The sequence below is a fragment of the Lissotriton helveticus genome, chromosome 3_2 (assembly GCF_964261635.1).
Source record: "Lissotriton helveticus chromosome 3_2, aLisHel1.1, whole genome shotgun sequence".
In the NCBI taxonomy this organism is placed as follows: Eukaryota; Metazoa; Chordata; class Amphibia; order Caudata; family Salamandridae; genus Lissotriton; species Lissotriton helveticus.
Genome location: NC_136062.1, coordinates 230,971,668 through 231,548,383, shown reverse-complemented (window position 1 = coordinate 231,548,383; position 576,716 = coordinate 230,971,668). Strand labels below are relative to the sequence as shown.

At 45.1% G+C, this 576,716-nt stretch overlaps 1 protein-coding gene across 1 annotated transcript; it reads right to left on the bottom strand.

The window, feature by feature from the left end:
• Positions 1-206,798: 206,798 nt before the first annotated feature.
• On the bottom strand, positions 206,799-482,062 carry CSPG4 (chondroitin sulfate proteoglycan 4). The gene is made up of 10 exons (XM_078684541.1): positions 482,008-482,062; positions 350,254-350,417; positions 344,037-347,630; positions 342,048-342,518; positions 339,195-339,371; positions 267,639-267,840; positions 265,563-265,694; positions 242,210-242,379; positions 233,304-233,481; positions 206,799-209,568 (listed from the first exon to the last, which is right to left on the bottom strand). Exons 1-10 carry the CDS (start codon positions 482,060-482,062, stop codon positions 207,608-207,610), a joined length of 7,104 nt encoding a protein of 2,367 aa, XP_078540667.1. The 3' UTR covers positions 206,799-207,607.
• Between the last annotated feature and the right edge of the window lie 94,654 nt (positions 482,063-576,716).

Here is a 576,716-nt window from a genome sequence, read left to right as displayed (position 1 = left end):
TGTTAGGAAGAACAGGTCAATATTGTGAAGGGTGATGGTATCAGAGATTTCGAATTTGTGTTATATTGCAGATCTGCAGTTGTGGAGCAGGCAGCGCAGTTCTGTCGAGACTGTTTTGGTGACGGGGGCACTTGGGCTAAGAAGGGTGATAGGGATATTATACCTATATGGGGGTGCACGGGAGGGTTTAGGTGGATGCTTGGTTCTGACAGAGGAGATGGTTGGAATAGAGTAGGTAATTGGGTTACTCGGAGATGCTGGTTGAAGAAGGGTGGCGTTCAAGGGCTTGTGTGAGTGAGCGATGTTTGCAGACGACAAGTTATGCTTGGCTATAATGGTGTGAGGGGGCGAGGTGCATCTCGTGGGAAGGTGAGAGTTTTCCAGAGGAGTTGATGAGAATGGGAAAGTTGAAATCTTAGAGCTTAAAAGTGAAATGGAAGCTACAAGCTGGGAGATTGAGGTGATAAGAGAGCATAGCTTATTTTCAAGAGAGAGTAGGGCAGAGCACGGAAGGTTGGGTGTCTTGATGGCAAAAGGAGGGGGTGGTATAGGTGGTGGGAGGCAGGGAGAGGTGGGAGGACAGGAGGAGAGTTGAGGTATAGGGTTCATAGGTGGGGAAAGGTGGAGGTTGAGAGCGGGGGTTGGTGTATCAGAGGAGAAGGGGGAGTTGTCTTTGTTGGCGTTGCACAAAGGAAAGGAATTTAGGACATGTTTGGGGGGGATGGGTGCGGAACAAGACGGTGGGGAAGAAGGGAAGAAGGAGAGGGGAGGACTGTGAGGTGTCATAGGAGTGTAGGAGGTTTGGGAGGAAAAGAGGGGAGGTGGTTGGAGAGGTCCTGTTGGCTAGGAGAGGTGGCTGTGAGGGAGCCGGTATCTGGTAGAGTGGGGGGGGGGTTGGGAGAAGGGGAAGTTGATGACAGGAAATGGTTCTGCTGTGCCTGATGGGGGGAGATGGAAAGGGTTACCAGGGGGGTAAAGGGGGCAGCATAGCATTGCTAGCGGAGTGGGGGGAAGGAGAGAGATGTAATGGGATTGTGAAGAAATCGGGGAAAGAAGTGAGGGGAGGAGGGGGTAGAGAAGAGGCGGAGAGGGAGGAATGAGGGGAGCATAAGGAAAGTTAGCTGGGGGAGGAGGTTGGCGGAGGGGTGGACTAAAAAAGGGAGTAGCAGAAAGGAATAGGGGGGACGAGATGAGATTTGGGTACTGGGACGGTGCAGATTGGACGAGGAGCGTATTGCCTAGTGGTACGGCTGACGTGACGAAGGGGGGGCATACTGTGAAGTGGGAGGAAAGGGAGAGGTGGGCACAAGGGAGGGGGAGGGAAGAGGGCTGACCTGAGCCTCTCGAGGGTGCAGCCTATTGGAGTGTAGGGGGGTCAGGGGAGGAGAAAGGGAGTAAAGGGTGGAGTTAGATGGAGAGTCAGGAGAAAACCTGGTCGCAAGGGAGGGGAGTAGGGAGGGGAAGAGGTGGTCAAAGAGAGAGAGAGAGGTGTCTTTGCCTTGGATCAAGACAGTACCATTGTTATAGATTGAGATGGTGAGGGAGCCGTTGAAATACGCAGAGGGGGAAATCTTTAGTTGTTTCCCATGAGGGATAGAGGAGGAGGAGGTGACGTTAAGGGAATTAAATAAACTGGAGGACCAAGAAGGGGTGTCGTGAGTGAAGAAAATGAAATCATTTTTGTGCCTCCCAGAACGACAATTGTAAAATAGGTCAACAAAAAGGGAATCAGGGAAACGTTCAATAGTCTTATGCTTCAATCGTTTAGCTGAAGCTTTAGTTTGGCCAGGAGGATAGATGATTTTATAGCAGTTAATTCCAGCCTTAACTCGAGAGGTGGCCATGTTGGGGACGTGAGAAAGAGTGCGAGGGGGGTATGAGACGGGTGTACCTAGGAGAGCGGTGGTGATGAGAAGTATAGGGACTAACAGGGGGCACATATTCCAGGCGTCGGGAGTGGAAAACTGAACTAATGTGTAGTCCGGGAAGAGAGGTGGGTATTTGTTGGGCCCTTCATCTAGGTGTATATGAAACCAACTGGCACAAGATAATATTTACAAGGGACATGATTACATATGATAGAACCAACTGGGTCACTGTCAAAACCATCACAATGCACAATTAGTCAAAGTAAAGCAGATCACAGATGAACGCCCAGTGACTATTGGTGATCACTGTACTTAGCATCAGCCTGAAACATAAGCACATTCGGCACCAACCGCATTGTACGCCCATAATCTCAGCAGACCACTATTGGACCCTAATCAGAAACCATAATGTCAAGGTTGCTGCCAATGCAGCGAGAGTTCTGACTCAATCAGAAATGTCCCCATAGAAAAAGGTGTCATAAACAGTGCAGCTGGCGCTACTTGCAGCACAGCTGTAAAGGGCCAAAACGGTGCAGCTGGCACTGCTTGCCGCGCAGCTGTAAAAGGCCTAAACGGTGCAGCTGGCACTACTTGCTGTGCAGCTGTAAAAAGGCCTAAACGGTGCAGCTGGCACTACTTGCTGCGCAGCTGTAAAAAGGCCTAAACGGTGCAGCTGTAAAAGGCCTAAACGGTGCAGCTGGCACTACTTGCTGCGCAGCTGTAAAAAGGCCTAATTGGTGCAGCTGGCACTACTTCCTGCGCAGCTGTAAAAAGGCCTAAACGGTGCAGCTGGCACTACTTGCAGCGCAGCTGTAGAAGGCCTAAGCGGTGCAGCTGGCACTACTTGCTGCGCAGCTGTAAAAGGCCTAAATGGTGTATCAGCAGAGGACTTGCTGCGCTGAAGAAAGTGAGAGCCTTCCCGCCCTCCTGTGGCGCTCAGCAATTAACGGGCTCAATCACCGCTTAGTAGGGCAGAAGGTGATGCTGGAGCAGCAAAAATGGGCTCAGGACATGGGGAGCATGAGAAACGCTGATGTAAAACTTGTTTTCATCCGCCATTTTGGGGTCAGGCGCGGTGAACTGGGTGATGGGTTAGGAATCCTTTATCTTGTACTTATTTGGGAGGGTTTAAACAGAGCAGCAGCCATGGCTTGGCATGGGGGCTCATAATCAGACCAGAGAACCCCTTGAGCAGAACAACATTGCAGGGAGGCAGGCTCCGATTATATCAGGTTCCAGACACTGCGCCATTGTAGAGCCAGGCAGTACCGGCGCGAATCATGCTGGCTCACCTCCCACTGCGTTATCATGTTAAAGGCACCCTCTGAGATCCGCCATGAGCGAGGAAATGGAGCGCTCACCTCCGGAGTAGAAGAACTCACGCTGGAAGGGACCCGTGATCAGCGGAGCTCCGCCGATGCGGGATCGGAGATTGCACACTTAAGATGGCGGCTGGGCATCGGGTCTCCCGGCTGCCAGACAAAAAGATTTTTGGCCCGTTAAATTTATCCCAATGTCACCGCCGCGGGCCCGAGCAAAAGCGCACTCTCTTTCAGATGGACACCCTGGGAGGTGTATCCTAAGGGAGGAGGGCCGGGGCATTAGGTGATTTACTTTTGACCATGGGGCTGTGTGACATCTGGGGCCATTATCATCATCCCGATCTTAGACAGTACACTCATCTATTCACGGTGCATGGCAACCTCACACATCTAGACTATATGCTTATACACACGCATGCCATGGGCCAGTTCAAGGAGGCAAAAACATGTGGCCTGAGGGATATCCGATAACTTCCTGGTGCCAGCCACGATAGATTGTTCCCCGAGGGACTGTGTCATGCCACTGTGGATTGACTCATTGTACCTCCAAGATCCAAAATTTAAAGACAGTGTCAGGAAATGTGCCGACCACTTCTTTGCTGAAAATATGGGATCAGTGAACTTAGGGTTGATGTTATGGGAGGCACTTTAAACAGAACTAAGGGTCCGTGCCCAGGCTCAGATTGGGTCCTCCAAAAAAGAACAGAAATGTATGACCCTTGAGAGAAATTTTAGACTTAGAGACCGAGGTGGAAAGAAAGGAGGGAACACCTGGGGAGGGGGCACACCACCTCGTTCTTCGCCAGAGAGAATTGAGGGAGCTACAGGAAGAGGCAAGGGAACTGGCCAGGGCTTCCAAATATAGGATATGTGAGATAGGAGACAAGGACAGTAAATTATTAGCATGGTTGGACAGGCATGAGATGTCAGGGAGGTGGGTTCCGAAGATTCAGGACGGCACCTGGGAAAGACATGTTCAGGACAAGAGATGGCGGAGGCGTTCGCGTCACATTATGAAAAGCTAAACACATCTACCCTGGGACACACAGAGTCAGAGTGTTTTGATATACTGTGGAACATCGCCCTACCGGGCTGCCTGAAGTGGATAGGAAAGATTGGAGGGCAAACTGACGGCGGAAGAGATTAATGCGGCCGCTCAAGCCCTGTCATCAGGAAAGGCCACAGGTGAAGGACTGGACTTTTAAGAACCAGCGGTGCCAGGGAACAACACCTGAAACCTTCGTAGGATACCTGTTGGCGCCCAACGTTGGGCGACATCAGCGGTACCGGTCCAAAACCTGACGATTGCGAGGAACTTCGTGTGAAATCTCCAAGGAAAAGGTGCACCCCGCTTCATCGATCCTGTTGTCGAAATAAGTGGTCCAAAGATTTTTCCCGCGAAGATTACCGCCTCCTGACGGCTGCAACGGATCAATGCTCTGACTGTCGACCTGTTTTGGTGCCTGGCGTAGTCCTTTGTATGGCGAGACGATAGACGGGCCTTCCTGGTGACGCCATCGAGCTCTCAGTTAAGTATTTGTGGGTCGCTCCCAGTCCTTAGTTGTTGGTGCTTAGTTGTTTGCATGGCTCCATTGCATTTGTGGTGCTTAGTTGTTGGTCCTTAGTTGTTATTTGACAGTTGCAATTGCCAAAAACCGAGGGTTTTGTCTTTCACGAAGATTTAGTACTTTGGTAACCCTTGAAGTTTGATACTTGGTTAGTGTGCATGATGCCTAGCCGTAGTGGTTTCATTGGTTTCTTCAAATGTTGCAACAAGGATTCCCGGTTGGAGGACTCGTGTCCGATACCTCCAGTTGGAACTCCGATATATGAGCTCTATAGTCGACATGGTGTGGGCCCTATTATATATAATGACTGTTGGGTCCGTTATACGAGAAAGGATGGTGTCCTTAGTTGGCCACCACACGGAAGTTTTGAAATGGAGATTTTAGATAACCTAGAAGCTAAATTATTTAAGAAGAAAGCTAGGCCAGCTATGTTTGATTCCCTTCGGTTATGGCGTAAAGAGGCCAAGCAGAAAGAAATCAAACAGCTTAAGAAGAATCGAAGAGAGGGTATCATTCCGATAATGCAAGTCGTTAGACAACAATATCAGGGCACGAACACCGCTTGGATAACACCGAAAAAAATAAGCCAGCTATGAACTACCAGAGTAGTTCCTTTCCAAATGGCGAGTACAGACATCTAGACAGGAAACAGGAAATGATGATTAAACAAGGAAGCCATGGGCAAAACTACACGTGTAGTTTTCAAAACTACCCGAGTAGTTTTTCGCGTTTGAGACAATGCGCGCAAACTAATTAGTAACAACGAGCGCCACCTGCGACAATCAACCGGGCGCTTTATAAACACGGGTTTTCAGCTATCCCTCTACATCCACAAACAGAGAGAGGCGAGGTAGCAGGGAGGCCGGAGTACTTGCGAAAGGTAAGAGAAACCGCCATTGGGACACGAGTAGAAAGCCCACTGTATCTTAACCTTTTTTCACGGGACTAGAGTTAACCCGGCCAGCCGCTTTGTGATAAAGTACCCAGAATGAGCCATATGCTCGGATAGCTCACTGTACCCTATTGCTTTTGACGGCATTAGGGTAGTCTGAGTCAGCCGCCTTGTGAAAAATTACTTTGAAAGAGCTGCACGCTGAGACATAACGACTAAGGGCAGCTTTTTTATGTATATTAAGATTTGATGTTTCATACTAGAAACGTGAGCAATATAAAGACCCACAGAGCAAATAGAAACAAGTGCGATAAAGCCAGAAATATCGACCATATATAACTGGGTGTAGTTGACTGAATATAGCATAAGAATAGCATAAAAATGTAACTATGTAATTTTCTCCCTAGCCTGGTGATGAAATACACCTAGTTTGGAGACAATAGAGAACGTCGCACTAATTTCACTAAGCGATGATCCAACACAAAAGGGACCAAAACATCCCGGCAACTAGGAGATACATCTAAGCCTATACCTTTTGGTAAGTATCGAGCTACCAGCACCTTATCCTTAGTTAACTCCAAAATAATAAGACACACTAAATGTATATCCACCATTTTTATCTAGACCCTACATTAATCAACTCATCAACGGTGGCTACCTCCACTCTCCATCTCTGTTCTCAAAACATGAGGTAACTTGAATACTATTTCAGGTAATAAAATAATGAAGTGCATGGATTAAGTAGAAATATTACATGCTCTTTATACTGTTTTTGTGCTATTCAGGACTTAAAAGAACTATTCACGAAATTGCCAATTGATAAAGGTAACATCGCAAAGAATAAGCTGAACAATAACGGCTGGTGTAGATAAGTTAATAACACACCAAGAGCCCTCTGTTTAAGGTAAAACAATGCCTTTACTTACCCAACAACGCTTAAGCAACAATTTAAAAACTGCTTAATAATAATGATTGATATGTTCCCCAATTATTTAGAACCTTCTTATCACTTGAAAGAATGTGCCATCATATGATGTGACGTTACGAACGAACGAAGAATCATATAGAGAGGAGCTATACTCCCCCTCTTAAGGGATTTTTGTAATTAGTCAACTGGCTTCCCTCCCCTTATCTTTGCATTTGATCATGAACCCCCATAGAATTCAGAGCTAATAGGAATGCTCCATATAGCATAGATATATCATTTTGAGAACTATCCTCAAATCCCTAACATAGTTCCTTTGCTACCCTGCATATGCAAATGAAGGATACGCCCATATGTTTCGACCCTATTTGTAAGTCCATACCACATGCTTAATAAAAGAGGTGAAAAATGGTGCCCGTGTATGTAAATAATTATGAAGGAACATTGGCCATTAGTTAAGCTTTTGACAATGTGGATTTTTTAATTCTTTGTATTGTTAGATTAAAAAGAAAAAAAAGAAATATAGCTATGTTTAATACAATGTCTCTTCTTTTAGAACCCTGTCCTGATGAAGGTCACATCCTAAATACCGAAACGCTGCGTCGACAACTTGTGTTCATGTTTTTAATATTTTATATTTCTGTGTACCTATGTACATTTCTAAGTACATTTTTAATTGTATTTAATTGGCACCACATAGTAAAAAAAATTTGTATATGTAATTTGTGAATTAAAAATTGTACAATTTTCTACATCTTGTGTTACGAATTGTTTTATGTACTTTTCCCTCTAATACTGTAAATTATTTTTCATGTGGTTATGGCACCTATAGGCTGATTGCCTTTCCCCCCCCCTTTTGTATCCTTTGAAAGGAAGAAACTTCTTTCTTGCCAAAACCTTGGCTTGCTAGGGACCACTCCTTTTTCTTTATCGTTTATTTCTCCTCGTCCCTGATTGGATTCGATAGGAGACCTCCCTTCTACTTATTTACTTAACACGGTTTGTAAACCGGGGAGGTGTTTCTCAACATACCTCAGAGCAATTTTGCTCATAGGCCATTATGGAAGGCCTTAAAACGCATATTTACAGTGAGGATCAATTCAACAAGATCATCAATGGCACTATAAAAAACGTAATGACAGTTAATGTTAATAATAGCGATGAGGAAGAATGGCGCAATCTGTGGAATAACAAAAAGAGGATAATAAGAACAGAATTGCATTCTGACTTTTTAATAGACTATTGTAGGAATGGGACAATCCCCAAAGGTCTCCAGGTAACCAACGAACCAGGGATCTTTATCAATAATCAAAAATTCATTAAGAACTGGACATTAGTAGCAAACAGGTGCAGCCGCGACTGGATGCTTTTAATAATAGAAACAGCAACTGACATCCTGATCATAGAAAGAGAGGAATTAAAAGACCTAGAGAAGAAATTAGAAGAGAGTACTGCACTGGATGAGGCCAGAAAAAAACTTGAGGATATCCAAAATGATGTCAACGGATACAGGGACTATCTTATAAATAAAAAGAGCAACAAGTTGAGGAAAGATATAGAAAAATACAACCCAGAACATGTTTACCCTTACCTCCAGAAAGATTACTATGAGCGACCCCGGGAATATCCCCAGTATCGTAAACCAGGGCAACAAAACCAAAGACAGAACTTCCAACGGAAGAAAGTGAGGTTCTTTGACACCTCGTATACAAGTTCCGACTCAGAAACAGAAGTAACCGAAAACGGGCATAATTCAATCCCGAAAGATAAAGATATGACAGGAGCCCCACATAGAGATTCTCTCTCTTTTTTAGAGCAGCGACAACATTTTGCTCAAACTCGAGGGAGGGCGAGAGGGAGGAGCAACTATACCCCTCGACCTCAATACAACCACAGATACCAGACAAGGAGCCAAAAAACCTGGGACATATAGAAAAGGCACCCGTAATTAATCTCTCAGATGTCCACTTGACAGAGACAGAAACAAATCTTTTGGAGAAAGGCTTAGGTTTCGCCATTGCATCCCCCGTAGATAGATTCAATCTGGAAAGAGATCTTCAGGCTTTTTTCAGGAAAGTAAGGCTATTAACTTTTTTTGATGGTAAGGATAATATACCTTCTTCGAATAAGTCCGGTCTAAAGCCGAAATCCTCATGGACCCCTAACATAGGCCAAATGAATAAGGATATTGAGGCATTTGAGACAGTAGTAGAGAAGAGTATCTCTGACTTGTTGGATCAAAAGAATTGGACCAACTTCAATTTGAAAAAAGAAGAGAAACAGGCCCTCCAAAAACTACAAAATTGCCAAAAACTAACTATAAAACCCGCAGACAAAGGCGGGAGTATAGTGATTATGTCAACACAGCAGTACAATGATAAAATGCACTTGCTACTAAAAAATCAGGATCACTATAAAAAAGTCAAAAGAGAGGATTGGCTAAAACTAAAAGAAACAGTCAAAAGAACACTAGATCTAGCGTTAGAAGACAAGGTGATATGCAACGAAGAATACAAATTCCTTGTGAATGAAAATCCAGTGGTACCTGCTCTATACGGATTACCAAAAGTACATAAAGATCTCCATAATCCACCAATGAGGCCTATAGTCTCTAGTATTGGTTCCCTTACAGAACCTTTAAGCAAGTAAGCTGATATCTTCCTTCAACCCCATGTCATCAACCAAAAAGCTTATGTCAAAGACACAGGTGACATTATCCAGAAATTAGAGGGCATCCCTTTCAATCGCGATACTCAAATCTTAGTAACCCTCGATATAGAGGCTTTGTATACGAACATACCACAAGATAGCACGATTGAAATGGTAGAAACTCTCCTGACCTGTCAGAATAGAGATCTTAACGCACAAGAAATTTTTATATTAGATTGTGTCACTTTAGTATTGAAAAATAACATTTTCATGTTTGAAAACGATTTTTTTAAACAAACTAAAGGGACGAGCATGGGAGCTACCTGTGCTCCGAGCCTAGTGTGTTTATACATCGCGAGGTTCGAAGATATCCATATTTTTAACCCCATTGCTCCTTTTTATGAGAATATATCGAATTGGTCTCGATATATAGACGACGTTTTTTTTATTTGGACAGGCACAGTTGAAACGTTGGATGAATTCATTACATGGCTGAATCTAGGGGACAGCAATTTAAAATTTACTTCAAACTATGATACACAACAACTTGAATTCCTAGATATCTTGATCAAAAATGATGAGAACAAACTACAGGTGGAGCTGTTCACTAAAAAAACAGATCGCAACACTATGTTGCATTACGAAAGTTTCCATCCGCCATGCCAGAAGGATAATATTCCTTTTGGTCAATTTCTTAGACTTAGACGTAATTGTACAAAAATGCGGGATTTTGAAAAACATGCGAATATTCTTACAGAGAAATTCATCACCCGAGGTTATCCGAAACGAATGATTAAACACTCCTACAAAAGAGCGAAATATTACAATAGAGACAATCTTTTCCAAGATAAACAGAATAAAACACAAGAAACTAAACCACTTATTTTTGTGACCAATTATAGTTCTGTGAGCAACAAAATAAAGAACATAATAAATAGGAACTGGCACTTGATAACTAATAAAAAGAAAGAAAAAGTACCCAAGCCTATGTTTGCATTCAGACGTAACAAAACGATAAGAAACAGTTTAGTACACACGTATAGAGAAGTAAAAAGCGATTCACAATCTAGTATCAACAACGCCCCCCTTCCAACAGGTACTTTTCCGTGTGGTAATTGCTCAAATTGTAAATCAATAATAAAGGGAGACTGTGTAGAATTAAACAAAAATTCCCACAAAATCCAGTCCATGATGAACTGCAGGTCCAAAAATTTAATATACCTAATCAAATGCCCATGTAATTTGCCATACATAGGCGAAACATCCAGAGAGATTCGACTTAGACTAAATGAACATAAGTCAGCAATAAGGACAAACAAGAAAGGGGCACCCCTGACCGAACATTGGCAGGAGGCCAACCACTCACTTGATGACTTATCCTGGTGTGTGTTGGAACAGACACATATGAATGCCAGAGGTGGCAATATGGAAACTAAACGGAGAAAAAGAGAACAATTTTTTATGTCAAAATTCAACACAGTGAAACAAGGATTAAATAACAAAGAGGACTGGGAACGTATTTTAGTATAATTGATCATTACAAACACTAACCTTCTGGTTTCCTTTGACTATCTCATATTACTAGTGTCCAAAAAAAAGAATAATGAGTTTAAATAATAATGATCTATATAGCCTTATGAATATTGGCCCTTACTACATTATCATATAGTCACCGTGTGAGTGGTCTTATGGTCCGAGGTATACTCTAGGGACCACCATACGGTGAGATTATGCTTCATTCACGAATAGAAAAACCGTGATTCTCTGGGCGAAACAGCCTAACTGAAAGGCCCGAGTGTGAATATGACTTCAGCAAATACTATGAAGCGCCTCCTCGGGACTGTTAGTTTAAAATAAATTTTACCCGTTAAAGCCTCAGTATTTTGGGACAAAAGTATTCCTAAATGCTATTAGATAAACGTCATTAAATTTTGTTTTATTTATAAAAAATAGATCGTTAGGTTTGCAGATTTTCATAAATAAATATATATAACCGCTCCCGCTTAATATTAATCAACCGAATGAGCGGCATTATAATTGAGACGTTAGACAACAATATCAGGGCACGAACACCGCTTGGATAACACCGAAAAAAATAAGCCAGCTATGAACTACCAGAGTAGTTCCTTTCCAAATGGCGAGTACAGACATCTAGACAGGAAACAGGAAATCTAGACCCTACATTAATCAACTCATCAACGGTGGCTACCTCCACTCTCCATCTCTGTTCTCAAAACATGAGGTAACTTGAATACTATTTTAGGTAATAAAATAATGAAGTGCATGGATTAAGTAGAAATATTACATGCTCTTTATACTGTTTTTGTGCTATTCAGGACTTAAAAGAACTATTCACGAAATTGCCAATTGATAAAGGTAACATCGCAAAGAATAAGCTGAACAATAACGGCTGGTGTAGATAAGTTAATAACACACCAAGAGCCCTCTGTTTAAGGTAAAACAATGCCTTTACTTACCCAACAACGCTTAAGCAACAATTTAAAAACTGCTTAATAATAATGATTGATATGTTCCCCAATTATTTAGAACCTTCTTATCACTTGAAAGAATGTGCCATCATATGATGTGACGTTACGAACGAACGAAGAATCATATAGAGAGGAGCTATACTCCCCCTCTTAAGGGATTTTTGTAATTAGTCAACTGGCTTCCCTCCCCTTATCTTTGCATTTGATCATGAACCCCCATAGAATTCAGAGCTAATAGGAATGCTCCATATAGCATAGATATATCATTTTGAGAACTATCCTCAAATCCCTAACATAGTTCCTTTGCTACCCTGCATATGCAAATGAAGGATACGCCCATATGTTTCGACCCTATTTGTAAGTCCATACCACATGCTTAATAAAAGAGGTGAAAAATGGTGCCCGTGTATGTAAATAATTATGAAGGAACATTGGCCATTAGTTAAGCTTTTGACAATGTGGATTTTTTAATTCTTTGTATTGTTAGATTAAAAAGAAAAAAAAGAAATATAGCTATGTTTAATACAATGTCTCTTCTTTTAGAACCCTGTCCTGATGAAGGTCACATCCTAAATACCGAAACGCTGCGTCGACAACTTGTGTTCATGTTTTTAATATTTTATATTTCTGTGTACCTATGTACATTTTTAATTGTATTTAATTGGCACCACATAGTAAAAGATTTTTGTATATGTAATTTGTGAATTAAAAATTGTACAATTTTCTACATCTTGTGTTACGAATTGTTTTATGTACTTTTCCCTCTAATACTGTGAATTATTTTTCATGTGGTTATGGCACCTATAGGCTGATTGCCTTCCCCCCCCCCCTTTTGTATCCTCTGAAAGGAAGAAACTTCTTTCTTGCCAAAACCTTGGCATCCTGGAAGACAGCCATATTATTATAGGAGTCCATTCAGGACAGGAAAAGTTCGGAGGTTGATAAATATATTGAAAAATCCTCGAGTAGGAGTCTCCGCCCTGCTGCCTCCTTGGTCTGTTAAACCAGCCCCTCTAGTCCTTTCCAGGTGCTCTCTCTCCTCGCAAAGTGATCTGTCATTTCCCTCTGGATGCATTATGTTAATATCATGCCACTGAAGATAAACGTGGCCCGATATTGCATGTCATTATGAATTGGCTCTAACACTTTGTGCTCTGGTTAGGATTAAATAACTTTTTGATTGATTGATACTTTTAACTGCGGCAAATCACTCCAGGCTGATCTGGAAACACTTGCAATAGTTCCTGAATGCCAGGGGGCTCCTCCAGTCTCCATCATGTCTCTGTCCCACAAGGGTTTCCAGATCGAGTGTGGTGCCTAGGGAGATTTGCAAGGTGAGGAATCTGGGATTAGACAGAATATTCACCAGAAAGAGCGTTACGCAAGGGTAGTAACTTATTCATTTATGACTGCTTCATAAGAAGAAATAGCATGGCATACACTATCCATGCAGATCCCATGAGAGCAATACGCTTTTTATTACCATTGCTGGGCGGGGTGGGGGGATCATGACCCACTACCCCCCTCTTGTGAGTCATTAGTCCACCCCACACTCTGCACATATACAATATTAAATTCCTGACACTGGGCCAAGTGATGATGTGTATTCCTTGCTATTACTCAAAGGAAAGAGCTACAGATAAGCAAACATTGAGGCGTGTGCTCTGTATTAGAAGGTTGCAGATAACACTTTATGAAAAGATCATGCTTTATTAATTTATTTCAAGATTTTAGTGAGCACAGACCTGTTCTGGTTGTATACATCTAACTGCTCTACAAGACTTATAAGCCTTGTTCAAAAAGGGGGTCCTGGACTGGCCAACTGAGGAAAACCTCTGGAACTGTGCAGTCGCATAGCAAGGTGCTTTAGACCCTAATGCGAGCAAGGAAAATGCCTGCCAACGCCCAGCTGGGAGTGCAAGAGGGACCGTCAAACCCCGGGGTCCCGGTGCCACTACCCTTGCTGCATTTCTGGTAGATGTGCATCTGCAATGCTACTTTGAATCATCAGATTAATGTAGCATGCGTATTACTCTTGGGAAATATTTCTACATTTATTAACAGCTGTCTAGGGACTTACAGGCATATGCATCAAAGCCTTTTGCGATCGCAAAAGGTGCGATTCGCAAAAATCATCCGTTTGCAATCGCAAAATTAGCTTTTGCGATGCATCAAGGGTCAAGGCCGTCGCAATTTGAGAATACGCAATTAATTGCAAGTTCTCAAATTGCGATTTCATTTAAGGAATCGCATTTTGCGATTCCTTAAATGCAATGCAAGAACCACTTTGAAGTAGCGATTTCGCTACTAGGGGGCGCAAATTACCATGAATTTGAACTTCACGGTAATTTGTAAAAACTTTGAAAAATACACTAAAGTGCATTTTTCAAAGTTCCATTTTACGTACACATATGTACTTGGGCATGTGTGTGCAAGATGTACTCATATGCAGATTTTAGGGGTGCAACAGGGTATCCTTTTGACACCCTGACACCCTTGAAATTGCATTCTCAATTTGAGATTCTCTAATTGAGAATCGCAAATTGAGAATGTCTTCCCATTCATTCCTATGGGCCTCTAGACCCATAGGAATGAATGGGGAGGTATTCCTTAATTGCGACTCTCAATTTACGACTCGCAATTAAGGAATGTTTAGTAATCGCTATTTTTTAAGCAATTTCTACATGCATAGGCTTTTGCGATTCCTTAAAAATCTCAATTAAGAAATCACAAAAGCCAACATTGATGCATGTGCCTGTTAGGGCCATATTAAAACTCGGCGGATGGAATACTCTGTCGCAAACATGACTGATTTACTGTCTGTCGTATTATGATCTCTATAGGATATAATGAGATCGTGACACAGGGGATGGGATCTCCGTCACGTTTGGGACAGAGTATTCCTCTCATCCAAGATCTAAATCAGGCCCTTAGTGAAATGGCTGACTTTGCATTAATTGCTATGCTATGGTGGGCTTTACAGCAATCTCAAGTTCTCAGACGTAAGGCAAGAGTTGTGAATAAACCTTTTTTATTTTTGCATATTGAAAAAGAACAAAATCGAAAGAACCAAAGAATAAAACTAATGGCCATATTTGGCCTATGGTGAATTTCCAACCTTCCTGCCAGTGTTGTATCTCTGTCACCCTAGCAGAGCGCCGCCTGCCATATTTAGAGATCCGACTGCTTACCGGAATCTCTCTGCAATGACAGCTCCCTTCACAGGATTGCAGTTTGGTGAAGGGCGACATGCTTAAAGAGCCCACTCTGCAAAAAAACTTTTAGTTTAGAGAAAACAAACTCCCAAAGTATGAGTTTGTTTTTATTGAACCAAAAGTAAATAACCTGGAACGCAGAGACCTTTTTCCCCGTAAGTGAGAGGACTTTAAACATTTTTAGGTTTCGCCTTTATAGCGCTTGCTCTGTGCTTGTGAAATCTCTTGTATTCAATATATTTTAAAAGGGGGCTCTTTCCCATCACGAAATTACTGTGTTCATTCGCTTTTGTTTGAAACTTTTTTTCTTGTTTACTTACCCTGGCTTCATGCATTTACGATACTTCTACTAAAGCTGGTCACACTGTTTAAGTCCCATTCACAGACAAGATACAATCTCTTCCCACGCAAAAGGCAGACAGCTTCTAACAATATGCTGAAAAACTTTCTTTTTATTACTTAGTTGTGTAAAGCAGATGCTTCAGCCTTAGAAGGTTTGTGGCATTTTCTATTTGTGCCTCAGTACCTTTCTTTGCATTTTGTAGGTATTATCGAATTGATTTTTTACAACTTAATCTATTTGGTCATTATGTTTAAATTTTAAATGTTGTAATAAATATTGCATGTTCAAAACAAAGTTAATGGGGGTCGCTGCCTGACCACTGATCAAGATGGCTGTGACTTAGAGGAGCTCCCAGCCGAGCCCAAAACATCCGGCTGTATTCGGGTCCCTGTGGGACATCTATCCTGCCTTAGGAGTTGTGCGGAGGTGTGAGGGAGGCCTTTCACTTTTGCCTCTCCCTAGGTCCCATTCCAGTTCTGTGGACCCACAGGGCGGCCTGAGGCCTTGATCAAAGGCTGTTGAAGCCGCAACGAAATCCGTCAGACTGGAGCTACAGAGCTCGACCACCTGGCAGGATACTATCAGACCGGGGGATCGAGAGGCACAGTGTGCGGAGCTGACCACAGTGGCACATCCGTGGTCCAGCTGGTGGCGAGCCAGGTGGAGAACAGGCAGAGGGCTGGGCTGCCGAGGGGGCCCCAGTGTCTGTAAGTGAGACCTGCTCCGAGAGTCGTGACTGGGTAGAAGAAATCCGGTAACCCATCGCAGGGCTCCCTGCCCTGCCCAAGGAACAGAGCGTGGGGCTGGTGGTGAAGCGAGGAACAGAGACGGGACCACAGTGGAGATTGCTGTGTGAGTGAGTACTCAGCTGGGCCGGCTCCAACATAGAGGACGGCACAACACCAGCAACCGAAGGTCCCTTATCCAGCGGAAAGGTAGTGTAGGCCCGAGAGGGGTGTGCGGTGTTTGGGCTGGGCGAAAGCCAGGCTCGGCTGCTGTGCCGCAGGGGACACGTCTTGGGAGATAAGGGATTGTCCCTGCTGGTTTGGACTGGCCCATCTTGGCACTGTTGCCCACTCTGTATCTGGTGGCTGGACTGACTTGAAGGGGGAGAAACAACTCCCGGCCCTGCTAGCTAATCCCTTGCTCTGGCATAGTATGATATGGGCCCAGGATGACTTGGACATCAACGCTGTGAAGCCCACTGACAGGCCGAGTAAATTGTGACAGACCCTCACGGTTGGTGCACATTTGTGGGAAAGACAGGAGATGACTGGACCCAGAGGAGGCAACTCTGAGGATGTGAGAGGGGGGCATACATAGCGCCCAACTGAAGGAGATCCTGCAGGGGTGTCCCAGTGGGGTGCATGTGCGCTAATCCACCCTGTGCTGACACGTTTTGTGACGCTTGGCTGATAACCCATCAGCGCTGAGTTGGCGGGTCGCGGGCCCTGTCCCATGGATTGGTTTTTGTATAATTTGGCAGCAATCGGGGAGACAATGGTAAAGCCAAAGAGCGCTGCTCCCCTCAAACCAACAAGATGGACAATTACATCATCCCAAAGGCCACCAAAACTGTGGAGGAAGGAGGGGCTGAGGAGCCCTTGCTGGCAGCTATAATGGTGGCAATCAAGGATGTAAAGGGCCCACTAGCACCGAAAATAGACTCAGTGTCAGTTGAGGTCACGATGATTTGAGGGAACCTCTCCAAATTGAGTGACAAAGTCTCAACTGCCGAAACACACATTGCTCAGCTCCTGTCCACAACAAAGCGCCTAAAGGCACAGGTACTCACACTGACACAGCAAGCTACGCACATGGCCGCGAGGCTGGAAGACCAGGAGGGAAGGATGAGGAGAAACAATATAAATGTGGTGGGGGTCCTAGAGGGGGAGATGGCCCCAGTGGCGACTTATTTCTGGAGGACTTCAACGTAAACAAACTGCAGCCCAAAAGACTGTTGAAGTTCTTTTCCATCCAGAAAGCTCCTAGTGTTCCAATACCTCCCCCAAACCTGGGGCCCCTCCTCGAACAATAATTGCAAGAATATTTAACTACAGCGACAGAGACTCAGTTCTTCAAGCGCCCAGAGCGAAAGGGGAAATACACTTTGAGAATACCTTGGTCAGAATCTTTTCGGACTTTACCTTCCAAGTGCAGCGGCAAAGGGGAAGCTTTAAATCTGTGAAAAAAGAACTAAGAAGCAGGGACATTAAATACATGATTCTCTTTCCCGTAAGGCATCGGGTCTTAGTGGAGGGGAAGACTTGGCACTTCGCGTCTCTGGAGGAAGCCTGGGAGTGTCTGGAGGGTTGGCGCACAGTAGGGCAGGGCAGAGACAGAGATCTGGGCTGCAAACTAGGAGCAAGCTAAGGTGGCAAGGAAGGTGGAGCCTCGCAAAGTCAACAGCCTGTGGGGTTACGGGCGGAAGGTCAGCAGACAGACGTGGGAACTCAAGGGACCTAAATAAGTGGGGCCGCCAAAGAGGTAAGAGTTAATGGGACTGGTGATTAATCTCGAGGAGGGCCATATTCGGGGCACCTAGACCAGGACACTGTGAGAGAACAATCTGGAACTGCCAGCCATGTGGCGGCCCTATGGGACACTCCAGGACTACAATTTGTAGGGGGGCTTTGGTGGGGGGGCAGTTTGAAACTGGGCTAGTTTATTGCTTTTCTTGAAAAGTTTAAAAATGTTTGCTAATGGGTGCTTTGCAGGCTGAGTAGTTGGGGACTTTGCATTGCAGGGTAGCAGGGATGGGGGAAGTGGGAGAGCATTAAATAGAATCCAAACTTTTGTACCAATGCCTAGCAGCCTGAGACAATCAATGATGATATGGGCATGGATTGTGAATAGCCTAAATCGTAAGGTGAAACACACAGTAGCTTTGCAATTCATTAGGAAATATGGCTCAGGGATTTTCCTACTGCAAGAAACTCATCTAAGAGGAAATCAGTGTCAGGCATTAAATAGATACAGCTGTACTTTGCTGGAGCACATGGGATACCACAGGTTCCAGGGAGGTAGGAGAGCTATGCAGGAAAACTTTTCCCTTCATACCGGGGAGACTGTGGACGGACCCCCTGGGTAGATATGTGGCACTGCATGGCCAATTGGAGGGCCAGACTATCAATCTATGCTCGGTGTATGCCCCGCTAAGACTCCAGCCCATCATGTAGGTTGCGTTGATATCTCTTCTACTCGAGCTCACACAAGAGAGCCTTATCTTGGGGGGGTGATATGAATGATGTGCTTTCATTTCATTTATTTATTTATGCATTTTTATATAGCGCGGACTTTACCCGAAGGTGTCAGAGCGCTTCACAATAGGAACAGAACTGATACATGAGAACATTACAAGTGAGCAAAATACAAAAGCAAACGTTACATTAAGTGAAGCAAAAATGACAATCGTGAGCCAACAAAATACACGAGGTAGCAAACGGTGCATTACAAAAGTGACAATCGTGAGCCAACAAAATACAAGAGGTAGCAAACGGTGCATTGCAGGAGGAAAAAGTGACGTGTGCAGGTTACAAAAGCGTGCAAAATAAACATAGAGGTATAATACTGCATATATGGAGGACACTCAAGCACAAGAACAAACGTTACGTAGGCACTGGTGGCACTTGTGCAGGTATCGAACAAACAAATGTAAGAGGTAGAAAACAGTGTGTTACAAGAGAAAGTGATGGGTGCATGTTACACACGAGTCCCAAACACAGGTAGAAGGATAATACTACAATAAATGGCAGACTCTCAAACCACAAGAACACACTGGGAAGACACTTCCATAGTCATGTAAAGTAGATTTTTCAATAATTGAAGGGCTTCCTTCAGATAATAGAGAGGGCATGGATTACATTTGGAAATGTCTTTGAAGAAGGAGAACTTTGAGGTCAGTTTTGAAGGCCTGGGAGGAGGTGGTGGTCCGGAGCTGAGGCGGAAGTGAATTTCCAGATTCTCACTGCGCTGCCTGAAAAGGATTGGGCCATCGATCTTTCCTTCTTGAATGTGGGAGGTTCAAGCAGTAGATTTTCCGCATTTCGTGATGGCCTAGAGCCTCCAGAGAGTTTCAGTTTATTTGCCAGGTAGCGCGGAGAGGAGGAGTGCAAGGCTTTGTGGCTGATGCAGGCAGTCTTGTAGATAGCTCTAGCCTCGATGGGAAGCCAGCGGAGGGAGGATAACATGGGAGTGATGTGGTCGCTTCTTTTGGCCCCATAAATGAAACGAGCTGCTGAATGTAGAACAGACTTAAGGGGAATAGGTGGGATTTGGGGAGGCCAGTCAGAAGAGAATTGCAGTAGTCCAGTCTGGAGATGACCAGCGATTGGACCAGGGTTTTAAGGTGATACTCCGGGAAGAAGCGACGAATCCCCCAAAGAAGGCGCAGTTGGTATCGGGCAGACTTTGCAATTGAATTAATGTAGGAGAGTAGATTGAGTTTTGTGTCGAGTATGACACCAAGGGATTTTGCGCTGTCGACAATGATGGGTTTATTGTTCAGCAGATTCATCTGGTCCATCCATGATTGCACCGGGGGAGGAGAAAGTGAGGAGGAGAGGAGGAGGAATTCAGTTTTGGAGGGGTTCAGAATCAGTTGATGTGTTGACATCCAGTTATGAATGGAGTCGAGGGTAGAGCTTAGGACAGAGAGATCGTGAGTGGAGGCAACCTTGAGGTAGATTTGAGTGTCGTCAGATTTACTTAGGAGATTTCCCAGAGGTTCCAAATAGAGATTGAACAATGTGGGTGCAAGAATAGAGCCTTGGGGAACACCTTGACCCACCGCCAAAGGAGATGAAAGACTGTCCGCTATTTTGATCATTTGGGATCTATCAGAAAGGAAAGAAGCAAACCATTTAAGCACAGTGCCCTCCATGCCCATTCTCTGTTGAAGGGTGTTGAGGAGGGTGTTGTGATTGACAGTGTCAAAGGCTGCCGAAAGGTCAAGGAGAATTAGAAGACAAGACCCCCCCGAGTCTAGTATTCGCAGCGCGTCATCGATCACTTGCAGCAGGGCAGTTTCAGTGCTGCAGTTTTGGATGAAGCCGGACTGAAAATTGTCAAGAAGATCATTGTCCTTGATATGACGAGAGAGTTGTTTCGCAACACATCTTTCTGTGATCTTCGCAAGAAAGGGTAGGTTAGTGATGGGGCGGAGGTTGTTGAGGTCATTCGCATCCGCAGTGGGTTTTTTAAGCAGAGGGGTGACCTGCCCAGTTTTGAAGGGAACAGGAAGGGAGCCTTGACAGCGGGAGAGGTTGACCAGAGTGGTCCAATAGGGAAGAGAAAGGGTATAGAAGACAATGGCATTGGCACTAGGGATGGGGTCGAGCGAGTGGTTGGAGGGCTTTGTTTCGAGGATGCACTTGAGGAGGACATCTTCAGAGATGGGGTCGAAGTTCTGCCAGATGGCTAGTGATTTGCGCTCCTCTGGAGGGGTAGGATGAGCGACCTGAACCACAAGTGATTTCACTTTTTCGTCAAAGAATACAGCGAAATCAGCAGCTTTCTTTGTAGAATCCTCCAATTTGGAGGTTGGGGAGAGTAGTTAGAATTCTTGATGAGATCAAATAGTTTTTTGGGTCTATTTTTGGCTGAGTCAAGGAGGGTTCTGAAGTGTGATGCTTTCCCAAGGAAGGTGTGCTTGTGGTACTTGGATCTTGCTGAACGAAGCGTGGCCAAGTTATCGGTGGAGGGTGCTTGCCTCCATTGTTTCTCCAGGAGTCCTAGGTGCTTCCTTTCTTCATATAGGGATTTGCTGAACCAGGGTGCTGAGGGAATGGGCCTTTTCTTTTTGCTTTGGAGAGGAGCGACGCTATTGATTTCGACTGCAAGGACTGAGAGGCATTGTGAGGTGAGATCATCAACATCTAGGTTCGGGTCTAGCCTTGGAAGTGACAGCAAAGCTGATTCACAGAGGGAAACAGTGTCAATATTTTTAGCGTCACGGAACCAGGAGGTAGCCCTCTTAGGTTGGCCAAGAGTAATAGAGTGTGCTAGGAAAAGAGAGAATGGAATGAGGAGGTGCTCAGACCAGTCTACGTGAATAGGGGTAGCGATAGAAAGCATGCCTGCTTAAGAAATAACAAGGTCCAGGATTGAGCCCTTAGAGTGTGTTGATTCTGTGCAGTGTTGGGTAAGATCGTTTGTAGAGAGGAAGGAGGCCAGCAAGTTAGCGGACGAGTCTTGCAGGGAGCCCCAGTGGAGATTGAAGTCACCCACGAAGGTCTGATTGTCACTTTGTGCGTATTGGTCGCTGATGAAGTCAGTGAGTTCCTCCATAAATGAAGGGCCGCTGCCAGGTGGGCGGTATATGACATGGAATCTAAGGGGTGAGCGGTGGTGTAGTTGAAGCTCAAGAGATGGACATTCAAAAGTGCGGAATGCGCTGATGGGAAAAGCCTTGAGTTGAAGGGAGTTTCTAAAGATGACTGCAACACCTCCCCCAACTTTGATAGGTGTGTCATTCCTGAAAATAGAGTAGCCAGTGGGTAGAAGGAGATCAAACATAGATTGAGAGGTATCGTTGAACCAGGTCTCTGTTAGGAAGAACAGGTCAATATTGTGAAGGGTGATGGTATCAGAGATTTCGAATTTGTGTTATATTGCAGATCTGCAGTTGTGGAGCAGGCAGCGCAGTTCTGTCGAGACTGTTTTGGTGACGGGGGCACTTGGGCTAAGAAGGGTGATAGGGATATTATACCTATATGGGGGTGCACGGGAGGGTTTAGGTGGATGCTTGGTTCTGACAGAGGAGATGGTTGGAATAGAGTAGGTAATTGGGTTACTCGGAGATGCTGGTTGAAGAAGGGTGGCGTTCAAGGGCTTGTGTGAGTGAGCGATGTTTGCAGACGACAAGTTATGCTTGGCTATAATGGTGTGAGGGGGCGAGGTGCATCTCGTGGGAAGGTGAGAGTTTTCCAGAGGAGTTGATGAGAATGGGAAAGTTGAAATCTTAGAGCTTAAAAGTGAAATGGAAGCTACAAGCTGGGAGATTGAGGTGATAAGAGAGCATAGCTTATTTTCAAGAGAGAGTAGGGCAGAGCACGGAAGGTTGGGTGTCTTGATGGCAAAAGGAGGGGGTGGTATAGGTGGTGGGAGGCAGGGAGAGGTGGGAGGACAGGAGGAGAGTTGAGGTATAGGGTTCATAGGTGGGGAAAGGTGGAGGTTGAGAGCGGGGGTTGGTGTATCAGAGGAGAAGGGGGAGTTGTCTTTGTTGGCGTTGCACAAAGGAAAGGAATTTAGGACATGTTTGGGGGGGATGGGTGCGGAACAAGACGGTGGGGAAGAAGGGAAGAAGGAGAGGGGAGGACTGTGAGGTGTCATAGGAGTGTAGGAGGTTTGGGAGGAAAAGAGGGGAGGTGGTTGGAGAGGTCCTGTTGGCTAGGAGAGGTGGCTGTGAGGGAGCCGGTATCTGGTAGAGTGGGGGGGGGGTTGGGAGAAGGGGAAGTTGATGACAGGAAATGGTTCTGCTGTGCCTGATGGGGGGAGATGGAAAGGGTTACCAGGGGGGTAAAGGGGGCAGCATAGCATTGCTAGCGGAGTGGGGGGAAGGAGAGAGATGTAATGGGATTGTGAAGAAATCGGGGAAAGAAGTGAGGGGAGGAGGGGGTAGAGAAGAGGCGGAGAGGGAGGAATGAGGGGAGCATAAGGAAAGTTAGCTGGGGGAGGAGGTTGGCGGAGGGGTGGACTAAAAAAGGGAGTAGCAGAAAGGAATAGGGGGGACGAGATGAGATTTGGGTACTGGGACGGTGCAGATTGGACGAGGAGCGTATTGCCTAGTGGTACGGCTGACGTGACGAAGGGGGGGCATACTGTGAAGTGGGAGGAAAGGGAGAGGTGGGCACAAGGGAGGGGGAGGGAAGAGGGCTGACCTGAGCCTCTCGAGGGTGCAGCCTATTGGAGTGTAGGGGGGTCAGGGGAGGAGAAAGGGAGTAAAGGGTGGAGTTAGATGGAGAGTCAGGAGAAAACCTGGTCGCAAGGGAGGGGAGTAGGGAGGGGAAGAGGTGGTCAAAGAGAGAGAGAGAGGTGTCTTTGCCTTGGATCAAGACAGTACCATTGTTATAGATTGAGATGGTGAGGGAGCCGTTGAAATACGCAGAGGGGGAAATCTTTAGTTGTTTCCCATGAGGGATAGAGGAGGAGGAGGTGACGTTAAGGGAATTAAATAAACTGGAGGACCAAGAAGGGGTGTCGTGAGTGAAGAAAATGAAATCATTTTTGTGCCTCCCAGAACGACAATTGTAAAATAGGTCAACAAAAAGGGAATCAGGGAAACGTTCAATAGTCTTATGCTTCAATCGTTTAGCTGAAGCTTTAGTTTGGCCAGGAGGATAGATGATTTTATAGCAGTTAATTCCAGCCTTAACTCGAGAGGTGGCCATGTTGGGGACGTGAGAAAGAGTGCGAGGGGGGTATGAGACGGGTGTACCTAGGAGAGCGGTGGTGATGAGAAGTATAGGGACTAACAGGGGGCACATATTCCAGGCGTCGGGAGTGGAAAACTGAACTAATGTGTAGTCCGGGAAGAGAGGTGGGTATTTGTTGGGCCCTTCATCTAGGTGTATATGAAACCAACTGGCACAAGATAATATTTACAAGGGACATGATTACATATGATAGAACCAACTGGGTCACTGTCAAAACCATCACAATGCACAATTAGTCAAAGTAAAGCAGATCACAGATGAACGCCCAGTGACTATTGGTGATCACTGTACTTAGCATCAGCCTGAAACATAAGCACATTCGGCACCAACCGCATTGTACGCCCATAATCTCAGCAGACCACTATTGGACCCTAATCAGAAACCATAATGTCAAGGTTGCTGCCAATGCAGCGAGAGTTCTGACTCAATCAGAAATGTCCCCATAGAAAAAGGTGTCATAAACAGTGCAGCTGGCGCTACTTGCAGCACAGCTGTAAAGGGCCAAAACGGTGCAGCTGGCACTGCTTGCCGCGCAGCTGTAAAAGGCCTAAACGGTGCAGCTGGCACTACTTGCTGTGCAGCTGTAAAAAGGCCTAAACGGTGCAGCTGGCACTACTTGCTGCGCAGCTGTAAAAAGGCCTAAACGGTGCAGCTGTAAAAGGCCTAAACGGTGCAGCTGGCACTACTTGCTGCGCAGCTGTAAAAAGGCCTAATTGGTGCAGCTGGCACTACTTCCTGCGCAGCTGTAAAAAGGCCTAAACGGTGCAGCTGGCACTACTTGCAGCGCAGCTGTAGAAGGCCTAAGCGGTGCAGCTGGCACTACTTGCTGCGCAGCTGTAAAAGGCCTAAATGGTGTATCAGCAGAGGACTTGCTGCGCTGAAGAAAGTGAGAGCCTTCCCGCCCTCCTGTGGCGCTCAGCAATTAACGGGCTCAATCACCGCTTAGTAGGGCAGAAGGTGATGCTGGAGCAGCAAAAATGGGCTCAGGACATGGGGAGCATGAGAAACGCTGATGTAAAACTTGTTTTCATCCGCCATTTTGGGGTCAGGCGCGGTGAACTGGGTGATGGGTTAGGAATCCTTTATCTTGTACTTATTTGGGAGGGTTTAAACAGAGCAGCAGCCATGGCTTGGCATGGGGGCTCATAATCAGACCAGAGAACCCCTTGAGCAGAACAACATTGCAGGGAGGCAGGCTCCGATTATATCAGGTTCCAGACACTGCGCCATTGTAGAGCCAGGCAGTACCGGCGCGAATCATGCTGGCTCACCTCCCACTGCGTTATCATGTTAAAGGCACCCTCTGAGATCCGCCATGAGCGAGGAAATGGAGCGCTCACCTCCGGAGTAGAAGAACTCACGCTGGAAGGGACCCGTGATCAGCGGAGCTCCGCCGATGCGGGATCGGAGATTGCACACTTAAGATGGCGGCTGGGCATCGGGTCTCCCGGCTGCCAGACAAAAAGATTTTTGGCCCGTTAAATTTATCCCAATGTCACCGCCGCGGGCCCGAGCAAAAGCGCACTCTCTTTCAGATGGACACCCTGGGAGGTGTATCCTAAGGGAGGAGGGCCGGGGCATTAGGTGATTTACTTTTGACCATGGGGCTGTGTGACATCTGGGGCCATTATCATCATCCCGATCTTAGACAGTACACTCATCTATTCACGGTGCATGGCAACCTCACACATCTAGACTATATGCTTATACACACGCATGCCATGGGCCAGTTCAAGGAGGCAAAAACATGTGGCCTGAGGGATATCCGATAACTTCCTGGTGCCAGCCACGATAGATTGTTCCCCGAGGGACTGTGTCATGCCACTGTGGATTGACTCATTGTACCTCCAAGATCCAAAATTTAAAGACAGTGTCAGGAAATGTGCCGACCACTTCTTTGCTGAAAATATGGGATCAGTGAACTTAGGGTTGATGTTATGGGAGGCACTTTAAACAGAACTAAGGGTCCGTGCCCAGGCTCAGATTGGGTCCTCCAAAAAAGAACAGAAATGTATGACCCTTGAGAGAAATTTTAGACTTAGAGACCGAGGTGGAAAGAAAGGAGGGAACACCTGGGGAGGGGGCACACCACCTCGTTCTTCGCCAGAGAGAATTGAGGGAGCTACAGGAAGAGGCAAGGGAACTGGCCAGGGCTTCCAAATATAGGATATGTGAGATAGGAGACAAGGACAGTAAATTATTAGCATGGTTGGACAGGCATGAGATGTCAGGGAGGTGGGTTCCGAAGATTCAGGACGGCACCTGGGAAAGACATGTTCAGGACAAGAGATGGCGGAGGCGTTCGCGTCACATTATGAAAAGCTAAACACATCTACCCTGGGACACACAGAGTCAGAGTGTTTTGATATACTGTGGAACATCGCCCTACCGGGCTTCCTGAAGTGGATAGGAAAGATTGGAGGGCAAACTGACGGCGGAAGAGATTAATGCGGCCGCTCAAGCCCTGTCATCAGGAAAGGCCACAGGTGAAGGACTGGACTTTTAAGAACCAGCGGTGCCAGGGAACAACACCTGAAACCTTCGTAGGATACCTGTTGGCGCCCAACGTTGGGCGACATCAGCGGTACCGGTCCAAAACCTGACGATTGCGAGGAACTTCGTGTGAAATCTCCAAGGAAAAGGTGCACCCCGCTTCATCGATCCTGTTGTCGAAATAAGTGGTCCAAAGATTTTTCCCGCGAAGATTACCGCCTCCTGACGGCTGCAACGGATCAATGCTCTGACTGTCGACCTGTTTTGGTGCCTGGCGTAGTCCTTTGTATGGCGAGACGATAGACGGGCCTTCCTGGTGACGCCATCGAGCTCTCAGTTAAGTATTTGTGGGTCGCTCCCAGTCCTTAGTTGTTGGTGCTTAGTTGTTTGCATGGCTCCATTGCATTTGTGGTGCTTAGTTGTTGGTCCTTAGTTGTTATTTGACAGTTGCAATTGCCAAAAACCGAGGGTTTTGTCTTTCACGAAGATTTAGTACTTTGGTAACCCTTGAAGTTTGATACTTGGTTAGTGTGCATGATGCCTAGCCGTAGTGGTTTCATTGGTTTCTTCAAATGTTGCAACAAGGATTCCCGGTTGGAGGACTCGTGTCCGATACCTCCAGTTGGAACTCCGATATATGAGCTCTATAGTCGACATGGTGTGGGCCCTATTATATATAATGACTGTTGGGTCCGTTATACGAGAAAGGATGGTGTCCTTAGTTGGCCACCACACGGAAGTTTTGAAATGGAGATTTTAGATAATCTAGAAGCTAAATTATTTAAGAAGAAAGCTAGGCCAGCTATGTTTGATTCCCTTCGGTTATGGCGTAAAGAGGCCAAGCAGAAAGAAATCAAACAGCTTAAGAAGAATCGAAGAGAGGGTATCATTCCGATAATGCAAGTCGTGCAGCAATGTCAGCGGGATAAAGTAGAAAAAGAGATAGAAATTTCCACCAGACTGCATCATATGAAGGTGGATAAATGTTATCCGGTTTTATCGTCTAGTTCTGATAAAAAGAACGAAGACGCGAAAGAAGCGAAAGATGATCCTTTGCTAGCATATTTATTGAAATCACCACCTCCTTATGCACAGGATACTACGGCTCCTATAGTTCCTCCTGTTGTCCCTCCCGTTATTCAAGCGGCTGCTGCTCAACCCGTTGTTGGTCCTGTGTTTGTCTCTCCAACTACTCCTATTCCAACTGCTCCTTTGCCTGTACCTCCTCAGCCTCTAGTTTCTGCTACTCCAACTACCTTGACTACCCCCGCTGCTCCTACTTTCACTTCTAATGTTGTTGCTCCTGTTCTTCTTTCTTCTTCTCCTTCTGTTCGTAACCGTATCCCTAATACTGTTGCTACCCTCTATTCACCACTTCTTGGGCAGTTATTTCCATCCGATGTTTCTGAAACTCCCCAGAGACGAAGTCAAATCCCTGGTGGAAGGGAGAGTGCAACGTTAGCGAATATGGCGCGTAGGTGGATAAGACACCCTGCTAACTACCCTCCACGCATGGTTTTCGACACGTTTTCTCAGTTTAATGAGCCTACGCAGAGATTCGTGTTCGAAGAAATGTGTAACTTTTTGAGAGAACAATGGTATAGTGATGATTTAGATGATGTACCGCCCGATATGATTGAACTTCAGAGTCAATTTTCGAACGGTACGAACGTAGGTGGAGAGGTACGACGTGCCTTAGAGCGATTGTTAGCCTATAGATCCACAGTGCCTCCTCGAGTGTCGTTTGATGACGACTCCGACAATTGGAAAGCGACTCCTGGTCAGTATCCTATGAGAGAGGTTCCGCCAGTATGGATGCCAGGTAATCCTGGTGGAAATCCTGCGGTTCTGCCACATTTCCAAAGAGTTTGGATACACCTCCCATGGAAGCGATCAGAAGTCTTACAGGTGAAGCAGTCCTTGCCTGATCCACGCAAGAATCCGGCGGGTTATTATAAGGAGTTGTCTCAACTGGTAGACGCTACTATTATGAATCTTGCGGACATCGACATGCTGTTTGGCAATGTCGTACCACAACCGATTTGGGCGAAAATTCGCCAAGAAAACCATGCGAATGAGTTAGGCGGTGATTGGGCTGCAATAATAGCGGCCGATGGCCGACAAGTGGGTGGGGCTAAGCCTGAGCAGTTAATTACGGATCTGCCCCAAAGAATCATTACGTTCATGAAAACGATTATGCCAGCGATGAGGGTGAACTGGGATAAATTAGCAGCTTGTAAGCAAAAGAAGGACGAGAGTGTCCCCGATTTCTTTACCAGATTCGAAGAGGCATTTGTCGATCATAGTGGTCAGGATATGGGCACCGAGGGAGGCCAACGGTTATTTGTTGATAAATTTGTATTGAATTTGTTGCCTGAGCTATGCAACAAATTGAAAAATTCAGAAAGTGCTTGGGCGGTTTCAACTACTGCTCAAATATTAGCGACAGCTCAATACTATGAGAATAGGGAAAAGGAAGAAAGTGATCGTTCAGACAAGAAAACGAAGGAGCTTAAAACGAAGGTTTTGTTACAGCAAGCGTATCCTCCACGTTCAAATCAAAATGATTCGCAACAGCAATATCGACCATAATTACAATCTTCCAGGATGCAGTCACGATCTGACTTCTCCGACTTTAGATCTACGCTTGGGTATAATCAGTGTGCATATTGTAGAAGAGAGGGCCATATAAAATATGATTGTCCAGCTTTGCGTGACCAGCTTAACGGTGTGTCGGCACGAGGGGGTCGTGGTGGTCCTCAACAAGCATCCCGAGGTAGAGGCCGCGGTGCCCCTCAAAATCAAAATCATGAGCGCCCTCATACCCCATCAGACGCGAATAATTATTTTGACCAACGAAATGTGAGGTCCGATAAATCAGCACAGTATCATGTGGACGATTATTACGTCGAACATGAGATTGATGCAGGTAACCACTACTAGGACAGCCACCGACAGAGAGAGGGAGTAGTATCAGTTCCGGTTGATCAGAGTGGGCCTTACGTCGCAGTTGCTACATCTGGCGTAGTTGAGCCTTTTCTGTTAGACACTGGTGCGACGAAAAGTTCCATCATGCATTCGAAACTCCCTGGCGCACCTTTGTCCGGCTTAACAAATGTTTCCATTGGATTCTCTGGCGCCCCTGTTAGCAATCCTGTCTCTAGCCCTTTGTCCCTTACGATTGGTCCTCATGAGCTAGAGGCCCCATTGATTTTATCTACTGGTTGTGGTGAGAATCTTTTGGGCTTGGATTTGTTAAAACGGTTATATGCGACTTTGTACTGCTCTCCTGCGGGAGTGGAGCTTACATTAGGTCAGAGAGCGATCTCTCCTATGTACTTATCAATTGATAAGTTCCCACCGGAATTGAGTTCCCTTCCTGCGTCGTTATGGGCTACGGGTCCCAATGATGTAGGCTTATTGAACATCCCACCTTATGTGGTTCAGTTGAAATCGAATGTGCGTTTCCCACGTATACCACAGTATCGTATCTCTTTTGATGGTGAGCGAGCACTATTAGCGATCATTTATGACCTGATCGAAAAGGATGTCATTGAAGAAACTCGAGGCAATGTGTGTAATAGTCCAGTGTTACCGATTTTGAAACGCACAGATCCAACTAAACCTCCTGTGTACCGCTTTGTAATTGATTTACGAGAAGTAAATAAAATCGTGATTCCCCAGTTTCCTGTGGTGCCTGACATCACGGCTTTGTTGACCCTGATTCCGGCTTCTGCCTCCTGGTTCACGGTAATCGATCTAAAGAATGCTTTCTTTAGTATTCCGATCGCTGAGGAAAGCAGAGACCTATTCGGATTTTCACTGGGTGGTCGCAGTTTTAGATTTAAACGCGCACCACAGGGCTACTGTGAGAGTGCATCGATCTATAGCCAAGCACTTAAAAGTCAGCTTGATGCATTTGTGTTGCCGACAGGCGCAGCCTTAGTTCAATACGTTGACGACCTATTAGTGGCAGCTGATACAGAGGCTATTTGCAAAACCGCTACAGTATCATTGTTGCAGCACCTATGTGACTTACATCACAAGGTGTCACCTTCTAAGCTACAATATTGTTGTCAAGAAGTAACCTACTTAGGTCACTTACTGTCAAAGGATGGGAGAAGGTTGACCCCAGAGAGAATTGCAGCGATTGCTCGAATGACTGTGCCAAAGACTCAGAGAGATGTACGTGCCTTTCTAGGTATTACGTCATACTGCAGACAATGGATTCCAAATTTTTCATTGTCGGCGAAACCATTGATAGCCCTTACGTGCAGGGATGTTTCATCTCCTTTGCCATGGACTGAAGAGTGTCAGAAAAGTTTTTCTGAATTGCGTGATGCGTTGTGTTCGGCTCCTGTGTTGGGTACTCCTGATTACAATAAGCCGTTCACACTTTATGTTCACGAGAGGGACGGTTGTGCGTTGAGTGTTCTGACACAACAATTTGGCGACAAACAGCGTCCATGCGCATATTTTTCTTCGACCTTAGACCCAGTAGCTAGAGCCTTGCCGAGTTGTTTGAGAGCAACAGCGGCAGCTGCGGCGTCCATTCGACAGTCCGCAGGTCTGGTCATGGATAATATGCTCACGGTGATGGTCCCGCATGCAGTCGACACTCTCTTGAACCGAACGAAAACTCAACATTTGACGAGCGCAAGGTTGTCTGGATATGAGTTGACGTTATTGGCAAGTCACATACGGATAAAACGGTGTAATGTGTTGAATCCAGCAACGTTGTTGCCGATCGACATGGAATTAAGTGATGTAACACCACATGATTGCTATTTGAGAACTGAAGAGGAGACGAAGGGTCGTATTGACCTGAAAAACACTCCATTGGTAGATCCCGATGGTACTTTGTATGTGGATGGTTCATGTTTTAAGTTACCAAATGGTGATGTGACGACTGCGTATGCTGTAGTAACATTGAGTACGGTTGTGGAATCTGCGAGATTGAGTCAGAATTCGGCCCAAGCGGCTGAGTTGATCGCCTTGACGAGAGCGTGTGTGTTGTCCAGAGGGAAGCGGGTGAATGTGTTTACAGACAGCCAGTATGCTTTTGGTGTGGCGCATAGTTTTGGTCGATTGTGGAAAGAGGATTTTTGACGTCGCATGGTACGAAGATTCAGCACGGACAGCTTGTGAATGACCTTTTGGACGCACTTACATTGCCTAAAGAGGTGGCAATAATCAAATGTAGTGCGCATCGGAAGGTGACGGATGATGTTGGTCGCGGTAATGCGTTTGCGGATGAGATTGCGAAGGAGACGGCTAGAGATCTGACAAATCGAATGTACGTTGCGAGTTCAGTAAGATGGCCAGCGGAGACTAGTATGTGTGAGGACACAGTTGAGAGTGTGAAGAAGATACAGAATGAAGCTACTGAGATGGAAAAGACTCAGTGGAAAGAAAGTACGGGAAAGTTAGACGAGAATGGATGTTGGGTTGATTTGTCGGAAAAGCAGAGATGGATGTTACCAGATGCATACGTGCTTGCTGTTGTTACTATGGCTCATGGTACATCACACATTAATACGAAAGGCATATGTAAGTTGCTGTCGCCCGTATGGAAGAATGATGGAATTACTAAATGTGCGGAGAGAGTGGTTAAAAATTGCATGGTATGTTTGATGTATAATCCTGGCAAGGGCACCCCCACTCCACGTGGTCATTTTGCTCCTCCCACATGTCCCTTTGAAATTATTCAGTTAGACTTTATCCACATGGAGAGATGCAATAATTTGAAGTTCGTCTTGGTTGTAGTTTGTGCGTTCTCCAGATGGATTGAGGCTTACCCCCTAAAGGATAATACTGCCCTGTCCACAGCAAAGGTTCTACTCAAAGAATATTTCCCCAGGTATGGAATGCCACGGATTGTATGGTCAGATAACGGAAGTGAGTTTGTGGGAAGTGTAATGAAGAGTGTATGTCGTGGTCTTGGCATAAATCAGAAGTTTCATAGTGCTAATCATCCTCAGTCTGCGGGTTTAGTGGAAAGATATAATGGCACCCTGAAACTGAAACTTGCCAAAATCCAGGCAACGACTGGTCTATCATGGCCCGACGCTTTGCCTTTAGCTCTCTTATCGACCAGGGCGACTGTGCACTCTCGAGTAGGGCTCAGCCCATATGAGATTGTGTTCGGCCGTCCTGCGAACATTTGGGGAGTTCCGAGGCCTAAAGAATTTGACAGACTTGAATATCCAATGTTAATTGACTATCTCTATGATCTGACTGCTAAATTGAGTTTGATTCATCAACAGGTCTTTGAGGCTCTACCGGCACAAACAGAGGGTCCTGGTCATCGGCTCCAACCAGGTGATTGGGTTCTTACCCGCAACTTTGGACGAAAACGAAATCTTGAGCCAAGGTTCGTGGGACCTTACCAGGTGTTGCTGGCAACGAGGACTGCGGTTCGGCTGGAAGGGAGAAAACATTGGGTGCATGCCACCCACACCAAGAAAGTTCCGCTCCCATTGCCAGCAGATAGTTGGATCAGAAAAGGATTCGGCTCGTCTGAAACTTACGTCCCTCTAAGTTACGTGCCGTTTAGTGACGCGCAGCTTGTAGGAGATAACACAGTAAGACCCGACACCCCTGTTGAACCATCCGAAGTTAACCCTCTTTCAGCAGCATTGGAGAATTCAAGTTCTGAACAATTGCGTGGACAATCGAACACTCTTTTGCCGTCTGATCCACTGTTTGAAGAGCAGACTCGCCCCGGAAGAAGTCGATACTTTCTTCGACCGCGCTAACAGACTAATAAATTCTGTTTTTTATTTTTTTGAATCTACATCACCTCTATTGTTGCCATAAAAATTGTGGACATTACATATATATATATATATATATATTGTGTACCTTTTTCCTTACAGCTAGGAGGCGTATATTGAATTCAATGAACTCTTGATTCAAAACCTTTTCATCTGGGTTAACCGTAGGGCCGTGCGGGTACTTCCTCCTGTTTAGCAGGTATCTGACACTAGGTCGATTACTTTTGTCGATTTCTGGGAACTCCTGGGGATTGATAATCGCTACTCAGAACGAAGTGCGTCAAGAACGTCACGGACGGTTTTTAGAAGATGGAGTCTTCTAAGCTGTTGGAAATTGAGAAAATGGTGGCGCAAAGATCCAAATTGCACAAGACATTTCGAAAAAAAATGTTTTTTATTACAGGTTTTTATGTTGTTCCTAACTGTTTCTATGCTGCTGGTGGGTGGAGTATATTTTGGTTTTCAATCATTGCTGCCTTCTACTTTACCTACTCCTCCTTCTCATGATTTAAATTCTGTTTCCACTATGTCTCCACATTCCTTTCATCTTCTGCCCCAACATGAACAGGTCAGACGTGCGGAATTTATGAACAATTATTTTGTTCAACTTCTACATCAGCATCAGTTGGTGATGAACACTACCAATTGTTGGGTATGTGGGTTAATGCCACATACCATGGATAAGGGTATTCCGTATTTTGTTCTTCCTTATAGCCCCCAGGGGTCAGCTCGAGCATTCCAGACCATGTTCCGTAGTGCACTAGATTCCTACCCCCATCGAGAGCCTCGCTCTGCAGACCTTGGTCCTGGCCCGTACCACAAGTCTTTGGCGATAGCAATTGCAGATTTAAATAGAGATATTTTTGACGCAACACTTATCCCAGAGGAAGAGGTGCGAGCTTATAAGGATCTGAGTGAGGTCGAGTATAGTACATCAGTGAATGATAGGCAGTTTAAAAGCTCATCTCCAATCTGGATCGTACCTCATCTCGGTCATTTCTGTCTGCAAGGTCTTGGTCGCAATCCGAGAGCTCAGCTTGGGAAGAGTGCTTGTGTTGATACTTACGTTTTACCAATGCTCTCTTCCCCTGTCTTTCTGACTGCCAAGGGTACCTATTTTGTAGGTTATGATCGCGCATATACGTGGTTACCTCATGACTTCTCGGGTACCTGCTATATCGCGAATCTTTTGCCTCCGACTTTCACTGTTGCCTCAGATTATCACAAAACTAGAGTTGTGAGAGGTGTCATTAGTAAAGAAGATACTGCCGGTCAAGAAGCAGGAGATTTCTTTAAGGGTTTCCTACCGTTTTGGGGCCCTATGGTCAATAGCAGGAATCTGAGACAGTTAACTTGTGTAGTGGAAGCAACTGCTAACATAACTGCAAGCGCCCTTGGTAATCTGACAGCAGAGCTTCAAGCGGATAGGCTTATGACGCTACAGAACCGTATGGTTCTAGACGTAGTACTAGCAGACAGAGGTGGTGTGTGTAAGGTCATCCATTCGAGCTGCTGCATTTTCATACCTGATAACGCTCCAACGGTTTATCAAGCCATCTCGAAGTTGCATAAAATCCATACACGTGGACGAGGGAGATTGGACGCTTCTAGGATGGTTTTGGGGTCTGATGTCAACTTGGGGTTGGAAAATTCTGATGATTATAGGGGTTGTTGTGACGTTTCTGTTCACGTGTTGTCTTTGTGTGCAGTGTGGTCCTGCCTTATGTGGCCTTTGTGCTACAACGTGTATAAGAAGGCCATCTATTACCGGCGAGACATTGATGAATAAGATGATGTTCCAGCAACACTTGAATGATCTGATGAATATCGAAATTGATTATGATTCCGACTAGTGCTTGCCTACATGAGGGCAAAAGGAGCGTCTGTGGACCAATGAGAACCGTTACGATGCTAGCGAGTGTGGTATCTATGAACCGTAAATGACGAGATTAATAGGTGTACGCATTTTCGCTACGCTACTTAGAAGGGTTCGTCTTATTTACAGGTTTCTTCATTTGAACCCTCGGGTTCCATTTTAGATACGGCATCCATTTTGTTTCTTGCCCTCACGTAGTCAGCGAACAGGCAAATGTCCGCCTCATGACCCTGTGATTCCCAAGACTGGGGGATGACACGGCAGAGACAGATGGCTCCGCAGCTGGGTAATCTTCCCACGTTGGCCTATTGTTTCAGCCTTGCATGCGCTCGGCTCGAATCCTTTGATCCTGGGATTGCGCTTCCGATATTACCTCCACACTCCTTCTTCTTCTGTTGTCTGACTTCCTTGCACCTGTTCCTGTCTCTTACTCTCGTCCTTTTACAACTAGAGTGGAATGTGCATAGCAGCAGGATAATGTGCTTTTACAGTTGGGAACCGACAAATGTTACTGTGATTATGTTCCGGGTTTCCGACACCATGAATGAAGCCCTTTTAAGTTTATTGTGGGAACTGTGTTGTAACCTTTTGTTCGTTACGTTATTGAATGCTGAAAATGTGTATAAAAGGAGCGATCCACATTTGCAATTTGAAGCAGACTCTTGGAACCTACACTCTGTTGTACTTCCCATGACTTTTGCATCCCTGCAGTAATAAACGCTGATCTTTGACGCCGAAGGAAGTGTCCCGTGTCTCTGTCACTTGTGCGCCGAACAGGTATCCTACGAAGGTTTCAGGTGTTGTTCCCTGGCACCGCTGGTTCTGAAAAGTCCAGTCCTTCACAGGGCCAAACGGTCTCCCACTAGAGCTGTTCAAATGTATGCTTGATATGACAGTGCTGCACCTCCTTACAATGTTCCAAGAAGCTAACCAGACAGGTGTTCTGCCACGGGACCAGCGGATCAAGATTCAAGAGAGATGCCTAGCCGTAGAGATCGCTACCTTTATCATTGATGAGACTAACTGCCTTATTTAAAATGATGACATTCCCAGGCTTAATATATATTTTGCAGAGTGCCCTGTACCAACTTCTGACATAGTTCTTCCGATCGAAAGATGCAGAGTTGCAATCCCTGTTATGGAGTGGAGGAGCTGTGTGCATAGCTCTGCACAAATTACAAAGGGGCGTCTATGAGGGTGGACTTGCAGCCCCAGATGTAAAGTTGTACTACTGGGCTTATAAAGTTGACAGCTCATGTATGGGGGCCAGGGGATACCCCCTTCTACTCTACGGCAGGAGAAGGATTTGGGAACTACTAGTACATACGCAAACAGGGATTAAAATTTGGCGGGAAGCGTTGAAATACTTGGGCTGGAAAGGCAGGCTGACTGCAGTGGCTCCCTTGTGGGCTGTGACCAACTTGGGGAGGTTAGCAGGTTGAAGGGTTTCAGTAAATGGGAACCTCTTGGTCTGGAAAAACTCAAAGACATCAGGAGAAACCAGGCTTCTGTGACATTTGCGGCCCCCCATCAAGAGTATGAAATGGGTTCTGGGGAATGGTTGCGATACCTGCAACTGGGCCACGCATTGAGGGGTCACATCTGTGAGGGCCAGGACTTGGTGGAGGCATCCCCCCGGAGGTTAGACTCCTGACAGACCCCCTGGAGCGAGGGTAATTTCCTTGATGTACAAAAAAGTGGTGAATAACACTCCTGATTCCTTAGGACCACGAATATTAGTATGGGAAGGTGACATGAGCACACTAGATGACGCAGACTGGGTAGAGGCCCTGCAGGGCCCTAGAGAAGTTGCTATAAGCTCCCGTTCCTATCTGATTCAGTTGAAGGTCTTGCATAGAACATATTGTTCACGAGGATTGTTGTATTGCCTGGGCATAACAGACTCAATTCTGTGCCATAGGGGGTGTGGACAGGGTACATTCTATCGCCTCCTCTGGGAGTGCCCGGAAACACAGAAATATTGGAGTGGAATCAAGAGAGTCAAGGCACAGGTGACCGGTTTGGAGGTTCCCCTGATGCTGCAGTGGTTCCTGTTAGTGAGTGCCAGGTAGGAAGATTGGCCAAGGCATACCAAAATTTGGTTAGTAGTGGCAAAGCGCAACATGTCCTGGTGCTAGGGGGCCCGGGCACTGCCAAGAGTGGTGGACTAGCAGACTGATCTGGACTGGTGTTGGCTAGCGGAACAGACGATATATCAATGTAGAGGGTGCACAAAGAAATGGGAGACATTTGGGGACAGTGGCAGACATTCTGAGGGATGTAAAGGGGCTCTGGATGGGTGGGGACGGTCGCCCATCACTATTGCGGTATTCTCTCGGTGTGCATAATGTCAAATGTAAACTGTTTGGTTGGATATTACTTGTATCATTCGTATCACTGATGTACTGCTTCTTGAGCTGTTTTAAATAAAAAGACATTAAAAAAAGTTAATATACAAGAACTATGCTATATTTTTGTACAAATGATGACAAGTGCAGTTACCTTGTAGACATCAGGGTCATGATTTTAATGGTGCATCATGTGCAGTAGCACTGGGCCAAAATTTTCTCAGAACTCTTCTTACCACATAATATAGGCATTCACAATTGCAGTTACCTTGCGGTTAAAACTGACTTGATGTGAATGGTGCAGCAGGTGCAGTGGCACCATGGCCAAAAGCTCTAGGTACCCCACTAAACCCAGAATATTGCTAAAATTATAAACAAAACAGAAAATCACAAGTGCAGTTACTTGCAGAAAACAGGGTAATGAGTGCAGTGGATCTAGGACCAAAAGCCGTAGGTACCCCACTAAGCATGTAAAATTGGTATATTTTATTACTAAACAGACAGTCACAAGTGCAGTTACCTTGTGGACAACAGGGTCATGATTTGAATGGTGCAGCAGGGGGAGTGGCACCAGGCCCAAAAGTTGCCAGAACTCCTCTAAACACCAACTATTGCTATATTTTACTGCTGTAGAGGCAGTCACAATTGCAGTTACCTTGCAGTTAAAAGGGGCTTGATTTAAATGGTTAAGCAGGTGCAGTAACCCTCGGCCAAACGTTGTCGTAACTCCACTAAACACTAAATATTGCTATATATTTTACTATTGAACAGGCAGTCACAAGTGCAGTTATCTTGCAGGCAACGGGACACTTTTGGCATTCACAGAAGGCATTTAGTAGTCTTAAGTTAGGATTTTGTCCTAAAATAGGATTTTGTCCTGAATTAGGATTTTGTCTTAAATTAGGAAATCCTAATTTAAAACAACATCCTAATTTAGGACAAAATCCTAATTTAAGACAAAATCCTAATTTAGGACAAAATCCTAATTTAAGACAAAATCCTAATTTAAGACAAAATCCTAATTTAAGACTACTAAAAGCCTTCTGTGAATACCAAAAGTAGTAAGTTTAGGATTTTGCCTTAAATTAGTTCTGTGAATCGGGCCCATAATCTTGCTATTACATCAATTCAATCTATAATTTCCCTCTTTCATTTCATTTTTCAAAATGTTGCTATTACTTACCGGCACTATACCACAAGTAACATCACAATATATTGCCTTTTTGCACATAAACAAGTCATAACACTTTAACAGACTTTTTGTAACATATTGTTTAACTACTCAACAAGCTACAACTTACAATAACAAGCATTTACAATGCAACGGTTTCGCCTTTGTAAAAGTTTGAGCTATTGGCATTGTAAATGACAAATAGTGTATTTATGTGTTGGTTTTGAAAGCAGATAAATAAATGTCATTGTCATTTACAATGCCAATAGCTTAATCTCTCACAAATGCGAGACCTATTGCATTTGCACACACACACAAAGCACAAACACACACACACAGAGCCACACACAGACAGAGCTACACACAGACAGAGCCACACACACAGACAGAGCAACACACACAGACAGAGCAACACACACAGACAGACATTTTATGTGCCCAGACACCAACTGGTGGATAATATATTGTAAACAGAAGCTTTGTCGTTTCTCACAGTTTTTTCATGACACACATTGGCTTTAACCCACAACGCCTATGCTTGTCTTTGTTGTGGCCTTTATTTACAGATGACTGTCTGTGCTTTTTTTGATGCAATTATCTTTTTTCTGTATAACCTCATAATAACACACTTCAGGTCCTTCTGTAACACTTGTCTTTAGAAACTATAAGGCTAGTTCAATAGGTGAAGGATGCCGGAGATATTGGAAGAAACACCAACCAATGAATACTTCTAGATGAAAAATGTGAATAGGCTAAACCGCAAAGCCCTGTAAAACACTGCACGTGTGTCCATATACAATTCCGGAAGCATGCTGCCTGCTGCCGCCGTGTGAACAAACTGTGATTGCGGGATTACGTGTATCCGCGCAGATCTTGCTGATAACAGCAAAATACTGCTGCTTCTGATAAACTGCAACCTCCGGAGATGAAGGGCTGATACAGGGACGGCCGAGCTTGGGGCGCACTCTACCGAATGGAATAACTGTTAACTTGAGAAACAACTAAGACGAATGAAAAGCAGCGATCGGTTTTCTGCTGATAGTGCTGGGATAAATGTCTCCCTGCAGGTGGTGCCGCGTATTATCTCCGCCTTCAAACGCACACTCTCGTCTAAAGAGCTCTTGTGGGAGCAGACACGTGCACAGCTAGTGGTGGCAATTGTAAAGTTTAAGTGCTATGCATTTGACAGCTACATCAGCGCTTTGGGCGTCGGATGGCTTAGATCAGTGAAAAATGAAAGTCGACAGGGGACCCCTGAGTTTTTTATTTCATGTCTTCTAAAGGGACTAAAAAGTATTAAATATGCAATGTCTCGCCTTTGATTACGTTAAAGGCATTTGCTTTGCTATACAATACCATTAACAAAGCAAATCGCTTTAACTTAATCAAAGGCGAGACCTATTGCATTTTCAATGCTTGTTTAAGCCAGAAATTGCTTTATTTTGGCTGTCCCACACTAAATTCCCTCTGCTTCAATAGAAATTAATGGGGGAGGGGAGGAACATTCTCCCAATTATTTGTAATACCCCTCACTTTCCTATTCTAAAATGTCGGCATGTATGTAAATGAACACCGGAAATGTTTTGCAAATTCTCTCTCATCTACTTGATCTTGGCTCTTTTGGAATAGCAAAACGTATACAAATAGCCGGATTTTATTTATCTGAAAACGGTACCAACTCTAATGGCAGACTGGAGACTCTTCCGTTGGTAAAGCTTTGTAATCAAAATGAAGGTCGGCAAGAGAACTTACCGGCCGTATTCCCTGCGCCACAGCCTTGGAAACACCACTTCGGCCCATTACTAGGGCAGATATACCGCTCTGACCTCTGCTCAGCGTTGACATTTTGTGCAGATCTTGCAACACCGCAGCCATATTTGCCTTGGAAATAAACTAGAAGACGTATTTGGAGCATTGAACTCAGCTGAGCGCTGTAAGAGCAGCCATCTTAGATAGGTCATTGCACGTTCACAAAACTCTAGGATACTGGAAACCATTCCCGTAGTATTAGTCCCTTTTTTACGTCTATTGACAAGAGTTTGCCATTGGTTGAGATGCTGATTTGTGTCATGCTAGAGGTTTGTGAGGTTACGGCGGTGAAGCAATAGCCTTCACTGAAAATGCCTCGGGACCGGCGCTAAGCACGTGCGTAGTGGTCTGTGTGGCGGAAGTAAAAAGCGTTGCCTGGCAGCAACCGCAGTTTCTTGCTCACAGTTAGACATCTGACAGGCGCGTGCGCAGTGTGGATTTTGCTCTAAAGTGTGGCGGAAGCGCTGTGCTATATCTTACACTACCCATTGCCCTGTTTGTCAGTAGCGCTCAAGATGTCTCTACTTTTTCATGTGCTCTTCTTGCTTGCCGCCCAACACTTTGGGCTCGGTACACCTCCGACTGGGATTCCCTGGACGCGCGCCCGTTGCCTGACTGGTACGATGAGGCCAAGTTCGGGATATTTCTGCACTGGGGAGTCTTCTCGGTACCTTCCTACGGCTCCGAATGATTTTGGTGGCACTGGGAAGGCGAGCACAATGCTGATTACGTAAACTTCATGAAAAACAAGTCAGGTCCTGGGCCGGCAGCCAATCACAGCGCGGCCCGGGGAATGATGTCACGGGGGTGTCCCGGGCCGGCAGTAGGCAGCCAACCACAGCGCGGCCCGGGACACACGGCAACAAGGGGGGTTGGACTTAAAAAAAGACCGAGAAACGCCCCCGAATCGCGTTCCGACAGGGAAAGAATGACTGACAGCCAATCTCTTCCATTGGCTAGCCTCCATTTATGGAGCTAGCCAATGGAAGACAGAGGCGGGACGAAGCCCCATACTGTAGGACATAAGATTTCGCCCTGGGCGGGGCACTGCTTCGCAGTGCTACGGCCAGGGCGAAACCTAAAAAATAGCTTATTATTAATCACCTAGGCGAAGCCTAATGCATTTACCAATACTTGTTCCATCCTGTGTATGCTATCTCATGGACAATGAGTGATGGTAGTCCAGCCCCCAGTACACACTTAGAAAGAGGATAGTGTGACTCAGTGGTCCACTGGTCAACGACTCGCTGGAACAATGGTTATCACCCAATGGAGCCAGTAGAGGCTAGCTGACAGAAATCCAGTGATTTTCCCTGACTCTGAATAAAGCGGGAAAACATTGCATTTGGCAGGTTGGGAGGACCACTGATTTATGTCATTTTACCGGCTCAGCCAAACCCTAAATAATGCCCTAAGACCGGAAAAGCTTCTCATGTATATGTGGTACCCATAGCCGGGACAGGCTTCATAGTCAACAGCACTTTATCTGCTGATAGTTTCATGATCATACGTAGAAATTGCAAAACTAAAATGGTGCTGATTAAGAAGACAAAAATGGGTGAAGACTGCATAGTTGAGCATGGCTTATACAGATACGTTTAACAATTTGCAGCAGGGAAGTCTCATGATGTACAATCTGATGTAAAGTGAAACTATATTCTTTTTTTCTTTTTGGAGTAAAACAGATGTCCTATATTTTTACGGGTATGTCTTCCAAGCTCAGATTTCTTTGGTTCTACTGTGGTGCAGATTCTCACATCGAGGATATGTACCAGCCACCGAGTGTGTAGGTAAATCATTTAGACTACATCTTTTCAAAACACCAAATTGCTTCAAAGCTCGCTAGGTTAATCATGTAAGTGCTACTCATTTAGCTTCTTTATTCAGGAAAATACCATTTAAAAGGTAATAGGACCGTAGTTGCTGGAGTGTTTCACTCAAATTACCATTAAAACATTTAAATAATAGTTTGAATAAGTACTTTTAATCAGTATTTGAGTCATGGCTCCTAACATTTCTCTTTCTCTAGTTTCCAGCGTCAGTCTATCTGCTTTGGGGTCATAACTCAAAATCAATTATAGGTAGACACTTAGGTTATTATTATTTGTGCTTTATTTCCCTTGTTTGTTATTTGTGCTATCGTTTGAAAGATATTGGGAGTCATTTACTCCCTGATGGATGGTCTGCTGGTTTGCCAAGGAACTTAGGGGCACATGCATCAAGCTAGGCAAATGGGATTCCTTAATAGCGATTATTAAGGAATCGCAATTGCCTATGCATGTAGGTTTTGCAAAAATATTAGCAATTCCTACATATTCCTTAATAGCGAATCGCAAAATGCGATTTGCAACTAAGGAATGGCTCCCCATTAATTCCAGTGGGCATAGGAATGAATGGGATTGCATTCGCAATTTTCGAGTACCAAATAGGTACTCACAAATTAGTGCATGCAATTTGCAAGGGTGATAGGGGGCCAAAAGTCCACCCTAATGCACCCCAATACAGGTAAGTGTGCACTTGTGGCGCGCATACATGCCCTAAGGGCAAGTTTGTGCGTCACATGGCACTTAGAAAAATGCAAAAAAGTGCATTTTTCTAAGGATTTGCAAATTACGACCAACTTGGAGTTGATGGTAATTTGCGAATCCTTAACCCCTTCGATGCTCATGACGGAATGGTTCCGTCATGAGCATCGGTGCCCCTGTGCTGATGACGGAATGAGCCAGGGGCACGAAATCCCTCTGCTGCAGACGGCAGAGGGATTTCCTTTTCTCCCCTATGACCTTGGGAGCTGGGGAAGAGCTTCCCCAGCTCCCGAGGCCCCCTCCCTGGTTTCTGTTCAATGACGATCAGCGCGCACGTCGCGCTGTCGTCATTGAACACAGACCGAAACTGAAATGAGCCTTTAGGCTCATTTCAGTTTCACTTTCTACATGCTCAGGGGGCTATCTCTGCCCCCTGAGCACGTAGAAAGACGGGAGAGGTATCATTGGAAAGGGGAGAAACCCCAGCAGGGATCCGCCCACTAGACACCACGGAGGGGACAGCGGCTCCTTGGGCAAGGGCCTTCACTCCCCCCACAAATAAATTTATAGTATTCAGTCTTTCTGCCCCCCCTGGGGGCAGATGGGGCATTAGCCCCCCAATCTGCCCCCCAAGGGGGGGGGGCAGAAAGCCCACTATACACCAGGGATTTTTTTGTGGGCACTTTTTTTAGAGTGGGGCTGCCCGAAATGGGCGCGCCAATGCCCCCACCCCCCCGGCACCATTACAGCCTTTCTGCCCCCCCTGGGGGGCAAATGGGACAGTAGCCCCCAATTTGCCCCCCGGGGGGGGCAGAAAGCCCACTATGCACCAGGGATTTTTTTGTGTGCACTTTTTTTACAGTGGGGGCTGCCCGAAACTGGCATGCCAATGCAACCACCCCCCCCAACCATTACAGACTTTCTGCCCCCCCTGGGTGACAGATGGGGGCAGTAGTCCCCAATCTGCCTCTACCCCGGGGGGGGGCAGAAAGCCCACTTTACACCAGGGATTTTTTTGTGTGGACTTTTTTTTAGGGTGGGGGCTGCCTGAAAAGGGCACGCCAATGCCCCCACCCCCCGCCACCATTACAGCCTTTCTGCCCCCCCCGGGGGCAGATGGAGGCCGTAGCCCCCAATCTGCACCCTCTGAGGGGCAAAAAGCCCACTAGACGCCAGGTATATTTTAGGGCAAATCTGAATTAGGGTGGGGGCTGCCCAAAATGGGCATGCCAATGCCCCCACCCCTCCCCCACAAAAATTTCAGCCTTTTTGCCCCCCGAGGGGGCAGATGGGGGCATTAGCCCCCAATCTGCCCACAGGGGGGAGCAAAAAGGCCAGTAGAGGTCAGGGATTTTTTGGGCAAATGTTAATTAGGGTGAGGGCATTATCATGCCTGTTTTGGGCAGCCCACACCCTAATAAAAATTTGCCCAAAAAACTCCCTGGCATCTAGTGGACTTTCTGCCCCCCCCGCCCCCACCGGGGGGGCAGTTGGGGGCATTAGCTCCCAATCTGCCCCGCCAGGGGTGGCAAAAAGCCACCCCTGAAATAGTGTGTGGCTGCCCAAAACGGGCATACCCATGCCCCCACCCCCTCCCCGCAGCAATTACAGCCTTCCTGACCCCCCCGGGGGGCAGATGGGGCAGTAGCCCCCAATCTACCCCCCAGTTGGGCAAAAAGCCCACTAGACACCAGGGATTTTTTGGGGCAAATTTTTTGTAAGTTGGGGGCTTTGGCATGCCCGTTTTGGGCAGACTCCACCCTAATTAAAATTTGCCCAAAAAACTCCCTGGCGTCTAGTGGACTTTCTGACCCCCCTGGGGGGCAGATGGGGGCATTACCCCCCAATCTGCCCCACCGGGGGGGGGCAAAAAGCCCACTAGACGCCAGGGATTTTTGGGGGGGCAAATTTGAATTTGGATGGGCTGCCCAAAACGGGCATGCCCATGCCCCCACCCCCTCCCCCACAAAAATAACAGCCTTCCTGCCCCCCCTGGGGGCTGATGGGGCAGTAGCCTCCAATCTCCCCCCCCGGGGGCAAAAAGCCCACTAGACACCAGGGATTTTTTTAGGCACATTTTTATTAGGGTGGGGGCATTGGCATGCCCGTTTTGGGCAGACCCCACCCTAATCAAAATTGGCCCAAAAAACTCCCTGGTGTCTAGTGGACTTTCTGACACCCCTGGGGGCAGATGGGGGCATTACCCCCCAATCTGCCCTGCCGGGGGGCAAAAAGCCCACTAGACGCCAGGGATTGTTTTGGGGGGCAAATTTGAAATAGGGTGGGGCTGCTCAAAACTGGCATGCCCATGCCCCACCCCCTCCCCCGCTAAAATTACAGCCTTCCTGCCCCTCCTGGGGACAGATGGGACAGTAGCCCCAATCTGCCCACCCTGGGGAGGCAAAAAACCCACCAGACACACAGGATTTTTGGGCACATTTTTCTTAGGTTGGGGGCTACCAAAAATGGGTATGCCAATGCCCCCACCCCCCACTCGCAACAATGACAACCTTTCTGCCCCCCCTGGAAGGAGGAAGGGGACAGTAGCCCCTAATCTGCCCCCCGGGGGGGGGGCAAAAAGCCCACTTGACGCCAACGATTACGCTGGCTTTTTTATGTGTGGGGGTGGGGGCTGCCCAGAATGGGCATACCAATGCCCCCACCCCCCAAAAAATATAGCCACAATGTTTCGCCCCCCTTGGGGACCTATCGGGGCAACCCCACCCACGAAATCTTCTCCCAGGGCGGTAGAAAGCCGACTAGGCACAGATTTGTTTTTAGTAATATGCCTACCTGTGGATTTTGGGCCCTAGCGCAGCCGCCACATAGGGAAACCTAGCAAACCTGTACATTTTTGAAAACTAGACAGACAGGAAAATCCAGAATGGGGTGACTTGACTGGCTCTCAACAGGTTCTGTTACCCAGAATCCCTTGCAAACCTAAAAATGTTTCCAAAAAAACAAATGTTCCTCATATTTCTGTGTTGGAAAGTTCTGGAATCTGCGTGGATCCACAAAATTCCACCCACTCCATGGTTCCCAAAGCCTTCTGAGAAAAATGGTACCTCACTTGTGTGGGTGGGCCTAGTGCCCGTGACAGGCAAGGGCCAAAAACCTATTGAGGCGACATCAAAATTACCTTACACAAAACAACCAGATTTTGCAAGGGGGGTCCCATGAGTTTTTGGCCCCAGGCTTGGCGGCTATCCAGGGAAACCTACCAAACCCACACATTTCTGAAAAGTAGACACCCGGGGGAGTCCAGCGAAGTATGACTTACGTTGGTCCCCTAACGTTTTCCTACCCAGAATTCCATGCAAACTCAAATTTAGCTGAAAAAAATCACTTTTTCTCAAATTTCTGTGTGGGAAAGTTACGGAATCTACGTGGATCCACAAATTTCTTCCCCCCCAGCATTTCCCCAGGTCTTCTGATAAAAATGATACCTCACTCGCGTGGGTAGGTCAAGTACCCACGACATGCAATGGCCCAAAACCTATTGAGACAACATCAAAATGACCTATCACAAAACAACCTGGTTTTGCAAGGGGGGTCACCTGGGTTTTTGTCCCCGGGCTCGGCAGCCATCTTGGGAAACTACTAAACCCAAACATTTCTGGAAACAAGACACCCATGAGAGTCCAGCGAGGTATCGCATGCGTGGGTCCCCCAACGTTTTCCTACCCAGAATACCCTGCAAACCTCAAATTTAGCTGAAAAAATCACTTTTTTCTCAAATTTCCGTGTGGGAAAGTTCTGGAATCTACATGGATCCACAAATTTCATCCCACCCAGCGTTCCCCCAGGTCTCCCGATAAAAATGATACCTCACTCGCGTGGGTGTGTCAAGGACCCGCAACAGGCAAGGGCCCAAAACCTAATGAGGCAACATCAAAATTACCTATCACAAACCAACCTGGTTTTGCAAGGGGGTTCCCATGAGTTTTTGGCCCGGGGCTCGGCGGCCATGTAGGGAAAACTACCTAACCCATACATTTCTGGAAACTAGAGACCCGGGGGAGTCCAGCGAAGTATGGTTTGCGTGGGTCCCTCATCATTCTCCTACCCAGAATCCACTGCAAACCTCAAATTTTGCAAAACAATTAGCTTTTTTCTCACATTTCTGTGTGGTAAAGTTGTGGAATCTGTGTGGATCCTCAAATTTCCTCGCACCCAGCGTTCCCCCAGGTCTCCAGATAAAAATGGTACCTCACTTGCGTGGGTATGCATAGTGGCTACAACTGGAAAAGGCCCACATCGTACGATGGAGCCGTAAAAATTACCTATAGCAAAACTACCTTATTTTTGGGGGGGGAGGGGCACCTGAGTTTTTTGCCCCGGGCTTGACGGCCATATTGGGAAACTACCAAACTCAAACAGTTCTGAAAACTAGACACCCGGGGGAGTCCAGCGAGGTATGGCATGCGTGGGTCCCCCAACGTTTTCCTACCCAGAATTCCCTGCAAACCTTAAAATTAGGTAAAAAAAACACTTTTCCATACATTTTTGGGTAGGATCTCCGTGCCGACACAAATGTCCTACCACCCAGCGTTCCCCTTGTTCTCCCGAGTAAAATGATACCTCACTTTTGTGGGTGTCCAAAGCAGAACAGGCTAAAGATTTATTTTTAAAAAATTGTAGCGTTTGTTATTTACAAGAAACACAGATAATTCTACTGTTTTGGGGTCATCCTAGTCACAGGCCTTTGGCCCACCCACACAAGTGAGGTATCATTTTACTCTGAAGACTTTGTGGAACGTGGGGAGGTTGGAAATTTGTTGATCCACGCAGATTCCAGAACTTTCCACCACAGAAATGCTGGGAAAATGCATTTTTTTGGTACATTTTTTAGCTTTGCAAGGGATTCTGGGTAAAAGAACCTGGTGGAAGGCAGTCAAGTCACCCCATCCTAAATTTCCCTGGGTGTCTAGTTTTAAAAAATTTATAGGTTTGCTAGGTTTCCCTTGGTGCCGGCAGAGCTAGGGTTAAAAAACGTCAGGTAGGCACTTTGCGAAAAAAGGCCCAATTTTCACTGCGAAATCGAGGTGCGACCACGTTGCACTTTGCGCCGTTTCCTGACGCAGGCACTAGGCAGACCCACGCAAGTGAGGTGACATTTTTCTCAAAAGACTTTGGGGAACGTGGGGTGGGTGGAAATTTTTTGATCCACGCAGATTCCAGAACTGTCCACCACAGAAATGTGAGGAAAATGTGTTTTTTGGTAATTGTTTTAGGTTTGCAAGGGATTCTGGGTAACAGAACTTGGTGGGAGCCAGTCGAGTCACCCCATCCTGAATTCCCCTCGGTGTCTAGTTTTAAAAAATGAATAGGTTTTCTAGGTTTCCCTAGGTACCGGCAGAGATAGGGTTAAAAAACGACAGGTAGACACTTTGCCAAAAAAGGCCAATTTTTCACTGCGAAATTGAGGTGCGACCACGTGGCATTTTGCGCCGTTTCCTGATGCAGGCACTAGGCAGACCCACACAAGTGAGGTACCATTTTTCTCAGAAGACTTTGGGGAACGCGGGGTCGGTGGAAATCTGTGTATCCACCCAGATTTCAGAACTTTCCACCACAGAAATGTGAGGAACATGCATTTTTCCCCCCACTTTTTTAGCTTTGCAAGGGATTCTGGGTAACAGAACCTGGTGGGAGGTAGTCGAGTCACCACATCCTGAATTCCCCTGGGTGTCTAGTTTTCAGAAATGTACAGGTTTGCTAGGTTTCCCTAGGTGCCGGCAGAGCTAGGGTTCAAAACCGACAGGTAGGCACTTTGCCAAAAAAGGCCCATTTTTCACTGCGAAATTGAGGTGCGACCACGTTGCGTTTTACACCGTTTCCGGATGCAGGCACTAGGCAGACCCACGCACGTGAGGTACCATTTTTCTCAGAAGACTTTGGGGAATGTGGGGTCGGTGGAAATTTGTTGTTCCACACAGATTCCAGAACTTTCCACCACAGAAATGTGAGGAAAATGCGTTTTATTTGTCAATTTTATATCTTTGCAAGGGATTCTGGGTAACAGAACCTGGTGGGAGGTAGTCGAGTCACCTAATCCTGAATTCCCCTGGGTGTCTTGTTTTAAAAAATGTATAGGTTTGCTAGGTTTCCCTAGGTGCCAGCAGAGCTAGGGTTAAAAAACGACAGGTAGGCACTTTGCCAAAAAAGGCCCATTTTTCACTGCGAAATTAAGGTGCAACCACGTTGTGTTTTGCGCCGTTTCCTGGTGCAGGCACTAGGCAGACCCACGCAAGCGAGGTACCATTTTTCTCAGAAGACTTTGGGGAACGCGGGGTGGGTGGAAATTTGTTGATCCACGCAGATTCCAGAACTTTCCACCACAGAAATGTGAGGAAAAAGCGTTTTTTTGTCAATGTTTTAGGTTTGCAAGGGATTCTGGGTAACAGAACCTGGTGGGAGGCAGTCGAGTCACCCCATCCTGAATTCCCCTGGGTGTCTAGTTTTAAAAAATGTATAGGTTTGCTAGGTTTCCCTAGGTGCCGGCAGAGCTAGGGTTCAAAAACTACAGCTAGTCACTTTGCCAAAAAAGGGTCAATTTTTAACTGCGAAATTGAGGTATGACCACGTTGCATTTTGCCCCGTTTCCTGTCGCAGGCACAAGGCCGACCTACACAAGTCAGGTACCGTTTTTATCGGGAGACTTAGGGTAATGCAGATCAACTGTTATTACCTATTGAGTTTTCATGCATTTCTCCCTTCAAAATGAAAGACATTGTGTAAAAAAAATCATTTTGAAAAATGACCAATAATTCTCATGCTAGTATGAGTATTCCCCATTTTGAAAATGTGGAAATATATACTGTTTCTAAACTCTATAGTTTGTACCTAATTTAGAAATACATAGGGGTCTTTCATACCGATTTTTCCATGTTTACATTTTTCCAGAATAATTGCTCTATACCCGGTACATAATAAAATACCATCGCAAGTTGCTGCTCAGTTTTTGGTTCTGGGTTCGTCGGGTTCTTGCCGAAACTACAAGTCCTGTATTTCCCCACAACCAGGAAGGTCTAACAGATGTAACGGTATTTTGCTTTCAAAGAGCTGTCAAAATTACAAGAAGTTACAGGTGAAAACGTTGAGACAAAATGCTGTTTTCTTCAACTAATTTTCAAATTTTCCAATATTTAATTGTTAGTTTCTATAAAGAAACCTTCATGGATTTAGACAAATGACCCCTTTAGGAATTTAGAATTTTGTCTAATATTTTAAAATGTATAGCTTTCCAGGATCCATTTTTGCTTTCAAACTCATTTCTAACATGAACTGGAAGGAGGTTGAAAGCACTAAAAAAAGCAAAAATAGGCTATGTCCCAGAAAAATGCCAAAACTGTGTGAAAAATGTTGGTTCTCTGACAAAATACTGTCATTCCCTAAAAGCTGGGAAAATGCTGATTTCAGCCCCACAAACCCTTTTTTGATAACATTTGCAGGGAAAAACCCAGAGGCTTTCGTTTGAAACCCGTTTTTCCAATTTTTTTCTGAAAAAAACAAAACTTTGACTGTATTTTGCTTAATTTCTGGGACCCCTCCAAGGGAATCCTCAAACCCTGGGCACCTTTAGAATCCACATGATGTTTGAAGAAAAGGACGCAGATTTGGCGTGGATACCTTATGTGGTCAAAAAGTTACAGGGGCCAAAGCGCGCACCACCCCAAATCGCCAAAAAAAGGCTTAGCGCAGGAGGGGAAAAGGCCTAGCAGCGAAGGGGTTAAAGCAGGGTTGCAATTTTTTCATGCTTCCTGGATTGCATTCGCAAAATAGGTAATCGCATAAATTGTGATTCCCTATTTTGCAATTTGCTAGGCTTGATGCATCCCAAATAGCTTAATACCAGTCGCAAATGGGCCGATTCTACGAATCGGCCGTTTGCGACCAGTATTTCGTTTGATGTATGTGCCCCATAATCCCCACCTCCACCTGTGGTAGACCATTTGCAACATTTGTGTTCCCTATGGCAGTGACAGGGAATGACTGAAGACAGTACTTCTACTGACTTGTTGGGAGCACCTGCATCAGAAATGGAAAGTTTGGTGGGTTGTCCATTTCTGGCTCAGCATTAGTTTTGTTTAATAGAAATTGGTTTAGAGTGTGAGCGGGAAGTCGGCATGCAGGGAGAGCTTACCTGCTGGGCCTGTGCTGTGAGCCTGACAGGCCGGAGAGTGCGGTGACGGCTCTGAGCCATGTGCTTCAGCGCTCATAATGTCAGGTGGGCTTCTGGTGCACAGGGCCTGCCATTGGACTTCTCTAGTCCGCTCAGGAAGTCTCTGCCTGAGAAGAGGGGAGTGGGTGTTGCAAGGAGGGAATCAGCGTGTGAAGCCAGTGCTAGGCTCTGGCAGAGGAGAGCACTTGAGTGTGCGGGGCGGGCCCAGCTTGTGGGTGTGAAACGGCACTGCCTGCACCTGATGGGCAGGCCATGGAGGAAGGCTATGGGCCTGGGAACAGGCTTGGGGACCCTGGCGAGCAGGAACTGTTTAATGCTAGGAGGGTAGGAATACTTTTATTGGTCAGGTGAGGGAGATAATGGTAGGTCCTGGAAACAGGCAAGGGAGGGTGGGTGAGCAGGGAGTGTGCTCTTGGGGGCCATTTTGCTAAGAAGACTGCGCTGTGGACAATTCAGCAGTTGTGAGCATTGTTAATTGACAATCAGCCAGAGATCCAAAAGTTTGGCAGTTACTGTGAATTTGTGCGATGGAATGCCTGTGAGCGAATGTGACTTACAAGGCCTGACGCAGGGTTCCACATTGAAATTGCCAATGTTCTTTCTCTTTTTCAGTGGAGGAGGTTCCGTGGGCTTGTACCTTGGGTCGACGAGAGAAAGACGGTGATGCTGCTTCATTTGTGGTCCATGGGTGAGATCGGGTGATGCAGCTTATCCTCCGTTCCTTGGCAGAGCTCACCTGGGAGGCATTTATGCAGTCTGGGGCAGTGCGGTGCAGTGGAATTGAGGGAGTAGTGTCCAGAAGAACTGAGGAGGTACATTTCATTATGTGTTTGATTGAGAAGAGTTTGTCAACTATCACCAGAGCAGGTAAGTTAGCAGGAGTAGCTTTCTATGGGAAGGTGCTTTAGGTTTAAGAGCCATCAGCAGTTGAAAAGGGTAGGCATATTTTATAGGGATGGGCACGGGAGCTGGGCAATCGGGAAAGTGTGTGGTGCCTGGTAACACCTGCCATTTTGAAGAAGATGATAGCCATGCTACAGCGCATTTGCAGGGATGATTTGGAGATGCAAGGGTTTTTGGTGATCATGGTGTGGTCCTCAGGACTTTTCGGTTCCCGAAGGTAGTCAATTCAGTGGCTAAGATGCAGGTCCAATGGGAGGATATAGGATTGGTTACCGGGGCGATTCAAGTGTGGCTTCCCAGGTACAAGACCGACCAGACAGGCTGGGGCACGTGTATTAAGTTGAGTGCTTCTCCGGATGCGCGGGTCTACTCATGTGCATGGTGGATGATTTTGCGGAGGCAAGGTACAGGTGCCGGCAAAGTTTTTAGGCATTTAGGCAATTTTATGTTGTCACAGGTGTTGGAGGTGATGAGAAAGACTTTGAGTGCGGTTTTATCCCAAGCTCAGGAATTTGGTAGGCATACATTCTGAATTAGTATAGCTATGGAAGCAGAGGGCAGGGGGTGGATGGCGGTGGAAATCAGGCATTTGGAGGGACGGAGGTCAGATTGTTACCAGTGCTATTTGAGATTGGGATGGGTTTTTCAGGATTTACATTAATACTGCTGTTTTACATCTTAGGTTGAATTGCGGGCCCGGGGAGAGGACATATAGAGGTGCGAATATGTTGCCATTCCTTCATCAAATTTGAGGCTTGGCATGTGGAAACCAGTAGCGGTGGAAAACTGTTTGGATTTCTCAGCAGTTCAGCTGAGGTGGTTTGGCAAGGGGGGCATGCGCTGGTAGGAGTTATTGCCCAAATTAATTTGTTAAGGAAGAGATGCCCCAGACCCTGTATTTGGGAAAGAATGGCTCAGTGCGCATGAAAGGACTAGCACTCATGAAGAGAATCAAGGCTGACTTGCAGGAGATCAAAAGTTTATGGGGTGGTACCACCATAGTGTGTGTTCTTGATGTGAAGGAGCATGGAGAGGGCGATAAAACCAGGTGCCATTGACAGGGCAAGACTAAAAGGGAACTGGGAGCTCATAGAGTTTTGGAAAGCTGAAGGAATGTTTTTTCTGGATCATACAGACATACAATATGAAACCATAGAGTTTTTTCATGTTGATGGGGCACATCTCACCAGTTTTTGGGGTTGAGTTAACTTATACCTAATGCAAGTGAGAAATGTGTTGTCAGGAATGTAGAATATTTCCAACATGTAGAGGGGATGGGGTATAGAAAAACTCAGGAGTTTTTTCTGCTGGTGGTTGGTTACACAAGTCGAAAGTTACTGCAAGAAATGATTAGATTAGAGATATGTTTTAAAGTACAACTGGAAGGAGCGCAGTTAGATTGGGGCAAAAAATAGGGGTTGCTCACTATTGCCTTACTCCTCATATTATACAAGGTGGGAGGGAGGATTAATCCCAGATAAAGAAAGTTGTATTTGCCTGTGTATTGCATGACAATACCATTACATCCGTTGATATATATTTAGTGACATCATTGTATACAATGAATGTTTGTGCAGAACTGGAAATCTCAATATATTTTGTTTAAAAGAAAAGAAAGAAATGTTGATACCTAGTCAAGGGTACTGGGGTGAGGTGGGGGGAGTTTCAGAATGCAATAAGAAGGCAACAGTGGTGTATGCACAATAGTTAGATTTGGGGAGTTTGAGTGAAGAGAGTTGTGATCGGGCTTTTGGTTATGTAAGTGCTACTTGGAGAGGGAGGAGGAGGATGGATAGTTATTAAGATTTATAGTGAGGCCTGGCATGAATGGTTAGTATGTAAGGCGAAGCGCCACGGTTTATGGATTGAAGGCTTGTGCACCAGTTTCATTAAAGCGGCCTTTTCAACTCTATCATGTTGTCCGTCGTTTTTGGATGCACCATCCCGCCTCAGATTTATAAGAAACTTGGCCAAGAACAAAGGAAAATGAAATTTCTAATGGAAAATTGAAATTGATTGATCAAAATGCATTGTCTCCTGTCTTCTATCTTGGGATTTATGAACTGCCTAACAGTTTGGAAACAATATATTTCATGAGATTTTTTCTAAAAAATGTACAATCCAATCCGCCCCTTTTTAGTAAAAAGGCAGCTCGCCTTTAGTGGCCTTGTCCAAATTGTGAAATCATAGGCACATATTTAATTTCGCAGAGCCTCTTTTTTCTTTATTATCACATACAGATACACCCACACCCACTCACTTACTCATACAGATACTAACACATACTCACTCACCGATACAGTCACTGACACGAGCAAACTCACCCATACAGCCACTCTCACATTCACTCACTCACTCATATAACCCATCACTCACCTATACTGCCTTTCACATACTTAGTTACTCTCTTATATACCACTGACACATCTACTTACTCACCCACAGAGCCATACACACACTCACCCATACAGCTCCTGACACATACACTCACTAACCCATACAGGCACTGACTCGCCCACTCACTCATCTATACAGGCAATCACACACCCTCTCACCCACCCACACACGCATGCATCCATAGAGGTACTCTGACAACCAACCACTCACCAATACAGCCACTCACTTACCTACTGACACACCCATACAGCCACTTAGACACAAGCTGACTGACTGATACAGACTTTTACACAACCAGCGTCTCACCCATACATTCACTGAGACACCTAATCACTCACTTATAAAGTCAGTCACACACCCACTAAATCATCCATACAGGCACTAATACACCCACTGATTCACCAATACACCTTGGTATATATGTTTAACACATAAACCTTTTAAAAACACTCACAGTCACTGGATGATGTCAGCAGTGACGTCATTTGAGATGTCATCAGGGATGTCACTGATCATGTCATGAGTGATGTAATGTGTGAGGTCATAAGCAATGCATTGCGGGGGGCTCATGCTGTGAATGTATCTAGGACCCTATTTAAATATTCCCGATTCATGCCCTTATGTGGTTATAACAAAACATATCCTTATAAAGGCATAAGAATCATATCCATATTTAGTCATAGCCAATGCAGTCCAAATACGGCAAGGCTACTACCATAGACTCCTAGGAAGTACAACACGTTCTTTAAACAAACCAAGCCTCAAGCAGCCCGGGAATTCCCCCTGCTTTTGTTTTGATTTAAACAAGAACTCCTGGAGTCCAGAAAGAACTGTAAGTTCTTAGTGACGTCTTATGTCCAACCTTACGTCAAACTCGGCACCTTCCAGGTATAAATATACCAGCGTTTGCCTTAAGCAAACACACGGTGGTTTGGAGCAGAGCGGCTATCTACTTGCCCGACGCCCAGCTGATGCGAGTGCCGAAGGAAGCCGACCCTCCCATTTGACGCACTGAGAGAGACGCTGTCTTTTCTCCTGCTGAGAAATTCCAGCTCCGGTGTTTCCAGTCACCCTTGCGGGTTGCTGGGAGATCGAGTCCTGAGAGAGAGATACAAGACCTCCTTCATTCTTTAACCACGGTACGGAGCTGATTAGATCCTTAGAGAATTCTTGATTCAGATTCTTGGCAAAAACTAACTTAACTTAAACTGCAGCTCACTTACTCCTTCCCAAGTACTAGGCTTAGGTTAGGTACACCGGGGTAGGCGTATCTTAGAAGCACCAGTTGAGTACGTTTAGTCAATGATTTTATGTATGTATATATTTTATCCGTTTTAAGTATCATATGGCTCAGAAACCATATAAATGCTTTTACAGTATTATTTCATAATACTCCTTTTACTGTACGCACTTTACTTTACAATAAGTATTGCAATTGTGGCAATTCATTTCTCTTGCATGAGAAAGAAGACTGCTCAATAAATAACAACTTTTATTGAAAACGCCTGTCTCTCTATTTCTCTGCACTCCTGGTGAAATTAAGCATGCACGATTGACTGAATGAAATAGCTGTCTATTGTTTTCACACGACTCTGGAGATATACTCCTTGTTCTGGAGGTCGCAAAGTTGTCATGTTTATGCGGTTGTCAGAAACTAATCCCTTCTTGTCTAAATCAGGAAAGTTAACTCTTTCCTGTTCATTCGAGAAAGTTTCTAGTGACCTCTGAGCTAGCTGGCATTCATAATTAAGTCTAACATATTCAGTAGAGACCTAGATGACCTCAGTCCTACGACTAAACTACTGTTTATGTTATACCAATGCGCAGAGCCTATTGGGAATATAGGAACTACACTACATGGCGACCAACGTTTGGTAAGGCGATAATCTAACGCTAGATACTAGAGTAACTCAGTCGTGCATTTCACACAGACCCCTTTTTCCCGTAAAAACTCCAATAGACGCCTGGAGTGGGTAAAAGGTTAAAATCCGCCAGAACTTAGTAGGATGAGAATCCTATGTATTAGTTTTTGGGTTAGTCAACGTTGAAGGATACAGTGTTCCAAAATATTGTGCACCTAATCTTTGTTTCCTTGAAACTTTCTCTGCAACACAAAACTTCTGTCAGTAAAATGGGAGAAAGTGACGATGAAAGGGAGAAAGCTAGAATAGCAGCTCAACTCCTAGTGGATGACACAAGTCTCTGAGAAGAAGACCCGAATGCTATAATCATTCCGGTAAATGTAAGAAGAACAATAACTCTTAAACTTATAGAAAATGGACTATCATCAAGAGGTGGTACAGTCATATTTGTGGTAGAGGCCCATGAATATCGGCAGACAGAGGTATTCTATTCATGGATACATTTCCAGCAGCACACGCTGTGACACAAGATTTCCACTATTACAAAATAGAGGAACCTCCGGATGAATACGCCCCGTTCGAGGACGTTGAAATTCCACTAACATACTAAGAGCACCTGCTCTGGTTTAATGGCGCCCTAAAACATCAAAATCACATTACCAGGCTCGGTCCACTAGGTAGACCAGGAGCCACATGGCCGGTTCTAGCCAGCTACACACCACATCCCAACATTGAAAAAATGTCAGACCGGGAACTTTTAGCTCAGCTAAAACAACTAATTAAAATACATAGACAATTGGTCCAATATGTCATGCAGACTTCAACAGTCCAACCAGCAATAAGAATTCCACAGCACACTCCTCACCAGGGGAACACAAATAAAATTACACCACAGAATATACAATCAGCCACTGGCAAAATACCCGCAAAACAGGAACAAATTCCATTCTGGTTAGCTAAAAAAATCACTCAAATAGAGGCAGTATTTCGTGATACTAGACCTCATGAGAAACACAGAATTCTGACTATCTGCCTTCCAATGGGGATCGCACCACATGTGGAGGACTGTGACACTTGGGGCACAGTCTTTGCTTCGATTTACACAAAAACACATGGTGTTCCGTTTATGGCGGTTATACCAGACGTACTCTAAGACAGGTTCAAAATGAATACGGTCCAGAACCTGCTTTAACTCTAGGTATGAAATTACTGAAAGACTTTAAGCAGGTCTCGGCTATATTATTAGCCAACATAAAAGGAGAAGCAGCATCTGTGGCGATCTGCCAGAAATTGAAAGAAACAGATATAGCAGAACAACCTTTTGAACTTGCCAGAATCATAGAAAAATCCTATGAAGAACTAGGTAGAGATAGTTTGGGTGGGAAACCACTAAAACCACAACTAACTGAAAATCCTGAAAAAACATTTATTAAAAATAATCTCAATACTCCAAAAAAGAGTTGGGAGGGTAATAAACAAACAACTCCCAGAGAAAAACGGTTTCAGTCCAGAGGAAGGTCTCCTCAACGGAGGGATAGATCTCCAGAACGAGGAGGCAAGTCTCCCCACAGGGAGCCCTCTGAGAAAAGATACAACCTTAGAGATAGGGATAAATTGAGAAAACCTGCCAGATATCAAGATATTGATACACGTCCCTCTCGATCTTTTCAGAATTCCTCACAGAAATCGGAAAGAAGAGGACGGTCAGAACACAAGGAAGAGCACGTGAAGTCCAAAGCCAAGGAACCTGCTCATCAAAGTAAAAAATTACAATTTACAAAAAAGAAGGTAGCTAGTATTAAAATAAAACATGCCGAGGATTCTGAGGACACAACTGAAAAACGGAGAGTGGGCCCAGACAATGCTAGACAGCGCAGCAGAAGTGACCATAGCTCACAAGATCCTGATGAATCTTCTGGAGACAGTGGACACGAATGAATACATTCAGGTGGAAACTGCAGACACATGAGTTAGCAAACCCCATAAATTATATGAAATAACATTGCGTATAGAGGGGTACAAAACTAGGAAAATAAGAGGTCTCTTTTGGGATAACTTATCGAAAGGCTATGATATATAATGCTAGCTGAGGAAGACTGGCCACCAGAGCTTGTCAGGGAGTGCCCACATGGCGAAGAAATGATTATGCCTGCCTTCTCAAATCACATTCCAATCCATAAAAAATACACATTTGCAAGAAAATGGGCAGTGGCCCAAGCCCCTGCATTATGTAAAAATCATGTAGGATGGGATGAGGATTGTCCTCACCATAAAATTCAGTTAAAAAATCAACCTACTGCACAAAGGCAGTATCCTGTTAAGCAAGAAGCTAAAAAACAAGTCAGGGAGATCTTAGATCAACTTGAATATCAGGGGGTAATTGAAACATGCACCTCACAAATGAACAATCCCTAGTTTCCTGTCTCCAAGCCAGACGATTCATATTGTCTACTTTTGGACTACAGACACCTAAACTCCTGCTGCAAAACATTTGCAGTACAAAATTCACATAGTGCAGCACTAATGAATGACATTGTGCGCAAAAAATATAAAACGACATTAGATATCTCAAATGGTTTCTTCTGTCAAAATATAGCACCGGAAAGCAGGTATTTGATCGCTTTCTCCTGTATGGGGGCTCAAAAACAATTTTGCCGTCTGCCACAGGGATACAAGAATAGCCCAGGATTATTCTCAGCGAGGGTAACAGAGTTACTACAAATGTACGATGATGAGGCATTATCATATGTCGATGACATCTATCTTACAGACGACGACCTGGAGACACACTTGAAAAGAGTGAACACCATAATACTTGGGTTCGCAGCTGAAGGGTACAAATTCAACTTTAAAAAGTAACGAATTGCCCACCTAACTGTCCTGTTTTTAGGATATGAATTATCAAGTAAAGGCAAAAGCCTAGCAGACAACTTCTTAGAGAAGTGTGCAGTACTCCAAGCACCAAAAACGCTGAAGAATTTACAATCAATACTAGGTTTCCTGAATTTCGGAAGAACATACATTCTAAATTATGCAGAGAGGGTTAAACCTCTCTATGAATTAATAAAACCTGATTTCAAACCAATCAATTGGACTCAGAAACACACAGAAATTTTAAGATCATTACAAACAGACATGTTAACCAAAACAAAACTGCAAACACGCGTAAACAAACGCAACCTTGTAATCCGAGTCATCCCAGGAAGATGCGGATTCACGTACCTGACCTCTAATGAGGTAGAAACTGTACCAATAGCTTATAAATCACACTTGTACACACAAGCTGAAATGAAATTCAATTCTACTGAAAAAATTCCGACTGCGGTTCAAACTGCTGTAGCAAAAGAAAGAGCCCTAGTCCAAGGGAGAAACATATCTGTTTTAACAGCAGAATCAGCCCTTGAGACAGTAACAAGACCACGCATTCCGAATGCTGTGGCATAAGATCCAAAATGGATACAATGGGAAAATTCTCTTGCTGCAGAAGACGTGAAACACGCATTTGATCCGAAAATTAAAAAACTAGAAAATCTGGAATACGAATATGAATATCCTCTGCCAATTGAAATTCTGCCTCTAGAACAGTACACCTGTGTAATCTACACAGACAGATTTGCACAACACTACGTTGTGGATAAAAAATCTTACAATACAGTGTGCGCGATTGTTAAAGGTTGCTGGCGCTTAGGTAAATTCAGACCGATAATCACCAAAACGGAATCACTCAGAAACTGTACAGCTCTGCGAGCTGAAATAAGATCTTTAAAGATGGCGCTTGAAAATGCCGATCGCGAATTCCCCACACTAATAGTGTGCGATTCGCATTATTGCGTCCGGTCTTACAATAATGACATGCAGACATGGATCAAAAACGGTTACAAAGATGAGACTGGTGCCACAATAAAGCATAAAAAGCTCTTGGAACAAGTAGTTCTCTTACAGAAAGAACTACGAAAGACTCACGTGATACATACACTGAGTCCTCAACGTGATGGCGTTCACGTTGCAGGGAATTCATTGGCTAACAGAGCCACAGCGGCAGCTGTTCAATCGGCTTCTGTAGCTACAAAAAAGCGTACTAAAAACATATAGACGGTGAAACGCTACTAGCAGTAAAAGTCTCAATGAAAGGCAACTATGCGGCGTTACCTCTAAATTATCCACTCGGAAATAAATACATAATTGATGCGAACTCCGTTCTTTTTGCTCAAATCCCTGGAATGGGGGATAGAGTAATTCCAAACATGAACCGGAGAGCTTACTTGATTCAAGAAGCACATATGGGAATGGGTCTTGAAATCTCTCATAGAATTACAATCACAATACTGGTGGCCGGGGCTGAGCGTGCAAATTTATAACTTTGCAATGGATTGTCAGAACTGCAATAGAAATCGCAGTTGTGAACCGGACCAGACAATTGCCAGGACACCGTTAATAGAAAGCATTAGGCTGTCTATATGCAGAAATCCAGACGGAGAAATGCGATCCCATAATTATTAAGACGAGATTCATTTAGATGTAGACCCCAGCGCTCGGCTCACGCCAGAACTGTTATAAAAGATTTGCGAGTCTTTATCGGCACATACGCAATTGGCATGCTACATTCTGACCAAGGTCCTGCGTTTAGCTCTCGGGCATACAAGGAGGCCATGGCCAGCATGGGCATTGCATTGCGGTACTCTAGTCCATTCCATCCCGAGGGAAATGCGGTAGTGGAGAGAAAAAAAGTGACATAAAGCAATCTATAACGGCGAGGGTATTAGGTTCGGGTGATGGGTGGGTCAAACATCTAACAAGTGTCCAACGTAGTCTTAACAATCTGCCAAGAAATTCTCTAAGAGGAATCACTCCATACGAACTATTGTTCGGTACTAGAATGATAATCCAGGACTTAGATTGTCAGACTTCAGTGGTGAAAGAAAAATCCTTTGATATCAAAGATCATTTGGCTGTTTTACAGGACTTAAATGAAACAAGAAGAAGTCTAAGTAAAGTTAAAGCCAACAGCCACTGAAGAAAAACCACCTGTCCCAGCAAGACCTGTCTGGATTCCAAAGATGGGGGATCTACTCAGAGAAAAGATCGCGGTTAAGAAGGAATTTGGGCCTTCTTACAGAAAAACAGTACCTGTCTTAGCTGTCAGCGGAACAAGATCAGTAGTACTACCGCCCCTTGCTGGTAAAAAAGAGAACAGAGTTGTATCACTCGACCTGGTAAAACCACAATCATGTGGCCAATAATAAGTAGTAGGCCCGGTAGACTCCCAAGAAGTAGCAGAAGACCAAACCTTGCTACAATCCAAGAGGTTCAAACTGAGAGACTAATCGCTTTTGATAAACCTACAGTAAATAAAAAAGGACTATGCAACAAAGCAATGGAACTTGTGCCTCTTGAAACCCAAATTGCAACAGTTCGTCAAGAAACACCTGTCTACAATGATGTAGCCTTTGACTATAGTAATGTGACAAAAGAAGATCCAAAGACTAAAGGAAATCCGGAAGCAATTCCAACAATTGACAGAACTGCATCTGGCTACTTCATCAATTTCGATGACTTTTCTGATGATCCAAGTGAACATGAAGAAATGCCAGCAACAAAAACTTTCAAAGAAAAAATGACTGAACTCTTTCATCAACTCAAAGAAACATATCTGATTTCACAATGGATTGAATTATGGATTGTGTTAGGTGTACTTTTCCTCCTACTTTGGCTCATCTTGGTTTTAAGCTTGGGTAGATTTATTGATGGAAAATATAGTACAATGGACACAGCAAGTCAGAACATCAACTTGCTCCTAAAGCCACACAGATCATCTCACATCGAGGTAAAGAGAACTGTCATCAGTGAACATCACAGCCATTCCAATACCTGGTGGTGTAGCATGGGACAAAACGGATTACGAAATCTATGGCCCGATTGAGCTCTTGAAATATCCACACCAGTTCAAGGTTTCCTTAAGTTACTTTGTAACACCAAGTACTTTCTCTGATGATTGGGACTTTGAAAATATTAATAATATGATGTCAGATTTAGAAATGTCAGCTAAATTCACAGAACACGATTATTTGCAGGGTTCATCAAACTATGAAGAAATGTACTGTTATAATCATTATGGTCATCCCTATTTGCATAAATCTGCTAATACTAGAAATGTTTTTACTAATAACCAATGGGAACATTGTCCAACACCGCCAAAAGGCAGTTCAAAAACATTTTATGAGAAATTCCCATACTTCTCTATGTTTAACACAACTGATCCAGAAAAGTTTTATTTCAAAATGTTAAATAAGACAGGAATGAAAAACATGTTGACAAATACTAAATTGATTTATTCTGAAAAATTTTATGAAAAAAATGTCTGCATTTGGTTTTGAATTTTGGAAAAACAACATTGAAACAAAAACCATCTGGGGTACAAAGGACTGGCAGGTACAAGGTTTAGAATCACTATTCAGAGCCTGCATGATCCCAGAACAGATAATATTCCTGAATGACACCATTCAACAAACAACCTGTCTCGGCCTAGCCAAGATAAAAGACTTACACAAACCGTCTATTCCAAAGCCCATACCTGATAGTAATAGCACTACAGATGTGGAGATAGACGTATCATACATTTTACACCAAAACAGAACAAATCCTGATTGGAAAAAATGGTTGATCTGGCCCACAGACACAAATAACTGTCAAGATAGATTCCTGAACAAAATACAGGGGTTCAAACAGACCAGGCCAGACCCAAGATATTCCCAGAGACAACATCCAGGGATAGTTACAACATACAGTGTAGGGAAACTATGCCTCGAATGGCTACAGAAATCCACACTGGCTGAAATTAAGCAACACTTGACTTTACTTAACCCCTTCCACGCTCATGACGAGCTGGGCTCGTCATGCAGTAGCCTCCTGCTACGCTCATGACGAGCCCAGCTCGTCATGAATAATGGGGTTCATGGGTTTCCAGCACAGGGGAAAAATCCCCATAGCATTCAAGAGGTTAAAGAAGGTGCTGACTTGTGAGATTTCATACTGGGACCTCGCAAACAGCGTCAAAAACGTTTCATATACGCCGGTATATATGCTGCTTACAACGAAGCTTGGAAAGTGACGCAAATTGAAACTGCAGAAAAAATACGAGAAATTGATCGTATTAATTTGAAAAAATCACTGTCTGTAGTGGACAATGGGTTAACGACTCTGTCCTCCAGAATTTATTCACTAGACAGCATTGTATCCTCTGCTATTGATATAATAGAGCAGGACTTGCTAATGTTACAACATGGCCAGTCCCAATTGCGTTCTATTGTACAGCTAGGCTGGACATTACAAAATCTGCGTTCAGGCTACGTGCCACTGCGTCTAATCAACACAATGTCATTATTTTCTATCTTTAACCTTACTGATAAACAAATCAGTTTGGCACAAAAAGGAGCAGACTATACGATTCTGACCATTGAAAAACTTGAGAGATTACCATTGACAATGTCAGAGAGACCTGTTATTTGAATGGATAATACATGGTACAATTACATTTCCGATAACAACTTTTCAGTTTCAGTATTGCCAAAAGTATATACCAGCAGGCCTGTATGAAAGGTTAGGTAAAGGATACATCAAGTCGACCTGGAATCTACCTTATACACATAAATGTTATAGTGAAGGGAAATAAGAGGTATTTCTTAGTGGTTACAACTGTAAACAAGCATTGGAAATGCAATAGGGCTCGCATTAGGAAAGTTTGAGCTATTGGTCTTATAAATGATTTTTTTTTTATTTATGTGTTATTTAAAAAAAAAGCTAAATTAATAGCTTTGTCATTTACAATGCCAATAGTTATAACTTTCGCAAATGTGACACCTATAGCATTTGTAATGCAACATGTTTTGTATTTACGTGACTTAGATGTATTGATATTACAAATAACAATGGCTTTTAATTTTTTTAAATAATTAATACTTAAATAATTTCTTTAATTTGTAATGGCAATAGCTTAAACTTTTGAAAATAACTTCTGTGAAGATTATGTTCCGTTGTTTTTTATTGTGACGAAAATCCAAGAACAGAAGTGAAATATTAACATCTTTTTGTGATTTGTAATAAAGCGTGAAAGCTTGACAACAGCTTGAAATATTGAAAGAACATCTTTGAACCAGTGATGCTGTGGCTGCGCTGAGTGATGCTGTGGTTGCGCTGAGTGATGCTGTGGTGGTGCGGAGTGATGCTGTGGTTGCGCTGAGTGATGCTGTGGTTGCGCTGAGTGGTGTGTGCATCGGTGGAGCTTAGTGGGTGCATTGGTGGAGCTGTATGGTGGGTGCATTGGTGGAGCTTAGTTGGAGGATTGGTGGAGCTGTGTGGTGGGTGCATCGGTGGAGCTGTGTGGTGGGTGCCTCAGCGGAGCTGTGTGGTGGGTGCATCAGTGGAGCTGTGTGGTGGGTGCTTCGGTGGAGCTGTGTGGTGGGTGCATCTGTGGAGCTGTGTGGTGGGTGCATCTGTGGAGCTGTGTGGTGGGTGCCTCGGTGGAGCTGTGTGGTGGGTGCATCGGTGGAGCTGTGTGGTGGGTGCCTTGGTGGAGCTGTATGGTGGGTGCATCGGTGGAGCTGTGTGGTGGGTGCATCGGTGGAGCTGTGTAGGTGGAGCTGTGTGGTGGGTGCATCAGTGGAGCTGTGTGGTGGGTGCATTGGTGGAGCTGTGTGGTGGGTGCATCGGTGGAGCTGTGTGGTGGGTGCCTCGGTGGAGCTGTGTGGTGGGTGCATCGGTGGAGCTTTGTGGTGGGTGCCTCGGTGGAGCTGTGTGGTGGGTGCCTCGGTGGAGCTGTGTGGTGGGTGCATCGGTGGAGCTGTGTGGTGGGTGCATCGGTGGAGCTGTGTAGGTGGAGCTGTGTGGTGGGTGCATTGGTGGAGCTGTGTGGTGGGTGCATTGGTGGAGCTGTGTGGTGGGTGCATCGGTGGACTGTGTGGTGGGTGCCTCGGTGGAGCTCTGTGGTGGGTGCCTCGGTGAAGCTGTGTGGTGGGTGAATCGGTGGAGCTTAGTGGGTGCATTGGTGGAGCTGTGTGGTGGGTGCATTGGTGGAGCTTAGTTGGAGCATCGGTGGAGCTGTGTGGTGGGTGCATCGGTGGAGCTGTGTCGGTGGAGCTGTGTGGTGGGTGCATCAGTGGAGCTGGGTGGTGGGTGCATCGGTGGAGCTGTGTAGGTGGAGCGGTGTGGTGGGTGCATCAGTGGAGCTGTGTGGTGGGTGTATCGGTGGAGCTGTGTAGGTGGAGCTGTGTGGTGGGTGCATCGGTGGAGCTGGGTGGTGGGTGCATCAGTGGAGCTGTGTGGTGGGTGCATCGGTGGAGCTCTGTGGTGGGGGCATAGGTGGAGCTCTGTTGTGGGTGCATCGGTGGAGCTCTGTGGTGGGTGCATCGGTGGAGCTCTGTGGTGGGTGCATCAGTGGAGCTGTGTGGTGGGTGCATCGGTGTAGCTGTGTCGGTGGAGCTGTGTGGTGGGTGCATCGGTGGAGCTGTGTCGGTGGAGCTGTGTGGTGGCTGCATCGGTGGAGCTGTGTGGTGGGTGCATCGGTGGAGCTGTGTGGTGGGTGCCTCGGTGGAGCTGTGTGGTGGGTGCCTCGGTGGAGCTGTGTGGTGGGTGCATCGGTGGAGCTGTGTGGTGGGTGCATCGGTGGAGCTGTGTGGTGGGTGCATTGGTGGAGCTGTGTGGTGGGTGCATTGGTGGAGCTGTGTGGTGGGTGCATCGGTGGAGCTGTGTGGTGGTTGCCTCGGTGGAGGTCTGTGGTGGGTGCATCGGTGAAGCTGTGTGGTGGGTGCATCGGTGGAGCTTAGTGGGTGCATTGGTGGAGCTGTGTGCTCGGTGCATTGGTGGAGCTGTGTGGTCGTTGCATTGGTGGAGCTTAGTTGGAGCATCTGTGGAGCTGTGTGGTGGGTGCATCAGTGGAGCTGTGTGGTGGGTGCATCAGTGGAGCTGTGTCTTGGGTGCATCAGTGGAGCTGTGTCGGTGGAGCTGTGTGGTGGGTGCATCGGTGGAGCTGGGTGGTGGGTGCATCGGTGGAGCTGTGTAGGTGGAGCTGTGTGGTGGGTGCATTGGTGGAGCTGGGTGGTGGGTGCATCAGTGGAGCTGTGTGGTGGGTGCATCGGTGGAGCTGTGTGGTGGGTGCATCGGTGGAGCTTAGTGGGTGCATTGGTGGAGCTGTGTGGTGGGTGCATCGGTAGAGCTGTGTGGTGGGTGCATCAGTGGAGCTGTGTGGTGGGTGCTTCGGTGGAGCTGTGTGGTGGGTGCATCTGTGGAGCTGTGTGGTGGGTGCATCTGTGGAGCTGTGTGGTGGGTGCATCTGTGGAGCTGTGTGGTGGGTGCCTCGGTGGAGCTGTGTGGTGGGTGCATCGGTGGAGCTGTGTGGTGGGTGCCTTGGTGGAGCTGTATGGTGGGTGCATCGGTGGAGCTGTGTGGTAGGTGCATCGGTGGAGCTGTGTAGGTGGAGCTGTGTGGTGGGTGCATCAGTGGAGCTGTGTGGTGGGTGCATTGGTGGAGCTGTGTGGTGGGTGCATCGGTGGAGCTGTGTGGTGGGTGCCTCGGTGGAGCTGTGTGGTGGGTGCATCGGTGGAGCTTTGTGGTGGGTGCCTCGGTGGAGCTGTGTGGTGGGTGCCTCGGTGGAGCTGTGTGGTGGGTGCATCGGTGGAGCTGTGTGGTGGGTGCATCGGTGGAGCTGTGTAGGTGGAGCTGTGTGGTGGGTGCATTGGTGGAGCTGTGTGGTGGGTGCATTGGTGGAGCTGTGTGGTGGGTGCATCGGTGGACTGTGTGGTGGGTGCCTCGGTGGAGCTCTGTGGTGGGTGCCTCGGTGAAGCTGTGTGGTGGGTGAATCGGTGGAGCTTAGTGGGTGCATTGGTGGAGCTGTGTGGTGGGTGCATTGGTGGAGCTTAGTTGGAGCATCGGTGGAGCTGTGTGGTGGGTGCATCGGTGGAGCTGTGTCGGTGGAGCTGTGTGGTGGGTGCATCAGTGGAGCTGGGTGGTGGGTGCATCGGTGGAGCTGTGTAGGTGGAGCGGTGTGGTGGGTGCATCAGTGGAGCTGTGTGGTGGGTGTATCGGTGGAGCTGTGTAGGTGGAGCTGTGTGGTGGGTGCATCGGTGGAGCTGGGTGGTGGGTGCATCAGTGGAGCTGTGTGGTGGGTGCATCGGTGGAGCTCTGTGGTGGGGGCATAGGTGGAGCTCTGTTGTGGGTGCATCGGTGGAGCTCTGTGGTGGGTGCATCTGTGGAGCTCTGTGGTGGGTGCATCAGTGGAGCTGTGTGGTGGGTGCATCGGTGTAGCTGTGTCGGTGGAGCTGTGTGGTGGGTGCATCGGTGTAGCTGTGTCGGTGGAGCTGTGTGGTGGCTGCATCGGTGGAGCTGTGTGGTGGGTGCATCGGTGGAGCTGTGTGGTGGGTGCCTCGGTGGAGCTGTGTGGTGGGTGCCTCGGTGGAGCTGTGTGGTGGGTGCATCGGTGGAGCTGTGTGGTGGGTGCATCGGTGGAGCTGTGTGGTGGGTGCATCGGTGGAGCTGTGTGGTGGGTGCATTGGTGGAGCTGTGTGGTGGGTGCATTGGTGGAGCTGTGTGGTGGGTGCATCGGTGGAGCTGTGTGGTGGGTGCCTCGGTGGAGGTCTGTGGTGGGTGCATCGGTGAAGCTGTGTGGTGGGTGCATCGGTGGAGCTTAGTGGGTGCATTGGTGGAGCTGTGTGCTCGGTGCATTGGTGGAGCTGTGTGGTCGGTGCATTGGTGGAGCTTAGTTGGAGCATCTGTGGGGCTGTGTGGTGGGTGCATCAGTGGAGCTGTGTGGTGGGTGCATCAGTGGAGCTGTGTCTTGGGTGCATCGGTGGAGCTGTGTCGGTGGAGCTGTGTGGTGGGTGCATCGGTGGAGCTGGGTGGTGGGTGCATCGGTGGAGCTGTGTAGGTGGAGCTGTGTGGTGGGTGCATTGGTGGAGCTGGGTGGTGGGTGCATCAGTGGAGCTGTGTGGTGGGTGCATCGGTGGAGCTGTGTGGTGGGTGCATCGGTGGAGCTTAGTGGGTGCATTGGTGGAGCTGTGTGGTGGGTGCATCGGTAGAGCTGTGTGGTGGGTGCATCGGTTGAGCTGTGTGGTGGGTGCCTCGGCGGAGCTGTGTGGTGGGTGCATCGGTGGAGCTGTGTGGTGGGTGCATCGGTAGAGCTGTGTGGTGGGTGCCTCGGCGGAGCTGTGTGGTGGGTGGATCGGTGGAGCTGTGTGGTGGGTGCATCGGTAGAGCTGTGTGGTGGGTGCCTCGGCGGAGCTGTGTGGTGGGTGGATCGGTAAAGCTGCGTGGTGGGTGCATCGGTAGAGCTGTGTGATGGGTGCTTCGGTGGAGCTGTGTGGTGGGTGCATCTGTGGAGCTGTGTGGTGGGTGCCTCTGTGGAGCTGTGTGGTGGGTGCATCTGTTGAGCTGTGTGGTGGGTGCCTTGGTGGAGCTGTGTGGTGGGTGCATAGGTGGAGCTGTGTGGTGGGTGCATCGGTGGAGCTGTGTGGTAGGTGCCTCGGTGGAGCTGTGTGGTGGGTGCCTCGGTGGAGCTGTGTGGTCGGTGCATCGGTGGAGCTGTGTGGTGGGGGCATCTGTGGAGCTCTATGGTGGGTGCATCGGTGGAGCTCTTTGGTGGGTGCATCGGTGGAGCTCTGTGGTGGGGGCATAGGTGGAGCTCTGTGTTGGGTGCATCGGAGGAGCTCTGTGGTGGGTGCATCGGTGGAGCTCTGTGGTGGGTGCATCAGTGGAGCTGTGTGGTGGGTGCATCGGTGGAGCTGTGTCGGTGGAGCTGTGTGGTGGTTGCATCAGTGGAGCTGGGTGGTGGGTGCATCGGTGGAGCTGTGTCGGTGGAGCTGTGGTGGGTGCATCGGTGGAGCTGTGTCGGTGGAGCTGTGTGGTGGCTGCATCGGTGGAGCTGTGTGGTGGGTGCATCGGTGGAGCTGTGTGGTGGGTGCATCGGTGGAGCTGTGTGGTGGGTGCCTCGGTGGAGCTGTGTGGTGGGTGCCTCAGTGGAGCTGTGTGGTGGGTGCATCGGTGGAGCTGTGTGGTGGGTGCATCGGTGGAGCTGTGTGGTGGGTGCATCGGTGGAGTTGTGTGGTGGGTGCATTGGTGGAGCTGTGTGGTGGAGGCATCGGTGACGCTGTGTAGTCGGTGCCTCGGTGGAGCTCTGTGGTGGGTGCATCGGTGAAGCTGTGTGGTGGGTGCATCGTGGAGCTCAGTGGGTGCATTGGTGGAGCTGTGTGGTGGGTGCATTGGTGGAGCTTAGTTGGAGCATCGGTGGAGCTGTGTGGTGGGTGCATCGGTGGAGCTTTGTGGTGGGTGCCTCGGCGGAGCTGTGTGGTGGGTGCATCGGCGGAGCTGTGTGGTGGGTGCATCGGTGGAGCTGTATGGTGGGTTGGCAGGAGCATTGGCAGAGGTCGAGCCCTAAAAAGGGGAAAAAAATGGCCACTGAGATTTTGAAAGGTCAGTCACAAGAGTAAATGCACCAGATTCTGTTACATAAGAAATCTTGCATTAGCAAAATGTGGCTGCACATTAAAAAAAAATTAAATCACAAACCCTGGAGTTTAGGATAACATCTGGTTCAATATTTTAAAAACGGAGAAGGACCGCAATTGTGAACGGACACACCAGAGAGCACAAGTTTAAGCGGGAAAAAAACCCAAGATTACAAAGCATTGTGATCACCGGTAGCGGCCACAGTGGAAATAAGTGAAAATTAAAAACGGCAGCTAAACAAGCAAGTTGGTATGAACCGTATTATCACTACAATAGCACAAAGTTGCAAGAAAAGCAATCTACTTTCCAAGGTCGAGTCCTGTGAAAAGCATCTGCTGGGTGCCAGAACCGCCCCAATCTATAGACATACATTGCACACGTGTTAATAATACCAAGTCTAAACTACAAATAGGGGTAAATTAACATAGCATTCTCTAATTCAGAATGCAGTACGAAGTCTCTAAACAATAACAAAGAAACCCCGGATGTCGGATAAAGACCACCACCATGTTTTTTAAAAGTATTTCTTTAAAGAAGGATACCGGCAGGGAGCTTCCCAGTATAGTCCAACAGTTCAAAAGCAATCTACAATGGCAGAATAATACGAGAAGATCTGTACATGAAAAAACAAAAGAAAAGTAGGGTCTCATGTACCATGATAGCATCTAATGTAAAGAGCTGACAATGATACCACTAAAAGCGAGACACACGGGGAGCAGCAGCCTTTGATGTGCCGGCCGGCGTGGGCAGTGAATAATTAGGGGAGGAGAAATGCCAGTGCGCACGCTGGGGAAAGCTTGTGGGAGGGAGGCTGGTGGCTTTGATGCTGTGCACGCGCTTTTTCACGGGCACAGCATCAAATCGCCTGTTTAGTTAAGCTCTGGATAAGCCCCAATATGTCTCGACATCTGCAATGCTTGCGCATTGGCAGAGGTCGAGCCCTAAAAATCACTAGGCGGTACACTTCTGTGTCAAGGTATTAACTTGCATGGAGCCTGCGAAGGTTCATCAAACAACCTTTCATGTCACCTGCACGGCACTCCTGCAACACAGATAGAGCCTTTTTTCAGACAGCTTTCCAACGGCAGCTATGTTATAATAAGTGACCGCAGCTGTTGTGGCATGGTGCCAGGAAAAGCCTATCTCGTGACCGTTACTTCCATGGTCACTTGTTGTATGCAAGTATTGTATCCAAACAGCAATCCAGACATGGAGGCGGCAATATGGCCTTCTTTGAATATCTCTTCTATTCGAATTGATACTTTAAGCAGAATGAAGTCTATTCTTTTACAGACAACTGTGCCTTTAACCTCGTCCAAAGAGACGTATGATCTGCAAGTTGCAAGGACAGCGGCAGAGATACATTCCCTATTATCGACAAATTGCCCCGTGAATTTCGTAGAAATGTTAAGCCAAATCTTAAACATGTCAGATACCAGTGGCATCGCACATGTATTTAAGACAATTTTTTCGGGACTGTTAGCACCCTTTGAAACAGTTCTGGGCATCTTCCCGAATTTTGTGCATTCAGTATTCGGCGGCCTGCCTCTTCTTTTGGGACTCGTAGCAAGAATTTTATTTTTGTTCCTTCTGCTCCGATATGGCAAGCCAAGCCACAGACAAAACTCAGGCTACAATGGAAGAAATGATCCAAGCTAGACGATACCGATAACGGATCAGTACTGTCCTCGGCTTTGCCCGGCTAAGAGATCTGAGTACTACCTGGTTTCTTTCATTCAGACCAATCTGGCAAGATTGCATCTTACCTGTGCTTCGATGTCTGCTATGCGGAGAAGAATGCGTGTTGGACGTCTGTCTTACACTACCATCAGCAGTACCCATGGATATCGATACTTTGCTTGGTTCGGTAACGGCTCATGCAACGTGTTGTCCCCAGCGGCTACCTATTCTGATGACGGCATTCGTTGAGACTTCACCATTACGATTAGGGACACAGGTACAACCTTCTGTGAGCATTGCTGATGTAGAAATCGATGATGGCAATGATTCTCACATATGCACTATTTCAGCTTTTTCGAACTTGGTCGAACTTTCACCTACTGTTGTAGACCAATTTTTCGCAAGCCTGTCTGATTTGATGTTCTCTCCTAACAACGAGAATAACTTTTAAAACAACGAGCACACAGCGTTCCCTGAACTCTGAATTCGGCCTTCAGTTTTTGATAAACAAGACTACTGAATACAATTGGAACTATTTTTCCCATGAAAGCAAAATTATTTTTTCAATTTCCTAAATATTTACCTTTTTTCTGGCACATGGTACTCTGCTTAAAGTAGAACTATTCGTTGAGAACAGAACTTCTATTTTTAGAGACTCTAGAGACAATATTTTGACTTAGCCTCTAGCACATGTACAGTATTGTATAAATATGTGATGAAATGGTCTCGACCTTCTCTTCTGTATTAAGAGCCATTTCATGAATGTAATTTTCGCAATTCATTCAGCCAATATTCATATATGCATTATCTGAATGTTACCTTCTGCTTGAAAAACATACAGTATAAATACTAATTTTCGTGTATATACCATACACCATTTCAAATGCAATTTATGTATTTTGGTGTGGGTTGGAAAACACATGCATCGTTATATGTTTAGTATTGCTTAGTATTTAGTAATGATGGACATTATACGTGGAGTGGGTGTTGTGAATGTATCTAGGACCCTATTTAAATATTCTCGATTCATGCCCTTATGTGGTTATAACAAAACATATCCTTATAAAGGCATAAGAATCATATCCATATTTAGTCATAGCCAATGCAGTCCAAATACGGCAAGGCTACTCCCATAGACTCCTAGAAAGTACAACGCGTTCTTTAAACACACCAAGCCTCCAGCAGCCCGGGAATTCCCCCTGCTTTTGTTTTGATTTGAACAAGAACTCCTGGAGTCCAGAAAGAACTGTACGTTCTTAGTGACGTCTTATGTCCACCCTTACGTCAAACTCGGCACCTTCCAGGTATAAATATACCAACGTTTGCCTTAAGCAAACACACGGTGGTTTGGAGCAGAGCGGCTATCTACTTGCCCGACGCCCAGCTGATGCGAGTGCCGAAGGAAGCCGACCCTCCCATTTGAAGCACTGAGAGAGACGCTGTATTTTCTCCTGCCGAGAAATTCCAGCTCCGGTGTTTCCAGTAACACTTGCGGGTTGCTGGGAGATCGAGTCCTGAGAGAGAGATACAAGACCTCCTTCATTCTATAACCAAGGTACGGAGCTGATTAGATCCTTAGAGAATTCTTGATTCAGATTCTTGGCAAAAACTAACTTAACTTAAACTGCAGCTCACTTACTCCTTCCCAAGTACTAGGCTTAGGTTAGGTACACCGGGGTAGGCGTATCTTAGAAGCACCAGTTGAGTACGTTTAGTCAATGATTTTATGTATGTATATATTTTATCCGTTTTAAGTATCATATGGCTCAGAAACCATATAAATGCTTTTACAGTATTATTTCATAATACTCCTTTTACTGTACGCACTTTACTTTACAATAAGTATTGCAATTGTGGCAATTCATTTCTCTTGCATGAGAAAGAAGACTGCTCAATAAATAACAACTTTAATTGAAAACGCACGTCTCTCTATTTCTCTGCACTCCTGGTGAAATTATGCATGCACAATTGACTGAGTGAAATAGCTGTCTATTGTTTTCACACGACTCTGGAGATATACTCCTTGTTCTGGAGGGAGAAAAGTTGTCATGTTTATGCGGTTGTCAGAAACTAATCCCTTCTTGTCTAAATCAGGAAAGTTAACTCTTTCCCGTTCATTCGAGAAAGTTTCTAGTGACCTCTGGGCTATCTGGCATTCATAATTAAGTCTAACATATTCAGTAGAGACCTAGATGACCTCAGTCCTATGTCTAAACTACCGTTGATGTTATTCCAATGCGCAGAGCCAATTGGGAATATAGGAACTACACTACACTCAGGTTATAGTTAGCTCAGCTAACTATACCTGCTGAATTTTACTAGGTTTGTACGAGTGAAATCTGAGCCTAAGTGAATTTTTTAATTTTTGTAAAATACTAATTCCTACCTATGACACCTCTGAAAGCCTTTGTTTTTTTCTGTGAATGTCTAGGGTTTTTTAAATGCTAATTCATAACTATAACGTCCCAGTAACCTTTGGGTTTTTTTCAGTGAATTTCTATGGTTTTTAGGTCTCGCCTGGCGGCAGCAGCGTGTATGCATTGCCCTCGCCATGCGAGGGCCTTTTGGAATCAATAAGGACGGACAGACAGAAGATGTGCACGCATGGCATGGGATTACACGTGACCTCATATAGGTGCTGCCGCAGATTTACTGCCGAAGCGTGCATGCGGTCATCAGCCACAGCCACGTCAGTATACTCTTCGAATTACTTGGAGTCATGACGTGACACAAAACTCATACTTTGCTGCAGTTGAACAGCGGATTGGTTTTATGTATACTTCTACTGCTGTTTTAGTGCATTATTTCATAGTAACCTTTAACAGTTGTGCATTGCTGGGAACTTTCAAGTTAGGGGACGGATTAGACTTTCAATCTCGGTTTTTACCCACCAGCACAAAGCAGCCGAGGGCTTGTAGTATCATTTTTCCGAATACAAACATGTCTCTTCCACATGCACAGCGATGTCAGCTAAGCAACAACAATCATTGAAAATGCAATAGGTCTTGCCTTTGATTAAGTTAAAGCGATACAAAAGGGGATGATGGACGGAGCGTTTGAGCAAATCAAACACTCACCCCCCAGTCAACTGATCTGGGTTTAATCCAGCACCATTCTTTAGCTCACTCAGCCACCCCAGTTCAGACATGGCCATATGCAAATCAGTCTGACACTGTGCCTCATGGGAACAGTCCAGCCCGAACTGCCAAGCCATGTCTTCCCTGGACCGGAAACAAGCATCCTGGGACTGGTTTTGGATTCATAATCCTCATCAGCCAGGCTATCTTGAATCCAGTGGCCAAGTGAGCAAGGGACTCACGTCTGAGAATACCCTGCCACACTTAGGGCGAACAAAGCGATACAAAAGGGGATGATGGACGGAGCGTTTGAGCAAATCAAACACTCACCCCCAGTCAACTGATCTGGGTTTAATCCATCACCATTCTTTAGCTCACTCAGCCACCCCAGTTCAGACATGGCCATATGCAAACCAGTCTGACACTGTGCCTCATGGGAACAGTCCAGCCCGAACTGCCAAGCCATGCCTTCCCTGGACCGGAAAAAAGCTTCCGAGGACCGGTTTCTGGCATTATAGTCTTCTTCAGCCCGGATTGCTTGAATCCAGTGGCAAAGTGAGCAAGGGACTCACGTCTGAGACTGGGTGTGAGTGTTTGATTGATTCAGATGCTCCGTCCATCACCACCCCCTATTGTACCGCTTTTGGCCGCCATAAGTGTGGCAGGGTATGCTCAGACGTGAGTCCCTTGCTCACTTTGCCACTGGATTCAAGCAAGCCGGGCTGAAGACGGCTGGAATGCCAGAAACCGGTCCTCGGAAGCTTGTTTCCGGTCCAGGGAAGGCATGGCTTGGCAGTTCGGGCTGGACTGTTCCCATGAGGCACAGGGTCAGACTGATTTGCATATAGCCATGTCTGAACTGGGGTGGCAGAGTTGGCTAAAGAACGGTGATGGATTAAACCCAGATCTTTTGACTGGGTGTGAGTGTTTGATTGATTCAGATGCTCCGTCCATCACCACCCCCTTTTGTACCGCTTTTGGCCGCCATAAGTGTGGCAGGGTATGCTCAGACGTGAGTCCCTTGCTCACTTTGCCACTGGATTCAAGCAAGCCGGGCTGAAGACGGCTGGAATGCCAGAAACCGGTCCTCGGAAGCTTGTTTCCGGTCCAGGGAAGGCATGGCTTGGCAGTTCGGGCTGGACTGTTCCCATGAGGCACAGGGTCAGACTGATTTGCATATAGCCATGTCTGAACTGGGGTGGCAGAGTGAGCTAAAGAACGGTGATGGATTAAACCCAGATCTTTTGACTGGGTGTGAGTGTTTGATTGATTCAGATGCTCCGTCCATCACCACCCCCTTTTGCACCGCTTTTGGCCGCCATAAGTGTGGCAGGGTATGCTCAGACGTGAGTCCCTTGCTCACTTTGCCACTGGATTCAAGCAAGCCGGGCTGAAGACAGCTGGAATGCCAGAAACCGGTCCTCCGAAGCTTTGTTTCCGGTCCAGGAAAGACATAGCTTGGCAGTTCGGGCTGGACTGTTCCCATGAGGCACAGGGTCAGACTGATTTGCATATAGCCATGTCTGAACTGGGGTGGCAGAGTGGGCTAAAGAACGGTGATGAATTAAACCTAGATCTTTTGACTGGGTGTGAGTGTTTAATTGATTCAGATGCTCCGTCCATCACCACCCCCTTTTGTACCACTTTTGGCCGCCATAAGTGTGGCAGGGTATGCTCAGACATGAGTCCCTTGCTCACTTTGCCACTGGATTCAAGCAAGCCGGGCTGAAGACGGCTGCAATGCCAGAAACCGGTCCTCGGAAGCTTGTTTCCGGTCCAGGGAAGGCATGGCTTGGCAGTTCGGGCTGGACTGTTCCCATGAGGCACAGGGTCAGACTCATTTGCATATAGCCATGTCTGAACTGGGGTGGCAGAGTGGGCTAAAGAACGGTGATGGATTAAACCCAGATCTTTTGACTGGGTGTGAGTGTTTGATTGATTCTGATGCTCCGTCCATCACCACCCCCTTTTTTACCGCTTTTGGCCGCCATAAGTGTGGCAGGGTATGCTCAGACATGAGTCCCTTGCTCACTTTGCCACTGGATTCAAGCAAGCCGGGCTGAAGACGGCTGGAATGCCAGAAACCGGTCCTCGGAAGCTTGTTTCCGGTCCAGGGAAGGTATGGCTTGGCAGTTCGGGCTGGACTTTTCCCATGAGGCACAGGGTCAGACTGATTTGCATATAGCCATGTCTGAACTGGGGTGGCAGAGTGGGCTAACGAACGGTGATGGATTAAACCCAGATCTTTTGACTGGGTGTGAGTGTTTGATTGATTCAGATGCTCCGTCCATCACCACCCCCTTTTGTACCGCTTTTGGCCGCCATAAGTGTGGCAGGGTATGCTCAGACGTGAGTCCCTTGCTCACTTTGCCACTGGATTCAAGCAAGCCGGGCTGAAGACGGCTGGAATGCCAGAAACCGGTCCTCGGAAGCTTGTTTCCGGTCCAGGGAAGGCATGGCTTGGCAGTTCGGGCTGGACTGTTCCCATGAGGCACAGGGTCAGACTGATTTGCATATAGCCATGTCTGAACTGGGGTGGCAGAGTGGGCTAAAGAACGGTGATGGATTAAACCCAGATCTTTTGACTGGGTGTGAGTGTTTGATTGATTCAGATGCTCCGTCCATCACCACCCCCTTTTGTACCGCTTTTGGCCGCCATAAGTGTGGCAGGGTATGCTCAGACGTGAGTCCCTTGCTCACTTTGCCACTGGATTCAAGCAAGCCGGGCTGAAGACGGCTGGAATGCCAGAAACCGGTCCTAGGAAGCTTGTTTCCGGTCCAGGGAAGGCATGGCTTGGCAGTTCAGGCTGGACTGTTCCCATGAGGCACAGGGTCAGACTGATTTGCATATAGCCATGTCTGAACTGGGGTGGCAGAGTGGGCTAAAGAACGGTGATGGATTAAACCCAGATCTTTTGACTGGGTGTGAGTGTTTGATTGATTCAGATGTTCCGTCCATCACCACCCCCTTTTGTACTGCTTTTGGCCGCCATAAGTGTGGCAGGGTATGCTCAGACGTGAGTTCCTTGCTCACTTTGCCACTGGATTCAAGCAAGCCGGGCTGAAGACGGCTGGAATGCCAGAAACCGGTCCTCTGAAGCTTTGCTTCCGGTCCAGGGAAGGCATGGCTTGGCAGTTCGGGCTGGACTTTTCCCATGAGGCACAGGGTCAGACTGATTTGCATATAGCCATGTCTGAACTGGGGTGGCAGAGTGGGCTAAAGAACGGTGATGGATTAAACCCAGATCTTTTGACTGGGTGTGAGTGTTTGATTGATTCAGATGCTCCGTCCATCACCACCCCTTTTTGTACCGCTTTTTGCCGCCATAAGTGTGGCAGGGTATGCTCAGACGTGAGTCCTTTGCTCACTTTGCCACTGGATTCAAGCAAGCCGGGCTGAAGACGGCTGGAATGCCAGAAACCGGTCCTCGGAAACTTGTTTCCGGTCCAGGGAAGACATGGCTTGGCAGTTCGGGCTGGACTGTTCCCATGAGGCACCGGGTCAGACTGATTTGCATATAGCCATGTCTGAACTGGGGTGGCAGAGTGGGCTAAAGAACGGTGATGGATTAAACCCAGATCTTTTGACTGGGTGTGAGTTTTTGATTGATTCAGATGCCCGTCCATCACCACCCCCTTTTGTACCGCTTTTAGCCGCCATAAGTGTGGCAGGGTATGCTCAGACGTGAGTCCCTTGCTCACTTTGCCACTGGATTCAAGCAAGCCGGGCTGAAGACGGCTGGAATGCCAGAAACCGGTCCTCGGAAGCTTGTTTCCGGTCCAGGGAAGGCATGGCTTGGCAGTTCGGGCTGGACTGTTCCCATGAGGCACAGGGTCAGACTGATTTGCATATAGCCATGTCTGAACTGGGGTGGCAGAGTGGGCTAAAGAACGGTGATGAATTAAACCCAAATCTTTTGACTGGGTGTGAGTGTTTGATTGATTCAGATGCTCCGTCCATCACCACCCCCTTTTGTACCGCTTTTTGCCGCCAAAAGTGTGGCAGGGTATGCTCAGACCTGAGTCCCTTGCTCTCTTTGCCACTGGATTCAAGCAAGCCGGGCTGAAGACGGCTGGAATGCGAGAAACCGGTCCTCGGAAGCTTGTTTCCGGTCCAGGGAAGGCATGGCTTGGCAGTTCGGGCTGGACTGTTCCCATGAGGCACAGGGTCAGACTGATTTGCATATAGCCATGTCTGAACTGGGGTGGCAGAGTGGGCTAAAGAACGGTGATGGATTAAACCCAGATCTTTTGACTGGGTGTGAGTGTTTGATTGATTCAGATGCTCCGTCCATCACCACCCCCTTTTGTACTTCTTAATGATGGTGGCATTAGTGTTCTTATGCTAACAGAGAAGGCATCACAAAGCGAGGTTCCCACTCCTACCTTTTCCAATAGGGTGAACTCCAACTGTAGGATTATTCAGAAAGATTATCCATCACAGGCACTAGACTGAAAGAAAAACACAGTTAGTGGGTTATCAAAGACTGAACTCCAGAGCACTGTGACAAAAAACTCTTATTACAACAACTATCAGCAGTAATGTCTAAGCAATCCAGGGAGCTAGTAACTGTCTAATTTTTTTTTATTTTTTTTTAAACATTTTTATTGTGCTTTCGATAAACTCGGCAATACACATAGATCTTATTCATATTAGAATAGTGATTTTAGTACATTCCATTCACAGGTATTTAGCTTCTGACATGGCATCTTTACTGCTCCCCACGATTAACCCCCCTTCCTATAATTTCAATCTATGTCTCCTCCATTTCCTCATCTGAACTATCTTCCTCTGCTTCCTCCAATGGGTCCCAAATGTCCCCTCTGAAGGCATTTCAGGGAGTCCATATTTTATTCCATTTACGAGGACATTTCCTCGCGGAGTATACTGCATGCTCCATGATCATTGTCAGGTCCATGTTTCTGTACCAGACTGACAATGTTGGTGTTTCTGCAGCACCCCATTTTTGCACAATGTCTCTTTTTGCAATTAAGAGTCCTAGCGTGACCCATATCTGTCCATATCGCGTGAGAATGTTGGTCTAATTTATTTTTAAAAACTTACAAAATCTTTGAGTCAGGACTCAGGAGGGGAAGGTTTGGTTACTTCATGTTGCCTAGATATTGGAAGCAACACAGGGAGTGCCTGATTCACAAAGTAAAGTTATACTTTTGGTGTTAGTTTACTACTCTTACAGTGTACGTTTACAACCAGTAACTATTCCATCTGTAACTTTACAGGTAGTAACTTTGTGAGTAGTAAGTAATCCCTATTACTTTATAGGAGTTACTACTACTTGCTAGTTACTACTTGTACTACTACTACTCGTAATTGTAAAGTTCTAGTAGTTTAGTTAAACTGCAAGAGTGATCTAACACCAGAATTGTAATTGTAACTTTGCTTATGTGAATCAGGCCAGATTGTGCACACTAGTACTACCTATTGTGGGATAGACTTTGTTCTGACTCTGCACTATGGTGATGTTATCTCTTTCATGCCTGGGTGGGTAAATGGGGCTGGCGATAGGAATGGGACTTTTATAGGTGTGACAAAGACAAACACAACATTCATCAGGATGATGAGCAGCACCTCATCATTAAATCTGTTGTGGGAGGAAATTAAGGTACTACATAGTCCAGTTAATAAAAACATTACAAACAGTCCTTCAGCCCCAGAGTCCCAAGTTATCTAATAATTCTAGCACAGACGTTTGAAAAATCCAAATTAGGGAGGATGCACACAGTTCTAAAAATTGTGATTGCTAAGAAAAGAAAAATGAAACAGTATATAAATACCAAAATGAACGGTGCATATCTGCATTCTTCTCCCGGAATGTCCATCTTGGGTGCAGGACTGAACCAGTCTAGTAATTAAGCAGGAGTGTTAGTGTTCTTTCTTGCAGAAGAAGAGAAGGCCTGTGGATTACAAAAAGATAAATCCTGTCAATATTGTAAAGTCAAGGAGGAGTTAAGCTTCATGGTTGATAAGGACCAAGGGAGCTTAGCATGAGCAGAGGCTGGTGCGGTCATGTGTGGTTAACTGAGAAGTGAGAACAATTTTACAAGGAAATCCCAGACAATTAGCTGTATGTGGCTGACAAATCTCACAACTGTCATATTAGCTAAGTGTGTCCATTATGTGACATGTCTACAGTTATAGTCCCCCAGACCAAAGCCACTTTATTAGAGGAGTTGAGATTTGAGACAGCACACTACTCAGCATTTACCGAATCAATGCACCTCTAGCCAGTCCACAGGGCAGAGTATGCTCCTATAACGTGTTTCCCATTTAAGTGGACAGACATTGTTCATAACTTCCTTCTTCTGGCTGTTGGAGCGATATAGACGTGTACTGCTGTTGATGAACTTTTTTGTTAGCTAAAGTGGCTAGTCTGTTCTCTGAACAACCAGAAAAAATAGAAGTACAGCAAGGAGTGACCCATGTAAGTAATTTTAGGGAAGTGTGAAAGGGGAAATCATTCAGGCAGAATGCCCATTGGGCCACAATATTGCAAATCAAGTTTACAAATTAGTTGAACAATACCCTCACTGCCACCACACAAATCATCATCACTCACTCAATACATCACTCATTTATGTACAATACCTTTCCAATGAAGCATGGTGGAGCACATTTGTTTATTGTATCTCCTCTTTTTCCATGAAAGCAACAAACAATGGCAGTCTTATAAATGAATGATCTTTACTGGCAGCCCAGATAGGAAATAAAGAAAAGAAGGATAGGGATGGGAGGCCTTGTCTTTATGTCATTTAAGCAAATGGGGAGGCTTCTTCTGTGCACACTGGTCCAACTGCACTCCAGTCCATAAATGTGAATACATGTAGGGCTGCATAAGTCAAACATCAAATATATAAATGTTCTCCTATATTTATTTTTTTGCAAAGCAGTTTGATGATAAAAGTTTTATTGGCCCACTCAGTTAGATAAGTATAGTTCATCATCAAACTCCGGGGGCTCACCGAAAAAAGGTTTTCAGCTAACACACTGGAGTCTAACCAATCGCCCTCCTCCTCCTCCTCCTATGCTGTTTCAGGGACAGTGTAATTTTGTGGCATGAAGAGTTGGTTAATTTTAATCATGGGCAATCTCTCCACATGTTGAGGCAAGTGACCGGTACTTCTGAATGTGACAACTGTGCCAGCTGCACTGAACATACACTCAGAAAACACACTGACTACCTGACAAGACAAATACTTTATTGGCAGCTTACTGAGCTCTGGCCATTGGCACATCTTCCCATACCAATAGACCAATGGGTTTTGTTCAAGGTAGACCTCTTCTGAATCATCCTCTGAATGGTCATTGGTGCTGCAACTTGCTCAACCTCTGTTGCCTTCATCTCTGCAGATAACTTAAGTGCTTCCACTTGAACCCAAGCCATTGCAGAGGTTGGGTATGATTCTACTTTTGCAGGTGCTGCTGGTGTTGGCTACTGTGAGACAGCGGCACTGCCCTCTCTGGAGGTTGAAGGCTGCACACTAGAACTTCTGCCCGGGCCTCTTCCATCCATTCTTTTTCCAGGTCTCTTACTTAGCCAACAATCCAAGTATTGTATTGTGAAGCATTTCCTTCTGAAAACGGAATGAAAGACGCCAATATTTTTTTGTACGGTGGATCAAGCATTGTGGCACATATGTACTCTTTGGAGGACAAATTCTCTCTTTGGAACTTGTATTAACAGCCAAGCAAAGGGTTAAGCTCTGAACCAACTCATATGCTTCTTTGTTAACTCCGGCGAACCTTTGTGACACCTTTTTTAACCATTTTCTATAGCAGATGCAACAAAAGGATTGCTTGGCTTCACTTAATGTCCTCGCTGACTTCCTGTGTAAAAACCTCAAATAAGTAGTATTTTGTCAGGCATTTGACTTGGCCCCAATTGTCCATCTCCATAGTCAAACTTTTCCCAGTTACATACCCAGCTCTTTGAAGGACATTGTCGGTGATTGTTCTGTGCTGCTCAAATAGAAGTTGCAACATGTAGTAGGTGGAGTTCCAATGTGTTGGCACCTCATCTATGAGGACTTTAGCCAGTACTCTACTAGCACACTGAATGATCCTCAAATGCTTCCGGGCTTTCAAAGAATGACTGAAATGAACGCTGATTCTTCTGCAGGTGACCAGTAAATTGCTGACTATGTCTTCTTCTTTTTAGAAAGACCTGCACTTGTGTTTATGCAATGCACCAAACACAGGACCCTGAAATAGCCACTATCTGCCATGGCATTGACTATATTACTGCCATTGACCGTGGCAACAAATCAAACACCGTTCTGTTAAAGTCTTCCAAGATGTTTGTAGCTGTATGAGATTTCTCCATGGCCAACATCACTCGCAGTGCATGCTTCTGAATGCCCTTAAAACTTTCTTCAGTACTGAGACCTGCAGATGGCTGTTGCCTAACCTCCATAAAAGAGATCCAGTGTGCAGTGATACACATGTAATCAGTTACTTCACAACTGCTCCACATCTGTCATCAGGTGTACACAGCACTCTGCTGCATAGCTTGGCCAACCAATTGCAGCACATCATGATGGAGTGCTGTAACAGCAACTCTGGTAAAATAGATCTGGCTCTGAATCTTCTATTTGAGGCAGATGCCCGCACCAACATTTTAGCCAGCTTCTCATTGTGCAAACTTGCCAATGGGTTGTTGCCTTCGTAGCGCCCCTCCAGCCAAATCATGTCTGTAATGGTAGCTTGAATTTTTTTCTTTTGTGGTGCCATTGGCATAGGAGACTTTCTGAGAGAATCAGGAGGTGGTAGACTCAATGTGCATCCTGGGCGGCTCACTGTATGCGATGGTGTCTGAATCTGAGTCTTGTGCTATTTGGAGGTTGCTGATATGGGTGATGCTGGCAGACTGCGAGGGCCAAGGTAGCTTTGTCCAAAGCTGTCATCCTCTTCCTCATCACCTCCTTCTATCACTGTGATCAGAGCTGCTTCCCCTCTCTTATCTCCACCAGCAGCAGCTACCTTTTTACGGGTTTCCTCCCACCAGAATTTGGTTTCATATTTTTATATGAGATGTTTGCCCTCCAGTACGATAGTGTGAACCTGGCTTACCTCAATGAACACTTGCATGACAAATAGAGCATATTGCAATGTTATCCCCCTGCTTGCCAATCATAAATAAGTCGTAAATTGGGGAGGACAACTTTTTTTAGTGGGCCACTGCCAATGCCTGAAGAACTGGAGGTAGGTGGGTGTTTCATTTTCCCCTCTGCAAGGTGTACTTCAACTGAGGTAATGGGGGATGCAGTTCTCAGTGGGGACCTTACTGATATGAAAGCTGGTGGTGGAACCAGTATCACATCCCTCTGAGCAGGTTGAATAGGAGAACCACCCTCCATACTGACAATCACAGACGTGTCCTCATCACTGTCACTATCCATAAATATAAGGCTTTGAGGAACTTTCCTTTTCCCTTGTCTCTTGTAGCCGGTCTCCGGCTTGGCTTGGGTCCAATCCATGTCCCGATCATCAGAAGGGGAGCTTGGAGAAGATGAAGGAGTAACCTTTCTTTTTCTTGCTGGAGATCATGAAGACAATGATTCAAGAGCTACATCTTGCTCATCAGGAAGCTCAAACTCCCGGTTCAGAAAGAACTATTGCAGGCATTGGCTCCTGTTGTCCACTTTGCTCAGTTTCCTACAATGATTGGGTACTTTGCGGCTGAGACAAAACCAATTCAGACTCACTGCTCGTTGCCATGGCTTCAGTGGCTTAGGTTGGGGTGGTGCCGTTGTTGATGCATGGGTGCTGCTATCGGTTTGCTGCTCGGAGGACGGTGCGGCAGGCACAACACATTTCCTGAAAAAGGTGGAGGGTGGCATGCCAGTGGTGGCAATCTGCTTATTCTCTTCCTCACTGGCCACTTTCTTGGCAGGAACATCTTTCTTTGGGGGTACCTCCAACCTCTGTCAGTTGGCACTAAGCTGCACAAGCAGAAGCAGAGGAGGACTCAGGTGGTGTGGCGTAGTGTTACTTTGTGCCAGCCTTCTATTTGGCAGAACTGTGGGCAATGTCTCTGGCGCTCCTAAAAGCAAACAAACAAGAAAAGCATTCAGTGAAATGTGGCATTTTGAAGTTTAAATTATTCATACAGACAATATAATAAAGTGAGTTATCCCAAATAATTGACAATACTGTATCAATTCCAAACCATAACATAATATTTCAATAACAACATACAAATTTAAAAGTATACTTTATATGTCTGTATGGACTAGGAGACACCTGTGACAGGGGGAAATGGAATGATCCTTAAACAAATAATGCTGGTGCTTGCCTATGGCTTAAGAGACCTATAGCAGGCAGGGGGTGTGGGGAGAAATGTGATAATCCATACAAATGAATGATGGTGTGCGCTTATGGCCTAAGAGACTTATACAGACAGGGGGTGCAGGGAAACATTTAATAATGTAAAAAAGTAATTGCTGGTGTCTCACTAGGGACTATTAAAAATCCTTTAGGAGGTGCAGGGGAAAATGAAAAAATGCATTTAATATTATATAAACACTGTACATACATGCTATAATCATCCTCAATCACATTAAAGTGATTACACGGAATAAATTAAAAATAAATACAAAAAACAAAAAGGTATAACTCCTCTTCCATCAATGTGCCTAGAAAATAGCTTTAAAAACTGGGAGACAAGCATTTAATGCACTGGCTGGCTAAACAAAATGGCTGTCAGGCGCATGTTCAAACAACAACAAGCAAGAAGGCATGTACAACAAAGGACACATGCAGGCCTATGGTAAAGCACACTGGCTGGCCACACAAAATGGCCACCGGCCACATGATCAAATAACAACAAGAAAGAAGGCATGGGCAATAAAGTTCACATGCAGGTCTAAGGCAAAAACACACCGGTTGGCTACACAATATGGCCACCAGCCCCATGTTCAAACATCAACAAGCTAGAAGGCACAGACAACAAAGAACACATGCAGGTCTATGGCAAAAGCACACTGGCTGGATACACAAAACGGTCTCCGTTCACATGTTCAAATAAAGCAATGAGACATGGACAAGAGAGATAAACTCATGCAGGCCAATGGGCACTGACTACCCTAAATGCCCACTGAACACATGACATGGAGAACAAAGATGAAATTGTGGACTATGGTAAACACACACACACACACACACACACACACACACATACCCACACAGTGGCCAGAAAATAATGGCCACTTGGCCAGCAAGCAAATTAGGCATGCTAAACAAACAAGAAAACCCTACCATTAATTCAGCAATACCAAAAATGAAAATTAAGTCAGCTGTAAAAAATTTCCAGCAACACACATTCTCCCAAAGTATCAAGATATTACCCCCAAAATACTTCTTTTGTGCAAAAACAAAACATAAAATACAAAAGATATTTTTCATTTGCAAGCCATCTCTAAATCATAGTTCAAAGTTCAAAAAGTTTTATTTGCATAATTAATTAAAATTGTTACAAAATTCTCCTAATGAAATAACAGTGCAAAATTTATTAAAATACTAAAATTATTGTCTCTCAGTCTCTTTTTTCTTGAGGACAGATGTGTGAAGGTCTAAAAATTAGGGTGTCCCTAATAGTCCGCCAACTGGGTGAACCTCCTGTGCAGTTAGTTCTAAGCGTTTTCTTGCTTCTGCCATGAATTTAACTCCGCGGCAAGCCAGAATTATGGAGGAGCCTCCGAGCCAGCTTGTGACTGCCTGTCTACAAGAACGAATGTTTAATGCGTTAAGAATGGGTTTCAACAGAAGTCGTCTCTGCATTGTCAGGGCCGGACATATACAGAAAAGGTGGACGAGAGTTTCGTTTTTGTACCCACAGAGGCGACATTCTTTCGTCTGGTGGGACTCTTTCCAGGACGGTAACAGGTCCTTTGAGACGTGCATCCCCATCCGATAGGCTGTAAAAGTCTTTTTGAGATGGCCACTGAAGTGGGCTACTAGATATGCTAGTGGTTTTGGAGTTGTAAACGAGTTCATAACAGTCCAGCCATGCCGACGTTTTGCCAATGACTCTTTATCCTCCGAAAAGGATTTCCTTTTTGCTGCTGAGTTGGCTAATTTGTTTAGGCTTGCTTTGTCTGTCCCAGATTTCCAGACTGATTCCATCTCCAACTTTTCCACACAGAGTTTAAGATACTTTCCCCAGGTATTCGGGGTGTCGGTTCCCCCCCGTTTTTTAATTTCCTCCCAGCTTAGCCAGTCCAGTGTATCTGGGTCTGCAGAGCGAAGTTTATTACAGAGTTTCACGAAGCCGCTCATGCTCCGGAACCTCTGGTTTTGCAGACCAAATTCCAGCCTGACTTGTGAGGCAGAGGCGGATTTTGGCAGGTTGAAGACCGCTTTGTAAATTCTAACCTGTAGCTCGTTTAGGAGATCCGCCTCCTTGCCACACCATGTAGCTAGGCCGTAAGATAGAGTGGGCATAATCTGCGCTGCCATTACTTTTAATAGATGGTTGTGGTTAGGGCAATCCATTTTTTCTTTTAACGATCGGTGCGCAAAAATTAAAGATTGTGCTTTTGCTTTTAATGCGGTTTTGTGATCCTTGTAGTTTGCGCCTTTCGATATTGTTATTCCCAGGTACTTGTAGTACTCTTGTTCTTTCACTGTTGTCCCTTGGGCCATCCATTTGTACTTCAACTTTTGCGGATCTACTAAACGGACCACTTTAGTTTTTTCTTTGTTTAATTCCAGGCTTTCCCTTTCTAAGTACGATGTTAATTTGTTGATGGCTCTTTGTAGTCCAATTGGTGTTTTACTCAACAGTACGATATCGTCGGCGTATTGTAGATAGTATGTTGGATTTTTTGCCAGAGATGGCGGGTGACTGTCTGCTGATTCGATCGCGCTTGTGAGGTCAGAGAGAAAAAGATTAAAGAGGGTGGGGGCTAATACGCAGCCTTGTTTTAGACCTTGGTGCGTTTGGATGTTCCTGGTTGTGTTGCCTCCGTTTCCCAGTTTCACTCTTGCCCAGGTGTGGTGATGTAGGGCTTTGATAGCTGTTAAGAGTTGATGTGGCAACCCCCAGCTCTCTAATTTTCTCCACAAACGCTCTCTATTCACCCGATCGAAAGCAGACTTAATGTCTATAAAACAGGCATATAAGCGGATGCCCTTTGCGACCGCTATGTCTGTTAAGATGGACAGGCAAGTAAGGTTCGTTATTGTTCCCATTCCTTGCCTAAATCCAGTTTGGAATTTTGGCATGATCTTCGTTTCTGATATCCAGGCTTGTAATTCCCTTAAGATGCAGGAGGCGTAGAGTTTGGCCTCTACATCGATTAAGGATTTCAGTCTGAAATTTGTGGGGTTGCGGTGATCGCCATGCTTAAATATGGGATGGATAATGCTGCCTTTCCAGGAGGCGGGTAACTGTGCTTGTTTGTATATTCGGTTGAACATGGGCGTTAGGATCTCTGACCACAAGTCCGGGTCATGTTTAAAAATCGCGTTTGACAGCCCATTTGGTCCTTCTGCACCCTCTGACTTTAATCTTAAAATTATCTTCGTAAGTTCATTTTTGGTTGTTAGGTCGTCTGGCTTTGTTGGCCCCTTCTGGAGTTTTTCCCACTCGGATTCCCCATGTTCCTTGTAGTTCCCGCCTTTTAATTCTTCTGTGTTGTCCTTGACTTCCCCTGAGCCGTTGACGTGGCCTGACACTGTGCTGCTGTATAGAGTTTGCACGTGTCTGGTCCAGGTTTCTGCATCAACCCCGGCTTCTTGTTCAAGTTTTGACCCTTGGGTAAGCTCATTTATGATGCCCCAGAAGTCCCGGCTGTTAGGGTGTTTGCCTGCAGTTAGAAGTTTGTTCCAGATAGTTTCTTTATATAGATGCTTTGCCGCCCTCAGTGCCTTCCTGTAGATGCACCTGGCTTCTCTCAAGTTGGATTTGTTTGCCACTGACCCCGATGTTTTTTGTCTTGCGACGGCGCTGGCCTCCTTTGCGACCTTTCTTTTTTTTGCTCTTAGGTCCATGTTGAACCAAGGCTCCTTCTTGTTGTTGAGATTTCTATGAATCCCTGGCCTTGCTGGAAACTTTTGCTGCAGGACCTGAATCATTTGCTCCCAGTTGGAAACTCGGTATTTCTCCTTTTGTGTTCTTAGGTTGTCCATATGGGCTTTAACTGCGTTCGTGATTTTTTCCAACCCCTCTCCACGCCATTTTAGTTTCCTCAAGTTAAAGTTTGATGCGTGATGCGACAGGGAGGTCGTTGTAGGTGCCGTGCTTGGTGCAAAGTTCAGGCTTATTATTTGGGGAAAATGGTCACTTTCTACTCGATGTTCTATAGCAAATGATTCGATACTGGGGATTAACTCATCACTTACTATGGAGTAGTCGATTAATGAATGTATCCTGCCGCTCAAATAAGTGACGGCTGCTGGCCTATCCCCCTTTGTGTTCCCATTCAAGATTGACAGTCCATATTCTTTTAGGATGGATGCTAACTTTTTTCCACCGCCGTTTGCGTTAGTCTTCACCTTCGCCTTGTTTTGGTCAATAAGGGCGTTGTTAAAATCCCCGGAGATGACCAGTGATTATTGCGAGTAGGTCTTTTGCATGACCTTAATAAGTGACAGCAAGGTCACATGTTTTTCTTTTTGTGACTTTCTGTCGGGGTGGATATAAACATTGAATATCAATATCTTCCACGGCTCAATCCCCGGTAAGGGTGCTTCAGTAATTCTGGTCACTTGGACCCACTTCAGGCCCACGTCTATCTCCTCAGATGCCCAGTTGTATTTATGGGTTACATATGTTGATAATCCACCGCGAGGATGGCCATACTTGGATAGGCTTTCTGCATAAATTTGGTGTTCTTTAAACCCTGGAATCGAGCTCGGTTGTAATTTCCATGACTCCTGGATCAAAATGATGTCCTGTCGGCGGAAGAAGGCTTGGGTTTCTTGATCCTGGGCCATTTCTCGAAAACCGAGCACATTCCACGAGCAAATTGAAACTATAGATTTCTTTCTTAAGTTAGGCAGAATCATCTTGTTTCGCGGTGTGGAGAGGAAGTTTGGGTCTGGGTTAGGTAGCTTTGTTACTCAGGATGTTGGGTATCCAGGACCAATCCGTTCTGTCCGCGTGATGGAGGCCGATTGATTGTGGTTTGTGATTTGCGCTAAACGGCTCTGGCGTGGAGTCCCGGGCTCCGCGTAGACAGGAGGTAAGTTGCCCTCTGCTATCTTGTCCCTTGGTTTGTTCACGTATGTTAAATTGTAGGGGATAGGGGTACTTCAGACGCTTGTGTCGCATTATGGCTATTGGTATCAAACAAGGGAAATAAAAGTGGACGATTTTTAAGGGGGTCCAATGTACTCGTCCTAGGCAACAGCAAACAAAGAGAATTGTACAGAGTTCCCCAGTGGGAGCTAGTGGTTTAGCTCAGTTAGTCTTTTCTCTCAGTAGTTATGAAGGGATAAGTGCATGGTGTAGACCCTTTTCAGAATATAAGGATACCTCACACAGGTTACCGACAGGACAACAACTGTTGTCCCAGCCGATGGCCGTCCAGCGTCATCATCGGTATCCTGCTCCTACGGCAGGCTGGCGGTGCAATGCCCGTCGGGCAGCAAGGGGAGCTGCACTTTAGTGGAGATCTTTTATTCCGAGCCAACGGGTGTGTGTGTGTGAGGGGCCTATAAAGTGCAATAGTGAGCATGGGGGTGTGTGTTTCTAAAAAAAGTCAGTCGAGTCCATTGGGCATTATTTTAATGGTCAGGCTCGCTGCTTTATTAAAAATAAGGGGTATTAAGGAGTGATGGGCAATGGGACCAATCCTTATTCAACCCTTGATGTGAATGCGGTCGACATGTTTCTTGCCATAAGGGCAATTCGTCAGGACCTTAGTGCTCATATGATTGCTGGAATTCTCTTAACTAAGAGTACCCCGGTATACGACCTGTGTAGTGTCGTCCAGAAATGGTTCCATGTGGAGGACCTCCTGGGAACCGTTGTAATTTCTCCTGAAGGCCTCACGAGCTGTCCAGGTGGGGCCAGCAGCGAGTGAGGAGTTCCTCAAAGGTCGCTGATGGCAGGCATCTCAGCACCTACCCCTCCCACGGTGAACCGAAGTCAGGACAGCCAGCATTATGGCTATTCCCCATGATTCAAACTGGGATCTTGCAAGGTATATTCTTTCTACCAGGTCCTTTGATGCCCAAGTTGTAACTGTTTCTTCAATAGCTGCATTATTCACGTTTTGTTGGAATTCGACGGAATAAAGGTCCTGGGTAGTGATTTCTTTTAGAGCTGATATTTCCTTAAACAATTTCAGCAGATTACCTTGGTTAAGGATATCCTGGGTCCCCCTTGTTGGATATTCGGGGATAAAGGTTAGTTTTGAGTCAAACGGCTCAAGATGTTTGCCATTCTCCTTTTGTATTAAACCTGCTTTGCAAAACGACAGGTTATGAGCTTGAGTATTGTCGCAAACTTGGAGGATCGTTTCTTGTTCTTTCTGTACTACCTTGGTTGAGGTTACTGTTTTCTGAGTTTGGGCTATATTCGTTGTCTTCATTTGGACCGTGCTTTGCTCCCTTCGTAGTAGTGAACATTTGCGATCCTTTTCCAGGACAGTAATTCGCATGGGGGTTGGCACGGATTTAATTTCAGGTGCTGCTGCTGGTCTGTTAGGTTCGTGTGCATTCCTTTCTGGTGTTGTAATTAGTTGTTGCTCAACAATGATTTTTGTGCCAGGGTTAAAGCACTCTTTATGAGTGCATTTTGAGCCCGAACTGTTTTTTGCCACGACTGATGTCAGTTTGTGTTGCTCACAGTCTCTGTATTCGGACACTTGTGTTGGGTTCGTGTTTGCTCTTCCCAGCTCTTGTGCTTTTAATTTCTGGTTCAATATTGTGTCCATTTGACTATTGTCACCTATAGGTGGAAATGGACTCGAGTTGGCTCCAGTCCTGAGACCTTCACCTCTTGATGTGTTTAATGGATTTAGTTTGATGGCCGGGTCTGCAAGGATGTCCTCACCCACTGGTGACCCATTCAGAAGTTTAGATTTGTCTTCAGAATGGATGTCGGTTTTAAATATGGGAAAGATTTTGCCGGGATCTGCGTTTAGTTGCTTCTTGTACTTGAGCCTGGCCTTCCTTGCCCTTTTCCTTTGTCTCTTTGTTGGTTTGTCCTCAATCAAGGATTGTTGGGTTAGTTGTGTTTCTTCGATGTCTGAGGCTGTTTTACCTAGACCACATTCCTTTGGTGATTGTTCTTGATCCATTCTTTGTTTGCTCTTTATAGGGCCATTAATCGGCTTTCTTTTGAGAATGGATGGTTTCTCCGGGGTGGGCTTGGTTTCTAACACCTGACTGTGACCGCGTGATTGTTTTACCTCCCCTAGGATATCCATCAAAATGGCCGGGAGGCTTGCTAGCTTTTCAATGATACTTCCACATCCACAGTTTAGTTGTTGATTACTCGAGCTGAGATTCGGCTCTAATTTCCCCTGAGTTGTTAAGAGCGATGATAGGGAGTCCAGTTTTGCATTTATGCCCGAGATGTGCCCGGCCACTAATGTTATCAGGTCGATCTGGACTTCCATTTTATTAGATTGGTAGTTCAGCACCCTTATTGCTTGCTCTAGGGTGCTTAACAGGGATTGGGTCCATGTTGTGGACGGCTCGTCTTTTGGGATTTTGCTCAAATCCTTGAGCTCTAGGACCGACGTACTCCCCGATGAAATTGTTATTGGCCCGGGCTGAGTGGAATGTAGTTGATTTGCCTGCATAATGATGCTATCGTTTGTGCTTGCTTTTTGTTGGTCCATTTTTTGCTCCGGGCTGCGAGGGGTTGAGACCAGCATACCCGGACTCAGATGTCGATCATCAAAACCGTAATCTGCTCGTGGTGCTCTCCCTTGTGAGTCAATATACTTAGTGATTCTCTCAGTAAGTTCTTCAAGTTGAGAATCGTTTGGTAGGAAGAGGGGCTTTAACCATGAGTCCTCTTCTTGCCCGGATAAGGTGGATGGGTTTTTGTAACCTTTATTTCCTTCCTGAAACCCCTTGTTTGCCACTGCGTGGTCCCTTACTTCGACTGGCTCCTCGATTGTCACGCTTTTATTCTGGCTCAACCCGGTATCCTTTACGGGGCAACTTTCTGTGATGTTATTTACAGCTCTTACTCCCTTGGTTTCATTTGTGGCTACAGGTGTGTTGGGATGGTGTACCTGGGCGGTTACTAACGCCAGTTTGCCTTGGGGAGGGGCCCCCGAACACGATGGAAGGGATAGACACTCTAATTTGGTGGTTGACATGTTCTGAAGGCTTCTCGCCAATGAAGAAGGAACGTTCGATGGCGCAATGGGGCTTGGTAGCTTACTAGCCTCCACCGTTGGTGCATAAATCGCCGCCATTGGGTCTTTTAGGTAAAAGAATTTTAGGAGTCCGGATTTCTGTCTGGGGACTGATGTTAGCTCGGGGGTAGGTGCCGATACCAACCTCTCCCTAGGATTTAATTCCGGCCCTGTTTCTGGTGGTGTTTTAGCTTCAACGGTTGGCTTTCTCAATTTTTTTTTTTTTTTTTTACTTTCCGTGAGTTGGCGCATTTTCCCCGATCTCATTTCCCCGATCGGGGCCTCACGATCTTTTTGACCCTGTCTGGGTGTCTGGTCGTAAAGGCTTATAACTGTCTTCGGCGGGGACGAGTGTTGGCTGGTGCAAGAGCTTATCGGGGTCGACGTCAACAAGGATGTAAACAATATGTGGATAGGCGGACGACCCAACTAGCTTACGGGAGGAGGGAGAGGGGGTGCAACCAGTCATACCGATGCAGCAACCACGGCTTCGGGGGATTCCCTTACTCCAAGACCTCCCCCCCTCCACTCACGCTGAGCCTCTTACCGCTCCGGGTTGCCGCCGTCCGTCCGCTACTTTCTCTATAATAATACTCAGCTCTGTGATACTCAGCTCTCACGTGGTCCTGCGCGTCCCTGGCTCTGCCTCTGCCTAATTCCGTAGTTCCATGGCTCGGTTGTAGGGACCGTGTGCCAATGTGCCTGTGTGCCTGTGTGCAGGGTGCCCGCTGCACCTGCCGTTTTTTGAGTATTTATCCGGGGAGTCTTGTTTTATCTTATAGCTCCTGCCTCATTAGGCCGTGGCGGATTCCGTGCTGGCTGGGATGGGCGCCACCGGGCTTACGCTACTGTTCTCCTCCGCTCACCGCTCACCGCTGCAGCTCCTCTCCTCTATTGCGGTGGCGTGTGGCATGTGGGGGTGGCGTTGTCGCAGACCCCCCGCTAGGCAGCTGCTGCAGCACAGCAACAAAGCAGCTCAGCAGGGTTATGCCACCTCTCTGTGCAACCTTTTTCCCTCATAAAAGCCAGAAAATTGAATGGAAGATATAGGCTCCTACTGCCACTCCTTGCCACCCACCACAATCACAATCAAATAAAAAATAAAGAAAAAGTTACATATGTATATTGGTGAATGCCCTGTATCAAACCACATTATCACCCAAATATTTTTTTAACTTACTTGTTGTGATGTCACAAAAACAAACTCCTTAAAATCCAATGGTATATGCAGCAGGAATTGCAGAAAGAAGAGAGTGATCCTTTCACCTTGAAATGCAAATATAAAGTGACCAGAAGATGTACAGAGCACTGGGAGGAGCCTTCTGGACAGTAAGAGGAAGTTGGAGTCTCTGTGGAACATCCTTCCTGTTGAAAAAAATCCATCATTTTTTGCTCACCACCTCATGGGAACTATCCAACCTGAACTGCCAAGTCCTCCCTGGACCCGAATCAAGCATCCTGGGACCTGTTTCAGGACATCACCCCTCATCATCCAGGCTAGCGTGAATCCAGTGACGCAATGAGCATGGGAACCACATCTGGGCATACCCTTCCCACTTAGGGTGACAATCGAAAAACAATTGATGGACGGAATGCTGAACAATCCAAACATTCAACCCCAGTCACAAGGATCCTGATTTAATCCATCATCTTTTGATCACGCCACCCCAGTTTGGAACCACCCATATGTAAACCAGTCTTGACCCTTCCTCATGGGAATAGTCCAGCCTGAGCGGCCAAACCAAGGAAACAAGCATCCTGGGACGGGTTTCAGGGCATCGCCCCTCATCAGCCAGATTAGCTTGAATCCAGTGGCTCAGTGAGCTTGCGTCTCAGCATATCAGACGGAATACTGAACAATGCAATCATTCACCTCCAGTCACAAGGATCTAGGTTTAATCTATCTTTCTTTTGCTCACCGTGCCACCCCAGTTTGGTCCCAGTAAGATGATGGATTTGTTGATGTGTGCTAGCACGGTCCGAGAGGAAGGAAGGGCAAAGAGGTGGATAAAGGGGTGTTTTCAAACATCACCTGCTGTATGCTAATGAAGGACTAAAGTCACTTTAAACTGGCAAATCATACAAAAAACGAACAGTCAGGAGCAAGATGTGAAGGGCGCAGCTCTTGGCATAAGCTTAATGCACACAGCTCCGTGCCCCCCTTGAAATTTGGCGCCCTGGGCCTAGCCCCAGCTCGTCCATGCCCTGACTAGGCCTAGATTGTCACTGTCTCCCTGCCTTTGAACAGATTTGTAGTTTTTATGTTTCCTTTATAAGCGTGAAACAACAAGACCCAGAATGCATTGTTAGCGCTGTTGCCTTAGAAGACAGGACCGCTGAAAAGTGTGCACGTGTCTTTGGAACGCTTGTCAGCTATGCGCGCAATGTTGTCAGTTATCTGTGTGCGCGTGCTTCCTTTGTTGTTTGCTGTCTCGGACACATATCCAAGGTCTGATGTAATGTTTCTGCAGCCAATCCCGGGCGTGCAGCCTTTCTAGCCCTAGACTGCTAAATAAACAGACCCTGCCTGCAGCACACAAAAGCGCCACACAGTTACAAAGAAATCAGCTGCTGTGGGGGAGCAGAGAATGACCACTTGAGGGCGGGGAGCAGTGCCAGAGAGCACCACATTTGCTGTTAGATTTGAAAAAGTGCTGTTAGGTCGCCACACACAACAAGTGACATACCTTCGGCTAGTACTGGCATCTATAGCTACACATGGTTCGAATTCCAAGACTTGTTATTTTATGTTAAATAAATTGTGCAGAGCGCTCTAGTTTCTTGGCGCTAAGAAAGCGAGGACAGCAAAAGTTAAGCTGTAATACCTTTTCTTCCTGAAATAGTTAGGAAGATGCCCATAATGTAAATAAACACGACGAAGATACTTGCGATTCTTCTATATCTTGAACTTTTTTATCATTATACTTATTACCTGCACTTAATGGTATTTGAAATGTTATACTTTTAGATATGTCAGTCAAAATACTTGTATTCGGCTAGTTAGCCATAAAAAGACAGACACATAGTAGTAAAACCCAAGTCAAAAATATACAAGAAACTGAAGAGAAAGTGCTTAGGATACTTAAAGTGCTGGATCCAATGCCAAAAAGTAATTAGCATATATACAGAGAAAAATGTTTCAAGTATAATGCATAAAATTCATAAAAACAATTTAACATAATATTCCACTGCATCAAAAAGGCACTTAGTTTAAGAACTTGATAAGAAAAAAAAGGCTTGATATAAAGACTATGGAAATGGCAAAGCCATAACATTCAGGGGGATATTTACAAGGGCATTGCGCCACCAGAGCGTCACTTTTTGCGATGCTCTGGTGGCGCTGTGCCCTGCTCTATATTTACAAGGCGGCGCAAAGCATTGTAATATGATCCTCCAAATGGGAATGCAATGGGTGTTACCGTGGGCATTCCCATGCAATACCCGTTGCTTTTTTACACTGCCCCAGATTTACAACGATCTGTAAATCTGAGGCAGCGCCAACAATGTATGCTTCCCAGGGGTGGCATAAGAGTGGCGCAACAAGGAGAAACACTTTTATTTTGCCTCGCTTTTTGCTCTTTCTATGTGTGCCGCATTGTGAAGCACACACGGAAAGAGCAAAACGCCATTGATGATTGTTTTTTGTGCAGGAAGATATTCCTTCCTGCACAACAACCATCATCCCAGAAACACAGGCACCCTTGCACCATAGTTCAAGGGTGCCCGCATGGACGCTAGTCTGATTTTCTTGTGCCGGCGCAGAGGTGAGTACAGGAATGCACTGGATTGTTGTAAATGTGGCCCATTCCTGTACTTTAAAAATTATGCAGCTAGGCGAAGCAAAATGGCTTGCGGCATGGTGCGGCGCCATTTTCTTATAAATATGCCCCTCAGTTCTTTCCTGATCCTCAGAGCTTGCTAAACAGACCTAAGCATTGCATGGCATATGAATAAAGGGGCAGATTTACAAGCAGGTGCCACAGCGTGGCACCGCAAGCCCTCTGGCTGCGCCACGCTGCAGCACTTTTAGAGCACAGGAATGCAACATATTTACAATAATATGTCGCATTCCTGTGCTCTCCCCAGCGCTGGTGCATAAACAGCTGCCATGCACCGGTGTTGGCACCCCTGCACCATGGTGCAAGGATGCCTGCATCATGCGGAGATTGTTTTTGTGCAGGAAGGGGTACTTTCCTGCCCAAAAAAAATCACTGTAGGCATTTTCCTCTTTCAATGCGTGCTGTGGAATGCAGCACACACTGAAAGAGGAACAAAATGAGGAGAAATAAAAACATTTCAACTTGTTGTGCCTCGCCTCTCCACCCCTAGGGTGGCGTAGCATACAGACGCATTTCCAGGTTTACAAAACCTTGTAAATCTGGAAATGTGTCTGGTTCCATGGGTGTTGGGTGGGAACACCCACAGCAACAATCATAGAACGCCTCTTTCACGCAAAGTGCTGCGTGTTAAGGGGCAGTATTTACAAGGACAGAAAAGCCATGTAGAGTGGCTTTTCCTGCCCTTGTAAATATGAGGCAGAGGAATGCGCTGCCAGTGCATCACAAAAATGTATCGTGTCTAGAGATTCATCAGTCCAACAAGTACCGACTTGCACCCACCTGGGTGATCCACTAAAGAACTACAAGTACCAGAGTCCCGAGGGGCGATCCGGAGGAGGGGCTAGCGGTGTGCGCTCCATTGATGACTAAACACAATACGGCTCCCTTGAGCTTTGGGCCGACGGGCTCTTGGACGACGCACCTGCGTGCCGGTTCTGGCATCGAGGCCTTTGACTGTTGTGTGGCGGCCTTCTCTTCCACCCCTAACGATCTTTCTCTACTGATGAGGGAAGTTATCCCGAAACCCGAGACATGTCTCGGGCGATATCCTAAAACCCGGGACATGTATCGGGTCTAGAGATTCATCAGTCCAACAAGTACCGACTTGCACCCACCTGGGTGATCCACTAAAGAACTACAAGTACCAGAGTCCCGAGGGGCGATCCGGAGGAGGGGCTAGCGGTGTGCGCTCCATTGATGACTAAACACAATACGGCTCCCTTGAGCTTTGGGCCGACGGGCTCTTGGACGACGCACCTGCGTGCCGGTTCTGGCATCGAGGCCTTTGACTGTTGTGTGGCAGCCTTCTCTTCCACCCCTAACGATCTTTCTCTACTGATGAGGGAAGTTATCCCGAAACCCGAGACATGTCTCGGGCGATATCCTAAAACCCGGGACATTTATCGGGTCTAGAGATTCATCAGTCCAACAAGTACCGACTTGCACCCACCTGGGTGATCCACTAAAGAACTACAAGTACCAGAGTCCCGAGGGGCGATCCGGAGGAGGGGCTAGCGGTGTGCGCTCCATTGATGACTGAACAACAAGGAGAAACACTTTTATTTTGCCTCGCTTTTTGCTCTTTCTATGTGTGCCGCATTGTGAAGCACACACGGAAAGAGCAAAACGCCATTGATGATTGTTTTTTGTGCAGGAAGATATTCCTTCCTGCACAACAACCGTCATCCCAGAAACACAGGCACCCTTGCACCATAGTTCAAGGGTGCCCGCATGGACGCTAGTCTGATTTTCTTGTGCCGGCGCAGAGGTGAGTACAGGAATGCACTGGATTGTTGTAAATGTGGCGCATTCCTGTACTTTAAAAATGATGTAGCTAGGCGAAGCAAAATGGCTTGCGGCATGGTGCGGCGCCATTTTCTTATAAATATGCCCCTCAGTTCTTTCCTGATCCTCAGAGCTTGCTAAACAGACCTAAGCATTGCATGGCATATGAATAAAGGGGCAGATTTACAAGCAGGTGCCACAGCGTGGCACCGCAAGCCCTTTGGCTGCGCCACGCTGCAGCACTTTTAGAGCACAGGAATGCAACATATTTACAATAATATGTCGCATTCCTGTGCTCTCCCCAGCGCTGGTGCACAAACAGCTGCCATGCACCGGTGTTGGCACCCCTGCACCATGGTGCAAGGATGCCTGCATCATGCGGAGATTGTTTTTGTGCAGGAAGGGGTACTTTCCTGCCCAAAAACAATCACTATAGTCATTTTCCTCTTTCAATGCGTGCTGTGGAATGCAGCACACACTGAAAGAGGAACAAAATGAGGAGAAATAAAAACATTTCAACTTGTTGTGCCTCGCCTCTCCACCCCTAGGGTGGCGTAGCATACGGACGCATTTCCAGGTTTACAAAACCTCGTAAATCTGGAAATGTGTCTGGTTCCATGGGTGTTGGGTGGGAACACCCACAGCAACAATCACAGAACGCCCCTTTCACGCAAAGTGCTGCGTGTTAAGGGGCAGTATTTACAGGGACAGAAAAGCCATGTAGAGTGGCTTTTCCTGCCCTTGTAAATATGGGGCAGAGGAATGCGCTGCCAGTGCATCACAAAAAGTGACGTACTGGCAGCGCAAGGGGCTTGTAAATCCTTCTTCTGTCTATATATGCAAGAATAATATCGATCACATGTAGTTGATTGTTTTGATTGTTGTGGTTGTTGGTATACCGCACAATGTGGCGGCTACATGTACTATCTATTCTTGAAAATCTATAAAAATAAGTGAAAAAATAAAAAAAAGGGGCCTGTAAATCTGCCCCAAAGAATCCAGCCGTTGTAGAAAGCAAAGACTAAACCTGTCACATCTTAGATTATTTAAACGTTTTATGGGTTGTAGAATTTGAACTTTAGGTCATGTATAAAATCCACAAAAAACATAAAATTAATGAGGGATTGCGGACTAGAATTATCACAGGGAGTGCAAGACAAGGTGGCACAATCTAAAACGTGTAAGGTAAAATCCATGTTCGGCATTCAAATCCATTGTAAATAAGTTCTATCCCTTCGGAGGTCATGATCTCTGTATAACGGTGGACTGTGTCCATCGCCTGGATTTGGATGGTTCTTATAGATGTTCTGTGATTATAAAACAGAGATTTAACCACATATGTCAATCCCTGGGCCCAACCCATGGTGGTTGCAGTCATTGGACACTGTTGTCCATCCTACTATGACTGTGCAAACTGGGCTAGTCTGCACTTGACTGTCAGAGAAGGTGAGGCGTCACAGCCTTCTCAGGGAGGTAGCATGGTGGCAAGAACTGGGATACAATAAAGTATTGTCCATCCCAGTGCTAGTTTTCTGAGTAAAAGAAAGTACTATAATCACACAGCGTTACTCAATACTATACAGTTACTATACAGTTAGGGAAATATAATACAGGGTTAAAACTGTGCTCAAGTCTAGGCACTATAACTTTCTATGCTGCCCCCTGCTTATGGAGTTCCCCAGTTTTTGTGATTCCTCTTGTCTAACTGGGAACACATCGCTGTCTAGGGACATGTGTAGTCACTCTACCACCTAAGACATATGAGGAACAACAGTTCAGTTCGTTTTACCTTCAGTGCGATATTAGCATGGAAAAAGTCTTAGGGGCATATTTACAATGTCTGGCGCAACTCTGCAAATGAGCAGGGATGCGCCAGAATAGATGTGTCACGCAATTCCCCCCTTGCGCCACCACGGATACGTCGCATTTACAATGCGGCGCACTATGGTGCAAGAAGGGGCAGATGCGTGACGCATCTTGTGGCGTAAGGGCGGCACATTGCTGGGGTCGCGTCACAAGTACGACGCAACTCCAGTAATGCACATGGGCCGCCATACGGCGTCATAAAACGGACTCAGTGAAATCTTGTAGATTTAACTGTGTAAGTTTTACGGGGCTTTCCTGCGAGGGAATGCCCACCCTGCGACAGAATGCGCCCACATGAAACCTGACGCAGGTTTCATGTGGCGCAGTGCTTTACAATGTGACGCATCTGCCTAGATGCGTCACTTTGTAAATAAGTCGCAACGTGGCGCATGATTTAAGCTGCCGCTGCGTCTCAAAAGTGACGCAACGGCGGCGCAAATGTGTCGCAAGGGGCTTGTAAATCTGTCCCTGCGTTTCTGCAGTAAGCTTCTGCCTGCATGTCACTCGCTCGTTTGCACATGCTTTGCAGCCCAACAGTTATCCTGGGGGACACAAAGACTTCGGTGATTCTGTGCAATGGCTTTTCAATTACTTTCTCCGCAAGCTTTCCACCTTCTGCAATTGCGGCCTCCCGCAGCGGCAGACTGGAGGAATACTGTTTTGCAGGTGCGGCCTACGGGTCAACCTCGATTTCCAATATGGTCTTGGCAGTTGCCAATGAGGATGCACACCTCAGATGTACAGCAGCACTCGGCCTCCGACAACAGTGGTACCAGTCTTTCATCTGCAGTGGATTGCTGATCTTACTCAGTGTTGCTTTTTTTGTTGTTTTTGTCAAATTTATTTTTATTGGCATTTCTGTATAATGAACACAATACCGAATAATCTGGGCTACAAGCCTACAAAACATTCCAAAAAGAAAACAAGTAAATCTAATTTGGTTACAGTTGCTGATCGTTGTGACATGGCTGGCTAGTGCTGCTCATCAGTCGCCCTCGCTGCTAAAGCATTTGCCAGACAAACAAATAAGAAGAATACGAATGTCTGCAAACCGCAACTTGCAACCCCATCCCTTCCCCCGTGGTGGAGAAGCTAACCCTTCCCTCCCCGTGCTTATATCATCCTCTGACCCAGAGGATACTTTTAGGACTGAGCAAAGACTCAATATGCGCTCTCTTTTACATGTCATCTAGAAGAGTCCTTGGGTCGACTCTAAAATTGGAACAGGTGGAGCCCTCTCAGTGTAGGGGGGCAGACGGCTAGCGGGAGCCCCTTTGTAAGATATCTCACCATGGGACCACACTTATATTCAAAGTTCCTGTAGTCGCCTCTAAAGATGCCTGCCATACGTTCCATTGTGAGTATTTTCCATAAATGGGAGTGCCACTGCGGCAGGATGGGGGCCTCTCTTTTCTTCCAGTTTGCCGCTATCGACTTTTTAGCTGCACCCAAACAAGACCACATAATAGCCTTATCCGCCATAGTTTGATATTCTAGGGTGGAAACCCTATGGCCCACTGGGACCTTCTCTATGGAGGTTGGGATCGGGTAACCAAGTATCTCCTTCATTTGGGCTAGAATTTCTTCCCAGAATGGTTTAATTGTAGGGCAGTCCCACTAGATATGGCGTAAGTCCCCGAGGATACCACACCCCCTCGGGCAGAGATCGGAAGTAAGGGGGAAGATCTTTTTGAGTTTAGCAGGTACTAAGTAGCAGTCGAATAGGATCTTATAATGTGCTCCCCTCAAGTCAAGTGAATGGTTGAATTTAGGGATGTCAGTCCATAGGTGTTTCCAGTCCTTTTCAGAAATACCAATTCCCAGAGTCTCATCCCAAGCATCTTTATATCGGGGTTGTGGCGCGGTTGAAGTAAAGTACACGAGTCATCACCCAAGTAACTTACGTGATAATCTCCCTTTTGGACAGTTCTTACGTCTCAGACGTAACTGTACCAAAAGGGAAGATTATTTTAGAGAAGCTAAAATCTTGCAAACTAAACTGTCAATGAGAGGATATCCTTACAGAATGGTGAAACGGTGTATGAAAAGAGCTTGGTACTACGACAGACAGACTCTATTGACACCAAAACAAAAAGAGGATACCTACCCTGATTCAATCACTTGTGTTACCACCTTTGGTTCTGAGTCAAATGTAATAAAAAAGATCATAACTAAGAACTGGCATCTCATCTCAAAACTTGAACCGCAACTGTCAATACCCCGGTTTGCCTTTAAAAGGTCACGCAACATTAGGGATCATCTTGTGAAGGCATACAAAGAACCAGTAGCTAGTACAATTCAAAACCTATGGAGAATGGCACCAGTAGTAGGACATTTCCCCTGTGGTTCATGTGTAGCTTGTCACACAACTGTAGCGACTAAATCCTGTTGCATTAATGGAAAACATTGGGTAATGCAACAACATACCAATTGCTTAACACGTAATGTGATTTACTGTGTAGAATGCCCATGTGCCCTATTTTATATAGGAAAAACGACCCAAGAAGTTAAAAAAAGAATTATGCAACACCAGTCCAGAATAAGATGCAAAGTTGAAATGGCGCCTATGGTTGAACATTATATCAAAGAACAACATTTACCTAGTGAAATGAAATGGTTTGTGTTGGAAATGGTGAAACAGTCAAAAAGGAGGCATTATATGGACCGTCTGCTTACACAAAAGGAAAACAGGTGGATTTGGTCTGCGAACACAGTGAAGAAAGGGCTGAATTCCTTTGTGGAATGGCAAGTGTTAGCTACCTTGCGTTGAGATATGCACAGATCTACATTAATATCTGGTAGTTATGCTGGCTGAGGTATAGACTAATGATTATGGTTTGTCATTTGATAGTTGGCCTAAGCACTAGTGATAGTCTTTCTGTCCTTTCAAATATGGCCACCACCTTCTAAAGTATTCATCCTGGAGTCGAAGTTATTTCAGTATAAATACCTTTTACCATTCTATAACACTTCTAGATATCGAGTTTATTGTGTAGCTATTAGGTACCATTATGAGGTTGTTTGTTGGATTTTACTCTATTCCATATGCTTACACTCGTAAAATTTCGAGTCGGCAAAATACAATGTATTTTTAACTCCACCATCTTTATTTTTGACTCCAACATTGTTATAAGCAGTTATATAGCAGCACACTACTTGAACTGGTAGAGATACGATACCATTGTCACCGCTCTAAGATGGCCACGGCTTTTTTGATAGGTTTACATACGGTTTCTACAGGTCACGTGATCGGACCTCTGTGGGTGTGTCTTTTAATACGAGGAAGACGCAGAACAGGACTCGATGTCCTATTGACGAAAGAGGGCGTACGAGGTGTATCCTTTGGTGTGCACAAGTAAGTGGATGGACCGATAGACTTATCGATTGTAAACGTGGAGGAGTACATTATAAGAGTTTCATTCTAATGTGCGTTGTAATTCCGTGTTTCAGGCATCGCGAGGGCAACTGTGTGGCTTTCGGTACTGCTGAGTTTGTAAGTACCCGTATGTTTTTCCACAGTTGCGTTTTAAGTTATTTGCACTGGAGCGTTATATTTATCTTCATCTCATTTTGTTTAGAACTATAATTGAGGCAGAAGGTAAGACCCTTGAATTTTGCAAAGCCGAATACTATAATATTGATTTAATGATTTACGGTGGTGAAAACCCTTGGCATCGGTTTGTTTTTACAGAATTGGTGACATTACAACGTCACAGTACGTATTGAAAGGAATACTTATATCTGGTAGATTGTTTTACCCAGTGGGTGCATGACATTATGGGACATGACCACTGGAGATATGTATTTGTGTTTATATGATATTTGGATATAGGAGAGAGTTTTTGGGTTCATTGACACTATTGGTGTGGTGATGGTTTATATATGTGTACATAAATTTTAGCACTGGTTATGATAGTGGTTAACATGTGAGCAGACGGTTCATATTATGCTGTGAGGAGATTGTAGATACAACATTGATTTTATCTAGTCAAGTCAAGTCAAGTCAAAGAATTTATATAGCGCACTACATACCCATAGGGTCTCAAGGCGCTTAGGGAGGGGAGGAGGGTTACTTGTCAAATATCCACGTTTTAAGTTGCTTTCTGAATGCTAGGTGGTTCTGGGTGAGGCGAAGGTAGTTGGGGAGTGAGTTCCACGTTTTAGCAGCCAGGTATGAGAAGGATCTGCCTCCCATGGTTGACTTGTTGATGCGAGGTACAGTGGCGAGGGCTTGGCTGGAAGAACGTAGTTGGCGGGGGGGGGTGTAGAAAGACAGTCGTGAGTTGAGGCATTCTGGTCCGATGTCGTAGAGTGATTTGTGTGCGTGGGTCAGTAGTCGGAAAGTGATCCTCTTATTGACAGGTAGCCAGTGGAGGTCTTTCAGGTGACCAGAGATGTGTTCGTTACGCGGGATGTCTAATATGATTCTGGCTGAGGCGTTTTGGATTCGTTGGAGTTTCTTCTGGAGTTTAGCGGTAGTACCTGCGTAGAGGGTGTTTCCGTAGTCCAGTCGGCTCGTGACCAGAGCATGGGTGACTGTTTTTCTGGTTTCGGTGGGGATCCAGCGAAATGTTTTTTTGAGCATGCGAAGAATGTTGAAGCAGGATGAGGATACGGCGCTGACTTGTCTGTTCATTGAAAGTGAAGAATCCAGGATAACGCCTAGGTTTCGTGCGTGGTCTGTCGGGATGGGTGCTTTTCCAAGAGCTTCCGGCCACCAAGAGTCGTCCCATGCAGAGGGGGATGAACCTAAGATGAGGACTTCTGTTTTATCTGAGTTCAGTTTCAGACGGCTGTGTTTCATCCATTCGGCAACTTCTTTCATTCCTTCGTGTAGGTTAGTTTTGGCGGTGCTGGGGTCATTGGTGAGAGATAGGATAAGTTGAGTGTCATCCGCGTAAGAAATTATGTTGAGGTTGTGTTGGCGTGCGATGCCCGCGAGGGGGCTCATGTATACGTTGAAGAGGGTGGGACTGAGTGAGGATCCTTGTGGTACGCCACAAATGACTTCAGTGGCCTCGGACTTGAATGGTGAAAGGCGGACTCTCTGGGTTCTTCCGGTGAGGAACGAGGTGATCCATTCAAGTGCTTTTCCTTGTATTCCGATGTTTCTGAGGCGTTGTAAGAGGGTGCTGTGGCAGACTGTGTCGAAGGCTGCAGAGAGGTCGAGGAGGATGAGGGCGACTGTGTCTCCCTTGTCCAGTAGAGTTCGAATGTCGTCTGTTGCTGCGATGAGGGCGGTCTCGGTGCTGTGTTTTGCTCGGAATCCAGACTGTGAGGAGTCGAGGGATTTGTTGGCTTCGAGGAATGCGGCGAGCTGGTTGTTGACAGCTTTCTCGATGACTTTGGCCGGGAAAGGAAGGAGTGATATTGGGCGGTAATTTTTGAGTTCGGTGGGGTCTGCTGTGGGTTTTTTCAGAAGGGCGGTGAGTTCAGCGTGTTTCCAGCTTTCCGGGAAGGTGGCGGAGTTGAAGGAGCAGTTGATGACGTCGCGGAGGTGCGGTGCTATGACGGAGTCTGCTTTGTTGAAGATGTGGTGAGGACATGGGTCTGTGGGGGATCCTGAGTGGATGGAGTTCATCAGGCGGATGGTGTCCTCAGTGGAGATTGGGTTCCATTCGTTAAGGATGTTCAAGGAGGGAGAATGTTCATCATATGGTTGGGTGGGATGGTCTCCGGGTTGGTTGTCGAAGCTGTTGTGGATGTCTGCAATTTTGTTGTGGAAGAATGAGGCTAGGGAGTCGCAGAGGGCATGGGAGGGGGTGATGTCGTTGGAGTTGGCCGAGGGATTGGTAAATTCCTTGACGATGTTGAATAGTTCCTTGCTGTTGTGGGCGTTGTTGTCTAGTCGATCCTTGAATGCTGATTTCTTGGCCTTTCGGATTAGTTGGTGGTGTGATCGGGTGGCGTTTTTGAAGGCGTCCTTGGTGCTGGTGGTTGGGTCTTTTTTCCAGGTCTTTTCAAGGGAGCGGCAGAGTTTCTTGGATTTCTTAAGATCATCGTTGAACCATGAGGCTTTCTTGTTGCCAGGTTTGCTTTGACGTTTTTTCAGTGGTGCTAAGGTGTCGGCGGTGTTGGATAACCATAGGGTGAAGTTGGCGGCGGCTTGGTCTGGGTTAGAAGAGTGGGCTGGGGTGTTTAGGAGGAGCGATGAGGAGATCTGGTCGATGGTGATTTTGTTCCAGTTTCTTTGTAGAGTTGGTTGGGGGTGGATGATGGGTTTAGGCTTGTTGTAGGTGAAGTGAACGCAGCTGTGGTCAGTCCAGAGGAGATCCGTTGTATGGCTGAAGGAGACATGATTGCTGGAGGAGAAGATGGGGTCGAGTGTGTGACCTGCGATGTGGGTGGGGGAAGTGACCAGTTGTTTAAGTCCGAGGTTTGCGAGGTTGTCCAGGAGGGTGGCGGTGTTGCGGTCGTTGTTCTTTTCATCTACATTATTTTAGATTCATGGCGCAACGCTTGTCCTGATGATGGTCTCGGGGAATGATTATGTGAGACCGAAAAGTCGACGCTATTGACGCTTCTTTGTATATATTGTTTGTTCTTTTGTTGAATGCTAACACTGTACAAAGTTGTAAATTAATGTATATATGGCTGATTTGTAAATATTACCCATATAACGTTTAAAAAGTGTCAAAGACGTACTGCACATGCAGAATGAAATGCAGTACAACTTTTTGTTGCCTTACATGAATGGATATGCGGAGTAATACCTATACAATACAAAAAAAGTATATGGTTTGAAAAATCAATATAAAAAGTAAATATTTTGTTTAATACCAATGTCTCCTGAGTATTGTGATTTCATGCTCACTTTTGTGACTAATTATAAATTATAAATAGTGTCAAATTATTCCTTTAGGAACACTTGTTGATTTGTTACGGTTGTAGTGAAAAGCAGTAATTTTTAGAGAAAGGACATTATTCCCTGAGGAGAGCTGATTTTCCATACTAGTTTTTCTATCGGGGTCAAGTCTCTAGTTGCCGCTTCCCTAACTCCTGGGTGTAATACCCAATGCTTTAATTGTAAGTAGTGGAAGTGCTCAGAGGGCGGAACCCCATAGTCCAGTTGGCAGTTCTCAAATGAGAGGATGTCATAGTTGTGAAAGAGATAAGAGATCACCTTACAGCCCCCCTCCCTCCATGCGTCAAACGGCCCCTCTTTAAGTGCTGGGGGAAAGTCGGGGTGAAAGTGTATCACAGTATAGGGCGAGGGAAAAGAAGTTCAACATCTGTTCCTATTTACCTCGTAGATCCCATGTCCGCAGCGTGGTCCTGGTCGGGGTACTTAAGTAAGCATTGAGCGGTCTATCCTTTTTTGGTTTCTATAACACATCCCAAATTGACCTCCCCACAATGGCCCGGTCCATGTGGAGTCAGTGTTTGTCCGACTCCCGCATTGACCATTCTGTTATGACCCTCAACTGCGCTGCCTTTTAGTAAAACTCGATGTCTGGAAGAGCCACCTCTCCCCCCTCCCTTGGCCTACGTAACACGTGGAAAGGTAACCGCGCCCTACTGTCCTGCCAGATGTAGCGGTGTATCAGAGTCCTAATTCCCTTTAGATATGCCTTGTCTATTTTTATGGGAAGTGTCTAAAATAGGTAGAGCAGTTTGGGGAGAAGGCACATTTTGACAGCTTGAATCCTACCTAGATAGTGAGAAACGGTATCCTTTGGGCAGTATTGTATCTTATAGACTATTGCAGTTCTATTACTATATCATTCAACCCACAATCTTCTCATACCATTCCACACAATACATGCACAAAAAGTTTTGGCCATATATCACCCACAGATAATTTCGATGCCTATGGTATTCGAAAGATGTGAATTAATTTATTGTTAAAAATATTTCATTAAAAACACAATGTTAAAAAACAATTGACATAATACATACACATACAGTTATAAATGGCAGTAAAGATAAAATAATCAAATTTGTTTACAATTCAATGACATAAAAAAGAGAGTACAAAACCTAGACACACACACTATGTCATTAGCTCTGTACACATCCGTGGTAAACCAGATTCATGGGCATGGAGCCTGGTACTGCTCCCTATATTCCCCACCAGCCAACACCTTGCACCTGTGCCTTGTTGCCATATAGAAAAGAAAACAACAAATATGAACATTGCCGGCGCCATCTTGCTTAGCGAATGCCTCTGCGAGCGCATAAGCGGCAACCATTTTAGGCATCACGGCTATTTCATGCTCTGCTGGTCACCTGTGAGTCACCCGACCTCGCTATCATCCCCCGCACCCCGGAGTCACTTCCCGCACCAAACCCACTTGTCCTTTCATCCTCTGCGCACAGGCAGGCCCCTTTGATAACCTCCTTCCCTGCACCAGGCCACTCAATCCGGTCCAAGGCACTAACCGACCCCTGTGGACATAGTTTATTACCCACATACGACAGAACTTGCTTCACCAACAAATTGGCCGGAATTTAATCAGTGACACCACCCCTTAGATCTGACCGATCCCACATGTTTTAGATCCTATCGGAATGTCCAGCTGCGAGATAGCGATCATCTGTTAGATCTGGGTGGAGGGAAGATCGCTGCTGGGTCTGTGTGGGAACTAGCTTGAGGCGGGGATTCCAAGGATGTTTGACTATGCAATGAACTGATGCCAGGAATGTTTGACCATATAATAAACTGACAAAAAAACATATAAAAGGCCATGCCACAGAGATGCAGTTAGAGCACCTCCTGACGATAGCCCCGGTGTCTGATGTGATGTGTTCTCCTCCGGAGATATAAACCTGTTCTTCGCCATCCAGTTCCCAGCGCCTGCCTCGTTATTTTGATCGCTAATCTTAAGGTGAATTAGAGGTGGTTTGCACCAAGCGGCATCGAAAGTCTTGGGAGTCTCGCTGCTTTTCAATAATTGGCGCACCAACGTCGGGGCCCATCAGCGACACGTGGGTCCGGTGAGAGAGGTCCTAACGACGGAGTGAACATCTAAACGATCGGGAAGTGCACCTGCCTGAAAGAGACCCTCGTCTGGCGGCTGACAACTGAACTTCACCGGTTCCGAACGGACCTCTCTCGAGTGACCTGAGGTCCTGACTGGGACCTTACAAGAACGCCGCTTTTTTGGAGTGAGAGGACAAATGGGCGCTGGAAGGGGACGACAAAGAAATTGTCCGTAACGGTCCGGGAAGGTCGTGATATACGACAAAATTGATTGTCTGATTGTATTGAAATTGTTTGTTTGAATACTAGTATTCCGTTCTTTGAAGTTATTGGTAGTAATTGAGACATTTCCTGCTTGCAAACAACGTAGAATAGAAATATTCCCTCTTTGCAGGCAGCGAAGGGCAGGTAGTGCGGACCTTTGTCCACGACCTATTTAGATATTTATATTGACCGCTTGTACGTCTTGCCTGTCTTCTCAAAATTGTTTGATTGTTTTGGACCAGACCGTTTGTTAGAGGTCAGTTATCCAGCACCGCGGGAAGGCACCCCTAACAAGGACATGTATGTTAAATATGGAGTAGCCATCTTTGCTTATAGCAACTATGGCACAAATATACTAGAAAGGACCAGGTAAATCAGTGGCCACTGACGGGATCTTTTGATCTCGCTAAAATAGAAATCTTAGAAATAGCGCTCCACAAAAAGAAAACTACGCCAGCCATGCTTGACAACTTTAGTCTGTGGCAGAAAGAAGCAACCCAACGAAAGAGAAAAAACTAAGCTAGACTAGATAAAGAGATGCGAAAAGCAGCTCACCAAGCTTGTAAAAAGTTAGAAGAAGATATAAAAGAAAGAGAGACTGATAGAAAAGAACAAGAGTCAAAGATTTCAGGTCAATTTCCTGTTAGAACGCCTTCGACTCTTTACCCTGAGTTACCAACTAAAGAGAAAGTAGATGATGATTTGTAATTAGACCCTCCAATCATCTACATGCCACCTCCTTATGCCCCCACCCATCCTGTAATACAACGTCCGGAATCCCAAAGCATAGTTGAAGACAGCACCATTGCCTTGACTCCCATAGCCTCAGCACCAACAGAGTCTCTTGTGCCTAATGCCTCGTCAAAAGGCGGGTCAGTAGAAGCTGAATCAAAAGAGAAAGGGTTGCAGAGGATCCCACGATTAAGTAAAGACGAACTAGCAGGTATCGATAAAATAGTTAAAACGCTCATAGATAGGAAAGAGACCGAAGAGTATATAACCGACAAATGCAACTTGAAAACCATAAGCGACACTTCATTGTACGCCTCTGTTATCACACAGTCACTGCTTACGGGGAAAAGTACAGAGATGTAGGGCCCGATCGACTAATGGCTCTTTATAGAAATGTAGATACGGGAGATGAAAATAACTGTGATATAGCGGAACTCTTCTCGTACACACTAGAGGTATTCCACCATCTCATAGAACAAGGACGGGTAGTTAAGGATAAGACATCTACAATAAAAGGCCCCGATAGAAAAACCGGATACCATGATGCCAATTAAATAAGCTGCCCCTTATTGGGTCCCCCCTAGAGGACAAGGGAACAATGATGCCATAAACCACCAGGATGCGAAAGGAAGGGTGGTCTACAATTGGGTGTATCAGCCATGGGACAGACAAGACATCCTGACGTTCCGTAAATCTCTTCCAGATTTGCGAAAGAATCCCACCGCCTTTTACACAGAACTAGGTACTGCTCTGGGGTCCACAATAATGACACTCGCCGATATCGACTTATTCTTTGGGCTATGTCTGCCAGCGGATGTGTGGAAACAAATTAGGAAAGTAGCCCACACAGAGCTACTCGGCCATACCTGGGAACAACTCGGTGTTTTAGATAAACAGCGAAACCCCGGACAAAAACCAGTAAAGGCCATATTAGATCTCCCCGACAAGATAGTACAGAAAGTAAAAATACTGATACCGGAGAAAAAGATAGACTGGTCCATAGTAACAGAGTGCCGCCAGAAACCACAAGAGGATGTCTCCGAGTATTTCTCGAGATTCGAAGCAGTGTTCTCCCATTACAGTGGGCAGGACATGTCCACTGCGACTGGACACCACTTATTCGTGCAAAATTACGTCAAAGGACTGCTGCCGGAGGTATCACAGAAATTACAGACTAGCGAAAGTAGTTGGGCAGCCTCTAAACCAGCGGCCATCCTCCAGATGGCCCAGTACTATGAACACCAAAAAAATGAAATTGATAGAGCTACAGAAAAGAAGAAGAAAGATTTGAAAGAAAGGGTAATGATAGCGCAGCTCCAAGGAGTGAATAGGGGAAGAGAACAATATAAAGGAGGATACCAACAGAATGTCCCTAGAGTACAGCCTCCTAGAAATGACTCATTGAAACCATATGTACGACGCCAGGACTTAGAACAGGATCAATGCGCATTTTGCAAAGAATACGGACACTGGAAATCCCAATGCCCAGCCATATTAGGAGCTAGTAGGGGCAAAGGGATAAGGGAAATAACGAATGAACAGAGAGGAAGAGGACATGGGAGAGGGTACGCAAGTGAAGCTAGCGAAGGAAGGCCAGGAAGAGTGAACGCATTTGACCGCCCTAGACAGAACCAGTGTCAACAGACAGATTACGACAACATGTATGACTTTGCATAGGACAGGCAGGGGCAAGGGAGGGATCTAGTCGAGCTCTATGTTGATCAGCAAGGCCCTTATGTTACCGCAAAGGTCCTGGGCACGGAGTCACCATTTTTGGTAGACACAGGAGCAACTCGTAGTGCGCTATCCAAACGACTGATTCAAAGGGCACCCTTGTCTGGCTCACATATAACCTCAATAGGTACGCCCTCCACCAACCCTTTGTCCAGACCGATCCCCTTCAAACTTGAAAACAATGTTATCGACACGACGTTCCTTCTCTCCTCCAACACTCCAGACGCCATTATGGGTCTCGATCTACTGAAGCATTTCCGTGCGACTATCAGATGTTCGCCAGACGGAGTACGAGTCATCTTATATGACAATCACCAACATCCGAGAGATAATCCATCCCAACACATGTATCCCATTTCTGAGACAGACACATCCCTACTAGACACTTTACCCTCGCATCTGTGGGCTAGGGCTGATTCTGACGAAGGACGAATGATGATTGCCCAAGTACACGTGACAATACGACAAGACGCAACCTTACCGAAAATACCCCAGTATAAGATATCGCCAGAGGGCAAGAAAGCCTTGACCGAAATCATACAGTCACTAGTAGAGGCAGGAGTGGTAGAAGAGGTAGTGAGCAATGTTTGTAATAGTCCTATTGTACCGATCATAAAGAGACAGGGAGAGGGAGATGGAAAAGCCTACCGCTTCATCATCGACCTGCGGGAGATAAACAAAATAGTAGTACCACAGTACCCAGTAGTTTCTGACATCACCACCATCCTGACCCTAATTCCGTCAACTGCTACCACTTTCACCGTTATCGATCTCAAAAATGCCTTCTTCTCCATACCCATTCACCAAGACAGTCGCTATCTTTTCGGATTCAATCTAAGATCCCGCTCGTATAGATTTTGTCGAGCACCCCAGGGGTACACCGAGAGCCCGAGCATCTATAGCCAGGCACTCAAAAGACAGTTAGATGCCGTTCAATTACCAGACGGGGTGGTGTTGATACAGTATGTAGACAATATCCTCCTAGCAGCAGACACCACTCCACTATCCATCACAGCCACCATCCAACTCCTACGCTTCCTTGCAGAAAATGGCCACAAAGTTTCTCGAAAGAAATTGCAGTTCTGCAAACCACAGGTAACATATTTAGGTCACCTCTTATCGAAAGAAGGGAGGAAACTCACACCGACAGGATCCAGGCAATTCTAGACACTCCCGTTCCCAAGAATCAGAAGCAAGTCCGCTCTCTGATAGGCCTCACCTCCTTCTGCCGACAGTGGTTACCGAACTTTAGCCTCATTGTCAAACCCCTTCTCTCCCTCCTAGCCAAAGACACCTCTCACCTTTCCCCTGGACTCCCGAATGCCAGTCAACATTCTAAGAATTGCGAGATGCCCTTGTTCAGCACCTGCTCTAGGAACCCTGGACTACTCTAAACCATTCTTCCTCTACACACATGAAAGGGAGGGATGTGCATTGTCCGTCTTAGCGCAATCAATTGGTCACAAACATCGCCCTTGTGCATATTTCTCTGCCACCCTCGACCCAGTAGCTAGAGCATTGCCAGCGTGCTTGCGCGCTGTGGCAGCTGCAGCAGTATCCATACGCCAGAGTGAAGGAATAGTGCTCTCCGATCCAATTACTGTGATAGTGCCCCATGCAGTCGACACGCTACTAAACCAGACCAAAACCCAACACTTGACTAGCGCACGACTGACAGGTTACGAGTTGACCTTGCTAGCACCACACATCACTCTGAAGCGATGCACCACTCTCAATCCAGCCACATTGTTACCTCTACCCGAAACTGACCCTGGTGTGACTCCACTGCACGACTGCGTGACCCTCACTGACGAACAAACAAAGAGTAGAGTGGATCTCAGAGACACTGCCTTTTCAGAACCAGATGGGGAACTATGGGTAGACGGCTCGTGCATCAAACTTCCCGATGGCACCTCCTCAGCTGCATATGCCGTCACCACAGCCCGAACCATCCTAGAAACAGCCCGCATTGCCCAACGATCCGCCCAAGCAGCTGAGCTCATTGCCCTCACGCGAGCATGTATTTTAGCAGCTGGTGCGACAGTAAACATATACACCGACAGCCAGTACGCCTTCGGGGTGGTTCACCATTTTGGGCTCCTGTGGAGAGAAAGAGGGTTCCTGACTTCACATGGCACACCCATCCTACATGGAGATCTAGTCTCCACATTGACAGAAGCAGTCCTCCTCCCCAAGCAGTTAGCAGTTAGCAGTGATTAAATGCCAGGCACATAAGAAAGTGACCGACCTCATCGGACAGGGAAACGCATTAGCCGACATTACTGCCCGAACCACAGCCCAGGACAGAACCACGACACGAATGTACGTGACCAGGTCACAAGCAGAACAATGGACTGACGCTAGAATGACTGTAAGGGACATACAAACGACAGGCACTCCGGACGAAATGACTGAATGGGCTCGGATGGGACTGAGAGACGAGGAAGGCTGCTGGAGGACAAAAGACGGAAAGAAATGGCTGCTACCTAATGCCTATCTGATCCCCATACCGACCATGGCACATTTACCAGCACACATAGGATCTGCCCCCATGACCGAACTGATCACCAGAGTATGGCATAACAGCAAGATAGCAGAATCAGCAAAACGTCTAGTATAGCAATGCATAGTATGCCTGCAACACAACCCAGGGAAAGGGACCGTAGTACCACGGGGAGGGTTTGGAGTCCCTGATCACCCCTTCGAAGTTCTCCAGGTGGGGCCCTTGGATATTGAGCAGGGTGAGGGGACAGTGGTTTCCCTTTGTGAGCACCGTTGGGACTGAAGACATCTCTCTCATGGAGGTTGAGACAGCAATAACCAAACTTCTACCCAACAAGACCCCAGGCTTGGATAAGCTTCCTGGAGACCTATTTCGAGCACAACCTAAAATTTGGGCCCCATACTTGGTTGTCTTATTCAATGCAATACTCAAAGGGAGTGTCCCGCCAGACACCTGGCTAGGAGCAGAGATTGTCCCAATTCACAAAAAAGGCTGTCCACTAACTCCGTCCAATTATAGGCTCATCAGCCTGATAGACACTACTCAAAAGCTGATGGGCAGGATTATTTTAGACAGAATCCAAGGGTAGATAGAGGAAAATGGGATCCTGACTATATTCCAAGCCGGGTTCAGGACGGGCATTTCCACAATAGACCAAATTTTTAGGCTGGAGGTACTATTCTGGACAACGGTGTGTGTGGAGGGTGGCAGCCTCTACCTCATATTCGTGGACCTGCGGGCCGCATTTGATTTAGTCCCGAGAGAAAAATTATTGGGTGTATTGCTAGGTATGGGTCTTCCTGATGACCTGTTGGACATCTTGATTAGACTTCATACGAACAGTTATGCTCAAGTTAGGTGTGGACGGCATGGCGAATTGTCGGATCGCCTCCCTGTGAAAAAAGGGATACGCCAGGGGTGTGTCCTGGCCCCAACTTTATTCTGCCTTTATTTAAATGGGCTAGTTGACCATCTGCTGAGAGTAAAAGACAATGATGCCCCTGGGCTGGCAACCGGGCGAGTGCCTGCTTTGATGTTTGCAGACGACACTCTGTTGTTATCTAAAACATTAACGGGCATTCAGCGTATCTTGGATGGCTTTGCAGCTTTTTGTTTATTGCGCGGGCTAGAGACCAACTTGGATAAGACCAAGTTCATGATTTTTAATACTCCGAGGAAAACTCGCCCAAACCCTCTGTTAAATGGTATACGCCTGGAAAGAGTAAAGCCTTTCGATTACTTGGGCATTACCCTAATGGAAAATCTTGACTGGGGACCTCAGGCAGCAAAGGTGGCCCTCAGATTGTCCCAGGTAGCGGGGGGAATCAGCAAAGTTCACAAATCTTCGATCTTCAAGCCTGCTGCACCGGTCGTAGAAATTTATAAACTTCAGGCCAGAGCGGCTTCTATGTACGGTACAGAACTTTGGGGCCACAAACGATTAAATAATCTTGTGAGGGTAGAACATGGTTTTATGAGGAACCTATTGGGTTTACCAGCTAGCACACCACTAACTCCGTTGCGTATGGACTTGGGGTTAGAACCCATGGAGGAGGCAGCAGCTGCACGGCCATTGATGTATTGGAAGAGGCTCTGGTCCGTGCCTGAACTAATACCCTATAAAGAGGAGTTCACTGAGGTGTGGGCCGTTTTAAAAACTAGGAATATTCCATGGCTTGCACATATTAGGGCACTTTGTGGACAAATTGGTTTACCAGAGCTGTGGGAGAACCCTGCAGATAGCTGCCCAAGGATAACGAAAGCCGACCTATTACGTTATGTCAGAAATTACAACCTAAAATCTCTCCAGAGGTGCACTACTCTGGGAAGATGGACGGTGGAGTTCCTTCAAGTGAAAGTTGAACCGAGTATGGAGAATTTCTTGGATTTAATTCACCCTTCTCTTGCAAGGAAACTGTATATACAGCTTAGGATTGGCAGCCTCCCACTTAGGGTATTTACTGGTAAATGGGTTAATATTGAGAACATTGCTTGCCCAGCTTGCAATTATAAACAAGAAGATATTTTCCATGAACTGTTTTTTTGCCCTGCCTACCAGACAATAAGAAAATGCTGGCTGATTCCACTATGTAGGAACTTAGGTTTTACCCAGTGTGCCCATGCCTGCGGGGTTCTTCGATATGACACACACACCCCCCATTGTCTTTGCTGTATCACGATTCTTGTTGGGTATGTGGCACAGGCGGCGCTGACAGGTAAGCGCCGCAATACCAAGCTGCTGCTGCTGATGATTTAATACCAAATACCATACTGCTGACCAGCTCGAGTATAGCGCACTTTTAAACGCGCCGTTTTTGCTAAATGTAAAATAATTACAATTTTAATTAAAATAGGTCTGCACTCTTGTGGGATTGTATCAGGACATACCTGCATTTAAATTGGAAGTTCACCGCGTTTGAGCGGGTCTTTAGCTGTTGCCTTGGGGGTGGGAGCCATCTTGGGGGAGGAAGCGCCGGGGCGGGACGCCATTTTTGTTTACAGGCTAGTAGCTGCCTGCCTGACGACCTCGCTCGCTCGAGGCCATTTAACCCAGCCCATATGCGAGCGTGCAGCGCGCGCGCGCCGCGGGCGCGCCGTGGGCACGCCGGAGGCTCGCCAGAGGCGAGCCCATCTGCGCCCATCCGTGACCAACCGGGACCAGGGGCCACGACCCCTGGTCTGCATATTATCTATACTGGCGCAGCGCTGAAGGCTCTTAACTCAGGTAAGGGTGTCATCAGTCAGGGCTGTGCTGATAGACTTAGGCAGGAAAGACTGCTGATAGCCCCCAGTATCTACCGAGGTCGGAAAACAGTTGTGAAGGCGCAAGGCCTGCGTTACGGTCTCCTCAATACACGTTCTTTTCAACGCCATCATTTAGAAGTATTCACTCTCCTAGATGAAGGAGATCTGGATCTACTCGGAATAACAGAAACATGGCTTGAAGACTCCTCAATGCCGGACCTAGTAGCCTCCTTGCCAGCTGATTTTTCGGCACTCTTCTACAACCGAGTGGAAGCTAGGAGAGGGGGAGGCGTAGCCCTTTTGTATAGCTCGCGCCTATCGGGTGAAAGGTTTTTGACCGAAAACCTGGCTGGCGCGGAAGTAATGGGGGTTAAGCTGAAGTTGGGGACAGACTGCCTGGTCATTCTATTGGTATATCGCCCCCGTGGGCCTCGCCGGATTTTCCCGATTTATTCACGAGACTGGTCTATGACATCCGCTCAAGATATGACAAAGTAGTCATAATGGGTGATTTTAACTATCACTGGGAAAAGGTACCGAAAGAAGGTCAAGCAGCACAGATTGAGGAGGCGTTAGCCTCGTTAGATCTGGCCCAACAAGTAAACGGTCCGACACATGTGAAGGGACACACGTTGGACTTGATATGGACGACAGTCCCAGTGCAGGGAGCGGCAACAGTCCAGCCATGTGTATGGTCAGACCACCATTTGGTGAGGGTTGGCCTTTTAGTGGACAAACAAACTTCAGCGACTGGTGGAGGGTGGAAAGAAGTCAGAAAATGGAAAAATATTGATGGGGACAAAATGGTCAATCTTCTTCGTACCAACCTCCCCCCTAATAACCAGATAGATAATCCAGAGCTCCTGTGTAAGGAACTTATGGATAAAGTCTCAAAGGCTGTGGATCGAGTGGCACCTATCCGCAGGATGAACATAGTGGATAGAGGACGAAGGGCTAGGTGGTATAATGAGTCACTCAGAGATAAGAAACGCGGGCTTCGCAAATTGGAGAGAGCCTGGCGCAAGGTCTATAATCCGGACTCTAGGCGCAGATATATGCAGGCACTCACTTGTTATAAACAAGCAATCATAGCTAGGAAGTCCGAGTTCTTTGAGGAAAGGATTATAACCGCAACGAACCCCCAGAAAGAAGTTTTCCAAGTTCTTACAGAACTGAGGAAAAATAAGGAACAGACTCCTGACTTTACCCTGGAAGACTGCCAAAAATTTCAGGACTTTTTTACCAACAAAATCACTGATCTTGTCACTGAAATTAGGGCGACTCCTAAGATAGACTGTCCACTGCAGGCTGTGCCAGCTAAACCGGCAGTGACACTTCCACTATCTACCCTACCCTTGATTACTAAGGAGAGGTTGTCTATTCTTATGGGGCGGGTTAAGTCGGGTTCTAGTCTGGATCCGTGTCCACCTGAAGTGCTTAAATTAGCACTTCCTGGTATAGAGGAGGATGTGCTGAATCTCCTAAATCTTTCGCTACAGGTAGGACAAGTGCCTGCCTCCTTTAAGGAGGCTCGGCTTATCCCCTTGCTAAAGAAGGCGGGGGCGGACGTGAAATGTCTGAAAAATTTCAGACCAATTTCTCAGCTTCCGTTCTTCGCGAAGGTTTTGGAGCAACATGTTCTCACCACTCTATCGGAACACCTGGAGTCCAATTTATGGTTAGAGCCGAATCAGGCTGGCTTTCGTGCGAATCACAGCACGGAGCTGGTTATGCTGTCAATTGTAGATGAGTTAAGGAACAGAGCAGACAAGAAAACTCCCGGTGCCCTGGTGCTGTTGGACCTCTCCGCTGCATTTGATACCGTCTGTCATGAACAACTACTGTCGCGGATGAGGGAGTCCGGCATTCAGGGCACAGCACTTGCCTGGTTCGCATCCTTTTTTGAAGGGAGGAAGCAGAGAGTGCAATTAGGTGACCTGCTTTCCACCGCAACATCGATCACCTGCGGAGTACCGCAAGGGTCTGCTCTGTCACCTCTCATGTTCAACATATATCTACAGCCCCTGATCCTGATGCTCAATCAACTGGACTGCCAGGTGTATAACTACGCCGATGACACCCAACTCATCATCCAATTGGATGATAGTCAGGATGCCCCTGCAAGATTACATAACATCTTGAGAAGCACAGCTAATTGGATGTCCGAGAACTCCCTAAAAATCAACCCGGATAAGACCGAGGTGCTGCCAATCACCTTAGCTGGCAACCCATGGAGTGATCAATTTTGGCCCAGGGAGCTGGGTACCCCCCCGGAACCGGCGACAGTGGTAAAAAGCTTGGGCATCCGTGTGGACGATAAACTGTCCATGGAAAAACAAGTCACAGCTGTGATAGGCACTTGCGTCGGCCTTCTCCGACAATTGAGGAAGGTTTCATCTGTGTTATCCTTTTCCTCTTTGAGGAGTGCGGTCTCCGCTATGATTTTAGCCAGGCTGGACTATGGCAACTCGTTGTATATAGGACTACCACAAAGATTCTTAAAAAGAATGCAGATTGTTATGAACGATGCTGCGAGACTCATTTTTAAAAAACCAAGGCATACACACGCCTCCCCCCTTTTGCGTGAACTACATTGGCTGCCAGTCAAGCAGAGGCTAATGTTCAAGGGGCTATGCATTGTTCATAAGGCTCTGTATGGAAGGGCACCCCATTATGTGAAGGCACGCTTGCTTCCTTATAGACCAGCTAGGGAGCTTAGATCTGCTGAAGCAGCCCTCCTTGTCCAGCCGCGTTGTAGGTTGGTCACGGTGGGAGGTCGTGCTTTCTCACACACCCTACCAGCTCTATGGAATAAACTGCCTCTGGATCTGCGAAAGGACATTAAGTTAATGTCTTTTAGAAAGAAACTAAAAACAGTGCTGTTTCAGCAAGCATGGGGCTGTTCCTAAATGATAAATCTGCTGTAGCCTTCGAATTGCCTGTGGACCCTGTCAAAGCGCTTAGAGACCTCTGGGTTATAGTGCGCTATACAAATCAAATAAATAAATAAGTAAATAAATATAAGCTTGTACTTACTTAATTTACTGTTCCATTTGATAACTATTTGGTTTAATCTAATTTTATCTGCTAGTTTTACTGTACATGTAATTTATTGTTTTAACTCCCAGTGATATGTTCTGATTTTATGTACACTTTTATGGTCTATTGACCGAAATAAAGTTATCAAGAAGACATCCAGATAGAGAGGTGCCATGGTCTAAAATACGTACTAGTGATCGTGTGCGCCTTTAGCAAATGGGTGGAGGCCTACCCCACCCGTGACAACACCTCCTTAGCTACTGCGAAGGTATTACTGAAAGAGTTCTTCCCCCGATATGGCCTTTGTAGGATTTTATGGAGCGACAATGGCCCCCACTTCGTAGCAGAAGTTATACAGCACATACTAAAAGGGTTGGGGGTAAAGCAAAAGTTCCATTCCGTTTTCCACCGCAGTCAGCGGGCCTGGTAGAGAGACACAACGCCACGCTTAAACTGAAGCTAGCAAAAATAGTCGCCACGACTGGGTTGAAATGGCCCGACGCCCTCCCACTGGCATTGCTGTCAATGCTGCGCTCCACCCCAACCAAACACCGACTGACCCCTTACAAAGTAGTCTTCGGCAGGCCTATGAACATTTGGGCGGCACCAAAGCCAACCTCCATTAATGATGTCACGGACATACTAATGTCCGACTATTTGTACAAATTAACGAACAAATTAACGCTTATCCACCAACAGGTGCAGCATGCCATACCAGACGTGTCCAGGGGCCCAGGACATGATATCAAGCCTGGAGACTTCGTGCTGACAAAGAATTTCCAAAGGACGAAGAGTCTGGAACCCAGGTGGACGGGCCCCTGGCAAGTCTTGATAACTACCCGAACTGCTCTTCGAGTGGAAGGAAAGCGAAATTGGCTGCACGCACATCACTGTAAGAAGATCTCCCCAACGCTGAGAACCTGCGAGGAAGTAGACTTCCAAGAAGAGCTCCTGACGATGGATCGACCAGCCCTGAGTTGCTACCCACAAACAGAGACACTTGAATTGGCAGAGTTTCCCACTAACTGAGTCAAAAGTCTTAGATCGGTAGCTAACACTACAAAGGCTACGAGGAGAAATGCTAGACGAAAGTATGTGGTCCTGCCAGTCGTTGAGCCTCTTGAAGGTGATGGAAGAACCCGGACGACCGAAGAACCACCGCAACGACTCCAAACTTGCCAAATTGCACAGTACAAAGACAATAACACTTGTAGCAGCATCTCTTGCCAGTCTCTTACGAAAAGAAGACACTTCAAAGGGGACAACCTCCACAACACAAACTTCAAAGATTAAGGCACTAAATCATACCTGTATCTGGAAATTGATTATAAAAAGCAGAGCTTGAGCAGTCCAAAATTGTCAAACTGGAGTTGTACATCAGCATGGAGAAGCTCAGCCCAACTTTAGCCTGCTATGACCAGGACTGGGAAATAAGGTCTGCTAGTATCCCTGCTGGGCGAGGGCACTTAACCCAGGGGAATGAAGACCCCCCCTCTCCCTGGAACCTGGAGCACCAGAATTGACCTGTCTGCCAAGACCAGAGGACCATGTAAGGTGGAGGAGAATCTCTGGAGGTGCAAGATCAAGTGAGGATCCTGTCGAGTGGATCTTTGAAGCACAGTGTGAGATTTAGGTTTGTGTTAAGGACCGCTGCACCAATCATGCCATCTTCCCGAGTGCTGCTGTTTGCAACCCCAGTATGACAGGTGGGGGCTGCGATGAAGATTGAGGGCCGCTACATCGATTGAACAGCCAGGCTTCTGCTCACTGCTGGTCAGCTGGCACGCGTCCAGGCATTCCAAACCCTAGCAAGAGCATGTAATACTGATTGCTGGGCCAATGAGCATGGGAGAACTTCCTCTGAGTAACATCTCTAAGGGGCTGAGCCACATTGATTTTTAGGAACCCATTGTGGAACTCCTACCAGTGCCTAACCTGAATGTTGTTTCACATGAATGGAGAATAACCACAGTCCTTAGGCAGGAAATTGAGACTCAGAGACTTACCCCGACAATGCTAGCATGCCGGCCTTACAAAGACTGTGTGTATTATTTGTTGTGAGGCATATTTCACTTTGTGTTCATATATAAATATTACCTTTCTCATAAAATAAAGTATCTGACTAGACATACAGTTAATGGTGCTGCTGAGCACGTCTGTGAGTTGTGAGTCTATGGACACCTTGCACCTTCCCCCTTTTCACTCCCTCCCCCCTAGAGAAGCATTGGGTTGCTTGACCCTTGCTACCAATGAGTTACTTGCTGAAATAGCAGACTTTGACTCAGTTACTCAGCGTCTATAGTAGATCATCCCTCGTTACATTAGGATTAAAAGGCCTCAATCCTCATGGTTAGGCCCAGTAGTTCTTGCTTACCCTGTGGCCCTCTAAAAAGGATTCTCACATTCTCTTTCAAATGGCATTTTCAGACTGCTCTCCAAATATAGCTTGTGCAAAGTGATGGCTCTCACAGCAGGTATAAATGGAGCCGGCTCCAAGCTAGAGTATCCAACATATGGGTACAGTGCACCTGACTGTCATCAGCCTTCCAGAAGCAGAAATCAGAGACAAACAAAAAGGCAGGTACTGCCTGGAAGTCCCACACTGTAAACAACAGAAACTACAGTTCCACCCTTTCATCCACCAAATAGCAGTGCTCGGAAGAACAAATCAGAAGTCATTTACTAGCAAAGCCAGCACTGAATTCCTAGACAGACCTCGTTTCCATCCTTTTTACTTCAACGTCTGTGTCTCCACCCTCTAGCTGCAATAATGCAGCTAATGTAATTCCACTATCTAGGGGAGGCTGTCCTTAACCTGCATCTTATGGCATGCCAACCCAGTGACATCCAAAATGGAGCCCACCAGCCCCAGTACTCAGACTTACTCAACACAGAGAGTCCTATAACCATACATGCACTACAGACCTTCACACTGATGCAGGAAAAAGGTCCGGTTACACAGTAGAGTCAAACATATGTTATTCCACCATCTCTTAAGGTGATACACCAAGGCACCAGATTGGTCATTTGCTTCGTATTGTCGTAGACAGGCCTAGTTCCCAATGTACACACTAGGTTAAGGGGATGCCAAAGATAAAAGTCAGAATTCCAGTTTCACTTGTAGTCAGGCACTTGTCAGGCACTTGTAGTCAGGACAGGGCTATTTTGTCATTTACCATGTAGGGAACATTCCCATCCCAACAATATGTATAAAGGGCGTGTACTATGTACTATGCAAAGATTCTAAATAAATAAAAATAATTGAACAGCTAGAAAATAGCCATGCCTTTAACTGTTTCCAGAAGGTAAACAATTTAGGTATTGGCAGCTAAAGAAGAGTAAGGGCAGTCTGGGAAATGTAATCCAGCACCGAAAAAATGTTCTGCTGTCATGACTCAGCTTGACAGCAAGTAGATATTGATTTGCAGATGCAGAACCTGCTATGGGTTGTACTACTCTAAGAATTTCCACAAGAATTATAGGGTCCTCTCATAAAGGGTTCTGCGGAAGAATGCAAACGTCTTTAAAAGAAAGCCCACCATGGATGGCAAGTCAGTGCAGCTTCAGAGGTTTCTATAGGGATTCAGCCTGAGGCACTCTGCAAACCTGAAGCCAAAGTATTAAGTGTCTGAGTACAATGATTGCCATAAGCATGATCTAAATTTAGCAGATGCTTATGGCAGGCGTCCCTCCTGTGCTCCTCTGTAATGCAGGGCATGATCTTACGTGCCTGCTGTTGATGTAAAAAGCAGGATGAAGAGCGCTCAGTATGAATTTGAAGGTGAGATTGTTAACCAATACTTGTGGTCAGAAGAAAGAACCTGGTAGGGTGGTACTACATCCTGCCACAAGAACCTTTCTTTAGTCAAATGTGTGGTGGAGCCAGTGGCTGCCCATCCCCTCCCCGACCTCTGTTGAGACCTGTTTGATAGACAGTGCAGAAGTCCCTTCCATCTCATAACTCCATCTCATTTGAGTCATCTCTGTGTATGATGAACAGGGGACCATGGGGGCTGATGAATCTTTCTGATGAGTCCACATAGGTATCAAAAGGGAGTGAAAGAGCAGAGCCCTTGAGTACACAACATAAAAGATCGTGGAATCTTGAAGGCTACAGAAAATCTCTTGTGTAGTGTTGCTATACCCATGACAGGTGGACAGTGCTTAATGTGAGCCAGTCGTTTCCAAAACTTGGCACCTGCACTTAATTACCAACACCAGCGCTTATGACAGCATCCACAGGGTGGTGCAGTTTGTGTCATTTAAAGGTAAGCAGAACAACAGGTGTTTATTAGTTTAAACTACATTGAAACCAACTAATACTTTCTCCCAAGCCATTCTTAGAGCTGTGGGGGCCCCCAACAGTCATACTTGTAGGAATGTGACGGTTAGTAGTTGTGTTGGTACTCTAACTGGCAGTGTTACAACTGCCAATTGGTGGCGCAGGATGCAGTGACCACCGGATGGGGGCCTGGCACTTAGTTTTTTTTTTACAAATTTAGCACTGTAGGTGGGCATCCTAACTATTGACATTATGGGGTGAAATTTACATTAAATCTGAAAAATTATTAATAAAGAACACATTTTTAAACACATTAAACTAATGTTGTCTATTTTATAAGACTTTAAATATCTTAGGTACTCTTCCCAGGAACGGGTTTGGAAACACAGTGCACAGTTGTGCATTTGAGGGTATTTTTGGTAATAACATTGTTCAGGACCCAAAAGATTTCAAATACCACTCTAGGATAGCCACTGAATTTCTTTACTAAACTATAGGCTACTAGGAAGACCTCTAAACCTTCCCGCCTCATCTTGAGGAAAACAATTCAGGATGGGAGTGGTGGTAGAAAAGGCATAAAGGGAATCGATCCGACTTCTATCATCCACTGTAGAAGAAGCTGAGAAGGAGGAACACAACTGGTTCACCATCCTGCTCTCCCTGAACGCTAAAAGATTCAGGATGAAACATTCAAATCCATGCCACATCATCCTAAAAGGGACCCTGACAGTGAGAAATTCTTGGAAACGTGTGTATCACGGCTGAGCAGGTGTGCTCCTATGTTATCCTCGTTTGTAGGCTGCAGGCACAGATTCTAGGTTGGCTAAATTCGGAGCCTGGCCTACTGGCTCTCCCCAAAAGTCTGCAAACACATACCCACTGCTCGCTCTAGATGCTCTACTGTGCATTGCAAACACAAAATGCTTGTCCAGATATCTGCGTGGTAAACCCCCACAAGGTCTTGGATATTGTCTGAGTCAACATGTCCTGCTCGTTTCCAACCAACCCCATTGCACGAAGGGTCCAGCCAAAACACCCCAATGCCTCTTACAAAGATATCGAGGTATCGTCTCAAGCTGGACGGCGTTTCCAGACTCACAGTCCTAAGTCAGTGCTTAATTTGTCAAAAAGCATAATTGCCAGGACTCTCGTTGGGAGGTCACTGCAGCTTGCACCAGACAACACCCATGCCTTGCTGCCAATGATAGTAACAACACAATGGCTAGCCATCACACTGCTACAAGTATGACAATTCAGACTATTTCAGGCCCCTAAACCTATAAGAATGGCTGTCACAAGCACCACTGTTGACAATTAAACACAGGAAACCACCGGCTCAAATTAAGCACTGCCTAAGTTGCAATAGATGTCTGACCATTGGCTGATGCGCGGGTGTGCCAAGGGCGCCAGAAACACCATTGGTCTGTGTGTTCATGAATCTTTTTTTTTTTTTTTTTTTTTTTTTTTTTTTTATTAGAAATTTTTTTTATTGGTATACAAAAGAAGGTCGTACAAAAATATATATATACATACGGATATAGGTACACAGTTGGCGGTCATGTATGTCTGTTGTTCTCCCTCCACTGGAGAAGAAAGGAAAGAAGAGAAAAAAAGAAAGAGGGGGGGGGGGGGGGGTTGTCCTTTATCGGGTCGTCCTCAGGAGCTCATCGAGCGGGTCCCACATGTGCAGCTTGGCTGTGTGTTCTTTCGAGAAGGTGCCTGTAATGTTGTCTGCTCCCCTCAGGAAGGTAATCCAGTTGATCCATGTTTTAAAGCTTGCTTTGGCTGTGTTTTTCCAGTTCGTTAGGATCATTTTGAGGGCCGCTGTGAGAAGTAGGTCTAGGAGTTCTCTTTCTTCTTTACTGTTTAGGTTCGCTGTTAGGTGCTCAGTTGCCAGGCTGACGAAGCTGATCTTCAGATTAGTTTTGAGCATGTCATTCAGGAAAGTGTTGATTTGAGCCCAGAACTTCCTGACCTTCACGCAGGTGAAAATAAGGTGTTCGAGGGTCCCTTCTTCTTTCTGACAGTTCCAGCATTTGTCTGAGTCTGCTATGCCGACCTTGTGGAGTTTGGATGGCGTCCAGTATGCGTTGTGGAGCAGCCAGTATTTTGTTTGCGCTAGTTGTGGGGTGATTTTGTTTGTTGTCGCTGAACTCCACATTATTGCTCGCTCCTTTTCATTTAGTTGCCTGCCCAGGCGCGTCTCCCATGTGTTGGTTGCTTTTTTGTTCTGCGCCATCTTGGATGGGCTGAGTAGTTTATAGATTTTTGCCGTTTGATGTCCTGCTAGGTCGATGAGTTGCAGATACTTGATGATCCCCGGCTCTTCTCCGCATAGGTTGGCCTTTGTTATTGCAGTCTTGATTTTAAGGAAGTTATAGAACTCTGGGTTCGGGAGATCATGCAGCTGTTGTATGTTCTGGAAGGTCAGCGGTTTTCCCTTTGTTTCTAATTGACTGGGCATGCTGATGCCTTCTCTGATCCACGTGTCATTATGCAGTGTCGCCCCTTGGTAGGTCACTTTCGTGTTAAACCAGATGGACTCCCAAGCAGTGCCCTTCAGTTTCTGCGCCATGTGCCTGTCCACTTTCAGCAGGGCCTCTCTCGTGTGTTTTAGTATGGCGCTCGATTTCAGTGGGTGCCGGTTCGCTGTTAGGAGTGCTATTGGCCTGAGTCCTCCTAGGATGTCTTGTTCGACCTCCAGCCATACTGGCCTGTACGTTTGCGTGGCATCTACCCAGGCGATACCCTGTCTCGCCAGACAAGCCGTCTGGTATGTCTTGAAGTTCGCGATGTTAAGGCCTCCGAGGTCTCTAGACAGTCTCAGTTTTTGTAGGCTTATCCTTGGCTTCTTGTTTTTCCACAGGAAGATGTTTATGAGCTGGTCCAATTTTTTGTGAAATGTATCTGTCATTGGAAGTGGTAGCATTGATAGCGTGTAGTTTATTACCGGTGTTATCATCATTTTGATCGTTTCAATGCGTCCCCACCAGCTGATGAACTTTGGCGACCATAACTCCAGTCTCTCCTTTATCTTCTTCAGTGTGAGGTCCTCGTTGTGTTGCAGGGTTGACGTGAGGTCTTTCCCAAAGTGGAGTCCTAGGTATTTCAGAGGTTTCGTTTGCCATGCTAGGCCGGAATCGCCTAGGACCTCTCTTGTGGTATGGACATTCATTGGCTTACATTCAGATTTCTCCTTATTGAGTTTGTAGCCTGAGGCTTCTGCATATTCACCTATTGTGGCCATCAGAGCTTTTATCGACGTGGAGGGGTTGGCTGTTGTAATTAGGATGTCATCGGCGTATGCTGCTAGTTTGACTGTTTTCCTCATGAGCTTTACGCCTGTTATCTCGGTGTTGTCCCTGATTCTGGCTAGCAGGGGCTCTAGCGCGAGCAGGAATAGTCCGGGTGAGAGGGGGCATCCTTGTCTGGTTCCTCTGCCCAGCGTGAGCGTTTCGGATGCGCTCCCGTTCACGACTATCTTCGCCTTAGGTTTGTTGTAGAGGGCCATGACCATCGCCGTGTACTTCCTGCCTATGCCAAAAGCTCCCAAACAGTTACCCAGGAAAGGCCACGAGACTCTGTCAAACGCCTTCTCCGCATCCAGCGCTATCATGACTGCCTGCTCGTTGCTGTTTGCTGTGTGGTTGATCAGGTGGCACAGTAGCCTTGTGTTGTCCTGCGACAGTCTGTTCTTTATGTATCCCACTTGTGAGGGATGGATGATGTTCGGCAGGATCTTGTTTAGTCTGTTTGCTAAGACTTTTGCGTAGACCTTGCAGTCAACGTTTATCAGCGATATTGGTCTGTAGTTCTGGGGGTACTGTGGGTCTTTCCCCTCCTTCGGAATTATGGTGATGTTGGCCTCGCACATGGACTCCGTCATCCTCCCTTTTTTGATGCATGTGGAGTATGTTTGTGCCATTAGTGTCTTGATGTGTTCCTTGAATGTTTTATAGAATGTTGCTGAGTAACCGTCTGGTCCTGGCGCCTTGTTTCGTTTCAGTTGGCTTATGGCAATTCCAATCTCTTCCTCCGAGATGTCAGCTTCGAGCGACTCCCTTTCCGCCGCGTCCAGCTTTGGCAGGTTGGTTCTACTGAGTAGGTCACGTCCTGCATCTTTGTTCAAGTTGTGATCCTCAGTGTACAGCTCTTGGTAGAATTGCCTGAAGACCTCTAGTATTCCTTTGTTCGTTGTTTGGGATTTGTTCGTGCGGTCCGTGATCGCTGCTATCGTGTGTTGCCTTTGTTTTGCCTTTAAGTAGGACGCCAGCTGCTTCCCGGCCTTGTTTGCTGCACATAGGTTGATTGACTTGAACTTCGTCAACCAGGAGCCCGCTCTCTCGCTTAAAATCTTGTTTAGCTCGTATTTCTTTTTTGTGAGCAGAGTGAGTGTGTTTTTGTCCGTTATGTTGGCACAGTGACCTCTCTCCAGTGCTGTTATTTCCTCCTCGAGCTCATGGAGCTTTTTGTTCCGCCCTCTGTTCATCCTGGCCTTGATGTTTATCAGATTCCCCCTTATTGTTGCCTTGAGGGCATCCCATACAGTGTCCTTCCCTACCTCGCCATTGTCGTTGTGTTCGAGGTACTCTTTTATTGTGGCCTCAATTTCCTTGACGTTCTCTCTGTTCTGGAGAATGTCATCATTCAGTCTCCACCTCCTCGTTGGGTTCTCATTGTGTTTCCCACTTAGGGTGAGTGTTATGTGAGCATGGTCTGAGACGGTGATTGTGGCTATTTCCGTGTCTTCTATGAGGTGCGTGTGTGTGTTGGACATTAGTATGTAGTCGATCCTGCTGTAGGAGTTATGTGGGTGTGAGTAGAAGGTGTATTCTCGCGCTGTCGGGTGTTGGAGCCGCCACGGGTCTGCCAGTTGGTGTTTGGTGCATAAGTCTTTCAGGGTGTTGTTGTTGTTGTTGGAGTTGTGACTTGGCCTGTTTGGGTGTCTGTCTGTTGCCTGGTCCATCGTCTTGTTCATGTCCCCGGCTGTGATCAGGAGGTCCTCTTGGGGGAGATCTGATAGCTTGCTGTCTACTCTCGTCCAGAATTGCTTGTCTTCCGAGTTCGGACCATAGATATTGACCATGTGGATTGTGTCGCCTCCTCTCTGGACGCTTGCTATGAGCAAGCGGCCATCTTCATCAGTGTCCACTGCTAGTGTTGCCATGTTGGCCTTCTTGCTCAGGATTGTTATTACTCCTCTTTTTTTCCCTTTTGCCGGTGAGCAGAGTACCTCCCCTATCCATCTGGCTTTAAGTAGTTTCGCCTCCTCTTCGGAGAGCTTTGTTTCTTGGAGCATGTACACATCTCCCTTCAGTTTGGACAGGTAGTCCAGGATTTTCCTACGTTTTGACTGGGTGGTTCAGTCCTTTAACATTCATGGACACTACTTTCAAATCAGTGGACAGGCCTGCTCTAGTTGTGTTTGTCACGGTGGTTTCGCTTCATCGCTTGTGCTTTGCGTTCTGCGGCCCCCCCCGGGGTGCTGGATGGGAGAAAAAGAATAGGAAAAGTATAGGGTGCCTGTGGAGAAAGGCAAGATTCTAGGTCCTTTGTTCATGATGCCGCCGGCGGCTCTGCCATGTACTAACGTTCCCGCCGACTTCGCTCCCTCCCCTGGCCCGACCCCCTCCCTCCCTCCCCCCTCCCCCCCGTCAGTAGTAAACCAGGTGTGCGACAGCAAGGGTCCTCACACTCCCCCCCCCCCCAAGTACTTCCTGAGTCTTTTAGTCCTTAGCGTGTTAGCCAAAAGCGAGAACCAAAACGAAAAGAACGAAAAACCCCCCCGCCCCACATGGTCAGTTTCAGAAGAAAAGGATATGATCAGCGGTTGCTCGCCCGTTCCTCCCGTGGCCACCGTGGTCTTGCTGAGGTAGATATGGTTGTTTTGCTGTTTTGGTGGCTCACGGCATGTTCTGTATCCGGTGGTTGTGGTCGGCACTCGTTCTGTGGCCCTCTGAGGTAGTATGTTGTTGTCGTATGAGGTAGGTTCCCCTTTTTGAGGTAGGTTGTTGTTGGTGTCAGAGTCTCCTTGCGTGGTTGCGCATGCTTGATTTACCAGGCTATTGTTCGTATCAGTCAAGAGTCACGGAGGGTGCTATTGCTCCTGCGCCTGGTTGTCTGTGCTATGCGTGTTCCTTCAGGAGCGCTCCTTCTTATTCACCTCCTTCGTGTGTTTCGTCAGAGGATGCCCTTCTCTTTGCCCCTGGGCTCGGCAGCTCCATCTCCTCTGGTTCCGGGTCTCGTAGGTATCGGTACAGGTCGTTGGGGTCATCGAAGACTCTACTTCCGTGTCTGTCTGTCACTCTCATCCTGGACGGGCCTGCAAATGTGAAAGCAATGTTCTTTTTCCGCAAATGTTCCCTTTGGGCTAGGAAGCCTTTCCTCACCTCGACTGTTAGTTTGGAGAAGTCCTGGGTGATGGTTACTTTGCTCCCGTTTATCATAATCGGGCGGCCTTTCCTCGCTACCGCAAAAATCGCCTCTGTCTGGTTTTCTCTTAGGGGTTTGCATATGATGGGCCTAGGGGCGTTGCTGTTCATCTGCTTCCTGGCTGGTATGCGGTAGGCCTTGGTGATTTCCAGCGGTTTGTCGAAGTTGAGTCCCGTTATTTTTGGTAGTAAGGCCTCCAGCATCAAGGCACACGCCCCCGGTGTGTCTTCTTCCTCCTCGGGAACTCCCAGGAGTCTTATGTTCCCCTTGCGGCTCCTGTCTTCCTGCTCCGCCATGGCCTTTTGCAGCGCCGTTGTTCTCTTTATGACAAGGCCCATGTCCTTGTGCGTTATGCTTGCGTTGTCCTCCAGCGTGCTTACTCTCTTCTCTACTTCGTCTATTCTGCCATTGGCTCTGCTTTGCTCCGCTCTGATTGCTATTAGTTCCATTTGGATGCTGTCTACTGTCTTTTTCGTGGCTTTTGCTAGTTCGTTACCTTCGGTTATTTTCTTTAGGAGCATGTCCAGCGTGATTGTGCCTTCCCCTTGGCTGTTTCGCTCCTTCCCCGGGGACGGTGGGATTTCATTCTTGCTCTTCTTCGGGTCATTTGTGCCTTGTTTCCCATCTCTGCCCGCCATGGCCTCGGTCCCTCTTTTTACCTGGTTGATGTTGGGCTTCCCTTCTGTTGGTGGTCGTCCTATTGCGGCCCTGTTTCCTCCCTTACCCTCTTTGAGCCTCAGGGTGTTTATCTGCGGTGTGGTGTTGTCTCTAAACCTGGGTGGCCACTTGACCACTCTGGTTTTTGTTCTATATTCCGCCAGCCTTCTACACCGTGTTCTCTGGTCCTTTTGCCTTTGTTCTGGCGGTCGTATGATGTGGCTTGTGTGGTCACGTCGTTGTCAGAGTTGCGCTTGGGTGATTGGCCTCCTTTGAAAGACCGCCTCAGTTCAGTTCCGAGTAGCGCTCATCTGTTTACGCTGTTTTGTTGAGTTTGTCATGCACTGTTCGAATGCTTTGGCCGGGGTGCCGCCTTTGTGCTCCCCCCCCCCTCACCGGGATGGCTGCCTTGTTGTTTGCTTCACTACTGCCTTAGCTCCGCTGTGGGAAGTGACCGGGGTACCAAGGCTGCTGGCGCGCTTGTTCGCGCTGATCTGCTGTGCCGACCCGCCGCGCCGGGACTGTTTGCTCGTTTGGTGGGGCGACGCTACCGCCAGATGGCCGCTCTGTGGTCTGAGTCGTGGGGTGAGGGGTCTCGTTTGCTGCGCTGGATTTGCTGTTTGCTGTAGAGCACTGGGATGAGCCTCTCTACTTTGGCAAGGTGGCCGCCCTGTGCCTTCTTTCCCCCTCACCCTCACCAAGATGTCCTCCTGGCGCTGCTTGGGCTTAATTCTGAGCTACGGCTAGTAGGAAGTGACCAGGCTGCTGAGGCTACCAGCGCGCTTGTTCGCGCTGATCTGCTGTGCCGTTCCGCTATGCCTGGGGCTTTGTTTACTTGCTTGGTCGAGTGACGCTTCGGCAAGATGGCCGCCCTGTGCCTCTTCTCCTCACAAAGATGGCCGCCTTGTTATTGGCGCTGCTTGGGCTGTACTTTGCGTGATTGGCCTTTCCCAGCCTTAATTCTGTTTGCGCTGTTCCGTATTGCTCGTTGCTTCCTTGACTTGCTCGCGCTGCTCGTTGGGCTGTCGTTGAGGGTGTGCCGCTGCGCTTGGCAAGGTGGCCGCCTCGTGCCTCCTTTCTTTCTCCTCACCAAGGATGGCCGCCTGGCGCTGCTTGGGCCTGATTTCGAGCTGCGGCTTGTAGGAGGTGACAAGGCTGCTGAGGCTACCGGCGCGCTTGTTGGCGCTGATATTCTGTGCCGTTCCGCTGTTTCGGGGGTTTGTTTACCTGCTTGGTGGAGCGGCGCTTCAGCAAGATGGCCGCCCTGTGCCTCTCCCCCTCACAAAGATGGCCGCCTTGTTATTGGCACCTCTGTTGACCCGCCGCTGCTTGGCCTTGGTCTCGGGTTGTGGGAGATGCGACCGGGGCGCTCGCTGGTCTATTTGCTTGTTTGCTTGCGCTGTGCGCTGTTTGCCTTGGACCGCCCTTGGGAGATTTGGCTCGCAATTAGAGAGAGGGGCGGCCAGTGCGTTCTCTATGGCAGTGTCTTCGCGTGTCTTCCTGCGCTGGTCTCTTTTTGCACGCTTGCTGTTCTTCACCTTGTGTTTTGCGCTGTTCAAACGGGCTGAAGACATACACTGCGGGGCATACCCCTGTAGGGGTACTTTGGCAAGATGGCCGCCCTGTGCTTCTTCTCTCCTCACCAAAATGGCCGCCTAGTTGTTGGCTTCCCCCGCTGGACAGACGCTGCTGGGCCGTACTTGAATGACTGTTCTCCTGTTTAAGAGATTCCAGCCTCAGTTCTGGGTTGCGGGCTGTGGGCAGTGAGGGGGCGACTAGCGTGCTTGTTGCGTTGCTGCGCTCGCTGTTCTGCTCGCGCTGTCTCGCTATGCCGGGGCTTGTTTGCTTGCCTGGCTGTCTCTCCCGGCTGTTGTTTCTGCTGCACTGATCGCTCACCTTGACTGCCTCTCTCCTCTGCTGGGGCGGTCGGTTCCGGGCTGTGTGTTGTGTGTCGCGTCTCCGGCCCGGCTTGTTTATCTTCCCCTGGTCTGCTTGGTCACGCCGCCATCTTGGGGTCGCTCCTCTTTCCCCCTGGCAGCTCGTCTTCCCCTCCGTCGTCGCCTCGTTCCCGCACTTTTCGTTCCGCCGAGCCTCGCATAAGGTGCCTGATTAGTTCTTACACACCTTTCTAGCTTTTGGACCCGTTTCTCTTTGCGTTGGACTGTGATGCGCGCCGCTCGTTGGACTTGGGGGTCGGGAGCTCCGGACTTAGGTCTCTAGCCTCCTTGCCATCCAAGCCACGCCCCTGTTCATGAATCTTTAATCTGAGCTGCTCAGGCTCCCTGAAGCAGTCATCGCCCTGCGTGTGGCACTTTACCAATACACAGTATGGAAACTACAGTTTGTTCATACAATGTATGGTTGAACTTTCCTTTAAATAAATAAAGCTCTTTTACTGATGCCATAATTGCATTCCTGATTTGTGCTGCGGAGAGGAAAAATGAATGCTTGGTCAGCGCCTCTTATTCCAGCCTCTTGAATTGCAGTCTTAGCCACTTCCTTCTGGCGTAAAGACAACAAGGACAGGAATCACGAAATTCCTTTTTGCAACCTCTTTATTTGAATCGTGTTTTAGGCACTTAATTTACAGACATCCGACTTCAAATTAAAAAACCCGCATTGATAGATTCAAATTCTATGGTAAGGTCTGAATTGACCCAATGCTAAATAAAACTGATTTAGTTAAATGCACATTAAATAAATGTCCTATAAGAGAGGTTTAGCAAGCAGCAGAGCTAAACATGTTCACAGTTCTTTACGATGCGACACATCTTGTTTCCACCATAGGATTCATAAATGGGTAAAACATATCAAAAACTACAAATGTTCAAGGCTGAATCTACAGTGGCACAACATATCAGTGATTAGAAGAGGAATGGTGCCCATCTAAATATAATTAGTCCCATCCTTCGTGCCACGTTTTTGCACCGATGCAAAAATACATTTCTTCTTCGGAATGCAACATATTTGCTTTTGCTCATGTTCATATTGTAGGAAGGTGTTTGCACCAAAAATGGTGCTGAAATGAATGGAAGAAACATATTGTGAAACTTCACACGTTAACATCGCCCTCACACCCTGTAATTAATAACACTTTTCTTCTCTAAAGTTTAGCGTCCCTGGAAACTTTCCGATACCTTCAGGGGCGCGGTACTGCATTGTAGTTGCATTTATAACGCGCTTCATACCTCTGTGAATCTGAAGAGCAAATAAGAGAAAAACAAGCATTTGCAATGCAATAGGTCTCACATTTGCGATAGTTAGAGCAAGTGGCGTTGTAAATGACAATGTCTTGTACCTATGTGTTTTGGTTTGGAGTGTAGTGGATGTTTGTGGTTTGGCACGGAATTATGTGGGTTGTATTTGAATTATTAATTGTGGTATGATGTGTAAATTTGTAGTGTGTCTTGGAGTTATATGGTGTGTTGTGGAATTTTGTTACGTATTTGAACTATGTGGTTTTCTGTGGAATTATGTGGTGTCTTGTAAATATGTGGATTTCAATTGTGTGGCGTTGAGCGAAATTATGCTTATTGGAAGTATGTGTTTTGGTGTGGAGTGCATTTATGTGAATTGGTGGTATGTGGCATTGAGTGCAATTATGTGGGGTGTATTTATGTTGTACTGAGTAGAGTGTAATTATGTGTAGTGTAATTATATGGAGCTGAGTGGCATTATGTGAAGTGCAACTATGTTGTGTGGTGCAGAGCTGTGTGGCATTGACTTGTGTTGTGTGGTATTGTGTGGCAGGGTATGGAGTGGTACTATGTGGCATGGTGTTGAGTAGTATTTTATGGTGTGGAATTATGTGGCATGTTGCAAAGTTGATTTGTTTGTAGAGTGGATTTATGCGCAGTGTAGATTGGAGTGTAATTATGTGTAGTGAAATTATATGGAGCTGAAGTATGCTGGGTGGAGTGTAATTATATGGTTTGGGGTGGAATTATGTGTAGTTTGTGTTATTGGCTTGTAGTTGTGTGCCATGAAGTGGGATGTTGTGATGAGGAAGTGTGTGTAGTTTAATTGTGTGGCATGGTATTATAAGATGTTAAAATGTGTTGTGTGCAGTGAATTTATGCGGAATAGATTTGATGGTAACGATGTCTGTGTAAATGTGCTGTTTACCAACACACTTGAGCCTGCAGAAACACTTGCACAAGTCACAGGAAAACACCAGTCAAAAACACACCCGAGCCTGCACACACACTTTCACCAGACAAAACACACTGGAGACTGCACACACACTCGCACCAACCACAGGAAAACCAGACAAAAAAAGGCATATAATTATTTGTGACGTGAATCAACAGCAAATCCTCAGTAAAATCTCACAAGTGAACAAGGGTGGCACAAAGCATAGAAAGGTAAATCAGACATAATATATGAGACGTGCATCAATCTGCCTTCTACTGGAAAGAACAATAACAGATTAAGTAGACAACATTGGCTTGCCTTGGAAACCTATTAGCCAAAACACCTTTCAGGAGGGTAAGGGACAGAAGAGATTAGAGTAATTGTGATTACACGACTGAGCTCTAAACGAATCACTTGTTATGTATCACCAATTCTTATGTGCTTCATGGCATGAGAGAGTTGAGGATAGTGGCGGCAGTGCAGTTGGTAAAGGAGGTAAAGAAAGAACAATGCGCATGCCGGACCCGGAGGCTTACCGACTCGTGGCCCATGGCTCCAACAGAAGACATCTGAATTGGTTAAAGTGGTACCAGGGGTTGTCAAAAGGAAGAGCCCTGGGCTCTAAAATCATAGTTAAAATAGAACAACAATGCGCTTGTACATTGAAATCTTACTGAAAAAATACAACCCCAGGTACTTTGTGTGTCCATAAAAATCTTGAAACAACTCAGTTAAAGATGCAATGATATGGGATATTTGAGCTGCAGAAAGACGTCTTATTGGACATTGAAATAAGTCTGCTACAAGGGAGCACCAGCAGGTAAACAGACTCTGGACTAAGAAGATAAGAATGAAGTCCTAATAGAGAGCATAAAAACATCCACTAGAGATGTAATGGAACACCATTATACCATAAACAACCCAAAGCTTAGCTTAACAATGTAGATGCATGATACCACTGGTTACAGTGGGTTCAGTTTTCCTGTCATGACTCAGGCCAGCTCAGAATCCCAATGAACAGCCACCAGCCTTAATTTGTAGTTATTAGAACAACCAGGACTCCTAGAGTTCTGCTCTTACTTGAAAGTTTAGTAGTTCCATTGAAAAAGGTCTCATAGCCAGTGCCACTCATAATATTGATATTCATATACTCTGGACCACGTTAACTCAGGTAACTAACTAGCATTACCCAGCTCAAAAGATGTTTGCGCTTGAAAAGTGAACTTTTTCTCTCATAGCACAAAAATGCATTGCATACCTTTTTTTTTACAGTAGCATATAGTTGGGACTTTGCCCAAAGGGCATTACAGCACTTTCCATGAGAACAATGTGACATTACACATTGCATGACACAGCGAGGCCGACGGATGCGGCTCGCTGTTAACCACAGATTTTACGTACGGAGACAACTCTTCACCTTCACACTTGTGTAGGATCCTACCTCAAGACGCAAATGCCAGGCATTTGCGTCTTAGATTACCCCGTTTGGAGACATCTGGAAATATTTGATGATATTTGAATCGCCTCTATGGGCTAAATTGAAGGCCGCTCTAGGTGTACCTTACCCATCGTTCTCCAACTGCCTGGCATTTGCGTCTTGGGATAGGATCCTACACAAGTACAACGCAGACTTGCTAGTAGTGGATGCCCCAGACCCCTGTTGAAGCGCCAGTCACGGAAGCCTGTAGTAATTTGGTCCCTCGAGGACAACCCTCCTCCCTTGGAATCTAATGTGTCCTACTTCCATATTGATGAATTTGTCCCACTGTGTTCTGTACATCCCAGCCCTGATGAAGGTGTAGCCCCGGCTGGAGCCACACACCAAAACGCGCGTCGGCATTTTCTCATTTGGGGATATCTTGACTGATCTCTTTTCCATCTCCCCGATGACTTGTGTTTATTCATAACATCTAGATCAGCCTGTGGCTGTCATGTACTTTGGATATGTTGTTTGTATGTGGTATGGAATGTATGTAATCTTGGTATGCATGTCGGTATGAAAGTTATGGATGAGATTGGTATGTGGGACTGTTATGATATATAATGTTCTGATTTTTAAGAAAAAGGATTATCCTGTCTGATATTTATGTATACAAGAAAGTGTGTATCATGTAATAAAATCTTTATACTTTTGTATTTAACTGTTTCATGTCTGTTCCATGTTTTTTTTTTCAAATATCAAATGACCTCTTAGTTAGGCCGTGATTGAACGTCTTTGGCTGGTATCTCTGTGATTTTGTTCTTTGTATTTTCCCCGCTCACCTGCCTGTAACATATTGTGGGTCCCCCTTCTATTTAGCAAAGTCAAGAGAAGAACATAGCAATGACAACAATATGTATGTGTGTGTGATAACAAAAAGGTATAGTTATTATTTTTAGAAAATGTAATAATAAACTATTTAAAAAAACAAATAAACTTTTAGACCTTTAAAAAATATAAAACATATTTAAATGAATACATAACATTCACACAGGTTTACTACAAATGAAAAAAAAATGTTAGTGAGGGTGGGTAATTGTATTTTTAATTTATTGTTGAAACATTAATTATTATTTAATGATATAATAAACATTTCATGTATTCATTCTTTCACACTCTAGTGTTTCACTTTATTAGTTCCAGGCAGTTCCACAATAATGTTAGTTGTTTGAAATTATTTTACATATATATTTTGCAATTAAAATATACTGAAATATTTTTAATAGATCTCCACCAACAGGTGAAATGTGTGTAATAGTAGCTTAATACACATAAAATCCGTTTCAGGAGGCTCTACCCCTCACTTGAGGGGATGGGGACTTGTAAGTCTACACCTAGGTGTAAATCTATACTTGGAAATAGTGACTAGTTAAAGAGTGGAGACTACAACTACTATAACACATAGATATCTTGGGGCTGAAAACATGCTGTCCTTGTAACCTGGAGGCATCTGGTACCACCAACCCCAGCAGTCCTAGTCTCATAGCTCCTCCCTCTGATGGGGTAATCATTGCATTCGCCCATTCAGAATTATAGAGTGGCACTACATCAATTGTCACTACAAAATGTATGTTTTCAATGGCCAAGACAAGACAATTTCATTTGTGCTCCAGGCTTTCTTTTAACACATATATTTTTCAGATCTGTCTGGTCATTACACGTGCTAATCTTCATCAGATGGTTCCACGACACTGAAAAAATGGCAAAAAGCCCTTATTTGTGTCAATCCATAGCAGCATTAAATAAGCAGTCAGTGGGCACTCTCATTTCGAGAGAGGATTGTGAGAGAGGTCAATGACTGAATGGGTTCGGAGATCCTCTTCCCACGTCAAACCCTCTGCCACTTGTTCCTTTTTCCTCTGAATTTCAGTTATCCACGTTCACTTGTCCAGCCTCCTTCTCCGGCCCGTTCCTCCTTCCTTGCCCAAAGAGCCCTGGTTTTGTTCAGCAGCAGTGGTCAGAATGTAAAGAATGTGGCATCTGACCCTCCACATGTGAAGGCAGGCTCTGAGTCGGAAGGAAGCTAAAGAGGCTGGAATGTGACTATTTTAATTACGTCTGTAGTTCTCACTGCTTTTAGATCAGAGTATTCCATTTTCAAATTAACTTTACTGGCATGACAAGTTCAACCACTGTTTCCAAATTTGATACACGCATATAGTGAACGCATTAACCGGGCTGTGATTAACATCAGAAGGTAGTGGAGAGTAGAAATAAAAAAAAACACAATCTAAACAAAATCCACAATTACTACAAATTGTGTTCTGTTGTTCACTTGTATTATTCACATTTCGATTAAAGTAATTTCAAAGTATATAAAATATACTTTGGCATCTTAAGCTTCTATGTCAATTATATTATATCCTTTTAAATCATTTTTCTTTATTGACACTTATCATGTGACGTTTTCAAATTAAATGAAACTGTTGAACATGAATAATGTCATATAGGGTATATTGCTCTAGATTGTGAATTATTTCCTTCATGATGTAAATAATACAAGTGAACAACAGAACCAAATTTGTAGTATTTGTGGTTTTTGTTTAGATTGCGTGTGTTTTTTTTGTATTTATACTGTCCACTACCTTCAAATGTTAAATCTAACGTTTTAACTGGAAGATCTTTTAGGGTTTCAACTCCCCCGTTCCTATCCCATGAACAACCCATTGAGCAGGGGGTCCCTCAGGGCTCGGCGCTCAGCCCCACTCTGTTCAATCTCTACGTTCAGCCACTGGCTGCGGTCACCAAGAAATGGGAGCTGTCTATATCTCATACGCTGACGACACGCAGCTAGTGGTTGCCCTGACTGATGATTCCACTCTGAGCGCCTCCAGGTTTAAGAATGGCCTCATGGCCGTGGCAAACTGGATGACTGCCAATTGCTTGCAGCTTAATGCGAGTAAGACAGAAGTTCTGATTGTGGGGAAAAACGCCAACTTCTGGGGTGAACAATGGTGGCCAAATACACTAGGGAAAACCCCGGACCCCAAAACAGAGGTAAAGAATCTCGGGGTATAGATAGACTCCTCTCTCAGTCTCTGCACCCACACTAAAAAAACAGCAGCTACGTGTTTCGGGCTCGAACGAAATCTCAGGCCCATTCTGAAATTTTTTGACCCTCCCACCCGCCAGCTAATAGTGCAATCGACTATCCTCTCCCGCCTGGACTATGCCAGCTCCTTGTTGCTGGGAGCCAACCAGGCAGAGATTAGGAGAATGCAGCGCATACAAAATGTGGCAGCAAGAATTCTGGTAGGTCTCCCTCGCTTCCATCCTGTTGCCGAGACTATTAGCAAACTTCATTGGCTTCCTGTGGCAAAGCGGATCCAATTTAAAGCTCTCGTTCTCTCGTTCAAGATCCTGAAGCTCACTTCTCCTCCGACGCTTTGCTGACCCCGTATGTTCCCCTGCGATCACTGCGCTCTGAGGGCCATCACTTGGTAGCAGTCCATCAGGTGAAGCGCTCCCGTTTGGGCGGCCGCTCTTTTCGCTATCTTGCTGCTAAACTATGGAACGCTTTGCCGTCCCAGACCCGTGGTTTAGAGGATTTGCTGACGTTCAGGAAGGCGATTAAGACCCACCTTTTTCCTTTACAGTAAGCTCCAAACGATTGGTTGTTTAGTTCTGCTGCGCTCTCAGTGGGGACAGCTACCCTCCTTGTTAGTGACAGCGCCGGGACGCCCCTTGGCTGGGGCAGCTGAGCGCTATACAAAACCATTTAACATAACATAACATATCTCAGATGGATAACTGATTCTGAGGTGAGTGAAGCCAGGCGTTTTTCTTTGGATTAGCCACCGTATTAAGTAAGTTGACCGAGATATTGTCAGTCAATTAATCGGAATTTATAAAGTGCGGCTAATCACCTGATAGGGTATCCAGGCGCTTGCAGGCCCTGGAGGTTTATTCCAACAGCCAGGCCTTGAGGGCCATTGGGAATTCCGGGAGTGAGGTGATGGTCCGGAGGTGCGAGGGGAGGCTGTTCCAGGTCTTTGCTGCGATGCAGGAGAAAGAGCATCCTCCACTTCTACTTCGGTAGATGCGGGGAGTATGGACAAGTGAAAAGTAGGCAGAGCGTAGTCTTCTTGATGGTTGGTGGAAGTTCAGGCCGTGGTTAATGTAGGCGGGTCCTTCGATGTGTAGAGTCTTGTGTGTGTGAGCCAGCAGATTGTATTGGCATATCTTCTATACGAGGAGCCTGTGGAGTTTCCTAAGATGCGGTATGATGTGGGTTCATCGGAGAAGGATGAGGATGAGTGTGGTTGCGGCATCCTGTATGGTCTGAAGTCTCTGTAGAAGGTGTGAGGCAATTCCTACATAGAGGGTGTTGCCGTCGTCCAGTCGGCTGATGATGAGGGCTTGTGTCGTGGTACGTCTTGTCAGAGTTGTCTCCCACTAGGAACCACGCTGCAGGAGCGAAGATATTCCCAACTCCCTTCCCCGCACAAACCACACCAGGCCAGATATAGAACAACAACCTACTGCAGTCTGCACCAGGGAAGAAGGAAGGGTAAAAAGAAAAACAAGGGGGAAGGAATGGCTTCAGAGGACCCAAGACTGCTCCAGCTTCTCTCTGTCTCAATATCGACAATGAATTGACTCCCACATTGCACAGGAGAGAGAAGAAACAAAACAAAGATCAAGAAACAACATTCACATAGATGTCTCCTTTCTCTATGCACATGCCACCTTTACCTAAAACAAACAACCCCTTCTCCTTCTTACCCGGTGAGGGATTCAGTAGTCCTTGTACCGAGACTCCTTAAACTGTAGTAAGAGAAGCGGTGTCCAACATAGCCTTCCCATGGAAAGGTGTCCAGTAATCTTTCTTATGTTTAAGGAGGGGAGAAAAAAAAGTCATCCGACATAAAAAAAAACCTTACTCCTCTAGATGGAGTACGTATTAACGCCTCCAATTCCCAAAAACCCGATACTGTGGCCACAAAAAAGAAAGAGAATACTCGACAAACCCCAACCGTCCGACTGTTCGTGAATGTGTCCAAAAATCCCACAACGATGCGGATAGGATACTCAACACGCGGAAGTAACGACTCAGACGGGGATCTTCAGCCTGCACGCAGCCGCGCACAGACCTTCACAAGTTCCAAGGTAGGTTCGCGTTATCCCCTTACACTGGTTACCAATGACTTCTTCCCACAATATCCAATGCGCAAGAAAGCGAAGCCTCGCCTAGCACTCTCCGAAAAACGGCCCAATTTCAATTCTCTTGCAGCTCGGCAGGACATCCAAAACGCTGGTAACACGAAGGGGAGGGACCCAAAAGACAACGTGACCGTTATAGAAACCAAGCAACGAATGTCCAGCTAGGCTCCATTAAATAACGTCATGAGGAGGAAGGGAGAAGGAGAAAAGGGGCGTGTCACCACATGCACACAGAGAGAGGACTAGCAGACAGAAGGAAAAAAAGACCCAAAGAGGGAGGCTATCCTCTCTAATTCCCAACACGTCTCATGTGTAGGAGTAGCCACTTGATGTTACGTAGCATGCACAAAGTGAGGAAGCAGGTGGAGGAGATGGGGTTGATCTGTGATTTCATAGTGAGCTTGTTATCAATGATGATCCAGAGGTTTCTGGCGTGGTTGGAGGGAGTGGGTGAGGGTACTAGGTCTGATGGCCCCCAGGAATCGTTCAATGTGTTTCTGCTATTTTCAAAAATCATTCCTTCCATCTTGCCTGGTTTCAGCTGCAGGCAGTTGTTCTTCATCCACTCTGCGACATTTGTCACGCATCTGTGAAAGTTGGTTCTGGTGATGGTGGGGTCATTGGTGAGTGAGAGGATGAGTTGGGTGTTGTCTGCAGGAAATTATGTTGAGGCCGTGGAATCTAACGATGTTGGCCAGTGGGTCATATATTCGTTGAAGAGCTTGGGACTGAGAGATGAGCCCTGGGGACACACTGCAGGTGATATCTTAGGGTTCAGAGGTTAAAGGTGGGAGGTGGATCCTCTGGGTTCTTCCGGTGACGAAGGAGGTGACCTATAAGAGTGTGTCCCCTTGGATACCGATGTGGTGAAGTCTTTTTGGCGTGTTCTCACGTTTTCCAGGTTTGGTAAATCTGGGAATGGGTAAAAAAACATGGGATTTGCTTGGGAACACCCACTGCAATGCCCATGGAATGCCTCCCTTGCACAGAGTAATGCAACAAAACGATTTGTGCTGCGTTGCTTTACTCCATATTTTTGAAGCCATTCAAAGCCACGCAAAAATATGAGTAGGAGGTTTGCATTTTGCATATACAACAGTGCGTGGTGCAAGCATGCAGCAAAGTCCTCATAAATAATTCCTAGATGTTTTTGTTGTTAAAGGATCAGGGTTCTAATAGGTTCTTCACTGCACAATTTATGTCAAGTAAAACCTGGCAAAATTGTTGCAAGGGAAAAACTGCAGCATTCTTAGGGCCTGATTACCAGTCTGGCGGTTTTGCAACCGTCAGACTTGCGTTGGCACAGGAGTGGCGGTCCACCGTTTTGCAGATTGCAACTGTGAAAATCGCATTGGCGGTGGACCTCCAGCTGCGCCAGGGATCAGCAATTTCCTGGTGGTGGCGCAGGAGCACCACCATGCATTATGCTGAGAAGGGACTGCTCAGTCCGCTCATCATATTTTGAGTTCCTGGACCGCCAGGCTTTTCATAGCTGAACCCTGCCATTAAAAGGCTGCCGGCGCAGGAGCAAAGAATCCCCACAGAGCTGTCATGTCCCCTCCACCATTGTGATCCATTCAAGGGGGCACAATATGTGCCCCCCTGTCTGTATTCCCCCCAATTCCAGCATGGCATGGTCACAGTCCATGCCGTGCTGGAACTTTTTGGTCGTTCCCATTGTAGTGCCCGTTTTTAAGGCACTACCATGGGAAAGGCCAAGGACCTCCGACCTTATTACGAGTTGTACTTTTACAAGTCATAATTCAGCTGGCTGTCCATGCGCGGGTTTGGCGCAGCAGAGGTAGCATTAAGCCCACGCAGCTGCGCCAAACTCATAATCAGGCCCTAAGATCGGCATCTCGAATTGGAGAAAATGTGTGGTGTTACCGGATTATCTGCCTTGCCAGGATGCATAACTTGAAATAGTGCGCTAATACTGCACCCCACTGTGCTGTTTTTTTCCGGGTTCAGTATTACTACACCAAATACTGCACTACTCGCAATGAACTCCTTTGTGTGAGGCTGAGGCACGCACTACATAACTTAGAGCGCATTTTATTACTGCAGCAATGAAGAAAGCTTAGAATGTATTTTGTTTGCTTTTAGCTTCATTTTGGAAATGCATTTTTTTCACGTTAGGCATGGAGGAACTGCGGGACCTATTTTTGCAGTAGATAATTATTTTTTTCTGATACAGCACAGAATTCGTCAAAAAAACATATTGGCAAAGCCAGTAGGTTAAAAGGGCAGGATCTATTGGCCTTTGTTGCTGTTATATGTGATTCAGGCTAAATTCAAATAAATCCTATGGTTGGTACTTAGAGAATGATTTTGTATTCTCTTTCTTTCTGTTGTCACTCCATACTAAGACAGAAGACTGTGGGTGTAAGTTGATGGGGCATCTGACTTTAGGGGTTTCTGGGAGCTGTTAATATGTAAAACATTTCCTCAGCTGGCAGGTATGATAATTTTCGAACAATGGGGCATATTACCAAGGGTGGCGATAGGCAATTATCGCCGGTTTAGCGGCCGTTTGCAGCCGTCAAGCGGCAATAATTCTATCGCTCTATTAGCAAGCTGTAGCTAACTGATGTTAGCGACAGCTTTTAGGCGATAGCGAGCGGTTTGGGGCCCGCTTTGTATGTCAGCAATATTTATCGCTAATGATATGCAAGTGGGTGTACCCAACCTGTTAGCGACTGAAAGCAGTCGCTAACGTCGCTATCGCCTATTAGCAAGGCAGGCGTAGCGATGGAAATATTCCCGCTATCGCCAAAAACCAATGCCTGCTCAGACCAGTTCTTAGCCATGTCATCCAATGGGAGGTGGATAACATGTCTAAGAGCATTTCGTTGCTAATGCGTGAATATCGCTGTATTCTCAGCGATATTCACGCATTTTGCCACTATCGCCGGAAAATGTATCGCTTTGGAGATAAACGTTGCTAATAGCAAGTTTTCTCAGCGATAAATTCCGGCGATGCTCAGCGATAAAAAAATCGTCGCTAAGCCTATTTAGCGATAAATATCGCTACTTGTTGGTAATATGCCCCAATGTGTCCCATATCATTTATTACATAGCCCACTACACTGCTGCCCGGCCATGTGCCAACTGAATCTGCTCAGCCAGTCGCCTTTTGTTTCACCACTGAGAATGTAGCCTCCAATGATTTACACCTATATAATCAATCATTGCTGCCTCTGTTATTGACACTGTCATGGCGTTTTCTGTATTTAGATTAAACTGGTTTTAGAGGGTTACTGTGTGACCAAATCAGTGGGGACCCCCACAAAACTCAAGTGGGAGGGGGGGTGGGGAACGGGGATTACAGAAATAATTATAATTAAACAAAAAGGTACCTGTTCTGACACTGCCGGCCACCTCGGTGCTCCTCCTTTCTCCTGATGGTGTCCCAGCAGTCCCTGGGACAACAGCACAGACACCCCACCTAGTCCCAGCACTGCTCTCAATCGCACAAGAGCAGCGCTAGGATTGGCTTGGTTTGCCACTCAAACAGTGCCTGGGAGTCTGTGCTGTTTCTCCAACTCGGCTGTACAACACAGCTGGGTTGGAGAAACCTAAGTGTGCATGATGGTTTGGCCGGCCTAAGACAGCTGGCCAATCAGTCATGCATACTTACAATGTGCACTACTCCTCCCCTGCTGTCATAATGGTCCCACCCCACCCAGACCTGGCTGACTCTAGAGGGAAACGGGAAAAATAAAATGATAATAAAACCAATCCCTCAGGAGGCCCTCAGCAGAGGCGGCGACGATCCTCCGCCATATCGTAGGAGCCGCGGCTGGACCAACTGTGTACTTATTGCTTTGCCTCTGTATAAACCTTCGTTCCTGTCCTAATGAGGCATCCATGTTGCCAAGCAGTCTTATTGTTCTCTCTACTCTGAAACCAGCAGTTTCAGCTCCGAGAGCAGACAGAGGTTCTGAATTAAAGGGGAAGCATAATGAGTACAAAACAAGATGACTGACTCCATTTTAGGACCTCATTACCAGTAGCGCAGATACTGGGGATACGAGTAACTCTGGGAGTGAAGTTACCGGAGAAGAGCTGAGGTTCGCACTAGAAATTAATGATTAGCTTGAAAATCACTGGGTCCAAATCCCAAGCTGATTCCTCATTTTGCCCCAAATGTTCGCATTTAATTTTCAGCTGTTTTCAGCTGCTGTAATGTAAACGTGAAAGTTTTCAGTCTCCCCGCAGCTTTAATACTGATTATTGATTTGTATTCTGCATCCACTATGTCATTACTGCAGTTTTATTGGTCATATGATTTGTATGTCTTATTATTTGCTACACCTCAAAACTAAATAAAATAGTAGACAGAGCAGGTAATTAGTAAGGCTTCTTTATCAATCAATTAATCAATCAATCATTCATTTGGTTTTTTTTTTATATATATTTTATTAGTTATAACACAAGAGTAGAAATGTACATTTCGGGTGTCGTTGGTAGAACATATTACAGTGGCGAACGGACAGAAGAAATGAAGAAATACAATACAATTGTAGGCATCCGGACAATATCAGCACCAGCCAGAGCTGGGTCAAAATAATACAATACAAATAATCATAAGCAAACATTATCAGAATCCGGCCACCATGGATACAGGATATAAAAATGGACACTCGACACCCGAATATGCATAACAACAGGCTCAGGGGAATACGCCACATCTCTTGTGAAGAAGGGAAAAGGGAAAAAGATAGGTCATAGAACAAAATAAAGGAAAAAAAAAAAAACTCAACCCCCCACCCTACACCCCTGCAGATGGCTACGAACTAACCCCACTAGCAGCGTGCCTGTCGCCCCCTAAACTACACCCCAAGGAAGGGAAAAGATGGAGGAGGAATGTCTTACGATATGATGCGGGCTCCCGGGCTCCCCTCTCCCCCGCCGCGAGCAGATGTTCCCTACCATGGTACTAAGGGAGGTAAAGCAGATTTATAAGCAAACTGATAGGGAAATCACCAAAAGAGAAAAGACCATCCCGCCCAGCCCCAGACACCACAGAGGCAACAAATCCCATTGTCGAACACAGTCAGTACACCAAACCCAAAAAGAGCAGAATCCCATCTGGCCCTCACTCCCACCGATGCCACCCAGCAGTGTCAAAAGAAGTCCCCGCACATAATCAGAACAGTCAAGTTCAGCCCTGGCCTCTACGTGCCATCACACAAACCTTTTTCGAAAGGACCAGCATAATAGCAAAATAGTCAAAACGTTGTAGAAAAGGGAGGGGATCAAAATAGCACGAAAGGGTCAGAAGAGTCAAGTCTCGAAGTCTATCAGAAACACGAAAGTCAATCCAAAGAATATCGATGGAGGTCTCCAGAAACGAAGAAAGAAATAAGTCCTGTGCGGGCGATGACCTTGCCGAGCCTGCTGGCTGGTCAGGGGCTCCAGTCGCGGACTGCTGTAGTTGCGCAGACACAATTGGCATCAGATCATAATGATGCTCGGGGTTCTCCTCTCGGATAAAATCAAGCTGCGCGGGGGTCACCATAAGTTGCGGGTCTGACTCTGGGCTAGGGTCCGGTCTCGAACAAATAGTCCCAATGCGTACAGTCAAGTTGTGGAGAGCATCCTCCATTTGCCAGTGAAGAGTCCCGATGGCGGCCATTACAGTCCCCAGTGTCGGTCCACACTTCGTCCAATCCATCTCCGCTTAATCGATGACAAAGCAGGTTATCAACCCCGGAGGCCGGCTACTCCGGGGAAACCAACTGGAGTGGGGTGGGCGAAGGCGACTGGCGACTTTCAGGCTTTGCGCTCTTTACACCGCTGCCGAGAGCGGGCCCCTCCCCCCCCGCGGACCCCGAGGGCCGCAGCAGGGTCCCAGGAATCGGACCCCCACTCACCGCGGCATCCACGTCTCGTCACCGTCTGGTTAATATACGCAGGGACTCGAGACCACCACCAGGATCGAGAATTCGTTTCACTTCGATGAGACCGGACCCTGCCAGGTACACGCGGCCGATGTTGTTCAACTGAAACCCGGCTGGGTCAGTACTCGAGGCCCCGGCTTATAGTCTGGAGGAGGCCCGAAAATGACAGACGGTGTAACTTCGTCAAAAAAGGTGATAAAGACTTCGGGATTGCGCCCCTGGACTCAGAGACGATTCAGACACACAGGAGTCTGGCGGGAGGTCAGGATTAAGTTCAGGATAGATCCGCCAGCGACGGAGGTCGACGGAGCCGGGAGCTTATGCGGCCATCTTGGTTGCAAGCGTGGCTCCTCCTCAATCATTCATTTGTAAAGCGCGCTACATACCCGTGAGGGTCTCAAGGCGCTGGGGGGGTGGGAGCGGGGAGGGGGGCTGCTACTGATCGAAAAGCCAGGTCTTGAGAAGTCTTCTGAAGGCCAGCAGGTCCTCGGTCTGTCGTAGGCTGGTAGGGAGAGTGTTCCAGGTCTTGGCGGCGAGGTAGGAGAAGGATCTGCCACCGGCGGTGGTTTTCCGGATGTGTGGGACTGTGGTGAGGGTGAGGTTGGTAGAGCGGAGGCTGCGGTTGGGGGAGTAGAAGCTGAGTCGGTCGTTGAGGTATGCTGGTCCGGCGTTGTGTAGGCCCTTGTGTACGTGGATGAGGAGCTTGAAGGTGATCCTGTTGTTGACGGGGAGCCAATGCAGACCTCTCAGGTGTGGTGTGATGTGGCTGCATCGGGGGACGTCAAGGATCAGTCATGCCGAGGCGTTCTGGATGCGTTGAAGCCATCTCAGGAGCTTGGTTGTTGTTCCTGCGTAGAGGGCGTTCCCGTAGCCCAGTCTGCTGGTGACGAGGGCCTGGGTGACTGTTTTTATCGTGTCGGAGGGGATCCATTTGAAGATCCTGTGGAGCATTCGGAGGGTGTTGAAGCAGGAAGCGGAGACGGCGTTGACCTGCTTGGTCATGGAGAGGGCGGAGTCGAGGATGACCCCCAGGTTGCGTGCATTGTCGGTGGGTTCTGGGGCTGTTCCTAGCGATGTTGTATAAATTAAAGAGGGGCCCCTTTGACACCCAAAGGGATTAGGGCATTTCAATAGTAGAAGAAAGAAAATCCCGTGGGGAAACCTATTCTGTGCGTTGAAATAACAGAATAATTCTCTGGTTGGCAACTTGTTCTGAATCTCATTCACTCACTTCTCTCACTCTTCCTCCTATGGTAAGTTTTTGTGCCATATATAATGGAAGGACAAATTACATAACATATAACTCAAAGGCAACTGTGCAAATTGAACATGATATCACATTTATTTTATTAAAAAAGTGATTTAAATTCCTCAGTTTAAAAGAACTGCATCTTCAGTTCAACACATTAAAAACAAAACATAATAAAACCAGTTACATTTCATGACAAAAACTACTAATAAAAAAACTCAATATAGCAGCAAAAGAGAGTTTCAACAACAGACCACGCTAATGAGTCTTGAAATTTAACACATCTATTTAAACAAAGGGGTATAACTCGCATTGCCAGGTGGCTAGTACATTTTCCTCCTTTCTCCAACAATGCTGAGTAGATAGATTGAGTATATAGTTGGGGCGTCGACGCGTTTCGATGGTTATTCCATCTTTATCAAGACCAAATAATGACTCTCTTTATCAATTGTTTCATTCATACACCTCGAGAAGAAAGGGATAATGGCCTTTCTCTTCCTATGGCTCCTGTGTTTTCTTTGAAGTGTGGGCCATATGATGTATATACAAACGTGGTTAGATCTGATTCGAAATTTATGGGCTTCAATTCCTATTTGGCACCTTTACAGTTTCGTCTGTGCCACTCCCAATATTAGAGTTACTTCCTTGAGAGGCGATATTCTCCCTTTATAATGGCAATATTGTAATACCGTAGCTGTGCGGATGTATGCCGCTGTTTCAATCAGTTTCGGGATTTTGAATTTTGGATGGTCTTTCCGTCCGTCAATGCGGTCGGGAAAAAAACACGGGTGCCGTACGTCTGCTTCGTGTCGCTGCTGGAATTAAGGGCGTCACCAAATGGATGAAGGACAGCAGGTTGACGCTGAATTCTGACAAGACGGAGGTCCTCATCCTCGTCACCACCCCCTCAGCCTGGGACGACTCCGGGTGGCCTAGCGATGTTGGCCACCAGGAGTCGTCCCAGGCTGAGGGAATGGGGCCGAGGATGAGGACCTCCGTCTTGTCAGAATTCACCGTCAACCTGCTGTCCTTCATCCATTTGGTGACGCCCATCATTCCTCTGTGGAGGTTGGCTTTGGCGGTGTGGGGGTCTTCGGTGAGGGACATGATCAGCTGGGTGTCGTCGGCGTAGGAGATGATGTTGGGGCTATGTTGTCGTGCGACGTGGGTGAGTGGTGCCATGTAGATATTGAACAGCGTCGGTCTGAGGGATGATCCCTGTGTAACGCCGCAGATGATCTCGGTGGTCTTGGAGCGGAAGGCTGGGAGGCGGACGCTCTGGGTTCTGCCAGAGAGGAAGGATGTTGTCCAGGCCAGGGCCTTCTCTTGGATTCCGGCATCATGGAGGCGTGCTGTTAGGGTGCGGTGGCAGATCGTGTCGAAGGCTGCTGATAGGTCCAGAAGGATGAGGGCGGCTGTTTCTCCTTTGTCCATAAGGATCCTGAGTAGTCGGTGGCGGCTATGAGGGCGGTCTAGGTGCTGTGGTTGCTGCGGAAGCTGTACTGGGATGGGTCCAGGATGTTGTTGTCTTCGAGGTAGCGGGTCGGCTGTCTGTTGACGATCTTCTCCGTGACCTTTGCCGGGAAAGGGAGCAGGGAGATGGGCCGGAAGTTCTTGAGGTTGGTGGGTCCGCCTTGGGTTTCTTCAGTAGGGCGTTGATCTCGGAGTGCTTCCAGCTCTCTGGGAAGGTTGCTGTCTCGAAGGAGATGTTGATTGTTTTTCGGAGATGGGGTGCGATGGATGTGCTGGCTTTGTTCAAAACGTGGTGAGGGCATGGGTCAGATGGGGATCGGAGTGGATGAAGTTCATGGACTTGATGGTGTCTTCGTTGCTGACGTTGGACCAAGCGGTTAGGCGACTGGTGCGGGTGGCGGTCACAGGGGGGGTGGTCTCGGCAGTGGATGTGGGGGTGACGGTGTCGAAGCTGTCGTGGATGTCGGTGATCTTGCGGTGAAAGAAGGTGGCCAGTGAGTTGCACAGGTCTTGTAATGGTGGAATGTCGTTGGTGTTGGAGCTGGGGTTGGAGAGTTCTTTCACGATGTTGAAGAGCTCTTTGCTGTTGTGTGCATTGCTATCCAGGCGGTCCTCTTGGCGGTCCTCTTGGCGGTCCTGATGAGTTGGTGGTGTCTGCGGATATCGTTCTTGTGGGCTGTGTCACTGTCTGGTGTTCTGTCGCGCAGCCAGCTCTTCTTCAGCTTCCGACAGGTGCACTTGGAGGTCCGGAGGTCTTCGGTGAACCAGGCGGCTTTCTTGTTGGTGTGATTGGTGGCGGAGGTCTTGAGTGGGGCGAGGGTGTCAGCGCAGTCGTTGATCCACTGTTTGAGGTTGATGGCGGCGGTGTCGGGGTCGGTGGGGTCGGTGGGTGGTCCCAGGGCGAGGGTGGTGGTCAGTTGATCCTCGGTGACCTTGCCCCAGCAGTGGCGTGGCATCTGTTGGGTGCGGTGGTGTGTGGTGTGTTTCCTGGAGGTGAAGTGGACGCATCTGTGGTCTGTCAAGTGGGGTTCGGTGGTGTGGTTGAAGGAGACGTGGGGACTTGCGGGGAAGATGGGTCCAGTGTGTGTCCAGCGGCGTGGGTGGGTGTCGTTATGAGTTTTTTGAGTCCGAGGTTGGCGAGGTTGTCGATCAGTACGGTGGAGTTGGCGTCGTTGTTGTTCTCAAGGTGAAAGTTCAGGTCCCTGAGGAGGATGTAGTTCGTGGAGGTGAGGGCGTACGTGCTGATGAGGTCGGCGATAGAGTCGCTGTACTGTGGTCGGGGTCCGGGTGGTCTGTAGACGAGTGTTCCTCTGAGGGTGGTTTTGGGGTCGGTGTGGATCTGGAAGTGCATGTGCTCAGCGGTGGTGAGGGTGTCATCGGTGTTGGTCGAGACTCTGAGGGTGTCCTTGTGGATGATGGCGATTCCCCCTTCTACTCCGTTGGTGCGGTCTCTGCGGGAGATCTTGTAACCTTCTTGGATGGCTATGGCGATATCTGGTGCCAAAGTGGTGTTCAGCCAGGTCTCAGTCAGGAAGGCGACGTCGGGGTGGTTGAGTCTAGGAGGTCCCAGAGTTCGATGGAGAGCTTGCGAGAAGAGCGGGTGTTGAGGAGGATGCATCGGAGGTGGTTGAGTTCTCTTGCTGATGGTTTGGCGGACAGGATGCTGGTGAAGCTGCAGTTCCGGCAGGTGAAGGGCCCTTGGGTGCGCTTCGGGGTGGCCCGGTAGCAGGAGTGAACCATTGGAGATTATCTTCCGTAAGAGGCTTCAAACCTCCTGGCTGTTTCAAGTTTGGCAGATAGGTTCGGCTGCCGGTTCTTGTTGTTCTGCCTATGCTCTTCTAAGTATAGGCCCTCAGCTTCAGAAAAGGTTATTGTCCTAGTGCGAGGACACACTGTGTGGTGTAACCAGTGTGCTTTATAAGACTATTACTATTTTCCCTCTAGGTCTCCTATAAAATTATGTCATGGTTTATTATAACAGTAATAACGTATTGGTCACTTATTTGCTGGCCCCTAATGAGGCATGTATACATTCTTATAGCTTAAAAACGTCATGTTGTCAACAATTCTAAATGGCATAGAGAATAGATACAATGGAAGGTGCATCTTTTGTGAGGGGTGACATGCAAATGCCAGGAGGTTTTAATCACAATTAAGGTTCCCAGTTTTCCATTTGTACTGATTTTTACAGATAAATACAGACAGAAAACAATGTGTTTCCTCTCTGTATTTATTTTTAAAAGCGGAAAAAAACTGAAAATGGTGCTTCTTGTGAGATACTCTCCATGCTGTCTTTCATAAATTCTATACAACAGCTGAGCAGGCAGACAGCATGGAGGGTTAAACCCAGGATAAGATGTCCTTAAATACAGGTATATGTTAACATATATTTGTAGTATGATGCTAATATGTACCTGTGAGTGTAGTCTTTTGTTATACGTGGCTGCTTAGTTTGCTGAAACGTGACAGGCATCCATGTTTGAGTGCACATTGAAGAGTTATATTACGCAGAAATATACCATTTTACAGCTATATTCATTCTTGAAATACAAAATAAATATGGATAAAGACCAATAAGATGGCAAAAAAATAAATATGGATAAATACATAAGGAAATGTTACATGAAACCGCGAGCCCTAATCATAATGTTTATGGTGAGATTTATACCATTACTTGTGTATTACAAGGTAACGCAGATGAATCGCATACCACAATCAATGCATGGATTATCGCCATGAATCCTCTTGTATGATCAGCGAAGCATTTCTTTCCTGTCTGACACGCCAGGGACATTTTCTTCAGTCCATCTGCTCTATTTGCATTTGTTCGCTGATTTTGATCACTGCTCATTTTGCTCACGCTCTGCTGGTGCTGAGTGTGTTTTGATTGCAAGGTTTTTTTGGTGTTCTTGTTTCCTTTGTGGGTAGTTTTGTTGATTTTGCCCTGCTTGTATTCTCATAGTAGGGGTGTATGTCATGGCATTGTTAGTACCAAATATAATCTGACAGAAATGCTGTGTCCTAAACATCATAAAAAAATATCTCTTATTAACTGCGACAATATTTAACTTTCTGCCATGCAATATTATAGTAACAACATTCTGGTACCATAGTGAACGGATGCATGTATGTGGCATTTGTATAGCACAAAAGGCAGCAGAGCTCTGCCAACAATTCCGCCTTGCTCCTGCAGCATGGTGGAATAGCCCTCAATACATTTGAACACTAAACTCCGGCGGGGAGGGTGGGCAGCGGTTGGGAAGGGGGAGTTATGTACTGTACAGAAGAATTTATTGATCATGACACCATGGTCTGCCACCAATTTTAGTGACCAGGGTCAGACGGGGACAAAAAGTACGCCCGGGCACCAAAATAAAAGTGGCCCAAATAGTGAACCAGATAGCTAAAAAGTGGCCCATATTTGCAAATCAGGTCTGTTTTGAAGTTTTAAATACATGCCGTATAGGTGTATAGCAAGGTATTGGAGACTGCATGCATTGGTGTTTCCTTCAGACAATATTTGAAGTAAAATTAGGGAAATCTTTATTAAAAACTGTCCCACCTGGCAATATAACAGGCCCACAAACTGTTAAAAAATGGCCCACCCACTGACCTACCAAACCTGCCCTTCAGTCATTGCCAGATTGCCCTATGTGGCGATTTCTTGAGAGAGGGAGGTTGGGTGGGGGGAAGCTAGAGTGTTGGATACTTATGAAGAGAGTGGCGGTGGTCGCAGAATGTTTAGGTCTGCCACTGACAGCTGTAAAGACAGAGAGACCTGCAATTGTTTGTCAATGTGTTGCAGCATATAAGTGACAAGTTTGAGGTGCTGAATGGCTTGATTAATTTGCTATTGTCGGTTGGGAAGTCTGGGCTACGACTGGCGATAAAGGTGTTGGGTTACTTGAATTGTGCATGTATGGTGTTGGCCCTGAGGCATATTTTTTGCAGAAGCATTACCCATGTGATACAAGGGATGTCAGAGCACGTCACAGGATTCATTTGACCAGACATGTGAAGGATAACTTGTTGATTTAGAAGTGTTTTTCTGGTGGGTTATAAGCAGGGTCGGACTGGGAACCAAAACCGGCCCTCCATAGTGCTCGCCAAGCTCTTTGCCGGGCCGGTATTCGGACGATTTGGTACAGGGCCGATTTTGCAGCTATGCTGCAAAAACGGCCCTGTAAGGAAAAACGGCCCCCAGGGGCCCCAAATCGGCACCCCACCTGTGCGGCGCACCGGGGGATTGCCCGGTGCCCGCTACGGCCCTGGTTATAAGAGACTGACAATGTGGCTGCGAAATGGACCAATGATGTGGAAGATGGAGATTTCTTCAGATGTCTCAGGAGCTAGGGGTTTGGGGTGTTCTAGGAGGCGCATTGATGTGCGGAGAGCTGGCTCCAATCTTAGAAGGTCAATGGCCACAGTATTGCCTTTTTTAGATTGCTTTCTGGTGCTATTGGCATTGTGTCTGTGGGGTTATGAATTGACGAACAGGAGGGTGATGTTTGTGTCTGACAGTGCAGCAGTGGTACAGGTGGTTAAAAAAATGACTGCTTCTGATGCTTGGGTGTTGAAGATTCTGAGAGAATCAATCTTGCTGTGCTTGGAGAAGAATATTTTGGTTCGAGCTAAGCACATTGCGTGTCTGAATATTGGAGTGGCTGACACACTTTCTCATTTACAGTGGGAGAGGTTCCATGGTTTGGTCAGAGTGTTGCAAAGGAAGGTCTTTGGGCTCTAGAAGACTTGTGGGTCATCAGGCTGTGAAGTATATATACTAGTGGAATATTCTCAGGCAGATGCCACAAGGAAGATTTACCAGCACTTCATAGCATCTGGAGCCACATGGCATGACTGCAAAGGTGTGGGTTACGGTTGAGACGGGAGGACATGCTGGGATTCATTGTGGGTCAAATAGAGAAGGATTTATCTGCAATTACTATTGGGGCAAGCTGGAATTGATTGATTCTATGGTAAGATACGATTGGGGTATGACCCATGATGAGAAGAAACTGGGTTAGAGGGTATTAGATGGCTAGTCCTGACTGCATGGCAAGGTAACCCGGGTAAGGCATCTGAATTAGATCAGGGTCATGTGCTTTCACCTGGGAAACACAGGTCCTCAGAGCACTATCCAGCTTAATGTTTGTTAGACCTGTCAGCCCTTTGGGTGGTCCCTCCTATTAATTATTTATTTTGTCCCCTTTCTGCCTCCTAACCCTTGTCATTTTTTTTATGTCCACTGGAAATGTTTGGTGTTGTTTAGGAGGGGTTAGGTGCTGCTCTGTCCCTTTGAGTTGTTTTTTTTTTAGTTAGGCCTCATTTCCCTCATCACAATGTCGGTTACAGAATCACAAAATGTTGGCTTGTAACTGCCATAAACTTTACCTCAGGAGTTGAGGCCATAGGATTGCATGGGGGTGATTCTAGAACCTTCTGGCTGGTTCTGGTAGCCAGAGCCTAGGCTATATAAGGCCAGAACCAGGGCGGCCATTTTAGTGGAGTTTGGAGTGACCAGAAGGCTGGTTAGGAACTGACACGGACTGAGGCTATAGTGTGGGGAGGTAGACGCATTGGTTGGGGATTGACTGTCCCTTGAGCCGGCTGTTCTAACCTACTGACGTGTCCCCCTGCCTGTGGACCAAACCCTGGAGTGACTTTGGTCGTGGATGTCCGACGACCTGAGAAGAACTTCTGGTCAGATGACCCTGCATTGCCCTTCTTAAGTTGTGGGCGATTGTTAGGTAGTCAAGTGGAAGGGGCGTCTAGTAACTGTCGCAAAACCTGATGCACCCTTGACCTGAGGAGAGAAGTTCTACATTGTGGAGCGGAGTAAAGTATTTAACAGAACCTGAGGCAGAACTCACCCGGAGTATGCTGAGGTGACCGGCGGACCGCCGTTGATTCATCCTGGAGTGAGGGCCTGTGACGTGAGTACCCTACTGCGAGAGCGAGGCGAGGGCTGGAGAGAGCGAATCGACTGAGGTGTTTGGCGAGTTGTCGACATCGTTGCCTGGGGTGAGCCTCGGAGATGGGAGCTCTCCGCGTTTAAGGCAGAGGCTGAGGCGTCTTCTTCCTGACAAGTACGTGGTTACGTCGGAGAAGGGGAGGAGAGCCGCCGGAGGAGGTCGAGCCTGAGCGGAGACTCCGCTGAGGAATGCCATCGTGGGAGGAGAAGCGGAAGCACTGGCAAGCGTGTCTGGTGACCAGCTGTCGGAGGTGCCGAGAACAAGAAAGGAGACTGTCTTCTGTCTGAGACCTGAGTGGACACGCGTACGAACTGCCTGAGTCCCTGTTAGAACAAAGTAAGCTGGGCACTGAGTTGGTGGGCGGGGAGGATCATCAACCAGCCTGCAATGGTGTAAGTTTCTTGGGCCTAGATAGAGTAACGCACCGGCGGACATTACACCAAACCAGCTGAACTTACTTCAATCGGCGTGCCTCTCTGGCTGAACTGGCTGATCTAGGGTGTTCCTCTTCTGGGTGGAGACTGTCCTGGGACGGGGTGGAGAATCTACCAAGCACCTCATAGAACCCAATAGAGGGGAAACGGAACAGTGAAGTTTGATCAGAGATAAAACCTCTCAAAAGGGAGAGGGGGGACTGTGTTTACTCTGTTCTGCCTAGGCCAGTGGAATTACTGTGGGAAACCAACCAATTAAGGGTACTATAGAGGAAGCTAACGAACTAAATGTACCGAATAACTAAACCTGCTTGTTTCTATCTAGTGATTTGGATGTATGGAGTAAATGTACCAGAGTAGAACTTGTGGAGAGGTGTAACGAGTAGCCGCAACCTCTAACTATTATTATCTATGTGACCCTGTGACCCTGAGGGTAAGGCACTATTTAATTTCAATCCAGAAGGAACTGATCCTGTTGGTACACTGTTTACACTGTGTTAAATGTACAAAGAGGGGGCAGAAGTTCCCATTGTAACTCTTTTTGCAGGAGAAGTCAAAAAGCAACAATTAATGTACTTAAGGTTGTGTGGAATCTACTAATTGTATAAACAATGTACTGTGTTGAATTTGAAAACTGCTAAAAGTGAAAGATAAATTACAGAGCTTTTATAAAAGGAACCTGTATTTTTCTAAACTGGTGTGGTGTCATTTATTTTAGTGGTTGGAACACTGAGGTACTGTGAGTGAGATGCAAACACAACACAAGATGCCTAGGAGTTAGCCTTATCTGCTCTGTGCCAAGCTACCCCCATGTGGACTGGTGACCCCAGGTCCAACATAATTGGTGATCAGTGGTGGGATTAGAGTTTGTGTTTGCATCCACTTAGTAGTAACGCAGTGCGTACCACAGACCTACACCTGGAGTTTTCTCCAAGTGGACTCCTTAATTACATTTTTGCTTTTCCAAATTTACTCCTGGTGGTGGGTGGAGGTGGCTCTCACTTTACCCCCTTTCTTAACTTCTTCCAAGTGGCTGTCCCTGACCCTAAGTGGCAAAATGGAATTTGAATTGGAAGAGTTGGAGACCTACACTATGGCCCAACTCAGGGAATTTTGCCAAAGTAAGGGGGTGTTTTTCAAGCGTGGTGCTAAAAAGGGGGAACACCAAACCAGCTTGAGAGCGTGGGTGCCAGCTCACCCAGATGGGATGGAGGAGGAGGAAGAGGGGGATCGGGACACTGTCATCGGAGTGGATGGACTGTACCAACCTGAAGTGGGGAACCTACTAACGGGTCCTAGGACACTTTCAAGGGAGGGCAGCAGTGTCTCTGTAAGAAGTTTGACCGAAGCCGAATTAGCTGACCGAAGAGAGAAAAGGCAGTTGAAGTGGGAGCTAGCTAGGTTGGAAAAGGAGAGGGAGGAAAAGAGGATGGCTCATGAGTTGAGTCTCAGAGAGTTAGACCTCAAGGCCCTGCAAATAGGGACTCCCAGTACTCCTGTTGGTGGCAGCGAATCCAAAGACCTAACCAGGGAACCCAGACCCTATCTACCCAAGGACGTAGTCGCCAGCTACAGCGCAGGGGATGACATTGCAAAGTGGCTGGCTGCCTATGAGGTCTCCCTAAGAGCCATGGGATACTGGAAAAACACTGGGGGGGTGGTTTGTATAAATACATGCCTCCTGCAGGAAGGGATACCCTCTTGGCCCTAGAGCAGGGAGAGCAGACCCACTACCCCACCATGAAAGTGGCGCTGATAAAAAAGTTTGGGCTGACTCCGGAGAAATATCGACAAAAGTTTAGGAGCAGCCACAAATTAGGCACACAGAATTGGGTGGATTTCCTAGACTATGCAAAGAAGGCCTTGGAGGGTTGGGTACAAGGCAGCGAGGTGGGGGACTACGAGGGGTTATATGACCTCATCCTCAAGGAGCACCTACTCGAGAAATGTTTTCCCGAGCTGCGACAACACCTGGTGGACAGCAAGCTGACCAGCCCCCGGAAGCTTGCTGAGGAGGTGGACATCTGGGCTAGTACCCGGGTGTCCTCAAAGGGGACTGGAGGGGATTCCCAAAGGTCTGGACAGGGCGCCCGCCAGAAGAAAGAAGGGGGAGATAAACAGAGGGAGTTTTCAAGAGGCCCCCAAAACAGATTCCAGGGAAAGGGAGCAGGATTCAATCCCAAGGCTAACCCGCCCAGAAACCCTCATCCTGGCCAAAGTCAGCAGCCAAGGGTTGTCCACTGCTTTGAGTGTGGTGGCGTTGGGCACTATAAGGGAGATGTTAAGTGCCCAAAGAGACCACCCCCTCCCACTGGAGGAAAAGCCCCGGGAGTAGCTAGTGTAGTGCTCGGGGAGGAGTTGCCCTTAGATAAAGGGGGGGAGTGGACGGGTGTCACCTTAGTGTCCCTGGGAGATAGGGGAGATGGTTCCTAAGATCCAGGTGCCACCAAATACTACTAAGTATGGGCAGTGGATCACCATCAATGGCCAAAGAGGGGAAGCTCTGAGAGACACAGGAGCCAGTATGACTATGGTAAGGAGTCATCTGGTGTCTCCAGAGCAGGTGATTCCAAATGTGCCGCGATGGCTGACGGCAGAATGGGTCACTATCCAGTGGCCGAGGTTCCATTTGAGTGGGAAGGGGTTGCAGGTCTAATTCGAGTTGCCGTAAGCCCTGCCGTGCCAGTTGATTGTCTGTTGGGGAATGATATGGAGCACAATGCTTGGAAGGAGGTGGAATACCGGACTCATACCGAGATGCTGGGTACACCTGACTGGGCCTGTGCCAGCACAAGGTCCGCGACTACCCGGAGGGGGAGTTCACTTACGCTGGAGCCTGGAACAAAGGCACAGCCAGCTGCCAAAAAGGGAAAGGACCGAGGACAGGAGGAGCCTGCCTCAACATCCCAACCTTGTGAGATGGATAGGCCACCTGCAGTGGTGGACCTGAAGTCCACAGAGGGGGATGTTACCTCACTGGAGAATCTACCCATCCCTGCTGAATGGCATGTGGAGGGAGGTCCTACCATGGAGGAGTTTTGTAAGGGCCAGAAGGAGTGCCCTAATCTTGAGGGACTGAGGCGACAGGCCGAAGCCCAGGCAGCAGGAAGCGTTACTAAGAATTACCATATTTACTGGGAGGATGGACTCCTCTACAGTGAACCCAAGGCACCCGTGCATGGTTCATCACGGGCCTTGGTTGTCCCACAACGTTACCGAGCCTTTCTTTTAGAACTGGCTCATGAGATACCCTTGGCAGGACACTTGGGTCAGGACAAGACCTTTGCCCGGCTTGTCCCCCACTTTTATTGGCCTCAGATGAAGGTGGCATCCGACACTTACTGCCGGACATGTGTGTCTTGCCAAGCCAGTGGGAAAACAGGGGTGAAGCTGAAAGCTCCCCTGGAACCACTACCCGTCGTTAGCACCCCCTTTAAAAGGGTGGGCATCGACATCGTGGGGCCATTGGATCCACCAACCTCAGCTGGTCACAGGTTTATCCTGGTGCTGGTGGATCACGCCACACGGTATCCAGAGGCAATCCCTCTGAGGACCATTACTGCACCTGCAGTGGCGAGGGCCCTGATGGGGATCTTTACCCAAGTGGGTTTCCCCAAGGAAGTTGTGTCCGACAGGGGACCAACTTCATGTCAGCGTACATGCGGGCTATGTGGAAGGAGTATGGGGCTACCTACCGGTTCACCACTCCTTACCACCCACAGACCAATGGTCTGGTGGAAAGGTTCAACAAAACCTTGAAAGGCATGATCAGAAGTCTACCTGATAGCCTGCGGAGGAAATGGGACGTTCTCCTACCCTGTCTGTTGTTCTCCTACAGGGAAGTGCCACAGAAGGGAGTGGGCTTCAGCCCCTTCGAACTTCTGTATGGGCACCCTGTGCGTGGACCTCTCAGCCTGGTGAAAGACGGATGGGAAAAGACTCCCAGGAAGCTTCTCCAGGATGTGGTGAGCTACATGCTGGCCTTCCGGAGCCAAATGGCTAAGTTGTGGAAGCAAGCTTCAGACAACTTGGAAGCCAGCCAACAGTGATGAAGGAGTGGTATGACCACAATGCTCACCCTGTGGAGTTGGAGTCTGGCCAGAAAGTGTGGGTGATGGAACCTGGAGAGCTTAGTGCCCTCCAGGATCGCTTGACAGGCCCCTTTGAGGTGATGGAGAAGAAGGGTAAGGCCACTTATTTAGTGGATCTGAAGACCCCCCGGCAGCCCCTGCGGGTGCTCCATGCTAATCGCCTCAAACCCCACCATGAGAGGCCCGAGGTCATCTTGATGATGGTGACTGATGGAGCAGAGGAAGAGGAAAGTGAACCTCTCCCTGATCTATTTTCGTCTCAGGAAAAGGATGGGTCGGTGGAGGGAGTGATTCTCTCCCCATCCCTAACTCCTGAACAGCGGGAGGACTGCCGCCATGTCCTGGAGCAGTACTCCTCGCTGTTCTCCCTTATCCCGGGAAGGACCCACCTGTGTACCCATGATGTGGACACAGGAGAGAGCCCACCAGTGAAGTCTAAGACCTACCGACTGTCAGATAAGGTGAAGGCCAGCATCCACAGTGAAGTCACTAAAATGCTGGCGCTAGGAGTAATTGAACCTTTGAGTAGCCCCTAGTCCAGTCCGGTGGTTCTGGTACCAAAAGCTGCCCCACCGGGCACCACTCCAGAACTAAGGTTCTGTGTGGATTACCGGGGACTGAATTCAGTGACCAAAACTGATGCTCCCTAGGGCGGATGAACTTATTGACCGGCTGGGAGCTGCTCAATAATTGAGTACCTTTGACCTCACTTCAGGGTACTGGCAGATCTCCCTTACAGATGGAGCAAAGGAAAGGTCAGCCTTCTCCACGCCTGAGGGCCACTACCAGTTCTGTGTAATGCCCTTTGGGCTCAAGAACGCCCCTGCCACCTTTCAGCGGCTGGTGAACCAGGTCCTCTCTGGGATGGAGGCCTTCTCCGCTGCTTATCTGGATGACATTGCCGTCTTCAGCAGCAGTTGGGCGGACCATTTGTGTCACCTACAAGCTGTTCTCCAGGCCCTGAAACAGGCTGGCTTGACAATCAGGGCCAGTAAATGTCAGATCGGGCAGGCGTCGGTTGTGTACCTAGTCCACTTGGTGGGCAGGGGAACAGTGCAGCCCCTCCAGGTGAAAATTGAGGCTATCATGGCCTGGGAGCCCCCCAAAACCCAAACCGAGGTTCGAGCTTTCCTGGGCCTCACAGGATACTACCGTCGCTTTGTGAAGGGGTATGGCACAATTGTGGCACCTCTAACTGAACTCACTTCCAAGAAACAACCCCGACGGGTAGTCTGGACGGAGGCTTGTCAGCAAGCCTTTGACAACTTGAAACAAGCAATGTGTGCAGCTCCAGTCTTAAGGGCCCCGGATTTTTCCAAGGAATTCATTGTACAAACAGACGCATCAGAACATGGCATTGGGGGCAGTGTTATCGCAACTCAATGAAGAGGGTCTGGATCAACCTGTTGTCTTCTTGTCCAGGAGACTGCTTCCCCGGGAACAGAGGTGGAGTGCGATTGAGCGGGAAGCTTTTGCGGTGGTATGGGCTCTGAAGAAGCTGCGGCCATACCTGTTTGGCTCGCACTTCCTGGTTCAGACTGACCACAGGGCCCTTTGTTGGTTGATGCAAATGAAGGGAGAGAATCCCAAACTGTTGAGATGGTCTATCTCCCTCCAGGGAATGGACTTCCGGGTGGAACATCGGCCTGGAGTGGACCACGCCAATGCAGACGGTCTCTCTAGGTATTTCCGCCTTAGTGATGAGAACTCCCAAGGAGTTGGGTATCTCTCCCCACTTTCAGCTGGGGGGGACGCGTGTTAGACCTGTCAGCCCTTTGGGTGGTCCCTCCTATTAATTATTTATTTTGTCCCCTTTCTGCCTCCTAACCCTTGTCATTTTTTTTTTATGTCCACTGGGGGTTAGGTGCTGCTCTGTCCCTTGAGTTTTTTTTTTTAGTTAGGCCTCATTTCCCTCATTACAATGTCGGTTACAGAATCACAAAATGGTGGCTTGTAACTGCCATAAACTTTACCTCAGGAGTTGAGGCCATAGGATTGCATGGGGGTGATTCTAGAACCTTCTGGCTGGTTCTAGTAGCCAGAGCCTAGGCTATATAAGGCCAGAACCAGGGCGGCCATTTTAGTGGAGTTTGGAGTGACCAGAAGGCTGGTTAGGAACTGACACAGAGTGAGGCTATAGTGTGGGGAGGTAGACACATTGGTTGGGGATTGACTGTCCCTTGGGCCGGCTGTTCTAACCTACTGACGTGTCCCCCTGCCTGTGGACCAAACCCTGGAGTGATTTGGTCGTGGATGTCCGACGACCTGAAAAGAACTTCTGGTCAGATAACCCTGCATTGCCCTTCTTAAGTTGTGGGCGATTGTTAGGTAGTCAAGTGGAAGGGGCGTCTAGTAACTGTCGCAAAACCTGACGCACCCTTGACCTGAGGAGAGAAGTTCTACATTGTGGAGCGGAGTAAAGTATTTCACAGAACCTAAGGCGGAACTCACCCGGAGTGTGCTGAGGTGACCGGCGGACCGCTGTTCATTCATCCTGGAGTGAGGGCCTGTGACGTGAGTACCCCGCTCCGAGAGCGAGGCGAGGGCTGGAGAGAGCGAGTCGACTGAGGTGTTTGGCGAGTTGTCGACATCGTTGCCTGGGGTGAGCCTCGGAGACGGGAGCTCTCCGCGTTGAAGGCAGAGGCTGAGGCGTCTTCTTCCTGACAAGTACGTGGTTGCGTCGGAGAAGGGGAGGAGAGCCGCCGGAGGAGGTCGGGCCTGGGCGGAGACTCCGCTGAGGAAAGCCGTCGTGGGAGGAGAAGCGGAAGCACTGGCAAGCGTTTCTGGTGACCAGCTGTCGGAGGTGCCGAGAACAAGAAAGGAGACTGTCTTCTGTCTGAGACCCGAGTGGACACGCGTACGAACTGCCTGAGTCCCTGTTAGAACAAAGTAAGCTGGGCACTGAGTTGGTGGGCGGGGAGGATCGTCAACCAGCCTGCAATGGTGTCAGTTTCTTGGGCCTAGATAGAGTAACGCACCGGCGGACATTACACCAAACCGGCTGAACTTACTTCAATCGGCATGCCTCTCTGGCTGAACTGACTGATCTAGGGTGTTCCTCTTCTGGGTGGAGACTGTCCTGGGACGGGGTGGAGAATCTACCAAGCACCTCATAGAACCCAATAGAGGGGAAACAGAACAGTGAAGTTTGATCAGAGATAAAACCTCTCAAAAGGGAGAGGGGGGGCCTGTGTTTACTCTGTTCTGCCTAGGCTCGTGGAATTACTGTGGGAAACCAACCAATTAAGGGTACTATAGAGGAAGCTAACAAACTAAATGTACCGAATAACTAAACCTGCTTGTTTCTATCTAGTGATTTGGATGTATGGAGTAAATGTACCAGAGTAGAACTTGAGGAGAGGTGTAATGAGTAGCCGCAACCTCTAACTATTATTATCTCTGTGGCCCTGAGGGTAAGGCACTATTTAATTTCAATCCAGAAGGAACTGATCCTGTTGGTACACTGTTTAAATGTACAAAGAGGGGCCAGAAGTTCCCATTGTAACTCTTTTTGCAGGAGAAGTCAAAAAGCAACAATTCATGTACTTAAGGTTGTGTGGAATCTACTAATTGTATAAACAATGTACTGTGTTGAATTTGAAAACTGCTAAAAGTGAAAGATAAATTACAGATCTTTTATAAAAGGAACGGGTATTTTTCTAAACAGGTGTGGTGTCATTTATTTTAGTGGTTGGAACACTGAGGTACTGTGAGTGAGATGCAAACACAACACAAGATGCCTAGGAGTTAGCCTTATCTGCTCTGTGCCAGGCTACCCCCATGTGGACTAGTGACCCCAGGTCCAACAATGTTCTTCTACACCTTTAGAGTTTCAGTTTTGGTAGGCGGTAAAGGAAGTGCAGGGTTGGTGTTGGCTGACTTGGTGTGGCATACAATGGGTTTCAAAGTGTGTTTGAGGAGTTCTAAGACTGACCCGTGGTGCACCTACACTGTTTGGAGGAGACACAGGTTTGCACTTGTTTGAAGTCGTAGGCCTATTTGTAGTTACAGGGATGGGAAAGGAACCCATTTTCTTTCGCAGGAATGGTTCTGTGGTAAGCTCGACGAGTGCAGGGAGTAAAAGATACTTACGGGATTAGAGCTTGCTGGCACTGTACTTTGGTACTCACTCCTTTCAGTGAAAGGGGGTTTCCGACTAGGGATGGGGAAGACAGACTGAAGGGTTTGGGTAGGTGTAGAGCAATTGTGAATGGAGATATGTTCGGCAAGAAATTAATTAATATGTTCTTGCTTTATTGGCAGGTGCTCTCTGTGCAATGTCTCACTGGTGGGATATATGGATCTGTGGGCACTCCTTGGTGAAGTGGTCCGGAGTGCAGTCAAAGAGGCAATTTGGAGGCAGTCAGCTGGGACTGAATAAAGATGGTGCCAAGGTGAACTGGTTTGCCTTTCGTGGGATGCGTTTGGAGCACTTGGTGTTGGTATAAGGCAAAGTGGGGCAAGCCTGATGTTTTAGTCATTCGGTCATGTGGCCCATGGGGACATTATCAACTTCCCTAAGTTAGCATGACCACACTGCAAACTGTCCGCTGTTTTGCACACGTTACTACATGAGTTTATTTTGCAAATGCTTTTTTTTAATGTTTTCACATGAGAACCCACTGTTGTGTTCACGCTTTGCAGGTTCCTGGGATTTACTCTGAACATTATGAACAAGGTCGAACATCAATGCCCCTTGTTATTCTGTTCTGGTCAGGCCCTAGCACCTAGATAAAACATACAGATGCAGCTGTTTTTGGGGAATACGTATTTGGTCTTATTGGAATACACGGATAGGTAGCACACACTTGGAAAGGGAACTTTCCAGGGAGCAGAGCATGACAGCACCTATGATGTAGAACTACCATCTAAAGACTGAGGTACGGGGTCTGCAGATAGCATCCAGAGATCTTTTAGTGTATAATCATCCTGTGCAAGGGAAGGGAGGTTAGACTACTCTTTCTCTCACAATTATGGCTCCTTTTATGAGCTACGGACTACTTGCAATGCTGATCGTATTTGTGTTTAGCATTTCTATGCTTATTGTGGCACGTATACTGTATATTAGAGCACGTTAGTTAAAATAAATATTTTAAACTTGTTCATGTCTCTGTAAGACCTTATTGTGGGCAAGTACAAGAGTTTGAGCGAAAGGGTGTGTCTTGTAGCCGCCATTCCTGAGAGAGTCCAGAGTGTTGTGTTCTGGGGTTTCTAATCACTTGTTCCTCTGTAAGTGAGTAGGAGGGCAAGTGAGACACTATAGCTAGTCGGTCCTGGGCTCCTGGGTACTAAGGTGGTAGGATGACTCAGTCCTCTATATACTAAGGTCCCATAATCCTATGTATAGTTCTGCGTTTGAGCAGAATCCCTGCAACAATCATCTAGGGGAAAATTGTAGGGTGCAATCCACTGGGCTGGAATTGCTGAAGTTCACGAAGCGGGACGTGGAAATGCTGAAGGTCATATGGGTTTTCATAGATATTTTCTTGACTCAGGTATTGCCTGGGATTGTATGGGGGAGGGGGTTGTTGTAGCACATCAGAACATTCTTTTTGAGTCCCTGCATTTGTTTGGGCACAATGGGATACACCTGTCTGAGAAGGACAATAACCTGTATTGATATAGGTTGACAAGCTCAGGGTGGATGAAAGACTATAATTTGCTTTTAGTTGGGCCGGGACCGAAAAGACACCTTGGGGGAAGGTGTTTCTGGTTGCAGATTAAGGCAAATGGTTCAGCTGATTGGGGAAAGAAGGGGGGTTTTAGAACAATCAAAGAACAATAAAGACAACATTTGTGGTAAGGACAAGGGCCGTGCTCAAGCGCTAGCAGGCTCAACAAGAGAGCGAATGTGGGCTCCACTGTGAGCAGTCATGGCCTTTCAAAGGTTGTGTGCGCTTCAGAAGTCTTTGGGTTAGAACCCTTTGTTAGCCCAGTTGACAGGGTAGCTTGTGTGGCTCAGCCATCTGGCTAGGTACTCTGCTTGCCAGTTGTAAAAAAAAAAGCAGACTTTTGTTTTCAAAGCAAGCAAAGTGGTGTGATCATTTGCTCCCAAACACAATGGAACTCAGGCGAGGGAAGATGGGACGTCAGCCATTTTTTGCAAAAGTTACATTATGCATCTGTCTAAAAAAGACTTTGCTCTTCATAAGCCAGAATATGGTTGTGTTGTACAAATGGATGCTCTTCTGTAACTGATTCCTGTTATTGAAATGCTTATAGTTTTATTCCAAAAGGTCCTTTCTGCCAACTGGGCCCAATTAATTGAGGCACTCTTTTTACCTGACTCCCTTTCATATTCAATTTTAAACAATAAAATAATATGTTATTTATTTGAAAAGTGCTACTATTATCCAGAGGGGTACCTGGTGCTATAGACAATTTTAATAAAAAGATATATACTAAGAAGAAATAATCAGTTACTGTGTAGAAAAGAGTAGAGTCTTAATGGATAAATGCCCAAGTCTTGATACGTCTTTGGACAGCGTTTTTTGCACCTGATGCTGAGCAGGAACAGACACAGAAGGGCATGCCTTTGGCTCACAGTAGGAGGGTTGCTGGCATACCAGCTGTGCATACCCATGGCGAGATCATTAAGCAGAGCTTTTTATTTAAACAGGGAATGATGGCCTCACACATACTCATAAAAGCGCTGAACCTTTGGCTGTGACTTAGACACAGTCTTAATGACAAAACTGTGCAATCATGTCCTGCAATAGCACAAAAATCAAAGGCCTGATTACGAGTTTAGATGCTGATGGAGCGAGATAGAAAACAAAATTTTGTTTAAACTCGTGAAGTCACATTTCCATAACATGAATAATAATATTAATGATTTGTGATATGTCGTGCTGATACAACTTAGATTAAACTTTACACGTGGGGGGACTAACATGTGTGCTCATAAACGTGCATAATTGTTGCATCTTTTTGTTCGTGCAAAATAATAAAATAATTTATTGTTTTCGTTTTTGTCATTACTAACTGCTGCAAACATAAAAGAAGCATGTGCTTGTTTTGCTTTTCCTTGTCTGTGTGATGTCATTTCTACTATTCTAGGTGCACATAAGTCTCATGGATTAATGGAGACCGGTAGATATAAACGCTGCTTTATTTGTTTGCATTTGCTAGGTAACATTTGATTAATTGGGTGGGTTAATTAATTAGTAAATCCTGGGGTGGATACAGAATCTATATTATTTCTTACATTAATACTTTTCTTGTGTTTGTTTTATACTAGAAAGCATAAGTTGCCTGCTTTTGGGCCTAGTCTGCTCGAGCTACAAAAAGCTGAATTTTACTTCTGCAAAAGTCACGAGACGCCCATTCTGAAATAAAATGTTCGTCAAAAGCTGCGTTCACAAAGCAAAAACTGACGTGCTATCATCATTCTGTCGGACATGGCCAAGGTCGAAAAGAACATTTTGTCAGCCCTTAACTTGGCATCCGCGGAAGTCAATTGGAAGCTATGAGAACATTAATATACAATTGTTGCAAACCTAGGAAGCTCCTGGTTGCATACAGAAAAGACAATGGTCCTTAAGAAAAGTGACCTAATGGAACTTTTGAAATGTGGGTGACATGTCACTTGTCACTCTCAGCCAATGGGACGTCGAAGATTTCTGAAAACTTTCCTTTGCGTAGTTTAGTTAGCGTAGAAAGGTATAAAAAGTCATGCCCCTAGGGATGGGCTGGCTGCTGCTTTCTGACTTTCCGATGAGGGTGAAGTGCTGTCGGACATTGCGTGGAGCACGTAAGAATCCTCAAAGAACTTTTCTTTAATTTCTATCTATTTAGCTCAGTTAGGGACTTAGGTTTTAGAAATGCTAAACTTTAAATATTCACTTTGATTTTGATTCACTTGCTTAAATTGTATTTTTCTCATATTTCTTTACAATCATGCTTGCTTTAATGCTAATAAAATTCATTTATAAAACTATCAACTTATATACCATAATTTAGTAATAAAAATCTTACTTTTGACAAACAAGCTGGTCTTGGTTATTCAGAAGTGTGGGTTACTATTAGCTAGATCACGTCGCCTATGGTGGTCGTTTAAATAGTGAGGATGTGTTATAATGACAATATTCTTTCCGCTAATGTATAATATTGTATATAGTTTGTAAATTAGGTGTATATAGATTTATTCTGACCACCTGATTCAGTAGGCCCAAAAGTTGTCAGGTTTATAAATGGGTCCATGAGTTAGTGTAGAGTTTGTTATTAGGTTATGAAATTGGGTAGTGTTGTTTATGACATATTTTCTATAGCCCGCTGGATCAATTCTCTGGTAGCAGAAATTGATGGTTGCTAAGAGTAACCAAGGTAATATGTTGGTTGCTAAGGGTTACTAAAGTGTTATGGTATAGAAATAGGATCGATGTTTTAACACATGTTGAGTTCGTTTTTCGTGCTATCTGTAAGCTATACCGGTATAGATTGTGTGGCGAGAAATTAGTCACGCAAATCATCTGTTCTGTTTGTAGTGATATCGCCGAGTATCACAAGAGGTATCGCCGTGTACCATAGTGTTGTCGCCGAGCAGCACAGTTTTAGGGCTAGGTGTGAATCTTGAATAGTGAGGGTTTTCTAAGAAATTAAAGCAGCATGAGAATAGGGACAAAGCGCCTTCCATAAAACTCACTGTGATAAGAGTATTAGTTATATCCGAGCTTGAGTGAAGGGTAAAATAGCGTCGGTGCATGATTATCTATAAACAGGTTAGAGTCCTGTACGGGTACATGTTTCATATCTATAAACAGGTGAGAGCCCTGTACGGATAACGTCGTTATTTTGCTAACGGTGCATGATCTCTATAAACAGGTGAGAGTCCTGTACGGATTTCATGTGTGTTTGAAATTAGGGGATTTTCAGTGTGAAAGTGCGAGTTTGATTTGTATTTTATGTTCAAGTGGAACTCTTAGAACTGTCACTTCGCGGTGCATTCAGAGCAAAGCGAGTTCATAATTATACGTGTTAGAAGGGTGGGGTAAGGGTTACTCTACTGACAACTGAATATTATCCTTAGTGTGAATAGCGCCGTCTATTCCGAAGTGTGGATACTTGAATGTATGTAAACTATCCTAAATAGTGAAACGAACAGATGATGTCCTTATAGTCATTGTTAAGAATTAATTTACACTGAAAAGTGTTCTTAAAATGGCGCTGTGAAAAGATTTTGTGAAGGAGGGGTAAGCGCCAGGAGTGAGAAACGAGAAACCGCAGCTGCTGTGTACGTCACAGAGCCGCGCTGGGATTGGGTGACCTACGTCACAAACTATATTCTGATTGGCTCTTGAGTCTCTGACGACCTGTAAGCTGATTGGTCCTTCAGAAAAACTCCATTTTTATTGGTTGAGCAGAAAAGTGACGTAGCTCAACTGTCATTGGCTTGTTGGTGTGTTTCGCGCACGGATTGGTTATTTTGCGGAACATCCCGGAAATATTTTACGAACGATTTTGTGAATTAGATTTAACTCTTAAAAATGAGTTATCATTTTAAACATGTTGAGAAAAAGCCAACATTATTTCAGAAGTTTAAGAATTTATTTTCGCCTGACAAGAAAATCGAAACGCGAGGTGGTAAATTACTTCATAAGTATAAAACACCTGCAGCGTACATGGAAGGTGAATATGGATATCATACAGTCTTATGGTTCGATAGTTGGAAACGCTATACTAAGAATGACGGTGTTTTAACTTGGCCTGATGATGGTTCATTTAATGTAAAAGTCTTGAGAAATTTACGAGAGAAAATGAATGCTCTTGTTCCGAAACCGAGACCAACTCAATTTGAAGCTTTAGTTGAGTGGGAAGACGAGATGTATCAGTTACAAAGAGAAGCTAGTGGAATTAAAAGACCTTCTAAAAATCCACCTTGGAGAAGAGAAACTCATGAAGATAGATTGCGAATGTGGAGACAGGGAAACATGAGTGAAGGATTGTATTTAATACAAGAAATGGTAATGGGTACTCCTACAGGGAAATCTATGGAAAGTGAATCTGAAGATGCAGTTATGGAAGAAATATATACAACAGCTAGAAAGAATCAGCCTTTGAGACCTCCTAGATCATGGTCTACTCCGGTGGTTTCTACTGAAACTTCACCGAGTGCACCTCCAATTAATGAAGCTCCTAAACTTTATCCAAATAATTGTGAAATCATTGAAACTCCTAGAAGACCAGAATTTGAAAATGCTCGAAATGAAGGTAGACATTTTACAATGGCTCCAAGAGCAAGAGAAGCTCCAAAAGATTATACAAGAGAGGCAAGAAATGTTGAAGATGTTGATTATAATGAATATTTAAGATCTAAAGAAGAATTAATAAAAAGAATGACAAAAGGCATGGAAGCTGTGACAGTTCCAGTAACGATTGGTCCTGTTCAGCCTGTATTTGACCAAAAGGAAACAAACAAGACAGGATTAACTATTCCTTTAAATGCAGAGATTCAAAAGGTTACTGAAAAATTTTATTCAGACTTATCTGAAATAAACTCTTCTAAATCGAGAATGCCTGATTTAACCTTTAATGAGGATTTATCTCCAAAAACACCAATGGGTGCTATATCAGATATAGGGAGTCCTGAAGTCAGGGTAACCACACCAAAACTTGATGTGGCCAAATTAAAAGCGAATATCGAAGAATTAATAATCGGAACAATCGGTCCAGATAGTTTAAATTACTATCGAGATGATGAACTACTGTTCATTTGCAAAAGCATTCAATGGAAAACAAAAAATAAATATGATCAACTAGAGGATCTAGCAGCAGAACTTGAAATCGATGTGAGTAAACAAAAGAATTTTGCGAAACATTACAGATTAGACTTTTCAGAAAGTGACATTGAGAGTTTGAACTCAATGGGAAGAATAGTACATATAAAAGATTTGATTGTTTATATCAAAAAGCTAGGAGAACTGAATAAATGGAGAGTGAAATGGACGAAAAAGAAGGAAGATGAAAGATTGGAAAAATTGTCAAAACAATTTCCAATGAGAGAAATTGCAGGTGGAGGATATGTTCATGTCCCTTGGTCGAGACAGGACATTCTGTTATTTACAAATGACTTTCCAAAATTGAGGGAAAAACCAGTTGAGTGGTACAGACAAGTAGATAGATTTATCAAAGTGTCAAAAGTTCTGTGGATTGATTTAGATGGATTTTTTGACATTGTCGTTCCATCAGATCTTTGGACAGAATGTAAAATATCGATTAGTTGGCCAAAAACAGAACCTGAGCGAATCAAAGAAACAGGTGCTCCAAATCCACTTGTAATGGATTTTTATGAAAAAGTGATTGTCTGGATGAAAAACAAAATTCCACCCAAAGAAGTCGATTGGGTTAAAATAGAAAGGACAGAACAGGAAACAAAAGAATCAGTTCATTCTTTTTATGAAAGACTACTGCTAATCTTTAAACAATACAGTGGTTATGAAAAACTAGATGAAAAAGACATGAGCCATTTTGTCTATAGATTTGTTTATGGACTAAAACCTGAAATTGGAGAAATGATCAGAAATAGCATTGTAGGATGGCAATCACTATCTGTAGATGATATTCTAAGAAAGGCTAAGTATTGCAGCGATGAAATAGAAGTAAAACAGAAGAAGCTCAAGGAGAAAGCCATGTGGGCTCAGGTAAAAGTGGCTGAGCAACAGATCGCCAGCATGGGTAATAAGAACACTAATTTTGTTCAAACTGGAAATACAAACCAGATACAAGGAAAGTTTAAAAGTAATAATTTCCCAAAGAAATTTAGTCCAAAGATTGAGGAGTTGAAACAAAGATTACCTTGTTTTAATTGTGGCGAAATTGGACATTGGAGAGACGAGTGTCCTCATCCTCCTAAAAACTTAAAGAATCCCTTATTGAATCCACAGATGCAGAATGGTGTTGACCTGCAGCGACAGCTACAGATGCAACAGGGGTTAAACGAATTAAATATTCAGCGACAGTTACAGCAACAGCAACAGCAACAGGTGAATAATCGTCAAGACCAATTGCCACAACCACCTTTTCCGAATTGTGGGGGAGTTCAAAAATATAATCCTAACGTGGGATTTCAGGGAAGTGAACAGGTAATAAAACCACAAAAACAGCAAAGGCAACAAAGAGTTCAAATGCAAAATGCTTCACAACAGTTTTTATTAGCAGAAAGTCAAGACAGCGATTCTGATGATTATTGCTGGCGGTGCCCGAGAGAGGAGGAAGAGTGTGTTGTTGGAGCCACTCTTGAGGTTGACCAGTCTGGTCCTTTTGTAAACGGGAAAGTTAATGATGTAGACATCACTTTTCTAGTGGACACTGGTGCTACCCGTTCTACTGTTAGATCAGTGGAAATTGAAAACCTACCTCTCTCTGGGGATACCATCCAAGTTGTCGGAGTAAGTAATCAGCAAATTAAAACTGACTTAACTGATCCAGTACCAGTTGAAATTGGAAATTACAGAGACAAACATAGATTTGTGGTTTGTAATAGTAGTCCAGTGAATCTATTGGGCAGAGACATCCTATGTAAAATGAATTGTAGAATATATTGCTCTCCTGATGGAGTTGAGTTACAAACAATGGAGGAAGATGGTTTATACAGAATGACAATGATGATGATAGAAGCAGAAGAAACAAAATTGTTTCCTGCATTCGAAGAAAAGGATTTACCTGAAGAGCTCAAGGAAACGGTGAAATCTGATATATGGGATTTTACTGGAAATGAGATGGGTCTAATGAAAAACGTAGATCCAGTAAAAATTACATTAAAACAGGGAATAGAATTTCCAAACATTCCACAGTATAAAATGAAAACAGAAACAATTGAAGGTATTACACCAATAATTGAAAAATTAATTAAGCAAGGTGTATTAAAAGAAATGGAGAGTAGTTCTTGTAATTCACCAATTATGGGAGTTAAAAAGTCAAATGGAACGTTTAGAATCGTACAAGATTTGAGAAAGGTTAATCAAATTGTCGTTCCATGTTGTCCTGTGGTTCCAAATCCAGCAGTAATTCTATTCCAGATTCCACATGATGCCGAATGGTATACAGTCATTGATCTTTGCAATGCATTCTTTACTGTTCCCTTACATCCAGACAGTTATGAAATCTTTGCTTTCAGATTCCAAGGTAAGACCCTCGGATGGTCAAGAATCCCTCAGGGCTATACAGAAAGTCCTTCAATCTTTAATGAACTGTTAAAAAGATCATTGGAAGACCTAGACTTACCTGGTAGGTCTACGTTAGTGCAGTATATTGATGATCTGTTGATAGCTGCAAAGACAAGAGAAAATTGTGTGACAGACTCAATAATTCTGTTAAATCGCCTTGCAGAAGAAGGACATAAAATGTCCCCAGCAAAACTACAGTTTTGCAAACAAGAAGTGAAATATCTTGGTCACAGAATTGCAAAGGGAAAAAGACAAGTAACAATAGAGAGAATAAAAATGATTCAAGCAATGTTACCACCAAGAACACAAAGACAGGTCAGAATGTTCTTGGGAATGGTTGGTTACTGTCGACAATGGATAAGTGGATTTTCAGTAATTGCAAAACCACTACAAAGACTGACAAAGTCAGATGTAAAAGATCCAATTATTCTCAATGATGCTGAGATGGATTCTTTTGAGAACCTGAAAAAGAGCTTATGCCAAGCTCCTGCTTTAGGTATGCCAAATTATGAGAAAGATTTTGAACTGTATTGCAGTGAGAGAGAAGGATGTGCATTATCTGTGTTAATTCAGAGACATGGAAATTTAAAGAAACCTATTGCATACTTCTCTGCAGTTCTTGATCCAATTGCAAAAGCATTACCAGGTTGCTTAAAAGCAGTTGCAGCTACGAGTATTAGTCTCGAACAAAGTGAGGGGATCATTATGGGATTTCCTGTGAAAGTTTTTGTGCCTCATTCAGTGGAAATATTACTGACAAGAGGTAAGACTCAGCACTTAACAAGTAGCAGATTGACAAAGTATGAGAAAATCATACTAGGAGCAGATAATGTTTCAATTTCAAGATGTTTGAATCTGAATCCTTCTACATTACTGCCTGATTCTGAAATTGTTGATGACATTGAAACAGAACATGAATGTTTAGATGTCATGGAATTCTGCACTAAACCAAGAAAAGACATCAAAGACAGACCTTTGTCTGAATCGAATTTTGTCTACTTTGTAGATGGCTCATGCTTAAGATCCGAAGGAGGTGTCTTAAAAGCTTCATATTCAGTTTGTACAGTCAAAGATGTCGAAGAAGCATCATGTCTTGAAGGAGTTCGTTCAGCACAAGTGGCTGAATTAATTGCTTTAATTCGTGCATGTGAAATATCAAAGGATATAAGAGTTACCATCATTACTGATAGTCAGTATGGGTATGGAGTTGTGCATGATTATGGACAACTCTGGTCACAGAGAGGATACATGACATCAGCAGGATCACCAATTAAAAATGCAGTTTTCATTAGGAGATTAATTGAAGCAATACAATTACCAAAAGAAATCGCCATTGTTAAGTGTGCAGCGCACACTAGAGGAATTGATTATATCTCCAAGGGCAATGCCTTTGCAGATGAAACGGCTAAATTCTGTGCAAGAAAAGGTTATGCATACAATCGGGAAAGGAGTAAAGAAACTGATTCAAATTCATTAATGCTAACAACAGTTGTAGAAACATGGCATGAGATTAGAGATTTACAAAATGAAGCAGATGATGAAGAAAAAGACTTGTGGTTAAGATCAGATTGTAGACCACGTGAAGAAGATGGAGTGTGGGTTTACAAAGATGGCAGAGTAGTCTTACCAAATTGCTTGATTGCTGACATGGCCAGATTATATCATGGTCCAGCACATCTGGGAAGAGATTCTATGGTTAGACTTTTTAGAGAAACATGGTTCAATACCAAGTTCAGAACTATTGCAGAATCTTTTTGTCAAAGGTGTTTGTCATGCCAACAAATGAATCCAAACAGAAAATCAGTGGTGGGGACAGGAATAATTGGTCGAGAGGGTGGTCCCTTTACCAGATTACAAATGGATTTCATTGAAATGCCCTTACACAATTGTTTGAAATATGTGCTTGTAATTGTTTGCTTATTTTCAAGATGGGTAGAGGCTTTCCCTACACGACATTGTGATTCAATTACAGTAGCAAAACTAATGCTCTGAGAAATAATCCCAAGGTACGGTTTTCCAGTCACTATTGAGAATGATGGAGGAAGCCATTTTGATAACAAACTGATGAAGTTAATTTGCGAAGCTTTGAGCATTGAGCAGAAAATACACTGTGCATACAGACCAGAGGCATCAGGAGTGGTTGAACAAATTAATGGAACAATTAAAAACAGAATTGGAAAAATGTGTCTTGAAACAGGTGTAAAGTGGACTGATGCTCTTCCACTTGTTTTGATGTCATTAAGAAGCACACCAGATAAAAAGACAGGTTTGAGTCCTCATGAAATTTTAATGGGAAGAGTTATGAGGCAAGCTTTTGTACCTGTAGGTAAACTGTTGAGCATAAATGACAGTGCTATTTTGGATTACTGTAAAAGGTTATCTGATATGGTAACTTCTGTGTCTAATCAGGTGGGAACTGAAGCACAATCAAATGAAAAGGTTTTGACACATGATCTGAGACCTGGCGATTGGGTCAGAACGAAAGTACATCGGAGAAGGAATTGTCTAGCTCCTAGATGGCAGAAGCCTAGGCAGATAATTTTGATCACTACTAATGCTGTAAAGTGCAGAGGATTGAAACGCTGGATTCATCCTAGTCATACTATTCCAGTACCAACTCCTGAGAGTTCTGATGTTGAAAGTGATACCACAGATGATTCTGATTCTGAAGCAGAAGGCGAAACAGAAGGTGAAGTAAATCCAGATTCTGAAGATCGACAAGGAAGTCGACATCTGGAAACTGTGCCAGTGAATGGAAATTTGACAAGAAAAGATTTGGAAATAATTGAAATAGATTCTGAAGGTGAAGAGAATCTGTTAAAGGGAAAGATAACTGAGGATTCGGTTGTCTATATCGAAGACAAAGAAGCAGAACAAAAAGAAGTTTCAGACCAGGAGAGTATCGAAAGGCAGAGAACAAACTCTGAAGTAAGGAACAGAAATCCGAAATCTGGGAAGTTGAAGGTAATTGAAGAAGAGGAGGAAGACGAATTACCGAGTACCAGTGATGGAAGACAAAGCGAAGTTCCTGAAGGAGTGAAATTGCCGAATAGAGAAGTTCCTGAGTCAATTGAAATTTCAGACTACGAAACAGAAGAAAGTGACGTGGATGGTGAAAGTGAAAACAGAAAGAAAAGGACTTGGAAGTCAGAATCAAATAATTCTGAACCAAAAAAGAAGTACGTGAGAAAAGCAGACTACTGGCCTGGTGGAAGATTGAGAGTCAGATTGATCAAGAAACCAAAAGAACAAGTTGAAGAAATCAGTAGTCAAAAGAGTCCTGGAAAAGAAGTTGGAGTTGGAAGGAAAATTGAAGTGATATCGAGAAAAGGAAAAAGAATAGTAAGACCAAACCAAAAATACAAGTCTCCTGAGTGGACTTACTTAGTAATTCCACCTGTTATTGACATATATGATAGTAGTGAAGAAGAAAACGAAATCCAAGAAATTAGTGACAATGATTGAAATACAGAAATATTAAATTGGCAAAAGGCTGAAGAAAAATTGTTAGTTGACACAAGGTCGAAGAAAAACTGTTTAGTTGAAGAAAACTTATGTATGACATAAGGTCGAAGAAATCTTGTTTAGGGTTTTAAAAAAAAAAAAAAAAAAAATAATAATTTTTAAAAGGGGGGTGTAAATATAAATTTAGAATTTTAAAATTTATTTTTATTTTATTTTGAGGCTAAACTAACCAAAAATGCCTTATGTTAAGGAGAGCACTTCAAAGTGTTCTGTTTTTAAGAGATGCTGTAAGATGACTCTGGTGTGTCTGCTCATTTTAATTCTGCTCTGGTTGGTTTTAGCTGTGATTATCCCTTTAGAGATGAATAGAGAATTACACAAAGTTAACATAACAAACAAAGCTCTGGTTAGCCAAACTAAACATAGTGCGTCTACAAAAGTTATTGATCATCAGCCTAACATTCATCAAGATAAATCAATTAGTGATTTTTCAAGTAATACATTCACAAAGCTATTGAGTGAATATGTTAAGGTAATGGATGCAAAAGACTGCTACGTCTGCGTTAAGTTACCTGCTTCTGTTTCTGAGGGAGTAACATATAATATGCTTCCTCTCACTTATGCTGTAACATGTAGTGTGTTAACTAGTTTATTTTATCAAACTGGACGTTTAGAATATTACTATTCAAATTACGATGAAATTTTTGCAAATATTAAAATTGAAAATGCTTTAAATAAGCATAAGAAAGCAAAGCAAATGAGAGAATTTTTCCTTGTTACTAACGAACTTACTTATGAGTATGCTTATAAAAATAATCTAACTTGCAAATTAAGTGCTGAAGGAAAGAAATTTTTGAATATGGTTGAGGAGAGAAGAGCAATTTATAAGAGGAATGAATTAGTCAAGCAGACTAAATCAAGTTTCTGGCAGAAAGAGGATGAGAAGTTAAATGGCAAAATGCTTGAAAATATTGCAATTCACATAGACAAACCAGTTAGTGGAAAGCTTTGCATTAGAAGAGATAACACACTTTTTGATAATTACTTTGTAGGTGCAAGTAACTGTGAAGATACTTATCAGATTATGGGAGGTTGGGGATTCAAAGGTGGAAAGGATCCAATCTTTCCTGGGATTTATTTTGTTTGTGGTGACAAAGCCTACTACAACCTTCCAGACCACTGGTACGGAACTTGTTATGTGGGAATTGTTTTTCCTAAAGTGTTTCATGTTGACAGAGATTCAGAAGGATTGTTTAAAATTCATAATTATGTAAATAGAGTTAAAAGAGAAACTTTTACTGAAGTTCTAGGAGATATTTTTCAAGCAGTAATACCTTTTGTTGGTATAACCTTAAATGTAGGGAGAATTAGAAAATTGTCCACTATAGTTGATAGATTATCAACTGACACAGCTGATGGGTTTCAATTAGTAAATGTTGAAGTTATTGCAATTAGATCCATGGTAATTCAAGATCGCCTTGCTTTAGACATAATCCTAGCAAAAGAGGGAGGAGTCTGTGGCATTTTACATGTACAACATTGTTGCACATATATACCTGACGAAAGTAAGAATATTGAAATGTATATCAAGAATATTACACAAATGCATTCAGAGATAATTCCTTTAGAAGAAGAAGATTTTACAGGGAAACTTTCAAAAAGGTTTCAAGCAATTAAAAACTGGTTTCATGATATCGGAAGTTCAATTCTTGGCAAGATTTTGGCACCTTTGATAGTAATAGTATTCATTTTTATTTTGACCAAAATAGGTTGTTTGTTACATAAAAGAAAGAAACAGTTGAAAGAGAAGAAAAGAATCTATAAACTTAGAAAAGAAGAAGAAAGGGAAATCGAATTACAGGAGTTACATAGAGAACGTTATGCTAATTCCAAAGATTATGCAGAAACTGACTTTTAGGTTTACTAATACAATTGAATTTGAATCGATTTCTTGGAAGTTTAAATTACCAAAATTTTGGGTGCTGGTGTGGTGATTTGTTAATCACCAGATGAGGGAGTTGATGGAGCGAGATAGAAAACAAAATTTTGTTTAAACTCGTGAAGTCACATTTCCATAACATGAATAATAATATTAATGATTTGTGATATGTCGTGCTGATACAACTTAGATTAAACTTTACACGTGGGGGGACTAACATGTGTGCTCATAAACTTGCATAATTGTTGCATCTTTTTGTTCGTGCAAAATAATAAAATAATTTATTGTTTTCGTTTTTGTCATTACTAACTGTTGCAAACATAAAAGAAGCATGTGCTTGTTTTGCTTTTCCTTGTCTGTGTGATGTCATTTCTACTATTCTAGGTGCACATAAGTCTCATGGATTAATGGAGACCGGTAGATATAAACGCTGCTTTATTTGTTTGCATTTGCTAGGTAACATTTGATTAATTGGGTGGGTTAATTAATTAGTAAATCCTGGGGTGGATACAGAATCTATATTATTTCTTACATTAATACTTTTCTTGTGTTTGTTTTATACTAGAAAGCATAAGTTGCCTGCTTTTGGGCCTAGTCTGCTCGAGCTACAAAAAGCTGAATTTTACTTCTGCAAAAGTCACGAGACGCCCATTCTGAAATAAAATGTTCGTCAAAAGCTGCGTTCACAAAGCAAAAACTGACGTGCTATCATCATTCTGTCGGACATGGCCAAGGTCGAAAAGAACATTTTGTCAGCCCTTAACTTGGCATCCGCGGAAGTCAATTGGAAGCTATGAGAACATTAATATACAATTTTTGCAAACCTAGGAAGCTCCTGGTTGCATACAGAAAAGACAATGGTCCTTAAGAAAAGTGACCTAATGGAACTTTTGAAATGTGGGTGACATGTCACTTGTCACTCTCAGCCAATGGGACGTCGAAGATTTCTGAAAACTTTCCTTTGCGTAGTTTAGTTAGCGTAGAAAGGTATAAAAAGTCATGCCCCTAGGGATGGGCTGGCTGCTGCTTTCTGACTTTCCGATGAGGGTGAAGTGCTGTCGGACATTGCGTGGAGCACGTAAGAATCCTCAAAGAACTTTTCTTTAATTTCTATCTATTTAGCTCAGTTAGGGACTTAGGTTTTAGAAATGCTAAACTTTAAATATTCACTTTGATTTTGATTCACTTGCTTAAATTGTATTTTTCTCATATTTCTTTACAATCATGCTTGCTTTAATGCTAATAAAATTCATTTATAAAACTATCAACTTATATACCATAATTTAGTAATAAAAATCTTACTTTTGACAAACAAGCTGGTCTTGGTTATTCAGAAGTGTGGGTTACTATTAGCTAGATCACGTCGCCTATGGTGGTCGTTTAAATAGTGAGGATGTGTTATAATGACAATATTCTTTCCGCTAATGTATAATATTGTATATAGTTTGTAAATTAGGTGTATATAGATTTATTCTGACCACCTGATTCAGTAGGCCCAAAATATGTCAGGTTTATAAATGGGTCCATGAGTTAGTGTAGAGTTTGTTATTAGGTTATGAAATTGGGTAGTGTTGTTTATGACATATTTTCTATAGCCCGCTGGATCAATGCTATGTTATTTATAGGGTGCTATAAATAACACCTAATATGGAGATGGAGAATACCATTCAGAATTTGGTGTTTAACCCGTTTGTTGCTTCGAACGTTCTGCGCCAGTGCTGAACGTTCGAAGAAACGGGTGCGGCCGCGTCGGCCAACGGACGTGCGCAGCACTGGCAAGGTAGTGCTCGCGACGACCGTTGGCCGACAGCAGCACTAAAGGGGTTAAAGCACCAAAATCTGATTGATATGGTAAATACCGTATCCTTTTCTCCCATTAAATTTCAGCAGGTTTGACCTGTTCAAATTTAATGAAGGTTGACGATAGTCACTGGATGTGTTAAATATCTATCAACTGTAATTCCGACCCATAGGTAAACAGGGTTTTACTCACGAGTTGGAATATACCGATTAACTCGTTATCAGGGCCAAAGTTTCCAATATTTAGATATAACAATTTGGTAAAAGACAATATTTTTAATAAAGTACCAATCCCTAGTCCTCTTAATTTGATCATAAAAACTATTAAAAACACCCAGTGCACAGCCCCAACAACAAAGAACAGCAAGTAATGGCAACAAACACCAGCTAGTTTAGATTGCATTCAAAGGTCGGGAATGCAGCAGCCGTGTATAAAACGTGATTGGCCACCCTGCGCATACCAGGAGGAGTGCCAAACACTGGACTGTTGATACTTGCTTCCCTTCATAAACTCAAGATGGCTGCCACTTAAATAATAAAACGTAGGGGCATATTTACAAGGGGACTAAACCACCGTAACATCACTTTTTGTGATGTTCTGGTGGCGCACTGCCCTGCACCATATTTACAATATGCCATTAAGGCACTTTTTTGGCTTAACGCATCTTTGTAAATACGGTACACTTTCATACAGGTATGTGAAAGGGGCATGCAATGGAAGTTGCTGTGGGCGTTCCTCCGCCATACCCATTGCTTTTTGACTCCACCCCAAATTTACAAGGAGGTGTAAATCTGAGGCAGCGCCAAAAAGTAATGCCATGCAACAACAGGTGCTAGAAGGGTGCAATGAAGATAAATACTTTTATTTCTCCTCGTTTTTGCTTTTTCTATGTATGCTAAATTTTTCAGCACATATAGAAAGAGCAAAATACCATAAATGACTGTTTATGTGCAGGAAGGTGTCCCTTCTTGCACATAAGCAGGCATTAAATAATGGTGATTTTCTACTTCTATGTGTTCTGCAGAATACAGCATACAAAGAAGTAGTACATCACCATTATTGATTGTTAATGTGCAGGAAGGGACACCTTCCTGCACATAAACAATCATTCTCTGCAACGCAGGCACACTTGCACTATGGTGCAACGGGGTCTGTGTTGGCACTAGGCAGCTATTTGTAGCATCAGGGAAAACACAGGGGTGCACTGTATTGTTGCAAATACGGCGAATCCCTGAGATTTGGAAATGGCAGAGTGTGGTGCTGCATAAGTTGCCGCAGCCCCGTGCTCTGTCATTTCCATGTAAATATACCACACAGCATCCAATATATGGGAAGAGCACAGTGGTAAGTGACAAACTTTTTTCAAAAAGAACACCAGTCCCTACTTTCTAAAACTGTGATCATATAATCATGAAAGCTATCAAAAAGAAACAGTGCACAACTCAAACAACAAAGATCAGCAAGCAATAGCAACTAAAAGAACTTGTTTTGATATCAGTCTGCTGATAGTACTAAGAATTATTACAAAGTATATTTATAATTTTCACAGTAACAACCTCAATTGCGATGAAACAGCATTTCGTTACATGTTCTCCACATTGTTTAATCTTGTATAATCATATTATACAGCTGTGGCTCTGTTCCACCTTAAACATCACACGGCACATCCAGCTATTACCTGATTACGCAAGTGACATATCTGTAGATCCCCCACTTATTGCTTTCCGTGTATGAAGATTACATAACCTACGCTGTGGATTCCTATCAAGCGCTGAAAATGTTCAATGCCTGCACTGTGGACACCTATTGAGCATTGTCACTGGTCATTGGAAGCCACAGTGATGTCTCTAAATTTGACACACTCCACCATTATATGCAGACGATCCTCCATAATCTAATAATCCGTCCTAATTTCCCTCATTCTAAGTTACTCTGCAAATGAGCACTGAAATAGGTCAGTTTCCGCCAAGCCAGTGTAGGGCCGCTTGGGCAAAGCCATTGAATTTAGATTTACCCAAATTGCACACGCAGAACAATTTATGCAACAGATTTCAATAAAGAAGTCTTTGAATGGGGTTTTGTTTTTTCTGTCTTGTTCTCCACATGTTGCTTTATTATTTCAATCAGCATTTTCCAGATCGCATCACAATAGCCAACACGTGGTTCGTCGCTATTCCGACTTCATCAGGGCTTCTTATTTGTACGCTGAACTAAAGCATGTCAGTGCTTCCAATAAAACCAATCCACAAGATCATCCATTCAATCATGAAGGGTGCGTATTGAAGGAGAGTAGGGTCGGCTTCCTATGGTTACCCCCACTTTTTGCTGTGATTCTCTGTTTTTTTTACTTTAGTGTGGCTGTGGGCCTGCCAATCAGACCCACAGCCCAGCTGTTCTCTCTCTAAATTGATACCATGTACTTTAGGTACATACCAGATTGGTTACTGGGTCACCCTTGTGAGCCCCTGTATAGTGTACCATAGGTACCCAGGGCATAGGTGCACCCTAGGCCTACCAGGGGCTGCAGCATGTATTGTGCCACACCTGGTTTACCTTCCAAACTGACACCACAGGTCTGTTCACAAAGCCTGGGTAAGGTGGTGTAATCACCCCTTACTTAGATATAGTATACCTATATCTATATATACATATAGACACATATACACCTATTAACCACTCCTAAGGCAGACCTCGACAATCCTGGAGGTAGAGTGCTTGGTTTTATGTGAGAGGGTGCCCTAGCATGAGCTGAGCCCCTCTGCAGCTTTCGGAACCATCTCCTTATAGCTGTTCTATGATATAGCCATACCATATACTCTTAAGTGCATTATAATCCTCGCGGTTAATGCTAACTTTTGTTTGGCTTGTGGTAAATAAATAAATAATACCCTATTTTTGACTAGACATATATCATAACAGATAGCTCAATAAATAAGAGTCAAGATTCGAGGTAGTAGGAGTTTCGCAGGTTTATTACGGCATAAGGACAGGAACAGGACAACCTGCATAGGAATAGGATGACAGGGCCCAGCAGCTGCTGGGGCTGGATCTGGGATGAGCGCGCTGACTTTTAATAACAATACATGAGCATATATACATAACGCAAACACATAGCATTACATTGCAGTAGGCGTAGCAGTGGGTGGAGCAGAAGGCGTGACGCGTAGCAGTCGCGAAAGATAAGGGCGAAAGTAGGTGTAACTGGGCGTATACATAGACATGTGATGCAAACGTAACAGAATATGTCATGAATGGGGCGGAAACCATGGAGGGGGCTACCTAAGGAGCCGGGACCTCTAACCTGATGGTGCGCGCAAACTGGCAATGACGTATCACTAGGAGAAACTGGGGGCTATGAACTCTGTGCTAGGAGCAGAGACTGAAGTCTGGAGAGTCAGGGCGACATGTAACTAAACAGTATCTAGTATCTGATGTTTAGAGAACATGTTGATATAAACTAGAAGTCAGGAGAGGAAAGGCTAACTTGATTCTAAGACTGGACCATGCATTATTCTACATGTAGTGCGTGATGAAGAATATTAAATGACCATTAAATGCAGTATTTCTCTAACGTGGAGACGTGAAGGCTAGACAATGACGGAAACTATTGATGCGATTCAGTAGCTTAGGAATGCAGAGAAGGAGGACTGAACTGATAACTGGAATCATAACATATTCTTGGCAGACTCAGAGACTGAGCCAGGCTGGGCCGGGCACTGCGAGGCAGGAAGTAAGTGAAGGGTCGAGGATACAGGTGGGGGCTGTATCGCTCCTCAGCGAGGTTTCAGGAGACAGGAGCTGAATCTGATGTCCGGGCCCTTTTGAGGCCTAGAAACGGAGGCTTTATAATGGAATAACGTGCACACTGAGAAACGTGGCAACGTAGCTTTACATAGGCCTGATATTCGTAGTATTCACGAGGACTGGAAACTGGCATACTAGAGGTGGACACAACTGTAATTGCGTCATTAATCGAACATGGGGAATGCATATGCATATTTAATCATGCACACATAACATATGATGGATGACACGTAGGGACACAGAACATGGCAAAATTTACTTTTCCACATTCCCTCCTTGTCACTACGTTTCCATCAGGAAACATCAATATTCATGATACCGTCTATCATTTCATACAGTATCATTTGCTCGTCTCGAATTATCCTGGAACGGGATGTAGAACGGGGCTTGGGACTAGGAATACAAGAGGTAGCACAAATGCCGCAAATCGCAGGGCCACATTGTATACAGAGGCAGCAGCTGAATATGATCGCTACTGCAATACCTAGAAAGGACAATATTTTCCATCCCCAGGCGGAAATTATATTCCAGAACCAACCGGACCATGTCCAGGTGCCTGGATCTTGGTGTATCAGATGGGCAATTTTATGGAGTCTGGTTATAGCTGAATAAACAGACGGCGCGTTATTTGGAATGAAAATACAGCAACTAGATCCGATGACTCTACAGGCCCCGCCCCTATCGGCCAGTATGACGTCAAGGACGAGACGATTCTGTAAAACGACAAATCTCATAGCAGATTGCTCTTCGGTTAAGTTACCTAGAGCGGAGGCAGTCTCATTTACTACAGCTTCGAGGGTTCTGGTTAACCTACGGATCAGTTTACTATTCTGGATAGGTCCTATAAAGAAGAAGAAACCTTTGTTGAAATCTGTATACTGTTCTAAAGCAGTTTCAGTATAATCGACAATTGGGGACTCCCTTCTATGTCTAATGTGTACTAGATGTGTATTTCTATGATAATCAGGTGGGGCTAGAAAAACTGGTGGCAGTAGGAAGGCAATGTAACAGGTTCCCTCCCAATCGAGGGGCAGACGAACATATGCGGTTTGACCACAAATAAAATAAGAATGACGTGAAGCTTTGAAAATAGATTTCCCACTGTCACTATACTTGACAATAGTAGTACAATCACTATGTCCTACATGTACGGAACCCTTATTTCGGACACATAATTCGCCTTTGACTGGTAGTACTGAAATAGCAGGTAAGTCTGGAGTAGTATCAGACTGAACATTCAGGACCATAAAATTCGACGAATAATTACCTAAATTATACACTTCATTTTCTAGATCTAAACCTGTTCTGTGGGGAAGACCTTGCTTGTCTGGGAAACATGTACTGTTAAGAAAAGACATATCTGTTGAGGATGACGTTAACGTGGACCATGCTCCACACGAACCATTATGTGAGAATGGATAAGGAAAAAGTGGCAGAACTCCCTTCGGTGTCTGGAAAGGGGGGAGTCGACCACACACCCAACAATTAGTGGTATTGCTGGACTGGTGTGAGTAATGTAACATGCGGATAAATGAGTTATTTCGCATGGCGAGGCGGTAAAAGAGTTCATGAGGAGGCAGATCACTAAACGTGTGCTCTACTGTAGCATTAGCAGACTTATTTACATGTGAAACTGGGAAACATAGGTAAAATGCATAACTGGTGCAGGAAATCATAAGGCTGGAAAACAATATGAAACATAGAAAAACGATACATCGGATTGAGTTTTGACTAACTCTCTCACTATGGGGGTCTATTTTATACATGTCAGAAACAGTCTAACCGTTTCACCTAGGGGAGGACTTAGACAATCAAACTGACTGACTTATTTTACTAGACCGGAGTTTTAACTTGTACTCCTGTTGCGGAGTTTTCTCTAACAGGGGAGGGGTTGTAGCAATGTCTTTTGCGGGACAGTCCTTGAGAACAATATTTTGGCAATCCTTCAAATCCTGGGAAATGTTCTTTAAGACGGGTTTCAGTCCATTAAAAAGTTTGACATGAGAAAGGTGCACCCAGCCTTTGCGTCCTTCCAACTTCACGGCTGTACGGGTGGTGAGGAGGACCTGTCGGGGCTCTTTCCAACGAGGCTCCAGCGGACTTGATCTGTCAAAGTTGCGGACCATCACCATGGATCCTGGAACGATTTCGTGCGGTGCCACCTCGGTATTGTCTGGAAATGCGGCAGCAACCTGTGAACGACATGAGTTGAGGGCAGACATCAAGGAAGCTAGGTAATCTGTCAGCATATTACTTGAAACATCGGTAATACTTCGGGGTCTAGGAGTACCCCACATGTTAGGGGGGCGGCCGAAAACGACCTCATACGGGGACAGACCTGATCTGGAATGTGCGACCATGCGCATATAAAACAAAGCGACTGGCAGAGCTACTAGCCAGTCCACACCTTTTTCTTTACACACTTTTGCAATACGGATTTTCAAGGTCTGATTATGTCTCTCTACGAGACCGGCTGCTTCAGGATGGCGTACACAATGAAACTTCCACTGGTACCCTAATAACAGGGAAACATGCTTCATGAGTTCAGATGAGAATGGCTGGCCGTTGTCAGAATATACGACTCTAGGGAGTCCATAACGGGGGAAAAACTCACGAACCAACTGCTTGGCAGTGGTCGCGGCTGTGTAATCTGGAACTGGATATGCTTCTGTCCACCTGGACAAAGCGCATACAACTACAAGGACATACTTGAAACCTCGACATCGCTCCATCTGAATATAATCCATCTGGAGGACTTCAAAAGGGTGGTCAGGGGGCTGGAATCCACCTTGTTCCACCGGGACACTTTTACCTGGATTAAACTGACAACATATCATACAGGTACGGACTTTCTGCTTGGCTGCAGCTCGTAAATGTTTGTTGAACCAAATGTTCTGGATACTGTCTAACATAGCTTTTTCTCCTAAATGTGCTGGACTATGTGCGGTATTAATAATGACTTGAACCATAGAGTCGGGGAGAAACCATGTGGCTCTACCCTTCGTTAACCATCCTTGATCTGTCTGGACCCCTCCTTGTTCGGACCATTTCTTGATTTCTTCGGGAGTAGCATGTAACTGGATATCTATGACATCTTGTGTAGGGTCCTTAACTGTCATGCATGTGGTCGGATCTGGAGTATGTGTCTGATTAACTGGAATGTCTGGAGTCTGTGCTGTAAGCTTGGCTGTGCGATCTGCTAGATCGTTACCTTGGGAAATAATGTCAGTAACTTTCGTATGTGCTTTGCACTTCATGATAGCAATAGATGTCGGCAAGTGTATGGCATCTAACAGAGCTTGAATAAGGAGACCATGCTGAATCTTGGTTCCATGAGAAGTCATGAAACCTCTCTCCTGCCAGAGCACTCCGAAGTCGTGTACAACTCCAAATGCGTAACGTGAATCTGTGTAAACATTAACTCTCTGGTTCTTGGCATGTATACAGGCTTGTGTCAGAGCAACTAGCTCTGCTGCTTGAGCGGACAGGGTATCAATACGGTGTGTTTCAATAACTTCGGTGTCAGTAGTCACTGCATACGCGGCGACTAGTTCTCCTGTACTAGTTCTCATACATGAACCATCCACATAAAGTGTCAGGTCGGGGTCTGGTAACGGAATATCTGTCAGATCTTGTCTTGGCTTTGTCGTAATGTTAACTACTTCCACACAGTCATGTGTGGCTGGATTTGAATTAACTGATGGTAACAATGTAGCAGGATTCAGGATGTTGCAGCGTCTGATTTCTATGTGTGGCTGGAACAGTGTCAATTCATAACCTGTTAAACGTGCAATTGTCAAGTGCTGAGTTTGTGTTCGGTTTAAAAGAACTTCCACAGAGTGTGGAACTTGTACTGTCAGGGAATGTCCTAAGACTATGGAATCACTTTGTCTGATAGCTAGGGCTGTGGCTGCAACTGACTTGAGGCACGCAGGCAGAGCCTGGGCTACTGGATCTAATGTGCTCGAAAAATAAGCACAGGGCTTGTATTGTCCTGCTTGATCTTGTGTAAGAACAGATAATGCTGTACCTTCACGTTCAGTAACGAAAAGTGTAAAAGGCTTACTGTAGTTCGGTGTCGCTAGAACTGGAGCTTGGCATAGGGCTTTCTTTAACTCATTGAAACTAAGTGTATGTTCAGATGTCCAAGGGAGGACAGTCGATACGGCTGCCTCCTGTGTCGTTAACTGTATCAGTGGTTTGGCTAGAAATGCATACTGAGGAATCCATTGTCTGCAGTAAGAAGTAAGGCCGATAAAAGCACGTACCTCCTTCTGGGTCTTGGGCTGGGGAAGACTCGCTATTAACTGGATACGGTCTGGTGTCAACTGCCTACCCCTCTTGGACAGCAAGTGTCCTAAGTATACCACTTGCTGGACACAGAATTGAAGCTTAGAAGGGGACACCTTGTGCCCCATCTCGGCTAGGAAATACAAAACTGTAAGGGATGCTTGCTCGCAAGCACGTTCAGAACGGGCTGTGATCAGTAGATCATCGACATACTGGAGCAGGGCAGTGTCAGTTGGCATGTGAATATTGTCTAGTTGTCTCTTGAGTGCTTGACTGTAAATACTAGGACTTTCTGTGAAACCTTGAGGAGCTCGTGTAAACATATAGCTCCTTCCATTTAAACAAAATCCGAAAAGGAACTGGCTGTCTGGATGAATAGGAACACTGAAAAACGCGTTCTTGAGGTCTATGACAGTGAAGAACGTGGCTTCGGAATCAATGGCTGTCAATAGGGAAGAGATGTCTGGGACAACTGGGTACTGCGGAATAATACATTTATTAAGCTCTCGTAGGTCAATCACTAATCGATATACTGGGGGTGCATTTGGATCAGTACGTTTCATGACTGGAATGATCGGAGAATTACATACATTGGAGTCAGTTTCTACAACCACTCCTTGAGCCTTGAGCTCGTCAATAATTTTGGATAAGGCTGCTACAGCCTCAGGTGGCAATCTGTACTGTCTGATTCGTGGTAACACTACACCTGGCTTAAGAGTCACACGATAGGGTGTGATTTGCATGTAACCTACATCAGTTGAACCTTGCGCCCATAAGTGCTGCGGAACATTAGACAGTCTTGAATCAAAATCTCGTAATACATAGTGACCCTTGAAGTCACGTAGGAACAATCGTATTCCCTCTGGGGAACAGCATATAACTGCACCTAACTCTTTCAGTGTCTTAATGCCTAATAGGTTTTCTGGACATGACTTGGTAAGTAACAGATCAGTAGTGCGGGACAATGGACCTACTTCTAGGGAAACTGGCTTTGAAATCTCATTTACGATAGGTTTTCCTGAAAATCCAAGGGAAACATTTCTTGAGCCTGAGAGCGGAGCCCCTGGAACTTCGGCGTGACTAATTGTGGTCCTACTTGCCCCTGTATCAATCAAAAACTTTCTGTCTTTCCCTAATACTTGACTGTGAACATAGGGACCTTCTTGATCTACAGGTATCTCGATGAGAGGCAAGCCTACCTCCCTCTCTAGGCTGTTTCATGAATACTGCTGGTACTCTGGATACTCAGACTGTGCATACTGGTACATCTGCGATGTAACATGCTGTGTTGCAGCAATAGGCTGCGGTGCGGTAACTGTCTGTGGTGCATTCTGTGGCTGAGGAATCTGTGAAACTTGTTCTTGTCTAGGCGGACGTGGTCTTTCTTTAGTCTTACCAGTAGCTATGTTGTGTTTCAGAACTGCACACTCATTTATGAAATGACCTGGCTGTTTACAATAATTGCAATTCCCTTTAACAGGAGCTGCAGGATGACTGGCTTGATTCGGACCCCTCTTCTGACTGTCTTGAGGAACAGATTGTGCAACTAGTACTTTCATTTTCGTGTCTTTCATACGTTTTCTTTCGTGTTCTTGCTCTTCTCTGATTCTATTCTGGTGGTATTGAAGCATCTGCAACATCTGGGACGGGGTATTAGCTTGCCAGGTACTTTCGACTTTCAGAACTCGATTCTTAATTGGTGGGCTTGAATTCTCGACTAATTTAGTAACAAAAAGGTGAGGGTATGACTCACTACTTGTCTTGAGGCCACTGTTGATACTAAAACACTTTTCAAATCTAGAATAAAAATCACTAATATCTTCCTCTTGCTTTTGTTTACAGGCTGAGATTGCATCCCAGTCTTCTTTTCTAGTTGTCAATAATCTGGGTAAAACTTGTATTAATAATTCCGGTAATTCTTTACATTTATCTCCAAGACCGGTACCTGGTACTCGTGCCTTATCTTCAGCTTCTAGGACTGCCCAATCGATCTTTTTCTCTCCCACCTCCCATTCTTTTTCCTTTAGCTTTTCATACACCCCTGCGGGCAGCAGAACCTTTAACATTTTAATTATATCTGGGTATGTGTATTCTCCCATACGGAGCATGTCTTTTAATTCTCTATGGAACCCTGCTGGATCTTTGTCATGACAGGGAATTAATTTCTTCATCTCGAGGAGTTCCATCTTTGTAATCGGAGTGTATACAAACACTCGCTGCATTTCGCCACCCGTTCCTTTAACTGGGTGGACTTCTCGTAACGGATTCTGTCTTTCCATGTAAAATGGTTTACTTTCTGGGGGTGAGACATGAACAAAATGCGGGTTCAGAAACGTTCTATATTTGTGACGCTGTTCTAGAATGACACTAATTAAATCGGTACCTAGACCTTTCCATCTATACTGGAGTAACTCATTCAGGACATCATGTAACGGGCCTGGATCAGAGTGTTGACCCTCATACAAAGTAATGAGGTGCTGAATCATATACATACCCACCAGTCGTTGCTCGGCTGGGGGCATTTTCAGAAACATTTGTGCCACTATTTCGTCTGGAAAAGTGGTAGAATCAGTAATCCATCGGACTGCTGATCGGGCTAGTTCTTGTTCATGCATGGTACTTAACTCACTGTAACCGATTCGTGATTTCAGAATGTGATCGGTAGCTTGGAATACTTGTTCTAGTGAACCTTGTTCTGGTGCTGGAGCATGAAAAATAGACTTGTGTTCTAGGCGTAAATGGCGATCTGGAAATCTAGATTTTCCTACATACGCTATTCTGGCGGGATTCTCGTCCTCTACCTCTTCAGTATCAGAGTTACTTTCTTTCTCACTTACTTGTGCTGCTTTACGTTGTTCGTGTATCTTTATTATTTCTCTACGGATTTTCTTGTACATACTCTCCACAGCACCGACGGTCTTGTGCTTACCCTCGGCTATATTATCACTCCACCTTGTCAGGGTTCTCATTTCGGCCTGATCTTTAGACGGGTAATCTTGTTCTCTTATTAGACAATTGATCAGAAACTTTAATATCATGAGCTGGATCTCGGCTTTCCTTTGAGACATGGCCTCGCTAATACTTTCTGGATCATCCCCTGTACGGATGAAACGATATATTCTGTCTAGATCTTCTTTCATATTCGGCAAGGTGACTAGATACTCGGCCACCTTTCTTACGCGGAATGAATATAAAACCATATTATCCTCGCCTGGGACTGGATCATAGCCGCATTCGGCAAGGGATTTTCTTATTTCTGCTACAGTCTGATGTCTAGGCGTACGCTGTGACGCTTGTGCATGTAATTCGGATAACGTTAAACGCTTGTGTGGCGGCGGGGTTTGAGGAGTACCTCCCCCTGCGGCCCCTAAACTGGAGTCGTCTACTGAGGCTCTTCGTCCTGGCAGAGTGGGAAATGGAAATGCAGGCTGGACTTGTATGGCGGGCTGGACCGGGGGTACCGTGACAGGTACTCCGGTGTCTGGAGGAGCGGGAAGTGCCTGATTTACAGGGACTGGCGGGGCGCGAACAGGATTTGCATATTCTGGGACTGTGTCGTCCAAATAGGACGAAATAAAAATATCAGCTGCGGTCTGTTTGTGACGTAGCTTGGTCGGAACTAATGGTGGCGGGAAATTACTGGATGCCTCTGGGGTCGCTTTTGGCAAACCCTCGGCAAAGAGAGGATACATACCCCTATTAAGGGCATGCCTCTGTCTGTCTGACTGTTCGGCTTTGACTTGTTCACCAATCTCGATTAGTTCTTTTCCTTGTGCTCGTTCTAAGGATTCTCTACTTAATTCTGACTTTCTGATTTCTTTTTCGGTTCTTTTATGAGCTTCTTTACGCCATAACTCGATGGCATCTTTCTGTGATTGTCTGGCTTTCTTTTTCCATAATGCTTCTTCTACTCGCATGATGCACTCGGCATCCCATGTACCCGATACGGGCCATCTATACTTTTCTTCTAACTGTTTGGTATACTCTACCCATAAATCTAGATACAATATGGCGCTTATGCCATGCTTCTGATACATAAAATGACCTGGACTGTCCCTCGGCGGAACAGGAACTGCTTCTTCTAACAAACCCTTTCTAGTTTTTAGCTGACGTAATCTCGAAAAGAGAGACATTGTAAACTTGAATCGGAACACAATACAATACACGAGGAACAATAACAATTTGGAGAACAATTCAGGCATACCACGACATTGGAAATACATTGAACAACATCATAACATAACAGTTCGGACAGAATATTACCTGGAATACTGAGAACAGAAACACAAGAATTTCTCGAGAACGGAACAGACTAGAGTTACTGGATGCACTGCTGAAACAGTACGGAACATACCGGTCCCATAAAGGGACGCATCAAGACCCGTATCCACCTAGGTGAACACTTCGTTTGTGAGTCTGTGTACCACCAACCCACGGACCAGAGTCAATTTAGATTGACCTTGTCTAGATACTACCCCAGTAATGGTACTCACCGGGCAGCAAGAACGGAAGGCCTCGGATCGGACTGGACTGCTACGACGACGGACGACGAACTTCGGACTTCAGTTACGGGTGGGCCTCCGGATACCTCGGACCTTGGACTCTTGGCTTGGGCTCTGGTCGGGACTTGCCGCGTTCCTCCACCGTCTCGTTTGGATGCTGGACCGCCTCCTCCGTCTCCTCCGTGGGCCTGAGGGATACTTGAAGCAGAAATATCTGCCGGTGCACAGAAGAGTTCCGTCACGACTGCAGAGGGTCAGGGGGTCGGCGTGGCTTCACCGACGCGTGGGGAAAGGGCAAGTCCCTGTTCGGGCGCCATTATGTGGTAAATAAATAAATAATACCCTATTTTTGACTAGACATATATCATAACAGATAGCTCAATAAATAAGAGTCAAGATTCGAGGTAGTAGGAGTTTCGCAGGTTTATTACGGCATAAGGACAGGAACAGGACAACCTGCATAGGAATAGGATGACAGGGCCCAGCAGCTGCTGGGGCTGGATCTGGGATGAGCGCGCTGACTTTTAATAACAATACATGAGCATATATACATAACGCAAACACATAGCATTACATTGCAGTAGGCGTAGCAGTGGGTGGAGCAGAAGGCGTGACGCGTAGCAGTCGCGAAAGATAAGGGCGAAAGTAGGTGTAACTGGGCGTATACATAGACATGTGATGCAAACGTAACAGAATATGTCATGAATGGGGCGGAAACCATGGAGGGGGCTACCTAAGGAGCCGGGACCTCTAACCTGATGGTGCGCGCAAACTGGCAATGACGTATCACTAGGAGAAACTGGGGGCTATGAACTCTGTGCTAGGAGCAGAGACTGAAGTCTGGAGAGTCAGGGCGACATGTACCTAAACAGTATCTAGTATCTGATGTTTAGAGAACATGTTGATATAAACTAGAAGTCAGGAGAGGAAAGGCTAACTTGATTCTAAGACTGGACCATGCATTATTCTACATGTAGTGCGTGATGAAGAATATTAAATGACCATTAAATGCAGTATTTCTCTAACGTGGAGACGTGAAGGCTAGACAATGACGGAAACTATTGATGCGATTCAGTAGCTTAGGAATGCAGAGAAGGAGGACTGAACTGATAACTGGAATCATAACATATTCTTGGCAGACTCAGAGACTGAGCCAGGCTGGGCCGGGCACTGCGAGGCAGGAAGTAAGTGAAGGGTCGAGGATACAGGTGGGGGCTGTATCGCTCCTCAGCGAGGTTTCAGGAGACAGGAGCTGAATCTGATGTCCGGGCCCTTTTGAGGCCTAGAAACGGAGGCTTTATAATGGAATAACGTGCACACTGAGAAACGTGGCAACGTAGCTTTACATAGGCCTGATATTCGTAGTATTCACGAGGACTGGAAACTGGCATACTAGAGGTGGACACAACTGTAATTGCGTCATTAATCGAACATGGGGAATGCATATGCATATTTAATCATGCACACATAACATATGATGGATGACACGTAGGGACACAGAACATGGCAAAATTTACTTTTCCACAGGCTTTATCAAAACATGTCGTGTAAGGTGTCAAACACTTTGCAATTCTACCCCCCCACCAGTCCTGGTGGCGGTGGTAGCATTCCACCCTTCTAGAGGGAGAAGACATGTAGTTACTGGTTTACCCGGTTAAAGTTAAAAAGAGCCTCAGCATCACAAAATGGATGCTGCAGCCACAGACAAGAGTCTGACCTCCTGTTGCTGGACGAAACTCCGGCAGGGGAGGCCTGGACAATAGGTTTCCTGTCCAAGGAGGTGCCGGCACCTCCCCAGACAGGCTTTTGTGTATTGGGGCAGGGAGGGCTGCATTCAGTGAATGCTTTCCAGACACTGCCTGGGGCACACTAGGTACTCCATGCATTTCCCAGTTCAAACTGGTTGCTGGGGCACTCTGCCCCAGCTCTGGCATGAAACTAGACAAATGGAAAGGGGTGTAACCACCCGCTTCTCAGGTCCACCCATAGGAGGGACCTTAAAGGTAGTCCAGCCCCTAAACTTAGTATAAGTATAGGAACCTAGTCCCTAGGACTTTAGATTACCCTGAATGAAACTCTGAAACATAAATCCTGGACCTTTGACATTCCATTTCGACTGGAATACATCTCCCTTGTGGTCAAGGAGTGACCACCCTGTTCAAACAGGCACCAACAGCAACTTTGCCAGTCTGCATTTTCGAGGCTCCCGCTGTATCCTGAAGAATCTGTGACACAGGACACAAACTTCCAGACATCTCTGACCCCGACCTTTGCGCACAGCAAAGCTGAGACCCGTGGCAGACACGAGAGATGTGGGACCAGAATTCCTCTACACTACAGGATGGGTCTCTCACACAGCCTTGTGCCACCTCACATGTCCTATGCAAGAGGCCTGAAAGTTCGTGGGTGGGAAGCAAATGAACTTTCCTCAACTTTTTTCAAAGTTCAAGGAGCACTCCCACTCACTTGGTTAGAACCACAGCAATAGGTCAAACAAATGCAATTACGAATGAGGTGGCACCATGTGCATTCCAGAGTTGTTCAAGCTGCCCACAACACAATAAGTAGGCTTTCCTGTTTTCAGTTTCTATTTTTGGTAAATTCTGGTGGGGTTTTTTCAGTGTTTTCAATATCTTAAAAAACAGTTGTTATCAGTGGTTCCACATTTTCGCACAACTAAAAACAACAGAAAAAGTGTTTCTCCGGTGTTTGTGGAATGTTTTGCTTTTATTATTGCTTGCTTTCTGCACTGAAAGAACATGGTATATAGACAGTGTATGTATAGTGTATATGAGGTCTAAATAGATTTTTGCAAATTAATCTTATTGTAGTACACCATACAATACTTATTCAGTGAGTCTTTGGGTCATGTGCGCTCGCTCTTTCCTTCCCATGTAAACTGCTGTGAAAAAGTCCTCTCAGCATTCAGAGACCGTTGGGATGAGAACCATCAGCTAAGGGACACAGTTGGGATGACTCTTTCTTTGATGCCACATAAAGCACAAAATTATAAATATTTGCGTTTTAGTTCCTGTGCATAAGAAAACAGTGCACCAGAATGCACTAAAAAGTCGATAGCATCCCTCATTAACTCTGAAGTAAAGATGCTTTCAGCATACCATCAAATGGCAAGGATCTCCTACAGGGAATCACTTCAGCTCGGGTATCAGTTGGACAGGTCATCACACAACTTTTTTATATACGCAGCTGAATCACTGCAAATACAAACAATATCACTCAAATCTTTGTTGAACTTAAAAGAACCTTTTTTACAGAGCATTACAAGTGACATTGCGTTCCATGTTTTCCAAAAGTCTGGTTTCATGTTTTCACCACTATCCCAGATCACTTACTATCAATACTGATCCACTAGAAACTAGGGTCTGATGTATTAAGGGTTTTTGCCCATTCTCTGTGGGTAAATGTGATAACACATATTAGGAAAGATTTTTATGAAACCAGCCATTTTACTTATCAGTGAAAGAATCAAATACAGTCAAAATATCAAATATGAGTTTGATATTTCCTGATTCTCTACAATTTATAAAATAATTAAACTACACCTAAAATATGAAACTAAACCCTACATCTTTAGACCAAAGGCCACAAAACTGAAAAAAGTAAAAGAAAGAAGAAACAATATTTTAGTGGCATCCCTAAAGAACAAAACTCAAGCAGAATAATGTTAGCCAGTCTTTCTTACTGCTAGCTTGTATAACAAAGTTAAATTATATGGACCTCTTCAGGAAGAAATAAATGACCCTTTCACTCTCTTTTTCCTTTCTTTGATTGGCATTTAGTTTGTGGTTGTGCAGGTGTTCTTTCAGTGTTTATATGTTTTCACCGATGAGGGCTATTTTTCTTTCAGTGGGGTTTTATCAGTTATTATAGGTTTAAACCTAAAACCCCACAGCCTAACAATAAGTTATAAACAGCACCGACGATTCTCATCCCATTCTCTCTACCAGAGTAATGATGATGAGGACACCGGCAGGATGGAGAACTAGGGTTTAAAGAGAAAATAAACTGTACATCAAGTCTGCAGAAGCTCCTTCGTCAACAACCACCTGTGAACCCCCACCTTCTCCTCCTTGACATCACAAGTCTAATGTCTAATGACTCCCTCGCAGCCGTGATAATAACATACGTAACATATGGACAGAACCAAACCCCAGTGCCACACTGAGGCAGCATATGTAGATATGTCCTTCTGGACCGGTTGACTCATTTTTCTCCCCCAGTCTGTCCACCTCGTCAATATTTTTTTCCAGCTTCCAGCAATCCAGTGTTCTACACTTCCATGACGCTCCCATCACTGTCAGGGAATCATGATTTGAACCTTTTTGTTTGTTCAACGCTACCAGCGAGGCTGTCCATACTGTCTGCGTTTAGGAAGTTCCTCCATCTCATAAGGCATAGTGTCTGAATGTCATCTCTTTCTCTATCTTTGCCTCACATGCGACATCTGAAAAGGCAGATTTAACTTGTTTGGTCTGACTTTTAAGTGATATTTGGGCCATCTGTTGTATTGCTGCTCCTACAAGGCTTTGCCTATAGAAGAGACATAGGAGAAGAGGACACTTCCCAAGGATTGCAGAGAGGACCGCCAATGAAAAAGGGACAGTTCTGGTGTTCCCACACTTGTACGTATTCCATGCATCTGGTCATCCAGTCATCCAGTCATCATTGTCAAGAGCTAGTCCCTGCATAATTTTTCCATGCACATGCTTTCAGGGTCTGTTGGCCTTTTTTCCACCCACTCCTGTCCTCTCAAAAAGTGGAGGATTAGATAAGTGACCCTCATGTCATCCACAGATGCACCACCATTCTTTCGTCTCCTTCAGCATAGCATGTGCCTGAGGCATCTGCTCCTTCATCCCAAATCAACTCCAGTTCCTCAAGCACATTCTTGGTTGCAACTCATGCTCTTGCAGCGCAACACCTGTTCTCAGTTTCTATCCCTGCAGCCCAGCTTTAGTGATGCATGATCATTAGAGATATGGTGCCTCAGATAATAGCAGAAACACATCAGTTTGTATATAAATAACACTATAAAAATCCAGAATACTCATGCCATTAAAAAGTTGAAATTATTTTAGGCGGAATTTTTTATATTTGTGATTTATGATATTAGGACTAACCACAGCCACAGGTATAGGTTTGAATACAACAACTTATACAAAGATAGATTGTTGAGTTTTAATTTTTTCTGTGGTACACAGGATATGAAATGACAACCCCTTAAAAAGAGCATTTAGGGATTTATCATAGGATCTGTGAGTTAAATTGTTAAATTTACCATATTTTGATAAAAGTCTGGATGAAACAACTTCTTTTTCTCGCAGTGATCTAGGATAAAATTAAAAAAACGATACAAGAAATGGTGGACAATGAATTTGATCATTAAAGCAACGCAAAAAGAAAAATCTGTGATAACAATAGAAGTAGGTGGACACTCAATAAAGTACTGCACCCCGGGAGAAAACACATCCTCAGCAGGGATAGGACGGATTCTAGTAAATTGAGGACTCCGTGATCAGTGGATGATGTCCACTGTTTCACACAAAAAGATAAAACATTGGATTAAGTTTATAAAGAAAAAGTAAACCCGGACTGCTAAGGATTTTAACATGTATTCAAACAGCTTCTTACCAGGCTAGAACTCAATTCAAGGACTCTAACCCAAGCATCCGACTCAAGCTCCTACTTCGTCTGGCCATCTTCTGTAGCCAATTTCCTAAACTCAGCCCATTCTTCAGCTCATTTTCAATAAGGTAAAAGCATAGGAGTGGAGAGTAATGAAAGAGATTCTTAAGCCATTTCTCTAAGCTCTTTTATTATAAATTATCCAAAGAATTTAAGAAGTGCAGCAGAAAAAGAGAGGAGACAATAAAGATACAAAATCCTTAAAATACAATAAATCAAATTGTAACAGCCGAAAAAGTATGATGGTTCTTCTCAGAGCAATATGATCCGTATTAAGAATACACATCTACTAAGAACACGATAGTACAGGTAGACGTGACCACATTGTCACCCATTCCTCATGTCAAGGTGAACACATTTTGATATAAACATGAGTAGAGCATAGCTTTGTGGTGGCTATGACCTATATTCCTTGTATATCATGACCATTTTCCAGGCATGAAGGCTACAGATAACCCAATGGCAAGTTGCCAAATATGGAACTAAAACACGGAATTTGAATCCCACTTTTAAATTCTTCATGTCTCATTTGCCAAAATGGGAGGCCTTAGAAACAGACTAACCCCCAGCTTTGGTACTTTCTAAAATGTGCTGTTCACTTTCTTCGCTCTTTCTGAGAATGCAGTTAGTTTTGTGGTATAGCAGGCACAATTAAAGTTTCCTTATAAATAACCTTTAATGCTGTAAATAGTAGCTCATCTGTGACTCATCGTGTCCTAATCATAAGCAATATTTTAACAATTTCAGAAACCAACAAGGCCTTCAGTATTTTTGGAAAGGACTAAATGGCAAATGGAGCATATTATACAAGCAATACAGGCTGAGGTGAACCAGTGATCTTGTCAAATCTCTGCACATCCAATGGTGTTTCTATATTCTCTTAAGATTTGGCAATGTAATTGAATCAAAGCCATGCGTCAAGTTAAAATCCTAACTTGAAATGAGATGGGAGAGGAGAGAATTTGTTGACATGGTTGTCTGTAATATATGGCAAGGCTCTTGCTGTTGGTAGCAGTGATCTGAGTCCTCTGTTGCTGGACAGGGGTGCAATTGTTAGCATAAATGCATATCTTTGACAGAGTGAAGCAGTTTGCTTATAGTAACACCCTGATGGATGTTTTTTTAAACTGGGCATTCTTTAGTTTATATGGCTCAATTCAATAACATTAAGGTGATGGAAAGATGTGATGTAGTTATAACATGCCCTGAGAAAATAGTCCACGCCAGAGAAGTTCAGCAAAATGTTCTGCTGCCATTGGCTGACGCCCAACAGAGAAAATCAGAGACTTGCCAAAGACGTGGCGAGTTGTACCATGTTCGAAGCAAAAATGTGAAAACTCCCCCTACTAGCACAGCTAGAGGAGTGGTATCATTCTTTTCCTTGTAGAGCTTTGGGAAGAAGGATAAAGCTTGCTGGACCAAATCACATGATCTTCCAGAAAAAGGAAGAGGAATAGGAATCATGTCTGTACATAGATGGGTAAACATCTGCCAGCTCTACAGAAATTACAAGTGTTGATTGTCGCACTAGAGAACATCTTTGAGGCATGAGTAATTCAGCAGTGCCAAGAGGAGATACTCCCAAAAAATACCCTGGTGCAAACAGTGCTATGGCCCTGAAGAGTTATTATGAAAGGAATTGCAGAAGAGGACTGGACTAGCCTGTTCCCAGTCAGTTATATCAGTGCGGGTGATCTCTCTAGAACACCATAAGTATATACACAAAGAAGAGACCACCTCATCATCAAAACATACTTTTCCTATCATTGATGGAAAGTTCAGCAGGAATGAGCAGAAACGACAATCAGCCTTGAGTCAAGAGGCTGTGTGACAAGAGGCACAATAACACAGGATGCACTAGCTGTAAAGCCTTCAGAATTCATAATTTCTATGACTGAAGGTCGAATTCCGAGATATTTCATTAGAGTCTTTTGTGGATGTAGATTAATTGATCTGAAGGAATCATTGGACCTACAAGGCTGCATTAGGCACTGGGGGACATATTTACTAGAAAATTACACAGCGCGGCGCTGCACGTCATCTTGCTTCGCTGAGCTGTATCATTAGGAAGATGTAGGGATGCGTCGTATTTATAGAAATACAACGTGTCCGTGTGCTTTCCAAGGCTGATTGTCAATGCAAGGGTGCCTGCATTGCAGGGAGGATTGTTTTTATGCAGGAAGGGACACCTTCCTGCACAAAAACAATCATTGGTGGTGTTTCCTCCTTCTATGTGTGCTGCAGAATGCCGCACATATAGAAAGAGCAAAAGATGAGGAGAAATAAAGGTATTTCCCCTCGTTGTGCCATTTTAATGCCTCCCCTGGGGAGGCATTAGTATCTGATGCATTCCCAGGTTTATAAAACCTTGTAAATTTGGGAATGCATCAGAATCCAAAAGTGTTGCATGGGAACACCCACAGCAACACCCATGGAATGCCCCTTTCACACAGAGTAATGCGTGAAAGGGGGCCATATTTACAAGGCCATGAAAAGCCATGCAAGATGGCTTTAAGTGGCCTTGTAAAGATGCTAAGCATTCTGTGCCACTTGAGAGTCAACAAAAGTGTTGCTCTGGTGGTGCAGGGTCCTTGTAAATATGTCCCAAGTGGGATAACCAGGCAGTTAGGTAGGTATGCATGCATATACTTGTATAGCGCAAACCTAGCTCAAACACAGCAGAGCACTGTACCGGGTCAAAGTCAAGCATTAAGTCAACAAGTGATAAGAGAGGTAGCTGTGTTGTGAATGATTCCTTCATTGTGATGTTGCGTTCTTTAAATAGAGCCTTCTACTCTTTCTAAAACTGGTGCAGCAATGGGGCCATCCTGTTCGATTTGGGGATTTTGTTCCAAATCCTGGATGCACAGATGTAAAATCCCTGCTGCCTTACTTTTCCTTTTTTACCCTCCTTAGTCTGCTGTTTGGTGGTGTCCTGGTTGCGGCTGTGGTTTGAACACCAGAGATGGTGCGCTTGCCTGCAAGATAAGTGGGGTGCTGTTCGTGATAGCTTTGTTAATGATGCAGCTGGTTTTGAAGACTGAGTGTGTTGACAAGGGGAGTCAGTGGATGTCCATCAGTGTGGGGGTGATGTAATCATACTTCGTCAGGTCTTGGGTGAGATGTGCTGCGCTATGTAGGATGCCCTTAAAGGATGCCAGTGTGAGTCTGGGAGGTCATGGGGCAGATGCTTTCTAGAAGAACCCTATTCACTTTTCTTAAAAGAGAAAGCTGGTACCATGCCGTCTTTTTGTTTTCTTTTTTACAGGTGAGGTTGACATTCAGGGTGCCTAGGTCAGTAGGAAGCACTCACAATGGGCGCTATCAATAGCAAAATCGACATGGCTGCAGAGATTGGCAATGCTTAGATATAAGGCAGTGAGTGTAAAGTTTGAAAAGCCACAGCCAGCTGGTGGGTTCTTGGTTAATCTAAGATACAAAATGGTGTCAACTTGCAATTTGTACGTATGGTGGTCAAGATGGCCATGGACATAGGATAGGGTACAACTTTATATCAGTGAGCGATATTAATAGGATACTGCAGAAATGGGGGAACTTCAGTTTAGAGCAGTGCTATTTTTATGAAGCAGCGATAATAGCAGTCTGGAGAAGGGGTCAGCAGATATGTGATCCACGTGGCTGGAATAAAGGAGGCTGCAGCCAGGTGTCTATGTCTGTGGGATCCGCAAGGGCTGTGTTCATGGCTGGTGCTTCTATAGGCCCAGATAAAGCAACAGCTTTACAGCAGTTACAGTAGTTGATCCCTCCTTGCAATTAACAGCATAAACATGGCCTTTTGTGTTAGAAAACAGAGCACTGCAAAAAATGTTCAGTGTTAGTGGCTGTGCTTGGGGTGATTGTGAGATCTATGGGTTTGGGGTGCCAGATCGTCTTCAGCCAAGGATCATGGTTGTATGATCTGCTAGGCTGTGCTGTTGGGTAAGGCTGTGTTTTGTGAGTGTGACTGTGGGATCCACGAGGGTCTGACATTGGCTGTGCTTGGTATCTGTGTTTATGGGATCTGTTTGTGCCTGTGGTATTGGTTGTAGTTGTGCCTGGTTTTATTAGCTATGTGATCCATGGAATTAATACAGTCAGTGCTGCACTTGTTGCATGTGTGAGAATCTTTAGATTCTGGACAAGATTTAAGAACTTCATTATCTGGGTAGATGAAGTTTGACTCATTGCTCGAGTTTATGCTAAACCTAGAAGTTCTCAAGGTTGGGAAGATTCAGGCTTGTTATTAATGCATGTTTTGGAAGCTGTGTGCCTGCAGTACTGAGAAGATCTCAGGTTGGTATTAATGTGGAAACCAATGAGGCTGTGAATGTCAGACCCACTATCACTGTAGTACTACCAGGAGCACAGGAATTGATATTGGTTTGCGCCTCAACCGGAGGAGCTGCAGATAAGTATCAGTGAGTGTGGGAATTCCTTTCAGTACATTTGCTCCAAAAAGTTCAGTGTGATGTTAATGACTGAGGGAACCCAGGTGACTAAAGTAGTGGCATGAGCAAGTATTGCAGTAACAGATGTGACTACAGTTCTGGGAATAGTCCATTGTGGTATAATGGAGTGTGAGAAACGGTGTGACTACTGTACTGGGGATAGTCAAGGTTGGTAGAATTGGGTACGGGAGGCAATATGATTACAGTACCTTAAAAACCTCAGAATGGTGAAATTGACTGTTAAAACTAGCATAACCATAGTTACAAAAAGAGAACAACACCTTGGTACCAGTGCTTAATTTAAGCTGGTGTTTGCTGGTGGGGTCAAACAGCACTCAGTTTTGGAGAAACAGCACTTATTTTTCCTCATTGGATTTTGACCCTGAGCAACAGAGAGAAAAAAAGAAAATGTAGAAAGAAGGAAGAAGAGAAAGACAGAAAAAATGTGACAAAGAAAGGGATGAAAAAGAACCTGCGTGAGATAAAGAAGCAAAGAGCATCTGCTGGTGGATGAAAGCGACATGAGTGGGAATCCAGGCTAAGAAGCCTTGGTATTTGTCACCCTGACATTCGATTGCACTGGCCGTCGACTTCTGAGAAAAACTTTGGGCTCGAGCACTTTTTCTTTCACAAATTATCCACTGCGTACAATTATGTGGGTAGTGTTTATTTTGAGCAGGTGGTTGCCGGTGGGGGACACCAGCACTTATTTTTAAGGACTGGCACTTATCTTTCTACAAAAGAGAACAAGAGATGGAGAAATTAACAAAGTGAGAGACGTTGGAGGCGAAAGATGGAAAAACCGCCATGAAGGGAGAATGTAGGTGCCTGCAAGAGTGAGATAAAGGGGCAGTATGGTAGAGCATTAAAGAGGCCTCAGATGTATTCAAGACAATGCAGCCTAGGTATTCATTGCACCGACATTTAATTGCACCAACCGCGGGTTTTAGAGCAGACTTTTGGGCATCGGCATGCATTCCATTACAAATTTAGCACTGGATGTGAGGGCTGAATAGCTAGGCCTGCTATATTTGTGTGTGGGAACCCTTGTACCTACAGTAATAGAAAGAGCTCAAGACGATATAACTGAATATTGAATCCTCTATAACTCCAGTATTGGGAAGCAGTCGTCTTGGTTTGAGTGTTTGAACCTAGCTTAGCATTGTATCAGTTATTAGGAGAATCCATGTGCCTAGGGTACTAGGAAAACAGAGCTTAGTACTAGTAAGAGCAAGGACCAATGCTACTGCAGTTCTGGAAAACGCTTCTTCTGGTATAATCAGTGAACCCGTGGAATTGTAATACTGCAAATAACTAAGGGCCATATTTATGACCTGATTTGCATTACTCTTGCGCCATGCAATGTGGCGCAAGAGCGACACAAACCTTTAGATAGATGTTTGAAGCCACGCAAAGCCACTTTGCGTGACTCTGAGTGGCTCCAAAAATCTGGAGGAAAGCAACACCGCGCAAACAGCTGTACTGCATCACTATGCCCTGGGAAGGTGTTGCATGGGTGTTTCCACACAAACCCCATGGTTTTTAACACAGTCTCATATCTACAAGAACTTGTAAACCTGGAAATAACGCCAAAATCTTACATCTTTCACTGGGAGGCATAATGAGGACAAAACAGATCTATCTCTTCCTCTTTCTATGTGTGCTCCAGAATGAATATACCTCCCAGGATTGCTTTTGTTTCCTGCACAAAAACTGCACTGTGTGACTTGTCATAAATGTGGCCCTCAGCTTGAGATCAGTGTGTATGGTAAACAAAGGGTCTGCAGTATTGGTAAGAGGTTGCTCAATTACTGTCACAGTTCAGTCTAGAGCCCATGGGATGGACTTTGTGTTTAAAGCTAACCATAAATTCGTGAGCCTGAGAAGGATGCTCCAACAGATGTTAACAAAGAGAACACATTGGTGAGAGGCCTGAGGAGTTAGTAGCTTGGACGACTGTCGGCGCTGCCTTATTCCACTGTTGTTGGGGCCTGGCTTTATCCTACAGCTCTTTCGACCATTAAGAAAGGACAATCGACTCTTGCTGACAACCTACCTATATACAAAATATTACTCAGAGGACATTGCCCAAATGAAAGAAATAAATAAACGTGCCACTACTGTCGAAGACTTCCTCTTCCTAGCGGCAATAAGCGGATGGTTATCCTTTTCAAAAACAAAGAGGGGGTGGTGGACCATTGTTTGACCAGTGTTTTAACACAGCAACTGTGACCTGTGAAGAGCAGTACAGGGACCCTTTCTCATGTTGACTTGAAGGGTCAGATAATTATCCCCTCACATATTTGAGCATCAACCAGAAAAGACGAGGTGCATCATAGATCTACAAATCTGATTTAATGTGACTTGTTTCAAGGCCTAGCCATGATAGATGGAGGATGCCCTGTTACAGGGGGATTTCCAGGTCGTGAAGCAGGCGTTGGTGGTAGACAGTCACGTGAGCTTAACATACCAGTGACCCAATGACATCAACTTTAATCTCCTGTCTCCCAACTGTACCCAGCGTGGCCTTTCCATCATTTCACATACATTTCTGGTGTTCATTTTTGCACTTTGAAAGAATCGGTAGAACAGATCAATTTTGAAAGCAAGCATTTCAGTGTGGATACTATTCTGCACACTCCATTCACATGAAGTTCACAAATGATGATCTTTTTTATGCATAAACTTTCTGCCGTTTCTTGGGTATCTTTTCCTCAGAGACAGCATCACCAGCACAACGTGATATGAAAGATAATTGGTTGGAGTACTTAACAGGTAGATTATTGAATAAACAGAACATTCTGTACTCTAGTGAGAGTTTGTGTAGGCAAGGTCCCACACTGTTAACATAAGCATGCTTATCCTCAGGCCCACTTCAAATTGTTAACACCTTCAAAGATGAGTCACTTTCCTCCATTCCCTGATCCCTCCCTGTTCCACTTTCCAATTCCCACAAAAAAGAAGATGAAGTTCCCAACAGGACATATTCCCTCAGCTGGGAGAGAGATAGGGTACATCGGTACCGGTCCCTGTTGGTGCGGAGGGGTGTGGACAACAAGAAGAAAAGCAAATATTGGAAGTATCCCCAGGGTCGAGTAATCCCAGTATTAAGTGCAGTCTTGTCTTCAGAATGTGCCACTGACACTCAGACCCAATACTGGCTGTTTTTCAGACCGGGGTTTGATGTCCTGCAGGATTGAAGGAGCTCGGGGTCTGCCTGCCCCCCAGTCTCCATAGGCTTGGGTGTCGGTGACTCTGGCCCAGTGGACTCCAGTGGCTTCATGGTGCTTAACGGAATGGCTTGGTTTGGGTCGGTCTTCCTGAAGGTCTCATGGTCCACAGACCCATTCTTCGGTTTGAACGACGTACCCTGAACATGGTGTTTCCCTGTCTTGTTCTTCCTGATGAGATAGTACAGCAGGAGGAGGCCGAGAACAGACAGAAGGATAATCAGACAAACTGGCAAGATGATGGTGAACATGTTGGCTTCAATGAAGCTGAGAAATGAGGCTCTTTGCATGGGTGGGTTGTTGGTAGGCGCCTGACTGTGAGGGACTGTTTGAGAAATGCCTGCACCTGAGGTGTTGGCAGTAAGACTGTCTTCTGTGCCATGGAGCCAAGGTGCCATTGTCATTGTATAAGAATCCACATAGAGGGCACTGCTTGTCTCTGGTGCCTGTGGTCCCATGGGGGATCGGAGCAGCGTTGCATGATAGGGAAAGGATGGATCATAAGTTCTGGTAGTGAATTTCAGTGTGGCGGAGGCAGGTGGGACACCGTTGGCTGCCAGCTCTACTTGGAAACTGTCGTTTTGCACAGCTTGCCCAGATCTCTCTACATCAGGCACTTCCAGTCCAATGAGCCCCTGCTCGAGGTCAATCTGTGTGAAGGTATCGGCAGACATGGGGCGAGTCTTCCCACCTTTCACAACTTTTACAAACCGGCTGCTCCTAGGTGCCCTTAGCACTTTAAAGGTAGGGACACTGTTAGTCTTGTTGGCCAGCTCACTTGCATCCAGAATATGGGTGTCCATGAGGACAGTCCTTCCTCTTGGCAATATGATCCCACGCTGAATATTGACCAAAGGTTTAACCGATATCAAAACAACGCCTGTGGTGTTAGCTCCACCTGAGGTCGCAACAAAAAGAAATTCATCCCTTGAGGAAGTCAAGTCTGTGAAGACAAAGGACACTTCCCCCTTGTCCACCTGCTTCTGGGAAAACTCTTGCACCAGCTTCTGGTTGACCCGCAACTGGCCAAACTGTGGGGCCCTGGTTATCCTATACAGGATGTCCTGCTGGTCCCCATCTGACACAGCCAACAGATGATCTTGTGTTAGAGTTGTCTGTTTCTGGTCCTGGCGGATCTCCACTGGTTTCTTATTTGTCACAGTCAGAACAGCGGGCAGCACTTCGACTGTCAGAGAAGTGTGAATCGGCTGGTGAGATCCATCGGAGATGCTGAGACTGAAAGCGTCAGCAGCAATGCTCCCAGTCACAATGAATATGAGCCTGCCTTCATTCACATCTTCCTGGGTGAACTTAACGATGGGCACAGCACTGTTGTCCGAGTGTGCCAGAAAGCCGCTTGTTGGCCTCTTTAGGATGGTGTACTCTATCTTGTCAGGGGCGCTGTCAATGTCCATCACATTCAAGTGCTCTGTGGTGAGTGTCACTGCTGATCTTTGCAGTACTTGCAGGCTGGGATTCTGGGTCAGTAGTATGGGTGGGTTCTCATAAACATCCCTTATAGTAATGTTGAAAGACTCTGAGATGATGAAAGCACCCGGTTCCTTTGGAGGTTCAGAGAAATCATGGCCACTGGGCCAGATCCAGGGTGTAAATTTGAAACTATCCTCCTGTGTTTCAGAACTGTTGAGGACATATTCTAGCCCACCACTATGTAGATCTGACTGGAAGAAGTAAGGGCGCTTCTCCATGATAGGCCCATCAGGCAAAGAGAGCTTTCCATGGCTGGGGAATTCACTCAGCAGAAACACCACATCATAGCTGGACCTGTTGGACTCTGGGAGCCTGGCCAACAGGTTGGAGGCATCCAGGGATGACGAGTTGATTGTTGCACGTTGATTCTTTGCTACACTAAGACCTGGAAGAAAGAACACATATGTAAATTTATTTCATAGTTAAAGACAATCCTCTAGAAGAAATGAAAATATCAAATCATTATCAACTGGCATTCTAACATAACTCTACAACACAAAAACAACCCACACCTGCTGTTTGAATCAAAATAGATTTTGTTGGTGTTTAACTATATAAAGAATAATAGAGAATTTAAACAGCATACACAGCTAATATTTGCATTGACTTTTTTCGCATTAATTTTAGATAGATTCCAAAGGAGCAAACCCGTTCCTTCCATAGACCAAAGGGCAAGCCACTTTGCAGTACTTTGTTTCCAATGCATCTCCGATACAATGTGGACAATTCTTGTTTCTATGTCAGATTTTCAATTTTAGTGGCACACACATGCCAAATACCTCTCTCCCCTTTGCTCTCTCTCTTCAATTTCGGGATGCGCCTGCAAGAATATGCGCTCTCGCTTGCGAGATTCTTGTGTCTGATAATGGGTTACTAACCCACCCATAGCTTACCAGTCGTTGCTACAATTGTTGCTCTTTGCTGCCTTTTCATTGGGCAGTGCCTGCCATGTGTCACTTCTATTTATTGCCGTGGTGCAAGGACCAAGTACTGATTAAATAACTTTAATCAGTGCCCCTCCGCTTGCCATCTTTTCTTTTTTGAAGTTTTATGTAGCACAAACTCGAAGATTATGGCGCACCGATACAAAAGGACACATTCATTTTTTTTATTAGGCACAGAGGCTCTATTTGGCGGCCTACCACTCTCCGAGCATCACTTTTCGTTCCTGAGGTTTCCAAGGCCCCCCTTCCACTGTGTTCCTGTACAATTGCCCAACATTCCTTACTGCTTTGGGGAATGGGGTAGATCTGCAGACTTCAGAGCTGTGTCTACCACATCTCCTCTCATGGTGTGAGCTGGAGGATGAGGCGGACGCGTTTCCCAGTAACCTCGGGCTGTTGCCTTCTATGGAAGTATTACGATGCTCCAGTGGGCGGAATCCAGAACTGTTTATACTTACCGCGGAGCCGGAGTACCCTTGGCCATTGACCGGTGGAGCTGTCCAATACAGCTATAGAGGAAAACCCCCCCCACCTTCCTTTCCCCATAAGACGCGTGTCTTTGGCTATGCTACATGCTTATAACTTATATTATTGTGTAATCTCATGTTTTTTCTCCTAAGCCTATACTTGTAACTGCAACTGTAACTGTTGTCATTTTCGTAACCTGTAACCCGCTGATCCTCATGTAAAGTGCTCTGATACCTCCGGGTCTAGCCAGTGCAATATAAAAATCTGCAAACAAACAAGTAAATAAATAAAGAAGCCATGCTCCAGGGGAGGGAACACACATGACAAGGAAGGAATGCCTTTCTGCCTATTTTACTAAAGCCCCTTTACTAGGCTATCATACTCGGCTCAGATATTACGTACATGTTAAGCCTCTGGTAAGTACTGCACACAACTTCAGGCAGATACCTTGAGTGGCCCGATCTTGGGGGATATTATCAAGAACGGCTTTAAAAATTATCACCGGATTAGCGGACAAAAACTGCAGCTAAATCGGCGATAATGGGCTTTGAGAATACCAATAGAAGTCCATGTTCTGGTGTGAACATGGGCTTCTATTGGAATTCTGCAGGGCATATTATCAAGCCCATTATCGCCGCTTTAGCGGCAGTTTTGTGCCGCTAAACCGGCGATAATTTTAACACCGGTCTTGATAGTATGCCACTTTGTGTTTCTCTTGCCATGATGATGTGGAGTTTGAAGTAGTTGGGGACTTTCCATATAAATCACTTGGCCAAAAAGATCATATGGCGGTTAATAACTGAGGGCAACTTGATAGAAATTTTACAACTTGTCTCAATAATGTACAGTCACTGTCTAAAACGCGCACTGGTTATCTTTCATTTACTTTCTAACAAAAACTTGGAGAAACAAATTGTTTAATCTTTATAGTGCCCTTTCGACGTGGTATTCGAAAATACATCAGGACAGCACGTCAGGACAGGCGCATAATGATTGTTTTTCACTCTGCTCATTCATGCTCCACCTTTCAATGAAATATTTTGGAGAGAAGTCAGGGACGAAGCTTCAACATTAAATTAACCATACTTCTAATTTTCTGATGCACTTATATGCAGCCATCTGGATTTTGATGCAGAATTTGCTTCTTCCTTAGGCAATGTGATTACTCCCTACTCTCTCCATTATTCAAATTTCTCTGTCCATGGTGATTTCATCTTGCACAAAGATGATGGTAGATGACAGCAATTTTCTCCAAGCTCAAGCTCTATTGGACATGTTCACTGCCCTCAGTTGTAAACAATTAGTTATGTCATCAATGCATAAAGCTGGCCATATGCTTGAACTTATTTTCTCTAATGTTCAACCTCTTAGAATTGTCTCTATCATGCCAGTGATTCGGTCTGACCATTCCCTTTTCTTTTTTGATTTTTATGATATTCCCCATCGAGGATTATTAAAAGGCAATAACAGGCTAAGGAGGTGGGAGGAGGATGGGGCAAAATCACGAAGGACAATGTTAATGAATCCTTGACCACAACTTGTCCTTTATGAGGTGTTTCCATGGAGACCTATGCAGAAGTGGCTAATGCATGACTTACTCATGAGGACACGCATCTACGGTCCTCTTTGCGGCATCCGGAATGTCAATCATTGACCAGGGCAATTTTTACTCAGGCATGTCATTTAATGTCCTGATGATGATCCCACAATTGCTCTCATGGGATCGAAAAGTCATTGACTCTCTATACACCGTAAACAAAATTTGATTTGCCATTGTTTTTGTGTGCGGTGTCTTTGCACATTCATGCTTGCTCTATCTAATGTATAACGTGCAAGCAATTGTTCTGCCTGAGCTTTTGCTTTGTTTTGTTTTATATGTACCTTTCTGGACGCAGGATTGTGTCCCCAGTTTATTTTGCTGCAAATATATGGAATATTAAACAAACCCTGTCCGGCTGGACATCATTAATATAGTATTGATTCTTAGTCTATATTTATTCCTTCTTCTCCTATTTGTCCTTGTCTGGGTTCACTGTGTTTGTAACTTAATGCATGACTTACAGCAAATTTAAATCAACTTGCTCCATTTTAAAAAGTACAATCACATCAACCTGGTTTTCCATGGAGTTAGCAAGATAAAATCAGAACTGCAAAAACCTGCAACGAAAACTGGAGAAGAGGTTATACTCCTATCGACAAAATAATGAAGTGTTGAAATCTCACTTCAAACTTATGAAAGCCACACAAGCAGAATTGTTTTCCAATCAAATCAGTACAGATAAAACTGTCCTGTGGCAATTTTTTTAACAATGTTTCACTCCCCAGGCTTTTAAACAAAAGCTAAGACCAACTCGTTTCTTAGACCCAGTGAGCACAGCTTGGAAGAATATATCACAATACTAAACAGGCTTAATTAAGATTCCAAAATCATTTTCCTTTACTTGTATTTAGATTCTTCAAAAAAATAATGATTAGCTCTTCTATAATATCGTTGGAGTATCTTTACTAATACAGAGACCACTCCTGTGTATCAAGCAAACAAAAGTTACATTCACATAAACAAATTTTGCTGGTATCCATAGTTTTGTATTGATTGGTTGGTGGTAACCGCATAAGGGTTGCATTCTGGTGGCACAAATGGGTGGACACTCACTTGGATATCCATTTTTTTCGATAGGAACACTGCTCCAGCCTGAGTTACAGGTGCTTTGGGTCTATCCATTTAATATTTTCAGCAAATTTCCTTTAGGAGATGTTTTGAATGGTTTCACGTGACACTACATCTGTTAACCTTGCATCTGAACACAAATCATAATACGTATGCTATTATGGCTTCCTACTGGTTACAGATGGGGTCAAGTCCAACTTGCTGCATTTGTTTGTTTTCACAGTGATGATGTACAGCCCTGAGGAAGGGAGTTTGTACGCTAAATGCATTGGGTACAACACTCTCAAGTTGAGAGCATAACACAAGTGAAATAATGTGTTATCAACAAAATCGTTTTTGTGAATGTAACTATTTTTTGCTTGATACATAGGAGTGAGCTCTGTATTAGTAAAGATACTCCAATTAAATTTTATAAGAACAAATCAATTTTTTTTAAAGAATCTAAATACAAGTAAAGGAAAATGATTGTGGAATCATAATTAGGGCTCCTGGTTTTATTGTATTTATTTTTTTAACATGTCCACCTGTATTTATCCAGTGTATTTATCCATATTTATTTTGTGTTTTGCGTATGAATGAAGTTGTAAAACTATATATGTCCATATTTATTTAACTGATGGACTCGCAATCATACTTTGATGTCTGTCGTGTTTTAGCTATTTAAGCTGCCACTTATTACATACTAGTATATCCACTGGTAAATATTAGCATTATACCACAAATGTATATTTACAAATGCAGTTATTTAAAGGAATTTCATCCTGTTTTTTAATTTCTCATGCTGTCCATCTGCTCAGCTGTTGGGCTATAATTCATGAAAGACAGCACGAAGAGTCACTTAAAAGCAGCACAATTTCCTGTATTTATCCACTTTAAAAATAAATGCAGACAGAAAACACATTGTTTTGTGTCTGTATTTATCTGTAAAAATCCCTAAAAACTAAAAACAGGGAGCCTTAATCATAATTAAGCCTGTTTAGTTTTGTGATACATTCTTCCAAGCTGTGCTAATTGGGTCTAAGAAACGAGTATGGTAGGCACATACATACCAGTTTAGCACACATATTGTTTTAACCTCTCAGTATATTTACCAAACTATTGATGTGCACAATACACTCTCATTTGTTCACTCCCCAGGCTTCCACAGGATGATCCCCCTTTTCTCTGTAGTATGTGAAAGGCTTTCTTCATATTTTGAGTAAAAAACGTAAATAATACACTTGAAATTTCATGACACTACAACTTAACCTGGATGCTACAGTTTCTCATTACAGGAGTAGCAAATAGCACTCTTTCTCAGTTTAGGAGTATAACTTTGGAGGAATGTGCCCTAGCTATTCTTATATGCGAATCTAGCTCTCCCTCTGTCTCTATTCCTTCTCGCTTTTGTGCGATGCAGTTGATGTCATCAATCCTATTTTCAATGCACTCTATAATCTTACTTTGACCACCACTGCCATGGTCTCCAACCTCAGGCTTCAAGCTAGCCTGGCTGATGAGGTAGAATCCGTTCCCAAGATGCTAGTTTCCGGTCCAGGGAGGACCTGTCCTGGCAGTTCAGGCTGGACTGTTCCCATGAGGTACAGAGTCAAGACTGATTTGCGTATGGCTTGGTCTGAACTGGGGCGGAGAAGTAAGCTAAAGAATGATGATGAATTCACCCCAGGTCAGTGACTGGAGGTGAGTGTCTGAAAATCTTTAGCGCTCCGTCCATCATCTCCTTGTGTTTGCTCCAACCTGTGGAAGCAGGCACCGGTGGATCTGCTTCTGTAGAATCTCTCGTTAGATCCTTCCTTTCTTCACGACTTTAGGTCTGTCTCATGTATCCCAGCTGACTTCAAAATGTTTGAGAAACTTATTAATAAGCATCTATCTGGACCAACATGGTCTCCTCCATCCCTCACAGTCAGACTTTAGACCTATGCACAGCACCAAAATGGCACTGCTGGAAGTTACAGAATTAAGAAAATCAAGTCTTGACCAGTAACAGAGCAGTGCCTTAATATTCACAGATGTAGATTGTTAGGTGGCGTGTTACACAGTGGCCCACATCATGCTACTGGAACGGCTGGCAGATTTTAGAAACTGTGGTTTGGCCTTGAGATGGTTATAGAGGACAATCAGTGGTGCTCTCTACCTTCTCTTTTCTCTTCTCTTCTGATCATAAACCACTTAAGTATGTGGTGCCACAAGGATCTTCCCTAAGCCTGACCCTATTTAATGTGTGCATGACTGCTCTTGCCTCCCTCATTCAAGAGCATGAAATCAGTATGGTCTCCTAAACGGATGATGCACAGTTTGTTTTTGACTGGACGAGCTAAAGGCATCTTAAATCTAACTCAGATAAAACTGAGATTCGGCTTTTGGCAATTTAGCTGAGGTATGGTCTAATGATTGATGGCCTCTTGACTTAGGACATCATCCGCCTCCCATGACTGTTGCTAAAACATTGGGAGACATATTTGACACAGAGCTCTCATTCATGTCCCAAGTTTTGTTAGTCGCATGATTATGTTGGTCCCTCTTAGGTTCTTTGAGGGAAATTATGGCAATTTTGCCAATGGAGACTTGAAAAACGGTATTACATGCCTTAATTACTTCTCTGCTGGACTACAGGAACATGCTCGATTTAGGACTGCAGAAGAATCTGTTGGATCGTCTTCAGATTGTTCAAAATGCAGCAGCCAGATTGATCCTAAAGATACTGTACCGGAAGTCAATTTCTAAACATCTGATACAACTACAGTGGCTGACAATTTAAAAACAAAAATCTGTTTTAAACACTAGAATTGGCCCATTGAACATTTTATAGCTCCATTTCCCAACAGCTCTGAGATAGGATGACCGCCTATCATCCCTCATGAGCACTGAGGTCTCCTAATGCCTGTTTCCTGAAGAAACCTAGGGGTATATTTAGAAGGAAGTGGTGGAATGAGGCGCTAGCCTCCTTGGCTTAACGCCGCGCTCTGCCTCTACTGAAACACAGGGCTGCACCGTATTTATAAGAATACGGTGCAGCCTTGCATTTTCCCCTGCACTGGCACTAATTTAGCTGCCTTGCACCAACACAGGCACCCTTGCACAATAGTGCAAAGGTGTCTACATTGAGGGGAATGATTGTTTATGTGCAGGAAGGCATATCTTCCTGCACATAAACATTCAATGGCGTTTTGCTGTTTCTATGTGTGCTGCACAACGCAGCACACATGGAAAAAGTAAAAACGAGGAGAAATTAAACATTTCTCCCTGTTGCGCCAGGGTTAGACCAGGTTTTCACTGGTCTTAATTTTGTCACTGCCCCATATTTATGCCACCCTTGTGATAGAGCGCGATTGTGCTCTTCCAATTGTAGGGGTGCCTCATAATCATGAGTAGTTCCCACCTACATTTATTCTTTTGTCGTATTACCATGAGACAGTAGAATGTGTACTGTAATAATGTGAAAGGTGATATGCTAGGGGTATTTTTAATGTAAACGTGAAGAAATTAATCTTGCAATACATAAGTGTTCAGCTGAAAACATCAACGTGCAGAATTAGTGTATGAGGCTTACAACTATTCACATAATTGATGTATTCACGTGACGTTTTGATTTAGACATGCTTAATAAAATGTTCATTTATAAGTGGTTTCGTAAGGCCTAGGTGCCTTATTCTTATATTGGCCGATTTCTGTAGACCTGAAATCAGGCGCGGCGAGCGGGGCGTGACGGAACCGCTCCGTCACCAGCACAGCCCACCCGAGGCTCGTGACGGAGCGGTTCCGTCACAAGCATGGAACGGGTTAAAGGCTGAATTTCATGTGCATGTTGGATTTTTTCTTTTCTCATGTTTCTGTTACAGTTGGAGAAATTCAGAATAATGCTTTTGTTTTAGGAGCTGGGTTTGGGGAGCAGAAGATACATTTGTACAAGGAGTGCTGATAATGTGAGACGGTGTTCCTGGAAATCAAGATCATCGATCCAGGAGCTGCGAGTATCAAAACTAAATGGAAAACCACCTATGAGTAGGCTCCCAGGGGGATGAGGTGATTGGTTGATGCCTAATGGGCATGTTCTATGATTTGGTGTTTTGAATTAGGGACAGTGCCCCAGGGGGTTGAGTTAGGAGAAGAGAGGAAATTGATGGAGAGGGAAAGAGCATCTTAGAATGAGCTCTGTAGCCTTACGCTACTTTACCCATACAACGTGAGTGTGCTTCTAAGGAAGTCTTCACGCGCTGACACCTTTTGCTAACTTGCATGGGGAATGCTAAGTAGGGATGTCACATTAGCAGTAGTGTAGGGACAGATTAATGCTTTATACTTACAAACCTTAAATGAAGTCTGATCTTGACGTGGGGACACTTATTGCCGGCTTCTGGTATTGGAATTTATCATTCTTTTCATGATCCAGCGACAAAACCTTGCACGCAGATTTGGCTTTGCATTAGTTCCGATGTACTTTTACATTCTCGTCTTGAGGTGTCTGTATGTCCAGTTATTTTTGGCTTTGTAATGAAACCCACTAACCTGGAAACTGGAGTCTGTGATTCTTTGGAGTCAGGTTTCTTTGAGCTTATGAGCCTGAACTAATGTGATATTCCTCTCCTCGACACTTCTAACGCAGGTACAAATGGTCCATTGACCTAGGATTCCAGAGTACATTGGCGAGAGGGAACCCTGCCCCATCACTTGTAAATATGGGGCATCGTCAAAATTAACGGGTGTTGTGGTGAAACGCCCACCACAACACCCATTGCCTGCCCCTTTCATGCTAAGTATAGCCTGAAAGGGTGCCTTATTCACAAGGCGGTGTTAAGTCATGTTAAGTGGCTTAATGCCGCCTTGGAAATAAGGCAAAGCCCCTATCGCCACCACAACGTCCAGAAAAGTGACGTTGTGGCTGATAGGGGCTTGTAAATATACCCCCAAGTACATGGCTCACTAAAAGATGTGGGCGTTCTTTCTCTTATCTAGTGGATAAAGCATGAAATGATATGCCCAATGCCACACTGCAGATGAAACTCCTTTAAGGAAGCAATTGAATCTTGGTTTTTCAACTTGCCTTAGTCCTATGCTAGCTGCTGTACTCACTACCTTCCTTTCAGTGCCTGGATGCTCCTGGGGGCAGCTATTACGCTTTATGAATGATCTTATTCATGTATTCATTCATTCAAATCCCACTATCAGTATTGATATTGCCTGCTGTAGATATTTGACGACAAACAGCAAAAAAACAACCTGTAGGCGAAGCCTAACAATGGAGAAAGAAGTTTAGGCAACTGCAGGCGAGAGAGCGAACTGGATTAAATGAGATAAAGCGAGGGAGAGGTGAGTGTAGACTGACTTTATGGCCTTTGTGCAAAATACCATGACGTTGCTGATTTTTTTTCTCTTGTTATCATTAAACAAATGTAAACAATTAAACTTGGCATGGGAAACTAAAATAATAAGGCACGTGATGTCCTCTTTTGGACTTAAGCCCATCAGCATCTGAACTAGCGTCTGGGAGCCCGGGCTTGACCGGGGTCACAGGGTTTAGCCAGTCAGCAGGAGAGAACATAGGCCGCTTCCTGCCTCTTTATCTTAAAATGTTCCCAGGCTTGTTGGGAAATGCGCATCTTCCACCCTTAAACTACAGACAAACTGTCCCTTACAGAGCTGGGGCTACTTCCCATAAGCTACTTGCAAGACCTGAAGGGCTAGGGAACAGTGAATCATGTCATGCACGCCTGATACTGACTCTTCACTCAGCTCTACCAGCCTATCTTTGTATAGTGCTAGAATCACGTGGCTGATTCTCCTATGCTGGAAAATGCTTTAAGACAGCAGAACAGACCTCTTTCAATATTGTATTTAACATTTTAATTATCTGTAAGACGCTCATGCAGTTCTGAAGGGGTATTGTACTGCATCGTGCTTTTGACTTTTTGACCCTCAGTATGCCACGACTGGTTCTAGGCGTGTCAATGCAAGAGGCTTAAGCCTGTGGCTCCAAGGCAATCAAAGGTAGCATAGGTTGGGTCGAAGGCATAGTTGAAGATAGGGCATTTTTTTTTTTTTTTTTAAATGACAGTAACATCCAGATTTCTGGACTATTTGCTATATGGCACTCCCAAGCACTGGGCTTGGCATATCCAAGCTGTGGCTACTGAATCTCTGTCTTTTTTTTACTTGGCTACAAAGAGTATTAGCCATCTGTTGGGAAGGCCTCTTGTATCCAGGACATTATATATGCTTCGAGGGGGCTTGGGTCAACCCATTGATAGATAATTATTGAATAATTGTTGTCTCTCTCATTTACCCTCTCCTGATACAGAATATTTCCTCTCTGTTCTTTTGTTTTCCTTGCCATGGTTTCATGGTGCTCTGATTGCATTATATATTGTTACAATGCTGACATCAGATCTTGCTTCTCAGTGGCTGGGAGGGAACATTTCCACTGCATACTCCCCTATGCCTAACTTCACCCTTCTACCCCTCCAACCAGTGACTTCTTGCCCCTTCCAAAGACCCCCTTGTTTTTTTGAAATTCTATTTCTTTTATTTATTTATTTATTTGTGCATTTTTATATAGCGCGGACTTTACCCGAAGGTGTCAGAGCGCTTCACAATAGGAACAGAACTGGTACATGAGAACAATACAAGTGAACCAAATAAAAAGGCAAACGTTACATTAAATGAAGCAAAAATGACAATCGTGAGCCAGCAAAATACAAGAGGCAGCAAACGGTGCATTCCAAAAGTGACACTCGTGAAACAACAAAATAAAAGAGGTAGCAAACGGTGCATTACAAAAGTGACAATCGTGAACCAACAAAATAAAAGAGGTAGCAAACGGTGCATTACAGGAGGAAAAAGTGACGTGTGCAAGTTACAAAAGCATACAAAGTAAACATAAAGCTATAATACTGCAATACATGGGGGGCACTCAAGCACAAGAACCAATAAGAAGGGAATAGTGGCACTTGTGCAGGTATCAAAAATAAACAATTGTAGGAGGTAGAAAACAGTGTGTTACAAGAGAAAGTGACGGGTGAAAGATACACATGAGTACCAGACACAGGTAGAAAGAGAGTACTGCACAAAATGGCAGACTCTCAGATCACAAGAACACACTGGGAAAACACTTCCATAGTCATGTACAGTAGATTTTTCTAAAATGGAAGGGCTTCCTACGGATAATAGAGAGGGCATGAGTTACATTTGGAAGTGTCTTTGAAGGAGGAGAGCTTTGAGGTCAGTTTTGAAAGCCTGGGAGGAGGAGGTGGTCCGGAGCTGCGGTGGAAGGGAGTTCCAGATTCTCACCGCATTGCCCGAAAAGGATTGGGACATCGTTCTTTCCTTCTTGAAAGTGGGAGGTTCAAGCAGAAGATTTTCCGCATTGCGTGAAGGTCTAGAGCCACCAGAGAGTTTCAGTTTATTCGCCAGGTAGCGAGGAGAGGAGGAGTGCAAGGCTTTGTGGGTGATACAAGCAGTCTTGTAGATGGCTCTAGCCTCGATTGGAAGCCAGCGGAGGGTGGATAACATGGGAGTGATGTGGTCGCTTCTTTTGGCCCCATAAATGAAACGAGCTGCTGAATGGAGAACAGATTTAAGGGGGGACAGGTGGGATTTGGGGAGGCCAGTAAGAAGAGAATTGCAGTAGTCCAGTCTTGAGAGGACCAGCGATTGCACCAGGGTTATAAGGTCCTGCTCCGGGAAGAAGCGACGGATTCCCCAAAGAAGGCGCAGATGGTAACGAGCAGACTTTGCAATGGAGTTGATGTGAGGGGTTAGATTGAGTTTTTTGTCGAGGATGACTCCCAGGGATTTTGCGCTGTCGACAATGATGGGTTTAGTGTTCAGTAGATTCAGCTGATCCATCCAAGATTGCACTGGGTGGGGAGAGATTGAAGAGGAGAAGAGGAGGAATTCGGTTTTGGAGGGGTTCAGAATCAGTTGATGAGTAAACATCCAGTTATGAATGGTGTCAAGAGTGGAGCTTAGGATCGAGAGATCGTGAGTAGAGGCAACCTTGAGGTAGATTTGAGTATCGTCAGCATAGAGATGATAATGGATCCCGGATTTACTTAGGAGATGTCCTAGTGGTTCTAAATAAAGGTTGAACAAAGTGGGTGCAAGTATAGAGCCTTGAGGAACACCTTGACCTACCGCCACAGGAGATGAAAGACTGTTCGCTATTTTGATCATTTGTGATCTATCAGAGAGGAAGGAAGCAAACCATTTATGCACAGTTCCCTCCATGCCCATTCTCTGTTTAAGAATGTTGAGGAGGGTGTTGTGATTGACAGTGTCAAAGGCTGCAGAAAGGTCAAGGAGAATTAAGAGACAGGACCCCCCTGAGTCGAGGATCCTCAGAGCGTCATCAACCACTTGCAGTAGGGCGGTTTCAGTGCTGCAGTTTTGAATGAAGCCAGACTGGAAATTGTCAAGAAGATCATTGTCTTGACGACAGAGTTGCTTTGCTACACATCTTTCTGTAACCTTCGCAAGAAAGGGTAAGTTAGTGATGGGGCGGAAGTTGTTGAGGTCAGACGCATCAGCAGTTGGTTTTTTAAGAAGCGGGGTGACCTGCCCAGTTTTGAAGGAGACAGGAAGGGAGCCTTGATAGAGGGAGAGGTTGACCAGAGTGGACCAGTAGGAGATGGAAAGGGAATAAAAGGCAATGGCAATGGCACTGGGGATGGGGTCCAGATGATGGTTGGAGGGCTTTGTTTCGCGGATGCACTTGAGAAGGGCATCTTCAGAAATGGGGTCAAAGTTATGCCAAACAGCTGAGGACTTGCACTCCTCTGGAGGGGTAGGATGAGCGACCTGATCCACAAGAGATTTCACTTTTTCGTCGAAGAATAAAGCGAAATCCGCTGCTCTCTTTGCAGAGTCCTCCAACTTGGAGGAAGGGGGAGAGCGGTCAGGACACTTGATGAGATCGAATAGTTTTTTGGGTCTATTTTTGGCTGAGTCAAGGAGGGTTTTGAAGTGTGCCGCTTTCCCAAGGAAGATGTGTTTGTGGTACTTGGATCTTGCGGAGCGGAGCGTGGACAAGTTATCGGTGGATGGCACTTGCCTCCATTGTTTCTCCAGGAATCTTAGCTGCTTCCTTTCTTCATAGAGGGATTTGTTGAACCGAGGTGCTGAGGGGGTGGGCCTTAATCTTTTGCTTTTGAGTGGAGCGACGTTGTTGATTTCATCTGCAAGAACTGTGAGACATTGGGAGGTGAGTTCGTCCACATCTAGGTTCGGGTCTAGCCTTGGAAGTGATAACAAAGCTGATTCACAGAGGGGACCGACATCAATATTTTTAACATCACGGAACCAGGAGATAGCCCTCTTGGGTTGGCCAAGTGTAATAGCGTGTGATAGTTGAATAGAGAATGGGATGAGGAGGTGGTCAGACCAATCTACGTGAATAGGGGTAGAGATGGAAAGCAAGCCTGCTTTAGAAATAACAAGGTCCAGGATTGAGCCCTTAGAGTGTGTTGATTCTGTGCAGTGTTGGATGAGATCGTTATCAGAGAGGAAGGTGGCCAGGGAGTTTGCGGACGAGTCTTGCGGTGAGCCCCAGTGTAGATTGAAATCACCTACGAAAGTCTGATTGTCACTTTGCGAGTATTGGTCACTGATGAAGTCAGTGAGTTCCTCCAAAAACGCAGGGCCGCTACGAGGCGGACGGTAAATGACATGGAACCTAAGGGGTGAACGGTGATGCACTTGTAACTCCAATGAAAGGCATTCAAAGGTGAGAAAGGAGCTGATAGGAGAGGCCTTAAGTTGAAGGGAGTTTCTAAAGATGACTGCAACACCTCCCCCCGTGTTTTCTGTTCTGTCATTCTTAAGTATAGAATAGCCTGTAGGAAATAGGAGATCAAACACAGCATGCGAGGTATCTTTGAACCAGGTCTCTGTGAGGAAGAGCATGTCAATATTGTGGTGGGTGATGATATCTGAGATTTCAAGTTTGTGTTTTACTGCAGATCTGCAGTTGTGGAGCAGACAGCGCAGCTCTGTCAGGACTGTTTTGGTGACGGGGGCACTTGGGCTCTGAAGAGTGATCGGGATGTTGTGTTTATGTGGGGGTGCTCGGGAGGGTTTAGGTGGTTGCTTGGTTCTAACAGAGGAGATGGTTGGAATAGTGTAGATAGTAGGGTTGCTAGGGTATGCAGGTTGAGGAAGGGCGGCGTTCAATGGCTTGTGCGAATTAACAGAGTTTGCTGACGACTGATTGAGCTTGGCTAAGTTGAGGTGAGGGGGCGAGGTGCATCTCGTAGGAGGTTGGGACGGAGGGGGGGTGCACAAAAAGGTGGAAATCTTAGAGCTAAGCAGTGAGATTGCATCAGTAAGTTGTGAGATGTAAGTGATAAGGGAACCTAGTATGTTTTCCATCGAGAGTAATGCAGAGCACGGAAGGTTGGGTGGACTATCTTCTGACTATTTTCCACACACTGCAGTATCGGCGGGTGGCCATCTTAAAATGTTTTGTGACAATTTCAAAATGGCCACCCCTAAGAGCATATTTGCATGTGTGTACCGTCAGCACCTATGATTAGATATGCTTTAGCTAAACAAATCACATTAATAGATGACAGCCCCAAAGCAAGTACATCAGCATTGACCATTTTGTATAGGATTTATTTACATAAAGTAAAATGCAATAAAAATGACTGCTGCGGATACATTCGGCCAACAGCGGCATCCATGAAAAGCGTTTGTTAAAATATTACAAATGCATTCATAGATACTTGCAGTAGATGCCCACATCTGCAGTGGCCATCAGGCATTTGTAATTAAACAACTAATTTTAAGATGGTCGCTTTGGAAATCTAATAGTTCTCTATGCGTAAAAGAACAAGTTACATTTTTTTTTTCTTTATCGTTTCATATACCGAAGCTGTGCCTTGGAGTATTAGTGCACATTTTATCATCGTAAAGTCCTATAAGCAAAAATAGATTATAGTATACAAACTGCAACAGTGGGAGATAAGAATGCATCTTGTGCCATAGTTGCCAACTGTCCTGTTTTTGCAGTGACTGTCCCGGCTGGTTGGAGACTGTCCCGGGTAATATTGTTGCAGAAACTGTTCCTCTTTATTACACACAGGTGCGCAAACAAGAACTTTCTATCTGCAGCAGCCCTGTGCTGCAAAGTGACCTGGGAATTTTTGTTCACATTTTCAAATGTTGCCAATTATGCTGGAACCATTTTAAAGTAAGACAAGCATTGGCACAGCCAATAGGTTTCGCCTTTGGAACCTTATAAGTTTTTAGTTATGCCGTACTTATAAGGTCTCAAATGCGAGACCTATTGGCTATGCCAATGCTTGTTAATTATGCTGTATACCATCTCCGATGCAGTGCAACATGCCTACATTACAAATAAAAACTGCATCATACTGTGGCGTGCGCAACAACCCTGCACGTGCCTATAAAATGAAATGTCGGTTGAACGCGGATAAGCAATTAAAAAGAAGAATTTTTTTATTTTATTTGAAGAACTGTTTGGGGAAAACAACTTAGTCATGAAGTTGCCGAAACAACACGGAAGGGGACGCTGAAGCAGCACGCGGGCCGGTGGGGACTAACGCAAATCATGGTGCTGGAAGCAGCACGGAGAGCGCCGGAGGGCATATTGAAGCAACACAGAGTGCGCATTGGGGATTGATGTGTGAGAGTGAGACTATAGTGAAGGAATTATTTGGAGCTGGGAGAGGGGTAAAAGCAGATAGGCAAAAAAGCAAAGTGGGAGACTGAAGGAAACAAGGGCAAGCGCATCACAAAGGGGAGGAGGGAGAGACGCACACAGGCGAGATACAGCAGTGCGGCGAGAGAACAAAAAGCGCAGTACGGAGACATCAGGAGACAACATGCACTCTCACAGAGTGCTTAAACAAAAATAAAAACATCACCCATGCAGTGTAAGTCTCAATGAGTCTTGCATATCCCACATCACATACAATACCAAAAACACATAACTGCTAGTGGGGGTGGGAGCAGCGGCACTCGGCCATGCTAATTAAAATAAATTTAAAAAAGATGGTCGGCGTGCCGCTGCTGTTTTAAAGCAATCGTGCTTGTGCCAACTTGCCCCTAGTGGGAGCGGGAGCAGCGGCGCACGGCCATGCTAATAGATGGTCAGCGCGCCGCTGCTCGCTCCCGCAAGGTGGATGCCACCACAAGCATGAGTGTGCTTGAAAAGGAGAGGACCAATTTCTAAAGGTCATCTCCTAGATTAGCTCATGCGCGCTGCCCAGGTGAAACCTAAAAAAAGGGTAACCATAACTGATCGTGAAACAAAAGTGTTCGAGAGACCTATATAGAAAAGAGGGTCAGGAGGGGAAAGAAAGGGAGGGTTGCAGCAATACATGTCATTTCAAAGGTACAGACTGACAAAAGGAGGGTTAAGGTGGCAAGAAATCAGCTCAAATACATTTGGAAAAGATGGGGATTTCTGAAGGACATCAAAGGAAGTTGTGTTCTTAGTTGCTGGGTAAAGTGTTCCAGAAGCTAGCTGCAGCGCCTGAGTAGGACTGCTTCCTTGGTTGGAAAGTTCTAAATTTGGGCATCTACAGCTGAAGAGAGTCCTTTTTTTCTTGATAATTTTGCAACCAGATATTTTTAATAAGTTGGTCAGATAACTGAGCATTTTCCGTAGAATTGTTTTGTAGGTCAGGCATCGAATTTTGAATTTGATTTCAGCTTCCAAGACTATTCAATTACGTTCACTGAGTAAACATCAAACATTTGCTGGATTAATTTATCACCTTAAAAATCTAAACCTGAAGCGTTACGACAAATCCGCCCTCCGGCATACTCCCCTCCTACGGACACTAAAGCAAGTATGTAAAAAAGCTGAAAGGAAATGGAGGAAAGACTATGCAGGGACAAGCAAATTATATTACAGAGTTACACTAAGGAGGTACCACCCCAAAATGAAAACTGCCCATGTTGCATATTTTTGAGGTAAAAAAATCAACTGCACCTCCAGTGCTCCACGTGAAATATTTCAGAATGTTAAGATATTATTGGAGCCCACCTCATACAGCACCACTCCCAAACCTTCAGTATCCCAGTGCAATGTGAGTTAAAAAAAAATTACCAATATCTATCTAACTTTCCAAGAGTCCGATAGACTATATATGCAACCTATATATGCGTCTGTATGACAGACGTTGTATTGCCAGTTGGGATCTCCATAGTATCATATGCTTATGGTACCCAATTGGTTTTCTCTCTCATTCCTGGGCAAGATTCTCAAGCCCCCACTTTGTAACCTTGTTCAGAGAAAGTAGCAAGCTTGATAGATACAGCCCCCAAACCTAACAGAGGCAAGCGGGAAAGTAGGCAAAATGGCCTCTTAAAAATTTCCGACATGACTCTGGGTAGCCTCACAGTGGTCTTTGGCAAAGTTAAATCGGATTCCTGTTGGACCCTACTCCACCACGCATATCTGCCAAAGCAGCAAATTACATTTTTCCTACCTTGTTAGAGATGCTAAATCTCTCCTTAGCAAAAGGAATAGTACAATCGGCATGAAAGCACACCATAGTGAACGCCATATTAAAAAAGTCTGCCCTTGACCCTACCTATCCAGGAATTATAGACCCATCTCGCCGCTTCCTGGACTGAACAAAGTATTAGAAAAAACATGTTAACCAGTCCCTCTCAGAATTATTAGAAGTGAACAAAGTCCTTCACCCAACCCAAACGGGGTTCCGACCAAAGCACACCACTTAAACCACCCTCTTGGCAGTAGTGGAGTAATAACAAATGCTGGTATATCCAGGAGGTACGATGGCCATCATACTTCTTGAACTAAGCGTGTCTTTTGACACTGTAAACCATTATATCCTTATCGAAAGATCCTATAGTGCTGGAGTCTCACGACAGGCTTTGAATTGTCTTAACTCTTTTCTGAGGGATAGGACCTTCCAGGTCTTTGATGAATCCTGTGCCTCAGACATTTTTCCTTTGAAGTGTGGAGTACCACAGGGCTCGTCTTTCAGCCCCACACTATTCAACCTATATATGCGTCTGTATGACAGACGTTGTATTGCCAGTTGGGATCTCCATAGTATCATATGCTTATGGTACCCAATTGGTTTTCTCTCTCATTCCTGGGCAAGATTCTCAAGCCCCCTCTTTTTAACCTTGTTCAGAGAAAGTAGCAAGCTGGATGGACAGGTTTTGCCTCAATTTAAATGGGGACAAAACCGAGCTTGTGATATTAGGGAATAATATCAATCCCTACCTGAGCCATGGCTGGCATGATTGCCTAGGCATGCCTCCTTCCCCCAAGACAGTTATAAAAATTCTCGGTGCATGGCTGGACAATTTGTTGTCTTTGGAAACCCAGACAACAAAACTCTCGGCCAGCTGCTACGGCATCCTCAGAATGCTGTGTAAAATCCTACACACCCCGCCCCTTCCCCTCTAGAAGACTTGTAGTCCAGTCTTTGAACCTCTCCCATCTAGATTACGGGACCATAAAATACAGATTGCTTTCGTACAGGAGATGCATCTGACACGCAGTACAGAACATGCCATAGTCTCTAGCTGGGCAGTCAATAGACTGGCATCATCATATGCGTCATACTCTACAGGGGTCACGATACTGGTAAAAAAAGAGATTGCATTTACAGTGACACACTCAGTAGTGGATGAGCAAGGCCGTCTCGCAATAGCACAGGGTAGCCTTTGGGGCACTCCCATAACCTTAGTCAATAAGTTCGGTCCCAATGTAGATGACTTGGGGTTCTTTATGTCAATATGGCGCCATAATAACACCTTGCCCCTACCAATATTGTCTGGGGAGGAGACCTCAACACATACCTGGACCTCAAGATGGACAGGTCCGCGATGGCTTACTAGCATGGTAAGCAATCAGCCAGGGTAATACAGGCAGGACTTGAGGAGTATGGCTAGAAGATATCTGGTTGCTGCAACATCTGACACTGCAGGAAGGAACCTTCATCTCTTCAGTACACAGGCTGTGGTCCAGACTGGACTACTGGCTGTTATCCCATGACATTTGCCCATGGGTTGCAGAGATCAAACACATGCCTAAAATGTTATCAGACCACGTACCAGTGAAATTGAAACCACAATGACGTGGAGGCGTGAAGATTTCAGGCAACTGCCCTATTGGACACAATGTTCCGGGACTGGCTCAGATCAGCCGTTATTGAATACTTCCTAAAGAATGACGGCTCAGTAGAGAAGATGGGAACTCTGTGGGAGGCGCTTAAGGTCACGATTGGAGGAATCTGTATTAGTACACAAGCGGGGGCCTTTAAATTGATATGCACTCAGTAACAAAAGACTGTAGATACAGTGCTCTTGAATGGGAATACAAGAGCAAGCCATGACATGTCACTCTTGCTGCGAACAGGGAGCACTTAACCACTTTTCAGGACATAGCTGCACAAGAGTTGCAGTTTCTGCCAAACGCCACATCACACGTTCCTATGGAGAGGGGCGCGATGGTGCCTAGGCCGCAGTTTGACTGAAAAATTGAGAAATCTGAAAGGATCAGACACATAGTAAAATTAACTACTTAGTAAATGAATGACAATCATGATGCCCCCTCCATATTAAGCTTTTTCAAACGCTTCTACACTGACCTCTCAAGTAGTCGCACAGCAGCAATGACATATGCGATAGGGGCTTATCTTGAAGATGTGGCACTAGTGTGGCTGTCCCCTCAACAGCAGGAATATTTGATACAACCCATTATGGTGGAAGAGTTCAAGGAAACTATGTGCACTCTCCCCAGCTGTAAAGCACTGGGGTTATATGGTCTGAGAAGAGAGTTGTATGAGTTCGCGGACCTCTTGGACCCACACCTACACGCTATGTACGAGGAGGCTTATCAAACAAAGCGCCTGAACACTGCGAGTCGTAAAGACCCCTGTTTGATCAACATAGACACTAAAATGTTAGCAAACATTTTAGCAACCTGCCTTCAACCCCTTCTCTGCACTCTAGAATCTCACCCATAATGCTTTGCGGGGCCTTTGCTTGGAATTGTATTTTTACCCATAATTTTGTTTGGGGTGGTCCTAGGAGGATGGGACCACCACCGAATCGTTCAGCAAGATATGCTCTTTGTGTTCAAGGCAGCTGCTTGGTCCTGCCTCTAGGTTAGGGGGGAACCCCAAAAATCATCACCTCTCTCACTGCCTGAAATATTTTAAAGTTTACTTTTGTGAATTGGTTATATGCTTTTTAGTATGTAAAGATAAAGTTGTTTTATCGAAGGGATGTGGGTGCAGGAGCTAATTCTGCCACACAGCGGAGTTTGAGTTTTTTGCAGGAACTCTGTGTTACCAACAGAACGTGGAGTTCGGAACAAATTTCACCACCCACCGCTAATTCATACTCACGTTTTTTTACTTATTTGTCAATGTACTCACTGTACTGAAATGTATTTCTTTAAAAAGCTTAGGGTGCATCTACGAACTTTATTATGGGCAGGGAAACAACCAAGAATCAGCTGGGATACACTCATGATGCCACACACATGGAGCAGGTTCAACAAGCCGGACTTTCACCTCTATTATCTATGTGCACTGGTCCATTTTGCTCCCTACTAGTATGCACCACAGGAATATATACCGTTAATAGGAATGGAACATGATGATGCTTTCCTTATTCCGCCCGGGCCCTGCTGCCTAAGAAGATGGAAGGGTTGTCACATACAGAAATCAACACAGTCCGTTCTACGACGTCAGCCTGGAGAGCTCGGGCATGTAAGATCCCCTTGTATGCACTGGTATTACCATTGCTCTGCCATCCTGTCATATCGGTATCTAGGGAGGACTTCATTGAGCAATTGCTTGCCCGCGCGGCCCTCCACTATGGGAGATGCTTCATATCATAATGGTTTGCTCGGGTCACCAGACCTGCTGTTCTACCCCATTATTGACTTTTACATAATATCACCTATGGGCAGCCCTATGAGCATTCTATCCACAGTACCAAGGGGAGCCACCAACAATAACCACATTGCAGATATTACTAACTAGTGACATGCGTAGTCACCTAATTGCCAATTTATACAATGCGGCGTAGGTAGAAAAACCGTAGACACAGCATAAGGCACTGGAGGACTGGAATCCGGTGCCAGATACGCTTCTGAGCATGGAGGAATGGAAGTTCTGCTGTGCATAGTAACATATCCTCACATCGAATTGTAACTTGCGAATATTACACTTTAAATATCTACAGCAAATGTGTTACACTCCAAATAAACTGTACAAATTTAGTTTGAGGGTGTATGCATGTTCGGTTTGATGTGGGGAAACAGACTTTATGCACCTGGCCTGGCACGGTGACTCAATTAGGTGCTATTGGACTCAAGTCAAAGGGGCAGCCGTGGTCTGTGCAGGTAACGGCGGTGGGGCCCGGTGAGGGGTTTCGAGGGACGCTGCCAAGGGAAAATTAAATAAAGAATGCATTTTCCCTCAGCATCATCCCTCAAAATTGCCCCTCCCCCCCCCCACCTAACACGGCCCCGCTGCCCCACCGCTGTTACCTGCAGGGACCGTGGCTGTGGGGCGCTCACTGATATGATGCAGGTGCACTGTGAGCCTAAGTCTGCTTGGATGGGTCAAGAATTCACAGCCAGTCAGCTGTAAATTGGTGCCAGTGGCTCTACTGCTGGCAAAGAGGCTGGTGGTGCTGCACGGGGGCAAACGTGAAATGCCAACCAAAAAGTCCTGGCTGCTGGACAGGACTCATTGCAAGCCACAATTGCAACCTTATGCGGAGGAACTACAGAGGGCGTCGAGGCCTAAAGACATTTGGGGGCTTCTAACAGCATTCCTGCCTTCCACCCAGGAGGAGTTATAAATCACGATGTGCATGGTGATCTGAGAAAGGTTATATATGTGTTGTCCAAAGGTAGATTTGTTATTGAGAATCGAATGGAGCAAATGTAATCAATCCTTTCATTGTGTTGAGGGGGCACTGAACACATTTAAACAGTACAGTACCCCTATGGTCACTGGTGACCATAGGGGTACTGTACTGTTTAAATGTGTTCTGTTTCAAGCACTAAAATCTTTAAAAAAATAAAACACTATAAACAGCAAGTCATTTTGTTAGGTGCTCTTAGAACCTAACAAAATTACGTGGCTGACATTGAGGGCTGTGGACCGAAGAGTAGCAAGAGCCAGGCCGATCCGCTCTTGCATTGTCAGGGTAGTAACCTGTCAAGTGTTTTTTTATCTCACCCTCGCAAGTGCAGAGTGCAAGTCTGGCGAGGGTCTGAGTTCCAATGCAACTAGGGCTTGCCTGCCTGTGGGAATCTGCTGGAAGTTGAGAGGGGCTTCAGACATGAAGAACTGCTCTAAATGTTGTCTTCCCTCTGCCCAGCAGGACTAGGCAGAGTCTGACCTATTTAAAGATTGTGTTGTTTCTGCTTAGTTTGCCAGCCTTCATCGCCCCTTCACTTCATTCATTGTTCACGGTGTTTATTTGTTTAGCAGCAGGCAGTATCCTTTTTTAAAAAACAGAAAAAAGAGATCCCGCCATTACTCACGTCACCAACTCCCATCCTGGCATCCTTTTACTAATTTAACCACATCTCTGACTGGCACATGTTTGGTTTTTTTGCAGAGTTTTATATAGCGCGAACTAGACCCGAACCGAATCAGGTATCAGAGCGCTTTACATATTACATATACAGTTACGTTACATGAGGACACACTTTCATTTTAGGCACGGGGAGATTAAGTGATTTGCCCAGAATCACAGGAGGTTTTGGCGTCGTTACCGAGACTCGAACCCAGTGCCCCAGGTCCGAGGTCGAGCGCCCTAGCCGTTAGGCCAACTCCTGGTCCTTTCTTGGTAACCCTTCTTTTCTTTGGTGTACACAAACACAGCATCCCACTGTCCTTTTGGCTTGGATAGTGCTGTGTTGCTGCCTATATATTTTAGTCTTAATTACAAGTATAATTATTATATTATAATTTGAGTGTCTCTCATATACCCTAAGGAATCACACCGACAGATGTTGCTTCCCATCACACGATAACCACACCTCAGTGGTCATCTCAAAAGGCCTTCTCCTTTGCCCCAGAGACTCACAGCAACCAGACTACAGTCATTGCATGGCTCGAGGGGATCTCAGCGACCTCTCAACATATTTTGCATGGGGCCCCATTATTTTAGGTAGGGCCAATGACAATCAGGGATAATGGGTAAGCTAGCAGCCTCCCAGGAATTTAAACAGAGTAGTTGTAGATGCTGTGTATTGGGTGAAAGATGGATTTTCAGCGCTTCTTTACTGCTATGTATTTTGATGTGGAGATATGAATAGCCAAATGTGGCATATGTGGTACTTTGGAAGTGTCAGGTAGATTGTGTCTGCAAACTGCAGGGAAGGGATCATGATGGCCAGGGAAGGGGTCATGATGGCAGTAGCGGCCCATACAGGTAAGAGCGGTGGGGGCGGGAGGAGGTTATTCAATAGACGCCGAGGGAAAATTATTTATTTATTTAATTTTCCCCTCGTCATCGTCCGTCGAAATGCCCCCTCCCGCCACCCGGCCTCACCGCTCTTACCTGCACGGACCGCGGCTGCATGATGGATTCATCCTTCACTGGGCTGGCGTCTTCAGGGCTGAACGGAAGCCATTGATCAAGCAATTATAGGGAGAGCTGATGGGATCAGAGTGCCTCCATTTTATGAACATAGTAGGCTATCATTGTATACAGTATTAGACCCATGCTCTTGAAATTGGAGTATAGTCTGGATGTATATGGATGGTGGGAGCAAGGTGGACGTGTTGCTGAGGCTACTGTCTGACTGGAGGAATGCTTATTGATCAGGAGATGGGCACTGATTGTGAATGTCACTCAAACATAGGTATATTTGAATGCAATAAGCATAGCAGTAGTAAAGTAGGCCATGGGGAGTTCACATGATTGCAAGAGGGACTTGTATGTGTTCTGTAGTTTCTTCATTCTAGAGTGATTATGTAAACCATGATGTCTTGCCAGATGACTGTCACAAGACCCAGCCTACCCTCAAGTGCAGGGTCTCTGCGTGTAGCTTACCTTTGTTTACCCATAAGTGGCTGGAGCACCACCTTGCCTCAAAGGAGATGTTCACTCGGAGACTTTGCACCTCAGTCGTCGCATTGGAGGAAGAAACGCGGAAACTAAAAGCATCTTGAGAATTCCAAAATGGCACTGGTGGCATTGCATGCTGGTAGAAAACTTCTCCGGCATCCACCTGTTAGTTAGGAGAGAAATGAGGTAGGGAAGAAATCACAAACCAAGCAAGATTTAAAGGATTTCTACGGCATTTTTTGAACTTTTACAGCTATGTTTGTCAGGCTGTGCTTAGTACATCTTAGCATTCCTATACATAGTAAAACATTCAACAGGTTACATTCAATTGCAAGCATTATTTTTTTAACAACGTGTGCATTTTATCCAATTAGGTAAATGTGCCTTCCCTGATTTCAGACAATAAACGATTGAAACAGTGTGGCTTACCCAACAGTAAGGCTGGTGTATAATTCTGAAACAACGGGACGACCTGAGTGGAATCCCTTTTTAATGTTGTGAGAAGTGGACCATGTAGTAAAAACTCGGGGAGTTACTCAGTGTCAGTTGTCCACCTACTGGAGGGGCGGTTATAGTGACCTCCTGAATGATAGGGATCCCATGGGAAATTATTTTTAATTCCTTATGAGGATACTCCGCGTCAGTTAAGGATACCGTGGAGGTCTATACAACTGGGACTGACTATAGTGATGTACGCGGGGCCCGAGATAGCTCCTAGTGAGGTGAAGAGGACCAGGAGGTGTTTGATTATTATTGATGATTGTATGATCAATAGCTATCATGTGAATTTGTATTGGGGAGGGGATATTTGTATGGTAGTCCTGATGAAGGTAGTTCTTATAAGTTGTTTTCAATGACATACGTTGATGGAAATTGAAGGCGCGATCTTCAGTGCATGCAACTAATTAATTTCATAGACACCCAGTGACATAAAGAGTAGAGGTGTATTTACTGAAAGACAAATTTTGTCATCTTAAAGGATCTCCCTTTTTCATGTATATGTGTTGCTTATGTACATGTGTTTTTATGCAAATTATTTTATTCGACAGGACAGTGCTGTCCTGTCCTGTACGGTTATAAACATGTGTGAGAGTGTGTGTGAGTACAGCATACATTGAGGAAAGAGAGATTGTTTGTGAGTTTAATATTCACCTATGGGAGTCTTTAGGTTTTTAGACTGTGATAGAGAATATAAGTAAGTGTTACTGTGAGGGACAAAGGCAGTGAGTGTAGTTGTGAGGGAGAATGATAGTTTTACTGTGTGTAAAACTGAGTGAGTCAGAATAAGTGAAACAGAGTAAGAATCAATGACACAGATTTTGTCAGTGAGTCTGAATGAGTGGGACTGAGTAGGAATGAGTGACAATAATTGAGACAAGGTGAGTCAGTGAGACTGAATGAAGATTGATTGGCTGAAAATGAGTGAGACTTTTTTAAATATGGATTAGTTTAATTCTGTTCAAATCTTGAGTGTACTTTAATGATTTTAATTAATCGAATAAAGTGGATTGTGTGTCTGTCTGTCTGAGTGAGACTAAGTGAGACTGACTGAAAATTAGTGAGACTGAGGGTGTCACAGTCTGAGTGATCCCGAGGATGAGTAAGACTGAGTGAGGCGGAATGAGTGGAAACGAGTGAGACTAGGGAAGTCAGATTGAGATTAAGTGAGAATGAACGAGATTGAGTGAGACTGTGTTAGACTAACTGAGAATGAGTGAGGCTAAGTGAGAGAGTAAGAGTGAGAATAAGACCATGTGAGAGTGAGTGAGTTAAAGTGGGACTGAACCCAGTGAGAAGTCAGACTCACCCACTGGCATTCAAGCCACAGACTAAACCTCACCACTTTTAAAGGTCATCAGCCGCCACCATCAGCCCCTTTGGGTGACATGCCGAGCCTCTATGAGCCATTTTCTGCTCTATCATCATCAGCCTTGCGTGAATGCTGAGCTCCATCGAATTTCTTCTCGCTCCATATCATCACTACTCTTGCAGGCCAGGAAACAGCCAATGCATCAATTGGTGGTGTTTACCTGCGATCAGGATGCATTGAGTGCTCATCCTAAGACTTTGTAGCTTTCACTTCGCACAAATGTAGCGCTTGTCTATTCGATCATTATCCAGTGTTTTCCTAGAGGACAAGTAGAATGGTTGTCTGTACGATACGTTTGTGGTGTTCTCCTGCAGGATGGGGCATAGTGGTTGTCTTCTGTGATCGATTTGTAGTATTTACCTGCCAGTCCAGGTGGAGTGGTTGCCTTCTCTGAGTAGTTTGTATATTGACCAGCGTGAAGAGTATCTCCTCTATGCCATTATTGGTATGCTGCTGTAGGTCCAGATAAAGAGGTTATCTCCTCTGATCACTTGTGAATTGTGGCAGCTCACTGGGGCCCAGTGATTGTCTACTCTGATCAGTATCCAGTCATGTGGGGTGCTTGTCTCCCTTGATCAGGTTGCGGAATTCACCTGCGGCCTGAATGCACCATTTCTGCTAATTCCTCAGTACTGCTTCCCCAATATTGATTGCTTCAATTGAACAAACGTGAACGGATACCAATGCAGCGGTCAGTCTGGTGTAATTAATAATCCTGTTATTGCTGCACTTGTAGCTGGCGCACAGGTAGCACGTTATTGTTATGCCGACTGATTGCACACAGTCAAAAACAGTCCTCTGAAAAGTACTCTGATAGCCACTGTGTCTAGTTCTTGCTACATAAAACTGAAAATAAAGAGTGATATTTCCTCTGATGACTATGTGGTGTTCTTCTGCAGGGCAGCGTGCAGGTATTCCCCCTCCAATCAATATGCAATATTCTCTTGCAGCGAAAAGTGACTTGTCTTTCTCCTCTGATAAGTTCACGTTTATTGACAACGTGGATAGTACAGATCGATGAAAAATTATGTGAAAACGGGAAATTACAAAATTACCTTTTAGTGCCACCTGTTTATTTGTTTTTATGTCCAGTGCCTCCTTGGTGCAAATATCAGACACCCACACACATGATCAGAAACACATCATAGTACAAACTTCATCACACACCTCCATAAATTATGTTCAGCGGCACACGAGGGGTAAAGGATAAACTGGCTGGCCACCAGTAAAACGTCTGTGACCTCGTAGAATTGTGTACCCAGATTTAAAGAGCCCCCAGTGCGGTGTACAGTCCTGTATCTCAGCATGGCAGGAACCAGTGAGTGCCAAAGTAATGGCAACATCCCCTCGCTGCCCACTGTGCCCCTACCAGTTAAATATTGTATGGGCTGCTGAGGGGAGTTCGCCTGTGATGTGATGAGGCCCAATCAAGCGGCGAGAGAACACGTCCTACTGCGCACTGCTGTGGCAGGGATGGGTGTTAAAAGCCCAGATATGTTCACGGTAACAGACAGAGAACTCAAGGTGGAATTACATGGTTAGTGTCTTTGCAGTTTTATTTAGGGCGAACTCGACCCGAAGGTACTGGAGAGCTTTACACGAGCACCAGTTACATTACATAAGGACACAGTCGTTTTTGGGAGGCACGGGGAGATCAAGAGATTTGCAAAGAATCACAGGAAGTTGAGCTGACGCTGGTTCCCCAGTTCCACAGATGGCAGCTCTGGTTGTTTTACCACATCCTACAGACTGCCAGCACAGCACTTTGGTGTTTGTGCAGAGGCCATGAGAATGATGGGCCTATGTACACAGAGGCCCCAGGCTACACATAAGTGGCCTGGGAAGAGAAGAATGTGGCTGTCCGTCATCCCGAGCCTCTCTTTCTGCCTGCCTGTGAGTGTCTGCCATGTGCAGCTACCCTAGAAATAGAACAAGCATTGGCATAGCCAATAGATCTCGCCTTGGGGACCTCATAAGTGTTTAGCCAGAGCTATTTACTTTGCCAATGTATTTAAGCTATGTTGTACAGCATTGTGCACATTATGTACAACTGTACGACCCTTTAAAAAAATAGCATAAAAAATGTCTTCTAGTTTTTTTGACCTTGCAGTGCTGGCAACCTCTTCCTGCCTGTTCCAATGATTGTTTGCTATAGCTTTTTTGTGGGGGGGAGGGCGGGACTGCTGAGGGGACCTAAACAAGAGGGTGGAGGTTGGGAAATAGTACCTAAATTACAAAATGAGCAGCAAACGGACACTAGGGGAGAATCAACAGATGCCAGATTCTGAGGGCAGACTGAGGTGGTGCAGCAGTGATGTTCAGGTGATGCTGATTGATACTGACATGGTGCTGAGTGATGCTGAGGTGGTGGTGCTGCACTGGTGTTCAGGTGGTGCTGAGTGATGCTGAGTTGGTGCTCTGCTAATGTGATGTTGCGCTGATGCTGAGGTGGTGCTGTGCTGATGCTAAATTGGTGCTGAGGTGGGGCTGCACTGGTGCTGTGTTGGGGCTGCGCTGGTGATGGTGCACTGATGCGCAGGAGGTGCTGTGCTGATGGTGAGATGGTGATGTGCTGATGCTGAGGTGGTGCTGTGTTGGTGCTCAAGTGGTGCTGAGTGATACTGAGGTGGTGCTGAGTTATGCTGAGGTACTGAAGAGTGATGCTGGGGTGGTGCTTAGTCATGCTGAGGTGAGGCGAAGTCATGCTGAGGTGGTGGTGATGCGCTGGTGCTCAGGTGGTGCTGAGCTGGGGCGAAGGTAGTACAGAATGATGCTGAGTTTGTGCTGTGCTGAGGTGATGCTGCACTGATGCTGAGGTGGCGCAGCGCTGATGCTGAAGTGGTGCTGCATGGGTGCTGAATTTCTAATGAGGTGGGGTTGAGCTAGTGCTGAGGTTGATCTAAGCTAGTTCAATGGTGAGCCTGCGCTGCTGGTGGTGTGCTGTTGCCGAGGTGGTGCTGAGATGGTGCTGCACTGGTGCTAAGTTGGTGCTGTAATGGTGCTGAGTTGGCACTGCACTGGTGGTAGTGCACTGATGAGCAGGTGGTGCTGCACTGGTGCTGAGATGGTGTTGCTTGGATGCTGCAGTGGGGGTGCTGCGATGGTGCTGAGGTGGTGTTGAGTGATACTGAGGTGATGCTGAGGTAGTGGTATGTTTGTGCGGAGGTGGGGGTCAGGTGGTGCTGAGTAATAGATACTGAGGTGGTGCTGTGCTGATGCTGAGATGATGCGTCGCTGATGCTGCAGTGGGGCAGAGGTGGTGCTGCGATGGTGCTGAGGTGGTGTTGGGTGATATTGAGGTGATGCTGAGGTGGTGCTGTGCTTGTGCCGAGGTGGTGGTCAGGTGGTGCTGAGTGATAGATACTGAGGTGGTGCTGAGTGATGTTGTAGTGGTGCTGAGTGATGCGATGGTGGTGCTCAGGTGATGCTGTGCTAGTGCTCATGTGGTGCTGAGTGATGTTGATTTGGTGCTGTTCTGGTACTGAGGTAATGTTGCACTGGTGCTGAGGTGGTGCTGAGGTAATGCTGAAGTGATGCTGCATTGGTGATGAGTTGCTGCTGAGGTGGTTCTACACTGGTGCTGAGGTGGCGCTGGTCTGATGCTATAGTGGGGTTGCACTGGTGCTGAGTTGGTGATGCGCTGGTGGTGGTGCATTGATGCAGAGGTGGTGTTGTGCTGAGATGGTGCTGTGCTGATGTGGAGGTGGAGCTGTGCTGGTGCTGAGCTGGTGCTGAGGTGGTGCTGAAGGGGTGGTGTGCTTGTATGGAGGTGGTGTTCAGGTGGTGCTGAGTGATACTGAGGTGGTGCTGAGTGATGCTGATGTAGTGCTGTGCTGGTGCTGAGGTGGTACTGCTATGGTGCTGAGGTGATGCTGTGCTTATGCTGTGGTGGGGCTGCGCAGGTGGTGGTACACTGATGGGGAGGTGGTGCTGTGCTGATGCTGTGGTGGGATTGCACTGGTGATGCTACACTGATGTTGAGGTAGTGCTGCATTGGTAGTGAGGTGGTGCTGCACTGATGCTGGAGTAGTGCGCTGGTGCTGAGGTGGTGCACCGCTGGTGCAGAAGTGATGCTGAGGTGGTGTTCTGGTGCTGAAGTGGTGCTCCGTTGGTGCTGAGGTGGTGCTGTGCTGTTGCGGAGGTGGTGCTGCGTTGGTACTGAGGTGGTGCTGAAGTGGTGGTGTGCTTATGTGGAGGTGGTGTTCAGGAGCTGCAGAGTGATACTGAGGAGGTGCTGAGTGATGCTGATGTGGTGCTATGCTTGTCCTGAGGTGATGCTGCACTGGTTCTGAGGTGGTGCTGTGCTTATGCTGGGGTGGGGCTGCGTAGGTGGTGGTGCACTGATGCCGAGGTGGTGCTGTGCTGATTCTGCAGTGGGACTGCACTGGTGATGCTACACTGATGCTGAGGTAGTGCTGCATTGGTAGTGAGGTAGTGCTGCACTGATGCTGGAGTAGTGCTCTGGTGCTGAGGTGGTGCACCGCTGGTGCAGAAATGATGCTGAGGTGGTGTTCTGATGCTGAAGTGGTGCTCCGTTGGTGCAGAGGTGGTGCTGTGCTGTGGCTGTGGTGGTGCTGCACTGGGGCTGAGTAATGCTGAGGTGGTGCTGTGCTAGTGTTCTGGTGGTGCTCAGGTGCTGCTGAGTGATGCTCAGGTGGTGCTGCTGAAGTGGTGCTGAGTGACGCTGACTGGTGCTGAAGTGGTGCTGCACTGATACTGAGGTGGTGCTGTGGTAGTGCTGAGGGTTAGCTGCGGTAGCGTTGCACTGTCTACTTGCAGGATATATTGTTAAGTAACCTCACATTACATGCCACGTTTGGAGAGCACATGGCGCCATCCCGTGATATTGGTTTTATTTCACCAATTAATGAAACCTAGAGGAAAGCATCAAAAGTTGAAATCACAGAACTTAATGGTGCTTCCATTTTCATAAAATAGAGCAATAACAGCATGTTTACCTCTTTAGTCATATCCAACGGCTGACTTCTTAAACTACACTTCCATTAAGTATATTGTTTAAGGTTTGGACATTTGAGCTAATGAAATAATGTTATAGAATGAAAAATAACATAAGACTCCAGCTAAAAAAGCCCTTGTGAAACCAAATACTGTGGAAAACAAAATAAGGGCATGATTTGCAGCCCTCGGCTGAGTGCATTTGGAAAGACAAAACCATTCCAGGCGAAAGCTAAAGTAATGAACTGAAACTAACTTATACGGCTGATAGTGCAGTGATCCACATAACAGAGCCAGTCTCCAGGGCATGACCAAAACAGCAAAAGGAGGGACTATTGTAAACTATTCACCAAGGAAAGCATAGGAATTTTGAAAGGCACATAAAGGAACGAATCAAAACCGATGGGCGTGCTGAAAGCCCACGCCATAGATACAGCATGTCTCAAGAGACAGAGCACGTGCTGTGTAGGTAGGACCTAAAAATCCTGGTACGTCAATCCAAATACTCTACGTTGCAGTGGCATAATGCAAATGTTACCTTCTCCCACTCCCACAGGACGTGGTGAGGAGCCCCTCGGTATCCCATCTCAGAGATATTCATAGATCCTGGGGTGCAGGGGGTGAAGGGTGGGGCACCTTCGCATCACAAGGACAACTAGAGGCATGTGTTACCTCTCTGCTATGTTTACTTTTTATGTTAAATTGTAAATGGTAACCTTTAACCTATGTAAAGCGCAAGGTCAGCATTCTGGTCTAGTCTGTGCCATTCGAAACTGCTTGGAAAAATAAATCTAGCAGCAATTTCAGAATAGCGCCACATCAATCACTGCTACTGCTACTCCTATGAAGTCAGCAAGAGTATGCAAAACATTTATCAGGGTTTACGTGTTCAGGTACCATTTTGGAGCACACATGATGACAGTTTTTGATGCCTGTAAATACTTTATGGCTTCATTTACAGTTTGCGAGACATGGTACCCGGTCCACATGTGGCAGATATATTTTTGTCACATTACAAGTGCTTTATAGTCAATGACAATTGTAATACAGCAGACGGGACATCCTCCACGTTTGTGATGGACGCCCTGTCCGTCAAATTTGAAAAAGGCCGTTAAAGGTTTGGGCTGTAAATGAAGAAGATGACTTGACATATATGTTTATGCTATATTTTCGGGGACACACTGTAAAACCACTCTAACCCCCTAATTGATGGTAGAAGTTCTTTGGCCAATGGAAAGTGGAAATCTTGAAGCTTCTCCAAAGGTCTCTGGAGGGTCTCTAGTTCGGGGAGAGGGGTGACCACAAATCAAGTATACCTGATTCCCTCTGGGAGCAGGCAGATGTAAGCGAAGAAAAAATGGGTGCGTGTTGAGCCGACTTCATGGTTGGAATGAGCGAGTTAGGACCTGGATTCTTTCAGGGCATGGTTATCCTCATGCAATACAGGCATATTTCTCACTGAGTTGGAGGCACCAAGCTTCTACAGGACTAAATCGATTCAAAACCACTGAAAGCAGACCCAAGGATGTGACTCAAATTGTATGCATAATATGCTCCGGGAGCGTATTATGCTCTCAGATACTGTACCAGACTTCAAGCATTTAACTATTTCTGTTCAGACCTGCTTATAAAACCTATGGTTTGCCAAACATAGTAGGAAAATTGTGCAGTGAAGCGAATCATTTGGTTCCATTAAAAAAAGTATTGTTCAGGGGTGGCCACACAACCAGAACCCTCCATGGGAGGGCTAAACTTACTTATTGCAGAATGATGCTGTATGGGCTGGGCTGCCTGTTGCTCACAGTGTGGCTACCTTTATTTTGAGGGTAGTTACGCGTTATCTGAACTTGAGACAACCTGTTCATTCCTTCGTTAAATCAAGTTTCAGACTGCAAGCAGTCCAAGAACAAAAGGTTTTCTTAAATTCAAATTTCCCATCTTCCACCCTGGTGGAGCAAAGCAAGCCTCCAATGGGCATGCAAAAACCTATTATAACATTTTATAAAATGGGAGAGTACTGTGCTGATGGCCTCAAGCACTACTCCCAGGAAAGCACAATACTCACCTCTTCTTGAGTGAAGTTTGTCAGTCCTGTGTCGTTACTCCGCAGCCGCGTGTTGAATAGGTGACCTAGCCGTGGCGGCTCCACCACGCTGTAAAGCAGGGGACTGGAGAGTGGTACCTCAGTATTGGTTACAGCTCTTAGGATCTGGCTTGTGATTGGCTGACTAAACCCTGAACAGAAACAAAAGAAACAATGAGAGATGGAAAATTAGTGCAAGCCTCATGCCCCTTTTCTGACGTCTGTTTTCCTTTAATAAATCTCAAAGTCCATCTGAATTGCACCGATGTAAGACCTCTCCAATCCTTCATCGCTGTCACATGGAATCTATATATTTTTATGTTTTAAACAGACTGTTTATTGTTCAACCCGATTGCAGGAAAATCACAGGCAGTTTTATATGATTAATGGATAAGGTATGTTTGGAATTTATTATCTTCACATGCATTGCCTGCTTGTATTGTGCGGCAAATAATTGTAGTCAAGACATTCTGAATACTAATAATCAGAATTGAGTGCAATTATATATTTTAACATGTGGAGAGTAGGCGTGCAGCTCTTTCATTTGTAGGAGAATACCCTGTTCCTCCTGCCAAAAGCATCTCTCACACTGTGAAGGCGAATGACTCTTGGTGGCATGACTGAAGATGTCTTCCAACTACCAGAATCTCTTTCCCTCTCTCCTGGGTCCCCAGCATTGAGAAATAACCTCTCAAGCCATGGACAGCAAAATGCACTCACAGGAAAATGTAATCCTTGTCTCTTGCTCCCACCTCTGACAACATCCATGATTTTATAGTACAAACTTGATCCAAGGGCATTAGAGCAATTTATAATAGAACTAGACAATGTTACTCATTTATTTAGCTTTTTAGGCACAGGGAGATTAGCTAATTTTCTAGAATCATGGGATGCTGAGCAGAGGTATGGTTTTGAACCTGGTTCCCCATGTTTCAAACTCAGCAACTGAGTAAGCCTCATCTCCAGAGGTGTTAAAATAGGTAACTCAAATGGGAGATCACTCTTAACAAAGTGAGTGCGGGCTGAAGGGCTGAAAATCAGCATCTTTTTGTGAAAAAAAAACTACGCGAGGAAGGGTCTTGTAACATTACGTGATCCCTAACAGTGTGTGACTACAGGGGTCGCCCACTTGGAGCCTCCATGTTGTGATGAAATACTGAGCAACAAGTATGTGATTTAGATTCTTAAAAAATGAAAGATATTTGTGTCATTGTCTTCACACCACTTTGAGTGTATTATCACTTTTAAGCCAATCGATATGAGCCTTATTACCTTCCGCGGTGCATGTTTTTTGTACATCACACTGCAATCAGCATTGCAGTGCATGCAATTCTATAATGTGCTGCACATACAACAGGTACAGCAACACTATGCAGGAACTCGCCTACATCCTACATTTATCTGCTTGATTTTAAATGCAGAGCACACTTAGCAGTGCACTGTGATTTGTTTCAGGGGCACAGAGGTTCCATCACACATGGAACTGTATACATGGCGTAAGCGCGCTGGGAGTACTATGCCCATGTTCCCTTGAATGTTTAAGTCCCATATAACAAATTATGTCTTTCTAATTTCTTATATTTAATACAGAGACTCAAAGGGAGTAAATACAGACAACTGTAAGTTACGATCTGTGATATTGTTGCATGCCTTAGCGTGCATGCAATACTGGTCCTGAAGAAAGCTATACTGACCCTTTGGGCTTTTAGACATTATGGCTGAAACATGTTGACCAAAAATGAGGATGTGAGAGTTCATTGCCTTCTCGGAGCACATCCACCATTGCTTTTAAACTTTGTCCAAGGTTACTACTATTGAACATACCTCACTGGCTGGTAACCTGGAGGCAATTTTAATTCACCTTTTCTTCATTTAAGAAACACCCAAAAAATCACTCCACTGTAATTGGGCATTGTAGCACACCCTTAATGCACTAGGTATCTCAGGTAGGATGCCAATATGAAGCATGCCTCCAATTCGGTTCGTGGGTGAGGGGGTCTTTTAAGAAAACCTAACAGTGTTTTTTCACACAGACATCTCAAGCAGATAGACAAACAGAGTATGCTAGCGTGCTCGCTTTTCTTTGTGGAGTACATTTATGAGGGAAGGTGAGCGGGGACTCTTCTCACTCTCTGTTGTTCTTATCCTTCTCATTATTGACTAGGACATCCCCTGCATACATCACACAACTAATAAAACTCATGCAACCTGGCAGTACCTCTTGCTTCTCTGAAAAATGTACACTTCTAAATTAGAACTGTCATTCAAAACCTTTCCCTTACCACCAGGGTGTGTGAATGCCCTGCTCATCGGTAACCCTTTTTGACTCTGAATGAACACAATGAAGAGAGTTGCACATTGCACATTAGTCACAGTCTTACAGTCGATAATTCCAAGAATTGCAAAAAACAAAAGTCCATGAGAAAAACCTTTGCAAGTGATTTATTTTATTTATTTATTTTGGCAGTTTTGTATAACGCGAACAAGATATAAACACATATAAATATAAATACAGTGGCATATATGAATACAGTAAGAACTGGGAACAATTAAAGATTAGCACAAAGCTGCAGTAGTGTATATGACAAGTTCAGGTGAATTTGGCCATGAGAATTGATTTCACTTCTTTTTTTAAATAGGCCGTAGATGGGTTAAGTCTCGTTTCTGGTGGTAGAGCATTCCATATCCTGGGTGCCATTCCTGAGAAGGTACGATTGTATGTTTTTTTCTTGTAGAAGCATTTAGGTTTCAGAAGAAGATTGTTAGAGCTCCTGGTAGACCTGTTGCCGCCTGAAAGTACTAGTTTCTCCGCTAGGTATCTCGGGGTTTTGTAATGAAGTGTCTTATGTGTCATACAGGCGATTTCTAACTGGATTCTGGCCTCAAAAGGTAGCCAGTTGAGGGCCTGAAGGTCAGGGGAAATGTGGCAGTTGCGTTTGGTGCCTGTGACGAGTCTAGTGGCTGTATTGATAGAAGCTCTGAGAGGAGCAGTTGATGATTTGGGTAGACCACAGAGTGCGACACTCCCATAGTCAATTCTGGGAATTACTAGAGATTGAACTGCCTGTTTGAAGTCATTTGTGGGAATGATGAGTTTCAGTTTTCTTAGTGTGTTAATCTGAAAATGTTCACCCTTTGTTGCAGCGCTGATGTGTTTCAGCATGTTTAGTTTATCATCTAGGGTTATTCCCAGAGATTTCGCGGAATCAATGATGAGAGGTTGACCGTCTAGTGCCGTTAGGTGTTCCATCCACTCGCGGATGATCATTGTTTGGTTTGGAGGGGCGATTAAGAGGAATTCTGTTTTTAGAGTATTTAGTTTTAAATGGTTCTTGGCTAGCCAGATCTGTGTATCTTGGAGCGTTGAGTAAAGGGACTTGATGTCTTCAAGAGATTTGACCTTAATGTAGAGCTGTGTATCGTCTGCGTACATGTGATATTGGATATTTGCAGAGTTGAGAAGCTCTGTGAGTGGTTCCATAAACAGATTGAAGAGTGTTGGGGAGAGAGAGGATCCCTGAGGTACTCCTAGAGTGACAGGGGTAGAATTAGATAATGATTGGTTAATCTTGAATCTTTGTGTTCTGTTTTGGAGGAAAGAGGTGAACCAGTTTAATACTGTTCCAGATAGCCCCATTCTATGCTTCAGGAGGTCCAGTAGGTTGTCATGTTTGACTGTATCGAAGGCTGAGGAAAGGTCTAGAATCTAGTTTAGCATCCTCCATATATCAAACTCAGCATTCCTGTAGTTCAGAAAGGAGCTTATGACACATTTATTCAATAAAAACCTCATATACCACTGATAAAAGCCTCCCAGACGCTGGCAATTCTGCGACTAACCCCTTTATTTCCACACGTATTTCTTCCACACCTAAGGTACACCATTATAAATCGTTTCCTGCACCAAACCACTATTTATACTAATATATACATATATATGTATATATCACCTACTGGCGGTCGCGAGTAGGTAGTTATAGTTAGGATCGTTTTCCATAGGAAATCCGCAACATTCTATTGGGAATAACTTTGGCGCTGAATGAGGGATCTGCCTGTAATTTTCCTTAACTTTGCCTCGCTGCGCTCCGCTCCTTCCCTGAAATTTTCGGGGGGTTCCGTCAAGCGGGGGCCGAGATAAAAGGGGGGTCCCAAAACGTGTTTTCCCCATGTTAATTTCCATAGGGCGGTTGGACTCACTTTTATCCCGAACGGCTGAATGGATTTCCACCAAACTTCGCGAAATTGTAGGGACTGGTACCCCGATGTGCCTTTGCTATGTCTCAAGATATATGCTCCAGTGGTTTTTACGAAAATTAACTTTGAAAAAATATATATTGGGCTACATTGGGCTATATATATGTTAGAGCCCAAATGTAGCCCAATGTAGCCCAATGTAGCCCAAAGATGGCCACCAGGGACAAAAAACCCAAATGTAGCCCAAATATCAGCCAGATGTAGCCCAACTATAGCCCAATGACAGAATGTCCCAGAGTGTTCTAAAGAACAACTAGAGCGCTAACAGTCTTACTTTTGACAAAAGTATGGCACACCTGAAGTCATCTTGATTGGAATAAAGTGTTAACACTTAAAACATTTAATTTGTAAAGTAAAAAAATGAGGGGGTTCATTTTGCCATAGAAATTATGATTAGTGCTGAAGAAAGAAAAATTAGGGCACATTTTGAGTGACTTCTCAAATCCTCTTATATTTCATTAAAAAAAATTCTGATATGCAGTCTCCCAAGATGGCCACCAGAGACAAAAGAGCCCAAATGTAGCCCAAATATCAGCCAGATGTAGCCCAACTATAGCCCAATGACAGAATGTCCCAGAGTGTTCTAAAGAACAACTAGAACGCTAACAGTCTTAGTTATGACAAAAGTATGGCACACCTGAAGTCATCTTGATTGGAATAAAGTGGTAACACTTAATACATTTAATTTGAAAAGGAACAAAATGAGGGGTTTCATTTTGCCATAGAAATGTTATATATATATATATATATATATATATATATATATATTCACTGAAAAAACCATAGGTTTCACACCAGTTATAGTTAGGAATTAGCATTTAAAAAACCTATTAAATTCACTGAAAAAACCATAGGTTTCACACCAGTTATAGTTAGGTGGAAATTTTACTCGCATAAAACCATTGAAATTCCCACGTTATAGTTAGTTGGACTTACTATAACTTGCGCGTGCAATGCACTGCCGATGACGTCACATATTACATCACTCATGACATGGTCAGTGACAGCACTCATGACATCACTGATGACATCTCAAATGACATCACTGATGACATCATCCAGTGAATGTGTATCTTTCTGAAAAATAAATATTTTTTATATATGTATATCTAAAGGTTGATGGAAGAATAAATGGGTAAATAAATGTCTAAATGGATTTTTTTGTGTAAAATTGATTGGTTAACTGACTTATTAAATGTATCTTAGTGAATACATATATTAGCGAGTAATGTTTAAATATTTAAATATCTGTATCTGTGTCTCACTTTGTGTATAAGTGGCTGCATGGGTTGGTGAGTAGCTACATGAGTGTGTATATGGGTTATTAGTTGTTTTTTTGAGTATCAGTATCAGTGTCTGTATGGTTCGGTGGGGGATATTACTTAGAGCACAGATGCATGAATGAGTGACTCACTATTTGTATGTATTTTGAAGACAGCATGTGTGCAAGACTGTATGGGTGGATGATTGTGTGTATGGGTGGGTTACTGAGTATGTGTTTTTATAATTGATTGTTTAAGAGAGTAAATATGTTTCCGTTTCTGTAGAAGTATGTGTAGTGGTGTGTATATAGCAGTATAATCAAGTAAATGTTTTTTGGATAGTTTATTTGCATGTGTGAATTTGTGTGTGAGTAACTATATGGATGAGTATTACTGTGTATAGGTATATGAGTACATATGATGAGTAAGTACATGCATGATTGACTATATAGAACTGTTGGTGAATGAGTGGATGTGTATGTAGATGTTGGAATTACCTAATAAGTTGTTGTAATTGGTATTGGTTTCTCCTTTTTTAAGAAAATGTTAGTTTCTATTTTTGAATGTGTGTGTCAAAGGTTATTTTATGCTGATAGGAGGTCTGCCACTTTGTCACAAGGATGTTGTCATCAGTGATGTCATTTGAGATGTCATGAGTGATGTCATGAGTGATGTCACTGACCATGTCATGAGTGATGAAATATGTGACGTGATCAGCAGTGCATTGCACGCGCAAGTTATAGTGAGTCCAACTAACTATAACGTGGGAATTTCAATGGTTTTATGCGAGTAAAATTTCCACCTAACTATAACTGGTGTGAAATATATATATATATATATATATATATATATTCACTGAAAAAACCATAGGTTATAGACCATATATAGTTAGGAATTAGCATTTAAAAAACCTTATTTTACTCACACAAAACCATTGAAATTCCATATATAGTTAGTTGCACTAACTATATATCGCGCACCCGCAATCCACTGCTGATGATGTCACATATTACATCATTCATGACATGGTCAGTGATATCTCTGATGACATCACTGATGACATCTCAAATGACATCACTGATGATATCTCATTTGACATCAATGGTCACATCAATGATGATATCATTAATGTGACAATACAATGCATCTCCTCACACTTTAATATAACCTCTGTTACAACCCAGTGTTAAATACAGAGTATAATTTTTGAAACCATTGACACACCAATACTAGTTACTACATACGCACTCACTGATTCCTACGTCTACACACACATTCACTCATTCACCCATACAATCATTCATACATACAATCACTCATCTTTACAACACTATCATATGCACTCATACACCTATACAGACACTCACACTCTGCCACTCATCCATGGAGTTACTCACACACCTAGTCAGTCCTGTAAAGAATCAATCACACTTCCATTTTCTAATCTACACAGTTAAACATAGAGTACCTTACATTTTCAAACATATACTAACACATACTTACTCTCTTATAGAATCACTGATACAAGTACACATTGATCTGCACAGAGTCACACACCTCCCAGCCAGCCATACACACACTCAGTCTCCCATACAAATACTTGTGCAACCAATCAATAACCCATATAGCTACTTATATAGCTACTGATCAACACATGCAGCAGCTTGCACAACAACAGACATACTGATGCACACTTTCAGACAGTTTAGTCACTAACCCATGCATTTAGTAAGACGCATTTAATCACTCACTCATACAGTCAATCACGCACCTACTAAAACCTTCATTCAGACACTTATACATCCACTCATTCTTCAATATGTAAAACATATTTAAACTTTACAGAAACACATAATCACTGGATGTTGTCATCAGTGATGTCATTTGAGATGTCATCAGTGATGTCATCAGTGATGTCACTGACCATGTCATGAATGATGTAATATGTGACATCATCAGCAGTGGATTGCGGGTGCGCGATATATAGTTAGTGCAACTAACTATATATGGAATTTCAATGGTTTTGTGTGAGTAAAATAAGGTTTTTTAAATGCTAATTCCTAACTATATATGGTCTATAACCTATGGTTTTTTCAGTGAATTTTCAAGGTTTTGTAAATGCTAATTCCTAACTATATATAATCTATAACCTATGGTTTTTTCAGTGAATTTCAATGGTTTTTTAATAGCAAATATCTGTAGCTGTAAAATGTATTCTTCTTTAAATCCCAAAATATATTTTATATGTTTATTAATAACTTTTTTTTTAAAAAATTTTTTTTCTTCGTTCCCACTTCGCGAATCGGGAAGCTTCCCGTTAGCTGACCTTGATGCCGCGAAATAGACCGCGAGCCAGTAAACGTTTCTTTACCGCAACTGCCGCGTTAGAAAACAACATCGTGACGCCTCCCGTCCGCATGACGTTTCGCGTTGTCGCGTGATACGTCATATGACGTACTACGTTAGCGAACTGGTACGCTTACCGAGTCGCAAAGCAAAGGTTTCTGGAAGCAAACCGGAAGGCCCTGCAAAGCGTGTAGCATAAACACAGCAGGTCATGTGACTTGGTAATAACACTTTTCATTGGTTCATTTCACTTTTGGTTTCCTAATGATGTAAGACTAGGTCATATAATCTAAAATGAACACTTTTCATTGGTTGAGAACTATTGTTTTTCCCAAATGATGAAAATCCCTCTTTCTTTCCTCACTCTGACTTTCATCATTGTGAGAGAAAGACCCTTTGTTACCAGTGAGCAATGGCTTCTTTAGTAGCTTCAGCTGGTGCTTCCCCACCACCTCCACCACATCCAAGGAAGAGTGGACCGATGTGTGAATGTGTTCACTGTATGCAACAACTTTGACACTTACAGAAGCCTCACCTTCTCCATGCCTCCTACACAGTTCTACATGTACATCATAAATGCAAACAGAACAGAATTAATTATACATGTTAAATGGTTTATTTTTGCTGTTCTCAGAATGTATCAAATTTCACTAAAAACAGTGACTTGAAGGTATTCATCATATAACAGCGGGGAAAAAAAAACACAATCAAAATGATTGTGTTTAAAAAACCCATACAACATAACAAATCAGAATTCAGAACTCCTTAAAGTTAACTTACTTTCCATGACGGCCAAGGATGTCCTATGAACAGCTTACACTCTGTTGTGCTGTTAATACTTTCAACCCGCCACTTTCTGAAAGAAAACCTCCATCGTTTTCAAAAACATGTTACATACAATAAATGACTTCTTGCTCTCTACCACAAGTTTCCACAAGGCCAAATCTTGTCAAAGCCATTTATAACTCTTGGATTTCTTGTAAGCCAATCCCGTCTTTTCGCATTTCCGCAACTTTCAGAATTAAAATGTTGAAGATCATTTACACAATCCTGGACTAGTAATATCTTCCCCTTCTTGCTCAATCATGTTCTACATTTCCTATCACACTGATACTGCTTACTATGAAGCAGACTTACACTACCTTTATGACTAGTACAATTATTTAATTCTCTACATCACTTTTAATCACAAAGCAATGTAAAACAGTAGACAGCATTGCAGACTTACATTCCCTCTACTCCATGTTTTGATTGGCTGCTTCAATTAGCTTATAAAAAGAAATAGTTTTTCTGAACTCATTCAAAGTGCACGTATTTCTCAATGACGTCCAGTGTTATGGTAAAAAGTTATGTCTCTGTACTACACTTATCCTCAAGGCCAAATAGTGTAGGAGCCATGAGAACTTCTTGAAATTCCTCAGAGCACATCCCGAGATTCTTTCCCTAAAATTTTGGTTTTAAAAACACCAGGTAAGAGTTTTTAAGGTCATATGGCAATTTTTTTTTGAAAATTAAAACAGAATCATTGCAGAATGACCAGCCATTTCTACACTTTAAATAAGCTGTATAATGTCCTGATGTTATTGAAGGACCATCATGATATATAATTGCTACAGTTACAAAAGTCCTTCCTGATATTGACAACTGTGAAGCCACAAAATTTTTAATTAAAGTTGTCAATTTTGTTCCATCAGGCCTACATCGTTGGAACATTAAAATGACATACTGGCCATATGTTCGTATAAATAATGTGGACATCATTTCAGATTTACATTGCCTACACTCCATATTGTGATCAGCTGCTTTTACTAGCTTATTAAAAGAGACTGATTTACTGTCTGGCAAAGTTAAATATATAAATCTTTCTGAGTCTTCACTAGTAGTACTTGATACCCTACAGTTCTCGCAGTCATGCTGCCATTGATAAGAAAGCCCAAACAGGTGATCTACATCTACACCTTCATCATGCAATACATCAAGCATATACATTAAAAACTCCTGACAATCTTGCTGACTATTTTGAGAGAATTGTGTTTGGCCTGAACATCTGTCTAACAGATTTCGAATTTCAGACACACTTTCTATGTTTGTTCTATCAGTGCTACATTTCTCTAACACAGAATTTAACAAACTGCAAAATCTTTGATCAGAATTGACCACAATCTCTTCTTTTACATTTTCTAGAGAAAACAAAACATTAACCACTACATTAGCATAGCAGTTGACACCAGAACTGTTTTCAAATTGAAAACCAACAACATCTTCAACAGAATCCTTTTTGTTTCTGCTTATAATTTCAGGTTCATCGACTTTTCGTCTTTTTGCTACAACCTCCCCAGTATTGGTCACATTTCTTCGTTTCCGGCCTACCACACGTTTCTCAAACAAAGGATACTGAGGCAAATGTGGCGCATACTCTCTTCTCAACCTATTGTATTCCTTAACACAATCTAGATCCGCACAAATGTTTGTGACATCACACTCAATCAAGTACAATCCCGATAAAGTCCTAACTCGTGACAATGCCACATATGCCATACCCTCCTTGAACACAGAACTGCCAATATTCACCAATGCACAGTCTACACTTAAACCTTGCGATTTATGGATTGTCACCGCATATGCCAAGCAAACAGGAAACTGCTTACGACAAACATATAAGTCTTTTACAAGCAAAAATCTAGCAGAACAACGAGCAATTAGCTGTACTTCCTCAATGCCATCAAATTTAATTTTTAAAAATTCAATTCCATCTCTATTTCTGTATTTCACAAAATCAACAACATTACCCATTGATCCATTTACCAGACCTCTTTCAACATGTAAATTCCTTCTTAAAATTATACGGCAGTTCAAGCACACATTCAGAGTCTTTTCAAAACCCGCAGTTTTAGATATACTCTTCTCTAATGAATCCAATTTTGTTTTCAGATTCTCAGACAAAATAATTGTTGATCCCATATGCTCTACTCTGTCAATAGCTTCCAATTTCACAATCTCTTGCTTTTCTAAATGCAACATTTTGTTGTTGAATTTGGCACATTCTGCAAGAGTTGGCATCAAACATATTCCAGATTTTTTCTCAGTAACTTTCTGAAAAATATTCTCAGGCACAACATCTTCGTCTGGATATAAATTTGTCAGTAATCGTGCATGTAAAGCTTCTTTCCCATGCTCGGTCACTTTTCCAATTCTAACATCTTGTAGAATAGTCTTGTAAACTTCATCCTTTGCCTGACGCATATTTTCATGCAGTTCAGCATAATTGAAGTTTAACCATATATTGACGTTGCCAATACTCCCTAAGCACTTCCTGGTATCTTCATGCGTGAGCATTTTGAACACAGGTTGCCCTTTCACTGGTGTCAGCTGCAGAAGATCTCCGAAAACAATGATGTGTTTGCCACCAAATAACACATCATACTCTGTTTTGAGAACTTCTTGCATTCTCAAATGCACAAAGGCAAGCATGACATTGGAAACCATGCTTACTTCGTCAATGATAAGAAGTTTCATTTTCCTCAAGACTCTTGAAACTTCAAAACAAGCATCTCCAGATAGCTTGTGATATTCTAATTTGTTGTCATGCTCCACTGGCAGCATCAGTAAACGATGTAAAGTAATCCCTTTAATGTTATGTGCTGCCAGTCCAGTTGGAGCGGTGACAACACAAGACAGCGATGACTCTGTCCTTTCCTGCAAATAACATGAAATTGCTTTAATAAGGAAACTTTTTCCAGTTCCCGCTTCTCCACTCACGTACAGTCGGACAGGCTTCAACGACGTACATGAGCACTCTTTCTTGTCATGACTTAATCCATGATCAATTTGCATGGTAAGTTCGTCATATATTTTCCTCTGCTCAACGTTGAGTTGTCTTTCCAACTCTTCTAAGTTAACCGCATCCTCCTGAGCATGTGCCATGGCTCTTTCCACTTCATTCATAGCAGTGGCAGCTTCATTTTCGATAAGAGGTCCTCCTAGTGGATCCTGACTCAATGAAGCAGAACTCTGACTGTCCTGAGAACTGTCTCTGGCAATCTCGGCTGCAATCGTTGCTTCCTGCTCAATTTCCACATTCAACATTTCTACATATTTGGGAAAAGCAGGACATTCTATGGTCTCCTTGGCAGCATTGAATGAGTCTTCGTAACAAAGGAAATCTCCAAGCAGTTCCTCTTCTGCACGCCAAGGCTTAAAAAGTTGCAAAAGTGCTAAATAGAAAAACTCCTTTTTTTCAGGAGATTCGCCACTCAATTTTCGATGGTTTATCAAGTGGCATTTTCTTTGCTTGACCAGACATCCCTCACTTCCTATTACAGCATACACTCCTTTCTCAGTATCTTCTTTGATGTTCCTCTTGGATATGTAATTTTGCAGAACCTCATACAGACAAACATTCTCGAGGTGACTGCTTCGATTTGGATAATATGTATCCAACATGTTGCTCTTCAAAATGTCGGTACTGTTTGGCTCCTTTTCCGCCAAATACTCAATTTCCCGCACAGGTTTCAGAACTCGATTACGCGTTGCAGCAAGACCAACACTCGCCCAAACGATACTCCTGGACTTGGCAGAGAGACTTGCTGAAGACAACCGGTCAGAACATTCGTAAGCTCCGATTTCTCGATGCGACAACATCTTCAGACTGAAACTGTACAACTTCTTGCTGAGGCTCTTTTCATGGGAAATGTCCTCCCACATATCCTTCAATTCTGTCTTCTCTTTTTTGGTGATGTAAGATGTCACATACCGAGCCACAGCCATACAGTTATCAGCCACAAACTGTATATCCATGTTAGCATTCCACATGGACAAAATCACCGGGTTGTAGTCGTTGATGTACTTAGACTCTTCGTTCCTCTTCAAATTGTATGTGTTTTTAGGTGATTTCTTCATCACATTATGTCGCAGCGAAGACATCAAACTGTTCACTCTTCCTTTAGAAATCACCGATCGTGGAAAGCCGAAACGACATTTGGTGTAGAACTTGTCTTTGTTCCGGAATTTACGACGACAGTACTTTCCACAACGATGGCTTTGGAAACGTAGAACTTTTTCTCTTAGGCTTTTTTTCTCCTTTGCGTTTGGAACAGCACACGTAGAATACTGTTCTATGAAACTCATCACTGAGTCGTCTGCATCCGTTCCAAATTTAGGTGCATCCTTGATCCACAGCAACATATGTATATGAGGAGCACCTCTTGCTTGGTACTCCTTCCTCCAGAAGAAATCCAACACCTCTCCAAGAGGTGGATTCTTCTTATTCATGATGAAAGACATCATACCTTCAAATCTATGATTGAAGTACCTACATACATTGACTGGATCCAAAGAGCACAGTTCTCCGGGTGTCTTGAATTCGATGTTTTCTACGTTAGCATTTGCCTCTCGTAGAAATTCAAGTAAGTCTTCCCAGCCATACTCAGCACAGCTCAAAGTGAGGAACCATGTGGGAGTTCCTAAGTTCCTCAGCATACATTTTAAATCACCATGACGACGGTACCAGTACTCATTAGTACCACGCTGACACGCCATGAGATTAATCAGGTGAGAATCCAAAATACTGTCTTGGACATTGACTTTATCCATAAAGTCACTTGCCGAGATGTTTTGCATGTGTATACCACTTTTCAAGATGTGGTTCACTGCATATGACAGCCCAGACAGATCGCTTTCAAACAGGAGATGAAACAAATAAGGAATGCATTGTCAAAACCTAGGATCTCCTGCATACAATCGCAAAGTCCGGTATTCAGAAGCAGGAATTTGATGAGGTCGCTCATCATATCTTCCTCCCTGACCTGTTGGAAAAAGCTGTGGGAAACACCGAGCTTCCAAACTTTCCTCCCAAACACTAATGGGACTCCCTTTCGCTTGTTTCATTTGAAACAACTCAATAGCATTCCCCATGACTTCCTTGGAATGCAAAGGATGAACACTATAATGTTCATATATTTCTTCACTAGTACAGGGTTCTACTTTCTCAATTTGACCAGCACACAAATCGCTATCCTCTTCCTCACTTACTTCCTCTTCTGCAACATATATATTTTTATAGTATTTATTATTTTTTTTCAAATACAATGTTGCCCTTTTGACTTTCCTAACATCTACTAAATCTTGCCATATTTTCTTATTCTTTGTCGGAACCCCATTAACTAAGATAACAAGAGGTTCCTCTTCCACTTTTTCTACTCCAATTGTGTTAATGTTTTTCTTCAAATCTAGAGGCAAATAAACAACTCTTCCCTTTAATCCTCTCTGTAAATCTGATGGAGGCAATTTCCCTGTCTTTGGCTCCATTCTTACAATAGCCTGAAAGGGATGGATACTTTGAATCAAAATAGATTCATAAGTATTTAAATCCTTCAATTCAGAAGGAATCTCAACCAATTCCAGATTATTATGAACTGCTCTAGCAGGCATCTGGCTTTGATTTAATTTGTTACAACAATAAGTACACACACGTTGATCCAATCCCAAATCAAAACAATTTCCTACCATCAAGTATGTTGTAAAATCCTTCCATTCACTATTATTTTCCCTTTCACTTTTTCCATATAAATCCACTAACTTAGTCTGATTCTTATAATAAGTGCGTCGACAACACACACAAGTGAAATTTGGCCTCTCACTTGATTTCACCTCAAACGTCGCAATTTCCCTCTGGAAATTATCTGTACTGGAAACCTGTACACTATCTTCCACATTACTCTCTTCTTCTTGGTCAATTTCAACATTCTCCTCTTTACTTCCAAAGTAACAAAACTCAATTTCTTCACATATATTCTTCACATCTATTTCAGAACCATGCAAAAGAGCAGCGCATAATTGTTTAAGCATAATTGCTGGACTCTTAGCATAATACAACATTCTAACTAATTTCCTCACTTTATTATGATGCACTGCTAGCATCCTGAAATGATGAAAAACACTCTGGCATACTCTCCTGGAAAGACAAGCCAGTGAATGACCATGCAAACCTATCACTTCTCTCACTCTGCAAGGATCTAATTCTTGCAACAACTTCATTTTCTGCTTCAAACTTTTCTTATTAAATGACCGTATAAAATCACAAAGCAAATTGATGGAATCCTGTCGTACACTGCAAATACTACTACACTTCCAGGTGTACACAGGACCCTTAGGACGTCTCCCTAAAACCTCATTACCTAACACCTCTTCTATCTCTGTTCTCACAACTTTTTCTTTTTCAACTGGACAACCATCTTTCACTTCATAAGCTCGACCACTGGTGTCAACTGCATGCACCAAATCATTATCCTGGAAATAACTCTCCTCATTAAAAAATGCCTCAGAGCTTGAACTATGCATCCATTCTCCAGAAAAAACTTCAAAAAAATTACTATGATTAACTATTCTCTTCCATCTACTATTTCTTTTGAAATCATAAATTACCTTGTTTAGCTTCCTAATTCTATTGATTGTCAAAATAAATAACTTACGTTTAATTTCAAATGCCTGATCAATAACTTTCTCAACTATTTTTTTTCTCTTATAAAAAACCACTTTCTGCTGACCTTTCTTAATATTTTTTAACAAATTCCCAATTATCCTGTTGCGGAACATTCGTTTACGAATATCCCTAAACTGTTGTTTCCTTCTACTTTCATGCATAGAGTTATCTCTTACTCTAGCAGTAACATTTCTCATTGGCCTTTCCTTACCATTTGAATTCTTTCTCCTTTTCTGGACTGAAACATTTTCTGTAGTAATATTTTTTTTACTACACATATTTCTTATGACTGTTTTTGGACTCTTACCCGGTGCTTTCTTGGTGACTTGACAAATCTTTTTGTTAGAGGACTGCTGCATTATTCCATGGTCCTGCTGTCTTTGACGTTTTGCAGCCTTTCTTACTCTTTCTTTGCTAGGCATCCTAAAATCTTGAAATAATCTGCAGTTCAATCTGTGGTAAAATATAATAAAAAATGTTATTAACCACTATTACCCAACAGTAAATTAATAACAGTCATCAAAAACTTAACACACTACTTAAGTATATAATATACTGAAGCCTATCTCCAATTTTTCACTGAACAGGACTCATCTCTTCTTAACCTTGGATAAACCTCACCTACTCTGTGTCCCCTGCACATAATTAAATGTAAAGGGGCAGATTTATATTAACTAGCACATCCCCAGGGATGCACCAGTTAACGTGCACCGCTGCTCTGCCACCCACGGTGTGCCGCATTTACAATCAGATAGGACAAAGCTACATCAAAACCCTGCGCCTGCTTGAAGCAGGCATAGATCTTGACGCAGGTAGGCTGAAAGCTAAAGCAACAACTAAGTGTCGTGTGCAGAAGTTACAAAAAAGGAAAAATGGCGTTTAAACCAGTAATGAGACCATGCTAACGTAACACAGAGTAAAAATATCCAGGATCTACATCAGTTTGGGGTTCACGAACCTGGCAGGTACAAGGCACTGAGGCTTTCCACCGTGCATGTCTCATCCCAAATCATATGTTGTTTGTGAATGAAACAATTTCCCAGACCAAATGCTTTGGATTGGCTACTTCTAAAAAATTAAACACCCCTACTATCCCGGAGTTAGAGGAATATGATGGTTGGAGTAATTTTACTCGTTGTCCATTAAAGATTTACAGGCCCTACTCCGTAATTCTTCCTTTAACATTTCCAGTATAAATCCAAAAGGTTGACTGCTTTGGCAACGTGCCTTATCCACGGTTTAATAACGCTGCCTTTTGCTTTATATAAGTTTTCAAATTGTATGAAATATATACCAATAGGTCGTTATTAACCTTTAGGTAGTGGTTTTCTTCATGAGGTCTGGTCGCTTCCATACACATACAGATTTTCAAAGATGATCAAGAACTTTATCTGAATGGAGAGGAATGCACTGAGACGCCAGATCATTCACTAATGTGTAGGCACATACAGTTACACGGTTCATGCAACAAACACCGACCAAATATGGCTTGCGTGTTGCAAGGCACACCAGTTCCTGCTATCATCCCCACGTTCAAGTTCTTGGAAAATGGTAGTTATTTGATGCTCAATAATGAAGATTGTTCTGGGTTAATTAAAAGTATTCATTTTATCGTAACAGTAAATGAACGGTTATTTGCTGCAGAAATGTTCTATTTCCTCCCACACATGAACATAGGGAGTTTTCAATCTGGCCACAAATACCAACCTTGGGAGCACATTTCAATGGCATGGCAAGAATAAGAGCTCTTTTGTCTCAGAGAGAGGTGGCCTTGAGTTCGGCCCGTGAAACTTTCGTGCTTCACACAGCGAACACCCGTACAGAGGTGCAGACCCTTTTAAATACAGATTCGCCTTTCCATTTCAGCAAGATGGTTCGGACTATCTCTAACGCGTCCTCCACAAAGGGCCTGGCGCACTTTTTTAAAGTTGTTACCAGTGGTCTCGTGACTTCATTTGAGAAAATCTTTGGAGTCATCCCTGCTTTCTTTCATTCTATTTTTTCCACTCTGCTTCGTGGATTCCCATTTTTACTTGCATTACCAGCGGACGCTCTTGTGCTTTTTTACATTTTTAAATATGGATGTCCCTCCTGTGCAAGCTCCCGCCCTGCAGCTGCTGACACTGTTCCGCAATCGCATGCTAGAATATTATGGCACAATGCCGTTGGCGATATTAAGCACGGCATATGGATTATCTTTTCGATTCTCCTACTTCACCTGTGTCCAGCCTGTATTTCACTGCCTGACCTGTGATTTCGATTGGGCCATTGATTTGTGTCTCTGCGGACCGGTTTCTCCTGACGTCGACTTTAATCAGCTGATGACTCCTATCATTACTCACGAGTTGGTTTGTCCTGGCGAAAGGATTATGGCTGTGGCATTGATGCATGGACTAATTGGTCCCTGGAATTTACTGGCGGCAACACAGTCTTTCTTGGAACAGAGCTTTCTTGAAAACCCACCGAGCTGTCCTCTGATGTTGATAGAGGATCCGGTGCTGGGAGAGCACTTATGTTCTTTTCCGCTTTTAAATTGGATGGCTGAACTCTTTTCGGATGAAGACGGTGACTTCCTATTGGAGGCTGTTGCAGCTTATTTTGCATACACAGTTATGTCATAGACCTTTTTCATGTTTGATATGCCGAGTACTAGCATTTCATTGACAATTCATTAACTTATTTGTCAAGTTTTTATTATTTAGCTTGCCTATTGGCTTAAGACTCGATAAAGTACTTGGCTGTTTTATTTTTCTTTAGCATTAAATTTTCCTAGTTTTTAATGTTTTACCTTGCGGACCGTCCACATATAAAGTTGCAATCTGCTCTCATGAGATGGCACTTCTATTATCTTATTCAGTTCGTTTCCGGATCATGGGGAGGTGTCATCTAGGTCCTGGATATCTTTACACCGTGTTAAGTTAGCATGGACTCATTACCGGTTTAAACGCCATTTTTTCCTTTTTTGCAACTTCTGCACACAACACTTAGTTTTTGCTTTAGCTTTCAACCTAATAGTTCATCGTGATTTACATGAGAATAATATGTTATTGCTCTACTATCTGCTTTACTTCTTAAACTATATCTGTACAGCGAGTGCTGAAGTTTCAAGAACAACACGATACAGAATTGTTATGAGGTCTGATCTCCACGACTTCATACTCATAACATAAGTGCAGCTTCTCCCAATTCTGAGCATGAGGCGGGTTTTATATTGCTTTGCCGAACACACATACACAACACTTGATGCGGTTCACATGAAGAGAGAGCTGGTGTATGCTGATGTGATTCCTTCAAATCTAAGACACTAAAGTATCGGCACGCCCTAAACCAACACAAAGAGACCTTCTTAGCAAATAATATATTATGTGTATTAGGGAGGGTGAGATATAAGCAGCCGCGGGCCGTGGAGGGAGTTACGGTGGGGCAGGGAGGCGGGGAGGGGGAGGGGCAGGGTGGACCCTCTCCACCCTGCCCCTCCCCCTCCCCGCCTCCCTGCCCCACCGTAACTCCCTCCACGGCCCGCGGCTGCTTATAAGTGTTGCTAACTCTTTATTCATTTACAGCATGTTAACATACTGTCACCATTCGCTTTTTATGTACTATTGACTATGCTGGTAATTTTGCTACTGATAATATGTGTACTTGTATAATCTAAGATACTACGCCTGAGAAGACGGCATTAGTAAATAAACATTTCAAATACACATGTGTTCTTCTTAACTCCATGTTCTGGTTTCTAAGAAATATATAACGACCGACTGTTCATGAGTTCCACGTATCCTGAGGTACTATAAGTTCATATTCTGGATTGTCTAAACATTGAGAGTTTGTTATATCCAATGTGACACTGTACCTAGCTTGCTAAGGGGTTTTGATTACTAAGGTGAGTTTTGGGACACCCTAATTCGCCGAGGTTCCAATCCTCTGTCCACAGTTCTGTGTCAGAACAGAAACCCTGCGACAGGGCCACCCCTCAGCCTTACTGGAGCTTCATCACACTTGCGATACAACTCCAGCAATGCGCCAACTTTACGGCACAAATACGTCACGCATCTGTGCTGTTTTTGCCCCATGATGCGCCGCATTGTAAATGCAGCACACCATAGGTGACGGAACAGCGGCACAGAATGACTAACACATCCCTGGTGATGCGCCAGTCATCATAAATCTATCCCTATGCGTCTTATCTTGTTAGAGATGAACCGCCATATGTATCATCAAAGTTTTTTGCATTTCCTAAATAGCGAACTTTAAGGAATAAATAGCGATTCTTTACCATTCCTAGTTTGCGATGACCTAATTGCTAATTACAAATTACCCATTCATTTCCATGCAGCAGGAGGCCCATAGGAATGAAGGTGCAATTTGCGATTAGCAATTACCTCATCGCAAATTACGAATTTTTCCGACGGTGCAGGGGTGTCTCAAGAACACCCTGCTGCACCCCTGAAAAAGAAATTTGGGGTCATATGGCGCACATAAATTTTGAAAACATTCCTTTACCTCAAAAACGATTTTCAACTCATAATTTGAAAACACTGCACATGGGGAAATGACTTAAAATGTCCTTAAGACACATAAAAGCATTTTTTGATTGCCTTTGCAGCATGTTTCAGTCACCTTTAACATGCCTATGTAACGGAAACATTCAAAATCTAAATTTGCCATGCACAGGTGGGAGCATATTTACAAGCAATTTGCTCCACAGACAAACTTCTTACATTGAAATGGGAAAAACAACATCAGAGACTCTCAATTACCTTATAAAGAAGCAGACACCATTATGTCCTTCTCATCAATATTAAAACCATTGCTTTTTCTCAAAAACGATTTACCAGTCATAATTTGAAAACACTCCACGGCTCCTATGCACATAAAAGCCCTGTCAGTACTAATACTTCACATTTTCTCCAATTACAATTTCTCAAAGAAACAAAATCTATTTGTGAAACACTTGAGACAAAGCAACATTTGAAAAACACAACTTTCTTAAAGCACACTATTTTCTATCTAAATTAAAGAAATCTTTTCTCACCTTAGCAAATACTTTGAGTTTCAAAACAGTCTCAGAAACACACCAATTTGTCTTCAGCAGAGCAAAAGGTATGCACTCCAGAGTCTGCAGCTATCAAAAGCACAGAAATGCTGTAATTCCTCACACATATCTCTCATGTCACCCAATCAAAACTCTTCCCTCACTTTTTTTCAAAGCAAAACCCTTCCCCCCTCTGCCCCCTCTCTGCTTTTTCTGCATAGCAACCACCTCTTGCAAGACCTCTCACACAACAATGTTGCAATTGAACTCTGAACTCTCAGTGCACCTGCATATCCAGAGCATTCTTTCATTTAATGATTTTTTCTTCGCCACTCAAAATACATCTTTCAACGAACTCATCCATGCACACTAACTTTCTGTTTTCAGCAATCAAAATCCACCAATCACTCTTACTGCTTCATTAACACAGAAACTCCTCAGTTTTTTTCATTTTACACTCTCATTTTTTCAACTGCCATTTCATTGCCACACTTCATCTGACTGCAGCAAAACCTTCTCTCACCATGTTTTCTGTCTGGATTGTTGGACATAGTTACATCTATTGGGCTCAAAGGTACGCTGAAAACAGGAATTTACCTAACCTCAATTTACAAGATGTGGAAATTAAGTGGTTTGGCCACAGAGGATTTAAATGTCACCAATTGATACCATTGGTGAAAACCTTTATGCATTTGCCAAAACCTGACCTGTTAATTGTGCACTGTGGAGGTAATGATTTGGGCACTTTGACTGGGGTAGGTCTGGAAATGCTTTTAAAGGACACCTTTGAGCAATTGATGGCACTTTTTCCTCAGACTGCCTTGGTATATTCAAATATATGCCAAAGACAGAAATGGAGGTGGTCGAACCAATTTTGTCCACAAATTGAGAAATCGAGGAAGCATGTAAACAAATCTGTTTCAGCTTACATGAGAGACCATGGAATGGGCTCCCTGTACAACAATAACTTGCGTTACTACATGCAAGATATCTACAGAGGAGATGGAGTTCACTTCTCAGATGAGGGCAACAGAGTTTTCACTCTGAATTTAAGACTGTGCATTGGTACCTACTTATAAGTACCTAAATGTACCATAAACCCAAAAGCTCTTCTCAGAGCTACCCTACATCTGATCACTCACAATTATTATTTTACTCTAACTTTTTTCACTAATTTTCAAGAAAGTACGCTCCCCAGAACGCTTCCCGGTTCGCGAACCGGGCGCACTCCACGGAAAAAAACTAAAAAAACGGTATATTTTTTTTTTGCCCTGCGAGACCCTTTCAAAGCCTCCACATCAAACCTAGGGGGTCAGGGACGATCTACTATGCCCCCTTATGGTCATTTGCCCCTTCGCTTTGGCCTCCTCTTGTCTCTCGATCCTACCGAGAGACAAGATGGCGGCCGCTACGGACTGTTTGGAATGTTTACAGACGCCGAAAAACCAATCAGCTTCGCAAACCTCCGTAACGCGAAAAGTACGCGAAGCGGAGCGCTGTTACAGATATATATCTTTTTTTGAACGTTAATTTCTCAAAATCCACTGGAGCACATATATTGAGACCTAGCAAAGGCACATCGGGCTACCAGTCCCTACAATTTTGCCAAGTTTCGTGCAAATCCATTCAGCCGTTCGATTATTATTATTTTATTTTTTTTTGCCCCGCGGGGCCCTTTTAAAACCTCCACATCAAACCTAGGGGGTCAGCGACAATGTACTATGCCCCCTTATGGTCATTTGCCCCTTCGCTTTGGCCTCCTCTTGTCTCTCGATCCTACCGAGAGACAAGATGGCGGCCGCTACGGACTGTTTGGAATGTTGACAGACGCCGGAGAACCAATCAGCTTCGCTTCACAAAGCTCCGTTGCGCGAAAAGTACGCGTCCTGGAGCGCTGCCCGGTCCGCTGTTACAGATATATATCTTTTTTTAAACGTTAATTTCTCAAAATCCACTGGAGCACATATATTGAGACCTACAAAAGGCACATCGGGCTACCAGTCCCTACAATTTTGCCAAGTTTCGTGCAAATCCATTCAGCCGTTCGGGCTAAAAGTGAGGCCAACCGCCCTATGGAAATTAACATGGGAAAAATGCGTTTTGGGACCCCCCTTTTTTCTCGGCCCCCCCCTTGACGAACCCCCCCAAAATTTTCAGGGGCTGCTCAGAAACAAAATGTGCCATTTTCCTGAAAATTTCAGCCAATTCCGTCCACAAACGCCAAAGTTATTAGACATAGAATTTTCAAAAATCCCATAGAGAAAAAATCCTAACTATATATACCTACTGGCGACCGCCAGTAGGTAATATATATATATATATATATATATATATATATATATATATATATATATATATGTATATAAAAATATATATCTTGGTCCCTAGTAGTCAGACACTAGGTCAGACTGTAAAAGGTACGATCATGTAAAACCATGCTTGAACTGGGCCCTTGAACACCTGGTGTTCAAGGGCCCAGGTGATGGTAGCTACTGTGTGCCTATGTCGACCGTCAGGGAACTTAACATAGGTGATGGTCTCTGCGGATTGTCCGTGGAAGATGTAGATTTGCAGGTGGTGCATGTGACCTTCCCTGCTCCTTAAATGGCTACTGTTGGGAGAGTGTCTGGGGTGCCTCTCTTACTCACCTTTGCACCACTTTCATATGTACCTGGTGAGTGTATTTGATTTTGGGGAAGCTCTGGTTCTTGGTACCTCTGTTGAGAGGAGTTGTTTCTCTGCTCTGTTGGCAGTCTTTGCTGAGAGTATTGAGCTGGAAGTGGAAAGCTTTATTTGCGTTCAGGCCTGGAGAGGTCTGACATGGTCTTCCTGTATCACTATAGCAACATTCTGAGCAAAATGCAGGATAAGGTAAAGTGGGACACGATATCTTAGTGACACTGAAGGTGTTATAGGCATTCCACTCCGTATTGAACTTGCCATTGTTTCATGACTCACCTGGACACACAACAAGGTCCTTTTTGGCTTCCATGGTGATCACCAGACTCTTGGCTGTCACAGTGAAGAAGTGTCCAGGGGAGACATTGTCTCCGTCTGAGACGTCGAAGGCGAAGCCACCATCAGGGGACCCTGTCAGAATATGAGAAGTAATATTTAGTCAATAGGAATGACTTTTACAGAGTGACAGCATTATAAACCACCATTCAATAAAAGTGAGGGCCAGTCACACATTGATAACATCATTGAAATCCCTTGCAATACATTTTACCAAACAGACAACGGTCAGATAATACAGAGCCAGTGGTGCAAACAACCTACAGAAAAGGCACAATCTGATGTTGGTGCATAATTTTTTTTATGCACCGGCAGTGCACTGTGGTGCTCCATATTTACAAGGGCAGGTAAAGCCACCCTGCAGGGCTTTTCGTGGCCTTGTAAATGTAGCCCCTTTTCACGCAGCAGTTTGCGTAGAAGGGGCGTGCCATGGGTGTTTGCGTAGAAGGGGCGTGCCATGAGTGTTACTGATGGTGTTTCAATGATACACCGATGAATTCTGCCGCAATCCTAGATTTACAACATTTCGTAAACCTGGGAATGCGTCAGAATCCTACACCTCCCCTGGCACAATGAGGAGAAATACATATATTTCTCCTGGTTGTTCCTCTTTCTATGCAGCCTGCATTCTGCAGCACACGTAGAAAGAGGAAAACACCCCATGCAATTGTTTTTGTGCAGGAAGGCATATCTGCACAAGAACGCAGACACCCTTGCACCATGGCACAAGGGTGCCTGCATTGGCGCATGCCAGCCAATTGTGCGCCAGTCCAGTGGAAAGCACAGGGATGTGACATATTGTTGTAAATAAGACGCATCCCTGTGCTTTGAAAGTGACACAGCACCTCACAGCCAAATGGTTTGCGGTGCTGTGCTGCGTCACTTTGTTGTAAATAAGGCCTTTTAAGAACACAGGCTTCAAGGTTGTAATTCGGCAATGATATTAACAGTCACTCATTGATGACATCATCGGGTAACAGAATCTCGAACGTTTGAGCAGAAAGTCACACATGTATACCATTCAGAACCTATGCCTCATTACTGTGATATTATTAGAAACCCATACCCATAAATCTGTTTGAATCGTCACACAATGATGGCCTCTGAGTAAATGTATTTCTGAAATCATTTTCTTAAACAATTGCGTAAGGTCCTACTTCAATTACAGCATTCACACCCCAAAATAACAATTCAAAAGGTCACATTATGATGAAAGCAAGATGAGCTAATCCTCCAAAATATGTCAATATATCACTGCTCACTTACTTGTTTGGAATGTGGGTTCTCAGAGATGCCATCAGTGTGGGTTTACCTACAGAAAAGTAGGTAGTCCCACACTGATGTCATCTTTGAGAACCCACACCTCACCCAATTCAGCGAGCAGCCGTACATTAATGACACCTTTCGGAGTTTACACCTAAATAACCAAGCAAGGAGTCGCACAGTACTGAAATGACCGAGAGCCTTCATCTCATACCTGAGTGTGCAGCTGCACACTCAAAACATGATCATGAACCATCATCTCCCCAGTCAATGTGACAGTCATGAGCAGATGACATCACAGCTGCTGCCAGTCCACGCAACTGAGTGAGGAGACGCACAGTGATGTCACCAATAGCAATCCTCATTGTAAATAGTTGCAGACTAACAACATTTTGCAAACATGACCCTAATCAATAAACTATTGATCTGAACAGGTAAGCTGTTTGCAAAGGATTCACAAGCCGTGTCTCGTGGCCTAGTGGACTATTTCGTCCACTGTGGGGGCCTGTGTTCGACCCCTTGGTCACAGGTTCAAATACTGGTGGTCCACTCAGCCTTTCATCCTCCTGAGGTCGATAAAATGAGTACCATTGAGTTGGGTAGTAATAAACATCTGTTATTCAGTGCCAAGATACCCTTGGGTGAACGTGCGGTGGACAAGTACACGTGATGTTATGTTATTTGCCTTCATTAGATATAAACTGCCTGAGAGTTGCCCCTCGCCGCCTCATTTGCCCGCTTGCACGCGCCACGCACCTTGGTGCAGATACAGAATCAGGCCTTCGTTCACTTGGGCCTGGGTGAAGGTCAGGATCTCTTTGTTGTCCGGAGAGGACCTCAGGAGGACCTTGCCACTGGCCGGGGGCTGGATGGTATACACCACTGCTTCAGGAGGCGAGTCCTTGTCGATGCTGCTCAGGAGCTCTGCTGTGACTGCTGCTGTGGCACCTTCCCAGATCTGAAAGAACCACACACGTTATGCATAGAACAAGTGGAACATCAACACCCAGAATGCCCAGAAATCCAATCAAAAGAGAAATATTGAGAGATCTGGTCAAATAAAGATAATGTTGATGAGATAATGATGGTAGAAGAGCACATAAACTGAATACTGGCATGAGAAGCAGTCTCTGGCTCCAGAATTCATTGGCAGTGCCATGGGAAACCCACCATCATACCAGTCTGGAATTGCATCTAGCCTAGTAGTCACTTGAGCCATGGCATCTTACGGGCTTCATAGGAGAGCGATGATGTGTCCATCACTTTGGAAGCAGATTGTAAAGCGATTCAGTTGCCCTTTCTTGAGTCTGGCACCAAGCTTCAAATTAGGCAGTTTTATTGTATAAAATGCATCCCCTCACACATTCACACACTCCCAAAAAATGTCCTAAGTTGATTTCGAAATATTGCACCGAATGGCCACATTCCCAATTTGTACCTTGGCTTTTTAGCAACAAGTGCAGAATTATCCTTATATCACAAATGTTCTATGTGTCTCTTACATTTCCTGCACATCCTATATCGCTGATTGTATTACTATATATAACTAGAAACCTGCTGTTTAAATCAAATCAACCATATACTTAAAAGAAAATAGGCAAATGAGCGCCGAGTCTGCTGCACTTAGTTACTGCAACAGAGTTGTTTTAGGGGCCTTACGAAATGAGAATTTAATTCTTTACTGTAGATCACAAGATTGGGCACTCCAAAGCGAGCGAGCAGACTGAGTAAAAGCACAACCAGTGGCTTTTGAGGTCGAGCTTGTTAGTGTAGACGAGTATTGTTCTTTACCTCATGCTATTGGCATTTTGGTGCAGTATACCACCTCCTAGTGAGTGTGTGCATTGCAATGCACGAGGTACTATTTTACATCTCAAAAGTACACTGCGTCTACAAGTATTAGATTTGTTTTCTCACAGATGTATTGTACACAGAAAGCAATTTTTTTGTACCTTCTTTTCACTGAAGCTGGCTTTTAATTATCTAAGAAATATATTTCCAAGAAAATGGCGCAGCGCGGTGCCCCAAGAAATTTTGCTTTGCCGAGCTGGTTCATTTTCTAATTGATGGAATGCACCTTGTTTACAACAATATAGCGCATTCCTGTACTCAACCATGCGCTGGCGTAAAAAAACAGCCTAGCACCAGCGCAGTCACCCTTGCACCACTGTACAAGTGTAGGAAGGGACAATTTCCTGCACAAAAGCAATCATCAATAGTGTTTTGCTCCTACTATGTGTGCTGCAAAATACAGAAGACATAGAAAGAGCAAAAAGCGAGGAGAAATAAAAGTATTTCTCAGACTTGCGCCACTCTTATGCCTCCCTCGGGGAGACGTACATTTTTGGCGTTCCCTCAGATTTAAAGAGCCCTGTAAATCTGGAGCCGTGTCAAAAAGCAATGGGTGGAGCTTGGGAACGTGCACAGCAACACCCATAGCACACCACTTTGCTGCAGAAAACTGCGTTGAGGAGGACCATATTTACAAGGCAGCGTTGTTACGCAAAATGGCTTAGCGCGGCCTTGTAAATATGGAGCACAGCACCGCACCATGGAGCATCGCAAAAGGTGCCCCCCCAGTGGCACAATGTCCTTGTAAATATGCCCCGTAGTCTGGGTTGTTAATGTAGCCCAGACCGTTTTCATCAGCTTTTGGGATGAACAAGCAGGTGTGCTTCTGCCTTGACCAGTTCATAGGCCCCTGTTTCAGGTAGCCAGTGGTGCGTCCAAAGAAGAATTATGAGGGATCGTCAAGTTCTTTAACTAGATTAGTGCAGAAACTAGAAGCAAGTGCAGTTTCTAAACAGCAACAGTATTGCCATATTTAAACCAGCCCTAGCCCTGGGATTCTGCAAGGTCTATGGTTTTTATAAGTTAGACATAGCGTCAATACTGGGGAGAAGTCCAGAGAGCTCCTCTGTGCTGCACTGATCTACAGCAGCAAAGGAGGCCTAAAGGGCTGGGTAAGAGACAGGGCAGCTGCTGTGGCCCACTGGCTTTCAAAGTCACTGAAGCTGCAAAGCACACCCCTCTGATTGCCTATGGCTTACTGCTGAAGGGTCTCATGGTCAGGTTTAGAGAACAGCCTTAAAAACAAGAATCCGCTACATATGTCATCTAACATCTAACCTTGATTTGCATGCCTATCGTGGGCTCTTTAAGACTGACCGGTGAGGTGAACAGAGCGCTGTTGTGTGTGCCAATGCTCCTGAGCTGCTGCATCATAAAGCCACCCCCACTCTTGCTATTCTACTTACCATGTGTGCTGGGCTGCCAGATTTCTTTTTTTGCTATGAAAAGTCTCTAAGTGATGTAAACAAGGCAGGCAAGCATTCTGCCATTTATCTAGGTTTATGTTATCAGCATTTCTGTGTGGGAGTGAAACGCCCCCGGTTCATTGCCAGCGGGTTGAAAGCTATCACTGACAGCATGCTTTCCCGTTTCGATACTTGGTCAGAGTGAATGGCATGAGTAGTGTAAACAAAAGTTCCTGATTCTTGCCAGACCAATGGAGGATAGAGAGAAGAGCCTTAAAAAAACATGGCCAGGATCACACCATACATCCGTGAGCTGGGAATCTGGGACGACCATCTCTGTATGCTCCTGTAATGAGCTTGTGAATTTAAGTAAGATTATTACAATTGAAGAACCCAGTCCAGAAACCAGTGTTAGACACAAAAATGTGCCTTCTATTAAATCGTTATCTCTTTGTATTTATGGCTGAAGGGCTCTCTTCTCCCCCCCCAAAATCCTTGGATGTCAGGCTGCCAGCTCTTTGTCAATGCTTGTTTTTTTGCGTTCGCATGGCTTTTGTAAAATGTTATTGTTGGGGAAACTGCATGCCCTTGACAATATAAATAAACATTAGTTAAAAGCAAAAATATATTTTGGTCTAAAAAAACACACACATTGCTATAGTAGTCCCTGGCTCTAAAGGGACTGACTCTGTGTGTGGATGTGCTCCTGTGAAAGAACAGAATGCTGCCCTTCATAGTAAAGTTAGCCAATAGCTGAAGTGCCCTACACTGTACCCATCAGTGGGCAGAAGATAAATGTGAATGTCACAGCATTAGACCGATAGATGTAAAAGGCTGGCTGAAAGCCTCTATAAGTATGTATGTATGTATGTATCTATATACATCTACGCTGGTGATAACGTATCCGCCAATAGCAGTGAGACGACCCGTATTTCAAGAACGTCAAATACGCATACCGGTGTCATCTGAATTTGAAAAAGGCATTCAAGACACAACTCGTCATGCTGATTTTAAATAAAATGGAGCTCTACAAATCACAGGTGTGGTCTGGTTGTGTTCCTGACTAGGAGCGATCTTGTGGGGGATGCGTTATCACCAGCGTGGATGTGTGTGTGTGTGTGTGTGTGTGTGTGTGTCGCTGCTCCCCCGTTCACACTCCTCAGACCTGACGCGTTTCAAGGCTGCTGTCTCTTTATCAAAGGTCGCTTGTGACTGACTCCCGCAGGCAGTTCTAAGTCCCTTTATTAATCGCATGCCCCACCCTCAGTGGGCCTCGCACAGTGTGCACGTGCATGCTGGGATTAGTAGTCCCATGTTAGAACGATTATCACCTTCAGTAGGTTCTGCGTGCAAGTCAAAAATTGGGTGTGTGTGTGTGTGTGTATGTATATATATATATTCACTGAAAAAACCATAGGTTATAGACCATATATAGTTAGGAATTAGCATTTACAAAACCTTGAAAATTCACTGAAAAAACCATAGGTTATACACCATATATAGTTAGGAATTAGCATTTAAAAAACCTTATTTTACTCACACAAAACCATTGAAATTCCATATATAGTTAGTTGCACTAACTATATATCGCGCACCCGCAATCCACTGCTGATCATGTCACATATTACATCATTCATGACATGGTCAGTGACATCACTGATGACATCACTGATGACATCTCAAATGGAGTGCTATATATTTTTTATGTGACACATAATTGTAAAAACTTTGATGTACAAAGAGTCATTCCTGGAATCTTCCGCTTCAGGCTCGGTCCCCTCCCCAATCACAATACAGGATGGTTTTCAGATAGTAGGAACACGTGTGGTGTGACGGATCTCATCGGGTGTGGGCCTTGATCTACTATAACTCCTTTGAAGAGGGGTGATTCTTTACAGCTGGGGCCATAAACTACATCTGCAGGGCTAGCTGATAGCCTGGACAATCGGACACAGAGAAAGAGGAGTGTCAGAGGGTGCGGTAGTGAATAGGGCGAAAGGGAGGTGTCGGGCGGACACAGAGTGTGATTCTCAGGGAAGAGCAGCGCAGATGGGGGGAGGTTTATTGCCCATGCATAAGACAGAGAGCGGTGGTGACCAGTGCCTAGGGAAGATGCTTGCGTGGGTGAGGAGCCATGCTACGAATCGACAGCGTGCAGAGAGTGGGTCTGGTCAAGACATCTAAAATGGCTGCCGTGCACGACAAAAGTGTGGCATTTCAAAAAAGACAAGATGGCGCAGACAATGTTTTTCAACACTTCCTCATTTCCTTCGAATCGAACGTTAACAGACGTTGGGGCATATTACCAAAGTTAAGCGATATTTATCGCTAACGATGCTTACCAACCAATTTTTTACCACTAAGCATCGTCAGAAATTATCGAAGATAAACCTTGCTATTATCAAGGTTTATCGCAAATGCGATAATAAACGGCCGCAATTCATGAATATCGCTAAAAACTCAGCGATATTCATGCATTACCGAGCTAATGCTCTTAGCCATGTTATCCACCTCCCATTGGATAACATGGCTAAGAACTGCTCAGGGCAGGTGTTACTTTTTGGAGATATTCGTGCTTAGCGCGAATATCTCCAAAAGTTGGTAATAGGAGATAGATATCTTGCATGTTGTAATGCAAGTTATTGTGGTATATGGAACTCATACCATAATCTCTCAGGAAAGCAGAAACTGATCCTTTTGGGACCGCCTAAAAAGGCCTAGGGGGTGAGGAGTATTCTACTTTGCCCCCTTTTCACGTTCCGAACTATTTTATTTTACTCTCTTCTGTAATTACACAAAATAGCAGCGATAAGATGCATCGGAGACACACAGTGAGAGAAAGGAGGCCGGAGATGAAGAAGAGATGTCAAATACACATTGGAGATAATATAGTGGCAGAAGGGAAGTAAATATGAGTAAACTTACCATGTAACATAAAAATGTTGCACTCTATACTATAAGTCTCATTTTATACTACAATCACTTCGCTACAACCTCATAAATTAAAAATAAAAATGAATAATGTCTCAAACAATTTTTGATTTCTAAATATAAATTTATTCTTCAGAATTTTCTAAATTTGAAAGAACTAGTAACATGTCCTCATCAGCAATGTCCTCATTAAAAGTCTCCAATGATGATTCTTGTAACTCTATGGTCTCCAAACACTCGATAAATTCGCCATCAAGAGATTGATCAAAAAAATCATTCAAGTCATCTCCTCCTTGTGACAATATTTCATTATTGGTGCTGTCAATTTCAATCAATGTAGTGGAATCATTCAAGTCATCTCCTCGTGACAATATTTCATTATTGGTGCTCTCAATTTCAATCAATGTAGTGGAATCATTCAAGTCATCTCCTCCTTGTGACAATATTTCATTATTGGTGCTGTCCATTTCAATCAATCTAATGGAATCATACAAGTCATCTCCTCCTTGTGACAATATTTCATTATTGGTGCTCTCAATTTCAATCAATGTAGTGGAATCATTCAAGTCATCTCCTTGTGACAATATTTCATTCTTGGTGCTGTCCATTTCAATCAATCTAATGGAATCATACAAGTCATGTCCTCCTTGTGACAATATTTCATTATTGGTTCTCTCAATTTCAATCAATGTAGTGGACAATTCAAAAGAAATTGCCACGGTCTCTTCATTGTGAGCCATTTTATTTTGAAATTGCTTGCTGTAAATTGCAGAAAAAAATAATCACTTTCATTTATCGTTTTTAGTAATACATAATATAAAACTAACTTTATCAAGTATTTAGTATAACAGAAGGACTGCAAATAAATAACAGAAAACATTTTTCAAATTATCTTCAAGTGTACAACATAGTTCCCCTTACAAATTAACAACTCACCTTTTTAAAAGTAGCAGAAGTGTTAGTACTGTGTAAATCAAACACCAGAAATTCACCACCAAAAATTCCTCACAAATGTACCTCAGACAGTAGTGTCACAAAATGGCTGTGGTTTCCTCTCATTTGACATATATACATAACCAATTAACTTTCATCACACACAAATACAAAACCAAAGTAACATTTTAATTGGTTCTAAATTTCAACACTTTCAAATGTGTTTTCCCCATGCAATTTTCCATAGGACATTTACATACGTCTACAGCCTGAATGGCTGAACGGAATTACACCAAACTTGACAAAATGGTACATCAAACCTAAGAGGTCAGGAAGGATCTACTATGCCCCCTTATGGTCATTTCCCCCTTCGCTTTGGCCTCCTCTTGTCTCTCAATCCTACCGAGAGACAAGATGGCGGCCGCTACGGACTGTTTGGAATGTTGACAGACGCCGGAGAACCAATCAGCTTCGCAAAGCTCCGTAACGCGAAAAGTACGCGAAGCGGAGCGCTGTTACAGATATATATCTTTTTTTGAACGTTAATTTCTCAAAATCCACTGGAGCACATATATTGAGACCTAGCAAAGGCACATCGGGCTACCAGTCCCTAATATTTTGCCAAGTTTCGTGCAAATCCATTCAGCCGTTCGATTATTATTATTTTGATTTTTTTTTGCCCCGCGGAGCCCTTTTAAAACCTCCACATCAAACGTAGGGGGTCAGCGAGGATCTACTATTCCCCCTTATGGTCATTTGCCCCTTCGCTTTGGCCTCCTCTTGTCTCTCGATCCTACCGAGAGACAAGATGGCGGCCGCTACGGACTGTTTGGAATGTTGACAGACGCCGGAGAACCAATCAGCTTCGCTTCACAAAGCTCCGTTGCGCGAAAAGTACGCGTCCTGGAGCGCTGCCCGGTCCGCTGTTACAGATATATATCTTTTTTTAAACGTTAATTTCTCAAAATCCACTGTAGCACATATATTGAGACCTACAAAAGGCACATCGGGCTACCAGTCCCTACAATTTTGCCAAGTTTCGTGCAAATCCATTCACCCGTTCGGGCTAAAAGTGAGGCCAACCGCTCTATGGAAAACTCAATGTTAAAAACACGTTTTGGGACCCCCCTTTTTTTTCAGCCCCCCCTTGACGAACCCCCCCCAAATTTTCAAGGGCTGCTCAGAAACAAAATGTTCCATTTTCCTGAAAATTTCAGCCAATTCCGTCCACAAACGCCAAAGTTATTAGACATAGAATTTTCAAAAAACCCATAGAGAAAAAATCCTAACTATATATACCTACTGGCGACCGCCAGTAGGTAATATATATATATATATATATATATATATATATATATATATATATATATATATATATATATATATGACAGCAGGTTTCTTTACGAGAAAGAGGTGAGACGCACTCCTGAAGGTAATTCCGAAAGTCTTTTATTTCGCTAGCAGTTCTCTAGCCATTTGGTATCCCAATGCATTTCGGTCTAAACATAGACCTTTCTCAAGGGGGCTAGTGGCATCGGCAAAAGGAGGAGAGGTTGGATGTCGTTTGCCTCATATTTTTAATGTTGTAACCCTTCGGTGGGCGTCACTCTAGGGACTTGATGGGATGATTGCCCACTGGTGGGCGCCGCAGTCGGCCGGTCAGTTGAGGCTTTCTGGTCTTCGTAGTCCGCTCCTGCTGTGCCCCATTGGGGAGCGATGCACGCAATTACTGTTCCTTCCTGCTAAACACCTTCGCCTCAATTTGCCTATTTTCGAGGTAATGAGGGCCGTGAACCAAGGTCCGGTCCTTGGCGGCTGCCCCTGCCTGGAATTGCTTGCGCAGTCAAAAGATGTGAGTCCAAGTGTAGGCAGTTGTGGGCGCTCCTTTAAGTGGCGGTGCGTTCTCTGCGGCAGGACCCAGCCGCTTGTTATGACAGCAGGTTTCTTTACGAGAAAGAGGTGAGTCGCACTCCTGAAGGTAATTTCGAAAGTCTTTTATTTCGCTAGCAGTTCTCTAGCCATTTGGTATCCCAATGCATTTCGGTCTAAACATAGACCTTTCTCAAGGGGGCTAGTGGCATCGGCAAAAGGAGGAGAGGTTGGATGTCGTTTGCCTCATGTTTTTAATGTTGTAACCCTTCGGTGGGCGTCACTCTAGGGACTTGATGGGATGATTGCCCCCTGGTGGGTGCCGCAGTCGGCCGGTCAGTTGAGGCTTTCTGGTCTTCGTAGTCCGCTCCTGCTGTGCCCCATTGGGGAGCGATGCACGCAATTACTGTTCCTTGCTGCTAAACACCTTCGCCTCAATTTGCCTATTTTCGAGGTAATGAGGGTCGTGAATATATATATATATATATATATATATATCACAATCCATAGCTTGACAATGGTAGTATTTTCCCCACCACAGCAACGTAGACACAGACCCGAAGATAGGTGCAATTTTCTCTTATATTTGTTGTGAACTGCCGCCATAACGTTTCGGCTCCTCCGAGCCTTAATCATATACATATTTATATTTCTTTTTAATTTTTTTTATTGCAAGGTATTGGGTCCCTGGGTCTTGGGTTTTGGGACTTATGCTACTCTAAGTTGGAGCTTGAAATATCTGGCCTAGTGAGATGAAAAGGAAAAATATCAGAGGCGGAAGTAACAGGAAGAGACAAATGAGGTAGAAAACAGAGCACAAGTGAGTTTAAAAATGCACAGGCGTGCAACACCCATTCGGCTGAAGAGGCTTTACCACCCTCTCCCCCCCAATCACGGGGACATGGCCTGTACTACTAGGCAGGTAAATTGCTGAAAGGAAATTCCCAGAGACAGGTGAGAAGTTAATTTTTTAAAGGATAGACACAACCAGTGCTTAATTTGAGCCGGCGGATTCCAGTGCTTGGCACTGACACTTAATTGTCAACACCAGTACTTATGACAGTATGCCACATGGTGTCGCTGTTTGTCTAATTTAGAAATAAGCAGAACAACAGTTGCTTATTATTTCTAATGACTAATATCTGCTGCCCACATCATTCCTATGGCTCTGGGGGCCTGGAATATTCTGAGTTATCACACTTGTAGGAGTGCTATGGGTAGTAGTTATGTTGGCACTGTCATTGGCAGCGCTGGCAGTGGCAATGGGTGATGGTAGCTGAAAGTCACAGGAGCAGAAAAGGGAGTGTGTGTGCAGAATGAGTGGGGGCAGAGGGACAGCAGTGTCTTTACAGAAGGGGCAGGAGCACAGAGGGCAGTGCATGCAGATAAGTCAAGGGGCTCGATTCACAAAAGTAATCTGAGACAAAATCCTATCTTTTCAAAATGCAGGGATGCGCTGTATTAATAAGAATACTGCGTATCCCTGTGCTCACCCCTGTACCGGAGCTAAAAAAGCTGCATAGCTCCAACACATGCAAAAACAACAATTGATGGACAGAATGCAGAACAATGTCATACAGTCACACCAGTACAGAGATCTGGGATAAATCCATCGTTTTTTTGCACTCCACACCACCCCAGTTTAGACATGGCCATATGCAAATCAGCCTTGACCCTGTGCCACATGGGAACAGTCCAGTCCGAACTGCCAAGCCATGTCTTTCCTGGACCGGAATCAAGCATCCTAGGACCGGTTTCTGGCTATCAGCCGTCTTCAGCCAGGATAGCTTGACTCCAGTGGTGTGGAGAGCATGGGACTCACGTCTGAGCATACCCATCCCACTCGGGGTGACAAATGCAAAAACAACAATTGATGGACAGAATGCAAAACAATGTCATACATTCACCCCAGTACAGAGATATGGGCCTAAATCCAACGTTTATTTGCACTCCACACCACCCCAGTTCAGACATGGCCATATGCAAATCAGCCTTGATCCTGTGCCTCATGGGAACAGTCCAGCCCGAACTGCCAAGCCATGTCTTTCCTAGACCGGAATCAAGCATCCTAGGACCGGTTTCTGGCTATCAGCCGTCTTCAGCCAGGATAGCTTGACTGCAGTGGTGTGGAGAGCATGGGACTCACGTCTGAGCATACCCATCCCACTCGGGGTGATAGATGCAAAAACAACAATTGATGGACAGAATGCAGAACAATGTCATACATTCGTCCCAGTACAGAGATCTGGGCCTAAATCCATTGTTTTTTTGCACTCCACACCACCCCAGTTCAGACATGGCCATATGCAAATCAGCCTTGACCCTGTGCCTCATGGGAACAGTCCAGCCCGAACTGCCAAGCCATGCCTTTCCTGGACCGGAATCAAGCATCCTAGGACCAGTTTCTGGCTATCAGCCGTCTTCAGCCAGAATAGCTTGACTCCAGTGGTGTGGAGAGCATGGGACTCACGTCTGAGCATACCCATCCCACTCGGGGTGACAAATGCAAAAACAACAATTGATGGACAGAATGCAGGACAATGTCATACATTCACCCCAGTACAGAGATCTGGGCCTAAATCCATTGTTTTTTTGCACTCCACACCACTCCAGTTCAGACATGGCCATATGCAAATCAGCCTTGACCCTGTGCCTCATGGGAACAGTCCAGCCCGAACTGCCAAGCCATGTCTTTCCTGGACCGGAATCAAGCATCCTAGGACCGGTTTCTGGCTATCAGCCGTCTTCAGCCAGGATAGCTTGACTCCAGTGGTGTGGAGAGCATGAGACTCACGTCTGAGCATACCCATCCCACTCGGGGTGACAAATGCAAAAACAACAATTGATACACAGAATGCAGGACAATGTCATACATTCGTCCCAGTACAGAGATCTGGGCCTAAATCCATTGTTTTTTTGCACTCCACACCACCCCAGTTCAGACATGGCCATATGCAAATCAGCCTTGACCCTGTGCCTCATGGGAACAGTCCAGCCCGAACTGCCAAGCCATGCCTTTCCTGGACCGGAATCAAGCATCCTAGGACCAGTTTCTGGCTATCAGCCGTCTTCAGCCAGAATAGCTTGACTCCAGTGGTGTGGAGAGCATGGGACTCACGTCTGAGCATACCCATCCCACTCGGGGTGACAAATGCAAAAACAACAATTGATGGACAGAATGCAGGACAATGTCATACATTCACCCCAGTACAGAGATCTGGGCCTAAATCCATTGTTTTTTTGCACTCCACACCACTCCAGTTCAGACATGGCCATATGCAAATCAGCCTTGACCCTGTGCCTCATGGGAACAGTCCAGCCCGAACTGCCAAGCCATGTCTTTCCTGGACCGGAATCAAGCATCCTAGGACCGGTTTCTGGCTATCAGCTGTCTTCAGCCAGGATAGCTTGACTCCAGTGGTGTGGAGAGCATGGGACTCACGTCTGAGCATACCCATCCCACTCGGGATGACAAATGCAAAAACAACAATTGATGGACAACACAGGCACCCTTGCACCATGGTGCAAGGGTGCCTGTGCTGAAGGGGTGATTGTGTTTGTGCAGGAAGGGACATCTTTCTGCACAAAAACAGTCATTAAGGGCATTTTGATGCTTCTATGAGTGCTGCAGAATACAGAACACAAACAAAAATAAAAAAACTATGAGAAATAAAACATATTTCTCCTTGTTGCGCCATATTAGCGCCTCCTTGTGAAAGACGCTTTTGGTGCTGCCTCAGATTTACAGATCGTTGTAAATCTGGGTCAATGTCAAAAAGCCATGCGTGTTGCTGAGAATGCCCACAGCAACACCCAGTGCACGCCCCTTTGCTGCAGAACACTGCATTGCACAGAGCCATATTTACAAGGCTGTGTTAAGCCACGCAAAGTCATTTAGCGCGACCTTGTAATTATAAGCTTTCATAGAGCGCCACTGGAGCATCAAAAAAAAGTGACACTCTGGTGGCGCTACGGGCTTGGACATATGCCCCCGGTTTTTCCACATTAGGGCAGTGTGCACCTCCTCTTTGGTTATCCAAGTGAGCACCAGGATAACAGGGTAGTTTATCACTTTACAATTTGTTTTCGTTTGTCTCAATAGATAGAACAATGCGGAAACATTTGCTGCAATTTTCCCAAATGTTCTGGGTGAGTAGGAAGGGAGGATGCTCAAATATCTTGCACAAGTTTTTGGAAGGCTTTTTGGGTTTAGAAAAATGCAACTAACAAGTGTGTTTTTAGTGCATCATTCACCATTATCTGTTAAAGAAACTAGTACCATAAACTCCACACCCTCCTAAGTGTGCTGTCTCAAAGTGTATTAAAATTCACATTTATGGTTAGTGTTTGAAGAAGAGCCGTAAACTTCCTGTAACAGTTGTTAAGTCTTGTTATGCTGAGACCATTGTTAAATGCACTGCTCGCCACATAGGCTGCCATGTGGCTTGTACCACAGACAGAAGGGCTCACTCAAGTAATGTTCAGACAGACTCTCAATTTGAACTCTGCCTCTAGGGTTTGAAGAAAAGGGGGTCAGCAGTGGGTAAGACAGGGAGTGCAGGTAGCCATGGGAATGGTGGAGGGATGAATGCATTGGGGAGGAGAGATGCAGAGCAGGGGACCAAGATGAAAGGAAAAAAGACCGGGGGGGAGATATTTAGAGTACAGAGAAGGGGAGCTGCTGGAGAAAGAGTCTGAAAAGGGACTTGTCACTGAAATGTGGAGTTAATCTGTGAAGAGGTGGGGAGGAGACAAACATAGGCACGGAAAGTGAGAGCAGATGAAGAAAGAGAAGGAGAAAGAGGAAGGAGAGACAGACGGAGGGGAGAGTGAAGAGGAAAGGGATGAGAAACAGAGAACAGAGCAAACAAGAATAGGAAAGAGTGTCAGTGAAGAATGTTGATCCGGACAGACATCAGAGGCCTGTGTGATGCACAGCATGTTTCTTGTGCAGTGTGTGTTCCAGTTCAGAGCCCTCATTTCAGGGCTAATGGCTCTTCCGCTTGGCCAAGCTTTTCCTAATGGAAAGGCCGCTCAGTGCTCCTGACGCCACTGAGTGCCCAGAGCCCCGCCCCGCCCCGCCCTGCCCTGCGCTCCCGGCGGCCATCTTCTCCCACTCGCTGCTGGTGACTGGCTCACGGTGAGTGCAGCGCCGCCGAAGCCCTCCAACACCGGGCTGAAGCAGCGGACCCGTTAACGATATCCACGTGGAAGACCTCTGAATTCAATGTATAGATTCATTGCTGCTTTAAGAAACTCATATTCACTCTGGGGTACCCGGCTCCGTGGCCCGCAGGACGAGCCATGCTCTCTGCCGACCCAGCAGGGCCCAGGGACATCTTAAGGATTTACAGGCCCTGGGCCGAAAGTATTGGGGGCCCTTGTTCATAACATCTTCGAATTTATGATTAAGTTTCAGCTCTTTCATGCCCACTTTTTCCAGGTCACTGGCAGTGCTGTGCACAGGCACACTTATCCAAATTCTACATGTGTTTACATCTAATACTCTGGGATAGTGTTGTGTTTTCAATATTGTTGTAAACAGCAGCAGCTCGCTAATATTACTGCAAATAATCTCTGGGATAGACACTCATGCAACACCCACATTAAAAAATAAAGTAAAGGAAAACACTATTTAAAACAATCTGCTTAAGAATTATTCAAGGTCATTAGTGCATTAGACTGTAGAATAGAACTGGCTCAATGGGTGCGGCGGGGGTGGGGGGGGGGGCTGGGGCTCTGGGCCAGAGCCCACTTTGCCAGGCCTTAAAACGTCTCTGCTAGCACCTCATAAGGCGGCCTACCTCCATGTTAGAGTACTCACCTTTTAGTGATTGGTTTTTGGGGTATTTTGGAGTAGTATTTTGAGGAACTAATCTAAAATGCCATTGAACTGTAGAATGAGATGGAAAAAATATTAAGGGCAGTTTGGGAGGAACGTCCTGATGTTTGAGTGGCAGCCCTTCATTTCTGGAAAAATGAGGAAAGCCTTTCATATCAAAATAACAATGCCGTCCCACGCATGTCATTATGATAAGAGGCATCTCAATTATTGGGTTGTTTCTTTGGGAGCTGTGTAGAGTGCCTCTTGGGCGCTTGACTTTGTGCACAGACAGACAGATGTAGGCAGTCAAGGGAAGAACTCTGGTGACCAGCCCCAGTTTGGAAATCACCACGGTAGTTTGTTCACTGGGACTGCATCCATGTGGGAAGCGGAGCGGGGGCCTCTGCTGCGAAGTCATGGAAACGGTCACTGGAATTATAGGGCAGGCGAGGACCAAATTATGTGACAAATAAACAGCAAATTATGTGGCAAATGCGGCAAATCCATATTTACGCAAAATACTCTGTGCCCGCAAATTCCAGTGCACGTGGTCATTGAGAGGGTATGCATGTTTGAAGGTGAGGCCTTGCAGGGTACAGGGTGGGGAGTAGCAGAGAAGGTGCATGAGGACAACACTCATTAGATTGTACCAGCCATACGGATGCCTAGACATGGTAGCTAGTTTTCCAGTTATTCCTGCACAGTTGGTCGTTTGTTTGTGTTCTCATTGACTATTCAACGTTGATCTGAAGCAAACAGGCAGGGCCATCAGAATCCTTCCTTTATGTATTGTTCCGTTTTTTCCGGTCTAGCAGATTTTCAAAGTCCTCTTGGATATTAGGATGACAGTCAGGTGGCAGTTTCTTGTAGGTTGTCATAGCACCTGCTCCCAAAGTTTTGTATGTAGTGTCCTACATATTTTATTCTCTGTACCATGGGGGTAAGTAGAGTCATTTCAGGGTGGTATAATGTGCTCCTGTTTGTTTAGATTGAGTTACATGGTAGGTATCTGGTTTTGAATCTGCGGTAGTTTTAAGCTTTATATTTTGGCTGTCGCCACATAAAAGATAGTTCAGTAGTTTATGTTTTATAGCACACATTTACTATTTTGCTTCTGGGGCGCATCCAACTCCAGGCTGGTTCCCTTGACTACAACTTTTACTTGACAAACAAAGACAAGTCAAACAGGTTGCTTTTTTTCACCGCTGGTTCCAAATAATAATTTTATGTCTATACTCTGAGTAGACCAAGCTTTACTTCGTCCAGAAACATATATAATACATTCTCTCTGTGCTGGTAGGCCGATTCACTTATCCAGGCTATCCACAGAGGTGAATTTAGGCCTTATGTGCGTATATCTGGAAATGTCGCTGGAGAGATACTGCATAGGGCTATTATATATGTATTTTTATTCCATTTGTAGCAGTTTTATGCAGCACAACCTTGACCCTAAGGTATTGCAGCGCATTACATGGGCACCAGTTACATTACACAAGGTCACATTGTCATTTAGGCACATGGAGATTGAGTGATTTGCCCAGAATCTCAGCATGTCGAGGCAACGCCGAACACAGGCCTAGAATTACAGAGGGCTTACGTTGCCCTTGCGTCACTCAAGGTGAGGTATTCCAACGCTAGCCCTTTTGTGAGATTTACTAAGCCACTCAAAGCCACCTTGTGTGGCTTATTCAATTCAGAGTCGCGCAAGGTAGCGCATATCGTTGCCTTGCATTACTGTGGGTTGGGAAAGCTTTCCATGGGTGGAGAATAGGTGTTTCCAGTGCATCCACCCATGGATTTTGACACAATGCTAGATTTGCTAAGGTTAGTAAACCTGGGGTTGCATAAAACAAGGTATGCCTTCCCAACCGAGGCGTAAGAAGGAGAAACATCTTTGTGTCCCCTCGTTATTTCCTCTTTCTATGTATGCTGCACTCTTCAGCACACAAAGAAATAGGGAAATGCCTTAAAGGATTGTTTTTGTGCAGGAAGGAATCTCTTCCTGCATAAAAACAGTCCTGCCTGTGATGCAAGCACTCTTGCACCTTGGTGCAAGGGTACCTGCGATAGCACTAAGCAGCACTCAGTGCACCAGTGCAGCGAGAGAGCAGGAATATGTCATATCTTAAAAGATATGATGCATTTCTGCTCTCTCCTTGTGATGCAGGAATGCTTCATATCTTAATAGTTATGACACATTTCTGCTCTCCCTGTCACCCACTGCAGCAAGTTCTCTTGCTGTGTTATGTGACTTTTGATAAATCAGCCCTCTGGTTCCCCATTTCCAAGGTCGGCAGCCCTTGCTGTAATGCCACATCCTCTTCACATCCACTACATTTTAGTAGATTTTTATACCTTACTGCTCTCTCCCTGTCAAGCAACACAGCAAGTTATCTTGTTGTGTTGCTTTGCGTGAATATTTAATAAATCTGCTCCCTGGTTCCCCAGTTCCAAGGTCGATAGCTCTAGCTGTAATGCCCCATCCTAACTACATCCTCTCCATGTACATGTTGAATAGTTAAGGCGAAAGGAAGGATCCCTGTGTCCCACTTACAAAGAAATGATGGGAACCATATCAATATCTAGCTTGTAAGAAGCAATATATACATTTATATAGGAGGTTTGTAATCTATCCAGTTAGCACAAGAAGCACCGCTATGTACAACCATTTGTGGCCCACCACATTAAGCAACAAAGCTATGGCATCCCATCAGCACAGTGGGTGTCTACGCAAGGATGAGCAAAAGACACGGGCAACGATACTAGGACCCTCCCATAGCCTCCTTTTGACTCTCATCACCAACCATGCACAGACTAGAGAATTATAAGGATGGATAGAAATACATTTGGGTTTTTAAATGGGAAAGAGACTAAGCTGAAGGTAGAAACTAGTGTGTGTCCTCCTCAAAAGGGTCAGTTGGAGTTGCACAGTGTAGTGAAAGCACAAGTAGAGACCCTCACTTTACCTATGTAGCACTTATGTGCGGTTATTGCCTGTCTCAAATGTGTGCAGTGAATATGCAACAGGACCAGATTTTTGTAATAAACATTGACTACCTTAAAGAGTTCCATTTGGAATGATTACATATATTTATTGTACTGATATACTGAAAATCCATCATGGATCTGGCTGTCTCGGACCCACGTTGGGTACTCCTGTGCTGTCTGCTTTTGCAGTTGAGCCTGTTTGATTTTAGCATTTCATCGTATCCTTTTTTCCTCTTTCTGCCCCATCTCCTCAGCAATTCCTGGTCCTTCTTGTTCTCACCCAGCCTCCTTTTCTCCGTTCTCCTCCCTCCTTCCTGCTCTTCCTTCTTTTCCCATCTACCCCTCTCCTCGTCAGGTCCTTCTTTACCATCTTTTGCCATTTGTACCTCTATTCACAAATTGTTTCCCTTCTTTTTACATTTTCAACTGTCCTCGTCAATCCCTAAAAAAAAAAAAAAAAAAAAAAAATATATATATATATATATATATATATATATATATATATATATATATGCGTGTATATATATATATATATAAATATTTGAATATAAATATTTTATTTTTTATTTTAATTATTTATATAGCGCAGCTGATACCTTGCAGGCTTCCTGGCGCTAAATATCACTCAATTCCTGATGTCCCTGTCTTGATCTTTCTCATCCTGTAATATCAGTCAGTTCCTGCTCTCCCTGTCTTTCCCCTTTTCATCTTGTAATATCAGTCACTTCTCGCTCTTCCTATCTTTCATTCTACTTTTCATCTTGTAATATCAGTCAGTTCTTGCTCTCCCCAGGTTTCTCTTTTTCACCCAGTAATAGCAGTCAGTCCCAGCTCTCCCCGTCTTTCTTCTTTTCAGTCAGTGATATCAGCCAGTTCCTGCTCTCCCAATCTTTCGTCTTTTCAGCCAGCACTGTCAGTCAGTCCCAGCTCTCTCCTTATTTTCCTCCCGCTCGCTGTCTTTCTCCTTTTCATTCTGCAATATCAGTCAGTTCCTGGTACTCCCATCTTCATTCTTTACATCTAGTAACATTGCATTGCAGGAGCATTGCATGCTGAGAGCCAGGTACATCTTGTGTCTAGGACCTGGATCTAGTCCAGGGAGGGAGGCTGATGCAGGAAATGTTTTTAGCTTCCGGGGGAAATGCTGTGATCTGATTGGACCGTACACGTAAATGTGTTGAGTTAGAACAGGGGTCTCCAACCTTTAATAACAAGAGCTACCTCTGATGTATGAAAAATCATCTTTGAGCTGCTGCCTTAAATATGGATTAGATAGCAGCATATAAAAGGACCAGGCACTTAAACCTGCCACTAGGGCACCCAGTCCTGCTATACTCATAGTAAGCACACACCATTAATGGCAAGAAGAAGAGCTTTACCTGGAAAGGTTTATCTGCGGGGTCCCGTAGGACAGGTTATGACTCTTTACCCTTCTTCATGAAATCTGTGGGATTCTAGTGGATCTCTTGAGCTTGAGGACTCTTGATCAAGCAATACATGGGATGATGATACTAATCTCATTATGGTAGCTAGGCCTGAAAGACTTTGATTAGCTGGCCAATTGCATTAAAGTGCCCTTTTTGATGTCCAGAAACTGGCCCTGTCTTATTGATCAAGATTAAAAATAGGTATATGCAAACGTCATAGCGCTTTACAAGTAAACATATCTGTTTAGCCAGCCCAATACTTCTAAGTATAACTCTGAGCCAAAGAAGAAACACAGAGTAATCGATAAAGAGATTGCTTTAGGACGTCAACTTCCTTTAAAGAACAAAAGAGAGAGGAGGAAGAAAAAAAGAGCAGAAGGAAGAAAGTGAAATAATGCATTAAAGAAATAGACCAAAAGGAAAGGAAAGAAAGAAAAGAAGAATATGACGAAAAAGGCAAAAAAAGGAAAGAAAGAAAAAAGGAATCAGGGAAAAGAAGAGAGAAGGAAAAATAGAGAGGAAAGAAGAGAGGAAGGAAGGAACATAGAAGGGGGTAGGAGAGAGACTAGGAAGACGAAAAAAATCGAAGGTGAAGGAGTCAAGAAAGGAGAGGAAAGAAGGAAGAAAAGTCTGAATGGAGATACTTGAAGAGGAAATATAAGAACAGAAAGAAAGACAGACACAAAAAAGATAAAAAGCAAGCATAATTGCAAGTAGAAGAAATAGAAGTCAAGTATCAAAAAAAAGGAAAGAAAGAAAACGAGAGAATGAAAAAGAGAAAGAAAGTGAACAAATAAGGAGATAGAGAACATGGTGGAGGGAGACAAAGCAAGACAGAAATAGGAGGGAGAAAACGAAAGAGAAAATAGACAAGAAAGATAGGATAAGAGAGAGGAAAAAGAACAGAAGAAAGAAAAAATATTAACAGTTTAAAAGAAAGAGAAATGCATAGAGAGAAAGAGCAATAGAAAAAAAAGAATTGCTGTTTATTCAAGGCTTTTTATCAAGCAGCAGTACTGCAAGGTCATCTTTCTGGGCCTCGCAGTTGCATAGTCCAAGCTTACCACAAAGGCAGTTAGCTACTTCAGGACAGTCTGTGAGGTACTGTTGGAGATTCCTTGGTTAGAACATTTCAGGAGTTGGGGTTCAGTATTGAGCTGGTCTCTGAAGAGAGTGGCGCTGCAGTCATGGGCCATTGCCTGCTTTATTTAACCTCGCAACGTCCTTTGACGTCCCTACAATCCTTGACTCTCTCCTGACCTTCTCATAATCTCTCCTCTGCAGTTCAAGTCCTTTCTATTTCCTGCCCTTGTTTTTTACTTTTATCAATTCTCCAACCTCTCCACAGCAAATTCCATTTTTTTCTCGCCTCAACAGTCCCTGCTGCTCCTGCTTTTTTTCTGCTAGTCATGTAATCTCTTCTCGAAAGCTCTTGTTCTTCCTGATTTCTCCTGTCCAACAAGGAATCTGTATTTCTCAGATCCTCCCATCTACGTTGTCATCCTGCAGTCTCCACTCACAGATCCTTGTATTTTCCTTGTCCATCCTTCATCATCCTCTCTGTAATCATTATGTTGCTTTCTCTGTCCTTACATTTTCTCCTGTCAATTATCTTATCTCTTGTAAACAATTCCCGCCCCACCTACTTTTTAGGTCTCGCTGGCGTTGCAGGGCGAAGCCCTGCCGCCAACGAGACTTATAGCCGCCTTGCTCCCTGCCAAGGGAGTCAGAGCAGTGAGCGAGCAGCTCCAGTCCTGTGCACGAGCCGACTTAGGTCCGTGAACGCGCGGGAACGTCAACGTGCACGTTCACGCGCGTCACGCTCTTGTCCTTCCGGGTCTCTTCTCAGGCGCGCTCCAGGCCGACTTGCGGTGTGCGTCACAGCGTGTTCCAGCGTTTCTGTGGCCGTAGGTAAGTGAGGGCCGGGGGGGGGTTTGTTTTTTGCTTATTTGTTTGCTTGTTTTTATCAGAGGTCTCTTTTGAGTGGAAAGCTCCGAAACAGCGCTTTATTCCCACCAATATCGCTTTAGCGTGCACACTGGGCATAGCTTGTTTTATTTGAAGGAACGTGCCTTTCACCAGTCCGTTGCATGCCATTGTTTATTGTAATACGCCCAGCTTCAAGTGCGTTAAGGTAACCATGTTGTTCCTGTTTACATGTCAAGAGCTTTACTTAATCTTGTTTTTAACAGCAGTCTGCACGGCCCCTGAGGGCTCCGTACATGCTGCAATGCTGAGCTCATTATCGCCCCACCCCAACCTTGTTCTTGCATACCAGTGCGGATGCTGCCTCCTCCTCCCTTACTGCTTGTTTAATTTGATTTAAATCTAGAATGTGGACGGGAAGCTTGATTTGAGTGTTAATTTGAAAGGAATGCTGTGCTTTCGTCTTTCCAGTGAGTATTCTCGGTTTAAAAAAAAAAAGGGCAATTCTTCAGTGTCCCCTCCCCCGCGCCACCCCTCTAATGATGTTTAAAGAAACATCTGCTTACAGTTTATGGAGGAACACTTTTACCCCATGAAGGTAACCTTAATCAAAGAGGATAAGGAAAGACACCTCATAGCTTATGCTTACTTTGGATTTTTCCATCTATATTAAACCGGTAGACCATTCCCATTCGACATCCGGTAACATTTAGAGATATTCGGCTTTCCCTCCTTTTCCTTCATGGTCAGTAAGCATCCCTCGACTCACTCTCTAGATTCTCTGTAACTCTTCTGGAACTCAGGGCCCCTGCGCGGACGTCAGAGAACTCGGACAGCATCACTGACAAAGCCAACAGGTAGAGCGTCATCGCTGCATATTGTTTTTATCAGCACAACTGCTAGCATGTGATTAGAGCAGTCGGACACAAAGGTTAGCATTGTGCTTTGGGTATAATGTGCAGTGTGCTTGCTACATGTGCATCGTCATTGTGCTCTGTGTACAATGTGCACTGTTATGTGAAGAACGTGCATCGTCACTGTGCTGTGTGCATAGTGTGCATTGAGATATGTGATGAACGTGCATTGAGCAGCACGTGTAACGTCACTGTGCTGGGTGTACAGTGTGAACCGTGTTATGTGAAGAATGTGCAGTGTCATGTGTATAACCTGCTTCATTGTTTATGTATATTGTGCATTGTGCCACATGTGTACCATGAATAGTCATTGTGCTCTGTGTATAATGTGCATTGAGCTATGTATGTAACGTGCATCGCCACTGTGCTAAATGTATGTGCTATATGTATAACATGGATTGTACTATGTGTATAACTGGCATGTACTATGCATAACGTGTGTTTTGTGCTAACACACAAAGAGACTGTAAACACCGCATTGCTTACATCACTTCCTGGGTGAAGGCAGCTGAATACACAGACAGTGAGCATGCTTGCAGTGTGACCTGGGCCCTACATGTGAGTTCCCTTCATATGATCAAACTCTTAAGCAAGGCACCTTCTGGCCAGACTCAATCCTTTCACACATAGGACTTCCAGGTTTCCAAAGTGCGAGTCCATTTAAGAGCAAGCTCAGGAACAACAAAGCATTGGCAAAGCCAAAAAGTCTCACCTTTAAAAGACCCGGTCGTCGACTTTGCCAATGATTGTTTCCCTTGACATTATGAAAAAGAATATTTACAAAATGGCTGTCCGTGCATCACAAAGCTGCGTGTGCGCCATTTTGGCCGTTCTAAAAAAATAAGTCATTTACCATCCAAGATGGCAGGCAGCCATTTTAGAATAGTAAATTTAAAAACAAGTATCCATGATGTTATGCAAAGCAACAGAAGCAAGCACTCCGGTAGCAGTGTGCTATCTCTGGGCCTTTGCAGCAATAATAATAAAAAAAGAATAAAAATAAAGCAACAGTGGGAAGCGGACAGGCGGGGAGCACGACGAGTGGTGAAACAAGTGACCCAGTAATAGTCTGAAGATCCTGAGCTCTTCATCTAGGAATTATGAAAACATTTTCTAAGAGTAAAAAAATAAAACATTGAAGAGGAGGTGTAAGGAGGTATAAAGGAACAATGAGAAAGCAGGGAGAGTGGTAAGCATAAGGAGAGTGGCACATAGAGACAAGCTGTGTGCTCCCGTGGAGTACTAACAACCAAATTAAACAAGCATTTGCAATGCAACAGGTCTCGCATTTACACAAGCTATCGGCATTGTAAATAACAATGCCTTTTATTTATGTTTTGGTTTTTGAAGCATAAATAAAACGCATTGTAATTTACAATGCCAATAGCTCAAACTCGCGTAAATGCGAGACCTATTGTATTGCAAATGCTTGTTTCCTTTCTGTCCTTTTACCATTAGTTCTTGATCTTTTAATTTTTCTCTTGTGCATCAGCTCTTTCTCATCCTACTACTCCTCTGTCAATCCTACATCCTCTCCGAACAGCTCTTGCTCTCCCTGCTGTTTTCCTGGCCATCCTGTGACCCTCCACTTACTCCTTCAGACTAGTGCCTCAACTCCCTGCCTTGCCACAATTTTGTCTCAGAGGTGGGGATCCCCTACCACCAGATCCATTACAGAGCGTGCCACCAGCAGATAATTGGGGTTCACTTCATTGGGGCATCGAGCATGGGTAGTTGAGACTTATTGGAATAAGAGACCCATATCCTCTATGATTTCAAGTTCTAGTCCACAATTGAGCTTCTTGAAAAAGTGGGAAAAGACCAAGCAGGTAAAATATTGTGTGAAGAAGTCGGAGGTCATTCTCTGTAACAAGGGTGCCTGATTGCTGTGTGTTGGCAGGATATCAGAATCCCATTTGTCTTTTAGAAGCCACCTTTGAAGCCAATGAGGAATGTGAATCACAGAATGCACACATTTTCAAAATATAAGCCCAGGGCTGGAATAATGGTGTCCTGCTGACATGAAGTGACCGGACAACCCTATTACTAACAACGCACAAAACACAGATGTCAGCAGTCAGGTCCTCAGCAATGCACATTCTGAGCAGCGCCCACGCCTACCTGCCTCGACTGAACCCCAGTCAGTGTTGCTATCTGACCAGGGCTCGAGACGGGGTACCACGCACGTGGACGGCGTCCCCCACTTATTTTACCGGGAGCTTGATAACTGGAGCAAATGGAGCCACACATTCACTTTTTGGCCTCTCTGGGGCGAGATCGGAGCTCATTCAGAACGCTGCTCACTCGCTGGCTTCTCTGATGCTATCGCATCGAAGGTGTGAGCGAGGGAAGGCAATGAGTCTGATGGTCCAAGCCACCTTTTGTGACGTCACTTCCTGTCGTGACGTCAGCGTCCCCCCACTTCTTTTTTTAGGACTTGTGCCCTGTATCTGACCATGAGTATTCCTGACCGGAGGATGAGTATAAGGTTGGTGCAAACTCCTCATGACAAAAGGTACAATTAACCCAGACTGACACTTACCAACCACCAAACCACTTCCCACACAAGTGAGTTGGGTGCACTTGTATGTTAATTGATTAATTTACCTCTGTATTATCTGTATTTGAAGTTGTAATTTTAATTTAAATATAATACCTGGGAAATAAATAGGGTGGTAAACCCTGACAGCGAATAGAAGTGTTCCTCTGGATGACAAGATGGGGATTTAGTGTCACTGGATAAAAATGAGGTATAACATGCGGTAACACTCTTTCCTAGTGATTTTGCATACATATATCTGTCATTCAGCCCTATGCTTTGCTGATGCTAAAGTGGCATATTTTTTGCTGGCTTGGGTACAGTTTTAGCAGATACTGTGAAACTGCATCACAAAACCTAGCTCACTGCTCACCTTATATTAGGTATTTACAGAGCTCCTCCCGCACCCTTTGTGAGGCCTCACACGCAATAACGCACCCAAAGAGTAAGGTTTTACTGATTTGCGTTTTTATTTTTGCATATATTTCAATCTGTGATACTCTAAACGAGCACCAGTTTTTAAAGTTTATATGATAAATGACAGCTATTCCAAGAATGCAGAAGGCTTGTATTTTCTGTGACTGTGATGACAGAAAATGCAAATGGAAATAAAAAAGGCTGTGATTTTGAGGATTTGCTGTTTTTGATTTGTAATGAAAATACAGAATATGTAAAACAAATAATTTGTCATACACTGAAAGTTATTAGATTTTGCTGTAAAAAAAAAGGATTGAGAGGCAGCGTGCCTCATACCTCATCTCTTGACATATTCTGAAGTACGTATGCTGTCATATGACGCATGCCCAGTTCTCTGTTTGAGTTGTAGCCGCTGCATTTTGTTGAGTTTTATTTGTGACTAGATATAACTGTATTGTCATTTTATTTTAGTGACATATAAAGGCCTTGTGGCTTCCGGAGCGGCTTCCTGTCTCACATGCTGCCCACTGACCCTGGTTCTTCTCTACTGTCATTACTGTCCCGGAAGTGACGCATAAAGGGCCTTGTGGCTTCGGACACGGCTTCCTGTGCACCTGCTGCCTGCTTAGGCTGGTTCCTCTCCACAGGTACACGCCCTGCCCCCGAGGCCGGTCTCTCTCAGTCCCCGCGGTCCAGGCCTCAGGTTCCAAGTCGGGAATTGTAACTGGATGAGTGCGAGGTCACCGGATCTCCCGAGGGAGGCGCCGCCAGGAGGTATCGTTTGTCCGTACACAAGCACGGGTGAAGAGGCGCAGACACAGGCCTAGAGTGAAGGGAGGCTCCTGCAGCGGTACACTCACACAGATATATAGAAGGAGGCTCACATATACATATACTGGAAGGAAGGACCTATGGAGATACAGACTCACATACAGAAAATGGGAGGCTCCTAATATGTACAAATACAAAGAAAGGGAAGGCACCTATGGATGTCCACAGGGAACATATTGATGAGGTACACATACGGATAGATAAGAAAACCTGCTGATGAGGTAGGTACTCTTGCGCATATAAAGGGGAGAGGAGTTGGCCTAACGGCTAGGGCGGTCGACCTCGAATCTGGGGAACCGGGTTCGAGTCTCGGCAATCTACCAATGCCTAACAAAAAAATAAAATGAATGTCTCCTCATGTAATGCAACTAAGTGCTAAGTAGAACGCTCTGATACCCGATTCGGGTCAAGTTCGCGCATATAAAACTCTATAAATAAAATAAAGATGGAAGGCTCCGAAGAAGACACTCTTATACATTAGAAGAGAGGCCCCTAACCACCTACACAAGTAAAGAAGGTAAGTTTCAAGCTTGTGAGGAGGTACACATACATATAAGGAAGAGAGGCTTCTGAAACATAGAAGGGGAGCACAATGAAGGCAGTTTGTGGTGATCTGTGTGCTCCTGGCGTGCGACATTGTCAATATGGTTAAAAGGCTGGCACCGTCTTAAAACTGCCATAGGACGAGGCTCTAGGTCACAGCATGCTAGTGTTGTCAGAGGTCTTTTGACAAGGCCTGTTGCAGGCTCAACTTAATTTTATTGTTTAAGTCCATTAGATAAGATTAATGCTTTAGGGTACGCCAGTTTAAAGCATATCTTTCTTGGCTGGCAAATAAGTGCAAAATAGGCGTCAGCGTGCTCTAAATGTTGAAAATACATGCATAGTTCTTATTTCAATAGATTAATCTGGATCTAAAGTGTTGGCCCTTTATAAACTACTCGAAGAAAGTTCCATAAAGTTCCTGTTTACTTAGAACGTAGCTAAATGCTGATTTTCAGAACTGTATACATTCTAGAACATTTACTGGAGCTGCTTGCTGCTAAAGACCGATGCTCTCCATCCAGGTTTTCATATGGCTGTCATTTTGACCACTTCCCGGTTGTGTAACTGCACATTTGTATAAAACAATATCAACATCTCGTAACCATTCCTAATTTTGCAAATGTCATATTGTTTCCATCTGTGTAAACAGCGGTCACACTGGTTGAAACGGACTTCATGCGATACTTGATGTGGAAAGCGCATTACCGCTCCGTATACAAGTCAATGCTGCCATCCTGTGGTCATTATTATGTAGCGCAAGATCAAGAAAAAAACACTTGGAAAGATGGCGTTTCTAATCCAGATGGATAGGTGTTTTATCCTGAGATGACCCAGTGAACAGTTTGTGTACTTTCATTTATCCCTGACTCGCCTCTTGTAGACATAACTGGGCATGCGCAATTCCTCAGTATCCGCAGTGCCAGCAACGTCCAAGGCTTTATATTGTGGGAGAAAAGGACAGTTCTACACGAAGCAGAAATAACAATTGTGGGTACATGTAAGTGGGCTTGGACGCGGCCATCTCCATAATACGATAGTTTTACAACCTTTATTACATTTACTTACTTAGGGGCTGATTTAAGGTGATTTGGCGAAGGGCAGCACAGCAAGTAAGTTTGCGGCGCTACCCTATGTCAAAGTGAAAGGGCAGGAATGCACTGTATTATCTAATAAAGTACATTACTGTATTTTCCCCCTGTGCTAGTACCGTTTTGGCAGCCTAGCGACAATGCAGGCACCATTAATCAATGGTGCAAAGGTGACTGTGTTGTCAGCAAGATTGTTTTGTTCACAATTGTTTTGTGCAGGAAGAGGCTTTTTCCTCATTCTCTGTGTGTGCAGGACAGGAAGAAAGAGGAAAAATGAAGAGAAATAAATGTATTTCTCCTCCGTGCGCCTTCCATAGGGAGGTGTTAGATTTTGGTGCATCCCAAGGTTTACATGGTCTTGTAAATCTGGGGAAGCATCAAAATCCATGGGTGTTGTGTGAGAACAACTACAGCAACGAACATGGAACACCCCCCTATCGCAGAGTAAGGCGATTTGTGCTGCGTTGCCTCACTCAATATCTATGTGGCCATTCAAAGCCTTTCAAAGTGGCTTTGCGCAGCCTCATTTATATGATTTGACGCTTTGCTCTGTTAGACCATCACAAAAAGTGATGCTACGGCGGCACAAGGATCTCATACATATGCACCTTAGTGTATGTGTGGTCACTAGGTGCCTCATTTAAGTGGATTTGGCGTAGGGCAGCACATCAAGTCATCTTGCTGTGCTACCCTGTGTCATAGTGGAGAAGTGTGGCTCACTGGTTAGAGGAGGCAGACTCTGAAGCAGAGGTCAGACCCGGGACCAGGGTTCAATTCCCGACGCGGCAGGGTCTTGAGCCCAAATATCCACCGACTTGATAATTCTCGTTTCGGTGCCTACTCGAGTCACGGGTTCACACTCTGCAGCTCTGGGCATTAGCTTGCTTAATCTCCACTACGGCCCCCCTGCGGCGGGATGCCTGGCTTTCACCTTGGGGATGCCCAGTACGGGTATCTCACAGGGAAAAGCCAGGACGGGTTCCCAAGGCAAGCGCCAAGATGCCTACGGGTAATCGAGCGCTATATAAGAACACATAATAATAATAAAGTGAAATGGCCGGAATGAACTGTATTCATCCAATGTGGTACATTTCTGACCTTTCCCCCTGCACTGGCACGGTATCGAGTGTAGAAGGGATCTTTTTTGAGGTCCTGATAAGAAGCCAGGGGAGGGCTTCGAATCATGTCGACTCAGGAGAAACAGCTCATTGAAGCATGGTATCTCCATTTCATTCCCCATTTTTAACAATACCAGCTTATAGGAATAACTAAACTTACTTTATCCGCCAAGCTGGGAATTTTTTAACCTTTCACTCTTTACATTCACTTTTGACCCTTCCACTCACACTCCTACACCACACATAGCATTGTTTTTTCAAAAATCAGCGCTCCCGCTTAGTCGTAGGTCACAGCACGCCCGTCCCGCAGCGGGGCGGGAAGACCCCAATGATGAAGCATGCCACCAAGGGCCCTTTAGGTGGGTGAGGGGTATTTAAACAAAGCTGTGTGCTGTCCACCATTGTAAGAGACACACGTAGTCTGGAGGAACACTTCTATACTTTCTTATAAGGGTGGATTCCTTTGTTTTTTGACATATTCATCTAATTGTCAAGCTCAATACAGCGAGCCGCGTCTAAATAAAAGGGTGCATCCTCCATTAAAGGGAAAGCACAGCAGGTTTTTTTTTTGTGAAAGTGTCCCACGTGGTGCTCTCACTTTAATGGTGGCCACGCCCCTTTCTTTAGACTAGGCTGGTCATATTCATTTTGTCGATGTCACTTACATAGCTGAGCACCGGCCTTTTACTTCTGCACGGCGCCGTGCAACTTCTCCCTTGTTGTTTGGTTGGTTTCAGGCCCCAAGTTTGCCACCATGCTGCAGCAGGGCTCCGTATGTCTCCATGTTATATGGTTGTACTATGACCGCCCTGTGCACCCTACCGTGTAATGCATGATATAATTCACAGTACTATATATACGGCGATCGAGCGAGCGGTGATGCTCGGATCACTCGGCCGCCCACACCTAGGGATTCAGGTCCCAGGATGCCTCAAGAAGTGGTGGGGGAGGGAAGGGTGAGAGGGTGGGGGGGTGGGATGCTCTGCTACAGGGGGGAAAAAAGGGAAAAAAATCATCATCAGGAAAAGAAGAAATTATTGCACAGTTGTGGTGGGAGAGAATCACAGACGCTGAAGGAAAAAGGCTGAATGCTTACTAAACGGAACAAGGATAAAACAGAACCAGAGAAAAAAATTGCTAAAAAACTTAAAATTTTATGCGCATAGTCACAATTAATGTTTGTGGTTTAAATGAGGCGAGAAAAAGAAGAGAGCTGAAAGAATACTTTAAAACATTGCAAGCAGACTTAATATGCTTGCAGGAAACGCATGTTGAATTCTCGCAGAAATATTTACTAGAACAACTGGGTTATTTGGTTTTGGTATGCACTACCCAGGGCACGAGGACACGTGGGGTAGCGATATTGGCTCGAGGAAATAGTGTTAAGTTGAAAAAAAAACAGGCAGATAAACACGGCCGATGGGTTTTGGCTGAATTACAAGTACATCATTTGAATTTTACTTTATGTTCAATTTACGCACCTACAGTGGATAATCCTGATACTTTTAGCCAAATAAATGCACGGTTATCTAGCTGGCTACTTCCGATTATAGTGTGCGGTGATCTAAATATAAATGGTCTTGCAGGGTTGTGGAAGGATGATGTAGGCAGGTTTAAAGGGAGGAAAAAAAGTCATAGAGCACTGGTTAATCTTATGAGAGATAATGGCTTAACTGACACCTGGGAGCAGGTTATGGGAGGGGGAGGTAGTACATATTACTCGGCTCCACACAAAACAGTAGCAAGGCTTGATTATTTTTTGATCTCACCTGCACTGCTACCGATTGTTACAATCAAAAAATTACTAAGATTAATGTCGGATCACAACCCTTTAGCTTTAGAGATTGTTCTGGCAAACGCAATGTTAAATCTAACTTCTTGGTCATTTGAGAGAGCTTTATTATATGATGTTGATTATGTTGCCCTTATGGAAAATTGGTTAAAAGAATTTTTGGGACACAACAGGGGTACGGCAAGACCTTCAGCGGTTTGGGACGCGATGAAGGCTGGCATCAGAGGAGAAACTTTAAGCTACTCTCTCAGACGTAATAAAATGCAAAAAGTATTAATAGAGAAGAAGATTATGGTTGTGGTGGATCTGGAGGAAGATTTGATAAAGACTTTAGTAGCGAAAGGGGATGTGACGGAGGTGACTCAAAAATTAGCCATTGCTAAAGCAGCAGTAGGGGAAGTATATAGCTTAAGAGCAGCCTAGAAGTTTTTAGCAAGGAGAGAAGAGCAATATGAATATAATGAGCAAGTTGGACGTACCTTGGTGATAAGAACTCGACAGGCAGTTACTAAGGGACAGATAATGGAAATGATCACAGAAAGAGGAGTGGTAGTTAAAAACCCAAAGGAAATCTGCGCAGTGTTTCAGAACTTTTATAAGAGACTCTATAATCAAGAGGGAGAAGAGCCAAGAAATAGAGAAATAGAAAGATATTTAGAAGAGGCTGCATTAGATAAAATTATGGAGGAAGATAGGATTAGTCTGGAGACAAAATTTACCCTAGAAGAAATCCAACTGGCCTTTAATGGACTGCCATCAGGGAAAGCTGTAGGACCTGACCTCATACCCTTAGAATTTTATAAGAATTTTTTTGCAATACTAGAGGGGGATATCATTACACTTATGGTTTCAATCCAGGAAGGAGCTGAACCGCCCAAATCCTGGAGCGAGGCGACAATGGTGCTTTTCTTAAAAAAGAATAAAATTTCCACTTATCCCGGGTCATATAGGCCAATTAGCCTGATGAATAGCGATACTAAGGCCTACTCGAAAATATTGGCTAATAGATTGAGCTCGATAATTGGAAAGGTGGTCTCACCCAGCCAACATGGGTTTATCCCAGGCAGGGGGACAGCCGATCACATTAGAAGAGTTATTACCTTGTTTGATGGAACGACAGCCTCACGAGACCCTATGTCTTTAACACTATTATGTCATTTACAATATCAACTGCTTAAACTATTGCACATGCGAGAAGTATTGCATTGCAAATGCTTGTTTTTGGTACGGGGAGATTAGGCGATTTGCCCAGAATTGGTATCAAACAAGGGGAATAAAAGTGGACGATTTTTAATGGGGTCCAATGTACTCGTCCTAGGCAGCAGCAAACAAAGAGTATTGTAAAGAGTTCCCCAGTGGGAGCTAGTGGTTTAGCTCAGTTAGTCTTTTCTCTCATTAGTTATAAAGGGATAAGTGCATGGTGTAGACCCTTTTCAGAATATAAGGATACCTCACACAGGTTACCGACAGGACAACAACTGTTGTCCCAGCCGATGGCCGTCCAGCGTCATCATCGGTATCCTGCTCCTACGGCAGGCTGGCGGTGCAATGCCCGTCGGGCAGCAAGGGGAGCTGCACTTTAGTGGAGATCTTTTATTCCGAGCCAACGGGTGTGTGTGTGTGAGGGGCCTAAAAAGTGCAATAGTGAGCATGGGGGTGTGTGTGTCTAAAAAAAGTCAGTCGAGTCCATTGGGAATTATTTTAATGGTCAGGCTCGCTGCTTTATTAAAAATAAGGGGTATTAAGGAGTGATGGGCAATGGGACCAATCCTTATTCAACCCTTGATGTGAATGCGGTCGACATGTTTCTTGCCATAAGGGCAATTCGTCAGGACCTTAGTGCTCATATGATTGCTGGAATCCTCTTAACTAAGAGTACCCCGATATACGACCTGTGTAGTGTCGTACAAAAATGGTTCCATGCGAGGGACCTCCTGGGAACTAGAGAGAAATAAGCAGACATTAATGATGTTAAAGTGCGTTGTATACAAAATACATCATATAGTGCCTGTATTCAAAGTGACTTATAATGCGTGCCCAGTGAGTAAAAACTGCCTGTATCATGACAGAGTTTAGTGGTACTGTGAGAGAAAAGTGGTTAACAAATCCAGAGCGCGTGAGGGACACGTTCTGTATTTGGGCTGTCATGCTGTTTCGTTATAGCATGCATCTTGGTGAAGAGGCTGGGCTCACGGCTGTGCAACGTGCTGAGTCGGGTGTGACACCAAAATTCAAGGCCAGTGATAATGTTACACCCTAACACAGTCAGGTGGCGTGAGGAGCCTATGTTTAAGAATATATATGTAGACTAAGGAGTTTAGCCATACAAACAAAAAACCGCAAAGATAAAACCGATCGTGTGTAGTTTGACACTCTGTCTCTAAGTGAGGTCGATGCTGGCGTGGTGGTCGTGATCACCAGCAAGTATTAAAAACAAACAAAGTGCCCTGCTCGACAAGTGCGCGTGAGCGAGGACAATGTCAGAATCAATGATGCGCTTACCCGTTGTGATTTCTCCTGAAGGCCTCACGAGCTGTCCAGGTGGGGCCAGCAGCGAGTGAGGAGTTCCTACAGGGAGAGTAAGGCATCCCGCGGGATCGTTAGAAAAATACGAGCCTTCACGCGGAACCCCGCGTGAAGGGGCCCAGCTGAGTAGTGACTTGCCGCGCGTCTGGCAGGGAGCACGCGGGGTTTCAAGGATTAGCTCAACACCTTACCTCAAAGGTCGCTGATGGCAGGCATCTCAGCACCTACCCATCCCACGGCGAACCGAAGTCAGGACAGCCAGCAGGGTAGTTAGGCAATGTCCGGTGCAGATAAGGGAGAGTTGAGCGCGCACCAAGGGGGCGTGTCCCTCCGGTTGCTAGGCACCGGCACACGGGAGTGGAGAGCAAAGAGGGGTTAGCTCAAAACAGAGAGGCCAGCACACTGCAATACGGGGGCCATCTTGGAACGGGCAGAGTGATCTGGTCTGTCATATTGGTAATCGTGTAGGGATGGACAAAAGAAGTCCAGAATGATAACTATCTGGCGAGTGTTGTCCAGGGCACCCCATCGTTCAATCCCAGTTCATCGCACTGTAGTCGATGTACCCATCTTTGTTCGAGTCTGAAGAGGGCTTGTTGGTTGAAGTTTGGTAAACATTCAAGGACAGTCCACCTAATGTTTTCTGGGAGATGATGGTTTTCTTTGCAGTGTTCATACAGCTTGGTGTGTGATTTGTGACACCGAATGTTGCTGTTGTGCTCCATTATTCGATGTTTAACTGGGCGCATGGTCATCCCAATGTACAACAAATCGCACGGGCAAATCAACACTTAAATACATCTAGAACTGTTACAGTTGGTATGTTTGTTCATTGTCCAAGTGTAGCTGCTTTGGAGTACAATGGTCTTGCCCTGGATGGTCTGGGGGCATACAACGCAGGACCCACAGCGATAGTGCCCAGTAACTGGAGGAAGGTCCCAGAGGGTATTGACAACTTGGGTGTTGGTTTTCTTAGGACGGGTGTGAATCAGAGTGTCCTTAAGATTTGCCGTCCTCTTAAAAGCAAAGCGGGGGCGCGGTATCTCCATCCCAGCAGAGTTGAGAATGCCCCAATGTGAATTGATTGTTTTTTTGAAGAATGAAGAGTGTTTCGTGAACGAGGTCACGCAGGTAATCGTGTCCTCTTGCTCCTTGGGATGTACTTCGAGCAGAGCCTCTCTGTTGTTGTTAAGGGCTCTTTTGGTGGAGGTTTTCAAAAGACGAGTGGGGTAGCCCCGGTCCAGAAGCTTGGTTTGTAAGGACTGCGCTTGCTGTTTGAAATCAGTGATTGAACTGCAATTTCTCCGTAGGCGGAGGAATTGGCCGAAAGGTAAATTGTCCCTTAGGGATCTAGTGTGATGACTGGTATAAGGCAATAGACTGTTCCTGTCAGTGTCCTTTTTGTATAGAGTGGTACTGATAGTGGTCGGGTCCAGTGATATAGTAAGGTCCAAAAAAGGTATGGATAGATTGGAGATCGTGCCCGTGAACTTTAGAAATGGGTCTTGTTGGTTTATCCACGTACAGAAGGCCTCACATGTCAAACGGTCACCCTTCCAGAACACCAGGATGTCGTCGATGTACCGACGCCAACACGTGAGGTTTTCACGGTATGGATTGTGTTCAGGGGGGTAGATGCACTTCTTCTCAAATGATGCCATATAGATACATGCCAGGCTCGGCGCAAAGGTCGAGCCCATCGATGTTCCACGGACTTGGTGGTATAAGTTGGATTCATATTTGAAAAAGTTCTCAGTAAGTGCAATGTGTGCCAACTCCATTATGAAAGATATCGGGGTGGGAGACAGCCACTCCTCTTGTCGTAGAAGGGAGTCCACTGCTTCCAGCGTGGCCTGTTGAGGAATGTTTGTGTACAACGCTTCCACGTCGAGGGTAAGGAGGAGATCGATGTCTTCTCTGCCATCCATGTCGTCAATGAGACGTAGCACATCTCTGGTGTCTTGAAGGTAAGACGGGATCGATTTGACCAGAGGCTGAAGAAATGCATCGCAAAATTGGGACAAGGGTTCTAAAATAGAACCGATGCCGGACACGATCGGTCTTCCTGGGACTGGGGTGGTGCCCTTGTGTATTTTGGGCAAAGTGTAAAAATACGGTGTGACCGGGTCTGTTGTTACCAGGAATTCTGCCTCTTTTTTGCTGATCCATTCATTAGTCTCTGCTTCAATGACAAGAGACATCACGGTAGTAGTCAGTCGATTGGTGGGATCCTCAGTCAGTAGTCTGTAGTGGGTGGTGTTGGCTAATTGGCGTCTGCACTCCCGATCATAGTCGTCATGATTTTGTATGACCGTAGCACCCCCTTTGTCAGCTTGCTTGATGACGATTGAAGTGTCCCTGCCAAGGGAGGTAGCTGCCTGTCTTTCAGCATTGGACAGATTGTTAAAGGGTTTGATTGAAGGTTTCTTCTGCATGGTTCTCAGGACTGCTCTTTCAAAAGTCAGGACCTCTGGTGGTACCATCCCGTCAGACGGGGTGAAGGCCGAAGGTTTCCTTAGGCCTGTGTCCTCACTGGGGGTTTCTGGCCGATTATCAAAAAAGGCTCGGAGGCGTATCTTTCTGAAGAACTGCTTTAGCTCAATCATTTCCTGAAAGGAGTCAGGGATCGGGGTGGGGACAAAGCCAAGGCCTTTTTCCAGGACACTCTTCTCTGTAGTAGAGAGGGTTCTTTTTGATAGGTTCACGATCAAACTCGTCTCCCTCTGGTTGTCGCGCTCCTGGTTTCCACCCCAGTCGGCTCTGGCGTCTGGTCCTGCCACTGTACTCCCTTGTGTCCGCCTCGCTTTCGCCCTCTTCCTCTGCCCCAACCTCTGCCTTGAAAAGGAGGCGGATTAAGAGGGTAGAATTGCGGGGGGCCTTGTGAGTAGAAGGGATACTGCCACGGTGGTGGTAAATGGGGTGGGCCATGGAACACTGGACCTTGATGATATCCCTGTTGCCAGGGCCGCGTGGGTCGTGCATTTCTCGCCTGGTAGCCACCACTGGAGTCACTGCTTGTGGAACCCCGTCTGGTGTCCGTGCTCGAATTCTCGTCCGAAGAGTAGGTGTTCTTCTTCGCTTTAAAATCATCTTTAAGGTAGGGGTATACCTTCTCCTTTGCGAATTTGGCTATGTCCTTCTCCAATTTGGTGGTTTTCTGTTTGAGTAAGAAGTCGTGGTGGTCAATCATCTCTTGGTTGATCTCAGAGAGTTTTGTAGTAAATGCTGTTTTGTTGTTCTTTGAAGTAGCGTTCTTCATGGTCGCTTCAAGGACAGAAATTTTCTCTTATAGTGCTTCAGATAATCGTCTCGCAGTTTGGCTAATCAGAAATAGCAGGTCCTTGGTGCATTTCCAGGAAACCTGGCACCAGTCTACTTTAAAGCGTTTGACATCAAGGAACAGTCTGGGGATGATGTTTACAATTAGGCCCCGTGGTGCTATGTTGCTCCTCAGGTACTCTGTCATCATAATCCCATGGATCGTTATTCTAATCAGTTCTTTCTTCATTTCGCTTAGTATGGACCACTCATCAGAGGAGGCTCCAGATGTGGCAGCAGGGGGATTGTTGAGTAATGAAGGCGTGTTCCTTAGTGTTTCAGCTATGGTGTCTTCATCAAAGCTAAGACCTGGGACATCCTCCATCTTGAAGTGCGGTATGGGAGGGGTGCCCTGTACTACGTAAGCCAGAACAGAGTGTCAAAACAAGGTGATCTTAGCGCAAGATATACTGTGCGGTTTGGTCCAGGGGAAAGAGAGCTCCTCGCCCCTGGTAACCTGTGGCAGAAGTTTCCCGTGCGATAAGCACGCCGAAATTGGTATCAAACAAGGGGAATAAAAGTGGACGATTTTTAATGGGGTCCAATGTACTCGTCCTAGGCAGCAGCAAACAAAGAGTATTGTACAGAGTTCCCCAGTGGGAGCTAGTGGTTTAGCTCAGTTAGTCTTTTCTCTCATTAGTTATAAAGGGATAAGTGCATGGTGTAGACCCTTTTCAGAATATAAGGATACCTCACACAGGTTACCGACAGGACAACAACTGTTGTCCCAGCCGATGGCCGTCCAGCGTCATCATCGGTATCCTGCTCCTACGGCAGGCTGGCGGTGCAATGCCCGTCGGGCAGCAAGGGGAGCTGCACTTTAGTGGAGATCTTTTATTCCGAGCCAACGGGTGTGTGTGTGTGAGGGGCCTAAAAAGTGCAATAGTGAGCATGGGGGTGTGTGTGTCTAAAAAAAGTCAGTCGAGTCCATTGGGAATTATTTTAATGGTCAGGCTCGCTGCTTTATTAAAAATAAGGGGTATTAAGGAGTGATGGGCAATGGGACCAATCCTTATTCAACCCTTGATGTGAATGCGGTCGACATGTTTCTTGCCATAAGGGCAATTCGTCAGGACCTTAGTGCTCATATGATTGCTGGAATCCTCTTAACTAAGAGTACCCCGATATACGACCTGTGTAGTGTCGTACAAAAATGGTTCCATGCGAGGGACCTCCTGGGAACTAGAGAGAAATAAGCAGACATTAATGATGTTAAAGTGCGTTGTATACAAAATACATCATATAGTGCCTGTATTCAAAGTGACTTATAATGCGTGCCCAGTGAGTAAAAACTGCCTGTATCATGACAGAGTTTAGTGGTACTGTGAGAGAAAAGTGGTTAACAAATCCAGAGCGCGTGAGGGACACGTTCTGTATTTGGGCATCATTAATGTCTGCTTATTTCTCTCTAGTTCCCAGGAGGTCCCTCGCATGGAACCATTTTCGTACGACACTACACAGGTCATATATCGGGGTACTCTTAGTTAAGAGGATTCCAGCAATCATATGAGCACTAAGGTCCTGACGAATTGCCCTTATGGCAAGAAACATGTCGACCGCATTCACATCAAGGGTTGAATAAGGATTGGTCCCATTGCCCATCACTCCTTAATACCCCTTATTTTTAATAAAGCAGCGAGCCTGACCATTAAAATAATTCCCAATGGACTCGACTGACTTTTTTTAGACACACACACCCCCATGCTCACTATTGCACTTTTTAGGCCCCTCACACACACACACCCGTTGGCTCGGAATAAAAGATCTCCACTAAAGTGCAGCTCCCCTTGCTGCCCGACGGGCATTGCACCGCCAGCCTGCCGTAGGAGCAGGATACCGATGATGACGCTGGACGGCCATCGGCTGGGACAACAGTTGTTGTCCTGTCGGTAACCTGTGTGAGGTATCCTTATATTCTGAAAAGGGTCTACACCATGCACTTATCCCTTTATAACTAATGAGAGAAAAGACTAACTGAGCTAAACCACTAGCTCCCACTGGGGAACTCTGTACAATACTCTTTGTTTGCTGCTGCCTAGGACGAGTACATTGGACCCCATTAAAAATCGTCCACTTTTATTCCCCTTGTTTGATACCAATTTCGGCGTGCTTATCGCACGGGAAACTTCTGCCACAGGTTACCAGGGGCGAGGAGCTCTCTTTCCCCTGGACCAAACCGCACAGTATATCTTGCGCTAAGATCACCTTGTTTTGACACTCTGTTCTGGCTTACGTAGTACAGGGCACCCCTCCCATACCGCACTTCAAGATGGAGGATGTCCCAGGTCTTAGCTTTGATGAAGACACCATAGCTGAAACACTAAGGAACACGCCTTCATTACTCAACAATCCCCCTGCTGCCACATCTGGAGCCTCCTCTGATGAGTGGTCCATACTAAGCGAAATGAAGAAAGAACTGATTAGAATAACGATCCATGGGATTATGATGACAGAGTACCTGAGGAGCAACATAGCACCACAGGGCCTAATTGTAAACATCATCCCCAGACTGTTCCTTGATGACAAACGCTTTAAAGTAGACTGGTGCCAGGTTTCCTGGAAATGCACCAAGGACCTGCTATTTCTGATTAGCCAAACTGCGAGACGATTATCTGAAGCACTACAAGAGAACATTTCTGTCCTTGAAGCGACCATGAAGAACGCTACTTCAAAGAACAACAAAACAGCATTTACTACAAAACTCTCTGAGATCAACCAAGAGATGATTGACCACCACGACTTCTTACTCAAACAGAAAACCACCAAATTGGAGAAGGACATAGCCAAATTCGCAAAGGAGAAGGTATACCCCTACCTTAAAGATGATTTTAAAGCGAAGAAGAACACCTACTCTTCGGACGAGAATTCGAGCACGGACACCAGACGGGGTTCCACAAGCAGTGACTCCAGTGGTGGCTACCAGGCGAGAAATGCACGACCCACGCGGCCCTGGCAACAGGGATATCATCAAGGTCCAGTGTTCCATGGCCCACCCCATTTACCACCACCGTGGCAGTATCCCTTCTACTCACAAGGCCCCCCGCAATTCTACCCTCTTAATCCGCCTCCTTTTCAAGGCAGAGGTTGGGGCAGAGGAAGAGGGCGAAAGCGAGGCGGACACAAGGGAGTACAGTGGCAGGACCAGACGCCAGAGCCGACTGGGGTGGAAACCAGGAGCGCGACAACCAGAGGGAGACGAGTTTGATCGTGAACCTATCAAAAAGAACCCTCTCTACTACAGAGAAGAGTGTCCTGGAAAAAGGCCTTGGCTTTGTCCCCACCCCGATCCCTGACTCCTTTCAGGAAATGATTGAGCTAAAGCAGTTCTTCAGAAAGATACGCCTCCGAGCCTTTTTTGATAATCGGCCAGAAACCCCCAGTGAGGACACAGGCCTAAGGAAACCTTCGGCCTTCACCCCGTCTGACGGGATGGTACCACCAGAGGTCCTGACTTTTGAAAGAGCAGTCCTGAGAACCATGCAGAAGAAACCTTCAATCAAACCCTTTAACAATCTGTCCAATGCTGAAAGACAGGCAGCTACCTCCCTTGGCAGGGACACTTCAATCGTCATCAAGCAAGCTGACAAAGGGGGTGCTACGGTCATACAAAATCATGACGACTATGATCGGGAGTGCAGACGCCAATTAGCCAACACCACCCACTACAGACTACTGACTGAGGATCCCACCAATCGACTGACTACTACCGTGATGTCTCTTGTCATTGAAGCAGAGACTAATGAATGGATCAGCAAAAAAGAGGCAGAATTCCTGGTAACAACAGACCCGGTCACACCGTATTTTTACACTTTGCCCAAAATACACAAGGGCACCACCCCAGTCCCAGGAAGACCGATCGTGTCCGGCATCGGTTCTATTTTAGAACCCTTGTCCCAATTTTGCGATGCATTTCTTCAGCCTCTGGTCAAATCGATCCCGTCTTACCTTCAAGACACCAGAGATGTGCTACGTCTCATTGACGACATGGATGGCAGAGAAGACATCGATCTCCTCCTTACCCTCGACGTGGAAGCGTTGTACACAAACATTCCTCAACAGGCCACGCTGGAAGCAGTGGACTCCCTTCTACGACAAGAGGAGTGGCTGTCTCCCACCCCGATATCTTTCATAATGGAGTTGGCACACATTGCACTTACTGAGAACTTTTTCAAATATGAATCCAACTTATACCACCAAGTCCGTGGAACATCGATGGGCTCGACCTTTGCGCCGAGCCTGGCATGTATCTATATGGCATCATTTGAGAAGAAGTGCATCTACCCCCCTGAACACAATCCATACCGTGAAAACCTCACGTGTTGGCGTCGGTACATCGACGACATCCTGGTGTTCTGGAAGGGTGACCGTTTGACATGTGAGGCCTTCTGTACGTGGATAAACCAACAAGACCCATTTCTAAAGTTCACGGGCACGATCTCCAATCTATCCATACCTTTTTTGGACCTTACTATATCACTGGACCCGACCACTATCAGTACCACTCTATACAAAAAGGACACTGACAGGAACAGTCTATTGCCTTATACCAGTCATCACACTAGATCCCTAAGGGACAATTTACCTTTCGGCCAATTCCTCCGCCTACGGAGAAATTGCAGTTCAATCACTGATTTCAAACAGCAAGCGCAGTCCTTACAAACCAAGCTTCTGGACCGGGGCTACCCCACTCGTCTTTTGAAAACCTCCACCAAAAGAGCCCTTAACAACAACAGAGAGGCTCTGCTCGAAGTACATCCCAAGGAGCAAGAGGACACGATTACCTGCGTGACCTCGTTCACGAAACACTCTTCATTCTTCAAAAAAACAATCAATTCACATTGGGGCATTCTCAACTCTGCTGGGATGGAGATACCGCGCCCCCGCTTTGCTTTTAAGAGGACGGCAAATCTTAAGGACACTCTGATTCACACCCGTCCTAAGAAAACCAACACCCAAGTTGTCAATACCCTCTGGGACCTTCCTCCAGTTACTGGGCACTATCGCTGTGGGTCCTGCGTTGTATGCCCCCAGACCATCCAGGGCAAGACCATTGTACTCCAAAGCAACTACACTTGGACAATGAACAAACATACCAACTGTAACAGTTCTAGATGTATTTATGTGTTGATTTGCCCGTGCGATTTGTTGTACATTGGGATGACCATGCGCCCAGTTAAACATCGAATAATGGAGCACAACAGCAACATTCGGTGTCACAAATCACACACCAAGCTGTATGAACACTGCAAAGAAAACCATCATCTCCCAGAAAACATTAGGTGGACTGTCCTTGAATGTTTACCAAACTTCAACCAACAAGCCCTCTTCAGACTCGAACAAAGATGGGTACATCGACTACAGTGCGATGAACTGGGATTGAACGATGGGGTGCCCTGGACAACACTCGCCAGATAGTTATCATTCTGGACTTCTTTTGTCCATCCCTACACGATTACCAATATGACAGACCAGATCACTCTGCCCGTTCCAAGATGGCCCCCGTATTGCAGTGTGCTGGCCTCTCTGTTTTGAGCTAACCCCTCTTTGCTCTCCACTCCCGTGTGCCGGTGCCTAGCAACCGGAGGGACACGCCCCCTTGGTGCGCGCTCAACTCTCCCTTATCTGCACCGGACATTGCCTAACTACCCTGCTGGCTGTCCTGACTTCGGTTCGCCGTGGGATGGGTAGGTGCTGAGATGCCTGCCATCAGCGACCTTTGAGGTAAGGTGTTGAGCTAATCCTTGAAACCCCGCGTGCTCCCTGCCAGACGCGCGGCAAGTCACTACTCAGCTGGGCCCCTTCACGCGGGGTTCCGCGTGAAGGCTCGTATTTTTCTAACGATCCCGCGGGATGCCTTACTCTCCCTGTAGGAACTCCTCACTCGCTGCTGGCCCCACCTGGACAGCTCGTGAGGCCTTCAGGAGAAATCACAACGGGTAAGCGCATCATTGATTCTGACATTGTCCTCGCTCACGCGCACTTGTCGAGCAGGGCACTTTGTTTGTTTTTAATACTTGCTGGTGATCACGACCACCACGCCAGCATCGACCTCACTTAGAGACAGAGTGTCAAACTACACACGATCGGTTTTATCTTTGCGGTTTTTTGTTTGTATGGCTAAACTCCTTAGTCTACATATATATTCTTAAACATAGGCTCCTCACGCCACCTGACTGTGTTAGGGTGTAACATTATCACTGGCCTTGAATTTTGGTGTCACACCCGACTCAGCACGTTGCACAGCCGTGAGCCCAGCCTCTTCACCAAGATGCATGCTATAACGAAACAGCATGACAGCCCAAATACAGAACGTGTCCCTCACGCGCTCTGGATTTGTTAACCACTTTTCTCTCACAGTACCACTAAACTCTGTCATGATACAGGCAGTTTTTACTCACTGGGCACGCATTATAAGTCACTTTGAATACAGGCACTATATGATGTATTTTGTATACAACGCACTTTAACATCATTAATGTCTGCTTATTTCTCTCTAGTTCCCAGGAGGTCCCTCGCATGGAACCATTTTTGTACGACACTACACAGGTCGTATATCGGGGTACTCTTAGTTAAGAGGATTCCAGCAATCATATGAGCACTAAGGTCCTGACGAATTGCCCTTATGGCAAGAAACATGTCGACCGCATTCACATCAAGGGTTGAATAAGGATTGGTCCCATTGCCCATCACTCCTTAATACCCCTTATTTTTAATAAAGCAGCGAGCCTGACCATTAAAATAATTCCCAATGGACTCGACTGACTTTTTTTAGACACACACACCCCTATGCTCACTATTGCACTTTTTAGGCCCCTCACACACACACACCCGTTGGCTCGGAATAAAAGATCTCCACTAAAGTGCAGCTCCCCTTGCTGCCCGACGGGCATTGCACCGCCAGCCTGCCGTAGGAGCAGGATACCGATGATGACGCTGGACGGCCATCGGCTGGGACAACAGTTGTTGTCCTGTCGGTAACCTGTGTGAGGTATCCTTATATTCTGAAAAGGGTCTACACCATGCACTTATCCCTTTATAACTAATGAGAGAAAAGACTAACTGAGCTAAACCACTAGCTCCCACTGGGGAACTCTGTACAATACTCTTTGTTTGCTGCGATTTGCCCAGAATCACAGGATGCTGAGACGAGGCTCAAACCTGGTTTCCCAGCTCAAAAGTTGGCAGCTCTGGCCATAATGTGTGGGGTTATTCAGGCACGATAGCCTGAAATGAACCGTGTGCACAGCTGATGAGTGTTACATTTACTGCACCAAATTTCTGCTGAATATATTTCCAACTTTTATATAAAATGTGACAAAAAAACAAAATTCTCAGATTGGTTTCATGATAAATTTTCATTGGCTTTAAAAAAATAGAAGTTTCATAATATATAATTGGGTAAAGTACAAAAATCATTGCATCATGACAATTTGTACATCCAAAATAGTTTCACGATCATAACATTTTTACAATATGGGGATAGAAAGAGACGATTGGTGACCTTCGTCCCAATGCATTTCAGGACCTTGTGTCCCTTCCTCAGGGGAAATGGAAACCTAGAGAAGTGCCAGTACCCAGCGTTTAAATCTGTTAGCCAAAAGCTCCTTATCAAGAATCCTGAAGAGACACAATACAGACCTGAATGCTGACAAGAACTTCAAGACAACAATCCTCACAAGTTTAGACTCGAGTGAAACGGCTGCCATTTCACTCGAGTCTACGAAATGCATTGGGGCGCTCCCTAGAGCCTCTCCCTAGAGCCCCTCCCAAGCATCGAGAAGTCGTCTTTTGTAGAGGGACGTCTATTTGGCACAACGCAGCCATCAAATCATGGGAAAAGGTGTTGGACGATCTTGGGAGCTGCCAGGAAGGTTATTAGATGCTTAATTGGTCTAATTGCTACCTTCTTGCTTTTTCCTTGCCGCTCAAGGTGCGCTCCGCATTTCAGTCGCCATGTTACGAACTCTGACGCTCGTTCTCCTCAGGAGTCAGCGCACTTGTGATTTTTTTCCCCTTTCCCCACCAGAAATATGGGCTTACTGGTGATAATAGGATTAACCAATTTGGAGAAACACATATTTATCCTTGTTTTGCCCTCTCCACGGTTTTAATATTTTTAGACAATTTTCAAGACATCAAGATAGGTGTATTTCATGGGAATTCTATGAGAGCTTACTGATTTGTTTGCTCTTATGGTGACTCCTTACAATACTTCTCACTGAATAAGTTTGTCTTTATCGGTCCACTTGACCAACAGCTGCGCATTCAGTTTCACTTTCGGCTTAATGGATATTGAGGGATTATACAGGGTATCCTGTTGCTCTTTGGTTAATATCAACTTGGATTCTACGCACTCAAGTAAATCTCAAGCTTCTATCAATTCTAATGCCAATGGGCGCAAGGAATCTGGAGGCAACGCTAATAAAAGGGTTAAAAAAACCTCTTTTCCAAACAAATTACCTCTGCCTTTGACACTGGAGGACATTATGGATGAGCAGAGAAATATGTGACCTTTAATGGCAGCTACTACTGTAGCGCGCCAAAGAATTGACGAAAAGGCATCTCGTCTGGACTCAAGACTTATAGAGCATGAACAAAGGATTAGTGATGCTCAAGATGTTGTCGCTAAGGTGGGTATTTTATCTAAAGAGGTCATTCAGTTAAAGAAGTTATCTGAAGATTTGAAGAATCGTAACAGATGCAATAACTTACTAATTTGTGGCATAATGGAGGGCTCTGAAGGCCCCAACATAATCAATTTCTTGAAGATGCATATACCAAAAATAGTAGACTTGCAGAAACTGGCAGGTCTCAATATCCAGAGGGCACACAGGATTGGTCCTCTCAACATATCAACCTTGAACAGACTACAAGGGATTATTGCCTATTTTCTTCAGTACTCTGATTTAATGATGAGTCTTACAGCAGCCAAACAACGTAAACAAATTTTATGGTCTGGTCAGAAGATCTTTTTCAGTCAAGATGTTTCAAAGTTTACTGCTAATCGCCGAAAGGAGTCATCTCTCTTCTATATATACACATATATATATATATATATATATATATATATATATATATATATATATATATATATATGTATTTTTATATACACCAGGGAAGCCCATATTCTCCACTTGCTCCTCTCGTCTCTTCATCTTTTCTCTCGTGTTTCTTTTTAACTTCTTTGTATTTTTTTTCATTGTTATATACAAACCTTTTTAAACGCAAAATTGCTCTTTTGGTTCTCTTTCACTTTCTACTCGGACGATTATGGTTGCATAAGCATGTTTACCTTTTCAACTTTTATTCTATCTCTTACCTTACATCTTATCATATTCTCTTTTTTTTTTTTTTCACCACAGATTTTATTGAATAAATCAAGCAAGGCAATCAATGTGGCACCCCACAATTAGGAGAAACCACTAAGCATTTGGATACATTACAAATGGCAGGATCTGGATTCGAACTAAAGTCATTGCAAATCATATTTATTTGGAACTACCCCCCACCCCGTCCCCACCCCAACTTCCCACCACCCTCAACCAATCCCACCCCGTAGTCCCTCCCTAACCCTGTGCACGTGTGAAGAGGAAACAGCGTTGTGTGAGTACAGTGTAGCCGGCGTGGCGCAAGACACAGGCCCATGCAATGGGGGAAGCCTAGGGCTCCTCTTCGGGTTCGACTGGGGGGTCCAGTGGCAAGTCTCTATAATCGGCCCATCTTTTCCATATCCTAAAGTGCTTGCGGGGGCACCCTCGCGCTTCAAAGATCGGGCGCTCCAGACCCATGCAAAAATCTAATCCTGCTTTCCATACACACAGAGGAGGGGCCCGTTCATCCTTCCAAGCCCGTGCTAGGTCTCTCTTGGCTAGTACCAGCCCCAATAGCAGTAAATGGCGCTTATAACTATTCCCCCCCACTCCCTCAAGAATATGAAGCAATCCTAATCGATGAGTGCGGGGTAGATCCCAGTGTAGTACTTCAGACAGGCATTCCACACACCTCTCCAAAAGCCAGCTATTCTAGGACACAGCCACACCGTATGAAGCAGCGAGCCCACCTCCATCCTATAACGCAGGCATTCCGGCGATGCAATCAGTCCAGCCTTCCAGAGGCACTCACGGGTAAAATAAGCCCTGTGGAGAATTTTAAATTGGATAAACCTGAGCCTCATTGCGATGGCAGTCCCTCGTGGGAATTCCAGAGCCTCTCGCCAATCGTCCTCGTCCATGGGACCAACATCCGCCTCCCAGGCCGTCCGCAGGGGAAGGAGGTCAGAGGCGCAGTGAGTGACCACCGTTTGGTATATTCGGGATACTTTTTTGTCTCTGAGATCACCCATGAACAGCTTCGCCTCAATAGGGCTGAATTCGGGGAGCGAGTCTAAGTCGGCAACGTATGGTGTTAGCGCATGCCGAAGCTGCAGATAACGGAAGAACTGGGTCCGCGGCATGTGGAACTCCGCACTAAGTTCCTGGAACGACTTAAAAGCAGCTCCAGACATCACATGACCCAGCGACGAGATCCCGATCGCGTCCCAGCCACCGAAACCCGACAAGGAGGCCAGTGCAGGCAGTCTACCGTTGCGCCACAGCGGTGTTTCCGCAGTCAGCTTACCCCACCAGCCCATGCGTCGCAACGCCTGACGCCAAACAAGGAAGACAGTTTTCGTGACACTGGGCAACTCCCGCCGCAGCCGAGCAGAGTAGAGGAGCATGTGAAGAGTGTTGTCACCCATCAGTGCGCGTTCTAATGCATATGCCGGGTCACCCCTATCACCGTACCACCAGTCATTAAGGATGAGCAGGTGAGCTGCTTGATAGTAGGACATGAGGTCCGAGGTGGCGAGTCCTCCACAGTACGTAGATAGGAAGCACGTACGCAGCGCCACCCTGGCAGATCCCCCAGCCCACAGGAACCGCCCCAAGACCGAATTCACCTGCCGAAACCACGAGGTTGGGACCGGATGGGGATAGTTTTGCAGCTGATACAGGAGGCGTGGAAGCGCCACCATCTTGAAAAAGGCGGACCGGCCAAAGATATTAAGAGGCATCCGGGACCAAGTTTTCACGTCGGCCTGCACCCGCTCCCAAACCGGCAGCACAGAACGTTCCCATGTGAGGGTCACTGATTCCGACAGGAACACTCCCAGGTATTGCAAGCCACCGGTCGCCACCCGCAGGTCCAGTGTCCAGGGGTCCGATACTGCACCACCTCCAAGGACCCACAGGGTAGATTTACCCAGGTTCAGGTATAGGCCGGAGACCTCTCCAAAGACCCGCATTATTTCCAATACTCGCGGCCCGGAGCGTCGCAGGTCCGTAAGGAAGAAAAGGACGTCATCAGCGTACAACGCAATCCTATCAGAGAGGCCTCGGGGCCACACAAATCCTCGCATCTGCGCATCTATACGTACCCAGGCGGCCAATGGCTCCATAGCAAGGGCAAAGAGATATGGGGATAGAGGGCATCCCTGTCGGGTTCCCCGGCCGATGTGGAAGATCTACGACACCGCCCCGGCAACACGCACCGCAGCTGTAATATCTGTATAGAGCAGCTTAATATAGGATAGAAAAACAGGGCCCAGGTTGAGACGGGGCAGGAGCGCGAACAGATATGTCCAGCTCACCGAGTCAAACGCTTTATTAATATCAGCAAGCAACAAAGCTGCCTGCTCACCCGTGGCCCCCATAGCATGAATCGCAGCCCACGCACGCCGAATATTGTGGCGTGTAGCCCTGCCAGGCATAAAGCCCGATTGATCGGGGTGTACCAGTTCCGTTATATATGGAAGCAACCGATTCGCCAGGGCCTTATCCAGTATTTTGGCTTCTATGTTAAGTAACGAGATGGGGCGATATGAGTCGTGCCTAGCAGGGGGCCTACCAGGTTTCGGGAAAACCACAATCTCGGCATGACGCCAATCAGGCGGCAGCCTACCCTGTGTACGCGCCGCTTCAAGCGCACGCCGAAAGTGGGGCCCTAATTGCGTATGACATTTTTTATAAAATTCACAGGGGTAACCGCTCGGCCCGGGGGCCTTACCTGCGTTAAGCTGTCCCAGGGCCTCCCCCAGCTCTTCCGCCGTGAGAGGAGCATCTAGGGATTTCCTGGCCTCATCAGACACTGCTTTAGGGGGTAGGTCATCAATGAATTTAGCCACCTCCTCCCCCGATAAGCTATCACACGGAGCATATTGTGTCGCAAAGTAGGTGGCGAAGCTCGCCGCCAGGCTGGTGGGGTCCGTGATAACCGCTCCATCCTCAGCAATAAGACCGGGCAGCGTGTCTGGTTTAATGCTATATTGGCATAGTCTATAGAGCAGGGAGCCCGATTTGTCACCCCACTGGTATATCCGGCTCCGCGTGGCCAGCCACGCCTGTTTGGCCTCGTCCAGTAGGACTGACGCGTAGGATTGCTGTGCCTGGAGAAGTAGCCGCACGCCAACCTCATTCCCTCCTCCCCGACTCTGCCGCTCCAGCGTCTCCACCAGTGCCGCAGCCGCCACGATCGCCTCACGACGCCCACGGCGAGCCGCAGTGGTCCATGCAATATCCACCCCTCGCACAGTGGGCTTCAAAGCCTCCCACACCACTACCGCGTCGATATCATCAACAAGGTTCTCCCGCCAGTAATGATCAATGACCTCCCGGAGATGCTTGACATAACTAGGCTGCTGAAGATGCCACGAGGACATCCTCCATCTAAAGGGCTGACGTTTCCTAAAGAGTTCTACTTCAATCGATACTGGGGAATGATCAGACAGTCCCCTCGGCAAAATCTCCACTGCACGCACCCTGCACATACACAATCGGGGAACAAACATATAGTCCAAGCGGAGTAGAGGGAGGGGAGGGGGGGCAAGGGGGGGGTCAGCCCGCCCAGCTCCCGGCGCCCCCTGCGGTCCATACATACGTCCATCACCTCGTTCCAGTCTCCCCCGACCACCGCCAGGGACTCCGGGATATCCCCCCACACCTGGAACAGTCTCTCAGCTAGGGCCCACTGCAGGGGGGGGGCATATACACTCCCAAGGACCACGGGCTCCGTACCCACCATGCCCTTGACAAACAAATAACGACCCTGCGGGTCAGCCCACGTCTTTTCGTGTACGTACGCCACTCTACGATGGATTAGAACAGCCACCCCTCTTGACCCCCTAGTAAAGCCAGCATGGTATACCTGCTGATAGCCCAATCGCTGCAGGCTGAGCGCCTTTGACCCCATCATATGAGTCTCCTGAAGCAGAAGCACATCTGCGGCGGCTCTCTTTCCCCAGCGCAGGACAGCCCCACGTTTCACCTTGTCTAGCATCCACCTTACATTCCATGTTACCACTCGTAGAGACTCCACCGGGAGTCCGTGTACTGTATCAGCCATAGTCAGATGGAATCCACCAGGATGGCCCCCCGTGCCCACACCACCCACCACTCAACAACATCTGCATCTTCATAGAAAGCACGTGCATCCCCCCCCTACCACCCCAAAACTCAAAAACTTCAGGGACAGCAACTGCTGTTCCCTCCCTCACTATCCATTCCCCCAACCCCCCCCCCCTACACCTCACAGAACCATGAAGCATCTGTCGCGGCATGGGCAGTCCCAAGCCCAAAACAGAGGGCCCAAGACCAACCATGCCAATGGATCCCACCACCCTTAAACCAATTGTCGCAACCCCCCCCCCAAAAACAACTCCTACGAGGTTAGGAGAGGGACAGCCCCCAATCGGCTGTACCCGAGCCAGTTTCACCACCCCATTTAAATCCAAGAACACAGTTTCGAGATGACGGCAAGGCATCAGTAAAGCGTCCAGTTCGCCGGGCCACCGCCATTACTTCTCCCCTCCCCGGGAGCCATACCATCAAACAGTGAGCACAGAGTACCTGAAAGTATCAATGTCACTTCCCAGAGTGGTCCGAATCTTCGGTTCTGTCGCCTCCCTGTGCACCAGAGGCAGAGGCCGACCGCTTTCGTGATCTAGATCTCCGGTGTCTCCTACCCTTGGCCGGTTGATCTCTTCGTTCCGGCGAGGAACCCCTCGAGGACCCCGGATTCAGTCCCGGCTGGGCATGTGGCCTGAGCGCCACTGTTTCATCCGTCCATCGAAACAAATCTTCCGGAGAATCAAAAAACAACGTCTTGGATTGGAAGATTACTCTCAGGCGAGCAGGGTACAGCAGGGAGTATTGGAGACCCAGACCACGGAGCTTTGCCTTAGCATTCATGAAGGACTGTCGCCTCTGCTGCACGAGTTTGGTATAGTCTGGGAAAACCATGATCTTGTGGTTTTCATATAGGATGGCATCCTTGGACCTCGCCTCCCGCAGGATAACATCGCGGTCGTGGTAGTTCAACAGTCTAGCGATCACTGCCCTAGGCCGCTCACCCTCCGGCGGCCTCTGGGTCAGGGCGCGATGGGCGCGTTCAATGACGAAGCACGTGGAAAGGATCCCCGGAGGCAGCCAGCCCTGCAGCCACTGAGTAAGGAACTGCTCCATGTTCCCCTTCTCACAGCGTTCCGGAAAGCCAACAAATCGGAGATTATTACGACGAGCGCGTCCTTCCGCATCCTCAGCCCTAAGCACCAGATTCTTCTGCACCGATTCCACCACAGCTAGTCGCTTCTTCAAGGACCCGACATCGTCCTCCACCACAGAGATTCTGGATTCCGCTTCGGTAATCCGCGCCACCGCATTCCGTAGGTCTTGGCGTATCAAGGTAACATCTACGCCCACCGCGCCGATTTTGGCGTCCAGCATGTCCCTGGACTGGGTGATGGCGGCCATAAGAGCGGTATTGTCCGGGGGGGGGGGTGGTGGTTGTTGTTGTCCCCCACCCGATGGGCCTGGACCCCCAGTAGGTCCTGTGAACTTGTCGATGGTCGGCTGCTTGGTTTGGCTGCCGCCTCCTCCTCGGGTCATGATCGCCACCCGCCCGTGGGCCACCAACAGTCAACACAGGCGTGGCAGTGTGGGGTCTCCCACGTCCTCTGTCTAGCCCAATGGGGGCCCCCTCAGCCGATCATGTCCCACCGCCAGATGCGTTCACCCGGACACCCCTCTAGAATCGCAGCTCAAGTGAAGTAAGGCAGGCCTCGTAAGTCACTTAGCGTATTGATGGGGCCTTGTTTCGCCCTCTGTGCGCCCTTAGTTCTGCCGCCACTGCCGGTAATGCCTGGGGGTCCAGATGGGGGTACTCACAATGCGCCGTCCGCCACAGGGCCCGCCAACCGCCGCACAGCCGTGAATAGGTCGTCGTTTGTAGAGGAGCAGTGGCGAAGCGTCGTCCAGTCCCGGGAGTGGCCACAGCCCACTGCAAGCCCCGGGTGGGAGCCGCGAAACTCGAGGCCCCCGGCTCCGCCGGTCCCGCTAGGCCCCAGTAGCCAATGGAGCGAGCCTCGCCCCTCCGAAATCGTAGAGCAGTGGCTGGACTCCCGGGGGGACAGTGTCAGCCGTTTCTTGTCCCGCCGGGTCAATCCTGCGCCGGAGAAGCGGCAAGGCGGCCGCGCCCCACAGGCGCTTCCCGGACGGGGAGCGCCAAAATCGAGGTCCCGGCTTCCGGCTGTGCACCAGGCCGCACTCCTCTCCCTGTCTCCCAGCCGCGATCAAAGCGCCAGAATCGCCGTCAACCACACCGGAGGAGGCCCGGTGCCCTCAGCTGCAATCGCCTCACTTGGGGTGTGTCATAGAGGCTCGGGGACCAGGATAAGTGGACGGATGTATCACGGGCAAGTGGGAGCTCTAAGAAGCTGCGACCGCCATTGCCGCTCTCGAAGCCACCCCCCTCATATTCTCTTTTTCAATACAGCTTTTTTTGTTTATTGCTAGTCATGTGTACTCGGACTTCCACTATTTTCTATCAAACTTGTTGCGGTTGGTTAAGATATTACTTATTTCAGGTTTCCTATTTGATTTTAATACCTTTTTTTTTTATATATCCCTTTGATGAGTGGTATACGTATTGTCTCATGGAATGTTAAGGGTATTCGTAACCCAGTGAAAAAGCAAAGAGTGTTGTCTCAACTATCAAAACTAAAATGCCAAGTAGCTTTATTACAAGAAACACATCTTAAAGAACAAGATATACTCTTCTTGTGTAGACAATGGGTTGAGAGTGTTTTTGGCTCCCCCGCTGTGATTAATAAGAATGGTATTAATATATTATTTCCTAAATGGATGTGTACTCATTTGCTGAACGAAGTTAAAGACGATAATGGAATATGCCTTTTATTAAACATTAAGGTAAATGATACCCAGTTTTCTATATGCAATGTTTATGATCCTAATGGTATAAATTTAGTATTTTGGAATTAATTTTCCACTCTCCTTTCTTCGCATGCATAAGAAAATCTTATAGTTTGTGCCGATTGTAATCAACTTATGGATCCTTTTTTAGATCGTAAATCTCAAACCAAGTTTATTTCAAACAAAATGCAGAAGACATTTCACCATGCTATATCTTCTAGAGGGCTGATGGATGTTTGGAGAACTTCTCACCCTGATGCTTTAGAGTTCTATCTTTTCTCTCCTGCTCACAGATCCCATTCTAGAATAGATTACATATTTTTCACAAAATCTACTCTTCAATTCTTGACACATGCTGAGATAGGTTCAAATCTTATTTCAGATCACACTCCTGTAATTGTAGATTTGGATTATTCTACTCCTACACCCACTTCACGTACTTGGAGATGTAATAATGCTCTTCTGCTCAACAACCATTTTACAGAGCTATCTACATTATTCTCACAAGAATGTTTTGAGAATAATCTTCCCTCAGACTCACAGATGAATTTTATTTGGGATGCATTTAAGGCAACTCCCACGGCGTTTATAATATATTTTGTTGCCAATAAAAAGAGGAAGGCACTAAGACATTCGACACTACTCCTAAAACAAATTAAGACATTAGAACATGAATACTTTTCTTCAGATCACACAGATACCTAGTCTAAACTAATTAAAGGTAAACTGCAATAAAATAAACAGTCCTGGGATAGTGCTTGCAGTAGTTTGCTTAAGTTTAATGCTAAAATTTATGGTGGTCGGAATAAGGCTAGCAAATCTCTGGCTAACTACCTTAAAATTTAAAAGCAAAAGTCCAAGATTGTTGCTACAATGGATAATACTGGGGTCGGGCACGTTAGTGATTGCAAGATATTAGAGTGCTTCACAGAATACTACACTAATTTAAATACCCCAGTCCTCTCCTTCAACTGATCAGATCAACGCTTATTTTCAATCCATTCCCAAATCTCCATAAAACACTGTTGACTTGTCCTCTCTTGATAGTCCAGTTTCGGAACAAGAAATTTCATATGCCATTATTCACCTTCCAAAAGATAAAATTCCTGGCCCTGATGGATTTTCTGTACGTTTTTTCTTTATTTCAAGCACTTGTTAGTTCCTAAGCTGTTGCTTCTTATTACTCATTTTTAAATATGGAAAGGACACAAGGCTCTTTTACTCAGGCCATGCTTTGTATGATCCCAAAGAAGGACAATGATCTATTTCAGTGTAGTAACTACAGACCCATCCCATTAATTAACACAGATTGTAAGATTTTGGCCAAATTATTGGCTCTCCGTATTAATGAGGTCATTCCCAATTTAGTTGATATACATCAGACAGTGTTTGTGAAGGGACATTCTATTGCAGACAATTCTAGAATGTTCCCCAATGTAATTCATTTGGCTTCCAAGTTGTACTTACCCGTGGCTGCCATAACTATGGATGCTGAAAAGACGTTCAGGAGAGTGAACTGGGAATTCATTTTCAGAGCATTGAAATGGCACGGCTTCAGTCCTCACATCATTAAATACATTCAGTTATCATATTCTGTACCCTCCACCTCTATTTGGGTCATAGGCCATCAATCCAATTATTTTTCCCTCCAAAGGGGAACTAGACATGGTTGCCCTTTAGCTCCACTTTTTAGGTCGAGCCTAGCGGCAGCGCACATGTACTGCTCGCTCTGCGAAGCATGCTGTATTAGGGTATGCACTAGAGGCCACGACCCCTCACCGCCCATATTTGTCATGGGATTTGTGTCATTATCCTTAAATGCTGGCTTCTGATTGGTAAATAGGCTTTGTTAGTCCTTCCTTGGTACCGCCTTGGCTCCATTTGTCCCCGCCCATAAGGACTGGACCTTTTACTCGTCATGTTACACGGTCTGCTTTAGCTTGGCTGTGCGCACTATTTTGTTTAATTCTTTTTTTTATTTGCATGGTGGTCCACTTTCAAAATTAGCGGCCACGCTTCTTTACTTAATTAATTTGCATGCAGCGCGGTCTGCTTTCACTTTAGCGGCCTTGCTTGTTTATTTTTTAATTACTTTGCTGCGCTGTCTGCATTCCCTTTAGCACGCTTGTTTTTTTAATTAATTTGCAGCATGATCCACTTTCACTATAGCGGCCGTGCTTGTTTATTCAATTAATTTGCAGCGCAGTCCGCTTTCACTGTAGCGGCTGCGCTTCTTTATGTAACTAATTTACAACCTCTCACGTGTAAGCTTGTGCCTCCCTCTGCCCCTGAATTAGGTTCACTCTGTATCCCAAGCAGCTACACTGCACAAGCACTGCCTCTGCAGCTTCCACTGCCTGACCCCCCCAGCCTCAGAAAGTTCAGATAAGGGGCACAGGTGCGGCTGGAGCCAGGCACCTCACGCAAGGCTTGGTTCTGTTGTGGTGAAAGGCAGGCACTTTTACCTAAACAAGCATTTGCAATAGGTCTCGCATTTTAGCGAGTTTGAGCTATTGGCATTGTAAATGACAATGCCTTTTATTTTTATTTTTGTTTTTAAAACATAAATAAAAGGCATTAGCCAATAGCTTAAACTCACGTAAATGCGAGAACTATTGCATTGCAAATGCTTGTATTTATTTTAGCTTTAGAACCTTTCTTGGAAAAAAATTGCCGTTCTCCAAAGTTTACTGGCTTTCAATATAAGAACAACGACAATAAATTTACAGCATATGCGGATGATATCTTATTATATATATCTAACCCAAACATGTCTGTACCGGCGTTTTTCTCATTATTAAATGAATACTCTATAGTTTCCAGGTATAACTAATATAGATAAATCAGTGGTCCTGCTCCATAATAAATATTGCCTCCCAGATACGTTTAAAGATACTGGGTTTACCTGGAATCCATAAAGTATTAAGTGTTTAGGTATCCTATATACAAATAACATTGAAAAACATTAATATTAAACTTAATGAAATCATCAAAAAAATCAATTCGTTGATAGAGGGTTGGTCCTCATTATTTCTGTCTTGGTATGGTAGATTAGCCATGATTAAAATGATGTTGCTACCAATAGTTAAATTCTACTTGTCTATGCTACCTGTTACCCTCCCACTCTCTTTCTTTAAAACCATTAACCATTCTTAGATCAAATTCTTGTGGAACACGCGCAAGTCTAGAATCTCACTAAACCGTCTTCAACAACTCAAAGACTCTGGAGGGGTCCATTTTCCTATCCTTAGGCGTTATCATTCCGTCTTTACACTGAAATAAATTTGGACTTCCCTTTCGGCTAACCCATATACAACATTAACTACCTGAGGTCGATTGGAGCAGGGCCAATGTACTCCATTTTCTTTAAATGTGGCGGTTCGTATCTCTCAACCCCTCAGGACCTTTTTCTCTCCTATACTTACCCATTCCATAGGTGTTGCTAAATCTTTAATTGCCTCCTCAAATTCTCATATAGATATTATTTCACAAACTATTATTTAGTTTTAAGTTCTTAGTGTACCAAATAGCAGTTTGTGAAATAATATCTATATGAGAATTTGAGGAGGCAATTAAAGATTTATGGCCAATGGTTATAATACCTTTGTTAATCCACTTTTTCCGTGAAATAACTCTATTATTTAGTTTTAAGTTCTTAGTGTACCAAATAGCAGAGTTATTTCACGGAAAAAGTGGATTAACAAAGGTATTATAACCATTGGCCATATTCGTCCGGATGGCTCTCTTATGGACTTTTCTGAGATTCAGAAAAAACCGACATATACTCTTATCATGCCATTCATTATCTATATCTTAAGGCTTCTCTTCTTCATTTCTTCTCTCAGGATTCCTCCTCGGTCCACAAAGTCAGCCTCCCTCTCTCACATTGGATCGCTCCTCTCATATGAAAGCATCTGGTATTTACAGGATTTTGTCTTGTCCTTCCGATTTGAGAACAAAATCCTAGGTGGAGCTCTTGTGGCTCTAGGGCTCCCTATGGGTTAAAATTCATGGCTCCTCTCGCTCAGCAAGCACAACACAGACATTATATTATTTTTATAAAAGGGTTTGCCTGACCCCTGAGGACCTTCTTAAGTTTCAGCTGGCTCTCATGATAAAAGTGACTTTTTACACATGTTTCTTTTTTTGCCCTTTGGTTAAAAAGCTTTGGCTGCTCATATGGGAGAAGCTGAACGAAATTTTGTCCATGACTTTCCATTGATATTTTGCAATTTTTTTAGGAGGCTCTTCTCCCCTATGGTGCTCTCGGGTGAGTGTAGTAAAGTGTGTTGATTTGATAATAGCTATTGCCCTACAGATTATCACCATTAATTGGAAAGACACTGTGGAAAAGTAAATTTTGCCATGTTCTGTGTCCCTACGTGTCCCCCATCTTATGTTATGTGTGCATGATTAATATGCATATGTATTCCCCATGTTTGATTAAAGACGCAATTACAGTTGTGTCCATCTCTAGTATGCCAGTTTCCAGTTCTCGTGAAAGCTACGAGTATTAGGCCTATGTAAAGGTACGTTGCCACGTTTCTCAGTGTGCACGTTATTTCATTGAAAAGTCCCCGTTTCTAGGCCTCAAAAGGGCCCGGACACCAGATTCAGCTCCTGTCTCCTGAGCCCTCGCTGAGGAGCGATACAGCCCCCACCTGTGTCCTCGACCCTTCACTTACTTCCTGCCTTGCAGTGCCCGGCACGGCCTGGCTCTGCCTACGAGTCTGCCAAGAGTATGTTATGATTCTAGTTATCAGTCCAGCCCTCCTTCTCTGCATTCCTAAGCTACTGAATCGCATCAATAGTTTCCGTCATTGTCTAGCCTTTACGTCTCCATGTAAGAGAAATACTGCATTTACTGGTCATTTAATATTCTTCAACGCACTACATGTAGAATAATGCATGCTCCAGTCTTAGAGTCTGTTAGCCTTTACCCCGATAACTTTTGGATTCTATCGACATGTTCTCTAAACATAAGATACTAGATAGGGTTTAGGTACATGTCGCCCTGACTCTCCAGACTTCAGTCTCTGCTCCTAGCACAGAGTTCATAGCCCCCAGCTTCTCCTAGTAACACGTCATTGTCAGTTTGCGCGCACCATTAGGTTAGAGGTCCCGGCTCCTTAGGTAGCCCCCTCCATGTTTCCGCCCCATTTATGACATACTCTGTTACGTTTGCATCACATGTCTATGTATACGCCTCTTGTTACACCCACTTTCACCCTTATCTTTCGCGACTGCTATTGACCACACCCACTGCTCCGCCTACTGTAATTCACTGTAATGCAATTGTTTTAGTATATATACTTGTGCACTGTTATTAAAGTTGTGCTAGCTAGCCATCCCAGATCTTGTCCGTGCAGGTTGTCCTGTTCCTGTCCTTTATGCTGTATTAAACCTGCAAACTCCTACTACCTCGAATCTTGACTCTTATTTATTGAGCTATCTGTTATTCATATATTCATTCAAAAATAGAGGTATTATTTATTTATTTACCACATAATGGCGCCCGAACAGGGACTTGCCCTTTCCCCACGCGCCGGTGAAGCCACGCCGGCCCCCTGACCCTCTGCAGCCGTGACGGAACCATACCGTGCACGTGCAGATATTTCTGCTTCAAGTATCCCTCAGGCCCACGGAGGAGACGGAGGTGGCGGTCCAGCATCCAGACGAGGCGGTGGAGGAACGCGGCGAGTCCCGACCAGAGCCCAAGCCGAGAGTCCAAGGTGCGAGGTATCCGGAGGCCCACCCGTAACTGAAGTCCGAAGTTCGTCCGTCCGGCGTCGAAGCAGTCCAGTCCAGTCCGAGGCCTTCCGTTCTTGCTGCCCGGTGAGTACCGTTGCTGGGGTAGTATCTAGACAGGGTCAATCTAATTGACTCTGGTCCGTGGGTTTTGGTGGTACACAGACCCAAAACGAAGTGTCCACTTCGGTGGATGCGCGTCCTGACGTGTCTCTTTATGAGACCGGTAAGTTTCGTACTGTTTCAGCAGTGCATCTAGTCTCTGTTCTAGTCAGTTCTGTTCTCGAGAAGATTCATGTATTCTGTTTTCAGTATTCCAGGTAGTATTCTGTTCGAACTGTTATTTTAAATGTTCTTCATGTATTTTTAATGTCGTGGTATGAAAGTGGTGTAGTTATCGTGTTCATTGTGTATTGTATTGTGTCTAGATTACAGTTCAGTCATGCCCTTATTTTCTAAATTACGTCAGTTGAAAACTAGAAAAGGTCTGCTAGAAGCAGCAGTTCCTGTCCCGCCTAGGGACAGTCCAGGTCATTTTATGTATCAGAAGCATGGCATAAGTGCCATATTATATCTAGATTTATGGGTGGAGTACACCAAAGAGTTAGAGGAAAAGTATAGATGGCCCGTATCAGGTACGTGCATCATGCGAGTAGAAGAAGCATTATGGAAAAAGAAAGCCAGACAGTCACAGAAATATGCCATCGAGTTATGGCGTAAAGAATCTCATAGAAGAACCGAAAAAGAAATCAGAAAGTCAGAATTAAGTAGAGAATCCTTAGAACGAGCCCAAGAAAGGGAATTAATCGAGATAGGTGAACGAGTTAAAACCGAACAGTCAGACAGACAGAGGAATGCCCTTATTAAGGGTATGTACCCTCTTCTTGCCGAGGGCTTGCCAAGAGCGACCCCGGAGGCATCCAGTAATTTTCCGCCACCATTAGTTCCGATCAAGCTACGTCACAAACCGACCGCAGCTGATATTTTTATTTCGTCCTATTTGGACGACACAGTCCCAGAATATGCAAATCCTGTTCCGCCAGCTCCTGTAAATAATGTAAATCCTGCTCCTCCAGTCACCGGAGTACCTGCTACGGTACCCCCGGTTCAGCCCGTAATACAACTTCCCGCCACATCAGCCACTCTGCCAGCACGAAGAGTATCAGTTGACGATTCTAGTTTAGGGGCCGCAGGAGGAGGTCCTCCTGGTACCCCGCCGCCACACCAACGTGTAACGTTAGTCGAGTTACATGAACGTGCGTTACAGCGTACGCCCAAATATAAGTCCGTTGCAGAAATCCGACGAGCCCTTACTGAATGCCGCTATGATCCAGTTGCAGGTGATGATAGTACAGTTATATATTCCATCCGTGTAAGACGGGTGACCGGGTATTTGGACACCCTACCGAATATGAAAGAAGATCTAGACAGAATTTATCGTTTCATCCGTACAGGGGATGATCCAGAAAGTATTGGCGAAGCCATGTCTCAAAGGAAAGCTGAAATCCAGCTCATGTTATTAAAGTTTCTGATTAATTGTTTAATAAGAGAACAAGATTCTCCGACTAAAGATCCGGCCGAAATGAGAATCCTGACAAGGTGGAGTGATAATATAGCCGAGGGTAAGCACAGAACCATCAGTAGTATAGAGAGTATGTACAAGAGAATTCGTAAAGAAATAATAAGGTTACACGAGAAACGCAAAGAAGCACAAGTAAGCGAGAAAGAAGACGACTCTCCTACCGAAGAGGTAGACGATGAGAATCCCACGAGAATAGCGTATGTAGGTAGAACTAGACTTTCCGACCGACATTCACGTCTAGACTACAAGAAAACTGCTCCTCATCCAGCACCAGAGCAAGGTTCTCTAGAACAAGTATTTCAAGTTACCGATCATATTCTGAAATCACGAATCGGTTATAGTGAGTTAAGTACTATGCATGAACAAGAACTAGCCCGATCAGCAGTCCGATGGATTACTGATTCTACCACTTTTCCAGACGAAATAGTGGCACAAATGTTTCTGAAACTGCCCCCAGCCGAGCAACGACTGGTGGGTATGTATATGATTCAGCACCTCATTACTCTGTATGAGGGTCAACATTCTGATCCAGGTCCGTTACACGATGTCCTGAACGAGTTACTCCAGTATAGATGGAAAGGTCTAGGTACCGATTTAATAAGTGTCATCCTAGAACAGCGTCACAAATATAGAACGTTTTTGAACCCGCATTTTGTTCATGTCTCACCCCCAGAAAGTAAACCCTTTTACATAGATAGACAGAATCCGTTACGAGAAGTACACCCAGTCAGGACAACAGATGGTGAAATGCAACGAGTGTTTGTTTACACTCCGATTACAAAGATGGAACTCTTAGAGATGAAGAAATTAATTCCCTGTCATGACAAAGATCCAGCAGGGTTCCACCGAGAATTAAAAGACATGCTCCGTATGGGAGAATACACGTATCCAGATATAATTAAAATGTTAAAAGTCCTGTTGCCCGCAGGGGTATATGAAAAACTCAAGGAAAAAGAATGGGAGGTGGGAGAGAAAAAGATCGATTGGGCAGTTCTAGAAGCTGAAGATAAGATACGAGTACCAGGTACCGGTTTAGGAGAGAAATGTAAAGAATTACCTGAATTATTGATACAAGTTTTGCCAAGATTATTAGCCACTAAAAAGGAAGACTGGGATGCAATCTCAGCCTGTAAACAGAAACAAGACGAAGACACTAGTGATTTTTATTCTAGATTTGAGAAATGCTTTATTATAAACAGTGGCCTCAAGACAAGTAGCGAGTCATACCCTCATCTCTTTGTTACTAAATTAGTCGAGAATTCAAGTCCACAAGTTAAGAACCGAGTTTTGAAAGTCGAAAGTACCTGGCAAGCTAATACCCCGTCCCAAATGTTACAGATGCTTCAGTATCACCAGAATAGAATCAGAGAAGAGCAAGATCATGAAAGAAAACGTATGAAAGACACGAAAATGAAAGTACTAGTTGCACAATCTGTTCCTCAAGACAGTCAGAAGAGGGGTCCGAATCAAGCCAGTCATCCTGCAGTTCCCGTTAAAGGGACCTGCAATTATTGTAAACAGCCAGGTCACTATATAAACGAGTGTGCAGTTCTGAAACACAACATAGCTACCGGTAAGACTAAAGAAAGACTACGTCCGCCTAGACAAGAACAAGTTCCACAGACTTCTCAGTCACAGAATGCACAACAGACAGTTCCAGCGCCGCAGCCTATTGCTGCAACACAGCATGTTACACAGCAGATGTACCAGTATGCACAGTCCGAGTATCCAGAGTATCAGCCGTACTCATGAAACAGCCTAGAGAGGGAGGTAGGCTTGCCTCTCATCGAGATACCTGTAGATCAAGAAGGTCCCTATGTTCATAGTCAAGTACTAGGGAAAGACAGAAAGTTTCTGATTGATACAGGGGCAAGTAGGACGACCATCAGTCACGCCGAAGTTCCAGGGGCTCCGCTCTCAGGCTCTAGAAATGTTTCCCTTGGATTTTCAGGAAAGCCTATTGTAAACGAGATATCTAAGCCAGTTACTCTAGAAGTAGGTCCATTGTCCCGCACTACTGATCTGTTACTTACGAAGTCATGCCCAGAAAATCTGTTAGGCATTAAAACACTGAAAGAATTAGGTGCAGTCATATGTTGTTCCCCCGAGGGAATACGACTGTTTCTACGTGACTTCAAGGGTCACTATGTATTACGAGATTTTGATCCGAGATTGTCTAATGTTCCGCAGCATCTATGGGCACAAGGTCCAACTGATGTTGGTTATATGCAAATCACACCCCATCGTGTGACTCTCAAGCCAGGTGTAGTGTTACCACGAATCAGGCAGTACAGATTGCCACCTGAGGCTGTAGCAGCCTTATCCAAAATTATTGACGAGCTCATCGCTCAAGGAGTAGTTGTAGAAACTGACTCCAATGTATGTAATTCTCCGATCATTCCAGTCATGAAACGTACTGATCCAAATGCACCCCCAGTATATCGATTAGTGATTGACCTTCGAGAACTCAACAAATGTATTATTCCCCAGTACCCAGTTGTCCCAGATATCTCTTCCCTATTGACAGCCATTGATTCTGAAGCCACATTTTTTACAGTCATAGACCTCAAGAACGCATTTTTCAGTGTCCCCATTCATCCAGACAGCCAGTTTCTTTTCGGATTTTGTTTAAATGGAAGGAGCTATATGTTTACACGAGCTCCTCAAGGTTTCACAGAAAGTCCTAGTATTTACAGTCAAGCACTTAAGAGACAACTAGACAATATTCACATGCCAACTGACACTGCCCTGCTCCAGTATGTCGATGATCTACTGATCACAGCCCGTTCTGAACGTGCTTGCGAGCGAGCATCCCTTACAGTCTTGTATTTCTTAGCCGAGATGGGGCACAAGGTGTCCCCTTCGAAGCTTCAATTCTGTGTCCAGCAAGTGATCTATTTAGGCCACTTACTGTCCAAGAGGGGTAGGCAGTTGACACCTGACCGTATCCAGTTAATAGCGAGTCTTCCTCAGCCCAAGACCCAGAAGGAGGTACGTGCTTTTATCGGCCTCACTTCTTATTGCAGACAATGGATTCCTCAGTATGCATTTCTAGCCAAGCCACTGATACAGTTAACGACACAGGAGGCAGCCGTATCGACTGTCCTCCCTTGGACATCTGAACATACACTTAGTTTCAATGAGTTAAAGAAAGCCTTATGCCAAGCTCCAGTTCTAGCTACACCGAACTACAGTAAGCCTTTTACACTTTTCGTCACAGAACGTGAAGGTACAGCATTATCTGTTCTCACACAAGATCAAGCAGGACAGTACAAGCCCTGTGCTTATTTTTCGAGCACACTAGATCCTGTAGCCCAGGCGCTGCCTGCTTGCCTCAAGTCAGTTGCAGCCACAGCACTAGCTATCAGACAAAGTGATTCCATAGTATTAGGACATTCCTTGACAGTACAAGTTCCACACTCCGTGGAAGTTCTTTTAAACCGAACACAGACTCAGCACTTGACAATTGCACGTTTAACGGGTTATGAATTGACACTGTTCCAGCCACACATAGAAATCAGACGCTGCAACGTTCTAAATCCTGCTACACTGTTACCATCAGTTACTTCAAATCCTGCCACACATGACTGTGTGGAAGTAGTTAACACTATGACTAAGCCAAGACAAGATCTGACAGATATTCCATTACCAGATCCCGACCTGACACTTTATGTGGATGGTTCATGTATGAGAACAAGTACAGGAGAACTAGTAGCCGCGTATGCAGTGACTACTGACACTGAAGTTATAGAGACACATCGTATTGACACCCTGTCTGCTCAAGCAGCAGAGCTAGTTGCTCTGACCCAAGCCTGCATACACGCTAAGAACCTGAAAGTTAATATTTACACGGATTCACGTTACGCATTTGGAGTCGTACACGACTTTGGAGTGCTCTGGCAGGAGAGAGGTTTCATGACTTCTCATGGAACCAAGATTCAGCATGGTCTCCTTATTCAAGCTCTGTTAGATGCCATACACTTACCGACATCTATCGCTATTATGAAATGCAAAGCACATACGAAAGTTACTGACATTATTTCCCAAGGTAATGATCTAGCAGATCGCACAGCCAAGCTTACAGCTCAGACACCAGACATTCCAGTTAATAAGACACCGACACACACTCCAGATCTGACTACCTGTATGACAGTTAAGGACCCTACTCAAGATGTCATAGATATCCAGTTACATGCTACTCCCGATGAAATCAAGAAATGGTCCGAACAAGGAGGGGTCCAGACAGATCAGGGATGGGTGACGAAGGGTAAAGCCACATGGTTTCTCCCCGACTCTATGGTTCAAGTCATTATCAATACCGCACATAGTCCAGCACATTTAGGAGAAAAAGCTATGTTAGATAGTATCCAGAACATTTGGTTCAACAAGCATTTACGAGCTGCAGCCAAGCAGAAGGTCCGTACCTGTATGATATGTTGCCAGTTTAACCCAGGTAAAAGTGTCCCGGTGGAACAAGGTGGATTCCAGCCCCCTGACCACCCTTTTGAAGTCCTCCAGATGGATTATATTCAGATGGAGCGATGTCGAGGTTTCAAGTATGTCCTTGTAGTTGTATGCGCTTTGTCCAGATGGACAGAGGCATATCCAGTCCCAGATTACACAGCCGCGACCACTGCCAAGCAGTTGGTTCGTGAATTCTTCCCCCGTTATGGACTCCCAAGGGTCGTATATTCTGATAACGGCCAGCCATTCTCATCTGAGCTTATGAAACATGTCTCCCTTTTGTTAGGGTACCAGTGGAAGTTTCATTGTGTACGCCATCCTGAAGCAGCCGGTCTCGTAGAGAGACATAATCAGACCCTGAAAATTCGAATTGCAAAAGTATGTAAAGAGAAAGGTGTGGACTGGCTAGTAGCTCTGCCAGTCGCTTTGTTTTATATGCGCATGGTCGCACATTCCAGATCAGGTCTGTCCCCGTATGAGGTCGTATTCGGCCGCCCCCCTAATATGTGGGGTACACCTAGACCTCGAAGTATTACCGATGTTTCAAGTAATATGCTGACAGATTACCTAGCTTCCTTGATGTCTGCCCTACACTCTTGTCGTTCACAGGTTGCCGCCGCATTTCCAGACAATACCGAGGTGGCACCGCATGAAATCGTTCCCGGATGCATGGTTCTTGTCAGGAACTTTGATCGTTCAAGTCCGCTGGAGCCTCGCTGGAAGGAACCCAAACAGGTCCTCTTGGCCACCCGTACTGCCGTCAAGCTGGAAGGCAGGAAGGGCTGGGTCCACCTGTCACATGTGAAAAGATTTTTTGGACTAAAACCTGTTACCAAGAACATTTCCGAGGATTGTAAAGACTGCCAAAGTACTATTCTTAAGGACTGTCCCGCAAAAGACAATGATACAGATTCCTCCCTGTTAGAGAAAACTCCGCAGCAGGAGTATAAGAAAAAATTAAGGTCTAGTAAAATAAGTCAGCCAGTTTGATTGTCTAAGTCCTCCCCTAGGTGAAACGGTTAGACCGGTTTCTGACATGTATATAATAGACCCCCACAGAGAGAGAGTTAGTGAGAACTCTAAAAGTTGCATTATTATTTTATGTTTTCTGCTATATTTTAGCATTATGATTTCCTGCACAGGTTATGCATTTTACTTGTGTTTTCCAGTTTCTCATGTAAATAAGTCTGCTAATGCTACAGTAGAGCACACGTTTAGTGATCTACCTCCTCATGAACTCTCATATCGTCTTGCTATGCGTAATAATTCCTTTATCCGCATGTTACATTATTCACACCAGACCAGCAATGCCACTAATTGTTGGGTGTGTGGTCGACTCCCCCCTTTCCAGACACCGAAGGGAGTTCTGCCACTCTTTCCTTATCCATTTTCACATAATGGTTCGTGTGGAGCATGGTCCACGTTAACGTCATCCTCAACAGATATGTCTTTTCTTAACAGTACATGTTTTCCAGACAAGCAAGGTCTTCCCCACAGAACAGGGTTAGATCTAGAAAATGAAGTTTATAATTTGGGTAATTATTCTTCGAATTTTATGGTCCTGAATGTTCAGTCTGATTCTACTCCAGACTTACCTGCTATGTCAGTATTACCAGTCAAAGGCGAATTATGTGTCAGAAATAATGGTTCCGTACATGTAGGCCATAGTGATTGTACTACTATTGTCAAGTATAGTGACAGTAGGAAATCTATTTTCAAAGCTTCACGTCATTCTTATTTTGTTTGTGGTCAGACCGCATATGTCCGTCTGCCCCTCGATTGGGAGGGAACCTGTTACATTGCCTTCCTACTGCCACCAGTTTTTCTAGCCCCACCTGACTATCATAGGAATTCCCACCTAGTACATACTAGACACAAGAGAGACCTCCCGATTGTCGATTATACTGAAACTGCTCTAGAACAATACATAGATATCAATAAAGGTGTCTTCCCCTATTTAGGTACTGTCGTGAATAGTAAACTGATACGTAGATTAACGAGAACCCTTGAAGCAGTAGTGATTGAGACTACTTCTGCTCTAGGTAACTTAACTGAAGAGCAATCCTTTATGAGAATTGTCGTGCTCCAGAATCGTCTCGTCCTTGACGTCATACTGGCCGATAGGGGCGGGGCATGTAGAGTCATCGGATCTAGTTGCTGCATTTTCATTCCTAATAACGCACCGTCTGTTTATTCAGCTATTACCAGACTCCATAATATTGCCCATATGTTACACCAAAATCCAGGCACCTGGACATGGTCCGGTTGGTTCTGGAATATAATTTCCGCCTGGGGATGGAAAGTATTGTCATTTCTGGGTATTGCAGTAGCGATCATATTCAGTTGCTGCCTCTGTTTACAATGTGGCCCTGCGATTTGCGGCATTTGTGCTACCTCTTGTATTCCTAGCCCCAAGTCCTGTTCTAAATCCAGTTCCAAGAAAATTCGAGACGAGCAAATGATACTGTATGAAATGATAGATGGTATCATGAATATTGATGTTTCCTGATGGAAACGTAGTGACAAGGAGGGAATGTGGAAAAGTAAATTTTGCCATGTTCTGTGTCCCTACGTGTCCCCCATCTTATGTTATGTGTGCATGATTAATATGCATATGTATTCCCCATGTTTGATTAAAGACGCAATTACAGTTGTGTCCATCTCTAGTATGCCAGTTTCCAGTTCTCGTGAAAGCTACGAGTATTAGGCCTATGTAAAGGTACGTTGCCACGTTTCTCAGTGTGCACGTTATTCCATTGAAAAGTCCCCGTTTCTAGGCCTCAAAAGGGCCCGGACACCAGATTCAGCTCCTGTCTCCTGAGCCCTCGCTGAGGAGCGATACAGCCCCCACCTGTGTCCTCGACCCTTCACTTACTTCCTGCCTCGCAGTGCCCGGCACGGCCTGGCTCTGCCTACGAGTCTGCCAAGAGTATGTTATGATTCTAGTTATCAGTCCAGCCCTCCTTCTCTGCATTCCTAAGCTACTGAATCGCATCAATAGTTTCCGTCATTGTCTAGCCTTTACGTCTCCATGTAAGAGAAATACTGCATTTACTGGTCATTTAATATTCTTCAACGCACTACATGTAGAATAATGCATGCTCCAGTCTTAGAGTCTGTTAGCCTTTACCCCGATAACTTTTGGATTCTATCGACATGTTCTCTAAACATAAGATACTAGATAGGGTTTAGGTACATGTCGCCCTGACTCTCCAGACTTCAGTCTCTGCTCCTAGCACAGAGTTCATAGCCCCCAGCTTCTCCTAGTAACACGTCATTGTCAGTTTGCGCGCACCATTAGGTTAGAGGTCCCGGCTCCTTAGGTAGCCCCCTCCATGTTTCCGCCCCATTTATGACATACTCTGTTACGTTTGCATCACATGTCTATGTATACGCCTCTTGTTACACCCACTTTCACCCTTATCTTTCGCGACTGCTATTGACCACACCCACTGCTCCGCCTACTGTAATTCACTGTCATGCAATTGTTTTAGTATATATACTTGTGCACTGTTATTAAAGTTGTGCTAGCTAGCCATCCCAGATCTTGTCCGTGCAGGTTGTCCTGTTCCTGTCCTTTATGCTGTATTAAACCTGCAAACTCCTACTACCTCGAATCTTGACTCTTATTTATTGAGCTATCTGTTATTCATATATTCATTCAAAAATAGAGGTATTATTTATTTATTTACCACAACACCATTAAAATTACTTTTACTGGTTGGTAGAATCTTTTATGTTATCATCATAGATTGGACTGTGCACATGCTACTTCTATTCCCTTAATGCTTAAAAAAGATTTGTTATGGTCACCACTTGCGTCATTCTTATCCAGGCAAGATGTTCTGTCCACATCTAATGTTACCAGTTATGAACCTCCATAAATGTTGGAAAATGTTTAATAGGTTAACACTGTTATTACTGCATTGCTGTTATTGCCTATTTTATGCTTTTCCTCTTTATCTTTTCCTTCCTCTTTTTTCTCTTCCTGTCCCTAGTCTCTATTTTCTTCTTAAAAAATCTCAAAAATGCATATGGTTTTGTAATTTGTTTCTATTTTTCAAATTGGGTTCTGGTTTAAGGAACTGAAAATCGTTCATATTTCTTCTTTTATTCATTGTGCTTGAATTGAATTGTTTGAATATTATGTATATATTTGGTATTTGTTTCACCATATAACCTCAATAAAGCATTCTAAACAGAAAAAAACAAAGGGAGAATTAGGCTTGACGTGGAAACACTGGTTCCTGCATGCTGTGTCGACATAGGCTCCCATCCTACAGAAATCATACTCTGAAGGAAGTGAGTAGGCTGACAGTACCACTGAGGCAGAGATGGAGAAATGTGACAGGAGGGGGTAGAGCTAAGGAGCAGTATGGAGAGCACAGGGGAAGGTGACCGACAGAAGCAGTGTTAGAATCCAAAATGATTTACAACTAAAACACTGAAAACATTCTGAAGACATAAGACATATACATCTCGACTTCCTCATCATCTCTGTGGGTGTGCATGTTTGTGCATACACTTAAGATATACACACATACCCACACACACTCTCTGTCTCTCTACGCCACCAGCATCTAATGTTATCACTAAACCATGAGTTTTACTCATACAACCTGGGTAACATTAGTATCCAGACTCACTAGCATAGTGCTCCAGGTAAAGTCTCCTGCTTGAGCCACAATGGCTGCTTGAATAATGGCGAGTTCCCACGTGAAAGTGTACAGAATTCCTGCAGGCAGTACTGACATCTGCATACAGCTGCTTGCCAATACTTACAGGACCACGAGCATGAAGGTTCCCAAGCTGCCTCAAAGCGGGCAAGAACTAGTCAGTGGCACAGAGCTCATCATACTGCATAGTCCTACAAAAGTTACTGATGCAGTAGACGTGAAGTCCACAGAGTCCCTGGGGCAGCAGGGAGGATGGTGCCAACAGTTTTCCCCTACACTTTTTGGATTTGCCAATGCTTTGCGCCTAGTTTGCCCGAAGCAAACTGCTATGCTGGAATTTACTATTCAATGCAAATCAGAATTTGCATTGGATAGTTTCCCAAAGTCATGCAGGCTTGCGCTATGCACTGTTGCACATTACTTTGCATCAAGTGGCATAAAGTCCTTATCTACAAACATTTGTTAGCAGGGATTCGTTGCATGAATTTTTGGTTAATCTGGCCCTGCCTTTTCTCGATACCATCGTTGTCAGGAATGATAAAAAACAACAGGCAGATTGAGAAGATTAAGCCTAAAAAAATATCTAATGATAAAGGCACAGGTACCATCACTGGTCCTTTTCGGCAGCCGCATACAACGCATGGCTTGCCGGAAGGTGTCCGCTATTAGAAATTCTGTCTTGCTAGGGATTCACCGTCATCTGTTCAAGATTTGTTATGGTCACCACTTGCGTCCTTCTTATCCAGGCAAGATGTTCTGTCCACATCTAATGTTACCAGTTATGAACCTCCATAAATGTTGGAAAATGTTTAATAGGTTAACACTGTTATTACTGCATTGCTGTTATTGCCTATTTTATGCTTTTCCTCTTTATCTTTTCCTTCCTCTTTTTTCTCTTCCTTTCCCTAGTCTCTATTTTCTTCTTAAAAAATCTCAAAAATGCATATGGTTTTGTAATTTGTTTCTATTTTTCAAATTGGGTTCTGGTTTAAGGAACTGAAAATCGTTCATATTTCTTCTTTTATTCATTGTGCTTGAATTGAATTGTTTGAATATTATGTATATATTTGGTATTTGTTTCACCATATAACCTCAATAAAGCATTCTAAACAGAAAAAAACAAAGGGAGAATTAGGCTTGACGTGGAAACACTGGTTCCTGCATGCTGTGTCGACATAGGCTCCCATCCTACAGAAATCATACTCTGAAGGAAGTGAGTAGGCTGACAGTACCACTGAGGCAGAGATGGAGAAATGTGACAGGAGGGGGTAGAGCTAAGGAGCAGCATGGAGAGCACAGGGGAAGGTGACCGACGGAAGCAGTGTTAGAATCAGGGGCGTAACACAGGCCCCCGCAGCCCCCGCGGTCCGGGGGGGCCTGAAGCTCCAGGGGGCCCCCTCGGCACTGCACTCTGGCCGGCGAGCTCCTGATTGAGACCGGAGGGGGCCCCTCTGCATACCGTGCAGGGAGGCCCCCTCAATTGTCGTTACTCCAGTGGTTAGAATCCAAAATGATTTACAAGTAAAACACTGAAAACATTCTGAAGACATAAGACATATACATCTCAACTTCCTCATCATCTCTGTGGGTGTGCATGTTTGTGCATACACTTAAGATATACACACATATACACACCCACACACACACTCTCTGTCTCTACGCCATCAGCATCTAATGTTATCACTAAACCATGAGTTTTACTCATACAACCTAGGTAACATTAGTGTCCAGACTCACTAGCATAGTGCTCCAGGTAAAGTCTCCTACTTGAGCCACAATGGCTGCTTGAATAATGGCGACATCCCACGTGAAAGTGTACAGAATTCCTGCAGGCAGTACTGACATCTGCATACAGCTGGTTGCCAATACGTACAGGACCACGAGCAGGAAGGTTCCCAAGCTGCCTCAAAGCGGGCAAGAACTAGTCAGTGGCACAGAGCTCATCATACGGCATAGTCCTACAAAAGTTACTAATGCAGTAGACGTGAAGTCCACAGAATCCCTAGGGCAGCTGGGATGAAGGTGCCAACAGTTTTCCCCTGCACTTTTTATATTTCCCAATGCTTTGTGCCGGGGTTGCCCGAAGCAAACTGCTATGCTGGAATTTACTATTCAATATAAATCAAAATTTGCATTGGATAGTTTCCCAAAGTCCTTTTTGGCAGCCGCATGCAACGCATGGCTTGCCAGAAGATGTCAGCTATTAGAAATTCTGTCCTGCTAGTAATTCACCTTCATCTGTTCAAGTACAACCAGTGAACACCAATTCAAAGGATATTGAGACACAGGACAGCTATGTGACAGAACACCGAAAACAAAAATATCAATGTGCAAAAATATTGTGACCTGAATATCAACCACCAAAATGTTTCAAGGGTAAGTAAACATATCTAAACGCAGACTTACTATACTTAATAAATGTCTTATGTAACTTGACAATATATATATTTCAAATGGAGTTAGAAATAGTCTGCAAATGGGGCTCACAGCGTCCAGCATTTCTATACTGAGTGCTAGGTCTGGCAGTACACAGGACTACTTTTGAGTAACAAGGCTGGCCGCCTGCATCCCACCATTTGACCCAAAAGGTTGGCAGCCAAAATCCCTGCAAGTGAGGTATCCCACTGGTATCATATGGCACTTTCATTGAGTCACTATGCTATAGATGAGTTACAGAACCTGCACCATACAGCGCCTCCACTGAGTCACAGGCCTGGAAGCATACTGCACTGTCACCAGATCATGAGATGTCCACCTGTAACACAGCAGGGTGAATCAAGGTACTGCCAGTCTACCAGAGAATGACTAACTCATACCATCAAACCATGGCTCTGCCAGTGTTCACCACACTACTACTTAGTTATGCGATGTGGATACATGTCCTTAGCATGGAATCCCCGAGGTCTCAATATACAGATTTACAGTAAACTGATTTAAAAGCATATCCCATATTTCTCTGCATTTTCCTTTCTCCCATTTAGTAGGACACCATTTTTTGGGGGAAACAGACTTTATAACGAGATTTTTAACAAGCATTTTTTGGCACTGTTTTTACTATGTACGTATGCCTTTACAACGTATGCCTTTACCACACATTTAAGGTGAGTTGGGGTGTAGGGGGTCTTTCCCCACAATTACATTTTTTATATATATATAGATATATATAAACAATGCGTAGTAATGGCATGCGGTGTAAAAGCATACGCTTTCTAAAAAATGCAGGGTAAGACATGCGTTGTAAAGGCATGCAAAGTATTTCCCTGTGTTGTCGCATCATACAAACATTTTTTAGCCACTGATAGAATTGAAGCCCATTGATAAGGAACCTGTGCCAAAGTTAGGAAGATGACTTACTTGCAACCCCGCATTGACAGCCAGCACCGGAAACTCATCGTTGACTGGCCGGATGTCGATGGTGATGGTCGCAGGGCGACTCTGACGGTGGATCTCAGATATGTTGGCAGCTAGAGTGAAGGCATCCCTCGTTGTCTCAGTGTCATCATGTTCGTATAGGATAAGCTGCTGTTCCACCTGCAAGAACCAAGAGAGAGCGTGAGGGAGGGATAGCTAGCCATCAGTCTTCCCTCACTGACTCTATCACTGGGTTATGTGTTCAACATTTTAGTTGCGTTTTAAGCATATTTACTCAATAGTTAAGTACATCAGTGCACAACGTGGTGATTCTGTAGAAGTCATCAGCAAGTATTGGACCCATAGGAATGTTCTCATGAATCAGTCCACTTATCTCTTAACCAATACTTAAAGATAAAAGCAATTTTTCAACTAACTTTCAAAGCAAATGTTTAGGTGGTGGTGTGTAGGTACTCTTGCTACAAAATCCCAATAATATGTATGTTCAATGGTGGTGGCCTCTACCCAATGTCCGACAGTTCCTCTTAAAGAAAATACCACATTTGGATAACTGGCTGTAAGTTTGGAGGGGAGTGGGCCCGAAGCCAATGGGAAAATCTATGCTTTTGTGATGTGCTGGCACACAGTTCTGACTCTGAGACACTACTAATGCTGCCCACTGGCGATTAAATTGTGCTTACCTTGTCTACAATGCCTAGGTCCCCTGGGCACGACTTACATTGCTTACCTCACTAAACAACCATAAAGCCCCTTCTCAGGTTTGCGTCTGCAATTGTAAACCCTCAAGCAATTCTGTTTCCATTTCCTCCCAGTCAAGTCCTGTTTAAATCCATTGCACTATGCTGGGGACTTGAGTGTATTTCTAGCAAGTGACAATACCTCCCCTTGCCAGCAGTAACCCCAGATCAATACACCTATTTCCTATCTTTCTCTTCCTGGGAAAAAGGTACAGACCCAGGAAGCAGTTCTGCGGTTTTAGTAGGCTTTCAGGTGGTGAAGGGAGGCTTGATTTAGAGCCTTGACTTGGGATGTCACTTAAAGTTTTAAGTAAAAGAACAGTTTTACTTTTAGAAATAGATGGTATAGACACACATTCTCCCCTAGACAGAGAAAGTATTGCTCCTGCTATTCTTATCGCTTATTCTTTTAATGACTGAAGCAATATTGAAGTCCCGCTCCCCTGTTAAAGGCCTGAGCCGAAAACACTGGAGCAGGCTTTAATGCCTAGTATAGCCCGCTACGTCGTGCCATAAGGCTATAGTGGCTAACTCATTTGGGAAAGTGGGGCATCAATCCAGGCAGCAGCAACTACACACTATGGATCTGTGGATTAAGGATGTCTTCAGCTGTAACCTCATCCACATTTAGGCATGTAGGAAGACAGGAAAATGTGGCCACATTGAGGCTCACTGAATATTTTCTCACCCCAGCACTATAAAAGCCTCCAAGTCCCATCTTGCCAGTTTAGCTGTCAACGTGTAGTGTGTACTGTGGCGAAATGCAGGTGTTTTCATTGGGTGTGAGTGATGGGTGATGCCAGTTGGATGTGTTGTGCTTGGTTGAGGAGGTTGTGAGTAAGTGGTATTAGGAGTAGCAGTGGGTGGTATTGTGAGTGAGTGGTCCTGTAAGCAACTGAGGTCGTTGGTGGTTTTAGTTTGTGGTAGAATGATGGGGTGAGGAAAAGGCGCTGTCACTCTTGAGTGCTACGATGGAATCAGGCATGTTTTGGAGAGAAATCTGGCCAGAACCAGAGCTACTTTTCTAGGGATTTGATTGACACCATGATCGACCTCAATTTATGTGAAACCTCAGTGAGGTAAACATGGCAAAATCAGAAAGGGCTAGGAAGAGTATCCTATCCTCTAACCAGATCCAGGATTCTAAAGAGTTGGGAATTGAAGCGGCAAAATCTCCTAGAATCCGTTACGGCATGGCCAGCATACTGAAAACATGCAAAAAAGTATTCAACATACTACTCTGTATCTGTATGTATTGAGAGATAAGGAAGAGTGGGACAAGGGTGCAACATTTACAAGTTGCTTTCTCTTCTCCACAGAAATTCTGCAAAGTGCCTTCTGTAGTTTGCCAATTACTTTACATGAATCCTGAGAATCAAGAGATTTGGTAGTAACAACTGTTAATGCTATCATTATCATCCTCACCCTATTGTGTTTTGGATGCCCACACAGGGCCTGATTCAGAAAGTGCCTCCGCACTCGTGGCAGTGGTCCCACAGTCATAGGGGAGTCTCCGCACTTCGGCGTAATCTCTGCAGTATCTCAGTGAGACATTGTATAGATTCCGTTCGAGTGCTGAGATGGAGGCCCATTGTGTATCAGGCCCACAGTGTTATTGTGCTTTATTACATCATTGTGTTATTGTTCTAAATAAGGTTAGGAATAAACACATGTAAAAGCCTTTCTGTGAATCCAGGTGACCTTTCTCCAGAGATGTCAGGGTTAGATAGAGCCCATAAGTGCGAGATCTTGACTTGTCTTTGCCCAGTAAACTTTATTGGGGCATAAAGGTTGAAGAGAAGTGAAACTGACCTCTAAAGTGTGAGACTCACACACAAGGAGTGATGCTTGAGTTGTTATTATCAATAATCAAGTGAGTTCATGCATGTATAAATTGTTAAGTATTATCTACTGAGAACAGCTACTCAGTTAGCCTGACATTAAAGTGGTGCTTTAATGCATGGCCCCAAAACTCACTCATCTGAGGCATTGAAATAAATTGTATATATGGTCGATTCTTTGAATTCAGACCCATGCTGAGATGTACATAGAGGATAATAATTAGACATAACATTGGTGCTGTCATTGCCCCTTTTACCTCATTCCAGGTAAAGGAGAGCAGGGATTCACCTCCGTGCCTCTCCGCATTCCGAATGGCGCCGTGTATTGGAGGCTCCATCACAGTAAACACCAGGTTCAGATTGGTGAAATAGGAGCTTGGGATCTGTAGAACATCAGTGGAAAGGACTATGGTGCCACCTTCTTCAACAGTGATGTTCTGCACTCTGAAAGGCACTGTCATTGGCAGAACTTCAAGCTGGACGACAAGACCTTCGAGGACCTTGGCACCATTGCTGACATCCAGGATGAATGGGTCGTTCCCTTGTTCTGGCTTGGAGTGAAGGTACAGGACACTGCCCACGTTGATATCCTCCTGGGTGAAGGCCTGGATATTGTTTAGGCTGCCGTCGGAGGTATCGCTGTGAGAGATTGTGACGAGTACACCTAAGCGTGGCGGGGATTGTACAGTGTAAACAATCTCATGAGGGAAACTGTTTTCATCAGAAACCTAAAAATGTTGAAGGGAGAAAGACACATGAAGAACACAAAAGATAACACATCTACTTACATTGCCCGCTGCACACAAACAAACAAGTGCATACCATGTGACTCTCTTGATTCAGTGTAATTCATTGGTCTTTAGTGAACAAGTGTCATTTTACAATTTAGATCAGAGATGAAAATGTACCTTTTCCATAAGACATAGCAGTGGCAAGAGACCTCCTTGTAGCTAAGATGCATCTAATAAATACTAAGACGGATTGAGTGATTGCGGTACGATTGGAATAAATTATAAGCAGTTGTTTATGTGGAGATCCTGAAAATCTGGCATGGACTAGCTCTACGCTGGACACCACTGGTGAAGATGTTCAGAAAGACAGTGGGCCAGATGTAGGAGCCCTAATACCTGTCGGAAACTGAAGATTTCGGCCGTTTCCGACCGGTATTAGGGTTTTCAGATGTAGGGGGCTGAAAATTACAGAATCGGTATATTTACTGATTCGGTAAAATTACCGAATCGGTAAATCACCGAATCAGTAAATATACTGATTCTGTAATTCCAGATGTAGGTGGCACAGTTTACAGTGCCACAGGCCCTTAAGAGTCGGTGTTTTACCACCCAATCCTATTGTGTGGTAAAATACCGAATTCAGGTGTGCATGCACATCTGTGCATGCACACCTGTGCAATGTGACACACAGACATGCCCTTAGGGCATGTATGTGTGCCACATGTCACACATACCAGTACTTGGGGTGCTAGAGGGTGTCAAAGTGACACCCTCTGCACCCTTGCAGGATTCGGTATTAACCGATTCGGTAAATACCAAATCGGTATTGCCCATTGATTCCTATGGGCTTCAAGGCCCATAGGAATCAATGGGCAATACCGATTCGGTATTTACCGAATCCGTAAATACCGAATGTTACAGATTCGGTAAATCAAAATAAAAATGTACCTACATCTCCCTCCTTCTAATTTACCGATTCATAAATACCGAATCGGTAAAATTCGGTATTTATGAGTCGATAAATTAGAGTTACCTACATCTAGCCCAGTGTCTGGAGAGCTCGAAAAATTGGAAGGCGGTACCTAGAAGAGTCCAGTGACAATGTTTCTCTTGGAAGAGGTGGGACTTGCAGGAGTGTTTGATGATTATCACTTCTGAGGTAGTAGTAGAAATAAATGGCATTTATGAGGTATTGCAGCACTACGTGAAAAATGAATATTTAGATAAAGGTTGTCTATTGCTTTGTGACTCTCTCAGCACTAAGAGGAGTTTAGTAAACATTGAGAGGTCTATCTAGGTAGCTTGGTGACAATGAAGATGCAGTGTCAGATGGAGAAGCATGTGCTAGATGAGTTTCTTGGACCTATGGAATGAGCGGGAATTGCTGAGTAGGGTGTCTGAAGAATCTTTTTCCACATGCCAACACAGTTTCATGTTCCATACATATCTTAACTGTAACCAAATACAAATTCAACAGATCACCTTTTTACAACACAGAAACAAAATCTCTCTTACCATTAAATACTCCTTTTTGATCTCAGCTGCTTCACCTTGGAACACATATATTTTCTCATTGTGGATGACCTGTGGTGGATTGCCACCTTCCAAAATGACAGTGATCTCCACACTCTCTTCCACCAACACTTGGTTGGCTTCTACAGAGAATTCAAAGAAATCCCTGGCATTAGTGCTGCCATTATGATAGTAGATGATGTCTCCAGACAGGAAGTCCTTCTGAGAAAAAGAAGACACCTGCTGAGCTCCTTTCCGTATTGCACCTTCAGTTGGTGGGTTACTAATTCTAAATGCAATATCATCCTCATTTCTGATGTCCATATTTGTCTCCAGTTTTAAGACAGAGTCATCTAAAACCTTTTCGCCTCCTTGGTGGACCAACAGACCTGTGTTGTTGACAATCTCGATGTAAGGGTCAGAGGCCTGAACCTCCACGAGGGCCGTGACTTGATGCAGGCCATCAGAAACCTGCAGCTGGAACCATCCATGATCAGCACCTGAATGGACAAAGAGGACCTTTTTGTTCCTGAGATCTTCCTGAGTGAAGCGGTACACTTGGTGTGCTGTATCCTCGACAAACACAATGCTGCCAAAGGGCACGCCCCTTCTGACCATAACGAGCTGCGCATCCGTTGACCCTGAATCTTTGTCAATGAAGGCAATGTCGCTGGTAGTGAGGAGGCGCTGCCCACCTCGTACTACATTGAAGACCTTGTTCACTACTTGAAATGGCACATTATCATTTACAGGCTGGACGGAAACTCTGAACACACCTCTCACCTCCTCCACATCTCGGTCGAAATAAAGAGCCTCGGCACTGCCCTCGACCTGTCTGATAGCCACAAAGGGTATATCATCCTCTGTGGTTTCTGAGCCATCGTGATGATATACCACTCTACCCTGGAGAAGGTCGTCATTGGAGAATCCAGTTAGGGCCTCATTGTTTGAAGGTTGTCTGGAGGGTGACCTCCTGAATAGTTGTCCATGCTGAGGACCTTCTATTACCTCATACAGGTAATTCATGCTGATGGAACTCTTGACAAAGAGGTGGTCTGAAGTGATGATGACTTCTCCACCTTCAGGAACAGAAAGAAGAACATTGGTTAGCACAGGTGCATGTGGGTCTGCCCCAATTTTGATTTTGTAGGTGAACACAGGTGATACATGGCTGGTGACATAGATCCTGAACTGGAAATTGTCCTCTGTTTCTTTAGAATTCCTCACGCTTGCTTCGTAGCTCAGTCGATTTCCCAACAGATCTTTTTGGGTGAAACTGAGGCCTTCAGTCAGTCTCTGGCCCTCAAGCATAAGGTTTCCCTTTCTGGGAGTTTGCAGTATTACATATTGGTAGGATGCAGGATCAAGACTTTGCCCTTCCAACAAAGCCTGCATTTCACGAGCAGTGATATTCAGTTGGCGACTTCTTTTCAGTTCTAATGGAGCCAAGTTTAGCATTCTTATCAGAGACTTTTTCACTTTAATAAAGAAGAAATTAGTGCCCAGGATTTTCTTGCCAACTTGAACTTCAAATTCTAGCCTCTCAGTGATGTCTTTTTGACGATGCTCTTCATCGGTGCTGAAGTACTTAATTTGCTCATTGTCTATGTCTTGCTGCTGGAAGGTGTCTACTGACTTCCACTCACCTGTATTTACTTTCTTACGTACCTCCCCATACTTTAGAGGTTCAGTGATCCGATAGACAATATCCACCTTCTGCTTCACTGCATTGGTCTCTACTGAAAGATTGGTGGTAGTAATTGCAGTTATATCACCTTGCGAAATTATTAGTCCTGTGTTGTTGCCAACAAATATTTCAGGCTCTTTGGCAATAATATGTAAAGTCGATGTTGGCCCTCGTGTAATCCCATCACTTGCTTGAAGGTTGAGCTCTTGAGCTAGTTCCCCATTGTGGACAAAGGCCACGTTTCCTGCCTCTAACTCATTACAAGAAAATTCTTCCATGGCCTGTCCTGGTTGATAGGCATTTTCCACATAGCCCCCTTCCATACTTTTGCCACTGGCTATTAAAATCCTCAAGCTGTCACAAGGTGTGTCACCATCAACAACATTGATAATGTCTGAGTTTAGCACTTTGCGTGTGTGTTCTAGTACCATGAGGATGTCTCCATGTGGAAAAACCAACTGTGGAGGGTCATTGATGGGTGTGATTGATATGGGAAACAAATAGGCTTGACCTTTGCGCAAACACTCAGGAATCATCACCTTCGTGTTGATGGTTACCTCAAATGCCACTTGATCCATAGGACCCTCTGAGCCATCATGGACGTACTTCACTTTGTGTTTCATTAAGTCCAGGAGTGTGAACTTCTTTCTTGTGCTAGCACCTGGAATGTCTAGTTCGAGAGTGCCATAGCTAGCATCATGAGTGACACTGAAGAGGACCTGAGAAGGTCTGATACCAATCGCAGTGAGGTCTATGGATGGATGTGTATGCCATGATTCTAGAATTGAGGTGCCTCCTTCCCGTACTACCAATGGGCTTATTTTAAGCAGTTTTGTGAAGTTTCGGAAAATGATGGGTAGGCCAGTCTCCAGGTGGCATGGTTCTGTTATAGGTAGTTGGAGACCTTGCCACATCAATGGGGTGAAAGTAGGTGCCACAGTTGTTGGTGCATCGTAATAATCATACTCATCTTCATAGTCTTCATTTTCGCAACCGGTCACAATATCCTTTGTGACAAGGGCATCCTGAAGGCTTTTCTTCTCCAAGTTAATCCTCAGTTCTTCTATGCAGCCAACAAAGGATTTGTAGCTTCTGTCATCTCTCAAATTGTAACCTGCCTGGCTTTCCCTTAACATGTCCAAAGTTTCTTCATCAAACCCTCCCAGCAAGAGATTGTCCTTCGGACGCAGGAAGGTAGGCATGCCACTTTTAGATGTTCTGGTCTCAAAGTTATCCACACTGATTTCAAATGTGTCGGCATCAATGTAGATTCTGATATCGTGTGGCTCGTCATCGTTGACATAAATATTATTTTGTAGCTTGACCGCACCTTTCCTGCTATTCACAGTACCACGCAAATAACCGTTGATAATTTCTAGGTACAGAAAGTCATGCTGAGTTCCTGACTGGAAGATCAGTGGAGCCTGCTCCATGGTTGACGTCATCTGAAACTCAATTAGCACACTCTCTCTTGCGTTCCAGCTAGGGAATGCAATGAAGGAACGTGGCCCTGAGAAGCTAAAAGGGTCATCCCGGCCTGCTGAAAACTCAAGGCTGCAACCATCTTTGACCTCTTGCACTGTTCTTGAGCCACTACTAGATGTCAGCAAAGACAGGAGGTCCATATTGTTAAATATGGTGCTGTGGAGGCACCCTCTGAATGGCATAGTTGCTCCAATAAGGTAGGGAATATCCAAGTCCCCTGAGCCACCAACGTAGAGTCCATGTTGAATGGCGAGCTCCTGCCAAGGCCCTGGGATCTCCGCAGTGGTGTTAAAGAGACTATCGGTGAGCAGGGTCATCTTTCCATTGCTGACTTTGAGCTCCAAATCGTGTGCCACCAGGTCGTCAAGTTTCAGTCCTTCTGGAGAGTGTACTTGCACCTCACCTGATCCGAAATCCAGTCTGACCTACATGGAAGAGAGCAGAGTGCACAATTAGAAGGCATCCATCCCTTGAACAAGGCTCGCTTACAGTGGAATGGAACAGAATATAAGAGATAAGTAACCCAGTCCCCCTTTGTTTTCCACTGCAAAGTAGAAGGGATTCTTAGTTCTTTCCTTCAGTATCTCCCTTTAGGCAAAAGTTGAGGGAATATTGATGAGATGCTAGATTGCAACACTTCATCTCTTTTTTACAATATTTCAGGAACTTTCAACTTTTCACAAAATATCCCAGGACTGGAGTTCAAATAGTAAACAAGCACACTGGACTTTTGCATTTTCCCCATAGTTGCTAGTTCTGGAATAAAAACAATAAATGACCTGTTCCAGCTGCCTATGAACCTGCAGGTCAGCAGCCTTTTCACCTCGCTGTGCAGCCTGCTTTTACTATCAATGTGTTCAGTCCAATGTGTTCTCAATGACCCTAATGCATAAGGCACGTGCCCTGTTTCTCATGACCCTAACAACGGGAACCACATTCTGGTCGACATGGTATGGTTATTGTTCTTCTGCACTATAATACTCCCACCGCCATTGTGTTTTTCTGATGCTCTAATATTGCACCCTTCCTGCCCTAGTGTGGAAAGTGTATTACTTAGAGGTCTGTAAAGGGAAGGACCATTGTGTCTGGATGCAGAGTGTCCAGGTAAGGATACCTGTGTGTCAGATTATGTCCTACATAAATATTGTCTGACAAGTGTTGTGTCTTAAATATTGTCTACAAAACTCTCATCACAGTGGGTGTAGATCTTCTATAATTAATTCCACTGGAGCACTAGTTGTGTAAACTATAATTAGGATATGAAGATATTAATGTCACATGATATGCTGACAATGACGTAGTACCATACCGCAATGGAGCCAGCCTCTCTCATTCTGTGGTGGACACATCACTCTTATTAACTGGGACAGGCAGGGTAGAGAAACCACGCAGGAGACGAGAAACAGAAGCAACTAGGGCAGGTAAATGGTTATGAGCAGAGAGACAAAGGCATGGCAAGAGACAGGGGGTGGCTTGGTCAGTAAGATTGGGGGGGGGTGAGATACAGATTTCCTGACCATCACGCTGGCACATGCACAGTATATGACGAGCAGGGCGCATGAGAGGGGCTTAAAGGGCAGTGGAAAGGGAGAGGAATGCAGATTTGTGAAGGTACGAAGGGAGAGAAAGTTCATTATTTTGTGAAATGACCAAACAATTTTTAAGTGTTTCCAAACAAAGAGAGTGTGAGTGCATTTTTGTCTGTGTGTAAACATTCCTGGTGAAATCTGACAGACACTTCACCATACCTGACTGAAATCCAGGGATGTAGTTTAAGGGGGGGGAGTGTTTGGGGTACAGCTGCTTTCAGTAGGGTATGGTGAGGTGTCTGTCGGATTTCATCAGGAATGTATAAATATATACAGACAAAAAACGCAAACACACTATCTCCCTCTGTTTTGAAAGTCTTAAAAAATGTTGTTTCTTTTAGAAAATATTGGTGGGTTTTTACCTTAGTATCCCTACCAATCCACCTTTTCTCTTCCTTTCCACTGCCCCTTTCGCCCCCCAAATGCACCCTGCTTGTCCTATACAGTATTTTAACATTACATGACAGTGTAACTGTTGGAAAATCTGAATCTCACCCCCGCCAATCCTAATGACCAAGCTGCGCCCCTGTTAAATCACCTGTACCCAGCCGCGGCGCATGCAGGTAAGAGTGGTGGGGCAGGGTGAGGGGAATTTTGACAGATGGCCACGAGGGAAAATTAAATGAACACTGCTGCGGGTACCCAACTAATTACCACAAAATGCATTAGGGGGTTAAACACCCCAAACACAAGAGATGCCCATGATGAAAGCGAAGAGGTTGGACAGGGCGAGCAGAGAACCGGATGAGCAAGAGAGATGCAGCTGGAAAATATATAAGAGGGAGCGAAACTGAAAAGTAGTGAGAGAGTAAACAGAGAGGCAAAAAAGGGAAGAAAAGGGCAGAAAGGAGCATGGCATGGATTGCGTTGGGAAGATATGAGAGATGGGATTAGAAATAAGGGGGAAGGCAGTGGAGATAGATGAGAAGATAGAGAGAAGTTAAAATAGAAAAGTCGAAAGAGAAAGCAGTGATTAGCAAGGCAAAGACGGCAGAGCAATAAATGAGACAGAGTATGGAAAAGGTCAAGAGAGACAGTGAAAGGCGCAGTGCAGGCAGACAGAAGAGTAATGACTGAGAAATAGAAAGATGGAAGAGAGAAAGTGAGAGTGAGAGATTTAATTTAACATCAGCAGCAGTAGATGGAATTGACCAGGGCCACATTTAGATCATTAGAAGCTTTAAGCACTCAAAATATTCTAATGCCCCCATATATAGCTATTCAAAAATATAAACAATAATAACCAGTAAAATAAGATTTTATTTGTCGAAATGAAACAAAACTTACAGTAAGATGGAAAATAATGATTATTTTGGTATACTTCTACTTATTTATGTTTGAAAAGTGTTTTCCTACTTTTTCTAATTGAAACCTTTGCAATTTTGTACCTTTCCCTTGATGCCCTAAGCACGTGCTTTTTTGCTTAATGGTTAATCCAGGCCTGGAATTGGCTCCTCACCTGGACAGCGCCGTCTCGTAATTCGACCAGGAGGTAGTCTGAGTCACCGGCGGCCAGGAAGAGGACTCCCTCTGGCCTCCCGGTGAGGAACTGCAGGTGGAGGGTGACTTCATCATAGACCTCCTCCAAAGGGACCTCCAGGTAACTGTTTCCGAAAAAAGAAGCTGCAAACGAAAAAGAAAGGGAGCAGTTAATTTCTATGTTCATCATCCTCCATATGTATCATATAAACATGGTATAGACATGGAACCTGACATGAACAGAGGCTTATCTGGCCCATTGGGTGTTTTTGTTATGCAGTCTACTCCCAAAACCCAGTCCCCGCATGGTCCCTACTACTTCTGCTGTTGTGGGTTTATGGTGGGGTCAATGAGAGCAAACACAGCTTGTAATTCTGTATTGACCTACTTGCATTAATTACTACCTGCTAGTTTCATCGGGTTGCATGATTCACTTTAGTATGAAACTTTAGTATGCTGTCTTAAATGTGATTCTTTTTCTGGCTCCAGTCCATACCTTGGTACGGCTGAACTTCGAGCCAACAACTATCCCATTAACTCAGGGCCTGATTATGACTTTGGCAGTCCTTCAGCGGGCCGCCACACCATTGTGCCATGGGTTTACCGCCAAAGCCATACTCTCACTGTCCGTCTGGATATGATTGTAATCCTTGCTGGGAGGGTAGTGCTGTGGCCATGTCATGGTAGTGCCCATGGGTGATGCTCAGACCGGTACCGCATTGATACCGCTGCAGCGCGGTCCTGCATTTTGCGGCATGCACCATGTGGTGCATGCTGCACCATACAGGAACTGGGTTGCAAATCTACAGGGGATCACAACATGTACCCCCCTGCATGCATCCCCAGGCCCAGAGGCACAAAGGGCCCCTCTTAAGGTCCCCTTTGTTGTTTCTCTACTAGCCTTTCCATGGCACCCTTACTGCCATTGGAAGGCTGGCAGTCAGGCAACTCGTAATATGCTCGGCGGGTGCCACAGCCTGCATATTGCTGCCTCAAATCACACTGCCTCCGCCTCATGGGATCGTTGAAACCCAGCGGTGCTGGCGGTCTCGTGGCAGCCTGAATGCCGCAGTCAAAATAATGCCGGCGGTCCAGCAGTGCAGCGTAGGTAGGGCCGTAATCACAGGTTCGGTAGTCCTATTGACCGCCGAACTCGAAATCAGGCTCTAAGTAGACTCACACCAGTTTTCAAAAGAGAGGGTACCCCACTTTCACCAGGGAACAGGGTAAAAAGACAGCAAGTCAGAGGGAAATCCCTGGAGTGCGTTAATTAACTTCACATACCAATATAGATACACTTATACATTTAATGGCATTGTGGATCGCTTACGAATTGCTGAAATGTCATATGTATGTTTTTGCATTGTCCTGAAATCTTAACTGCTGTATAGTCTGATTTGGTATGAGAGATATTGGTTTCAAGTATATTTTTTACTATTCAAAGAAAAATTCTTTGAAATTTTAATTGTCTTGTATTTTAAGTTGTTCAGATGTATGGTTTTTATTAAAAAAAAGATTGTAAACGACTTTATTTCTCCGTGGAAATTATTATGTATTCCCTATAGCAAAGTAAACTATAGGTTTCTGCCATTTAAATGTATAAGTGTATCTATATTGGTATGTGAAGTTAATTAACGCACTCCAGGGATTTCCCTCTGACTTGCTGACTCACACCAGTGACACTGTTTTAACCCTTTCGGTGCTCAGTGGAGCTGTGCTCATGACGAGTTGAGCTCGTCATAACCGCCGCGGAAAGCCCACGCTGGGATAATTCCCCTTCTGTGCGGTGCGTTCCATTGAGTGGGCGGAGTCGTGACGTGCTCAGCTGGTCATGAACACAGCTCCGATGTGCAGCGTGATGAGCTGAGCTCATCACGAGCACCGCAGCACCGCGCAAGGCCCCCCACCCCCACACTTTGGGGGGAAATAGCCAGCGGGGAAGGGGTTAAACACTCAGAATGAGTGAATGTAGTTGTTATTGCATTTACCCTTTCCTTACAGACCAGCAAAATATATGCATCTCCTGGTTCTTCATCAGCAGGCTCTTGCGCCCACAGCCTTTTAACTCCTTCCATGCTCATGACGGAGCCGCTCCGTCATGAGCCTCGGTTGAGCTGTGCTCATGACGGAGCGGTCCCGTCATGGCCCGCTCGGCGCGCCTGCACGGCGTGAATTCCGCGCCTGCGCTGGACATTCCATTGAGCGGGCGGGGCCATGACAGAACCGCTCCGTCATGACCGACTAGATGGCGCCAGCCCCCTGAACAAGCACACAGAGGCTGCACGGCGTGGACCCCCTGATTAAGTCAGAGCAACTGAATCAGAAAGCACAGGCGAGAACCACCGCCGACACGTCCACATTAAACGCTGGACCTTACACACGCCCGACACAAACCTTCAATCCCTTCAAAAACGACAAGTGGCTGCAATAGCAGGAACTTTTTCCAATCTAGAAGAAATCGAGCACCTGTGAGGCACGTGGTCCTGATGAGATTTCCCCACAGTCAGGGGTTATCGAAACGCGTAGACCCCCTCTATTCAGCATTAGGAATGTTTTGTTGAATATGAATCATTCAAAAATTATTCATTCGTTTTTTCCAATGCTATGTGTTTATGTTAAAAACTAAATTGTAAATAATTTGTATATTTACTGATGTCAAGAGTGTATATTATTAATGTGCTGCATTGTATGAATGGTTGAATGAAAGTTTTTTTGTATGAGAGAAATTGTCCTTGCATGTCAAATTTGGAGTGTAATAAGTGTTGTTCGTCAATATACAGGAAGTATTTCTCATTTGTATGGCTTTGATTTACAATTAATTAAAATTATTGGATTTATTCCGGATAAATAAGTTTCCAGAGAGTTACTGTTTCATTCAGTAGGTCGAGTGATCATCAGTGATCCAAGTTTAAGCAGTTTGGCAATAGTGGTGCTCGTTTTGGTTTTTGGTGATTAATTTTGAGGCTTGTCCTTATTGCCGGTGAGCCCAGACCCAGTTTTGGTTACCGTCATGAGCACAGCGCAACCGCGGCTCGTGACGGAGCGGCTCCATCACGAGCATGCGAGCGCCGCTCGCCCCCTCTCTCCCCTAGCGCTGCAGCGGAATTGCCGCCGCAGCGAAGGAGTTAATCGTGACCATAGAACAAACTGTCGACAGGTGGAGCATTGGGAAAGAGCGGCTGGGGCATCCTTACCTGCCACACCATTGTTTATCCTAAAATAGCTTGTATTGTGTAATAAATCTTATCAATCTACTGACACATGTGTCCGATGACTCCGATCCCCAAGTGCATCATGAATTTAATGTATTGCTCCACACCTCATTGCTCATGGCATGTTTGTGATAGCTGGTAAAACAGTTCGACAGGTTAGTGCATCAGCTGTGGAGGCCCGTAAACTTCGAGCCACAGGTTCGAATCCACCTAATCGACTTGTCCAGGGCTTTAAGTGGGCCGGGTCTCACCGGGTCTGAGCACCGGCAGTTTTTTTAAGGGGGCCTCGAAACGGGTCTCTATTGGGCTCTGTTTTGCACCCTGGCACAGGCCGTCTGTTTTTTTCCAGACTACAGTGACAGCAGGCACATCGATGTACACTGCTCACACTGCTCACTTCTCACTAGTGGACAATTTACGGCATGACGTCATGCCAGGAGAGCGTTCAGGGGAAGAGAAATCCTTTAAAGAGAGTCATTTTTTTTTCTCTTTGGATTTCCCTTCTCTTTTGAAACTCAGGAGCAGCAACAATGTTGTGCTGTCACCAGGGCTTTAATTCGAAGCTTTTTCAATATTATATACAAGCCATAGTTGCTCCTTATTTATCTTATTCAACTATCAAACATTGACAAAGCCAATAGTCCTGACTTGTAGGTATGATGTTACTTGTTGAATGATAAAACTGGATGCAATGACAGAAACAGCAAAATACAAGACGGGCGGCACACTATGCTAAGCTGAGATTTTTATTTTACGTGTTTTAAGCCACGCCCTTAATTACATTGGTCACGCCCCTTCGAGAGACCCCCCAGTTTTTCCATCCCACTTAAAGCCCTGGACTTGTCATCCTTGTTTGCTGGTCTGAGATCATTTATTTGGGCAGTGTGACCAGGGTCGGACAGAACATAAACCCAGGCACCCAGCCTCTCTGTCCTGCAGCAAAGGTGGATACAGTCCTGTGTGTCTGCGTTACACACACCTAGTGCTCCCACTAACTAGCGTTTGAAATAGCCAATGCAATCACGAACCGAAGCATCCCTGGATGGATCCCCTTTCACCCACTAATCTGTGTGCTCCTCCACTAAACACCGCTTTCACCAACTAAAGCGCCCGCTAACCTAAGAGATAGCTCTGCTGTTTAAGATCCCAGACCTTCACATCTGTGCAACATTTAGGACGTTTTGCTTCTACGTCATTCTATTTCAGTCTGAATTCAGAGCCTGTGCTGTCTGGGTCACCTGTGAGAGGCTTTGTGAAGAGAGCAGGTTAGGACAAGAATGGCGGGAGGTGGGCACCCTTTTACTCAGCTTCACGAGGGTTTGTTACAAACAATTGGTAATATGTGTCTTGTAAAATGACCGTGCCCGTCGCTGAGAATATTCCATAGGCTTCTGCCTTGCCCCTCTCCTTGCAGTGTTCAGAAGCCCCTATGACTCAGTGCTTCCGAGGCGCGCGCCAGTGATTATAGGTTGCCTCTGACCAGTGGCGCTGTGTATTTTCATTGCATCCCCGAGTTATTTCTCACTCTGCGTGGAGGAACAGCATCGGAACATTCTGCGGAGGGAGCCTGGCTTCTGGGTGAAGACAGGAAGCGGAGTCCAGGCCAGGGACCTCTAGGAGAGGGGGTCTTGGTGGAAAAACTGCAGAAGGCTTGTGAGGAACGGTACACTCTCTCAATGGAACAATTCAGAAACGAGCAGCCAGTCTGGGGACCGTGACGTGCTAGTGCCTCCCTGCCAATATCTCGCTCCCTCACTCTCTCTGGAACAAGCGCGAGCTTCCGAGGCCAGCTGATGTACTCACTGCAAGAATTCACTTGTATATTTTTAGCATTTATGCAGAACTTTTCTGGGTTTCAGCTCAAGTGCTGGCAGACGTGCATACCTATGTAACACAGACGCACAGGAGGAGGGGTGGGTAGAGATTAATTTGCCGAATCTGGAACCAGCTTTCACACCTGACCCAACAGTGTTATCTTGCGCTCATTTCTTTAATTTCCTGTGCCTCCGTTCCGTCACCCCCAAAATATTTCTTCTGTACATGTAGGCTTAGGTATTTATCTATTCAAAGCCCAGCTATGGGCAACAAAGAACTGCACATTGAGGAATCAGGGTACAGGAGGGCATGAATGGAGAAATCTCGGGGCATATTTACTAAAAAGTCACGCAGCGCAGCCAGTCCCCTTGCTGCGTTGTGCGACAGGGAAAGGTCAGGAATGCGCTGTATTTAAAGGAGAATGATACACTCCTATCTTTGTCCCTGCACTGCTGGTGTTTTGGCTGTCTAGTGTCAACGCAGGCACCCATGCGCCTGGCGCAAGGGTGCCTGCTTTGCAGACAGGGTTGTTTTTGCAGGAAGAGGTACCTTCCTGCACAAAAACTATTCCGGGAGGCAAATTCCTTTTTTTCTATGAAGTAGTAACTAGGAGAAATATTTTGGCACATTCCCAGGTTTACAACTTCTTGAAAATCTGGGGATGCATCAAATACCATGGGAGTTGCGAGGAAACACCCACAGCAATGCCCATGGAACGCCTACCCGGCGCAGAGTAGCACAACGCAGTGATTTATGCTGCGTTGCGCTATTCCAGATTTATGCAGCCACTCAGAGCCACACAAGTGGCTTTGCCACTGCACTCTACGCCAATGCACTCTACTTGTACCATTCCACTCTACACTAGTGCACTTTAAGCCAATCCACTCGAGGCCACTCTAATCTACTCTACACTCTATGCCACTCTACTTTATGCTACTGTACCCTACCCTGCACCACTCCACTCTACCCTGAAACAATCTACTCTATGCCACTGCACTCAGCGCCACTCCACTTGCCCTATGGCACTCTACTATCCATCAATCAATCAATCAATCAATCAAGCAATCAGGGATTGGTAAAGGGTAACTACTCACCCATGAGGGTCTCAAGGCGTTGCGGGGAATGTCGGCGGCTCCGTTGAGTGCTTCCGAAGAGACAGGTCTTGAGGTCCTTCCTACACTCACTCTACACCAATGCACTCTACAGCATTTTACTCAAAACCAAAGCACTCTACACCACTGCACTCTATGCCAATCTACTCTGCACCACTGCACTCTTCGCAAATATCTGTACTCTACAACACTTTAAACTGCTGCACTATACACCACTTCACTCACACCATTCTACTCTACGTCACTGCACTGTATATCACTCTATTCTACTCTGCATCACTCTACGTCAATGCACTCTACGCCACCCTACTGCACACCACTACACTCTACGACAGTTTACTTTGAAAAACTCCACTCTCTGCCACTGAACTCTATGTTGCTCCAATCTACGGCACAGCACTTTACTCTGCACTACTCTACTATACACCACTCTATGCCAATGCACTCTATGCCACTACAGATGACGCCACTACACTCTCCTCTGCACCACTGCACTCTACACTGCTCTGTTCTGCAACACTGCACTCTCTGCCACTGAACTTTATGCTACTCTTCTCTGCCCCGCTGCACTCTACTTGGCACCACTCTACTGTACGCCACTCTAATCTACATCACTCTACTCTATACCACTGCAGTCTACGCCAATCCACTCTAAACCAGACTAACCTGCTCTGCACCACTGTACTTGATGACACTGCATTCTACTCTGAAACAATCTACTTTACTTCACTACTCTCTAGGCCACTCTATGCCATTCCACCCTACACCACTCCACTCTCCACCACTGCAATCTACCCTGCGCCACTCCACGATATTCTCTGATCTATAATTCTGCGCCCTGTGCCACTCCCTCTACACCACAGCACTCAACGAGAATGCACTCTACACCACTGTACTCAAAACCAATACACTGTACGCCTCGGCGCCAATCTACTCTTCACCACTGGACTGTACGCCACCATAGTCTACGCTGCAACATTCTAGTATATGTCAATGTACTCTAACCCACTCTACTATGCCACTCTACTCTATACCACTGCACTATTTGCCACTGAACTCTACACCACTCCAGTCTAAGCCAAAGTGCTCTACTCTGCACCACTCTACTCTGCTCTACTCTACTCTGCAACACTACACTCTAAGCCACTGCACAATAAAGCACTGCACTTTACACTAATACACTCTATGCCACTACTGCATGTCACTGCACTCTACCCTACACCACTCCACTCTATGCCATTCACTATACTCTAAAACAATCTACTCTACACCACGGCACTCTACACCACTCTACTCCACTCAGTGCCACTCCACACTATGCCACTCTCCTGCACTTTGCAACACTCTACTCTACGTCACTGCACCCTACCCCATTACTCTCTTCCACTACACTCTACCCTGAACAACTCCACTCCACCTTGCACCACTTCACTCAATGCCACTTACCTCAACTTTGAAACTATCTACTTTATGCCACTGGGCTCTACGCCACTCTACTCTTAACCAATGCACTGTATGCCAATCCACTCTACGTCAACTACTTTGCACTCTACGCGCCTATACTGTACTCTGCAACATTGTACATCACTGCATGCTATGCCACTTTACACCATTGCGTTCTTAGTCAACGCACTCTACACCACACTATTCTACTCAGCACCATTCTATTCTGCACCCCTCTACTCTGTGCCACTGCACTCTATGGGCCTGCTCTTTACCGCACTGCACTCTACAACACTCTACAAGACTGCACTCTTCGCCACTGAACTCAACGCCACTCTACTCTCCACCTCTGCACGCTACACCACTCTACACCATTGCACTCTACATCACTGCGCTCTACACCGCTATTCCACTCTGCACCACTGTTCTTTGATACACTCTACTCTGTGCCACTCTACTCTGTGCCTCTGCACTCTATGACACTGAACTATACCTCCTATTGACGGCTCGCCCTTCTCTCCAACATCTGCACATCTCCAACCCAACATATCTTTTAAACCTTTTCTAGATCCAGGGGCCTTTTCCTCGGACTTGGGGCCTTATTTAGATCTTGGCTGAGGGGATAAGCCCGTCACAAACTTGACAGAGATCTTATCTTCCCTTTTACAATCCCATTATATCCTATGAAGATCGTAATAGGGCGTCGGGATATCCGTCACGTTTGTGACAGAGTATTCCATCTGCGGAGATCTAAATAAGGTCCTTAGTTTCTTCTAAGAAGTCACTGACTACTGCAATCCATATCTTCCCTTCAAAATGCGCTTTTAATGTAGTTGTATATATTGTTTGGGTTAAAGCATTATACAGGTCAAATAAATGCATAGAAATTAGTAAGAAGCGGGTTAATCACAAAAATTATGTGCTATATAACTCCTCCCTCATGCAGAGACATTGACGGAGCTTTAAAGATCACCAGCAATAGACAGTCTGCACATATTACCACATAGAGTAAGACTGCAGAACCAAGATTGTTGCTGCCCTCACTTGCACTCAACGGCTCATGCCGAATTGACCAAGATTCCACTCCGAGAGGGAGTTTCGCCGGGATACAGGGCCACACTGCAGCCCTCGTACTTTTGCCAGACTATGCGAAGACACACATTGTTCCTCTAGAAATTCTTGACTCAATATCAAGGGCATACTTTAGCCCATTGATACTGAAAAGCTTCCTTACCGCATAGCTTTCCTACAAAGTGATATTATCGAAACCTGTTACAGAGGTTCTTCTCATTTTTCGTTTTTTTCAAATGGGGACCTCTAACTGAACACATTAGATGGTTTCCTGACTTTTCGCAGAAATCTTTCAGCCCATACATCTTGAGTGGTTTTCATAAAATCGGAGCATTGTTATTTTAGATGAAGCCTTGAGGAAGTTACAGAAAGTAACGAAACATGTGTCAGCTGCCATCACCTGCCACCACCAAGGAGGCTCCAAGAACAGGACCTCTACATGCCAACTGTACCTCTGTTGTTCATAATAACCATGAGGACTGTGCTTGCTTAAACTACACTACTGTCCAAGATATGATCTCTTATTTCTAGCGAAACACAGTGTATTTGGTCACTTAATATTAAAACATATCTTTGTTGGATTTATGCTTCAAGACTAGTGTTTCCTGTGAAAAGTCACATTAAGTATTGGATCTATCTTTTACGCTTACTGCCACACAAAATAGACAGTTAAACTTTGAGAGTGCCGAGGTACAATCTTTTCTGTTTATAATTACTCTCAACAATGCTCTCCCAAGTCACCCTGGGGTCATGTTAGATCCTACACTGTTGCCCTTCGCTCCAGCGGAAATCAGGCAAGACAGGGCTACCAATGAAGGTTTTATTTGAATCTAAGTATTCACCACTAAACATCCCAAGTACCTAAGGACTGATCCAAGGTTCCAGCTCATACAGACCTCTACATCCTTTATGAAACATCGATGACCTAAAGGGTAACGGACTACATTCTGCTCGGCAACCCATCAGGACCTAATCTGCTACATACTTTTCTTGATTTCTTTTGTCTACCCTCATTTGTCTATTTTGTGTTAAAGATCCTCCACTCACTGATTGTGGCAAAATAAAATTCATAAATGGGGAGAGGAGTTAGCCTAACGGCTAAGGCGCTCGACCTCGGACCTGGGGATCTGGGTTCGAGTCTCGGTAACGACGCCAAAACCTCCTGTGATTCTGGGCAAATCACTTAGGGCCAGATGTAGGTAGAATAGATTTACCGATTCTTAATTACCGAAAATTACTGAATTTTACCGATTCGGTAATTAAGAATCGGTAAATCTGAGGGGTGGATATGTAGGTATTAAAGATGTGCTGGAATACCGATTCGGTATATTGACACCCTCTGGCCCCCCCAAAACAGGCTCGGGTGCCATGTGGCAGGCATACATGCCCTAAGGGCAGGTCTGCCTGTCACATGGCATAGGTGTGCATGCACACATGTGCATGCACACCGGAATCGGTATTTTACCATCAAATTGGATTTGATGGTAAAATACCGATTCGGTAAGGCCTCTGGGACTCAGAAGAGTCCCACCTACATCTGGGTGCCTCAGATTCGGTATATTTACCGAATTTTTATTTTACCGAATCGGTAAAATTACCGATTCGGTAATTTTACCGAATCGGTAAAAAAATGCCCCCTACATACCTGTCACCCATTTACCGACCGGTAACGGCCAAAATCGGCCGTTACCGGTCGGTAAATGGCCTGAAACGGCCCTTAATCTCCCCGTGCCTAAAAATGAAAGCGTGTGTCCTCATGTAAAATGTAACTTGTGCTATGTAAAGCACTCTGATACCTGATTCGGTTTGGGTCTAGTTCGCGCTATATAAAACTCTACAAAAAAAATAAAAAAATAAATAAGTTAAACCTGGTTTCTTAAGTACCCATCGTGATGGTAAATTATGTTCTGTTATTAATGTCCTCAAAAAGTTTGTCGCCATAATGTACACGGTTCTCTGTGTACAAGGGACAAAAGTATCACAGCTTCCTTGAACCTGTAGGAATCACATTTTTATGTCACAGAATCCATTAGGAAAGAGAGTCAACAACAGTGATCTGTTTGCAGTGGTTTAGAAAGATACATTCTGTGTGACTATAAATTGACCAATAATATTGCTGATTAATTATCAGGACACATGTAGGACCGACGAAAAGCCCACACGTATAGCCAGTTACTGACCACTCGTGAACATGCAGCAAGTGTCATGCCAGCCTTGGAGATAGATACACTAGGGAATAAGTATTGATAAAGTGCTGTCTCCCATCAGGTGCTTCTGGAACACAGGAGCAGAGCTCTGCTTCAAGAATAAAAGCATCACGGAATAGTTGGAACACATTTGCGCTTTGCGTTTGATGTCCTGACCAGTGAAGAGCCTAAAGGCCAATGTAAAGTTAAATTAGCTTCTGGCTGCAACCAACAGTCAGTGTACACAAGAAAGCAGCAAACGCGAAACCATGTAAACCTATGTCAAATGTCCTAATGATACAGATCAGATGACTGCTACATTTTGAAACAAGTATGGGCAAAAGCAGTTCGCGTTGTGTACTCTTAATTTGAAAACTAGAATATCAATGGCACAGACTATCGAGGACAATATATCAAAATTGAAATTTTGACAGGTAAGTAAGTAAACATTTTCTAATCCTAACTCTAGATATATTTTTTCAAAGTATGTAGATGTGGAGTTAGGAATAGTAAATGTATACTTCTGTATATGCGCTTACTTTTTAATATTTTGTCCATTGATTTTCTGTCCGCGATATTCTTATACCACAATTGTCTGGGCCTTGATATTTAGAAATACAACCTAATATGTCTTGGTTTAATGTTCTAATGTACGCAGGCAGCATTAGCACACTAGATCAAGAAACATGGAAGGGAACAGCAGAGAGAGAGGTCTATTGTTGTAAAGTAATCCCTCATGCAGTTCAATGCAAGCACTTGAGTGGAGGCAGAGGAATAGATCCGAGCAGCAGGAAGCTTTTAGGTGAAAGATGACTGCTTAACTGGCCTCAGCCAAGATGTGATTGGCAAAATCCCTAAGTCAATGGTCGGAAGAGGCCGGTCAAAGAAAGTTGATGTACCAATGGCTATCTAAACTCGCTCAATAAAAACGTTTATGACACCCCACTTTCAAATGTCACCAGCTGCCACTGGTATATTGTTAGCAGTAAGCCTGTGCTGTCAAACTCAGACATAAAAATTGCAATTTGTTGCCCCTCAAATCCAGGTTAACAGGAAATAGAGTGAGTAGCCATGATTTAATCCGGTACTTTTAATAGTCGTGACAGTATTTTTTTAGTTGTCATATACCAATCACAGGGGAATGTGATTTTAACTGTGTATGTATTCATGTAGCTTATATTTGTATGGAGTAGGAAAGTGGAGTTCTGTTGCTGTAACCCCCCACTTTTTGCCAGACTACTGATGCACTTTCCCTTGATGTGCCCTGGGTCCCAGTGCCTGTGTTCTTTCCCCAAAACTAACCCAATTGGCATATCTGGGAACAGGTCAGCCCCTGGTAAATGGTACCACAGGTACTCAGGGCACTGTGACCAGGGAAGACCTCTAAGGGCTGCAGCACTTACTGTGCCACCCTTAGAGTCCCATAACCTTTACACACACACACTGTCTTTTCAGGCTTCGTGTTTTGGTGCAGAACAAAGTGAAGAGTCTACAAACCACTGCCCTGGCATAGATCAGTCACCCCTCTAGCTGGGTGCACTATACCAGTGTTGAGGGTACAGGTGCATAAGCCCTGTACCCCCTACAGTGTCTAAGTCCATTCTTAGACATTGAATGTGCAGTGCTGCGAATCCATCCTAATATAATAAAGAGAGAACCCAAACCTTTGAGGCGGGTAAGCTCAGGAACCACAGCGCCAATCACAACACCCAATACAGCATTGGAAAGGACAGTTTCAGTAGATGGACATAGGCTATGCAGAAGCCCACCATATACATTAGAAGGGTGAAAGAAGGTTAGGGGCAAAGTAGTCCCGTAGTGGGCGTGGGCGCGGCATTCTTCAAAACCAAGCTGGGTGCGTCCGTCAAAAGCAAGCGTTCACAGTACTGCCTTGTGGGCGTGGCCGTCGTTGTGGGCGTGTGCAACAGTACTGCCTTGTGGGCCTGGCCGTCATTGTGGGCGTGTGCTTTGTAGCACACAAACACGCTCCGGGTCAGCCTAGCAGCGGGAAAACAGGAAAACTAACAATTAAACAGACTGCTGTTTCACACACACAAAACCAAGCGTTCACAGTACTGCCTTGTGGGCGTCGCCGTCGGTGTGGGCGTGTGCTTTATGCCACATAAACACGCTTGCGGCTCCATATTGCTCCGGGGCTCAGGCGGGTGCTGAACGAGTCAGCGTCGCAGCGGGAAAACAGGAAAACGAAAAATTAAACAGACTGCTGTTTCACACACACAAAACCAAGCGTTCACAGTACTGCCTAGTGGGCGTGGCCGTCGTTGTGGGCGTGTGCTTTGTGCCACACAAACACGCTCGCGACTCCATATTGCTCCGGGGCTCAGGCGGGTGCTGAAGCGAGTCAGCGTAGCAGCGGGAAAACAGGAAAACTAAAAATGAAACAGACTGCTGTTTCACACACGCACAGATTCGCATGCATGTGCACAGATTCGTGTGTGTGTGCTTTGTGCCAGACAAACACGCTCGCGACTCCATATTGCTCCGGGGCTGGATTCGCGTAGCAGTGGGAAAACAGGAAAACAAAAAATTTCACAGACTGCTGTTTAAAAACCAATGTATTCTCCGTCCAGACTCACATGAAACAAAACATGTGGTATACCGGGAAATTTTGAAATAAATTTGCTTTGCCTATTAGGACCATTGCAGACATTCTACTTCATCCCCAGACAACGTCGGGACGGGCTGCTAGTAAGAGTATATGGTGCTGGGAGTTTGTCATTACGAACTCCACAGCACCATAATTGCTACACTGAAAACTGAGAAGTATGGTATGAAACTTCTCAGCACATTAAACCCACACTGATGCCAGCATGGGATTTAAAGAAAAATGCACACAGAGGGCATCGTAGAGATGCCCCCTGAAAACTAACCCACCACTAGTGTCCAGGCTGAGTGGCTGCTTTCAACTGCCACCACCAGACATGTTTCTGGACCCCTGGGCAGAGAGCCTGCTGCTCTCTGGAGCCTGGTACAATGCACATCCTGGGTCGAGGTGCTAAGCTTCTTCCCCCAGGATGGGCAGGGTTCTCGAAGGGGAAGCTTCAAAGGCTGCCGCCTTTGTGAGCTTCCCCAGGGACTCAGCTAACCAGGGACAGGCTCATGTCCCCTCCCACTGGAGGGTAGCATAATAGGGGGATGTACCCAAATCAGGGAAGGGACCCATGGGTCCCTACCGTTTAACTACCTGTAACGCCCCTATATCTAGTATTAAGGGGCACCCCTGAACCTTGCTTCCTCAGACAAGAACCTGCAACAAGAAAAGAAGAAGGACCGAACAGCCATGCCGAAGCTAACAAGAGAAAGACGCCCACAGACCTGGCCCCAGCCCTACCGGCCTGTCTCCCCCTCGAGCCAGCTCCTTGTTGGAAATGGCTTTTTTTGCAGGGTTGTCCCCAAACTTTTTGCTTCTTCCTCCTATTTTGTCCTGACCTGTTTGTGTTGGTTTTAGGACTCTGGGCACTTTACAACTGCTAATCAGTGCTAAAGTGCATTTGCTCTCTGTGTAAATTGTGTTATGGATTGGTGTTTCCATAATTTGGTATTTGATTTACTTGTTAGTCCCTAGTAAAGTGCACTGAGTATGCCAGGGCCTGTAAAACAAATGCTACTAGTGGGCCTGCAGCTCTGATTGTGCCACCCACATGAGTAGCCCTAAAAAGGTAAACTCAGACCAGCCATGTCGTCTTGGCCAGTGCACACACTTGCCAGTCCCTAAACCATCCCTTGTCTACATGTTAGTCACCCCTAAGGTAGGCCCAAGGTACCCCTGTGGGCTGGGTGCAGTGTATGTGAAAGGTAGAACATGCTCTGGTGTGTGTGACATGTTCTGATAGTGAATTACAGCCTATTTAGTTTTTCACTATTGCAAGGCTACCTGTTCCCCATGGAACAGAATGGGAAGTTTGTTTATAACATCTTATAAACATAGCTGGCCCTGGGAACTAGGTAGGAAAATAAAATTTAGTATGCCTGAACTCAGAATCGAAACATGCATCTTTTAGTGAAGGAGATTTTTACATTCTGTGTTTGAAAATATCACTTTTAGAAAGTAGGTATTTTCTTGCTCAGTCATCCCGTGGGCCTCTGCTGTAGTGTGGATTGCCTGTCTGGGTTTTGGATGACAGAAGGCTGGGAGCAGGATTGGCTCCAGATAGTCTAGGTCGGTCAGGAAAGGGCTGAATAAACCTGGGCTGTGATGGGGGAATGGGGAGGAGATTACCTTGCGCCTCAAAGGGCCTGGTCTGCCTCTGACAATGCCGTCTCCACCTCCTGACAGGAAATCACACCAGAGAAGGCAGAACTGGTTCTGGCCGGCACAGACACTCTCTGCCTAAGAGATCAAAGTATTTTAGATTCTAAATATTGGGGCCCAGACCCCTGAACTTTAGAACTCTTTATACCAAGAAGACTGCCAAGAAGAAGAGTCGGAGAAACTGTGAGAAGGACCTACCACTTTGCTGCATGCTTTGCTGTGTTGCCCTACAGGTGCAGCTGCTGTCTTGGGCAGTGAAAGGACTGGACTGAACTTTCTGCAATGTACTTTGTGAGTTTCTCCAAGGATTTGAGGTAGAGCTTGTTCCCTGTTCAAAAAGTCTCTGGAACAGCAAAGACTTCAAGCTCTTCCGCCCTCAGCACTGGGGACTGTGTGTTTTGTGCTGCAAAAGAAGAAAACCAACTCAATTACATCTACGACGCCGCTGCCTACTCAGTGTCCTGAAGGCACCACAGAGGGCACTGCCGCAACGCCGCACCGTGACCTTGGTCTCACCTACCACGCCTGCTGATGCTGCCACCAAGCCGCTGCTCGCACCGCGACCTGTGGGCACCACACTCCGCACCGCCTTGCTTCACGACGACGCCTTGGCCTCTCCGACGATGCCGCTCCACGTCAAAATCAACACCGCTGTTTGCACCGTGGTTCGAGGGCACCGCTCGTCAAGTTACACATGACACACCGTTCTCATCCCACACCGCAGCCATGGCCTACCGATGCCGGTGCCATCTACTCCAGTTCGTCAGCCGACAACAGCGCTTCAGCAACGACGACGACGCTGCTTGCACCATGATCTGCCAGCACGGAGACGAGCACCGCCTTCATCTCGCACCACGACCCTGGTCTCACCAACTACGCCATACGATGCCGCCAGCGAGCTGCTGCTGCACCGTGACCTGAGGGCACCGCACGCCGCATCGCTGCACTTCGCACCACAGCACACGACACCTGCCAACGTCAGCGCTCCTGACTCTAACAGAGAGGAGATCGACCTGCAACACGTGTGACTTCGAGGGCCCGACGACTCCTGCACCAACCTCCGGAACCGACGCCTGCGGACGCCGTGTTTTATGAAGCTCAACAAGAGGTCATCGATGCCCGGCATTTCTAAAAGGTACTGTTTGTGGGCTCTCCGACACTGTAGCTGGCCCGCAACGCCACGGTCAGCCAGAACCGTTTGGATTTGTTTGATCACGACGCCGTGATAGCCCCAGACGGAGCTATCGACATCAAGGAACTATTTTTAAAGCATATTTTGATAAAAGAAGATTTTGAAGTACTGTATTGTGGATTTTTTATCATTTTTGGTCTTGTCTTAAGTATATAAAAATATTGGATATTTTTCTAAACTGGTGTGGTGTCCTTTTGTAGTGCTTACACTGTATTACTGCTAGTTATGCGCAAATGCTTTACACACTGCCTGTAAGATAAGCCTGACTGCTCGTGCCAAGCTACCAAGGGAGTGAGCAGGGGTTATTTTAAGAGTGTAACTCCCTTATTCTGACTAGAATGGTGGTTTCTGCCTGGCTTTGGCACCTGCCCAAGCCTGACAAAAATCCCATTTCTAACAGTCCTGCAGCCAGCAACCTCGAAAACCCCCGAGTACCTGCCTGCCTTCATCCACAAAGACTTTGTCTCCCGTGAACACCAGATTTGTTCATCTACAACCTCTGGCCTTGGCCGGAAACTGCGAATCCACACCACTCTGCACCCACCGCCCACGGCCCAAGCTCGAGTGGGCAAACACCACGAGGAGGTCCCCCCGGCGATCCTGGCCCGAGATCCTGCGACCCCTGACCTGCCTCAAGCCTCCAGCCAATGCCTGCAGTCTAAATCCAGAAGGCCCCCTAACCGCGACCAGGAGCTGGTAAGAAGATCCGACCCCAAAAGGCACCCCTGCACCCGATGCCCCACGACCTTGTGTGCCCACACCGACTGTGCCTAACCAACCCCTAACTTCCCAGCTTACCTCTCGAAGTGGTGGTTGCACCCAGAAGACCTTCGTCCCCAAGCCTGCAGTGTCTTTGCAAACCGGAGCTTCTTCATTGAAAACAACAGGGTGCCCAAAGTCGAAACAGCACCCTGCACCCAGCCGCTCTAATGCCGCTGAGGGTGCACCTTTGGTGCTAATTTGTTTCCCCATTTGCCCTGACTTAAAGTCCAGCAGCTTTGCTCCCACAACCAAGTGGCCTGCTAGTCAGTAGCCACCAACCGGAGGCCCCCTATCTCCCATTGGATAACATTAGGCCTCAGCACTCTGCAACCAGCCACCCTAGTGCTGCTGAGGGTGTAACAAGAGTGCATCTAGACCCTGGGGGACCCCGAGTCTACCCCCAGACCCTCAACTCCCACTAACAAATACTTACCTCAAAACCGATAACACTATTTTCCTCCATAGGATAACATTGACTGTTTTTCTGTGATAAGTTTTTTAGTGTGAAGTTTGAGAAACTAAAGAAATTCTTTACAATTGCATAATCTAACAAAAACGATTTTACTTACCTGTTTTCAGGAAATGTCCCAGAGTAGTATCTAGGTATACTACTCTGTGTAAACCTTGTAATCTTAAAAATTACTTACCGGCTATTTTACTAAAAAGTCTATTCAAGTTTATGTACTGCATTTACTAAGTAATGCATTTCTCTGCATCAATACTGTAAATCAAACCAAAGTACATATACAATTACCATTCAAACTGTATTTCAATTGCATTACTCCTGTAAAGTATGCACTGCTTACCTGTGCCAGTCTTGCTTGGTTCTAGAAAATAAAATAACTAAAAGAATATTTTTATACAAAAACAATTGGTCTGAAGTTCAGTCTTTGAGTGTGTGAATTTATTTGCTAACTGAGTGTGTACAACAAATGCTTAACACTGTCCTCTGATACTGCCTTACTGCTTGACCACACTACCACAAAAAGAGAGTGAGGTGATATCTAACTTTACCTCTGCCTACCTTTGGGGTTCCACTGGACTCTGTGCACACTATACCTCACTTTGATATAGTATATACAGAGCCAGCTTCCTACATATGGTGCATACCTAGTCAAAAGACAGTGGACTGCTGTACAATATCAGAGGCAAAGATACAGTCAATAAGTTGCCAGGGAGGTAGCTGAGTTCTGGGACTGCTACAGCATTGTGATGTAGTGCTCTTTAACCCCTTCGATGCTGGTGACGGAACCGTTCCGTCATCAGTCACGGCTGAGCTGTGCTGATGACGGAACGGTTCCGTCACGACCACGCCCTGTTCTGGAATGTCCAGCACAGGGGCGGAATTGGCGCCGCGGTCAAGGTGTTAACGAAGTGTGTCTTCAGCTCTTTACTAAAGAGGAGCAGGGCGGGGCAGTCCTGATGGATAGAGCGATGTTGTGCTAATCCTGAGTGTATAGATGGAGAAGGCCTGTGGTCTGTCTTTTTCCTTTTTCAACTTATTTGCATCCAGCCTGATGGTGTCCTGACTGCTAGTAGGGCAATTTCCAACTTCCAGGGAGGAGACCTTGAACAGCAGTTCTGACGTCGTTTGGTCAGAGAATTGATTTTACTTTCTTTAGTAGAGAAAGATGCACCATGTTATTTTTGGTTTCTTTGCAATGTATTCCTTGAAGGTAAGGTTGGTGTCTAGAGTCAAAGAAAAGGATGTGGCATTGGGTGAGAGTTGGGGTTTGGATTTGTCTAGATCTAGGTCATTTAACCAGGATTAGATTAGTTGTCTATTGTTGTTCTTGGCAAATAACAAGAATTCTGTCTTGGTATGATAAAGCTTCAGCAAAGTCAAGTTGGTGTCATCAAATTATTGGTGACTGTTGATGTTATTATTGGTGAATAGAGCCTTGAGGCGCTCTAATGTATAGGGTGAAGATAACAAGGGACCAGATGGAACATTGAGGGTGGGATAGTCAACAGTGGCAATGCTATGAGAGTGGTCCAGCAATATCAGGAAGCAGATATTGCTGTTATCTATGGTCCGGAGGATATTGTCTACGATTTGGAAAGTAGTAGTCCCAATGCTGCAGATCGAAAAAGAGCAAGCTGAAGCCACTACAGGGAGTGAGCCAGGAACCCATCCAAGTGGGCCTTTAAAGGCTCTGATTTTTAAAGTCCACCAAGGCCTCAGAATCCAACTGGGCTGGTCACTTCCATTCAGCTGACATGACTAGGAACTTCAAATGTTTAAGAACAGATTGGAACCAAGAAACAGACTTTCAGTGACATTTTTGTCATTTTATCTTTATCAGTGTGCTTGAATGCAATGCCTTATTAAGATGACTTAAAAAAAAGGCATTATAAGCAGTATTGGGATCAGACGAAGAAGGACTCAAGGCAAAAGAAAGAAAAATCCAAACAAAAGCATCCATGGTAATTTTAGCATCTTTTTGACAAAGAGCGTCTAGAGTCTGCCATACTTAATCTCGGTGTCCAGCTACTATGGTTAATTCCGGCAACTGTTCTACTCAGGCTCTTTCTAAGAACTGTGTTTCATTAATTTATTTGGGAAGCGGCCAACCCAGGCTCATCTGTGGTAATGGCGCCTAATCCCAGCCATCTTCTCTCCTAGGACTAGGATCAGAATAACCGTAAATTGATGATTCTCAAAGAGTTTGTGTGCGGTCCCTCGGCCGTGGCTCATAATAAACGTGGGCGGCATACTTAAATCAGATGCTCCCTTCATGCCAAGTTCATAAAGAACCGCTTCTGGGGCGGCCCCCAGTTTTAAGGGGGAGATTCATTTCAGAAATATTCTTTGTACTTCTTCCAAGGACTCGCAAGTGCTTAAATCCTATAATTGTGCTGCTTAAATTCTTGTTTGTACAAATTGAGTCTTACAGATTCTAAAATAGCTGCCATCCTAGGACCCCCATGCTTGTTGGAAGTCATCAAACACCTGCCAGGCTGCGTCTCTGCCACTTCTTCTTCATTTAGTGCGCAAAAAACCTTACTCCTACGTAGGCAGCACTCTACTTCAGTAAACGTTGCTCCAGCTACCCTTCTGCATGAAATTACCTGTCGCCAATAATAGCCAGTTTACATTAGTTACAAAATATCTCCAAGGCTTTTAATTTCTAATCTCTTATATGTGATCTCTTTCTTGCAATAGATTCTAGTATCCTCTCTTGCGTACTATGTGCAGTTACCTGCAACTCTTGGCATTCCCGTTTCTTACCTTTTTTATTTATTTATAAAGTTTTATGTAGCGTGAACATGACCCTTGCGGGTATCAGAGCACTGTACAATAATACAGACATGTGTAAAAATAACAACATCCCAAAGGAGGGATAGGGTATGGGAGAATTCCCCGGTGAGAAAACAACAGGCTCCAGGCGAACAACAACATATAGTCTGTGAGAAATAAGTATCTGTGCAGGCTACGGGATAACTCATGGCCTGTGGTGATCCAGGTGAGCTGGAAAAGGTGTGCAGATGTGTGATCAGAGGCTAGTCACTGCTCTGATCTGGCCAGCTGGAGACTGGCATGTGAAAAGGGACTGCTGCCTCGTTTGACTTTATTTTCCATCAGTAGCAAGGGCGGCAATTTTCAATAGCCCAGGGCGCTATTGGAGCAAGGACACTCTGGTGCCAGTCCTGAGTAAGGGTCCATGCCAAGGCAGGTGGCTGACCTCTCAGCCACGACTGCATCCACCCAGAACCAGGGAGGGCTGCTCTGTACCGGAGCAGTTAGTGCTGAGGGGAGCTTGTTCCAATCTGCATAAGGTACTTTAGATATGATTTATGCAAAGACTAAATAATGCTGCTTAAAAACGCACTCTTGAAGTACTCACTTTGGGGCAGATTTACAACTTCTGGCGCATCTCTGAAAATCAGCAGGGATGCGCCAGAACAGATGCGTCACGTAATCCCCCCCTTGAGCCACCACGGATGCGTCGCATTTACAATGCGGCGCACCATTGTGCAAGGAGGGGCAGATGCGTGACGCATCTTGTGGCGTACGGGCGGCGCAATGCTGGAGTCGCGTTGCAAGAATGACGCAAGTCCTGCAATGCACATAGGCCACCCATACTTAACGTGGTGCGTCACTCATTACGCCTGCTTCAAGCAGGCATAAGGATTTGACGCAGCAGCGTTGTAAAACTGACTCAGTGAAATCTTGTAGATTTCTCTGCATCAGTTTTACTGGGCTTTCCTGCGAGGGAACACCCACCCAGCGACAGAAAGCCCCCATGAAACCTGCGTCAGGTTTCATGTGACGTAGGGCTTTATAACGTAACGCATCTGCCTAGATGTGTCACGTTGTAAATAAGTCGGAATGTGGCGCATGGTTTACGCCGCTGCGGTGTCACACATGTGACACAACTGCGGCGTAAAAGTGTCGCAAGGGGCTTGTAAATCTGCGCCTTTGTATTTCAAGCCAGCTAGTTAGTTGCCACTCTGTCAGTATCTACTGAATTGTCTGATGCCCTTTAATAAAAGCTCCTGCAAGTAAGTCCCAGGCATACAAGCGTTTCAGTAAAAAGGGCTTGCTCACAGTCTCAAATTCGGTGACCATTCTATTAAAACCATATTATAAACTTCATTTGTTGATAGAGGTAAATGCAAAGGGGGTTTGACTAAATGGCGCCGAATTATAAATAGCCTCCTGGAATCACGTGTTTCTACATATGTAATGCAGTGATGGTGCACATTACAGTGGTGAACAATTCTACACAGAAAGCCCACGTCGTCAGCATCCAGTTGTATTAGGAGCATAACGTTTTAATGTCCCTGTATTTTACACGTTCCTGGTTTTAAATTGTAATTAATGTTGGTGATAGCCTTAACTTATTCTTTTTTTAAGTAGATGTTTGCAGGTTATTCCTCCTTTTTTACCAAACAGATTGAGTCTGGTTCCCAGAAAGACTTAAAATGTTTCATATTTAGATGTGTATGCATTTTGACAGTACGGGCAGTGTGCGAATTGAGTAGTGTTGTGTATTCAGAATGTGGCCCGAGGATATCGCAAGTTGGTTTACAGTGACTTAGATAACCCCAAATAAATACAAGATTTGTGTAACAGTGGGGTGCGTATGGAGTTAGTTATGTGACTCCGCAGGGAGTATGTCAGATTGTCAGAGGTGAGAGATACATAGACAAGAGTGACTGTATGGTTGTCTTCCTGTCCTGTACAGAAGCATCTGAATAGTACAGCTGTGTGGCATAATGCATTCTTTACAGATGTGTACACAGACTGATACTCGTTTAGCGTGTCCTAAAGTCAACGAGGACGCCACATGTGAAACATTCAGAATGTGGTACAGAATTCTATTTTGTGTGGAAGAGTATTTAGTGCGCGCAAAGAGTTGGCGTATGTGTCTGCTGTACATGTATGTTTGTTCTGCTGACCTACAGATGTGTATTAGTTTTGTGTACTTTGGTGTGTATAAAGGGTGCACACGGAAATGACCAGATACCATACAGATGTTTGTCATTTGCGGCATGTTTTGAATGTCAGACAGATGAGTTACTCACACTTACACATCTTACCGAGTGTGGTGCAGATGTTAACTTGGAATGTGTGGAAGTGGCTCATGCATTGGATCGTGCTCTTGGCTGACTATTCCAATGTCCTACAGATGTGTGTTCAGGCCCTTTAAGAGTATTCAGTCAATCGGTTGAGCTAGTGAATGGATGCTATTTGCAGGATGTGTGTGCTTGAGCCTTGTACTGATGTTGTGTGGTGTTTCAGTGGGTGGAGCTTGGGTCTGTATGTTGGATTGCACGCGTCTTCTTTCAAAGTGACGCACAGATGAGATTTGCTCACTGTATGTAGCACATAAGATCATTCTTTGTGTGTGGAACGTGAAACGTGTATTGCTCAGCCGAGTGCTTAATTCCATTAGGATTGCGCATGCGCTAGTGTCTAAATGTCACACAGATGTGTTATTTGTAAACGGTGCGCACAGGCATTTTAATGAATATCATACTGATGTTTATTTGGTCCATCTCTGCCATGTGCTGAATATTTTATAAGTGGTTGGGTTCGGAAACATATTAAGTCCTTGTCCATTGGTGCACCCTAAGTTTGATTCAGTACTTTGTTTGGGTTAATGCCAATTTGAAGATAAAACAAGCATTGACAATCCCAATCGGTCAGGCTTGAATGAATGTTGTATGGTAATGTGAAGCATTACAAGTAAATAGCATGAGAAAAGATATGTATTTGCGTGGAAGCAAAGTACTGTAGAATAATATTGGTGTTGGGTAAAAGGTCAGGTCACAGTTGGGCTGTCAAGTCAGACTCAAAAATCCATGTAGGTTATTCACTGCCCTCCTCTCTTATGTGCTGCTCCCTGGGAAAACCAACCTAAATGATCTAGTTTTCTAAGACACTTTGATAACATTCAAATGTCATGTGTCTGCCACTGAAATTTTAAAGCCTTGGTAGCTGTATAAATAAACATAATGATCACGGCTGCTATAGCAGGATCCTCTTGAGGGAATGGCCCGCCCACCGGGTATTGGTGGGGGTTTAGTGGCTTAGGGCCTGATTCACAAACTGCACTTTAAAGTATGTTTGGTAGTACTACAAAACGTTCCACAACATGCTACTCACAAACTATGTGTGGATTTTACGCCTTCACAATTGCCTATACTTATGTGTGCGGAGTGCTCTGCCTTCGCTACAGAGTTTCAGCACACGTAAGTGTACATTGTAATTGTAAATGTGGATGGGACTGAAGTGAGTGGATGGTGAAAGGGTAGTCTTACTCCAAAAGGAGATTGGATTAGGGAGGAAAAAGAGTGGTTTTGAAAGGGGCCGGGAGAGGTTTAAGGAGGGACATTACCCACCCAAACTATAGTAAGCCAATTGTTATATTCTGAGGGTGGAGACATGTAAATTACACTTTTTCAGTAAATTTACACTCAGTTTGTGAATACTGAAATGTAGTAAACTTACTACTTGTAACTTAATCGAAAATGTAAGTTACCTTTGGGAGTCAAGTCCAGTGTGTCTTACATGATTAACTAGGATTCATTTATCAAAATTCATGACTTTAATCAAAAGTGAGAATTAACATCTGAGTTGACAATAGTTATAGATAATTTCTATTTTAGTGAAATGTAGCAAAGAGATGTCCATTGAAAAACTGCTATTAAACCGAAATTCAAGTGTGGAGGCGCGGGAGGGAAGGTGGAAACTAAAAGAATATTTGAGTGGCATGCATGTAGTGGTGGTGGGAAAAGCTGAACGAGAAGATGCTACAGCCTAGAAAGGAGGTATAACAAAGACGCTGGACGCTGTACATGCATGCAGTCCTGGCTTTCTACCCATCTACTACTCTACGGTTTGGAAGCTACAGACTTACACTTGTAGATGCTTGGTTTTTAATTGTTTTGATTGATTTTCATAAGCAACAAAACCAACAAATCATCATTGTCACCATGAACAAATAGGCAGAACGTAATAAGAAAGGCCTGTCACCGTGTGCCTTTAGTTATTCGAGGGCATCAGAAACTATCCATTGCAATATAAACAGTACGACACTAGAGCAAGGATGGGACAGTGCACCATCACCATCATGCCTTCCGTAGTCCCCTGCACACCCAGCATGCCATACCTCTATAGATCCGTCATGGGCCCACACCTTGTCATATTTTTGTGAGCACCCTTGACCCATCTAGGCATATTTTAAGCTGCTGCAGTCCAGTCCATGTTTGCACTCAATGAATCGAGCACAGGTGGATTCACTGCCTCCCAAAGACAGGCGACACTGCACCTTGCAACTATCAGGCCTAGATAGCAGGGACATTTCATGTATTTAGGAGGGGCTAACCAGACCAGATCACAGGAAAAATTCTCTCATTTGTTTCTAAGGAGTCACCGGTGACCTGTGCCATATTGAGCTTGGCTCTCTCTCAAAGGGCTTAAGCAGTTGCAAGACCTCAGAAAATGGAAGAAGGTACCCCTTTGACCACAGCCCCTGAGTTACAGACCAGACCCAGTCCTGCCAAACTGGAGCATCCATGTTCTATTAGAAGATTGGAATGTGGAGCGCTCCACTGAAAACAATGGAGTGCTCCGGGCTTCTAATGGCTGGTAGAAGCCTGAAGCATCAACATTCCAATGTTTGTTCGCAGCTTTTGCTGTGAACAAAGGCCTCACAGAGCCTGAGGGCCTTCAGCCTCCTCGGGCTCCGTGAGGCCACTTTTTACAAATGAGAACATTCTGCCCTCTAGGGGAGGAATGTTCTAATAGCCTTAGAGCACTCTGTAGTGGGCTCCACATGGCATTAAAGCCTGCTTCCTTGTTAAAGGCCCTCACGTTCGGCCTTTAACGCTGGAGCGAGCCTTTAATGGCTGGTAGAGCCTGCTATGTCGGGCTCTGAGGCTAGTATAATCGGTCCTATGACAAAACCAGAGACTCTGATTATGGCATATCTTCCTTTCTAATTTATTTCAGCAGCCGTGTAAAAAAAACATTATAACAGTATAACGTATTGTAGAGCTGTAGGCTACAATACCCATAACACATACGTAACAGCTATAGCACCCAATACCCTCCCCCCCACCAATACTCAGTTATCCAATCACAGTTTTGAGGGTCATATAAACATTTATGAAATCAAAAGAACCTCCTATTCTTTTCTGTCCTCAGCTCAGGAGTTAGCGTGTTTCATACTTTTTTCCCCTGAGGCATCTGCGTGGATGCTATTTTTCTTTCTTAAGGCAATTAGACGTGGTGCACCCATTTATAGAAAAACCCTATGTGTTACTACTGCTATTCAGCCCCAATGACCTCCCAGCAGCACTGATCTCTGGCCCCTCATTACGGTCTAGGTTTGATCTCTCCCCGAAACCCCTGTTCTCAGCTCGGCCATCCCCATTCAACCTGACCTTTGTAAGGTTCAAGACAGTCTTCCCTTTCCCCCGTTACATGTCTATCACTTTTGGCAGTTTATTCACACTACTGTGTACAACAACTAGATCCCCTGGTTTCTGATGAAAACCCTAGTGTTGAAAAAAGTATGGAATATGGCATTTTAGGATTGTGCAGGCAGAATTCACCTGAGATAAAAACTTCTTTCTAAGTGAAAGATGCTTACCATCTTTAAACAGGTCAACTGCGGAAGTGGTCAGCGATCAAAATACCTGGTGGGCGAAATCAGATTGATTATTCGAATTGGTGACATTTATTAATACTGTCAGACCAGGTAATTTGTTACTAATATGTTTCAGGTTAATTCTTCCTCATTTCAAGTCACCTTGACTGCTGATGATGCCACTGATTTTTGCCCTGATAGGTCTGTTTGGACCAGGCACTATAAAACTACATAGAGAAGTCTGGTTGTGCGCCCTTGGCTTCAGTAGTCCAATAGATAAAGACCTACTTCTTCTTCCTCCCTGTCCCTTCTCCAACTTCTTCACATCATTTTGTCTGTGGGTCTATAAGATCAACTCCCTATGGGTAAAAAGTATTAATCCTAGACGGATGCTCTCCAGAAGTTAAAAAGGGTATATTTAAACACCCTACCTATACTCCTTTGGGAGATGAGGAGGAGGTCATGTCAGAGAGTGTTATCTCTGGCCAAGGTAACCTTAGTTTTCTTTTTCTTTTGCAGAGTTTTATATAAAGCGCGAACTTAACTCGAATCGGGTATCAGAGCGCTTTACGTAGCACCAGTTACGTTACATGAGGACACACATTCATTTTTGTTAGGCACAGGGAGATTAAGTGATTTGCCCAGAATCACATGATGTTCAGCGTCATTGCTGAGACTTGAACCCAGTTCTCCAGATTCGAGGTCGACCGCCCTAGCTGTTTAGCCAACTCCTCTCCCCAATGTGACGATGTAGAGACTGACACCTCTCATGAGGACAATGAGAGATCTTGGCTCCCAGTACATAAGTTTAAAGATATGAAGACCTTGATGCAGGTGATGGCCCTTCTTGTAGTCTAGTCCCTTGTTCCCAGCCGCAAGACATTTTTGACACAGAGGACATTGTTCAACCCCTTACTCTAATTGGACACCATCTCTAAAGAAGGCTGCCTATGTCCAAAACAGACTGCGAAAAACCCATTTTCAAAGAAATTTGTAACCGTGTTTGGGTTAAAGGCTGAGTCCTTCCTTTCATGGACAGGTGGCCCACATGGAGGACATAGATTCAAAGTTAATACGTAATTGTGAGTACATTTATAAAATGTCCTAAGTAGATCACTCAAAGTTCTTGGAAGTGTGCCAAGACAAGGACCTTGACACGTTGGACTCCCTTTCCTGAATCTGGCGTTTTTGGCCAAGGACCAAAGTACCCCTGCTGAGAAAGATGGCTGGGTAGGCCTCCTTGGCATTGAATATTATGCTATTCCCTCAGAACAATGCAGATTTATTATTCTCAGAATAGACCCCTGAGGACTCCTGGCCCCAAGTGAAGCAAGTCCATCTGCCGGGGCTCTTCTTTTTGAAGACTCTTTGTAAAGCAGCTAGCAAAATGTGTCAGGACTTTCACTTCTCTTGGCTAAGTACAAGCGCTGCTCAGAAAGGTTTTTCAACCTCCCTTGTTTACTGGGGCTGGCAGAGGAAGGGAGAACTGCGGCAGCCTCATGTCCACTCATGCTCTGTTCAGAGGAAATGCACATTGTAAAATCTCTTGGAATGACAGACAAATATGTGATCTCTTTGTCTCCTCAAGGACATGAGTTCTCAGGGACCTATTATAGCAGGTGGTTCCCATAGAGAGTAACCCAGCACCACTTACCAAGATAAGCTATCAACTTTCTACCCCTCTAAAACAATTTCTACACAACTGGGCTCAGATTATGCAGGATGTGTGAATCCTTTGGTTCATATATCCCACCTAGAATTTTATCCAGACCCTCACAAAGTTTCCATAATCAGCAAGATTCTTTTTTCTCTGGATAAATAAGCCTTTATAGATCAGAACATTTTCTGCTTATTTAAAATTGGGCTGTTACGATTTGTTTCCCAAATCTCACCAGCTTCCGCAGCAACATTTTCATGGTAGATGAGAAAGGTGGGGGCTACAACCTAATGCTCAACCTCAGGGAACTCAATCCCTGGATATTCCACATGCATTTCAAGATGGAAGACATTAAAATTTTAAGAGATGTTGTAAGAGAAAGAGACATTGTGATTCATGTGTATCTCAATGATGCCTACCTGGCAGTCACAATTTTTGCCCTTCATTGATGTTTTCTGCAGGTTCAGCGGAGGGACGATGCTTATAATTTCTTAGCTCTGCCCTTCAGACTATGTGCAGTCCATTGACGTTTCACCAAGCTGCTGAAATCCGTGGTTTAATTTTTGAGAGCACGAGGAGTACATCTAACAATTTATCTAAATGACACCCTAATTATGGCACGGGAGCCACACCTCCTAAAGCAGCATTTTGACTACTTCCAACCAGATGATCTTCCAGGGTTTTGCAATAGATTCCATATTTGCCTCCTCCTCTTTTCTGACCCAAAAGATCAAGATCATCAGGAAAGAGATCCGCAAACTGCGAGCAAAGAACTACACCCGTTTGCGGATAGCCATACTTCTAGGTCTGTCAGCTTGATCCATTCAGGCGTTTTCCCTCGGGCCATTGCACTACAGGGGTCTTCAGCATCTGAACATCCTTCACTTTCAAAGGGGCAATTCCTGTGCAGCTCTAGTGCCCTTATGGACAGAAGTTCGCCAAAGGCTACAGTGGTGAATCAATCACATCGGGCATGGAGTGGGAGGGCCATTTTAGGTCTTGTTCCTATCATGGTGATACATTCAGATGGCAGTCACTTGGGAGGCGAGATGCAGAGAAATGGCGCAAGGGGACAGATAGTCCCATTAAGAGTGGGTAGGTGGAATGGGATGATCCTCACCTTACATGAGACAGGCTATCAACCACTTTTATAACCCCCTTGAGTCCATTTGTACAGTTTAGAAAACGCAATCCGTATGCCAAAGTGTGTCCGCCATGGATGAATGTTTATCGGATGGTTTGACTTGACTCACAGGAGATACTTAGAAGCTTGGTCCAAGTGGACAGGCTGGTGTCTGGAACGTTCTAGCTTCTAGTCGTCTTCTTCAGAATACTGAACTTCTATCGGTTGGCCATTTTGGCTGGTTACCTACCTATAGCAGATCATCCAGTCAGTGAGCATCCTTTCATCTCCAAACAATTGCAAGGTATCAGATTCTCTGCCCCCCCTCAACCCACATACTTCCACTTGGGTGGTGTCGATGGTTTTCACAGTTTTTTAAGTGCAAACAAGGAACTCTCTGCTAAGCTAGCCATGCTTCTTTCTCTAGTTTCTTACAGAAAAGTCTTAGATATTCAAGCACTAGATCGTGCAGGTAGATCATTTTATTATGCTTGGAGTCATTTATTTATTTATTTATTTACAAAAAACCTCTATTTTTATTGATTTCAAAGGCACAAAACAGAGTATATAGTACATTCCGATAAAGTCATAGTTGTACAGTAAAACCTCCCCCCACCTCTATGTGTCCCTGCTGTCATTCGTTCAAGCTGGTCTCATGTGGTCCATCCCGTTTACTCATTCTTCGCCTACCCATTTGATGAGAATTGTGCTTTCAGTTGGATACTTCACAGTCTCCTGTAAGGTCCTGCAGCACAACCTTCCCATAATGCTCTCTCCACGGTCATCACACTTTATTACATTTCTTAGGGTATTCCTGCCTTCAAACACCATTCCGGCTGTCCATCTTGTTATGATTGGGATCTACGCCCTTGCCCACAGTCAGGCCACGTCTCCCTTGGCCAACATACACCTCAACATGCAGAATCCCAAGGGTATATCAACATCAGGGAATCCCTAGTATTACCAGTTGAGGTGTTCTCGGTATCTCCAGGTTCAGTACCTCCTCCAGCTCCCTGATTATTCCCCTCCAGTAGTTGGCAAGTTTGGGACACCTCATATTGTATGTATGAAAGTGCCCATCTTGGTGATACATCTCAGGCAGTTGGGTGGAGTCACTTTCTTGATATCCAAAAGAACAAAATCAGTATCTAGGCAATAACTGATCAAGCTTTTGCTGGTGATCCAAAATATTGTGTAGTAAACAGTTTCACACATATGAAAAAGTTACCTCAGAGCCTCTCCTTATGGTCAACGCTTGATTTCAATTGTTCCTCCTTATGGACCTAAGTATATTCCCACTTTGGGCAGACAAATCCGATGGATTCTAGCAGAGGAAGGTATGGGCACTTTTATATTTGGACGTAAGAAGAAAGATGTCCTCCATATACCCTACTAGCTCCTCTCAAGAACATTATGCATATTGCAAATTGGTCCTCACATTCTACGTTTAAGACTGTAAGTAACCCTTTTTATGTTCATAGAACAACTTTGAAGGAGCCTCAAGAATGTATTGCATTTGTGAACAAGAATCTTTAACTCAATTAAGGAAACGAATGCAAGGTTTATCCCTCTATTATATATTAAATTGTTGTTTCTAGAATATTCTGTTGATTCATAATTATTCTTCATTGCTTTTGTTCCCACCCAAGATGAGTCTGAAGATGATTATTGCATGGGTCTTTAGCAAGGTAGAGACTGCATAATCTTTGCCTCTGTGGCATTAATAGAATTAAAAGCTGTCGCTCATAATTGCTATGAACGTTTTCATTCTGTATATAATATTAATTTGAACTAATTAAACCACTACAGACTCTTTCAACCCATATAGGCCCTCATCCCAGTTCATGCCACCTAGCTCCCACAAAATCAGTGGTCTATTTCTCTCCATGTCTGCGTAAGATAACTGGTGAGAGGTTAATCATCGTCCCAGGATGCCTCCGGGTCACCAGGCGCTCTATAAATCGCTAAATAAATAAATAAATAAATATATGGAGAATATTGCCTTTTAAACAAGTGGTTCAGAGAGTATCCTGCTTTCAAGAGGAGGGCTCTCTTCAAATTGGGTATCATCTTGAAGATGGCACGCTAGAGCATGTCTGAGTTGCAGATATTAAATTACCTCGGAATCTGCCAATCTATACTCCTTTTCAAGTAGTTAAAAGGACAGTATACCAGTTTGGTCCCAGACATTCCCTAATTTACTGATATCAACAAGGTACTACTTATCAAATCTTTTCAATTGCTCAACATCCCAATGGAGGCTGCTTCCCACAAAGAAGTATCCCCTGTTGGGTGGTGTCCCAGGCCAGGCATCGAGCAGCTGCCCTGTGCCTTTACCAAAGAGAAGGTGCACCGACTTGCTCCATGTCCGGTGGGTGAGGGCAGTGTATCAGGATTGTGATTAGAGGGGAACAGGGATGATGTATGAAGAATGGGGCAGAACTAGAATAAAGGATAAGTGGGTCTTATTACAATATTAATACAGGTATGATCAGATCATTGGACACGTGATGAATAATTCTTCAAGAACATAAGCAAACACAGCCTTTCAATGAAAAATATTATATGCTTTTATATTCCTTTGGCTAGTGTTATAATATGAAATGGTGTAGAGGGCCCAGTGCTCATGGCTGCATCATATGAAAAATAATAGGATGATACACATATATACATTGGACAAAAGAGATGTCCCCTATTCTTCAATTTTACATGGTCAAATTTAAATATTGGTTCCTTGTGTATGAAATCAATCTACTTTAGAGAATTCTCTATTAAAAGAATCGATGTTTCGATCCACACCCTGATTCCAGTGGATCTCTGCAGGACAACAAATGCCGCCTAGCACAACACCTCTGCGCTGTAGTAATCCTTACATGCTTAGACTGTCAGGTTACAATATCACATCAGTAGCTCATCACAGCATAGACTAATTTATAAGTAGACTTTAGAAACAACCTCCAGGCCTAGCCAGTTGCAGTATCGTAAGCTGGAGCGGAGCAGACAATCAACCGACCTGCGATACTTTCCATGTTTGAAGCTCAGTATACCCTCATTCCCATTACAGGCAGAAAAGGTTTGTCCTGTATGTTGTTCTAAATCAATAACGGGGACCATGCAAGGTAGGCTGGATCTATCTACATAATGGCTGTAATGAAAGGGTAGACTGGGAAAAAGCTACAAGGTCTTTTTTGTGAAATTGTATGACCGCTCTTGTCTCTGAGCTAAAACCTGATCTACTAAGTCAATGGGGGCAGGGACCCCACTCTGAGAGATATTTTCACATTCTCAATGATATAGGAAAGGGGGTTGGGTAAATGGTGGTCCACGGCTGATCTGTGCAGGGTCTTAATATGCAGTCTCAAGTGCATGGGAACGGCTGTGGTGAAGACTGATGAGACTAAGATACCAGGAGGGTGAAGGATGGATAAAATCCTGGGGGAATGAGGCGGGACTAGGATCAGTAAAAGCAGAGGAAGACAGGACCTCAGATCTAGGCAGCCGGAAGGGTGGGTGGGTGGGCAATGTAGTGTGGGTCAGGTTAGTAGAAATGTAAGGGAATACACTGCTTTCTAGTACTCTAGTGGGAATTGCACCTGTGTTGGACACACGCCCGCATAAACCCTGTGTCAATGGATCAGCCTGGATTAGTATGTAATGGGTGGAGGACACTTTAGAGCCACTAACTACCCATCATTGTTAAAAGGACAAGATCAATGATATTTCAAAGGGTGGAGGACAACAGGTTGCTGGATCATGGATAATTAAGTTATGAATGGTTTTGCGGGGGTAGTGGAGGGATTCTGTCTGATCATGTTACATGCCCGGAAGCCACTTAGGTAGTGACCTGCCTGTGTGCCGTCTTGGTGACTATACATTCTGTGGGCCTCATTTATGAAATCTGTCACAGCGATGCAACCGTTTTTACTGCACCCTCCTTGCGACAGGATGGATGCACCGTCAGGAATCCTGACATATCTGTTGGCCCAAAAGTAACATATTGCTGGAGTTATGTCGCAAGCATGACAGAACTCCAACATTGCATGGGGTAGGCCTGTGCCAATGACACTGCGTCACCCTTACACCTGAGGCAGGTGTAAGATTTTGGCGCATTGGCGTCCCAGAAGTGACGCAGTGAAATCTCATAGATTTCCTTGCAACACTTCTCCGAGGCTTTCTTGTGGGGCAACGCCCACCCTGCACACATTATACCTGACACAAGTATAATGTAATTTACAACAAGGGGTGGTGATGGACAGAGTCTCTGAATTAAGCAGAGTACTCTCACCCAGTCAAGAGATCAGGGCTAGATCCAACACCGTTTTTTAGCTCATTGCACCATCCCAGTTTCAGAACCTGGCTGTATGCAAATTAGTCTGTCCCTGGCCCAGTGCATCATGGGAACAGGGCAGACCAGACTACAAAAGCCAATTCTTACACTGGGAAGGAAACAAGCTTCCGGGGACCGGTTTCTGCCATTTCAGGCGTCTTCGGCCCGGCTTGCTTGAATCCTGATGGTGCAATGAGCAAGGGACTCACATCTGAGTATACCCTTCCACGCTTAGGGTGGACAAAATTATTTACAACAAGGGGTGGTGATGGACAGAGTCTCTGAATTAAGCAGAGTACTCTCACCCAGTCAAGAGATCAGGGCTAGATCCAACACCGTTTTTTAGCTCATTGCACCATCCCAGTTTCAGAACCTGGCTGTATGCAAATTAGTCTGTCCCTGGCCCAGTGCATCATGGGAACAGGGCAGACCAGACTACAAAAGCCAATTCTTACACTGGGAAGGAAACAAGCTTCCGGGGACCGGTTTCTGCCATTTCAGGCGTCTTCGGCCCGGCTTGCTTGAATCCTGATGGTGCAATGAGCAAGGGACTCACATCTGAGTATACCCTTCCACGCTTAGGGTGGACAAAATTATTTACAACAAGGGGTGGTGATGGACAGAGTCTCTGAATTAAGCAGAGTACTCTCACCCAGTCAAGAGATCAGGGCTAGATCCAACACCGTTTTTTAGCTCATTGCACCATCCCAGTTTCAGAACCTGGCTGTATGCAAATTAGTCTGTCCCTGGCCCAGTGCATCATGGGAACAGGGCAGACCAGACTACAAAAGCCAATTCTTACACTGGGAAGGAAACAAGCTTCCGGGGACCGGTTTCTGCCATTGCAGGCGTCTTCGGCCCGGCTTGCTTGAATCCTGATGGTGCAATGAGCAAGGGACTCACATCTGAGTATACCCTTCCACGCTTAGGGTGGACAAAATTATTTACAACAAGGGGTGGTGATGGACAGAGTCTCTGAATTAAGCAGAGTACTCTCACCCAGTCAAGAGATCAGGGCTAGATCCAACACCGTTTTTTAGCTCATTGCACCATCCCAGTTTCAGAACCTGGCTGTATGCAAATTAGTCTGTCCCTGGCCCAGTGCATCATGGGAACAGGGCAGACCAGACTACAAAAGCCAATTCTTACACTGGGAAGGAAACAAGCTTCCGGGGACCGGTTTCTGCCATTTCAGGCGTCTTCGGCCCGGCTTGCTTGAATCCTGATGGTGCAATGAGCAAGGGACTCACATCTGAGTATACCCTTCCACGCTTAGGGTGGACAAAATTATTTACAACAAGGGGTGGTGATGGACAGAGTCTCTGAATTAAGCAGAGTACTCTCACCCAGTCAGGAGATCAGGGCTAGATCCAACACCGTTTTTTAGCTCATTGCACCATCCCAGTTTCAGAACCTGGCTGTATGCAAATTAGTCTGTCCCTGGCCCAGTGCATCATGGGAACAGGGCAGACCAGACTACAAAAGCCAATTCTTACACTGGGAAGGAAACAAGCTTCCGGGGACCGGTTTCTGCCATTTCAGGCGTCTTCGGCCCGGCTTGCTTGAATCCTGATGGTGCAATGAGCAAGGGACTCACATCTGAGTATACCCTTCCACGCTTAGGGTGGACAAAATTATTTACAACAAGGGGTGGTGATGGACAGAGTCTCTGAATTAAGCAGAGTACTCTCACCCAGTCAAGAGATCAGGGCTAGATCCAACACCGTTTTTTAGCTCATTGCACCATCCCAGTTTCAGAACCTGGCTGTATGCAAATTAGTCTGTCCCTGGCCCAGTGCATCATGGGAACAGGGCAGACCAGACTACAAAAGCCAATTCTTACACTGGGAAGGAAACAAGCTTCCGGGGACCGGTTTCTGCCATTTCAGGCGTCTTCGGCCCGGCTTGCTTGAATCCTGATGGTGCAATGAGCAGTAAAGAGTTGGCTTGGTAGTTTGGTCTGCCCTGTTCCCATGATGCACTGGGCCAGGGTCAGACTAATTTGCATATAGCCAGGTTCTGAGCTGGGATGATGCAGTGAGCTAAAAAACGGTGATGGATCAAGCCCTGATCTTTTGACTGGGTAGGAGTGTTCTGCTTAATTCAGATGCTCTGTCCATCACCACCCCCTTTTCTGAACAAGTATAATGTGGCACAGGGCTTTACAAGGTAAGGCATCTGCCTAGATGCGTCACTTTGTAAATATGGTGCAACGTGGCGCATTGTTTACGCCGCCGCTGCGTCACTAAAAGTAACGCAACAGCAGCACAAAAGTGTTGCAAGGCCTTCAGAAATAAGGCCCTGTGCGTTTTGTTTTGGGGTGGGGATATTACCAGCATGCTAGGCACTCATGTGAGATGGGCCTTGCTTCACTGTTGCTCAGCAGTTTCAGTTTGGTTTGGAAGCCATTTACGTATAGAAGGCGGCCCTTCATTCAAAGGGATTAAACAATCCAAACACTTAGAGATGTTGGCCTTTATACCAGATTCCCGGCCCAGGCAGAGGTGGACAAGCATGCACCAGGATTGAAGCTAGCATTGTTTTGTAAATTGTGCATGTGAGTGTTGTGTGGCATCTTCCCTGACCTTATTCAGTATCCTGTCAGTTGTTCTCTCTTGGTTGAACCGTGACTGACCGTTGCACATATTGAATATTCCTGGTTTTAGATAGTCACTTTTATACAGGAGCCTGTTCTATATTGGAAATGAGAGATTGGTCTCGAAATGGAGAGAATCTTCAGCTCTGATGCCCATTTTGGGGAGAATAGTGATGATTTTATGTTTCATAGATCTCTCTCTAATATGGACATAGTGTCAAGAAACCTTATCAAGGTAACAGTGCGTTCAACAAGTACATTTCATTAACTCATACTCTATCATCAACAGGAGAAAGAGCGTTGATGAATTCCTTGATGAAATGTGTAGGGCAAAGTCCAACCACAGATTGAGCACTTTATTCTTTATAAAAGTTCCATCGCCTACTCTTCCTTCCTAGCAGCCTTTATTGAATATTTGATGGGAGTTTGGGAAAGGAGAAAAACAGAATGGGTCATATGATCAAGCGGCAGTGATAATTATCGCTGGCCACACTTAGCGTGAATTATTTTTTCATCGCTGGAAATTATCACCTTGCTAGTGCTGTATTAACAACGCATAGCGCAATGGCGATAATTATTCCAGCAATAGCTCTGTTTTCCATTTAACATCGCTGGTTTTCCAGCGATGTTCCATGGAAAACGGCGATAACCTTGCTGACACTACCCTGTGGTCGAATCAGCATAATCCACCCCCAATGTTAAGTATATGTAAGTCAGCATTTTTGCAGTTGTTAGTTTTTGACAAATACTAATGTCTGCTAAAATGAGTGGGCCTCCTTGTAAATATCGCGATGTGCACATCAGCAATAATTTACATGCAGTACTGCCCAGTGACGCCCACTTTGCATCTCATTAGAGATGCAAAGAGAGGCGTCAGGAAAACAGGTGTTATCATGCGCTAATGCATGTTAGCACCCACTTGTAAATAGGGCAATAGATTTATCTCTGCTTTTTTGGCCTTTAAAGCCAAAAAAGCGGATATCAGGCCCTTGTTTATATGCCTCGAAGTTTTTAGGGTGTCTATTATAGACTCATGATTATTTTTCAAATTTCATTAGAAAAATTGAAACAAGTCCTAACTTAGATGTTTTGTGGTGGGCATGGTGTTATTGTTCATTTCTGAGTTCAGTTCGTAGAACATATTTTAATTATACATTAACACCTATTTGTTGATTACCTAGCTACCTGGCTTGGAGAAAGATTCCCTTTAGTGCCTCATTTCTTCAGTGTCTTCCACAGTGGTTGTTATCAATCTTTTGGTTTGAGGTATGTATCGGTTCCATCTCGACAGTGGTGAAGGTCTTTTGGAACTCACTCTTGCACTCTTTCTTAGTTACTTTGTATTATTTGTTTAGGTTGATTATTGGGTATGTGGGTTAGCTAAAAAAAGATCTGCTAATAGTGCCACAGTGTGTCATTCTATATCATCTCTCTTTGCATGGTCTCCCAGTGAAGGACCACTATAACACGGTGTCGCAAAGTGAGTTGGAAACCCCTGCACAGTGCTTATAAGCTCATGTTTGGAGACTGTGCCAGCTGATCTCCATCAGGGGGTTTACAACTCTATAGGACTTCAGCAACAGCCTCAGTGCCCTTTGTTATTTGTTTTTGTGGGAAGGTCGACTCAGTCAGCTCCATGCTCCAAACTCCATGTCCTCGATGGTTGGCTAGATGATAATGAGCTAAAAGCCTCAACCCCAGACCAGACCCTTCTGTGACACAGTAAAACTATTTTCAAAGTTGACAGGCCTACTGAAAGTTGATTACTGAATGAGGTGGGCAGAGTTGATGACTCTTTCTGCATAGCATCTGCCTTGGCCCTTGAAGTGGAACTTAGATAACAGTTTACTACTTTTAACCTACTCTGTAACTTGGTGCCCAAAATTAAAGATTCTCGCTGCAGGGGCTTTTAGAAGCCTATACAGTCAGCTATACCTGTAGTACAAAAAATAGGGAATTCCAAAGCTTACTCTTTAGGTCGACCTGGAATAGACTTTGCTCAAGCCTAAATCTTGAAGCTAAATAGCAAGCACCCTCTGACCATAATCTAAATCCATCAGGGTTGGTGGAAGAAACATCCTCTCCCCCTTCATAAATCTCAGCTTATAAACAAGTTGCTAAATACTTTAAAACTCTTAGAAGCATCTATTAAAATTGCTGAGACTCCCAGTTTCCTAAGTCCCTTCACTTTTACATCCTTATAATACAATTACTTTAGCGGTATATACAGGCATTCCAAGCGCAACAGAGCTGTTCACCATGTATAGGCGCCTACATTTATATAGCACACACTGCGGGTCTCCCACGGGCTCAATAGGGCACTGTGCATTTCTGAATTCCTCTTCTACAATCAACGTTGTCATCTAAAAGCAAATGCTACCTTGTTTTAGTGTTCAATTTGGGGCCTGAAGCCAACTGTGGAATTCTTTATGAATGTATTACTTCCTTTCCCTAGAGTAACATAATAGCAGCACTGCTGTGAGCTGTTCATTGGCATACAAGCTTGGCAGGCGCTGTGCAGTCTGCAAAGCTCCATCTCAACTGTGAATGCTCTTTTTGAGAAGACCATGTGCAGGATTTCTTCCCTGCAACAGTCACACTAAGCTGCAGAAGTTTCGGCCATGTTCTACAGGAGCAAGTGTTTATCCTGCTTCCTACACCTGTACACTTAAGAGGAGACATGCAGATGCATGCAAATGTACATCAAATACAGATGGTGCAGGACCTAATTTGCATGCACCTACAAGTTATGCTGCGGTTGGTTGGCATGAGCCTTCATGGCTATCAAACTGATTATCATAGAATTCTATTCAGAGGTTTATTGCTGGGAATGTTTTGTGTGCAGTAGCTGCAGAAGAAGAGCTGTGGAGAGAAGTTGTGTGCAACCAACACAAGCTGGTCAAGTTAATGTCCTTTACCATACCAGAGAGGACCTGTACTGTTATTTTATGCCAACTGTATATATTGCCATTGACCACTTCAAATAATTTGATCGGAAACATAGAGGAAAATAAAGCATAGAAGATGGAGGGCCTGAGTCACAAAAGTAATCTTAGACAAAATCCTAACTGTACGACTTTTGGTATTCACAAAGGCCATGTAGGAGTACTAAGGTTAGGATTCCTAACTTCAGTACTCCTAAATGCATTTTGTGAATACCGAAAGTCGTAAAGTTAGGATTTTGTTTCAGATTACTTTTGTGAATCGGGCCCTATGTATCAGTGTCTAAAAACTAGCTCTAACTCGCAGGTTTAGCTCACTAATTGGTGAATTTATTTGGGGACAAATTGTTATGCACATTAACAATCCACACATCCAAGACAAGCCTATATATTAATCTGGTCCTGAATTGCAAGAAAGTATAGCTGTTGAGAAAACTTAATTAACAAGCAGGTGTGCTGAAGCTTTGTTTGATGTCGATGAGTTCAACGATGTGGTGAGCAAAGTAAAAGGAGTAGATAATGTGGTTTGCATGATTAAAGGAAGTATCGACAGAAGCACAGTTATGACAGAATAGTGTAGGTATAGGTATTAAGGATTTAGATGGTAGTAAAGCAAACATTTCAGATGTGGAAGTTCGGAGCACATGGCTTTCAGTAAAAAGTGTCCAACACTCAATCAAAAGTATACCAACTGTGGGGTAAAGGGATATGTGTATACAGTCTATTGTAGGAGTTAGGAGAGTGAGGGAAAATATGTAGAAAATGAAGGCTGATTGATTTCAAGCGATAGAAATTACAAAAAACAATTTGGTAAAGCGTATTATTTTTCCTATTGTGTTTTCAACCGAGATGTTTTAAATGTTGATGGCAACAGGATGAAGAAACCAATATAAGACATGTCACTTGGAGGTGTATACATTAAGATAGTTATGGATTCTTGTTCTCTTTACATCTTTACATCATAAGAGTGTTTGGGAAAGTAAATTTGTGAGTGTCTTGGGAAAGGATCTGAAAGCAGTAGACATTAATCCTGAGAGTTTCAGGGAAGAACTCTTATTCTATGGGAAATTGCTATTTTAATTTGAGGATCAGAGAGTGGAATGCACATTTTATATGGTTTGGTCGGATGGACTAAGTTGGGGATGCTTTGTGAACCCAACAGTCTGAGACCTGTTTTGATTGTAGGTGGAGGTAATGATATTTGGACAAAGCATGTTTTTTTATTTCAGTTGTTTCTAGCTGTCGTTTCTGGTAAGGTTGAATGGATTCAAACAGAACATTATTCTTAAACCTGATTACATGCCATGTGTGCATAAAACAAGTTACATATCAAAGTCTATTTAGGAAGAAGGCCGCCTTGGTGGTGAATTACATTAATTAAATCCTGGGGTGGCCACACCGATGGGTGGGGCAATGACTGCTGAAACAGAATTCTGTTTATAATCAATCAATCAAACAGCATTTGTAAAGCGCAACACTATCACTCCTAGGAGTATCTGGGCGCTGTGCCTCCGTTGAAGAGCCAGGTCTTGTGTTTCTTTCTGAAGCCTGCCAGTGATCAAGCTGTATGGAGCTGGAGGGGAAGGTCGTTCCAGGTCTTGGCAGTGATGTAGGTGAAGGAGCAGCCAACGCTGCGGCTGCGACGGATGCGAGGGATGTGTACTCAGTAACTCTTGAACTGAACGATAACCAGACAACTCGGATCACAAATTCAAGTCTAAAAAATCTCAGACTTAATTTCCTATATCATCCACTTAATTTGTAAATGCTTCAGTAAACTCATCATCAATTGGTGGTCGAATCACCAGACGAAAATGTTCCATCTAAGTGGCTGAGATATAAAATTATATCTGTGGAGTTGCCACTGACTTATCTTATTCAATGGACTTAACTGCACATTCTTCAATGATAATCACAGCACAATCATAACTTATCTGTTACTCTGCTAGAAAGAGAATATCGCTAGAGACAATGATCAGATGGACGTGTCACTTAAATGGACTTACCATCGCTTTAATCTTATTAAAATCGATGCAATAACTGCAGTACCTAATTCGTAAAAAAAATAAGTGCAGCTCCAAAAATTGTGCTTAAGAGACCGCTGCCACTTTGCCCACTGGCACTGCCAACTTCCACCTCCAACGCTGCCCGCTTCCACCACTATCCCCTCTCAAAGCTCCATGAAACACTGGACCCGAGTTGCGAATAAGCTCACCTTTCTCGAGATGGATTTGGGCGGCTTCTCCCCAGGAATAGTTTGATAAACAGGAGTAAAATAGGAAAACAGGCGCCTGCTGTGTAATAATAGACACATACAATTAGGGTGAAGCAGGCGGCCCACACCCCTGGATTCAGCGGTCACTGTACCTGCTGCCCTCATGATGAAAATACCCCTTGTTTTATGTTAGGACATGTTGCTCTGTTATTGCAAGTGATGTATCTGTTCAGGACTGGACAGGCCTTTTATTCCACCAGGCATTTTCCCAGTGGGCTGGAGCCCTTAGAGGACTAGTTTGAAAGCCCAGGGCCTCTCCTGCTGCCTCTGTTTCTTTCCCTTGGTCCCAGGGTTAACAGGAGCAGGCAAGGGGGCTGCAAGAGAGAGAACGAGAGGGAAGGGTACTCGTCATAGTTTCAGAGGAGATTTGGCAGAGATATTGCTGCTGCTGGCTGTTTTACTGTACTCCAGTGACTTTCACCGCCGGGATCCATTTATTTCAGCCTGTGCTTTTGCATTTCTGAAAACACGCATTGGCTCAAACAGTAGACTATGGTGGTAAAGGCCACTGGAGTGTGTACAAACTGACAGCAGAAAGCAATGCCTCTGCTAACTACCACATCTAGTCAATGCTGGTGCCTTTATGTTTGTTTAAATATATCCGTCGGAGCACTCACGTTCTCCAATTAAGTACTGGGTGAAAGAACACCTCTGGTTTAGAGAGTGGTGCAATGCAATCCCCTGCAGAATGTGAACAGGGCCCACTGAGTCTTGCATGTCTCACAGTTTTTTGTTTGTCTTCGACTGAATGGGGCTCCCATGAAGGTTTGTGGGTTCCTTGAAGGTTTGGGCCCCCCCTGTGCTGCAAAGGCAGCAGGGTCCTACCGTATGCCCCTTAACAGTCCGTGCCCCCCACAAGCCTCGCATGTCTCACAGATATTCATTGGCCTTGGGCTGAACAGGAGCCCACTGAAGAGTTGGGGGCTCCCTCGCACCATATATACATCCTGGATGTATACATATAGTAGTGACATTTCTATTCTAAAATAATTTAATTGGGTGGGGGAGGCCCTTAATGGCTACTGGCAGGAGGAGAGAATGTTTCAGGAGGTTTACCTAGTGCAGTCATCAGTATTCAATCTCCAGCCTGAATGCCGAGGTCATAGAACTGACAGAGCAGGTGCCAGGTGGTGATCATTGGCTCCTCCCATCACTTAACATCTGAACTGTCCTTCCTCTGATCAGACCTTCAGGCTACACCTGAGGGTAGTTCTTGTTCTTGGCAAATAGTACATGGTTATGGCTTTCTGTCTGAAAAAATTGGAATCTGCCATTTCAATGTCTTTGTTTCCTGAAGATCATGCTTGCATGAATCTGGCGTAGTGTGGCACACATGACCGCCAGTGTAAGGCCATTACTATTCTTTGAGCTGCAAATAACGTCATCTCTCTTTGTCTACCTCTTTAGTTCGGAGTGGTACTTTGTACTGCAGATCCTATATTAATGTAATTGACGTTCTTCTGTCCTCCTAAGTTTGATGCATCATTGTGTTGCACATTTTTTTTTCTTTCAAGTGTGCTACAGGCGAGGTTGATTTTGACCCTTTTGCACCTTTCAGCAGATGGATTATTACCTGCTGGTCAGCTGACTTTCCTCATCTACAGTAGTTAGGGGTACACCCCTCTGCTGTGCCTCATGGTCTTTGTGTCAGAGGACACAAGAGGTCAAACTAGAGCACCATTTCAGTTCATCCACAGCTATCACATAAGGGGTTAACGTTGGGCCATCTCTGTTGTCTTGTAGAGTTAAAACCTACATGGAACTCTTCATTACTTATTACATCCCAACACTATTTTTAAGTAGATGATACACTTTCTTTTATTAAGGCCAGTGGTGAGCAGTCAAATAAATCTTGACATCATTTTTGCTGTTTAATAAAAACATGGATGACCCATAGGTGGTGAAAACGTCATGACCAGAAGGTGGAAGTCCTTCTGTTTGAACAAGAACAAAAATAAGACATATAGAGGCATATTTACAAGCCCCCTGCACCACTTTTGCGTCATTTTCGCATGTTAAAAATGACTCAAAAGTGGCGCAAGGGGCTGGTAAATCTGCCCCATAGTCCCCTTCACCACTACTGCCATTTTTGTCCAAACCAAGGATTAAAAAAAATGTGGGGTCTTCCCTCAAAATTCCCTCTGTACAGACATCCAAGCTAATCAGGTAGTAAACAACATAGTGTTAGTTTTTTCTTGCTTGCAAAGGTCTAATAGTTCTTCCTCCAGGGCTGTGGTATCCTTTAATCATGGGTGTGCTTGCTGATGCCCGCTTGGACTATTGTTACAGACTCTTTCCAAATGGCAGGTTTCGAAGGCCCCTGGTCAATATAAAACAAACCACATCTCAGCAGCAGGCTGACACATGTATTAGCTATTAATGAGGCAATAGTCCATAGGAAATGCTGTTGTCTTCTGCAAAGGTCTAACTCCAGCTACCTGACAGGCAAGAATTCCCACCACATCTCATCCAGATCATGGTATTGGTTGGTCAGTCATAACTTCCACTCAAAAGATTATCAACCTTTCACCTATATTAGGCTGCTCAATGGCCTATCAAACTCCCTCCCTTACCCCTCTGAGCAAGATCAACCTTATCTACTTCAGTGTAAGCTTCATTTCCATCTTTTCTGATCCACAAGAAACTTCTCCACCTTGCAGAACAGTACATAAAGATAGCACTAATTTAATAGTGCCCTATATATATAAATGTGCTTAAATTACCCAACTCATCCTTAATATGATTCTTGCTTCCTACTTTTAAATCTTCACACCCCACTCTCCATCCTAGCGCCCTCCCAATACTTCAGCTTCTCTGAGCTTTGGTCATAGAACAGACTCCATTGTTGATCAGGTAGTTGTTTATGGGTCTCACCCAGGGCAACCGGTGCTGGTATTGTGAGCGGGTTCCACCTCATAGTGGAGGCTCGCATCAGAAAAAGAGATTTATAGTTAAGGTGATTACCCCATGTAATGTAACTTTCTTCAAGTGGTCAGCATGCGACATCGAAACCCTCCTCCACATCCCTGTGCTCTCCAACAGCTGCAAGGGGATTCATCGTCTGCTTTGCTCCCCTTGTTCTTGCCAAACCCTCATTCTTTTTTTTTTTTTTTTTTGGGTTAAAAACTTTTATTGAGCAATCAGATAAAAAGTACAGAGATGGGCCTACAACCACACGGGCTGGCCGCTAATTCGCAAAGCACGTACCATGCAGTAAACATTAATCTCCGTGGCCAGGCCCAAATCACAGATTAAATATTGCACAAAACACATGACAGGACACAACAGTTTTTGTCTTAAACATTAAAATAACAAACCAAAACAAGGCGAATGTAGCAATCACGTCAGCCCAGATGACAGAGGGGAAGTACACTAATCAGGAAGATAAAGGTAAATCAATGAGACTCGGCAAGGCCGGGGGGGGGGGGCAGCAGGGAGGACAGGAAAATCTTAAAAAGAGAATGAAAGATTTCGGGAACGTCAGCCTAGGGAGAGAGGGTAACATCGGATGTGTCAACCAAGGGAGGGGTACAAATGTCTCCACGATATGCATTCCACTGACCCCAAATTTTAGTCCACGCCCTAGGTCTGCCCCTAGCCACATAGACGGTCTTCTCTCGAAACATGGACCAGTCCATGTTATCCTCCCACACCGAAACGTCCGGAGGTCTGGATGCGCCCCAGAGTTGCGCAATGTCCCGCTTCGCGACCATGTACCCCAAGGTTGCCCATCTGGTCTGGGCCACAGAATAATCTGTGGGTTCCCACACGTTCAACAGGCATCGTCGGGCCTCAGGCCGCAGGGCAACACCAGTCACAACAGTCATCACATCAAGCACATCAATCCAGTAGGCCGCTACCAACGGGCATTCCCCCCTCATTCTTGGTCCCCATCTTTCCCCCACTTCCGTTCCACCTCCATCTTCCTTTCCTCCCTCTTTCGGTCCCTCACTGCCCTCCTTCTTTTTACCCTACTTTTCTGCCCTCATGCCCCCTCCTCTGCTTTTCCTCTACAAGGCTTTGTAGGCATACTAGGGTGGCATGAATTACTCTACAAAAGTCCAACACAGTATAACATGGACTGTGCCAGCTGCACATTTACTCATTCCAAATGACTTTCCTGGTTGTAGTTTGTGATTTCCTGTTTCTGGGATCACCTATACATCTCTACAAGCCGTGTACCCAACTAAGTGCAGTTGAAGCTCCTCAGGTTCATGCTGAATGAATGATGCTGCAATGTTGCAGGACAGGGCGTCAGGGCCGGACAGGGAACCAAAACCAGCCCTAGCAAAGAGCTCGGCCAGCCCCCCTGCGAGCGGCCGAGCTGTTTGCAAGTGCCGGTTTCAGCAGATTTTGTTACAGGGTCCGATTTTGCCGCTATGCTGCAAAAACGGCCCTATAACAAAAAACAGACTCCAGGGGCCCAAAATCGGCCCCCACCGGGGAAAACGCCCGCCGCGGCCCTGCAGGGCCTCTGCTGTCCATTAAGGTTTGCAAGAGTTGCTTTGCTGACATTTGGTTACTGACAGGAGCTGCTTCAGGATGCGCCATGCTACAGACCTCAGAAGATGCTGCCATCATACATGTGGTCAGTGGTGTAGGTTGGTCAGTAAAACTGGGGGGGGTGGGAGTTCCAGATTTTACGCCAATCATGTTGGCATCTCATGTGAATCATTATATGAGAAGAAGCGGAAGGGAAGGGGGCTTGTGGACAGGGAATGGAGTGCAGATTATGAGGGGTACTTAAAACACAGTATTTGTAATATAACCTTGTTTTAAGACCTTCAAAACAGAGACGAGGGTGTGTTTTTGTCTGAGTGAGTATTTAAAAATCCCAAGTGAAATCAGACAGACATCTTATCATACCCGACTGAAAACTCCTGTGCCCAACTATTTATTAAATATTGTATTTATTATGGGGTGGGGGGGCGTTGCATCCCAAATACCCACTTTGAAGGAATGCCTCTGCATGTGGTCTGGTCCTGGTGACTCACTGGGGTAGTGTTTGCAGCCTCCAGAGTTTCAGCACTTCCTGATTCCAGACAGACGGCTCCCTCCAGTGTCACTTTGCAGTGTTTGCAGATTGTCAGCTCCATGCGTATCTCTGCAAAGTAGGGGTCACGTTGAGCTTGCAGGCTTCTGCTTTCAAAGTGCTTTGTTTCCGGTCTCCAGAGGAGGTAAGGACAGGCATCTCCAGGACACGGCCTGTTCACGCGGAGTTTCCCATGAACCCCAGCAAGCGAATGTGCTGAATGCGAACACGGACGCCTCCCGCCTTCGAGGCAGAAATACCAGAAAAGGGCCTGGCAAAAATAAAACTTTCCTGTGAGAAAGTCCCCGGCCAAAGCTATTAACATCACGTGCTCAGAGTTTAAGGCTGAACATGTGGGAAGGAGGTCGGGCATGCTCGATTGTCTCTGTAGGAGCAATACAACCCACAGATCTAGCATATTTCCGGTATAATCCTTTGACTCGTTTTCGGGGGGGGGCATACATGCCAACATTTTAGAAGAGAAAACGGGGAGATTTTTAGAAGTAATCGGGAGAATGTTTCCTCCCATTGACTTTTATTGAGGGCAAGGCCTTAATCTGGTCTTGCGGAATGTTTAGCACTTGCAAGTGTGTAGCTGCAAGGTCCGATATCTGGAAAGCAAAAGTACATTTATTTTTTACCTGTCAGGAGCATGGAGAAAGCACTATAGCAGGCAGAGAGAGCATGACAAAAATGTTGTGTGTATTGATGGTGGGCGCTAGGCCCACATTGCTAAATGAATGTGACACGGACACCAGATTAGTAGTGGGTGAACTGGCCCAGAACACATGGCTCGGCCCCTTTTATTAGCTGTGTCACCTGACCCGGTGACATCAGTGGTGGGTGGGTGTTCAGTGTGCAGGCATACAAACACTAGACTGCTGACTGTGATTCTGGATCACTACATCCCTCCCAAACTTCGGGGAAAATGAAAACAAATGAAAGTCCAACCTGTGGAAGAAAAATGCAGTTCGCAAACCCCACGACAAAGTTCAACCTGTGGGATAGAAAAATGTATATACAAATGTAACCCTGGACTCTGTAGTTTAGGGTGAGTCTCTTTGGTGGATTGCAGGTCGCAGATGGTGTAGTTGCTGCATCCAGGATTCATGAGTAACTGTGGCATGGTTTGCCATTGTTCAGCGGGTCCTATCTTCTATCTGCGCCGCTTGGACATTGTTCTCGGTCTTGCCTTTGCTTGGCACCACTGGTGACAGTTGGTGGTTAGATAGAAGGGTGACGTGATCCGAGTATTGTTTGTCTTCTCGGTTCTCCTCTTCAGTCCTGGTCCTTGGTGATGTCTCTGGGCAGGCTTCAAAGTATTTCTGGGCAGATGAAAGGAGTAGGTGCATACATCCCTCTCACTAGGATGCCCCTCTTCACCGGTATTCCTCTCTCACAGGATGTCCGGGAGGACCTCTTTGCCAGGCTTCCACTGGACTGGTGTTGTCGGTCATGTTGCTCCACCATAGCCTTCGGGCCGTGAGCGGGGCGCTCCACGATCTTCACCGTTGTGTCCGAGTTCCACCTGAAGGTTACGCTGTTGACTCTTTTCTTGCACGCGAAGCTTTCCTCTCCGTGGGTCTTGCAGATGCACCGTTGTGAACCTGTCTCTCTTGCGGAACTTGCTGCCACCAGAATCCCTTGAGGCCTTTGCTTCTCGGGCTGCCACGGGTTGATGTGGAGTGGTCAGTTCCTCAGCCGGATGTGTGAGCACTCTCGCCATTCAATCTTCCGCTCAACCCCAAAGGTAGATTGTTGTGAACAGTCCAAACTTGCTCTCTTCTACGATCGCCACATGGATGGATGGCTTGTAGGTGGATATCTTTGACTGGTGCCGCTGGTGTTCATGCCAGGCCTAGTTTTCTGTTGCACTCCGGTGTTCTGGTGCATGTCACCATCTTCTTCTGATGGGTGTGTGAGTTGACTGGTCACACCTCTTCACTTCTTGTGATCTTCTAGTAGCACCGTGGCACTCACTACCCTTCTTCTCCTCCATTCCTTTCACGACGTGGTCGGTCCCTTTTCTTCTCTTCAACCACCCAGGCCATCTTCGTGTGGCGTGCACTCCACACGAATTTCCCTGGTTGCGTCCAACCCCTAGGACACACTTTCCTCTTCTTCCGACGGCCAAACCAGGCATCGCACCTTTCTTCCTGTCGCTCCTTCTTTACTTCGGGTCGGTGTCATCAGACCTCTTCTGGGCCCTGTCCATGGACCTCTTCTTGATATATTCAGTTACTATGCCTTTGATCTTCTGGCATGTCTCCGCAGTCGTGATCTTCTGACTGTCAGCTTCTCCTTTCTTTCTCCAGGCGACCATCTGACTGGTCATCTTCTTTTCTTTCCGGGCGACCAACTGACTGGTCATCTTCTCCTTTTCTTTCCAGGTGACCAACAGCCTGGTCATTTTCTCCTTTTCGTTCCGGGTGACCAACGGCCTGGTCATCTTCTCCTTTTCTTTCCGGGTGACCAACGGCCTGGTCATCTTCTCCTTTTCTTTCCGGGTGACCAACGGCCTGGTCATCTTCTCCTTTTCTTTCCGGGTGACCAACGGTCTGGTCATCTTCTCCTTTTCTTTCCGGGTGACCAACGGCCTGGTCATCTTCTCCTTTTCTTTCCGGGTGACCAACGGCCTGGTCATCTTCTCCTTTTCTTTCCGGGTGACCAACTGCCTGGTCATCTTCTCCTTTTCTTTTCCGGGCGACCAATTGACTGGTCCGCATCTGGCGGTGACTTTTTGGCAAGTCATCTTCGCTGTGACCTACTGACAGGTCTCCGAAGACGCGATCCCTGCGTCACTCAGTCGTGGTGGCGTGGAGTTCCTTCACTCCTTGCGCGGTCCTGCGCAATGCTGTTCGGTCCTGAGGTGTGGAGTTCCTTCACTCCTTGCGCGGTCCTGCGCAATGCTGGTCTGTGGCGTGGTGTGTCGCTGGGCAGCGTCACTGGGCGCTCCTGACTTCTGGCGCTCCTGGCGCAGTGCTGCGCTGTCCTAACGTGTGTGGAGTTCTTCTGGCGCGTTCCTGCGCAGTTCTATGCTGTCCTGTGTCACTGGGCAGTGACGGTGGGTTTGTGAACACTGTGCTGGGAGTTCTTGCTTTGTGCAATGCTTGTTTTATTTCCCATGGTGGCAGATGCGCTTTTCCGTTTGGCCACTGGGTGGCAGTAATGCTGGATTCCTCCTTAGCCTGCCTTGCTCACTACTTTCCTCACTTGTTGAGCACTCTATTATCTCGGTGCACATGAGGGGGCAGGGGCTGCTGCTAGCTGGCCTCAGGGACTGGACGCCACCTCTTTGCCGGTAAGTTTTTCTTTTTGAATGTATTCCTCTTTGGGGGCAGTAAGGCACAGGCTCCAGTTCGAGTTTGTTGTCTCTGCGGGAGTGGCACACTTCCTCGGCGGCGCTGGCCGCACACGGGCGCTTCCTTCTTCTCCCCCTTCCCTGCGCTCGGCAGTCCACGCTGGGGGGGGGGGGTGTTGATGCTACCCTTTGGCGGGGGAGCGCGTCGCTCCCGTCACTCCTCCCTGGGCGGGGGCGCTCTAGGCAGGCCGCGGGTGGGCTCTGCCGGCTCTGTTGATTTACCCGCTGCTCCTTCCTCGGCACGGGAAGCTCCACTCTTCCCGGTCTCCCGCCGCAGCAGGTTCACCTTACTCACGCTGCGCGGCGGAGACCTACCGTGCATGTCGCAGGCCGCGGGTGGGCTCTGCTGGCTCTGCTCAGTCGTTCTTTCGCTGGGGGCCGTCGGCAGGCCGCGGGTGGGCTCCGCTGGCGCTGCTGAGTCTTCCTTTGGGGGCTTCTACCGGCGGGCCACGGGTGGGCTCCGCTGGCCCGCTGACTGTCCGGACCACGTTGCGAGGGGGGTCGGGAGGCGGTTAGCTACTCCGCTCCCTCCCCCTCGTTGTTCTTAGTGATTGCGGGTCCGGCCGCACTTTCCCCCATGCCGTCGCTCGTCTCTGGGCCCCACCGCTTCTAGTCACACACGCGGCGGGGCAGGGGACGACTCGGGCAGGCCGCGGGTGGGCTCCGCTGGTCCTGCTTATACTTTGGGCATAGTACATGAAAGTCGCTTCGCCCCTGGAGCTCACCTTCGGCCGGCGGGCCTGATGCTCTGTCGCGGTCGTGGCGGGTGGGCTCCGCCCGGCCGGTGCACCTCTCCGGTGGGGTCTCTGCCTCGCGGCCGTCGCAGGTGGGCACTGGGCGGTCCGCTCCTCCGGTGGGTCGCTGTGTTGCGGCCGATGCGGGTAGGCTCCGCAAGGCTCTCTGTTCGCCCCAGGCAGGGGCTCAGTCGCGGCCGACGCGGGTGGGCTCCGGTCGGTCCGCTCCACTCTCTCCTCACGCCGGGAGGCTCACGCTGGGCATGGAGGTGCGGGGTGAGCTCCCGGTCACCTCCTCCTGGACATCTAGGCCCCGGGGCACGGCACACGCCCCTCAGGCCTCTCGGCGGTCGGCGCCGCTTCCCCGGAGGGGTGCCCTCCACATGGGCAGTTCCCTTCTTCTTTCCGGGGTTTATCTTTTAGCTGCTGGCACGCATGGCATCGCGTTACCGCCTCGTCGCCAATGTAATGATGGTGGGCGCTAGGCCCACATTGCTAAATGAATGTGACACGGACACCAGATTAGTAGTGGGTGAACTGGCCCAGAGCACATGGCTCGGCCCCTTTTATTAGCTGTGTCACCTGACCCGGTGACATCAGTGGTGGGTGGGTGTTCAGTGTGCAGGCATACAAACACTAGACTGCTGACTGTGATTCTGGATCACTACATTGTGCACTTACCTGGGGGGGGGGAAAGTCACTGGCAGTGCATATTCCTGAGTCATACAAGACCAGTCTATGTCGGCAGAAGCCCGTTGAAGAATCAGGTTTTTGCATGCAGGAATCGAGAGGTAGAGGCAGGAGACTAGCTTTTAAATAGATAGTCTCCTGAATCGGAAGGGCTGGCATGTGTAGAGGGTAGGACTTTTTGGCCAGCATAACTTGCGCACCCATGCCCTCTCCAGGGCAGCACGGAGGGTGCAAGGGTAGGAGAGTTCTCTTCACCCCTCAGAAAATATCTTAATATTTTAACTCTTCTGGCTTTGGTACGTTAGTCAGGCATCGCTGCAGAAGCAAATGACATATGTGCCCTTAAAAATAAAATGTGCACCAAAAAGAACTTTCTAAAAGCGCATACGTTTAATGTAGAATTTCTCCAAGTTAGGGCCTGCGCTGCGGACAGCATGGCTCTGATACACTGAGCAGAGGCGGCCTCTCTGCTTCCAAGCTCTGTTTTCTGCAGTACTACGTAATCTGAATGCATTTCGAGTTAAAAGTATGCACATAACCATAGAAACATGTGCAGAGCTGAGTCTGTCTGAAAACACACTTTTGTGATACGTCCCAGTGGCGTAGGGAACGCCCCACTTAAGCAGCTTAAGCAGGGGCTACTTGTAGGCCCCAGAGGCTGGTGAATTGGATCCCATTAAAACATCAATAAGTTGTTTCTGGGCTTCTTCTGTCTGCAGGCCTGCAGACAAAATATCCCATAAATAACACTGTTTGGCAATACCACGAAAGAGGGGTATGGAAAGTGAAACGACAGAGCAGGGAAACTAAATTCAAAAAGAGAATCACAGAGAAAGGGACAAGTATAAAAAGTGCGTAGGAAAAAGAAAAACACGAACAATTTAGGATAAAAGACAAATTATGGGGAGATTGAAACAGGAAAGAGGATGGGAGGAGAATGAAGGATAGAAGGAAAGAAACGTGAAAAGAAATTAAAATAAAAAGGTGAAAAGAAGGATGAAAGGGTGAAACAATCGATGGATGGAAGGGTGAAAGGATGATTAAAGCACGAAAGAATTGATAGGTTAAAGGGTGAATGAATGGAAGGATGAAGTATAAACAGACAAGACAACAAATGCACATAAATAAAGAAAAAAACAGCATCACAGTATGATGAGACAGGGGAAAAAAGATAAAGATAGTAAGGAGGTGAGTTTTTATAGCTTTCCTGAACTGCACCAATGAAGAAGCAAATCTGAGGTGCAAATTTGTCCCTGAGCCTTCATCAATACATCAAGAAGCCTGTTGGTACATGTGTTCTTTGTGAGACTTTCTGGTTTCATGATTGGCAAGCAACCTTTTCCTAGCAGTGCATGTGCAGGGCCAGACTTGGAGCTAAAAGCTGTCCTGGAAAATGTGTTCGAACAAGCCCCTGCTCCCTTCCTCTCTTCTCTCTGCCTACTGCAAATAAGCCCTGGGGAACTATGTGTTATGTGTATGTTATGTATGTATTTTTGTAAAGCACGCAAATCACCGGGGGGGCATCTCGGCGCTGTATACCGCTGGGGAACCTGTCCTGGCTTTCCCTGTGGGATGGTCCCTGCTGGGAATCCCCAAGGTGGAGCCAAGCATCCACAGCGTTGGGGGGGGGGGCGTTGTGGAGATTAGGCAAGCTAATGCCCAGAGTTGCCGAGTGGGACCCCTGGTTAGAGTGGGCACCGAGGCGAGAATTATCGAGTCCGCTGACCCTGGTCCACAACCCTGCCGCGTCGGGAATCGAACCCTGGTCTGAGGCTGACTTCTGCCCTCGGGTCTGCCGCCTCTAACCAGTAAGCCACACCACTCCACGACGTAGAAGGCAACTCTACCGTTAACAAGCATCTGCAATGCAATAGGTCTCGCGTTTGCGAAAGTTTGAGCTATTGGCATTGTAAATTACAATGCCTTTATTTACGAGCTGATTTTAAACTCAAATATATAAAAGGCATTGTCATTTACAATGCCAGTAGCTTAATCTCTCATAAATGCGAAACCTATTGCATTGCGTATGCTTGTATTTTTACTATAATGAAACTGTTACAATGTAACAGATAGCAGCTGTCTCCGTCCCAGCTGTACCAATCACACAGTGACATGTCAATCTTTGTCTCTGCCAGCGTTAGCCCCAAAGGATGGTACTCTCCTAGGTGGTCCTGGCAGTGCCCAGTGGATTCCTAGACTTTAAAACTTTTGCAGACAGTGTTCGTGCATTTCCATAGGAAATCTAAAACCCTGATTGGTTGGGCTGTAGTTCGGGAGTGCCATGTCTCGTAGCCAGCCATGCCAAGGTGCCAGAGGTCATCTCCATGTACTCTCTGAGCTAAGACAGGTGTGTGTACCTTCGCCACCCGTTGGGGATACCTTTGAGGGTGCATTTGGATGAAAAGGCTAGTGCTACCCAGAGCCAGGTGCCTGTCTTGCATTGTTTACTAGCCCGTGTGCCCTGGCACCCGCACCAGGGAGGGCCATGCCAGCACTGGAACGCGCAGTGGGTGCCGTTATATGGTTTGTGTTTTTTTGTGGTTCTGTCTGATGTGTCCCTGCATCCTCTCTCCTGCCCCAAGCTTCAGCCCATCAGTACCCATGACTCACCTCCCCGCCCTCGGAGGTGGCATGGACTGCCGCTGGGGGCACCTCACATTACGCACAGAGAGTGCCCCTTTGAGTTATAGCGTCGCAGGGTTTCAGTGGGGTTCTGTGCTCGCCTCGTGTGACCCCGAAGCTCTTTTGGGTGAGGTGCGTAAAGTGCCCTCCAGGTGTGAGCCGGTTGGACTGCAAGAAGCGGCTCAAATCCGTCCCTGTTGGCTTCCCTCCGCCCTCTGCTCGACTTCACATCTGCCGAGGCTTGCAGGGTGTCATTACTCTGGCATTTGATGTCTGTGCTCTTGGTGCGAGCTAGGCTTCCCTCCACCATGTCAGATCTGTGGTGGTGGTGGGCAGGGCATAGCTGCCAAGGTTTGAGATTGCCATGTGTGACGTTTTCATAATTTCAGTGAAATTAAAAGTGACACTTTCTCGCGAGCAAAAATCAAGCAATGAAGACGAGGGGAACTTCTAAACATCACGCAGTGAGTCTCAGACAGGCAGCACTGAGCACTGCAGGCTGCCTCAGACAGAATGACGACGAGAGTTAGTACTTCTAGGGCTGACTGTTGTCTTCAACTTCTCTCTGCTAGCCATGGGTGATACGTTGTCCCAGGCGCTGAGCCGCACGGCGGGGGTGACATGCTGTGCGCCTACCTCTCGTCGGCCGGCAATGCACATGCCTGCAGCAGTGTGCACACTGCAGCTGCTCTCCCAGCACACGCAGCGCGCCCAATGCAGCCACAAACCTCTCTCATGCCGCGCTGCCATGATCGTGTGAGACTCTGCAACTCAGAGTCCCGCCGCCGCCGGCTTCTTCTCACAGACGAACCTCACACTTCCTGCTTCCAACAACAGGATGTGAGGTAATGGGCACCAGGCACCGGCACAGCCAGTTAACATGGACTTGTCTCTCTGAGAGGGCAGGCCCCGGGGTTCCGGTAAATTAATTGGGCTGGGTGAGTCTCTCACATCATGACTCACTCTGTCTTGTGGCCAGCGCCGCGGTGTGAGCCAGTACTCTGCAGCCTGCACAGTTTTGCAAAATTGTAGCGCTGCTAGCAAGCATGATTGAAGGGCAGGCAGCATATTTCAATTTGGACACGCAAAGGCTCCGATGTCAATTACTTTGTTTCCCGGAGTCTTGCCGTGCGCTAGCACAGGGCAACACTGAAGGCTTTCTTGTTCAGCTGATGTGCTGTCTTACTGTGGCTTCAGGGCGCTTGCTGAAAAGACACAACAAGGTGGGGGTCAGTCACAGTGACCATAAGGAAACAAGGAAAACGAGTGGTGCGCGCGCGCACGCCACACCAAGACATCTGTTTCCTATTATCGCGCAAGCCTCTGTGCACGATAATTGCAAACAGATGTTGGGCCTGCGGGAAACCAACACCAATAGGCCATGGGCAGAGCAATGTGCCCGCCTTTGGCCAATTGCGTGCTGTCTTTGTTAAAAAGACACACGCAAAGGTCAATAGGCTGTCAGCTAAAAAAAACACAAGCACAAGCGTGTGAAAAGTAGTGATCAGCTCCAAGAGGTCATTTTCCTATTGCGGCGCATGCACGCTGCTATAGGCTCGACCTAAAAAACAGTCCCTTGGGGAAATGCTCAATGGGTAAATGTCCAGTCCGGCCCTGTGAATATACCTTCCTACAGTTTAGGGACAAGGTAATCCGATTTACTCAGGTGGAATACCTTTTAGGTCACACAACAAACTTTTAAGTGGATTCTGACAGGAAGAGGGAAAAACGGTCAATAGGTATATCTGGGTGTTTTATCCATTGACACATAGCCTACACCTGCTCAGCTCTGAAGTCAGGTCGGAACCTTTGCATACATAAGGATGGAAAGACAGGGCCTTAGAGGATGGTAGTAGAGAGAAACCACTGAGATATTAAAGAATATTCATCATCCAAAACTCCAAGAGCATATTTACCCTGTTAGATGGTGGCAGATAGTAGGGAGATGGTGGATACCTCACCAGTGGCCATTCCTTCAGCTCCACCATATACTCCACTAATGTGGGAGGGTAGCTCTACAATAAATGCTAATGGATCAACATCCTGATTTACAGTGTCTGATTTATGACCATGCCTGAGGATTTACTTCAGTCAAAGACCACAAAGAACAGGGTGGTGGATTTTTAAAGGACCCAGCTTTCAGAGGAGCCTAGGCATGAGGCCATTGACGAGCTACAAATGCCATGGACAACTTTCAGTGGAAATCTAATATTAAATACCTCAGCATCTGGTTCTGTAATGATCTCTCAGAATTCGTTGTCATCAATGAAAAAAACACCATTGGGAAAATTACAGACCTGTTGTCCGCATGGTCTCCTAAACATATGTCATGGTGGGGCAGACTCGAACCTATCATAATGATGGTGTCCCTACTAATTAACTTTCTGTCTAGCATGCACCCCATCCACCTGTCTCACAACGTCTTCTTTAAAACCGACAGGATTGTCTTGAAATTCCTCTGGAGCAAGCACAAAAGGTAGAATCAGCCTAAAATAACTGAGTGTCTTCACTAAACTTGGAGGTTGCAACTTCCCTACTTGGGTAATGTACCAAACGGCATATTTGGCCGTGCAAGGTGCAAGCTGGTTTGAGACTGAATCTTCCAGGAAGCCTGTCATGGCTTGACGTGGAGATGTCAGTCACCCTCTCACCTTAGAAGCCAACCTGACTATGACTCACCAATCCTATCCGCACTCTGGGAAGATCTTTAGAGACAGAATATTAGCCTTTCTGTCAGTGGATAAATCTCTGGCATTCAACATTCACAAACCTTTCTCCCTATCGCTATGGAATAATAAGAATCTTCAGACCATCAATTCAATGACCATTGGTCCATTATGGGCAGCGAAATGCATCTCATTGTTATCAGACCTTTATAAGGACTCTGAACCACTGATGTTCGCATTTCTACAGAGCAAACATGATTTTTCAAATACAAATTACTGTGACATCCTACAGATCAATGCAAAAGCGACAAAGCTAACTCCACTTCAGTAATCAACTCTCCTTAGAAAGATACAACTTATGCATTTGGTTGGTCATTCTGCATCCAAGATCTATAAATTACTTGTTAATTTTGAAAAAATCAATGCCAATATGGATAACGATACAATCATGTATGAAAACGAAGTTGCATCTTTATTTACGAATTTGCCCATTATGAACTCCACCTCACCCAGACACAGAAATACGTAATCAGGCAGGCGCCAGGGCCGTACTGGCTACCGGGCGTTTTGGTGTGCTGCCAAGCTAGGGGCTGATTTGACTGCGGTGGGGGCTGATTTTGTTGATGGGGACCTGCGTGTGCTTCTAAATAAACAAAGCAAAACAAATGGTTTTAAGCACATGCAGGTCCCCATCAACGAAATCAGCCCCCAGCTTGGCAGCACACCTAAACGACCGGTAGCCAGTCCGGCCCTGGCAGGCGCTAGGACCCAGGCCTGAGGTCACTGATTGACAGGTCACAGGTGGGGTGGCAAGTAGCCGGCAGACAAACGCGTGAACAGGAAACTTCACATCAGTCGCAAAGATAGGCGCAGTGACACCACAATGTTCCATGGAGATTGGCCACAATAAAGCACACATAGGGGTATGCGCATTCCCAAAACACCATAAAGTCAGATGCCACTTGAAGTTAGGAACACATAGCTGATCAGGACACAGCACACACACAGTACATGCAGTGATCACACGTTCCCCATGCCAGACATCTGGACACATTACCCTCTGGCCCCATTGTGTCCACACATGGTGGAGGGACACCTGGAATCCTCATAAATTACATTAATTGATGGTTACAAAGATAGATGTTTACATTTCTTACCAAAATAAATTGCAGGAACTATTTTATGGCATTCAATGAATTGTATAAAAACCCCTGTCAAATCGATTGTAAGTTGAGACAGTCCTCAGTCCCTATGCCTGTAACTGTTCTCCCGGCCACACTGTTTAATTAAACAAACTGTTCCTGTTTTGCCAAATGCCTCCTGTCTCCTGTTTTTCAAGGTATTTCATGTTTAACCCCTTCCATGCTCATGACAAGGTCAGCTCGTCATGCAGTGCAGCTATGCTGATAACGAGCTGACCTTGTCATTTCAATGGCAAATCTGGAGTAACAGCGGGAATTGCCTTAGCACCAATGTGGTTAAGCAACATACTCAAAAAAGCCACTGCTCATCATAGCCCCCCACTACTAAACAAATGGTCATCATATTTGACCTCTAAAGATTCCACACCTCTTAGAAAGGAGACTTGATCAAATATCTGCCCACCACAACTCCAAAGCAAACTAATCCCCTCACTGTTACAAACAAACTTTTGTGCTGCCCAGTTATTCTACTGGACTCCAGCTAAAATCTTCAGACTAAAACTTAAAGACGTCAACACCTGATTGGTCTCTAACTCATCGCCTGGTGATGCTGAACATATGTTCTTTCCATGCCATAGCCTGTATTCCTTCTGGTCAGACATCTCTTTCAATTGCACAAAATTTTCAAAATCAACATCCCTCTAAGCTTCCAATTGATAATGCTTGGTCCGCACTCAGCCGAGCCACCAATTGAACTCCTAGATTTAGACCTTGCTTTACTAGAACTGGTACCTACCATTGCCCTTGCGGTAATTATGAATGACTGGAAAGCCATTCATTATGTTTCTTCTCATACATGGTGGGCATGGGTCACTTATCTTATAAGTACACATATATTCCAATCTCTTAACAAAGTCAACGTCACTACATCGCAATGTATATGGGAAACACTAGACATCTTTATTCACAATTTGCCTACACAATAAAGGAACTGTTGGACATTGTCTCCCTGCTGTGGACTCCATTTTCAACCTTGGCTACAGCAGTTTACCATCAACCCACATGACTCCGCCCCTTTCTCCCCCTCAACTCCTATACACACTCACTCACTTCATTTTAATGTTTTTGTTTCTAGTTATGTATTCTATTTCAATTACCCAGTAACCTACTGCAGACCGAATGTCTTCTAGAAATAGACCACTCCCAACTGAACTATAATTTTGTTGCCAAATATTTAGTTCCCAACCACGAACTCAGCATGACTCGCATACGATCCCCTGATGTTCCCTGTTTTACCATTGTTGTGATTTTGTGATAACTGTGCTCCTATGTTCTCTCTAAGTCTGCATGCATCAACATTTTGTGTTATTTCGCTTCATTATTTTACTTAAAAATGCTAATGAAATATTGAGAACAAAAAAAAAAAGAAATACCACCAAGTGATGGATATTGGTAGATTTTCCGCATGGATGTTTTCTCCCCAAAGGTCTTTCCTGATGGTGAAATCTCTGAGGCCCTGGTGGCAAATGTTAAATACGACAAACTGGTGGGTGGAACTCAGGTCCATACTCTGGAAGAGTTTCCAACATTCCCCGTCCTGAGTGTGCACACCTTTGTAACAAGCTGATTTTGTGGGGCACCAGCAGCATTGTGTGAACAAGCTGGTTTGGCTCTCGGATACCTTATGCCACTGCTCTTTCAGCTGGAAAATAAAGGAATGTTTCTTACCCAGATGAGCATGTGTACATCTCCCATGCTGCTGAGTGTTTTCTATATATGACCGATGCTATCTTCACAACACTGGAGTGAGTTGCACAAGACACATTCTTGGTTAGAATGTATATCTGTAGAATGAGGAGCGCCTGTATTGTAGGATGAACATGCAGGCTGTAACATAAGAGATCCATGAAGAGGTAGCTTTGATGCTGTCAGGGCAATTGCTACATTATGCAATTATGGACATCTGTGTTAAGGCACTACCACAAATGGCCACAAGAGTCCACCATATTAAAACCAGTGACCTAAATATTACCTCATTTAAAGAAAAAAAAGGGAGCCCCCTAAGAGCAAAATAATAGTCTGGGTCTCTAAAAAGTCCTGCACTGCAGCTAGTAGCTAAGCGTTTGTAGGGAAATATACTTTCAAAATTAGGTTAAGCTGGAGTTGGTTTGTGCAGAAAAATGCCACTAAGCCTTTCTCTCCGTGGGGGTAGCAAAGCTCATACCCTATAAACCATCCAAGACATGTGCAGTAAAGTTGTGAGCTGGTGGGTGGAGTGTGGGACTCCGTTTTGGTTCTAATGTTCCCCGGAGAGCGAGTGCTCTCCCGGAGGCAGTCACTCTGTGGCGGGCTTGGGAGGATCTTGTCTCTACAGGCTGATAATAAACCTATGTCAAGGTTTACTCCTGCCTGCGTGTGTACTTCTCAACGAAAGGCACTGAACTGCACACACCTAATTGTAGGGTCAGAAACAAGCACTGGAGCTTCCACGTCTGCCAAGTAGCGAAATGCTTAACAGATACAAAGTACAATTTTTCGTTTTTAACCTGCAATACATGGTGACTACTATGAGGCATTCTGCAGCCAAAACAATGTACATTGATATACCCTCATGCAGGTACCTGTTTGTGACTGAGTTCAGGGAATGATTAATCACTCATTACATTATCTCGCTGCCCCCGTGGATGTTCAGCCAACCCTTTATGCACCAATAAAATGACTGGGTTGTTAGTTTTTACTGATTCGATTCTCTGAGTTATATATAGATCTATACATTTTCAACATTAAACATGTCAGAAAACGATGACATAATACCTGCTATTCTAAACACACTATAGATTATTACATTTGTTTTTGTACCAGTTCCTGGCTCGTGGAACCTCGTGGTTCTGTATTTTATTACTCCCGGACAAGTGACAGTCAGTTAGCACTAATTGAATTGCATGGGTCTGTAGATTACAGCTTCTTTGCCTATGGCCTTCTCTGGAGGATTTCTCGGTTTTCTAATTACAGCCTGATGAAACGGCCCTGTACATCCTGAGAAGTTTGCGCTCAGCCAAATCATTTAGCAAGCACCCGGGCGGTGGGAGGCTTAGATCAGAGCTGTTCTAAATAGAAGCCTAGAAAGAATGTGAGTGTGTGCTTCTGGTAAATGTAGTTCTTTATACATTCATCCACAAACATTAGTCCTTTAGCACCATCTAGTGAGCTTTCAATATGTTGCCTGCATAGAAAAACAAGAACGCAAAGCATTCAACAAATCAAATGGAACAACGCAGACCTGCTTGAACTATCTAGAACCGGAAATGAACAAGCAGGAAACCAGAAAGCCAATGATGTCGATCAAAGAGAGCCGAAGACCTGGGCAGCCGCAAAATACATAAAAACAGTCATGCATAGAAAAAAGATAACAATATTGTAAGACTATGTATGAGGCTAGCAAGTAAAGGAGGGACTTCTTTAACATCTGCTGCAGATTAACCAATTGGAGACACTAACAAACACGTTGGCCCACATTTATCAAGGATTTTGCATTGCCCTTGTGTCACGTAAGATGACGCAAGGCAATGCAAGGCCTTAATGTAGATGCACTATGCCACGCAGAGCCACCCTGCATGCTTCTGAGTGGAATAGTAAATGTGGAGTAACCAAGGCAACAACTTGCCTTACTCTGCATTGGGAAGGCGTTCCATGAGTTGGACATGGCTGTTACCGTGCATCTACACATGATTTTTGAAGCATTTCCAGATTTTTTAAGACTAGTAAACCTCAGAATGCGTCAAATTGCAATGCATTCCCAGGTGAGGCATAACAAGGAGAGGTACGTTTATTTCTCCTTGTTATTTCAGCTTTCTTCTTGTGCTGCATTCTGCAGCACACGCATAAAGAGGAAAATGCGTCCAGGGATTGTTTTTGTGCAGCAAGATGTCCCTTCCTGCACAAAATCAGTACTGACTGTAATGCAGGCACCCTTGCATCAAGGAGCAAGGGTGCCTGCGTTGGCCCTTGGCAGCCACAAGTGCGACAGGGCAGAGAGAGAACAAGAATGTGCCATATGCTAGTAGTTATGATGCAATCCTGTTCTGTTTGTGCCTTGCAGCACAGCAGGTTGTCTTGCTGCATTGTGCTGTGTGACTTTTTGGTAAATCTGGGCCTTTGTGCATAACATGATAATAAGGTGAGGGTTAGCACACACACTTTAGATCTATAATAAAGAGAATAATTAGATAACATGTTTATTTGTAAAGCATATGTTCACCAAAATCGTGGGTCTATTGGTGCTAAAATAACAGATGTTTATTGTTACCCAACTCAATGGTTCTCATTTACCAACCTCGCAAGGAGCAACAGCTGAGTAGACACAGGATGTGATCCTGTGACTATCAGATCAAACACAGACCCTTCAGGTGGATGCTTTCGTCCAACGAGGTACCAACCCGGCTATTAAGGGACTCATTTATAAAGAAAGCAGAAACAACTCCTTATTTCTCAATACTGCAGATCAGTCTGAAGGCAATGGAGAAAGCATTGGATCCCTTGGAACTTGGAAGTTGTAGTGACGAGGTTGGGCCTCCTAACGAAAGAACTGAATCTACTGGTTGACCGGTGTCTGACACTTGCATCCTAACTCTGCTTGGTGGCAGAGAGGTTGTAGACTTTTCGATAGTTGCAAGAGCTGAAAGGAGGACATTGGGAATTGATTGCATGAGGTGCAACTTTTGAGAAACAAGATAGGCAAATTAGCACAAAAATGAATCTGATTTTAGAAAGGTACACATCATTCTTGAGAGTGTGGATTTATTTAAAGCAGCTTTGAGAGAATTGCACAAAACTTTCAATTGTACAGAAATCAAAGCCAGTATCTGAGTGATCAACTAGTGCTACATGCCAACTGTATCATTATTCAGGCGAAGGGTCTTGGTTTAACAGTTGCAACCTGGGATTAATTTAGACCTTACATAGCACTGGGTGTTTCCCCTAATACACACTGGTTAAACACTGATTCGTCTTAACACTCATAACTGAGAAAAGCAGAGGGCACTGAAGGTCATCTTCAGTTGATGGTGGACCATAGGTCAAAACCATGAAGCCTTCATTACAGGGAGATGGATGGGTGGGTGAAGGTAAGTTCTAGGTATTAGGGTGTCATTTTACTGGTGAGGTGGGAAAGGAGCCAGAAACTTGATATTGTTGTGCTCTTGGTCACTGCGCCATCTAGTGACGATCACATGAAGCCAGGATTTTGAATGGAATATTGTAAGACATGGTGCTCATGGAGGTGTTCCCTTTAAATGTCTAGAGCTTTGACTAAGAAGAAAAGTAACAGATTTGGGAAATTATAGCTCTCATAACAGAGGGAGAAAAGAAAACAGTATAAAATGTACACCCTGCAACAATCAATGCATCAGCAAGGACGCGAGTAGTTTAAACTTGGGGTTGGGGAGTACAGTATTTAATCCGAATAAAAAGGTTTCATTTAAAAGGAAATTGAAATATGGGACCCAAACAGACAGGGATCTGTTGGAGCGTCTAAGCAGAAGGATAGGTTCTTGTTTGTCATCTCTTCCTCTCTCTTGCACACACGCAGTTTCAAGTTTCATTCACTTATCAGACTTTAACGAGAAGGTCTCTAAATAGGGCTTGACTGTGCTCCCTCGTTCTTCAGCTACTTCTCTTTAACTCTGATAGTGCTACCCGATTGTTGACCAAGGAAATTATGGCATGGCTGTAAGAGCCCCAGAGCAGTCGTTTCCAACCTTTTGATTCCTGAGGACCCCCACTGAGTCACTACTGAAAGCCGAGGACCCTCAAGCAATGTACAAGATTTACATTTCAAACATTAAAACGGTCATTTGCAAGAAAATATACAAACAAATGCTTTCCAAACAAATTCTCAAATCACTAAAGATTTTATTATTTTATACTGAAAACATTTGCAAAAATCGAAAAATGGTAATGGCATCTGCATCTCAGCGACTAACTTTTCAACGTTTGTTTTATTTCGCTGTACAAGGCTCCTGTTCTTGCCAGGGCTTCACGGGTAACCCAAAGCAGCCCTCGCAAATGTTGTCAGACCAGTCCCCATACGGTGCATACCAAGTGCAGTGTGTGAGCTTCATTACTACAAAAAGGACTTTGGGAGCCCCCCCCCAAAAAAAATTGGGGGGAAAAATATTGTATTCTACAACACATTTGTCATTAGAAATTGAATTTTATTAGCTTTCAAAGCATAGTCGAGGGTGACTTTACTGCGCACCAGAATACAACAATCTTTGTTGGGGCTCTTTAATGATTCACTCATTATCACCCTCCCACAGTGCCTCTCATCTGTCCATAGCTTCTCTGTCACATGTATATCAATTGTTTTAGAGCACCTCTCATACCCGTGCAGGGAGTTGCAGCACTTTACATCACACACATACAGAGAAAATGAATCATACATGTCTAAATCGGTGTATAGAAAATATTACATAAAGCAAAGTTGACTACAAGGTGTAGGATTCACATCATCCATACTGGTAGGCATTTTTTAAGAGAGCTTTGTCTGGAGAAGCACACACTCTGGATTCAGAATATTACTCAGTGGTTAGCATTGACTTTAATAATAATGATAATTTATTTCTACCCCTACAAACCTTTTTAGCATCATCATGATAATGAAAGACTGGGGAAAAAACATAACTGTCTAACCTGTACCATGCAGTTTGCAAGCAACTCTTTGATAGTAGTTCATAGTTCACTGTGCAAGATTATGAATGTAACTTGTGAATAGCACAATAACAAAACAATCTCTGTGACAAAGCAGTAACCTACTGAGCTATGCACTTAAAATACTGTTACTTGAAATGCATGGTACACTTTCTTTGCAGCAGGCATGTTAACCATCTGCACTATCTTAGATGAGTCAAAGCTGCCACTAGACAAAACTCCCATCTCACTTCAGCAGGTACATTAATCACAGGAGTTATCTTGACACTTTTATTGCTGCTGAAAGACTGCTGATCATACAAGGAACTTGTCAGTGCTTTTAAAACTGCAGCCTGTGAACCCTCTGGGAATGTGGCACAGAACCCTGGCCATCCGGGGACCACAGTTTGGAAACTGCTGTCCTAGAGTACAGAGAGCTTCCATACCTTCTTACTCCCACTAAGCATGTAATATGCTCTTAATCCCCACAGGCAGAGGTTCCAGGCCATAAGAATAACACTATTGGGTAGGTGTAACAAAAGTAGAACATTATAGGGTTCAATATTATTTGTGATATTTTGTGCACAGATGTTACAATAATAGCACACTTTAGGAGTTGTCTTATCGCTAGGATCTGATACCAGGTGCTATATGTTACCCTGCCTATATTTCTACAGAAGACGTCTTGCTTTGCAAGCCTTACGTTTTTTTTTAATTGTACTCACCCACTAAATAGTGGCATATTTCATCATAGGGCTGCAGACACGCTGGTGCAGACCAACACTCAGGGTGGAGCGCTGTATCTTTTTGGGAAATATTAGGAATCCACTAGGCAGATTTTTTAAAAAAAATTGTCTAAGAAGGTACCCTCTTTGTTTTATTCCAGGTCGGGTCCCCCAGGCAGGCAAAAATATCAATGGGGTGTATCCAGGAGTTTAAATCCCTGTCATCCTCTCTGCTGATATCGACAAGTTTCAGCCTTTTGATTTGCCCAACAAGGGTCACTGACCTTCCTCAGAATATAGATCCCTTCTGAACACACCTCCAAATTAGTAATTATATGGAGGTAACTGGTCACAGCTATGTCATACTTGCCAGTTGTAGGAACACATCAGGAAATTCCCGAGTTCCTTTGTTATTGATTATTCGCAACACGGGGTAAAAGTGGGAACGTCGTCCTATTGTCACACTTTTGTCAAGGTACAACGTCTTCAAATCAGACCACTTCTCATCCTCTGGCGGGGAGGGCCACGGAAAGTATTGACCTCTCATCCCTTCCTTTTTTGTGTGTATAAAGTTATATGTTACCCAACACAGACCACAGATGCTGAAAGACCGTCATGTTTCACACAGATTTCAACCCTGGTTGCATGCTGTCACTGAGGTATCCTGCCACCCCACTCTTCTGATCACAAATGAAAACAAAGAGGCTGAAAGTAGAAGATGCCAAGTGACACCTGACCTTGTAAGATACAGAGCATTGATGCCATGTGCCAATGTATTTGCAGGTGAAGCACAGGAATATTATAACAAAGGTAAGCCTGGGGGTCGAGAGGCCAGCATAAAGGGGACAAACACTCAAGCCATTTCCCTGGGATGACCAGATGTCCCAGAGCTGCCAGGGCACTGCTGGTTTTTAAGCATTTTTCCTGGCAAATTTCAGTCGACTTAGAACATGTGCTTGTTCTCTGGTAGGGCTGTCTGAATCCATAGGGATGCAGGCTTTCATATGTTTCAGTGCATAACTTGTTTGCAACCCCTAACAGAAGGCAACAGATCATACTGTGTGTAAAAGTTGCATTTAAACTACTTAGTGCCTGTCTGCTAGTGAGCACTGTCAATTAAGTAATCCTTTGCCATGACTGCTGCAAAACTGTAGGCCTACTTGTATGTCTGAGGAATGTCTTGGTTTTAGATTTTTAAAACCTGGCCTCCTTAACCACTCCGGGCCTCTGGACGCATTTCTGCCAGGAAATGAAAATCCTGGGGGTTCTCTCTGCCAAACATTAAGGGCCCCTATTGTGGACGGGATAATGAACTACTAGCTGTGAGATTTATGGCGCAAAGAGAAAACAAGGGATGGAAAACTTTACAAGTACAGCCAGAAACACAGATCAGTGCTTTAACCAAGGGAAGTTTATGTGCGCAATAAATGTGATGTTTTTCGTCACGAAATTGAATATGAAATTTGTTATAGAATAGTGACCTAAGACTCTGAGACCAACTCAGTTCATGAATACGCGAGAGTTTAGAAGGGGGGAGAGATCAGCCAAGTCAAGTAAAAGAGACTCTTATGGGGGCCGCTTAGAGCACCAAAATGTATGTAAACTGTGATCCTGAGCGCAGTAGAGGCGTGGCCAGTGACTGTTGGGGGATGGTCAGAAACGTGGCAAAAAAGAAAAAGAACAAAATGTTCTGATATCATTTTATTGGACTTTCACATTCAGATAACTGTAACTGAAGGTAACGCACACACATCTTTAATGAAAAATAAATGTACATTAAACTGATCTGCGGAAAACGTGCTCTTCTACGTTATGAAAGCTCAAGTGGTTAATGTAAGCCCTGCATATGTCTGTGTGAGTAGCCACAGAGTCAGATAACTGAATCCTGGCCTGTTCAGTGGGGTGTAGTGACGAGTGTATTGTAGTGCCAAGAGGGCCCAGCCTGCCACAGGAAGCACCGTGAATATTGAAATCAATATTTTAAATAGTATTGCACACACATTTATATATAGGCAGCCACAAAATATGCACGCTGATTTAGTGTTCCAAATAAATCAAGTGCTTTCAAAATAATTTTAGTATTACAGACTGTGCCGCGTTTAAATCATTTTTACAACTGACCATTAAAAGAACACAGCCCATGACTCAGCTGGTAAACCTTTTTCTTATCGCTAAAAATAGAAAGCAACTTTTAAGGCCTGTAATATCTCCCAAGCCACCTTTAGGATTGCAGATTAACAAATTGCAAAATTTACGTTTCTTCCAGAGAACAAGGCAGCTTGGCATGAAGGCTTGTTTCTTCTTTAGCTCTTTGTCTCTCCTGAGCTTCAAAGTACAGAGGCAACTCAAGGTACAGGTGTTAATGCAAGCTCCTACAGGGGGCCCTCGTTGTAAAATTATAAAAGCTTGGGAATGTCGTTCCTAATAGTTCCAGCTCACTTCGACCATTGCTATAAGCAGAAACGAGTGATACGGGGGTCAAAGGAGAGTGTGATGTAAATGAGGAGGAGGAGGAAAGGGGGCGTTAGGGCAGTGTCCTTGAATGTGAAATAGAATGTTAAGTAAAAACATACAAAATGGTATTTGCCCATTAAAAAGAAAAAAGTGACAATGTTCAAGATAACGAATACCCCGATAATATAATAAGCTGATGTTTTTTTTTTTTGTGAAAACTTTTTATTGATTTTATAACACAAACACAAACAACTTGCAAGGAAGAAGAAAAAGAGACATCAATATACACAACGTTGCATTACATGGTGTTGGGGCGGGAAGGACAATCCAATGAGCGTTCGTTCTATCGAGAAAGAGTTACACAGTGGGGGGGGGGCCGGAAGAAACAAATTGCAATCAGTATACAATAGTGTGTGGAGGAACCCTCGGGTTACGGGGACATAGGTGCAACATCAGGGTCAGGGATAAGCTGATGTTTTTAAACCAATAATGCAACATAAAACGAAGAAAAACTTCACCTCTTCGACAAAGAAACACATTTGTAAAGCTCTGACCAGTGAAACGCCTGTCTTTGCACAAGACGTTACGTTTCAGTTTGGAACCAGACTAGCTCTACGCGCCTGTTCGGGTTACTGCTGAACTGCTTGTGAGGCGCCAATGCATTCGTTTTGTATGCTCAGATTTCGCCAGGGTGGGATCAACAAACGTCTTGGGCTGGAGACAGCCTACTTTCATATCAAAGTAACTCTTTGCCTCTCTCCCTTCCACCACCCCTTCCCCTCCCCCCGAATTCCCCTAGGCCCTGATTACAAATGTCCCATTAAACAGTGATTTGTGTGCAAACATCTGTTTGCAGAAAGTCGCACCTATAAATGTTGTTATGCTTATCACACCCGGGAATAACTGACTTCAATAAACATCACACTTCCTGTTAAATTTCAGCATATCAAATTTGCTGGAATGTAATGACAGAGAAATGCCATTAAATAACGGGACATGTGAATGTTGATGCAGTAGGCACCAAAATCCCTATGTTATGGTCAATTTCAGGGCCAAATTTGGAATCCGCTCCTGACAAATGTGCTTAATAGCTACAATATTTTAGGATTTCCATCAACTTGGCAGGAAGCAGAAGTAGTGTCAATATTTAAAAAAGGCGATCGAAATGACCCCAAATGCTACAGGCCTATTTCCTTACTTGACTCAATGATGAAAGTGGCAGGCAGAATTGTCTTAAACAGATTACAAACATGGGCGGAGGAAGAGGGTGCTCTATCCAAATTTCAGTATGGGTTCAAGGCAGGTATAGGCACGGTTGAACAAAGCTTAAATTTGGCGATGCTAGTAGGTAAATATATGATAGCAAAAAAGGGGAATTTGTTTATGACTTTTGTAGATCTTAGTTCAGCTTTCGACTGTTTAAGTCATGAAGTATTATGGGGCACTTTAGCTGACCTTGGTATCGATCACTGTATCTTAAACTTCCTTAAAGAACTGTATAGAGGGGCAGGGGCCAAGGTTCGTTTTGGTAAGAGAGGCGAATGTACAACTACATTTTAAAAAAAGAAAGGTATTCGTCAGGGTTGTATACTGGCACCCTTTCTTTTTAATTTGTATATTAATAACATGGCTGATTATTTGACAAATTTAAAGGTGGACTACCCCCAAATTGATGGTACTGCAATACCAATTTTACTATACGCAGATGATGCGGTTATAATGGCAAGAACCCAAGTTGATCTATAGAAAGCATTAACCAGCTTCTCAGACTATATGGGCTTAAGGGGATTAAAGATCAACATTGGGAAGACTTTTACCATGTGCTGCTCATCTAAAAAAATGGTACCATGCAACACCTTTATAGAACAGTCAAAGATAGGTTTAACTAGCACCTTTTCATACCTGGAAATTGTTTTTAATAATAGGGGTACCTGGAGTACCGCGATTAATACTAGGAACTTAGCCTTTACTCGTGCTATTGGGGCAGTCAGACAGTTCGCCAATAAGTTGGGGGGAAGGCCTGTACGCATCCTGCAGGATATTTATAAAGCAAAATGTATATCAACTGCAGTATACGGGGCAGGTATTTGGGGGATTTCAGATTGCCAGGCGATTCAAACAAGTGAAAACGCTTTCCTGCGCTATCTGTTAGCTGTCCCCAAATCCACCCCCACTTATGTTTGTCACAGGGAACTCGCGATGGTCTATATTTCAGATGTAATTAGGACTAGCCCAATTTTGCTCTGGCATAAGATATGGACATCGCTTGCTACAGAGTTTAACAGATCCATTCTGAAGGACTGTATTAAACATGAGGGGTCAAAAAATATACAGTGGCTTTGTTATGTTAAGAACTTCCTAACAAACTTAGGACATCCAGAATTCTTTAGTACACCCTCTTCTTTGTCCTCGCTCTCCAGAAGAACATTGAAGGAACACTGTTTAGCGTTCCTAGATGACCAACGGTGGAACGTAGAGGGGAAGAAGGTGTCTGTAATTCAACATCAGCTTTTAATCCAGGGTTCTGGTATACAGCTTTACTTGTCCCCTGATCGGTCTAGTTACACTAGGATGTTACTAGCATGACTGAGAACTGGCAGCTTTTTTAGGGTGGTTACTTTTCCAACCATTAACGATTGGTCAAACCCCTTAATTAACTGCCCATGTGATGACACTTCCCCACAATCCTTAATACATTGTATTTTATTTTGTAAATACTATAATTGGAGTAGGAAAAGGTATTTGTTGCCATTGTTGAAAATTTGGGGTATAAGACAGTGTAGAGCAGCCCTACCTAAAATCCAACAATTACAAGATGAAATGACAATAAGTACGGTATCTCTGTTCCTAAAATCTACTATTAGATACAGAGCGACCATGCATTAGCTATATGTTTTTAACTGAATTGACTTCATTTGAAGTTACTGTTAAAGTGAACTGATGTGAGATGTCGTTGTATCTATTGTATTTTCTTAGATTTTCCCAGAATATGTTTGAAAAGTGTTTTATATTTTTATTATGTACAAATTATTTTTATCTCTGTATTGCTATGTGCTTTTATGGTTCTCTATATTGAAACCGAATAAAGCTATCTTTTGACTTTGACTTTTGTATGCTCCTATTTCGCCAGGGTGGGATCAACAAATGTCTTGGGCTGGAGACAGCCTACTTTCATATCAAAGTAACTCTTTGCCTCTCTCCCTTCCACCACCCCTTCCCCTCCCCCCGGAATTCCCCTAGGCCCTGATTACAAATGTCCCATTAAACAGTGATTTCTGTGCAAACATCTGTTTGCAGAAAGTCGCACCTATAAATGTTGTTATGCTTATCACACCCGGGAATAACTGAGTTCAATAAACATCACACTTCCTGTTAAATTTTAGCATATCAAATTTGCTGGAATGTAATGACAGAGAAATGCCATTAAATAACGGGACATGTGAATGTTGATGCAGTAGGCACCAAAATCCCTATGTAATGGTCAATTTCAGGGCCAAATTTGGAATCCGTGATAATTATCCTCGGTGTCAGATTTCACTGGGTGCAATAATTATCGCATTGGACAACTGGGTAGCCATGACCAGGCCCTTATTATCACAAAGGGCGACCTAGCAACTATCCTTCTTAGTCACACATGCATGCACCTTCATGCCCATGAACACAGTGACAGCCCTTATGGGGCACGCCAGTGGTATCAACATGCAATATCAAAACAACAACAGTAAATTGTTTCTCCTTTTTTTGCTAAAATTCCGCCAGTCTTATAATGTTACTTGGTGGAACGAATAAAGTATAAAAGAGTGCTTTAATAAAAAAATCTGAGTTATCACATCAGCTCCCCAGAGTGACCACTTGACATTGTGGTGATTGATACTGCATCAGTTACCTCTATGCTACAGATGATTAAAAAGGACTTGTTTTGGTCGACTCTTTCTAATTATCTAAACAAAAAGCACAGAGGTTTCCAGGACTCTGAGGCTCTGAGGTGGTCTTCCAGCCTCCATGATCTTTTTCTACATATATTCTGTTCATCAATATATATGTTTAACATAACACAGCCTATGTTATTATATGATTTATGTACTATTAAGTGTATTACTGATTTCTTACGCCTTTCTTCACTCTTTTCTCTTTTCTTTTCCTTTTTTTATTTTTCTTCCTCTCCTTTTTTTTACTTCAGTATACATAATAAAATATAAAAGGTAATATTTTTTAGGCACATAATTATTATATTGTTGTAAATGGCTTGCAGTTTATTTTGCATTATTTATTAACTCATTATTCTTTCTCGTGCTTCTTTTATAACATTATTTTCTCACACAATCTTGTGTGTTTCATTCTACAAGAAATTCTGCACTTATGTAACTTATTCCAATATTGGTTTTTTAAACTATCTTCTTGTTATCAAGTAAGATGGCCTTTATACGGCTTCTTTATCTGTTGATGTGGCTTTCGCGATCTTCTAGTGTCCCAATTCAGTGTCTCCCGGTCAGCTCTAAGCCAAATACGCTCATAGACACAGACGTCTCCCAGAGAACCCCTATGCGGGTTGGAATTATCACCGCATAATAAAAACGACAGACTCGAACTGGAATTAGCCTTGAGAAAGTCGTGGGATGATTTCCCATTACGACGAAACACGTGTCGGCTGTAAAAAATCTCCAGAATAAACCACATAAGAATAAAATTGGACAAGAAAGAAAAGAAAAAAATATCATTGTATTTTTGACTACCTTGTGGAAACACTTACTCACTTGAGTTTAACCCAATCATTACATTTGCTAAGGAGTGGTTTCCTACTCACTAATCCTGTTTGGGTTCCGGATTAGCGTGCGACCTGCCGAAAAGCACTTTAACGCCTCATCAGGGGTAGCAAGCACTATATAAATGCAAACCCTTCCTTCTTTGATCCCTCCACTATCCTTTTTCGATCCAAGTAACAAACTCATATGACCACCGCTCTAATTAATTTCATATCTCCCTATACTAATTCACCACTAATCCTTTTTGGATTCCCGAGTAGTGTGCTACTCGCCGAAAAAGCACTTTGATGCCTCACCACGGGTAGTAAGCACTATATAAATGCAACTACAATTACAAGCACTGCATGCCAGGCAAGAGTGCAAGCTTCTATCACATAGCACAATAAACACACAAGCACCAGCAGTGCAAGCCTCGTTTTCTTTGAGCCTCTTTGAGTTCTCTTGATGGATAAGATTGAAGGGAGTAAACAATATAACAAATCTGAGGATGTATCTGTCGGTCGATGGGTCTATGGTTTGATGGGCAGAGGGAGAGCTTGTCTGCGTGCATTGGCGTTTGGTCATAGCTAGCTGCTCATTTGTGGATAGCTTGAGGATTTGGTCTAAAAGCAGTGAGTTAATGTCTGAGTAGATTTATGGATGAATAGTTTGTAGGTGAGTGGATAGATTTATGAAGAGATTGTGGCACGCTGGATAGAGAGTTTGCAAATGGAAAGCTGATGGAGATGTGGAGAGATGGATGAAGTTAGCTATCTGCACAAACAACATCAGACTGCAAACTTCGCACACAACATCGATTTTTCTTTCATATTGGGGAGTGGGCGCTGCCAGATACAGTGTCGGCCGACATCTTCGAGGATTAGGGAGGGTGGGCGGTTGGGCGCAAAAATAATATTGAAAAAATACAAATCTTACCTGGAGACGAACACAACGTCCTCTGTGTCCGACATCTAATTTCTCCGATTGCAGCCCGGCCAACAGGAAACTCCCTTGACCAATCCTGGTGTTCCTCTCCACTGCAGCATGACAGCAGCACCCTGATTGAAGAGAGCAGCCTCATTCAGAGCTGCACAGCGCTCTGGAGGCCTGCAATTGGTCTAACTCATCTGTCTTAAGACACCGGAGTTAGAGCTGCTTAAAGTGCGCATGTGTGGTTGGCCGTCGCAAGATGGGCGGCCAAAAAGATATGCGCATTTTAAACGGCATTCACAGCCCTCCCTGTTGATGTCATTCAGCAGGTCCTGTCCCGTCCTGATGCTCTGTTCGGTACGGGGCATGACAAATAAAATGGTAATGAATTACCATTTTATTTTTAATCCCCGGGATAATTTAAGTGGAGCAACAATCCTCAGCTCCAACAGAAGAGCCGCCCCTGGCCAGATAGCAACAACTGATATCTTTAGAACTCTGTAGGCTTCTTCTTCTTCACCTGGTTATTTTGAGTGCTCTTTGATCTGTACAATGTGTCTCATGGTTCACACTGACCATGTGGCTGATGGGAGGGTAAGGCTGAGACATCCTTATGGAGTGTTTGACCATACCCTATAAAGTTAAATAAATCCATGCACTAATACGAGATGAGAATGCTGAAAATCAGAAAGCACTGCAACCACGCAACAGCACATTTTGCTACCTACTAATAGTCTATTAGTTGTATTTACAAACATTGGCCTCTGAGGCTGTACGTGTAGAAGCTGGAGTAGGCATGCCTGCAAAGTAAAGGTAAGCATCCAACAGTGAGACAAAAAACAACAGAGAGTGCGTTGACAGCGGGACCGTAATTCTAGACCAGCGGAAACCCCAATTTCGCGTTAGGTGCAATTTGTTAAATTTTGCGAAATTTCCCATAGCTCAATTGTGCATAATTTTCTCCCATGGGAAAATGGTTCACACAGAAAAATTCTCACCAAAGACCCTTTTTTTTGCTAGAACCAGTCTCTTATCTCAAACTTGTGTGACATTTTAATGCATTGTTTACCCTTGTGTGGAAAAAGTTACTGTGGGAACTTTTTCAAAAGTCCCAGAGCAATGAAGGGTTCCTGGGGTCTCACTGCAATAATGAGAGTCTTTTACTTTTGGTGTCCTGAGGCCTATACTAACAGTTGGACCTAAACCTGATCACCCAGCACAGCCTCTCAGCAACCTTCCCTCAGGGTAGCAAAGTCAAGCAGGCTAAGGCTTACTCAGGGTGGTGATGTGAGGTAGAAATTTAGAACCCAACGAAGCACATAATATGAATCAATAAATTATTATCCAGCTAAAAGTCCTTATCATGACAAACACAGAACTACAGAAGAAATGCAGCTGACAGAATTAATCTAGAGTTTTTCCTGGGGACTTAATGCTGCTCTGGGATTGCCCCCCAGGCAACACACCAATATCAGAGTGAAAAACGCATTCTTGGTTTCCAAGGCTTGGCGAGTAAAACTTATTTTTACTTCCCCGTGTGCAGTAATCATACAGTACACAGTAGTCACAGTTCCATTCCCTCTGTATTTCCTAGGGTAGTTGTCCCAGTATATGTACATCTGCCTTCACTGCACAGTCTTGGTTGCACGCAGTACAGGGTACCTCCTGTGCAGCGGCGGCCGCCATAAACAAACGGTGGTGGGTCAAATAGGGTCGCGGGGGAGCGTCACTTGGGGGGGAATACAATATTAAAAATAAACTTACCTTTTGCCGCCGGCTGCCTCCAGCGTCGCGTCTCATTGCGCCTCCTGTCTGCTCCCAGCAGCCCCTGGGACAGACACCATGTCCAATCCACACGCTGCAGATTGGACTGAGCGGGCAGGAAAGACGCCCTGCTCATAACAGGGAGTTTGTGGGGTTTCTCCAGCCTAGCTGCTCAATGCTGCTGGGCTGGAGAAAACCTAAGTGCGCATGTGTGTTTTGGTCGGCCTGAGACAGCCGGCCAAACACACATGAGCATTTAGAAAGGGAAGTGCACTAGCAGTACTCCTCCCCCCTCTGATGCCTCAGCCCTCACCCCCCAACACCACTGGCTAAGAGCCGGTAAACGTAAAATAAAACGATTCAAGAGCATCGTTTTATCTTAGATTTGCTGGCTCTAAGCCAGGCAGTGGGGCGATGCTCCTCTGCCATTGCAGAGGAGCCGCCACTGGCCCAGTGATACATAATCGAGGAGCAGTTTCTTGGTTCCACACTTTGTCACTTTAGCATGGTACTAGGGTACCTCCAGTGATGCATCACTGAGCTGCACTGCCTTGGAAGCACATTGTTCCCCTTTAGCATGGTACTTGGGTACCTCCAATGATGCATCATTGAGCTGCGCTGCCTTGGAAGCACACTGTACCCGTTTAGCATGGCACTAGGGTACCGCCAGTGATGCATCACCGAGCTGCGCTGCCTTGGAAGCACACTGTGCCCCTTTTGCATGGCACTAGGGTACCTCCAGTGATGCATCACTGAGATGCGATGGCTTGCTTGCACACTGAACCCCTTTAGCATGGTTCTATGGTACCTTCAGTGTTTTATTCACGAGATGCGCTGACTTGGAAGCACACTGTACCCCTTTAGCGTGGTACTAGGGTACCTCCAGTGACGCATCACTGAGGTGCGCTGACTTGCTTGCACACTGTGCCCCTTTTGCATAGCACTAGGGTACCTCCAGTGATGCATCACTGAGCTGTGCTGTCTTGGAAGCACACTGTACTCCTTTAGCATAGTACTAGGGTACCTCCAGTGATGCTGTCTTGGAAGCATACTGTACCCCTCTAGCATGGTACTAGAGTATCTCCATTGATGTAGCACAGAGGTACACTGGCTTACTTGCACACTGTACCCCTTTAGCATGGTACCAGGGTACCACCAGTGATGCGTTAGGTACTGCTGCTGGCTTGGACGCACATGCTGGCTTGGACGCACACTGTACCCCTTTATCCTGGCACCAGGGTACCACCAGTGATGCGTTAGGTTGTACTGCTGGCTTGGAAGGACACTGTACCCCTTTAGCGTGCCACTAGGGTACCACCAGTGATGCGTAAGGTGCTGCTGCTGGCCAAGTGCTCACTCACACACAGTCTTCAGGGGAGCGACAGCTCTGAACTCTACCTCAGCCCGAGGGTCTCCTGTGCGGCTCTCTGGCAGTGCGGGTGTACAGAGGTGCGTGCCTCTGGTCGAGCAGCCAGTGCAGACACAGGAGGAGGGAGGTAAAACGTCTTTAAGGGATCTTCTACAGGCCAAAGCTAAAGCCTACCACCCAAACATATGGAGAGCCCACCCCAGTCCCGGTGCATAGCTCGCTCTTGCAAAGAACGCCAGATGCAGGTCTGATCTGTTGCAGCACCAACGCATCACAGGTGGTGTATCTTGTAAAACATGAATGTCTGAAGACCGTTATGAGGGTTCATAGCGGCACTTCTTTTGCAAATTCTGTTTTTCAGGGTCCACTTCCTCCATTGCTGATCACCTCTTGTAGGCTCAGCAGACTGGCTGGAGGAGTTCACAAGTGCCTGTCTCAAGCACAATCTTAGGGAGCTCTGAGGCTCATGGGACGGGAGCTAGGACCACATGTTCTTGCCAGTTGTCACCATCTGCCCGAGCAGTAGAAATCCTTGATTGTGCAGCACTTTAGTCTTTTCTGCACTCCTCATTGCTCTCCTTTTCTAAGCAGTATTTCCTTCATGAAAAGGTGACTCCATCTCCCTTCCTCAGCAGTCAGGAGGCTCATTCCCCTGAGATAGTGTTTAGGCAGCTCTTCTTGGCAGGATGCAGAACTTCCAGGATCTTGTTCCAGGGAACTCTCCGTCAGCAACTGCTACCCGGAAGCACAGAAGTCTTTCCAGGTCTCCCCTGGAGTGAACACCCTGTTACCACTCAATGAGATATCCTGCCACAAGTTCTGGTTTTGGGACAGTTTGAGGCTGTTCCTGACCTTTAGTATTCCTCCCAGACTGGCCATCCTTAGCCTCTAGAGTCAGTATGAAGGAAGGGTGGGCATCCCTGTCAGGGGAACCAAAAATAAAGACACAAAAGAGGGAGAGGCAGACTCACTCAGCTACCTCTCAGCCTCTTTGGGGTAAACGTCTGGGAAAAATGGAGCTGGGTTAGGCTAAGGGCTGCACCTATACTTTAAAGGTAAAGTCAGACTTCTATTCTCCACACTCTAGAGTATGGCCCAGCTCACAGGCCCTCAGACGCGAATTTGTGTTTAATATATATAAACTGTAATGAAATCTACCCAAAGGGATTTTTCCTTTTCTACTGTGTAAGTGCCCTATTCCCGGTGGGTTTATAAGGGGCCCCTCTCTTTTCTAAGCGTGACACTCTCTTTAGACATCATTTGTCTCCAGCCAAGAGTCTTTACTGGAATAATAGCCACTTTTACTAAGAGCTTCAGGAACAGAGGCATGTTGGAGATAGGACAATAACCATTGTCGTCCAACTGGTACCTTGGATGGTTTTGTAACAAGAGGAGTAAACCACGTCTACTGAGCAAACGAGCTGTTAACAAACTCTACAATGAGACATGCTAAGTCTCCGCAACGCTCTTCTGTAAACGATAGATAAGCAGGGTGGGATTTAAGATAGGTGCAAGGTTGGATTTAAGATATTTATAATGGAGATTACATCAGGCGTCATGATCAGCTCATACGAGAAGGCACTTTGCTCTCACCTTGACCCTCGGAGGAGCCCCATTTCTCAGAAAAAGGCTTTGAATGTTGCAGTGGTTTGCCTGATCACTACAATTCTCCTATAAGAACATGTTTGTACAAGTACACACAGTTCTTCGACACTTTGCCATGGGTTGAAATGGACATTAGGTCAGCTATTTGCATAAATGTCCCGCACACCTCTATAGTAGTGTTGCCAGTTTCCTGAATTATGTTAATGAAATGTGTCTGTGCTGCCAAATGGATTTCTTATACTCCTTTGTACCCCTGTCTCTACACCACAAACTAGAGTCTTGAAGCGCACAATACTGGATGGGGTGTCTCACCTCACACGGTCCCGCTAACGCTCACACCTATCAATCTAATCTACCACGTAGAAATGAGGGTATGTGCGTGGAATTATTCCCTGAGAGCATGTGCCTAATCCCAATAACCAACAATAACCAATAACCTCTGGGTTAACCACTAAACCTTGGGTTCCATTTTAGAGTGCTACTCGCCATAAACCACTTTCACACCTCGTTACGGGTAGTAAGCACTATATAAATCCTATTACAATTACAACATGTGGTAGCAGAACCTCAATAAGCTCCAATTGAAGCAAGCCAGAGCACCTTGGAGAGAGGCTAAACAAGAACTACAACAGACTCTATTTAAGTTAATAATTCATTTAGCAGTACGGTCCCCATTCCACAGGCTAACGTAAAAGGATGTAGTAATACCGCTTGTATAACCACGAATTAAATGTTTTTTCCCCATATGATCGGATCTCTTAAAGTGCTTCAGCTGTCCATTACCCAACCACGCACTATGTGTGTTCTTCACACACTAGTCTTTCGGGGATGCTTGCCCCAAATGCAGCATGTCTACATTTATGTGGTTTTGTATAGCGCTGACAAGAACCTTGGCTATTAAAGCACTTTACAAATTAAAACTGGTGTCATTGAAATTACCATACATGAAAAAAAGGCAGTTCTTACAGTCTTATACAGAGTGTTAGAGATATGAAAATTGGCAGAAAGAAACATAAAAGGATTAGTTCCATACTAAAAACGTAAATAAACAGGTATAAATTCATTTAAAATAGATATTCATTCCTTTAACACAGATTACGTCCCATTGAATTGGGTCTTTTCAGTGGTTAGTTCTTCACTTTACGCTCTTCACTCCTTGCTTTGTATTTGGTTGTGTAGGTATTTTCTTGTCTGTTAAGGGTGCTGGACAAGACTGACCTTTTTATACCGGAGAATGGGTCCTCATTTACAGCACAAAATATTTGACTCTATTTTGTTCTATTCGGTTTACTCAAATAGAGTGGGTGTGGCCCCTAGGAGCGGCGCAGTGCTTAGCAAAGAACAGGTAGCTGCGCAGCAGGGTGTTTACATCCATATATACAATGAACAGGGGGTTACATTTGTTAGTAGGGGGATGCGGGTGAGGGTGGGCCTGTTGTAAGCACTGGATCATCTGTTTGCAGATTGCATGGTCCCCAGTACTGGTTGTATGACGTTACAACGCATACTTTTACAACGCATACCTTTACAACACATTTTTTACAACGCAACATCCATTACAACGCATTCCATTACAACGCATGCCATTACAATGAATTTTTAAAAACTACCTTTACAACGCATTCCATTACAAAGCATACTACCTTTACAACGCATACTATTACAACGCATACCATTACATTGCATGTATGGTAAGTATTGGATAGGGTAGGGGCAAAATTTACTATTCTAACTCAAGGGGGTGCAACAGTAGGGTAAGTGTTGGATAGTGTAGGGGTAAAATTTACTATTATAATTCCAGGGGGTGCAACAGTAGGGTAAGTGTTGGATAGTGTAGTGGTAAAATTCACTATTCTAACTCCAGGGGGTGCAACAGTAGGGTAAGTGTTGGATAGTGTAAGGGTACTATGCGTTGTAATGATATGCGTTGTAATGGTATGTGTTGTAATGACTGCGTTGTAATGACATGAGTTGTAATTGTATCCGTTGTAGTGTCATGCGTGGCAATGGTTACGTTGTAATGGCATGCGTTGTGAGGGATGTTGCGTTGTAATGAATGCGTTGTAATGGTAGTGCGTTGTAAAAGTTGCGTTGTAAAGGTTGTTTCCCCCAGTTCTTCTCTGAACGGTTACAGTGAAGTGGAAAGTTTGAGGGATGAGGGGAGCTCGTTTCAGCATTTGTGTGACAAAATGAGCTGGGGCAGCAATATGTATGCGGCTTTTAGGTCGGCACAATTAAGTGCATGTTTTAGTGAGCTACACACGGCGTTAAAGAACCAGAGGGACACAAATGTATATGTGTGCCCATGTGTGTGCCCATGAATATGCGTAGAGGTGCGGTTTTATGCCTGAGCGTTAGGGGAATGTGTGAATGTTGGGTGTGGTGTGTGCTGATTGTAGTTGTTGATATCTGGCCAATGTTCAGAAATGCATTTCTGCATGAGAAATCCAGATTAGCACACTTAATTTTGATAACTCAGTCAAGGGTTTTGAGAGAAATCGGAATAAGCGTATTTCTTAGTCCGCGGTTGACTAAGGTGAATTCACACATCTGTCTTTGTTCTAAATCACAGAATGCAAAAGCACAAAAGAGACTTTTTGGCCTCTTTCAGAAAGTGAACATTTTGCCAGCGGAGAAAACACAAGCCAAGACTGCGCTCTGTGCACATTAGATGCTTCTCTTTCTGGCTGCTGTATACATGTTGGAGGCCAAGGCCAGACAGTGAGTCATATATAACTGTGGTCGGCCATGTCAGATCAGTTTATTAGGATTAAAAAACAAAGGAGAAGATTGGTTGAGCAAAAGGCTTGAAAGCAAGTAAGTGGCCCAGTGGGCTGCTGGACAATGGCAAATAAATACATTTAAAGAGATAAATCAACAAGGAATGGGGATTTGGGTGGTGAGGAGGGCAGGCAGAATAGGGGACAGGTGGAGGTAGGTAATGAAATTGGCGAATAAAAAGGGCAGTAAGATGGGAGCAAGAGCATCAGGGGAGAGACAAAGTAAAAGAGGGCATGCTTAGAGAGGGTGGGAATGGAGAAAGAGAGAGAGGTAATACTTAGCGGGATGGGGAGCATTCAGGGGTGTGGCAAGCAAAAGAGAGCGCACTCATGGAGGGTTTAATTCAAAAGGGGAAAAGGATTCCCCTCATCTTTGCAGTGGAAGGATACAACTCATCCAATCAGATGAATGTGAGACCGAAAGGCTCCTGGGCAGATCCAATACAAGAACAAGGAGGAAAGCCCTCCAATCAAGAGCAGGGAAGTGGTATGGACAACAAAGCATACCAATCTTGAACAAGGGTCTGACCAAAAACACACTCTGGGTATACTGCAAACAGTAGGTCTGGCCAAACTAAAAATTGACTTCCTACAGAATCTCTGTCAGGGTGGCAGCCTTACACTCTGGTAAATATATGTGGCGGACATTTTATATGTGGCAGATACTGGGACCACACAAACTGTCTCATTTGCATCAAATGACTAACCACCCCCCTGGTTGAACAACAATCAAATAAATAGCACAAAATGACCGGCTCCTATGATCAATGTGACAATAAGAGGCATTGCGGAAGTGCCAAAGATGCTTATGTAGGCAAGGAAAATGACTCCCTTTGTCCCCCGGGTAGTGTTAGAAAAGGCCACTATAACTGGGTGCGGTGTGCCCCTACAGCCGCTGGTACAAAAGGGGGTGTGATGGACAGAGCATATGAACCAATCAAACACTCACACCCAGTCAACAGATCTGGGTTTAATCGATCACCGTTCTTTAGCCCACTCTGCCACCCCAGTTCAGACATGGCCATATGCAAATCAGCCTGACCCTGTGCCTCATGGGAACAGTCCAGCCCGAACTGCCAAGCCATGCCTTCCCTGGACCGGAAACAAGCTTCCTAGGACCGGTTTCAGGCATTTCAGCCGTCTTCAGCCAGGCTTGCTTGAATCCAGTGGCAAAGTGAGCAAGGAACTCACGTCTGAGCATACCCTGCCAATTTATGGCGAACAAAGTGGTACAAAAGGGGGTGGTGATGGACGGAGCATATGAACCAGTCAAACACTCACACCCAGTCAACAGATCTGGGTTTAATCCATCACCGTTCTTTAGCCCACTCTGCCACCCCAGTTCAGACATGGCCATATGCAAATCAGTCTGACCCTGTGCCTCATGGGAACAGTGCAGCCCGAACTGCCAAGCCATGCCTTCCCTGGACCGGAAGCAAGCTTCCTAGGACCGGTTTCTGGCATTTCAGCCGTCTTCAGCCAGGCTTGCTTGACTCTAGTGGCAAAGTGAGCAAGGGACTCACGTCTGAGCATACCCTGCCTACTTATGGCGAAGAAAGCGATACAAAAGGGGGTGGTGATGGATGGAGCATCTGAACCAATCAAACACTCACACCCAGTCAACAGATCTGGGTTTAATCCATCACCGTTCTTTAGCCCACTCTGCCACCCCAGTTCAGATATGGCCATATGCAAATCAGTCTAACCCTGTGCCTCATGGGAACAGTCCAGCCCGAACTGCCAAGCCATGCCATCCCTGGACCAGAAACATGCTTCCTAGGACCGGTTTTTGGCATTTCAGTCGTCCTCGGCCTGGCTTGCTTGAATCCAATGGCAAAGTGAGCAAGGGACTCACGTCTGAGCATACCCTGCCAACTTATGGCAAACAAAGCGGTACAAAAGGGGGTGGCATAGTGGGCTAAAGAACGGTGATGGATTAAACCCAGATCTGTTGACTGGGTGTGAGTGTTTGATTGGTTCAGATGCTCCGTCCATCACCACTCCCTTTTGTACCGCTTTCTTCGCCATAAGTTGGCAGGGTACGCTCAGACGTAAGTCCCTTGCTCACTTTGCCACTGGATTCAAGCAACCCTGGCTGAAGACGGCTGAAATGGAAGAAACCGGTCCTAGGAAGCTTGTTTCCGGTCCAGGGAAGGCATGGCTTGGCAGTTCGGGCTGGACTGTTCCCATGAGGCACAGGGTCAGACTGATTTATATATGGCCTTGTCTGAACTGGGGTGGCAGAGTGGGCTAAAGAACGGTGATGGATTAAACCCAGATCTGTTGACTGGGTGTGAGTGTTTGATTGGTTCAGATGCTCCGTCCATCACCACCCCCTTTTGTACCACTTTGTTCACCATAAGTTGGCAGGGTATGCTCAGACGTGAGTCCCTTGCTCACTTTGCCACTGGATTCAAGCAAGCCTGGCTGAAGACGGCTGAAATGCCAGAAACCGGTCCTAGGAAGCTTGATTCCGGTCCAGGGAAGGCATGGCTTGGCAGTTCGGACTGGGCTGTTTCCATGAGGCACAGAGTCAGACTGATTTGCATATGGCCATGTCTGAACTGGGGTGGCAGAGTGGGCTAAAGAACATTGATGGATTAAACCCAGATCTGTTGACTGGGTGTGAGTGTTTGGTTGGTTCAGATGCTCCGTCCATCACCACCCCCTTTTGTACCTACAGCCGCTGGGCACCGGCGCCACTGCACCTGCTGCATGAAGGCTGCCCTGGTGAACAGATTGTCAGCCTGACCAGCTAACTGCCATGCCTCATTCTTCCAAAAATGCGGGTCAAACTCATTCTGGTGCATTACCCGGAGAAACATAACTGCTAGTTGGAACCTCAAGGAAGAACCAGTGGAGTTTTGAGGAGTAGCCTCGGCTCAGCATCCCTCACAACCGTCTACTGTTTGCATCCAGTGATAAACATCTGCTATGACTGAATGTGCAGTGCGTGACATCGCGTACACGGCAAATAGAGCTATATAAAAAGCAAATCAATTGAAAAATAAATAAATCCTGAAGTCCCTCAAAGTTCCGACACACTTGGGCGGCGTCGCGTGTGTGCACGTTTGGGAGGCGGCAGGCGGTCGCACAGAGGCCTCTGTGTGTGCGTGGACATTCAGGACGTGTTTGCAAGAACCCAGCCCTGACAGCACACCTCTAAACATGAACCAGAGGCCGCCACCCCTCGCCTGCCCTTCAAACTGAGGCGCTCTATGTTTGCAGCAATTTCCTGTCCCAACGGCCCACCGTCCCTATGGGGGAAAGATAAACAGGGCAATTAACTGCCGTTTCTATCTAGACTACCCCCGGATTGTTCTGAAAGGGGTGTGCCGGGGCTGTTTTGCGGGGAGTAGGCGGCGCTGCTTGGGTCACTCTTTCCAGAAGCCGACGTGGATCTGGAAAGGTGACAAGAAATCTGAGACAGGTTCACAAAAGAGCGGGAGAGAAAGAGGGAAATCAGGGGGGAGAGAGGGGAGAACCGAGAGGGACGAGTCCGAAAAAGAAGAGGTTGTGGAAAAGAAAAGCTAAAATGAGGAGATAGTCTGGGCTAACGGAGAGCAAGAGGGAAGGGAGAAGAGAGGGAGAGAATATTGGGAAGGAAATCACGGAAGAAAGCAGAGGAAGGGATCGTTGTGGGAAAAGGGTAGAACAGCCCAAGGAGGGAGGAATTCAGAGAAATGAAAGATACAGATTTTCAGACCGAAGAAAATAGAAATCCATCGGATTAAGTCAAAAGGTCTGGTTTGTACTTGGAGTTGTGACAAAAACATTTAACAGTAATCTCCTAGTGTGAAAGGGTAAAATAATATACAAGAACCCTCTTTCTGCATAAAGGACATCTATGAGATATTTTATCTAATGAGTGATGTCAGTGTATTTTTGGGATGCAAAATAGTCCTGCGTGTGTTGCAGTGCAAGCAATCAATAGGAGGTAGAATGGAACACCAAACAACCTATAGCGTAAGGTGAGAGGGTAATGCTTTTGTGGAAAGTAGCCAAAGAGCACTCTAAGTATATGCTAAAAAATTGGTTAACAATAGTCTATCAGTCAACTGCGCTGTCAGGACAGATCTAAAAAAGTGAGAACGCAAAAGACCAAAATGGGGACCAGGAAATTAGGGGGTAAAAGGGAGGTGGGGTGAACCAGAAATCCACCTCACTGCTGTAAGCTTCATCTCTTCATGCTGACCCTCACTTCTCTGCTGGCTCTTCTAGAACACCCTTTGCTTATTGTATTGCAGGTTTAGCGAAGTCATAAAGCGCCTTGAGATATCTGGTGGTGTTCGAGTTTACATTTTATAGGCTGTTGGATTGAGTTTGACCTATAAGGGAGGTATTGGGTGATATGTGTATGGTTCAAATAACTGCTTCAGACCTGCAGGCTAACACAGAAACAACCAGAGACACAACCTCTGAAGACACTGGCACTGTTTAACAACCACCAGAGTATGTACCATGTTATCAAGAAGCACAACCTTGCCTTTTAAGTTCTGCTTAATGAGGAATAGTTCTGTAAATCAGAGTGTGGTGGGGCTTAAACTATAGGTATCTACATTGCACTAAGCTGACGAGAGGGTAGCGAAGCAGCGATGTGTGCCTTTACAGCAAAAACGTGGGTAACCACAGAAGACTCAGTAATCTAAATGTTAACATGCACAAGGTAAGGACACTGCTGAATGAGTGAAATTATGCCAACCGGGTCAAACAGCCGCTGCAGCAGTAACTAAGGTTGGTAACATGAGCAGAAGCTATGCAGCCTTCTAAAGGAAGAGAAAGGATCTTATACACCATAGGAGAGTGTGAAAAAGCAAACATGCACTCAAAGTTGGAAATCTGAGCAGGTGGTCCACAATACAGATCAAGACATGCACATCTCCTTGCGTAGCCTCCTAACTAAGGCCAGAGTCTGCCTAAGTTAACTTGACTGATCCTGATATTCTCCATAGGCAGATACCAGACTATCTCTAGGATAAAATGAAGCATTGTGTCTCCAGTCGAACATTTAGGTCAGCCAGGCAAGGCCTACCAGTGAGTGAATTTTAACAAGGACTATAATATGACATCGCCGCCTGAGGCTGAAAACTAGGTGGTGCTAACTTAGTTGAGTCAGGTGGGAAGGTGGGCAAGAGTTTCTCAAGACTAGTGTTCCCTTTAGAGCTGCATTCACCGGCAAGCCCACAGCCTGCATATTACAGTAGAGAATTGGTCCCAAGAGAACAACAGAGTTAGAACACATTAGGCATGAATACATTAATACAATATAGATTTTTTTGTTCTATGTTATTTAATCACATTGAACATTTTAAATTCTTATAAATCAGCAAATGACTTTGCCAAACAAGTGCCCCACATACGTGGGAGAAAAGCAAAGGGGGAGATGTAGTGTGAATCAAGTGAGGGTTGGAAAAGTGTAAAGGAAAGTTAGTGGCATTATATTCATCACATAATTATTTACAATGGAGACAGCTTTTCATAAGCCTCACAGTTAAAAGATGGAAAATACATAGCCATGATTAGGAGTACACTAACACAGTGAGAAAGCACTGTTGATCACACTGGCATATCACAATAACGCAGTCGACGTTTCGACCCCCAGAAACAAAGTCGGCTGATTAATTCCTGACGACTGTTTCTTCTTCAGGACTGAAAAAGGGGCACTATGTGCCACCCTTGACTGGAGGTGGTAATGTTGTAGTTGGAGCTGTAGGCTCCAAAAGACGGAGAGCGGGTTGATGGCACTTGATTAATTTAGTTGCAACTTCTGAAAAATCCACCGGGTGCTTTCAGTCTCTAGTCTTTAAAGTGCATCCGTCTCTGTCGGTGGGTTTTTCGATAGTTGCGACTGAGCTCAAACAATTTAGATTCACTTGCAGCGTAAATGGAACCTTGTAGTCCAAGTTAATGTAGTAATACTATTTTCCTGGTTTAATGGATGATCCCTAGGGACAGATTCCTCAACTAATTTAATCAACCCGCTCTCTGTCTTTTGGAGCCTACAGGCCCCACTACAACATTATCACCTCCAGTCAACTCTGTGTACTCCTAAGAATTGGTCTACTGGTACCAGTTCTCTATTGTACTGTCTCATATCCAGGTCCCAGTGGCTTAATTGGGTTTACCCTTTCTTTGTAACTACAGCCTGGACATGGCAGTACACACAACCAAGATACTCAACATCACAAACATACATTATCTTGGCTAATGCCACACTATGGAGAAGTGTGGCTCAATGGTTAGAGCGGCAGACCCTGATGCAGAGGTCTGGCCCGGGACCAGGGTTCAATTCCCCGCCTCGGCGGGTCTTGGTCTCAAAATTCCACGGACCTGATAATTCTCGCCTCGGTGCCTATTCCAATCATGGAGTCCCACTCTGCAACTCTGGGCAATAGCTTGCTTAATCTCCACAACGGCCCCCACAACGCTAAGTAATGCCTGGCCTCCACCTTGGGGGTGCCCAGGAGTGGACACCTCACAGGGAAAGCCGGGATGGGTTCCACAGCGGTATTCGTACAAGCGCCTTGAGACCCTTGCGGGTGAGTAGTGCGCTATACAAGTATCAATTTACATTTACATTTACATTTACACTATACAGAAAAAGTATAACTTAATAAGGTGCCTCATGTTTCTGAATACAACAAACCATTTCAACAGTTTTTCTCTCTTTTCTAATTCTTTTTTTATGATTTCTCACATCCTCCATGATGCAATTTGGCTTGGTGACTGTGAAGATGCTCTCAGACCAGCACTTTTAATGGGCAGGTACTCTCAAGTGCTGAGTACCTTCAATGTCTATTTAAAAGGAGCACTACCTGCACTTTCAGCAATGGTTAACTCCCTTTATTGGGAGAGTACCTGCATTTCTGAGGCATGAAAAGGTACTCTGGGATGGTGAGTATCTACACTTGTAAATTTCCATTTCAAGCACTGTCTCATACCAGACGAGGGAGGAAATATTCAAAGGAAATGGTGCTTTCGCCCTGTGGCTAAATGTATTTTTTGATATATTTAGTGCATTTTGGTGCATATCTGCTAAATTATGCTATTCTTCTCTCTGGCCTACTGGCAGAAACCATAGGTCTTTAAGGGTTTTCATCAATGGCTTTCTAATCAGTCATAGTGGCTTCCTTCACTCGAGCTGCCTAGGCTCCACCACTTGTGGTAGACCAGGAGCACACAGGGGATGATCGAGTGTATACATCCTTCTGCGTCTACGTTTGCTTGATGAAGGCCTTAAAACATTCTAGGATTGATTAGCGAGGTTTTCTCAGCTGTGTGGTGCAATAAACATATTATGTAGTCATGAAGCTGAGACTTTTAGCGAAACTGGATTTCAACATTATATTCAATTTCATTAGACGTTGTTAGAGTAGTACTGAGGGGTGCAAGAGATTTTTCTGGCATTTTGGACTAAATGAAGGCAATTAGAGTGGGAGGATGTCTTTAATGCGTTCTAAGTAAGGGTCAGATAGGGTTTTGGTGACCACAGTAGACTTTAGGAGTATTTTGTAATAATGGACATGTAAGGCCTTCTCTTTTTGGGGTATTCGTTCGACGGGACCTTGATATTGAATTTCCTGGGGTAGATATTTTAGTGCTCCTTCCTCCCTTTAAGAGTTTTATGCGCTTCTCTCACAGTGCTCTCCAGAGGTTGAACGAGCTATATGATGCAACCCAAAAAAGTTGGAGACCCGAGTTCAATAGGAATATGAAAGGGAAAACTGACCACCCAAGAGCACATTTACAATGTGATACATATGCCCAACAAAAAGAGTGAACGAACAATTGTAAATCTATAAATTCACCTTTTAATATGCTAACACATGCAGCATTAGCACAATAGCGCGAGACACACAGAAGGGAGCCAGCACGAGCAAACAGAGAGGGCATAATTTCTGAATAGTCCTTCAGACAACTAAATAAACAAGCACTGGCGTTGCCAGTAGGTCTCGTAGAATGCAGTGCATCCTTCTTGCTGTAGTAGGGCGATTGGGTGGCTGTTGGTAATTAGAGAGTGGCCGGAGGGAAGCCGGATGGGGGCAGGAGAGCTGAGATAGCGTGTTAGGGGAGGAGAAGCCGCAGAGCGCACGCTGGGCGAAGCCCTTTGATGTGCTGTGCGGCCGTGAATGCCAGCGTGTTAGGGGAGGAGAAGCCGCAGAGCGCACGCTGGGCGAAGCCCTTTGATGTGCTGTGTGGCCGTGAATGCGCGTGCTTGTTTGCTCACGTGATTCACGTGAACTTAAAGAAAACCGCACGAACGAAACCCTTGGTTTCACGATTGTTTTCAGCACTTGAATTCTCGCTCCCTCAATGCGCTTGCGCGCATTGATAGGTCACGAGACCTAAAAACTCATGTGGAGGCAGAAGGATATACCCAAACAGCCAATCTCATTAGGTGAGAGATGAATATCATACTTGGTTGAGGCAAAATGTAGTTGACAAAGTCTCAAGGAAATGTCTGAAAGAGGCTGGTTAAAAGACAGTCAGTGGCTGAAAGGGACTGGCTAAAAAAAGCTAATGGCTGAAAAAGGCTGGTTAAAGAAAGCCAATGGCTGAAAGTAATCCGCTCTGTTTGACAGCTGTGCATCAAATCCCTACCCTAAAAGCTGTCAGGCAGTCCATGTCTTTACATGTGCCCCCAACTTTTTTTAGCTCATTAAAGAGGCAACAGAGTGTATTTCCTCCATTTGACATTGCGCTGAACAATTATGAAGGAAACTGGTCAAACAATAATTTGGATGCCCAGTGTTCTCCTTTTCTTATTTAAAAAATTAACTATAAATTTAATTAAAAAGTCACATTGCTATTGCGCCTTTTATGGCCATCTGGATCTACAGTTTAGAGCATTGTTTCTCAAGATACTGCACTAGTAAATTCATATATATGTATACAGTCGATCTTATATTTCTTGATAAATGCATACAAGAAAAAAATACATTTCCTTGAAAATGTTTTATTTGACAAAAACACTAGCTGACACTCAAAACAATCTGCGGGCACTGCATATTCTAAAGATGCCAACACAGGCATATCAGTTTAGGTCATGGACACCTAACATACACATATTCACAAAACCCTCTGATGAAATGCTGCTCTCAATGAACAATAACATAGTACATCTGTTTCAAAAAATCAATTCCAAGTAAAACACACTGCAAAGACGTTCGCAGTAGGTCTTACACCAATATCCCTGAAAATGCTCCTAAGCACAGAAACTCTGCATGAAAATATTTACATGGCTTACACATTGGCTTATGGGGGAAAGTGACGTGGTCACTGATTTGGTGCTGGAAAAATCGTGAAAAGGTGTGTTGTGATTTATAGCAAAAGGATCCTTTGCCGTGGGGTGAAAGTATGGGTCTAGGGTCAGGGCTGGTGTGTTTGCATGTGTTATTATCAAAGGAAGAAGTTGTATCTTTCCCTGAGTGTCTCCATTCCCAGTGTGAGTGAGCGGATGCATGGGGTGTGCAATGACAATGTGTGGAACGCATTTTGCCCACTGGAACCACCAGAGAGTGAGAGTAGGAGAATCAGAAATAGAAACAGTGCCACGAACCTGATACTTTGAGCTTATGCCTGTCTAGAAACGTTATATTTATGGATCTTTCCTGTACCACCTTTTGACTTACATTATAGTACGTGAATACAAATGTCTGGATGAGATGGCGCGGTACACAGCCTTCCTTACAATAAGCAGATCCATCGTAATCCCTAACCAAATGTGGTGAAGTTTAGACATTTTAGAACGTTATTGTTTGTAAAGTATCCCTCAATCCTAACACCCTTTTCGCATTCATTCCCAACCTAGAGCCACATTAAAAAAATTACACGTAAGGAAGAAAGACAACTTCTGTGCTGCGTGACACGGTCAGAGCAGGCATGCGCCACATCTACTAATACATGATGCAATACTGCTCTCTCCCTGCGCTGGTGCACTGAGTGCTGCCTAGTGCCAATGTACGCACCCCTGCACCATGGTGCAAGGCTGCATGTACTCAGCAGCGGCTTGCAATACACAAGTATTGGGGCGCCATATGCGCAACTCACTATAATAATGCTCCCACACAGTGTGTCACTTCCGGCGATGATAGTCTGACGTCCATGAGCAGGAAAGGGAAGGACTCCTGTCCTGCCCAGTGGAACACAACTCCTGACCAATCCTGAAGCTGCTCTCAGGATGAGAGCAGCTCCATGAGTGGTGGGAGCAGGCTAACACAGTGCTTATTTTGAGGCTGGGGGACTGGAACAGCAATCCCACAGCTGTTTCGCAGCCTGGGGATTGTCAAGTGTGCAGTGCACATGTCAGGCTGGCCGTAGTTAGCCAGCCGACCAATCCGACATGCACACTGCATGTAATCCTGCAAAAGCAGGGTTCAGCCCCACCCCTTGCCTCACGCTTGCACTGTACACAGCGTAAGCTGGTGGCAAATAAATAAAACAGCATTATAATGCCATTTTATTTATTAGTGTTTGTCTGCTGCACTTGGAGCAGGCGGGGCAACGCTCCTCTGCCATTTAAGAGGAGCTGCCACTGCCTGTTTCAGGAAGAATTGTTTTGTTCAGGAAGCGACACCTTCCTGAACAAAAGCAATCCTTAGATGTATTTTCTTCTTTCTGTATGTGCTGAATGCAGCCCACGTAGGAAGAGGAAACAATGAGTAGAAAATAAAGATATTTCTGCTCATTACACCTCTGCTGGGAAGATGTACTATTTTGAAGCAATCCCAGGTTTACCACCTTTAGTAAATCTGTGATTGCATTAAAATCCATGGGTGGATGCAAGAGACTGCCCTCGCTCCACCCATGAGACGCCTTCCCAATGCAGAGTAATGCAAGGAAGCAATGTGCGCTATCTTGTGTAACTCTGGATTTACTAAGGCCCGCAGAGCCACACAAGGTGGCTTTACATGGCTTCGTAATTCTCGCTTAAGCCCCTGCGTTGCCTTGTGTCATCCTGCATGACGCAAGAGCAATGCAAAGGCTTAATCAATCGGTCTCCTAATCTCTTGGTGACCTTTGCCCTCGGGGTTTCTCTCAAGCCATCCCTTGAGATGATACAAGTTATAGTGGGTATATAAATAACATAACAAAAATATAGCACAACATAACATAACCCAATACCGCAGTGTTCCCTTCTTCAGTCTTGCATATTCTCTCATTTAAAAGAGGGCTGCTCTACTTTAAATATGGAAGTACCTGTACTCCTCAGCAGGTGCCCAGTAGTTGATATACTTCTTAAGTGCAGAATGAACACTCCTCAGCAGAAATAGTACACTGTTCAAGGCCAATATCAGCTCTTCTTAGCAGGGCTGTCGTGTTTTTTAGTGGGCAGTACACCACTTCTCAGTAGGACTGAGCATTGAAAGGGGACATTAACCCTCTCAGAAGGCATGCTACTCCTTGAATGGGACATGACCAACATTTCTCGGAGTGACTGTCATGTTTGCATAGGCAGGAGGATAACTTCTCAGTGGGACTCTTGTGTTTTTATAGACAGTAGTAACACTTCTCAGCAGGAATGCAAACACGTCTTTCCTAATACTAACACTTCTCAGCAGGCATGTTACGCCTCGAATAAGATAGGACCAACACTTCTCAGCTTTCATGTTATCAAAAACTACATGGCTTTGCAGCAGGTTTCAGATCAACAAAGCAACAATAGTTCATTCTCTTAGCTTGGCCAACTCGCTTCTTTATCAAAAACATCTGCAAATTGTGTCGCCAACCACAGCATAAGCATACACAGTCTGCTGCACACCTATTAAGAATCTTGGGGTATATTTAAAAAAAAATGTTGGAGCACGGTGCTTCGCCAAATTTGGTAACACCGTGCTCTGACATGTTTTAAATGCAGGGATGCACTGTATTCACAAAAATACGGCACACCCCTACACCTGTGTGTCCTCTAGTGCTGTGGCAAGAAAATCTGCCTAGTGCCAGTACAGGCACCCTGCTGCCATGTTGTAAGGGGGCCTGCGCTGCAGGGACTCTTGTGTATGTGCAGGAAGGTTCGCCTTCCTGCACATAAACAATCAAAAATGGCGATTTGCTCTTTCTATGTGTGCTCCCCCCCCCCCGGTAAGGAATCCCTCACTCTTCCCCCACTGCGCCGTGTCTACTAGCACGTATATTTCGGAATCCCGCCGAATGTTTAGTATAAATGTTCCTTGTCACACCGTATGCGTACTCCTCCACTGCGCCTTGAATCTCCATGCCGCATGCAGTCTAGTGTAATTATCACCTCATACTCGGACTTGCCCAACGCGAACCCGCTGTACACACCACTCAGCTAAATCCGAATGTTTCACCTTCTGCACGGTTTGCTTTTTAAACTATGTCATGAATGCGCCGCCAAAACTGCCGGTACTTAAACTAAAGAGGTATCTCAAACACAGATGTACACTGCCTGGCCCAGCTCCCCCACTTATTTTAAATCACTCTCCCACCCTATCACTAGCAGACGCGGTCTACACCCCGATCTGCAACTTCACAGAAAACAGGTTCACCATTCACTTAAGTCACTTGGAAATATGCCAATAATATGCTTTAAATGTTCATAAATTAAATGTATATATACTTTCTCTTTCCCTCCCTTCTCTAGGCATTAGAGGCTTATAATGTTAAAGGCAAATATAAATGTCCTGATGATGGTCCCCATGACTAAGTAGTGGGACCGAAACGCCGTCGACTCATTGTACACCATTAACAAATGCTTGATTTATATGTTATATGTAATGGTGTTTAACTGATATTTCTGTACACCCAATACTTTACAGAAATCGCTGCTTTTGCCTTGAAAAGCCCTGCTCTTTTCCTCTGTTTACCTTTTGTACTGATTTGACTGTGTTTGGGTACAGGCTTGTGCCCCACACTGGTGGTTGAAGGTATTCCTGTGTATGAAAAATTTCAATTGAGTAAAAAATTGAAGACCTCTGTCCGGCTGGACATGTCGCCCCAAATAGAGAACTGATACAGTCTATATTCATTGCTTTGCATATAATTATTTTGCATGGACCGTTGTTGTTTCACAAAATATGCTCCCCGAGGTCCGATGCTAATTCACTTGGGGCCCCTTGTTGTCCTTAGCAGAATGCAGAATGCGGAATGCAGCACAGAGCAGAAAACTAGGAGAACTTAATAAATTCTCCTCGTATCGCCATTCTAAGACCAGCTATTCCCTCGCGTTAGTTTTTGGAGCTGTCTCATTCTTGTAAATCTGGGGCAGGGTCAAAAAGCAATGGGTGTTGCGGTGGTAAGCCCGCTTCAACACCAATTGAACTGCACGCCACTTTGCCGCAGAGGACTGTGGTGGAAAGGGGCATATATACAAGGTGGTGTAAGCCACGTTAAGTGGTATAGCGCCACCCTATAAATATACGAAAAGGCGCTAGACCACTGGAGCGTCAGAAAGAGTGATGGTTCAGTGGCGACAGGGGCTTGTACATATGCCCCTTGGAGTCCTTTCTGACTCAACTCCTAAGGTCATCATGCAGCTTTATATACTCACAATGTGCCCCGTTACGTCTGCGGAGCCCAGAGGGATATATTATGATCTTTTCCTTGCCTAAACCAGCAGAATTCTGTCACAGATTCCATGACTAATTCACGCCTCCACTTCACATATTCCACCTATCTGAAAAACTCATCAGAACGCTTACAACATTCAGAAATGTGCAGTGAGGTTGGCTGCTGGCCGCCACAAACGAGATCACAACACTGATGTAGAAACAGTGCACTGCCTTTTGGGGCTCCAGACAAAGTAGCATTTTGTCATTCAAGCGCCATCTAACCTATAATTTTTGGCATATTTTGTAATGTGATACCACATAGAAGAGGTAATATAAGGCGGCTGTCTTAGCTTGCCTTATGGAACGCCACTCCTTCACTAGTACAATGAGAGGCCTGCACCGAGTATAACTGTAAACAGGGTACCTTTTAAAATCGAAACCATCCATTGTAAGGGAGTTTTGTGTCAAACAACATCCGATATAAGACCTGTTAATGTTGTCTTTCATCTTGTTGTATGGTGTTATTTAATGGGGTATGAACAATTAGTGTTGTACGGTGATGTGTACTGCTAGAAATGTAGTGGTTTGCAGTGTAATAAGCTGAAATGAGACTGGTTCAATGTAATTAGTATTTTGTTTGGGGTGTTTTGGGGTGTTTTGGTGTAATTTTATTTGAGATAGTGTTCGGGAGTTTATTGTGTGATGTTGCATAGTAACATGTAATGGTTTATTGTGTCTATAGAGTGACCTTATGTGGTTTGGTACAGTGTGAAGCGCTGTACGATGGTGTGGTGTAGTAAGGTGTGCTATGGAATGAGTTGGTGATTGAAGGCATGGTATGATATGGAGCTTTTATCTTTTGAAGCATGAGTGATGAGATGTTGTATAATATGATGTCACATCGTACAAAGTGATATAGCGTTGTGTGTTGCGACAGGGCATGGTTTGCGCGTAGTGCTGGTGAGTTTCGGACTGAGTGGTATTTTGGGAAAGGCAACAGTATGACGAGAGGTTGCATGATGTGTATGGTGCTGTGTGTTGTGGCAGGGTTGTGAGGTTTGTTGTTGTGTGGTAGAAAAACGTGTTGGATGGCGAAGGGTGGTGAGATAGTGAGATGTGTGATGGGGTGGGTGTTGAGATGTGATGTCATGTAATATGGTGTGCACTGGTGCTGGATCATGTGGGGTGGTAAGGAAGATATGTTTATCTCTAGTTGAAGAGGACGACTTATTTTGGCAGGTTCAGTGTGTAGTGGTGTGCTGTTTGGCCGGGAAACATCCTTTACGACGCAACTTTTACCACGCAGTGCCTTTACAACACAGGTTTTTCAACGCAAGTCATTACAACGAATTGCGATGGGGGCACTCTAGGATAGGTAATAGTTTAATTTACTATCCAACACCTTCCCTACTATCCACGGGGACTGGAGTTGGAATAGTAAATTAAACTATTCACTATCCAGCACCCCTCAACGCAAGTCGTTGTAACGACTTGCGTTGAAAAACCTGCATTGTAAAAGCATGCGTGGTAAAAGCATACGTTGCAACAACGTACATCCGTTTGGCAGTATAAAGTAATTAGGGATGGTGTGATTTAGCGATTGGGTGGTATGATGTTGTCATTTGGTGTGTGATCGGAAGAAGATATGGTGGGATGTGATGAGGTGTGTTGTTTTATGATGTGGTATAGTGTTGTATGGTGTTATACAGTATTATGCACTGTAATTAGATACATGTGGTGTAGAATGTGTGATGAATTTTGTGGTATCATGTGAATACAAAAGCATGTTGTGCAACGGTTCGGTATGATAATATATGATGGGGTCATATTTTTGTCTTTACTACCTTCATGTCCTTTTACTTAGTGCACTTTGAGTCAGCTGCCAGCTGTGTGATGCTCTATACAAATACATTACTACATGAATTAATATATAGAATTTGTGCTTTTTGGTATTGTTAGACAGTGGTTTATTTATTTGGAAGGGGAGAATCCTTCCCAATTCAATAAACACACCATGGTTTGGTCTAAACACATGTTTGATTGAAACTCTCCTCCATATGATAGCTATGGTATAGGCAGCAGCAATTCCCCAGAGAATTATGTGTTAAGTTCAAATGGTATTAGTATTTATAATTTTAAAAGCAAGAAACAACACAATACAACTTTCAAAACCAGTTTGTAAAAATAGAAAACAATATAATAGGTACAAAGACAACAAATGATCAGAAACTCACAAGGGGACCCAGAGATATCAACCTTTAAAGTTGTTAGGCCAAAGGCACATACAACAAAGTAAAGTGCCATTAAAAAATAGCAGCTTGGGGTTGAACGTAGGTGCAAGGATAGGGGTTTTAGCACCAAAAGATCAGAGCGGGACAAAGCTAGATTTCTTTCGCCTGCTAGGCACGAGATCTCTCTCCAGCCAAGACTCCTCCAGGGTCCAGTGGAGCAGACCAATAGGAGGGAGTTCCAGTCCCAGGTCACCAGCAGGGGTCGGGTGTCCCTTAGTCTTCTTTTTTTTCAGCAGTGTCTTCTTCATTTGAAGTGTTCTTCACTGATCTACGAAAACTCTGAAGAGGTGGTGTTGAGGTTCCAGTATTATACTGTGCACTAGCCAGTGATTGAAGAATGTTTCCTACCCAACTCTGTCTACGTTCTCGCCCTATGCCCATTTCCTCTTTTCTTTACTGTAAAAGCTCTCAGAAGCTCTAAATATAAAATGGCCAGCCCCTTCTTCTGCCAAAAGGGGCCCAGGATCTCCTCAATTTGGGTCTAGTCTCTTCTCTCTGTCAGGGTGAAGAACTGTTTCCCTTGGACTGGAGCCAGAAAATCTAGGAGGGTTCTAAGAAGGAATCAGCGAATATCCTCTTAGCCCAATTTTGACATCTCTGAGTCAAAACAGGTGTCTTTTAGGCTGCCAACTGCTCCCATACCTCTTTCAGATTTCTAATCCCTGCTAAGTAATCTGTTGTTGACGACACCCTGCCTTCTAGAGCCTACAGGCCAGGCCATTGTCTGCTGCAGAGCAGAGTTGTTGACTCCGGCTAGGAATGTATATTCGCCCCATAGAGGTGGGATTTTAACAAAACGGACCCTAAGCCAGTTTTGGCTCATGCAACACAAATTTAACGTTTATATAGTTACTTTTCTCACTAAATTTATCAAAAAGCCACTTACACCATGAAATATTTTTTTTTAATTAAGTGGAAAATAATCATCTTGCTATGGCTTTGCAGGTGAAGGTAGAAATAGGTTCTATCTGGCTTATTCACGAAGAATCTAGCTTAACCTATGCAGTGAAAACACTTTATGGACATAGAGGTGCATATTTTATAATCTTTCAAGCCATGTAGGGCAGCATGCAAAGTCGCTGTGCTGCTTTGCATGAAAGGGAGGCAGCAAAATAGGGAGATAGCAAAAATGCTCTTTATTTACTAAGATATGGAGCATCTTTGCTTTCTCCTTGTGTTGGTGCACTGTGTTGCCAAGCGCCGAAGCAGGCACCCTTGAGGGTGCTGTCAAGCCCACTACAGACAACATATGACATTTGACCTTCTCACCAATTTCTGTGCCATCTACCATGGCCTTACAGAAAAGTTCAAATAGACCAATTGGATTGGACCCACGTGTGCTGCGGCACTGAACAGCATTGTTACAGTGCACAGAGTCATTAGACTAGTAAGAGTAGGGTCCAGGAAAAGGCAAGAAGCTGGGCTAATCTCGCAGGAAAGGCGACTCTGCTACAGGTATGGTATCCTATAAAAAGCAACACCCTTCTACGTTGCATCTCTAAGAGCCAAACCACAAAAAGGTTCAATTGGCCCTAAAAATACATGTGTTTGAAGCAAGGGCTCTTCCAGCTGTTGTTTTTTCTCCTTATAAACATCAGTAGATAGTTGTGCAGTGTCAAAAGACAATTGGGTTGGCAGTAAGTACTATATAACAAGCAATGGCAAAGCCAATATGTCTTGCCCATGCAAGAGCTATTGGCTTTGCCAATGTGTTTTAGCCATTCTGTAGACCAGTGTGGCTGTGGTTCAGCATGGCTAAAAAGTAGTTGTGTAGAGGTGAGTGGTGTGGAGTAGCGTAGAAAGGAATAGTGAAGAGTGGAGTAGAGTGTTGTAGAGTGCAGGGGCATAGAGAGCCATGCATTAGAGTGGCAAAGAGTGGGGTGGGGCAGAGTGGCATACAGTGGAGTGGCATAGTGTAGAGTGGACTGCTGCAGAGTGCACTGGCATAGAGTGTTGATGAGTATAGTGGCTAGAGTGCAGCGGCATAGAATGCAGTGGTGTACAGTGCAGCATTGTAGAATATAGAAACCAGAATAGTCGATTTGAGTGTTGCATTGTAGAGTGCAGTGGCATAGAGTGCAGTGGCATGGAGTGCAGTGGAGCGGAGTGGCATAGAGTAGAGTGATGTAGAGTGCAAAGACACAGAGTAGAGTGGCACAGAGTGCAGTGGTGTGGAGTGGTGCAGCGTAGAGTGGCATGGAGTGGTGCAAAGTAAAATATAGTGCCATAGAGTGCAGTGGCATAGAGTGGAATGATGCAGAGTAGAGTGGGATGGAGTAAAGTACATTATCATAGAATGCAGTAGTGCAGAGTAGTGTGTTGTAGAGTGCAGTGGTGTAGAGTGCATTGGCATAGAGTAGAGTAGTATTGAGTAAAGTGACATTGAGTACAGTAGTGCAGAGTAGAGTGACGTGACATAGAGTGCAGTAGGCATAGAGTAAAGTGTTGCAGAGTAGGGCAAAGTGCAGTGGCAGATAGTGGCGTAGAGTAGAGTACATTGACACAGAGTGTTGCAGAGTATAGTGACATACAGTGCAGCAGCATAGAAATAAGTGGTGTACAATACAGTATTGTAGAATGCAGTGGCATAGATTAGAGTATTGCATAGTAAAGTGCACTGGCAGAGAGTGCAGCTGTGCAAAGTGGAGTGGTGCAGAGTAGTGTGAATAAAGGAAAATGGTGTAGAGTGCAGTCAGTGGTGTACAGTAGAGTGACAAAGAGTGCAGTGGTGCAGCGTACAGTGGCATACAGTTCAGTGGTACAGAGTGGAGTGGCACAGAGTGGAGTAGAGTGGTGCAGGGTGTAGTGGCATATCGTAGATTGTTTTAGAGGAGAGTGAAGTGGCGTAGAGTGGAGTGGTGCAGGTTTAAGTGTACTGGCATAGAGTGTAATAGCGTAGAGTAAAGTGGTCTACAGTGCAGTAGCATAGAATGCAGTTGTGCAAAGTAGATTAGATGGCATAAAGTGGATTGGCATAGAGTGCAGGGATGTAGAGTTGAGTGTTACAGAGTAAAGTGCATTGGTGTAGAGTGCACTGGCATAGAGTGCAGTGGCGTAGAGTGCAGTGTTGCATAGTGGCATAGAGTGTAGTAGCGTAGAGCGGAGTAGTGCAGAGTAGATTGGAGTGACATAGACTAGAGTAGTGTAGAGTGCAGTGGCAAAGAGTGCATAAAGTGGTGTAGAGCAGAGTGATGTGGAGTGAATTGGCATAGAGTAGAGTGGTGCAGAGTAGAGAGGCATAGAGTGAAGTGGGGTAGAGTGCAGTGGCTTAGAGTGGAGTGCTAATAAAACCATATAGTACACAAACGGTAATGTTCACTGCTATTTTCGCCTGAGGCTTGAGCCGGGCGGTCATTCTTCTCTTTTGCTGCTAATTTAAAAAATGTACTTATCGTTTGCACTTGCCCTTTGTGTCCTCTCCCCCCTGCACCAGCGCGCGGATTTAGCGCGACGCTGTGGTGTCTCTGACGATTTTGGGTAGAGACATTATTTTAATTCACTCACCATTTTAAATTATTGGTTGCACTCCTCCTGCATAGCGCTGCCTCCCCTAGAGGGTCCAGCCGATTTCAGGGCTGTTTGACCTGGTGGCAAGGGCGAACTATTGCGGCGGCCATCTTGGGTAGGGCTATCCTTCCTTAGGGGCGAGAGTCACCGGTATAAAAAGAGGAGTAGGACTATAGAGTAACATCACTGCTATTTTCGCCTGAGGCTTGAGCCGGGCGGTCATTCTTCTCTTTTGCTGCTAATTTTAAAAATTTACTTATCGTTTGCACTTGCCCTTTGTGTCCTCTCCCCCTGCACCAGCGCGCGGATTTAGCGCGACGCTGTGGTGTCTCTGCCGATTTTGGGTAGAGACATTATTTTAATTCACTCACCATTTTAAATTATTGGTTGCACTCCTCCTGCATAGCGCTGCCTCCCCTAGAGGGTCCAGCCGATTTCAGGGCTGTTTGACCTGGTGGTAAGGGCGAACTATTGCGGCGGCCATCTTGGGTAGGGCTATCCTTCCTTAGGGGCAAGAGTCACCGGTATAAAAATAGACGGCTATGACTCCGCGCAGCGGACGCGGTCAGCGGACGCGCCGGACTCGCGCCGGAGTCAAGCCAGAGTCCAGCCCGTCTGCGCCCGTCCGTGCACGGACTGGGCACAGGGCTAAGGACTCTGCTGGGACCACTAAAGGAAATTACAGTAGGTCGGAACTATTAGCACTAAAACCGAACTACGATTGTGAGCTCCATAATTTAGACCCATCGGACTGGACAGGTCCGGTAAGTTGCCCTAACTGTCAGAGTACATTTTCATGGTCTCAGGTATCCGCCCTCATACCACTTATTGCCCCCACCCATACTCTAAAGGCAGGCTTAATTAACGCAAGGTCTGTACCAAAACATGCCCAGCATATACATGATCTCTTAATTGATGACAACTTAGATTGTCTCTTCATTACAGAGACTTGGCTCAAACCCTGGTGCACCCCGGATTTAGTACATGCCCTACCTTTAGGGTACGGCATCCAAAGGGTTGACAGAGGCACTGAGCAACGGGGCGGGGGAGTGGCCATTATACATAGAGATATTTTTAGGTGCTCAATGACAGAACTCCATGATTTAAAGGATGCGGAAGGGATGGGCTTCAGTCTTAAAATTCACGACAACTTCTCTTTCTCAGGGGCGTTGATCTATCGCCCTCCCGGCACTAGTACTGCTTTTCTGGGAAGTATTGGAGACGCGCTAAGCCCACTGATACTTAGATATTCAAACTTTACCTTGCTGGGGGATATAAACATCCATCTTGAATCTATTATTGATGCATCCACTGCCTCCTTTATAGAAACCATGGATGTACTGGGTCTCAAAATAGGCGATACCCCAGCCACCCATGAGGCAGGTCATACGATTGATTGCATTGCTACTAACTTAGATATATTAAAAATAGACCACCTGAAACCCCAAATATGGACAGACCATGCACTAATACCTTTTACGATCACACCGGAGACTAAGGCCAATAATAAGCACACTTGCGAAAGTAACCAGGCCAGACAAGAGGACTGGAAAGCTATTATGAAACACCCAGAACTAACTTCAATAGCTAGAGAATTTAGACCCAAGTCAGCAGGATCCCCAAACCTAAACACTTTTAGGGAATGGATGACTGAATTAAAAAATATGACTGGACAGGGAAGACGCAAGCCCAAATCCGGAAAAAAGAAGAGATCTGCCCCTTGGTTTGACCTAGAGCTTAAAAACAAACAGGGGGAACTAAGACGGGCTGAACGCAGCTGGCGGAAAAACTACCTTAGCATAGAACGCAGTAAATATAAAACGATCAAAAAAGCGTATCACGCACAGATCAAACAAGCTAAAACAAAGTACTTCACGTCAGTCATAGCAACAGCCAATAGCAAACAGAAAGCGATCTTTAAAATCGTGAAGGATTTTAGTAAACCCAAATGTCTAATGCAGGACATCCCACCCTCGCAAATACTCTGTGATTCTATCGCAGACTTTTTCGAAGGAAAGGTTAGGGGTCTGACGAAAGACTTTGAGGCTCCCATTTTCGATCCAAGACATGAGGACGAATACACAAGGCAGGGAGCCACCCAATTTACAGATTTTCGTACAATCAGCATGGAGGAGACAAAAGGTGCCATTCTGGCAACCAAGTCAGGATCACCATTTGATCCATGTCCGATAGGACTCCTGCATCTTATTGCTGATATTGTTAACTCAGACATAAATGCCATCTCACTACTCACTGTCTACCGCCTACGTCCCCCCTGAGTGGAAACTGGCAGCAGTAAAACCTTTACAAAAAAAACAACTCCCCGACCCCACCACACTCTCTAATCTACGTCCGATTTCACTACTCCCGGCATTGTGTAAAATCACTGAGTCTACAGTGAATAGACAGCTGACACGCTTCTTGGAAGAGAATAAGGCATGGCACCCCAACCAAGCTGGCTTTAGGGCTCAACACTCCACCGAATCGGCTCTCCTGTTCACTACTGAAACTATCCGCTCAGCTCTAGATCAAGGCAAGAAGGCCGTCTTGATATTATTAGACCTGTCGGCGGCCTTCGACACGGTCTCACATGCCATCTTAATTGACCGGCTAATAACATCTGGCATTAAAGGCATTGCCTTAGAGTGGATAAAAAACTTTCTTAGTGACAGGAGACAAGTGGTGACCTTGGGGGAATTCCGTTCCAGTGAAAAGTCACTGTCAACGGGAGTACCTCAAGGTTCCAGCCTGAGTCCGACATTATTTAATGTCTATACCGCACCTCTGATACAGCTGATATCTTCCTACGGCATAGCTGTAATAGCATATGCCGACGATACTCAACTGATCCTGGTTATGGACAAAGATAACCAGGTCTGGGAGGAGAAACTTAAGTGCTGTTTAACGGCCACCTTTGAGTGGATGCGGAAAAACCACCTAAAATGCAACACAGGCAAGACCGAGATCATGCCGATAGGCCAAAAAAACGAATTCATCCCCAGACTGTGGTGGCCTGAGATGGCAGACATACCACCTCACACTACTTCCTCGGCCCGCAACCTTGGGGTACAGTTTGACGCCGACTTATCTTTTAAACACCAGGCGTCAAAAGTGGCAGGCACGTGCTTCGGGGTGATAAAACTGCTCAGGAAGTTCTTTGACTTGCTGCCCCTCGAAGCAAGGAAAACATTTACGGTTGCATTAGTTACTTCTCGCATTGACTATTGCAACAGCCTGTATGCTGGTACTAACAAGGTGGTTACCCACAAACTCCAGATGGTTCAGCATGCGGCGGCAAGGCTAGTTTTGAAATTGCCAAGAAAAACCTCAGCAACCAAAGCCCTCAATGTACTACACTGGCTGCCTATAACCAAAAGGGTCCTGCACAAAGTACTGACAATTACCTTTCGTGCTGTACACAACTTGGGCCCTTTATACCTTAGGACAAAATTTGTAAAATACTGCCCAACACGAACGCTACGGTCCTCAAATGCCAATCTTCTGACCATTCCAGGGTTCAGACTTAAAACTCGTGGGGGTAAATCCCTAGCGGTATTGGGTGCTAAAGCATGGAATGCCCTCCCCCCACCATTAAGAGCACTGGACAAGGAAACTGACTTCCGCAAACAACTGAAAACCTGGATTTATAACCTTCCAGACTTAACTGCCAGAGCATTAGTGTGACTCCGGTTTTGGTCTCCCTAAGCAGTAAGGCAACTGTTACATCTTGTTGTCTACCTATTGGCGCCGAGATGCTCCCTGGAGCGATTGTTAGCGCGGTATAAAGGAGCCTTACATTTACATTTACATTTACATTTACATGTGTGAAATGGCATCACCTAGAGTATTTATTGTTTGGATCAAATTAAGGTATTTGTTTCCAATACACTTTAGAATAAGATAAAATGTGATTAGTTTGTGTTCCTAAATCTGAAATATTCTAAAATACTTGCACAGTTCATTTAAATGTTATTGTAAGCTAGAAAAAAACTTTCCTACCCCCAGTATCCAGCAAGATTGTCACAAAACTCCTCTCACTTTGAAGTCAGAGAAAGATCAGTAAACGTCAAACTCCCTCAGAAGACTGAGCCTGATATTTGATCTCTGTCTTTGGATGTACATCAAATGTGACGAGATAAGAACAAGATCTACAGGATTGATCACAGAAAGGAAGACTCATTGAAGAATACAAGGAGAGTTGGTGTGAAAAGGCTTTGCTTCTTGGGAGGGACAAATGCACCCTGGACAGCCTAAAACAAATAAAGCCAGTAAACAGAAAGTCAGAAAATGTGAGTTACAAACCATAAAGCCAATGGTAAACAATGAGTGAAATGCATCCCCAGGGAAGCTTTCTGAATGTTCCAAAGATGTCTTTAGCATCCGAGACAGCTGACCTCTCTGGTAGTCTTCGACTTACAAAGCACTGATGGTCTCACTCACTCACACACTGATTCGCTCACTCACTTGTTCACTCATCTAGTGGCTTACTCAGTCTCAGAAAGCACCTATGTACAGAAGAATAAACAGGAGAAAGCTTGTGAAACAGTGCCGGTCTGCCAAAGAGGGCTGACGCTTTGCAATGTGTTTAGCTGTAAACCAAGGCCTTGGGGCGAGAGCAGCAGGGAACACAGGTTTTTTATTTAATTTTGTCTGCAGTGCCCAGAGTAATGCAATTTAGGTCAATGCCAATGTTATGTTACAAATCTGATTGTGAAACAATGTCAGTGCTGAAGGAAGTAAGGAAATGGGACAGAACTTAAAAGAGTATGTACAGCAGCAGTGACATTCCACAAGACCATCTGAGCTCTCTTCTCATCCCTACCCGCTCACACCTCTACCCGCCTCATGCTGCAGAAGTAGTTAAATGCTGTGGCACAGTGGGAAATGGGGGGCTTCAAGATATTCTTGCACCTCCACCACATTCCTAGTACCAGTGGTGGTGGCATGTACCGAGGGTGGTGAGGCAAGGGGCAGAAAAAAATAATAATAAATAAAATAGACTTACCTTTCTGGCTTGCAGTGCAACGTCATCCTCCCTCTGCTGTCTTCTCGAAGCTCCGGACCCAGAAAACTGCACTACCCCCCAATCTTGGCACTACTGTCACAGCATGAGAGAAGCGCCCGGACAGGAGAAAGCGGCCTAACTCATCTCTCTAAAGAGCACTGGAGGCCTGCGCTTTCTCTAACCCAGCTAAGACAGCTAAGTTAGAGGAGTTTAAAATCCGCATGCCTGTCTGGCTGTCCCAAGATAGCCGGCCAAAGAGACATGCACATTTTAAAGAGCACAACTCCCTGCTGCTGCCACTCGGCAGCACAGGCCCCGCCCCGTCCTGACACTTAGTTCAGGACGGGTTACTGTAAAATAAAATCTGAATAAATAAATGTTATTACCATTTTATTTTTCAGCTCTGGGGCTTGTGGGGCGACGCTCTTCAGCTCAAATGGTGAAGACACCCCTGCCTAGCGACCTTTCTGCGCTCCATCATGTCTATAATCACATGCCATTTGTCTAGGTTTGTCCATCGCTGGTTTTCATATTCCAAGGCTACTGTCACCCGCCCCCTCTTCCTGGAAGCCTTAAAACACACTTGCTAAAGAGCCGTCAAGATACTGTCTATACAGAATAAGGCTTTCAAAAAACGTTTGCACCAAAACTTAGCTAAACAAATGAGGGCTCTGTTTTCATTGGCCCTAAGGCCTCCAACTATCACTGCCCGGAAGTCCATGTGTTATAGTAATCAGAATAAAGCATGTGACAGTCTGATGTATGGCCCTGTTCTGATTGTACGACAGATATGATTAAGAAAGAGTCCTGATTCATTCTGGCAGAATAGAGAATTTCCTGCAAGGAATGGCCAGTGTTAGCAGCTACGACTTTCTTATTTACTTTGTAGTTTTACATCAGAGAACTGAAGATATTAAAAGAAAACAAACATCAAACAGGGAATAGGGAAAGTTACGGTCTGATTTGATGAGCCGGGAACTTTATCCAATGTTCTTCACTGCAACCCTGTTTTGGAATTCATTTGAAAGTAAGAGTGCGAAGTAAAACATATGTTGGTGTTTCCTGAATCGCATATAGTCTGATTCAGCTCTTAGATTTGGGCCTAGTGTTTCCCATGGCAAGATTTTTCATGTTTCTTGATAACAATGAAGTTTTACTTTAAGACTGAAAGCCAGTGGATCAAACCATCTTCACAAGGCTTTTTCTTAAAACACAGAACAGCCATGCCACCCACAGGATAGGTTTAACACAGCCCCTAGTGCCTAGAGGCCTTCTTCCGTAACTACCCGAAGGGCGTTGAGTGATCGCACTGTGAATGTTAAAATTCGTACAAAAATAAAGACATAAGGGCCTGTTGGTTTTACTCTTTAAAGTAAGCGCGATCAACATGTTTCTGCACCCATCTACTATTCATCTGGCACTTTCTTCAGGACTAAGCGCTTTCTTCTTACCCCAGACATTAGTAGGACGTACAAAGGTTTCTTGATGCATTATATTTACAAGCACAACACGACCTATAGTCCAGAAGGATACCCAAATGGAGGAGCATACAGGGTAAATGATCAAGTCAAGCCACAGAATAATGAACAGACTTGAAGGGCTGCAGAGTTGGAAAAACCAAGAGAAGAGAACAGACACGTTCAAGCGAGAATAATCAAGGCCTGGATGTTACAATGGACATTGGGAGTATTTAGAAAAGGTTTGATATACCCCAGTGGAAAGAAATAACGAGAAAACAGAATAGGGAAAGCTACCCATAGGGCAGCAAAAGGAGAGAGAATCTGCTGGACATGAGGACAGAACGCAGAAGACTAAGAACAAACAGAAACTATCTCATTTGGAGTGAGTTTTCGCATGATGGTTGGCCTGTGTCGTGTAATTACTCTAAAAGAATTCTTTAGGCAGCGAACGCAAGTCAAAGACAACTCCCTGTACAATAATCGAGCATCCTCAACAGACTGGTACCACAGAGGCACCAGATACCCTTAGGGTTTCCGCTAGCGACTCGGTGTAAAGCTAATGAACCAACATCACGGTTTCGAAGCCTGGCACATTACACAGTACGAGGGATAAAAGGACAGAGGTTGTCTCTTCTTACTGAACAAACTAAGTTGGCCTTGTTAAGTAGGATAAAAACTGGTACAGACCCCATCTTTAATCTCCAATCAACATGGCAAAACAGACTGGAGAACCAATGGTTGATCATATCAAATGTTGTGGAGAGATTTAGACCAGGAAAGGAGAAGCCTGCACCAGGAAACAGAAAGCAGTTGACTGAGCTGTGCTGCTTTATCTGTAGTTAAGTACATCTTTTCACAAAAATACAAAGAAAAGTTTTGTAATTGTATGTTCCCTCTAATTTTTTTCCTCTGTGTGCAGCACTGGAGGGTCTCTGTGCGCAGCAACCATGGCTATGTGCGCCAGGAACCAAACTGCGCGTGTCTGCGGCACCAAATGGCACTGAAAACGTTTACTTTAAAAAGTGAAAAGATGATGCATTTTCACTTATACAGAGCCACAATAAGGGTCTTAAGTATAGTTTGCAAATTTATTGTATTGCCTGTATTTTCATTGTTGTGTCTCTGACTGCTGTTGTCTGTCTTCCCCGCTGCCTGTACGTGGTCCATGCCCCGTTTTCTTCCCTCTGTTCCCCTCGCTATCCCCATGCTCTCTCTGCATGGTCTTTCCTTCTGTACTCCTCGCTGCCCGTGTCTCTGCCCAGTTTTCCCTTCTGTTTCCCTCGCTGCACCCGGGCCTCTCTGCCCGTTCTGCCTTGTGTTCTTAGCTGCCCCTATATTTCTGTATTCTGCCTCTATGCCATTAGTTTTTTGTGCCCGTCTGCCCTCTGTGCCACTTGTTTTTGTGCCCTTCTGTCCTCTGTGCCACTCATTTTTTGTGCCTTTTAGCCCTCTTTTTCACTTTGTTTTCCCCTCGTTTTTTGTGCCCTTCTGCCCTCTGTTCCACTTGTTTTTTTGTGCCTTTCTGTCCCACTCATTTTATGTGCCTTTATGTTCTCTGTCCCACTCGTCTTTTGTGCCCTTCTGCCCTCTGTTCCACTCGTTTTTTGTGCCTTTTAGCCCTCTGTTCCACTTCGTTTTCCCCTCGTTTTCTGTGCCCTTCTGCCATCTGTTCCACTCGTTTTTCTGCCCTTCTGCCCTCTGTTTCACTCGTTTTTGTGCCCTTCTGCCCTCTGTTCCACTCGTTTTTTTGTGCCTTTCTGCACTCTGTCCCACTCATTTTTGTGCTTTTATGCTCTCTGCCCCACTCGTTTTTGTGCATTTCTGCCCTCTGTCCCAGTCTTTCTGCCCTCTGTCCAATCGTTTTTTGTGCCTTTATGCTCTCTGTCTCACTCGTTTTTTGTGCCTTTCTGCCCTCTGTCCCAGTCATTCTGCCCTGTGTCCCAATCGTTTTTTGTGCCTTTATGTCCTCTGTCCCACTCGTTTTTTGTGACTTTCTGCCCTCTATCCCACTCGTTTTTTGTGCCTTTCTGTCCTCTGTCTTTGTCTGACTCGTTTTTTTGTGCCTTTCTGTCCTCTGTCTGTGTCCCACTCGTTTTTTGTACCTTTCTGTCCTCTGTCTGTGTCCCACTCGTTTTTTTGTGCCTTTCTGTCCTCGGTCTGTGTCCCACTCATGCCTTTATGCCCTCTTGCCTTCTGTTCCGCTCGTTCCCCAGCGGCTGTGGCCTTTTGTTTAAATATTGCTGATAATCAGAGCACCTTCACGGGCTCCGATTAACAGCAATACTTAAACAAAATGCCACAGTCTGCCCTGCGCTTTACTAACAAAAGCGTAGACCCTTTCCAAACACAGCGCTAGCACACGCTGTGTTTGGAAAGTGCCTACGCTTTTGTTAGTAAAGCGCGGGGCAGACTGTGGCATTTTGTTTAAGTATTGCTGTTAATCGGAGCCCATGAAGGGGCTCAGATTAACAGCAATATTTACACAAAAGGCCACAGTCTGCCCCGCTCCCACACAGCAGCAAGCGCCATAATCCCCACCAGCCCCCCGCCTCCTTACCTGCACTCCTCACGCACGCTCCACTGCCACCTCTGGAAAAGTGCTGATGTTCGCGCCGCTCGCGTTTTAAAAGCGGCGAGCGGCGCGACCCTCTAGTGACGTCCTGTGTGCGCGCTCCACGCTAGGTGGTGCGCGCTGACTTGGGGGGAGGTGCGCGCGCGCACGGCCTAGAGGGAACGGTGATTGTAATTGGTCAGAAGTCAGAAAGCTCAGTGGGATCCAAGGGTTTTATCTGACAAACAAATATGTCAACCCTTAACCTTTCTGTGGTTCCTAGTACTTTTCAATATGTCTGGGGACTGGTTTAGTGCTCTCCAACAGCTCATGCGATCCATGTGCAGTTATTTTATGGTTTCCGATTGATCCTTTCCAATGGATGATGGTATGGTGCTCGACATATGTAGAATAAATATTGCACAATTAGTGTTTGGCATATCCTCATGTCAACGGTACTTGATGTCAGGAGTAGGCATGTGTGGAATTGCAAAGATACCCAACTCACAAGCTGCACGCAGTTACACAGTATTGGCAGGGTGTTACTGCACGGTACTGGTATTTATGAGAGCATACTTTGCACTCCACTTAATAGCCTCCTACCAACTCATAGTCCAGACAATACTCAGGTTAGCCAGACAAAGTGCCTTTGTCAGGATTCCTAAGAGCATGCAGTCCTTTCTATATAAGAACCCATTGATAAAACTAGGCCAAAGGCAATACAGTAGTCAATAAGGACTGGGTCAGTCAGAGGCTGCAGTGGAGGTAATAGCTGAAGGGATGTTGACGAATCGATGTAATTGGGTGGGGAAACTGGGTCTCTGGCTGAAACACTTTCGGGGCAGCTTAGGAAGGCACTGGAGGAGGACTTCAGGGGCAGGAGCATAATAGCCAGGAAAGGAAATCATGCCTCTAGAACTCAAAGTATGGTCTGGGGGCCTCTTACGGCTCTTCTGGCCTTGATTTATGGCCCTACTGACCTTCACATGCCCGCTTAAGAAAAGCAGTGGCCTGCTGTAATTTCTTAACAGAGCACTAACATTCAGAAAGATGTTACAAAAAAGGTTAAGTGTTTATTTACACCTACATGAAGTAAAAGAAGTAAATAAGGTGTCCTGCACCACTAGCTTTAGCAATACATTTACTTTTAAGAAATCTAGCATTAAACGCATACAAAATATGACAAAAGCTTCTTCAAAATTCATAAAAGCAAATTTTATTAAAATGCAGAGGCATTTCACCTTCGTACATCAGAATATATCGGTGTATTAAAAAGCATTTTATAAAAGTGATACTTTTAAAAAATGAACGTAGAAACATTCATTCCTCCTCCCACACTGACAACAATGCCAACAGTGTACTAAGAGGCAAGTCAGTAAATCACCAGGGTCATGTGAACCCCCTTCGGTGGCCTGGGTTACTATTATATATGGACATTATAGTTTATTAAATTAAACCCAGGAGAAAGTTTTTTAGAGCACGTATGCAGAACTCGAGTATTTCAAGGTGCTCTTAGATGTGATAATGAAGAAAAAGGAGGCAATGTGAAATAAAGCAATTACCTAGGATCACACAATTTGGTCATCTGGGGAACCCAGTTTGAACCCAGGTTTTCTGGTTTCACATTATGCAATTCTGTGTCATTCATATTCAATAATCAAGTTGCTTCCTCTTTACATTTGACTCTCCCAAGTTAGTGATAGGAAGTAGAGAAGGCTTACCCCAAGATGCGGTGGAGGGACAGCAATTTAGATACTGCATAACACAGTATTGTCACATATATGATCTTCTAGAGACTAGGAGCTTAACTACAATGTGTCCACCTTACTCCATTCCTTGCAAAGACCCCATCCCACTCTGCAGGCATCAGTGCGGTCCTCGGGCACACCACAGACCATACTTTGTGGCCCCTGGGAAAATGTTTGGAAGTACCCATGCTCTAGGATATGCTTGCCAGACAATAGAGGTTCTGGAGGTTACACTCTCTATGCTCAGTTTGAACCTGGTTTGCATCCTTGCAACTCTTTTGTGTTTTCCCGGGTGCAGTTCACATGGCTATTCCTTCCACCTTCTCTATAGCGGCATCTGTCAAGCTGTTTCTGTTTCACTTGAGTTTGTGCCAAGCATCTGTAATCCTTTGCTCGATTCTCCGGTGGTCTCGAGGTAACCAGGCAATAACTACAGTAGCTTCCTTTATTGTGGGTAAGAACGCTGATGACCTCCAGCACATCCCGGCTGACTGTAATATGACCATTCCTGAAGGCACCAACTATAGCAGTCAATCTCTCTCTCTCTCTTTTACTCCCAGAGGATACAACCGTAGAAGGGAGGGAGTGTGATTCTAGTCTACTGTTCTAAGTAACCCTGTGTCGTTCTTTGAACCTGACAGCAATCACTACAGCTTGGGCTCAAACCTGGGAGGAACTGCTCTGTAATTTGGGCAGTATTATCTCTTCTACGTCTACTATTACTAGTGAAGATGTCAACCCTGTCTGCATTTTGGCTGAAGAACTCAAGTGATTGAACATCTTTTGGACTATCTTCCAATGTCCCCTCCTTCGTTAACCTATCCATCCTTGGGAAAGAACCATATAATATATAATGGAGTGGGAATAAAAGATTAACATCCTGTTCCCACTATTTGAGCTTCTCCCTTAGATCAGCGCAGAGGATGTAATGGTTTGTTTTGCTTGCTCTTTTAGGATTAAGATTAAACATATGAAAGATATGCTTAGGAGATTTTAATTTAAAGGAGCACACGTTTTCTTATGTTCATTAGCTTTTATAGTCAGTTGCAAAAATAGACTACAAAAACTGAGTCTCCAAAATATAGAATGGCAAAATCCCATCCTTAAATAAAAATTGACATACAAAAATTTGGCATGCACTAAATTTTTATATCCATCCAAACTCTCTTCCCACAGATTTCAGGACTTGTTTTACTTTACTGGTCAAACACCTGTGCTTGCATATTTAGAGGAAAGGACTTGAAAAGAGGTATTAGGGTGTATGGAGAAAGTATGTGGCATCAAAGTGGTAGTGGTATGTGTTTATGCAAAAGAGGATTTTGCAGGATACGTTTCGACCTACTACTACATATAACGTTTCTTCACAGAAACTAAACCAGCGCAACCAATTGACCCAGTCTGGATCTCCCGAGACTTTATTCGCCCTAAAGTCAGAGGAGGAATCTTACTGTAAATATCAACAGGGAGGCAAATTGATGGCTCTTTGTGTAAACCTTCGTTACAAGTTGTGGGGAGTGATAATTCTGGAGGTGTTCTGTGATACTAGCATCCCACATTATTAGGCAGAAAAGCAGATGATACTAAAGGGTGAACAAATACACACGTAATAAAATCTGCTGTTCCGCTTGCATTGTCCACTAGTTGAAAGCTGGTGGAAATCTTTAAGTGCAAAATAACAATTGGTTAACAACTTGGTAATTCTGAGACACGCGCTTGGTAATACCACACGATATTGGTGACACAGGCTCGTTATTATCACCCTATATTGCAGGCCAATCCTTAAGGATGTTAGAGGCAGAACATCTGAGCGTCTGGCTTCAGGACCCGGGACCGTGAGGAACAAGACATTAAAATTCGTAATTAGACATAGTATCTGAGATAGTAATTTAATGTACTTCTTTCGATAGCAGCGGGTACACAAACAATTCCTGAGGCTGGAGCTAGGACCGGTCCATTGCTGGCAATATCTCGCACGGGGTGATATTAAATTAGCTGCGTCTGACTCTGTAGGGCACATTCCGCTCGCAAATGACTGCAGCACGCTGGGTTTACAGCCCGCGGCGGGGAGGGCCGCATTCCATTCCCTCTGTTCATAGCAGTGTTTCATGTATTCCTTTATAAGGCAGCGGCAAAAAAAATCTCACACAAGCTTTCCGCCAAGTCTCTGCAACAGCCAGTATTCTAGTCTGCGGCGTGCTTACGCAGAAATACCCACGTAGGTGATGTCATTGGTGCGGCATGACGCGAATAGCCACTGTGTTCTGGCCATTGTGGGCCCTTTTAGGAATGACAGGCGGGAACCTCAGCTAATTGATTTTATTCATTTATTTTTGCAATTGTTTATAGCGCAGACATGGCCCGAGGGCATCAGAGCGCCTTACCACAAGCCGGATATAAGGTTTAAAGCTGGTTACATTAAAAGCAATCAAACTCGAACAATTACTTCAGTGGATGTGTGCAGTACTAACCACAAGCAAATAGCTACAGCAATTGGGCAGGGGAAACACACATTTACAGCATCAATTTAGATGGTGGGGTCAAATAATGACATACATGCCAACATTTTAGGACAGGGGCGTCGGGGATTTAAAATAAAAAATCGGTAGAATGAAAGTTCCCCATTGACTTCTATTGTAGAATCGGGCCTATTGGCATGTATGTAATGAAAGCAGGTCAGAACGCGGTGGAGAGAGCACAAAAGTCTGGTCGGTGAATTAACCAAGATGTCTGTCATATGTTCTCTCTATCAGTGAATCTAGTTTCACATCTGCAAAAGCACCACCTGTGACTTCCCTGCAATAAGAGACTTTGTTGGCCCATGTCTTTCATCATGAAATATATACTTTATTGTGCAACTGAACCTCACAAGTACACAAGTACACAGTACAAGCACTTTGGATAAATTAGAGGTTTACAGAAGGCTCAGTGTCTCCGAAAAGATGGACTGGCCTATTGGCAGTCCTCAAGTCAAAGGGAAATCCCTGGGGTATACTCGTTTGCTAAGAACTTTTCAACCACGGTGATTACACTCGAGTATAAGTCCAGCAGAATGCTGTACTCAATAATACTATAGTGTCAGAATAATAATAATTTCCACAGAGAAATAAAATTTGTTCACACTCTATTAAAATGATAAGCAATATTTATTTACCATACAATAATACACCACAAAAATTATTTAAAATTTCAAAGCAATATTCTTTGAAAGACTAAAAGACATTACAATCAATATTTCACATGTTCATTAATAAAAAATACATAACAAGCTGGTACATATATCCCACACAATTTGATCATTAACAGTACACGGAATAAATCACAAAAAATACATTATACAATCAATTCAACAAACCCCTGTTGTAACTATGGCTCATGGATATTTTTGCCACTCTAGATTATTGGATCCAAAGCCTCAAATTACTTCCACTTTTGTACACCACTGTGGCCGGACAAATCATGTATATACATCCAGTGTGTACTAGGCTTCCTTTGGATTCCCTGATTTACAGAATGCGTCGACGCGTTTCGGTGCAATACATCTGATGTTGTGGCACCTTCCTCAGGACTTCTTGTTAGGGGTTTCCTGTGTCAAGAAGATTTCGAGTTTTTTAGTTGCTCGATCTTTGACTAGGAGAGGTTCTCCCCTTCGCTAGATGTGGTCAAGGATACAATCTAGGGCTGCCTTCTAGTCTCTGCAGTCTCTTGTTACTGTAGTCTTATTCTCGTTTACAAGACTCCTTATGTGGGGGTTTCTTTTTTTGTAGTTTTGCTCCGTCTTTTTATCGTTTGGATAGATGTATCTTAGAGTATTCTAAAACTCTCTTCGAACGGGCATATGGTATCTAAGGGCCTCACTGGAACTGGATATGTCCTTCGTGGATCCGGTATCGCGTCTCTGCCTCGTTCGGGTCACTATTGGCAGTCCTGCCAAGCGTCACGCAACAGGTGTGACGCTAACGCATTTCAGTGCGTTGATCCGCATCACCGCACTGAAATGCATTGTCACGCATTTTGCCACCTGCTGCCGAGCGAGCCACCAGCGGTGCCTGTCACTGTGCCCGGGCTCTCTCTGCTACTTCGAGAGAGGTGCGCTTGCTTCCGTTCCTAAACAGTTAACCAGAGACTGCTCTCAGCTCTGTGGCTGAGAGCGCTACAAATGTATCTCTCGATTGCACTCTGTCAGGAGCTGCCTGTTGCCCTGGAAACAAGAATGCGGCATATTATGGTGGGCGCCAGCGCGGCTCATGAATCATCACACACTGCAGGGGGGGGCCGGGCTGCCCTCTCAGTCCGATACAGCATGTGCCAATCACCGACCGTGTTACCAGGGGGCCGGGATTAAATCCGGATGTGCGGCGGTAGAGTGCCGTCACATCCGGAGGAACAGGAAGTTACAAGCGGCGGGAGAATCTGAGAGTGCAGGCTGCTCACGAGACAGCCTCTCTCATGCCATGACGGTCGCCCGCAGCAGGCCATACCCGATTCGAACACAGTGACTTTAATAAGCCAGGACGTTAAGGGTCACATCCTGCTTGCAGCGCAAGTGGTGGCTACAGTTTTAATATACTTTGTGGTAGGCAGGTAGCAGAAATGGCACCGTCGTGCGGTAAAATCAAATTAGTGATCCCCGCACCGGCGCCGGACCCAACCACACGGATCACGGCAGTCGCTAGAGCACACGCTGCTGTTGAGTCTGAATGTCCGGGCAGCACGTTTGTCGAAGGATTTAACTATTTCTTTGCGGCTAGGACTCTGAGGATACGGGCGGCCTGGCCATAAACTGAATTCCCGCGGCTATAGCCTTGCAAGGTAAGTGTAAATCTCAGACAGTGCGCCACTGTACTGTTTTTCTGGATTTTGATGGAGAGAGGCAGACAAAGGTCTTCTACCAAGGGCTTTGGTGACAGGAGGGAGACGTGATAGCTGTGAAGGTGCTAGTGGGTGAGGGACAGAAGGCAAAAGGTACTACATGTGGAACATCTGAAAGGGAGAGGAGTGTGGCATCCACAACACATTTGTTTGTGCATACAATGCCCCCTTCCAGACTCTTCTCTTTGAATGTCAGTTGGTGTACTCTAGGCTCCTATCAAAGGGAGGGGGGCATCCAAGTCACTCCTGGGGAGAAACAAAGTCACAGACTCTGGGTGTCCTGATTACGGGGTGCACCCCTGAGGGTTGAGAGGTCACCTTTGGGTTCATTTTCGTGAAGGGGGTGTCTGTCTCTCTAGGCTTGAACCTAGCAGTTCCTAGCTGTAGTAGTTTCAGTCCTGGTCTTTAATGTGTAGGATTGAGGGGAGGTGAGGGGCGAGTTTAGAGGACTGGAAAGGAGCAGCTCAGTCCTGCTGTTCGCAATAAATCTCTGTTTCCTCCTATGGCGTGAGACACTCCTCGGGGCATAGCTCTAATTCCCCTCCCCTACAGACACAAGGAGAGAACCAGCTCAAACCTGATAGAGCAGCGCAGGCCCCATAATACCTTCCGCCTCCCGTGAGTTCGCACATCAGCACTGCTCACTCTAGGGCCTGCACGCACACAGTGACCACTGTTGAGTGCCGAATCATGCTGATGGGGCTGTCATAAGACTTCTCTCCCCTCCACCGACTGATGGATTGAGCCCAACGTTGACCTCAGGCCTCGCACACGAACCCCACATAAAACCTCCAACATGGACCTCGAGCAACAGGACATAACCCCACCCTGGACCCTACCCTCCTTATTTGCCCCATAACTGATAGATACCTCACCCTGGACTTCTGCCTTGTCACCTGCAATACAATCCTCTGCGCTCCCCCCCCCCCAACTGGGTGTTAGAGATAGGAAAGGAAATCTATTTACCCTATTTTACATCTCAGGATGGATTACAATTCATTCTCATCTTTCTGGGAGAGGAAACGTAATTAAAGATGTACCAAGTGGTTCAACTGGCCTCTCTAAGGACAATCCAAAAGTCAAACGATCTGAGTGGAGATGGGTCAAATTTTTTTTGCTTTTTTACAAGCATCAAGTAAGAATGGCCTGGCAGAGCCTTTGTGGAACTTTATCAAGTGACGGTATGCACGAGTGTATTAATTCTGAGCTGGAGGAGTGGACCAGTTGTAACTCACACCTGACCAGAGACTGACAGACTTTATTGCTGTTGTGAGTTCTGGCAGCTCTTAGCCACAAGTGCAAACACACCAGAGACCCACACTATTCTTTTTAAAGGCATTACTGTGAGCTGATTAGAATGAAAAAAACAAAAACAACCCAATGCATTTTTTTCTCGGAGTTTTATATAGAGCAAACTTGACCCGAAGGTATCAGGTATTAGAGAGCTTTACATGAGCACCAGTTGCGTTACATGAGGACACATGACCTGACTCTGTGTGCCATGTCAGTTAGAACAGAACCCTTCCATTTCTGACGCTTTGTATTAGTTTTAAGATCTTCTTAGAATTTCTTGTTGCTCAAACTGGTGTAATTTCTGATATTTAAATGTTTCCCTCGTATTCATTGCTTGATTTTTGCTCGTGAGAAACTGTCACTCATAGTCGCTGAATGTCACTCATAATTACACTGAAATTATGAAAATGTCACACATAAGCATCTGAAACCTTGGCAGCTATGTATTGGGCAATTAGGCAGTGCCCCATGGGCGGGTCTGGCAGGTAGCGGGTCAACAGATTAACAGGAAGAGGTGAGCCAGAGCCCAGTCAAGGGTCTGGCTCGGCTCTTGGAGCCTGTGCATGGGCCGAGCCCTGAACATTTTTGCTATGTAATTCATGCAACAAACATCATGTAAAATATGATAAAATATAATCTAAAGTGTATTTCTTTAACATGTGGAAGCTCTGACATTAATACATCACATTACTGCACTGCACTGAGAAGTACTTAAAGTGATAACTTTTAACATTAACCATTAGCAAATTAAGAGGCAAGACATTTATCATGTAAACCCTATACATGGCCCTGCTTATTATAGAGCAACACTGTTGTATATTAAATCAAACACAATAGGTTTTTGTACTGCTATTATACTGAAATCACATATTTGAAAGCACTTTCATTAGCCATAATGAAGAAAAAGAAGTATTGGTGAAATTAAATATTTGCCCAAGATCATATAATTTAAGCAGGCCAGACATGATTTGCCCAGGTTTTTCTTGTTTCACTTTGTACAAACCAACCACTAAATGAGTATCTATTTGTCTCTCCTTTTTTTTTTTACATCTTTGTGCTTTTTTTGTGCAGTTTTTATTGAGCACGAACCCAACCCGAAGGTATTGGAGCACTTTATGTGACCACTTGCTTCATTTCTCAAGGACACCATCATTTTTCATCACAGGCACTGTAAGATTAATAAAGTGAGTTCCCCCACATCACAAGATGCTGAGTCGATGTGTCAGCCCTCTTCATCTGTTGGTTTGTTCCAGTGGACTTCTTTTAGTTAGATATGAATGTGTGCACAACAAAACACCATCTTTCACAGTGTAGAGCAGCAACAGCTGAAGAGGGCTGACATATTACTGCCCCATGCTATATAATGTGGTTTGTGCAACCAAATCACTGGAACAGACCAACAGATGAAGAGGGCAGACACAAAGTGTGTGTGTGTGTGTGTGTGTGGTGTGCATGTGTTTTTAATTATATGTTTTAAACATAAGGCGGGAAAAGAACTAAAGCTGTCCATTGGCCAGAAATAAAAAGAAGTGATGTGGAAGTGATACAGAGACTCACAAAAGGGAAGAAAAAACTACATCTCAGTCGCTCAGAATAACAAGAGACTCAAAGAGTTTTGGGCTATGTACGAGTCAGTATCACATTTTCTATACAACACTCATGGCCACATATTCAACCAAAGTTGAATATAACACCAATCACCTCAACATATATAATTTCTTACTTTGTTTTGTATTTGTAAATTGGTCCTGCCACTTTGTAGTCACTTTCAAATGCTGCTCCAGATAGATCTGGGTAAAATGTAGGTACAGAGGAGACACCTTTACACGTCTGGTTACGTGATATTGTCATTGCATGTCGGAGGTAGTCCACTGCCCTTTCCTTTAGTGTTATAGGGGTCTGAAGTTTGATTTCCCCTTTATTGGGATCAATGCAAGGCCCTCAGTACTGGTGTAATCGGATCTTTATGGCTCAGGCTTGAGAGGATCTGTTCTCTGTGGATAGTTTATGTTAGTGGACTGGTTTAGATGGAATTGAAATAATCCAGCCTTGAAATCTCCAGAGCAACAATCAAGGTGATAGGGTGAAGTGAGGCCAACAACGGGAGGATGCCTCAGAATGCATGCAGATGATGGACCGGTCACTGTTATGTCCTCATGGAAAAGATGTCCAATTCTCCAACATGACTCCCTCACCGAAAGTAATGACTATGATGAGGATGAGTAAGTTTCCGTGTAGTGAACATTACGGTGAACAACCTTTACAACGAAACTATTACAACGCACTACCATTACAACGCGGTCATTACAACGCAAACCATTACAACGCATTGCGCTGGGGGGCGCTCTAGGATAGGGAATAAGTTTAATTTTCTATCCATCACCTTCCCTAGTGTCCACGGGGACTGGAGTTGGAATAGAAAATTATACTTACCACTATCCAGCACCCCTAAGCGCTATGCGTTGTAAAGGTTTGCGATGTAAAAACCGCGTTGTAAAGGCAGGCTTTGTAATAGCCTGCGTTGTAACGTCATACATCCGAACATTACTGGTAAGTTACCAGTGCATTCTTTTACTCTTTGCTTCAGAATGGGCAAGCGCCAATTTTGAATGTTACTCTCCCTAACTAAGCATGCTTCTGCGCAGTGTGATGCGCTAATTGGAAGGCCCCATCTCAGCTTCACCGATTCCCAGAACTCTCAGTCAGCGCCGGTTCTAGGACTGCTCTCTAGCCTTAAAAAAAAAATTCAGTAGCCATTTATTGTTCAGTGCTTCACAGTCCTTATATGCGCTGATGGAATATCCACTATCTCTGTAATACCACTTGCCAAACCTGCATTTCTCTGACTTTATGCAGATCAAGGGAGAGTCACTCATTGCTGGCATCACGGACCTTTGATGGAGCCACATGCATTCCCACTTCTCTGATTCCATGCATGATGCACGTCAATGGAGTTTCACTCATTCTTAGCATCACTCATCTTCAATGGATTCTCACTCATTACCATATCTCTGACTTGTCAATGCATGTCAATGGTGTCTCAAACATTACCATGTCTCTGACACTGTGCATGTCAATAATGTCTCAATCATTACCATGTCTCTGACTTAATGGAAGTCGTGAAGTTTCACTCATTGTCACCCTCATCGGCCTTTTAACGAAGTCACACTCATTGTCCCCTATCTAGCCTTCAATGGAGTCTCATTTATTTCCACCTCTCTGGTCTTTTGAATTTGGCTTTGTGTCCTGTGTTAAAGCGTCACTCGTTCCAACATCATTGATCTCATGCACTTCAAGAGAACCTGCCCCAGATGTACGAACCTATTTTATGACCACCTACCACCATTTTGGATTTTTTTTTAGCAAAATAGGTTTATACCATGTAAAAATCACATTTTAGGAGTCTATAAACATTTATTAAATCCTGAAATAGGATTGCAAGCTCATATGGATATGCCTTTTGGAAGGGGCATGTTGTAGGCTACCCATACAAAAACTGAATTGGTATGAGTTGTATCAGTGTTTCATGAATACAACGGAGTCACAAAACATTGCAAGATTTAGTGTTGGGTAACCCAGGCACAAAAGGGAAGCATTGCATTTAAAAAAAGTTAGTTGGGGAATAGGTAGTGGTCCATAGTACAACTACAACTCTCACATAAACTTTTCAAAAATAGAAAACTTTTTTTAACACTGCCCCGTTTTTTTGTAAGGAAATCGGGCTCCATTAAAAAAACATAGACTTTAATGTTAAAGGTGATCACATGGTGGTCAGCGGAGGCTCACCCAGCAGGCCCCCATCAGTGTGATGGCCACCAATCAGAGTGAGTGATAATTTGTGACATATCTCATTAATACCCATGAGGTAGATCGCATTACGACCCACTCTGAATTTGGAGTTTTATGAAATGACTTATTTATCTATAGGTTGCTTTGTAAAATTCTTTACTGGTCGGAAAAATACTCGTGGGAAAGTGCGAGCAGCTTTTTGCACCCAGTAAAGAACACATCTGGCTCATCGTGCCTACATTAGTACACCTCTTACTAGAGTGAGGTCTAAACCCTTCCAAATCACCCGCTGGTAAATAGGATGTTCGAACATTTCAGACACAATCTCGGGTTTTAGTCTGATCCTCGCAGCCCGGGCCCCGCCCAGGCCTCGACAGCTGGGGTTTGTTACAGATGCCTCGCTTTTATTTCCTCGGGCTATTTTTCTTGTTGTGAGAAGAAAGAAGTCCATTATATCTGAGGGTTCCGTCCGACAGAACACATCTCAAAGGCCTGCACCGCCGGCCCACTCACTCCGCTCTGAGAACGGAGGTTTGGCAAAGCCAGGCTGCTAATTGGCAGCGTGTGTGTTCCTCTGTGTGTATGTGTGATCCTGTGTTTGTTCCCAAGTGGTTGTGCATCTGTGTGTGTGTCTCAGCTGTTGGAGTGCATGCATGCATGTTTGGAAGTGTGAGCTTGGCTGTGTGAAAATTGTGTCAGAGTGTGTTATTTAAAAAGTCCAGCCATGATAAAATATACACTCTGGACTCAAATTAACAGAGTGCATTCGGTCATAAGTCAAAATGCTAGAAAATCCACCTCTCACTTTTAGAATACAGGTCACATGCAATTGTACGGATGTGAAGTATACCCATTCCCAGACCACATCTGCCCAGGTGATGTCTGGCAGGGTGCTGTTAACTCCAGGGTTTGTGGAACTCGTGATAAGAGAGCTGGATTTTAACAGGTTGCTAGAGACTGAAATGGGGGTGAGGGTGACGAAATGTGAACAGCAGATGTGAGCGATGGATCTTGAGTGGACCAGGGCAATATGTCCACTGATCCTGAACTCGAATGTCATACCTTCTGAGACTGTGAAAAATCCTGGTGTCCTGTTGCAAACAGGTATGTACTTAGACAAGTTTGCTAATATTGCAAAAAAAGTTTTATGGTACTGTACCTCTTGAAGCACATCAAACATTCACACACTCCAAGAGCTAGTGATGGGTGATGCTCTAAATGCCCATGTGGACTATGGCTGTGATGCTACATCATTTGAAATTGATCCAGAGCGCCGCCTTGTGGCTGTGGTAGGACTTTTGTCTATTATAGTAATGGACTATGTCTTGTTTCTGACAGCCTGCTTGATTTTAAAATATCTGCTCAAACGCACCCATGCTATCTACAGGAAAAGAAGTGTGCTGTCCACTAATTAGGGCCTGTTTATAGGCAGGGTCAGTGGAATTATGTGACTTTGCCGCTGCATCTGTTTCCACATATTTATGGATTTGCTGCATTTGCCACATAATCATCATCTGTTGTATAAACTGCAGATTTTAATTAAAAAAAAATTGTTTCTAGATCATACACATCAAAAGTTACTAAAAGCGTGGTGCCATGCATTGCCACACAGTGGAAGACCTTAGCAAAGGTTGACTGATCACCTGGCTGTTGCTTACTGCTCTACTTAGGTGTTAAACTGGTACTAATGAAGAGAAATGTTGTCCCAGACAGTGTGTACATGTATACAAACAAGAACGTGTTATCATGTATAAAATGACAAAATAATACATTAATATTATAAAAAAAATGTGCCGCATTAGATTACATAATTTGGCTTTTCTTGCACGTAATTTAGTCAACCCTGATGCATAATTTGGTCCTCCCCTGATGCATAATTCCCGTGGCTCTGCATATAGGTGAAAGTCCCAGACTGATCTCAACTCAAGTCGGCCATAATTGCTTCCCACTGGCTTGGGGTCACTTCAAAAGTGTGTGCTTAATGCGCAAAGCATTTCGGGGCTATAATGGTCCTGGATAACCTCAGAAACTGGCTAGCCTTTGCACTCTACCAGGAACCCTAAATCTTTCTGGCGTATCTGATCCAACAACATTCATTAGAGAGACTAAAGGAAAAGATATTTTGAGATTCAGAGTAGAAAACTTTGGAAAGCTTTCAGCCCTCAACTCTACATGGAAACGTGTTATCTTGTTAAACATGCTTTCATTTTAAGTCTTATATCTTCTTGAAAGTCATTGAAAATAAGCAGTTCTACGTGTCCCTTTGCTTCCAGATGGACCATACCTCTTTTACTGTTATAACTTTTTATTTGTCCTTGTTTTTTAGGTCTCGCCTGTCGATGCGCATGCGCATCGAGCTTGCGAGCCTATTGCGGCTTAAACAACTTTTAACTAAGAGGCAAGGAATCGTGGCGATTCCTTGCAGTGCCCGTGACTTTTAAGCTCAATGCGCATGTGCATTGAGCTTAAAAGCGCGTGCACAGCCGCAATCGCCATCTGTTCCTCTCTCCCGCATTCCTCCGACACCTTTTGAAGTGAAGCTTAGCTTCACTTCAAAGGCCCGGCTTCTTAACACCCACATGCCGCTCTCCCCGCTCCGCCCCCTCCCCTGCCCGCCTTGTTTGTTTATGCCGCCGCAATCTTTGGTATTTTGCATTACCCTTTTTACACGAAATGCCTGATATTGCTTTCGGGTTAAAATCTCCGCCCCCTCCCCTGCCCGCCTTGTTTGTTTATGCCGCCGCAATCTTTGGTATTTTGCATTACCCTTTTTACACGAAATGCCTGATATTGCTTTCGGGTTAAAATCTTATCTCACGAGCACGGCAATCACGCAATGAATAGTACGTGAATGCTTGTTAGCAACGTTTGTGCTCCCCAACCCCCTCTCTTTTAGAGCGAAATCCTTCTTTGCAAAGATATATAACACGCTTGAAAAATAGTATTACCCTTTTTACACGAAATGCCTGATATTGCTTTCGGGTTTTTAAAGTTGCTGCCCGCAACTCAGTCATGCCGTCCCCTAATCTCGGGGAGTTCTATACATGAAGATATGTCTCTCCCGAGGACACTCTTATGTCCCGGAGATTGGATTAAACCACTCCCGGATCAGCCTGCAAATAACCTATTGAATAACCTCCGGGCAATAACCTTGCGTTGTCTGATTCCTATGTCCCTTTCATCTCTCGCTTCCTGCGACACTCAGACAGACCCTGTGTGCTGTTACTTATTTCCCCACTCTTTGTCCGTCTTCCCCTCATCGGAGCTCGTGCACTGAAGAGCCCCTCGCAGCGCGTGCTCACTCACGCCATGTTTGCTGCCGCCTCGCTCCTCCTTGCACCCAGCCGCGCTCGGGCGGAGTTCATTAGTCAGGTAGATTTATTATGCAGTAAGCGGATACCGCAGCGATTACTATCACAGGAAACGGCGCCCCTGCCCCCAGGCCGCCATCTAACATTAACCTGATTGCGGGCATTCCTCTCTGCCTGATCCAAGCCCTTTTCCTATTAACCATCTGTCGCCTCTGTGACTATAGCGTTGCAAGTGTTGAACTCCTCTGGCCTCGTCAGAGAATCACCATGGTCAGGCTGAAATAGGGTCTCTCCATGCTCGTAAATGGTTTTACACGTGGGGAGTCGTGAAGCCAAGGCAATTTTCTTCATATCTCCATTTTTTTGTCATTTTGGGTCGGGCCTGAGCCACCAACTTCACCTAGCAAGCTGTCCCCACGTATCCCTTATGAGAACGCGGCTTGGTCTATTCACCTAGTTGCCCGGCTGGTGGATATTATAGGCATACCTTCCTATCCTGCTGAAAGAAAAGTGGCGCTGGTCCCACTAGGATTTGCCGGTTAATGCAGTAAGCACTGGTTTAATTTAGGTTTCAGCACTCCATGGCAGGGCATTACTTTCTTCACTCCTCCCACTGTTATTTTTTATTTATTTATTTTTGTGAATACCCGACAGCTGCGCATTCCCGACAGGGCCTTCCTACTGGTCTTTTGCTCCAAAACATTGATCAACCCCCAACACGCCTTGCTTTATTTATGTTTCATTCACATTTTTTACATTATTTTAGCGTTGCCAATAGGTCTCGCAGTAGGAAAGTTGTAGCTATTACAATTGCAAATAACAATGCTTTTTATTTTTGTTTTCATTTTAAAAACATAAAGGGCTTTGTCATTTACAAAACCAATAGCTATAACTTTCCTACTGCGAGACCTATTGGCAACGCCAGTGCTTGTTGTTCTTTGTGTTCGAGTTCTCCGTAGTGACCGAGGTGGCGTGTAGTACTTAAAAAAAAACTTAAATACTTTATTTCATGCTTCATCAGTTCATCATCAGGACAACATGATTAAGGGAACACCGAAAGAATGAAAGCTTGCTGCAAAATCAGTACTCGGGCATATATTAGACAGGTAACCAGTACAAAACAATGTTCTCGTGCCCCTGGGTGCAGCATTGCTCCTGTGTACAGGATTCACCCCTAACTGGCTTTAATTCTAAGTTGGGCCACTTCAGGGCCTCTTCTTCTTTTTTACCTCAGGTAGAATGCCTGGTTACCTATCGAATATATGCCCTAGTTCTGATTTTGCAGCAATCCCTCAATCATTTTGCCCTAATGATTACCTGTTAGATCATGACAGGTCGAAATGCAGTCGACATTATACAGACTGAAAAATAAGTGGACTACTATATACACATATGAGCAATAACATTACTATGAAATATCTATCATTCTATGCACATGGATGAAATTGTTAAGTCTTTTCGCCACTTGTTTTTTTGTTTAATATATTGTGCTGCCTGCACAATTTTAAGCATGTTTATGCACACTGCACTTGGGGCACCTTTCACTTATTTATTTTTGATGCTGCTTGAACCTTAACTGTCATTAAACATATCAATATATTTTTGACATACCTTGGCCATATCTCTTTCTCCTGTTTTCTTGGATTATATAATATACTTAAATATGGTATAACATGTATTATTGGTTCCTTAAATGAAACCTTTAATACGTTGATTCACATATCAACTTAGAATTGCAATTTAAAATCCAACTTTACCATTAAAGAGAGTTTTAAATTACAATTCTTAAGAGACCAAACTCAACTTTCCCACTTGTTCCTAATTGAAAATTACCACTTATTAAGCGGGATAAGGTAGCCCAATGTTATCTTATGGGAGGGGTAGGCCATCTAGTAGTGAAAAACGAATTTAAAGGTTTTCACTACTAGGATATGTACAAGGTAAACACACATGTTCAACTTTTTAAATACACTGCGCCCTGCCTTATGGGTTGTTTAGGGCCTACCCGAGGGGTGACATATGTATTAATAAAAAGGAAGGATTCGGTCTGGCAAATGGTTAATTTTCCCAGGTGGATATGGCAGTTTAAAACTGCACACACAGGCTGCAACGACAGGCCTGAGACATGTTTATAAGGGCTACTTAAGTGGGTGGCACATTCAGTGCTGCAGGCCCACTAGAAGCATTTAACATACAGGTCCTAGGTACATGTAGTCCCGCTTTACTAGGGACTTAAAAGTAAATTAAAGGTGTCTATTGAGTGGAAGCCAATGTTACCATGTTTTAAGGATAGAGCACAAGCACTTTAGCACTGTTTAGCAGTGGTAAAGTGTGCAGAGTTCTGAGGCCAGCAAAAACAGGAGGATTGACTGCAAAAACTTTGGAAAACCATGCCATGGGTGTCAGTTCCAACAATGCCATTAAGCCACATCGCATAATCATGTCTCCGTTTGCAGAAAAATTATAGCGCAGAAGCAACTAAACCAGAATTCAAGCGGCTGTTCTAGGCAGTGGTGCTTTTTGGTCTATTAGTTTAGCGCAAAATGCACCCTTGAATCAAACGTGAACGGGAGGACCATTTTGCAGCAAAATATAGCGCTAAATAACAGATATGCATGCCTTATAATTACATGTATTTTTCTCAATTTGTTTTGCACACCTCTAGGAAAGAGTTAAAGTGCTTCCTGATTTGAATAACATAGGAGAATAATACCTAGTCAGCTGACACTATTTACATGATGTCCAAGTTTGTTAATTCATGTATTGCTATGTCAATGGAATAGAAACAACCCACGCTTTTATTCCTTGCTGACTGTAGAAGCCACGTTGTATGATGATACGATTTTTTTGTATAAAATATATTTTGCTTATCCTTCTCAAATTAGTGAAATTTTCAGACAGCAAAAACGTTGTACTTTCTGTTGTTCACTATTTAGTGTATGCTTGGCTATGTTTGTTTGTAAATATTAGGCCTGGGTGGAGTTTGCGGAGTTCTGCATACCAGAAAACTCTGCAGCGCTACGCAGAATTATGCAAGCAGCAAGTGCATTAGGACGTGCCGTTCATGCTGATTTTTAGTGCTGGTTTATCCCATGCTGGAAAATCAGCGTGAACGCACCATGTGCAGTGCCAGAGGGCGCTGCTTCTTTCTGTCGCTCGAGTAGATTTTATACTCGAAGTCGCAGCTTCAACGGAAACAAATGGTTTCTCAATGCGAGCGGTCACGACCGTCCACAACCCTGTGTTGAGAAATCTCGGTGGGAGGTGGTCAGTGTTGGGTTTTCCTTACTTGCGCTAGCCAAATTAATGTAGCCGAGTGAGGAAAAAACTCTGCTCTGCGATTGTCACTCTGTGTGCACTTTGGAGCGTGGAGTGCGGAAAACGCCGCAAGCTACGCGAACGGAGGGAAGTTCACCACCATGGCCTACTAAATATAACTTCTTCTGTACTCTTACCGTCTGCATCTCTGCTCTAATTGTTGATTTCCCTTTGCAGTAAAGAACTGTAGAAGAGATGCACAAATGGAGTGCAGTATTTTTACACATCCTGTACTCAAAGAAGTTGCTAAGGAGAAATGTGAGAGCAAAATTGTTCTGGTCACAAACATCCCACATTGTAAGGCATCTTAGACTCAGAGTGTCATTGTGGCACTTGCAACTGAGAGTTATGCTTATCTAGATAATCTCATAGTATAATATTGCCAAGGTAGCTTAGGTGGTTAATGCAAGTGCTGCAGAATTAGATGTGTAATCTGCTGGTCCAAGTTTGAAACGTAATAAAATACCTTAGAGGGTGAATGTGCCAGCGGCAGTCCACTCTTTATATTTATAGCATAAGGCATTGCATAACCTGGAGGTCACAACTCTAATTCTACCAAAATAGCTGAGTCGCTTATGCGCCTGTTGCATATAGCAGCATGTTGCCTTCAAGGTATGTATTAGAATGTTTGCAGGTTGCAACTCATTTTCTTCTCTTCCCAAGGTTGATAAAATCTGTACCCCTAAATTGGGTAATAATTAAGACATAATTTAGAGGCAAAACCAATTAATTCCATTTGCATTGGATAGTAAAAACTGCTATTAGCAACATACCTATGGACATTCACCTACAAACCTCACATACCCACACAGCACATGTAAACCCACCTTCGTTACATACAGAAGATTTGTGGCAACGTACAGATGTTCTGCCTTTGATTTCCAGTGCCTGCTCCCTGCTAGAGCCTATGAGGGGGTATAATGAGGCTTTGAAACTAGGCATTCGGACCTGGGTGTGCGTGGGTGGGCGGTGCAAGAGGAGAAGCTGCCCATCCCTTCAGCTCCCTCCCTGCAGGATACTCCTTAGCATGCACAGGACATGCTCAACGAGCCTGGGGCCCAGGGCCCACTTCAGGCCTGGCTGATATGTGTCGGCACACTGCATAAGCTAACAGTCCACTGCACTGCACCAGGGCACAGTCGGTAGGAACTCTTGGAACCAAATCCTGTCTGATGTCCCTCCATGCCAGCAATGTTTGGAAGAGGTCTGATGAAGTTCTGTGCTACCATAAACAATGTCGGCGGGTAAGAAAGTATGTGGAAAATGGGCAGTGATTATTTACTTAAGGTCTCTAAGCTTGACTCCTTTAAGTATTTATGTAACTGTTCTATATAGCCCCTCTGCACCTCAAGAGGGATTAGACTGCTTTAGATATACACACATGTTGTGCAACGGTGCAAAACGTAAGCTTAGTTTAAAAGAGTAATTATCAAATTTCAGAATTGTCATATTAATGGGAAAAGAGGCATCAATCAGTTTAAAACCCAACAGGAAAATGTCTTTTCGGTTCCCCCTGAAGAACAGCGAAGAGGAGAGAGTTTAAAGACAAAGGGAGGGAGCAGACATGCCCAGCAGACAGCAGCTGCATCATGGAGTTTGTATATTTTTAGGTACATGTTATAGGAAGTCTTGGCCTCTTAGGAATCACAATCCCTGGGAGAAAATGGGAAGGTTGGCCAGATAGGGAGATGTGATTGGGTAGACATCTTTGTAAGTCAGATGACAGATCTCGAAATTGATTGGTCTTGATCCGTAGCCAACAAATCTTTTAAAGCCAGTCTGGTGTAGTCATATTTTCTGATGACCTGGCCACTGATCGAATGACAGCATTGAAGGGGACAAGTGATATCTGCAGAATACCTAAGAGTAGTCCATTGGCAAAACCGAGTCACGCAAAGAAAAGGGAATATAATGCGGTTCTCTGTCTGGTATGTAAGAGCAGGAGATACCTTATAAGGTAAAAGTCTGAAAATTCGGATTTGTAGTTGGTATGTGGAGTGAGAGTGTGTGTGGTGCACAAGATGAATGCCAGAAACTTGACTTCTCAATGTGCCTTCCTTCTACCCCCAACACCACTCCTGGTTATGATGACAGTGTAGTGGTCTATCCTTTTATCCCCATCAATCACCCCTACCCTTACACCCACTATATGCTCTTCAGACCTCAGTTTCTTTGTAGCTAGTTTACGTCATAGGAGTCCAGAAATGCACAATCAATAAAAAAGGTTTAGTTCTGCAACTGTATATGAGGTTGATGAGAAAGAGCCCAAGCTTTTGTGAACTCGACAAAAGAAAGTTTGCTAGTGTACACAACTGCAGAAGGTTGTGCTGAAAGTAAGGTAGAGTTAAGAGAGGTTAATGTTTAGGGCTGAATGTCATTTGTATGGAGGGCCATATTTATCCCCTCCATCAGTATTATTACTTGCCCAAATAGATGAAAAACGTGGTGCCCAATATGGAACAGCTTTGTGAGACTTGGGACGGTATGGGGAGCCTTACGATTGCGAAGATGTGTTTCCAATTGCTCCAATTGACCTGAGCATACCGGCCAAATTGAAGAACAATCTTACCATGTGAGGAGGAGGCATGGCTATGAAGGGGCGGGCCTTGTGCCGAGAAGTACATACGAGGCACTTTTTAACCCCCATTCATCACCCCCAAGCCTTTTCCCCTCCCCCACAAAAAAGCTTGCTGAATCTGATGTCCTGGGGTGTTTTCACACACCTTAATGAACGTCGGTAGTTCGGATAACGTGCCGGAAAAGCACTATTTACAGTAGTTTTCAGCTCGATTTCCTTGCCACTGTGTGATGTTGGCCCCTCACCGCGAGACAGTGTAGTGGGAGCCAATATCGTGTGTCACAGGGTGTCACCATGGGAGTTGGCAGGTATGCTGAGCGCTGCTGATCACATGTTTAGAAGCATCCTCAAGAAAGCCAATAGGTACAAAACTATTGGCAGACCAAATATAGGCAGACAAAAATAGCAAATGCATGCCCACATACAGACTAGAGCATAGGTACCTCTATACACACTGCCTAATACAGATATATATGCACCTAAACACACAGTCAGAAAGAATCACAGGCATCCAATCTTGCACAGGTCTCCATGTACACAAGGACAACAAACGATGTGATTTGATAATACGGCTGCCAAGCAACGACCTCATTTTAGCTCCAGAGACGACACCTCCCCGGACTAATGTATGCGCCAGTAGCACTAAGTACATAAATAATATACTTAAAACACTTTCCATCGCACAAACCATAGTATAGAACAGGAAACAAATTCCTTCTAGATAAAGAACCAGATATCACCTCCATCCAATCCGGTATTTATATGGATCAGGGGTGTTGCCCTCTGGAACTCCCTGCCTCATCACATGTGATGTACCTTAGAGAATCTCACTTTCTCGAAAACCGATGAAAAGTATTATTTCCACAGTAGCCCTGACCCACTCTTCAGCTATATTCCAGCTTTCCAGTTTGCAAACCCCTTGAGGTGTGGTCCAGCCCATCCCTCTTCATGCTACCTACACCCTGATCCTACCGTTCCTTGAAGATTCCTTGCAGATACAGTGGTGGCACCTTCGTTATGGCAGAGGAGCATCGCCCTACCAGCGGCTTCAACATTTGAAAAATAAAACGACAATAAAATGTATTTATTACTGTTTTATTTTTCCTTTCCCGCCATGTCTTGTGGATGGGGCCATCGAGGAGGGGGAGGGGCGTTGGGGGTACAGTCACTGGAGTAGTGGTGGCATTGCACTCAGTGCAGCACATAATGGTTTGTCCGGCTGTCTCAGGATGGCCAAACCGATATGCACACTGACATCTCCCCAACCCAAGCTGCATTGCTGGGTGGAGAGAATAGCAGGCTCCCAGTCCCTTTGGAGCGGAAAACAAGCCAGCTCAGGCCAATCCCAGCTCTTCTCTCATGCATGAGGGAAGCACTGGGATTGAAAGCAGAGGACTCTGGGAGCCACAGTAGAAAGGAGAAGAGTGGCATGTAGAAGGTAAGTTCGTTTATTTCTTTATGGATGTATGATAGTACAACCCGATCATTTTGATCGCGGTACATACTTGCGTTGGAGAGCGCGGATTGAGGATTATTATAATTTTCTATTCCAACACCAGCCCACCTAACAGTAGGGAAGGTGTTGGAATATAAAATTACAATATTCCTTAACCAACAGCGCCACCCAGCGCAAGTCATAGTAATGACTTGCGTTGTAATGGCAGCGTGGTAAAGGTCATGCGGTGTAAACACCGCGTTGTAAACGACGTTTGCCTTTCTTTATTTTTGTCATCCGTCCCCCCACCTCACACCTCACATCCCTCCCCCGCCCTGTACTCTGCCATGAGAGCAGCCGCTACTGTGCAGATATATCTACATCCTCTGTGACACTTTAAGTGGAACCTACGCTCAGTTAAGGGGACTTGCTTTCTAAGGATGCACGCAGCCATATACAGCGGTGTGGGGATACACCCTCCTGGTGTGCAGCCCACCTTCATACAGTGGGTTACTTAGCCCAACCTCTCACCTTATGACTGTACTATCCAAGACGCCACCACAATGACCCACTGCCATAGGACCCTGGTACAAGGAGTATCCCCTAAGGGGGTTTACATGCTCACTCTGTAAAGCAAGTGTACAACGACTCGTGTGCACTCCTGTTGTTGCTCACACTGCACCTCCACCTTCGACACTGTATTTTCATCCACTGGTACCCTTGCCGCCATAGCGTCATCGCTGCACTTGCATCTTTTTGCAAACTCACTACGCATAGACAGTTGGCACCTGCACCCACTTCCACTTGTTTTGAGTCTGTGCCCACTGATTCCCAGACTGTACTTGCATCCATAGCCACAGTGCAGCTGCACCCACAGGCACCTGCAATTCCATCTATTGACATGTGCTGTTTTTAGAGACCACCCAATACCCACCACCCTTGCCATGCCACTTAAAGTACTCTAGACATGGACACAGAGAGGCATGGACATGCAAAGACATGGACACCGTGACACATTTACACTGAGGGGTATGGACACCGAGAAACATGGACACCGAGAGACATGAACACAGAGAGACATAGATACCGAGAGACATGGACAACGAGAGACATGGACATGGAAAGACATGAACACCATGAGACATGAGCACCGAGGGACATGAACACTGAGAGACATGGACATCACGAGACATGGACATGCAAAGACATGGACACCGTAACACATTTACAATGAGGCATATGGACACCGAGAAACATGGACACCGAGTGACATGAACACAGAGAGACCTAGATACCGAGAGACATGGACAACGAGAGACATGGACATGGAAAGACATGTACACCATGAGACATGAGCACCGAGGGACATGGACACCGAGAGACATGGACACCTAGAGACACAGACACTGAGAGACTCGTACACAGAGCGACATGGGAGACATCCTTTACAACACAACTTTTACCACACAGTGCCTTTACGACGCAACTATTACAACGCATGTCATTACAACGCATTGCGCTGGGGCGGCGCTCTAGGATAGGGAATGGATTTAATTTACTATCCAACACCTTCCCTACTATCCACGGGGACTGGAGTTGGAATAGTAAATTAAACTATTCACTATCCAGCACCCCTAAGCGCTATGCGTTGTAATAGCATGCATTGTAAAAACTGCGATGTAAAGGCATGCGTGGTAAAAGCATGCGTTGTAATGTCATACATCCGAGAGACATGGACACCAAGAGCTATGGACATGGTGAGACGTGGACATGAAAAGCCTTGAACACCATGAGACATGAGCACCGAGGGACATAGACACTGAGAGACATGGACATCACGAGACATGGCACTGAGGGACATGGAAACCAAGAGACATGGACACTTACAGACACGGACACTGAGAGACACGTACACAGAGAGACATGGACACCAAGAGCCATGGACATGGCGGGATATGGACACCGAGAGACATGCAAACTGAGATACATGGACACTGAGATACATGGACACTGAGAGATATGGACACCAAGAGACATAGACACCGAGATACATGGACACCAGGAGACATGGACACCGAGAGACACAGAGAGACATGGACATGGAAAGACATGGACACCAAGAGACATGGAAACGGAAGGACATGGACACTGGGAGATATGGACACTGGGAGACATGGACATCGAGAGACATGGCCACTGAGAGAGATGGACACTGAAAGACATGGACAACATGGGACATGAACACCGAGAAACGTGAACACAGAGAGACATGGACTCTGAGAGACATGGACATCAAGAGACATGGAAAGACATGGACACCAAGAGACATGAACAAAGAGAGACATGGACACAGAAAGACATGGGCACTGGATAAACATGGACGAGGAAAGACATGGACACTGAGACACATGGACACCACAAGCCATGGACACCTGGAGACATGGAATCTGAGAGACAAAGACATGGAAAGACATAGACTCCGAGAGACATGGTCATCACGAGACATGGACACAAGGACACAGGGAGACATGGATACCGGAATACATGGACAGTGAGAGACATGGACACCGAGAGACATGCGCACCAGGAGACATGGGCATCGACATACATGAACATGGAAAGACATGGACTCCGAGGGGTGGATTCAAGCTGTGAATTATGAAGGTGTTTTTAAATACTTTTTTAATGGCCACTTTTTTTTGTTTTGTTCAATTTTTTCTAACTGAGACATGAACACCGAGAAACGTGAACACAGAGAGACATGGACTCTGAGAGACATGGGCACCAAGAGACATGGACACGGATAAACATGGACGAGGAAAGACATGGACACTGAGAGACATGGACACCACAAGCCATGGACACCTGGAGACATGGAATCTGAGAGACAAAGACATGGAAAGACATGGACTCCGAGAGACATGGTCATCACGAGACATGGACACAGGGACACAGGGAGACATGGATAATGGGATACATGGACAGTGAGAGACATGGACACCGAAACACATGCGCACCAGGAGACATGGGCATCGACATACATGAACATGGAAAAACATGGACTCCGAGGGGTGGATTCAAGCTGTGAATTATGAAGGTGTTTGTAAATACTTTTTTTAATGGCCACTTTTTTTTGTTTTGTTCAAATTTTTCTAACAGTTAAAAAAATTTGGACATGGACACCAAGAGACATGGATGTGAGAGACATGAACATCACGAGACATGGACACAGAGAGATATGGACACAGGGACACAGGGAGACAGAGACACTGGAAACATTGACAGTGAGAGACATGGACACCGAGAGACATGCACACCAGGAGACATGGGCATCGAGATACATGAACATGGAAAGACATGGACTCCGAGAGACATGGACACCAAGAGACATGGACACCGAGAAACATGGACACCACAAGACATGGACAACGAGCGACATGGACACCTAGAGACATGGAAAGACATGGACATCAAGAGACATGGGCACCAAGAGACAAGGACATGGATAAACACGGACATGGAAGGCGGTAAAAGTTGCAAACCAGCATCCACAATGGCAAGGTATAGTGGAAAGGATAATGTTTACTTAAGAGTACAAAGTGAAGATCAAACGGATTGAGTTGGCTACCGCCAAGACACGGGGTCCACGCCGGATTAATGAATCTATAGATGCTTACAAGTGTCATTAATGACCGACTATGGATTCCTTCGGCCCTATACGTTGTCCTTGATTGGAATTGTCCCTTCCTCTTGACCCTGTGTTGGCGTTTGATCTTCACTTTGTACTCTTAAGTAAACATTATCCTTTCCACTATACCTTGCCGCTGTGGATGCCGGTTTGCAACTTTTACCGCCATCCTGAATCCATATAACTTCTGTAGCATCTACATACAGTTTTTGAATGCATGCCTGAATAAGTGTACCTGACTACTGCGGTATTCTCTTTGAAACCCAACCTGGTTGGAATTATCACCGGTGCAGGGATTATACATACCGTCTACCGAGACTTTGGCCCTGAAGAGTCGGAGACCACTGTTTCTCTGACGAAACACGTGTCGGCTGGCTGTTCTCTGTGCCAACACACATTAAAGGAACCAAGAAAACTACAACGAATATTGTCTTGTTGTGTTGAATACGAACATATACTGTTCAGTTTTGATTGTTATGTGTGCACAGGACTGTTGCAATTGTTATACGTGGTTGGTTTTCCACCACAAAGTAAGGGGTTAGTAGGGTCGCCTCTTTCCTGTCTGCACCATAATAAATAGATCTATGTCCAATTGGCCTCCGGAGACTTTGCAGAGCGCCACCAGTTCCTCTACACTAAAACCCTAGCTCTTAGAATCACCGAGAGACATGGACACCTAGAGACATGGACACAGGGAGACATGGACACTGGGAGATATTGACACTGGGAGACATGGGCATTGAGAGACATAGACACTGAAAGACATGGACACTGAGGGACATGGACACCACGTGATATGGACACCGAGAGAAAAGGACATGGAAAGACATGGACATCAAGAGGCATGGAGAACGAGAGACAAGGACATGAAAAGACATGAACACCAAGAGTCATGGATGCCGAGAGACATGGACATGGAAAGACATGGACACAGAGAGACGTGGCCACGAGAGACATGGCCACGGAGAGAGAGGGACACTGAAAGACAAGGACAACATGAGACATGAACACAGAGAGACCTGGACACCGAGAGACATGGACATCGAGAGGCATGGAAAGATATAAACTCCGAGACACCTGAACACCGAGAGACATGGACACCAAAAGGCATGAATACCGAGAGACAAGTACACAGGGAGACATGGGCACCATGAGACATGCACACCAAAAGACATAGACACCGAGAGACATGTCACAGAGAGACATGGGTAACGACAGACATAGGTACTGAGAGGCATGGACACTGAGAGCTATGCACACTGAGAGACATGAACACTGAGAGACATGGATGCTGAGAGACATGGACATAGAGAGACACGGACATTGGGGGACATGGACACGGAGAGACATGGAAAGGCATGGTCTCTGAGAAACATGAACACCAAGAGACCAGGACACCGAGAGACATGGACACACACCGAGAGACATGGGCACCGAGAGACTTGGGCACAGGATACACGGGCACGGAGAGACATGGACACAAATAGACATGGACATAGAGAGACATGAACATGTAAAAACATGGACACGACGAGACATGAACACCGAGAGACATGGTCACCGAGAGACAGGGACACCAAGAGACATGGGCACAGAAGGGCATGGGCATGGAAACAAATAGAGACCGAGAGAAATGGACACCACGCAACTTGGACATCATGTGACATGACACGAAGAGACATGGACACCGAGAGAAGAGGACATGGAAAGACATGGACACCGAGAGACATGGACATGGAAAGACATGAAAACAAAGACACATGGACACCGGGAGACATAGACGCCAGGAGACATGGACACCGAGAGACAAGGACATGGAAAGACAAGGACACCAAGAGTACTGAACACCGAGAAACATGGACATGGAAAGAGATGGACACCAAGAGACATGGACACCGAGAGACATGGACACCACAGTGAGACATGGGACATGGACACCAAGAGACAAGGACATAGAAAAGGCATGAACACCAAGAAACATGGACACCAAGAGACATGAACACCAAGAGACATGTACACTGAGAGACATTGACATGGAGAGATATGCACACCATGAGACATGAACACTGAAGGTCATGGACACCGAAAAACATGGACACCACGAGACATGGACGCCGAGGGAGGCGGACACAGAGAGAGACAAGGACACCAAGAGACACAGACACCAAGAGACAAGGACACCGAGAGATAAGGACACCGAGGGACAAGGACACCGAAAGACATGGACACCGAGTGACATGGAAGTGGAAAGACATGGACACCGAGAGATATGAACATGGAAAGAAATGGACACCACAAGACATGGACACCAAGAGACATGGGACATGGACACCGATAGACATGGACACACAGAAACATGCACATAGAAAGACACAGACACCGAGAGACAAGCACATGGAAAGACATGGACTCTGAGAGACATGGACACCAAGAGACAAGGACACTGGGAGACATGGACACTGGGAGATATGGACACCAAGAGACACAGGCACAGAAGGGCATGGGCATGGAAACAAATGGACACCGAGAGAAATGGACACCACGCAACATGGACATCACGTGACATGAAACGAACAGACATGGACACCGAGAGACAAGGACATGGAAAGACATGGACACCGAGAGACATGGACATGGAAAGACATGGACACAAAAAAACATGGACACCGGGAGACATGGACACCAAGAGACATGGACACCGAGAGACAAGGACATGGAAAGACAAGGACAGCAAGAGTACTGGACACAGAGAAACATGGACATGGAAAGAGATGGACACCAAGAGACATGGACATGGAAAGACATGAACACAAAGACACATGGACACCGGGAGACATAGACGCCAAGAGACATGGACACCGAGAGACAAGGACATGGAAAGACAAGGACACCAAGAGTACTGGACACCGAGAAACATGGACATGGAAAGAGATGGACACCAAGAGACATGGACACCGATAGACATGGACACCACAGTGAGACATGGGACATGGACACCAAGAGACATGGACACCAAGAGACAAGGACATGGAAAGACATGGACACCAAGAAACATGGACACCAAGAGACAAGAACACCAAGAGACATGTACACTGAGAGACATGGACATGGAGAGACATGCACACCATGAGACATGAACACTGAGGGTCATGGACACCGAGAAACATGGACGCCGAGGGACGCGGACACAGAGAGACAAGGACACCGAGAGACACAGACACAAAGAGACAAGGACACCGAGAGATAGGGACACCGAGGGACAAGGACACCGAAAGACATGGACACCGAGTGACATGGACGTGGAAAGACATGGACACCGAGAGATATGAACATGGAAAGAAATGGACACCACAAGACATGGACACAAAGAAACATGGACATAGAAAGACACAGACACCGAGAGACAAGCACATGGAAAGACATGGACTCTGAGAGACATGGACACCAAGAGACAGGGACACTGGGAGACATGGGCACTGGGAGACATGGACACCAAGAGACACGGGCACAGAAGAGCATGGGCATGGAAACAAATGGACACCGAGAGAAATGGACACCACGCAACATGGACATCACGTGACATGAAACGAACAGACATGGACACCGAGAGACAAGGACATGGAAAGACATGGACACCGAGAGACATGGACATGGAAAGACATGGGCACAAAAAAACATGGACACCGGGAGACATGGACACCAAGAGACAAGGACACCGAGAGACAAGGACATGGAAAGACAAGGACAGCAAGAGTACTGGACACAGAGAAACATGGACATGGAAAGAGATGGACACCAAGAGACATGGACATGGAAAGACATGAACACAAAGACACATGGACACCGGGAGACATAGACGCCAAGAGACATGGACACCGAGAGACAAGGACATGGAAAGACAAGGACACCAAGAGTACTGGACACCGAGAAACATGGACATGGAAAGAGATGGACACCAAGAGACATGGACACCGAGAGACATGGACACCACAGTGAGACATGGGACATGGACACCAAGAGACATGGACACCAAGACACAAGGACATGGAAAGACATGGACACCAAGAAACATGGACACCAAGAGACAAGAACACCAAGAGACATGTACACTGAGAGACATGGACATGGAGAGACATGCGCACCATGAGACATGAACACTGAGGGTCATGGACACCGAGAAACATGGACACCACGAGACATGGACGCTGAGGGACGCGGACACAGAGAGACAAGGACACCGAGAGACACAGACACCAAGAGACAAGGACACCGAGAGATAAGGACACCGAGGGACAAGGACACCGAAAGACATGGACACCGAGTGACATGGACGTGGAAAGACATGGACACCGAGAGATATGAACATAGAAAGAAATGGACACCACAAGACATGGACACAAAGAAACATGGACATAGAAAGACACAGACACCGAGAGACAAACACATGGAAAGACATGGACTCTGAGAGACATGGACACCAAGAGACAGGGACACTGGGAGACATGGACACCAAGAGACATGGACACCAAGAGACACGGGCACAGAAGAGCATGGGCATGGAAACAAATGGACACCGAGAGAAATGGACACCACGCAACATGGACATAACGTGACATGAAACGAACAGACATGGACACCGAGAGACAAGGACATGGAAAGACATGGACACCGAGAGACATGGACATGGAAAGACATGTACACAAAAAGACATGGACACCGGGAGACATAGACGCCAAGAGACGTGGACACCGAGAGACAAGGACATGGAAAGACAAGGACAGCAAGAGTACTGGACACAGAGAAACATGGACATGGAAAGAGATGGACACCAAGAGACATGGACACCACAGTGAGACATGGGACATGGACACTGATGGACATGGACACCAAGAGACAAGGACATGGAAAGACATAGACACCAAGAAACATGGACACCAAGAAACATGAACACCAAGAGACATGTACACCGAGAGACATGGACATGGAGAGACATGCACACCATGAGACATGAACACCTAGGGTAATGGATACTGAGAAACATGGACACCACGAGACATGGTCCCCGAGGGACACGGACACAGAGAGACAAGGACACCGAGTGACATGGACACCAAGAGACAAGGACACCGAGAGACAAGGACACTGAAAGACATGGACACCGAGAGACATGGACAGCAATAGACATGGACATAGAGAGACATGAACATGTAAAGACATGGACACCACGAGACATGAACACCGAGAGACATGGGACACCGAGAGAAAAGGAAAAGATTGAACGCTGAGAGACATGGACACCGAGAGACATGGATACTGGGAGACATGGACACCAAGAGACATGGACGTAGAAAGACATGGACACCGAGACTCATGGACATGGAAAGAGATGGACACCTAGAGATATGGACACAGAGAGACATGGACATTGAAAGACATGGACGCCACCTGACATGGACACCAAGAGACATGGACTCCGAGAGACATTGGACATGGACACGGATGGACATGGAAACACACAGACACCGAGAGATATGAACACCACGAGAAATGGACACCAAGAGTCAATTTCTCGTGGATCCTTGTCTCTCGTGGTCCTTGTCTCTCGACATGGATATCGAGAGACAAGGACATGGATAGACATGGACTCTGAGAGACATAGACACCGAAAGACAGGTACACCAAGAGACAAGGACACTGGGAGACATGGGCACCAAGAGTTATAGACACTGAGAGACATGGACATGGAAAGACATGGACACCAAGAGTCATGGGCACAGAGAGACATGGACATGGAAACACATGGACACCGAGAGAAATGGACAACGCTAGACATGCACACCACGAGACATGAACATGGAGAGACTTGGACATCGAGAGACAGGGAAATGGAAAGATATGGACACCAAGAGACATGAACACAGAAATTCATGGTCACAGAGAGACATGGTCATGGAAAGAAATGGACACCAAGAGACATGGACACCAATGGATATGGACACCGAGAGACATTGACACCGAGAGTCATGACAACCAAGAAACATGTACATGGAAAGACATGGAAACCACGAGACATGGACACAAAGAGACATGGAAACCGGAGACATAGACACCAAGAGTTCTGGACACCAAGAGACATGGACATGGAAAGAGATGGACACCATGAGACATGGACATCGAGAGACATGGACACGACTTTAAGACATGGGACATGGACACAGGGAGACATGGACATGGACACCAAGACACAAGTACATGGAAGGACATGAACACTGATAGACATGGACCCTGAGAGACATGGACACCAAGAGACATGTACACCGAGACACAAGGACATGGAAAGACATAGACAACGAGAGACATGGACACTACGAGAAATGTACGCCAAGAAACATGGACATCAATAGACAAGGACATGGAAAGACATGGACACTGACAGACATGAACACCGAGAGACATAGACACCATGAGACATAGACACTGGGAGACATGGACACAAAGAGTTACAGACAAAGAGATAAATGGACATGGAAAGACATGGACACCAAGAGACATGGGTACAGAGACACATGGACATGGAAAGACATGGACATGGAGGGACATGGAGAGACATGGAAAACACGAGACATGGACATGGAAAGAGACGGACACCAAGAGACACGGATACCAAGAGACAAGGACACCGAGAGTCATGGACACCGAGAGACATGGACATGGAAAGAGATGGACACCACGAGACATGGACACCAAGAGACATGGACACCACCAAGAGACATGGACATGACAAGAGCTGGACACCAAGAGCCATGGACACCGAGAGACATGGACACTGAGAGACATGGACACCGAGAGTCATTGACACAGAGAGACATGGACATGGAAAGACACGAACACCAAGAGACATGGACACCACAAGAAATGGACACTAAGAGACATGGACATCAAGAGACAAGGACATAGAAAGACATGGACACTGAGAGACATGGACATCGAGAGACATGGACACAGGGAGACATGGACACCACGAGACATGGACACCGAGAGACATGGACATGGAAAGACACGAACACCGAGAGACATGGACACCACAAGAAATGGACACTAAGAGACATGGACATTGAGAGGAAAGGACATATAAAGGATAGTGGTAAGTATAATTTACTATTCTAACTCCAGTCCCCGTGGACCCTAGGGAAGGTGTTGGATAGTAAATTATACTTATTCCCTATCCTAGAGCGCCCCCCAGCGCAATGCGTTGTAATGGTATGCGGAGTAATGGTCGCGTTGTAATGGTAGTGCGGAGTAAAAGATCCGTTGTAACGGGTGTATACCCATATAAAGACATGGACACTGAGAGACATTGACACCGAGAGACATGGACACAGGAAGACATGGACACCACGAGACATGGACACCAAGAGACATGGACACCGAGAGACATGAACACAGACAAACATGGATACTGAGAGATATGGACACAGGGAGACATGGGCACCGGGGACATGGACATCAAGAGACATGGACACCGGAAGACATGTACACCATGAGACATGGACACCGAGTGACATGGAAACCGAGAGACATGGACACGAAAGACTTGGACACTGAGAGACACAGACACCGGAGACGGGGACATAGAGAGACATGGACACCAAGAGACATGGACACTGAGAGACATGGACATGGAAAGACATGGACACTGAGAGACATAGACACCGCGAGTCATTGACACCTAAATATATGGACATGGAAAGATAAGGACCCCATGAGACATGAACACCGAGGGACATGGACACCAAGAGAAATGGACACCAAGAGACACTGACACTGAGAGTCACGGATTCAGAGAGACATGGACACCAAGTGGCATGGATGCGGAGAGACATGGATACTAAGGGACATGGACACTGAGCGACATGGACACAGGGAGACATGGGCACCAAGAGACATGGACATCATAAGACAAGGCCATGAGAGACATGGACATTGGGAGACATGGACATCAAGAGACATGGACACTGAGAAACAAGGACATGGAAAGACATGGACACCAAGAGACATGGACACGGAGAGACATAAAGATGGAAAAACATGGACACCAAGAGATCTTGACACCACGAAACATTAACACTATAAGACATGGACACCTATAGACAAGGACATGGAAAGTCATGGACACTGAGCGGCATCGACAACAAGAGTCATGGACACAGAGAGACATGGACATGGAAAGACATGGACAGCGAGACACATGGACACTGAGAGATATGGACACCAAGAGACATGGACACTGGGAGACATGCACACTGAGAAACATGGACACCGACAGACAAGGACATGGAAAGACACGGACACCAAGAAACAAGGACAACAAGAGTCATGGACACAGAGAGACATGGACATGAAAAGACATGGACACAGAGAGACATTGACACCATGAGACAGGGACACTGGGAGACATGGACACCGAGAGACAAGGACATGGAAAGACATGGACACTGAGAGACAGGGACTGCAAGTATCATGGACACCGAGAGACATGGACATGGAAAGACATGGACATCAAGAGACAGGGACACCAAGAGACATGGACACAGAGAGACATGGGCACCGGCTGGCATGGACACCGAGAGAGATAGCCATCAAGAGACATGGGCACCGAGTGACATGGGCATTGAGAGACATGTACACAGTGAGACAATAACACAGAGAACACATGGACACCGAGAGACATGGACACCGTGAGACATGGACACAGGGACACATGAACACCAAGAGACATGGACACTGAGAGACATGAGCATGGAAAGACAAGGGCACCGATAGTCATTAACATCGATAGTCATGAACACCGAGAGACATGGACCTGGAACGCCCAAGCACACCATGATACATGAACACCAAGGGATATGGACACCAATAGATATGGACACCATGAGACATGGACACCGAGGGACATGGACACCAAAAGACATGTACACCGAGAGGCTAGGAAACTGAGAGACAGTTACAAACAGAGACATGGACATAAAGAGACATGGACACCGAGACACATGGACACGGAGAGACATGAACATCGAGAGACATGTAAACAGTGAGATATGGACACCAGGAGACAACAACGTGAAAAGACATGGACACGGAAAGACATCGGCACTGCAAGACTTGGAAACTGGGAGACATGGACACCGAGAAACATGGACACTGAGATACATGAACACTGAGAGGCATGGATACCAAGAGACATGGACACCAAGAAACAAGGACATGGAAAGACATGGACACAAAAGACATGGACACTGAAAGACATGGACACTGTAAGAAAGACATGGACACTGGGAGACATGGATGCCGGAAAACATGGCCACTAAGAGAGATGTACACTGAAAGACATGGACAATATAAAACATGAACACCAAGAGACATGGACACATGAAGACAAAGACACCAAGAGACTTGGACACGGAGAGACAAGGACATGGAAAGACATGGACACCAAGAGTCATGGACACCAAGAGACATGGACACCATCGTGAGATTTGGTACTGTTGAAAATGACAATGTATATGTACATAAGCGGCGTTCATTTGTGTTCACAGTACCCCTTGTTGTAAGCAGAACCGATATCGCTAAACGCTGACTGTGTTATCCCGCCAGCATAGACCCATGCGCACACGTACAAGACAGCCATTTTAGTCACCATGGCCTCTCTGCCCGTTTGTTACACCCCCGGCACCCCTCCCCGCGCGCACTGCTCATGCATCAGCCACAAGACCCTCTCCCTCTGCATGACCCTGCTCTAGAAGTAGCACTCCTGCTTGACCCACACCCCCCCATTTCCTCCCAAGAACAACCTTCCCCTCAGCTGACAAACCCCCCCACCCGGCTACACTTGACCTTTCGACCCGGTCCCAAGTCCTAAGACCAAGCCTCGTGGGTGTACATCCCCCTTTTCCCTGCCCAGCACAACAAAACCGTGATACACCAGCCAAAGTGCACGATCTGATCGCCTGCCCAACCTTTGATCTGATCATCCCCTCCTGCCCTCGTGTCCGGTAGGAATGTCCGGCTGAGAGATCACAATCCCTTGTTACATTCAGGAGGGGAGGATGACATCTGAGCGACTGGTATGGGAATAGGCCTGAAGCTTGGATTCCAAGCATGCTTTCTCCTATTTTCATAGCGTCTTTATTGCAATAAGGAATGTTTGTGCATCATAAACATGTGTATAAAAGACGAAGCCTCAGAGAAACTTAGCAGAGCACCTCCTGAAGACACTATGCGAGTGTCCGAAATGACAGGCTCTCCTCATGAGAAATAAAACTCTATTCTTGTTTTCCTGCTTCCAGCGCCCATCTCTTTATTTGGTAATTGTTCAAGATGGGAACTAAGAGGCGTCCTGCGCCAGCAGCCTGGGCATCAGGTGCGTTATGGGCTATCTTTTCCACAATTGGCGCCCCAACGCAGGGTCCATCAGCGACATAAGGTCCGGTAAGAGAGGTCCAGACGATGGGGTGTACATCTAAACGATTGGAGTATACCTGCCTTGAGAGGGCCCTCGTCCGGCTGCCGATTGAATGAACTTCACCGATTCCGAACGGACCTCTCTCAAGTGACCTACTGTCCTGACTGGAATCCCACAGGAATGCTGCGGTAAAAACATGGAAGAAAGAGAACGATTGGGCGCTGGAAAAAGGAAGGCGAAGAATTGCCCACACGGTCCGGTCCAGGTAAGATTAAGTAGGACGTCTTTACGTCCGATTGGTAGGATGGCTTTATCCATCTGATTGATTGATTGATTGTATTTGAAGTATTGGTTCTTTTTGAGACATTTTCTATTTGCAAACAGCGATGAATAGGAACGTTCCTCTCTCTTTGCAAATAGTTAAGGATAGGTAATGCAGACGTTTGTCCCCCATTGTAATCCGTCAGGCCTATTTTTCTCCCCACTGATTGTTTGATTATCGATTTTTATCGATTATTGCTCTTTGAGATATTCTCTGTCTACAAACAGGGAAGAATAGAAATATTCTGCCCCCCTTTGCAGATAGTGAAGGATAGGTAATGCAGACTTTTGTCCCCGTTGTAATCCGTCATGCCTGTTTTTCTCCCCATTGATTGATTGATTGTCTGGACATTTATTGTTCAAGGAATAGTTCTCTTGAGGTATTGTCTGTTCGCAAATAACATAGAAAGGAAATATTCTGTCTAATCTTTGCATGTAGTGAAGGGCAGGTAATACGGACCTTTGTCCTCCGTTGTAATCTCTCGGGCCTATCTACTCCCCACTGATTGGTAAACTAGTTCCACCCGGACCATTTATTAGAGGTAGGTCATCTGGCTTGATCAGAGGGCACCCCTAATAAAAAGGACATATGGAATAATAATGAAGTAATCACCGTATCCTGTTAAAAGAAACTTTAGCATGAAACACGATAGGAATAAAAAGGGAAGAAAGAAATAAGAAAGCAAAATCAGTAGGCCACTGATAGTTTTTGATTTCGCTGCAAATAGGAAAACGTTAGAAAAAAGCTCACGATAAAACACGTGATTTCGCTAGAAATAAGAAACGTTAGAAATAAGCCCGTAATAAGAAACATGACAATGGTGAGAGAAGCTAAGCTTGACATCACGGCAGCCACGAGGCAACAAGGCTTCGTCACCCCTCACTGCTCCAAACATGTCTGCCCCACCGCCTGCCACGCCCCAATAACGGTAACATGAGATAGATACAAGTCAACAGATACCTACCCCCATTCTGGAAACTCCAGAAATGCAGCAGGTTCACGGCTATGCCCATCCGGAAGACGAGATCTTCGGCACGTGTAGGGCGGGTCCTGCTGCCAGCCGTCGGCCGGAGGTCATCGAGTAAGGTGGGCCCGAAGAAGAGCCGAGGCCGACAGGGTCCGGCCGTCCCCACTTCTTCAATAATGGCTGCGACAACACTGGGGGGGGGGGATGTCTTGCTCGTGCCACCGACCCCCCCCTCGCATCTGCTGGCCCAGCCACGGCTTGGTAGAAGCTCCCCGGTCGGCCCTGAAGCGGCGCCTTGCAGGCCAATGGGGGGGGGATGTCTTGCCTATGCCTCCGACCCCCCCCCTCTCTCATCACCTGGTCCGGCCATCATGTATATTAGCGCCGAGGAAAACGGCGTGGGGTGCGCTGGGAGGGAGAGGCGGCGCGAACGAGCCTCTCCCACCTCCCCAGGTGGAGGCCCCCAGCGGCACACCCAACGCTCCACTCACCCGACAGGGGTTCGCTCACTCGTAAAATGGCGGACGATCCTGCTGGAGCGGGCCCGGGGTGAAGAGATGGCCCGGTTGCTTGCTGATTAAGAAACGAGTCCCACCATCATAAAAGTTCTCCTCGACCTTGAAGATTCTATAGGAGCGGCGGGGGTCCCCGACCCCCGCAGATACCCCCGATGGGGAATGACTGCCATGATTGCCCGCGGAACGATGAAAATGTAGCCGCGGGACGTCGGCACTCCCATGCTGACGCCAGCCTCAATTTGAATGACTAAAATCCTGCAGACTACAGTTCGGATCAGTTCCGGTGAAAAACCCAGTATGACCCGGTAGGGAAAAATGTTGCCTCCCTCCCCCTCTTTTTTGACTGATGGTTCATACTGCCGATCCCTTTCTGTTGCCCTTTAACGGAACTTTTTGGACTGCCGAAAGAGGCTCTGGGCCAACCACGAGTTGGTGGAGATTTTGACTATGCCTGGATCTGCCTGGCTGCACCCAAAATGGCGCTGGTACAAATGAAACTTTCAACTCCTTGTTGTACCCCGATTGCTCAACCTTGGTGTCATGAAATATGTATACAGTTTTAAAAAAAAAAACCAATGAATTGATATGGGATGGGTACTGATTATGTGTTCGGACAATGAATTGAAGTGAGATAGGTGCTGATTGAACATTCGGACAATGAATTGTTGTTAAGTTTGGCGCATCATGATTATTGAAAGTTCGAATTTCAACACTTATGATACTTGCTCACACTGAAGTTTCGATATGATTTTATTGCACTTGTCGCACTTTCATTATGAAATCAACGACCACCGACTCCATTAGGTTTTCCACTAATAAGTATCCCCACATGTACAGTTCTGGCCGGCCCACGGGGTTGTAGGCCCGTATTTATGCACCAACATTTTTATTAAAGATTTTTGGAGAAAACGTACGTAGTTGTCACGTGTAAATTGGTAAGTTTCGAATAAATTACCACTGTTTCCGATATAACTGAATTACAGGTGAAATGGCTCAGCTCGATTAGTTAAGGGTTAAAAAGTATAGTACGCAGAAATATTGCAAATATGAATGGTCCAGGTTTTTGTTGTATGTATTTTGCACATTCTTGTACAACCTAAAGCAACCGCTAAAAGATCCTGGTATTTAGCCTATACTTTATATGCCACCTGTATCAGGAAGATTGTGCTAAAAATGCCCCTAAGTCGCCCCGAAGGAGTGCCACCTGGCCTCCCTGCATACGATCCGTAATACCACACTTCGGTGACCTATGCTATCCACCGGCTTCCGATAATCATCTCTCCCACACTAAAAGGTCCACCTGGGCTCAAACGCCAAGCTGGCAAGGACTGCGGTCCGTGGAGATAGGCCGAGTATGTAGTAAGTAAAAGCCTTTTCGGGTTTATGCGCGCTAATATGTTTTTAAATGCTGCCCCCGCCCCCCTTCTTTTTCCCTCTTTCTGCAGGTCACATTGGAACGTCGATTAACATACGAAGAAGAAAATGGTGATCTAGCGGACGAAGAGATGGGAAAAAGGGGTTTGATTATGGTGCCTACACACGATGAGCGAACAATGCCCTGAACTTAGTGCTTGGGAGGACAGCCTGAAGCGAAAAATACAAAATGTGACTTCGCTTGGCACCCCGAATAATACAACCAAAAATGACGTGCACTTATGATTAAGCATTCTACACTTAACTAAATAGGGAAAGTTTAAAAGAATATTCTGAGGTGAGGTTTACTCTAGTACCCTCCGCTTGGAGGACTAGGAATGTTGTCAGTGTTTGGAAAATACTACATCCTTTCCGCACCCTCATGGACCGGAAACTCAAAGCTGCCCTATTGTTCCCCCAACTGACACCCACTGTTGCCTCAGCCTGAGAACACATTAGCCCGACCAGGTTAGTTCTTGACCGGTTGCCAAAGGCGTAAGCGTGTACAACCACAAAGACCAGTAAAGGCAGCCGACAATAAAAGAAAAGAAAAAGGGTAAAAAGAGATTAGATGCTAAGGATGCACAGCATACAGGAAGAGATCATTATGGCCAATAACGGTTATATGTCTTGTCTTGGATTTTTGTATATAATACGTGTACTGTCTCCCTCACCTGAGTATGTGTGTACGTAATATATGGATCTACGTCATCCCTCTGCCTGTGTTTCCGTATTACTTAACCCCTGTTGTTCTGTGTTGTGTGTGCACTGAATGGCCCATTATTGTACACGTCTCTCTCTCTCTCTCTCTCTCTCTCTCTTTCTCTCTCCGTGTCATACGTGTACAGAATGGACCATTTAGAGTGCGCTCTCTCTCTCTCTCTCTCTCTCTCTCTCTCTCTCTCTCTCCCCCCCTCTCTCTCTCTCTCTCTCTCTCCCTCTCTCTCTCTCTCTCTCTCTCCCTCTCTCTCTCTCTCTAAAGTCCCCCTGTTCCCTCCTTCCTTGTATGGTAACGATTGTGCCCCCCCGGCACAAACGTAATTGGGCCTCCTCGAACACAAAGGTGTTCGGCAAAATTGACAGGAACTAAAACGATTGTGACTTGCCATATTACTACCTCTCCTTCTGCAAAACGATAGAACCCGAGTTGGTAATGAAGGAAAGGACAGGTAAGACGACTGATGTCCCCTAATCTGGCCTTTTTATAGGGGGGACTATAACATCAATGGTCTTCTGTTTTCCAGCTCGTTAGAAATACAATTCCCAATGCCCAGATTACCTCACCCCTCTGCACTTAAGTGCGGATGTCCAAAGCGTCCTCGCTTCTCCCGATTGACCCCAGCCCCCTGTCCAAAGCGTCCCCGCTTCCCCCGATTAACCCCAGCTTCATGTCAGCTACCCTCGAAGCGTAATTGATGACCTTGATTAACGGTCACTCCCCAAGAAAAGCATGTTTTACATCTGCCCCCCCCCCCTCCCCCTTCTTCATGACGATAACGCCCCTGCTTGCAAGAGTTAGCCGACCCCAAAGGGAAATGTAAGATTGTCGGTACTTGGGTTAAAAAGAAAAAGGGCGAGTCTCTACATAAGGACTCGATTTTGAGTTTGATATAATACACTGTGTATAAAAGTCCAATTTCTCTCCACATACATCACGAATGAGCGCCAAACAGGTTTATGAATTCAATGATAATGCCCTCCTACATACTCCATAAGTGATGACTTCTGACTGTGACCAATGAACTTATCCCCCACCTACTTAGGAGTGGGGACGGAATTGAAATATATAAATGTCTTCTCCTGCCAGTTTTTCTAAAATTTGTTTTGTACCCATTCAAAGATACAAGCACCGGAGGAGAGGAGCTGGACGTGACGCACGGCCTGGCCACAGATCATGAAGCACGTGTGACAGCGACCAAAGGTGGAGTCACAGAGCAACGAGACGCGGGACGAGGCACCACTCTCAAACTCGGCAGATTAAGGAATGAAGGGCTGCCTTGAAGCCCTCGGTTTGCTGACCCACTCGTGCCTGAAGTCCCCGTCCCTTTTTGAGCCCGACTGATGGGCCTGCCTGCTCGTCGTCCTTTGCTCCTTTGGTCCCTTTGGTGTGCTCAGAGATCTGATCCCACTCCTCCCTCTCTTCCCTTGATTATTCAACAACATCACCCTTTTCGCATAAACTTTTGACTATAGAATGAGGTTTTGCCACGGAAAAAAAAGAAAGACACGCAGGTGCCCAGCATGAGGCACCCCTAAGAAAATCAGTTAGGAAACAGGACTGTGATCTAACAGCAGAGGACTGATCGCACCCTGCAACGTGTAAGGATGAATCTGAGCTGGACCTATAGCTCCACCGCCGGTGCTCAACAGCGCCAACAAAAGAAGACGGACTCTGTTAAAAGGACATTGTGACAACGACCCCCCCCCCCTTTTCCTGAACTTTCTACTCACCCCCTTGACTAATTGCTTGTATCGAATTGAATCCCTCCCTCAACCATTTTTTATTGCTTTCTAAAATGTTTCATCGGTCACTCATGTATTTAGTTTTCCAAAAGTCCCTTATAGCACTGACAAGACCCGAAGGTATCAGAGCACTTTCTACTGTATGTTGATGTCACCGGAGAGAAAGTCAGAACCTGATTCTATAATATGTCTGAACCTTTTTCTTGATTAACCCCGACTAAGTATTATATCGATCTCTAGACTTGTATGAAGAACCCAACAAATGTAAATTCACATGTACCGCATTCTGCCTATCGTATCGACTATATAGAACTGAACTAGCTTATGTAAAAAAGCGGCGACTGTTGAAAATGACAATGTATATGTACATAAGCGGCGTTCATTTGTGTTCACAGTACCCCTTGTTGTAAGCAGAACGGATATCGCTAAACGCTGACTGTGTTATCCCGCCAGCATAGACCCATGCGCACACGTACAAGACAGCCATTTTAGGCACCATGGCCTCTCTGCCCGTTTGTTAAACCCCCGGCACCCCTCCCCGCGCGCACTGCTCATGCATCAGCCACAAGACCCTCTCCCTCTGCGTGACCCTGCTCTAGAAGTAGCACTCCTGCTTGACCCACACCACCCCATTTCCTCCCAAGAACAACCTTCCCCTCAGCTGACAAACCCCCCCCCCCCGGCTACACTTGACCTTTCGACCCGGTCCCAAGTCCTAAGACCAAGCCTCGTGGGTGTACATCCCCCTTTTCCCTGCCCAGCACAACAAAACCGTGATACACCAGCCAAAGTGCACAATCTTATCGCCTGCCTAACCTTTGATCTGATCATCCCCTCCTGCCCTCGTGTCCGGTAGGAATGTCCGGCTGAGAGATCACAATCCCTTGTTACATTCAGGAGGGGAGGAGGACATCTGAGTGACTGGTATGGGAATAGGCCTGAAGCTTGGATTCCAAGCATGCTTTCTCCTATTTACAAAGCGTCTTTATTGCAATAAGGAATGTTTGTGCATCATAAACATGTGTATAAAAGACGAAGCCTCAGAGAAACTTAGCAGAGCACCTCCTGAAGACACTATGCGAGTGTCCGAAATGACAGGCTCTCCTCATGAGAAATAAAACTCTATTCTTGTTTTCCTGCTTCCAGCGCCCGTCTCTTTATTTGGTAATTGTTCAAGATGGGAACTAAGAGGCGTCCTGCGCCAGCAGCCTGGGCATCAGGTGCGTTATGGGCTGACTTTTCCACAGTACATGGACACAGAGAGACATGGACACCGATAGACATGGACACAGGAAGAACTAGACACCAAGACACAAGGACATGGAAGGACATGAACACTTAGGGACATGGACATTGAGAGACATGGACACTGGGATACATTGACAAGAGACATTGACACCAAGAGACATGGACACCGAGACACAAGGACATGGAAAGACATGAACACTGAGAGACATGGACACCGGGTGACATGGACTCCAAAAGACATGGACACTGGGAGACATGGACACCAAAAGTTATGGACACCAAGAGACATGGGCACAGAGAGACATAAACATGTAAAGACATGGACACCGAGAGACATGGACACCACGAGTCATGGACACCGGGAGACATGAACATGAACACGAAGAGACATGAACACGAAGAGACATGTACACCGAGAGACAAGGACATGGAAAGACATGGACACCGGGAGTCATGGACTCCGAGAGACATGGGCATGGAAAGAGATGGATACCAAGAGACATGGACACCAAGAGACATAGACATCACCAAGAGACATGGACATGAAAAGAGATTGACACCAAGAGACATGGACACCAGGAGACATGGACACCGAGAGACATGAACACCAAGAGTCATGGACACCCAGAGACATGGACACCATGAGATATGGACATGGAAAGACATGGACACCACGAGACATGGACACCAAGAGACATGGACACAGAGATACATAGACACCAAGAGACATGAACACCGAGAGACAAGTACATGGAAAGACATGGACACCAAGAGTGCTGAGCACCGAGAGACATGGGAACATGGACACCGAGAGATAGGGACACCACAGAGAGACATGGGACATGGACACTGAGAGACACAGACACCAATAGACATGGACACAGGAAGACATAGACACCAATAGACAAGGACATGGATGGATATGAACACTGAGAGACATGGACACTGAGAGACTTGGACACTGGGAGACATGGACAACAAGAGACATGGACACCGAGACACAAAGACATGGAAAGACATGGACACCAAGAGACATGGACAAAGAGAAACATGGACATGGAAAGACACGGACACCGAGAGACATGGACACCACGAGAAATGGACACCAAGGGGTCGATTCCGATCCGGTAAAATAATCCGGCGTACGAATCGTATCCGGAGCCGTTTCCGTACGACTCGTACAGACGCCGTACGACCGGATGATTCCGATCCCGATCGGCCGACCCGTACGCGATTCGTACGGTACACGTCGATTCGTACGGAAAAGCGCACGCTCACCTACACACCGTTTGGCGCGTACCCCCCATGATCGCAGGGGTACGCGGCGTACCCCTCTGGTCATGCGGGGTACGTCCCGTACACCCAGCGTACATGGGGTACGTGCCGTACACCCACTGCACATGGGGTACGGTGCGTACCCCATGAACGCTGGGTGTACGGCGCGTACCCCGCATGACCACAGGGGTACGGCGCGTACCCCTGCGATCATGGGGGGTACGTGCCGTACCCGGGGGGGGCCTTCCGTACCTATTTCGGCGCGAACTCTGCGTTTACGACTGTTTTCGGCTCCCGTAGGAAAAGGGTCGTACGGCGCGTACCCGACACGGATCGTACTTGCTGGGTCGTAAAAACGTGCCGCGATGTCGCGTACTGCGGGTTCCGAGTGAGATCCGTACGGAGATTTGAGTCGTACGGAGTCCTGTACGACTCGTACGGAGTTCGGCACCTAGTACGGATCGTACTTCATCGTACGTACGGGACGTCTACGGATACGATTCGTACGGGGAAAAAACTCTCCGTACGACCATTCGGAGCGCATTTTACCGGATCGGAATCGACACCCAAGAGACATGGACATGAAAAGACAAGGACATGGAAAGACATGGACACTGACAGACATGAACACCAAGAGACATAGACACCAAGAGACATGGACACTGGGAGAAATGGACACAAAGAGTTATGGACATAGAGATAAATGGACATGGAAAGACATGGACACCAAGAGACATGGGCACAGAGACACATGGACATGGAAAGACATGGACACCGAGAGACATGGAAAACACGAGACATGGACACCGAGAGTCATAGACACCGAGAGACATGGACATGGAAAGAGACGGACACCAAGGGACATGGACACCAAGAGACAAGGATACCGAGAGTCATGGACACCGAGAGACATGGACATGGAAAGAGATGGACACCACGAGACATGGACACCAAGAGACATGGAAACCACCAAGAGACATGGACATGGCAAGAGCTGGACACCAAGAGACATGGACAGCGAGAGACATGGACACCGAGAGACTTGGATACCGAGAGTCATTGACACCGAAAGACATGGACATGGAAAGACACGAACACCGAGAGACATGGGCACCACAAGAAATGGACACTAAGAGACATGGACATCAAGAGACAAGGACATAGAAAGACATGGACACTGAGAGACATGGACACCGAGAGACATGGACACAGGGAGACATGGACACCACGCAACATGGACACCAAGAGACATGGACCCCGAGAGTCATTGACACCGAGAGACATGGACATGGAAAGACACGAACACCAAGAGACATGGACATGGAAAGACATGGACACCAAGAGACATGGACACCGAGAGACATGGACATGGAACGCACGAACACCAAGAGACATGGACACCGAGAGACATGGACACCACGAGACATGGACACTGGGAGACATGAACACGAAGAGACAAGGACATGGAGAGACATTGACACCGAGAGACATGGAAAGAGATGGACACCGAGAGACATGGACACAACCAAGAGGCACGGACATGGAAATAGATGGACACCAAGAGACATGGACACCACGAGAAATGGACACCAAGAGACATGGACATCGAGAGACAAGGACATGGAAAGACATGGACAGTGAGAGACATCGACACCAAGAGACATGGACACTGGGAGACATGGACACCACGAGACATGGACACCAAGAGACATGGACAACGAGAGATATGGACACTGAGAGACATAGACACCAGGAGGCATGGACACAGAGAGACATTGACACCACGAGACATGGACACCATGGGACATAGACACCTATAGACAAGGACATGGAAAGTCATGAACACTGAGAGACATGGAAAACAAGAGTCGTGGACACACACAGACATGGACATGGAAAGACTTGAACAGCAAGACACATGGACACTGAGAGACTTGGAAGCCAAGAGACATGCGCACTGGGATACATGGATACTGAGAGACATGGACACAGAGAGACAAGGACATGGAAGACATGGACACCAAGAGCCATGGACATGGAAAAACATAGACACAGAGAGACATTGACACCACGAGACATGGACACCATGAGACCTGGACACTTATAGACAAAGACATGGAAAGTCATGGACACTGAGAGACAGTGACAACGAGAGTCAGGGACATGGAAAGACACGGACGGACAGAGAGAGACATTTACACCGGTACACAGACATAATATCGACTCCAAAATATCGTTTGGACAGAATATCGAGTTTTAAATATCGTTTGGAGAAAATATCGACAGGACAGAATATCGACAGCCAAAATATCGTTTTTAAGGTAAGTGAAGTAATATCGACTGTAAATAATATCGAAAGTAAAAAATATCGGTTTTATATAATATGTAATTATTTATAGTGTTTTTATGTTATAATATGTGTGAAAAGTGTCATTTTATGTTATAATTATTTTTAATTAATGATTTTTTTTAAATTATTGTGTAATTTTATTCTGTAGCGGGTTGTGGGTTTATAGGGGAATAGGGTGGGAAGTAATTTAATTATAATTAATTAAATATGTAAATTTATTAATTGGTAGTAATAATTAATTAATTGGTAATTAAATAATATATGTTAATTATTTAAAATTTAATTGGTAATTAATTTAATTTAATTTATTAATTGCTAATTATGTAAATTAAAATAATGTATTTCCTGTAGCGGGTTGTGGGTTTATAGGGGAATAGGGTGGGAAGTAATTTAATTATTATTTATTAAATATGTAAATGTATTAATTGGTAGTAATATTTAATTAATTGGTAATTAAATAATATTTGTTAATTAATTACAATGTAATTGGTAATTATTTTAATTGAATTGATTAATTGCTAATTATGTTAAATTAAAGGGGTATTTTTAGGGTTCAGGGTCAGTTTTTAGTTTTTGGGTAAAGGGGTATTTTTAGGGTTCAGGGTCAGTTTTTAGTTTTTGGGTAAAGGGGTATTTTTAGGGTTCAGGGTCAGTTTTTAGATTTTGGGTAAAGGGGTATTTTTAGGGTTCAGGGTCAGTTTTTAGTTTTTGGGTAAAGGGGTATTTTTAGGGTTCAGGGTCAGTTTTTAGTTTTTGGGTAAAGGGGTATTTTTAGGGTTCAGGGTCAGTTTTTAGTTTTTGGGTAAAGGGGTATTTTTAGGGTTCAGGGTCAGTTTTTAGTTTTTGGGTAAAGGGGTATTTTTAGGGTTCAGGGTCAGTTTTTAATTTTTGGGTAAAGGGGTATTTTTAGGGTTCAGGGTCAGTTTTTAGTTTTTGGGTAAAGGGGTATTTTTAGGGTTCAGGGTCAGTTTTGGGTTTTTGGGTAAAGGGTTTTTTTAGGGTTCAGGGTCAGTTTTGGGGTACAGGGGTACAGGGGTACAGTGTAAAAATAAAGTAAAATTAAATTTACATTAATTTACATTAATTTAATTTAATGAAATTAAATTAAATTAAATTATATTTAAATAATGTTAAATAATTTAAATTAAAAAAAATTATTATATACTTACCAATACTTACGTTGTAATGGTAGTGCGTTGTAAAAGTTGCGTTGTAACGTCATATATCCATTGTTGCACTCTTTGCAGTGGGAATAGTAATTTTTACTCTTTTGTATTTGTACGTTAATAATATTGGCTATTATTTAATTAAATTTTGTTACTATATATATATATGTTTTAAGAAATATGATTAAAAAAATATTATGTTTTTTACTTTCATTAATTATTTAATTATTAAAAGTTAATTTAAGTAGTGTTAATTATATTTTAGTAATTAATTTTTTATATTAATGTAATTAAACATTGTTTTTATTAAAGTCGATATTTTTTACAACGATATTTTTGTAAACGATATTTTGTACTCGATATTTTTGTACTTACCTGTTTGTAAAACCATATTTTGGTTGTAGATATTTTTTCCTCGATATTTTGGGTAGTCGATATTTTGGTAGTCGATATTATTTCAGTGATCCATTTACACCACAAGACATGGACACTGAGAGACATGGACACTGAGAGACAAGGACATGGAAAGACATGGACACTGAGAGACATGGACACCAAGAGACATGGACACCATGAGACATGGACACTGAGACAAATGAACACTGGGAGACATGGACATCAATAGACATGGACAATAAGAGACATGGACAATGAGAAACATGGACACCGAGAGACATAGACACGGAAAGCCATGGACATCGAGACACATTGACACCATGAGACATGGACACCATGAGACATGGACACCTATAGACAAGGACATGGAAAGTCATGGACACTGAGAAACATGGACACCGAGAGACATGGACACAGGGAGACATGAACACCAAGAGATATGCACACAGAGAGACGTGAGAATGGAAAGACATGAGCACCAAGATATATTAACATCGATAGTCATGAACACCGAGAGACATGGATATGGAAAGACAAGGACACCATGAAACATGAGAACCAAGGACATGGAAACCGAGAGATATGGACGGCATGAGACATGGACACGAGAGACATGGACACCAAGAGACATGGGCACAGAGAGACATGGATATAGAAACCCATGGACACCGAGAGACATGGGAACCACAAGACATGTACACCAGGGGACATGAACACGAAGAAACATGGACACCGAGGGACAAGGACATGGGAAGACATAGAAACCAATAGTCATGGACAACGAGTGACATAAAAAGACATGGACACTATGAAACATGAACACCGAGGGACATGGACTCCAAGAGACATGGAATGACATGGACACCGTGAGACTTGAACACCAGGAGACAAAGAATGACATGGACACCGTGAGACATGAACACCTAGGGACATGGACACCAAGAGACATGAACACCAAGAGACATGGACACCACGAGACATGGGTGCTGAGGGACATGGACATCAAGAGACATGGACACCGAGAGACAAGGACATGGAAAGACATGGACACTGAGTGACTTGGACACTGAAATACATGGATGCCAAGAGACATGGACACTGGGAGATATGGACACCAAGAGACATGGACACAGAGATACAAGGATATATAAAGACATTGACTGCAGGAGACATGGACACGGAGAGACATGGAGATGGAAAGACATGGGCACCGAGAGACTTGAACACCTTGAGACATGGACAGCAGAAGACATGGACACCAAGAGACAAGGAGTTGGAATGACATGGACACTGAGAGACATGGAAAATGAGAGACATGCACACCAACAGACATGGACACTGGGAGACATGGACATTGTGAGACCTAGATAGAGAAAGATACGGACATGGAGAGACATGGATATGGAGAGTCATGGACACCAAGAGTCATGGACACCACGAGACATGGACACCAAGAGACGTGGACACTGGGAGACATGGACATCGAGAGACCTGGGTAGGAAAAGACATGGACACCAATAGACATGGCTATGGAGAGACATGGACATGGAGATACATGGACACCAAGAGTCATGGACACAACGAGACATGGACACCAAGAGACATGGACACCAAGAGACTTGGACACCGTGAGACTTGGACATGGAAAGACATGGACATCAAGAGACATGGACACCATGTGACATGGACAAGGAGAGACATGGACACCAAGAGACTTGGACTCCGAGAAACAAGGACATAGAAAGACATGGACACTGGGAGACATGGACATCGAGAGACCTGGATAGGGAAAGACATGGACACCAAGAAACATGGACATCAAGAGACATGGACACCGAGAGACATGGGCATTACGAGACATGGAGACTGAGAGACATGGACATCGAGAGAAATGGACACCTAGAGACATGAATACTGAGAGCCATGGACACCGAGAGACATGGACACCGGAAGACAGACACTCTTCAGGAAAAGCAAATGGGATACATGTGCACAGGAGACATGAGCACTGGGAAATACACTAAGAAATAATAGGTATGGACGCCGAGAGCCATGGACACTGAGAGACAAGGACACTGAGAGACATGGGAGCAGAATCACAGAACTAATCTGAGACAAAATCTTACATTTACTAGTTAAGATTTTGTCTTAAATTAGGATTTTGTTTTAAGACCAAAACTTAAGTTTAAGACAAATTTAAGTTTAACTTAAGTTTAATTTAAGACAAAATCCTAATTTAAGACAAAATCCTAATTTAAGACAAACTCCTAACTTTACTACTACTAAATCTATTCTGTGAAAACCAAAAGTAGTAAGTATAGGGTGTTGTCTCAGATTAGTTCTGTGAATCGCCCCATGGACACCGAGAGACATGGACATCGAGAGATACGGACACCGAGAGACATCGACACCAAGAGACATGAACACCAAGAGACATGAACACCGAGAGACATGGACTCTAAGTGACATGGGACACCGAAAGACATGAACACCGTGAGGCCTGGACACTGAGGGACATGGAGACTGAAAGACAGACACACTGCGGGAAAGGGAATTTTGGAAGAAGTTTACAAGGAAGTGCGAGCACTAAGAAATACACTGAGAGATTATAGGAATCGACAGAGAGACCAGGACATAGGGAGATATTGTGCGACCCTGAGAGAGAAGAACTGCAGGTGGCTAGACGTGGGGAGAAGCAAAACGCTGCAGACACATTAGCCCTTAAATTAGACTCCAGTCAGCTTCAAACTTCACGTTCAAGTTGAAAACTCTACACCCAGATAGCTCACTGTGCTATGATGCAATTAAAGTTGCTGTTGTATTATATAATCGCAAAATAATGACATAGCATAAGAAAATCAGACACGGGTCTCCAAAGGACTCCTTGAAACCATGCAGAAAATGACTGGACGAAAGCGCTTTGAGGCCATACCCGTGGCAGAATGTGTCTGACACAAAGGCCCACAACAAAGCAACATAATATAAACAAGCATTTGCAATGCAATAGGCCTCGCAGCATTAAAGTTTGAGTTATTGGCATTGTGTATGACAATGCGTTGCATAACATTTTTAGCATACTTTGAATTGGTGAGCAGTTTGAGTGTGTGCAAGAGTGCTGTTGCTCACAGCTGTTATTATTCACGCAGCTCTAATGATGCACCTCACACACGGGGCTGACGCAGTTATTATTCACAAAGCTCTGATGATGCACCTCATGCACGGGCTCACAGCTGTTATTATTCACGCAGCTCTAATGATGCACCTCACCACGGGGCTGACGCAGTTATTATGCACCTCAGCACGGGGCTGACGCAGTTATTATTCACAAAGCTCTGATGATGCACCTCAGGCACGGGCTCACAGCTGTTATTATTCACACAGCTCTGATGATGCACCTTTGGCACGGACTCACAGCTGTTATTATTCACACAGCTCTAATGATGCACCTTAGGCACGGGCTCACAGCTGTTATTATTCACACAAGTCTGATGATGCATCTCAGGCACGGGCTCACAGCTGTTATTATTCACACAGCTCTAATGATGCACCTCACGCACGGGGCTGACGCAGTTATTATTCACAAAGCTCTGATGATGCACCTCATGCACGGGCTCACAGCTGTTATTATTCACTCAGCTCTAATGATGCACCTCACGCACGGGGCTGACGCAGTTATTATTCACAAAGCTCTGATGATGCACCTCATGCACGGGCTCACAGCTGTTATTATTCACGCAGCTCTAATGATGCACCTCACCACGGGGCTGACGCAGTTATTATGCACCTCAGCACGGGGCTGACGCAGTTATTATTCACAATGCTCTGATGATGCACCTCAGGCACGGGCTCACAGCTGTTATTATTCACACAGCTCTGATGATGCACCTCCGGCATGGGCTCACAGCTGTTATTATTCACACAGCTCTGATGATGCATCTCAGGCACGGCCTCACAGCTGGTATTATTCACACAGGTCTGATGATGCACCTTACGCACAGGGCTGACGCAGTTATTATTCACACAGCTCTGATGATGCTTCACACGCACTCATATTTAGCAATCCCACATTTCGAGTCCGCACTTGACGCTGCACTCCCTGAGCCCCCTGCACGTCCCGTAGTTTATGAGTAGTCTGTAATACGCATTGGCAATTATTGTTACAATAAACAATATAATCATTTTGCTGTAGCACACGTACAGCTGTGTGACGTAAAAAACCAAAGCTGTTTCATAAACGACCTGCAAGCAAAATAATCCAGCGAACTGGCATTTCTCTTGGAGGCAATTAGGTGTGTTAGAATTCTGATTTTAAATTTAAACTGAACATCCCATTATGAGGATAAAAGCGTTTTCCACCAAATCACAGTTTCGACTGTTAAAAGAAAAACAGCGACTTTTCAAAATACTACAGAGGCTGAAAATAAAATAACCATTTGAACTAAGGAAGCGCCCAGCCTTGCAATATTTTTCAGGAAAGATTTTAGGATCTAACCAGAGCAAAGAAAATGTTCCATAATTGAGTGGTCATGTTCCTGCGTATATCTCGGTAGAAATCGTACGACTTGATTAGCGAGCATTTGCAATGCTCTCATACGAGAATTATGCCTTACATGGGTTTGGCACACTTGTGCACAGGTGGCAGTATAGGGTTACCGATGATGTAATAGGGCCGCAGGTCAAACACGCCCTGGCGTTTAGAAAGTGGTGTCACCAGAACCCTGGAAGGGCATTATTTGACCCCAATTCATGTGTTACGCTACGAGACCTAAAAACGACTGCTGTAAAAAACTAATACAAAAGATTGCTTTACATATTTAATGCATGTGTGAGATAAAAAGCTGAACGCTTGGTGACTGTATTTTTCATATGCATAACAGTCCCTCATGCACATTAATGCAAGCACCCCATAGGAAGCAGAAGGACGTACCACGCGGCTAAGCGCATGAGGTTACACTGTATTATTCCTCTGGTTGGAACTAAAGGCAAGTACATTGTAAATAAAAAAAATACAAAACTGGTAACTATAAATACTATAAAACGATGGCAAAACTAACAGGTCTGAGACACAAAGGCTGGATAATTAAGGAAAGCACCTACCCTTTGATACAGTCCTGTTTTTGTTTATATACCAAATAAAGATAGGATGGCAAGGGTCCTTCTTTGGTTTATATGACATAGAAAGAAAGGAAGTACTTTAATTAAGGCTTTCTTGCAATCAGGCCTTCATTTGATATAGGGAAGAAAGAGGACCGCACTGAAAGCAAGTGAGCTTCACTACAGCCCACCTTTCGTTTCCATGAAACGGGGAAAAACTAACGCCTGCTGGTAGCACTCAGGTAGGAAGGGGCGAGCGAGGGGAAACAAGAGGGGTGTCAAAACGGCAAAAAGTAACGCAGAGGAGAAGGCGGGAAGCACTGGGGCAGATATGAGAAGACGGGAGGACGGGAGGAGAGAGGAATAAGCAGCGCACAGAAGCCAAATGGACATACATGTGGATCTCACAAGTACAACAGAAACCCCTACAATAGAAATACATGTACATAAAACTAACCTTTGGTGGGGGCGGGACTTCCATCTTGTGCACGAAGCCCACTCCTAAGAAGACGTGCGCACGCAAAACGAAACCTATCGTGGGGCGGGACTTCCGTTTTGTGAAGCCCGCGCCCACGGAGTGCCTGGAGGAGCAGTGGTGACGCGGGGCTCCCATGCCCGAGGGAGAGCCCCGCGGTCGGAGGCTGCACAAGTCCGGAGTGCCGGTGAGCGGGGAAGGGGGGGATGCCTGTATGTGTGCGTGTGTGTGTGCGACAGCGGAGGGGTGGGGGGGACGTCTCTCCGTGCGTGTATGTGTGCTTGTGTATGTGTGTGCGCATGCGTGCAGGGGGAGGTGTGCCTGTGTATGTTTGCGCTTCCCAGGAGACAGCCACGGCGAGCGCGTTCGCGCGCGCGTGGCCTGCGCCGATCGCCTTTTGCGAGATGCGCGCGGCCAGGTGCTGTCTCCTGGGAAGCACAGTCAGTAACAAAAGATCTCCTGGCGGACACAGCGCTGACGCGCTGTTACGCCACGAGACCTAAAAAGCTTAAACTGACACAGAAACAACATGCATGCAACATATAGGCACTCCTAGGTACAGTCATCATTCTTCGTCACCATTTCAGGTTGCTTCATAGAATACATTTATAGGAATAACAGTCTTTGCAGACATGGTTTATTGTTTAAATAGCACATCTGTCGAGATTCGGCTGGATAGTTAGGCGTTACTGCCTTTGGGGATGAGTTTTTATCTGGGTGGATGAATGCATGGCTGAGGGTGGATGAGTGACTATACTTGTGCTGAGGATGGGTGAAGGCATGAATCTAATGTGATTGGTGAATGGTTTGGGTGGATAGATAGATAGATAGATAGATAGATAGATAGATAGATAGATAGATAGATAGATAGATAGATAGATAGATAGATAGATAGATAGATAGATAGATAGATCAGTGTGTGTGAATACATAACTCAGTGCATGCTTGGGTGGATGGATGGGTGGATGGATGGATACATTGGTATGCATTGATTGATGGATGCATGAATGCATAGTTGTCAGCACTACTGTATGAAAGGGTGGGTGTGTGAATCCAAAGGTACTGATGGACAGATCAGTGACTAGTCGTGAGTAGATAGATTTATCGGTGTGGGTGGAAGAATATATGGCAAGAAAACATAGTATGGTCTTCTATTTGGCAGGCCCTGTTGAATTTTACACATCAAGCGATTATAGCAGGGGTAGACCAAACTATAGCCACTAACTACTCCAACATCGTGCAGCAGTGACATAAAGAAATGCCATATGCTAATGGTTTTAGAGCTAAATTACTCATGCAATGCACATGCTTTACTAGTCAATCGCTAATCACAATTATATAGTACACAGTCATTAGCACAAGTACAAAGCCTACAATTTTGCATTTCACAAACAATCTTGTTAAATATCCATAAAAGATTAAGCTTGAGTGACATCATCTACAAGCAGGGCTTTAAGTGGGCCGGCTCTCACCGGGTCTGAGCACTGCCAGTTTTTTATAGCGGACCTCGAAACGGGTCTCTATCGGGCTCTGTTTTGTGCCCTAGACCAGGCGGTCCGTTTTTTCCAGACTGCAGTGACAGCAGGCACATTCATGTGCGCGCTCACACTGCTCACTGCTCACTTCTCGAGAAGTAAGGACATGACGTAATGGCAGATGAGCGTTGTACGGGGAGGGAAATCCTTTAAAGAGAGTCATTTTCTCTCTGGATTTCCCTTGTCTGTCCAACTCAGGAGCAGCAACATTGTTGTGGTGTCACCAGGGCTTTAAGTGGAAGCTTTTTCAATGTTATGTACAAGCCATAGTTACTGCTTATTTATCTTATGCAACTAACATCCATTGACAAAGCCAATAGTCCTGACTTGTTGTAGGTATGATGTTACTTGTTGTATCATATATCTGGATACAATAACAGAAACAGCAAATTACAAGGCGGGCGGCACAGTATGCTAATCACAGATGTTTAGCTTATGTGTTTTAAGCCACGCCCTTAATTACATTTGCCACACCCCCTTGAGAGACCCTCCAGTTTTTTCCTCCCACTTAAAGCCCTGTCTACAAGGTTTCTGATGCTCGTCTGGTTGTAGCACCCTTTGAATCCAAGGTTATGAGACCCTTTGATGAGAAGTACAAGGAAATTTTCTTAAAAGGTGACGTCTTTCAGTCAGGGTCCTGTGTTCGTAACCGGGTAAGCAGTGCTCGATAATTCACTGCTGGTTCAACCATCACCCTGAGTCCCCTGTCTTATTTAGGTACTTCCTATGCCTCAATTGTTTCATGTCACCAGTGGAGCTCAGAAGTGAAGTTAGGTATTCAGGTCATGTGTGGGGGTGTGGGTAAGGTTAGAGGCAGGCTGTAATTCCTTGCTGATTTTTCATGAATAAGGCAGGTTATCACTCTGGGAACTTTGAGGTTTAGCTAGACTTTTGTAATGTCTAGTCCTCAGGACATTAGGTTCACTATTTATGGTGTCCAAACAGGCATTTGTATGATGGCAAAGTGATGTAAAAAAAAAAGGAAAAAAATAACCCGCTCAGATTATGTCGGACGATGAAGCCTAATTAATTATGGCGAGGTTAGGAAATTGTAAAGTGACATTTATGGGTTCGGTTCTCAAGGTTCCTGTTCACACGGATGTCAAGCAAAGCTTCAGAAAGTAATATTGTAGCATAACGATTTCACATTGTACTTAAGACTCCACAGAACATTTTCCTTGTGATGTAAGGGTCTTTTAATGCAGGTGCTTTGCTACTCGTTGAGGTGAAGAGATGGAAGCCTGTGGTACACGAGGTGTCTTTTTCCATTGATTGCAGCATTGCGTTGCCTCGTTTCTGTGCAACGCTCCAAAGCCTGAAGCAGCCATCTTGCTCGACGGAACTCCGTGACGTGCGGCGGGAGCCTAGTGTGACACGCGCTGCCTGTGGAGCGCGCGACGCACACCGCACGAGCTGCTCGAGCCCCTCCCGACAGCCACAGGCCCAACGGCCGCCAAAAGAGTCTGGTTGGAAACTCTGCCTCAGAGCCTGTAAACAGGCAGATGAAAAATTACCCAAAACCATTTCCTTTCATTTTTTTTTATTTTATTGCTTATTTCATTTGAAGCTGCTAGCGTGAAAGGGAACGCCCTGGGATCGCGCGCCTGGCACCGTAGGTCTGGGCAGGCAGGGGTCTATACCCATGTAACTGCCCCACAGCATTCTTCCAGACCATCCCTGCTGTCCTGCCTGTTAGACAGAGTCTATGACACCAGTGACACTCCTGCCTGACACACAGTATACCAGGTGTCAAAACTCTACCCACTGGCCTGCTGTAGAGTACAAAGACTGTCAAAGCTCGCCACCTCTGCGACTGTCATAGTGTGTTTCTTATTCGTCCGTCAACACCCTGATACGTCATACGGTGTACTGCCAGGGTTCCACTGCCCCCTGCCACACATCTCGCTGGCTACCAATCCCACCCTAACCTTTTCCCTGCAGTAGGCTGTGCTGACTGCCTGCCCCACCCTTCTCTTCTGAGGGCCATACAGAGACTTGACTGGCTGCCCCACCCTGCCCTTTTGAATACTTCACAACGCCCTGCCTTTTACGCCCTTTTCAGTGGCTGTTTTGCACGTTACACAGAAGAATCTTGTTGAGTTTCGTTATCTTTGCATCTGGGACACGTAGTCATTCAGTCCAGTTGCCACTACATTCTGTGACATGCAGTCCTGTATTTACAGTGGTAAAACAAGACTACAAGTGAGTACCAGAAACCACATAAAAAACAGGACTGTGTAAGCTTTGTGTTTCTTCAAGGCAGTGGTGCAGAAATGCAGCTGGTAATTATTTTCAGAGCCCCTCTTCTGACTTGGTTTATACAGATTTGTGCCAACCTCTGAAAAATGAGATTCAACAGGTGAAAGCACTCTCTCCCCATGCCGTGATGAGTAGCTGGGGCAGGCTTTGCCTTGGTTGTTGGGCTCCTAATTCACCCCTTATTAATACTTGGTGTCAGGGCACGAGTCGAGGATACACACCAGTGGACGGCGTCCCCCCACTTTGCCAAGAAGTTGGGCCCCACTGAAAAATATGCTTAATTCGTCCAGGTGTAATTTCCAAACACTGGGACACTTTCAGCAGCGCCTGCACGTTGTTATCTGCTTTTGATCTACAACAACGTGCAGGCAGGACGGGTCTCTCTTATTTCTGACTCCTGCTGGGCCAATAACAAAGGCCGAATCTCAGGGGTCATTAGGCCTCCTTTTGATGGAGTCTCCTGGCTGGCAGCATTCAGGAGCCTCACACCTGATGCAAATGCAGCAGACAGGAAACAAAGGCTCACAACTTGTTAGCACTTACACATGCTTTAAAGAGGCAGATTTTCACTTTGTTCAGGCCCTGTTTAGGAGATATGCCTTTACTCTAAGAAAGTCAGATGTGTTGATCTTTCCCAGTATTTGCACAAAATAGATAGCATTTATGTAGCGCTTACTACCCCTGAGGAGGCGTTGTAATAATTTAAATATCACTATTTCTTTTAAAGCACTATGGCTAGAGAGACTTAGGGGTCCATTAGGATGGCGGGCGGACTTTGTCCGCCCGCCACTCTAACGGAGCTCGGGACCGCCCGCCATAAGGGCGGGGGTCCCGTTGTGGGTATTAGGATGTGCCCGCCACAGTGGCGGGCACATCCCATATGTCTTACACTGTGGAGGGCGGTGCTCTCTGCACCGCCCGCCACCATGCAAAACATAAGTTGCAGCATTCAGACATGCAATGCGGCAGGCACCGCGCGGTGCCTGCCGCTTAGCATATGTACATGTGGGGGGGTACCATAGGTACCCCCCATGTGCCCCCACGACAGTGGCGCCAACCTGGGGGCCCTGCAGGGGGCCCCCCCAGCAATCACCGCATGCCTTTCCGTGGCGGCATTGCCGCCGCGGAAAGGCCCACACATTTTGCCATTGTAATATGGCTGCCGGTGTCCAATGGACACCGCCACCATATACATCTATTACCGCCGCGGTCGCAAGGCGACCGCGGCGGTAAAGTGGCGGACGGTCTTTCCGTCCGCCGCTGTCCCCTCCGCCATCCTAATCTGGCGGAGGGGTAAACGAGAGTGGTTGTCGGGCGGATTGCCTCCGCCAGGGTGGCGGTGGCCACCGCCACCCTGGCGGAGGCAATCCGCCCGATATCCTAATGGAGCCCTAAATGCTGACAAAAGGTAACATTGTTTTATGTGTAGCGTACAAAAATGTGAATCTTCTGCCTAAATCAGGAGGGTTTGCAAGTATACTCTAAATGTGCTCAAATGTACTCATGATACACCTGCTAAACATATATGTGAGGGCTTAAGATCTGATGTCACTTCTTGTGAGGTCAGTTCCTGTGATGTAGGTAGTTGCACTCCCACCCTTTAAATCAAACATCAGGAGGGTGGGACAGGGCGTACCTCAAGGGTCGGCCATTAGCCCCATCTTATTCAATCTTTACCTCCGCCCCCTGATCGGGTTGGTAAAATCTTTCGGCATAACAGTCACCAACTATGCCGACGATACCCAACTTATCTTTTCGTTTGAGGGTAAGAAGGCGGTATCACAGGAGGTCTTCCATCGTTGCATGAGCACCACGGCAGAATGGCTGGGTAACAACTCCCTTCAATTCAACAGTGCCAAAACCGAGGTGCTACATTGCTCCTCGGACCGTACTCCTAGGCCTCTCCCACAGGAGTTCTGGCCGCCTGACTTTCTATGTACCAGTGTGCCTGCTGAATCTGTTCGAAACCTGGGGGTGATGTTCAGCTCCAGCCTGCAGCTGGATGCATCAGTGAACAAAACGGTGGCCACTTGTATGGCATTACTCTGCTCGCTTCGGAAGATCTTACCCATGCTCCCTGCACAGGCTAGACCAGAGGTAGTGCGGAGCATAAATTTAAGTAGGCTCGACTACTGTAACGCGCTACTTCTGGGGGCACCGGCTACTTTGGTGAGAAAGCTGCAGCGTGTACAGAATTTCGCTGCCAAACTAGCCCTTTCGGTCCGACGCATGGACTCCTCTGCCACAGCACTTAGGGACCTCCATTGGCTGCCAGTTCCTCAGCGCATTGATTTTAAAGCGTTGTGTCTGGTATTCAGGGCTCTTCATGGACAAGGTCCGTCCCCTTTGCAGGATCTTTTTTCTTGGAATACCCCGTCTAGACCACTCCGCTCGGCCTCGGCCTACCTGGTAGTAGTGCCCAAGATTCTGAGATCCCGGATGGGTGGTCGATCTTTTAGGTTTACGGCTGCAAGACTATGGAATTCACTTCCACTAGGTTTGAGGGGCCTGGGAGACCTTTCTTCCTTTAAAAAGGCCTTAAAGACACATTTGTTCCCTAGGATACGGTAACTGCCTCTGCTGCTGGAAACTTTCATGTATGTGTCATAACAGTCTAAGCGCCAGGATGCCCGTTGGCTGACAGTTAAGCGCTATAAAAGAAAGCCTATACATACATACATACATACACGCGCTGTGAGGTGACGCTCCGCGATGTCACGCGCTGAGAAGCCACGTGCTGCAATGCCACGCACTGCAATGCCACTTGCATACTGATTAACTAGGTTAGCCCACCCACTTCTTTTTTTAGGACTTGTGCCCTGCTTGGTGTATTAACACGTGCTGTGCCACGAGAAAAAGGCAAGGCAGCACAGCAGGAAGTACTTTAAAGTAGTAACTTTGCCCATCTTGGGTGACGAGAGGGCTGCTGATAACATGAGCCTGCACTACATTGCAATTTATATTCGTGCTCATTGGACCCTGCCTCACAATCCAAGACATGTATTTATTTTAGCAAAAGTGTTGAGACGCCGGGACAGTCCTTGAAAAAACAGTACTGTCGGAGCAAAACTTATCTCAGAACCACCCTGGCCCTCGGGTGGTGTGCTGGTAGAACGACTGAGCAAAGTCCAACTTAGTTTTCACAGGAAGACCTCTATCTGGCTGGCTATGTGTTAGGTGTCTGAAGTTTCATTTGCTTGTCTTTGTGCCACAGAATATGTCCTGTATGCACATGTAGTGGTATGCTCAAGCACACAGTGGTGTGTGAGAGAACATATTTATATGTGAGGTTACATGTGGTCATTGATACAGATCAGACCACTACAAAGAGAGCAGGAATCTGTACGCGTAACCTCTCCCATCCATGCCTATGCATAGCCAAAGTTTGCCACGAAACAGGACAGGGCTGTCTTAACAGCATTATAGGCCCCCCAGCAAAGCAGTGCACGGGGCCCTGCCTACACAACCATTCACAGGAATAAAAATGTTTAACGGAAAATTAGTGTTAAATTCTGGTCTGCTTGGGGCCCTTATGCTCGTGGGCCCCCAGGGCAACTTCCCAGCGTGCCCATGTGTTAAGACAGCGCAAAAACAGGGCTTGTTCTGCCATATGGGTACGGCACCAAAATACTTCCTACATAAACCATCCTGCATCACACTCCATCCATATGCTATCCATATGTGCACCATGACTGAATGCTCAAGCCTCTTATCTTTTACTCATGTATGCATCAATTGTGCCAAAGCACAGTGGTAAAGCAAGATAAGAGCACGGATCTCTACAGGCCACATGACAGACACACACTCTCCCACTCAGAGCTTTCCAGTGCAGTTGCGTGATAGTCCTTTGAAGATGTGCTTTGGCACCCCATCAACTAGCCAAAGATGTGCTTTGGCACCTAAATATCTCAACTGCAATGAATGACTGCATTGTGACTGCAGACACTCTACCAAAGGCATGGGCAGTTTCTTCTTTCCTTTCTTGGATGGTTAGGGGCTATGTTTATGATCAGCCAAATACCCGCATCCCTCTTTTTACCTCAGACGAGGGTTTCCTCTTGTTCACGTCTTCCGCCTTCATGAGTGACAAGCGACCAAGCAACAACATGGCTGTGTGGAGCACCATGGACGTGTCAGTACCTCTTCTGCAAACTTCTAAGTTGAGGCTGTAAGGCAATTTCAAAGAATTGCCCTTTTCCTCTTTCTATTAGCCAAGAATGTTTGATTTTACAAAAATTATAGGCATTATATACATACTTATAGGGGCTCTTTATACATTCGTCTGCTTTCGTGCCATTCACATTTTTCTTCTGCCCACTACAGCGTATGTCATGGGGCAACATTTACACCACTTCAGCCACTGATTAACTATCCATTTGCAAGCAGGACATCCACACACATAGTACTCCCATTCAGCGCTGAGGACTGCAATGACAATGTGTGCTGTTGAGACCAAATAAATATTTTTCCTTTTATGCAATCTTTTTTATTTAGATTGAGGAGTGGCCAGCAGCACTCAATCAAGCTTTGCCAACCTATGTCAAAACAAAGAAAGCAGTAACAATGCCTGGTGGCCAATGCCAGATTTATTTGCTTTACCAATGCTTGCATTGTTTATAATTATACCTATATAGAGCTTACTACCCCTGACAGGGCATCAAAACACTTTTTCAGTGAGTAGCACGCTACTCCGGAACCCAAAAAAGATTAGTGGTGAATTAGTATAGGGAAATATAAAATAAATTTGAGCGGTGGATATGCTAGTCTGTTATTTGGATTGAAAAGGTTAGTGGAGGGATAGAAGAGGGAAGGGTTTGCATTTATAAAGTGCTTGCTATCCGTGATGAGGTGTTGAAGCACTTTTTGGCGGGTAGCAGGCTACCCCGGAACCCAAACAGGATTAGTGGGGAGTTAGTATAGGAGTATATGGATTAAATTTGAGCGGTGGACATGTGAGTTTATTATTTGTATTGAAAAAGGATAGTCTTAGGGTAGATGAATGAAGGGTTTGCATCTATATAGCGCTTGCTACCCCTGATGAGGTATTGAAGCAATTTTCAGCGGGTAGCACATTACTCTGGAACCCAAACAGGATTAGTGAGGAATTAGTATAGGGAAATATGAAAGTAATTTGAGCAGTGGACATGTTGGGCTGTTATTTGCTTTCCTGAATACCTTCCCTGCTTCTCTTTGATTATATGGCCATTCCCTCCCTTCAGGTAGTATTCCTCCCATCACGAGAACAAGAGAAACACTTTTCTTTGCACCTGGATTAAGGTATAGTATTTAAATTATGTGTATTCTCCCCTCCCCCCACGCATACAACCATCCACCCCTCTCCCCCAACCCCACAATGGACTACTCTTAGACCTATGTGGGGCATTTACATTGTTACAAGGGTCTAGACTGAGTATCACCGTCAAGCAAGTTTTGTATACTACCAAATGATTATGATATTCGATCTTTGTGACAGATATTTCACTGGTATTTTGTGAATATCAGGCGCTATGCAAAGTTGATGGGCTCAGTTAATAAAAATGAATTATTGGAGGGAACATATTTCCGTTCTCCTTTTGGCCTGCATCCTATGGCTGTCATCTACTAGATAGCTGCAATAAAGCTCACTTTCTATTCAACAACTAGAACATTTATTAGAGAATTAGATTACATAAACAACAGAGTTATAAAACCCGCGATTGAACAATAAATAAATACAGAAAGCAATTAGAAGTAGTAGAAAGCTTCAAACTCGTAAAACTTCAGTGGAACTTCAAGCGCCCTTCTATAAAACATGCTGGAAAGCCGCAACTGTCCTGCTAGCTGTTAGTCTTTATTTCTTACATTGTGCTCCTCACTGACAACATAACATACCGTGTATTTGTAAAGGGCAAGTTAATCCAGGTTTTGTGTCTCTTGATGTTGATGCTCATTTTATCAACTTCAGAAGGATGAAAAGCTGAGTACACCCGCAGGGATTTCAACCTGTGACCACAAGGTCAAAAATAGATTCCTGTAGTGGATACATTAGTCCACTGAGCTGCAATCCAGCAGATAATAGGGTAGGGATTAGTGCAGTGAACCCCAGCTTTTGCAGTTTTTTGTGCGACTCTTGACTGCTAATGCCAGGGGCTCCTTAAAACCTGTGCACTTGAAACACTGCCAAGGGCTCCTTCAGTCGCGGCTCACACATGCAACCGCAGTGGGGTGGTGAGGCGGGGTGGGGGATTTAGTGGAATTTGACATTGGACTGGATAGTAAAAAAATAACTAAATAAAACCCCTTACCTTGCGTTTGCTGCATCGTCGACTTGCTAGTTTTATTTATTTATTTGCTTTTCACTATCCTGTCGTATGCCAAATTCCACTACACCCCACCCCAACCCCACCGCTTCACCGCACTTATTTGTGCGAGCCGCGACTAGGCTCATTTAAAACTGTGCACTCGAAAGGCAGCCACCTGAGATGTCAAACACAAGGAGATGATGAAAGGAGCGCTGAAACTTTTCAGACACTCACCCCCAGTCACAGATCTAGATTGAATCCATCATCATTCTTTAGCTCACTTCGCCACCCCAGTTCAGACCCAGCCATATGCAAATCAATCTTGACCCTGTGCCTCATGGGAACAGTCGAGCCCGAACTGCCAAGCCGGATCTTCCCTAGACCAGAAACAAGCATCCCTCATCATACAGGCTAGCTTGTAACAAGTGGCAAAGTGAGCAAGGGACCCATGTCTGCCCATACTCTGATGGAATCAACCCAGATTTCTGACTGGGGGTGAGTGTCTGAAAAGTTTCAGCACTCCTTTCATCATCATCATCAGCGCCATGAAACCGCTTGGTGTAAGTGCGCTTTATAAGTGAATTTAACATAACATAACATCTCCTTGTGTTTACCTGAGATGTCAAGATCACTATAACTCCCTTTACTCCCTTTTGTTTAAGAAAAGGCTTGAACCAGCTTCTTAAATGGCTTCAGAGGTGATAAAGGAGACTACTGTTACAACTCGCTTACCCCACAGCCACAACTTCTGCGACTTCGGTACCAAATTCCCCAACAAATGGACCTGCTGGGTGTGGGCTGCACCTGGATTTTATATTTAGCCTATTTGTGTGGGAGGGGTTGGAATTGGGCTGGGTAGTCTTTGCATCCCAAGACTGACTTGGATTTATAATAGGTCAAAGTGAGTTTGTCATTTTACTGCCTTTGCTAGATCCCATTCCAGATTAAAAACACTTTAACTTTTAATTTTACTTAATCAGCATTAGTATTCCGATATAATTGTTCACACATTTTGAATTCAAAACAAGTATCTTGTAGTTGTGCTTCTTTTTCTTACTGATGTTTGAAGAAGAGATCAATTGTATAATGTACACCCATGATTTCTATATTTGGGAGGGTCCTATGCATGGTACTTTGCATCTTCCATTACCTGCTTTGACTTATTATGCTTCAATCTTCAAATGTTACTTGCTGCAAGTTCACAGTCTGAGTCCAGAGTAGCACTATTTGCAGCTTTCCAAGCGTACTGCTGGGAATATCAGATGACAGATTCTCCATGGCCACATTTCACGCGTGAAGTATACATAGAGTACATATCCACATTAGGAAAATGCTGATCATAATTCACATGGACATTTTAAGTCTCGCCTGAGACTGAGCATGCTCTCTCGCTTGAGAGACACTTTCTTACTTACAGAGTACTTCAAGCCTGCTCATCGCTTACCATTGGTTGGCTTCATTACCACTCTGATCATCTTGCTTGTATTTGGTCAGTACATTCTGGCTTCATTTGTATGTCCTTCCCGTTGATTTTGACCCAAATACTACTTCTTTGGCCAGTGTCCTACAACTGCTCACACTTTTGGACCTACTTTTTTTGTTGAAACACTGTATGAGTGCATAACTTTGCGGGCCATCACCACACCCCGCATCCTGCTCTGCATTGTTGGTTGCTCACTCATGTCCTATTGCTTGACTCCTCTTGCGTCATTACTTGCTTGCCAAGTTCCACTCAACCCTCTCCCACAGTGTTGCTTGCTTGTCCTGTTTCACCTGCCCCCTCCTGCGTTCTTGCTTCTTCCCACCAGCCCTCCTCTTGCGTTGCTGTCTGCTCCTCCCTCCCATCCACCTCCTCCCACATTGCTTGCTTGCCCTATCCTACCCGCCTCCCCCTGCGTTGTTGCTTGCTTTAGCTGACCCACCCACCCCCCTACCGAGTTCTTGCTTGCATGCCCATGCTCGACTGTCTCACATATTGTTGTTTGGTTGCCATGTCCCTGCCTCCCTTCCCCCTTTGTTGTTTATTTGGCTCATTGTTGCATTCATGACCTATCCCACCCACTGCACCTTACGTTGTTGCTTGCCCAGTCCCACCTGGCCCCGCCTAAGTCGTTGCATGCTTGTCTAGTCCCAAACACCCCCATCCGGCACTGTTGCTTGCTTGCCCTGTCCCTCCTGCCATTGTTCCCCATTGATGCTTCCTTGCCCCGTCTCTCCTACCTCTCCTCCATTGCTGCTTGCTTGTGTTGTCCCTACTGTCCCCTCCCACATTGTTGCTTGCTTGCCCTGTCCCACCAGTCCCTCTCCTGCATTTTCGCTTGCTTCCATCCTCCCACCCACCCCCTCCAGGTGCTTGCGTGCCCCGTCCCTCCTACCTCTCCTCTGTTGTTGCTTGCTTACCTTGTCCCACCTAGACCAACCAGACTTGTTGGTTGCTTGCCCTGTCACTCATGCAGCTCTTCAGCATTGTTGTTGCTTGCTCCATCCCCCCACGTTATTACTGCTTGTCTCATCCTTCCCGTACTGATGCTGTTTGCCTCGTCCTTTCTGCGCCCTCCTTCACTGCAATTGCTTGCCACATCCCTACCATTCTATTCCTGCATTGTTGTTGCTTGCCCAATCCTTCTAATACCCCTCCTGTGTTGTTATTGCTTGCCCTGTCCCTCTCACTACCCTCCTCCGCTGTTGCTTGCAACAACAACAAAAAAAGCAATATAATGCGGGAAGCGCAAGCCGAGTCATGGCGCTTTTTCCCTTTCAGCCATGCTGCACAGCAGCCACACTGCTATAAAACATGGCCGTAGGACATTGACAAATTCAATAGCTCTTGTGTCGGGGAGATCCATTAGCTTTGACAATGCTTCTTCCTATTTCTTTTTCTCCAGGGTTAACGTTTTTCCATGCCGAGAAACTTCTTCTACAACCCACAAAGTTTGGGGTTGACCAGTTTAGCTTCCCACCTCGGAAACCTGACCATATGAATTATAGTTTGTGATTGCCAGCATACTCACAAGTCTGTGGACTTCACACACAAGGTAAAACCCGCCTCTATCCGCCCATTCCCCACCCAGTGAGCGCGGTCTCCTACAACGTGATTCTATGCAGTTGTAGTGGACAGTTGCAGAGAAGTAAAAGCATTTACGCCTCCCAATAATCATTCTATAAACTCCTGACAGGCTTAAATGGAGCCATTTTCTGCTCTAAATTGCTTTACGAATTGAGCCCTAAGCGTCCTCACTACGATGCAACTCAGTTAGACACCGGAGGTGGATTGTCACCTGTCACTCCAGTTTCCATGACTACCCCAGAAACTTTTCAGTCTTTCTAGCCACCTTTTATTTCAACCCATTCATATGCACGGTTTCCAGTTCTGGACTTATGTTGATGATAACCAGTTGCTCCTCTGACTGTATGGTTGCCTACGAAGACTAGCCATCTACCTTTTCGTGCTTGCCCTCCTAAAGCTGCTCAGGAACATACTTTTGTTTCTTTAACCCGGTCGCAGTTTCACCAATAACTGATTATTTTGTTTATAGTTATACCCAGGGCCACTGGAATTATGCGATCCTGCGGCCATGTTATTGCACATAATTATGGATTCGCTGCATTTGCCAAATAATCCATCATCTCCTTCAGTTTGCAGACTAAAATAAATTGTCTCTATTTTAAATGGAACAAACTTGAAACATGGTGACGTGTGCCTGTGCACTGGAAGGCCCTTCACAAAGGTTGACTGGCCATCTTTCAGTTACTTATTGCTGTATTTGGTTGTTTAATTGGTACTTATAAGGTGAAATATTTTATCGTACATAATATAACCACGTGTTAAAATGACAAAGTAGTGGATTAATTGAAATTTGTTACAATTCGCTGCTTGATTTGCCTTTTCTTGCTGCATAATTTATTAAACCCTGTCGCATAATTTAGTCACACTCTGCTGCATAATTCTAGTAGCCCTGGCCTTAACCATTATTTTTGGCTGCCCCTCTAGCTCTTGTGCCGAATCAAATGTTTCAAAATGCAGCAGCTAGCCTGCCTCTGGAGACTAATTGCATCCCAAGTAAAAATATTAGAACATTTGGTTAGAAAACTGGAAATTACAGCACAGCTTTAAAAAACATATTGGCTAAAATGCTTTCAGGACTGGTCATGTTTTATCATGTTTGCTTTTTCTGCCCTGAAAGCAGGCACTTAGCTTGCAGCCACCAGGCCATTTGAGAATGCCCAAATGGCCAGCCCGGTCGTCCTTGCCAGTGGATCAGTGAGTGCAGCTTCAAGCCCATTCTATGGGCCACCAAGCGCTCTACAATCAAGTCCTTGCTTAGCTCCAACAGTGGCATAATGCAAAATAATGGGATCCCTGCAGAACGCGATGAGGGGGCCCCTGAGCCTCCCATACCTCACAGATATTTGTTGGCCTTGGAGTGAATAGGAGTCCTTAAGAAGGGGTCCTTGTTCACCCCACATGTGCCGCAGGGGCTGCAGAGGCCTGCATTACGCGTCTGCTACCTAAGGCGTTGCTTTCATGCTGCCAGTTGAACGCTTGGACTTTCTGCTTTCTACTTTTGGTCCCTCAGTTTGTGAGAGCTTGCACTGGGGGGCCTTTTCAGATTTTTCTTTATATGCCTCAAAATAACTCTTTCTGCTAGTGACAAGATAGCTGCAAGTAATCATAGATGTGTGCCATCCCTACCTACATTATAGGTGCCCTGTGATAAAGACAATTCTCTAAGTTTCTGCAAGGGTCGGTCCTCTTTTTTTCTTTCACTCCCAGTTCTTCCTTAAACCCCTATTAGTTGTTTGGAGAAGCTGGATGATTGGCTTTCTAAAGGCTGGGCCACTGAAATCATGCGGCAGAACAGAAAACCTTGGGATCCTTTAAAGAGTTATCCATAGACTACCTAATGCTTGAACTCATCCTTCACCTCATGAGCTCCACGCCCGATGCCAACACCCTTCTAAACAACTGCAACAATTTTTGGGAAAGATATGTGAAGTCCACACCCAAATTATAACACACAAGTGCAAGCCAAAGACTTCAGTCCCATGGTATGCTTAAAACTTTGCTGAGAGTAAACTATCTCTCCGCATACAGGAAAGACAATAGAAGAAAAACAGAACTCCAGAGGACCTCTTGAGAGGGAAAGGCCCTCTGCACAACATACAGACAGGTCATCACAACAGCCACAGCAAACTACTATACCATCAGCATCAATGAAGGGACCTACAGACGCAGAACTCTGTTCAAGACAATCAAGCATTGCATCAACCCCTGTCGGATCCACCCATGCCTCACCCCACAGAAAAGTGTGATGCCATCAACCACTCCTTCAGTGAAAAAATATAGATGTCTGACTGCACATCGATGACACCAAGCCTGGTTCATTTCTCACACCCACCCCTTCAAGCAGAATCCAGCAATAGCCATCCTGTGTCTCGAGTCTCTTCTAAATCTGCCAGACATACTCAACTCCCTCAAAGTCACTTCTTATGAAGATGATGTCTTACCATTGTCCTTCATCAAAGCGCTCTCAGAGGATGCATTCTTAACCTTACTTACTATTATCAATGTTTCCCACACTTAAGGCATTTTCTAGAAGCTTTCGAGACTGGCCAGATTCTCCCACTCCTAATGAAACCTGTGAATACCCTGATGACCTCACCAATGCCCGGCCCAGCACACACCTGTCTTTTATCTGGAAGACCGCTGAAAAAGCAGCCTATGTTCCACTCTAAAATCAGATTAATGTTAACCATCTCCTGCACGACTACCGCTTTGGCTTCAGATCACACTGCAGCATGGAGACCGCCACCTTACACATTGTAAATGATGCCCTCTTGACCAAACAAAAAGACAACCTTTGCTTCCTGATATTGCTGGACCTCTCAATCTGCATTGGATACAGTTGACCATCCCATCATCAAACGCACCCTGTAGTTGTGGATAGGATTCACTGGCAATGTCTTAACTAGTTTTCCTCCTACTTTCCCAAACTACACCAGTTTGTTCAGATTGGCTCTTCCAGGTCACAACAGATCCATATCACATGTGGAGTCAACCAGGGTTTCATACTGTCTCCTGTAATCTTCACATAGAGCAGCTTGATGCTCTACTCACAAATAAAAGCGTCACGTTTCACCAATATGCTAATTGAAAGGCTACTCTGCTTTAACTAGACCTGGATGTACAGTGCTTAGCTGAAGCTCAACACAACCAAGACAGAATTCCTATTATTTGTCAAGAACCTCCTACAAGATACCTGTCTCAGTTACATGAACTTTGACGGCTTCAAGCTCCAACTCTCAGCAAATTCCAAATCACTTGAATTCACCCTGGACTCCAACCTCTCCATCGGGAACATGCTACCAGAAAACACACAAAGATAGCCTTGTACCAGCACTTTTGCCTAAAAGAAGTCAAACCATTTCTTCCAGAAAGCAACTAGGTGATCTTAAAGCCCTACTCCATGGCCTCCTAGACTGCACACTGGCACCCTTGGAGTATTCTACACACCACAGCACATCTGTTCCACGATCTGAAGAAATATGACCACATCACCCCCATCCTAATTGAACTGCACTGGCTCCCCATGCCAGCCCACACTATCAAAACAAGTTGCATCATCATTTACAGTCACCACAACAAACACATCGCTGAATTTGCAGACAAGCTCACTTTACTGGTGGCTGTCGCCAACAGCCAGGACACCATCAGACTGCAGCCTTAAGACCCTCACGGATGATTTGCAGCACTTTATAAATACTTGATTGATTGAGCAAAAGAAGTGTAAGAAAGAGGAAACAAGACAGCAGGCCTTTTCTGTCGATGCACTTAGGACCTGGAACAACATCCCTGTGCTCAACAGGACCACCCCTATGCTGCTCCAATGTAGAAAAGAATTGAAGATGCACCTCTTTATAGGAAACTACATCACAATGCATTAATTGTCCTCAACTGAGCTGTCTCGCCTATTACTCCCTGACTTTAAGCTTGCCTTTGACCACGTACAGCGCTCTCCTACCTTTTGGCTCGGTGTGTGCTATAGCATATACATACCTAAATAAGTAACCCTTAATTATTTTCTTGACACACTGAATTTTGGAAGAGATGTGGCGCAGTGGCCAGGGTGCCTGACTCCAGAGTACGGGGTTCACAGTTCGATCCCTGGTGCCGGTGGCAGGTTAGCCCAGCACCATGTGACTGGGCAATCGCTTGCTTAATCTTCCAGAGGGCCCCCAGTGCCAGGACACCACTTCGGAGTTAGCTGTGCGCTTTAAAAATACTGGCATTTCAATACAAATACTGGTATTTCAATGGAACCAAATACAACTGTAATCCAGTCATATGCCAATTAATGCAGTTATTTGCCCAGATATCTGTCCTATGCAAACAATATGTGACAAGTATTCTGCAAATTACAGTGAAAGCAATTATGTGACCCTTTTAACATCCTGGGTGAGATCTTAAATTCTGGAAACCTAACTCAAGCCACCCTCGGCTATGCAGATGTGAGAACATGGCCATCAGCCTTGTTGTGGAAAATTCCTCTTCAAACTTTAACACCTTCAGCCTCCCGCAAGACCAAGCTTCTTCAAAGATAAAAGGAAGTGTGCTTTATAAACTTTTGCTACAACTACCTCTTAAATGTGTGCGCCTGCAGTTAATGTATTGATTAGAAAGAGTCAGCGGGTGAAGTTTGAGTGCAGACATTTTCAGATGGAGAGAGAAGACTGTCTCTCACTCCCCCAGTTTCTTTTGTGCCCAGTGTCTGTCCAAGAGGCTACCATGAGGTGAGTGTTCCGATGATGCCTGCACTCAAACACGCACAGACCACATACCGGTTCTATCTCTCAAACCAGCAGATAACCACCATTTCTGTCGGCCTGTGTTTAGTCCTATCCTCTCCAACCCCTCTCCATTAAATGTCTTCTGATCCCTCACTGCCTTTCCTGCACCTGACTTACCTCTTCTGCTCCTCCCTTCCTATCCAGCAGGTCGAATGGTTGTGGTGGGTTACCTATTGTGCAATATCACTCCTCCATTCAATGAGGTAGGAGTACTTTGGGGGTCACCACTTCAATTTACAGAACCTCATTCTCTTCGACCTGTACCAGGCTTTTCTCTCATGTGTTCCTCCTTATCCCTTGTGCTAGAGAAATAACATATATATATATATATATCAGGTGATCAAGACCGGGGAAACCCGGTCGAAACGCGTCATGCTGCCGAAATCACAGTAAAGCACTGAATAATTTAAGTACTTTGTGGTCCGTACCTGATTTTCCGCAAGAAGAGGAATTTTCATCAGGATTGTGGTTACGATATATATATATATATATATATATATATATATATATATATATATATATATATATATATATACACACACACATATACGGGTTTGCACGATTGTTAAACTTGCAGCAACTACCGCATTGCTGCACTTCAGTGCCAGTGGGTACTATAGGCATGGTGTCATATATGCAGGGCAGTTGTACTTGTGGGATTCCACAGCCGCTGCATTGTTTGCATACATATGAATTTACACACAGGATGGGACGAAATCATGTGGCAAGAAATATCTTATCATGTGGCTTTTCCAATTATAATAAACCAATAATTATTTGATAGTATTTCTTCATTATTTTATCATTTCTATACATGTAAACACTGTCCGCTCAAACATTTTACTTCACTAGAACAAGTTTAATACCAAAATAGAGCAATAAGCAATTTAAAGATGACCCATCAGTCTTTATGAAGGGCTTGCCACTACACAATAACGTGTTGCTGCATATTTAGTAACTTTTGACCTGTTTGAGTTAGACACCATTTTTTTGTTAAAATCTGCAGATTATGTAACAGATGATGGATTATATGATAAATTCATACGTATGCAAACAATGCAGCGGCTGTGGAATCCCACAAGTACAACTGCCCTGCATATATGACACCATGCCTATAGTACCCACTGGCACTGAAGTGCAGCAAAGCGGTAGTTGCTGCAAGTTTAACAATCGTGCAAACCCGTATATGAATAAAAGGTGTCAACACCAAAAACACTTTAGTGGTAGACTTAAATCACCATAGAAAGCATAGTGGTGGCATTCAGCTGGCAGTACGGAAATGACTTCTGAAGCTAACTATCTTGGTTAAACAGTGATAACACATAGGGTAGAAGAGGTGCATTTGAGATTGTTTTTCAAAACATGGGATTTTTCTCAGAGTAGGTCTTGGGTTCTGCATTTCATAGTTTAGCTTCCTGAATTGAATGTGTATGTAAATATGAATGCATGTGTACGTATTCCTGGTGTTTGGGTACGTGCGTGTTTGTTCAGTGTGATGTTATTTTTTGTGTCTGTCCGTATGCACGCGCTATGGGAACTATGCATGCCTATATCGCTTATATATGGAGGCTTATATCTGCCACTCATTCATGAATGATGCATGACTGTCGCTACGTGCGATGCACTCTGCAAATCTACCCGTGTCACGTACACATGTATGAGGATGTGGTCTAACAGCTAGAGCGGTCGACCTTGAATTTGGGGAACTGGTCTCGAGTTACGGCAGGGACGCAATAGCCTGTAATTCTGGGCAAATCACTTAATCTCCCCATGCCAAACAAAATTAATGAGTCCATTTGTAACGCAACTGGTGCTCATGTAAAGCTCTCTGATACCTTTGGGTCGAGTTTGTGCTATATAAAACTCCACCTCAAAGACACACACAACTACACGTGCAGTGCATTCCATGGTGTTTGTGCTCTTAGAATACCCATGTGTGGAGATTCCCGTGTGTCACATCTGGTCGAGTGTATGTTGTGTTCCCATATGTGCAAGTGTACTCTATTTATGTACCTCTCTCTCTCTCGCTCTCTCTTTATCCTGTGTTCTGTTCCGGTGACATTTTCAATTAAGACCCATACAAACCCCCATTAAATTCTATAAACAGCAACTCCAGGTTTTAATTGATAAAACCTGCTCTGCACGAAGCCATCTGGGCTCGCTCCAGACCGGAGTGAGTGAGGCGGAAGCCTGCGAACAGGGTCCCCAAGAGGATGCTGAGCTACAACAGCAGCCACGAATACTATTATGAAGGAGGAGGCGATCTGGAATCGGGTTCACAGTGCTAACTCCTCCTTCAAAGCCCTGCAAGTCATTAAACGATAAGAACATTTGACCTGTTCCTCAAAAAACCTCTCAAATACACAAGGGCCCAATAGGACCGAAACTTCCCTCTAAGCCTGGCACAGCATCAAACACAGGGAACAGGAGCCCTTCCTCCATACTCTGACTCCAGTGGGATGCGGAGAAGCTAAAGCTTTTATTCGAACTCACTTAAATTCGGTAAGATATGAAGAACCTCAAACTCTTGGTCCAAAACTCTGAACACAGAACCCATTCTAAAGCTCTGAATTCCATAAGATGCAGAACACCTACAACTCTTTACAAAGCCGCTCTGGGATCCAGTGAGGTATGCACTGCCTGATATAAGTAAATGTTCATTTATTTATCTAAAACGTATCAGCGTTGTCTGGCACGCTCCCGGGCATTCTCAGATTTAGCAGACAAGGGAACTGAGGAACCAAGAAACAAAGGAGTTTTGATCAGAATCACAAATTACAGTCAAGTGGTAGAATTTTGTGTTAGATCCCGGATCCTACTGATCCAAAATCAAATATTTCGCCTAAAACTATTATTCAGAGGCACTAAAACCAATTAGGATCTGGAAAACCCGGATATATTCCTGTAAGGATTTGAAATGCAAAGTAATATGGATGCTTCAGAACTCTAGTCACGTTGATTAAATGTAAAAGGACTGTGCCCGGAACTCTCCTTCCAAACTTTTGAAATCTGTAAATTCATAAGGTATAACCCTTCTGTAGCCCTTCTTCACTAACAAACTCGTTGTTGTTACATCCCATTTCAAATTATCCAGATTGGCTGGTGGTGTATTCTCTGTTCTAGCCCCTTCTCTGAAGAAGGATTTGCCCTTTGAACTTTGTTTCACTACTTCTCACCTTTTCTTCCACAAAAATGTGTTGAAAATACACTTGTTTAATTCAAGGCCTGTCCTTTCAGAAAATGTATCTCTAGTGGCAGGAGATCTCCTTGAGTTGACAATGCTCTCTATGTCATATCATAACAAAACATAACACAGTGTAACGAGTTTTAAGGGTTTGTACAACATTTGGAGAAAATCAGAGTTGAGAGGAAAAGTCTCCTTGAGACGTGTACTTGAGTAAATGCAAACGATCTCATGAAGATCTGCATCTCGTCACGAGATACACATGCATCTCATCATGACATGAGCCTACCCAATGCCATCAGAGCCAGTCCCTGCCGCGTGGCTCCTTCTGGGTGTCTGAACCCATGATGCCTCCAGGTTTATTCCTGTTCCATAACTCTCTATGGAAGGCTGCCTCTGCTTGCCTTGTCTGTGTGCACCAGAGTGATCTATTCCACTGAATGAGTCTCATGACAATTCTGGCCGCAGCAAAGCACTGTAATTCGGGTCTGCAGATGTCGTCAATCCCAGCTCAACACATTGACACATGTGAGATCTTGGGTAAATTGCTGATTTCCTGTGTTTACTCAGGTGCACTTCAGGCTTGTTTAGATACATGATTAGACACATCAGAAAGGCATTTGTGTTCCCCGCACAAGTGATCACTGGCCAACAAATGGTTTCGTCCTAATGTTGTCCCCAGTGCCTCCTTGGTCCTGCTAATCGGGCCCGCCGTAGATTTCTGCCCATCGTGGACACCTGCGTCCTGGTCACCGCGGCTCCCTCCTTTCCGCGCCTTCCAGTTTTCAAACCTTGGCTCCACCGGTTTCCGCCCGTCAGACACGGAACAAGCCAGAGGTCTGTGCGTTTGAGGGAAAGTAAACACATGAGCGCTGGTCTATTAATAGGCCGGTTCACTATGGACAGATTGTTAGGGGTGCCAGACGCCCCCGCGCCTCGGAAGGGAGGGCCTCTCCGAAAGAGCGGGAGAGAAGGGAAAAGGTGTCTCAGCTCACCGCAGCCCGGACTGGGAGGCGACCACGCCCCGAGTCTGAAAGGTGAGCCCACGGCAGCTCGACGGTTTGACGTGCGTAGCGTTTACTCATCAACGGTTTCATTCTAAAGTCAATCACTCCCATATGCCGGCATGGCTGCACTGTGCTCCAGTGACAAAGATCCCGGCTACGCGCTTGTAGGCTCAGCTCATGCCTGCCAATTCCAAGTCAGAGCTGGCCTTTGCTCAGACAGCGGCTTGGGCGAAACTTAATATGGCGCCCTCCTCCCGCCTGTCATACTTAATTGTCAGTGTGTCGAGAAAATGAGAGGGGTAGGGGGAGGTGAGAGAGGGACAAGACAAATTACAAAACCTGCCTTCAGAACAGTGTTTGCTACACTTCTCTTTGGAGCCAGGTTGAAGGGAGCCTGCAGCAGGCTGATCCCGAGCCCCTCTGAAAGTCTGCGCCCTGGGCGTGGGCCCAGCTCGCCCATGGTAGAGCCGGTACTGGTACTTCAGCAGATTGTCATTAGTAGGGTGGGGCAAAGGTAAAATATTTATCTAAGAAGCAGGCACATTTGGAAAATTTACATCAGCGGAGCCAGGAGTATGTTTCCAAATTCACCTGCATGAAGTCTTGCCATTCGCAGCCTGTATATCTAGGCTGCTTTCCAGCCGCTGGATGTCCTGACCGGGGACGGCGGACATCCTATGGCATGGAAACACCATTATGGCATAGGGAGCCGGGGCAGGCAGTGGGGCTGGGGCTAATGTGTGGGTGGTCTGGATCTCTTGGGGTAGTGGACTAGGGGCACAGAAAAGGGACTTTTCTAGAGAAGAAGGTTGGGCCAGACACTACTGCCAATTCTGTAAAGCCGGACCTGTTAAAACTACAACCACTGAGAAAGAGGCTTCTGAAATGTCAACCCACAGATCCTCCAATTGTAACAACTAACACAGACGATTGTTAGCACACAATCCTGAAACATCTTCTCCACAGTTCTCTCAAATGCTGTCTTGAAAATAAAACTCATATCAACATGCATGCCTTGAAGCACTTCAATACGCAGTCACTCTTTAAGAAATGCCAGAATCGAGAAACATCTCAAAATGCAGCCGCGGATATTGGGGCCACGGGTAATAGGACATAATGTGGTAGTGCTATGATACCCTAGAACTAAGCACAGACAAAAAATGGATACACAATAACTGCAGCGTATCACACCAATGAAACCCCAAAACGAAATGAAGAGAATCACACCAAAATACTGTCAATAGGCACATCAAAGTATATGCAAAGTAACGAAGCTCTCGAGATTGCCAGCCCACGGAAACTTCAAAATATTATACGTAGATAAATATACAGACCAGTGTACTAGCCAAAGGCGCCTCTAAGTACAACACAGAGAGTTGAAAAGATCCCCAAAATACAAGCTCTCGGATACCCGTAAGTATTCCTCAAATAAAAGGAGACTCCCAGTACACTATCCCATGGTGACTCGTAATTCCTATAAAGAAAGCAAAATGCTCCCTAGTAAACCAGCCTGGGACACCACTCAATACTACAGCGAGAAAATCTCCCAAGTATATCAGCTTGGGGACACAGCTAAATATTACACACAGAAAAAGGAAAGTCCTTAGTACTACAACTCAGGGACTTCACTAAATACTACAGAGTTATAAGGGCCTCCCCTAGTCTCCCTAGTACAGAAGCCTTGGTATACCACTCAATACTACACACAGAGAGGTAATCTCCCAAGTAAACCATTCCAGAATACTACGAAATATTACACAGAGAGAAGCAAGCTTCCAAGTATACCAGCCCAGGGTACTACTAAATATTACACAGAGAGTAGCAAGCTTAAAAGTATACCAGCCCAGGGTACTACTAAATATTACACAGAGAGTAGCAAGCTTAAAAGTATACCAGCCCGGGTATTACAAAATATTACACAGAGAGAAGCAAGCTTCCAAGTTCACCAGCCAAGGGTACTACTAAATATTACACAGAGAAAAGCAAGCGTTCAAGTATACCAGCCAGGGTACTACTAAATATTACACAGAGAGAAGTAAGCTTCCAAGTATACCAGCCCAGGGTATTACTAAATATTACACAGAGAGAAGCAAGCTTCTAAGTATACCAGCCCATGGTATTACTAAATATTACACAGAGAGAAAGAAGCTGCCAAATACACCATCCCAGAGTACTACTAAATATTACAAACAGAGAAGGATGCTCCCAAGTATACCAGCCAGGGACACAGCTAAATATTACATACAGAGCAGGAAGCTCCCAAGTACACCAGCTAGGGATACAACTAAATATTACATAGACAGAAGTCCAAGTATACCTTTCCAGGGACACGACTAAATATTACAGAGAGACAGAAGCACTCATGTACTCCAGCCTAGGGACACAACTAAATCGTACACAGAGAGAAGGAAGCTTCAAGTATACCACCCCAGGGACAGAACTAAATATTACAGAGAGACGGAAGCACCCAAGTACTCCAGCCTAGGGACTACCTGCTCAGAGAAACTACATAGATAGAAGGACGGTCCCTAGTATATTAGCAGTGGGACACGACTGAATATTACAAAGGCAGAAGGAGGCTTACAAGTATACCAGTCAAGGAACATTACTAAATATTGCTGAGAGAAGGAAGCCCCTAAGTACTCTAATTAAGGGGTTTAACTATATAACAACGCGAGCATTACCTCCCCATTATTCCATATCTTTGATACCTTTAATTACTACACACACACACAGGAGGTACACCAGCCCATAGTACACTGTAAATATCACGCAGAAAGAAAGACGCTTCTTAGTATGTTTGTGCTGGGCACAAGTAAAGCACTGCTAAATAGTACAGAGGGTGGTTAAGCTTCCCACTGTGCCAACACTTTGATACCCATAATTACCACACAGAGAGATAGATGGTCAATATCATCCCAGGGAGGCTGCTAAACAGTACACCCAGCTAGGTAATCTGCCCAACGTACCAGTACACCTAGCTAGGTAATCTGCCCAACGTACCAGTACACCCAGCTAGGTAACTTCCTAACGTACCAGTACACCCAGCTAGGTAATCTGCTCAACGTACCAGTACACCTAGCTAGGTAATCTGCCCAACGTACCAGTACACCCAGCTAGGTAATCTGCCCAAGGTACCAGTACACCCAGCTAGGTAATCTGCCCAACGTACCAGTACACCCAGCTAGGTAACTTCCCAACGTACCAGTACACCCTGCTAGGTAATCCACCCAACGTACCAGTACAACCAACTAGGTCATCTGTCCAACGTACCAGTACACCCAGCTAGGTAATCCGCCCAACGTACCAGAACACCCAGTTAGGTAATCTGCCCAACGTACCAGTACAACCAGCTAGGTAATCTGCCCAACGTACCAGCACACCCAGCTAGGTAATCTGCCAAACGTACCAGTACACCCTGCTAGGTAATCTGCCCAACGTACCAGTACACCCAGCTAGGTAATCTGCCCAACGTACCAGTACACCCAGCTAGGTAATCTGCCTAAAGTACCAGTATACCCAGCTAGGTAATCTGCCCAACGTACCAATACACCCAGCTAGGTATTCTGCCCAATATTCCAGTACACCCAGCTAGGTAATCTGCCCAACGTACCAGTACACCATGGTACGTAATCTGCCCAACGTACCAGTACACCCAGCTAGGTAATCCGTCCAATGTACCAGTACACCCAGATAGGTAATCTGTCCAATGTACTAGTACACCCAGCTAGGTAATCTGCCCAACGTACCAATACACCCAGCTAGGTAATATGCCCAACGTACCAGTACACCCAGCTAGGTAATCTGCCCAATGTACCAGTACACCCAGCTAGGTAATCTGCCCAACGTACCAGTACACCGAGTTTGGTAATCTGCCCAACATACCAGTACACCCAGCTAGGTAATCTGCCCAACGTACCAGTACACCCAGCTAGGTAATCTGCCCAACGTACCAGTACACTGAGTTTGGTAATCTGTCCAACGTACTAGTACACCCAGCTAGGTAATCTGCCCAATGTACCAGTACACCCAGCTAGGTAATCCGCCCAACGTACCAGCACACCCAGTTAGGTAATCTGCCCAACGTACCAGTACACCCAGCTAGGTAATCTGCCTAAAGTACCAGTATACCCAGCTAGGTAATCTGCCCACTGTACCAATACACCCAGCTAGGTATTCTGCCCAATATTCCAGTACACCCAGCTAGTTAATCTGCCCAACGTACCAGTACACCATGGTAGGTAATCTGCCCAACGTACCAGTACACCCAGCTAGGTAATCCGTCCAATGTACCAGTACACCCAGATAGGTAATCTGTCCAACGTACTAGTACACCCAGCTAGGTAATCTGCCCAACGTACCAATACACTCAGCTAGGTAATATGCCCAACGTACCAGTACACCCAGCTAGGTAATCTGCCCAATGTACCAGTACACCCAGCTAGGTAATCTGCCCAACGTACCAGTACACCGAGCTTGGTAATCTGCCCAACGTACCAGTACACCCAGCTAGGTAATCTGCCCAACGTAACAGTACACCCAGCTAGGTAATCTGCCCAACGTACCAGTACACTGAGCTTGGTAATCTGTCCAACGTACTAGTACACCCAGCTAGGTAATCTGCCCAACGTACCAGTACACCCAGCTAGGTAATCCGCCCAACGTACTAGCACACCCAGCTAGGTAATCTGCCTAACGTACCAGTACACTGAGTTTGGTAATCTGCCCAACGTACCAGTACACCCAGTTAGGTAATCTGCCCATTGTACCAGTACACCTAGCTAGGTAATCTGCCCAACGTACCAGTACATCCAGCTAGGTAATCTGCCCAACGTACCAGTACATCCAGCTAGGTAATCTACCCAGCGTTCCAGCACTTAGATGGCGCTAAATACTCCATAGCAACACACACCTTTAAAAGAAAGAACCTCTCAGGACACAAACGGAAACGTCCTCCTCTCTGTGTGGTAGATACCACACAGAGAGAACGCTTAACATTTCTGGAGCCTATGATACCCCTCAATACTACACTCCCCCTCTGTGATTTTCCCTGCCATAACAAAAAAAGCACTGGCTGCGTTGTAGCACTTTTTTCCCCATTCTTTCCGTTGCCTGTGTTGCCTCCCGCACACTCTCCCTCCATATTCCCTCCCATCTCGCCCTCTCTCCTACCAGCAATAAAAAAGTGCTATGACATGCCCACCACTGCCCACATCATAGTGCTTTTTTTTTTTACCTTTCAGCCATTCTGCAGTGCAGCCACACTAAAAACATTGACAAACCTAATACCTTGAGTAGGCGAGACTTATTGGCTTTGCCAAGACTTGTTTTTAGAATGGCAGTCCTCTACACTATGGTGAGGGAAATGCGCAATTTTAAAATACACAGTGCTATATTTTATAGACGTGTTGTAACATTTATTACAATTTGTTTGCATATCATTAAAATATGTTGAAAGTTTGATATGAAAACCTGTCTCCTCTTTGTAATGGCTACACTGACTAATTACTCCTCCCATGCTCCATTTCACTAGTATCTCATGAGCAAGACCTGGATTCTATTATTGGAGTGTGGTGTGTGTGCACAAGATGGGAGTCTATATCCTATACATTACATTTGGCCCTGCTGTGATTAGGGTGACTGATCATGGAAGGCAATGTAGAGTTTTTGGGGAGCATTGCACTGACCTGTGTCTTGTGGTTGTTGTGCAGATGTGCCAATATTACTGATTTCTTTCAGTGATTCAGGCATCAGGGTTGAATCTTTCAGGTCGTCAATTGTAGTTGTAGGTACTTCAGTAGACGGGCCTCCTCCAGTGGTGGTAACTTCTTTCATCACAGTGTCTATACTTCCTTTCCTCCTGCCCTGAGGTCATACCAATGCATCCTGATCTCTTCGGTGCTACACTGTGTGACAGCAACTGCATTGATGTTTTCTAACAGGGCTTGGCAAATTTTCCTTTTGGGGCCAGATGCAGAGCAATGGACTGCTTGCCGACTACGTTCAGTTTAAAACACATTCCTTTGGAAGTATTTCCAAATCCCTAACTGAAAGTTCTGGTTTCCGCTTTCTGCCTCCATCCTCTCTCCGCGTTCTTTGGCATGCCATGTTTGCAATGGAGCTCACAGCTGCAGTAGACCTTTTCTCTCTGCTCTTCAGGCCAACAATGACCTGGGACAAGAATTCCCAGATGTGATGTCATTACTTCCAAAACGAAATCTGCAATTTGCGATTGGAGATTTGAAGGTTCCTAATCATGAAAAATCACCTCTAGAGAATCACAATTTTAAGAACGAGATTCCTAAGGAATTGCAAACTGGTCACGTGGAGGTATCATGCATATGAATTGCGATTCAGTATTTTTTGCAATTAAAGAATCACAACTTTGTTTGTATATCGAGCCCGACATGCAGTTAAACACATCCCAAGTTGGCCAAAGACATCGTGAGTCTTTGGAAAGGCTGCAGATCTGGCATAAAATGATCAGAGCTCTCAACGGTAATGATCTTCAGGGTCGGATTGGAAATGAAAATCGGCCCGGGCAAGCCCCCAAAAAAACCGGCCTACATTTGCATAGACACTCCTCATATCACTGTTTTGGTGTAATCTTATAAAAAAAACTTTTGGTGGGGGGGGGAATAAAAAAATGCACGCGTTAGTTTTCACTAGTGAAACAAGTGAGGCCACTTCTACTCAGGCCCTCTGACCCAGTCAGTATGTGCACACATTAATGGCCCGGCCGGCCCGCGAGACAAAGGGAGTGACACCTCTGCTAAACGGAGGTAATGAGCGCCCATCCGCCTCTAGAAAGGCCGCTTAGACACCCACTGGTCCGCTGACTGTATCAGAACAACAGAGACAGCAACCAAATAGCCACACAGACTGCTAAAAAAAGCAGCCCACAGCAGAACTCGGACACCGGCCCCTCGGGCATTGCCCGAATGCCCGCGTTACCAATCCGAGGCTGATGATCTTCCAAACAAGGTCAACCGCAAGCATTCTGTGGAACTCCAGCCCAGTGTGACACTGTTGAGAGACCTCATGTCCAGGGAACAATATGTTCCTTCCGGTAGCCAGCAATTCTCTGGTTTGGCAAGCATCAGAGAACAGAGGATTTGAGATTGCATGAAGAGTTTATGTTTGCAGAGCTTTGGGCTACAGAACACACAATTATTCTCATACCCCAGGTGGGCTAAATTATAGGAAAACCGTAAGATCTCCTAATAAAGATATTTGTACCCACTCATTGGACTACCCTATTTAAGAGTGATAAGATCTCCTTATAAAAATATTTATATGCCACAGTGGACTAAGCTATAGGAGATCTTGCAACTCTGCTGCATTGCTGGATTTTCTGATGAACATCTGTGGCTGGGACCTATGTGACCGTCTCTGCTGAGACCCGTAGCCATGCATGAAATCTTGCAAGTTTTCCAACAGACCGCTGAGACTCGGTATCAGGGCCTAGTCAATAACAAAATCAATTCAAGAAGCAACAGTATTGACTGGGCTCAATTGTGATTGGGTCTACCCTTACCTTTTGCCCTATCAAAGACCGTAGCATCTTAGAAAATATCCAGATTTGCCTATGGGATGGGCATGCCACTGGTTACCCTCTAAACTACCACCAGCAAAATGAATCGAGAATGTTACAGTGCCAACAACATCTCAACCTTCTTAGCATTTTGGGCAAGTGGATTGAAATGACCCATTGGAATAAATTGACACCTTCTTACCATAATGTTAATAAACACCCAAAAAGGTATAAAGAAATCGCACGAGGACAAGAAGGATAAAAGTGTTGCTTCGAGGGACCGATCGATTGTCTTAAATTAATTAGCCAGTCTTATCTGACAACTGAATATAAGGATCCCACTAAAATCAAGCAGGTTTGATACTGGTAGCAGCATGTGGTGGTGCCTGAAGGCTCAATCCGACCAAGTTCCAGCATGCACTGATCTGGTAGAGCAGGGGTGCCCACCTAAAGTCAAAGTTGGCCAGATCCATATTAGAACTACAGGAGCTCCACATACGATGCGTTCAGAAACAATTAATCGAACTGGACCTAATTTCCATTCTCTTTGGTTATCCGGAAAATTCTTGCACATACTTTCCCTGCTTGAACCTAGGTTAGCCAGACCTGTGATAGATGAAGCCTATGGCTGCAAATCACAAATCATTGTTACAAGGAGTCCTAGCATAACTAGCTATTTGCTAAGGCATACTTATGAGCCCCTTGCGCCGCCAGAGAGTCACTTTTTGTGACGCTCCGGTGGCACAAACTACAAAATCATATGCATGAGGTCATGCCAAGCTCTGAATGGCCTCATAGATATGAAGTAAGGCAAGGCATTGCAATTTGCTGCATTTTCTTACTCTGCGTTCCATTGGCGTTTCAGTGGGTTTTTCACACTACACCCATGGATGTTGATGCATTCCTGATTTAGTAAACTGTGTAAACCTGGGGATGCCTCAAAACCTTACACCTCCCCAGGGGAGGAGCAACTAGGAGAAATAACTTAATTTCTCCTTGTTTTTCCTCTTTGCATGAGTGCTGCACTTTTCAGAACACATGGAAAGAGTAAAAAGCCTCCCAGATTGTTTATGTGCAGGAAGGTGTACTTCCTGCACAAAAACAATCCTGCCGACAACACAGCACCTTTGCAGCATGGTGCAAGGGTGCCTGCATTGGTGCTAGGCTGCCAAAACAGCGCCAGCGCAGGAGAAAAGGACAGGAATGCACCGCACTGGATAAATACGGTGCATTCCTGCCTTTTAACTTTGGCGTAGGGCAGAGCAGCAAGGTGACATGCTGCGCTGCCATACGTCAAATCCCCATTAATGAGGCCCTAAACAGCAAGCTGAGTCTCCTTTACATCCCAACTAAAGGCTACCCATGCTTCTTGGGGACCTCTTCTTTTCTGTTATTTGCGCTTTGGAATATAGTTTTCCCTGTCAACCGGTATACTTCCATGTGAGGACTAGTTGGTTAAAAGAATGCATGAACTGTTGACTCACAAGCTAAGTTTTAAAACATTTTTCTTCTGACTTTGAAACTGGGGCGGTTCTGGCAATATATTTTTCCTTCAAACAACTTAAAACATTTTATATAAAAACCAACTTTGTGAACTAGAAGTTGAAACAGCAGCAGCTTCTGCCAATAAAGAGTTGTTGGGCAGCGCGGGGAGGATAATAATTTTTAAAAAAGCACTTACCTGCAACTGTCACTCCCGGCTGCCACAATCTTGCTCCTTCACAGCTTCTTTGTTTCTCCACAGGCTCCCCACCCAATCCAGACGCTGCTCTCATGCTATACCAAGCATGAGAGAAGCGCTCGGATTGGCCTGAGCGGGCTGGTCTGATGCTTGCTCAGTCAGAGAGAGCCTGTGCCTTTTCTCTACCCGGCTGTGCAACACAGCTGGGTTGGAGAAATCTAAGTGTGCATGTCGGTTTGGTCGGCTAACACGGCCGGCCAAATCGACATAGACACCTCTCCTCCCTTCTGCTCTCCATTGAAGATGGCCCCGCCCTAACCTCGGCAGACTCTGCGGCCTCGGCTCACATTGAACAATAAAATAGTTTAAGTATCATTTTATTTTTCGTATGCTGGCTCTGATCAGTGGGGAGACGCTCCTCTGCCATTACGGAGGAGCCGCCGCTAAGTTGCAATCGTAGTATTCGTGAGAATTATGGAAGGTCACACTGTGAAAACTTGGCAAATTTGCACATGTCTAATATCCTTATGTTATTGTAGTCATGAATGTTATTACAAAGCTAATAACTTTGCTGTGCTCCAAGTATGGCGAAGTCAGATACAGATGACATGTTCTATTATACAGGGGCGACTTTAAACATGTTCTTATTGATGAGTCGGGACTTTTGCCACAGCGAAAGGAGGGGATTTGCCCAGGATCACACCATCTAACCAAGAGCTGAAAACAAGATTAAAACCCCAGGTTTTTCCTTTCCTCAGTTTGTATACAATTTAGCCAGTAGATCATATCCTCTCCCATAAAGCACATAGAACAATAATTAAATAACTACAGTTTGCAATGAAACAAAGTTTAGCGGGTCGCTCCAAATCCCGCCACTTTGGGACATGCCTTGGGGGGTTCCTCTGGTCACGTCTCACCCCCATAACTCCCTCTTTGGATGCCCCAGTCTGTGATATTCTGGGACCGGATGTGACGGGCCCGCCTTCTTGCCAGCGGGATCTCTTCTTCCGGGTCGGACGGTCATGGGAGTCTATCTCTTAGGCGGCTCTCACTCTCTACGCGGCACTAACGCTTGAAGATGCAGTTAGCTTGCCTTCTAAACATCTCCTTTTTTAATTCAGAGTTTAATTCCTTGCAGATTTAAACTGTGCTGACTCATTAACCAAAGAAAATGCAGTTCTCTAAATTGGCTCCAACTCCGTCCCAGCCCTGAAGGAAACCCGGATGCTGCATTGTGGGCAGCGGACTTAAGGGACCATGGCGAGTAAGTAGGGCAGAGACAACGTGCTCACTAGATCCAGTGTGTCACATGCGCAGAGGAATAGGTGCCAGGTCCAAACTTTTACTCAGAATTCCACGCTAATCGCTATTGAAGGCCAGGGTACCAAACACGAGGCTGCGTAGTCTTGTTTCCAACTCGCGCCTCTTTCATCCACCACCAGACACTCCCTGCCTCTTTAGTTCATTCTTTCATCCCTGCTTTCTTTCATTGTCGCCAGTGCTTGAATTGGAAAAATAGAATTACAGGTACCTGCCACATAGTACCAGCTTGTTTCTGAGAAGTGCCTGAACTCTCCATTTAAAAGTATTACGTCACTTTTCAGAAGTGCAGGTACTCTCCCTCTCAAATGAATGAGTTCTGATACTCAGTACCGGCCCATTTAAAGCACTAATTGTCGCTGTTTTTCTGTATGTCTCTCCCTCGTTCCAGGGGAGGATCCTGCCAAAATAAACTGGTGAAGCAACGCGGAGGGAAGCGGGAGAAGGCAAATAATAATCATTAAAAAAACTCTTCACTCTGCCGCTCCTGCTGCCAGCCGCCTCAGTGAAGAATCAGGGGTAGGTAAAGCGCAACTACTCACCCCTGCGGGTGTCTCAAGGCGCTGGGGAGGAGGGAGGGGCAGAGAGGGGGTAAGTATGAGGAAGTCCATGGGCCCCTCCCATCCAATCCAGACGCTGCTCTCAGCATGAAAGCAGCACCAGGATTGGTGTGAGCGGCCTGGTTAGGCACTCAGTAAGTGACTGGTAGCCTTTGCTGTTTCTCCACTCGGCTGTACAATACTGCTCGGGTTAGAGAAATCAAAGTGCGCAAGGCGGTTTGGCCGGCCTAAGACGCCACGCGCACTTCGAGTGCCCAACAACTCCTCCCCCAGCTGGCTATCACTCAGGATGCCCGCCCCACCCAGCATTGGCTGCCAGAGAAAAATAAAACGATAATAAAATGATTTTATTACCATTTTATTTTTCTTCTGCAGTGAGTGGAGCAATGCTCCTCCACCATTGCAGGGGAGCCTCCGCTGCCTCCTTCTTTTCCCCTTCTGTATTTATCTTTCTGTTGCTCTGGGTCAAAGTCTGGAGAGGGAAAAAAAAGTGCTGGTCTTCAAAAATGTGTTATTTACAACAAGGGGTGGTGATGGACAGAGTCTCTGAATTAAGCAGAGTACTCTCACCCAGTCAAGAGATCAGGGCTAGATCCAACACCGTTTTTTAGCTCATTGCACCATCCCAGTTTCAGAACCTGGCTGTATGCAAATTAGTCTGTCCCTGGCCCAGTGCATCATGGGAACAGGGCAGACCAGACTACAACAGCCAATTCTTACACTGGGAAGGAAACAAGCTTCCGGGGACCGGTTTCTGCCATTTCAGGCGTCTTCGGCCCGGCTTGCTTGAATCCTGATGGTGCAATGAGCAAGGGACTCACATCTGAGTATACCCTTCCACGCTTAGGGTGGACAAAATTATATACAACAAGGGGTGGTGATGGACAGAGTCTCTGAATTAAGCAGAGTACTCTCACCCAGTCAAGAGATCAGGGCTAGATCCAACACCGTTTTTTAGCTCATTGCACCATCCCAGTTTCAGAACCTGGCTGTATGCAAATTAGTCTGTCCCTGGCCCAGTGCATCATGGGAACAGGGCAGACCAGACTACAACAGCCAATTCTTACACTGGGAAGGAAACAAGCTTCCGGGGACCGGTTTCTGCCATTTCAGGCGTCTTCGGCCCGGCTTATTGACTGGGTGAGAGTATTCTGCTTAATTCAGAGACTCTGTCCCTCACCACCCCTTGTTGTAAATACTTCAAAAATGTGTGCCAGTGGGCCCCACGTGCAATCACCGTCTCAAATTAAGCACAGACTATTTCAGACATTTAGCTCCTGCTAATTGTGTGCAGTTTATGTAGCTAAACCAACTAATAACTTGTTGCCCTACCCTTCTCATAGTTGACATCACTCAGCTAGAGGCCAAGGATGAACGTGGACTTACCTTACTTACCCAAGGGAAACAAGGCTTGACTGTCCATGGATCCTGAACTCCACAATGACCTCTGGTGAGGCCTGAATGAACTAGGAGTCTCTGCTTTTTCCCCACACTTAGATCTGTTTAATAAACAGGTTACTGTCACCTTCACAGCGCTTACGCTGCACTAGTGCTTAATTTGAGCCGGTGTTTTCTAGTGCTCGGCACTGGCACTTAATTATCAACACCGGTACCTACAACACTTGGTGGTGTTGTTTTCTTAATTCAGAGATGGGCACAACTACTGTTGTTTATTAATTCAATATACATAAAGAATGACTAATACCTGCTGCCAAAGCCACTCTTTTAACTTAGGGGTCCTGGAATTATCAGAATTGTACAGCTTGTAGGAGTGTGGCTCATTAGTTTTGCTGTTACTGTAATTGACAGAGGCAATGGACAGTGTAAGCAGAAGTGGCCGGCTGACAATAGCCCTGGCACTTATTTTTTTTTACGAAATAAGCACTGTGCTGCACCCATGGGCCTTTTGTAATAGTAAGTTGATGCAATGCTTTGTGTTGCTTTGCACCAGGCGAGCAAGCGTGCAAAAGGTTAACTAATACCCCAAAGAGTCTGTGCTTTTCACCAACTGTTCCAAATGGGCCAATTGGGCATGGAGTGTGTTTCTTCAGCATCTAGTGGTGATTACATGTGCATGGAGTCTGTGCAGTTCTCTCAGCCCTAAAGGCACATGGGATAATGAAATCCTTCCACTATAGTATGAGGATATTACAAGTTACCAACGAGTAGAATCTCAGCTGAGAAAATCGAGGTACCAGAATGCCTCGTTTCATTGGCTCCAAAATACAATTGAAGTAGCTTACTATGTCATTTCCCAAAGCGGTTGTAGTTCAGAGCGCAATGCTGCGCAGGCAGATTTCTCTCTCGTGTAATGAATTCCAGCAGTGTAATAAATAGACTAAATGCCACAAATGCCTCTGCATAAGCTAATACTGTTCGTTTTCATAAAAAATGCCCCGAATAAAAAGCTGAAAAGACACATCCCTTTCATTGTTTGAACAGTAGTTGCCCTCGATCATTTATTTGACTGTCACACCGCTAGGTATGGCAACAGGCAAGTCAACTGTAAAAACGTGTTACAGTAGAGTAGCTGCATCGTTTTCTTATTACAGGTAAATAGTGAGGCCACAACTAGACTTTTAAAAGACAATATCAGACAAATTGTTATTTCGTTATGACAGGCGTCCATGTATTAAGACAGGATTTGTGTGGAGGTTCTAGGGGTTTCTAGAGTTATTTAAATGGGCATTGGGTAAGTACTGTGTTGTGTTACCCCTGATGTATTACAAAAAATTAGTGTTGATAGAATGCTTTCATTCCTAGAGATTTTATTGTAATTGTTCTTATATAGCGTTTACTACCCCTGACGAGGCACCGAAGCGCTTTTGGGCGAGTAGCACGCTGCATAGATTCCATAGATCTCCATCATGGCTAGGTACGTTTGAACGGACACGGAGTGTGTAATTGTCATCCACCGCAACAACTGATTGGAAGAACAATGAGTCTGTTCTTTTATCTAATAACTCGTGATAATTAAACACGAATCACTAATAAACTGCCATGGAGTCATAGTTTTATCTCATTTCCAGAGCGGTTTAAAGGGGTTGTAGGAATGACTCATTTCTGACCAGCAGAGATGTTCCAATGGCCAGGGACTCTGTTCTTTTCTGTCACTTTTAAGATGTTTTACAGGACATGTGGTCTGTATTGTTCGCTCCCTTTCGGAGATGTTTCAATAAACATGGAATTTTTACTTTTGTTCCACCCTCGGGGGTGCATGCACTTTTTCCTCAGTATAAAGATGTGCGCTTCTCCCAAGTGATTATAATTACTGAATCACGTTGGACCGGGTACTCTTCTCTGGCATCAAAGTTGAGGTCTAACAGATACAGGGCCTTTATACATTTCTTGTGAGTAAACCGCACCGCTATTCCAGTCCAGAGCTGCCAATATCGTGTGATACAGTAATTCCTGAGTGTAATATTCCTGGCCCATCCTGCGTCTTTCACCCAGGAATGGGGAATAACCGTGACAAGCAGAACACCAAGTCGCATGTTTTTTTTTTATCCATTCTGAAGTCGTTTTCCAATGCAAATGTCAACAGCCTTTTTTCTGGTGATACCTGGAAAAGAGCGGAAGTGCAGTGATCCCGACTGAGTTTGAAACAACCTGTTTACTGACAAATCCGAACTACTGTATTTCTCCAAATGTGTGTGATAGTGTCTGTACATTTCCGTGCACTGTGAACATGATAGAGCAAGAATGGAGGGTGTACTGTTCTCTCATAGAATCCAACGAAATGGGTATACAATGCGTACCTTCCGCTCTCTTTCAAAGATGGCTGAATGCGCGTCAGCGCAGTACTGTCCTCTCACTCTCAATGACGACCGCATGGGCTTTGCTCTCTCTTTTAGACCTGAGCCTTTCTAAACAGAGTCCAACGAGCAGAGGATAAAGAGAATGAACACCCCTCTGTTCCTGAAGCCTTAAAGGCAGGGCTACGGGAACTATGCAGCCAGAGAGGGCCAAAAGATGTGACAGCAATGAGTACATTAAGCGGCAAGAACAGGTAAATTATGCATAATACATTATTTTGTGATTTTCAAACTTGTTAACATTGTCTGGACATTAGTTGCAACTCATTATCGCCAGATTAACACCAAAATATTGCAATAAATAAAAAAAACGTACTAGTCAACCCTTGCAAAAATCCTTTCACTGCACTGCAATGCGTTTAGCTGCATTTTTAGTTACTTCTGAACCGTTTGAGGTAGAAACAATTTTTTTTGTTAAATCTAATCCCAGTGACCCAGCTTAATGGTGACCTGTCTAATAAAAGGCCAAAGAATGGAGAAACGTCTAAATGTCTCTTTGAAGATACTGACAGAATCCCTCTACAGAGGAATCAATGACTGAATGGTCAAAGAGTCCACGTCTCTCTGTTAATACACAGATCTGACCCCCAACGCCCAATGCCCTTCTGACTCGGTGAGGTGATCCCTTCAGGCAGAGACCAAGGAGGGATCTTTCCTTTGCCACGAGATAATCTTACCAAACCAAAGGCCTTAGGTCCCTAGTGGAGTAACGAGCTATAGAATTCTCAGCTAGTGTCTATAACACTACCAACCTCATTATCCCTCTTTTCAAGGTTGAGAGTTGTTTATTTGATCGCTGACCCACGGTTGCTTTTTCCAATATCTAATTTCTTTCCGATGGTAAAAAGTACCTATGTTTTTTAACCTCTCTAGAATGTCTGGTTTAATCGTATAAGCTATCCTATAATGCTCCGTTAATGTATAAACTATGCAGATACTATTTTTTATATTCAAGGTAAAAGTTTGGGTCGTTTCACGAAACAATCAAATGAAACAGAAAACGTAACTTTCAATGCCAAAGTAATCACAATAAAAAAAAATGAAATAACCTAGAATTTCAGTCCAAAAGAAAAATGCATTGTGCGGTTTTCATTAATTTTTGGCAATCCCTATGTCTATTGGATGTTAACCAAATACTGCATCTGGCTTTCCCGGAGATCTCTTCTAAGAAGGGTAGTAGTTTATGTAACACGTGATTTTGGTTTCCATTAAATCCTGATGAACAGAAAACATTGCCAACGTTTTCTAAAAACGTGTAATGTTTCCGACAAATAAATGCATCCTTTTTCTCTGAAAGACAAAGGCATGACATCGTACAGGCATCAAAATAACTTCAGAACAACTAACCAAATAACCTTATAAAATGCAAAAAGAATGAATCGTAAAGAAGCTGAGGGACAGATTTATCAAGGGATTGTGTTGCCCTTGCGGCACACAGAGTAGTGTACGGGCAACATAACCCCTAAACCTAATTTACCCGGGGTTAATTTGAGCCAGTGGTTTCCGGTACTCGGCCCCGGCAGGCACGGCCGGTAGTAGGTGTAACTGCAGGGTGGTGACGTGGGGAGGGGGAGGGGCAGGGTGGGGTGTTGTAATGTATGGATTACGGGCTATAACAGGTAAGTAAATTTATGGTTTTATTATTATTATTATAAATAAATAAAACGAATTTCGTTGTGTGCACTACATCACCAAATGCGATGCAGTGCATACAACGAAATTCGTTTTATTTATTTATATGCTTACTTACCTGATATAGTCCGTAATCCATACAGCACAACCCCCCACCCTGCCCCTCCCCCTCCCTACGTCACCGCCCTGCAGTTACACCTACTACCGGCCGTGGCTGGGCCCCGGCACTTAATTGTCAACACGGGCACTTGTGACTGATGCCAGCTCTTTGTGTAATTTAGAGATGAGTGAGACAACAGTTGTTAAATAACTGTTATAGGGGAGAGGGGTTGGCCTAACGGCTAAGGCGCTCGACCTCGGACCTGGGGATCTGGGTTCGAGTCTCGGTAACGACGCCAAAAAAGAAAACCTCCTGTGATTCTGGGCAAATCACGTAATCTCCCGTGCCTAAAAATGAAAGTGTGTCCTCATGTAACGTAACTGGTGTTATGTAAAGCGCTCTGATACCTGATTCGGTTCGGGTCTAGTTCGCGCTATATAAAACTCTGCAAAAAAACAAACTGAAAAGAACACATGCATGTCACCCATACGATTCTTTGAGCTATGGGTGCCTCTTACCGTCTGCATTATCTCAGGTGTAGCAGTGTGATGGTTAGTAGTTGTGTAGGTGCAGTCATTGGCAGCGTTGGCAGGTGCTATGGGTGATACGAGCTGCAGTGCCCTCCTGATAAGGCCCCTAGCACTTGTTTATTCTACAAATTAAGCACTGGATTAACCAGCAATGCAAGGCCACCTTGCTTGGCCCTGCATTTCTTGGCCAATCTGGAGCAAGGCACTGCAAGCCACTGCCTTGTGTTTCTCTGTCCTGGGAAGGTGTCCCATAGGTGGAACGTGGGTGTTCTCACGCATCCACCAATGGATTTTGGCGCATTCCTAGATTTACCAACACTGGTAAACCTGAGTTTGCGTCAAAATGCTACGTTTTCCCAGTGGAGGCCCATGTAGAGGAATATCATTATTTCTCCTTGTTGTTTCCTCTTTCCAAGTATACTGCAATTTGCAGCAAACTTGGGAAGAGGAAAAGGCCTCTGAGGATTGTTTTTGTGCTGGAAGATGCCCTTTCCTGCACATAAAACAATCCTGCTTACAATGCAGGCGTGGCGCGAGAGTGCCTGAGTTGGCGCAAGGCAGCACTTGTGCGCCAGGGCAAGGAGAGGACAGGAATGCACCATATAATGTTAAATGTGTGCGCGCTCCTGCCCTCCACCTTTCACGCAGCACATCTTTGATAATTCGGCCCCTGAATGTTAACATTTTGCCTGTTGCAATTCCTTCAGTTTCCTGTATTTTGGCTTATGCTTATTATGTGACCCGGCTCACCAATATCTATAAAATAAGCACAGCTCTAACAGGGAAATGGCTCTGTCAACACAAAAACACTTGCACTATGAAGAAGATAATAATAGCAACTCTTAGAAAGCCTAAAATGACAAAAACAATACCAATTCATTGCCATATGCACCATCTCAAAATGTGTTGCATTTTTGTCCTAACTGGGAAGGGCCAGATGTGGGACCCTTGCCCGCTACGCCACCAGTTTCAAGCTAGCCTGGCTGATGAGGGGTTATACCCCAATAACTGGTCCCTGGATGCTTGTTTTCCGGTTCAGGGAGTACCTGGACTGTTCCCATGATGAGTAGGGTCGAGGTTGATTTGGATATAGCTGGGTCCAAAGTTGAATAGTGTAGCAAGCAAAATAACAGACTAAACCCAGATCTGTGACAGGGGGTGGTTGTTTGACAATGTTCAGCATTCCATCCATCATCTTTTTGTGCTGCATTGCCACATGCAACAACACCCTACAAGATAGTACCAACACAAATCATCCACATCACAAACACCTTACAGGTGGAAATACCACTCTTGAGATTTATTGGGGTATATTTCAGGGATAGCTCAGTAGCAATGTCATGCATTTGCCGCACCAACAGCCAACATCACACAAACAAATCGAGAAGCCTTAGCAACATTACCAACAGTTTCCTACAGATATACTACATTGTACAAATGTACAAGTCCTTCACTTGAACAATAAACTGCAAACATATATGACCCTTGAATAAAAGAATACCACCCCACAGAATGGTAATACCCTTCAAATTAGCCACATTCAAGTCATGCAAAACGCTGCCTGCATTTCCAGGCAGGTGGCACCATCACCCAACACTGACGGAGCACACAATGCCAGGGACAGAAACAATACCCTGTATCTGCCGACTATCCTAAAGAAGAAATTATGCTACACAGAATAATACCATCTTCATTTACCACACTCAGCAACACTCCACCCAGAGGAACAACATATCCTTTGCATATTCAGCACACTACAAAAATCAAATTGATCAGACTGCCAAATGTACCTACTCAGAAGGAAATACCCTTCAAAAGGTAGAATTTTTACGTTAAAATGTTGTAACTTCACCACTTTCTGGCAAATGCAAGTCCAAGAGAGAAAGAAAGATTGTGGAGAAGTGTGGCTCAATGGTTAGAGCGGCAGACCCTGATGCAGAGGTCTAGCCCGGGACCAGGGTTCAATTTCCCGCCTCGGTGGGCCTTGGGCTCAAATTTCACAGACCTGATAATTCTCGCCTCGGTGCCTATTCCAATCATGGAGTCCCACTCTGCAACTCTGGGCAATAGCTTGCTTAATCTCCACAACGGCCCCCACAACGCTAAGGATGCCTGGCCTCCACCTTGGGGGTGCCCAGGAGTGGACACCTCACAGGGAAAGCCAGGATGGGTTCCACAGCGGTATTCGTACAAGCGCCTTGAGACCTTTGCGGGTGAGTAGTGCGCTATACAAGTATCAATTTACATTTTTTTTACATTAACAAAACTCCACCTAGTCTGCTTCTTAGTATTTGAACAACCAACATTGGCAGCTACGCTGTGTGACAAGCGTTGGGAAAGCCAACAGGTCTCGCCTATGAGAACTATTGGCTTTGGCAGATCTCGCCTATGAGAACTATTGGCTTTGGCAATGTTTTGTAGCCATGCTGTCAGCAGCGTAGGTGCATTGCTGTGTGGTTAAAACTAATTTGAAGAAAGTGCTACAACACATCCAGTGGTGATTTTTTTTTTTTATGTGCAGTAGCGTTGGATGTCTCATAGTCCTTTTTCTTCTTAAACTTTTTTGCCATTATGCACAGCACCCAAACTGCTATACAGCATGGCTACAAATCATTGCAAGACGTTTTTAGAACTAAATAAAAGTCTAAAAATCTAGAAGGACATGGAGAAAAAACTATAATACAGCTGGTGAAGACAACTATAACAAGGCTGTACAAAAATTACCATTACACCATTAAGGAATCAATAACTTTGCTTTTAAGATCAACAATGCAGCAAACGCCTCCAAAGAACTGTTTTACCTGGTGAGCAGCCGTACAAAAGTGGCAAATAGTAATTCTAGCCTCCCTCCAACAGACTCTTGATGTAACATGTTAACTACCTTCTTTTTGGAAAAGGTTAAGAAAAACCTTGAAAGAGGATAATGAAGCCATTACATTATCCCAACTATAACACGAAAAATTAAGCATATTTCTCCAAATGACCCAGGAAGTAACTCAAGAGATTCTCAAATCTCTAAAACCAGGCTCCCCGTAAGACCCTGCCCCCAGACATTATGCTCAAAGGTGGTAAAGCAGTGATAACCATACTGACCGATATGTTTAATCTTTCACACAAGTCAGAGATGGTTCCAAGCTGCTGCTATAAAAGCTATCTGCTGACCCCTTAAAATGTGAAAACTTTCACCCTCCTTCCAGGACCAAGCAAAATACTAGACAAATGTATTAATAGAAATCTTTCCCTATATTTGGAGGCAAATGACATTTTACACTTTTCTCAGGCAGTTTCAGACCAGGCAGCAGCACGGAGACAGTCTTGTTGCAGCCACCGAGGAACTTAAAGCCATCCTGGATCAGGGCGAGTCCGCAGCCCTGATCCTGTTGGGTCGGAGCGCAGCCTTTGACTGGAAGAAGCAGGTATAGCCAGAAGAGCACTTAAATGGCTTACCTCCTTCCTCCAAAACAGAACTTTCCAAGTTTGTGAGGAAGCCACACAGTCGGAAATGAATTCCCTAAGGTGCGGAGTGCCTCAGGCCTCCTTCTTGAGTCCCACCTTGTTTCGCAATCTCTGTAAAGTACTCTGATACCCTCTTGGGCCATGTTCGCACTATATAAAACATTTTAAATTAAATACATAAATAAATAAACCTGTATGATACCCCATTGACAGAGGTTATAATGGTCATGGCTTCGCCTCGATATTTTATGCTGATGACACTCAGATTATTATGACTTAAACAATGTGGACGGACCCACTATGTGTACGTATATATAATCACTGTGTGTAGTAAGAACATGGACCCATTAGGTGTTCTTAAAAGACCCCTCATGCACCAAAATAGTGGGGTCCCAACCGAATGCCCCCCGGTTGTGCTACGACGCCTGATTACAGTGGAGCTGGTGTTGTGCAGGTATGTTATGTGAAGTGAATTACTGAAGTTAAAAATATCTCTAAGAATCCTTGCCTCAAATTTTAATATTGGCGGCTAAGGATATACAACATATACAATATACAACACCAACTACTACAGAAAGAACAGAGATGGATCTATCACTTATCCAGCCACAAAACAGGCCTCAATGAAAATATTCCATGGAATAGCCTCAATAGACCATAACAACCACATTCATGTCTGCCCTATTGGGACTTTGAGACCTTGCTTGTCACAGATAACCAAAGGAACAGGCACCCAAATACTCGCGCTATCGTGCGCAACTCTTCTTGGGCCTCTTTGGCCTGTAGTGCACTTCTACAGCGTTTAGAGGTGACATGTCCCCACCCGCTGAGCTATAGCACTTAGGTCGACTTTTCAGGGGCACTAGGACTTAGCCCGGTGTATACTCCACTAGGAGCCAGCACGCAATATCCGCGCTAACCCGCGGGTGGCCCCGTGACCCTCTCTGAGTGACTATCTGACTTGTTTCCCACATAAAAAGCACATCAATTCGTAATATAACTCCAATCCAAGATGGCCGTTAAACTGGACGCCTACAGTTGGGCATCCAGTCTATTCCCTAGACGACCAACACAGATGCGCGCATATGCGCGCTAGTCTAAGTGCCGAGTTACTGACTACTCGGCCATGCAGACCTGCACGTACCGGGGCTTGACTTCTCTCTATAAAAGCTGCTTCCCACGCGGTACCCAGCACCAGCCGGGACTACGGGGGACCAATTCAGGTTTGCAGTGGGTCACTCACCGATACCAAGTAAGACAATGCGTGCTCCAACATGGCCAGCCATTTGAGCCTACATAAACTATCATGCTCATTATGACACTTTTTGACTTACAGATTGGGACTTTGGGAGCGCACCACCCGAGCCTCGATAATCTGCCTAATACTCCTAAACATTGTAACTATGACCTAACAACAAATGTGCATGCTTTTTTTATACATTCTACTTGTAATACCGATCTAGGGTGCATTAAGTCACATGATTGCATGAAAATACCCTTGGCATAAGTAATCGCTATGCACAGTGCACCGTGGACCACTTGGCACTGCCTCCTAGTGGCCCCCACACACCACAGCAAGCAAAGCCAACAGGCTACACAGGACGCCAACACTATCCTTAACGGGCCCCGTTGCCTGCTGTTGTAGCCACTGGCTAGCTCGAGAACGCGCTCATTCAACCTTCATAACTGCGCGCTTGCATTCACAAGCCTATGCTCACTCCCCTACAGGCACAGCATGCCAAGAGTCTTCGCATGTCGTTGCGAGCATGGGTAACACAATAATCACTGTAGTAGTCGCATAGACAATGACTACAGCACACTCATATTGCCTTTAAGATTGCATTTTATGTTGCGATAAAGTATATGTCTTGTCATGTCTTTTCCTTCCTTAACACGTTTTTTCCAAGTGTCAGTGAGTACGCCGACACTTATACCACACACCTTAGCGCGTGTGTTGGTACCGCACAGGTTTCACGTGGCATCACCTTTGCCACTCACTAATCACTCACCTGGTCCTGACGGAAGCCTTTTTACTTTTTATACGGGCTGAAACATGTAGACGGCCATAGTCAACTAACGGTAATAATTCCAACATGTTTGCACTACGCATATTGCTTTTAACCATATCCTGAGCCGCCAATATTAAAATTTGAGGCAAGGATTCTCAGAGATATTTTTAACTTCAGTAATTCACTGCACGTCACATACCTTCACAACACCAGCTCCGCTGTAATCAGGCGTCGTAGCACAACCGGGGGGCATTCGGCCGCCCGGTTGGGACCCCAATGATGAAGCATGACACCAACTAGGTTGGTGTGTGAGGGGTCTTTTAAGAACACTTAATGGGTCCATGTTCTTACTACACACATTGATTATATATACGTACACATAGTGGGTCCGTCCACATTGTTTAAGTCTAAATATCCATTTGGGGAATAGGACGAACCCCCTGTCTTATCCCTTGCTCTCCCCTTGATTTTTTTCACTCAGATTATCATCTCACTTTCTTCGCAAGCCAACAGTACCTCAATCCAGCTAAACGACTGCCTTTATAATGTTGTAGACTGGATGGGAGCAAGCAGTCTCAAACTAAAGGGGAAAAATGGAGGTGATGGTGGTGGGAAACAACCCTGCTAGGTGGATGGAAATTAACTGGGCAGACTCTCTGGGCAGTCACAGCACCCCAGAATCGGAGGTCAAGAGTTTGGGCTTCTGGGTTGATGAAAAGCTTTCAGTGGGAACCCAAGCAAGAAAACTAGTGACAACTTTTATGGCCAGTTACGAACTTTGAGAAAACTCCTGAGATATTTACCTGAACCATTGCATAGAATTGTGGAGCAAGATTTAGTCCCAAACACATCATAAAAAGACTACAGGTCATCCAGAATGCAGCAGCCCGTATATTGTTGTCAATCCCCAAACACCAATCCACAACTGCAGCCCTGGCAAGCCAGCATTGGCTACCAGTGCTCAGAAGAATTAATTTCAAGGCACTTTGCCTGGCTTGTCGAGCAATGTATAAAAAGGGTCCAGTGTTAATTCAGATACTACTTTTACCCTACAACACTACAAGAACTTTGCGCTCCACCAATCAGTCGCTGTTTGCAGTACCCAGGGTAAAGAATACCAGGAGTGGTGGAAGCTCCTTCACTATTCTTGTTCCCAAGCTCCGGAACATGTTCCCACCGCATATTAGGAAATTGGAGTGAGAAACTAAATTCAGGAAATTGTTAAAAAACATTCTGCTCAGCTAATTTGATCAGCTTTATTAGTACCTGCTACTGATTTTAGCACTGTAAGGCCCTGCTGGAAGTCAGGTGCTCTATAAAACGTTTTGAATAGAATATAACAGAAGTCAGAAATGCCCATACTGAACAGCAGGAACAAAAGACAATGTCAGAGCCAATAGCCTCAGTGGTGAACACTATTGGATTTGCCAATGCTTGTTAGGTCTTGGTACAACACCCTTGTGATTCTGAGAAAATCAGTTAATCTCCCCATGCATGAAAAAGAAAACAAATATAACAGTTGGCGATAACGATCGGCGCTGGCACAAACTCTCGCCAGAGGAATGGACCACTACCCTCAGGGCCACCCTTCCCTCCCTGGCCTCCGACCCAGTTACTGCGGATAGTCAGTTCAATACCTGGCTTACGCATTCACTGGACGATCTCCTCCCTAAAACCACAAGTTTAAAACGAGTCAAAAGAGTGAACCCGGCCCCCTGGTACACTCCTGATCTCAACCTTTTACGTAAGGAGTGCAAGAGAACAGAACGCTTGTGGAGAAGGGATAAATCCACAAGTAAAAAAGCTGCCTTTCGCACCTCCTTACAAAATTACAAACTCGCCCTTCGCAAAGTCAAAAGTACTTTTTATGATGAAAGGATAAAAAACTCCTCCTGCTCTGCCAGGGAAACCTTCATCATATTTAAGGAATTACTCAAAGCCCCAGAGCCACGACCTGAGAAACTTCCAGACCCTCAAACCTCGGAAGAGAAATGCCTCAACTTAGCCAAATTCTTCGATGAGAAAATTCAAAAAATTCTCACCTCCCTACCTCAGTCCCAACAATGAGAGCTACGCCAACCAGGACCCAGCTACCCCCCACCTAAATTCTCTTGGCCCAGTAACTATCGAAGAGGTTACAGCGACGCTATCTACAATCAAAAGCGGCTCCCCCAGTGACCCGGTCCCCCTACGTATTCTAAAAAAGGTGGCCCCTACGATCGCCCCTCCCCTCACGGACCTTATCAACTCATCTCTGTTCCTGGGAATAGTCCCCCCAGCTGGAAAGCCGCTGTTGTCAAGGCGCTCCTCAAAAACCCCTCACTTGACCCCCTTGACTTGGCCAATTATAGGCCAATCTCCCTCCTCCCTGGAATCAGTAAAATTACTGAAAAGCTGGCCAACAAAAAACTATCGCAGTTCCTTGAGTCCAACAACCTGCTCAGGAACTCGCAAACTGGATTTCGTCCAGGTCAGGGCACCGACATCGCCCTACTAGCGGCAGTAGAGGAGGCCAGAATCATCCTGGACGCAGGAGGATCAGTGGCAGTGATCCTCCTGGACCTCAGTGCGGCCTTCGACACTGTTAACCACCGGGTCCTAATCCAGCGACTCAAAAACATCGGTGTGGGTGGCACTGCCCTGGCATGGTTTGCATCATTTCTAGACCACCGCTCCTTCCAGGTGTGGGAGAACGACTCCCGCTCCCCCGCAACCCCACTCCAGTGTGGTGTGCCCCAGGGCTCGTCGCTCAGCCCGACATTGTTTAATGTCTACATGTCCACACTGGAGGAGGTGGTCATCCCGTTCGGAGTCAAAATCATCAACTACGCGGATGACACGCAATTAGTGGTATCTCTGTCTCATCCCAACCAGGAACCCTCTAACCTCTACAGCTGTCTTTCAGAAATCCAGGGATGGATGAACTGTTCGTCACTGAATCTGAACGGTTCAAAAACAGATATCCTAATTCTCAGCCAAAAGGGGACCTCTCTCCCCCCTAACATCTGGCCCCCCTGTTTGGGTGACCCTCCAGCCCCTAAGGCTGAGATTAAAAGCCTGGGTATCTGGTTAGAGAAAGATCTGTCCTTCAAGACCCAGGCCAAAAAAAACACTGCGATCTGCTTCGGGCTGCTTAAATCTATTAGGAAAATCTTGCCCCTGCTCCCTCCCGCCTCCCAGAAACTGTTCATCCATGGCCTCATCCTCTCAAGGCTGGACTATAGCAATGCTATATATCTGGGGGCCCCCGAAGCAACCTTCAATAAACTGCAAAGGATCCAGAACGCCGCGGCTCGGATACTCACCAACACCCCGGCCAGATCATCGGCCAGACCAGCCCTGAAGTATCTCCACTGGCTCCCACTGAGAGAGCGAGTCGAATTCAAGGCTCTCTGCCTGTCCCACAAACTCCTGCAGGAAAAAGGTCCCCCCATCCTCAAGAAATTCATCAGGCCCTACAAAGCTGCAAGATCTCTTCGCTCTGACCAAAAACACCTTATCACTACTTGCAGAGTGAAGAGGGCACACACTGGCGGAAGGCGTTTTTCGGTGAACGCGGCCCGCTTATGGAATGCCCTCCCCCCCAAACTTAGAATGGAGCATGATACCCTTCGGTTCAGAAAATCTCTGAAAACCCACCTTTTCCCCTGATTTCCTCCCTCGCACTATCCTCTTCAGTGTCCAGATCTCAGCGCTGGGATGCCTACGGGTTACTACGCGCTTTACAAAACCTAAATTAAATTAAATTAAATTAAATTTGGCAAAAAAGTCTATCACATAAAGCAAGCAATGCTGCCAGTGTCTGTGTCTTACTGAAAATACATTTGAAAGCTGATAACATCTGTTGTCACAATAAAAGTAAGTAGCATCTGTTGTCACAATAAACATCAATTCCAAAGGAGAAAATGGCTATTTGGCGGGGGGGGGGGGGTTGCCCAGTAAAACATAGCTGGAAATGGCAAGAGGTTCAACAAGAAAGATAGGGAAAATAAAAAATAAAAGTTGTTCCTCAATCACAGTGCGATCCGCAGAATGACTGCAATCAGGCTGAAACAATCAGTACTTGGCCCTTTTTCCAGCCTAATGAAGAGGGAGTGAGGCCATCCCATGCTGGCTCAATAGAAGGCAGCAAATAAGAGTGACAACGTAGCCAACAAATATAAAGCAGTCGGTGGGCTGCCAGCTCCTTGTTATATACAATATCTCATGCAAGCGTGAGTGCATGCAGCGAATGCTCTCTCACAGACGCGGCCTAAAAAGGAACTGCTGCAGCCTCCAGTAGTGTGGAAACAAGCTTTAGGCTCTCATTACAAGTTCCCTTTTAAGTCTCCCATTAACTCTGTTCACCTCAGAATATCAGATACAGGTCAGACCAGAAGTAACTCAGGGCTGAGCTAACAAAGGATTATGAGTGGGACCTTGGGGTGCCTTTATAAATAAGGGGCTATTGGTAATTTTACATCTGATTCCCTGGTATTTCCTAATTTTCCCCTGGTATTCCTGTTGGAGATTTTGCCTGATTGGTTCTGGTTGAATCTCTGGAAGGAAAACACTTGGTCTGTGGCAAATTTGGAGGCTTTGTAATTACGATTGGGTCGGTAACAGGACGTACTGGCTTCATCAGAAAGGTAGCACTCGTAATAGGGCCTTTAATATCTACAGTAATACTATAAAATAGAAAGAACAATGGTATTAAATTCCCATTAACCAATCTGCCAAAGATGTTATTTTCACCTTATAGGATAGAAACAATAACACTCGCCACCGGCATACAATAATGCCTTACAGAGTCAAAGCAACACCAAGCATCGAAGGAAACATCATATTGAACAGAAACACTATCTTCTACTTCAACATTATGTAGAGTACAAACATCTGTATCCTCCTCATACAACCATACTCAACTAGTAGAATATGTGGCAGAAAATACAATGCCTGAACCATCCTTCATGCTAGAAACAAGATCAACAAAATCCAACTACAGATGCTAGATAGATAACAGCAACTCTGGTCAATGCCCATGTAAGGGTCATAAGGGTTACTTACAGAACTACCCACAATCTGCATCACCGATTTAGGAGATCAACATACCACAACCCAAATGCATAGCAATCCTCTACAAGACATAAGAAGAAACAGTGTACTTGCCAACACACAACCTGATTAAAACCACACCCTTCAACAACCCAAACAATATTCTACTTCATAGGGGCCTCAATCAAAGCCTCTAATTATATAATTCAGGACAAAAGCAAAATCCTGAAACGTCTGGTATTATTCACATGTTAAAAGATGACCCAGTGTGTAGCAAGCAATGCCTTGCCAATCTAAACACATAATAACATCACACAAGACAATAACAGCATGGAGCACCTACCAATTAACCATACTCATCTCGAGCAACAGTTAGAAACTGCAAAAGTATTCTATGGACAACAATTATCACTGACACCTGTACCACCATCTGCTAGAGAGAAAAAAAACAATAATACTCACAAAACAGCATCCTACAGGAAAGGACCTGCAATTAGCACATGCAACATGATAGCATGGAAAAAAAACAACAATTACAATTTTCAATCGCATCTTACAGTTGGAAATTGCAACATATTTAACAGCACCCAGCACGAGTGCGAACTCCATTGATACCCGCTTTACAGTTACATCAATGAACACTAACAGCAGCACACTAGAGAGCTAGAACAACAAACTTCACACCAGCAACAACCTTATATACAAAGACCAAGCAGCATACTGCTACAAAAAGGCAGCTTTAACTGCATGGACTCGCATCATAAAGGCCTGAATTGGCATTCGCCAGATTAACCCTGCTGGTTACACAAATATCCACAACCTTCATGATTTGCCAGTGGGATGGGACAGGAAACGCTTATTCCTGCAAAGAAGAATCAGGACCAATAGCACCACCGAAGGTAGAAACAGCAAGACCACCCTTTAAGTTATAATCTGCATCCAATACTTGCAATGAATAGCAGATGCTGTTTTGCATCAAAATAACACCAACAAGCAAGTGTCCAAAGCATACAAAATTGAGCACATTAGCAAGACACCTGTACAAATATTACGCAGGTGTGTGACATCTGGATGTACCACCCCTCTTGAAGTAAAGTCACTTTCCAAAATATGTGTATATACATTAGACTACATACTACACACAGACACACAGAAGGGACGCTTGCAATAAGTGACAATGGTATGCCCAGACATGGGTCCTGGGCTCACTGTGCCACTAGAACCAAGCTACATCTGACTAATGAGCTTCAATCAGCTTGTGTTTTGGAGAAGGGAGGACCTGGCCTAGCAGTTTGGGCTAGACTGTTCCTATTGGAGCAGGGTCAAGAAGGATTTTCATATGGCTGGGTCCAAACAGGTGGCATGGTGGGCCTGGAATGATACCCAAGTGGTTAACAGTGGTTAGGCAAATCACAAGCATTCTTCCTATCACCTTTTGTGTGTTTGATGTACTGCTTTAAGTGCCCAGGGTATGTCCAGATGTGGGCCCCATGTTCACTGTGCCACTTGAACTAAGCTACACCAAATTGAAGAGCCCCGATCAGGGCAAAATCGGTCTTGGCATGCTTGTGTTCTGGTTCATGGATATCTTGGCAGTTCAGTCTGGACTGATCCTATTGGAGAATGGTCAAGACTGATTTGCATATGGCTGGGTCCAAACTGAGTGGCGTATTGGGCAAAAGAATAATGGGCTGGAATGCTACCTTAAGAGATTGTTAGTGGTTAGATGTATTGCAGGCATTCCCCCATCACATTTTGTGTGTTTTACATACTACCTACAACAAAAACTCTCCAGATTAAAAGAACCACAAAGGCTTTATACTGACAAGGAGAAAACATAGAAACTGCAGCAACTCCCAAATTCGTAACTCGTGCAATTTGCTGAAGCATTAATTACATGAAATTAGAGCAAAACTACACAAGATTGCGGAGAATCACATGAGGGCAATCGGACCCGGGATACATTTTATGCTAACAAAATAACCCTAAGTGCAACAAATCACATACAACAGCATCCTGCAGCAGCTCGCACTCTGTTTCGGTGCTCTTGGGGTAGGGAATTTTGCCCCAAATATCTCGAATTTACCCAAGTGAGCAGTAGCGGCTTGTGGAGGGAGTGCCGCGGTGCGGTGAGGTAGGGTGGGGGCGGGCGGGGGAGGGGAAGGGTGGGGGTCAGTAAACTCTGGCTCACGGCCGACCGGAGTAATGTAAATAAATAAATAAAACAAATGTCATTGCGTGTGCTGAAACGCATTTGCACGCAATGAAATTTGTTTTATTTATTTATTTATTGACAGTACTCCGGTCGGCCGTGAGCCAAAGGTTACTACCCCACTTCCTGCCCCTACCCCACACCGCCACACTGCCCCGCGGCACTCCCTCCATAAGCCACTACTGCAAGTGAGCATAATTATGCCTTTGTTGGTAATTTCATGTTACAAGAGTAAGACGAAATTGCCACATTTTCTATGATTACTCTGTCGTAATTACAATTTCTCCCAGGCCTAATCCTGATCTCTTTAGTGAGGCTACAGAACGCAACTGCCAAGATATCTTCTCTAACAATAAACATATTGGCTGTTTTGGTTTTGCTTAATAAGACCAATGTGCTTTTGCCAGTTTGTGTTCTCTGATTTTGACACGTATCTTTTACCTAATTTCCCCATGCCTTGCAATTTTATTACCTCTGCAAACTAAATCTGATCTATGTTAAAGTCTACCTATGTGCAATTACAATCAATGCATTCTAAAAGTTTATCTCTTTTTGGCGTCTTTCCTGCTCAGAGCTGTTTAACCCTGCTGGGTGGAGTTTGCACAAATGACAAATAAATAAAGTAAATACAAAAAAATGAATTTATAACGGGATGCAATACAGAGTGAGAAGAACGAGAGCCTCCAAGGTTACAATCACAAACCTCATCCTAATTAATTCTGCCAGTGTGAGGTTTCGTAGGGTTCTAATGAAATATGCAGATATATATGAGTGGATGTTTTTTTCTATCGAGTGAACCTAGCCAAGGACATTTCTGCCAAGCTTTGCTTACGTGTGACATTTCCATATTCTCAGCGTGAGTATGTGTGACATTTCAGTGCCTTACGTTTGACACTCCGAGTTACACACTAGAGCTAGAAGAAAGCAGTTAAATCCATGTAATGCATGCAAGGTTTCAGAAATACCCTCTTTTTGTAGTGTAATGCTTTTAAAAACTACTACACACCATTAACCAGAAAACAAAAAGAGTTTACCCTTCCAAACACAAAGTCTCCCATAAAGCTCACACAACAGTCTACTGCTCCTGTATAGACTACGTGTGCCACAAACTGCGGTCCTTATATGAACAATAAAGGAACAAGAGAATAAAACTAAGTGTAGGCAACATCTGTGCACCACTAGGAGTCACCCAGATCCATAACACAAAAGGTATATGCCAGAATATGTAGTAGAAGAGTTTCCAGGCCCCGCTATATACACAGCTCTTCACTACACACATAATTAGCAGCCAGGTAGTGGTGGACAATGTCACTGATTTTCCAGTGCTACACAAAACACACTCAACACAAGTCCAGCAACAAGAAAAAAGATATATGACAAAAAAAAGAATGAGATATGTTGGTACACAGCATAAAACTTGCATTCAAAATACCAGATATTATCCCGAAGCCATGACACACACAAGCCTCCCCGTAACAACTGACAATAGAATAGAAAATGCATACATACAGTACATGAACTCTCCCACAGCGCACACAGAAGGTGTGTAAGAGCAAACTACAGTTAACAGCAAAGAGACGGGCACCATCTAACTGGTAAGAATTTGGGATAAAATACTAACTGGGGGAATAAAAATACAGTGAACAAGCATATAAAATGCGTATGCATTTTACATAAATCATGACAATAAGGGTTCACAAAGATAATAGCAAAGTTACGTCTCCAGATTTTATACAGAAAAAGAAAGAAAATGAAGGGACCAGTATGCCCAGTTGCAACTCCCTGGACTTTCACAGCTTCCATCAGCTGCACGACACAACCTTAGCACACTGTTTCTCAACCGTAGTGCTTGACGGTAGCTCTGAATGGGGTGGGGTTGGGGGTAGATACCACTGTGGCCTAGTAGGCAATGAACAGGGGACAGCGGGGCAGAATAAACACAGACCCACCCAAGTCCCATTTGGCTTACCAGGGCGCTAAAGTGTGACAATTAGTGGCGGTGAGGAAATGGGGGGACTGGTGAGGCCCCAATCTGTAAATCCCATCCTCGTCGCCAGTGTTAAAACAGCTTGTAGGTTTTCTTGTTCTTTATTAGATCGTCAGTGTACACCACTAACAGTGTAGCTTGCCTGTCCAGCTCCCAGTCTACACTGTCCATACAAGGAACATTACTGCCACAGAGACCGTGCGCCTTCCGGGCATGAGCTGCTCGTTCTAGCCATCAGCCAGTATGAGCATTTAAAGACATATACACATACCAATTCCAACAATGTCCTGGGCCCCGTGTTCCCACCACTGGTGACAGCCACATCCGGAAAAGGCAGACACCGCTGTGTCAGTCTGGGAACAGCAATGTAGTTCATGCCTATATTTCATGTTTTACTTACTACTAAGAGTATTTGTTTTTTCAAGATTATGTGTTTCTGTGTTTTTTAATGCAACATATTACTCATATATAATATGTAGAGTGTGAAAAGAGTCACTCCAATGTAGAGTGTGAGTTCAGGTTGTGGATGCATCATTACTGAGAGCTGTGGAGTTCAGGCTAAACGCAGTGGGAATTTCTCACAGTGTCTGTAAATGGGGCATAAAGGAAATTGGAATACATGCTCACCCACCCTTGTCCTTTCTGCAGAGTGCACAGTGCAATGGTCAGGTGTACCGGTTATATTGGTGATTTTATGCAAAAGGGTGAAAGTTAAAGAAAATGTAGCACATAAAGGTGAGTTAATGCATTGTGTGCGTTTGGGAGGAGGGAACTGATGAAGTGAAGCAGATGCAAGGAAGTGCATGCAGAAGAGATTGAAAAGAGGGTGCTGAAGAGAAAAGATATGAGGTGTGAGATATGCAGATTGAGTGTTTCACAACTATATAGGAGGATAAAAAGAGAGTGAATGTCTATCAGAGATTCCAGAAGAGAGTGGTATGAAGAGTAGAGTGATTGAAACACTCCGAAGATCTTACCGCTTCCACAGACCATAGTAATTTTTAATTCACAGACTGTTTAAAAAGTTTAAATTACTTCCTATATACATTTATACATGTCACACACATCCACACAGTCTTCATAGTCATCCATTGTAGACAGTCTGCCAGTTTTATCCGTAACCCCTATGAGCCTGCTGTAAAAATCATGTTTAGAGACACCACTGCTGACAATCAGTAAGAAATATTAAAGTATACAAAAGGTGATGGATGGAATGCTTGAATTAATCTCAGCCACTGGAAATCACAAGGGCCAAATCCCAGTCCATCGTTATCTTGCACCTGTTTGGACCCAGCTATATGCAAATCAGTCCAGACCCTGTCCTATGGGAGCAGTCCAGCCTGAACTGCCAAGTCAGGTCCTCCTTTAACTGGAGCTCAAGCAAACTGGTTTTACCCTTGTTATGAGATCACCAGCCAGATATAGCTTTGTTCTAGTGACACAGTGTGCATGGGACCCACTCCTGGGCATACCCGTTCCACTTATTTCAAGTATTCCATCCATCACATATCAAAGCATACACAAAGTGATGGATGGAATACTTGAAATAAGCATGTCTCAAGTGATAAAGACCGAGGTGGTCTAATGTCATAATGAATGCATTTCAGTGCAGTGATGTGGGGAAAGGCGCTGAAATATGGCTAGTGTGACCCATTGTGCATGGAACCTGGCAGGTCGAGTCTAGTACTGGACCTGGGGACAAGCTCCTTGATCCAAGGTCATTTGCAGAGTGCTGGTGCCTGGCAGGGTCAAAAGAGGCAAATCATTCTGTTGAGATCAGAGGTGGCAGCATCTGGTCACCCTTTCACACTCGCTCACATTTTTACACCTCAGACTCCTCCCCGCGCTCTTGGCAACATTTTTATCAGTCATATTAGCATCACCTCCTAGCCCATCCCAGTGACGCAGAAAGGATGCCTCGATAATTGTAACAGCCGTGGGGTCATTTCTGCTGGTGCTCGGCCTCTTCACGGTACTTTGAATTCCTTCAATCACTGAGGACTTTCAGCTAATTTTAGGAGGGGGGAGTACTTGAACTTTACCTTTGTCGCCTTTAAAACCTTTAATTTGCCAGCAAATGGACAATTCACAAGTTCCTAATGCTCTTGTCCTTGAAACACGTTACAGGACAGAGCTGACAGTACACAACAACGAGACATGACCCCTCACAAGAAAGCAATAACAGAGGGTTAGGGCAGCAGAACCAACCTATGGGACAGAAACACCAGGTGTGACACCGACAAACTTAATTCAACAAGGCCCACGCATTGGCACCGCACTCATAGCTTAACAGGTGAGGTATGCACTGTGAGCCCTGAATGTAGTATGTTGTGGCTGCAACAGTGCCACACGTTCAGAAAAAGAAACCATCATTTCTGATGCTTCTCAAGCACAACGAGAACACAACAGAACTCACAGTAACCAAAGCAGGACACAAGAAGGTACAATAGAACTGAGGCCCTGCTACTTACAGGGAAGAACATTAACTCAACATGGCAGACTCGTGAAGGCTCATTCGTATTATCACGTGCAACAGGCTTGGACACACTAAATCCAGTCTCTTGATACACCAAACCAGCAGTTAACATCTAGCAGTACCTTGCTCTATAGGTACTACACGAACTAACAGTACCAGCTGCCACAGCTTAGTATAATTTGATAACAACTAACACTGCACTAACACCTTGCAGTATACAAATTAAACTAACACCACCTGTAGAGACAACTCTCAGTAGAAATATAAAACAACTAACATTTGTGTTCGCACTGATAAACGACTAACGCCACCTACAAAAACACCTAATTAGACCACCAAATATTACCTACGCAGCAATAAAATAACAACTTATAGTGTAGATTCAGCACTAAGTAGCACCTTTTGTAGAAAACTGTTCTTCGTAGATACCACACCTATTGGCATGTACACTAACAATCTCCAGTGTAGATACAACACCAATTAACAACTCGTGCAAGGACACCTTACTGTACAGGACAACACACCCAACACCAGCAAGAAGGCTAAAAATGATGGCATTACCTTTGTTTAGTGTCTACATAAAGACCTTGCAGGAGCAGTACCACACTAAACCATATCTTAAGTTAAACCTTCCCAGGGGTGTGGCGTCAGGAGTTTGTCTGGGGTGTTACACCCCTCTAATAAAAGTATTTTCTGGTAAATAGTTGGGTACATGTGCTTTCAGTCGGGTATGGTGAGGTGTCTGCACACAACTCTCTCCCTCTGTTTTGAAAGTCTTCAAAGTTTTTGTTTATTTTAGAAAATATTGTGTCTTTTCTTACCTTAGTACCCGTATCAATCCGCCTTCATCGTCCTTTCTACTGCCCTCTCATGCACCCTGCTTGTCATAGAAAGTATTTTAACATTACATGACAGCGTGATTGTTGGAAAATCTGATGCTCACGCCCCCCCCCCCAATCTTACTGACCAAGCTACGCCCCTGAACCTTACAGTACAAATACAATAACACAGCAACCAGCTTCCTATATGAATAGAAACTATCCCAAACTTGCAGTGGTGCACTCGAGTACAAATACCAAACCACATGAACCTTGCAGTACCACCCTACAGTATAAAGCAGCACACACTAACAACTGCAATAACACCTTACATGGTAAGTTCCAACCAACAGCTGCAGTGACTGGTTGAGAGTATGTGTACATCATAAAATATCACTAGAACTAGAGAAGTAAGCTTTAAAGTGCAGGTATACACCCAACCAGCACATGCTAACACACTATATGTAAATACATCAATCTCCACCTATATTGATACCTTTTAATGTAAATACAAACCAAATGAATGCATGCACTACTTCCTGTATAAGTAACAACTACCAACAAAAGGTGATGGGAGGAATGCTTTCAAATAAACAGGCAATCACTCATGTAGGATTCCAACCCCTTGATTTTCACCTTTCACCCCGATCTTATGCAAAGCACTAATGACCGGGCTCCTTATGGGAATATTCCATCCCGAAATGACAGGATAAGCCCCCTCCAGAAGGGAACACAAGCAACCGCAGACTAGTTTCGGCCCTGTTAGGCCTCTTTAGTGAGGTATAGCTTGGGTCCTATGGCACAGTGAGCAAGGTAACCACTTCTGGGCATACCCTTGGCACGTAGGGTGTTGCATCATTCACACAAAAAGCGATTGGAGGAATAGTTGCAAAAAGTCGAAAAAGCTCGAGTAGGCCTTCAACTTGCCATGTCACCTTGTAGTATAACTGCAGCCAGCGGCGTAGAATGTGTGTGTGTGGGGGTGGGAGGGGGGTGGGGGGTGGGGGGAGCCGTAGGACAGTTGTCCAGGGCACAAACGTTTTAGGTGAATTATTGGCGGTGCAAAATTATTATAGAAAAGTGTCCCAGGCGCTGGCAACCCACGCTATGCCGCTGACTGTGGCAAGATAAGCTCTTCACTCAATAATGCCTGTAGTGGCAAACACAGAACCCCAAAACTTGCAACAACACTTTACGGGATGAAAAGAGAGAAACAAAGCAGTGAAATTCTGAATATGACTTCAGAATCACTTTGATGAAGCTCTGGATAGAACAATGGAGACTCGACTTCAAGATGTCGCAACATCTGGAATAGAGCCAGTGTGTTGGGCTCATAGGAGACGCTACATTGAATGTGTTGGGCTGGAGCCCTCTTGGGTTGGCTTTTAATGCAGACACTGGCAGTGGGCCTGAATCTGAATCCGCAATGCCCCATAAACAATTTCCACACTAATGTGGCACATTACAGCAGCTGTCGCCTGCTCACGCTTTCCAAGAGGACCAGCCCTATGTGCACTGTGCCCACTGGGGTCTGGAGACATTCTTCCATCCTCTTGGGGCTGAACTCTCTATTTCTGGCGCGCTGGTCAGAAACTAATGGGCCCGCGGCCGGCCCTTGTTTTTATTTGAAAATAGGATTTTCATTTCCCACGATAAAACGCGGACTATTGCAGTTCCTCCGTCTCTGACAAAGCCATTCACATTTCATGAGCGGCTTGTTCCCATGAGCTGGAGACCTTCCCATCTGTTTAGAGTTTTATCCCCAAATAGATCCATTGTTTACAGAATAAAATTACAAAGACAAACACTAGCCTCTCTCTCTTCAACTGGAGCAGGTTTTCTCGTATCCCTGCTTCCTGCTTCGGCCATTCCTGGTCCCTGGGGATAATGGAGTCTAGTGAGAGTCCTCTTCATAGGTTTTAATTCATGGAGTAATTGTGAACAAGATGGATGTTCATGGGGGGCTGTATGACAAAATACTAAGTCCCCTTACATGGTCACGGTAACCATACAGAGGGAAGTATACCATTAACTATTCCTATTCGCATCGGCTTACCTTGATGATGTGGTAAAAGTCGATACTGTGTGGTTGATGTATGTGAAAGTCGATTTTTAAAACTTGATGTTTTAGGGCCATAACTCGCTGAGAAGCGCTTTTAATACGATGCAACTTCTAAAAAGAGGACCAAAGAAGACGAACTTGAGGAAATGGGCAACTCATAGCAAGGCTTACTTCATGTGTCACTATATTTATTTGTTTGGTGTTTTGGAAAAGTGTAATGCGTAGCCTCAAAATATGTTTTTTCCATGCCTTGGTACACCATGAAGGTAGGATTCCTTTCAGAAAACTTTCCAACTTTCTTCTATATGTGGGAGTGATTGTCAGGAAATGGTTCTATTCACCACTCTACAGTAAGATGCAACTCACGACATATTCAAGCCACTCTAGAGAGCATGGTTGGACAGGTACAGAAATAGGCCCGGGCACCAAAATAAAAGTGCTGGCATTAGAGAATCAAACAGCTAAAAACGTGGCCCACATTTGCAAATCAGGTCAGTTTTGTACTTGTATAGCCATACTGTATAGGTGCTTTCCGTGTATTAGTGCTGACTGCACGGCCTTTTGCATTGATATCAGGAAAACGAACAGTAAAAGGTGGCCCACCAAACCGTAAAACAGGCCTACAAACATCCACCCACGAAACACCCATAAAACATCCAAAAACGGTTCTCACACTGACCTGTCAGACCAGGCCTTCTAAGAGTCATAGTTGAGCAGAATGCAGTCCTTTCCTTAAAAGACCAGGCCTTCTGGCAACAGCTATATTGTTCTATAGGCAAGCTCAGCCCTGCTGCACCTCTCTGTATTGGGAAGTTTCTCTAGCGATGATTGTCCCATTTACCGCTCTATAAGAGACAGCTTCTCTAGAGATGACCTTTTCGTGCCCCTCTGTAGTTGGGGTACAAAAGGGGATGATGGACGGAGCGCTTGAGCAAATCAAACACTCACCCCCAGTCAACTGATCTGGGTTAAAATCCATCACCATTCTTTAGCTCACTCCGCCACCCCAGTTCAGACATGGCCATATGCAAATCAGTCTGACCCTGTGCCTCATGGGAACAGTCCAGCCCGAACTGCCAAGCAGGGGCGGCTCTAGGCTCATGGTGGCCCTGGGCAGGGAGTGTAGGTACGGGGCCCGGAAGAGGGGGTCCGGGCGGGGCGGAGCGCGCAGGCCAGTAAAGAGGGGAGGGGGTCAGGGTGTTTAGAAGTGGAACAGAGCCGGAGGCCGCCAAATCCCTGCCAGGGGCCACCACGCAAATATGTATCCATCCTCAGAGGATTAATATATTAAGGATATATATTGGCGTGGTGGCCCCTGGGGTTTGGTGGCCCTGTGCAGGTGCACAGCTTGCACATGCCTAAAGCCGGCCCTGTGCCAAGCCATGTCTTCCCTGGACCGGAATCAAGCATCCTGGGACCGGTTTCGGGTTCATAACCCTCATCAGCCAGGCTATCTTGAATCCAGTGGCAAAGTGAGCAAGGGACTCACGTCTGAGCATACCCTGCCAACTTAGGGCGAACAAAGCGATACAAAAGGGGATGATGGACGGAGCGCTTGAGGAAATCAAACACTCACCCCCAGTCAAGTGGGCTAAAGAACGGTGATGGATTAAACCCAGATCTTTTGACTGGGTGTGAGTGTTTGATTGGTTCAGATGCTCCGTCCATCACCACCGCCTTTTGTACCGCTTTTGGCCACCATAAGTGCGGCAGGGTATGCTCCCTTGCTCACTTTGCCACTGGATTCAAGCAAGCCGGGCTGAAGATGGCTGTAATGCCAGAAACCGGTCCTCGGAAGCTTGTTCCCGGTCCAGGGAAGGCATGGCTTGGCAGTTCAGGCTGGACTGTTCCCATGAGGCACAGGGTCAGACTGATTTGCATATAGCCATGTCTGAACTGGGGTGGCGGAGTGGGCTAAAGAACGGTGATGGATTAAACCCAGATCTTTTGACTGGGTGTGAGTGTTTGATTGGTTCAGATGCTCCGTCCATCACCACCCCCTTTTGTACCCCTCTGTAGTTGGGGAGCTTCTTTAGAGAGAATTACCCTGTACGCCTCTCTAATGAGGAAAGTTTCTGTAGACAGGACTATTTCATGTGTCTTTATAATAAGGAAATGTTCTCCAGACAAGACTTTTAACAGTGGGGTTGTCCAAAGAGGACAACTGCGTGGACCCTTGCACCGAAGGAAGCATTTTAAGTAAGCACTGGTCCCTACAAATTTCTAACCTGAGAAGAGTTTTTAGAAAGGACTAATCTTTACTCCTAACACACAAGGGAAGCCTGTCTAATGAAGGGTGTTCCATGCATCTCACTGCATAGGAAAGCTTCTTTAGTCAGGGATATTCCATGCACCTCTCCACATAGGCATCATCTGTAGAGAGTAGTGGTTAATGCATTACTCGACAAGCAGAAGCATCTCTAAAGAGGATGATTTCATGCACCGCTCTACCGTAGAAATGTCTACTGCAGAAAATGTCTCTAGAACGCACAGATCCATGCAGATCTCAACGTTGGGAATGTTTTCTAGAAAGTGATATTCCACGCTCCTCTCACCCTAGGTACGCCTGTCCAGAAAGGACACTTCCATGCATCTCACTACACTGAATATCATTCCTCAGCAAGGTTATTCCATGGTCCTCTCCACCTAGGAAGCCTCTTTCGCGAGAGCTACGCCATGCATTGCTCTACACGGAAAAGCATCTCAAGGGATGATGATCCCATGCACGTCATGTCACAGGAAAGCTTCTTGGGCAATATTTTTCCATGACTCTCACTACATAGCTAAGCTTCTGCAGAGAGGTCAATTCCAAGCAGTGGCCAACAAAGGGAAGCCTCTCTGTAGAGGACCATTACCAGCACATCTCACCACAGGGATTTGTATCTGGAAAGCAGTGCTCCACGTATCTCTCTACATGGATATGTTTTTCTAGGAAGAGCTTCTCTACCTAAAAGTCTTGAGAGGCCGGTTCCATTTGATAAGTCTCTTTTCATAGAGAAGCTTGTCTATAAAAGATATTGAATGTACCTCTCTAGCAAGGCAAGCTTTCCTTGAGGGAAGGATTTAATTGAAGTGTCCATATAGGAAATCTGCTCTAGATTCGGGCATTCATTTCTCTACACAGGGAAGCCTCTCCAGAGATGCCGGTTCCACATAGATCTATACATATAAAGGAACTGCTCCAAAAAGAACAGTTCAAAGCAATTCACCTACATATAGAATCCTTTCAAGGGTGACAATCCTTGCACCATGCCACAAAAGGAAAACCTCTCTAGAGGACTGATCACCACCTTTCGAAATAGCAACAGACTACCAGTTCCTTTCGGTCTTGTATGCACACTGCTCTGTATGCATCTCTGGGCTTCATGGGCTAGCAGATGTTAGGCCCAATCAACAGGACCTACACATTAATTAACACTCAGGAGAAGGAGTAACAGTGTTGTAACCACGTGTAGCTACCCCAGAGTCAAGGCTGAGGATCCGCAGCTTTTTGCACTGGAGCTACTCCCTAGAGACAATAGTTCTGTATTGATCTCTGCTGACTCAAGCTTCTGTCGTGAGCAAGCTGTAGATACAAAAACAACACCACATGTACGAAAGGCTGCCGACCCTCAGCCTTGACTCTGGGGTAGCTACACATGGTTGCAACTCTGCTCTTCCTTCGCCTGAGTGTTAATTAATTTGCAGGCCCTGTTGATTGTGCCTAACAGCTGCTAGCCCAAAGATGTGAAAGGAACTGGTAGTCTGTTGCTTGGATATCAGCACCTTCCATTGGTGTGCAGGCCTCTGGCTCGTGCATGTAAGTCCTTTGTTCATAACATGAATACATACATGCGCAACGGGGCATGGTACCAGAATATCACTGCCAGGACATCATGTGGAATAATTATTGGGTTCCAATTCTTTTTTACTAAAATCTGGGCCCACTGAAGTAATAATATCAAATCTACACTTCGTGTAGTAAACAATATTTAGGACACAATATTTTATGCCTGTATACGATATTGTGACTAAAACCGTCAGAAGGATGGACACAGGTGGACAGCGGCCCTATTTGTAGACATTGGCTGTTGTTTGGCAGCCTGAGCCAGGGTGGGGTGGTGTCCCCTGTGGTGTGAGACATGCAGCAGTCTCACCTGGGGTCCACCTCCATGGGGGTGCGCATCTGTGAGCACACACTGCTAGAGCACACACTTTCAGCCTGGCT

Coding starts and splice junctions, on each gene's coding strand:
- CSPG4 (XM_078684541.1), bottom strand. CDS start 482,062: ATGGCGGCAAGGGTACCAGTGGATGAAAATACAGTGTCGAAGGTGGAG. Junction 339,372..342,047: donor TCTCCTTTACCTGGAATGAG/GTAAAAGGGGCA, acceptor TGGTTCTTGCAG/GTGGAACAGCAGCTTATCCT. Junction 267,841..339,194: donor CTGTCAATGCGGGGTTGCAA/GTAAGTCATCTT, acceptor TGGTTCTTTCAG/ATCTGGGAAGGTGCCACAGC.